At 41.1% G+C, this 570,821-nt stretch overlaps 31 protein-coding genes across 61 annotated transcripts in view; 16 read left to right on the top strand and 15 right to left on the bottom strand.

The window, feature by feature from the left end:
- LOC146562350 (uncharacterized) overlaps positions 1–546 on the top strand; it is a 5,682-nt gene extending 5,136 nt beyond the window's left edge. The window contains exon 5 of the mRNA XM_085294030.1: positions 1–546. This exon is cut by the window's left edge and continues 634 nt beyond it. The gene's annotated coding sequence lies outside the window, so the exon portion shown is untranslated.
- A 186-nt stretch (positions 547–732) lies between these two features.
- On the top strand, positions 733–6,701 carry entpd4 (ectonucleoside triphosphate diphosphohydrolase 4). 2 transcript variants are annotated; one of them, XM_085294032.1, is made up of 13 exons: positions 733–939; positions 1,308–1,426; positions 1,506–1,703; positions 1,785–1,990; positions 2,111–2,261; positions 2,375–2,478; positions 2,839–2,898; positions 3,072–3,202; positions 3,654–3,820; positions 3,931–4,255; positions 4,937–5,022; positions 5,134–5,295; positions 5,501–6,701. In XM_085294032.1, exons 2-13 carry the CDS (start codon positions 1,410–1,412, stop codon positions 5,733–5,735), a joined length of 1,842 nt encoding a protein of 613 aa, XP_085150158.1. In that variant the 5' UTR covers positions 733–939; positions 1,308–1,409; the 3' UTR covers positions 5,736–6,701. The 2 variants fall into 2 exon arrangements, with proteins under 2 accessions (XP_085150158.1, XP_085150157.1); XM_085294031.1 differs by having other exon boundaries at positions 3,072–3,226.
- Positions 6,702–11,737: 5,036 nt separating this feature from the next.
- On the top strand, positions 11,738–21,585 carry slc25a37 (solute carrier family 25 member 37). The gene is made up of 4 exons (XM_085294029.1): positions 11,738–12,061; positions 17,869–18,097; positions 18,448–18,504; positions 18,933–21,585. The coding sequence occupies exons 1-4, from the start codon at positions 11,867–11,869 to the stop codon at positions 19,466–19,468; spliced, it is 1,017 nt and encodes a 338-aa protein (XP_085150155.1). The 5' UTR covers positions 11,738–11,866; the 3' UTR covers positions 19,469–21,585.
- Positions 21,586–27,880: 6,295 nt separating this feature from the next.
- On the bottom strand, positions 27,881–29,662 carry nkx3-1 (NK3 homeobox 1). Its single transcript, XM_085293113.1, has 2 exons — positions 29,413–29,662; positions 27,881–29,168 (listed from the first exon to the last, which is right to left on the bottom strand). Exons 1-2 carry the CDS (start codon positions 29,597–29,599, stop codon positions 28,771–28,773), a joined length of 585 nt encoding a protein of 194 aa, XP_085149239.1. The 5' UTR covers positions 29,600–29,662; the 3' UTR covers positions 27,881–28,770.
- A 5,619-nt stretch (positions 29,663–35,281) lies between these two features.
- Positions 35,282–36,599, bottom strand: nkx2.7 (NK2 transcription factor related 7). Its single transcript, XM_085293112.1, has 2 exons — positions 36,353–36,599; positions 35,282–35,829 (listed from the first exon to the last, which is right to left on the bottom strand). Exons 1-2 carry the CDS (start codon positions 36,597–36,599, stop codon positions 35,282–35,284), a joined length of 795 nt encoding a protein of 264 aa, XP_085149238.1.
- A 12,084-nt stretch (positions 36,600–48,683) lies between these two features.
- stc1 (stanniocalcin 1) lies at positions 48,684–55,876 on the bottom strand. The gene is made up of 4 exons (XM_085294028.1): positions 55,539–55,876; positions 53,713–53,855; positions 53,389–53,600; positions 48,684–52,876 (listed from the first exon to the last, which is right to left on the bottom strand). Exons 1-4 carry the CDS (start codon positions 55,717–55,719, stop codon positions 52,576–52,578), a joined length of 837 nt encoding a protein of 278 aa, XP_085150154.1. The 5' UTR covers positions 55,720–55,876; the 3' UTR covers positions 48,684–52,575.
- An 18,298-nt stretch (positions 55,877–74,174) lies between these two features.
- LOC146562344 (E3 SUMO-protein ligase ZBED1-like) lies at positions 74,175–76,718 on the top strand. The gene is made up of 2 exons (XM_085293111.1): positions 74,175–75,111; positions 75,663–76,718. The coding sequence occupies exons 1-2, from the start codon at positions 74,268–74,270 to the stop codon at positions 76,691–76,693; spliced, it is 1,875 nt and encodes a 624-aa protein (XP_085149237.1). The 5' UTR covers positions 74,175–74,267; the 3' UTR covers positions 76,694–76,718.
- A 24,153-nt stretch (positions 76,719–100,871) lies between these two features.
- Positions 100,872–105,670, bottom strand: ido1 (indoleamine 2,3-dioxygenase 1). Of its 2 annotated transcripts, none has more exons than XM_085294025.1 (10): positions 105,306–105,670; positions 104,611–104,706; positions 104,421–104,510; positions 104,187–104,305; positions 104,073–104,087; positions 103,878–103,977; positions 103,640–103,757; positions 102,386–102,437; positions 102,136–102,284; positions 100,872–102,048 (listed from the first exon to the last, which is right to left on the bottom strand). In XM_085294025.1, exons 1-10 carry the CDS (start codon positions 105,399–105,401, stop codon positions 101,651–101,653), a joined length of 1,233 nt encoding a protein of 410 aa, XP_085150151.1. In that variant the 5' UTR covers positions 105,402–105,670; the 3' UTR covers positions 100,872–101,650. The 2 variants fall into 2 exon arrangements, with proteins under 2 accessions (XP_085150151.1, XP_085150150.1); XM_085294024.1 differs by having other exon boundaries at positions 104,421–104,540; positions 105,306–105,648.
- Positions 105,671–106,143: 473 nt separating this feature from the next.
- Positions 106,144–118,069, top strand: rhobtb2a (Rho related BTB domain containing 2a). Of its 7 annotated transcripts, none has more exons than XM_085294017.1 (11): positions 106,144–106,627; positions 106,747–106,891; positions 110,322–110,523; positions 110,620–110,723; positions 110,815–111,000; positions 111,103–112,043; positions 112,146–112,264; positions 112,874–113,024; positions 113,136–113,224; positions 114,100–114,205; positions 114,320–118,069. In XM_085294017.1, the coding sequence occupies exons 2-11, from the start codon at positions 106,872–106,874 to the stop codon at positions 114,523–114,525; spliced, it is 2,124 nt and encodes a 707-aa protein (XP_085150143.1). In that variant the 5' UTR covers positions 106,144–106,627; positions 106,747–106,871; the 3' UTR covers positions 114,526–118,069. The 7 variants fall into 7 exon arrangements, with proteins under 7 accessions (XP_085150143.1, XP_085150147.1, XP_085150145.1 ...); XM_085294021.1 differs by having other exon boundaries at positions 106,144–106,637; XM_085294019.1 differs by having other exon boundaries at positions 106,144–106,667.
- A 49-nt stretch (positions 118,070–118,118) lies between these two features.
- On the top strand, positions 118,119–171,546 carry pebp4 (phosphatidylethanolamine binding protein 4). Of its 2 annotated transcripts, XM_085294026.1 has the most exons (8): positions 118,134–118,233; positions 119,142–119,195; positions 119,341–119,438; positions 121,098–121,224; positions 141,617–141,715; positions 163,116–163,161; positions 163,866–163,982; positions 170,205–171,546. In XM_085294026.1, the coding sequence occupies exons 1-8, from the start codon at positions 118,231–118,233 to the stop codon at positions 170,294–170,296; spliced, it is 636 nt and encodes a 211-aa protein (XP_085150152.1). In that variant the 5' UTR covers positions 118,134–118,230; the 3' UTR covers positions 170,297–171,546. The 2 variants fall into 2 exon arrangements, with proteins under 2 accessions (XP_085150153.1, XP_085150152.1); XM_085294027.1 differs by lacking the exon at positions 119,142–119,195 and having other exon boundaries at positions 118,119–118,233; positions 170,205–171,545.
- A 4,770-nt stretch (positions 171,547–176,316) lies between these two features.
- egr3 (early growth response 3) lies at positions 176,317–185,235 on the top strand. The gene is made up of 2 exons (XM_085294014.1): positions 176,317–176,809; positions 179,519–185,235. Exons 1-2 carry the CDS (start codon positions 176,656–176,658, stop codon positions 180,595–180,597), a joined length of 1,233 nt encoding a protein of 410 aa, XP_085150140.1. The 5' UTR covers positions 176,317–176,655; the 3' UTR covers positions 180,598–185,235.
- Positions 185,236–185,342: 107 nt separating this feature from the next.
- bin3 (bridging integrator 3) lies at positions 185,343–219,958 on the top strand. The gene is made up of 9 exons (XM_085294015.1): positions 185,343–185,492; positions 194,819–194,867; positions 198,612–198,652; positions 204,452–204,513; positions 206,090–206,226; positions 210,417–210,457; positions 214,955–215,096; positions 216,190–216,324; positions 218,432–219,958. Exons 1-9 carry the CDS (start codon positions 185,485–185,487, stop codon positions 218,576–218,578), a joined length of 762 nt encoding a protein of 253 aa, XP_085150141.1. The 5' UTR covers positions 185,343–185,484; the 3' UTR covers positions 218,579–219,958.
- Positions 219,959–220,049: 91 nt separating this feature from the next.
- On the bottom strand, positions 220,050–240,094 carry acsl2 (acyl-CoA synthetase long chain family member 2). The gene is made up of 20 exons (XM_085294013.1): positions 239,978–240,094; positions 227,397–227,635; positions 227,189–227,303; positions 226,968–227,032; positions 226,761–226,862; positions 226,128–226,227; positions 224,597–224,775; positions 224,456–224,488; positions 224,213–224,264; positions 223,982–224,055; positions 223,603–223,680; positions 223,379–223,513; positions 222,566–222,700; positions 221,845–222,013; positions 221,670–221,758; positions 221,471–221,587; positions 221,257–221,400; positions 221,067–221,168; positions 220,911–220,982; positions 220,050–220,825 (listed from the first exon to the last, which is right to left on the bottom strand). Exons 2-20 carry the CDS (start codon positions 227,631–227,633, stop codon positions 220,685–220,687), a joined length of 2,139 nt encoding a protein of 712 aa, XP_085150139.1. The 5' UTR covers positions 227,634–227,635; positions 239,978–240,094; the 3' UTR covers positions 220,050–220,684.
- Positions 240,095–241,192: 1,098 nt separating this feature from the next.
- prkg1l (protein kinase cGMP-dependent 1, like) lies at positions 241,193–248,142 on the bottom strand. Of its 2 annotated transcripts, none has more exons than XM_085294012.1 (20): positions 248,004–248,142; positions 247,132–247,333; positions 246,906–247,020; positions 246,532–246,698; positions 246,046–246,159; positions 244,619–244,724; positions 244,395–244,458; positions 244,138–244,215; positions 243,865–243,959; positions 243,574–243,639; positions 243,384–243,461; positions 243,205–243,301; positions 242,988–243,127; positions 242,814–242,903; positions 242,551–242,692; positions 242,305–242,468; positions 242,082–242,204; positions 241,821–241,883; positions 241,661–241,727; positions 241,193–241,582 (listed from the first exon to the last, which is right to left on the bottom strand). In XM_085294012.1, exons 2-20 carry the CDS (start codon positions 247,319–247,321, stop codon positions 241,499–241,501), a joined length of 2,043 nt encoding a protein of 680 aa, XP_085150138.1. In that variant the 5' UTR covers positions 247,322–247,333; positions 248,004–248,142; the 3' UTR covers positions 241,193–241,498. The 2 variants fall into 2 exon arrangements, with proteins under 2 accessions (XP_085150138.1, XP_085150137.1); XM_085294011.1 differs by having other exon boundaries at positions 247,132–247,324.
- An 850-nt stretch (positions 248,143–248,992) lies between these two features.
- On the top strand, positions 248,993–253,110 carry ubl4a (ubiquitin like 4A). Its single transcript, XM_085294010.1, has 4 exons — positions 248,993–249,202; positions 250,474–250,579; positions 250,687–250,925; positions 252,490–253,110. The coding sequence occupies exons 1-4, from the start codon at positions 249,155–249,157 to the stop codon at positions 252,595–252,597; spliced, it is 501 nt and encodes a 166-aa protein (XP_085150136.1). The 5' UTR covers positions 248,993–249,154; the 3' UTR covers positions 252,598–253,110.
- A 161-nt stretch (positions 253,111–253,271) lies between these two features.
- Positions 253,272–266,565, top strand: LOC146562335 (dynamin-1-like protein). Of its 5 annotated transcripts, none has more exons than XM_085294008.1 (18): positions 253,272–253,302; positions 253,885–254,004; positions 255,365–255,506; positions 255,745–255,783; positions 255,980–256,026; positions 256,126–256,197; positions 256,292–256,378; positions 256,486–256,648; positions 256,966–257,086; positions 257,180–257,518; positions 259,393–259,513; positions 259,625–259,780; positions 259,891–259,980; positions 260,076–260,174; positions 260,353–260,469; positions 260,559–260,668; positions 263,075–263,234; positions 263,409–266,565. In XM_085294008.1, exons 2-18 carry the CDS (start codon positions 253,903–253,905, stop codon positions 263,463–263,465), a joined length of 2,022 nt encoding a protein of 673 aa, XP_085150134.1. In that variant the 5' UTR covers positions 253,272–253,302; positions 253,885–253,902; the 3' UTR covers positions 263,466–266,565. The 5 variants fall into 5 exon arrangements, with proteins under 5 accessions (XP_085150134.1, XP_085150131.1, XP_085150130.1 ...); XM_085294005.1 differs by having other exon boundaries at positions 253,289–253,427; XM_085294004.1 differs by having other exon boundaries at positions 253,289–253,432.
- Positions 266,566–267,277: 712 nt separating this feature from the next.
- disp3 (dispatched RND transporter family member 3) lies at positions 267,278–280,530 on the top strand. 2 transcript variants are annotated; one of them, XM_085293992.1, is made up of 22 exons: positions 267,278–267,699; positions 267,938–268,027; positions 271,992–272,987; positions 273,068–273,287; positions 273,370–273,506; positions 273,603–273,737; positions 275,253–275,413; positions 275,603–275,742; positions 275,848–275,939; positions 276,048–276,212; positions 276,554–276,715; positions 276,802–276,948; positions 277,047–277,180; positions 277,275–277,444; positions 277,547–277,677; positions 277,957–278,141; positions 278,257–278,383; positions 278,534–278,679; positions 278,783–278,942; positions 279,054–279,167; positions 279,257–279,429; positions 279,515–280,530. In XM_085293992.1, exons 3-22 carry the CDS (start codon positions 272,000–272,002, stop codon positions 279,869–279,871), a joined length of 4,044 nt encoding a protein of 1,347 aa, XP_085150118.1. In that variant the 5' UTR covers positions 267,278–267,699; positions 267,938–268,027; positions 271,992–271,999; the 3' UTR covers positions 279,872–280,530. The 2 variants fall into 2 exon arrangements, with proteins under 2 accessions (XP_085150118.1, XP_085150119.1); XM_085293993.1 differs by having other exon boundaries at positions 267,646–267,699; positions 275,567–275,742.
- Positions 280,531–282,589: 2,059 nt separating this feature from the next.
- On the bottom strand, positions 282,590–312,567 carry bmp1a (bone morphogenetic protein 1a). Of its 2 annotated transcripts, none has more exons than XM_085293994.1 (20): positions 311,823–312,567; positions 302,020–302,133; positions 299,092–299,208; positions 298,500–298,617; positions 296,977–297,155; positions 296,649–296,754; positions 291,978–292,102; positions 290,208–290,323; positions 289,934–290,036; positions 289,554–289,670; positions 289,052–289,197; positions 288,743–288,938; positions 288,371–288,496; positions 287,106–287,299; positions 286,802–286,982; positions 286,559–286,684; positions 286,246–286,373; positions 285,666–285,879; positions 285,156–285,406; positions 282,590–283,852 (listed from the first exon to the last, which is right to left on the bottom strand). In XM_085293994.1, the coding sequence occupies exons 1-20, from the start codon at positions 311,965–311,967 to the stop codon at positions 283,718–283,720; spliced, it is 2,937 nt and encodes a 978-aa protein (XP_085150120.1). In that variant the 5' UTR covers positions 311,968–312,567; the 3' UTR covers positions 282,590–283,717. The 2 variants fall into 2 exon arrangements, with proteins under 2 accessions (XP_085150120.1, XP_085150121.1); XM_085293995.1 differs by having other exon boundaries at positions 287,139–287,299; positions 311,823–312,564.
- Positions 312,568–314,514: 1,947 nt separating this feature from the next.
- kansl3 (KAT8 regulatory NSL complex subunit 3) lies at positions 314,515–329,805 on the bottom strand. Of its 7 annotated transcripts, none has more exons than XM_085293997.1 (23): positions 329,569–329,805; positions 328,426–328,700; positions 328,140–328,310; positions 327,965–328,055; positions 326,834–327,019; positions 325,821–325,949; positions 325,597–325,713; positions 325,399–325,497; positions 325,081–325,152; positions 324,890–324,964; positions 324,509–324,666; positions 323,785–323,848; positions 323,507–323,695; positions 323,124–323,280; positions 322,676–322,753; positions 322,241–322,420; positions 319,655–319,742; positions 319,285–319,412; positions 318,803–318,909; positions 318,161–318,341; positions 317,155–317,276; positions 315,407–315,507; positions 314,515–315,316 (listed from the first exon to the last, which is right to left on the bottom strand). In XM_085293997.1, the coding sequence occupies exons 2-22, from the start codon at positions 328,635–328,637 to the stop codon at positions 315,451–315,453; spliced, it is 2,661 nt and encodes an 886-aa protein (XP_085150123.1). In that variant the 5' UTR covers positions 328,638–328,700; positions 329,569–329,805; the 3' UTR covers positions 314,515–315,316; positions 315,407–315,450. The 7 variants fall into 7 exon arrangements, with proteins under 7 accessions (XP_085150123.1, XP_085150124.1, XP_085150125.1 ...); XM_085293998.1 differs by having other exon boundaries at positions 329,576–329,805; XM_085293999.1 differs by lacking the exon at positions 315,407–315,507 and having other exon boundaries at positions 329,569–329,804.
- An 8,032-nt stretch (positions 329,806–337,837) lies between these two features.
- Positions 337,838–338,732, bottom strand: msmbl (microseminoprotein, beta-like). Its single transcript, XM_085293991.1, has 4 exons — positions 338,620–338,732; positions 338,377–338,458; positions 338,170–338,275; positions 337,838–338,067 (listed from the first exon to the last, which is right to left on the bottom strand). The coding sequence occupies exons 1-4, from the start codon at positions 338,620–338,622 to the stop codon at positions 337,938–337,940; spliced, it is 321 nt and encodes a 106-aa protein (XP_085150117.1). The 5' UTR covers positions 338,623–338,732; the 3' UTR covers positions 337,838–337,937.
- A 1,085-nt stretch (positions 338,733–339,817) lies between these two features.
- Positions 339,818–369,909, top strand: antxr1a (ANTXR cell adhesion molecule 1a). The gene is made up of 17 exons (XM_085293987.1): positions 339,818–340,326; positions 342,817–342,888; positions 342,982–343,053; positions 343,583–343,664; positions 343,832–343,865; positions 344,696–344,775; positions 345,414–345,482; positions 345,986–346,066; positions 349,612–349,672; positions 350,842–350,940; positions 354,798–354,867; positions 354,975–355,053; positions 355,205–355,300; positions 357,002–357,046; positions 361,591–361,854; positions 363,454–363,534; positions 368,405–369,909. Exons 1-17 carry the CDS (start codon positions 340,169–340,171, stop codon positions 368,777–368,779), a joined length of 1,818 nt encoding a protein of 605 aa, XP_085150113.1. The 5' UTR covers positions 339,818–340,168; the 3' UTR covers positions 368,780–369,909.
- A 2,608-nt stretch (positions 369,910–372,517) lies between these two features.
- On the bottom strand, positions 372,518–388,117 carry gfpt1 (glutamine--fructose-6-phosphate transaminase 1). Its single transcript, XM_085293986.1, has 19 exons — positions 388,035–388,117; positions 384,798–384,905; positions 383,983–384,090; positions 383,724–383,849; positions 383,582–383,640; positions 383,362–383,496; positions 383,213–383,274; positions 382,949–383,028; positions 382,755–382,863; positions 382,487–382,650; positions 380,680–380,775; positions 380,323–380,420; positions 380,013–380,133; positions 379,581–379,738; positions 376,782–376,896; positions 376,185–376,312; positions 375,917–376,084; positions 375,358–375,519; positions 372,518–374,462 (listed from the first exon to the last, which is right to left on the bottom strand). Exons 1-19 carry the CDS (start codon positions 388,039–388,041, stop codon positions 374,418–374,420), a joined length of 2,049 nt encoding a protein of 682 aa, XP_085150112.1. The 5' UTR covers positions 388,042–388,117; the 3' UTR covers positions 372,518–374,417.
- Positions 388,118–388,839: 722 nt separating this feature from the next.
- nfu1 (NFU1 iron-sulfur cluster scaffold homolog (S. cerevisiae)) lies at positions 388,840–394,973 on the bottom strand. The gene is made up of 8 exons (XM_085293982.1): positions 394,814–394,973; positions 391,482–391,582; positions 391,120–391,255; positions 389,974–390,040; positions 389,763–389,880; positions 389,589–389,652; positions 389,315–389,489; positions 388,840–389,188 (listed from the first exon to the last, which is right to left on the bottom strand). Exons 1-8 carry the CDS (start codon positions 394,870–394,872, stop codon positions 389,156–389,158), a joined length of 753 nt encoding a protein of 250 aa, XP_085150108.1. The 5' UTR covers positions 394,873–394,973; the 3' UTR covers positions 388,840–389,155.
- lg12h9orf78 (linkage group 12 C9orf78 homolog) lies at positions 394,973–400,152 on the top strand. Its single transcript, XM_085293981.1, has 9 exons — positions 394,973–395,113; positions 395,276–395,335; positions 395,454–395,505; positions 395,626–395,696; positions 395,778–395,855; positions 396,037–396,234; positions 396,399–396,535; positions 396,616–396,720; positions 399,683–400,152. The coding sequence occupies exons 1-9, from the start codon at positions 395,037–395,039 to the stop codon at positions 399,778–399,780; spliced, it is 876 nt and encodes a 291-aa protein (XP_085150107.1). The 5' UTR covers positions 394,973–395,036; the 3' UTR covers positions 399,781–400,152.
- Positions 400,032–404,355, bottom strand: med22 (mediator complex subunit 22). 2 transcript variants are annotated; one of them, XM_085293983.1, is made up of 5 exons: positions 404,221–404,355; positions 403,849–404,002; positions 403,105–403,185; positions 402,468–402,676; positions 400,032–400,846 (listed from the first exon to the last, which is right to left on the bottom strand). In XM_085293983.1, the coding sequence occupies exons 2-5, from the start codon at positions 403,969–403,971 to the stop codon at positions 400,654–400,656; spliced, it is 606 nt and encodes a 201-aa protein (XP_085150109.1). In that variant the 5' UTR covers positions 403,972–404,002; positions 404,221–404,355; the 3' UTR covers positions 400,032–400,653. The 2 variants fall into 2 exon arrangements, with proteins under 2 accessions (XP_085150109.1, XP_085150111.1); XM_085293985.1 differs by having other exon boundaries at positions 404,231–404,325.
- A 1,099-nt stretch (positions 404,356–405,454) lies between these two features.
- Positions 405,455–430,756, bottom strand: aak1a (AP2 associated kinase 1a). 6 transcript variants are annotated; one of them, XM_085293974.1, is made up of 20 exons: positions 429,941–430,755; positions 425,044–425,162; positions 424,405–424,513; positions 423,733–423,875; positions 423,449–423,570; positions 423,269–423,350; positions 423,048–423,180; positions 422,832–422,935; positions 422,440–422,519; positions 422,180–422,343; positions 421,417–421,580; positions 418,641–418,862; positions 417,372–417,559; positions 416,891–417,084; positions 416,732–416,800; positions 414,125–414,229; positions 413,821–413,922; positions 412,529–412,687; positions 412,052–412,141; positions 405,455–408,006 (listed from the first exon to the last, which is right to left on the bottom strand). In XM_085293974.1, exons 1-20 carry the CDS (start codon positions 430,098–430,100, stop codon positions 407,153–407,155), a joined length of 3,363 nt encoding a protein of 1,120 aa, XP_085150100.1. In that variant the 5' UTR covers positions 430,101–430,755; the 3' UTR covers positions 405,455–407,152. The 6 variants fall into 6 exon arrangements, with proteins under 6 accessions (XP_085150100.1, XP_085150102.1, XP_085150103.1 ...); XM_085293980.1 differs by lacking the exon at positions 405,455–408,006 and adding an exon at positions 411,382–411,526 and having other exon boundaries at positions 429,941–430,756; XM_085293976.1 differs by lacking the exon at positions 412,052–412,141.
- Positions 430,757–477,788: 47,032 nt separating this feature from the next.
- On the top strand, positions 477,789–489,003 carry adrb3a (adrenoceptor beta 3a). Its single transcript, XM_085293988.1, has 2 exons — positions 477,789–479,680; positions 487,950–489,003. The coding sequence occupies exons 1-2, from the start codon at positions 478,386–478,388 to the stop codon at positions 487,975–487,977; spliced, it is 1,323 nt and encodes a 440-aa protein (XP_085150114.1). The 5' UTR covers positions 477,789–478,385; the 3' UTR covers positions 487,978–489,003.
- A 2,677-nt stretch (positions 489,004–491,680) lies between these two features.
- Positions 491,681–498,321, top strand: got1l1 (glutamic-oxaloacetic transaminase 1 like 1). 2 transcript variants are annotated; one of them, XM_085293990.1, is made up of 9 exons: positions 491,681–491,923; positions 493,299–493,480; positions 493,703–493,826; positions 495,007–495,051; positions 495,154–495,224; positions 495,340–495,490; positions 496,648–496,813; positions 496,995–497,137; positions 497,648–498,321. In XM_085293990.1, the coding sequence occupies exons 1-9, from the start codon at positions 491,749–491,751 to the stop codon at positions 497,785–497,787; spliced, it is 1,197 nt and encodes a 398-aa protein (XP_085150116.1). In that variant the 5' UTR covers positions 491,681–491,748; the 3' UTR covers positions 497,788–498,321. The 2 variants fall into 2 exon arrangements, with proteins under 2 accessions (XP_085150116.1, XP_085150115.1); XM_085293989.1 differs by having other exon boundaries at positions 491,682–491,923; positions 495,007–495,224; positions 497,648–498,318.
- Positions 498,322–508,010: 9,689 nt separating this feature from the next.
- Positions 508,011–514,472, top strand: prlhr2a (prolactin releasing hormone receptor 2a). Its single transcript, XM_085293973.1, has 3 exons — positions 508,011–508,232; positions 509,779–510,259; positions 512,024–514,472. The coding sequence occupies exons 2-3, from the start codon at positions 509,799–509,801 to the stop codon at positions 512,658–512,660; spliced, it is 1,098 nt and encodes a 365-aa protein (XP_085150099.1). The 5' UTR covers positions 508,011–508,232; positions 509,779–509,798; the 3' UTR covers positions 512,661–514,472.
- Positions 514,473–514,693: 221 nt separating this feature from the next.
- rab11fip1a (RAB11 family interacting protein 1 (class I) a) lies at positions 514,694–529,696 on the bottom strand. 2 transcript variants are annotated; one of them, XM_085293971.1, is made up of 6 exons: positions 528,978–529,696; positions 520,428–520,864; positions 519,417–520,317; positions 516,834–518,486; positions 516,355–516,451; positions 514,694–515,918 (listed from the first exon to the last, which is right to left on the bottom strand). In XM_085293971.1, the coding sequence occupies exons 1-6, from the start codon at positions 529,325–529,327 to the stop codon at positions 515,715–515,717; spliced, it is 3,642 nt and encodes a 1,213-aa protein (XP_085150097.1). In that variant the 5' UTR covers positions 529,328–529,696; the 3' UTR covers positions 514,694–515,714. The 2 variants fall into 2 exon arrangements, with proteins under 2 accessions (XP_085150097.1, XP_085150098.1); XM_085293972.1 differs by lacking the exon at positions 528,978–529,696 and adding an exon at positions 524,895–525,861.
- A 652-nt stretch (positions 529,697–530,348) lies between these two features.
- Positions 530,349–570,131, bottom strand: adgra2 (adhesion G protein-coupled receptor A2). The gene is made up of 19 exons (XM_085293970.1): positions 569,036–570,131; positions 551,063–551,134; positions 540,178–540,249; positions 539,163–539,234; positions 538,992–539,063; positions 538,182–538,345; positions 537,565–537,778; positions 537,228–537,392; positions 536,927–537,125; positions 536,673–536,822; positions 536,429–536,590; positions 535,973–536,173; positions 535,622–535,811; positions 534,778–534,986; positions 534,576–534,700; positions 534,369–534,492; positions 534,141–534,289; positions 533,473–533,562; positions 530,349–533,336 (listed from the first exon to the last, which is right to left on the bottom strand). Exons 1-19 carry the CDS (start codon positions 569,323–569,325, stop codon positions 531,923–531,925), a joined length of 4,134 nt encoding a protein of 1,377 aa, XP_085150096.1. The 5' UTR covers positions 569,326–570,131; the 3' UTR covers positions 530,349–531,922.
- Between the last annotated feature and the right edge of the window lie 690 nt (positions 570,132–570,821).

Raw genomic sequence — 570,821 nt, 5'->3', positions numbered from 1 at the left:
TGTTTTTCAAACTTATTAGAAAGTCAATATTAATGTCTTGTCTTTTCAGTAAGCTATAAATCTTATATTAAATACCACATGAGTGGATTTGTGTATGACTTATGATTTTATATCCACTATCAATCCACTGCACATGTCCAAACTATCTCAGCCTTGCCTCTCTACCTTTGTCTCCAACCCGCTCAGCCTGTGCTGTCCCTCTGATGTACTCATTTCTAATCCTGTCAATTCTGGTCACTCCCAATGAAAACATCTCCAAACCACCCACCATAGCAGATCTCACTACCATCTTGTAAATCTTCCCGTTCACTCTTGCTGTTGCCTTTCTGTTATAAATCACTCCTGACACTCCACACTGTATGCTCTCTTTTTCACCTCTCTCTCATTGCCTTGGATATTTGACCCCAAGTAATTAAACTCGTCCTCCTACCGCTCGCATATTAAACTGTTTCCATCTCATTCATACACGTGTTGTGTCTTCGTTTCAATACCTGTCCTTAATCACCTGAACTTGCTGCACATGATCTCTGCCTGTCAGTCAATAAAAGTCATTTTCCTTACCCTGGTGTCCATCCGTGCGCACAACTCAGTATAAACCTTTGACACCTTTCTTTTTCTTTCCTAACTTCTCCCTTTAAACACGATGATTTCACATCACCTGGGGATCATTTCTTACCTAATTCCAGGAAGTAGGTGGCGGTATTGCACAATAATCCCTACATTAGACGTGGAAGAAGAAAAAAACAAGACGGGCGGCTGTTTGCTCACAGGCTTCCGATCCGGGCTACGCGGAGATAAAAATCAATCACCACGTCTCGACTACCACGTCACTCACCGGATTCCTTCTCGTACCTTTACGTTAGTTAGCCAGAGGTTAGCATCTGGCTGCTAATAAACGCCACATTTTCAAGAAAAGGGGGGATTTTCACACCTTTCCTAGTAAGTAATAAACCGGCTAGGAGCTGTGAACACGTCACATTACCGGTTTTATAGTGACGATCAGTAAAAACGCGCAAAAATAGGATCATTTAGCTTTCTACTACAACCAAAGTCAAACGTTATTAAACACAAACGTCTGAAACGCAAATGTTAGGTCGTGTGAGCGCTTATCGGCTTTCCTTTTATAAGCAGTGCTTTTCCTGTTTGGCTAATGTCTGTCTGTAGTTTAAATACGTTGCCTTTACAGCGATAATATGCTACATGTCCTGTGTCGTACCGGCTCTGCGGGCCTTCTTGATAAAAGAGCTCAAGTTCCCCTCAAAATAAAATGCGAATAACTGTTAATTTATAACATTGCCCCCTAAAAGGTCACAATGATAAATGAAGACATGAGGACGTTTGGAACAAGGCAGATATTCATCTTCCAGCTTCATGCTTTATAGTGATAAGTAAAGCAACAAGTAGAAGAAATGTCCATCATGGGAAGGTTGGTTTCTCCTTGCATACCTTTCACATATCTGTGACGTTTCATACTTTGCTGAGGCTCTCTTACCTTTTGTTGACAGGATCAGCTTTTCGTGCCTTTTCCCAGCTTCGTGGCACTTCAGCCTCTCATCCCAGGTTCTTCCTCGGCTCCTGATACCATCAATCAGACAGCTGCTCTTCATCAGTCTAGTGGTCTGCCTCATAGGGCTGCTCTACCTGCTGCTTGTTGCTGGAAAGGGGCACGTCAGCTGGATCACAAAGGAAAATCACTTCCACAGGTTTTACACAACTACTATCCAGTTGTAGATGTCCTAGTAAACATGGGAAGCATCATTTCTAACTTTTACGATTCTCAACAGGCATTTAGCCAGGGTCACTGATATCGACGCAACAGACACAACCAACCCCAACCTGAACTACGGTCTGGTAGTGGACTGTGGCAGCAGTGGCTCCAGGGTGTTCGTGTACTGCTGGCCCCGGCACAACGGTAATCCCCACGAACTGCTGGACATCCGGCAAATGCGAGATCAGAACCGCAAGCCAGTGGTCATGAAAATCAAGCCAGGTGAGATGTCCAGTGTTTGGCTCAAACTGTTATCACAATATTATATGGTGATGCACGCATTTCAGCATCTTGTACTGCCTTTTATTTACCCGCTGCGATCTAATGTGTGTTTTCCTTCAGGTATTTCCGAATTGGCTAAAACACCGGAGAAAGCCAGTGATTATATATACCCACTGCTGAGCTTTGCAGCCCAGCACATCCCCAAACACAAGCACCAGGAAACACCCTTGTATGTCCTGTGCACAGCTGGAATGAGAATCCTACCCGAAAAGTAAAACCCCAATAAGAATAAAATCGTGAACTACAAATCTGTTAACACCTGAGCTGACCTGAGTTACAGTTAAAAATAGCAAAGTTCTTGTTATTTTGTTTGTTTGATTTCAGTCAACAGGAAGCACTTCTGGAGGATCTGCGCACAGATATCCCAGTCCACTTCAACTTCCTCTTCTCGGATTCCCACGTGGAAGTGATTTCTGGAAAACAAGAAGGTGCGTAAATGGAAACGTAATTTGAATTTGTTTATTTCAAAGGGACAGTGCATGTAAATGAACAAATCAGTGAAAATATCGAGTTCCTGGCACGTTAGACGAAAACAATAAACAAGAAATTTAACACATCATCAGACAATTTACAACGATGTAGTTCAGGCAACAAATACATAAAATTACAACATGAAATTTTATAGTACACAAGAATGAACATCAGTGTGTTATACAGAATGAGAATGGTTTGTGTTGTTTTATATTTAATACAGTGGGAGTTTATTTGATTCATCACTTTGTAGCCACTGAAAAGTTTTCTGACACTAAACCTTATATCATAATTTACTTTGTATTTATTGGTTTTAGGTGTCTATGCTTGGATTGGAATCAACTTTGTCCTTGGAAGATTTGACCATGTGCACAATGGTAAGAATCCAAGAAGGTAGCATTGCAGTTGTGTACTAAGTTTTTGCCACTAAAAGGCTGTTGTGCTGCATGTTAACTAAATCCATGGAGACTTTTGTATCTGCTAACGCGGTGCTCATACGATACGCCTTCACTAACTGAATCTCAAACCCCTTTGCTCTCGATCACCCAAGACGGCGAGGCTGTAGTGGAGGTACATGTTCCAGGCGGCGATCAGCAGGAGATGCTGTTGAGGAAAAGGACTACAGGTGTCCTGGACATGGGTGGTGTCTCCACACAGATTGCGTACGAAGTGCCCAAAACTGTAAGCTTTGCTTCTCCACAGCAGGTTATTATCCACAACCAATTCTGTTTTCGTGCTCTTTGGTTTTTGCCACTCACCCTCTGTTTTTCTCCCCCACTCCCCTTCTTCCACCCTCTATCATTTCCTGGTAAAACCTGTATGATCTACTCTCCATTCATCACTATTGACTCTACTGTAAGCCAGCTGCAGGCTCAGCAAATATGCCACTGATTGACTGTAGCCTCCCTTGATAGTTCATCTCTGCTTCTTTGATGTTTTGAGATGCCTTATTTGAGACACAATATTTAGCTTTCTCTTTTATTTTCTTGCCTCGACTATGGCTGCCCTGCTCTAATAATAAAGGTGTGTTTATATGCATACACACACTTTAGAAGTGCGGGTGTGTAAATTTGAATATGCGTAAGTAGAGGGAGGGAGTCACTTCTCGTGCTGATGTGTGTTTGCTCTGTAGGAGGAAATCGCCAAGAACTTACTGGCCGAGTTTAACTTGGGGTGTGACGTGCATCGCACAGAGCATGTGTATCGTGTTTATGTGTCCACCTTTCTGGGTTATGGAGGAAATGCAGCACGCCAAAGATATGAGGAGAATCTCATCAGAAATACTGCAGCCCGAAACAGGTGAGATCTGCAGGTCATTCTCTTGGCTTAATTAAACTGTTTTTGGGCTTGTTTGTTTTTTTTAAAGGTGGCACTACACAGTATTGCGGATATTTATTATATTTATTCAGGCTCTTAGATCAGCATATTGGTGAAACAGTGGAGTCTCCACTGCTGGACCCATGTCTACCCACTGACCTGCAGGATGAGATCGGCCCACCTACGCAGCACCTGTATCTGCGAGGCACTGGAGACTTTGACCAGTGTAGGCAAATTCTCCAGCCATTCCTAAACCGCACCAATGACACCCAAACCTCCCTCAATGGCGTCTACCAGCCGGCAATTGACTACAGCAACAGTCAGTTCTATGGCTTCTCTGAGTTCTACTACTGCATGGAGGATGTGCTGCGCATGGGTGGAGATTATAATGCTTCGAAGTACGCCAAGGCTGCCAAGGTGAGTGGCGCTAAAAAAGTTTAAGTGCCAGCAGAGCTCCACGGTACTAGGTGGTGAGCGCAGAGCCTGCTGAAGGACTCGGGGCCCTGATGTCACTTTCATGGGCTCTTTCTGACAGTTTAGTCAGTGACATACACATGAGTATCCCCCTAGCTCGTGTAGGGCTCTGGAAGTGTTCCTCCTGGTCCTTCAGTCTTGCTTGCTGAGTTGATGCCCTTCTCCTTGTATGTCCTCCACACTCTTGAGACTGTGCTGGGAGACAGTAAACCCCATTGTCATAGGGATGCACCATGCTCGAGTAGCTGTGCAACTTGAATGGGCTGGGGGAACAATCTCATGCTACCAGTAGTGGCAAGTGCCATCAGTAAACAGGGATGATGGCAATGGTGCTCACCACCTGCTAAACCACTCCCTTTTTGAGATGTGTTTTGTTACCTCTCCACTGTACCTGTTTTCAATTTGATTGAAAGCAGGTGAAGTTGATTCACAATGGCTCACGCTTGCTATTAGGGTGGATTGATCCCTCAAGTTTAACTTTATTTAGGCTGTGATGATCCAGTGTTCCTTTAACCCTTTTGAGCAGTGGAGTAGAGTTATTTTGAGCACTAGAATGGTTATACTAATGTTTATCATTCACTTATCATTGGAAACTTTGCAGACATTTTTATTAAACATTTACAGAGTTATTGTGCCACCCAGTGGAAGATTCTGAGGGAACGCTTTGAGTCTGGGTTATATGCCTCACATGCAGATCTCCATAGATTGAAGTAAGTCAGGACTCTCCAGCAGTTTCTGAAAACAACATATAACTTGTCACGTTCCTCCAATATCTCTGCTGCATGAATGTTCAGCATGTGCTGTATTTTTCCTGTCTGCAGGTACCAGTGTTTTAAATCGGCATGGATGTATGAAGTATTGCACACAGGCTTCTCTTTTCCAACCAATTATAAAAACCTAAAGACTGCTTTATTGGTCTACGATAAGGAGGTCCAGTGGACTCTTGGAGCTATACTTTACAGAACACGGTTTCTGCCTTTAAGGTAAGATGGATTTTCTCGCACATGTTGCCCTTTCCTTGTCAGTTTACTAATCAAGCTTTAAGTCATTTTGCCCAGTGAAAATAATGCTGTTCATGTGAATGAGTGCAGCCATGGTTAGTTGAGCTGGATTTCACTACAGAACTCTGTCTTTGTTTCCCAAACTGTTGTAATATGTGTGACTTGTTCTTGTTGTGACCTCTTCCAGGGACATCCAACAGGAAAGCCTGAAAGGAGCGCACTCTCACTGGCGACACAGCTTCTCCTTTGTCAACAATCACTACTTATTCCTGGCTTGCTTCTTCATCGTTTTGCTTTCTATTATACTGTACTTACGGCGACTCCGCCGCATTCATCGGCGCACAGCTCAGCGTTGCACCCCCTCGTCTGTACCGTGGCTGGAAGAGGGCCTTGGCTCGCCAACAATCCTCATCAATCTCTAAAATTTGTAGAGCGTAAAGTCTGGGCAGCGCGTCTGTTTCCCATCGCCAATTTTTGCTCCTTTTCTCTCTAAAGCCATCTCCTTTGTCAGTGACTCTTTGAAGGCTGCTCCACCTTAATGTGTTTTGAGAGATGGTACAAATAAGGAACACCTTGCATGAATCTTCAGGCTTGCCTAAGGAAAGTATGTGCGATTAAGTTAAACATTCATAATTATATTTTTGCCTGTCTAATTCAGAGGGCAGCTGCCCTTAAGTGTCTCTTATTTATTTCCAGAAATAAATGGTACTTTATTTCCAGGTTATCCATAGGGAAATAATTTCTTAGTCAAACTTTTTAATTTCACAAAGTTTGACAAATAAACTATAGTGGCTTTTTTTTTAAATTTCTATTTATGTGTGGATATTTACAGTTCTGTATCCCTTTGCCTTTTCTTTGTGCATGTACACATCTTTTTTGTTGTTGTTCTTAAAGTTAGATGAAATAAGCACTCCCCTATTTGTATAGAAACCTCAAATGCAATTAATTATAATCAGTAGAAGGGGAATTTTTTTTTTTTTTTTTGCGCTGCAGTTGAGAAGCACGTCTAGCAGGAATAGTCTTTTTCTGTTTGAGTGTGTCTGTGCGCATCGCTCCAAAAGTGACAAGTAGCCTTGAACAGCTATGCTAGTGCAATACATGTCTTATCACTGCAATGCATCTACCCTTTTCTCGTGAGCCTCAGTCTTTTCTAAGGCCTTGCTGAAAGTCTTGCGTGTGGATATCTGGCTGTTCGGTTGGATACTGTTGCATATGTTTATGTTTAGGCTTCGTTTTCAGAAGCTATCATGTCACTGCTGTGTGTGTGGGGGGGGGGGGGGGGATTGTAAACAAGAGCACATGCCCCATTATTTATATAATGAAATGTTTTCACAAATGAATGTGAAATAAATGTGACACTGCAACCCAGTAATAAAAATTTTATGCTATTCTGATCTTTTTTATTATCTTTTGGATTAAATGTAAATTTCATGGTCTTTGGGAGTAATGTGAACACAAACCTCTCTGTCCTCTTTTATTCACCAAATGTGGTTTTTAAACTTATTTCCTGTTTAAAAACTGCATGGGGAAAAAAAAAATCAATCAATGGTAATAATCAGCATGTTGCCAATAATGGCCACAGGGCTGCAGGGTTTTTTTGTTTGTTTGTTTGTTTGTTTTTTGCCTGTCCCGTTTGGTTCTTTAGTCATCAAAATTGTTGTCTGAAGGCCAACAAAGATACCCAACGAATTTACTTTACCAAGTGGATCATCAAGGCCTCGCCGTATTGGTCCATTTGATCAACCTTTGTTATTCATTTTTATTTTTAGTTGTTACTGATGGGCAGTGGCGGTCCTAGTCTGTTTGGTGCCCCGGGCGAACACACAACATTTCACCAGAGAGAAACACACACATATGAAGAGAGAGAGAGTATGCATAGTATGCAAACAGCCATCATAATTCGTCATACAATGAGAACAGGACAAATCAACAACTGACAATGACTAATTAATATTAAAATCTGTAACAATGTATTGTTTGGAGTTTAGTCTGTTACTGTTACTATTTTTACCATTTCTTTTTGGAGCAACTGAAATCCACATAATTTCCTTAGGGATTAATAAAGGATTCTGATTCTGATTGTTTCAGGATGACCTGCCATTATCCAATGACACATCTGCTTACCTGTATCTTTTGCTCGTTTCTCTTCCTCTTCTTTTCTATTTTTTCTAAACTGAGCACCTGATGGCTTTGAACTTTTCTTGTCCATCTTCCATTGGTTTTAATTTTGCACTCCAGTATGAACACAAATCCCTCAACCCGAGGATCGCCACAACATAACCTAATAGACCTTTTCTTACTCTTCTTATATTTATTGTTTGTTTACTTGCACTGCTGTAATTGGAGCCTCGTCGTCTCGTCTCTCTATATACTGGACTGTGTGTAGCGGAGATGACAATAAAGTTTACTTTGACTTCAGCAGCGAGCAGGCACACCGAGGGCTCTCGCGCTCACTTTTCGCGTATAGAATTTCGGGAAAAAAACCATCGGTGCAAATTATAAGTCTGTATCATAATGTCTGGTGTTTCGTGTTTGTTGGTTTGTTTTTATTTTGTTTTATTTTGCGAGTTGGTTATTAGATGCTCCAGCCAGCCAGTGAATACCCCGCTGCCCCGCCTTCTCCTCCCTGTGCAGCAAGCAGCAGGCGCTCCTCACAAACGGAGGGCGCCCTTACTCCCAGCAAATGGGGCAGCATGAGTACGAGCAATGTTTTTTTTTTTTTGCTTTTTTTTTTTTCACCTGTTGAGAGAGGAAAAAAGCAAAATAGAGAGCAACATAATAAACACAACACCACTGCATGAATCTAGCTAAGTGTAAATAACAGTAAATACTAAAAAAATAAATGTTTTTGTGCAGCACGCAGGACCGACAGCGCACAATGTGCTTTGAGGTAGCAGCTAAGAAAAGTGTAGTTTGTGTCTATGAACAATGAACACCTGTGTGCACACCTGTGTGGATCAGCGCGCTGGTATTCAAAATGTTTCTCCATGTAACAATCTGCTAGAGCAGTGGTTCTCAAACTTTTTTTTGCTGCTGTTTTACAAGAAAAATGTTCGTGCCCCCCGCCTCCATGCACGCGCGCACACAAACACATCCTCCAACCACACACACCCATATTTTGCTCCATTGTGGTTTATTTCACACCTCAAACATTTAGTAAACAATTAAACAAATACAAGTAATCTGCAATAAATGACAGGTAGTAATAAAATAAACTACTAACTCTTTTACGCTACGTCCACACCCACACGGGTATTTTTTGAAAACGCAGCTGTTTCGTCCACACTTAAACGGCGTTTCGAATCACCGAAAACGGAGATTTTTTAAAACTCATTTTTTGCGTTTGGACGAGGAATACAGAGTTCATCACGCAACTCAAAGGTATGTGCCTTTTCTCAGGTCACGCTGTGCATCACGTTATTGTTTACATGAGATGAATTGCACAATGGCAGATAGAGACAAAATACTGTTAATCTGACTATCTTCAGTTTTTACATACTTACATATACACATGCAGTTACTGTCCCTCCATTTAGAAAGGCAGAGGCTTCACGGTGTAATTGTTTTACATGTAGTTTCCTGTGTAATAATATTCAACATTGCTATCAATACATTTTTCAAAAAATGCCTCTCTGTGCAAAATCGGTTCAAAAACATAAACAGCTGTGGGATACTGTTTGTCCGTGATTTGAACCGGGGAACAAATCGTGGCAGGATCAGCCACTGTAACTTTACTGTATAAAGAGCTAACGTCTCCAAAATGTCAGGAGTAGTTAGTCATTACAACAAGTGTTTGTGAATTAAAAATCAAGAATGTGGGATACTGTTTGTCCATGATTTGAAGAGCCCAGCGCTGCTGCCGACAAGGGAAAACCAATTATGCAGGGAGACCTACCTGGCACTTGTGCAGGTGAAACCAAAGGGAAGATTTGCTTCACCATATTTTCTAGTCTTTGGCTTAGAATGAAGTTGGTTTGGAAACATATTCAGCGATGCTTCATCTCCTGCTTTGCGTTTGTGTGGGAGCCCCGTGCTAGCAGTGTGGAAGGCTTGTTTTTTTTGGTTTTGTTTTGTTTTGTTTCCCTTTTCATACCGCCCCCCCCCCCCCCCCCCCCCCGCAATGGCTCTGCGCCTCCCCCCCCCTAGGGGGCAGGCCCCCCACTTTGGGAAGGTCTGTGCTAGAGGGTGTGGGGAGCCATAGGCCTGTCCCCCAGGGCATGAAGCAGGCATGGAGGAGATCCAGGCCTCGACATCCAGAGGCCCCAGAGAGCGAGAGCCAAAGGAGGATCATCAGAGGGGCATTCGTGCCACCCTCTGCAGAAACTGCTGTGTCACCATGCAAATACTTAATTTAAAAAATAGTGTTTCCAAGCCACAGTCTGGCATTGTTGTGTTGGATATCTGCTCTGTTACAAGGCTGTAACTGCTGCATCACTGAGAATATTCCACTCGTGGATTTGTTTCCAAGCAAACAAAGTCATGCACACAATGCAAAATCAATGTGACCTGTCTTGAGAACGAAGCAAATGAGCCATGTGGTGTTTGAAGTCCTCAGCAGACACTCCAATAGTAACATAAACTAATGCACTCGCTTATTGTTGCTTTGAGTGGAAGATAAATTCATTGCCACTTTTGCTAGAATTCAAAACATGTTCTAAACTCCCACGTTTGTTTGCTGTGAAGTAACCTCTCAGACTGAACTCGTGTCTCAATATTAGTATTATATATACTGTTGATATTATTAGTCTGTTATTAACAAAGACTGACATGATTACATGCAACAGTTTGTGAAGTACAAAAGGCAGGCTGGTCATTTTCTTTCTGCTTTTTGCTGCATCATGTCTCTGGTCTCCCACCTTCAGCGTTGTAATAACCAGCTGTAGCTTTAAAAGTTCATTTTTTATTGGTACACTACCTGTTCATGTTAACCTTTTTGTGGTATGTGATATGTGAACAACAGCTGTAACGGCACCCTGAAAACAAGTGGCTCTTTAAGGTTCTTATATTGCTGAGTCACTGGGATGTCACCGTGCCTCACAAACACACCCTCAGTGATGCAATATGCTTTTTCCCATTGAGCTTAAGTTTCAGTCAATAGTACGTAACATAGGACAGTTTAACTCATTTTTATAGGTATGATTACGATGTTTTTGTTTTGATTGAAGACAAATCCCTTAAAAATGCTATTGTGTGACCGATTAATGGCTCAGAAATTTTTTTTAAAAAGCAGTTGTTCTTGTTCAGATCACTCCCTGTGATGTCAATCAGAGGGTGGGGTGGCCTGACCACTAACTCTTAAGAGCAGCTGAATCCAGTGATAACCGCTGCACACACTGGGATCTAGTGGAATATCAAAGTGAATTTGAAACTTCTGTCCTGCAACATGAGACAGGTATACAGTATCTAAAGACATATAAATAATTAAGAGTAGAAGATGTAATGAAAAAACAAGGAATTGGTTTAAATAACTGGCCTCCAGCGGGGTCCTTGGACTAAAGCAAATGGAAGGAACCTGTGAGGTAGTCCAACAGTTTGACAACAATGTTACACTTTTTTGGGAACTGGAACTCAAGCGTGTGTGTAAAGCAGCTATTTTCTGAAGCTTCTGCTTTAACTGTAGGCTATTTCATAAGACTATCCACATGACGTGAAGCACGGATGATGTGTGCAGATCTGTATGCTCAGATTTAAAACGGCAGGTGAGGGTGGTTTGTGTTAAAATAATGTTTTTAAAAAAGAGCTTTTCTTCCTTCCCTCCAGTTAGGCAAACATGTGTTATCAAAGGTTCAATGAGCACTACATTACAATAGTGCCGCTAAAGCAGCAGCTAAGATATCACTTAAGATAAAAACAAAAAAGATGTGCACTTCTGTGTTTCTTTTGCTGAATAACTACAGATGTCGCCCTTCTTTTGCTTCTCCAGTTGTGTTTCAGAGCTGTAATTGCGAGTTATGTAACATGCACAGTTCAAATAATTAGTAAAATATAAAGAAGAGTTATTTCTTAAATGAGCGTTCATTTCATATTTATGTGGCATTTCCTGGAAGGATAAGTGATCCTGTTTGTGTACTAAAGTCGGTTTTTCAAGTACTACGTGATAGCGCCATATGCGGTGTAGAGAGACCACGACTTTTAGAAAACTTCCCTTTGACATAAGACGATTTCCCTCATGGTTATTGCACATATGCTGCCTGATAGGTAAGCCACACCTACTTATCTAGTCAAGCTGGACTATGAGATTGCACTTTTGTCAAACCCATTCAAAAACGGAGAAGGAAATCCAGCATGGATGGACAACTTGTAACAGTGGGGCTGTTGAGTGTGAGAAGAATCTGGCATGGAAAGTTTTCATTGGTCGCCTAAAGCAAAGATCCCGCCCGAACATTAACGACATGAAACGCGAGTGGTCCATATTAATACAACCACGCCCTCGGTCGTTACGTCACATGGGCGCTGGAACTCCAGTAGTGATGATGTTGTGGTTATCCATGCCGCCGTTACCTCTCTTGAGTGTTGTCTGGTAAGGGAGAGCTTCTGGTAGAGCTCCCCACGCATGGAGTTGTGCTCGGACCGTGTGGTGGCAACGCTGGATATGTCGCAGAACAAAAGCAAAGACGAGGAGCCTTTCAACAGTGACGGGGACTACGAGAGCTTGCCACCTCATGTCTCCGTGACGACCCACATGACAGCGGGAGCAGTGGCTGGCATACTGGAGCACACAGTGATGTACCCCGTGGACTCTGTCAAGGTAACTCACCGCGAAGCACAAGTTCACACTTGCTTCGCCGCCACAGATCATTCACCAACAAGCTCCAGAGCAGCGCTAACTGTCCCGACTGTCTACCATAGCTCGCTAACGAGCGCTAGCTATAAAATCTCCGGGCTGCCCATCCTCGGTTAGCCTTGGTGTTAGCCTTCGTGGTACGAGCTGGCTGAACAAACTAGTTTCACAGGCTCGTATGAAGTAAATCAGAGTAAAGAAATATGATAGTTAAACCAATCAAGTACAAACAGTTTCGTTTCTTTTTTTCTTTTCTTTTCTTTTCTTTTTTTTTTTTTGCTTCCTGCTCGATACAACGATTAACTTGCTAACATGTGAAGCTTCCTCAACGCCCGGTGTAACCTTAATTCATAAGAGGCACATATTAGCAAGGTTAAAGCAAAGTTCAGAATCACGGTTTTATTTTCAGCCAGTGAAGCAAGTTAGGTATTCCCACAGTCGTTGTAGGCAAAGTAAAGGTCAGGTCTGAAGTGTGGTTACATCACATATCAGACTTTTTCCAATATTTAAGGCAAGATTTATAAACACCTTTCTGTAAGTTATTACTCTGTAGTGCACTTAAAAGCACACTTGTGGTCCCACACACCCTGCCACCCCGACTAGATGATATCACTAATTAATAAAGGCTAACAGAGTCCTACCAAACTGTGTTTGATAATGTGGTTATTATTGTACTGCAGTCTACATAGAGCTTCAAAGTGCATATACACTCGTTATATACAGTGTGTGTGGCAGTAAACAGGTGTTATGTACAAATCTAACCCACTGTTTGGGTTGTGACCTTCGCTGGGTCGTGATGACCCTTCTACCAGGTTAAAGCTGTTGGTCTAACAAAAAAGCTGGTCTGTGTTCTTCAGACTCGTTGAAGCAGCTGTAGTTGTCTCTGCTTGTTTAAGGGAAACAAACACACTACACGATAGATGCAAATTTATTAGTTTATATATTTTGTAAGTCAGTACAAGAATAATAATGACATTGGCTTATAATTTGGCACAATTTTCGAAACTGTGAATGCTCCCAGTTATTTTCTCTGTTTTCAAATATGAGTATTTGATGTGTTTGCTACTTTTTGTTAAATGTGGGCTGCTGTTCAGACAGAACATTTTAACACAGCGTGTGATCTTGGTTTCTCACATTATTACAGGCATCACCATCTATTAGCACAGGAAGAAAATAATGAACACAATATACATTTCATACAGCAGTTACACTCCATTAGAATGAGAAAGCCCATGTTTGATCTTGACTGCTATTTATATAATACTACTACTACTACTAATAATACTAATACCAATAATAACTAGTAATGACAAATGGCAAGCCAAGAACATTTTATTTGCCTTTTATTTTTTAGCTTTGTGTAAAACTGATCTAGTGTAGGCAAAAGGTGAACGTGAAGCAATAAAGGATTAAATTACTGACTCTTTGGAACAATAATGAGTACAGATTATTTAGTTTCATCTAAACACAATGACAGTAAGTCATGAGTAGGAATGACTGGATTTTTAATTGTCTAACCTGTTTTGGTTGTACACTTGATAGTTACCAGACAAGTTTATAAAGAGAGGAACGTCATTTCTCCCTCCCATTAATGCCATGTTGAAACTAACACCTAAAGGTAAGTGTTCAGTAACATAATGAAATGAGGGTCCAGTTTTGTTAAAAAAAAACTTGCATCTGTAAAGTAAATAGTAAACTGGGCGGTTTAGGTGTGGTGAACTTTGTTCCTTTCATTCCTCTCTAAATCCTGCTCACCAGTTATTTTCTAACAGAGTGGCATTGTATTGATGGTGCTTTATTTTGTAGTGCTGCAGTCTCCTAACAATAATTTTGATTCGGCACAGACAGCTTGATTAGCATAATCCATAAAAGACACTCGATCCTCTTTCCCCACAGTGTGATAGTCTTGACATATTTCCACACTGACCTGTAGGCCCTTTGTTGCACAAGCCTTGTTGCTGCTTCCTCTTGACTTTTCAAAGTTTTCATAAGCGCAAAGAGCTGTGGATGCACTTGCTCGGTCCAGGCTTTATACAGTTTTGAAATTTTCCATTTTAACCCATTTACGTTTTCCACATTACACAAAAAAGACAGATGAGATTTTAAGAGATTGGATTCAGAGCACACTGTACTTTATTTCTAGTTAACAAACTCAAATTAGGAAGCTGTGTGGTATGTTTCACATAGGTTTTGAAATGCGAGTTGCAGAATGACCGACTTGGTGTTATTTTGAATTTCAAGCCTGGCGAATCAGGCTGACAATCCACTCACTGTATGTTTCAGTCTTCCAGTAAAACATGAGACTCATCTGGGAATCAGGGAGGGGCTTCTGTTACTGCTAGGAGGGGTGTCTTATCTTTGTTGCACACATTCGGAATCAGCCTCACACAGCAAAGGGTGTGTGTGTGTGCAGTTGCGTTTCTCAAGTGTTGATTAGTAAACGGCCACAGAATCACAACAGACAAAGCTAAACTAAAAGACAGGACAGTGTAAGCCATCAATGGTCATGTTTTCTTTCAGCACATCATAAAGGCCGCATCGATATTTGCTTCTGGGGATTGTTGTATTACATCAGCTGACCATAGTAAAAGATATATATAAGACCATGAACCACCTATTTTTTTTATTTATTTATTTTTTACTAGTACCTGAAAACACCATTATAATATAATCTGCTTTAAAAAATCATCTCCACTGTTGGACAGTTTTTTGTTTTTTTTTTGTTTTTTTTTGTTTTTGTTTTAATAGATTTACTGTTCAGTAATGTAATTCCCGGAACAAGTAAAAGTACAAATGTGTTCACGCTAGATGTCCTTCTTTTTTTTTTTTTTTTTTTTTTTTAAATGACATCAGAAACAGCAGTATGCGACATTACGTGATGGCAGAGCTTCAGTTCATCCTTTGTCATTTTTTTTTTTTTTTTTTTTTTTTTTAATAAATAGGACAGGGGGAATGAATGAGAGAAAGAGGGGGAGAGAAAGAAAGAAAACCAAAGGGGAGAAGAGACGGTGAGAAGGGGGGGGAAGAGAGAGAAAAAAAAAAAAAAAAGAACTCCTGGGTCACCTGTATGGAGAAAAAAACAAAAAAAAAACAAACAACAAAAAAAACAAACAGAGGAGACAGCAAACAACAAAGAGCAACATAATAATAGAGAAAACAAAGCACCATCACAATAAACTAGCTAGCCATAGATATCAATATTTACTAAATAATAAACGATATTGTGCAGCACGCAAGATAGACAGCGCACAGTGTGCTTTGAGGCAGCAGCCAAGTAAGCTTTAGTCCGCGTCTGTGAATACCCATGTGTGCATACCTGTGTGGATCAGCATGCTTGCATTCCAAAGGTTTCTCCATGTAATGATCTGCTAGGGAGTGTGGGGGGGCCACAGCCCCGTCCTCCAGGGTGTGAAGCGGGTATGGAGGAGATCAAAACTCCAGACATCCAGAGGCCCCCAGAACACAAGAGACCATGGAAGACCAACAGAGGGGCAGCCGCGCCACTGTTCCAGTAAGAGCTGAGGAGAGTCCCAGATGAGGGCTCGCCCAGCAGCCGCGGAGCAGAAGTCAGGGGGAGTTGCAGTGACGCGCCCGTGAGCTCCGCCGGCCCCCAGCTGCGCCTGAGTGACCGGGCCCCAGGCCGAGAGGCCGGGGGCACCCCACCTCCAAAGGGGCCCGAGCGAGCCCCAGGCCCCAGGCCCCGACAAGCGGCCGCCAAGGAGTGAGCCGGTGTGTACCCGGACGCCCACCCCCAGACACAAAGAACCACCAACACACCGACACCTGAGGGAGTCCGCCACCGGCAGGGGAAGTGGTGGTGGGTGGAGATAGGCCTCCAAACCTTGGAGGGCCTGAGGTGTCCCCAGAGAGGTGGCGTCTGATACCCAACCTGACATATAGACACAGACATACAGGCACACACAGACACAAACATCCATTCCCACCCTCATGCTCTCATATGCACTCACTCCACACTCAACCAACGTGGAGACAGACATAAAGAGACGCTGTACACACAATCACACTCCCCAAGCGTACTCTACAAACCGGGTCTAGGTACCCTTGTCCCTGGAGGGGGGAATTGCACCCAGACCCAGGTGGTGTTACCCTTTTCCCTGCGGTGGGGAGAGGCAGACCACCCCGACTCCGCAGCAGCAGGGAGGCCCCACACCCCAGACCGCAGTCGGACGGCCAACTCCTCCTACTAGCCCTCCCGCTCCAGCAGGCCGCAGAGAATGGGGGTGGGAGAAGACTCCAAACCTCCCTCCACCCGCTCATTGTAGTGTTGATGCATATGTGTTCTAAGGTGCAATTAATGTTGGACAGTTTTTGCATTTAGTCTCATTTTGAGTTCATAGCTGCAGATCTTTCTTATCCATACATTTTACACCATGGGCCACATGCAGCCCACTTTGATCTTAAGTGGGTGAGACCAGTGAAACTCCACTTTGTGTCAGTGTAAAGACATTTAACTAAACATGTAATCCCTGATGTCTTTATATCAGTGCAGTTTCATCAAAATTTGTATTTTTTTAATGTGATATATATGTAAAATAAGTGAAAAACATCTGTTTTAATACTTTCCTGTAGTCATAATAATGTACTTTTATTTCTATGGTAGAACATTTCTGTAGTAAATGTAGTAGATACTTGAAAAACTGAGGTCTTTATCAATTGAAAAAGTTGTAAAACTTAAGAAAATACAGTAAAATGTACAACACACACACACAAACACACACTTCTTAAAGCCATCCAGTGGGCCAGATTGGAGTCTTTGCCAGGCCAATTATGACCTCCAGACCTTATGTTTGACAACCCTGCTTTTTAAGCTTCTTACTACACAGGCACTGAGTGTGATGCATTATTAGTATTGGAAGGTTAAATAGTGTTATTCCCCAGTTTTCATTTCACAGTTTCAATTCTAAATACAAATTCCCGGGCTGGTTTAAAATCCCTTATTTATAATTTTTCCTAACATGATGCTGAACCTTAGTCAGTTAATTTCCAGAATTGATCTCTTGGATTTGGTTACAGCAGAAAAGAGTTATGTGTTGCACTTCAGATGTTTTTATCATGTATTCAAAAAGTTACCACAAAAATCTAAAACATTTGCTGCTTGTGGTTATTGTGTACCCAGCATTATTTAATGTTCAGAAGAAGTTGGGGGTTTAAAACAAGACCAATTAAATTACCTCGCAGTTCCTCTCCTGATGGTGTGTGACTAACCATTCATATCAGTTCCTCTGTTTTAAGCAGACAGTTTTGTCTTCTTGTGTGTAAATGCAGTGGAACAAGCTTAAACGTAAATTGCACTGCCAAGTTTTATATGCCCAAAGTTCCCAAATCTGTGTCCTGCAGAAATGTAATTGATATTTTATTGTCAACCCAAAGGAAGGAAACACAGGGGAACATGCTGAGGAAGATAGACTTGGCCTATCTCCTGAGCCAGCCCTAGATCGCCCCGCAAATACAAACATGCTTTGTGTTGTCCAGAGAACTTGGCATGATGGAGTAAAACAAAGAGCTGCCACAGCCTCCTACGCCAGCCTGGGAGAGATAGAAATCACTCAGACTCAGGCTGTGACACTGCCAGGAGCACTTACTGTCAGAAAAATATAACACTTACAAGGACAAATATGCCCAATAGCAATGATTTGGCTTATATCAGGTGCTGATTTTAAGGCCACACTTGTGCGTTCATACCAAGACCTCAGTTGGATAATGTAACTGTTGTGCTGGAATAAATGATAAGCGATCTTTATTATTTTCTTCAGACAAGGATGCAGAGCCTGCAACCGGACCCAAATGCACAGTACAAGAGTGTGTACGAGGCTCTGAAAAGGATCATCCGGACTGAGGGGATCTTCAGGCCGCTGAGAGGTCTCAACATCACTATGATTGGAGCGGGGCCTGCCCATGCACTCTACTTTGCCTGCTACGAACGAATGAAACGCTCACTGAGCGACGTCATTCAGAGCGGCGGCAACAGCCATTTAGCCAATGGTACGAGTTTCTGCATCTCAACACAAACCACTTGACTATCTACACTGACTGCTTTTACCGTAGACTAAGCATCACAAGACTTGGAGGAGCTGAGTTAGGAGAAGTCATATCCTGTTTACAGTGGCTGGGACAAATCCCAATCGCAAACACGAGAAATCCAAACAGCGTGTGTTATGATTGGGATATGCCATTTAAGCCAGTGTCTTTTTTTAGTAAGAATGGTAATCCAGCACAGCCTTTACTAAAATGCCAAAAATAAGGGTGATATTAGTCATAAACTAATATGGGGATGTCTTCTTTTTATTACTGCTTCAGATATTTGACGTGTCAACGTGTGTTTGTTTGAATAGGTGTGGCTGGTAGTGTGGCAACTGTTCTTCACGATGCAGTCATGAATCCAGCTGAAGGTAAGAACTGAGAACATTTCCTAACAAGGTACTTCTTTGCCTTTTAACAGTGTTGGTATTTTGTCCTTTGTCACTAATCCTTCTAATAAGAGTTATCTGTGTATGAATGCACTTTTTCCCTCTGTCCCGCTCAGCTTAGCTGTTGTACAAAGTGCACCTGAAAATTTACTTTAGCAAATGCACTGAATGAATTTTAATACGCAGATTAAAGTAGTGTGTGCTTTTTATTTCTCTCTAAGTAAAGTTTTCTCAGACTTGCACCGCATTCCTGCTTAAAATTAGAGCTCTTAAAAAAAAGAAGGGCTAATAAATCACTTTATGGTTGTTGTTGTTTTTTTTTACCTTTTTTATCAGAGATATTGTGTGCAAAGCATGAAATTATATAGAATACATGCAATCAAACACACTAACACCCTTCCTGTTTCCAGTGATAAAGCAGAGGATGCAAATGTACAACTCTCCGTATCGAGGACTTTGGGACTGCATCCGAACTGTAACATATACTGAAGGCGTTGGAGCCTTCTACCGCAGCTACAGCACACAACTGACCATGAACATCCCCTTCCAGGCTGTTCACTTTATCACCTACGAACTGATGCAGGAGCAGTTAAACCCTCACAGACATTACCACCCCGGTAGCCACATATTGTCAGGCGCAGCAGCAGGAGCCGTTTCCGCAGCAATTACTACTCCGCTCGATGTCTGCAAAACACTGCTCAACACACAAGAGAACATAGCGCTCAGCTCCATGAATGTCAGCGGTCACTTGACCGGTATGGCGAACGCTTTCAGGACAGTGTACCAGCTCGGTGGTCTGTCAGCCTTCTTCAAAGGGGTCCAAGCTCGGGTTATATACCAGATGCCCTCCACCGCCATCGCCTGGTCGGTGTATGAATTCTTTAAGTACTTCCTGACAAAGCAGCAGCTGCCTCAGGAGCATGAGGCGGGACCTCGCCCTCTCTAACAGAAAGTGCGTTTGAGCAGCACACAGGTGGGCTGATGACAGAAAACTCCGACATGAAGGTGTAAGAGGTCTTGGTTTTTTTCCACATGCTGCTGATGAAATAACATGAGTCATTTTCGCACAAGGAAGAATGGTGGGGGTGTGGCAGAGAGAGAAACACTCCTAACAGTGTGTTATTTTTCAGTTAATAATGTTCCACAACCATGATATGCAACAAAGATCACTATATATATATATATATATATATATATATGGATGGATGGATGGATACTTGTAGAAGAGGTGATATTGTTCTTCCTCCAGTCCACAAACTCACCAACCCCAGCTTTTCCAAACTCTCCCATGTTGTTTGTTGTTTCTGTTTCTTAATATTGGAACTCTATATTTATTTTCTTAACATGTGTGTATGTGGGTGCGTTTGCACAGAACCATCACAGCACATTCTTTATTTGCACGTCTCTGCTGATGGGACAGCTACACGTTCCAAGTGCCTTATAAGCATATAAAACCCTGCTTAACCCTTTTTCCTTTTCTGTTCTCGACATAGGAAATCTTCCCATATTTACATTTTCTTTGGTCCAAGTTGCATCATGAAAAGCACACAATTCTGTTAGAATGAATTATGAATGAATACAGGCTCTTTGTATTGGCATCAGTCACATCTGTTAAACGCACACATAAATCTGCATCAATTCTCCTGATTGTTTTGGGGTTTTTTGTATTTTTTTTTTTTTTTTTAATTAAATACTAAATACTTTCTTCCTGCCCCCTGAGAGATCCCGTTTCTCTCTCGGCATGAAGGTGTGTAGGCCGTAGCGGTCCAGCTTTTTGCCTGCACAGAACTGCAGTGCATCTGAATCACGCACAATTTAAAGATCGTTCGCTGTTACTGAAGACAGGCAGCTTGTTTATGTGTATTCAAAACACGAATACACAGCGGTGACTATTTCCGAGAAGCCTCTCTGTTAGCCTGGTGTGATGTTCAGCTTTCGTGTGAATCGTGCTGACTGTGAAGATTAAAGCTGTACATTGTATGTAAAATGCTTTTTTATTTTTATCTTCGGCTTTAGCCGAACACGCACACCCCCTGTGATGCAAAGTGCAACGTGATGACTTGACGTCAGACGTACACTTTGTTACCATGAGGTCAGTAAAAACTTGATCGCATCAGTAAGGGTAAGCAGGCATTGTTATTTCTTTTATTTTCACTCATCCTGTTGTAGTTACACGTTTCCTGTGTGCTCTCTGCTCTTTTCAGCCTATTGTCATTTTGCCAGACCTTGATGTTATCCAGAAAGCAGTCAGATGTATTTATTTTGAATTAAGGAGGATATTTTTCTTACTCTGGAAAAGTTTGACGCATTCTCGTTGATCTCGCAGCCCCTTCAGCCACCGATTCCTCACATTTGTACAGTCGGGTAAATGATACTAAACCAAAGACAACCTATGCATTCTACTTTTAATCTGCACGATGTTGCGTGCCTGCCTGCGGTGGATTTTTATTCCACTTTTTGCGATGTAGTTTTCACTCAGTAGTGTTAAGATTTACAGTCACATCTTCAAGTTTGGAGCTCAGTGATGTTCTGAGCAAACGCCGTTGGACTTTTATTTTTTGTTGTTGTTCTTTTGAATGTCATAAAAAAAAGTTTGAATTAATCTTGAAAAACTACAGTGCAACCTAATTTTTTACATAGTGATATGGTTGACTTGGAATAGACTACATAAACTATTCATATTGAATTGTTTTCACATGGATGGATAACATGTTTCAATATAAAAGTAGATTGATGTTTCAGTCTGTTGCACACATTGTGTCTTTTTTTTATTTTATTATTATTTTTTTTAGTTGGATCCGCTGAGGAAAATCTCAGATTTTGAGGTATCTGTTAATAACTGAGATATAAAAGTAGTGTCAAAAGTATTTTGAAACAGAAAAGCTGATGTTCTATGTGGGAATTTGAATAATGTAAATATTTTTATGATCTTTACACGCAAAAGTGAGTGTCATCTCCAGTGACAGGAATGCTTGAAAGTTTGACCCTGCAAATACAAAATGATTGTGATAATGCTGCTACAGTATGCAACACTGGAGCTGAAATAAACATGTAAGTGAGAAATGGCGCCCTTTTGTGTTTGATTTTTCTGGAGTATTTGTGTTGGGAATGAGTGTTGCAGATTGGGGAAGATGTTTGTTCTGTTTCATAGAACAACAGCAAAAGGTTTTATAGTGGAGTTTGATTTAAAGTAGCATATTTTACAGTCCTGATATATCATAGTTCTATTTGAAAAGCAAACACGGCGAAAAACCTTTTTACTACTGTTTGTGTGAACCAGCCCTTTAACTTGTAAGAGTAATACAGTTTCAGTAGAGGGCGCTGTTACATAAAGGTTGACATAACAGGCACGCCAATCAGTGATGTTGACTTGCTGTCAAAGTGTTGGTATCTCTTATTTAATAGTTACAAGGAAGATTACTTATTATTATTATTATTATTATTGTAGAGCATTAAAATAGCAGTAAGGGGCTGACAGCTCACACAGGAAACACGGGATCTAGTTTTCAGGCAGTTACTGCAAAAGATTGTCATCCAAATAATAATATTTAAACAAAAAAGTCATATGCTTACATTTAAATTACATTACTTTTGAGCCTTTACTTTTGTTGAATTAAAGCTGAAATTTTACACTGATTATTTGATCTTAAGTCCCTACACTGGTTTACAAAGGCAACATTTTTGTTTTTTTAATTGTCCTTGTAGAGTACTTCCTGATCTAACTGTATATCAACAGTGCTTTAAAAATGGTCTAGAGCAGAGGCTTTACAAATGTCCTTCATATTTTAGAACTGGTAAGATTTGCTGTGGCATCAGTTTGGTCAGTTAAATGACTAAAAAATCAGTCCCAAAAACTTAAAGTAGTCCTGTTCTTAAAAATTGAACAGTGAAAACGCAATGCTGTGAAAGCCTACTCCCTCTCTCTTTGTTTCCCTCTCTTACATATTTCAAATCAAACAAATTTTAATATTAGACAAAGATAACCCAAGTAAATACAAAATGCAGTTTTTATATACTTTTTTATTTATTAAGGGGGAAAAAAATATGCAAACCTACCTGACTCTTTGCGAAAAAGTCACTATTTTTTGAAAAGCTAAGTTCACTTGCCACACACAGGCCTGATTAATGGCAGACATGCTTAACCAAGAAAACACTTAAATAAAAGCTGTCTGACAAAGTAAAGCAGGCTAAAAGACCTCAAAAAGCAACACATTATGACACAGCTGAGAAACAAATTTGACATCTATCAGTCTGGAAAGGATTATAAAACTATTTCTAGTTTCTGCAGTGAACCACAGTGAGAGCCATTATACAGAAATGGAGAAAGCTTGGAAAAGCAGTGAACCAAAATTACTCCAAGAGCACATCAACACCTCATCCAGGAGGTCACAAAAGTACCCAGAGCAACATTAAAGAATCACATTCTTCACGTCTCAGTTAACGTCAGAGTTCATGATTGAACAATAAGAGAGAGACCGAGCATGGTACTCATCCATGGGTACCATGATGAAAACCACTGCTGTCCCAAAAGAACACAAAGGCTCGTCTCACATTTACCAAAAAACATCTTGACAATCCCCAAGACATCTGGGAAAATATTCTGTGAACTGACAAGAAAAAATTAAGTATGAGTTCTGCTACATCTGGTTTAATGCTGACAGCATTTCATAAAAACAACATCATACCAACAGTCAAACACGGTGGTGATAGTGTGACTGTGGCTGCTTTGCTGCTTCGATCCTTTCTATGTGGACTTTGCATTCTTCCCCCGTCTGTGTGGGTTCACCCCAAGCACTCCACATTCCTCCCACAGTCCAAAGACATGCACTTAGTGGGGTTAGGTAAATTCATTATTATAAATTGCCCATAGGTGTGAATGTGAATAGTATCCCTCTGTGTTGAAAATTAAAGGATGGATCTGAACCATTCAAGTGTGACAAACGTGCAAAAGAAAAAGTAATCAGGAAGGAGTGGGGCAAATACTTCTCACATTATTGTTTTCTACACAAGAATTAAGATTTCATACAATAGTGTGCACTAAGTTCACAAACACAATCTGAGTTTACAGAAACCATTTTACCAAGCTGTTTATATAAGGACCTGTAACGCTCTAAGAGCTTGAAAAAGAAGGCCACTGGAAGTCTCTCTGATGACAGATGAAATGTCTTCAAAAAACTTAAATAAGTCCAGTCCACTTCTTTTTAACCTTCTAAGACTACCATGACCTGATAACTGAGAACCTACACGGTCAACCTGAAATGCCTGCTTCTCAAACTAAAGGCTTTGATGTACAGTTGCTCTCTGTGGCCTCCCCCTTCTGCTGTGGTTAGAGCCAATTTGTGCTATTTACATAATAGCACAAAAACATTTTAGGAAACTCAGGAAAAAAATCCAAAAAAGGTGGCAGGTACCATGAGGTTTAGAGTCGGGGGTTAGGATGTAACCGTGGCTAGGTTTAAGGTTACTAGGGTACAGTTAGGGTTATGGGGTTAGATTGAGGAGATAGAGCCCGTCGCACCCGAAGGAGGAACAGGAAGTGCACGGGGCATCAACCCCGCATCCTTTTCCAAATTGAGGTCAGTCCCTAGGTAAGAATGAATGTCTTTTATTTTCAGTGTTGTCCTTTTTTGTGTCCGAGAATTCCCAGGGTTATGGGGTTAGAGTCAGGGTTTAGTGCATTGTGTGATGTTGTTTCCATATTGCAACTATGTGACTGGTATACTTTCAATGTTGAACTTGGATCAGTATTAATTATGATGATTGTATCTGTTTTGATGTCCACAAAGGCTGATGGACCAGACACTCCTGTAGTGGCTTCTTTAATCAGCAAAACAAATTTAAGTCACGCTAGCATCAGTGGAAACTTCCATTAAGTAACTCAGTGTGCCACTGGACAAGGGGAGCGATTGTTTTTGATTGTTTTATTGGCCTTAATCACCGACTGTCATTAAGAACACCGATGATTGACTGAGTGTTTTTATTATTTTTAAATGAAAACAGGGAATTTGTAGTGACCCCAAACATTTGAGCATCAGTGTACTTAATTTCTTTTCATTGACCTCATGTTGGTTCCACTAATCTTCTTGGTAATTCTATTATTTTATTTCCAGCATTGGTGCAAAGGTGAATATGATATTTCAGATGTGTGTCCTGCCCATGATTCCCTGTTTGCTGACAAAAAAATAAATCAGATTTTTTTGAGATGCAGGCAGCGCGGAGCTTTCTTCCAAACCAGCGTGCTGCAGGACACGTACACTTCTGCTGTAACCCTGAAGTGTTTAGTTTTCGCCCTTCTCCACATACAGGTTGTTTATCTGAACAACACAATGAAAGCCCCCCTCACCCACGTCTTCTGTCCTCATTATAGTTTTCTCTAATCACCTTAATCTGCCGTAAACTGTCTCACTACTTTATATCTTTATCTCAAAGTACACTGGGGGGGGAAAAAGTCTCTTCTCCCTCAGCATGCCTATCTCCTCCCACATCCTTTCTCTCTGTCACACACGACACGTACTTAGGCACAATCGATGTCAGCCATCGGATAAGTTGGATGCTGTTATGTATCTGCTGATGAGGAAAGAAAGGCAGCTGTTCTACAGGGTCCGTAACATGAGGGATCCAGTTACACTATTCAAGGAAGTTTATGAGTGTTCCCATGAGAAGATCAGGGCTGTTTTAAACGTCCTTATCAAGTCCAACAAATTTGTAAGACAGTCACGGCATATTGGAGCACTGACAAAGGCTGTCTTTGTGGTCAGGGTTGGTTTTCTCCCCATCTGTTAAGAAGATCTGCTTGTTTTTCAAAGCATCATTGGCCACCGTGAAGAGAAAGGCTCTGCGACCGTGCTTTTTAATGCGTATTGCAATCAGACCTCTGAAAGATAAAGTTATTGCCTTATACCTGTTTATTCCCCAAAAAACCCAACAACAAAAACAGCTCGAATAGAGGAAAAACAGATAAGAGAGTGATGTTTTCAACTACTCTCTGTTTTCATCATGTGCTTGCCAAATCCAGTTAATCCAGGTAGGCTGCAGACAGGCACTTACCAAACCTGAAGAACGAAAGAGAAAGAAAAACACAAGATGATATAGTTGTTTTTTTAAGCCTTGTGTGTTTGTGAATCAATGTACCATGTCTCTTCAAGCCTGCGGAAGTGCAGGTATCACAATGGCAAGTATAATAATGGCTCTCCCAACCCTACACCCTTCAACAGGCTCCCTTATCTGATGAGCATGAACATATACACTGAGAGCCGCTGAAAGACACAGAGAGTTGCTGAGAGATATAGTCAGAGTTTCAAATGCCGTCAAAACAGATGCTATCTGCCCCTCTTCATGTCTAATTACTTGTTTACTCTGAGGGCCTATGAATAGTGAACAGCACGGCCGCTGGCATCGCTGATAAGGAGTCACTTTAGTTTGAGGAAATATTTAGACATCAAGATTGAGAAATGATTTCATTTCTCCAGCTTCTATACCGGCATGAGAAACTGTGTGCTTTTTCCTAAGCTGACACTCTAATACCTTATAACTCCCCGTACAGGTTTAACCTCATGACCGACGAGCGAGGCTTTCATTTAGAAGAATGATCGACAATTAAAACACAGAAGTGGGCAAAAAAAAAAAATGCCCGCAGTTGTGTTTTTAGCATTTGTTGCCCTGTGGGGTTTGCATAAGGGCATGCGCTGCACAAAGTCAGACAGATTAGCAGTGTGAAAGAGCTGAAATATCCTATCACCTCCATCAGACCTGTGCTCACACTTCAGTTATGTTACTACAAACATGCCCTTCTTAAATATGTAAAGCCCTAAATCCTTTGTGTCATCTTATCAGCACCGTCCCGAGTCAGACCAGCATGCCATCCTGAAGGAAGCTATAGTTGCTTCTTAGTTTTCAGCGCTGTTCCTCAGCTTTTGTATAAATAAGACAAGTCAAAAACAGCCTCGGCTGCAAGGGGCTGTACACGTTATACAAAATATACACAATAGATAACAGTCGCTAAATCAACAATAAGTACACAACAAATATCTAATTGTGCAAGAAAGAGTGTGTTTGCGTAATCAAAGCCAGGATAGGATGCTCAACTAGACTCAAACAGGATTTTTAAGGGTTTTTAAAATAATTGAGGGACTGGGCACCACTGAAAAGACTCCATCACCTCTGCTTTTAAGCCTGGATCCAGGGGTAACCAAACCAGTGTAAGGAAGTCAGTATAGATTTAGATGCATTTACTATGACGTAAAATCTCCCCAATGGTGAATTAAATCTTTAAAATTGAATTCAACATTAAAGTGGCTATTATATTCTATAATTGCTTTTGAGTTGGTCATTCTTTCCCAACACTGAAACACAGTATAAAGAGGAGCAGAAGTGAAATCAGTTGCACAGATGATAAAAAATCTCTGAAGTTTTGAATATTACAGACTAAAAAAACACGTTACTATTAGCAACTTTAGAAAGAGAAAAAAGGTCCACACCCACATGCCACAGTTTTTTTTATCAGTTACTAACAATATTAAAAACATCTCCAAGTGTTCCTTAAATAAAACTCAGTACAGTGTCATCAACAAGCTGTTGATTTGTTCACTTCCCTAATAAGTAAAACTCCCTCATAGGATTTTACTTAGTTTGTCATCATAATTTTTACATTGTTCACTGAGCTGTCTGGTTCTGGACCCCACGGGAGATTGTCACATTTGCTTTTCAACCAATCAAAGGACTGAGATACCATCTATCTCCACATGGGTCAGCCACAGAAGCTCATATGCAGTAAATTCATTGTCTTTGTTTGTTTTTTGTAGCCATGGACTAATTCATTATCAAGTTTGGTTCTGTTTGGGTCAGTCCACAATCACTCTCAGCTGACTGGGATAGTGCGGTGTAAGTCTCGCTGCAACGTTAGACCTGTTTCCGAATTTTGTCTTTGTTTTTTGTATGTGCACAGCATGTTTAAACTTGGTGTTTGGTGAACTTGAGGTTATCAAGCATTGGGATTTCGTGGTTGTAAATTTGCAAGCCAGAACATAGCAGTTGTTGTTTAGATGCTTGATTAAAAACTCTTTAGGGTTTGGGGGATATGTAAGTGAAGCACAGCATTACTCAGTGGGAAGGAAATGATATGAAGAACATTCATAAAGGAAACTTTGACCTCATTTACTGAGAGGGAAAAAAGAGCTCATGAGAAGTCCAGGTGATAACACACCTGCAGAACACTCTGCCACCGAAATGCTTCATAGCCGCAGTGCAGCTGGTGTGAGTGTAAGTCTCACTTTATAAACTAACAAGACGTCAGTCAGTTTGAAAAATCGTGCTGCCAGACTTCTTAAAATTTTTATTTGTACAATCCAGGTGCTTAGAAAAATATGTTGATTTGTAGTATGTGTTACATGCATGAGTGTACAGGGCTATGATTACACCAAAGCTTCCAAAAAGGGGTCACAAAATGTGCCCAGATCTAAAGTCTACATCACATTTTGTGTGTTATCCTCACTTATTGTTATACATCATACAGAACATACCTTAAGAAACACGTTCTGTTACTTTTTTATCTACCAACTGCCAGGTATACTCACAATCACCATGGCATGCAGGAGGTGAGCCACATGACAGCTTTACCTCCTCATGCCCCACTTTCAAGAAAGCAAAGCTGACAACTGCTGATTGAACTCGATGCCTTATGGAGCTCCGTTTATCTCTGATTTAAACAAAGATGCCTCTTGGCCAGCCTTCATATTTGTATTTATGTCAGCATGTTTAAGCATCTGGAATGCGTGATGTCAGCTGATGTCAGCTGACTCTCTTACTGTTTCGTTTCCTCTCGTTTTCCGTGTGGTGCTGTCTCTAGAAAGAGCAGTTTATCTTCCTGCAATCAGGGCATCAGCTCCTTGAAGAAATCGGGTCTCATTCTTTCGCCTTCATTGACACCAACTGCAATTTTATCACAGTTTAACTTCATTCAAATGCTCGAAATTTTAAAGCACTCTTAACAAAGGTTAAATGTATAAGCATTAATTTATTAATAATTTATTAATCAACAATGTCACAAGTTGGCTGTGCAAATCCATGTCATATCCATACAGCAAGATTTGTATGATAGCACATTTTCATGAGCGAAATCACTCCACAAGATGGATAAAGTCAACACATGAGCAAACACCATGTTCCAAATCTGACAAAGAATCAGCTGTGACAGTAAACATAGATTTTAGAAGCTTGTAGATGATAAACTTTAGGGTTATACATTTATTTTCACCATAACACTGGGCCCCAGGGGCCACTGTAGTCCCACAGGTAGGGTCTGTATTGGTAGGCTTTGTAGAAGGAAGTAATCAGTGATGATCTGACCAAATCCTCTTTCAGACCCAGTCCTTCTGCATTGTACAAATCCTTACAAAACTCTGATGTCTGCTGCTTCCGCTTCGTTTTGTACCTCCTGTTCTGAAACCAGATTTTCACCTGGGTCTCAGTTAGTCTTAAGGTTCTGGCCAGCTGAGCTCTCTCTGGGGCCGACAGGTATTTCTGGTGATTAAATTTCTTCTCCAGTTCGAGCACTTGGAGGTGTGTAAACGCAGCTCTGGAGCGCTTCTGCTTTCCGGGGGAGGGCAAAGTTGACTCTGAGGAGCTGGGGCATGATGTGTTCAGAGATTCTGTGAAGCACAGATGAGATCCAGTCATTAAACAGGTAAACTGGTTTACAGCAGGCTTTGTGAACTGGTTTGTGATCATTGTAAGATAAACAGCTGCCATTACAAATAAAATTTTAAAGCAAGTCTTTTGTTGTTACACTGCACCATTCTGCACATTCTTCATAGTAAACAACACACATCAAACTGATTTGGTCACTTTATCTAAGCGCAGTAAACCTGCTGTTGAAAGCCTGCAGACGCTCACCTGTCTGTAATCCAAAGGCTGTTTCCTGAAGACAGAGCTGTGGTGAAAACTTTCCTGATTCTTCATTCCACTGCGAACATCTTTCCTCCTTCTGCGAGCAGCATTTATCATTGAATCGCGCACTGTCTTTGTTGGAGAGGATGTCCTCGATGAGGAAGGAAGTCAGAGGTTTGGCCGAGTCAGACATTTCCAGCCAGTAATAAAAAAAAATCCGAGGACTCTCGGTGCATCAGAGGCGCAGTGGGAGAAGTGGCTGAAGCACTGTGAGTCCTCACACACTTACACAGTCTGAATTTATACAATAGCAGGGGCGGGCTCAGATTGCACTGACGCGTTAAGGAGACGGGACGGCTAAAGTTTACTTCTACTTTCACTAACTTTCATTCAAGTTTCCTACTCAGCTCTGCTGCAATGTATCAAGTCCATAAAAATACTGAAACATTCAAAAGGAAGTACTGATCCTTTTTTTTTATTTTAGAAGTGATCTGTATAGAGAAAGATTTTAAAACTTTAGACTGATTGTAAAAAGATGAATTTATATATTTATAGCTGTCCTTATGCATGCTTTTATGTTTAAATGAAAAACAGTCTGATGTGGTTCTACTTATACACATGTGCAGAAAGGTGTCGAATATGTGATCTAAACTCAAACAAAATGATTAGAAACTCATTTCTGTACAAGAAAATATAATGGGTGCATGTTGGCAATGTACTTTTTTAGCTATGATCTATTCCTAACAGAGAGAACTGAGTGACATCCAAAATTAGCTAATAAACTAGTATCAGAAAAGCAAGCAGTGCATGTTCACAAAGTGTGTTTAGTCTTTCTGTGGAGGAAGTTTGAGTCCACAAGGAGGGACGGAGCTACCTGCTCCAGACACACTAAAAAGTCTCGAATTTGAGCCCTCCATCAGCTCAGTATTGTAACACAGCGGCTTCAGTGAGACAAATGTACCAGTAGCGGGGGTGGGTGGGGCCGGTGGCTGGGGTCAGAGTGGGTGGTCATGCCTCCTGAAGCACTAATGACTTGGACACATTTAGGCCGGCTCCTGAATGGACACGCTCATTGTTTGACGGCTGTTTATTTGTTGTTCTCTGCGGTCCGGTCTGACCTTTCTCCGTCTACTAAGATGTTTACAGGCGTTGTCGGAGTTGCTCTGGGATTTCATGCTTCCTTTGGAAATGCGTGAATGTTGGTATGACAGACACAGCCCTCTCCGTGGCCCCTGATGGCGCTGACGCCACCAGCTTCTCTTCACCAAATACACACTTACATCACACTGATGACTGCTACTATTATCAGCAGCACTTAAACTGCATCCTTGTATGCATTATACACTATGTATCAATATCCAGCATTATATGTAATATATATATACATATATATATATATATATATATATATATATATATATATATATATATATATATATATATATATATATATATATATATATATATATATATATATATATATATATTATCCCCAGACTAAGTCATGTCTGCCGTGTTCTTTCCTGTGTTGTGGATAATCATTTATGAAAGCTATCTGTGTGTAATCTCTTAAGGTTCCTCGTTTGCATTACCTGCTGTCTTGTCAACAGCGTATTAAGATTAAATGCTTGATATGTCTCACCGTGAAATCTTTGCATGCGACTGTCTGCCTGTTAAAGTATGTTGAACTGTAAGCACAGAAAATCCCACTTTTGTCTAGACATTGTTTGTTACCCCATAAAACTCCTTACGTTTATTTTTGGATCATACTGTACTGAACGTGGAATCAAGCAAAACCACAGCTGTGTGCAAAATGACTTTCTACTAGAAATGCATACATTGCATTTATTTGAGGCATATGTCACTTTTATTTCACCATCTAAAAAACGTTTGATTGTGGTTAAAAGGATGTTTTGCAGAATAACAAAACTCACGTACCTGTCTGATGACATAAGCAAAAACAAGGTCAGCAATGACAGCGAGCACCTGGGCTGTGTGAGGAGGGGAAGTCCTACGACTGAAGTGGTTCTTTTAAGACTCTGTGCAGTCATCCACCACCCTTATTCTGTGACAATCGGCATGATTGCTCCAAACAATGGCATTTTCTCTACAATCACTCTGTCCTAGACAGTCGTGGCATAGTTATCTAGATGTGCATCAGAGGTAGCATAAGAGAGCTGCTGACCTTTCAGCCTGGAAAGGCATTTGTCCTCCCCGGTGCAGTGGTGACGATGTTTTCTTTGAGCCACCAAACGTGCCATCAACCTTCTGTTATTTTCCTGCTGTTTCATTGTCTGAGAGGGTGACTGCGAGGACTTGTCGCAGCAGCATATTTGTCAGCATTCTGTCTTCTTATCTTCTCAGCATCAGAGTTGTTTTATACAGTATCCCTACGCCTGGCTGTTGCACAAGAATCATCTTTGTAAAGTGTGCGACATAACCAATATGTCATCAGAGGAAACAGGTCAGTTTAAAGTTTGTACAAAAACTAAATGATAAAGAAACAATTACTCTGAATTTAGTAACTGTGAACCATTTTTTTCTTCTCCAAATTCAGTGAGGGGAAAATTAAAGTAACTTATCTTTGGTCTGTGTGAGATAGTTTTGTAAATGCAATTCTAGTGTTTTCCACCAGAGGGAGCTTTAAAGCCAATCTCACAGCTACTTTAAAAGAAAGGGATTATGTACCATGGACTGTTATTTCGTCTACAACCAGCTCAGCTACAAAAATCAACAGTTTCTTATTTTGTTTGGGCGAGTTGTTGCAATGTGGATGAGCTCCTGCACAATCATATACAACAGTTCATCATTTCATCATCACACTGACATTTGAAGTCTCTGACATAGTCAGGGACGCGTCTTTCTTTCTAACCACAGCATGACTTAAACCCTTTGTGGATTTTGGAAACCATAATGTCTCTTCAAGCGATGGTCAGACTCACGTCATTCTCTATTTAAACTGCCCCTCATCACAAGCAGCGTAATCAAGCACCTTTTATGTGGACGAGGAGAAAAGAAAAACTCCCTCTCCACCTTTTCAAAACAAAGCAGAGCTACTGCGCATGAGCTCACAGTTTTCCTCCCTGAAAAGACACAGATTTGACTATTCATTAGTGAGATGTTGCTGAATGTCATTTAAAAAAAATCTTTATCTGTCATGAGTGACAGAGGACCTTTTCACTGATTGCAGTAACCAATTACTTCAGTTGAAAGACAGTTACTGTGTCATGAGATCACCGGGTTACGTCATTTTAAGGCTTTTCTTTATGCTTCTAAATTAAAATTGAAATAGTTCACACCAAAGGTTATGGCTACACGTGATCTATAATGTAATGTATTAAGAATAAGAATAAGAATAAGATCTATATATATTTTTAAAGTTACATTTTAAAGTCATACACTATAAACATAACTTCTGAAAAACCCTTTTACTTACACACACACACACACACACACACACACACAGGGTCATTATCTGATCTCTCTTGGTCTCCTCTCTGTCTACAGCTTCATCCTTATCTGTGCAGAGATGCTCCTTCAGCCCGTGACTCTTCTCTGAGAAGTGTTTATTCTCTGCGTTCACGCCCAATAAAGAAATTACACAAACTATTTTCCCCCCAATCAAGTGATTTTGACGGGAAACGAGTCGCGCTGATGTGTATCTCTGATTTATTTGATTTTATGGTTTTATAATTTTAAATTAATGCCACGCTTTGTTGTTGTGGAGATATAAAGGGACCGTTTTAATGATAAAAAAATAACTGAATTTTATTTTACAGAAATCTGTGTTTTGAAGTTTGATTGGCGCTCACCTGGCTGTGGCTCGTCGATACACGACACGTCAGACTGGAACTGTTTCCCGCTTGATTGAAAGTTTGAAGAAGTTAAAGAGCCACTCTGTCTGCGGGTTTGTTTACCAAGCAGAGCCCCGGGACAGGACAAGCTCTCCGGCCTTATCAGCGGATTTGTGAATGGGGCAATAAGGAGCTGAGTTTTGATAGAGGTCAGATGTCACTTCATCCATTAGCTGTTTGATGGCTCTCTTTGATAAACCCGGTAAACGACAACGCCACAACCAGTTACACTTAAAGGTTCCTAATAAGGTATGCTGTCGTTTTTTGAGCTCCTCCTGGAAAACTGGGTGACAAAGTCTTACAAATTTATATAATTTTCAAAAAAGCTTCTCCTTTGTTTTATTTATTTTAAAAGCTTCACTCAAAAGCTACGGAGAAATAAAAAAGGAATAATTTGATGAAAAGCAATATAGTACAGTAATGATATTTTTAAAGCTCACTTTATATGAAGTCATCACATGTTTATAGACTACATGGAGGTAGAGGACGCATGGGGCACTGTGGGTATTTCACGCGATCGTTTTGCACCGGTCAATTTGTGGAATTTTATGAAAAGCTCACGCAACATTAGTCGTTTTAAAAATGCACACTTATGAAGAAAAGCCAAAAGTAATCACTTTGATTTGAATCCGTTTTTTACTGTGGTAACTAAATCAAAATATTTGGAATTTTTGTGTTTGCCAAAAAGTGATTGGTCGTATTTAAACTGCTATAAATAACTTTTGCCATGTAATATGTGAAATATATCTCGAATGTATCACTAGTGAATGACATCAAGCCACCTTGAGTCACAAACAACATTCCTGTCACAAAGTAGAAACCGCAATCAGTTTTTGGCAAAGTGACTTTTAAAAACTTTATTTATCCAGATAAAAAGTTGACATAAAAAATCTCTAAGAGTAATCTCGCCAAGAAGAAGAAATTGCAATAAATATAACAATAGTTCTGTAAACATATTTTACGTGGTCAAAAAGGACCGGATTGGTTATAATGTATAGGTGCAATAAGACACAGTCATAAAGATGCTTGAAAAACAGGTGATTTTTAAATTGCATATATAGACCTTTTGTAAATCCTGCTCAATGAGGTCTGTTTACAAATACAAGTAATTTTAAGTAAAGATATTACACATAAAAATCACACTGGGAATCAGTTCTTAGCACCAATGAGGCTTCCGTGTGCTGTTGTCAAAACTGATCTCACACAGATTATCTCAGGCGATCCAGGAGTGCGCATTTGACTCGTGTGATTCTGATTGCAGTAAAGGGTTCCCACATTAAAACTAGCAACCTTAGAAGAGAGATCCCGGAAACCTTCCTTATCTAGGCGATCGAGCATGACCAAGACTTATAATGGAGAGCAGTTCAGAGTCAGAAAGATAATAATGTGGTTCATTTTTATCGTGTTTGCGCTGACTCGCTCAGTTTACCTGTTGCAAAACCCGTTTTTAAAGTGATACATGAGTTCGAAAAAATATGACATTTATTCTCAGTTGTTTTTGTATAAAAACACTGTAAGAATGAAGAATATTAACTATAATAAATAATAACTGTGACTGGTTCAGATTCATGGCTTAAATGGAAAAACGGTTTAAAATTTCATTTCTAAATTTTGATACATTGATATATTTATCTAAATAGAATAAAAAGTTGTGCTTTTTTTAATCGCCATTTTTTACTGAAACCCACTGATAACCAACCCCGTTACAGGGCTGGTTGTCACAGAGTGTCGTTGATGCTTCATTAGTTTTTGTTCGATTCATGACTCATTATTGAAAGTAATCCAAACATCAGCAAGAGCAAAAAGTGTATCAACCAACCCCGGATTGCCCTAATTCAGAATTTGCGTCTAGACACAGAAAAGTATAATTGAATATTAAAGCGTTTATTCTTCATAATCGATTCATCAGAAACTTTTTGAACAACGGGAAATTACAATACGACCCCACACCAACTATACAATATACATTTGATACTGAAATGTCTCAGTGGTTCCAGCTATACAGCCGTTTAGTCCCTTTATCACCAGCCTCTTATACCGTGTAGAGAGGCCTGAAACGGCCCGTGGCCGAAGTGCGTCTCGGTGTTTCCTGTTAAATCATTTAGCTTGCTGTTGGACATCTGTGCAGCAGAAGGTGACGCGCTGTGATAACTGCAGCCGTACATGCTGCTGTTTCCGTATCCAAGCGCGGGGTTATAATGTCCAAGTGTTACATTGTAAGGCGCTGAATGGGAACCGGCACCGCACAGCTTCCCGTCCCGCACCAGCACGGGAACCGCGACCCTCCTGGGTGCAGGCAGATAACCCGCCAGCTCCAGAGATTTGTCCTGCCTCTGACGTTTACATTTGTACCTGCGGTTCTGGAACCAGATTTTCACCTGGGTGGAAGTGAGCTGGAGCACGTGGGCCAGGTGCTCTCTCTCCGGGGCGGACAGGTAGCGCTGCTGTCTGAAACGCCTCTCTAGTTCGGACACTTGAGACTGGGAGAAGAGGACCCGGGGCTTCCTGCGCACGCTGGGCCTCTGGGGGGGTTTGTCACAATCAGATGGACTGTCGAACCCGCTCATCTCTGCACCACAAAACAAAAACACAGTCACGTTCTGACACCATGACCTGTTTACTGCCTAAAATTTTCCAAATCATTTGTAATTGTTCGGAATGTGCAACACTTTTAAGAATAAAGCTTAAATGAAGTGGAAAATTGTAGTAAAAAAAACCAAACAACTAATTTGATTATTTCTGAGATTTTAAAGGCAAAATTTACAAAACTGCAAACATTGACAACATTAAAAATTTTTGTTTAGCTCACATTTTGATCTTGAAGTCTGCAGTTTGCAGAAAATTGTCAGAATTTTTTTTTAATTTATTAATTTAGGTGCTGATTACTTTAGGGAAACATTTCTCACTGGTTCAGTGAGATTCTTGTGGTCTGTTTAGGTTATCAGACTAAGATCTAAAGGGAAAATGAAACTGTTTCATTCGGGCCCCGTCTCATTAACGCGTCCTGTATCGTGTTTTTGTGGAGCTGCCTAAATCCACAACCAGCGGCTCCTGAATTGAATCTTACTTTGTTGTCCATCGTGTCACATCACCTTGCTCGTGTATCTCCTCTTCTGCTCCCGGGTTGTGAGTATCGAGTTTGTCAAGTATCTCCGAGGCGCGCGGCTCCGAGTGGCATTCATAAAAGTCTCTGTTCTGGGGCGCAGCGTGCACGTGCTGATGATGCAAGGGCACAACCTGGTCAGCCGTTAGAAAATCATGCTCATAGTCGTGGTGGTGCTCCATCCTCAAGATATCCTTCACGGAAAATGGTGTCGAGGTCGTCAAACTGGGATGCATGCCTTCCATTTCAGTGCTTAGATTTGATCCTCGATGAGCTCGAGCTGCTGCTGATGAAGCCAGAGAGATGTGTTAACTGACTGGTGAGTGAGGGCCTGATTTGAATCATTCAATGGTCCAAGCTAATGAGCAAGGTAGATAGTCAACATCATCCCCTTTTTGACCAAATGACCAACACCCACAGCCTGCTCACACTACCCTGAAGCCCCAGCTTTCCTTCTCACCTTACAGAGACACCTTTCATCATGTCCGCCCTTCTCTCCCTGCGAAACAAAGGTGCAATTCCCGAGTTTAATTAAGAAATGAGACTTTTGGTGAGCGCATGTATCAGTAAGCACACGGCCTACCGCAAAACTCCTGGAGTTGCGGAAAGTATGCGCTAATTAGTTCATTGTGCACAAAATATTGTGATTGCCGATGTTTCTATGCGGGTTTTTATGACTAATATCTTTGTTCAAGCTGGAAATGAGGCTCCAGTAAACGTGGTTTACGAAAGGCTTATATATAAAATAAAAAATGAGCTGTTTTGCTAGTATCTCTCTGTTTCTGTGTTATATATGACAATCAACATGGTCTTTTTTGCCCAGTTAAAATATCTTTATTGTTAGGATCTCTCCAGAAATGTTTGGAAACGTCTCTGTTTGAGACATGATTGACATAACATATACCTGCAAATGATTTGTAGCAGTTTAAATACCTGCAATCGCTTTTTTGTTTTTGTTTATATATAGATAGATAGATAGATAGATAGATAGATAGATAGATAGATAGATAGATAGATAGATAGATAGATAGATAGATAGATAGATAGATAGATAGATAAAGTTAAGCTGCTATAGGAAAACTATAATAGCCAATCAAGGGAAACCATCGCAGCCTAATTACTCTGTTTTAAAATGGGAGGCACTTATTCAGAGTCTCGCCAGTCCTCGTTCTTTGTGAGCTGAGCCGCTTAATCAGCGTGCAGGTCCTCGGGGGTTGAGTGATGTCGGGTGATGTTGACCAGCTTTACCGTCAACATTGTTTTCAAGCCATGTTATTAGTGTTCTCAGGCCACAACAAACAGTAACATTACACCTGATGTTGTGGAAGTGGAGAGGCAGCGGCGCCAGCCTGCAATGCTTGACTGAAGGCTGAGACGTGCTTCCACAGACACAGGAACACGGATAGACACGGCCTGTCCACTGCCACAGATATATAGCCTAGAGGGCATTTGCGGGGATGGGTGCTTTTGAGAGTATTTAGAGGGCCCTTTAATATTATAGAACAAGTGGGGTTCTAACAGACGAACATGTTCAATTGTAAAGCACAAATACAGAGAACTCGATGGTCTTCAGGGCTTGCCATATCAGGGTGCTGTGTGCCGCGAGTTAAAACAAAGATAACTCTGCCTTCCTGGTCAGGACCCTGACAGAAGGTATTTTTATCCTCAATGAGACCTTTACCTGGATGAATAGAGGACTGTGTTTGCAAGTTAAGAGCTAATTCATTTTGAAGTGTGTCCGCCAGTTTTAAAACCACCCTTAAAATATTTTCTCTTAAACAATTGCTAAAAGCTCCTGAGAAGTTATTAGATTAGTTACTTAGACTTATGTGGTACTAACATTTGTTCAGAACCTGATAGTTTTGTTTTAGTTCGATGGTTTTCATGAGTAAAAGAAACCAGGAAAATATAGCAAAATGAAAAGTAACACAATTAATAAAACGGCAACAAAACACCCACAGTCCAGAGGAAAGTCGTGAGTCAGTGAGCCACAGTGGGGCGCTGATCTGTGACAGTTTTTTAAGTTTTTAAAGGGCTTTCTTCAACAGAAGGAACACCTCACGTGCGCTCCTGCGCAGTTTCCTCTGGTCCAGATTTGCACAACAGAAATGAATGTATACTTTCTAAAAGTCAATATGCCAACATGTTTGAGCTTTGAGCTAACAGATTAGGAGTTAACTCATTCTGACTTACTTATTAGGCATGTCTGGTATAAAATCTTCCAGATCCAGTAAAATAAGTCAGCTAATCAATAGAGAAAAGAATTCAAATAGTTTTATGTAACGCAATAAAATCGCAGCTTAAGCCACAACGAATCATTAATTTATTTAATCCTAAAGGGACTCACTTATGTCAGATGTTTGAATAATGAACGTGAATTATTCTGTCCTGTGTGGAAGTTTAATTCATTCACAGACCTTATTGACTACCTGCAGTGCAAAAGTTAATATTCATAGATTTTTACTCCATCATTGTGCAGCATGTGTACAGTGGGGCATTAAAAGATGTAATAAAGGTGTAGTAAACAAGACAAAACAAAATAAGCGATATATCTTGTTTTACACACAAGATGTGTCAGTGATCATCATGCCACGGAGATTTGCTGCTTGCCTTGTTTTATGTCATACTTGTTGGATTTGTTCTTTCAGTAAGAAATGTGTTGTTTTTGTTTCTTCAGAAAAGGTAAGAAGAACTTTTAAAATGTGCTCAGCTTCAGGTGATATTTTGACAAACAAGCTGACAAACCAAGAAACCTGAACTTCAAAAGCAGAGAGGGGCAAAATCTCAATGTCAACTTTCAATTGTTTAACACCTTGGGTATTTCAGGGTGTCCAGTTTGATGAGTAAATTACTGCTGCAGTTTTCTCCAGAGGCTTGAAGCAATGCTCTCCCTGGGTTTCTGTGACTGCTCGTGTTTAAAATCAAAGCCTTTCTCATTGCTTCCACCACATGTCCTCTAACTGTAATATAAGAAGGTAGCTCAGTACAGTTTACCATAAATACCCCTAATTCATCATACAGCAAAATAGGAGGTTGATAGCAGCTGAAAGAAGAGATGGGGTCTCCTTACACTGAGTGAAACTGAAACCAGCCTTGCATTGATGTTTCCATTCAGGAATGAAGGAGTCTTTCAGGCAGAGTCTATGTAAACTCATACAGTAGTTACAAGATATAAGATCATTTTCGTACACTGAGGATCACTCAGAAAATTGCTGACATTGAAAAAGGCTATCAGAGGCACCAGGGTGCGCTAGTTGCTTGAAATGACTACACACAGCCTGACTGCCACCACCACAGTTTCTCTGTGCTTGAAAAGTCCAACAACCAGAGCAACATTACTGACGATAATACGTGGTTAATTTTCTGGGACATGCAAATAACATTTACGTTTGCAGCAACTCTGAGTGCAAAAAATTGTCTCACTGTTCTGATTATACGCAACTGGAGATGTGAGTACTTGCTGTACTTTCACAAAGAGGGGATTTGGATAATATACTTGTAGTAGTCAGCTTTGGAAACTTTATTATAATTGCCGATCATATCCGGTATCTATTTTTGGGATTAACAGAATTTAGATGAATTTCGATTAAAGATAAAATTTGAGCAAACTTTTCTAGGCTATGCATTGAGTGTTCGGACATGCAGTCGTCTTCTTGAGGAGTGGTACTCAAACTCAAACTGGTACCAGGAAAGAAAAATGTGGATTTAAACTGAACTGGATGAATGTGATCTATAGGGGGGAAATAAACAGCAGTTTACTGATGCCACTCAAGATCTTTATTCCACCAAAGATCACCTTGGGTAGTTTATTAACTGTTAACTAATTTCTGTAGAAATTGTGGTGGAATTGTTGCTACAGCCAGACATTGTCTCTTGTATGTTTTTACTGTCTCTCCTACTGAAAAAGTTACCGCCAGATGCACAGAATCAACTTTTTGAGGCTGGACCTGAATGTTGCTTGCTATTAAAGGTTGAATGTTTGGGGAAAAAAAACAAAAAACAAAATATTGAAAATATGGTATATACGATATCCATTAAGTAATTGGGAACTACTACAGAGAAAAAGAAAGAGTTTAAATAATTCTGTTCAATTCCTAAAATTATTCCAGGGCTTTTATTTTGAAAAAAAAAGAGAGACTGTGGTCAACAGAAAGATTTCCTGTATGAAACTGAGCAATCTTATTTACAAAATCTGAGACACCTGTTGCCTCCTGTCGGTCACCGTAAACTGGGATTTTAAATGTGGAGAGGAGGGGGGGGGGGGTGCTGTGATTTCAAGGTTACCACGGAGAAACATCCACTATTTGCCAGTTACTGCATTTTATATGTTGAACAGCTGAAATAAGCCGAAACTCGTAGATGTATTCAAGTCACTGGTTAAAGACCAATGGATAGATGGAAAGATGGAATGAACTACAAAAGATAAGATAAGATAACTCTTTATTGTCCTTGCACATTCATACCTAGTACAACAGTACAACGAAATTGGAAACTGTCCCACGTCTGCACTGCGCACAACTAAACACAACTAAACACAACTAAACACAACACAGTAACTTAAAATGGATTTTTTTAAGTGCAAGAAAGGTATGAACAAAGGAAGGACTTAATAAATAAAAGAATGAGTGTATGTTTATTGTACATTATTATTATTATTGTTATTGTTATTATTGCGACTGGCGACCTGTCCAGGGTGTTCCCCGTCTCTCGCCCTGTGACAGCTGGGATAGGCTCCAGCACCCCCCGCGACCCTGAAACGGATAAGCCAAAGTGAATGGATGGCTGGATGGATGTTATTATTGCCCCCCCCCCCCCCCCCCCCCCAAAAAAAAGGTCCACAAAGGTAGCCAATCGGGTCAGCTGATTGCATTGATTAGGGCTATTGCCCTGTAAAAGCTGCCCTTGAGTCTGTTTGTCCGCAACCTCAGCAGCCTGAATCTCCTGCCAGACGGCAGCAGCTTCAACACCCGGTGTCCTGGGTGTGTGCAGTCTTGTAGGATGCTGCGTGCCCTCTTAAGACAGCGAGTGCTGTACAGGTCCTTCAGGGAGGGAAGAGGATGTTTTTTGGGCCACATTAATGACCCTCTGAAGTGCCTTTTTGTGTGCCATGGTGCAACTGGAGAACCATACACAAATGCAGTCAGCACACTTTCAATGGAGCAACGGTAGAAGAGCAAAAGAAATCTTTTGCTATCAAAGTTATTCAGTACTATGCTAATACGTAATTTGATTTATTTATGGGGTTTTTATTGGATTTTATAACACCTGTTGTCCTCGGGGCCAAAAACGTCCCCAAAGTACAAAGTGTTGCAAAGGGCCATATTTTCACACCATACTGCTTTCACACATCTTTGATCTTGGATCACTGATGTGTGGGGTCAAGCAATGGTCATAACAACAACAACAACAGGCAGCACAACGAGGAGGCAGGTGCTCTACATTCAATTTAATTCAATTTTATTTATACAGCGCCAAATCACAACAACAGTTGCATCAAGGTGCTTTATATTGTAGACTCTACAATAATACATACACCTACAATAATATGCTCACAAGCCTCCATTGCACTGGAGCTAATTTCTTTTTACCATGTTGTGGAAAGGAATGACCAGTAGAACAATGCATATATTGTCCTCTAGTATAATGAGGAGGAATAATCAATGTTCAGGAAGATCCAGGGTTAGAAGATAAAGAGAATATTGCCAATATTTAGATCACATGGTAACCTTTCTCTGAAAAAGCACATCACCCACCTGCAGAAGTGGAAGAAGGCTATGAAGTGAAGGAAAGTGATGAAGAATCTGAACTATGTTCAAGTAGGTTCTCAGGCATCCAGGACATGGTAGTCTGAGGAGATTGGAAAGAAAGTGACTGGGCTTCTTGAAGTTTCTTGAATTTTCAGAATGTGAAACTGAAATAGAAGATGTGTCAGAGGACTACACATCTTCCATTTCAATTATGATGAAGATCAAGCAAGAAAGAGGAGTCAGCTGAGACAGAGGAATATTTGCAGTAATGTGAGGAAACATTGATCTGGTCTTCTATCCTTCCCAGTGACAGACGATGCATGACTTTCTCGTGCGTCACAGAGAAAGACAATCTACCATGGTCTAAGCACATGTGCCAGGTCCCATGCTCTTTAAGTGGCTTTTCTACTGGAGTACTGAAAGCATTATACACAATGTATTATGTTTGTATTATGCGTTTTAATTTTCACATGCCCATGGATGCATCAGAGACCAAGTTGGGGTTCAGTAACTTGCCCAAGGACATCTTGGTAACAACTCCAGACTAGAGCACACAGAGATTGAACCAACATCCAGTTAGTAGATGACCTGCTCTACAGCCAACGCAATGACAAACAAGGAGGGACAACAAGTGAGGAAGAAAAATGGATCAAATGCAGCTGTAGGTATATGTGGGTATGTTGATTCTTATTGCCGTGCATCCAGTAAAGTCGCCACGGCCAGTTTATGACATCCTGAGTCTGGTAGGGAAGTTTTCATGCTACCATGACTGACACAAGATTAATCATAGAATCGCAAAAAGGATATCATTTCATGATAAAGACACAATAGATGATCATCATTCATGACGCAATTATTGAGGTGTATGGGACAATGGGTGTTTTTCCTGCTGTTGATGTAAGATCCAGGTACTGATGTGACTGTGTATGAGCACCACGTCCCCTTCAGAGGACTCTGTCCATTCCAACAGAACATCCCAAGTAAACCGGGGAACTATGAGATAAAAACATGGGCAGTATGAGATGCCAGGTCGAGCTGTGCATGGACATGCTAGTGTACGATGGCAAACCGTCTGGCCTGCAGTCAGGACACGCAAGTTGTCCCTAACATTCCAGCAGGTTTCCAAAAGAAAACAATCACCTGTAACAACTTGTTTACTTCATGTGCCCTTGGCCTGCAACTGCAACTGTGTCAAATATGGACACCCCTTTGTTCTCATGAAAGTTTGCCTTCACAAAGACCCATGCCCTAGTGTTCCTACCATGCCAAAATATAGAAAAATGTCATGTAATGAGTTGGAATACAGATGAATAAAACCTTGAAACACAGAGAAACAAGGTCCGGTGCCCCTAAATTGTAAAATGAAGGGTAAATTTGTGGTAATGTGTTAGTCTCAAGTAAAACTAAGGTCTAACACTGAATTGATTGACAAATTCTATTTTATACTTTAAAAAACACTCAAATGAAGTGAGGACATTTTTGTCCCCTGAGGACCACAGGTTTATGGAAATCGGGGGAACATTATGAGGGTTAAGTCCGTGACACCCCCTACTGAAGGTGCTTCTTTTAGGGATATACAGAACACTGTGGGTGTACATCAGAAGCCCAACATGGAGGAGGACACCAAGACCAAAATATACTACTGTAGTTATACCTTCAGTGGCTCCTTTTAACCCTCTTCTTCAACCAGATATCAATATTATAGAGAACTTGGAAGACCTTCAAACCAGGAAGAAGGCAATATATGTGTGTGTGTGTGTGTGTGTGTGTGTGTGCGTGCGTGTGTGTGTGTGTGTGTGCGTGCGTGCGTGTGCGTGTGTGTGTGTGTGCGTGCGTGCGTGTGTGTGTGTGTGTGTGTGTGTGTGTGTGTGTGTGCGTGCGTGTGTGTGTGTGTGTGTGTGTGTCCACCCATCCATGGCCATAGGTGAGTCTGAAAATGTAGATCGACCAGTAAATCGAGAGCTTCACTCTCACACTCATCTCTCTCTACATCACATCAGCGTCACCATCACTGGAGACATAGCTCAAATCCATCTGTCAATCTCCTGTTCCACTCACCCCTCATTCATGACAAAGATCCTGAGATACACTTTCCTCACCCGCATCAGCTTGGCAGTTGTCAGTTGCTTGCACCTCTGTCTGTTAAGCAGCAGTTAGTGATGGCATTCTGCGTGTTTTACTGGAACAAGTCAATGTGTCTCTGAACGCGCTTATGGCTCCTCTTACAACATGGCTTATAAAATCCAAAGTATTTTTAGTTCAGTTTTGTTAAAAATATGTTCAAAAGAAGGATTTAAAAGGAAAATCCTTGATCGAATTATACTCCATGAGGCAGTTATTGCATTCCTGTCACTCAAATGCCTACAGATGAAAAGATGTACACCTCTTTAAGGAATGCATCATTTGAAAGGAGACACATTTTTCTGCAACTTGGTCGTAGGCGATAACAGCCATAGACTGAAAACTGAGAATTTCCTCTTCAGTTAACTGAGCAACTGTAGCACCGCACAGTTTATACCAGATGTAACAGCAATCCAACAAACCTGCTAATGAGTAATTAAAACTTTGAGAATTAGTGTGGAGGATCTTGTCAGTTATTACAACAATATCCATGCACCATTGAAAACAATTCACATAAAAAGTAATTTTTGAAAACTAAGAAAACTCAGGTTTCAGTTACTTTTACTGTTATTAATAATAAGTTATTCACTTTCCAACATTTGAATCAGCTTCCATCTCTTCTGATAGATTTGATCAGATAAATGGGAATCCAAATGCTTCACGAACTAACTTCCTCTCTACATTATCCCCGTAAAGCCTGAACCTTGAAATAGCTGCCAGAAAATTTCCCTAAACTGGAGTGTTCATTGAATCGTCTGACAAATTTTAGAAAAACAAAGGAAGGTGCATTTGTTTTTAATTTGTTTCATATTTGCTACATACAGCATTTTTTGTGCAATTTATTGCTCACTGCAAACTGTTAGGGGTTAAAAAAATCCCACTGACAATACAGAAGTCTCAAAAACTCAAATACGATACACTTGGTGTTATACGGTTAACACTGACTTAAATTCACCGTCACATTCCCAGTAGGCTGGTAGTGATAAAGACTGTGTTTTTATCATCATTTTAAATCCATTATAGGTAGAAAAACAGTCAATCCTTTGAATTAACCACAGCAAAGCTGGAGTCAGCTCCTGAATGGAGAAAGAAATCTGTGAGACCTGCTTATGTCCACTAGATGTCTCTGCCACTCTGTATTCATTTCAGACATGCTTTTGTCCACACTCTGCGATCAATAAACGAGAGTACATGACTCTTGCTGTCAATCTCTTGAATCCACATGTCATGTTCAGTTCACATTTCATATGCAAAACTGCAGTAAACGTATTGTGTCTACAACACCAAGATCATCTCAGAATGAAGTAGTAGCAGCAGTGTGTTAATGTTAATCTCATCTTGTTAGCTATCCTGTTAGTCTCCAGCATCAAGAAAAGTCATACAATATCTAATGGTGGCTTCAGCCATACCAGTTAAATCTGCCTGCGTTTTCCAGTGTTCGTCATTCAGCTGGAGAGCTGTTAAAATAGCCAGGCCCTTCAAGAGAAAGCAAGATTAAAGAGTGTTCAAGAGCATTTCAGCTGCACTCATGGATATGATGCTCAGTTGGCCCCGTCACTTTGATTGGCTGAGGCAAAGATGGGTGCACAAATCTACCCATCTACCTGCGTTTTCTGTGCAACTGAGTAAATGTTTAGTTTTTTGCAATCAGCACAGTCACAACTATAAGCTGCACTCGATTCTAAGACAAATCCTTTGAGAGAGACGCTTTGGCACAAATGGAAAACGCTCCGTTTCATCTCTTTCCCCTGCCACTCCAGCTCTTTCTTGAGTAAAAAAATTTGATCTCATTTTCTTTCCCGTCCTTGGGTATTTCCCCACAGAAATGAAGGGATAGTGATTGCTGGGTAAGATTGGAGTGGATCTAATCTTCCACTGCTCTCAGTCATACTCCATTTCACTGCACATGTAATTTGTCACACTGCTGATGAATATGCCACAAGTTTCATGGGAAAGAGAAGAACATAATGAATATAAAACACACTGGGAGAGAGGAGAAGTAATTGCCGTACCGCACAAACCACAGTGCATTGTTCATTTGTCCCATCAAATTGCTGACACTTTGCATGCACTGTGGATACATTGCTTTGCTCCCTCAAAATTCAATCAAGAGGTTAAAACAATGACAAACAATGGTGGGTCTGTTGCATGCCTGCAGGCTGGTATCAGAGGCTCTGTGGTCTTTTATGCCTTCAGGGTCATTCTCCCCATGCAGCGCTGTAGGGAATGCATGCATTTATGGCTTATATTCATGCGATGCTGTGATATTTGATGTTCTTTACGGACGTGCATGTACTGTAAAGCTGAAAGGATTTTGCAATGTAGCGCTGTTTCACAACTGCTTTTCAAAAGGAGCCACATTGAGGTAAAATAAACACAAGCAGATGGTATGAATTGCATCTGCATAATGATATTCTAATTTCGTCATTATTCATTATTATTCTGGTTGGGATTGTCAGGATGGTGATACACTCGGCAGCAGTCCAAGCAACAGGCAACGAAGTGAATAGGCAGGGTCAAAAATCTGTTCAAATGTTTCCTGGCAACAAGATGATCCTGTGTGTTGAAAGCAGTAATTCCATCCAAATTGCCTTCAAAAGTTGCCCACTATATATAACTGCAGCTGTGTAGACAGACTGTGAGACGCAGACCATATGGAAGAATTCATTTATGTTGTGTTCCTGTCCATCATGCTTGCATTAGAGCCACTGATTGAGTTGAGATTGGATGTCTCTTTCAAGCAGATAATAGAATCTGTGTGCAGAGCTGCTGCATCACCTATCCACGAGACTGGAGAGCGGTTGATGAGAAAGCCCTTCAGGACTCTTCTCTAAATAGGCATGAAATTATATCTCCCTCTGACTGAGATTAGCGTCCGTGGAGCCTCTTACGTTCTGCCCCCTCTTTTCCTCAGGCTCTTAAACCAAACAGTGCAGTTTCAGCTTGTTTGTGCTGAAGTTTAAGAAAGTTCATTTTCATCAGGAGGTGCTCGCTCCGTCCTTCAGCTTCCTTCACGGGTCCTGCGGGATTTGTCACACATACTTAGGGTGTTTGGTAAAGCAATTACTTTGCAAGTCAGCCGGATTCTCTTGTGATGCTTTTACAGTCATAAAGACTGCGCAGGCAAAGACAGATCATAGATGTGAAGTCACTGAAAAGTAATATCACAGGCTACCACAGTGATTAATACGAAAGTCTGATATCACCAAATGGGACATGATGCTTCATTATATTCTCTGGCACTAGTAATCACGACCACTGCGTGTTCCAGGTTACTTGTGTTTAAAAGATCATCTTTAATAGTGTAACCTTTATAGATGAGGCCTGGTTAGGCAGTGGCAGAAAGCCATATTAGATTACCTCTTCATCTCTTATACAAACACAAATAAAGCAAAGCTGGTGTGCCCGACAGGCGGCCTGTGTTCATTTATTTAGACTCACTCTTGTGACAATGCACCTTTCTCAATGGTGGCATATCATAGTGATGTTCAAGAGGAGGTTTAAAGATAAAGTTAACTAGGCCTCCCACATGCCAAGCTTTACAGTTTTATTACATAATGTTCATTCATATAACCGATGTTTGAGAAAGTCATCTCTATGACAGCAAATGGAAAACATTTTACATCTAGACGGTGAATGTAGTGGTGAGCATTTAGCAGCTAAAGTGCTACAGTTGGACTGAAAAGCAGAGTTAAAAGGAAAAGGTATGGTAGTCAGAAAATAAGGTTCAATTTTTGCCGTTCCTGCCGCCTTGCTGCTCACCTATAATCTGTCTTGACTCTAACCTGCTGCCACTGCTGCAGTTCATTTCGCAGTTCACTGCATTTCACCCCCTCATCCACTTGCGCCGTAGGATCCACAATCTGACATAATCCTGCAAAGCCCCTTATTTTTGCACTGGTGTGAAGATCAAAATCTATACATGCCATTGCTTTATGTGCATTTATAACACAGTGCTAATCGTAGTTTCGTGATAAAGGTTGCAGCTGCACACTCTGACTGCACTGCACCATCGCAAAGCTGGAGTGTGCAGTGAACTTAATATCATTTTAAGTGTCTTTCCAGTGTGCGGTGCAATGGGCAACACTGTTTACGGTCTAATAAAAAGCATTGTAATGAGAAGGATCAGCAAAAGTGTTGCAGAAAAGAACACCCAGTACAACACTGACACTTTGGATTGGATAATTGGGAGGTCGTCGTAGTTTAAAATCTTTTATAGTCTGAACATAAATGCATCTCAAAGCTTATGTAATGAGAAAATTCTCTCCTCAGTTTCCATCATTAAACTGCACATGTTGCAGTTTGCCGGTAGATAAAATGAAGGCGTCAAGTCAAGAGACATTTGTGAATATTTTTAGGCAAGCTGGTGGGGAAAAAAATGCGAGCCTAAGGGACTTTAAATCAGCATATTATAAAAGATCGGAACGAGTGAAAGAAGAGCAAAGCAACATATTGCATACCATATGCCAGATATGATAAATATTTTATTTCTGATCAGCAAAAGACAGACAACTGATGCATTTGTATCTTTCATGACTTTTCAGTACAGAGGAAAAACCCAAACATATACACAGTATGGGCATATATGTATATGGGTATATTTTAAAGTGCAAGTGATTCACAAGGGTCAATCATGCGTTACATAGCATCTGTATCAGGAACTTCAGTAATTCCCTAAATTAGCAATAACTTTTTGAATCTGATATTAAAATAAGTGTCGTATTCATATATATATATATATATATATATATATATATGAATACAAAATAAACTTTACTAGTCACTGAAGCATTTCGATTTCGTTTAAGCACAACAACATTTATTTATGCATTTCAAGTCTTGAGAGGAAAGAGTACCACGAAGTGCCAGAGGTCAGGGAGATTTTTGTCTCTAGCACTGACAGAAACAGTTTCACAAAACTCACCATGGGTCAATTGAACAATATTCCAGTACCACCTTAAGCGCCCTATACCTGAATTCAAATCTGAAACAGAAAGAAAATAAAAGCTTTTCTTCTCTTTTTTGTTGTTGTTGTTTGTTTTTCCCCCAAATAACCTTCACCGGTCATCTATCTCGGTCATGTCCTTGTCGAACGAGACATTCAGTATACAGGTACATTCTCTAAAAGTACCAATACATTTTACTTGGTGAGGAAACAGTCAATTTGCCCGTGCCAAATATATTTGACATGGAGAATGTTCATAGGAGATAAATATGAAGACATGGATAGACATTAATGTGTGTTTAAATGCAAATATGGACCGATGCTGAGCTCACTGCACGTTGACAGATCAGAGCGGCCAGAGTGGAGGGGCATCCAGACAGCATCGATCAGGCTAGTAACAGTTTAGCAGCAGCTGTTGGGTTTTGGATTTACCCATGGACAACAAAGATATAGACATATGTATCAATAGCACATGAAGAAGCCCTGACCCTTCAGGATGCAAAATATTCCTACTTATCTCCATTCGCTGCGTAAATAAAATATGTCTCAGTTGCACATGTACTGAATGTTTCAATGCCCTTTATAGTGGTTAAGATGCAAAGTGCATATTTAACAGAAAATATAAGCTAGGATATACTACAGTGTGACTATAGCTCTTAACTTCCTAAGAGATTCCTTCAGAACAGCTGTCCATTTGCACCACACGACACAAAAGAAACGATTCACAGAACAAAACGAATGCGAGTGTAAAATAAAATCTGAAAGAAGTAAAACACAGAACCATAAAGCATTATAGAGGAGCATCGCCTTCACACTGTGAGTGCAGTATGAGAGCACACATGCTGCTGCTTGATTCACACAGCATCAGCTGGCACTGAATGAAATAAAGGTCAATTTCTGTGTTGCTGTGAATCCTTTGTGTGTGACTATTGCATAGTTTGGAATTTTAACATAGCTATTAAATTGACACTGAAAAATAAAACATCTCTTTTTCTGGTCTGAGCGTCACTCGGTTCACTAGTAATCCTCTGCATTTTTTTTTAAACAGGACTGGGTCCAGCTCATTTTCTATTGACTGAAGTCAAACGTAAGGCAATTACTTCTCACGACTTGGGAGTAAAAGAATTTCAAGACGACCGAATTGCGAGGTTTAAGATTAAAAATGGGATAGTTGCTAAATAAACCTGTATAGTAGTGAACTCAACCCATTCTTAGTTCAAACTTCAAACCTCCATACTGCATTTTCAATGTGCACAAATATTTACTCACTTACTCAACATACTTTAATTCTCTAAACTAAGCCATGGATTATCCTATTGAAGTTCCACCATCTATCTATAAAAGCAAACACCAGCATCAAGACCCTTCTTAGTGACTGTGGCTCTATGATCGTGCACTGGTTTGGGATGATTGTCTTGGTCTCTCAAAGCTGTGAAATTTGTTTTTGAAAGATAATCACTTAACGGATGCACGACTGCTTGGCTACAGCCTAAAGCATGAGCGTCCAAAGTAACCCAAAATCATTACGCTATTACATAAACGCTGCCTATGTTTATATTTCGCCTTGCTACCCATCGAATCATTAACTCTAGCTAAATACAAGGCCAGTCTTAGCAAAAATAGATCAAAAGTTTTGCTGTGAGAGATGTGGCTCAACCTAAATCAAAGGTTATGTCTCGGATTATGTGTCATATATTTGTTAAATTTATGCCTCACCTTCATTCCGCGCAAAGAAAAGCACTGCAAGCAAGTGTAGAACCATCGAGAAGCTTCCCTAACAGGCCCCCCGGTGCTGATGTTTGTTTTACCTGGTTTAGATTCAATAACGTGCACGACTCCCCAGCACCACACGTGAGCATCTAGCAGCTGCACCGACAACCAGAAACTGTGTCAAAAAACTAAGCTAATGTTTTGCTGTGGTCCCGTGTAACCTCCGCGAAGTAGATCACCTGACCTGAATGACCAACCTTGTTCCCCTATGGCCAGCACAGAGTCATGACATGGGTCCCATTCAGTCACCAGAGTGTCAGCTCACTTTTTTTTGGCATAGAGCTCATGTTCAAATAGGAGCCATGACTGAACTGCTCTTTAAATCTGTAAATTAGTTAAAACTACAATAATGCATTAAAATAAAATAAAAACATTAAATAATATAGTAGGAAAATAAATATCATTCCAACAAGGCTTTTGTTTTTCTCTTTAAATAGTCATTCTCCATCTTGACCTGGAAGCCAGTGTGCATATCACATGATTCACCTCAGAGAGTGATGCTCATCAGTCCGAGAAGACACTCTGCTCTCAGTCTCAGCGGTGAACGTGCTAATCAGCTACTGCGCGCACACACGACTGCTTCGCACTCAGTTAAGAACATGGACACAGATCTCACTAAGCATGGTCCCATACTAGATATACTATAGAGCTCAACAGTCTTATGCATTGCAAGTGTCTGGATACAAGATATGCTAAAAGGACTTCTTCTGATAGACTTGGCCATGACCTGAACAATCCTTACATGCAGGATAATGATTTAAAACACATGACCATGGCTACATCTGCCATCAGAAATAATAAAAAAAAAATCTATAAGTGCTATAGCTATACGCAATTTTGGTATTTCATGAATAGCATTCAGGGCAGTTAGAAGTTTTTTGGTCAGTTTAAGGTAACCTCTCAAAGGTTAGCATGAAACCTCTACAGACCTCACTCCATTATGAGCGCTCTCTTTTAGAGGGCTAGCTATGGCTGTCTCTGGTAACTTAGTATACAGTACATTTAAGTGTTATGATAGTGTCAAAAACAGTTATGAAACTCATTGCCACATCTCATGCTCACAATTCGACTAATCTCAATGCAGAAATATTAGATAAGTCTACTAGTAATTACCCATTCCTACAAATAAACCAATAATAACCAAACTACTGATTTCCTATTCATGAACAAATATCAGGATTATGAAATTGTATTTTTTTTCTTTTTACTTTTAAAGTACTGGCTTGTGCTCTAGATTCATGAAACACTTTTTTTCTCTTTTTTTCTCTCCTTTTTTTTCCTTTTTAGCTTGTCGTCAAAAGACTTACGAATTAATCTCTGTTAAAGGACGATAAGAGGAGCGAACAGGAACACGTCGCACAATTGCAGCAGCCTCCTGTTCAACACTAACTGTGAGCGGGCACATTTGAAAACAGTCTATGGAAGATGGGGTTCTTTCGAGTCTAAAGTGTAGGATATATAATATAACAACAATCAAACTGATATCGACTCTATGGACTCTACGGGTGGTCCGGCATTCCCTAGAGGTGGGATTTCTGTAACTTCCAGTCTAGCAGAGGAAAAGATTGGTATCACCTCTAGGGAATAGAGGAGCTTTTGTGGTGTTTTGAGGGTGAGTGGAAGTGGAAGTTAGGAGCTGTCGCTGGCGGAGCGCTTTTTGCCAAAATGACTGGCAGAGTCTCTGTTTCGCAGATTAGGCTGGATCTTGTACACATGGGGACCCATGGACAGCCGCCAGCTCCCACGGCTCTCTGCTCCAGTTGGGATGACGGCAGCTGCAGCCACAGCGGTGGATGGGCAGGGCTTGTTCTGCAGCAGCTGAATAAGCATGGTCATCTCTGGGCCGAGCCGCGACACCATGCTGGTCCTAACGCGATCCACCGTGTCCTCATCACAGTCCATCAGGCTCTGTAACAGCTTACCATAAAACCTTGGACCACAAAGGCATCACAGAATGAATTTTTACATTTTTTTCAGGGGCTTAAAAGGGAAAAAGGACAAAATGTGCAGCACAGCAAGAAAGCATGTCGTCGTAATCTGTAATGGTTCAAAATTAGCATTTCTATGCACGCATTCTAGATGGCCTGATGTCATCTCTATGGGCGTAACCATCCCGGCTCCAGTCGCTGGCCTACTAAGCTTCGTGCTCCACCCTTCTATCCTTTTGTATCCACTCCCAAACTGCAATTCTATATGTATTAGAACAACAATAGGAATGAAACCATCCAAAGTTGACATTCCTGTTTGATTTTCTTTTGTTGCATGAAAGAATGCAAAACGCTGATGCTAATCAAAACATGCAAATCAAGACAAGTGTAGTCATTGCTTATGCTGCTCATAAACAAGCTGCACTCTCTTATTTGCCTGAAATTCACAGAGGTTTTTTCCTCAACTTGGTTTTGGGAAAACTTGTAAAGCACATACAGCAGAGGACGATCTCACCTGTTGGGAAAGTGACTTGGCAGCTGTGCCACTTCACCAATAGCATCTGGATTTGATCGGGCAACCGTGCAGATATCCAGCTTGCTGTAACACTCCTCTTGGACATCGGATATCATTCTTTGAAAGGCGGAGCAGCGGCGGATGGTGAGGAATGCCTTCGAGGTGATGCCATTGGCAATGCACTTAAGGCTCTCCTTCACAAACGCTTTACCCTGTAAGAAAAAACAAAACAGCAGTGCTTTACACACTCTTGTCCTGACACATACGCCCATATAATCCTCCACAGCTCATGTGCACATAGCAACAGAGAATGAAAGCATATACCTGAGTGTCAAATTTAGCAGCACTGTATAGGAAGGACTTGCAGATGTCATGCATGCCATCTGTGTCGCAAGTTGAGTTTTCCAGGCAGGCGAAGGCTCCGCACCCAACTTGGAGGGCACTGCTGAGACAGCGTGCCACATCTGCTGTGGGCACAGAGAATGAACCATCAGCAGGGGAGTCAACAGTGGGTTCACTGGGAAACATTGCACACTCACTAAGCTCATTACTGAAGGGTTGCCAGGGTTTCAGCTAAAAGAGAAAATGCAGCGAACAAAAGAGAATTTTCATACTTTGGTGCTTCACAAAACACAGACAGTCACTCGGGGCAAACAGTGACTTGACTGAAGATTGGACACCTTACAACTCAAAGAGTCTCAGACATTATTTGGCACCACTTCACTTTTCTTTTGGCAGGAACTTATATTCCAGTGTTTGGTTCTTTTCAGCAGCGCTTGGATGAACAGCGCCAGAAATACCAAAGAGTTTCCTGAAAATTGTTGGCATGCCTGTAGACACACATAAACATACAGTTGCACCCCTCAAACACACACACACACACACACACACACACACACACACACACACACACACTCTGTCACCAATCTTTGTCTTCAATTATTTTACACAAAATAGCTGTCAAGTTGATCTTGAGGACTCTGCCTCCAGAACCGATCCCGTGTACACCTACATAATGAATTAAATGTTCACAAAATGCTGCCATGCTCACGTCATGATTAACCCACTAGCAACCCCCATCTCTATGACAGAGCTGTGACACAGCCATGCTGCAGCAGCATTCGATTCACACAGCTGGCTTAAATCTTGACACTTCTAGACAGAGGTCTAAAACAATCCGTTTCTTTATCCTTGATCTCAGAGTCCGCTAAGATGGCAAAAAGCCTGGCTGAAGACCTTTGTAATAACCATTAAGACATGTCACAGAGGAGCCCAGAGCCTTCTTGGGCTTTGAATCTGGGCCCTTTTGTTGACCTGCACAGTCAGATTAAGTCTATCTGCCACCAGGGACTAGAGATTGCTCTGGAAACACAGAGAGTGAGCTGCAAATCTTATGATGATGATGAAGCAATTCCTGCAGATGGGGAAGAGCATCCCTGTTACCCACTGCCTTTTATCACTGAGCTGTGCCTTTGTAGTCAAAGAATATTAATATTTTTTAACACTCACCATTTGAATGAAGCCAAACAGATTTATGCTGTACAGCGGCGGATCTTTTTTTTCTTAGTGGTTATTAGAAAGATTTGGGCTTTTTCCCTTTACACATAAGGAAACGGAAAAAAAGAGGTTGCATTTATTAATCCCAACGACACAACCCAGTGACAAGCAGTTTTGCTTTTTTCTGCTTCGTGCAACGGTGCACAATGCTGTGATCTACTTCTTCTAACTTCAAGGCTCCAGAATGCTCCGCGATATCCAGAAAACGCCGTGTTTAAAGCCTCTCAATCCGCTTTAGTGCTAAATAGTGGAACCGATGCAGCAGAAGGAGGAAGCCAAGAGAAAGACACTAACAGCATGACACAGCCTGCACTCTCAGGTGTCAGCACCAAGCTCCATGCTCATCTGTTGCCGGCAGGACACCGGCAAAAACCACAGCGTTAATCCCGCAGCCTTCTCCGCGAATCAACGCGCTCGTTAAGACAGAAACGGCTGCATAGGCCAACACATTTATGAGAAGGAAAGATCTCTATATAGATTAGGCTGAGCATTTGAAAAAATAAATAAATAAATAGATAGATAGAAGTAAATAAAAAATAAGAAAGCAAGCAGTGCACTCTGAGATGTGCAGATGGAAGCAGCGTGTTACTTACTAGGGCTATTGGCAGAAAAGCGTGCTCTCCTGGGCGAATAGGACTCGTTTTGATCCACTTCATAGGCTGATGCATTCAGCACCAGCAGGAGAAAAAGTCCGGTTCTCAAAGGCATCATCCTGTCAACACAGATAACACAACTAAACGCAAAGAGACGCCTCCTGCTTTGTGTGTAATTCATAAGAAGAGCGCCCCGAAAAAAAAAAAGAAAAAAAAAAAACCTTCTGCAGCGCAAAAACAGAACAAATGAAGGCTACTGCGAGTAGGCTGTCAGCTGTGGCTCTACACTGGACTCCTCGCTATCCTTTTAACTTGCATGACAGATTGCACGTCAAGTCTGCACGGGTTTATATGGGAGCGCTGAATATTACGAGCTCTGCGGTTGGACCAATCAGATCGTATTCAAGACCTTGGGCTTAGTCCGTCCACTATTAATTGATGAAATGATTTAACAGCCGCCAGTTTTGTACATCATACAGCTCCATATTCAGGTTAGGAAATTTATTTGAGTACCGTAAGTGTTTTTGGTCATGTTTTTCAAATGAGATTCAGTTTTGGGGCTAATTAAGATTATCTATCACATGCTACAGGCATGTGGTCTTTTTCCGTCACCATTTTCATCAGTTTTCAGCTCTATGATCCGCTAATAGTCCCTAATTGCAGAAGATCAATGTATTCCTCATATGTAAGACACAGTTGATCTGCCATTAGATCAGCCATGTCTCGTATATGTGGAATAAATTGATTAAAGTGATTTGTATCCAATGGTAACTGAAAATGTCTTTTTCTGATTGGCTGTATAATCAAAGTGAAGGTAAGACGCTGTTGCAAAACGATTATTATTATTATATAAGAAGGAGGTAGCAGTTTATTCCTTCCCTTTTGTAATTTATTTTCCAAATGATATTTATTGGAAAATCCAGATAAATAGCTATGCATTTGTCATCTAGGTCAGCTTTAACATGTTCACAAATCTTGACTTGGTATCATGACTTTATTTTTTCCGTCACAATCAACAATTACATAGACAAATGTGTCAGCTAGCGGCGTCACATGATGCTAAATTTTATATTTTACTATGAATTCAACATTGTCTTAACATTTTTCCACTTTTATAATGTATTTCACCTTTCCAGTGAAATTTGAGGCAAAGCAAAAATATGGAAGCAGAAGATTGGATTGTAGTTCACATAGCCACACAACTATCACACATTTTCATCAGTACGGCCACGGACAATTGGCTCTAATCACGGGGTTGGAGGGGTTCGAGCCCTGGTCCCTAAACATGCTGAGGTGTTATTGAGCAGGAAACTGAACCAGACACTGCTCCTGTTGCCAGAACAATGCCTCGCATGGTGACTCACTGCCATTGGTGAGTGTTTGTGAATGGATGGCTTAGAAACACATTGTAAAACATTTTGTAGAGCTACTATACATCTGCCTGCATTTACCAAACTGATACTGGCAGACTTTGCAACTCTGCTTTATGCTGACTATCTGGTGCCTTGAGCTACTGTTAATGCCACAAATTTGCTCATAACCCCATTGCTTATTGGTGGTTCTTGTTATTTCTCTTGCTCTGACATTATGGAGATATTATTACATTTTATTACAATACCACTTCTTCTTTAAAATGCTTAAAATGCTTTTTGATCATTTTGGCTATAGGGTACTCTGAGATGCCAGGGTTTGGGCTACATTACAAGGAAACACTAATACCGCCGGGGCAAGTCTTGCTTGCCTTAAAAGGAAAACACGAGAATTAGCCCTCTTCTTAACCCTAAATTATTTTTCTAAAGCCCCTAAGCTCAACAAATGCAAATCCTTTTAACCGCTAATATAAGTGTATTTAACCACCTTCTTTTTTTTTCTTTAGTCAAATGTTCTGGGTACTTTGCCGGATTTAAACAGCTTTGTCCAAATATCAACCCAGAGCATTCAAATGACATGTCTTCTTTATCAGTCTGGCATTTTCCTGAACTGTGCTTAATGATGGCACCATTGTTGCTTTAGCCTGGGGAATTCATGTAACAGCGAGATAAACTACCTGTAGTGTTGATGTGAAGTGCGGATGATTGCTCTTAACTATTTTCCTCTTCCTAAAACTGGAAAATGTTCAGTCTTGCAGTGCACTTACTTGCAGTTGCACGTGCCGGCACACAGAGGATGATGTGTGGGACTCTAAGCTATCATTTATCATGGAAGCCTCACGCCTCTTCACCCACTGCAATGCTCAGCCAATTCAGGCCGAATCAGACATTGAGGAAGCTGAAATGTCCTGATAATCAGAGTGTGGAACATTTTAGACTTACACCAGAACCATGCTTTTCTTTCTCTCTCCTCCAATGTGGTTTTCTTCTCATCTGTCTTGTCACACGTGTAGTTCATTTACTAGGTTGCCTCTCTGTGCCAAGTGTAAGTGTTCACATTAGTGAGGGGATTTTAAATATTTTCCATGAAACTAGCGTAACTTTTCAGAGAGCACAGCTTCCCCTCGTCAAGCCCCTCTGCTGCATTCTGGTTATCTTTGGCAATAATTGCACTATAACCCTAATTTAGGGTTATAGTGGGGCAGGGATAGCTCAGTAGGTAAAGTGGTCGCCCCATGATCGGAAGGTCGGCGGTTCGAATCCACTTAACGGCTACCCTGAGGTACCCCTGAGCAAGGTACCGTCCCTACACACTGCTCCCCGGGCGCCTGCTTAGTGGGCTGCCCACTGCTTCACTGAGTGAATGGGTCAAATGCAGAGAAAAACAAGTAATTTCCCCATGGGGATCAATAAAGTATCCATTATTATTATTATTATTTTTCCCACAGTGCTGTAAGGAGACAGGCATGATGTAAAGCTGCTGGCACCTTATCTCTCGCTGGGGAATCCAAATATGGCCACATGCCGACTACACCAATAGCCTTTGTAATGAAAAGATAACATGAACTTAGCAGGCTAATGAATGAATCACAATAAATCATCTGCGAAGGGGCCTAAGTTGCATGTTGTACCTAGAAGGTCTATCATCTAATTCATTTTAATCCCCTTGCGGCTTCCCCTCTAGTAAAGAAAAAGACACATTTTTTATTTCGAGGTTAAAGTTTTGGTGTTTGATGCACATTTTTACTTTTGTATTTACAGTAAAGTGATTTTTTTTTTACTGCCTTTTCTCGATACAAAGTAAGTTTGGAAAACAGCGTGTCAAAGCTCATCCTGCATGCTTACTGGTTTTGTCAGCGCTCCCTGGAAAAAATATGTAACAAAGCAACAATGTGAACAATGTAAGATTTGAGTCAGATGTTGAGCTGATATCCATGCTTTCTGAATTTGTTGCTGCTCTTGCAACAAATTCAGAAAGCAAGCTTTGGTGTGCCTCAACTGAAACTGAAGACATGAAGTCTCATCCTTGTTAGCACATCACTGCACTCTCTTGCTTTTTTGGAACGTAGCCATGCCACAAACACATTTGAGAAGACCAATCCTGCGTCCTCTGGGAGGGGGAAAGGATAATGAATTCCTTTGTCAGGTAGAAGAAGGTGATTCATCTTGTTTTCAGAAAAATAACAGGCAACATCAGCATGGTGCTGGAGACAGAGGGCAGAGTTCACTGAAAGGGCAAATCTGTTACAGAGAATAAATGTACAGTAAAAACAGCCTGGGGGTTTTGCATTCATTTCCATTCACGTGGACGGACTGATTCTCTGATTGGAGGTCACTTTGCATCTAAGTTGAATTTTGCCTGAAGCTTATTGCAGTTTGCCTGATTGAAACTTCCTCTATAGTTCTAAGATTGGTAATTGTGAGCAAGAAATTTGAAACTTGGGCAATGGACGGGAGTTTGATACTACTAATGCCTGTGCATAAAGCATTTTAGCAAGTTCTTGTAATCATTTTTAGCAAAGCAAAAGCAAGCTGAAAATCCTAGTCTGCCTGCATCCAAAAGAGGGACTTTGGTCAGATGCAATCAATTTTTGTAAACAGCAGCTGTGGTGCAGCATCTTCAAACTCCTGTAGATTTAGTTTGGGGTATATTGGAGGTGTAAAGAGAAAACACGATCCCCTTGTCAACACTGAGAACAGTGGAAACCGGGTCGGAAGCTACACGCACCAGTCAGCAATGATGTGTTTGCACCGACCGTTAGAAATGTGTGTGTGTTTTGATGTGTGATGTTTTGCCAAGGGGGGTAATGTGTTTTTCTTTCTAGCAGCTGATGCTATTGCTGTTCACATGAGAATAACACTTAATTTTTGGGGAAATATTTTTGAGCAGGAGGTGAGCTGTGGGCAGCCTTCCATTAGACTCAGCCCCCAGTGGTGGCCATCAGACGAGATCACCGACGGTAAAAGAAAATGTCGTTTTATATGTCGAGAAACACACTCAGCCCCCTGTTGATGAAAACACTGTGTTTTATTCATTATAACTGTTGCTACAGATCCACTGATCCCAGCCACTGCCTGCTAAAGCCACAGTCATAAGCATCTATTGTTAGAGGGACATCTACTGAAACAGCAGAAGTAGAGTAGCCAAACTGAGATTTGGTTTCTGTGGGTGCAGTGAACAGCTAAGCCCATTTACTATTGTGAGTGACATTCACCACTCAGAAAATCAAAAACACTGCTGTGTTCAGATCCCTCATTCTGTTCTGGGCTTGTGGAATTTATAATTGTTAGAAGAAATAAGATTTAATGGGATAAAACACTCATTTCTGCATCACCAGAATCGACGGTGTAACGTTTCTTGTCTTTATTAAGAGTCTTAAATTCTTTTTCTTCGCCTGCAGAACCTGAATGGGTTTTAGCATTCTTTGGGCAGATGCATGCATGACTACGTAATGCAAAAGCTCAGAGGATCTGCATTCCTGTATAATGCGAGTAGCATAGCGGAGCTGTGCATCTCGAAGCTGGAATGAAAACACGCTGCAGCTCGTGTACATGAAACGTTAGGCCCAGAACAATGCATAGCACAAAATAAATAAAAATGAATATTTTCAGGGGGATTTTCAGGTTTTTCAAGCACTACACAATTCACTCAAATCACAGGAAAGGCAACAAGAGCCATGAAAATGTGGAAACATACAATGGTCATATGGCGTAAACATATATCATATTTATATTATGAAAATGCATAAAGCGAGGGCAGTGTTCAAGAGCCTGGAAACCGACTATTGCTATCAAATCCAGGGGCTAAAGATTCAGCGAATAAAAGTACAACCTTGTAGTCAATTACATGAGCCGCATGCTCGTTGTGCTTGGAGTGAAAGCACTGCATTCTTCTGCAGATTGGTCTACCTTTTTATTGCTGCTCTCACCATCCCTTTGATAAAGGATTCCTGCTCAATATTTCATTAACACAAAAAACTCAATAGAAGTAACTAATTAACTTTGCTTTATATATGACACCAGGCAACAATGCTGTAATTCATAAAATACTCCTTAATTGAGTTAGACAGATTATTTATTTATTTATTCCCCCATTGAATTTTCATTGCTAGAGCTCGTTCACTGCTTCAGAGTTTCCACTTCGTCATTGTTAAGATGTGGAGTCACACATTGAAGCACCTGCGATGAGAAAGTGTCCTCGAGCAGTTTGCTGAGAATCTTACCTCCCCTACTGCTGGTGCTGTTCTGCAGCTGATCACAGTCGTTACCTCCTGAAGTGAAGAATTTAAAAAGGACACTGCTGTGCAGATTCGGGCCACACAACGATTTCAACAAAATATATTTATATATATACTGGATATATTTTTTTTCCTTTGGATCGATGCCTGTGTGTCTGTTTCTCTTTTTGATGCAAGAAGCAGAATCTAAATTGGAAATATTTTAATTGGACTGCTTTTGGTGGTGGAAATAAGTACTGTCTACTTACAGTATGTGAGGAGTGCTTGGTGTTAAAAATACACTTGAGATGCATTGATTTATCAGTCCCACACTGTTTCCCAAAAGCCAAAGCCACTCACAGAGTTCTGTACAAATCTGTACAATATTATTCCCCGAGCTTCAACTCTCCCTTTGCTTTTTCAGCTCGAAACACCTGCTGTCTGCTAGAAGGTGTTTTTTGTTTTCTTGATGTCCTCTGGTGCACAGGTGTGTTTGCTGCAGCATAGGCTGTGATTTCAGTGCAGCAAACAGATCATCTGCATGGCTTCATCAAGTTTAACATCCGCTGCAAATTATATCCAAGGAGAGAATCACAGTATTGGAAAAGAAACGTGACCTCGAAAATGTGCACTTCAAGAAACACAGACTTGCATCTTTTTCTGTGTTGTTTTATTTGTGTCAGATTCCAGCGCCATGCCTGCTTACTCGAACATCTAATGACTTCAGTAAGTCCTGTTTTAATGTCATGGACTGTTGTGTTCCAGTAAAAAAAAAAAAAAAAGAATACTTTAGTATATTCTTATATTCAGCTATGTTTACGAGGTCATTTAAAGAATAATTCTTCCTTTTTTTCTGTTCAAAAAGATCCTTTTATGGACTTTACATAATTAGTGAAAAGGCTTTTCACATTCCACTGCCCACGTGTGCTTTTGCGCATTAACACTTCAAAAGCGTGCACACTCACGCAGGCCGATCAACCAAAAAACCAGGGTACCTGTACCATAAAAGGAGCCCGTCTATATGCAGCACGCAGTGGTTCTCTTCACCCAGCCATCTGGTTTCAGTTCAGACCCATCTGGATCTGACTCCAGCCCAGGCATCTCAGGAATACATTTTGGAGGGGTGCCCACATCCGTTCACACAGACAAGTGTTTTCACTTACTCAATTTTAAATGTCTCCAAAACCCAAGTGATTGAGCTCTTTTTTTAAGGCAGCAGTGAGGTAAACACTGCTTTAAAAGTCTGCTTCAAAGGGAGATGGGTAAACAGTACGCAGCGTGTTGACTGAGTTATACCTTGGTGACTGGAAGGAGCATGTGACTGCTCAGCTCTTGCGAGCACAATTACAGCTTACACAGACTGCGGGGGACTGCAACACCACAAACTTTCCCAGAGTCTACGCGAAGAAACCAAAGATCCGCAAATTGATGTGAAGCATTGAAAGCATTATCTCATACTAAAACTGACATGATGATTACACCAGCTCACTCACCAAAGGGAACGAGTTATGTCTAGCTGAGGGTTGTATGATGAAGAGCAGAAGACAGTTTAGGTTTATAGCAGTATATCAAATTTATATTGGCTGTAGGATCATGTTATTTGATGCATTTGTGGAGGAGCAACATCAGTTTTTGATTTCAAATTTATTATGGGCTTGAATTTATTATCATCGGTCATCCCAACATGCTGCATCAACACTAGTCAGAAACCGGATAAAGAAAGCTTTTGCATCGCTTGAACTTTTGAGTGTTTTGCACAGTTTTGTCTGACACCAATCAATTTTCTGATTTTGTCTTTTGTTTTAAGTGGTGGTGTACGTGCACATTTGTACAGATGTGCATGTGTGTCACACATTAATCCATGCCAACGGTGTTGGATGGAGTGATGCTTGCACTCCTGTATACTCTAAATGGTTACCAGTAGGGACTCCTTTACTGAATTATTTAAGACCTTGCTAGAAAGCCCAGGGGCATTCACTCCTACGTAATAAGGTCTTAACAGTTAATAACAAGGAAAAACCACCATTGCTGATTTAAATTTCATATTAAAGCTTTTGATCCTTGGAAACAAAGAGAGTGTTAGCGTCCACCGTTCAAAGGTAAAGAAAAAAAAGAGAAATTTGAACTGTCACTGAGCTACCACAGATCTATGAGTAAATACTGTCTGTGAGATACTGGTGAGTAAAAAAAAAAAAAAAGGGGGGGGGGGGGGGGAGCATGTAAATGGAACCAAGGGGCAATTCCTATGTTTGAAAAGAAAAGTCTGATTGTGTGGAAGTTTATGGAAAATGTCACTACTTCTCACTTAATTTATGACCTCAGTAAACAATTTCTTATATTGTTTACGGCCACAGTCACTATTTTCAACTGTTATTTACAACCATTTCAAAATAGTTGGGGTTCTGTGTAAAAATAAAAACAAAATTCAATCATCGGCAAATCTCATGTACCCGTATTTTATTCACAGAACACAGAAAACATGGAATAGCATAAAATCTACCATTTTAAGAAAATACAATCTCATTTTGAATTGATGGCAACAACAGTGCCATGTTTACTACTGTGTAGTGTCCCCTCTTCTTTTAACAACAGTCTGTAAACATCTGGGAACTGATGAGAGCAGCTTCTGGACTTCTGAGACAGGAATGTTGTCTGATATAGGATCGTAGCTGTGCAGCAGTCCTGGATCTTCACATGTTTCATGATGCTTCAAATGTTTTCATTCGGTGAAAGTTCAGCACCAGGACTCTTCTGCTATGAAGTTGTAATACACTGTTGTAATAGATGCAGATTGCTGTTTGGCATTGTTTTGCTGAAATATGCAAGGCCTTCCCTGAAAAAGACATCATCTGGATGTGAGTGTATGTTGCACACTGATGTGCCTTTTTAGATGGGAAAGTTCTCAAATCCACCGGTGCCACAAACTGGATGGTCCGTCTCCTCTTTTTGTAGAGGACAACATCCATATTTTCCACAAAGTATGTCTAATTTTGATTTGTCTGACCTCAGGATGTAATTATGTATCAGTCCATTCTGAATGAACTTTGACCCAGAGATTGTGCTCTGGATTCTGTTTCTGTATCGTGCTCACATGTCGCTTCTTCTTTGCTTAAAGGAGCTTTCACTAGCTGGGCCCACGTCCTCATTTTAGGTTTGACAGAGTTTTAGTAGGTAAAGGTGAATGCTTGGACATGAACTGAGCATGAACTGGGTTTGGAGAAGGCCTCGAAGGGGACTCCCGGGCCTGGCAGATCCAAAAGTACTAAATAGAAGTGAAGAAGTTAAAGGAGGGTGGGACACGTAAACAAGAATGAACAGCTTGCAGAACTGCGGGAACCTAGATGAGAACCCGAAGGAGCGTTTTTGGAGGCATGGGCCTGCTCCTGAAATTCCGATCTCCAATTAACCCAACTTTATAGATGGTACAGTGAACTGTGTCTTTCTGGGAGTGTTCCCGAGTCTATGCAGTGTTTTTAATGCAGCGTTGCCTGACGACCCAAAGATCCCAGGTATCCAGTATTTATTTTCAGCCTTGTCCCTTGCACACAGAGATTTCTCCAGGTTGTCTGAATCCTTTGATGATATTATGTGCTCAAGCTGATGAGGTATAAAAAGTTAACATTGAACATCATTATTCTGAAATTCCTTTACAGTTTGTAGATGCAGATTGGTGAATCTCTGCCCACCTATACTTCTGAGAAACTCTCGCTAACACGCTCTTTTTACATCCAATCAGCTGTCAGCTAACCTTATTGTTTCCAAAATGTTTTTCCAGCTGTTTGTTTTTAGTGCCACTTACTTTTCCAGCCTTTTGTTGCTCCTATGGGACATTTTGCTGCCATCCAATTTAAAACAAGTTTTACATGAAATAATAAAAAGTCTCAGTTCGAACATTTGATATGTTTTCTATGATCTATTGGGAATAAAATATGGGCTTCTGAGATCTGCAAATTCATTGCATTCTGTTTTTATTGCGTTTTACCCAACATCCCAATTTGGGGGAGAATTATGGTTATAATAGCACGATGTTTACTTTGTAAACCGTAGTCTCATTTAGAGTGAAACAGATGATAAAGTTGGGTGTGACTGAATTAATCGAAACTTTCTTTTATAAGATATGTTTGTCTGTATCGTTGTTAATTGCTAGTATATTGTATTTCAGTAAAAACAGAACATGTTTTGCCCTGTTGTGGCATGTGTCTTGTTCTGTAATGGAAAAATATTTTTGTCTGTGTATATACACCAGATTTATTGTTGCACTGTGTACCCTGTGGTTAAATGGACACTATTAAGAACCAATAGTTTAGTGAAAAATAGTCAGTGAAAGTCATATAAAATTCTCTTGTCTGCTAATGTTTCTGTGTCTCTTTCTGAAAAAGTAAAGTCTCAAAGTAAATAAAGTCTTAAAAATCCACACAATCACTAACAATCTATAATTCTCGCCATCACACTAATTCCCATGTTGTTAAATGTGTTTTATATACAGCCTTTTTTTGTAATGAAAGAACTGGAAAGAGGTTGAAATGCAGAGGATCGTTGCGCATTTGATTTATGCTGGAGTGTTTCTCAATGGTTTTGAGGTATTCATTACATCTATGCATAATCCCTAATCAGGGTTATGTACATAGCACTCCATCAAGAGCTCTTCAGCATCACTTAGAGAATGTTGATTTTTTAATTGAATTTGAGAAAAGCTTATGATGGGAACATAAGCCAGATGCCAGAATGTTTATGGCGTTGTTGGTTTGTGGGCAACGAAGTACACAGCCTCTGTCTCTTGCTGCAGCCAAATTTTTCCATGCCATGCGCATCTTCATGGTCAAAAGCATCTCAAGTAATTTAAAGTAATAAAACTGGTGTTTGCACTGATATGCACATTGGATATAAATCACAGGAGTCAGTCAGATTCTGCTGAGGAAAATACAAGTGGATGCCACGTTTGTGTTCAAATGAGGGTCGCTGAACGGTTCGATGAGGATTAAAATGATATAGATTATATACTATGGTGTTAAAAGTCAGCAGGTTTTTATCTAAAATTCAGACAGGCTGTCCATAACCCAGCGAGGGCTGTTCTCCCTGCAGACTTGTGATAACATCAGCAATTCATGCCGTGGAAAACTGAAGCTTTTCAAGATATTCCTGGCTCCCTGGCAGCTTCCACAGATACTTAATTTGTGTCTCGGTGCTGTGTGAAGCTCTTTATTTCTTCTTTTCCTTTTTTTTATTTCCTTTTTTGTTTATACAAAATAGAACAAAAAACAACAACAAGAAACCCCAAAGAAAAACAAAAAAAAACAAAAAAAACCCAGACACAATAAGCAGTTTGAGACATGAAAACAGAGAACTAATACAGTATATATAAATCGGTCTACCACTCATTTACACATTTGTCCTGACAAACTCAACCCGCCATTGGAGTGGGGCTGTCCCTGTCACTATGGTTTTCTTCAGATCATCAGGTAAGTAATCAAATAGCGGGCGCCATATATCCAAAAAAATATCATCATTGCCACTTATTTTTGCACTCAGTCTTTCCATTTGTAAAACTCTAAAGATTTCTTTATACCACTTAGTTATTGTTGGTGGTTTTTCATTAATCAAAATGAAAAGAATGCATTTTCTTGCCAAAAACAATAATTTACATAGTAGAATATATTTGTTTTTATCTGGAAATTTGTTCAGAATTGGCAGCTCCAATAAATATACCTTTTAATTCTTTTGTTACACAGAGCCAAAATTTTGAGATTTTTGAGCAAGTCCAAAGACAGTGCAAGTAGGACCCCGCCACAGATTTACATTTAATACATTGTGCAGACCTGCTCGGATCAATTTTATTCAGAAAAATAGTATACTGTCTATGGAAAATTTTATATTGTATTTCTTTAAATCTGTTACTAAGAAATAAAGAATGCACAAATTGTATGCACTCACTCCAGGCATGATCATCATAATGACACTGGAGGTCACCCTCCCAACTCCTAATCAGTTTTCCAATATTATATTTGTTATAACCTTGTAGTGTATTGTAAAACTGTCTTATAGTACTATTATCTGCATTTAAGTGTAAAAAATGTTTTTTCCATGGGTCCTAGTTGCATTGTATTATGCAAAGTATCAAAACTTGAAGTAATTAGGTGACGAGCCTGTAAAAATGCAAAAAAATGCATTTGATGTATTCCATATTTCTTTTGGACCTGCTCAAAAGACATACAAACATTCCCATTAAACAATTAAACGTATTCCTCCACCAAACCATCTCTGAAATATTACAATTTTCATTCCTGGTTAAAAGTGCCGATTATTTATAAAAGGTGTTAGATAACTCAGTATAGGATTACTTTCAGTGTATTTATTCATATCACGCCATGTTTTTAAGTAAGTATCAATCATTACTTTTTATGTTTTTTAATATATTTACTCACTAGTTCGCTTAGGAGATTAAAGGGCGAACATGTCCAGGCTTCAAGGGGATTCTCTGTCTCTTTTAGATATGCGTGGAGCCATTCATGTATAACTCTACTATGACATGACCAGTTATACAGCAAAATGTTAGGAAAGGCAAGACCCCCTTTATCTTTGGGCAGCTGTAATGTTTTCATACTTAATCTTTTTCGATTTCTTTTACAATTTTTTTGGTAAGAGTTATTGGGAGCATTTGTAAGGGATATAAAAGCCGTGGCATCACATTCATTTTAATTAAATTTATTCTTCCCATCCAGGGGTCCGGGAGATCCATCTATCTAGAAAGATCTTTTTTGACGCTTTTGTGAACTATGTCTATTTTCTGTTTCAATATACTCCTTATATTAGGTGAAATGTGTATCCCCAAGTACTCAAATCCCAAACCCGACCAGGTAAATGGGATATTGCATGTCATAGGCAGATTTCCCAGTGGCATAGCAATAGTTTTGTTCATATTAACCTAATACCCGGACAAATATCCAAAAGTTTCTATAATAGATAACACAGAGGGTATAGAATCCTGAGGATTGGTGACATAGCTGGACTGGCCATCGGTGGGCCGCTGGCGATTTTTTGTTTTTATGGGCCGATCAATTTTTTTTTTTTTTTTTTTGGAAGGGTATAAATAATGAAAGGTGTTGGATTGGCCAATTGGTCATGATCGACTCTGGGCTGGACCAATTACAGCCGAGGAGGTCGGATGCACCCTCCCCCTTGTTTAGCAATCTTATAGACGAACTAAAGAAAATGGAGAACAAAAAAAGGAAAGGAGGTGCAGAAAAAATTAGGGCCAAAAAGAAACAAGCCCTTCAGGCAGACGCTGCCAAAGGTGTAAAAATAACTGAATTGTTTGGCGGTAGCTATGGCATAGCTTCCACAGATTTAGCAACATCAGCAAGTGGTGGAGGCCAGCAGGTGGATAAGGGAAAGGGGAGGCAAGAGGAGGAGAGACCCGAGGCGGCCGCCGGTCATAGTGGCAGAGAAACTGAACTTCAGGTAAGAAGTTATGACCTGCTGTCTATCTGTGTCAGATATAAACCAAGTTTAGTTGTAGTTTGTTTAAGTTGTGCTGACTTTTTACAGTCGCTTAGAATAACTGGTACTGCGTACTAGCTAGCATGACGGAGTTTATATACTGCTGGGCGGGTGCTATGAAGTTACTGATAGTAAATTTTATTTTATGCTTAAGGTTAGTTTCTCAAACTCCTCAAAATCTTAACAAATTGTGCCAATCCTTACATGTTGCACCAGGCTGATTTATCATCAAAAGTGGAGAAGTCTGTGACAGAGGAGACAGAAGAGCAGCAGAGAGAGATGGAGCAAGAGAGAGAAATAAAAGAGCAGGAGAGAGAGATGGAGATGGAGAGATGGCTTTATGTCATCCATGAGGGATGCATTTGACATATGTTTCACATATTATAGCCCAACAAGTTACTTATAGCTAGGGCTGAACGATTATGGAAAATAATCTAATTGCGATTTTTTGCCCCAATATTGCGATTGCGATGCGATTATTTTTTAAGGTCTTTGTCTTCTGTATTATTAAACAAAGACAAGCAATACATCATATAGTATGGCCAATACTATATTACATTAATTTTAAACTGTTCTTTCCTGGAAGACAGACCTCTGTTATGATGACATGAGGTGATGCATGAATTGATGACTGACATTTTTATTTAACTTCTTCAATCACAACAGTATATTTGAACATACACAATAGTTTATTTTTAGCTTACAAACATCTGAGCATAAAGTGCTGACAAGGAACCCTGGTGTAAACATTAAAATGAAAGTCAGTACAATGTGCAGATTGCAGAAATATACATAAAAAAAAATCAGTGGCTTTACCACACTCAGTTTTTCGACATCTGTGAACTACTAGACAGTCATTCAATTAAAAAATAATATTAAATAAATAAAACTAATAAATAAAAAATACACACATCTTACTGATCTCTGCAGTCAGTAACATTACACATAAAGTGCAAACATAATAGCAATTGTATAAACACACACACAAACACGCCTTTAAAGTTTAAAGGCGTGAAATTGGACGGTCTAGCCTTCTGATTAGCGTCTCGGTGGAGTTTAATAAACTCGGCCGTCTGCTTCTTGCTATCTAAAATATAACCAGACACTGGTGTAAATTCTCGACTGTCTCATACTTCTGTTTAATAAGTTTTCTGTTTGACGTTTAGTCAGCTGTGTGAAAACCAAGGAGGAACCCACCCGGGGGATTAATAAAGTTTTATTTTATCTAATCTAATAACTTTAATCTCAGCCAAACCGATTTACTCACGAACAAACAAAACACTGAAAAAAGCCCAACAATAACATTTTTAGGTTGTCTAAGTGACTTATATATTACGTTTAACCCGAGCAGCGAAACTCCGCGGTGATCTGAAAATGATGTGCCGGGAGTTGTGCCGTTCTCGGCCGCATCAGTAACCCTCGAGCTCCCGGCTAGCTGTCGAGCTGGTGGGTAGCAGACGCCTCTGAAAACGTCGAAGCACTTTTGCAAATATGGGATATCTTGATAAACCGAGCAGATATTTGATGTTTACACAACTACTTTCTCGCCTGAAAATATGTTAAAAGTTTATTTTGTGACCCAGAAAGATTAGTATGAGTAATTTTAAAACTTAGTAGCGGCCGCCATTGCTGGAAACTGGAGTTTGGCTGGGCCGCGCTATGAATTCTGGGATATGGTAGTAATTTGGACAGCCTTCGGCGCGTCGCTGTGACGTAATCGGTCTACAAATGCGGCCTCAGGAGGATGCAGCCCATGAATTTGGACATGTCCAGAGTATAATCGCAGCCTTTGCGGTTAGAAAATTGCACTTGATCATGTCGCGATATTATCGCAAATGCGATATATCGTTCAGCCCTACTTATAGCAATTTAAATTTTTTGGGAAGTCTGACCACAACGGCATCTTTCTCAACGACGTCGACTGGGACATGTTCAGAGCATGCGCAGTCGACATCAACGAGTTTACGGAAGTAGCAGTATGCTTCGTCAATATGCCAGTGGAGGAGATTATCCCCACTGCGAGAGTCACCACATTCCCAAACCAGAAACCATGGATGGACAGATCGATCCGCACTGCAGTAAACGCCAGGACCGCCTCCTACAACGCGGGTCTCGCCACTGGCGATATGAGCGCCTACAAAGCGGCCTCATACGGCGTGCGGCGCGCGGTGAGAGATGCCAAACGCAGGTACCGGGAACGTGTGGAGTCCCGCTTCCACCAGGGCGACACACGGAGTATGTGGCACGGACTACGCACCATTACGGACTACAAAGCCAGGGACACTGCGCCGATCAACGCCGACTCTGCATTCACCAACGAACTGAATCAGTTCTACGCCCATTTCGAGGTTAGCCAGGCGGCTAATGCTATCTACCGCCTGACTACCGAGGACAGTGACGTCATCAGCGAGAGACCGGTGACCAGCATCGCGTAGCATGATGTCCGAGCGGCATTGAGGAGAGTGAACACAAGGAAAGCGGCGGGGCCAGATGGCATCACCGGCCGTCTGCTGCGCTGCTGTGCTGACCAGCTAGCAGGTGTGTTCACTTACATCTTCAACGAGTCCCTGGCGAAGTCTGTGGTCCCCACATGCTTCAAAAGATCCACCATCATCCCTGTGCCCAAGAGCAGCAAACCCTCATCCCTGAACGATTACCGGCCAGTTGCACTGACCTCGGTAGTAATGAAGGTGTTTGAGAGGCTGCTGAAGAACATCATCTCCTCCTCCATCACAGACACCACAGATCCGCTGCAGTTCGCCTACAGATCCAACAGATCCACAGAGGATGCCATCGCCCACGTCCTACACACCACTCTCAGCCACGTGGACAAGAAACAGGGTAACTATGTGCGAATGCTGTTTGTTGATAACAGTTCAGCGTTTAACACAATAGTGCCCTGCAGACTGTTCACAAAGCTCAGGGATCTGGGACTTAACAGCCGTCTGTGTGCATGGGTGTTGGACTTCCTCACTGGCAGAACTCAGGTGGTGAGGGTGGGCAGGTGCTTCTCCAACAGCATCACCATCAACACAGGAGCCCCTCAGGGATGTGTCCTCTCGCCACTGCTCTACTCCCTCTACACTTCAGACTGTGTGGCCACCCATGGCTCCAACACCATTGTGGAGTTTGCTGACGACACAGTGGTGTTGGGTGCCATCTCCAACAACGATGAGGCGGCCTACATGGATGAAGTGAAGAATCTGGCATCGTGGTGCCAGGACAACCACCTCCAGCTGAACGTCGGCAAGACCAAGGAGCTGGTGGTGGACTTCAGAAGGGGTCAGCACAGAGACTACAAGCCCATTATCATCAATGGAGCTCCAGTGGAGAGGGTGCAGTCCTTCAAGTATCTTGGTGTCCACATCTCCTCAGACCTGACATGGGCTGCCCACATTCAGGTCCAGACCAAAAAGGCTAGGCAGCGCCTGTATCACCTACGACAACTGAGGAAGTTCAGGGTCTCTCCAAAGATCCTCAGGATTTTCTATACAGGCGCTGTGGAGAGCATCTTCACACAGAACATGACATCGTGGTTTGGGAACAGCTGTGTGAAGGACCAAAAAGCTCTCCAGAGAGTGATCCGTACAGCAGAACGCTGCTGCAGGATTGCTCTCCCCCCGCTTCAGGACATCTACACCAGGAGATGCCGGACTAGAGCAGCGCAGATACTGAAGGACCCGTCCCATCCTGGTGTAACCCAGATCATTGTTTGAGTATGGGATTTCTGATTATTTGTGGTCACTGAACGCACCACTGTGCCATGCGCATAGCCACTCTCTAGTCCAGCTACAGAGTTTTTCCTTCCGTTCGTCCGATGAGGCGCATGCTGCTCTCGTGCCCTCTACGAGCTGGAAATTCGGGTACAGTAGACATTTGAGTCGCTGTAAATAGTTTTAAAAACCTTTATATGTGAAGCTAATGATTTAATATGTTGTTAGGAAAAAGTCTTGTAGCAGTTACAAACGTGAAGCGGAGCTGAGTCCGACAGCATTCGCCATTACACGAACTCCTCTGGTGAGTTAGCGTGCAGCTCATGTTTGTATGAAATGTTTTGTGCCTTATTATACTGCAGCGAGGTATCAAATCTACCGCTGTCATGTTGTTAAGAAAGAGGCTAAATATTGTATAACGTGTGTTATTGGCTGACTGTTAGCAAGCTAGCCGTTAAGTGAGCCTAGCTAATGTCCTAAAATGGCGGCCGACACGAGGTCAATTACAGTGTTATTATGTTATGCCTAAGAGAACAGCATTAATGAGCATTGTTAACAGCATTTATGTTCTGTTATATTTTTATTTTGACAAACCTGTATTATTATAATGGTAAGTCTGTTAAATAAGCCGTTAGTGACATGGACACTGAGTCAGTGGTACTGAGACTTATGAACATTTCAGTTAATTCTTCTGCACACTTGTGTGTAGGCTGGTTTGTTTGCCCTTTTGGTGCCCTGGATCCTACTGGATGAACTGCCTTGTGGAAGTCCTCATCTGATGACTCTGCCGAACCGTCCTGGCAAATAGATGGTCGTTGCTGCTTGCTGGATGCTATTATTGGATGCTACACCGTTCCAACAGAGCGGTAGGAACAATTCAAAGGGCCCCAACGATGCGCTTTATTTTTCCCTGAGCTCAGGTGATTTTCTTTTGGCCAAAGGACCTTAAAGGATACATATTTGTTTTTATTTATTTATTTTATTTTTCTTATGACACTGAGTGGAAAGACACTACAAAAAAAAAGGGGTTTATTATTTAAAATTGTGTCTAATAAATGTGTTTATGTTAAGTAAGTGTGGTGTCCATTGTGTGCTGGAAGCCTTATTGTTCCTGTGGTGGAGCAGCTACTACCAATCTCCTTTACGAAACTAGCTTCTGACAGGATATAGATATTTGGGATACATTTGATTTCTTGTAACCTATTTTTAGAGAAACTGTGATTCTGGGTTAAACATCGGGGTGAAATTGATGACACCGACACCTAGTGAACTGCCCAAGGTCAACAGTCCTGATTTCCACGCATTAAAGGTTTGGCGTAAGTACAGATTGCGTTACACTGGCAACAAACTGTTCCAACTTCTGCAATCTGGTAGAAGGTTCCGCATCTTCCGGGCAAGGACAGAGAGACTCAAGAGGAGCTTCTATCCCCAAGCCATCCGTGCCCTAAACACACACACCCGCCCTCTCACATCATCTATAATTGACTGAGACAGGACTCTTCCAGACACTAAACCAAGGCACAATGTACATTTCAATTCCTTTAATTTTGAATATGTTTACATTGTCTATCCTGTAAAATAGTCAGATGTCTATTCATATTAATGTACAGAATTCACCTGCTTGCTGCTACTACTGCACATTCACCCAATGTACACACTATATATATATATATATATATATATATATATATATATATATATATATATTAGTGCTGGGCGATATATCGATTTTTTAAAAAATATTGATATATTTTTATACAAGACATAAGCTGTGACAATATCGTTTATATCGATATAGTCTATGTTGCGTTATAATTACACTTGTGGAGCCGCTATTTTGCCTCTCTCTCGTCTGGGTTTGTTTGCCCCGCCTCTCACCCTCACTGAACACAAACCCCCTCCCCCATCGCTAAACCTCCAGCTGGCAACAAGATGGACACAGGAGCTAGCGAAGAGGAGCTCGTCGGAAAAAAGAAAACCAATGGCTCAATTATTTGGAGATGGTTCGGGTTCAAAGTGTCAGATGAGCAGCAGAATAATGTATTCTGTAGAGAATGTCGAAAAAGCGTCGCAACGAAAGGTTCGAGCAACACTAATCTTTACCACCATTTACAACTGCGCCATAAAGTGCAGTATGAAGAGTGTGTGAAATTGCGTGCTGTAGCCCAGACCGCAAAGTCTTCCGAGGTTCCTGCCGTGAAACAGACCACCTTACAACACTCATATACTCGTGCTGTGCCATATGATACAAAAAGTGAGAAGTGGGGGGAAATTACTAAAGCAGTGGCCTATCATATTGCTAAAGACATGGTCCCCATCTCAACTGTGGAACAAGAGGGCTTTATACAGCTGCTAAAAACTCTTGACCGAAGATACCAGTTACCTAGCCGGAAATACTTCACCAGAGAAGCACTGCCAAAAATGTATACTGATGTTAGACAGAGTCTCGCTGCCCAGCTCACCAAAGTGTCACACTTCGCACTGACAACCGACATGTGGTCCAGCAGGACATGCGAGCCATATATGAGTGTGACTATACATTTCATGGAAGACTGGGAACTGAAAACTGCCTGTCTCCAGACCAGCTACTTTCCTCAAGACCACACCGGAGAGCATATAGCTGAAGCCCTGCAGGATGTGCTCAAAACCTGGAAGCTCAACCCGACGGGACTGGTTGCTATAACAACTGACAACGGGGCTAATATTGTCAAGGCGGTTCAACTGAACAAGTGGTCGAGGATCCAGTGTTTTGGTCACAGGCTTCATCTGGCCATTGGTAAGTGCAATACTGAATTTTTTGATTTGGAAAAAAAAAACGCTAATAAATGAAAAGTGTATAGAGTCTCTTGTAGAGCTAAACATGCCTATGGACCACAAGACAAATATTTTTATAAGTCATAGCCAGCATATACATCTATCACTTAGAAATCGAAAGTTAGTTGAACAAATAAATAAACTATCCCTATTAAATCCAATAAACGTATTGGGGTGTATTTGTCTTTGTATTAGATTGAGTTGTGACACTAAATGAGGACCACAGCTGAGACAAGACAGGGATACATTTTTAAATACATAGTGAGATTAAAAGGTGTAAAAAAAACGAAAAAAAACATGTTCTAATCATTTGGTGATCTGGTGATTTTACCAAGATAGTTTAACTAGAACCATTTCTAGGTTATACAATACACGACACATTTTGCAAATATTGTTAAGTCTTATGCATCACATTCTATACAACTGAGATGGATGTTAATTTGCCTTTGAGTGATTTGCATCTTAACATAACAATTAAAGTGATTTTAAAAGTTTGTATTTTGTGTGTCACAGGACATGCTATGGATGATGCCCGCATTACCCGGGCTATTTCTCTGTGTAAGAAAGTCGTCAGCAGCTTCTCCTACAGCTGGAGGAAGAGAAGAGAGCTGGCTGAAGTGCAAATACAGCTGGGTCTTCCAAGTCACCAGCTACTCACAGAGGCAACAACTCGCTGGGGATCAAGGCTTCTCATGATAGAGAGAGTTCTGGAGCAGGAAAGAGCACTTTCTAAAGTCCTCTCTGTCGACATGAAAACCAGACCTCTAGTCCCTACTTGGCAGGACATAGAGGTCCTGGAAGCAGTTCAGAAAGCTCTCAAACCCTGTCAGGACTTCACTGATGCACTTTCAGGAGAGAAGTATGTGACCCTGTCCTATGTCAGACCTGTGCTACACCTGTTTAACACTAGTCTCCTGGCACCTGGAGAGGAGGATAGTGAGCTGTGTAAATCCATCAAGACCCGCATTGTGGATTACCTCAACAATAAATATGCAGATCCATCCACCAGTGACCTGTTGGACATGGCTTCTTTTGTGGATCCACGGTTCAGGGCGAAATACATCCCTAGTGAGAAGATTAATGCACTAAAACATAAACTCATCTTGGAGGCAGAGTCTCTGCTCAGCTATCAGGGTACGTGTTTGTCTGAGCTGACTGATCCAGCCGTGCCTGAGTCTGCAGACCAAGAAGAAGCAGCAGTAGGACACACAGCTAAAAAAAAGAGATCACTGGCAAGCTTCTTCCAGCACAGCACAGCCACCAACACTGGTTTCACAAAAAGGGAAGCAATCGAAAATGAATTTTCTAGCTACCTGTTGTCAGTTTGTGTAGAGAGTGATGCTGACCCTCTCAAATGGTGGAAGGAACATGAAGTTGCCTTTCCAGCACTGAGCCTCCTGGCCAAGAAATATCTTTGTGTGCCAGCTACCAGCTCCCCTTCTGAAAGGATTTTTAGTTGCAGTGGAAACATTGTAACCTGCCACAGGGCATCGTTGAAGCCTGATAATGTTGACAGATTAGTTTTCCTGGCACAAAATCTGTAAGCTGTACAGTTGTTGGCCTTGCTTGTTTGTGTTCTTTCTATATTGTTATTGTCATTGGAGATTTGCACAAAGACCCACTGACCAAAGAATGTAATTTTGTTAATTTCATTCAATCTGTTTACATGTTTGGTTTTTTGCACAAAGTACCAGATGATTGTTCAGCAATACACACAAAGAAGCACTTTAGAAAACTTTAATTCAGTGTAAGCACTTTTTAAAGAGCAAGATGCCTTTGTTATTTTAAATCTGCATCTTTTTAGTTTACATTTTACATTTAGTTTACAATTTTTAGCTTTTTGTTATGTATGAAAAGAAAAAAAATGGAGCATTATTATTTAATAAATGCTGACAATTTATTTTTGACAATTTTTTCGTGTACATCTACAGTTGTATCTTAATAAAAGTTACATGTGTGACATCTGGGACAAGTACCTTTGACCAAGAACTCTCTTTTTGTTCTTACTTTATGGGATTAAAAAAATATCGAGATATATATCTTATATCGCCATCCAGCTAAAAAATATCGAGATATGAATTTTGGTCCATATCGCCCAGCTCTAATATATATATATAATGTTCTTCCTCTACCCCCCCCCCCCCCCCCCCCCATTTTTGCACATGTCGAGGAGCGTGTCAGGCTACATTTCACTGTGTGTTATACTTGTATAACTATGCATGTGACAAATAAAGAACCTTGAGCTTGAACTTGAAATACGAGCAATCACTTTTTGGCAGACAATCACTTTTTGGCACAACACCGGCTATTGCAGTTAATAATACAACAGCTTCTTGCCATTTTTTGTGGGTTTTTTTATCGCTGTGTAACTGAGTTCAATTCAAAGCCTGCATGCGCTATTACCTCTTGCCACAAGTTCCCAGAATCCCTTGCGGTTTTACCCCTGAATGACGTCACATTTTTGGTGGGCCGGTCTCTAGTCAAAATGCCCGGGCCGATTTTTTGTCCCAGTCCAGCCCTGATTGGTGACAAACAGCAGAACATTATCTGCGTATAGCAAAATTTTAAATTCAAATCCTTGAATTTGGTATCCAGATATACTTTGATTATTTCTAATGGCCTCTACCAGTGGTTCAATTACTAAAGCGAAAATTAATGGGGAAGTCGGGTCCCCCTGTCTTGTTGATCTCTGTAAACAGAATTCTGATGATTTAATACCATTTACTAAAACACTTGCTCTTGGTGTGACATATAACAGTCTGATCATGTCTATAAAGCCCAAGCCAAATTTCTCCATCACAGCAAACATATAAGTCCACTCAACGCAGTCAAAAGCCTTTTCCGCATCAAGTGATACAACAAGTCCTTGTGTTTAGGTTACATTGGAGTGTTCTATAATATTCAGTAATTTTCTCATGTTTGTAAATGATTCTCTATTCTTGATAAAGCTCGTCTGATCTGCCTTAATAAGTTTAGGTATATAGTTCTCTAGTCTACTAGACAGTATTTTGGACCAAATTTTGCTGTCAACATTTATTAAGCTAATTGGGCGATAGGAAGCACATTGATCAGCTGGTTTGTCCTTCTTATGGAATAGCGATATGTTCGCAGAGTACAATGTATTGGGAAGACTTCCCCTTTTAATAGAGTGCAGATACATATTTAAGAGGGGTATAACTATATACTGTAATACTGTAGCTGTAATCGGTAACAAGAAAACAAGGAGAAAACCCGTGCAAGCACAGAGAGAACATGACCAGCAGAACAGGAACCTTCCCACTGTGAGCGGACAGCACTAACCACTATACGCCAGCTTGCTACCTCTATAATCTTCTCCATTTTAGTGAAAAACATCTAGCAAAGCAAAATCCCCTGCACTCCTGTTGCTTGCAGTGACATTACTCTTTCACACAGTGAATGAATAAACATGCACAGCAGCTGTATGGTACTTGTCTTATACTCAGTAATGAGTCAAGACAAATGTGCTGACGAATTTCAGTCCCAAGCTTTGAAAAAATTATTCTTACACTTCTTAATGTGAGCTGTCCAGATTTATTTCTGACTCGTACATACAAAAAAACAATGTCACGGTCAAAAAACTGTTTGCTGCTACAGCACACAAAAATTTCCATTGCCATCCTGGCTCATTCTAACCTGCTACCACACATGCGCTGTGATGTTTTCTTACCTGACACAAATTAAACACGCAGCATATATTCTCTAACAACATATTATACAAAATCAAGCATGTAACATAATAACTGAAACAGTATCAAAAATATTTCTCTGTAGATTGGCTCTAACAACAAAATAGATGCTAACTTTATGTAATTCTAGTTGTACAAAGATACTGAACTTCAAAACTTCATTTGAATGCAAAATAACACATAGAGCCCGTTTTCCTAAATTTCCTAAATTTGATGAGGTTTAAGTGAAGATTATGTCTCACAGGTCGTTACTAAGACACAGTATTACCAGTTAGTAGCATTGTGGTATTAAATTAGATTAGATCTTGTTTTATTAGACTGTAATAAGTGAAGTTGTGGTTATCAATATGCAAACAGTAGCAAAACCATTGGAGACTCACAAATACTGGAAGGTGCAATTGAGCTGGACACACAACACAAGACGCAGACATCTCTAATTCTGGATCAGCCAGTCTTGCATCCGCTGCAGCTAGCTTTGCACGCACCTCTGCATGCAGTTGGTAGTCTTTAACTTTTTCCTCCATCAACTATTTTTCATCATTCTGTTCCTATATCTCTGGTGCGCGAGCTACATGTGTGGGTTTCACTTTCCCAATGCTCAATTAAGACTGGTTACATAACTTACTTTGGATTATGCAAAGTGCCTCTGCAACAATGCAGGTAATTACAAAAGAATGACTGTTCTCTCATTGCCAACATAAGCCACTCTTCTATAAAGCCCTGTGATGTAGATCTGTGCGACACAGACGCAGTCTTTTTTCTACCTTTGCAACTGGATCCTTAGAAAACAGGGCCATGCATCCCTACTGAAACACAGCTTCCATGTCCTCCAGAGCCTCAGCAGCTTGGCCAATTGCTATGAGTGAATGCAGATGGGAGAGATGCCCAGCAGTGGAAAACAGGGAATAAACTAGTTTAATGAAAGCATCATGGCACAGCGAAAAGCCAGTCTAAGCCATCAGTGAGAAAGCCCTGGGGGTAGGAAGATGGGCTGGTATGCGTGCTGGGGGCTGGAAGCTTGCCTAGATCCAGGAGCTGTGCTGGCCCTCTGTGGGCTCACAGCAGTCCACTCCCTCACCACTCGGGTCCTCCTGGGAGCAGCCAGAAGGCTGATTTACCATATTACTAGTTAGGCCTTGGTACTAAGTACCAGATCAGGCAAATTAGATGCTTAGTTGAAAAATGGCAATGGCCCAAGCTTGCCATCACCAACAGGCTGAAAAAATGTGGTAACTATTTTAGGAGCCAAGATCAGAGTTAAAGTTTAAAAGTTAAAGTTGGTAAAAGTCTCCATCTGTGTGATGTGTTAATAGACATCTCTAGACCAAGTTCACTATTTGTCTGTGTTGTTTAAAGGTTTTTTCAATTCAGTTCACAACAGCAGTCGTCTCAAGGTGCTTTATACTGTAAGGTAAAGACTATAGCTTTTATTTCTTTTGCCTCTAGTGACAAATGAATAAATAAAATGATCGTCCTGCAGGAATGACAGGCAGTTCTGCGGTGCTAGATGCTAACGGACATCCAGAGATGAGATTCAGTGTCGATGCCAAAACAGGTCATAACAATAAATTATTTTACAAGAACACACATAAAGTACTACAGGACGTACACAAGATTACAGTTTGCTCAAATACGCAGTATATACTAAAACAAGACACCGTCCAACGTAATCCACTGTTGTCTCCACAGTTCCCTCATGCGTATTTTATAAGAGTTATGTAATTTTCATTTACACTCCAAGATAAAGATGTTATTCATCAACCAGCTAGCTGTTTTAATTTAAATGCTAAAGGTTATTTTTTTTAATTATTCCGTTCTCATGGACCTTCTTTTCTGCAACTGTGAATAAAGTCTGTTAATAAAAGCCATTTTTCTTCCTCTGCACTGTGAGAGCAACCTTCACGATGAAGTTATCTTCACCAAGGCTCTAGCTGTACAATACCACCTATTCACTGCTCGCTGCCGCTGTCTCACTTTGACAGATGTCAAAGCGCAAGACTCTGTGGTGAAACTTAATTTTAAACTGGGATGCCTAGACAACACTGACAGCACTTATGAAATTGTGTTGCAAGTATTTTTATTACTTTATGTCAAAGCCTTGCGCGCTATTTAAATATCTGTTTGACATCGCGCTTTTTTCTGCAGCACCAGAGCACGAGTACTCGTGTCATGGAGACGGGCAGATTCTTATTCGGTGAAAGCAATGATCAACAACACATCTGTTCATTGTTAGCTTAATGGAAAGAAGACATCCACATATAGAGTAAAACAGGTGATGCTGAGTGACTTTTAAGACCGTCCAAAAATGTGCAGGCTGAATTCTGCAAAAGGCCAGCTATGTGTCTGCCACGTGTCCTGTCAAACTGTTCTTTAGAGCCAGACGGTACTGTTTCTATATAAACTAAGCCTAATAGCTGATGTATTTGAACAGTATGGGCAGCTTTCTCTCTCAGTCTATTCAGTGCAAAGTCTACTGACAGAAAGGCCATTCACAGCTTCCAAATATATCCTCCCGCATTGCTGTGCAACAGACTGAGATGGTGAAATTGCCATACATTTTCCACTGATCCATCAAGAAGCGAATCAAATTGGGAGTGCTGGGGAAGTGCAAACAAGGCAAGGCTGGGCCTCTTTGTGGCTGTTTGCAGAAGGATGGATATTAATACAGAAATAGAAGATGCGGCAGATAAATTAAAAGGTGACACGAAGAGAAAGGAAGACGCACCAAGGTATTTTTTTTCCTGTCACTCACTTCTAACAAAACAATTACGCTTAAAAAAGATTAATTACCATTAAGCCCTGCCATATTTTCCTGGGTGACAAAAGAAAACATCATCCCAAAAGTCATTATCATTGTCAGCAAGTGCAGTTCAAAGGGAATTGTTGGACGTCTTCCAAAAATACTATAAGGTCTTTACCTCACAGTGGAAAAGGTGCTGAGATGACTGCTGTGGTGATGTGGCACTGTAACAATGAAAACGGAACGTGGAAGAACATATCGCTGCTGCATTTGGTTTCAGCTTAGTCGGAGCTAAATAAGCCACACAAGCTGCGCACACTTTATTTAAAGCTGAGGTAGCAAAGAACATTAGAAAAAGTTGTCCACTGAAACACTCAGCAGGCACAGATAAACCTGGAAAAATATCTGCCTTTAAGTGTTCCTTGTCTATTGCCTGTGCGGTATTGTAACAGAAGCATACAGTGGGTTGATCACAGCTTAGACAGCTATATGCAAACCATAATAATGGTCTGAAAGATGCTAAAAACACTACGAGGGAGCCGCAGAGATAGGGTGTTTATTTATGGATCACTGCAAGCGACACTTGTCACTGTGCAGAAGTAACTTACTGGAGACTATACCTCAGACCAATGACCATACACTACAAATTAAAATTCTGCCCTTGTGATGGGTTACGCTCTTATTTCATCTTGCCTGGACTACCTGCCTCAGGCATCCTCCCTGGATCATCTGCAAGTTGTACAATATGAGGAAAGCTCTTGATCAGATCAGCCAAGCGTTGCTTATGATCTCACTGCACTGGCTCCACGTTAAATTCAATTTCTGGTTTTCACCTTCACTTTCCTGCATCACTGAACTTCTGCAGCCATCCGTCTCCAGCAGGATCTCTGATCAGAGCTGGTCATCCATTCCAAAAACATACATAACTAAAGGTGACAAAGGCTTTGCAGACTTTGACCTCTCTGCCCTCCAATCTATGATCTGTGAGCTCAGTGAACTCGTTCAAAGAGCAGATGAAGACTATTATTTTAATTGCGGCAGTGTACTATTTAGTGTTGTTTCTTTTTGTGGTTTTACTTATTGTGAAGCACCACATGTTTTGTATATTGAAAGGCGCTACATACATAAATCTTTTTTTATTTGCTAACTTACTCAATAACCTACTTATTTACTGTAATACAAATATTTCTGCCAAGTGCTGAGTCCATCCAAACTTTAAGTTAATGACAAGGACCAAGTGACTGATGCTGCCATCCTTAGAGAAGAATTATACCATTTTATATCTTGAAATGTGATGTGTAATATTTTATTTGCTTGTGTACTTACTGTAGTATGAATGCTTCTGACACATGTTCAGTCCACAGGAGCTTTCAAGTCCAAGAGTTAGCATTTAGACATTAAGCAACTTTCAGCGAAGATTACTCCAGGAAACAGCTTAACACACACGCAGGTACAGTGTCATGTCATGTTACAGCTGTAGCACATTGATTGAATATGGTTGATCAGTGACTTAAAACTTAAGTCTGCCGGCTCTTGGCACATATTCCCACCATCTCTCAGACTTTTCATTAAACCTGTTTTGGAAAGTTTGAGACCGGTTTACTCCTAGATGTCCGCAATCATTAGATGTAGAAGAAAGGGCACAAGAAAGTCTCGCTCAAGGTATTTTCTTGCACGGTTGGTGTATCTGTGTGAGTCAAAGGGAAAGTAAATGAGTGCTTTATGATTTCTTTTCTGCAGCACTTTGGTCCCGTGGGTTTATATAAGTTTGCAGAATAAACCACATCGAACACTCACAGTGAGTGGGACGAATAACGAAAACAAAAGGGATCTTTGCAACCTTTCATGTGAGCATTCTTGGCAAATCTATGTTGACTTCCCTGAGACATTTTAAATTTCAATTGCCCGGTTGGAGAGCTCATTAAAGGGCTGCAGTTATGGTGTATTAATTGGCACAGACATTATTACAGTTTTGGTAAGGTTATGTGTTTCTGAACTAGGAATAACGAACTGTCTCATTCCGTGGCCTCTGCATAGCAAAGTAAGTTTCATCTACCTAACTTTGACCCAGCTCTCAGTGATTTCACTGACCACACCACCAATAAAGTCAGTGATGTACTCTCTGGTATTTGTTAGCGCATGTGTTTGGATTCTTATCCAGGATGACAAATGAACCAATCTCGCTTGCATGAACAGAACTGAAGATTGACTATGTGCACAGTGGGGAATGTGTAAACCACAGCATCTGCAAATGTCCTCACTGGACCCCAGTGAGTTCTGTTGGGGTCCCTGAAGTTTTAAGATGTAATAGTTTACATGCACAGCTGCCAGCGCAGCAGAACATCAGTCATAGTTATATTTGATTTGAAGCAAGTGGATTTTCTTCACATTATTTATGTATGGCTCTGCGGGGCTGAAAGGTTTGGTTTTTACGTCGTATATAATAATCTCCAATATTTTCCCACATTTTTTGACAGACCGCAGGAGTTTCACAGTGATCCCCTGCAGTATGTCAAGAAGACAAGACCAGAAATACATGTAAAACATTCATAAACATTCAAAAGCCTCAATATGTTGCAAAAATAGAGATGGATGTCTCCACCCATTGGTTTGTGCACATGTTAAAATTCAGCATTTTGGCCCTTTTACTTTTCTGGAGATAAATTTATCTAGAAAAATTAAAAGGAACAAAGACCCACCAAAAAAACATAATACCCAATATAGTAATAAATAAATAATAACATAGAATAAAATTGAATAAAGTCACTTGAGGCATCTGCAGTGTTTTATAAGAATATTCAACCATTTGGTGATTTTCTTTATTATGAAAGGCCACGGTAGTCATGGTGAAAGTCTTTAATATATATCTTTAAAAGAGTGTGATTTTTTTGTGTGTATTTAAAATGATTTTTCCTGTTTTCTCTCCACCTTTGCATGCAAACTGACTTCGAAGACGCGTGATCACTCTGAAAAAGCCTTAACTGAGCACGACACAATTTAAGAGTCAGCAGGTTTATGTGGAAAACGGGAGGCATGCACCTAGTAACACATCTAACAGTACTGGCGGTCACTTTGTTGGGGGCAAATACTTTCCATTAAGAAATTCATGAGCTTGTAAACAGCTCAGGTCCTGGGAAGCACAGTTACATCTGTGATGATAACCAGCCTGTTTGCAGAAATCGCGATCGCTTTGTTTTCGTGGATGCACGAGAAGAACTCAATCTGCGAGGAGGTGCGGGGCTAATCCTGTGACGTTAATCTGCTCAAACAATTTGCACATTTTTAATTTCCTTTTTTTTTAGCATGTTAAACATTAAATGCTGTCTTTCTTTCAGCGCTTGGCAACCTTGGCCTGCATGCGAGCACGCAGGTGCACGCGGAGCGGTGTGCTGGTGAAGATGAGTCAGTACAAAGTCACTTGGCAGCTTTATAGAGGATGTTTGTAAACTTTAAAGGGCCACCTGTGAGCAGTCATAAAGCTGCCATTGTGCCAACCGTGTGTGAGCAGAGTAACATCGTTTTGCTCTGCTCTGTTCGCATTTCTCGTTTTTCTATTCTTAGGCTTGGGCTCTTTAAGGTGACTGTGCTCACTGTGACTGATGCTAAGGACACAGCATGGAATCCCTTCATCTGTGGATGATGTATCCCCAACTTGCGTGCAAAAAATAGAAAGAAAGAGACTAATTTCCAAAGTCAGTCATCATAAAACGGTACTCTATTAAAAAGCCTTTGCATTGCCTCTAGAATATTGCTCTATAAAAACACAAGGCCTTCCTCTGTATCCCAAACGAGTCTGCACTGCAGAGCAATCACTTGTTCTGGTGAATTCATTTTTTATGCTATATTTTTTTTTTTCTAACTTTAACTATGTGCAAAAGTCTGGTATTCATTTGCGTTTCTCTGTCTCCCCGTGCTGCCAGAGTTTTCTAAATTAACCTTACTGGAAATAATAATGACTAGTCGGTTAAATATGAAGCCTGCTATTGCTCACTTTAGTGCATCTCGTATACTTTATTTGTGTTCTGTGTAACGTCAGGCTTTTATGATTGATAGTAAAGACTACTGCAAAAAAAACAAAAAACAAAAACCAATCCTGTGGCAGTAGAAGGAGCGCATTTGGGAAAATAAAAAAGTGGCAGTAACACAGCCTTTCTCATGTCAATAACATGACAAAGTATCACATTGTTATATCTGAGAGCACTACTGATAAATGTTGGCAAATACCAAGAAGCTGTGAATAACTGCCCTCGGAGCACTCACAATCATTAACACCAATTATGTGCATCTTGAACGGGAAGTCCGGCAGCTTCCTGTTCACTTGACTTCATTTCCTTCTGTTGCTGTTACTGTATTGTTTATCCTGTGTTTTTTTCCTCTGCACATTCTTTTCACACGTAGATTCATACAAGCGTCTGAGATGCACTGCCAGGATTGAGACTATCCATCACGAAATACTTCAAACGGCTTGCCCTTCAGTTCACACTAAATCGCCGTTCTCTTTCACACTTATGTTGGTTCCCATGTGTTTGGGGAGCAGTTCAATCCTCACTTCCTCATACTGGGACCCATCATCGTCACAGAGACTTTCCAGTCTTCACATAATGCGCAGCTGCTTTTTTTTTTTTTTTTTTTTTTTGGTGCTCCACTTGCTGGAAAGTCTATCTTTGTGCACACAATATTAGCTGCATCTCCTGTTTACTCAGTGCTGAAAACCAAACCATTGTAGCCAGGGTCCCTGGTGGCTCAGTGTTACAGCTATTGACAGTGCAAAGGGCATAGGAATTATAGGGCATTTAAAGATGAGGGATAACACTTTCCTACGTACGCAGTGAGCAGACTATAGAGAATTGGAGGAAACTGAAAGGAGGTTTCTGTTAAAACCACAACTACTTCCAAGGTGCATGGAGAAGGAAAAGGATCTAAAGAGGCTGACAGTCCAGAAACGCTTGTGATATGACAAAACGATTTATTACTTGATTAGTGCTTGCAGAATTAATGACACCTTGGTTTTGAGGTTTTAAAATGACTAGAGCATAAACATGGACCTTGGGAAAAGAAAAATTTCTTAATCATCAAGGTCATATCCATTTCAAAGGCAAGGTGAGGCTGGAGCATCATAAGGTTTCTTCCTGTTAAAAGGGACTTCTTCTTCTCTACTTTTTCCAAGTGCTTGTTCAAATGTAGGTCTCTTGATTGTTGCTGTATTCTTTTTATCATTGTAGAGTCTTTGCTTTTCAATATAAAGCACCTTGGGGTGACTGTTGTGGTTTGGGGCTATATAATAAAATTTAATTAAAAATTAAAAATCCACACCTACAGCCAACTAACGCTTAAATTTAGCCTAACATGTGTGCCTTTGGCTTGAGGGAGGACACTGGAGTACTAACCCACACAGGCACACGGACAACAATTCCACACTGAAAGGACCCAGCCAGACTTTTGCTGTGAGGAGCCATCGCTAGCTGTCACATCCCCAAGCCCACCGTGTGAAGGGGACACCTTTAAATTAAATACTGAATGCCAAAATGAAAAAAGTATGCTGCTTTTTTACCCCAATATTGGACCTAAGTTCATAGTAAAGTACAAACGTTTACCTTTGGCTGTTTACGCCATGAATTTACTGTTATCATCCACTCTTTCCTCCAATTTAACAATGAACAATTATTGTTCAAAAGTGGTGGTCCAGTGACTAAGTGGCTGCAGGCATCATTCCAGACCTACAGCAGCACAGAGCTTCAGTATATAAACATTGCATTGATGTGTTAGTGATATATGTTTCCACAGTGAGTCGATATCAGCAGAAATTCTGACCTGCTACACGTTCTTGTTTTTAACATTTGTGTGAAGTGCCTCTGTGGAGCCATTACATTAATCACTCACAAAGCTTGGCACCTGATATAGACAAAATATGGAAGTGATAAGTGTAAGTTTAAAGCTGATCTCATCTTGGTCTTTGCTGCTTCCAAGAAAACCTGAATGACTTATTTGTGAAGTGGGGGAAAAAATCCTTCCCTGTTTCTGCTTTGTGACTCAACATGAGTAAGGTGGAAATGTTACAAAGCAACAGGGAACGGTGCTTTCCTTTGGGTTATGAGTGCAAAAGTTTGATGTGTGTTTTTGTTGAGTCACAGATCGCTTTCCAAACCAAGCAGGATTGTGGCCACATCACAGCTTAAAACTTGCTATACAAGTGAGATTTAAAGCCCCGCTCTGGCCAAGGTTGCAGGTCTGTATCCCATTTAAATAATACAGATTCGGCACCAGTCTGAAATTAACTGGATACTGTTCCTTTACCACCTTCAGCGTACACAACATCCTCAACAACATCCTTTGTGATAGCTGAGGAACTGACTCCTTTCCTCGGCATCATATCAAACACAGTCAGGGAGATATTTTTAGACCGTCCTGTATGAATTAGGCTGTGTTCAGAGTTCTCTCTGTGGGGCAGTTCAGATCTACCTGACTCTAGGGTTGCTATTAGCCCTTGTAATAAAGGCCAGATTGTGGGAAAACTGGTAGTTAATGTGACCCGGCTGTGGCTTGCTGACAGACGTTCCCACCAGCGGTGTAGGACAGAGCCTGCTCCATTTTCCGATCCACAGGAAAAACGCTATCAGCTCCCTCGGTGCTGCAGACCCTTTATTTGCATTATTTTCCCTTGAGAGATTTAATAGCCCTCTATCTTACTCTCGTCATCAGCTGTGAGAGTCAATGACTCCATTTTCCATATGACTCTATTCAGCGCTTCAGTGGCAGGATGGCAAAAGCCAGCTAAACTTTTCAAACATGGATACAAAAACCCAGTCATACACCTGGACGCTACTGAAAGTAACTGTGACAAATGAGAAAGGTGTTTATATCCAGCGGATTATCTCCGAGGTCTCCAGGGCAGAGACATGTGCACACTCCTGCAGTTTTTCGGCATCCATTTATTTTTCTGTTTAATCTTTTAAAATAAATTGACAGAGTACAGTTACATGAAAAGTTAACAATCTCGAAGAAATTTATCACCACCACACACTCGCTCGGCTCTGCATGTTGGCACTCGTTTGACTTGTATATACCTGAACTGGCTCCTTGGGGTCTGGGTTTTATCTCGAACATCTATTATCTGATGTTCTCATAATTCACATTAGGTAGAAAAATAGTAATGTTGGAAATTATCCACAGAGAAGAAGGGGATAACCGCAGTTCTCGGCGGGATCGCTGCTTTTCTAACACAGTTGAGTACAAACTGTGAAACGCATTTTGTGGGATCTGATTATTGAGATTAATGGAGAAAATCAGGATTGGAATAGAAACATTTGTTGTCATTTCAATTAACAAAGGACTGTATCAAAAACTCCAATTCAGAGATTCAATGAAACAACTTTACAAGACATGCTAAAGAGTAAGCCAAAGTTTTAGCTTACTCTGTTAACTGTGTCTGTGTATTGTACCTGCACTCTTGTGAATGGTGTTCTTTTTGAAAATGAATCTAACCTCTCAATATTATCATTTTCATGTACTGTTTTAGAAATTAGCTCAGATTTTGAGGTACAATACTGTAAAAAACTAGGTGACACTTCATAATATGGCCCACGACTAATTCCCCTGTGATTAAATAGAATTTCAATGAATTTTGAAATTATGAAATTACATGTAATTATATTTACCTGCACGTACTTAACGGTAGGTACACTTGAATAAGTAATGAGTCAGGTTTTTGCAGGAAACAAAAAAGTAATTATACTGTAAGTAATTTCCTTTTGTGAGTAATTTTAAGTATTGCAAAACTTCATGTATTTTACAGGAAAGAAGAAATAATTACAGTGTAAGTAAATGTAAGTAGTGTATAAGTAATACTAAGTGGTGCATACATTCTGGGTATTTTACAGGACAGAAGACACACCTGGTTTTTAGTACTGCAGCATTTCTTGGTCATTTTGCAAAACTTCGACATTGCCCATCATCTTGTGAACTTCCATTTTGGAGACATCAAGCGTTTTGGCCATTGAAGTAATGGATTATTGTAAGAGCAGATCCATGCATCTATTTATTTTCTTCCACTTCTCCAGGTCATGGTCATGGTGGGGCCTCTGGACGGTGGGAGGAAACCAGAGGGACAACAGGGAGAACATGCAACCTCTGCACAGAAGGGCACCAGCCAGTTTCAAACCAAGGACCTCCTTGCTGTAACAGTGCTAACCACCACACCACCGTGCTGCGATTGGATGGAAATCAAGGACACTACATGATCATTTGGTGGCGCCACTCCCTAAACCAAAGCATGGTTAATCATTCGTTTTACTCTAAATGGGCAATTCTGAGTTCGATGAGACTGGAAACTAGTGACTGAAACACTAAACCCTTTTGAGCTGTTTATTGAGATGATAAATAAAATCAGTAATTGTCTCATTCTTTCATAGATTTCTATACAACTCGAGGAGCTGCCTCCTGCTGGTCATTAGATAGAATGCAGGTTTAAGGCTGTACCTTGAGCATCTTTGACATAACCCTTTGTGCTTATATGCATCGTATATCTGCATTGTCTTTCTTAAGCTATGACTCACATTATTCTCCTGATGAACACATCATGTTCCAAGAGTTTTCCTTTTAAAGAAAGGTGTAATTGATGGTATAATAACGAAAAGAAACCAGTAAAAACATCTTTCTCCATCTTTTGCACTTTCACGCTGCTCTATAGAGCCCCACTCTCTCCATCACACACGCAGATCCTTTCCACCTAAATCATGCTACAAAACCTCTAATTGGCATCCAGCTTTGTAGCCTTAAACTTCAGACACAACAGGAGCACAGTGGAACATGCATGTCTACAAGGTACTGTTAATGAAACGAGCCTGTCTGCATTTTTCAGACTGGTGCATGATAATTTCTTCTGGGTCTGCTTGGTGCCAGGCCAGCAGGTGAGGACTACATAACCAGAGCATGCTACCTAATTATCCTACATTTTTGTGACGATAATTTGACGCGGTTCTCATAACCCTCCTCACACTCTCTCTCACACACACACTCTCGCACACATAGGGGTGGTAACATAAAGAGACATTTATCTTTTTTTTTATGGAAATCTGGATTTTTTTTGGGCTGTGTGAATAGCACTTTAAAAAGAGCTGGTGACCTTGAAACATGAGGTCAAACCGTCCCTTGCGCTTTTGTTTTCACCTATGAATTCTATTCATCACGTTGCAGGAAAACCCACAGATTTTTAAACGAATAAACCCATGTCATGAGCTGATATTACCAATAACCAATTCGCCAGCAAAAAGAACAAAATGTACTGAGCTAAGATGAAGACACTAAGTCACTAAACCTCATAAAAGTCGCTGGGTGCACTGCAACACTGCCGATGGTTTTTAGCAGAGATGAGGCATTCTTCACACCAGGACGAAGTGCTGAAGGATAATCAGCTCACTTAAAGTACATCTGTTTTTCGCACTGTTGTGCTGTATATTGGGTCTAATAAGGACTCAATGTTCTATTGCTTTTCAACCCTCGTGGCATGATGAACTTTTTGTAAGTGGTGATTTTTCCACTTTTAAAACAATTGAAGGGAAAACGCTGTCCAAGACTGAAATAGAAAAGCAGCTGTTTTCACGTTGCATCATGAAAACTTAATTTTACCTTGAATACTATGTGTACTGTCACTGAGTCCATGTTAGAATCATAATTTTTTATACAATTTAAGTGTTTCTCATAAGTCAGAGTATAGCACGGTGTTACTGCAGCGTTTTCAGGGTAATTACATTTTATAGACCTCTCTTGCTCAGAGACTGGTGTTGAAAAGTGAAATTTCGGCCCCTGCTGCCGCTGCTGAGGATTTGTTTCCTGCGTGTGTGTGTCTGTATGTGTGTGTGTGCATGTGTTTACATATGACCTTTTGCCAAAAAACACTTTTCTGTTTCATGTCTATTGGTGATTGCATGACCGATTTCAACACCGCACTTTGAAAAGGAAAAGATGAAAATGTCAAGCGCGGTAATTTCACTACTAATTTTTATGATCAAACGTGCTTAAAGTTATTGAATTAGCTTTGGCCAGACACACTGTCTTGACACAGGAGAGAATCATTGTGCGAGGGGTTATTCTTGGATAGGTGTTTCATTTAGTGAGGAGGATTAACTATCTGCATGCAGCGATGCACACAAGTGCTGGAAAGACAGAAAATGGTGGAAAAAATGAAACCCCTGCACTCAAATCTCACAAGAATAAACTTTACTCAAAAAAATATATAAAAATCCCACAGTGGGTGCCACTTGGTGTTTTTAAAACTTTTTTTTTTTCTAACATTTACTGCGAGAAACTGAATTTGAAATGGTTTGGTCTCTTTATGCCATTCAATGGTCTGTGAGGTTAATACAAATATCTGAGTACAAAGGCTCTCTAAGTATATTTAAAATATCCTCAGTTTGCTTACCTAATGTGTATTTGAACTCCACATATATAATCCAGATGACACCACACACACGAGACTCCCAACTGCAGCAGCAGTCTCCAGATTTCTGTTATGAAAAGACATTTTAGCTCTCAAAAATTAATTTTATCCATGAAAATATTGAACAAGGCTGTAAAATAACAAGCAGGCTCCCCTCAGTTTGGTAAAATTACATGGTGTAACTGCAGTATCCTAAATCTAAATTTGGTTGTTTCTGGCTAAGGTGAACTTGTTTGGCAGAACAAATTGTAATAGTTCATTTTATGAGTTTTCAGGACAGTCCCTTGGGAACACAGACGAGCAAAATGTGTGGGAAGCAAGAGATGGAAAGGATAAAAGGTCAAAATGTACTCTTATTTGGATGCTTTTTGGTCCATATGAACAGCTAGGCTTGTGGAGTAATTGAACCAGTATTTCTGGTTAATTTGTGGTAATAGGTTTTCCTCAAAACAACCAAAATTGAAAACATTACGGGATCACACTCCACGTTATCAGACCAAAACCCTCTTCGAACTCATTGTGATGTCAGCTCCACACCTGCAAGGCTTCGTGACTGAATTCAAAACAGATGTGAAGCTATCGTGAATATACAAAAAAAAAAAATCAGTGTTTATAGAAGGACGACCGGACAAAAAGACAGATAAACATATAACACCTGCTTTACCTGCTGCCGTGGGTGTAAGGGTAGCTCATGATAGTTCCAAGACTGCATTTTGTCTCTGTTGTTGATAATACACCAACGCACGCACAAACACACAAACACCAACAAATGCACCCAAGGTAAACTCAAAAGGCACAAACAACAAAAAGCACCCTGTTGTGGTCAGTAATTACTCTATATCTTTGCAAACAATGATGATATCAAGTGTTAGTTTCCACTGTAATATAATATAGACTAAATATAGTCACATAGTGTGGGCATGTTGGCTGACGTCAGCTTCATTCAGTAGAACCACTCAATGTTTTAAGCTTGAATAACCTTGAACAGTACAGTGTGTTAAAGCCTTCCTGAAACATGAATGAAGGAAACAGAAGCGGTTATGATGTAAACAGCACAGCCCAAAACAACTTTGAAATCCATTTATTAAAAAAGAGCATATCGCAACTTGATCTTTTTTGGTCTTGTCAAACTGCAAAAATCTTCTAAAGCCCGTATGATGCTTAAAAATATGCAAATAGTTATAACGGTTTGCTTCAGTCATAAAATCTAGTCCCAAATCTTATTTGGATTTTCATGTAGCCTGCATGTTTAATCAGTGAAAATGCTGATATGCCACGGTCAGGAGGAGCACAAAATCTGCTGGATGGATGAAGAAAAATGCTAAAATGCAGACTTTTTTTTAAATTGTTTTGAGTCACAAAAAAAGAGAAAGAAAAGGCTTTGTTTCAGTGCTGAAACAGTTCTGCATCTAAGCCCTGTGACGAGCACCTGACCATTCTTCCCACCTGCATGACCTTGTCCGTCTCCACCTTGTCCCCCGATTGGAGCTACCCACCCTCTCCCTGCCATGTATGCAAACAAGTCGGGATCTCGTTTGGAAGGAAGTGGAATGTTTTTCCAGGGAAGTTTGGAATTAGTCGACCATTGCGAGATTTTCATTCCATTTCTCAGCAGCTGCTTTCCAAAGGAAGTCCCAATTCTTTCTTGCGTAAGTAAGCCAGCACCAGTGTGGATTAATGAGCTTTAGCTCATGCAGAAAAAGCAAACCGGGATCTGTTTCCAACAACTGCAGTACAGAATGTCCATGACTGAATGGCAGGAGGGTTTGGGAGGAAAGACTTTCTTCTCCCGCTGCACAAACAGTTTTGTGGTGAATTATAGTATTTATCTTTTCACTGCTTGGAAGCCTTTACTGAGCAGTGAAATCTGATCTTCCAGTGTTTGTCTATTTTTGTCTATATAGCCATGTCACAGATTTGGCTTGTCACTCAACCTGTTGCAAAGCTCCTGTGGATGCCAGTGTTAAATGTGGAGGTGCGAACATCATTAGTGCAGATATCATCTTCATCTCCTGAGGTGACCAGTAGCTATGGTGTAGGTGTACCCTTGAGCCAGTTCATGGCCCCTTATCGCACATTGTGTCTTTTATCATGAAGTACACGAGTGTGCGACAGGGAGAGATGGACATTTCTTTTCCATGCAGGAGATCCCCAGGAAACTTCCTGTATTTTCATAACCCGGATGAGAAGCCGTTGATAAAAAGAGTGTGTGGGCGCCAGCAGGGAAGGTGACATTAGCGACAACTCAGAGGAAGAGGAAGTCAATCAGCAGAGCGAGAGAGAGAGGACAATAGTGTGGCATGAGAGGAAAGCCAAGCAGGGAAAGCAGGAGTAAAAACACACACACGCACGTTGTTTCTGTCAGCAGGTCATGACGGAGTGCAGGACTGCACAAGCATGCATCTGTCCTCACTTAGGGATGGCATGTGCCTGCTCATTAAAGTGCATTTGCATGTGTGTGTGCACTCACGTGTAGGAGTGTGTGTGGGGGATCAAAGGGCTGTCTTATTTGCACCTGGTAGGACCATGCAGCAGTGACTCAGCAATGACGAGTGGTTGTGGCTGTTCCCTGTCACACAGCTCAAAGTTGTGTTAACCTTTAAGACAAAAGGCTGTGACGCGTGTGGGCCTCTGCTAATCCGGTGAGGAAAACCATCTGAATGTCATGTATTCTTCCAGCAGCTATTGAAATCAGATTTAACACGTGCGGTTTAGGTCTCTCGGGAAACCATTCAGCAAGTCTAATCGAATTGTAGGGGAAATTTTGGTCACCGGGAGTTATCCAGCAATCAATTGCTAGAACAAAAGTAAGAAAACTCAAATTATAAATGCTGTAATTTTAACTGGCAATTTTCATGCAGACTGCAATTTAATTGGATAATGAAATCATCCACCTATCCAACTATTTTTCTTCATCCATCCAGCTGCTTATCCAGTTCACGGTCATGGGGTTCGGGGGGAGGAGGACTTGGGCATGTCACCAGTTTATGGTAGGGCTTTATATAATTATATTATTGAAAATTATTCACAGCTTAATGTGATTCTGACTTTAACTTCTCTTTAACTTCTTTGTTCATCACTTTCCTAAAGTCCCAGTGTGCCTGACATGTCCTCACTTTTTTTGAAAATATCCAATGGCCATGAATTCAATGTTCAGCCACTACAAAGCAAAGAGGAATGAATGCATCGCTCGGGTACCCGTTGTCCTAGAATTTTTTATTTCAGTTTACTGACCTTGTCAGAGCATATTTCTCTGAAATAGCTTTGTTTTTCTTGTTGCTGCATCGGTGCATTTATTTAAAGGAGGCCATCTTTCACACAAACATGGATGAAATGAGAGATAGGTCAATAAGCTAGCTGTGCTGAAGGTCACTACAATGGGAGTGTGTCGTAGTTCAGTATTTAAACCCTGCAAAACAAGATGGATTGCCATGAAATTTTCTTTTGACATTTATGATCCCCTGACAAATTATTTGAATGTCTTTAGTAATCCTCTCAATTTACCTCTAGCTCCAGCATTTGCCAAGAGAAACCACTCCGGTGGGAATGTTGTCAGAGATTCATCGATCATTTAGTTAAAATTTAAGTTCATCCATTACTTTGGTTTCTGACACATTATTTATTTGTTATTTATTTGTAACTTTATTTGCAAATAAAATGCTTTCTCATGTGATTCAGCTGTATTTTATGTTTAGCGGTATAGGCTAAATGTTAGCATGCTAACATGCTAAGTTAAAACTGATATGTTCACATGACATCTGCAAATCACAGTAAGCATGTAAACGTCTACGGGAAATCTACGTCCAAACGTAAAACGTAACCAGAAACTCCTCTTAACTCTACACCGCAACCTTCCACGCCATTCGGTTGCTGTAGGCTACATCAACCCGACATGCAGTTTTATTTCTCTAGAAGGGAATGTCAAGTTACGTAGAAGGTTACGGCAAAGGGTTAAAAGGAGTTGTAAGTTATGGATTAACTTACAACTTACGGATGTGGATTTCCCAATGAAGCATAATTCAGGCATAAAACAGATGATCTAACACTTAACTGCAATCTACATTCTGTATAGCTACATTCTTGTCCAGATTACACTTCCCAACTCCCACGCCTGGCAGGATGGAGCATAAAGGTGAGACAGTCCTCCTTCCAAGAAAATACTGCAGGAAGCAGTGTATCCATCACTTGTGGAGAAAATTTACAGGTTTTTCAGTGGAAGAGTTCAGGTTGCAAATGTGATGAGTGCTTTCCTTTTAAGTCAATGATGTCATCTGGATTGGATCATCAAATTGGGCAACAACTGTAATTTTACACCTGAAAAGCAGCCTTTCAAGATGACTGTGAACACGACAGCTCCTCTCTCTTTTTTAAAATCTTTTTTCATGTGGGCATGCTGCTCTAGTCTAGTCTGTGGGGAGGAAGAGATAAAGTTGTTGTTCAGTGACTACATCAAAAGCCTTTAACCTGCTCTTACAGACCGCACAAGTAGTTTTACAAATTATGTGAAAGACAGGCGAGGTGAAACATGAGTTTGATGTTTTATTTAACTGTGACTGGTAAGCATGAAAGTGCATTGGAAACCCACAACAGAGTGACTGTGAGCTGCGTTTGGTTTACGAAAAACCTTCACAGGTACTGTAGGAAAGATGATTCACCAGTCAGAGAGCTGTTAGGACCACGGTATTTGAAGAACCCCGTACCCCTGGGGTAAACTGCATCATCTTTTTTCACATGTTTACTCAGACCACCCAAATGCTATCCAACTAGACTGCAAATTAGGATTCCTGATTCCCACCCTCAAACTAAAAGTGTTGCCTAACTTTCTTTAGAAAGAGGACACAGGGATAAACAAAAGTACATTTCAAACTGGCGGTGATGACAGCCTGTTATTAGGGTACTCAGAGCCATGGTTGGATTAACCACCTTGGAGGCCTTGGGATAAAGATTTCTTGTTGGGCCCTTGTTGACCTCTGCTGTACACTGTAACAAACTGTTACAAACCTGCACTATACAAGAAGCAATTTACAGCACCGTCTCAACCAGAGACCATAGAACTGTGGGGGAGAGATATTTGAATGAAGTAATTTCCACCTGCACGGCATTGTTACTTCTGTAAATAGTTAACTTAGCTAACAGAGCAGCAGAGCGTGTCTGTTACGTGACCAAGTGCATCCATGCTTGGAGGGCTGATTAGAGCAGAGCATTAAATGAACTGACTGGGTTGGGGGACAACCAGGCTTTGGTTACCTAGGCAACCACAGCCTTGAACGTTGGCTTAGTAACCAACTAGCTTCAAAGCAATGTGCAACAAGCAAATCGCTCCTTGTGCATTAGCTTAAGAAAACTGAAAGTCTGACAGAAAACCTTTCCCCATTAGGAACACTAATTGCTGTTTCCCATTAATTGTTCAATATAATGTGAATAGCGTTGCATGCTGGAGGTTAGTTACGTTGGTAATGTTAAACACATTCTAAACCTATAACTTTTAACCAAACGGTGACTAATTAGTAACTTTGCATGTATTTTTGGGATGATGATTTAGCATTGGAAACACACAACAGATTGGCAGTTGATGTTTTCATGAAGTTTTGTAATGCTTTAATGTGCGCCGTGTTATGTGTGACAGAGAAACCGATGATAAGGACAGTTGTAACATTGCAACATGAGTCTAATGCGACTAAATTTAACAATAGCTTGCTGGAAACCCTGCTGAAAGTATATTACTATTAAGATCTGTATGTACAGATTTACAGCTGTCAGCATTTACTTTCTATACAACTCCTATGAAGCTGATTACTAACAGTGAGTCCTTTGTGCAAAAATGATTGCATTGCAGAGTGCTTGTGACTGTACCTTCTTTCACCAATCAAAATCAGGTTGGGACTGCCTTTAAGATGTCCACACTGTCAACAATGGTGAAGGAGAAAACTTTAAAGAAGACAGTTTCTGTAACCTAGCAACAATAAGCATTTGAGAGAGGTGCTTAAAGCCTTGTGTGATTCCAGCACACACACAAAAGCTACGTGTGGACAAAAAAAACCTTCTAGAAGCAAGTCTTGTCAGTCATCTTCTGTAGCTCATAATCTGTGCTTATAACACTTTTTTCATATGCGATTTTTGTACAGTGTTCCTAGTCCATCTAAAGGTTCAATCTATGTTATGCTGAGAAATGGAAGACACCCTATTTATTCTGTCATTTATTTTCATAATTGACACATATATTTCATCAGACTTTAATTTCAATTCAGTTTTTCAATTCAACTTTACTTAAATAGTGCCAAACAACAACAGCAGTTGTCTTAAGGTGCTTTATTTTGTAAGGTAGATACCCTAGAATAAAACAGAGTAACCCCAACTGTCAAACAAGGAGGCAAGCAAGCACTTGGGGCCAGCAGAAAGGAAAAATTCCCTATTAACACCTGCCGTGACTGGTTGGGGTGTGAAGGGAGGAAAACGGGACAAAAAGCATAAACTGTGGAAGAAAGATTAAATATTAATAATAAGTAATGATTAAATGCAAAGTGAAGACAAAACACTCAGCATTCAGTGTCAGCCAATCTAGTCTAACTATAAGTTCTATCAAAAAAGGAAAGTTTTAAACTTAGTCTTAAAAGTAGAGACAGTGTCTGTCTCCCAAATCCAAACTGGGAGCTGGTTTCACAGAAGAGCAGCCTGAAAGCCTCCCATTCTACTTTTTAATACTCTAGGAACCACAAGTAAGGCAGCAGTATGAGAGCAAAGTGCTCTCTTGGGGTGATACGATACTAGGAAATCTTTAAAATAAGATGAGGCCTGAATATTTAAGACCTTGTATGAGAGGAGTAATTTCAGTGGGAACCAGCATATAGAAGCTAATATGGGAGAAAATATGCTTTCAGACAGTCAATCTCAGTACAAATGAAAAATGAAATTAAAAAAAGAGTCTTATATTGTGGCTATGGCTTGTTGGACAGCCATGTGGCATTAGCCTTTCCCAGTGTGTCCCAAGTTAAAGTAGGTAATAAAAGTAGCACTGGGTCACCTTTCCTTGAGAGAATTTGGCCTGTTCTCATTATTGATCTTACTTATGTGACACTTTACTCTGTTTGTAATTTCCATAAGCAGTTTACCAAAACCAGAAATAACCAAACATGTAAGTACTTAAAATTATTTTCTTCACTTAGACCTCTTAGCCCGAGGAGGATGGTATTTAGACGTGAAAATTGGTTACAAATTTTCAATTATTCTACACAGACCAACATGATATGTAGTTGACCTTGCTTCGGGTGCCCCTGGGGGTCTCAGACTCTCTTTGCCCAGTTCATAAAATAGCTTTGAAAAGAGTTCAAATTCAGGGTGTTTCCCATCAGTAAATGATGAAGATGTCTCTGAACTCTGGGTGTGTGTAAATAGATGTTTGACAAAGATAATGAAGTCAAGATGAGTGGAAAGTTGAAACCCAACACCAAGTCACCTACTGTGCTGTATGTGTAGCCCATAATTCCAGACTACACCCGTCATGTGCACGCCAAAGACAATCAGTCCCTCCCTGCTGCCATCGAGGCTGCTCCCTCACAGGGTGAGAAAAGGTCCTGGCTTTGCTTGGCTTGAGGTAAGCAGCAGCATCATAAATTCAATTTTGAAATAACAGAATCCAGGATATCCCGTGGTTAACCACCAAGGCACAGATATCCGATTCTCTAACCAAAAGGACAACCCTTGTCTGTTATCCTGTCAGATAGCTGGAATATGGATGTCTTAGGAGATTTCTCAAAAAACAGAGACTCCTGATGCGTGCGGCAGTGAAGAAATGTCACATATTTAACAATCACGACTAAACTTTTGCAGCCGATATGAACCTTTAAGGCAAAACTTGACACCTTTCACCCTATTATTTACATAATACATGTCACAACCTTGTTAGTACAGGTGTGTTCATGCACATGTGTCATTCCTATACTGAAACCAGCTGTGTGATGCAAGGTGAAACTATAGCGGCCATAGAGGCCCAGCCCCGACTACACAATGAAGACATCCTTAGAGATGGCCTGTGTTTACTGTAGGGTTGTCAGGGAGTCCTCCACCTACATGGCAATAAGGAAAGACATTATTTACTTTGGCTGGACAATGATGGCTCTAATCAGATCCCCATGATGTGAATACACTGTTCGGCCTATCACCACCCATTTCCAGTTTCTGTTCACCTTTCACCTCCTCGCCTAAGACCTCCCTGTCATCTTATAGAAACATTCTCTATGGCTGCCTGAGTGCCTCGGTTTAAGTACAAAACCCACAAATGACACCCAGCTTAATTTGAAATTTGTAGGTATTTGCTCTGAATTTGTCAGAGTAAACTGAAATTAAAATTGCTGTCTCCATATGCACAGACACATATCTCTCACGCTAAAACCTTTCACAGGCCGCGTGTGTAATTGTGTTCTCTCCATTTGCCTCTTCTATTGTCATTCCCGCTCACCAGCATGTGAAAAGAGTTCAAGATAAAGTAGGTCACTCAGGTTGGGGAAACTGTCATGTCTAATTGCCACACCATCTCTCTTATCTGATCTGGCGAGGCTGTTATTGTAATGAAATACCAGTGGAGATGAGCCAGGAAAGGAGAAGATTACACAGCATGAGCCATTCATGGCACAATCCATCCCTTCATTGCCCTGGGTTTTCCACACAGTGGGTTCAGGAAGTATGGTGGGGCATGTGAGGGCTGGATGTGGGCTGGAGGAAGAAGGCAGGATAGCTGAGGTAACCACTCTGATAAGTCGATGCGTCTCTGCTCTGCTTTGTGTTCTGACATGACAACCCTGTTTTGAATCAGTGCCACGAAGTTAAGACACAACAAAGGACGATTATTTTCTGAGATGGAAGAGTCAGGTTCCATCCTGGTACTTTAATGAGTGGATGTCAATTTCAATACATCATCACAAGACTGCAATTAATGAATAACACATTATCATCATGGGGTCAGTTTTGCTTGTCAAGGCCAAATCAGGCTTGCTTCTCTCATAGGCTGCCCACTCTGGTAGCTCATCGTAATGCTGCCCTTTAGTGCCCTACCATGGTTTCACACGGTACTGCAGTACTTTATTTTCCCTGATTATTTTACTTAAAAGCAGAAAGTCAGTTGTTTTTACTTCCATACCAGCGGTGGATGATTTAAGATAATCTTCAGGCTGGAGAAACCAAGAAATCTTTGTGATTTGAAAAATACACTTGATCTTGGTTTCTCAGTCTCATTTACCAAAATTACAGGAGTGTTAGTACTGATTTCAACTGTTTAATGTTTAAATGTCATCAAAATATTTGGATCTTGAAATGATGCTCTTTTTTTCACATTCCAGTTCAGATTAAAGAAGCGATTAGTGGTTGCGTGTAATGGAAAGCAACAGTAGTGGTTTAAATCATGGTTTGGATCGATTGACGGGTATCACTCGTGTCTATTAGGCTGAGGTTTGTTTACAGACCCGCCAAAGCTACATGGAAGACAATCAAAAGAGGCCCCTCGCTTTCATTCTGCCAAAAGCTATCCTTTTAAAGACAAGTGAAATAGTGCGGAAAGTCATCAGAGTTGATTTTTCTGGTGGTTTTATTTGATTTGCATGACTCGCGGTTCCTCTGTGATGACAGTTCAGCTGTGATGTTTTATTTCTCTGCTCGCCTCGGGCAGCAACGTATCTTTTGTTTGATCCCTCACAGTTTTTAGGAAAGACATTATGCTTGAGCCTCCGGTGCCCCTCTCCTCAAGTGCTGTGGGTGCTCTGCTGATCATCTCGCCATCTGAGTTGTGGTTTTGGTCACGCAGTTGTCGAGCACGGGCAGCAGGTACTGTGATAAAGCGGCTGACGACATTGATGTGGTAGCTGCGCAAAGCCAGCAGCTTTTTAACACAGAGATCGAAGACATTGTTGAGGTCCTTGCGATCTTGCTGCTGGACAAAACTCCTCAGGGACGGCTGCAAGGAGATGTCGTTGATCAGTTTCTTGTGAAGGGGTGGCATGTACTCCCTCATGTAGATTAGAAAGGAAGCTGGGGAAAAAAAAAAGCAGTGAATTCTTTACATTCATCTCTGGCACAGTTGGGATCATGTTATTGACAATTCGTCAGCCTTTTTACCACTTTTTGGTTCATGTTTGACTCCCAGAAGCTCGTCAAAACAGTGCAGCAGACTGCTTTGTGCAGCACTCCCTCCTGAATACCTCATCGGCGCTGTCTGGACCCCTTCATAAACCAGCCCCTTTGGCATACACGGGTTGTCTTTCCATCTAAGTATGATTATGTGACACGGGCACGCACATAGGTCTCAAAAACATGTTTCACTTTGCAACTATGTGAATCGAGAGAAAACAGCAATAGATTTCTATACCCAGACAGGTAGATCCTCATAATGCCATAGAAGACTGAAGGGTCCACATGCACTTAGGGAAGAAAAGAAAACAGTTGTTAATGGGATTCATTTTACAATAATCACGAAAAAAAAGAAAAGAAAAAGGCAAGAATTGAATCATTTGCAATCATTAAAAAACGTTTTTCTTTCTTTATCAATGAACCTATCCCAGCTGGCTTTGGGCAAGAGGCAGGGTCATACATTTCAAGACAGCACAGGTAAACATTTCAGTCATTTACAAATAACTCCCAATTTAAATTTAAAAAGATTCAGGGAAGGGAGTTTTCTACCCGTGTTAAACATCATTTAAAGCTCTGAGAAGTCTTTGTATGCTGAAAGCAAACAACAAACAGCTGTGATCTTTGGACCCTCGGCTGCCACTGCATTGCAAACTATGCTAAATTATTTAACTGCATAAGGATAAAAACACTTTTTGAAACACAGTTAACAACTCAACCAAAAAAAAACATACATACTGTTTAAACAAGATAGAGAACATCATTTCAGCAATCATACCGCATCATATTCCATACATATTAGAAAAGCAAGACCAAAGTTAAACAAGTCCATGTCCTGAACTAACCCTAACCCTGTCTACAGCATAATGTTTTGGGAGACCTGGGTCGTTGACCCAGAGTTTTGAGTTTTCATTATTATTGAACTTTGATTTTGCCATTATTTATCATTTCTAGTCTTTTGGTGTCTTTGTTAGAGTTCTCTGTCTTATGGTTTATGTTTCTGTGTTCTATAGTTGCTCTGTCTCCCCTGTCAGCTGTATCCCCTTGTCAAGTCCGTGTCTCTGTGTTATGTTTCCTGTTTTACTTTGAAAGTCCGTGTCTCATATTAATGTATCTGGTTTTGCTTCCCTTGTCTCGTTAGCCCTGATTTGTCCCAGCTGTGTTTCTCTCCTGTCTCTCATTCACTGATTGCTCCCTCTGTGTATTTAAGCCCTGTGTTTTCCTCTGTGTTGTGATCTACTGTCTACCATGCTGTGTGGTTTGCCTGTCAACTGGTTTGGTGCTTAGTTTATGTTCTTAGTTCAGTTAGGTTTCTGTTTTCTACCATCCAGCAATAAAGCTGAGTTTTTTGAATTAACGTTTGCCTCCAAGTGTCTGCACATTGGGTCCTCCTTACCACCACTCCTGCCTGCACATCAGCCTTCACATAACATAACGTGCAAACATTTTTGGAAAAAGGCTGTAACACATTTAGGTTTTACATCTGAATAAGTACCTTGCATCAGTTTGAGTGCGTCAGTCATGTCCTCAATAGACCGGCTGATGATCTCCAAGCCTCTGGCCACAGCCTCGGTGTCGCCACACCTCACACCATTGATCACCGTGGGAATATTCTACAAAGCAGTGGTTCGGTTAGAAATGTCCTCGCTTTAAGGGTGCCCTTATATTTGTCTGTTAACAACAATTATCAAGTGCACATTTTAGGATGTTTCCTGTTTTTAATGTATCTTCACCTTCACCGCAGGAACTCCAGCTAGCTCCACCAGCAGAGTGACCAAGAAGAAACCTCGGGCACTTTCTCCACCCGGGAGGCTGACCAACAACTCCAGGTTCCTGTTTGACAAATGTAAGCCATGAAACTTTGTGCATATTATAGTATGATAGCACATATTGTATTATACTGTGTGCAGAAACAGAATTTTACTCACTCCATGTTGAAAGGCCTGGCACAGCAGATATACAGATGGACATGAAAAACAGGACATATTTATACACATTTGCTGGGTTTACTCAAACTGCTGGCAGGAGATTAGCGGCCTTACCCGTCAGGATCTTTCCTCTTCCAGTTAGCCAATACTGCATCTGCATGTGTGATAATTGGGGGAAGCCCTAAGCGTTGTGACACCTCCCAGTATGGAACAGCCAGACTGCGTGGCAGTATCTTAAAAGAATATGAAAGAGAAATCAGTCATAATAACTGAATCACTTAAGGTAACATGTAGCATTCAGAAAACAGGAGGCAAAAGAAAAAGAAAAACTAACAGACAGTTAGTTACCTCAACTGTATCTTTCTCTCCCTCCTCCCAGACGTAGCCCATGGTCATCATGCTGAGAGCCAGGTGGGCCAGTCGTAACTCTTTGTGTTTCTGCAGAAAGTTGCTGCTCAGCAGTGGCATCTGGTCATAGACAACTGTACTGAGCAACTGCTTCACAGTCATCGTGAATGGTGCTTGTCATTATAAATACCTTGTTAATACGGGAGCGCAACTCGTGGGACTGCGCAAGCTCTGGGATTCTCAGGGCGATATCCATCCATGGCTGGTAATAAGGTGGAAGCTCTTCCTTTAAATGCACATCATGAGAAAATGTTAATGTTGGTCAGTACCATTTAACACAACTGTAGTTGGTGTAAAATGCAAACAAATCCAAGTTCATGTTGTCCTCAAATGGCAAAGCAACAAATTCACTAAAATCCAAATGGCTCAAGGGGCTCAAAATGAAATGTTCACAACTTGTGACCATCATGTGTGTTGTGTGCTTGTGTCCAAGCAGGACCTTAACTTACTAAGCTTCTTTTTTAGGAACCAGTTCTCCCATCCATCACTGTGCTTCATGTTTTATTTCTGACTACAGAAGTTATGAACATTATTGTTCTCTCCATTTTTGCTCTCTTCTATATGCAAAAATGTGATTTTGTAAACGTCTTCCAGGAATAATGCTCACTTCCTTCATCTTTGTTGGTCTCAATCAATACTAAAGTTAATATTTTTATAACAGCTTTTTTGGCGCTATAAGGATTAATGTAATTGGCAAATTCTTATTAAAGGTTTGGTTTTTAAGTAATACAATGTGAATAAAATGTAATAATGTTACATCACAAACTTGAAACAAGCAAAGCTAAAATAACACACACAGAACTTCAAAAGAGCTTTTCAACGTACCAAAGGATCTGGAAGGATGAAGCCGAGTTCTTCTGAGACATGGTAGGACTTCAGAGAGAAGAGAGCTTCGGTCTGGTCTGTTTCAGCAGAAGCCATAGAGAAAACAAAGCAAGCACCAAAAACTGCAATGATCCTCTGACAAGCTGAATGATCCCGGACACCCCAGTCTGGCTGGACTTGAGCACAAAGGTATTGCTTACACAACCTTTATACCTGAGTTCTGCTGTTGCACAATTCCAACTGTAGAAAATCAATACTTCACTTTGTGAATCATATAGTATGAAACAAATAATCGGTGTCACGCTTGGTTGATCTATAACCGTCCAAACTGTTAAAGTTATGCAAAGAAGAAACTAAAGCCAGTTGGGATGCTTTGCATGTTGTAAAAAAAAAACGCCTTGTTGTTTTCCCACATTTCCTACGGGTTATCAGGAACGTAACTGATAACAAATAAGGAACAGATATGTTACTTTTACAAAAGCACAATCATTTGTTTATCAGCCTTTTGTTTAAGAACTCTTTGACAGCAGATTCATCTGAAACAATAAATAAATACGCTAATAATGAGTTAATAACGTGCGTAGGCGTGTCTTTTTCAATTTGTATTCATATCCTGAAGATAACACGCTCTTTATGTTTTGACTGAGAGCTATAAAAGACTGCTACTTAAACAAAAGTGCTCCATATATCTGGAACAAACTCCCAGAAAGCCTCAGATCAGCTGAAACACTCAGTTTATTTAAATCCAGGTTGAAGACTCACCTATTCTCAGCTGCATTTGAATAAAGCACCAAATCCACACTTTTAAGCTTAAATTTCAAAACTTATATTTTAACTACTGATTTTATTTACTGTTTTTTTTAATCAATTTTAAATCATGCTTTTTATTATTTTTGTTTTTTAATGTCTCTGTAAAGCACTTTGAATCACCTTGTTGAATTGTGCTATATAAATAAACTTGCCTTGCCTATAACATTTTATGCCGCGTGGCTTTTATTTTGAAGGGACTTTCTCTACCCTCTATATAAAAGAGGATTAAGTCAAATTTAGACTGTCAGCCTCACCTGCTGGAGGAGACTGAACACTGCAGTTTCCTTAAACCAAACCATGCACCGCACAGTGTATGTGCGTAAACAGTAAATGAATCAGGCCAGTAATACTCAGTGCTCCAGAGCGCCAACAAACCGGCATTTCACTTTGCGATTTGTCACGTGTTTTGGAAATACTGAATGAAATGAACCCGCACTAGGACATGAATCTGTTGGAGAAGTTTCTTTGTTAAAATCAGCTCAGCGGTCTGATTTCTTTTTGAGCAACTCCACGTAAGCTTCGGTATTGTAACATTTGCAAGTCGGTGTAAAGGTCAGCTGTAATTTGATCCTCTTGCTTCTGAAACATAGATAACAAACACCAGACTGCATTGTTGTGCTTTCTAACACAGATGACAAAATAACTGGAACACTGAGGCTGAGGACAACAGCGGTCTGCCAGGGAGCTGGACTTTAAGGAAGTGCTACTTCACTGACAGTGCAAACTCACTTTTAGTAGGCCTTAACTTTGGAAACCATGGCTGTCAGTACCCATGAGTGAGTTATTTTTTTTCTTTTGTGCGTGTGTGTTAAATCACTGAAGTTAAACAATAGCTAAACTTCCTGCCAATTAGATCCATTGATATGTTTTTGCAGTTAAATAGCTGACATTAGCTAGCTGCTGACACTGAAGGATGATGTATGGTGATTATGATAAATGTCAAGTAAATCCAGGAGAATCTGATTCACTGAACACAGTTGTTTTAATGCTGAAAATAAAAGCTTTAACACAAACTGATGAACGGCGGTGACTTACAGATCTACGACTCTCGTAGGTCTCTTGGGTCTTTATTGCTAAGTAAGAAGCTCCAAACAGAATCATTTTGGTAATATGAAAGAAAAATAATTCAAATTTGGGAATTTAAAAGTCAAAGTACGTGCTTGCGACCAATGTTCCCTCTAATTTTTCATGTGTCTGAGCGAACACACAAACTCCCTGAGCGGTCCCTTGGACCACTGTGAGCAACATCAGTAGACATGTCCACTGTGGTCACGCCAGCATCGAATCCATCCAAGTTACATGGTTTATTAATTAATTGGCTAATTATTAATTACAACATTTACATTTATGTTAGACTACTTTTAATTAACTGCTTTAGCCCACTGGCGCAGCCAGTCACTTACTGACTAACACTGCAAAACAGAATTGTTAAAGTTTCAATTTTAATTTCAAATCAGGTTAGATTTTTTTGTGCGCAACGCAGATTTTTTGTGCGCAGAGACCGTGCCAGCATTGCGCAATTGCGCACGCGCGCAGCTTAGAGGGAACATTGCGTGACACTGTAATGACGAGGCAAATGTTAACAGTTAACGTATTTGTAGTGATATTGTGAGTCATATCAAAATATAAAATGTGCACTTCATAACAACTTGTAAAAAAGGGACAGAGTCTCAAAAGTCTGCTAAAGTCTGTGTATTTCCTTTAATATATTTGTATTATTTCTTAATTTCTATTAGTGTTTAAGCGTTTTTTAGTTAGATTGTTATTATTTTTTTCTTATTGTTGTGGTTTTTTTTTATTAATTTATTTATTTACTTACTAATTGTATTGAGTACAATCTAACTTCGTTTTCATGGTGTGGTAGTGTCACAATTACAGTGAAGTCTCTTATGTCTTAAACAAACAGGAATTTATTCCGTTTTTGTCGTGTATCCGACATGCCTGCAAGTTGCTGCACGTGTAGGGTGTGTGAGTGTGTGTGTGTTTTAGTGTATACATGCATTCAAAAGTTAATCCCTGGTCTTTCTCCGCTGTAAATCCACCTGACACACCCCTTCTTACACCACTATGATTAGAAGGGAGCTGATCATTCATGCTTAAAGTGTCCGAGGTCTCGCGGGTTGCATGAATTAATCATAACCTGGGCTAAATAAAGTATAAAGTATGAGCGGATCAGTGTTTTGTAATAAATAGGTTTGGGGGTTTTCTTTTTTCTTTTTTTCCCGTCTGTGCGCCTGCCTATTATTAGCTACGCAGGCCATCCAGTAAGTGGAGGTGGGTCTATGACGGCCAGGGCTGCAGCTCTGCATCGCACCGTTAGACTTCACCTCAGCGTCCGCGTTTCTGCCAGTGCCATCGGGCTCGTCACACCGATCCAGAGCACCTTTCCTGAAACATCGGCTATTTCCAAACCTCGTTCACCTCGCCTTGAAGATGAAGTTAAATACGAGCTGCCGTCAGGTGCAAGACGCATCCGATGGAGCCCTGCTTTTTATCTCGTTCATCGACCAACCCGATGCAGCACTTCCTTATGTTGCGGTAAGGATGGTCGGCAACCGTTATGACCACAGCGTCAGAGTGGTTTTAATTCGCTTATTTTATGGGGGGAGGCTGGTTTTTGCGATGAACTCGGAGCCGGATAAACAGGCTCAAGAGTCAGTGACGGGGCGTTACATAACGTGTAATGCAGCAGAGCCTCATGACTAGTGTCTCGGTGGTGGAGGGAGGCACTGTTCGGTCCTTCTGGTAGGGTATGCACGTTTTTATCATCCTTGTTATGGCAGATAACCGAGGCTCCTTAAAAAATGTGTTTTTAAGATGATCGACTTAAGGCACTGTGCGTTATATAGTATATCTCACCACATTTTAAAAAATCATTAATTAATTCGTGAGTTGCGCATTGTAGTCTGTAACAGGAAAGGGCATTTGAATGAGCAATTGTAGGGGCGGGGTATCTCTATAGTATCAGACAGGCCCAGCCTAAGGTCAGACTGCGAGTTGTTTTGAAAGGTGAGAGAAGCCTATGGTGATGCGGACTATGCAGTGAATGAAGAGCCCGATTTTTTTATGAATGGCTACAAAGTGACCATGAGGCAAAGAAATCATAGTAACCCTTGATAGTAATATTTAGAGCACTGTGTGAACCAAAGTAAGCAAATGATGCTGCAAAAGTGTTTTGGATAGAAAGTCCTTTTAGTATAAGAACAGCAGAAGTTATGCTTTAGAAAGGGAGCTGCTTTTTTGTTTTTTCCTGATAGTGGGCACTTGACTTCCAGGTAGGGGTAGCTGGCTTCATTCATAAGAAGGCAGCACTATCTGAGAATATAAATATGAATGGAGGCTATATTCCAGTCCGCTTACGCTTTCAAGAGGGGGGGGGGCTCGGATGGAGATTTCTTGTTTATTCGTGTAAGCTCTGGATGTGTAAATTAAACATGGCGTGACTTGGGTTTCAGATGGTTCAAAATCACGTTACGACACGTAACAGTGGTGTTGTCTCTATACATCAAATCAAAAAAGAGCATAAATCACAGAGGCTTGTCTGATATAGGGTCTAACACACTGACACCAACCACAGTTCCCTTGGAAACTGGAACAGCGACCTAAATCGTCAGCAACCATTTTCAAGACACAGAAATAGTCTGTTTACCTATTCCTATTGTTTCATTTAGGTACATGCCGCATGCATGAGGGCTGTGATGACTTAAGTTATAAGCTCTGAGGTATAAGGTTGGGGTGCTATGCTTGAGATGTAATGACATGGGGAAAAAAGAAAGGGAATTTTAGGTTTGCTGATGGTTGGAAGAATTGCAGGGATGTGTCACACATGTAGCATTGCAGCAGCCTTTATTAAAAGAGGAGCAGTAGCATTTAAACTTATTTAACTCTTTTGAAACTAAGAGTGCCTTTTCTCTACCTTTTAATTAAGGTTGAATAAAACCAACCTATCGCCTAGCTCTGATTTGCTGTATATTTCCCGTTGTTGTTTGCTCAGTACTTTCATTCTTTTCTACATCAGGAACAATAAAAGGGAACCTGTGAATAGACACAAGGAAGTCACGAGACCATCCCCTGATAGCTCTGCAGGCAGAATTAGCAGTGCAGATGAAGCCTTGTCAGTGTCAGTCCCTGTAGCGTTCATGGCAGGGTAGTATAGGACTGAAAGTGCTAATACACGACTTTCTGCACACCTTTATATTCTGACAGGCCCCAGCTGACGGATTCTGATATGGACTATGAGAGACCAAACGTTGAAACTATCAAGTGTGTGGTGGTAGGAGACAATGCAGTTGGGAAGACCCGCCTCATCTGCGCCCGGGCCTGCAATGCCACCCTGACTCAGTACCAGTTACTCGCCACACATGTACCCACGGTCTGGGCAATTGACCAATACAGAGTATGCCAGGAGGTGAGTAAGAAAGCTCAAATAGTTTGGGTTTTTTGTCCCTTGATATAGAGAAGCTGGTGGTTGTAGAAATACAAATATTTTTTTGGCATCTATCAGGTTTTGGAGCGCTCAAGAGATGTTGTGGATGATGTCAGTGTGTCACTCCGCCTTTGGGATACTTTTGGAGACCATCATAAGGACCGGCGTTTTGCATATGGCAGGTGGGAAAATGTGAAATTCTATGGTCTTTTTACCATCAGTTGCTTTCATCTTACCTGAAATAAGCAAGTTTGCCCTCTGGCTTCCCTTCAGGTCTGATGTTGTGGTCTTGTGCTTCTCAATCGCCAATCCCAACTCTCTGTACCATGTAAAGACTATGTGGTACCCTGAGATCAAACACTTCTGTCCCCGTGCTCCTGTCATCTTGGTAGGCTGTCAGCTGGACCTGCGCTATGCTGACCTGGAGGCAGTGAACAGGGCACGGAGGCCTTTAGCTAGGTACTCAGTTTTGCATTTATCTCTCTATATGCAAGAACCTTCAAGTTTCATGGCCGAAAGGTTGATTTACTTCCGATTAACTTCTGATATGTTATTTTTCAGACCAATAAAATCCAGTGAGATTCTTCCCCCAGAAAGAGGCCGGGAGGTGGCCAAAGAGCTGGGAGTACCATACTATGAAACCAGTGTTGTTGCTCAGTTTGGAGTCAAGGACGTCTTTGATAACGCCATCCGAGCTGCGCTCATTTCACGCCGCCACCTGCAGTTTTGGAAATCTCACCTCAGAAATGTCCAGCGACCTCTCCTTCAGGCACCCTTCTTGCCACCAAAACCTCCCCCACCTATAATCACTGTGCCACCTCCCCCTACCACCACAGAGGAGCATCCAGCCGGTCTTCTCGAGGACCCACACTGTGCCGATGTCATCCTGGTCCTGCAGGAGCGACAAAAGATTTTCGCACACAAGATATACCTGGCGACATCCTCTTCAAAGTTCTACGACCTCTTTATTATGGACATGCAAAATGAGGAGACCGAAAAGCCCCCTCGGGGTCCGATCTCTGGGCGAGAGCTGCTGATGCGTGCCGCAAGCTTTGATGTTTGTGAGAGCAGCGATGATGGAGACAAGGCCAACCTGAGGGCCTGCACTAGTGATGGGACCTTGAAAGACTCCGAGGTCGCCCGGCGGGGCAGACTGCTCTCCTCGTGGAGCCGAGCCTTTGTCAGCATCCAGGAAGAGCTTGTGGACGACCCCATAACATACAGCCCCAGGCCTATGACTGTAGTCCACATGGACCAGTCCATGCAGCTCGGTCCTTTTCGAGCAGTTCTTCGCTACTTGTACACTGGCCAGCTAGACGAGAATGAAAAAGAGCTAATGCACATTGCTCACATCGCTGAGCTGCTGGAGGTCTTTGACCTGCGGATGATGGTGGCAAACATACTCAACAATGAAGCCTTCATGAACCAAGAAATCACCAAAGCCTTCCATGTGCGGCGGACAAACAGAGTCAAAGAGTGCTTGGCCAAAGGCACTTTTTCTGGTGAGAGCAAATCATTACATGTATTTGTTTGTCTGCCCAGCTTGAAGTAGAGTGGATGCCGGTGTAAGTGAGGTTTTACTAGCTCTCACTTCTGCGTTGCAGATGTAGTTTTCAAGCTAGATGATGGGACGATCATGGCCCACAAGCCTTTACTCATCTCTAGTTGTGACTGGATGGCAGCTATGTTTGGCGGGCCTTTTGTTGAGAGCTGCACCAAAGAGGTGAGTCGAGGACAGGCTAAAATCAGCCCTGTATGAAACACGTAGTTCAGCATTTATAGTTACATACTCATTACCAGTCAAATAAAAGTGCATTTAATTAGCTTATAATTAAAGAAAGCACACTTGTGTAGCACATCTCAAATACACAAAGTGGCTCGTGTAGCACACCAATGGACTACATGAAGTGTGTAAAAAGTATAATTAGAGGACTGCAAATCTGCTCTAATACAATTACACTGGCTTTGTGATCCAAGTGTACTGCAGTTCTGAGGCCTGCTAATTGTGCCTGATTCTACTATGAATTAAAAGTACTACAGATTCATAAAACGCCTGATAGGAGAAAAGGTTTTTAGATCGTTTGGAATTGAGATTGTGTCTTTTCAAATGATCCATAGTGTATCAGATAGCTCTGTAAAGCTATATTTAGATCACCTATGAAACTCACGATGTGTCCCTCTCTTGCTGCACAAAAAGTAAATATTTTTTGTAGTCTGATCGTGTAAAATGTTGTACAGGAGATTCCTTCTCGCTCTTCCTCTCTCTGTGCACACCTGCTGAATCCTTCAGGACCTGAATCATGTTATATTTTGTATGTTTTCTGCTCCTAAGGTGCTGTTCCCCAACACAACTCGCAGCTGTATGAGGGCTGTGCTAGAATATCTGTACACGGGCCGCTTTTGTTCTCGCTCGGATCTGGATGCAATGGAGCTCATTGTTCTTGCCAATCGACTTTGCCTCCCCCACCTGGTTGCACTTACAGGTATTACATTTGGTATCATTTTCCTGTAAAGTACAGGATTGTATGACATGCAGCCGCAGTGTGCCCTTCCAAGCTGTTGCCTACAGAGAGCAACTTTTATGTTTCTTTCAGAACTCTACACAGTAACAGTGCTGACGGAGGCGGCGATGATGGGGGCTGACATCGATGGAGATGTGCTGGTGTACTTGGATATGGCCCAGGTAGTGTGACCTGCCAATCATTCCGAGCAGGGATTGTTCTTAACGCACTTACACAACGCTGTGACAAAATAGATTTTCTTTTTATTATTAATGAGGGCATTTCTCAGAGGGGACTTCTCTTGAGGCTAAAATAGTTTTCACAGGCAGTAGGTGGGGCAAAAGACACATTAAATTAAACTGCCCTTACCTAGCTGAAGGATTTTTGGTGTAGTGAGCAACTGGGAGACAGGAATCATGCTCAGCACTGTACATCATCCTGTCATTAAGTTTCAAATGGGCATATTTTCCATTTACCCGGCAAGCTCATTTTGCTCATTTTTAATTTATTTGGTGCAATTCACCACTGAAACACAAACATTAAAATGAATTTTCATGTTGTTTTTTTAAATTACTACACTGCCGCCTGCTTTGCCAGACCAGAATATAGCAAACAAATCAAACTGGCTAATGGCTGTTAGATTTTTTTTGTTTGTTTTCTGTGTGTTTGTGTTTTCGCTTGTTAGCAAGGAAAAGAAAAGGGGTAGATTTGTGGGAAATATATTGGAGAAAGACTGTTGATATATATTGGAATCCTTAGAATTTGTTACTTTCTGCTGTACTTTGTTAGTTGCCATGCTAACTGCAGCATGCTAAAATTAGCACAGTAATGCTACCATGACTAAGCTTCTAAGTGCAGTACAAATTTACTTAATGGCTCTGACAAAGAAGTGTAAACAAGATAGTCTAAATGTAAGGTCAACTCAAATGGCCTCTGTACTCCAAATATAGATTGTTTTTTTTAATATGTGCACTTCATGTCAGCAAACCCCAGCACTGCTTTTTATCTCCAAAACAAAACACACAGAGTGATGATATATGACTTTGTGTGCTGACAGTTCCACGGTGCCCAGCAGCTCACTGGCTGGTGTCTTCACCACATCTGTACCAACTACAACAGCATCTGCCGCAAGTTTCCCCGAGATATGAAGGCCAAGTCTGCAGGTAACAAACATCTGATTAATCTTTAATGCTCTCCTCTCATTAGTAGCGAACACCAGTGTGAGACAGAGAGTAACTAAAGAAAAGATTGTCTTGAAAATATTTATTGTGATTCAGAGAACCAAGAATACTTTGAGAAACATCGCTGGCCGCCGGTGTGGTACCTGAAAGAAGACGACCACTACCAAAGGGCACGCAAAGAGCGCGACAAGGAGGACTACCTGTACCAGAGGAGGCAGTGTAAACGCAAGTGGCTCTTCTGGAACCTTCCTTCTTCCCCTAACTCGAACTCTCCATCTTCTGGCTCATCTGCAGTCATCTGACGGAGTGGTAAGGAGAGGCCCACTCTGCAGCGCGTCAGTGTGGATGCAAGCTGTAAAAGCTCCAGTCAAACATAAGCGCTGCTGGCTAGATATGCCCCAATTATTCAGGCACACAGTTACATTTACTGTTTGCTTACCTCTGCAGTCAAACAGCACTCCAGGTTTCCAAGCTCAGCTCAGTCTAGCGGTCAAAGTAATGAGTTTTGTTTCTTAGATTTTTAGCTTGTTATACGCGAGACTCAAATCTCAGTGATATGAACCTTACTGACAAACGGTACAGTATATCTGGCGCAAATATCACCTCACGTGGATTGTTGTGCGTTCTGCCACCTGAGTTTTAAGTTTAAAAAACAGGACTCTGCTGGCACAGAACCTTTCACCCGTGGTGTCATCAGTTACATTGAACTGATAACCAAGTGCTGCTAATCAGCTGCAACAACCAGCAATTCAACACAGAATTTAAGTCTCAGAGATATAACACACAGGATGTAACAATAGCATGGCCTACCTGGAAACAGTTACTCCGATCATGCCTATTATTATCATGGATGCATAAGTTATAAAATACTGGCAACTTCTACTCATGTATATTTTTGTACAGTCGTTCTATTTTTGAATGTGTACAGCTTGCATCACTGAAGGCGATGCAAGCCTGGACACAATCAACTTGTGATTTGTGTCCTCTTGTCACAAAAGGGCTGTCGTTTACATGAATTGATTCAGTGTCCGGAGACACAAGAGATCCCAAATCAGAGAAAGAATCAGTCTTTTCAGTAAAATGCCAGCAAAAACAAACCAGATCAATAATATTTACTACGTGTCATTCAATGAGGATTTTTATCAGTTCTTCACTGAAGGTTTCCGCTAGTTTCCCACAAAGCTGCATTTCTGGAGTTGAAGAGACCACGTGGACTCTGTGACAGCGATGTGTATCTCTCTCTCTCTCTGGTGATGATTTAGGCTTTAGCGATTGATCTTAGTTGATTAGAGGTTGCATTTGGATATGTAAGACTCGCGCATGCATGAGGCCTCCTCACGGCCCTTCATGTGAATTCATCAGTACATCTTCTACACACCCAGCACTTTCTGGACTCTTCTCTGCAGAGACAAACACACACACGAACTTCCAGTATTGGCATCCTTTTGAACAGCGTTAAGGACAGTTTGGCATCATGACACACTCAAACAGATCTTTATTATTTCTTTTAAAGGAACTGGGAACTGGCTGCATTGCTAAGATGTTCAAAATGTTTCCAAAACAGTTGTGAAAAGGTTTCAATCAAATCATTTTTCTTGATTTGTTTTGCACGCCTCACAGTATACGTTCAGAGCTGTCATCTACGGTTGTACTTGACTGTCAGAAGGGCTGCAGCATTTCGATCAGCAGTCACGGCGCTCAGTGAAGATGGGTGGTATTGTAAATTGTAAAAAAAATATATCAACTGCAAGTAACTTGCATCACTCTAATGTGCTGTTACCTAAAAATGTGCACTGCAGGCAGTGAGCAGAATTATACAGTATTACCGAGTAATACACACACACTGAATACAGACTTGACTCATCTGACTTGCATTTAGTTACTGTGCAGCTACAAACTTGTTTAATACTCATTGTGCTTACCTCCATTATATATCTTACTATACATACAATTTACAGGCAGTTCAAATATACAGTTGACTACTAGTAAAATAGGATAGTAAAGTAGACACATTGCATTATAAAGATCTACATTCATAAAACATGCTAATGCTATGTAAAAGAATCAGTTCCAGCATTTGCTTTTCAGGCTTGCTTTAATCCATTATGATAATTCTTTTCAACTGCATTTTAAGTAGACATAATTAGAGCCAAGAAAAGAGTTTAAAATAATTAAGTGGTATGAATTAATTCAGTGAAAAAGGCTAAATGTATTGCTTGTATTAATTCCTTGAGTAATAACTACACTGCATGAACAGAGCCCCGCCAAAATAGAAGACATTAATTTGCAGTCGTTTAAAAATGTAACGCATATCAGAGTGGTGGTCCTGGTGTTCGAAGCGCTATCTTTAAATTGCTGTCTTTTATATTAAATCATCTGTTGTTAAGCAAAGAAAAAATTGAGAACTTTCATTTTTAGGAATTTTAATCAGCAGCATAGATGACAGCAAACACCAGAAGGCTGATGACCCTCTGATTTTATTCTAATTCTGAATGTTTTTAAGTGCTCAATTATTTGAGTAATAGATAGTGTTTAGATAACTCAAAATACAGTTTGATGTACTTTAGCAGCAGGAGGGTCTATATTGCTATAGCTTGCCTTGATGGTAGGACTGATGAACTTCAAAGTTTGTTTAGACATGGTTTCCATTCCTCAGTGCATCGCATTTCTCAGCGAATCTTCTGCTGTTTTGCATCAAGAACACCTCATGCCTTAATGTACAGTGTACTGTAGTGTGTGCTATTGAATGTAAAGTAGTGTTACTGTGGTCACTAGTTTGTTTGCTATATCGTAAGCTATAATGGTGCTCTCTAGGCTGTGTGTGTATCTATAAATGTACATAATCCATAATTTGGATATAAAGCAATCAGTCAGTGTGTGATTCGAAGAGTCCAGTGAGTGTGTGTCAGTTTGAACACTGCTAAAGGTTTATGATTTTGTTTGTTTGTTTAAAGCTGAACGACAAGATTAAAGACTCTGGCTATTAAGGCCACACTAGACTAATGAGAAACCATCAAATTTGTGACATTAACCATGAAATTAATGCAGGGATTTCAAATTTTTGTTTCATTATTTTAAAGTTTCTTTATGTACTCCACTGAGCTCCAATTTCTGAGACTGCATAGTAGCAAAATGCTAAGATAGTGTGGACACTGGAAGCTAGATGGTAACTCTAAATGTAAATACATATATATTTGACTTCTGCAAGTCAAACTCGACATAGCAATCAATACAAGCTATTGCATAGGTTAACATACATACTGTTTTGTACTATGCATAATGAAATGTCTGACTTTGAAAGTATAAACTTGCACTGCTTTGTAGCACCGGGTTCTCTTCAAATTGCATTAAAGGGTACTGCAACATCATTAGATGAAGAAGTAGACAACATCAGGTTAAAATAAAGAAGAAGAAAAATAAGATCATGAATTATAAATTAGTTACTACTGGGGCCCTTTTCCATTTGTTTGGGTGCTAATATCACAGCTGCAGAGAAGCACAAACCAAAGGGAGCTTTAGCAGCACCAGGAATATATATTATATGCTGCACAATCACTACTGCATAGTTTAAGAGGCCTTGATCAGAAATGGTTGAATATTAAATAAAATTAAAAAACAAAACAAAACAATAACAGAAAAGAAAAGAAAAGAAAAAAAACTTGAATGTTTTCTCAGTGTTCAAAACCTGGATGACACTTTGTTTAGTCACCAGGTTTTTATTTTCTTTGTCTTCGTTCTCAAGAGCTGTTTTTATTGTTTGGGAGCTATAAATATGAAATTCTGTAGCATGTGTTCTTGAAAACGTGTAAATAATATTTACTAAATAAACAAAGAGCAACACGTGGAGTCCGGTATGGTGGAGTCTGTTTATTTGGTCGTGTTACGTGAAATTTGTGCAGCCTCATCACACGTCAGAAGGACCGAGCCCTGCGCAGAGGCGGCAGCAGCAGCTGAAGCAGAAGGAGGAACCTGCAGCCAAACAAGCCCCAGCCGACAACTTTTGAGACATGGTAATGTTTATGACACATGCATGCTACTATTCTTAATGCTAGTTTAGATTCCTATTGCCTGTGTGTAGTTTTATTTCAGGTTAGCTGTGGACTTGCGCAGACACTCCGACGCTCAGTAATACACTGCATAAATATAAACAAGCTAAAATAAGTAAAGGCTAAACTTGCTAGTGTTAGTAACACATTAAAAGACATGGGGACTCGCTTTTAGTACAGCCTTGAGTTTACCAGTAGAAAACAAAATATAACGGAAAGCAATGACGTGAAACGGAGATGGGAGCCATTAAAAGTTAAATATAGCATCTAATGCATTAGCAATTCTTGCGGTGTAGCGCGCGACCGGCTCGGTTTAAGGACACACGTGACATAAATTAAAAATTTGTGATTGGACAATGACGTTGCCTACAGCCGTGAGGACCCAATTCCGCCTGTGCTTTTTATGCAAACTACGTTATTTTTCTCTTGGTGTGCAAACATGCGTAGTGATATGCTGCTGACGTGTCATCTAGTCGAACAGGTGTAGGTGAGTTTAGATTAAGCTCTGATTGGCTGAGTGTGGCAGTAGGCGACCTAATTGTAACCAAACCTGATCAAGCACAAAGGACCGGGGAGGGCGGAGGCATACTAGCTTTGCTAATCAGCTGACTTTTAAGTAAGTGAAGGGGAAAAAGTTCAACTGTCCAGGCTAACTGCAGGTGATTGATTTGTGCTTTTGTGTGTCTTTTATGAAGATACTTCTTTATGATTGGAGTTTCTGTTCACACTTAAGCATCAATGTATCAATATGTGTCTACATAACATTAAAAACTACAAAATCACTTACAGCTGTGGCTTTCCAAAGACATTTATCTCCATCAATGTCTGGCAAACATGACGCTCATCATTGATTTTCTTTTGCTTTTGTGGAGCCACACTGCATTGATGAACAAGCAGAGCAAATAGAGACTCTTCTACATCTGCCGGTATGCACAATCGTTTGTTGACCTGGACCTGGACTGCCACTCTGTAATTCAATGTTTCTGAGAGCCTGTTGCTGCAGAATAACACTGTTTGACTCAGAATATTTCCTAAATGATAGATGGCTGGCTAATCGCTGTTGTTCTGCAGGCCATACTGGCTCCTATTTTTGGGCTCATCCTTTTGGGGCTGTTCCACACGGAAGCAAAACAACACACCCTCAGCTCTCAGGATGCTTCTTTCTGTCAGTAAGTCACCAATGAGAGCTGTGATCATAGTGTGTTTGCAATGATACAGTTGTGTTCATATATTTAAAATTTCTTTGAACTGTTCTTTTTCCAGGGTGGAACAGTTGCGCAGCTTAGAGTTATAATATGACAAGAATTAGGTGCACTAGTGTGAGTTTATTTTGGATTTTCTCCAATCCACACAGGGTCAAAAGTATGCATGCACAGTCTTTTCATAAGTGGTGCTGAAGATGCTGCAGTGTCTTTTAACTTGACAAGTCCAAGGCCTATTAAGTTCTTGGTAGTGATCATGGTTGACTACAAGTGGTAGTTTGTCTGTCACTGTGAAAAGGATTTGTTTGACAGCATTGGATCGACCAGTACTCAGAAAAATGGGAAAGTCTGAGGAGCTCTGAGAAGGGGAATTGTAGATTTGCACAAGCTGGGAAGGGCTACTTTGGAGCAATTTCTAAACAACTGCATATTCCAAATTCAAAGAACTGTACTTAAGTACAAGTTATTCAGATGTGTCACCACTTTGCCGTGGTCTGAAACAGGCGCCTTGAGGCGACTATTGCTGTGATATGGCGCCATATAAATAAAATCTAACTTTGAATTGAATTTTAACTGGAAAAAGACCCAACCTGTCACTCTCACATGAGAAGTAATTGAACAACCCAGGAACCGCCAAGGCTCAAGCCTGCCATAAACTGGAAACTGATTGAAGCAAGTTTTACATGAGGGGGTGCCAAACAAGTAAAAGGCCCCTTTTTCAAAGTCACATAAACAAGCCAAATGACTGCTAGAGAAAAGGTTTATGGTCAAACAAGGATTGAGCTGTTTCGCCAGAATGACAGGAGGCGTGTTTGGTGGACTGAAAGTGAGGCTTTCAAGCCTAAGACCCATGTACCAGCTGTCAGACATGGTGGTGGTAGCATCATGCTCTGGGGCTGTTTGGCTACCAGTGGTACATTACACAAAGTAGATGAAATAATGAAGAAGGTGGATTACCTCTAAAATCTTCCAACAGCGAGACAGTTGAAATCTGGACACAATTGGGTTTTCCAATAGGACAATCATCCCAAATATACATCAAACTGAATATGGAGTGGCTAAAGCAGGCTAACCTTAACCCAAAGACATCACCTCAACCTGATTGAAAATTGGTTAACTATGCTTAAAAGCCCAGCCTATGCCCGAACACCAATCAGTTTAAATGAATTCTACCTATTCTGCTAAGAAAAGTGTTAAAATATCCAGGCAGAGTTATTCCAAAGTGTCTGCTACAGGTGCATCTTGCAAAGTGACATTGAAACGAATATTAGTGGGGTAGCATGTATATACTTTTGACCCTTTGTGGATTTGAGAAAATCCAAAATAAATTCAAACTTGTGCACCGATTCTTGTTTTTTAAAGTCATTAAAGATGAAAGCTGTGCAATCATTCTTACCTGGAAAAAGAACCGTTTAAAAAAAATCATTAAACCCCCCAAATTACCATGACATCTATGCCCACAATGAGTGGAGGTAAACATGTCACCACAGCTGTATGCAGGCTATATACACTTTGTTAAACTACCTGTGTTTATCTTACGATGTGCATCTGTTCACTTCATCCTTAATACAACATAATACAAACTATATAGAATTAGTTTAATTTTAATATGTCTCTTCAATAAAGTGGTGAACTAGAGGTGATCTACCCAGAGCTGGACATTTATGAATGCCTCATAATCCCAAAGAGCCTCAGAGAGCAAGTCAGCCAAGTTTGGAAAGCCCCACAGGTGTACTTCTCTACTGCGCAGAAGGTAAGACCTCATTTAAGGAATGTCAGAGCAATGAAATAACCCCTTCTAATCCTGTATTTGTGTCCACAGAATAATTATTCCACTGCTGAGGGTTGTTAAATATGAGCATTTTGTCTTATTAGTTAAAGTATTCTGCAGGGAAAATGGTCAGAATTATTCTAGCAGTTATAGTTTGGGGGCAAAGTTAAACATTATATTTTGTCTCTGTGAAGACAGCGTTAAGTGGGGAAATATGCACATGCTTGTTTCCAACACTAGGGGGCAGGAATGAATAAAAAAAGGTTTCATGTGTACCTAAGTGGGACAGCTCTAGCGTTACATTTCTGAGAGGCATAATTTAAATAACAGCTTTCTAAATCATAAGTTAAAATAAAGTGTTTTTTATATATGTATCACAGAACACTTTAACTTTTGAGTATCCCTGTCCTCTTCTGTTACCACAGCTGCACTCGTCATTGTTTCATTGCAGCAGCCTCTGTCACCAGAGGGGGGTGCAATTACCCCACACTTGTAAGTCTCTCAAGGAACAATTGTCTCAAACAAAGGTTATGTTGTATCTGCACTTATAGTTTGTACTATGAAATTGTAAAGTTGGTAATATTGCTTGGTGTCCTCATTTCTGGTCTTTGAATGACTAAATGTAAAAAAGAAAAAAAATACATAACTCATAAGCAACACACAATAAATCACCACCCTCAGTTAGGTGTTAGTGGCAGTTATTAAAATGAGCTGCAACAGACAGCAAACAAAGATGTGAATGCTTCTCAGTAATGAATCTCTGACATGATATTTTTCACGAGTTAATAAAGTTTAAGATGAAAACAGTTTTAACTCAAGTTTAAAACACACTAAACACAAGATGAGAAAGATTTTTATCAGTACAGCTGAGAAGGATCCAGCCTAAATCACAAGTATTTAATTGAAGCTACAGCTTTAAATTTCTTGTTAGCCTTAATATTTTGGATAAGTTTAATTTGAATATGAATCAGATGATGTTTACTGCTTGTAAGAAGAAAATGACATTAACAATCCATGCCTAAATACAATTTATATATAATAGACTGAAGCAAGAATGGAAAATGAGGTGACAGTGCACCTAGCTGAGGATGCTTTATTGTTCTCTCCAAATCCTTACATTCAGATGATCTGTGTAGTGAAATTCTCTATGCGATTACTTATCAGTGGATCATTTTCTGTGTAGTTGTGAGCAGCAGATTGAAAGAGACATGCGACCCATTCCACAGAAAGAGCGCTGAAAAATCCTACATCTGTAAATTGAAAACTTAAATTGAAAGCCACCTCGATTTAGGAGCTAGTTTATGAATTTCAGAGCTAAGCAGTCTAGCTTGAACATGATCTATTGCCCTTCTCTTGCCCAAACTCCATTTGATCTATGGTCGTATTATCTGTAATGCTGTCTTACATGATTCTCTTTTATTGCTTGAATCAGTGTCAGACAGCAAAACAGATTACATGTTAGATTAAATCAATACAAACTTTATTTGCTCAGCTTTGAAATTCTCAATTCTCCATTTCTCCTGACACTTATGTAAACACACGCTATTGAAGGCTGAGATTGTCGCCCGTGGTTCTGCGGTTGGTCTGCTGGTCCACCACGCTTTCTGTCACCGTGCCATGCTGCCAGCGCTGCTGCTATTCTCTGCCACACAGCCCTTGTACCCGGTAGCAAGAATACAGAATAGTGGCCGCTGAAATCCACCCACTGTAACACCCACTTCATTACTGGGACGGGATGCATGCCTGCTGAGTAATTGTAATAGAACACAATGGGCAGTAGTCCCATAAACCTCAATCTAAATATGTGCTCATGACCAAAAACAAAAGCAAAGGATCACAAAAACTGCGGATTTCTGTGTCCAAACTTCAGCGCTACTGTTCGCCACTTTGAACTTATGTGTTATGAAAACCTGGCGTGTGTGCTAATGGAGTGTTTTTAGAAATGCTGCTTACTCTCTGCATCTTCAGAAGCATCTACCGTGTGAAGTGAGTGGGATACGCATTGGTTCATGTGACTGAACTGAAAACACGGCTGAATTACGCACAGTCTCTTGAGTAAAGGTAAAATGCTAATCGGTGTAGGACAAATGGAGACATTTTAGAAAGAGCTCGGAGTACAGATTGCTGAAGGCCCCATGTTTGACATGAACGTAGTTTCATAAATATTTTAACCTCTGAACCTGTTGGTGGTCTAAAACACTCCTCTGTGACTGTAAATTCTTTGGAACACATATTTAGATTGCTTATTGCTACAATGAGTAGTAATAAGCAATTGGTCATTATAGTTTGGCTTTTCTCGACTGTACTCCAGTTGTAATATACAAAATACACAGTGCAGTCACCTTATGATTGGGATCAATTAGGAAAGAAGGTCATTACTTTACACTTATAACCTAATTCATTCCTCAAATTTAGCACATATTCCACATACGTGATTATATTGATATCTTTATTATCTTCACCCTTGAAAGTTGCCTGTATAAAGAGCATTTGAAGAAATAATTGGAACCTGTTACTTTTAGTATCAAGATAAACATGATGAGTTGGAATCAGTCAATTATATTTATGTACTGTGAGTCAGCTCTCTGTATGCACTGTATAACACGTTTTAAAGTAACATTTTGCTACCGTTGCTAAATATCAATGTGTATGCACTTTACCAGGTGGTCATTATGAAGAATTCAAGTTTATGCTTTAAAAAGTTTCCTAACCAAATTTCAGAAAAAGAAAATTCAAGTTGTCCTATTTCAAATCTAAACTGTTGTTGTTTCAGTCGATATTAATATCTGCTGCAAATGCCAAAATGCTTTTAGGAAGTTTTGATTCGCAGAAAGCAATAGTGAGTTCATCATGTAGATAAATGCTCTTTGGAGAACCAGCAAACTTGCCTGAGGACAGAAAACCTTTGAAATAGAGCTGTGCTTACAGGAAAGAGTAAAGCAAGAGTGAAAATGAAAGCATTTATTATATGAAAAGGATTTAAAACTGTGCATATTTTGCTGTGTTGCAGGTCACCCAGGCGTGCATTTTGGCACAACAAGAGAGCCTTTAAGTGAATTCTGTCCTGGTTTATTTCAGGCTTTATTGACCATTTGTAACAAGGCAGATTGGATTTATTGTAGTCGTTTTGTTTTTAATTATGGAAAGTTTAAAAAAAAAAAGGTTTTTACATTTATACATGTCCTTACACGTGTTTTTAAAAAGCAGGTAAGAAGCCTTTCCCATGGGTCTTAATTCAGCCCTCGGATAAACTTCTGGTCTTCTGTTTTTACTTCCAGTGAAGTACCAAAGATTTATACGTGCACATGTCTACACCTATATCACTGGCTGCTATTAATTCAACTAACTAATGTAAGATCTAAAGGCACTAAGGAATAAGTGACATACAAAGCCTGCTCGCACTAATGTTACACAGTTTGACTATTTTGTTTTAATCTGAAGGACATGTTTGTCTTGTGTTTTTTTTTAATGAACCAATTAATTCAATTATTTATTTTAGATGCTCTTTTGTGCATCCGTAAGCCTTGTCATGCTTGTTATTACTGACGCTAATGTGTGGTACGTTTTATTTAAACGATTTTTTTTTTTACTCTTATTTCGATGGTCATTTTTCATTGATGTAGTTTGTGTAAACAACACAGGCCACAGGACTGCTATCTTTACCACATAGTTACTCCAAAATTGGAGACAGTTTTAGAGTTGTTTTTCTTTTCTTTTTTTTTTTTTAGTAAGGACCATAGCCACAGGGCACATTCTTAGACATGGGGGATTTCAAAGCCTTGTTTTTGGGTAGACATTTCTTGCATCTGGTGGATGGAATGAGGGTTTAAACCATTACTGCGATTAGAGCTGCCTCACTATGATCTCTTGAGCTTGCTTACTGCTGCTAATAGCTGTTTCCTCTCTATTTCCCTCTATCTTTTTTCTTTTTCGCTTTCTCTCTTTCCGTGAATGATTTTTATGCTTTGCTAAAACATGTGGGGGCGTTGAGAGAGGATTTAAATGCAACGATCCCCCTCCTCTTTTTTTGGTGAATCTCAGTGTTCTTTTCTGCAAGCCTCTGATGACGACAGGGCAGCTTTAAGCCTGGCAGTGCCCACGGCAGGCTGCCGTCTCAGCGCTGCCCACTCTCCTCTGTGTTGGCATGCTGGAGAAAGCGAGGGTGGGGTTCCTCTCTAACAGACCCTGTCATTCCTAGGAAAGCCTACATGTCCACCCATGCAGGATTCCTGATAGGTCTTCATGTTGGGGATGTGATAGCGGCGAGATAAGGGTTTTTATTTTCCGTAGGTGATGGCCTTGATTCAGCAGAGAATCTAGAAGATGCACATCTAGCTGAACCAACATGGCACTTCCTGCACTTTTTATATGAAGTTGAGGGTCAGTTAGTGAAACATGTACCATCTAATTGCATATTCATTGTCATCGGGTGGGTGTTTTTGGCTCTGCTGGATTAAAATCAGCCTGTTTGGCTGGGATTCAGGGAGTTTATTTCCTTAACTAATGTTCCCCTTTGTCATCATAACACCCCGTTAAGCTGACCCGTATCCCGCTCCATTCAGACACAGCCCATTACTACACAACATGTATGATTCACACAAGCTTCTAAAGAGGGGAAGAATTCCAACCTTGTGCTACTAGGAGTACTGGATTGATGATGCATATTTATTGCGATGAAGCGAGGCAATAAACCACCTCCTCGCACAGAAGAAAAATAATTTGCACCTCACGGAGCATGTGTGTGGCATGTGGACCGCTACAGGTGAAAACAGAGGTAGTTATACAGGAAGCCGCGAGGTTTAAGGTTTGCCCTCATTTGGCAAGTCTGAAGAACAAAGAACAGTTTATTTGAAATTATATGTAGACTGTACCTGACACCTGTATATCTCATTTTTACTTATTTTTATTTTTCATTTCTACCACCTTTTCCTTTGTTTTTCCATCCACTGTAATGATAGTATATTCGTTTTTTTAACTACTCTTTGTACCCTGTTGTTGCAGTAGCGTGGCATTCCTTCACCTTACGTTTGCTCTAAGAGCGTAGGCAGCAGTACTTGTATATAGTGGCTGTGAGTAAAATATGATTTCAATTACCATGAAAATGTATTGTGTTATCAATGGGAGGATAAGAACAGATTAAAGAAGCTCTGGTATGCTCTTACCACTGACAATGGTCAGGCTTATAAGCAGGCAAGCTGAATTTGAGAAAATGATTCACGGTTTGACCAAAGCCCTAAAATCTAAAGCCAGCTCAACCTACCAACATACATTTAAGAGGAACTTTTCTTTTATATTGATTGGACTTTTTTTTATTTGTTTGTTTTTAAAGGTCAATTTTTTTCTTGGCAGGAGAAATAAAGGCTGTCGTTCATTTTTAAAAACGTAACAACTGAAGACAATGGGCGACAGTTGTGAAATTCGTTAATTAGATTCAAACTTGCCTCAGCGCAAAGGTAATAGCGACGACTTAGCGAAGCAGCAGGTCTTTAATAAAAATACCACCTGAACCTGTGCTGCCTCATTATTATTCAATATTCACACAGAAACTCTCTCTCTCGCTCTCTTGTCGGTTCATATACATTGACTGCAAGATCTGTTCAGAGATTCATAATCCGCATGGGAAGTGTGTCTGCTGTGGATACTTAGACAAACATACAAGATTAAATTTCTATTTATATGAGCCACAGAAACCTAACATTTGCCAGAGAATCACTGTAAGATCTGCAGACGACTCGGTTGTGCTTTGACACAGTGAGAAACTTGCACATTTTCCTTAATGTGTTCTGTCCAGCTGGGGGGGGGGGGGGAGCGGAGGTAGAATAAACTAGAAACTTTCCTTTGGATACTTAGTCGTAGAATATTGCGTCTTAAATATAAAAAGGGTGACTAGAGACTTGAAACTTTCCAGACAGATTTACTGAGGTGCCTATGTGTGAAACTGAGGTAATTGACTCCCCCCCCTTTTCTTGGACAGCTTCTTTTGTTTTACGACTAAGTAATCGCAAAGTTATAAGTGATCAAGTGAAGTTTACTTAAGACCCAGAAGCTTGGCTTAGTGGCATTTTGCCCAAAATGTTTTGTGCTTCTCATTTGTGGTCCGGCACAGGGGTTTAGTTACAGTTGTGTCCCAATCCTCTGATTCACCTTCTTTAAGAACAGCTTCGGGGCTGCTCATAATGCTTAACTCTCCATAATGCCATCCCCTTCATCTCCCCAGTGGTCTTATTGTCTTAAACTCGAGATGGGGAGAAAGAGTGTAAGAAGAAAAAAAAACAGGTTAATACATGTTTGGCTCAGGCAAAGTATCTTTTCAAAGACAGACTCTATTTAAGTTTTTTGGAGAATGTTCTTCTAGTGTTTCTCGTTTCTCCCAACTTGTTTAGTTACACTTTCCTTTTTTTTCACTGCTTTTTGAGGTAAGTTAGGTTGCATTTGACATTAGAAGGCTGCTCGCTGTCGTTGCAGTCAGGTCCATTGGCGCGTCGATTGATCTGAGGGAATGATAAAACTGTCTTCCATGTCAATTTCCTTACCCTGTAGTTTGGAAGCAGAGAAAATGTTATGCAAATGATTTGTTAATCCCTTTACATTATTTGTTCCATTTCTCCCTTTCATTTTCACACTCAGTGTTTCTAACACAGCGAGCTGACAGGCGGACACCCTCAGACTGCTAATTCTTAAGATAGCAAAGAAAGTCAGTCATCCGTCCCACATTTAGTATGCACTCGCTTCAAATTAATCAATGTGACTTTAATGATTTACCTGAAAACCGATCCTGAAAAGGCCTTCAGCTGCCTACATTTTAAAGAACTTGAACTTTAACCTTTGTTTTTTCGGTTTTGTTGTGCATTTCTTTTTTTACATGCTATCAGCAGATTAACAGTCTCAAGGAAAACATTGACCTGCGCAATTAAAGCTATAAAATCAGCATAAGCAAGATAAGACGGCTGAGCCTAAGCCGAGAGAGCACATGAAACTGTGACCAGTGTTTTTTTTTTTTGTTTTTTTTTTCCTCTCCCCCCTTTCCTAGTTTTGTTGTCCCAAAGGTTGGTGTTAAAAATAATAAGAAAGAGGTGGGATGGTCTTAGATTCAAGAAGCTTAAAATGCAAAATCTCAAATAAGCCCAATTTTTTCCACCCAATAGCGTTGCGTTTTGGTGGGTTTGTGTTGATCGTCTCAACTGACTCACATGCCGCCCCTCCCCAAATAAAAACACTAGAGATTTACGTGGCTTTTCAAAAAATGTATCTAGACATTTATCCAGCTTAATCTTCTTAACATATTAAAGTGATTTGCTTTACCCTGAAGTGGCTGAAGCTGCAAGCTCACCGCCCCTTATGGCACTAAGACCTCAGAAGCATTGTGGACACCTTCCGCTCCTCATAAAGAGGGAGGTGGGCAGAAGTCGACCTGCTTCTCATCTGTGGAGCTGTGGCTGTCCCCGCTGTGCGTCCATTTTACTTTTATTTTTTTGTTCTGTTATTAGTCCAACTGTTGCACTCAGTCAGTGTTCTTAGGCACATGGCTCTGCCAGCACTGCCCACACTGTGGTGTGGAGGTTTGGAGCTCTCAGCTTTTGAGCTGAACTGAAAGAGCTCTCTCACAGAGTAGGTGTTGGCAGGATGCTTTGTTTCTTTCTGTGAATGTCATAAGAGGTATGGATAATGAGAAAACCGAAGCGTAGTGATGGCATGATATATCTGGGTGCCAAGTTTATGCCTGACTGCAGATTTGGGCATTTTCAGATAGATGATGTGCTTAACCTTTTCTTCAGACGCGACACAAATCTGAGAATCAGTTGTGACAGTTAAAATGTGTTTTTTCCTTAAAACACCACTTAACAAGCCGGCCAACTAAAAGGTCCTGGTCAAACTTGAGTATTGCTAATGTCCTTACTTGGCATAATGCTCTATGGATGTGCCTGAGGGCATTAGTGTTGCCAGATCTCATCAGGAGAGCTAAGAGTTTACACTTGGAGATATTCATTGTAACTGAAGTCTTTGACCATCCATTGTCATCGTGGTATTTAGCTTAATGTGTGTCAAAGTTAAATGTGACATTGTGGTCAACATTTTTTTTAAAGATGTGGTTAAATTCAGACAGGACCGGATGGGTTTGAATAGGTTTTTTCCTTTAATGAATGAAATCATCATTTAAAAATGGCATTTTGTATTCACACGGGTTATCTTTGACCAATATTAAAATTTGTTTGATGATCTGAAACATTAAGTATGACTAATATGCAAAAACCAAGAAATCAGGAAGGGGCTTATATTTTCTCACGGTACTTGTACTATTTTTGAAGTGGGGCATTAGGAATGCAATTCAGTTGAATTTTATTTATATAGCACCAAATCACAACAACAGTCACCTCAAGGTGCTTTATATATAAGGCAAAAACCATACAATAATACAGAAAGAAAACCCAATAATAGGATGAGCCCTTATGAGCAAGCACTTGGTGACAGTGGGAAGGAAAAACTCCCTTTTAACGGGAAGAAACCTCCAGCAGAGGGAGAGCCCTCTGCCGCAACTGGGTGAGGGGAAGGGAAAAAATGAACGAATAAATGCGAAGCTTTGACCACAAAACCTTTAAGTGTTACTGCTGAGGGAATATTAAAGTTCTCCTTTATGGTGCAGTGTAGCTGACCTGATACCACATATCTGCATACGGGGTAAAAAAACAGGTCACTCATGGCCTATGTGTGTGTGTGTGTGTGTGTGTCGTTTTAGAGTGATGACACATAAAAAAAAGGTGTTGTTTGTCACACATACATGGCACGAAATATTTTGTAACAAGAGCACTCAGAGAGCACAACTCCCTCCAAAGGGCGTGACCTTAACCATGACCCGATTGTCACCTAAATTAAATCAGCTCAAGCTGTTATTGGTGTCTACCATCTCACAAAATGTAAACATGGCATCTTGAAAACTGGACTGCTTGACTGCTGACAAACAGACAGACAAACTGTGTTATTTGGGTTATTTGGACATCACATAAATCAATGCGGCAAATACTTTCTCCTGAGAAACAGAATCTTGACTAGTTTGGGTAGATTAGCTTGAAAAATGACTCAAAGAACTAGGGCTGTGCGATATGACCAAAATTTCATATCCCGATATAAGAATTCTATTGTCTGATAACGATATAAATCACAAAAATGTAACATTTTTGTAAATTCTGTGACTCTCGGGCAGCTTGACTTGCGGGAAGTGTTTCCAGCTGCGCGTCATGTAGCTGGAGTCGAGTGTTTTAACCGATGTATGAAACTATACATTTTTAGACATAAGTTGTAACAGCCGCCGTTTTCTTTGTGAGTATTTATTACACGGTGTGCTGCGGGGAAAAGCCTGTTCTAACGTTTGAGTCTAAGGTTTATTTTTTAGCACCTGGCGGCTCTCTTTTACTTCTCATCCGTAAATAATCTGCTCTTTCACGTGATTCAGTTTATTTTGAAAAGTCTCAACAGGATCTTGAGCTTTATTGTGAAAGGTTTATGTGGAACATAAACAAGCGGACACGCGATGGTTTTACCGTCGTTGTTGCTAACACAACGCATAAAAACAGGCGCTTGTCCGTCCTAAGAGAAAGAGAGAACTTTAAGAAATTAATATAGCCACTACAGTGACCATCAAAACGATGACAAAATATTGCTGTAAAGAGTTTATTTTGCAACACCACGAAACAAACGATAGCGTAAAATGAAACGATAGACGTTTTTATATCGTCATCCGATATATATCGTTATATCAAACAGCCCTACAAATAACTTATTTATGAGACCAGTTGCCGACTTATTTGCGATAATGACACATCAGTTATGAGTATAGTAACTGTTATAACTCTAATCTCTTAAATTGTATGCATTTATGTAGAGATTTGATTGCAGAGCACAATTCCAGATCATATACAACACGGCATGAAAAGAGCGTAATAGTGTTGTTATGTCGCTGAACAATGGATCATTTACAATGAAACTAATGATCTAGATCAGCGGTCTCCAACCTTTTTTGTGCCACGGACCGGCCTTTAATGTGTCGCGGATAAATACAACAAAATAAAACTAGTACCGGTACCGAAAAAAAGAAGATTTATTCATAACGCACATGAAAAGACCCAGGAAAACAGAGTTAACGATCAAAACGATAACAAAATAACGCTGAAAACTTATAAAAACCCTGAAAACTGTACATTTCACACCTGAGCCTCAACTTTCGCGGCCTGGTACCAAACGACACACGGACCGGTACCGGTCCGAGGCCCGGGGGTTGGGGACCGCTGATCTAGATTGTAATAAAACACTGATGACTCATTATAAATGTTTTCTTTTCCCAAAAGAAGAAGAACTCTGAACTGTGTTGTTACATTTAACATGCAGATATAGGTTTCAGGAAATGCATTTGCTGCTTACGAAACAATATAATTTTTATGTAGGTTCCTGACAGATATTACTGGACAGGAAAGACACAACAGACAGTGATCATTGAGACTCTCACAGAGAACATGCTGTATGTTCCTGTCCTAATGACTTGACTGTGTTCCCGTGAATCTGTGCAGTTATTAGGATTGTGGCTTGTGGAATGGAATGTATTGTTTTGGTTTATCTCTTTTCATATTCAAACAGCTACTTGACCTCTTGTACTTGGACTAAATGTCTGACAGGTGTTAAAATCATGCGCTGAGGGTATCCAGATAAATGTTGTTGAATGTAGCAAAGCTCCACTTCAAACAAACTATGAGTGGTAGCTTCTTTTCATAGCACGCAGAATAGAAGAAATTGATTGGAACTGGGAGGCTTAGGACTGGATTTTCCGCAACCATAATATTTTTTTTTTAACAACTGCAGCTTAAATTTAGATATTTTTTTTTCCTGGCTTTGTTTTTTTTATATATTTCTTTGTCCAAATCCTATCGAGTGGTGCTTCAGGTTTTTCCTTGAGTAAAAAGTTGATATTGTTGTGAGGAGGGAAAAAGGACTTTTTTCATGTGTGCAGGAATGTAGATTTCTTCCCCCCGTGAAATCCTAATTGTGCCTTGGAGGGCTGGTAGGGTATCTCTGCTCAGCTCAGCTCAACAGGATTTGTGTCTGTGTATGTTAGAGTATGTCTCTTAGCTTGAATACGGATATAACCCTTTCATTGCACAAGCTGCTGATTTTTCATATTTGCCGATAGGCTGATCCTGTGTATCCGTAGCTTTTTTTGTGGAAGACATTGAAAGTTTTTGTTTGGGAAGCTTCCATATTTAATTTTTCTTTCCACTTTAAATATTTGATATTTGTTAAGAATTAATGCAGATAACGTGCGGACCTCTTTTTCTGGCCCAGCGGTTTCTTTCGAAACTCCCGAGAGCAGGTTCGGTCAATAGTGCATGGTCAGATGGATGACACATCGCAGGTCAAAACCATATCTGTCCCTGCACGAGTTATTGCTGTGCATTTATCTATGCAAATCCAGGATAAGATCCTATCTGCCTGCAGCGACATATCCCCCTGGATTTCGTCTATGTGAGCTAGGCAGGTTATGGTTGACAGTTAAAAAGGAATTGCAGGAACATATATGCGGAGATTATTGCTGCAGTCATTAATTGTTGCTTGAAAGGGGATTAGGATTACCAGTCCTATAGAACACTCTAACACCTGTCCTTCCTCACATCTAACAATGTTACTTCAGTTTTCCTTATTTCACTATCAGTTCAAGTTGGCAAAATAAAAAAGGCTGATTTATTCAAATGAATCATCAACGCTGGAAATGATTCAATATGTGCCACATTCAGATGGGTGATATATTATTCCCTTGGGGAGAGGCAAAGATGGAGCTGTGGAGCTGTTTTATTTGTGCTGTCTTTATCAGTGTGTCAGGCAGAGAGGCTGAGCTTGTTCTCTATGAATGGACGAGCCCTTGAACCATAAACCTGTACCTCCTCTGATAACAGTTTTTGCATTGTGATGTAAGTGCCATTATCTGTGATGTCCTCTCTGACAGCACTAAATATATCAGCACGCACAAAATGATCTGTCAGACGAATTATTTTATTTCAACCAGTTCTCCAAAACTAAGGATTTTCTGTGCTGGGTACGCAGGATATGTGTGTGTGTGTGTGTGTGTGTGTGTGTGTGTGTTTTTGAAGACTACATTGTGCATTTTCTTAAGGATTCAAAGCAAAGCACAGCATTGTGGTTGCATTTCACCAAGCTTTTGCTGTTCTGTGGTTTTAACGCTTTTGCCTGTAGGTGAACATTTTTACTGTACTTTACTGTCTTCCATACTTCGTGCTGAATATCATTCGGTGCTATTTCTGCCGCTGACTGCTCTGACGTCTGAAATCACCATATCTTCTAAGGTGATATGAGTGCTCCCTGAATTACTCAGAGCCCATGATGACATGGACCTGATTGTCAGACGGGTGGGCTGGTGACACTGGAACACAGACGGTGCTTGTCTGTTTGAAATATTCAGTTTCAAGCTTCCAAGCCCTGGGCAGTCCTCTCTCCCAGTCTCCCAACACCCAGCTTCGCCCACTGAAACAAGACTCTTCCATACTGGAAAATCCGGCCCTGTCAACTGGCAGTCTGGACTAGGTTCAGCCCACACGCCAAGCACCCCACCACCACCACTTCCACCCCTTAATAGGCACAAGAGTTTGCCACCCCATGTAGATGCCTTTTGGTCGCCATCCATGAATGGCGTCAATAGCATCTTCCTACACAACAGTGACTGAACGGAGGGCACAAGAAAATGTGGGAATAATTTACACTTTCTCACTGTACTACCATCAGAAACCATAATTAATCATGATAGAAAAAATGTGGAAGCCATCTTGGCTGGTGAAACATGCAGTGCCTGTGAACAGCCCTGACACCTTTAACAGCTCCGATGGCCAAATAGGAATGGGGTGTCAGAGTGCTTACAACTAGTCTCCCTTCAAGGCAGCATGTTTCCCAACATCTTCAGACTCTTGTCTGCTGCATGATGGTTCATCATGAAGTGTAACCGTTGTAACCTTACAATTTATTTTACCACCACGATGCGCAATTAATCGCCTGTCTTGAGAACTTGAACATGTGGCGTTAGATGACGGGAGACCAAAACAATTGTTCTGTTAAAACAAAAACAGTAATGTTAATTTTTTTTCCCCTCATCTCCTCCCAAACATTAAAATAAATAAAATGTGCCTACCAGGATAAACTTGATTGTTAAAATAAAGATTAAATAAGAGCTTCAATTGTTTATAGAATTGAAATCTCACATCATGTGTGCAAACCTGCTGTTTTTGGGTTGCGTTTACACTATTAGCAAATCCAAAATAGATCTGCATTGTTTTACTTTTCATCCACCAATTACCTTAAAGTGCTTGATTTAGATTTCCAAATCCAGGAGAAATAATTACAGTGATCTCCCCTTTAACTTTCTCAGGCAGCACTTGCTGGTAAAATAGATCTGACTCTCAGCGTGCGACATGCTTGACAGATTAATTACGGATATGAGTCCAGTGAGGTAATTTGCCCCGTTTGACTGCGTGTTCTTGGCAGCCAAACTACATGACAGAAATATTTGCCTCATTTAGCACTAGTTGGATCTCATGCTCGCATCCAAGCACCTGGCCCCATGTTTCTTCAGAATACCTGTTAGTGGTTGTTGCTGTGTCTGAGCATGTGCATTTGCAGAAATGCTTTCATGACAGTGAGTAGGTGTATGTGTGTAAAACCACCAGTAGAAAGTGTTGAAAGCCTCAGCTAGCAAGATCGCATCCAGGGTGACTAATAAGCTTAACATGAGCACGGCTGTGTTCGCAAGCATGGTGCGGTGAAAGAAGTCTTCAGTGTTGAGAGAAATGCAGAAATGGTTCCCTAGGCTGCTACTAATTCCTTCACCCCCTCAAGCTTCAATCAGACTGTGAACTATCTTACTGTTAGCTATGGCTTCATAGTAGTTACAAAGTTCACACCAGAAGTGCAAGGCTTTATAAACAAAGTTCAGGCTAGGCTGAATTTAAAAATTTCCAGAGTTTATCCAAGAGCTGCTCATTTGTGGTTTTGGAGGCTGAAATAATGCACATTGTTCAGGACTCTTGAATAACACACACTGTAGTAACATTTATTAGGTGGACTATAGGCTATGAATGTAATTGCATTGTCTCGTATTGCCTTGCGCCATGTGCTAATTAGATTCAAATATACCATATTAGCATATTTTTATGCTCAAGCAGAAAACGTGATTATGCAATTATGTAAACTTGTGTTTCATATTCCACTCAGTCCCCTTGAACTGCAACCTCCTCATAGCTCGCTCACTCATCTGTTTAGCTACTTAGCGGCCATCTAGTAGCTATGTTGTCTTTAGGCCTAGAATCTGCGTTTGTAGCCACATGTGACTTTGCTTTGACCATGTGGCTCCTCGAAGTGTGGATTTATAAGCCACTTCACACTCCATTCCTGTGTGGGAGGAGGCTGAGTTAAAAATAGGAAGGTTTGGAGGTAGTGAGCAGCCCGCACTGTGTGAGGCGTTTAAGAACACACAGAGAACTATTGGTGTTCTCTTTGCATTCTTTATTTGTGCCAATAAACCATGTGAGTTTTAAACTATTACCAGTATCAGAGTTTATAATAGTGTCAGGACTCAGGTTACTTCTAAAAGCATTGACTTTATGTGTTGCTGACTTTGTCTACCTAAGATATCTGGTAGTTAAAGTTACTAACTTAAGACTTATTTAAACCCCACGTTCATGTGTGGGTTCATAATGTGAGCATTTACAGTGAGGCAAAAAAGAAACATTAAATTAAAGTGCAGCATGCTGAGACAATATTTTAGTTCTGTTCATACCCCTGTAAGGTATTTAGTCACAACCTTAAAATTTGCCTAACCTTAAACCAAGAACTTTCTGTGTCTAAACATGCAAAGGTCTTGTTTTTTTTAGGTTATGTTTAGATGTAATCTAAAAAGAACCTTGTGGGTTTTATGACCTCATGTAGAGATATAAAGCTGTATTTTAGGAAGTGGTTTTCTGTCTGTCTAGTTTCATCATGCTCTGGATTCTACGATCGAGACATTAGTGGAGGAGCCAAGGATTTTTTTTAAATATCTTAAAGTGTAAATAATATCTTATAGTGCAAATGTTTTATAAAAAAAAACATGACCTGCGTCATGTTTCCATATAGTAAATATGTACTAAAGGTTATTAGAGCAAAATGACCAAATGTTTTTTAAATAGAAACTCTGACTTTAAAGGTCAGTTTCAAGTGTGAGTCAGAGAATTTATACTATTTATAACTGTTTGTAATAGTTTAAGGAGAAGATTCAAAGCACATGCAAAAAGCTAAGTGATGAACTTTGTTTGTGTTATAGTTATGTTTTTGTTTTTTTAACAACACTGTTTCTGTTATAATGTCAACACGTGTGATGTTGGTCACCTTAAAACCAGACCCAGTTCTGATTCTGAAAGTGGCATTTCACAACTTCTTCTCTGCTTTAATAAATCAGAAAAAGAGGTGAAGTGTTGATTTGACATGCTCATTATAGATAGGGCTGGATCAAGTGACCCTAAACCTTCCCTTAGTTACGCTGCAGACTTGCAATAGGGCTGGTGCACTGAGTATTTCTTCTTCACTCACCGTGTGTTTACACAACACTATGTATTTAATCATTAGTTCTTATTAAGCTCTGGCTCTCTTCTAAAGTGTGTCTTTTGTCCTGTCTTCCTCCCTCGGCCACCACCAGTCTGGGCAGATGGCTTCCCCTCATTGAGCCTATTTCTGGTGAAGGTTTCTTCCTGGTAAAAAGGAGTTTTTCTTTCCCGCTGTCGCCAAGTGCTTGCTCATAGGGGGTCATCTGATTATTGGGGTTTTTATTGGAGGTTTGTTCCTTTATAATATAAAGTACCTTAAGGGGACTGTTGTGATTTGGATTTAATTGGATGGATGAATGAAGAATCTTTTAAAGACTCAGACAGCTACAAACAGTTGCTGCAGTGGACACTTTTCATTTTTCTAACTTCGCTCCTCTCCGTGTCTGGCTGAAGTACCAAACCACGTATCACACACTTTGGACACTGCCTGGCAACAGGTACTCTTTGCAGGTAGACGGGCACATAGCTTCCTATGGTCTGGTACGGAGCTGCCATTGGAGAACCATGTTCAGTCCAGAGCTGGCAGACAGATATTTTAGGCCACATAAGGAAATATGTTGTCTGTATTTTAAAAAACAAACAAAAAAACACCCATTGGGATACTACATTACCCATAATTCAGCTCAACAACCTCATTCCCTTAAGTGAACTGTAAAAGTGGTCCTAGAGTCTTTGTAGACATGACAAGACCGTTTAATCGCTGCAAAAAAAGATATCGTTTGATGTTCTTTGTCTTTCACCCAATTCCTGTGGTGCAGATTACCAGCGTGCTCTCTATGGCTGACTATGAAGAGGGTTTTAAAACGCTGCTAGCAGTGAGGAAAATGAGGTTCCCAAGCTTCTGCCGATGAACATTGGGGGATGGGCTGCTATTAATGACGATGAGGGGCCTCCTTACCTGTAAGGTCAGCGACCTCTAGGTGAATGCTGCAGCGCTCCTTTTCCATCTAATCTTTGGCTGTATGTCCCACATATTTCTGGTAAGGATCCAATTACTTCTGCCTGGCTGACCTCTGACCTCTTCGTCACCAGTATGAACCTCATCTTCTGACCCCAACAGTCTTACCACTGTTAACCTTCCCCATCATTCACCCGTCTGTCCCTCTCCCTGCTATCATGATTCTATAAGGAGACCTTATCTCAGTGTCCCTAATGTAAAAGTCCACTCAACTTTTCTCTGTGACTTCACTTGATATGGTTTTATACACAGTAAGTAAAATGCCATTAATCTTGTTTGGTTGTACAAAGAACAGAACAGCTGATTAGGTGGAGACTCATTTTCTCTGCCCTCTGATAAATTTACTTCTGCAGTCGTGTTCTACAGTTCCTGTTTTTCTGTATTTACAGAATGATCTTTGAACCTCGTTATAAGCTGCAGTCGATGGTTGTTAAGCCATCGCCATCTCTTAATCACAACACAGATACCTCTTAATTACCAAATGAGTTCAAGTGTTTTTGCTGCTTAAACAAGGATTTGGGATCGATGCATTGCTTTGCTCGGGGTCGAGCAGTGAGCACTGTTGACCATTTAATGAAACGTTACAGGTTCTGTGCGCAGAGGCTGAAGGAAGTGAAGAGCTGGGAGGATAAAGCGAAGGATGTATTAATAGGCAGCTGCACGGACGACACAGTTTGGGATTGGGTCAGGGATAAAGCATGAACTTGTAAACTCACAGAGGGGCCTCTCCTTCCTCCCTCCCTCTCGCTAACTTACTCTCGCCCTCCGTGGTGTCATCAGTTAGCAGAAGTGGGCTCGATAGCCCAGGCAGGCTCTACGAGAGCAGCGATTACCCATCCTTTCTGATTCTCATCCCCAGCAGAGTTCACTCAAAGGTAATACAGTATGCATCCAGAGAGACACCAGATTTCCTCTGCCTTTGTTCTTTGACGTCTCCTGCTTTGCAAATACTATATCCATTCGATGCAATTGGCATACATGTAATTTAACAAATATCACCTTTACACTCCTATTACATAAAATCACAAAGAGGTATAGAATTTGTATATTATTCAGCCCCCCCCCCCCCCCCCCCCCCCCCCTTTTTCCTTTCTGCAACTGACCAGTAGCCATTAACGAGGTGCCCAGTTGACTTCAGGGTCCGTTGCACCCCCCTGGCATCCAAGGTGTGGTCTCAATGGGCCGTTTTGCTGTGATCACAGCAGGCAGTGGGAGGTTAATCCCAAGAGAATGCAAGCTCAATCTTTTCCCGCCTCCAGCTTGCACCCGGGGCCCTCACATCTCCACTTGTATAATGGCCTGACGGAGCTCTGTGGTCTGTGGCCAACACCTCTTCAGATTTCACTTCTGCTTTCTTTAGCTCTGAGAATATTGTGACATTTTTCAAGGCCTGCACCCATTACAAAGAATAACCGAGTGGGTTGCTGACCTCTCACCTTTGTGCAAAGTCTAATTATAAGTATAAGCTAAGTATATGGAAGAAACTGAATACTTAAACACTATGTAAATTTTTGTGTTGTCCAAAATATAGAAAATGAACCGTCACCAGTCATAGATATCATAAGCAGCAGAAGTGAATTTTAAATTATCAGCATGGCTCAGATATTACTAATAATTAATACTAATGAGAAACTCTAGCATGTTTTTAAAAATGTGTGCCTCCCAGTGTACAGCTATGACAATTAGCCCCCCGTTAAAACATGTTTTGATATACGTTTAGTTTGTTCGAGCACCGCTAAATAATTTCAGATGGCAGAATATGCATCTGTTTTTCCCCGGAGTCTTTTGCACATATCTGCGCGTAATTAATGTGGATTTTGACAGATGGAGAAAAAAAAATGTCCTCGTAATAGAGAAGGGTACATGCCACAATGTGTGAAGTGCAAGCATGGAGGGAGCTTCTTGTATTATTTGCTGCCCATGCCAGCTGGACCCGACAGATTCTTACAGGTAGAAATTCGAGCAAGAAATATATGCAGGAATCATTTAAATTCAGTGCCCACCATAAATAGGCGGTGTTTTTGTTGTTACGGTTGGAAATTAATGTGAAATGTTCTCAGTGTTGTTCTAAATTTGGCATTCAGAAGACTAAACCTGTCCCGTTCGGTGTCTTTCCATCCATGGTAACCTTCGTGAAATATCCAATGAAGTGCAATTTCTTTCAATGGTAATTGTGACTGGAGGTCATTTTTAATTTAAATGCTTAAAATCCCCACCCCCCCCCCCCCCCCCCCCTTTAGTCATTGTGTGCACGCGTGTGTGTCTACGTGCACACGTGTGTGTGGTGTGTGCATCTGTTGTTAGAAACCATGTTATTTCTGAATGCATCAGGGTCTGACTTAAATATTAGTGTAACTACATTATCACAGTTTCTTTGCCTGGTAGCAAATATGTACAAATGAGGATTACAACTCTTGAGAAGGCAACAGGTCATGGTTGGTAAGCTGCCCGGGGGGGTCACTGATATAGAGTCACTTTTGACAGGCTGTGGAGGAGGCTCTATTGTTGCTGGTGTGTCTGGATGTTACCTGCAGGCACTATCACTGAGACTACAGTATTATCCTATTATTAGGCTTAGTTGTTTACGCTTATTACTGCTTGTCAGGTAGGCAGAGAATCCTTCTGAAAATGAGCATCTGCGGAAAAAATACACGACTACTTCTTTATCTCATTCAAGTACATCGGCTTAGGATAATTTTCACAGGCCTGCACGAATGTATTGATAGGACACAACAAACAGAAATGTAAGATTTATGTTTACATGGAAAATGTTTTCCTGCACCGACTTTCCCAACAGTGTTATTTGGCAGCCGACGTGAGAATGTAAGAAACGATGCATCTGTTCTCTGTGTATTAAAGCTGATAGCATTATGGTATTGCCTCTGTAGGAAGCACGATATACAGTAAGGGGGACAGCGAGGATTGAAACAGCCTTGATTAATGTCTCTGTTTGTAGAGGAAGTGAACAAAATAAAAAAAGCCCATCATATGGTCTGGCAGATTTTGGGCACTAGACCAGGGATGACAAATGTGCTCTCGCAATAATTCAATCTGCTCTCATAATTCTCTAACTTTTAGGGACAGACAGAATGAAGATTTTCCGGCAATTAAGCCGCCAAGTCAACGTCCAATAACTGTGATCAAGTGTTAGTTAAGATGCTTTTTCTCTCACTTTATCCATTGACAGATTGAGGGGTATAAAGATACTTGGTAAGTGGCAGAAAGTTACTGTGAATATGTTAACGAGAGGATTTGGTATCGGATCCAAAACGTTGTCATTTTGTTGATGTCACATTAATGATATGAAGTTTTAAGAATAACTGTGAAGGAACAGAGCTCACTTGTTGGAAGAATAAGTTTGTGATTAGCACAGCTACTGTATTCCAATGTGTATCATTGCCTTTTTAGGACAGCTTTCTTCATACTTTGAGCACTTTAACCTTGGCAGCTGAATTAAGACTGTTAACACAGAAGAAAACCCACCCTTCTGGCTTTGTTTGCTGTCTGCATACATTTTATAAATAGAATAAGAATTCACACAGCATTAAATAGGGTAACGTAAAGCTTAGAAAGTAAAGTGTGTGTTTTTGAGTATCTAAACCAACTCCAGTTGTCAAGCCTTGGGCGACGTAATGTGCAAACGGCACATGGCTGTTTAGAAAGCAGAAGGGATCAGGTACTGCTGTTGCTCAAAGTGCCTCTGGGCCAATCACAGTGTGCATGGCACTGCGGTAAACACTTTGTCTGTGTTAAATAAATCAATAACATATGAATCTCCTTCTGTTTGCAGAAAAAGACGTACGTCTTGGTGATGGTCGATCCTGATGCTCCAAACCGCAGCAAGCCAACATCTGCTTACTGGAGGCACTGGTTGGTCGTGGACATACAGGTACGCTAAGACTGAAAAACTGCGCCGCTTTAAGGAAAAACAAGACTTGTGTTTTGGTGATGGTGACACAGGCCGTGTTTGTTATTGGATTAGAAACTCATGGGGTACAAATTTATGATGTAGCGCGTGGCTGTTTAAAAAAAAAATTTCTTGAAAATTGTGCATTTTCATAATCTCGGGGTCTCACTTGGCATGTGTAGTGTTTACATCTGCACTGGGGCCGATCGTAAGGCTGAAAAATTATGAATGGTTTTTAAGCCTAACTTGGTTCAAAAAAAGGATGCCAAGTTTGAAAAATGTTAATTTTTCATATCATGTATCTTGTGCAATAAATGCCTGTGACAAAAGTGTGGGAGTAAGTCTTTCTAAATGGCTGTGAAAGTTTGCAAGGCCCTGTCAGCAGCAATTTCCCTCTGCTGCAGAGAGCCTGGGATGTGTCAATGCAGGCGTGTGAGACCAAGATTGAGGAGAGCAGCATGCGAGGCGCACACTCTTTTCTCCCATAGAGCTCCAGTCCCTCAGCTCCCCCTTCAGTGGAGAGATCTTGGCAGAATGTCCTCCCTTCATCTGTTCCCCCAGGCAGAGCAGCTCCCCCAATGATCCACACTTCTCCATATTTTACACCCCCGAAATGGGCACAGCTCCGATCCCCTTATTTCTCTTCATATTTCACTCCTTTTTATCCGTTCGTTTGTGTGTTTTCACATTCTTGCATTCTAACGCCAAATGCATGTTGAGTTGTTGATTGCCTCAAATATTTAGAGGTTTGCCGACATTTTATAATCCCCCGGTAACCGGGAGATCAACTCGGTAGATTAAGACTAGTGGTTTAAGAAACAAGCACACAAAGACGCTTCAGCGATGTATCACTGCTGCCATTTCGTTTTTATAAGGCGTGGTCATACACGAAGTAAACGGCACATTGATTTAAAGATCCAAATGTGATGTATTTGGGATGTATATTCTGGAAAACCTGCAGTAGATGTAGACTGTGCGTTCTGTGATTGAGCTCATTGGTGAGAGTTGGTTTATTTAACCACACTTTGGCTTACTGTAAGGAATCTATGAATATTTACCTCACATTTCTCACATACATCAATGATATAAAAAAAGGGAGTGATTTGCACTTTGTAAAATTGTATTAGGCATCACCTTTGCTTCTTATTTTTAAGCCAATAAAGTCTGCCTGGCTGCACGACTAGCTGTGAATAAACAAATGTCTTTCAAGTGCTCAGACAGAGCACATTTTCTCTAGCAATTCAATTTCCTGTCACTTGTGTGGGTGTTGACCTGCGTTGCCCATGTAGGGATTGGCCAATGTGATGGGATGTTTTTCTGATTGTGACTGGTGGTTGGTCAGAAGGGTTAATGAGCCTTTTGAGTGATGCCAACTGTAGTGGGAGGTGTTTAATTGACCAGGGTGCCTAGGTGACATCATAAAATCTCAGTTTTGTTTGAAGTGCCGATGTGAATGTATTGGATTTTGATTTGGTTCAGCGGTTTTGACAGCAATGTCGGTCAATTTTTGAATGAATGCATAAGTATATGTAATTCAGAAAGAAAAGACTAGAGTCACAGTCAAATATGATTGAGGATTTTTTTTTTAATTTATTCTTTGCATTATTGTTTCATGTGAATTTAAAATAAAAAGTTCTGTGTGCTAATATTTGACATTCACTAGTTATTTGTAACAATGTGTTTGATGGTAGATTACTCTGAAAGGAAAGTTTCTTTAGCTGAAGTCAGGGGTCATGCTTTCAAATGTCAAAGGGATCAGTGTTTTGATCCTCACTCGTCAGATGGTGTGAGCTGCAGCAGCCATAGTCTTTTCATATATATTCATTAGCACAAGGTCATGCAATCTTGCCCTAGATGAGGATGTTTCCATAATTAGTGTGGATTTTTTTGTTTTTGTTTTTGTTTTTTATCCATATCCGGAGTTATGAAGAAAAACATTTCTTTAATTTAACTGAGAATAAAGTGAGGTCAGGCTGGACTGAGCAGCACGGCGCTACAGATTTACACCGATATCTCCACCAAAGTCTCATTAGAGAATCAATGATAGCACAGCAAAGACCTGCTAGAGTACCTTGTGTTTAGATAGGTTCCTCACCTTACCTTGCTCTGCATGTTCAGCTGTTCACCTATCAAAACATGCTGCTCAGGGTTTTTTTAATTACGTGACTGCTGTGTAAGACGCACTTGAGAAGGATACTTGTGAATCAGAGTGTGAACATTATCAGGCCGACCGGACCAACCAAGTAGCAGATGTCTTTCTTTTGGAATGATTATCAATAGTAATTTTAAGATAATGACATTGTGTTGTTGCGATTAACATATTTGCCTTGTGCATAAAAGGTCTCTGGTTTCAGACACAAAACCAGCTTCAGGGGTCACAAGCTGGTGTCGGTCCAAAGCCCTGCTGTAAAATCTGTGGCACATCCAAGTGTGGTTTACTCAAACCAGAAAATACAGCTCAGTCCTGATGTTGCTAAAGCTCAGTTCAATTCAAATTTATTTATATAGCACCAAATCACAACATCAGTTGCTTCAACAATCAGACAACTTCCTGTGAGCAAGCACTTGGAGACAGTGGGAAGGAAAAACTTCCTTTTAACAGGAAGAAACCTCCAGCAGACCAGACTCAGGGAGGGGCGGCCATCTGCTGCGACCAGTTGGGGGTGAGGGGGAGGGACAAAAGACACACTGTGGAAGAGAGCCAGAGATTAATAACAACTGTGGGCCAAGCTAGTTAAGTTAAATGGGGGAAAAAAATCCTGACAGCAGTTTTGATACGTTGATAAATGAGAGAACACATCCGTATAATTATGAGTCTGCCTGCTATCAAAGAACCAAGTGTGGGATAATAAACCAAATTACTAAAGTGTGGGTTTAGCTAAACTGAGATTTAGGAAAAGACTTGCTTCAACTATTTGGCTTGGATTGTAGCTGTGCTTTAAAGTCTGTGTTAAACAAACAGCATTAAGTCAGATTCTGGTTTTAACTACGCGTTAAGTAGTCCCTCCGTTTTAGCTCCTTTGTCATTTTTCAAAATAAACCCAACTGGGTCGAGCTGTTATTTGTGCCTGACACAGTAGGAAAAAATCCCAAAAATAAATGTAACTATATCCAACAGCATCAGCAAACATTTATAAACATGCCGAACAACTGTACAAATACAATTTGAAGACAATCATATTTTAATGTTTGTCAGGTGTTAAATCTTTTATTTAACTGTGTATCACATATCACATCTTTACTTTTGGCTGCCAAGAACAATTCACTCCAGCAATTAAGTGTAAACTGTGTGGCTGGGTGTCTTGTCTTCTCTCACCAGCTGTCCACTTTTCTGTGAGAGCTCGCATTATTAGATGCTCTATATGCATTTTTCATTGCGACTGCCCATTTTCCCTGACCCCCTGAACAACAGTAACAATCATTTAGAATCTTCTGCAGCACACGCTGGTTTTTTTTTTTGTTTTGTTTTGTTTTTGGGGGTTTTTTCATCAATTGTGGACAATTACCAAAATAACCATCAACAGATTGTTGTCTCGCTCTCGAAGTCGAATTCCAGATTGTGAGCCTCTCCCTCCCTCTCTTTGCTCTCCCAGAGACTAAATCAATACAGATGTTCGGGTACGGACTCGCAGCAATAATTACTATAACAAGCAAATCATTAGTACCTGAATAGAGTTAGCATATATATAAACTGCACTGGGTGTTACTTTAACTTTCTAATACTCTCATTATTTTGGTGCATGTTGAGTCAACATGATGCAATATGAAGTTGCAAAGCAGTGCTATAGTTAATGCACTTTTGCACTCACTGGTTAGAAAGAGATAAAAAAGCCTTAGGTTTTTATAGATAATTATAGCCAGACCAATATCATCAGCTGATATTCAGGGAGCAGATTGTCCAATATGGAATGATATTTAAAAAAATATTCTTATAAAACACGGTGCAGGAAAGATGATTTAAAATGTTCTCATCTAGTTCATTGTGCAGCAGAATGCCTGCAACTTTGTTTACAATGCTCCATACATGAAGACTGATGTCCAGGATGTCCCCTGCCCCTTGCACTTTGAGCTGGGATACACTCAGTATATTAAGTCAGTGTCAGTGACTTTGCAGTATTTTTAGCATGCAAAAGCAATACAGAGATGATTATTGGATTTTTCAGAGCTCCAACTTTTTTCTGCAGTTATTCTACAGTCTGTTTATAGCCACCAGAAGCAGAAACACTAAGGCTACCATGCAGCAGCCATCATCCGAGCTCAGATACATTTCTTTAAACAAGACATGAGATTTACGACCCCTCGTAGCCTGTTTGGACTCCGATCACTCTGTCCTGTTTTGAGGATTGGAAGCCATCACATATCAGCTTCCTCTTCATGACTAATCGAAGGCCAGTTGCATGCACATCCTTCGTGCATTCGCGATTATGGTGCATGAGGGACTTGCATGCTTTAACATCCATCTCTGTTGTAGCGGCTCCCAAAGCAGGACACTGCCTGCGTTCTGCTGCTGCTCAGGCAAATACAAACAGTGAAGTATTGTGACTGTGTCAGACCAGCTGGCTTTGTGTTTGTGAGTTCTGAGGCCTGCAGAGATCATCTGCTCCACACCTCAAGATGTCCTTTATCTGCAAACTATTAGACGTGCAATGCCTCGCAGCATTTCATTCACCATTTAGCTCTTGAAAGCATTAAAATTTTAGCATTTTCTTTCTTTCTTTTCTTTTTTTTTTTTAAACTCTAAACACCTCATCTTAAAGGACCACAAAAACAGAAAAGAGGACAAGAGTTGCATGTTGGCACAGACTGTTTTGAAACAACAACAACAGATTCTCGTTGTACTTATTTACCATTATTGTGAATATGTTTAGTGTGTGTCTTTTCAGGAGATATTGTGTGTTTTTACATGCACTGAGACATTTCTGCCTGTGCACTCAGTGATGAGCCTTTATCCAAAGTTTATAGTTGATGTGAAGTTTTGCAAAAACTGTCAGTTTTGCAGATCATTACTCTCTAAGAAGCATTCAACAATAGCGTTGCAATTTTAACCTCTGCAATAGCCTCAGAGTTTGTTTTAGCAAAATACCTGTCCAATATTGCAAATAAACATACATAATTGTATTGTTCTTTATCCCGTAATTATCCCTACTGTGGCATGTTATGATTTAAGCGTTTATTTTTGACAGACAGCTGCCCCCATATGGAAGCCAAAAACAGTTTCCCACAGGCCAGGCGAACCATAGCTAGCTTCATTGTGAGAACAAAGAACCATTGGTATTATTCATAATTAAACTCTTATTGTGTACTCTGCTGAATATTTCCATTCTTCTGCCTCTCTCCTGCTCACTCTCATTTCCCCTCTCGATACTTTGCACCTCGTGCTGGGAACATCTGTCTGGCGTCAGAGCGGAGCCTGGCTGTGCAGATTGGAGCAGGTAGAGGAGCACATTGTAGCCCAGCTAATGATGAGAGTGTCTGCCCTCTCTCTTGGAGGAGACGCAAGCTGCTGCTTCACGCTCGCTCATTCCACTCATACGCCCAGGGAAACAGATTTCCAAACATATGCAGTATGTTTTTAATCCAGTTGAGCACTTCATTTCCCAGCAAACACAAATAACCTTACGGGACATCCATATCTTATGACAAGGGGGTGGGCGCAAAGGAAGTGAACAATTTTCCTTTTTAATGTGATTTTTTTTCTCCCTCCAAAGTTGCTAAACATGCTCATAACCCAGGTTAACAGTTTGCTTGTTTGTGGTTTCGCAAACTTTTACGCAGAAGTGCCTACTGACTCCGAGTCCTGTGAAGCAACTTTATCCAGTCTAAACTCCACTCGGTGCACCTGTTGTCATCCTTTGTTTAAACTTAAACTGACAGGATAAACACATGTTCTTTGTGGTAAGTGTCTTAAAGAATACGAACAGATTGTTGTCAGTAACATAAATATGTGAAGTAAAGCGGAGCACCTGTTTAAGTGATTGATGACGAGAGTTGTGCCAGAATTTAAAGAATATTTTCAAAAGTTTCAAGATATCGACATAAAATTGTGTATTAGATATCATATTTTGTATTTTAGCTCGAATTAGTTTAACCCTGATAAAGTTTTGCACGCAGGTCATTCATCCCCCCCCCCTTTTTTTTTTTCCCGTAACAAGCCAAAAGCCTCCCCTGGTTCAAGTCAACAATAGTCCTTAACAGTGAAGCACAGCTGGAGGTGCTTAAGCATTTAGAACATATGCTCATCCTGTCAACTAGAGCCAGGCTGAATGTCAGAGGTGGTATTACATGGAGTTCATCTTTTGGACTCCCTCCCTGCAAAAAAATATCAACTCCAGCAGCCTTTCCTCTTCGTCTCTGCCGTTTTAGGACGCTAGTCTTTGTTAGTTCTTGCTTTATTTTTCTTGCATTACTTTTTTCTTTCGCGCAGCCGTCATGTATGTCTCTGATGTCTGCATCCAGGGACGTGTGTGTATGTTTGAAAGAAGTTGGAGGAGTGCTAGCAGGACAAAAATCAATGCTTTGTGAAGCGACATGCCAACTTGCCTGGCGCTTTTTTGCATCTCGACAGCCCTTGTCTTGAGTACAAACACCATGTAATAATACATCAATGTTATCTTACTTGCAGTTTATTAACAAACAGGTTCTTCTTCAGTGTGGGCTGCTGCTCTCACTGTTCTCTGCCACCTAAAGGGAGAATTACATAAGAATCCTCCGCTCAGTTGTCAGCTCCATCCCCCGTCCACATACAATAAACACACACTCAAGTGCACGCACGCTTATACGCACACACAATACTGTAGCTGATAACAGACCAAGCCTCTTGCCATCTCTATAACAACTGACCTCCCCGCCACGGTTGCTGTGGTGAGATGATTGAGGAGGTTTCACTGCATGAAGAACGTGAGCTGCGATGGTTTCCTGTGAGCAATTGGAAAGGTTGTTTGGGCGCAGAGGGAATAATCAGCATTTACGCGTGGCCTAATAACAACCCAAATTCCTGTTTGTATTGTCATGTGAATTAAATTTCTCGGGGGGTGGGGGGGAGTTGAAGCATCCAAAATCGCATCTCTTGCACATTTATTTTTATTTAAGCAGATAGGTCTACTGTGTCAGCGTGCTGGATTAATTTCCAGCCTGAGCCCTGTCCTGGATATATCACGAATGCTCTCCAAGAAAACAAGGACAACCTGGAAAGCCCTCTTTGATCCAGTCTGTCACACTAGAGCCTTGTAGGGGGAAAAAAGAGCAGATTGGACCTTGTCCATGAGAATGCAGTTTAAGAAACCAGTAGCTATGCACACATTAAGGCACTTCTTTTAATATGTGCCCCCTTTCTTCACACCCACGACCATTGTGTATAAAATCCTGTTTTTCCTGAAAAGATTTCTCGTCGCAGCCGCAGACAATGTTCCCCCACACAAGCTGTCGTCTTTGTCATCCCCCCACCCTCCACACACCCCCCACCTTCCACTTCAGTCAGTAAAGCAGGATCTTTGGCAGTCGGCCCCGCGTGCGAATTTGTGCGTTTCAGGGTACAGGTGGGGGGGGGGATTGACGGAGTCTGCCTACCTGTTCCCCCTGTAAAGTGGTCAATTTTTGACAGACGTGGAGAGGGGAGGAAAAAGCGGGCGCGGAAACCACAAAGAGAGGGGCGGGCAAATGAACAAATGTCAGGGTTAGCGGGGGGTTGCTCGGGCCGCAGCCGTGGAAAATGCTTCCTCTTAGGGGTGTCTCCTGGAGAAGGGGAGTGAGGCATGCTGATAAAAACAACTCACTAACAATTATGCTCACCTAAAATAGCCCTTACTTAAGTATATGGCATGCTTGCCAGTTAATTGTACACAAAAACAAAGACTTCACAAAGGACCTCCTGCAGCCAATGTATTTTCTTGTATTTTGGCATGATAATTAAGTGTGACAGCTATGAATGCAAAGTTGACAGATATTATAGGGGCCTGTCTAAATGTACGTACTGATTGTTTGGATTCCAAAAGTTATCCTAACTGTAAAAGTCGGAAAGTGGAGCGTAGTGCAAAGATCTACAGTGTATTGTGTAATGGATAAATAATTACAACTGGTAAGAAAGCGCAGCACACGTGCCCAGAAAGCAGTGTGCACGGTATGTCAGAGTTACCGACGCTTGGTGGTGGAGTTTTGACAGTTATCTGTAGAGACGGATAGAAAAATAGAACCGAGTCTGGCTCGGTTTTACTGATATTAAATAAATATTGTGCCCGTTTCTGTGAATGTAACAATGCTTGACAATTACTAACATTGGATAATAAAGGAGCCCTTTCTCCGCAGATTACAGCCCATATCTGGTCTCAACCAAGCAGCTGACTGCAAGGGATTTTAATGACAGTGCTCCTAATATTCCCAGGAGATAATGCTTTTTGTAATGGCAACTGAAAATCGGCCGTCAATAGAAAGCATTCACTAGAATCCGGTATTTTATGCTTATTACACTTGAGTAATTTCAGTATGAATGCTGCATTTCTTCTGAGTTGCTCTCTGGATTTGTTCAAGTTGTTCTTATTGATATGCTGTAGGACTAACAAACATAAAATCTACTAAGACCTCTGATCTGTACCATTGACCATTATCATAGCCAAGAGGTTTGTTGCAATGTGGTATTTTTATGCTACACTTGGTGAGAAACCTGTTTACATTCCAGGGTGCTGTATAGTTCACTTCTCTCTGTAGCTCAGTCGGATTCCAAAGCACTGTATAGATTTGTTTCAGCTGATGAAATTAAAAAGACAGCAGTGTGTGTGTGGTGTGCCTTCCAGCAACGCGATTTGCCTGCGAGTTCACGATACGGGTTGAGAGGGGAGTTCCTTTGGGGGGGATTAAATAGCTCCCTCTCTTCCTTCCCTCCTCCCCTGCCCTCCATACTTGCAGAACACAAACAGCTTGCAGGGCTGTACAGTACTTGTACAACATGTTTGCCACAGTGCTGCTCACAGGTAACAATAAGCCAAGGTCAGAGGTTAAGAGGGATTGTGGAGCTCGGATTCTTGTGCGTTCCTCTGGCAAACATTGTGCACGCACAGGCACATGAATCAGTGCCCATAGTATAGCTGGGAGAAAGTGAGAGTGAGAGACAGAGAGGGTGAGCTGGCTCAGTAGAGAAGGGGGTATCAAGAAGAACGAGACCAGGGCTGGCTGCATGAAGACATGTGAGGCAGGTCTATAAGGTTAGGACGGTGATAGTTTGCAGTCTTTTAAGCTGCTCTGACGCCAGTTAGGCATCTGCGCAAAAATAAAACCTGATGTTAAAAAGAGAGAGCTTAAAAAGGAGCTGTGCTGATCATAGAAATTGCACCTGCTGAGAATGGGCACTGTCCTCTCCAAAAAACTGACAGCCCTAGATGTTTGTTCAATCCGCTTAAAAGGACCCATGTTTGTGTAATCTTCTTATACGAAGAACAAAAAGGAAGTGTTCGAAAATGCTTGAATTTGTCTGCTCTTAATGTCCTCCTACAAACAGTCAACGTAGATTTCTCTTCAGCTCCACCTGAATGAAAATGATAGGGGGCTTTTTAATCAGTGGCACAGAAAGTACTCAAACATTTTACTTGAGTAAAAGTAGCCATGCCACAGTGTTAGTTGTGCATTTAAACTGAAATAAATTCAGTACAATTTGGAAAATACAGGAAAGGAAAGAGATATGTTGCCATATTTTGATTATTATGTTCACATAAGAAAAACTCTAATGTAGATCGCTGGATTGCACTTGATTTAGAGTACTTGATTTCTTGACGTCTTTAACCGAAGGGGTAGAAGATCAGAGAACATTTATTGACACATTTTGTTATGAGGATTTCATGGTATCAGTGTCACCTGCTGGGGGGAAAACATGAGTTGTTGTATCTTCTTCGAATTAAATTGTTCCAGAAGGCTTTCTGTCCTTTTCTCTATTGATTTAAGCTCACCCCTTTTCTATAGGTTTGTTTTATGGGAGATCATAGAGGTGAGCAGCTGATGAACATGGATTTTGAATCTCTTGGGTTAGATTTAAAAACCAGAATGAAAGTCTGTGAAACCAGCTCTCTGCCTCCATCAATGTCTTTGAATGGGAAGGAGATTATCCATTTAATCTCTTAATCGTGCGTACTGTATACATAGCTGGTCCTGTGCCTAAAACCCCATCCTGATCAGATCACAGCCGCCGTTTGCGATGTTTCCATCTAGCCCACAGACTATTTCAGGTGAACACCAACTCTGTTTCACATGATCCTCTCCAACTGTCAGCATATTACACCCTTGGTGCCCTGTTAAAATGAAACCCAGACCAATGGTGCATAAAATGGAATGTGGAAATATGTAGATTTTAAAGTACAGCTTTTTAAAAATCCCTCATTCCCACAAATGTATTCAGAATAAAGGCAGCTGTTTCATAACATGAATTAGGTTACTGTACATTTTGCGCAGTATATTTTCCCCAAAAGTAGGAATTAATAATGAAGATGCTTTTTGGCCTGAAATTGCTATTCAAACAATTATGTACTTAGTTTCTTCCAACAAATGCATTCCACATTATTGTTTTGCCTCATAGCAAAGCACCTAAAAGACTAAAACCTTTCATTCCAGCAAAGGCCGCTATTGGTCACCGTCAATAAAAGCATAAAAGCATTTATTTCCCACGTTTGTCAAATTAACAGCATACTCCATCTCCCATAGGACTTGTAAGGTTCATTAACCTTTCTGTGAAGTGGGACAGGTTTCCAGCAGTTACCATAACCTCTGTCTCGCTCCTGCCTCAATTATAATAGAAGAATTAAACATCCAGCGATTCAAAACAGTAATGCTGCCTCTTAAATCCCTTTGTACCAGCTCTCAGTTGTTAATGACTAAAGACACTGAATGAACTGTGGAGTTATCAACAGATGTAACTGTGGACAGAAGCAAATCAAATGGCTACTCTGCACAGCGAGATTACTGAATATACATGTACAGTTTCTGTTTTGTGGCCAGAATGTACTTTTTCCAAAAACATTTATTGTGTTTTCTAATAGTATGTCGACTTTATGACTTTGGCTTTTTGTGAATAACGCATATTTGGCTTAATTTAATCGAAAGACTGTGTTACCACTGTGCGGAAACAATACGTGACGATTTAATTGTTGTAAATTGTAAGCTGCTTGCCCAAAGTTTTCCTACGAATCTAGACCTCGGCCAACCGCCCCTCCAAAGTCAAAAGAACAACCTGACCTTGAGCTAATTAAATGGTCAATTACACGCCTGTTGATCTCTTTTAATTTCTTAATAATTCCATTAACTGTGTGGGAAAGAGTTAGTTCTCTTGTCCACCTACTCCTCCTTCATCCTCCTCTCCCTCTGACTCCCTTCCTCCTACTTCATGTGCCAGCCCACAAGGTTTTTGATTCTCATTTATTTTGTGTCACTGTTCACAGCTAAAAAAAAAAAATGATTTAATTCAGTGCCATGGACTCGTCAGTAAGCTCCAACCTCCTCCTCTGCCCCCCTTACATCTCCCCCGTGCTTTTATGTACTAATCAAATCCAGCACGTGTCTCGACGTATTTGTAGGCCTACCGCTCTATTGTAATTTCTTCATCTACAATCTCCATGGATTTCCAGTCTTGCCGGCAGAAACCAGCGAAGCCATGAAGCGCGGAGGCCTCGTGCTTGTGCGTGCATGTCCTCTGATGCTACTTGTAGGCAAGCTCAGGCTGGGATTTTCCAGTGCCACCCCCGTCAGTGGGAAGCCCTACATGGGGACATGTCAGCGCCTTGTTTGCTTGTTGTGCTGATGAAGCTGGGGGTGGGGCGAGTGGGCAGCCTTGTTCTGGTTCCAGGATTCCCTTCAAATGAGTCAGCCAGCCCCCACTCAAACCGACTGTTACCTTGGGAACTCAAGCTTGGGCTTCCCTCAACAGTACTAAAGTACAGACTCATCAGCACCCATACTTGCTAACACACACGCAGTAGGTGTAAGGGAAGCAGCACCCAGGTTGGATAAAATTAGCTTATTAAAGCTCTCTTTGGCCTGTACTCTGTCCTGTTAGGCCCAATCTGCTCACTGAGTTTGAGATGACCAGCCCAGCACAGCCACTTTGTAATGTGTGCAAATTAGACTGAATAGATGAGTGCGATAATGAGTTTGGGCGGCTAGTTTCTTAAGTCAGTGATTTGAGTAATAGCATCCCACCCTGCTAATGAGCATTACCAAAGGAGTGTAGGTTTAGCATGTCACAGTGTGTCAGGTGATTTCAGCGGTGGCTGGAGTTCACTTAATAACTGGACTGTTTATGTTTCCATCTCAGGTTCATTACCGAAGCCCAATGAGTTTCTTTACTGAAGCTATTAGTCCAGCAGGCTATTGTTAAGTGGCTTAATTTGTTCATGCACTGAAGCAGATCAAGGATGACGCCCCCAGTTCCTTTTACCCTCTCCTCCAAATTATATTTTTCTACTAACCATACACCCCAGATTCCATCCCATTCGGTTCAAAAGACACAGCCACAAATACCACTAAAAATGCTTTGACTTAGTACATGTTTTAAAGACATTGTAGCTGTGTGTGACTACTTGGATAACTCTTGATAATTCCATCACTGTAGTATATTTGAATGTATAAGATGAAGTTTACCACTTGTGCATTTTCCTGCATTTTGATGGTGTACAGCTGCCTCACTAACTGTACAAAAATGAGCATAACCCGTATGTTAAAAGTGTCAGCCTTTCAGTACCAGCTCAGCCAATAAGCAAAAGCTGTGCTTATTGGCTGAACATATTGGCAACTCCCAGGTCATGCAGTACTGTGCTTTGTCAAGGCCTGTTAGTGAGCCATCAGCAATATCAATGTATCCAGTCCTAGTTAATAGTGATGTACACTTGGCTTGTAGTGTGCTGTTAGCTATGAAGCTACTCTTCAGCATTAGTTAATTTTTGTTATAATATAAATCATGAAGCAAAAAGAAACTCTATATACCTGCTGTCTTGCAGCTAGCTCCACAAAGACACAAGCCACGCCAGAGAATATAGTAACCTTTTTTGTGTGCCCACTTTCCACCAGCAAGCTAAAGTTGTTTACCTGAGCTGCTAATGAAGCAATGCTATCCATGTGACAAACACTCTGCACTCACTAGGGCTTATTAAAATAATAGTATCTTGCTGGTTTGCCAGTGGAAAACCTTCAATGTGCAGAACTAGGAAAAGTTCACTGTGCATTATTAGTAACATAACACGTACATCCAGTGTAGCTAAAAACGAGTAGGTTCTGTTGGTTGGTAGAAAGGTGGCTCCTCGTGACGGCTGCGGGGGGAATTGCATGTAAAACACCAGAACACTACCACATGGTAATTAACAAATAATGCACCACACACAAGTGCAAATGCTGAAAACAGCATTAGTCACTCACGTAGTTTGCGTTGTAGGCTCTACAAAGATTCACCATAGAAGTCTAAATCAGACGTTAGGCGGCTTTCCTCCTAACCCTGAATAATCTTTAATGTGCAGTCGTGTTGAGGGATCCTTAAAGAGCAGTAATGAAATCTTAAGCTGTTATCTTAAGTTGCAGTTACTCTACTGGAAATACTCTGTGTATACAGAGCATGCAGGCAACGGAAAACATGAAGCCCACTCACTAGTGGGGAATGCACTAGACTGTCCATTAAGTCCAGGAAAATTTTAGGCATGCTTTGCTTATGTGATAACAGCTTAGTGATAGGTGCCTCAGGTGGGCTAAATAGTAGCAGGAGTTCACAGTTGAATCTGTAAATTCTTCTGGCCAATACCTGTTGTCTTTTAGGCCACCAGATTTACAGCAATATGTGAAATTGCTCAATTATATCAGCCTCCGACTTCTTCGGAGGCTCAGCAGTCACTGTTGTGCTGATTAGGAGGATTGGCACAGTCACAACACATGGGTGAGATGACAAACCAGTTACACGTCAGCCCGATTAAATCCTGAGTGGTACCCCAGACTGTAACACATAGTGGCTTTTAGTTTTCTCCGTTGTTAGCCAAAGTTTATGAAGCCAGATCAACCATAATCCCAAATGTGTGGCTGTAGAATACTTGCTTGGTGCCATCGTCCTAAAACTGAAGTAAAGACGAGGAAAAGCAAGAGTGTACCGCAAGTGTTCCTTCTTCTAGTTTAAAGTTTGGCATGGGGCCTGGACAGGTTTGGCAAGGATGAAGTAACCCATCTGAGATGAAGTAACAACCTTTAGAAAACTGGCAACTTTTTCCACAGTGCTCACAAACTGTTGGCTGGCTGTCAGTTTTTGCTAAGCTTTTGGTGCCCAGTATTGATCATATCTGAGCTTTTATGCAGGAGAATGACACTTACATGGCCATAAACATGGCGTCACAGTTGGTGGCCAAAGTTGGCGGCTGAAAGATTGTTTCCACATCCTATCTGAGGATCAGGTCATTAAAAGGTGTCATGCATGCAGCTGTTTATGTGTTGTAATCATCCAGTATCGCTGCTCAGGGCAAAAACTAAAACGGGGATTTCGAGGAAACCTTTTCAGCATGAGTAGAGATACCGGAGAAACCCTTGTGGTGTAGAAGAAGTGGCACACGCCACAAGTTTGAACTCGACTGATGGGAATGTCTGCTATGCTGATAAAGACAACAGCGTGCATAGGAGAGCCTGCCTTTGACTGGGTCACTGCTCCTATAGTTCCTGTGCATTTTGGGACATAAAAGAAAGGGGGTGGGGGCTGAATCCAGACTCACAAAATATTCTAATTTACTGCATAATTTTTTACTGTTTTGTAAGCAAAATGTTGTATACTTTGCCTAAACTCTGAATAATTTTGAACATAAATTTGGTGCTTTTTCCATTTATATCTGGATTACACGTTCTGTAGTTGAGCAATGATGCGATTTTTCTGTGTTTAACCTGTAAACCGTGAGGTTCCTTGTGAGGCAAGGACTTTTAATTCACAATAACCCTGCAAATGAATGGGCTGATTACTGAGGCGAAGATGAGGAGGTAGTCATAAGCACTTGGCTTGAGTGGAATCGGCAAGGGAGGGTGGAGGGGAGGGGTGGCGGTGGCAGTACAAGTCCAGCCTCAGAAATAGAGCTGTGAACACCATCTGTCATGCTCTCTCTCCCCGTCTGTTAGCCTGACTGCAAGTAAAAGGGAGAATGATGCTCTCAGAACTGCATTAGAAGGACGTGGGTGCTGATTGTCGTAGGTGTGGGTTTACAGGGTGTGCAAGGGAGGGGGAAGTGGTGGATATACAAGGAGGTGCATGAGTAACTCTTGCTGACAAAGGGAAGCACTCACCCACATAGAGAAGGAGAAGGGTTGTTGGGCAAGCGGGTATTCCTGCTGAAACCGCACCCCTGCACCCACCCACCGCCTCTTTGTGGACTCCTACCTATCGGCTCGTGTCGGAGGATTCCTAGCGGAAGTTATGTAGACACATTATACAAACACACTGCTCATCTACTGCCCTAAGATCAAGAGAAGTTAGAAATTCATGTATAGCATTAAGCTCACTTTCATAAAGTGACACATCTCACCTTGTTTCACCATTTTCAGACAAAGCGGAGATGCGCCTGGGGTCCCATCTACTATCTTTTTTAAGAATTTCATGATGGTAATAATACCGCTATCAAGTCTGAACTAATTCTGATTCATTTTATGGATTGAGATAAATTTGCTGGTTGGTGGTTAGCGTGTCAGGCTTTTACGTGACCCACAGAAAAAGCTCTGCCGCATGCCTTTTTCTAGATTATCAGAAATTATTCATTGCTCATAATGTGTAGGTTGTTTGGGATCCTTTCTGCCTTTGTTTGAGTCAGAGTGTGAAATAGTCAGTAAAACATGAAGGCAAGCAACGCCACGATGAATGTAACACCACAGCTGGGCGCACATAAGTTAGACGTGACTGGCTCCTACATTTAACGAGCCGAGACGAGTGACAAAACAAATATTTAGTAAATGCTGTTTCTTTAAGATCTGGAAACGAACTCTGGATTATAACTTAATGATATTTCATATGTGTTTAAACTGTGTAATGAATATAGATGTTGATATTTGTATGATTGGCCGTGATTGGCCTTCGCGGGTGGCTCAGAGGTCGGGGTCAGCTTTACAACAGCTTGCAGGGACACTGTCTTTTTAAGGGCAACCTCCAAGGGCGTGCGTTTCCTGCTCTAGTGTCTTGAACTCAGGCCTTCCATTTCAAAGGGGGTTCCCCCCTGTTCACTGCGTGGCCTCGCTCTCACAAACATATCAAGAAACAAAAATACTTAGCTTAAATTAAGACAAGTGGTAAATTTCTTTTTTACCAGTGCACGTGCCACCAGCAGAATATTATGTTGTTTGGATTCACCTTTATGATAAGAGTGGCACAAAAGAGATCCACCTTGAACAACACAAAAACCAAATCTGCCCCATTTAGGCGTCAAATCTCCAATCCCACTGCTGCTCCTTGTTCACTGTTTTTAGTGCATACCAGGAGATATTTAGTTAGTCTCCCCTCGATAGACTTAAACACCCTCGTGCATCGGCATAAATCACATTGACACTTTCAGTTTTTATCTCTGTTAGTAGCTGGTGTTCCCACATTGCTCAGTGTGTGATTCACTATCACAGCTTAAATGGGTATTCCCCTCAAATGAGGATACGAGACATATGCATTGCTTATAATATCTCCCAAATAACTCGAGTCTTTTTACTGGTGAGTTAACTCAGTCTGGGTAATCCATGAAATGCTTTGTTTGTTTCATTATAGTTTCTAAAGAGAAGAACTTAAATTGTTTCTTGGTGAAAGAGTTTGGAGCATTAAAATTCAGGAATTCGTAATATTTGACTTTACAGTGATTATTTAAAAAATTCATAGCATAGATTAAACAAGAAACAAGAAATAATTGTTATTCTGCTGAGTACAGTTATCAGAAGTGGACTGTGGTCTTACATGGTCACCAACTATACTCAAGTCGACATTTTAAACACTCAAAGTGTGCCAATAACAATGTCCCTCACACCATTACACCATTACACCACCAGCCCAAACCATTGATACATGCAGGATGGATCCATGCTTTCATGTTTACGCCAAATTCAAACCTTACTGAGTATGTCGCAGCAGAATCTAATCTTAGACCAGACAGTGGACAATTTTGGAAACAGAAGATTTAGGCAGTACCGTAGCTGCAGTTTCCTGCTCTTAACTGGCAGGAGATGCATTCATTGTGGTCATCTACCACTGTAGCCCATCTACTTCAAGGTTTGACGTGTTGTGTATTCAAAGATGCTCTTCTGCATACTTTGGTTGTAACCAGCGGGCATTTGAGTTACTATTACCTTCCAATCAGCTCAAAGCAGTCTGGCCATTCTCCTCTGACCTCCTGTACGAGCAACGCATTTTCACTCAGACAACTGCCGGCAGATATTCTCTGTAAACCCTAGAGATGGCTGTGTGGGAAAATCCCAGTATATCAGCAGTTTCTGAAATACTCAAACCATCCGGTCTGCCGCCAACAACTGTGACACATTTAAAGTCACTTAAGTCACCTTTCATCCCTTCTGTGATGCTCACTTTGAACTTCAGCAAGTCGTCTATTTCCTGACTTGATTGACTGATTAGATATTTACTTCAATGAGCATACAGTACTATGAATATATGTGTTGGTATGAAACTTTAATACCCATCACCATGTTTTTTATGCATGGTGAGCAGTGCATTACTGCATTATGAACAGAAAGCTTGGTGGTATCTGTGTTTTAAGTGCAGTGAATGAGCATAGAAGAATCTCACGAACACAGACATTTAAAATGTAAATGAGAAAATACTTACAGGGAAACAGTGGTAATGTTTGTCTTGCATAGAGAATGAAGCTGTTTCTAGTGTCTTTCAACTTTCAGCTGCTGAAATAGCACAACAGTTAAAACACTGACATATTAGCCGTGAGTACTCCATTAGGCTTTTTTTCTTTATTTTGTAAAGATCCTGATTTTAATGTTCTGCTGGTTTTCTACACAGCGCTTCAATCTGAGCTCATTTCTTACATGAACAGCTAATGATAGAAGATCTATGTTTGAATGTTTTCAATGAATAAGCTGCGTTTTTCACATTGGCTTTATGGTCGAGCATATAGAAAATAGCTGAAAACAACTGTTTTCTCTGACATCTGCATTATGCAATGTGTCTTTTATCTTCAGCTTGAGGTAAAAAAAAAAACAAGCCAAAAATACAACTGCTGGTGAACATAGATTTTGTACAGCAAAAGCGTTGCACTGTTTATTCCCTGGGCATGTTTTTGAGGAAACTGTATTTTTTAAGAGAAAGGAAGAAGTTTATAGTGTTAATATACAATTTATGTGTATATGTTAGAGTGGAAAATATATCATCAAGCCCTTTATTACACAGTCATTAAACCATTTCTTCTAATATCTATGTTTTACTTATAGATCTGTGTTATAGATCAAGTCACCTAGAGTCATTTACTCCATTTACCTTTCTAGAAATTACCTGACAAATTTAACCTGCTAGATCCCCGTAGTGCAAAGTCAGTGTGAAGTCCATGTGTTAATAGTGCAGGTAACAGCCTGGGGATCATGTGTCCTTGCAGTTAAATGCAGACAGCTCCCTCTTCTAAACGAACCGGAGCATTTCAAGTTGTGAGACTGCAGCTGAGGCAGACTATCTCCTGCTGCGTGCTACTGTTAGAAAGGGCAACTTCAAACGATGTCCCGACCTGACTCCTCTGACTTATTTCAGAGTTTAGGTGTGAAAACAGCTTCAGTGTATAAAGTCTTGGATATCGTGCCTCAGAGTATCTTGATGTCTTAGGTTATCTCGGTTAGTAAAGTAATATTATGCTTATTTTCACTACAGAAGGTTTTTTTTTCTATAAATGTTACAGATTTATAAGCAGCATTCAAATTCTCTTGGCATACTAGTGAATCTCAGTCTTGGATTCTTTCTTCATCAACAATCAGATGAATCACTCACAGATTTTTCATGGGTGGGGTTAATACGAAAATCATTTTATGCTTAAAGTTTTTAGTCTGATTAAACTGTTCCACGGTCCAGCCTGATGATTGTCTTTTGAATTTTCAGTATTTTTTTCCACAACTTCAAAAGATCCAAATGTTTTTTTGTTTTTATTATCATAAATACTGCAAGGATAACATGCTACACATACCCATACCTTAAAATGGGCATTTCTTCATAAAGGTTATTAACACAGATCGTGGCTGTCATTCAGCGATGCCAACTTGTCATGTTTGGCGTCACACCCCACAACCAAGTCCCTGAGGGAGGCCGCCCCCCATGTGAGATTGCCCTGTGGGTCACAGTGAGTAAGTGCGTCACTCCCCAGTGAACATTAGGATCAGCAACCCCAGCACGGCCCTGTTCGGTCACAGCGACTGTGATAGCAGCTCTGCTCCGTACAGATTAATCACTCCAACCCTTAAACTACTTTTGTGATTTTTTTTATTTTTTTTTTTGATTTCTTGTGAATAATAATATATGTGATTGTGTGTTAGATCGGCATATTATTGACTCCGCATATTATTGACTTCTTTTATTATTTGGCTAAATTTCAATATTTTATTCATTTGCTGTTGTTTATACACTATGTATTATAATGAAATTAAAAGGGCACAGGGTGCCTGGGAGGATGAGCGAGAACTGAGCATTAAGATGTGGGAAAATGTTGCACGTTCAAATGTTGACTACCTGTTGCTATGGCAATGGGTTTGGATTCTGCAGGCTGCAGGACACTTGCTATTTCTAAATAAAGCTTTTTTTTTTTCTCACCGATCGGTGGATGAAGATACTCACATTTGAAACTAATCTTCTGAATTTGATCAGTCTGTGTAAACACTCCAATGCTTGCTGTTATTTTTAAAGAGAGGTTACAGGATTATAGATAAGAGCATATGCACGATACAGAATGCATGCTTTAAATCTGCTGAAAGAGTGAATTACTATTTGAAACTGATAGTAATATGCTAAGGTAGTTTGTGCATCTCAGTCATTCTGACATAGACCTGCACACTCTGTGTGCTTATAACTGTAGTTTTAGCATTTTAATTGGCATTATGAACCGTTATCATCCTCAAAGTACATTTCATCTGCTGCGAGGTGACAGCTGCAGTCTTCAAGAAGCAAAGAGAGAAGTCAAACTATGGTTGGTCTGCCTTAAATAGTCCCCTGTCCCACGTATGAGTAAATAGCAAAATAAAGCTTTTAATTTACTTGTCAAGAAACCTGGATAGGCATTGAAAGTGTTTATTAGTGTCCTCGAAAAGATGTCGTTCCAACAGTTGGATGCATTTATCCTCTTCAAAACATATATCATAATCATAATCTGGATGCACCATTCCCAAGATGAAAATTAAAACATTATTTCTGTTTTTATCCTTCTGCTTTACCTTCTTCTGCTCTGGGCTGCTGTCCTACTACAGTTTTTATTCTCTGTGGATATGTGTTCTTATTAAACTGGAACTTGAATTTCAAGCTGAGATTGGGGGGGAAAAGCAGCTTGGTCCTGCCTGTCTTTTGTCCTTGGTGCTGCTTGTTAACGCAGTACCCCCGTCAGCCTGTAGGGGGAGCCTGTGCGTGGCAAAAAGAGGACAGAAATAGGTGCTGAGACCACATACTCCAGTCTGTGATGGGGACTTCCACGCTTACCTCAAGTGGGTTTTGGGCCATTTCACAGACAGCATATTTAGTCCTTTTCCACCCACTCAAGGATGCAGCCGTCTTGCAGTAAATAGCCAAGTATATTAAACAAACATGCCTGTGTGCAATTTGCAGTGTGAAGTGCCTGACTGTGTGCTTCCTGGGGCTGAGGGAGTTTAACCTGACAAATATACAGCAGAAAATGCTTATGAAAATATCTGCACTTCACATTGGGTTACATGATATCTGTTTCTAGGCAACAAGAAGTTAATATACAATTAATAATATGGGAAATTGGAAATCTTCTCAGTAGTTTAATTTGCTTGGGAACTGTCTTTTGTCTGAAAATTGTCTCTTGTATTCTGATATTAAAATACCTGGTCTTTTATATATTTAATTTTGACATACTTTAACCTGCAGTGTGGATGCAAGCTTGTACTGGAGCTTTTTTTCCCCCAATAATCGCCAAATATTTCACTGTTTATTGGATCTCGAGCTTGCTGTTACTTCAGCAGGATACAGTCTACTAGCATTGGCTTGAAATAAATTAAATGGCCAGCCTTTGTGGTTATAAAGACTGGACTAATTGAATGTAGAACATTTGCCTATGGGAGCATAAATCTGAAAGAAGAGCAGCCTGTGCTTGCTGTCTGTTTTGTCTTTCTTATCAAATCTTTGCTATCGCTGGGTTTGTCACAAAACAAACAGGCTGTGCTTCATAATTTGCCCGGCTAACTTTTGTGTTTTAAATTCCAGGGCAGTGCACTCAAGGAAGGACAAATAGAAGGAACATCCCTCACTGGTAAGTAAGATCTTCTATTGACTATTCGTTGTGTAACCTTGGCTTCATTACTCCCAGGTTTAGTTTAATTCCAGAAAGTTGATCTGACTCATTGATTGTGTGTAGGCTGTGCAATTTGCTCTGGTATATATTATATATAATTAGTTGGAATAATTCCATATTATTGTTTGGACTTGTAGATTTAAGTCTTACTATAATTTATGCTAAAGTATTTCAGTATTTTTGTATCACTTGGAGGAATTTAACATTTTTCCTGTATAACCTTTAAGTCACTCTTTCGTGACCCCTCTCCTCAGAGTAATTTTAATTCCTTCCCACTATTGTGAATTTAAAGGGCTTAAAAAGTGCACCAGTACTCGCATACACACACAGAGATGCACACGCCGCCATCATCCTCCCCCGTGGAGCTGGTTATGTTTACTGTCTTGCAGTGTTGGTGATGATTAAAGAGGATTTATCCAAAGAAAATCTGTAGCCAGTTTATTACCCACAACCCAGACTGACTAAAGAATTCTCAGAATTCAGAGTTAACGATTTTTATGGCCGTACAGCTCCCTTTGGTTTAAATAATCCACGTGGATTTTGCTGCACAACAAAAAGAATTGGGATGTCAAAGATTTAGCACACACTTACAGTCAATTGTTATAAAATGCCAGTCCCCACTCTCAGCTCTCCTGATTCTGATTCTTTGGTTTTTCGTACAGATTATAAGCCGCCAACCCCGCCATCGAACTCTGGTTTTCACCGCTACCAGTTCATGTTGTTCGAGCAGCCTCCAGACGCGTCTGTGTCACTCACGGAGCAGGAGGAGGCATCCCGGGGTAATAACTCCACTCACCAGCTTCTTCAGTCTGCTACATTGTTTTCCCACTGCAGTATCATCTATCATATACCAACAGTGGCTGGTTGCCAGCATCTATCTGTTGAATCAGCAATGAAAGTTTACAGCAAGGAATTGAAACCTAACAGTTCCTCTCACATTATAGGTTTTTGTGGTTTTTGGGAAAGTATTTTTGGAACAGACAATAAGAAGCCACGTCATTTTACAATATTCATTTCCTTTAGAGGGAGTACTCCTTAATTTAGGGTGTAATATTTCCACATTAGGCTCTGCAACTCCTGAAATATCTGTGTTGATTGAGTACGTTTTACTATAAACTTGATCTTTGTTAGTGTTGCGATTCACTGTGCTGCCTTTGTTTCATAAAGACCCATGTCATTCTGCATAATTCACAATTAAGATGCTTTAATCAAAGCATTCGGAGTTGCTTTAGGAAGATAATTTTCTCCAAATGCTTGAACTTAACAAGGGAAATGTTAATGAGGTTAGTGAGTAAGTCTGCTGCAGCGTTAATGCCTGCGGGGTCAAGACAAGTATTATTGGCTCCCACGCACACCTGCACGAGTCTGCCTGACCACGTCTTGTTAACCTCCACCAAACCTAAAAGGCCCATCAACTACGTCACATGCTTCCACGTGAAAGGTCGTTTTAGTTTGATGATATTATATCCATACATCCTTTGATTCAACCTTGTTTGTCTTGCAGAGGTATTGTTTTGTTTACGCTTTTGGATTTATTTCTTTTTTTTCGTACTTTTCCATCCCCCTGAAGTCTGTGTGGGAAGGTGGGCTGTAGCACTTGGATGCACAGTACAGCACCTCACAGGAGGCGTGTCTATCTGTCTATTCGAGTCAGGTCACAGCCGGTGATTTGAGGGGAGATCAGGGTGGTTTGAGACTTCAAGCGCTGCGGCCGTGAATAAGTGGAGCTGCCAGTCTCGGCTGTTTGAAGTTTTGACAGCTTTGTCAGCAAACAATCCGGGCACATTAGGCTGAGGTCTGTTTGATGTTGAAACCTTTGGAAAAAGAAGTGTCAAAAGAGATATAGTTTGTAGTATGTTACTTATTCGGCGCACTTTGGGGAGGTTGCGATGAACTCTTGCCGCATCGTTGGGGCATTCGCGATGTCACAGCTGGTTAAGCTGAAGTAATACTAGCATGAATAATAGTTTACTATTTAGAATATTTTTAATGTATTCTTGTGCAAAATAAACTGCTCTCACACAGAAGTTGCCCACTCGTTATGAAGCATTTGAACTGAGTGGATCCACCCATCCTTAATCGAGTGGATGAGCGTAACTCCCGCTGTAAGACTTCCTCTCTCCTGCTAGCTGCTCTGTCGATACAAGGGAAATGAAATTAAAAAAATTCTCCCGGATAATCACGCGCTTCATTTGATGGGTCAGTTCTGGACACAATAATATGTCAAGAGAATAGATAATTGACAATAGTGTTTTACACATTAAGAATGAAAGCCTAGTCGTGGTGTATGAGCAGAAACAAAACATGTGGGATATTTCAGGCCCTATTCTCTGGTTTACCTGCTTCCTTATTTTTGCCCAATTGTCCCGGAGCTCGTTAATCCCGCACGGAGAAGAGGAACGGAGGGAATCCCATGCCTCCCCACCTCCTCCGTTAAGTATGTTCACTTATTAGCGTCTGTCCTCCCTCCATGTGGTATGACACAGAGAGAATTTTTCATAGCCCATGACATTAATTGATGTGATTTGCGAAGGGAGAGCATTTAGCCGTGGGTGGAAGACTCCTAATGATCGTTTTCCACTTCCAGTAGTGCAGTCATTGACTCAATTTCATCTCAGATTTTTTCTCTGTTTTCTTTTCATCTCTGGCCATCACTTTACTAATAAAGGGGGTGAACAATTAGAGGTGGAGCAGGGCTGTTGCGAGGAGCCGTGGGAGTCGGCAGTGCCTCCTGCGTTAAGGTTATGAATGTGGGTCATTGAACTGATGGGGACAGCTGGTTTGTTACACAAGGAACTACAGGGGGGCTGCGCTCTTGGCATGGGGCACAGGGGCGTCATCGTAGGGAATCCCCATTGCTCTGGCTGTCCCTGACTGGAGGCTGCCCCCGTGCCAGGGTTGGGGAGGGGGGCAGCCGTGGGCACTCAGACCCTTGTGATACTTGTCAGCCACTTGGCAAGCCCTTAATATGTCCTGCTACTGTTTGGTGCCGACGAGTCAGTTTGTCAAGGGAAACAGTGTTACAATGCCGGGAGGGAAACCCCAAGGCCTCGAGAGAAGCCTTGGGGTGATGTTTCAGCCTACACGTTAGTTTGCACATACGCTGTTCGCGCGTCGAGCATTCCACGTCCTGACTTGAAGCTCAGCAGCTGGTATCGACTGATCAGAAGCAAAAACTATGATGAGTAAAAAAGAGAAGATAAGAATGAAAAAAAAAATTGGCCATGTGTTCTGTATTATTTTTTTTTTGTCCCTGATAAATTGTTGGGAAGGCGACAGTCACGTCATGCGAATGAATGGCTCACAGTGGCGTTAGCTGCTGGATCGTACACATTGCCTATCTTGCTTCCTAGAGCCCCTACTGCCAGCTCAGCACACTCCACAGTAATTGAAGCCATTTGCAATGTTGCAGTGTGGTAATGGGCAGATCCATGTCTACCACCCACCCACAGCCTCTACCATTAATCAGAGCTGCGTGGAGTCAAGAGAGCCAGGATTTGGTTGCTACAGCAGGCCTGAGTTTCAGCCAGGAGTCGGCTGCCTTAAAGGAACACTTTAACGTGTTGAATTTTGGCTGGTTGTGTTTTTTCTATGTGTCTTTTTTTTTTTTTTACAGAGTCTTGACAGGCTCGGAGTAAAAGTTAAAGTGTCTTGACTTTTCCTCAACTTCCCTTATCCACAAATATCTTTATAGTATTTCTAAAATGGGTTACTTCCAGCTGACACAATATAAGTATAAGTGAAGTAATTTGTTAATGAGTCACTTAGTTGATAATTAAGAAACTCATAAAAATCAGAAAGATATCTGCTGCTTCCAGCTTCTCATAATTTCCTTTGGGATGAGTGAAGAAAACACAGCAATTGATAATGAAAATGAGAGTTGCACACTTTTTTTAAAAAAGTAATGAGGATTTTGGAGTAATTGAATAAAATCCAATAATGAAATGTAACAATAAAATACAATTTAACAATAAATCTGTGTTGACAGTGTTTCATATATGGACGTTGCCTCAAAGAAGCAGCGGCGTTTAAAGGTGGGAAGCAAAGATTAGTGTCACCAATTCTGCATCTGACCAAATATGAGATATGCTAAGAATCCCTGCTTATCTTCATGAGTTACGGTGTTGATGGACAGCCAGGAAAATGTTGCAGATCAATATGATGTGTCAGCGAAGTTGATCTTTCATTTAGTGGTTTGTATGGGAGTTTTTCAAAATGATCCTATGAATTCTTCAGTTGTGGCCAAAACATGTTTTGGTTGTTTTTTTTGCCAGGTCAAAAAGACCAAATTGTAATTATGAGTCAACATTTGTGCCAAATTTGAAGAAGCACCCTGAAGGTGTTCCAGAGATGATATATTCACGAGAATAGTTGATTATTCCGATAAACTGTTATGAAAAATAATTCTTTGAGTCATTTCTCGATGCTAGTCATTATCCGGTCCTGCCTCTCCAGTGTGATGAGCTCTCTCCTCTCCGTTTTATATAATTGGAAACTCAGTATTTCCAGCATAGAGAGAAACAGAGTGGCCAACTATAATTCAACAATTCCCCTCAAGATTGAAGCGCTTTAGCTACTGCTGTGTTTACGGTAAGCTCCGACACACTCACACTGACCCTGTTTAAGCATCCCCGAAGAACTGTTCTGTGTCCGACCCCTGACCTCTGACAGATACAAAGAAATTAAGGTTGCGTTTTGCTTTAGTTATAACTATGAATCCTGCGTGAAGAGCTCTTAGCCTGATATGATTCCTTCGACACTACCACAAAGCAGCATCACTTGGGTTTTTTTTAGTATTTCTGAGACACTGTAAGAGGTTTAACAGGGACACCGCCCACACCACTAAATGTAGCAGTTCTGTGTCACCTCACAGCAGTCCTGATCTTTCTGCCATGCCCAGACGTGGAAGCAAGGTGGAAACAAAAGGAGAGGCAGGAAGACTTTAAGATCGCCCTCAGGTCCCACACTATCTGTCCTTTCCATGAACACGCAGATGGGAGAGGCGGAAACGCGTCTCGGCACTACAAACAGGCACCAGCCTATTTTAAGGTCACTTACGAGTCTAGGCGTTTGCGGGGTACCAGCCAGTGTGATAGCACTAGATATTCTGAATTTGCCTCATTTTGGATTTTGCCCAATGATTGCACAGCTTTAGATGGGATTATGTGGGTAAAGCCTTACAAGCAGCGCCTGGTTTCTACTCTCTGTTTGATCATCATGCTACAATAAAACAATCGCCAGTGTGACATGCTCTATTAGAGGAAATGTTTCCTTGTATTATGGTAGGTTTTTCCCTATGAGTAAGGGTAAGTGAAAGTTTGAATATTAAAGCATGACTGTCATGAGGTTCAACTCTGCCACATGACTCATCAACTATATCCCTATATTGAGGCAAAATAGGGATATAGCTGCCGTCTGTCCCCTCACCCCTTTTTTATTTTTTTATTTTTTTAAGTGGTGTCTCTAAGGGTGTGAGGGACCTTATTGTGGACATGCAGGGGATCTGCAGAGGCGGTGCATTATCTGTGACTGAAGCACAGACCAGAAGGGGCACTGGAAGCATGCCCTATCATACAGATAGGTCACTTGACTCCATTGCCCTCACTTGATTATCAGAGACCTTTCTCCAGGCAGCTCTCATTCAAGGAGAGGACCTGGCAAGATTCGGGTACTCATCTGCTCATCTCCCAGTTATTATTCATCATTTTCCCCCCACCCGCCCCAGCTGAGCTCAGAACTTGACCCAAAGTTGCGAACACTCTGAGGTGTCAGTCTTAAAAGCTAAATCAAATTGGTGAGAATCGGGGGAAACGGTTGTGTAATTATTAAAACGTATATCAAATATATATACTCGACTTTAAAATTTGATAGGAGCTAGGTGCAGTAATGTCTGCTGGAAAAAGCGTGAAAATTATAACCATGTACAAGACATTTTGTGCTACATGTAAATGAACCCTTCTGATTTGTTTCTGCATTGATGGGGTAGGGGGTGGGTGAGTGCACTTGATGTCTGTGGCACTGGCAAAGCGTATTTCTTCTCCCATATCTCATTCAAAAATGCCGGAGGATACAAATGTGGCTCTCTGATGGTGAAAACAGCTACAGTGAGGGCCTGTAAAGCAGCTGCAGCGAGAGGTCAAAAGCAGTAATTTTTATATTTTTTTTCTATCCAGGCATAGTCAGATTTGACCCCAAACTGTGAGGCCACTCTCTCTACAGATTTGGACTATTTCAATAGTTGGCTTTCTATTCAAAAGATGACTTTCCGACGCTATTCTTGAGCAGCTGTTAATGTAATTACTGCGCATACGGAAATACCAGGATGTCAGTGATTCCCTGGATTACAGAGCAAAGCAGCAAAGCATTGTCTTACGCGCACCCAAACATATGAAGACACAGATAGACAGACATTCGTTCTGCTGTTGAAGTTTGCAAGTTGAAAGCATGCAGGGTTTTCTTTCCCTGGAATGATAATTGTGATTTTTTTTTTTCGTCCTTTTTTGTGTGTTAAGGGAGAGGAAGCTGCAGGGAATCAGCGGTTGTCAAAATCTAAGAAGTGATATTGTCATACCAGCCGGATGGCCGTCTGGTGTTTGTTTAAAAGGGGAGGGAAGAAAAAAAACAGTCCAGGCGATTGAATCATATCTTCTTGCCAATACGTCCTTGCGTTCCCACCTCCATCATTACAGCAACATGTTTTATTTTCAGCAGTGCTGTTCTCAGTGACTCACATCCCAGAGCCATGTGCTGCTCAGTTAGGCCTCAGATGCCCTAAACACAGACCAAGTGGTCATAAGAAATGCTCTTGTAATCCACCGGAGACTCTGCCTAAAATGTACTTTATTTATATACAATATTGCTTATTATCTAACAGATAATAATAATTTATTGAAATCAATCTGAAAACGGTTTCAGATCAGAGTGAAAAGTGAGTACATTTCCCCTCCAAGTGTCTGTAAATACTTATAAATATCTTTGTGTTTGTCTCCCCGCTCCCACAGGTAAATGGGATTTTCAAGCCTTCATCACAAGTTTTGATCTGGGAGAGCCCGTGGCTACTCTTCAGTTTCTCACCCAGAACTACAAAGACTAGAGGATGCTCAGATGCCTGAAATGGAAGAAGAAGAATCTGTCAGTAGACAAATATGAAAGATTTCTCCTCACTTTTACTCTATCAGCAATTACTAAACAGCATACATTCTTCAAGCTTGCACAAGCGAGCCCTCTTTGCCTTTATCTTATCATTACGTTAGAGAGCGAGATTTCCTCTTTGTGTTACACCAGCTGCTTAGGGTTTTGATCTCGGCCCGTATCTCTTGTCACGTGGTACGGAGCAAAGGATTTGGGAGGTAGAATTTAGCTTTACCAGGGGGTTTCTTATTAGTTTCCGAACACTGTCGACAAGAGAAGGAAGACGGCCTGATATCACAACTCTGTGTGGAAAGAGTTGATTCTAATTCAGGGGCGGAAACACGTCAGGGCCAAAAAAAGGAAGTGGGAGGTGAAACCGAGACCGCAACACAGCCGGATGCCGCAGTGGAACTTGAACCAAAATACTCTAGTGACAGGGCAGGGGAGGAGCCACAGGGCCTGTCATGCTCCAAGTGAAAGGAACTTACTGTTTGTGTAATTGTTTATCATATTTCCATTGACCACTGGAAACAATGAGCTGCTTTCATGCGCTTGATTGATTTATCTGAAGTAAAGGCTGCTGTGATCTAAACGTGTCCTTGAGTGTAACTTTGGGACAGCAAACCCAGTTTGAACTTTGCACAGTTGCGTAAGAGCCTCACCTGGCAAGTCTGTAGAGGATGATGCGGATAAACTTTTCAACCCTTTCGCGATGAGATACTTTTCAGACCTCGCAGGTCTTTGTAGAAGGTGGGTCAGAGGACCCCCCACCCCCCACGCCATGAGGAATATCGGTTTCTAACCAGCAACTCTCCTCTGGGAGAGGCTTGTATCAATACCCCAGATGTCTGAAAAAGGCTGGATTTACATCAGTGACTTTGATGTCCTGATGATCAATCTCTAGTTGGTGGTTTCATTGACCTTAATTTGGTGTCTCATCGGTGGGCTAGGCGGGAGTAGGTAATGGAGGTTTTTGTTCCTTTGGTGGTTAAGCCAGCCTTGGTTAAAACCCTTACGCGGCCCCTCCGTGAACTCTGGGAGATCATTGATCAACTTGTCCTGCGTTTGCTTTGTTTGCCTCCCCGACTTAGCATTCAAAGCAGCCAAGTCAACAAACAAAAACAACCATAAGCACACAGTTTGTCAGTGAATCCATTGCTTTTGAATAAATGTTAAGTATCTGTCGGTTTGAAAATTACTCTTGACCTTGATTTACCCATCTTATTTGACTTATGAAATCACATTTTTAACAATTGGCAAGTCGAGTATAATTCCACACTCATTGTGAAGCATGCCAAGTGGGAGAGCATTCTTCCAAAAAACCACCTACTTGAATCCATCAGTACACCACTGAAATGCCAAGATTTGTACTTCCAAATACACTGTGCATTTTTTTCCCTGCTTTATATCTTGGAGATATCCTGCCAAAACAGCTGGGTTTTGCCACTCAGCTTCCTTGAATGTGTTTATTTTTACTCCGAATGTCAGGAGAGTTGAAATATTATGATTAAGAAAAACTGACAGCTGTAGTTCATCGCTGCACAGTATATTGCACTTCTCTGAAAAAGCTTCTCACATCCCCTGATGATATGGGAAAGGCATTTAATATTTTTTTAATTTATTCAAACTTAGATTAATTAAAAGGAATTTGTATAATCAATTCAATTGCCTAACCACCGCTGAGTGATCTAATATGCATGTTTACTTGGAGTCTCCATTCTTCTTTTCTCTTCGCTGCAGAAGTAGATTTATTTCACTGAACTTCATCACTTACTGTGAGCAGTGGCAAAGTGAACTCGACGGCATGATCCGCTCACCATTTTGCACACGTGTTTCTGTGCGTTTAACCTCGACAGAGTGGCATTGTCTTTATATGAATCTCAGTGTGTGTTTTAGCCCACCTGGAAATTTGAGTCCCAATTCTAAAAACAAAAGTTCACGTGATTATCCAGGTTTTTAGGCACTATTGAACACTTGTTTACATTCAACAACAAGGAATCCAGAATTTTAAAATACACCTCTTGACCTCTAAAGATTTTTTGCTGAGGTATCTGTGCTGGCCCTGCTTTCTAAATGCACATTGGTATCCATATTAGTGAAGCTCTACTACAAATGGCAGACTCAATAGGGAGATAACTTAAATACCTTTATGGATGCATGTCTTAAAAATAAAGCTAAAAGCTTATGTATTATATTTTACATTCTCCCCTCAAACTGTACAGAGTGTAACCATTAGACCATTAACCTTAGTGGTTTTACAAAGCCATTTACGATGTGTTTCTCATTCACACACAAGTCCCGAGTTACTGGCATACCATACGAAACAGCCTCGGGTTCAGTTCAAGTACACTGGCTTGTGGATCACGCCGGCAACTCTATAATTACTGGAAAATCTTCTCTACAACTGGATCTACAGTACAAGAGAAGTTATGAGGTTAAAAGCAGGTGATTCCTTAATGTACTTTAATTTTACAGGTATGTGTGCAGGATAAAGTTAGCATCAATAAAAGGACTGTTTTAAAAGGACCCTTCGGTATATCAGGTAGTAATTGGACAATGATAGTATCAGGGGGGAAGGTAGAGTTTGTTCTTACTGGGCTATCCTCATCTGCTGCCTGGAAAACAATAATAAGGCACACTAAGGAGACGAGCCTTAAATCTGCATAGGAAGAATATTTCTCTCTAACTTGATTACACTTCTTCCACTGTCCTTTGTGCCAAATTTAAAATTTTACATAGATAGGGGATAATATCTTGATCCTTTTTACCATGTTAAATGTCTGAAACTTGGTATACACTGTTATCTCCAATAGTTTGAAGTTGGAGGCACCTTTATACTACAGACTGTATCTGAAGGATATTCAGATACAGATACGTTTCAGAAAAGCAAAACCACTTCAGCTGGCGGCTAAAATGAGCCCAGCTGCATAGTCAAGGTAACGTTATTATACCCATAGGCAAGGTAAATTTGCTTTACAGAAAAACTGATAGCATTTGGCATCCCTTCAAAAACACGCATAGATGTCTCGGGTAAAAACAATCCTTTTGGCTTGATTGTGATCCCAGTAAAAATGGCCTGATGAGTTTATGGACTCAAGCACTAGTTCAACATATTGTTGAATATAACACCATCTTTATTTTGTACTTCATTCAATTTGAAAAGAGGAGAGGTTTTAGGCATATAATGTCAGCTGCATGTCCCTTATTTTCTGTCAGGTCTCTGGGTTGTTTGTTGCAAATTCTTCTCAATTGGATGATGTACTAGTGTGACTATGATGTAAATTAATAAACCATATGCCCAATTTTAAAAAGTTAAGAAATTGGTGGATGAAGTTAACTTTAAAGTAATCAATAACCTGTCAGAATTGGCACTGAAACTTACAAACAGGAAGTGAGATCATATCTTACCAGTTGTTTCACGCAGCAAACATGGGACACTCTTTTTATTTCTTTGCAAAAGCATGATCATGATTGTGTTTAGCTGGTTGCAAAAGCTTAAAAAATGGAGGACTGAATAATCTGGCGTGTTAACTAAAGTTTCAACCGAGAGGAGTGGTTAATAATAGGGCGGCACTTCTGTTCTATTATTACATTATGGAGTGAAAAGGGACTTATTAGCACTGTTCCTCAGTATTACAAATCATCACAGAAAAGGTTACACAAGAACAGCACAGGAAATAATAAAGAATGTAAATTTGCAGGCAGTGTAACTTTCCAACTCCTTTAATAGTAAGGAAAAAACACTTTAGCTATCCCCATGAAGCTTGGAAAAACAAAACTTATTTGCCTGCACATCCACGCTGACTGGGAAGTTTCCTGCTTTAAAGTAAGCATGTGCTTCCATGGAATCCCTGTATGCAAAAGAGCCCGGACACTGCAGTCAAAGAGATCTAACGCCGCAGGGCCATGGACAAACAACGCAGGCCTGCCTCATGTGCCCCGGCTCACAGTCGAGGAAATAAAACAGCAACAGGTACGGTAGGTGTTCCAGCTCGACTGTTCAACTTTCCAACCACAGAGCCACCACCCGGCACTTCCCTTTGGCGAGATACACTGCAGTACAGAAGGTCCTCAGTCATGCCGATGGGATTCTGATTGATTTGCATCTATAGACATAACAGTTGAGGAAGCCTTTTTCCATGGATCACTGCATTGATGAACTCATGCATTTTTGCAAGATGACAGTAATATAAGATGATAAATAGTGATTTTAGAAACATTATTATGAATACTCTCATGCTATCAGGTTTTCCTGCTACTAAAATACAAAACTTAATAGAAAACCTTCTGATAATGTTTAAAAGGCAAATTGATGTTCTGCAACTTTTACTTTCACCCCTGGCAAACAGAATCAAGACAAATTTAACTCGCGATGCCCTTTGACCTGGGCCAGTGTAAAAAAAGTTGATACAGTGAGCAAGCCGAGGGAATGAATCAGTATGACGTGATGAAGCCAAAACAGAAAATCTATATTCAGCCTGTTATAAGAATGTTGCAATTCGAATCAAGTTTACCGGGATAACTGCTGTCTGCTTAACCGATTTAAGGTATCCTACAAGAGCGGAGTGAAGACACCCTGAGGGGGACAGCCCACTGGTATGACTGACACTCATAAAACGCAGACACGAGCACATGGAGGACTCAGTAATGAGACATACGAGATCACTGGCTGATCTGTTTGTATAAGCCCCCTAAACACTGAGCATGATTCAGACTAATTCTCCCACACTGTTTACACTTCTGGTTCATTGAGGTACTATTAATTTCTCAGGTCTGAAATATTCAAGCGCTGACATTTCATTCAGTATTTTCTGAGAATGTTGCACAGGCCTGCGTGGCTTACATTGACACAGCAGCAGCAATGGAAAATCGATTTAAAGAAACCTTTCTTAAAATCATTAATTAGGAGTGAAACCATTCAAAGATCGTGAGTGGATGGTGACTCCAAAGCTTTTTATTTTTTATTATCTTTTCTGTCTTTGTTTTTAACTTTTAGTGTAATAAACCAAATTACATGGGTGTATTTAAAAATAAAATAAAAAAGAAGTTGGGGTTTTTTTTCTGTTTTTTTCACAAGTTGGTGAAAAGCGAGCCATGACGCTTTGTCCACTGTCATCTCTTTAAACGTCTGTGGCTTCCGATCACTTTTCCACTACTACCACCCGGAACTCACATGTCCAAATACAGACATTTAGGGGCGGGGCCGGACACTGCCTTATTTGGAGTTTCCACTTAAGCGGTCACTGGGGCTCCAAGTCTAAGCAAGCCTGTGGATTTGCAAAGCCCTTGCAATATTTACAAACGATTAACTTCGCCATTTACTGCATTTCTGCGACAATGATGCTGCATGAAAAGGAGTCAGTGTTCTGCAACGAGCATGTAGGAAGGTACAAAGTGTGTTTGTGTGTGTGACAATGAAGAGCACTTACACTTTCAATATTCAAGTTTGTGGCTTTAGCTTTGAAAGGGAAAAAAACAGGCCTGGGAGTAAAGTCAACAAAAAAAAAATTCACTATTTGATTAGTTTGGGCAGAATGTTAAGAAACAACTTGTGATAGTAAGCAGTGTACTGTCTCAGCAACAATCCCCAACGCCACAACACACTCTGTTACTGTCTCACACACACACACACACACATGCATAACTAGCCGGCTGTGTGCCTGATAAATGCACATGAGGACTGACAATAAAGATAAGTGCTGCTGAATCATTGCAATGTTTCCACAAGGACGGGAACACATGAGAGCCGCGGGTCTTCCTGAAGAAGGACGCAGCTGGATGTGGCATGTGGATTTTGTAAACTTTGCAGCTATCTGTCTGTCGGAGCCTTTTTGCCTCCACTGTAGTTTCCACCGACTGACGCGTGGAGAGCCTGGCGCTAGGCGCCCATGTCCATATATGGTCATCTACGTCACACAAATGTTCCATCCCCCTATTTAATACGGGCAGACTGGAGTCCCCTATCCAGCTCCAATAGAGCAAGTAGAGCTGCTCTTGTGCAACCAACACCACCACCTCCTCCATTGATTCACAGACTTCAAATTCCCCCACAAGCAGCCCATCAGCTTCCACAGTGATCAGATTAATAACAACAATAGCCTGTGATCACACAGGGGGAGATAACCGGCGCTGCTCATCCTCCGCGGGATACTTGGATAGCTACAGCAACAGGATTCATTCCTGCTCCTCTCTCTTTTTTTCACGCCCGATCCACACCTGTGTTTTCCACTTTGAGAACACCCGGTGTTTTTTTCTTTTTCTGTAACTGTCTGGGATACCTGCGCGTTGCCCTTTATAAATGTCGGACTGAATATAACTGCTATGACAGGGAAACTAGCGGACAAGATCCCTCTTACCATGAGCAGTTTAATAAACACGATCCCTGACAGTCTCTACCCAGAAGAGGACATCCCGACGTCTATGAATATTTTCACCAGTACGGAATCCATTAATCACTATTCACAGATGAACACAGGTAAGACCTTGATCTACTTTTGAGAGAGTGTGTGTGTGTTTTAAGAAAAGTGGCTCAAACTGCGATGCGCGCGGACGGCAACAGTTGTCTCGGGGCTTTGGAGCACCTGTTTGCGCTTAGGCTGTTGCGCACAAAGGCACAATTCTAACCTGGACTTTTTTCTTTTCTTGTTTTTTTTGAGAGGGTTCAGGTGAACATCGCCCTCTTTACATTAGACAGACTACGCAAAAATGCCACTCAGTTGATCGTGTGTGTTTTTACTGCTGTCGTTATCATAATTCCATTGTCCGTACAGCCGAGATGCCAGGATTTCAGCCCGAAAAAGCCAACTGCTGCCTACTCACGCGTAGAAAAAACTTTTAAAACATCGGCTCACGTGTTTCATTTAAGTAGCGATGCGTAGCTTAAAGTGGCTTTAATTCAACAAAGCTGAAGCGCGTTTGAGTAAATGTCTGGATGTGAAAGGTTGTGTGAGTGGAAAACGGCTAATTTGCGCAAAGTCCATTAAAAAAAAACCGCGCAGGGCTCCGTGGCTGAATCTGAGATCTTTACGGTGAGGGAAAATGTGTTTAATTAGGCCTATGTGGTCAAACTCCACTGTCACCGATTTGTTCATCTAATATCTCGCAAAGATGGGTCAACTACTTTAGACAATGACTCTCATTCACAACTCTATTAGCATGTCAGATTTTAGTAGGCGTGTGTGGCCGCTTTCCCCCCTATATGAAACACGTTTAGACGTCAGGCCCCTGAACCTGCTTATATTCAGTGAGTGGCAAGGCCGGATATATTAACTGATTTATCGCGTAGTCCAAATCGGGCTAACATATTTATATTTAATTCAGACGCCTACCTAAAGTCGACTTGTTGTTCGGCTCAGTGTCGTGGATTGGCATTAAATCAATCCCTCGCTGTACAGCTTTAACCCTCTGAGATGATGGGTCAGTGATCCACGAAAATATATCAAATATTTAACTTCACGTTTCCTTTAATTTAGTAACTGTGATTTACCTGCTCCGTGCACAACTTCATGCACGACCCTCTTTTCTTTTTATTTCCTCTTCAGGTGTTTTGTTCACAGATTAAAGCAGATCTTTAGATTCATTTTAAACTGAAATATTTCCCCCTCAATTATCTCAGAGGTGTGCCTTTGAATTATCCAAGCGCCAGGTGTTACACGTGACATTTTTGGTTTTTTTAAAAAATTTGGAATAAATACAAGTTTATGACATACGTGTGCCATATTATTATTATTATTATTATTATTATCATTTTGTTTTGACTCGGCAGTAGAATATATTTTGAGACCTTGGTTGGGACGTTTAAAAAAATGAATGAAACTTAATAAGGAAAAAAAAGATGTTGCGGGTTACAGGAGTGTGTGTTGCTACTTTAAACCTCTCCCCTTGCTGAAATTCTCTCAGTAAACTGTAAGCCATATATTTACAATAGGTCCGTCTGTTTTTGTCCTCCTGTTTCTTTATTATTTGGGGTAAAATACATAATTTTTAAAAAGTACAATTTGAACGTATTATGCTGTGATTTTACAGGTGGAGCAGGTGTGTGCTATGCTCTTCAAATCTGACCTATAATAAAAGAGTGGTGATTTTAATTAATGTCCCTCATTCCATTAAAATATCATATTACACAAAATACCTCCAAAAGATTTAGATTATTAGATAATAATAATAACAATAACAATAGCAATAATAATAATAATAATAATAATAATAATAAACATAAACTGAGACTTGTTTTATAAATGTCATAGAAAAATATAGCTTGCTCCAAGTCTCCATGTGTTAAATGGTATGGTGCACAATGCACAGAATTTTTTCTTTTCAGCCAAATTCCAGCAGGCTGTAATTACTGGGAAGGAAAATATAAATGAAAAGAGACGTCTTTTTTAACTGCTGGCGAAGAGAGCGTTCCAATTTACAAAAAAAAAAAAAGAAAAAAAAAAAGAAAGTCTCATATTTAATTTTTTGAGTATATAACCAGCACATGTATATGTCACCCATTAAGTACATCTGTATTTGGTGGGTTTTAAGGCATCTTATGACAAAGTCAAATGTGCACGAGAGACTGTTCGTTCTTGGTTGAAGTGTGAGCGATAGAAAATATCAAGGAAATTTTGTGAAATGGGGTAGGAAACACGTAAAATTCCTCCCAGATGTTCTTTGTTGCGTATGTGTTTTGAATTCTTGAGCGTGATGGATGTGGCGTCTGCCTTTATAATCCTCCCTGCTGTAAAGAAATCAAATCTTGCCATTCAGTTTGGCTGTCCTCCTGAGGGACACAATGACTGGATCAAAGGGGGTGTTTAGGTCTTGATTTATGAGAGCTTGTGGGATCTGAGAGAGAGAGGAGCGAGAGAGAGACACCCTTCTCTCAGATGCAGCAGTCAGTCACTTAACTTACAGGTCCGACAGCGTTCACATTTCTTTATGAACTCTATGGGACTTCTTTCATTTTTCATCATTTGTTGTCTGTTGCACAGGTATGCATAACATCTGAATTCCGGACAAACCTTGAGGACTGCCGCTTAAAGTTCATGTAGCCAAGTTTTGTTTTTGTTTTTTTCTCCAGAGAGTACGCCATGTTATTACTTTCTTGGGCTTTTCTTATGAAATGATTACATTTCAAATTCACATATGAGCCATCACGTTGATGATTTATTCATGTGTGTTTTTATTTGCTTTCATCTAGATAATATCATGGATCTGGGCATGGGAAGCGAGAAAGCAACCTCGGAGATTCAGTATGGATCCAGCTTCCAGTCCAACCGCAGCGGGCAGACTGTCACCTACTTGGGGAAGTTTGCCTTTGACACTCCTCCTTCAGGTGGCATTGGTGGCTCTGGCTGGTGCTCTGATAACAATATCATCAGTCTTGTGAGCGCGGGGATCCTCGGTGTTTCTCCATCACCCGGCACAGTAACGACACAAACATCATCCTCCGCAGCAAGCATGGGCGGACAGACGTCAGACATGGAGCAGGTATATGGTCCACCACTGCCTGCTTATTCCACCTGTGGTGACCTGTACCAGGATCAGGTCTCCTTTCACCACAGCCCTGCCACCAGCACCCCTCTAGCCTACCCTGGCAATGACTATCACTCCACATCAAAAGCCTCCATGGATGGCAGTCTTTTCTCCATGATCCCCGACTACAACCTTTTCCACCATCAAGGGGAGGTCGGCGTGATGGAGCACAAGCCCTTTCAGACCATGGACCCCATCCGAGTCAACCCTCCACCCATCACGCCTCTGGAGACCATCAGAGCATTCAAAGACAAGCAGCAAATTCACCCAGGTTTCATCGGCGGGCAGCAGCACCCACCTCAGCACCACCCCCCACCACAGACACTCACCCTAAAACCCATCCGACCACGGAAGTACCCCAACCGTCCCAGCAAAACCCCGGTCCACGAGCGGCCGCACGCCTGTCCGGCAGAGAACTGTGACAGACGCTTCTCGCGCTCAGACGAGCTCACGCGTCACCTCCGCATCCACACGGGTCACAAACCCTTCCAGTGCCGAATATGCATGCGCTCCTTCAGCAGGAGCGACCATCTGACCACACACATTCGCACGCACACGGGTGAGAAACCCTTCTCCTGTGAGTTCTGTGGACGCAAGTTTGCCAGAAGCGACGAGCGAAAGAGACACGCAAAGGTGCACCTGAAACAGAAGGACAAGAAGCCAGCTGACAAGAGCAGTGGGGCAGCTGGGAGCCACAGCTCGCCGCCCAGCTCCTGCGGGGGGCCAACTGTGGGAACGTCATGACCATCACTACGTGCACTTGGACTGGACCCTCACCACACACAATAAAGAGACGTAGGAAGAAGGGATCACGTCTGCTATGAGATAAATAGGTGACTCTTTTCCTCTCTTTTACACCCCTGCTCTTTTCAGTTCCTTCTATTTTTGAGATGGATGCCTTTAGATTAAGTAAGAGGGGAAAGGCTGCTACGCCCTTCTCTTTCAAGCAACTCAGAGCCTCAGCTACTGTAACACAGTGCCAACACAAAGAAAGGGCACCGTGTGTATCTATAGGTTTTGGAGTGGATACACTTTTGTAAATTTGAATGAAATTTTCTAAATTGGAAGGAAGCCAGAATCCAGGATAAGGGTCGAAACAGACAGAATTATGAGGGAGATGAGGAACGAGTGGTCTGGGGATGTATGCATTAATTTTAGTAGGCTGTTTAAAAGTGCAATTGGTTACATTTGTGTACCGTCATGGAAACCTTATTAGTGGCACTTGACTGTCTTTTTGTTGTGTTCTGGGGTTGTTTTTTTTCCACCTCTTTTTGAATGTTGTTTTCTCAAAGGAATGTGCCAAATGTATTGTGATGATGCAGCCAACCTTGTTCTTTTTACTGTGCCTGACATTTGCCAAAACATAGCAGTGGTATCAGCTTAGCACAAACGTTGAGTTAAAGCAAAGCTCAGATTCATTAACCACACACCAGATTTAGATTTACCTGCACAAATGAGTCAGATCTAGAGAACGACTTGACTGGGTCACACAAAGCAAAACCGATGTCTTGTCCTGTTACATGTACACACACGCCTGCAGCAATCGATGCCTTTGCCAATACTTATTTATTTGTAGTCACTGTGATACACTGGTTTGGTTTTTTTTTTGGGTTGCCTTTTTATATGGTAGCTTCATGTGGCGTTACCAGATATAATTTCTGTTGCTTTCTTTTTCCTTTTTTTTTTTTTTTTTTAGAAAAAGCTCACCAATACTGTTCATTTCTCAGTTTTCTTGAGTTCTGCAATTATATGCAATATAGTCATGACAAATGCCACCAACCCATAAATCAAATTAACTAAGAGCACAGTTAGACGAATTGAACTGTTTAAATAAGCACTGGGTTGCAAACCAGCAGTATATGAAAGCAAAGCTAAATAAGGGTAAAAAATGACAGGGGCCACTTCTGTGTGATTCTTGGAGTAAAAGGACTAAACTGCTTGGTTTTAAGTCATCGAATGAGGAGCAGTATCCCATAAGAGGAAAAGAGAAACATCCAAATCCATGTTTACATCTTTTTTTAATACAGAGAGACTGAGCTGTAAACTAACATGTTGGATTTTTTTTTTGTTGTGTTTTTTTTGTTGTTGTTGTTGTTGTACAGAATACAAATATGTATGCAGGTAGCTACAGTAGAAGTTTCACTTTTTGTACTCAAATGTCAAATGCACCATAATTCAGTATTAAATCGTGCATAAAATTTATGTGCATGCCTTCATGCACACTATGTAAATACAAATGTCTGCATAAACAAGAATTTTCAGTTGACTGAATGCTTGTGCAGAATGTGTCTTAAAGCTTTTAGTAATGTAGTTATAATACAGAATATTTTGTTGTCATAGGTGATTGCAAAAAAAAAAACAACAACTTTTTTTGGAGCACTACAGTAGTGCCAAATATGGTGTGCTATCTCCCATTAAAAAAAAGAATAATAGCATCTGCACCATGTGTATGCTTTAAAGTGGAAACTGGTTTAAGGAAGCACTAATGTGTTCTCTGAATAAATGACAAGATTTCTTTTCTTTTTTTTACATATTGTGTATCTCCATTATAGCAATATCGGTTATTTTAATTAGCACATCTTCCCCACTGTATTTAAAATAAAAAAAGGCACTGGTTGCTCTAAGATAGATGTTCGCCCGAATGATTGGATCTTTTTTTTAATTTTTGAAGTTTATTACAGTGCAATGCTGATCATTTTCACAAATGACTCTTTAGTTAAATTGCTTAGATTTGTGCTTACAGAAGGAAACACCTTTTATGGTTTAAGGAAATATTTTGTAATATTTTCTGTGTTATAGTGATATTGACTGATATCATAACAATAACCACATTTGATAATAGTGCTTTGCTTTACTCATGGAAAGCAAGAAGGGTTTTCCCCCCTCCAAGGCTGTGTTATGGTTATGTGGTGCAAATGCAAAACATCCTAACTGACATACCAATATGACGTTTTTATCCAGTACGATAAATGTATTGTACTTTGGGGCAAAGCCAATGAAACATGTTAAAAAGAAAAATAAGACTAAGGAATAAATAAATTATTGTTGAGGCTAGCAAAAAAGACCAGATATCAAACATATCAGTAATGGATTCAGCAAACAAAACAAGAGTTAAAGAAATATTTGTGCAGTAATAACCTTGTCCATGTGATAGCATAATTCAGATTTTATATCATTTCTCAAACACCGGTCCTCTTTTTAAAAGAAACATGCTTCCTGTTATTCACCTTGACAACATTTCGAATTATTAGCTGTGCACTCTGGCTGATAATGAGTACGCTTTATGTGAGGCGGAGAATTTATATGAACAACGTTAGCAGCTGGGAAAAAAAAGAAATAAACATTTAAATGGTCAGCAAACACAGCAATCAGGCTGAAAGAGAATATGAAGAGACAAATGTAAAGGCCAACAGTAAAGTTCAGAAAAGCAATGCCACAGAGAGCACAGTGCACACAGAAATGAGCTTCCAAAGTCCATACTTTCCCTTTCCTGTTACAGTTTTCATTGCAGAGCTTCCTGGCAAGTGTCCACTTATTTTCCAATTAATTTGGCCTCAGAGAGCCTTTTCTCAGCTCATCGACGTGGTTACATGAACAGACCTCCTTGCACTTTTTGAGATAGTCTAAAAGTTAACACAGCCCTGTGCCATCTAACTGCAATTCAATGGTTTTGTATCACAGAGAGATAAATGATTCTACCGCATGGATGGACATCATCTAAAGATTTCTTTTGTGATCTAATATAATGTCACAAACAAACAAAGTCCTGAATACGTTTTACTTTTGCAGACTGACACATTATGTAACCCCCTCCTTATCTGTATTGCCACATTATTGGCTTTGTAACAACGACTCATTTTCACACATTGCATTGGAGTTTGAGCGACTGCGTCTAACGTAGGTTGTATTGTCACATACATCCTCGTGGAGTCAGCACATAAGAATATATATACGGCACATGAACCAAAATGTTTTATCACTGATGCTCATCTAGATTCATTTGATGTTAGACTGTGGATTATTTTGAATTGATTTGACCCAAAGTTATGCTCTCCTCCAAGAGACAAACTGTGTTATGTTGCTTTCTGTTAAAGATTGATGTAGACTAAGGCGTCTCCATGAAGCCATTTAATTACAGCTACAAACGTAATATTTATCAGTCTCACTGTTTCTGTCATTTATTGTTTTGTGGCTAAAAAAATGAGTAACCCCCCACCACCACTATCATCCCACTCCCTTAATGTAATATAGCGGCTGAACAATAGAGCCTGCTCCATGTTCTTCTGAACAACCATCTGAGTAAGGTGTGAATGGTACAGACATACATCAATCGACTGTTAAACTCAGAAACAAACCCACCACCTTTAATAATGCTTTTCCAATCATTTTTTCTTTCTTTCTTTCTTTTTTTTACGGGCTATTGTCCAATAGTGGGCAGCTGAAAGCTCTGAAATTGGAATTTGCTTCATCCCATGCTCCGTATTGGACTTGAGCCAATATCAGCGGCCATCTTTGTGCCAAACTGGGTTGCAGGGTTGGCTGATCAAAAACAATACATGATGAGAACTCCGCAGGAGCAACAAATCATAAATGTGACCTCCCTCTGCTTGCAACTGAAGGCAGCCTTGTGCTAATGTTTGTGTGCAACTGTTTGATTTGGTCTCCGTAAAGTTGGCCTAGGGCAAATCCCTAGGTTTGGGCTCATTCATGACATTTAATAACTGTAGGATTTTTTTTTAAAGAAAAGAAAAAAAAACAAACAAAAAAAAGATGTTTGAAGAGATCTCAATAATGTGTAGATATTATAGGTAACTCACGTCATCTTATGGACTACAGGGTGGCTTCAGGGATTTTGTGGTCTTCGGCAGTGACACTGGTGTTCAGATGGAGTCAATACTCCCTGTTTTCTGTTGTGTTGTGTTTCCTTTCATTACAAGTATCCTCATGTTTGCATGTGCACGGAAATGTTCCAAAGTGCTACCCTCAGACGCTGTAGTGGGTGGCGCTCATTTCTTTATTATGCATGAAAATAAAAAGTCTCATTGGGTGAAATGGGATAAACCTTACAACAATGCAAGACAGACAATTGGAAACACACACTGGGATAACTGTTCTGTTGGCTTTTTCTTTTTTTCTTTTTTTTTGTTCAAGAAAAACAAGGGGTCTTGTTTAAAATGTTGTGGATGTCTTTAGCCTATTTCATGTTTTTATTACCTTATAATAAGGTCCTTTTATGATGAGCTGAATATTGAAATGAATTTTACTATATCCTTGTGATGGGGAGGTGTGCTCCCCTGTTTACCTGGCACTTCAGTTTGTTGTAATGCAATTGTTTTGTTATTTCTATGTATAAGTACTTGAATAAAGAAAAATATAACTTGCCTTCAGTTTACTCGGGTGTCAAAAGAACAAAAAGGCGACGTTTCAGTCTGATATTACATTACATGTGCTTCCAAGTGACTTTTTTCCTGTCGCTGCTGTGTTCGTGTCCCACAAAACTTCCTTAGAGGAAGCAGACGCGGCTAAGCTCCGGACTTCCTGTTTTGAGCTCGACTGCTGACTGGTAGAAAGGAGTAATACTCGGAAGATAGTAAAACTACCCAATGAAACCGGAGTAAAAGTTCACTCAAAATGAGCTGGTATGTACCCTGACTACATTGTTATGAATAAAATATAACTGTAAACGATCCATTCAAGTTAATTTAGGACTGACTTGTCGACCGGGCTCGGGCTATAATCTGGAAGCGCTCACAGGCACCTATAGTGTAACTAGAGTTAGCTTTAGCGTGTCAAACCAAGTGTTTCACGAATAAAAACGTCTTCTAGTAACCTTTCCGTAAGACTAGGTTGCCCCAAAACTCTTTCTGTAAAACGTGGTCGCAAGGCTGTAGTTGTTACACACAGTTGGCACAGGATCGACAAAGTCGTTTACGAGCTACTTGTACAGTATATGTTAGCTAGCTGTTAGTTCGCCTAGTTGCTCTAAAATTAGGGAGGGAAAAATGACCTAACTGCTCTTTTAAGTTTAGGCTTCTTGTTTCTACTGTTTAATAAAATCTAGGGTTGTGGCTTTTGCTAAACGTGGAAACTTCGTGTCGTCAGTTGTCAGGTCGGACGGGTTTACGGTGAAGCAATTTAAAGGGATTTAAACGTCGGTCGACAGTAATCAGCTGTGACTAGCTGGTATGTTGACACATGCTTTTGGGCTCTTTGTGAACTTTGATTTTCTAAGCAATGATAGCTGTGTGTCGTCTTCATTTGTGTGTCTCGCAGGAATCGTGCCAAAAAGTGATTTCCAATGTTTCTGTGTTTTGTTTTATATGTCTACCATATATGTCTACCATTATATGCCTGTGCTTATAATGGTAAATAGACCGCAGTCAAGCTGATTTAAAGGGGAGTTGTACATAAATTTAAAAAAGGGAGTTGTACATAAAATAAATAATCTGTTTTGCAACTGTCTTTATGACTGCATTATTGTACCTACTTAGTTCATACTCTACATTATACTCAATTCGGTTCTTTTTTGGCCATTTAAAATATCTTCATAGACCTGTTATGTTATATTTGTTCCCATTTCTTTTGGCCTCCGGGCCAGCTCTCTCTTGAAAAAGACATTTTTAATGTCAATGAGACTTTTTACATAGATAAATAAAGAATATAGAAAAATGACTTGATGTCAATCATGAGAGATATTGTTTGAGGAATTATTGGCCACCAAGTCATTTACAACAGTTCAGGTACTGGCAGTGATTTTTTGAGCGAACACCAGAAGTCATTTTTTGGTAGACAATCATTCTTTGGCACTGTATAAGAAGGGCGATTGTCAGTCTCAGTTTGAATTCTTTAAGCAGATGTGGATGCCAGGCCTTTTAGGTGATTATTTTTTTTTTTTTTACATTTTAGCATTCAATTAGCATTAGCCAAGAGGTAAGATAATGCTACAATCATCAGTAAATCAACATGAGTAACCTTACTTAAAAATATGTTTATTATCTTGTATAAAGTAATAAAGAGAACACTTAAAATGCTAACATTTGCTCCAGAAGCGAGCTTTATATAAACAAACTTTTTTCCCCCCACATTGGACAGCTGTGACATTACAACAGTGTAATTAGTCAATTGCTTTGTTGGTACTGGACAGGCATTAGTTTGATGACGCAGGAACACGCACCAACATGGGGATATCTATCCGGTCTTTAAGTGATGACTTGATGAATCCTGCTTCCAGGTCCAAACTACTCTGCGTTTAATAAGGCTTTTGTGTTTTTTACATGTTTTAATGCTTTGTATCTTGTTCTATTTAATCTCAACAAGCCCCTAAAAACATTCAGTAATCACTGTCGGCCTCTCTCGGTTTTTATTACCGCTAATCATTTTAAAGCTCAGTTTTTAAAACCTTAAGATGTAACTACAGCTCAGCCCATGCAGCAGTATATTAATAACTGACCTCGTATTGTGGATGGATTATCTCAGTTGTTCTCACGACTGAATTTCGGTCCGTTTACACCATCCTGCCATGCGATTGCATTTGTACCGAACCTTCGGGAACGCTCACATTAACTTTTATTGAGTGCGAGCTAACTTCCTGCTAACTTCAAACTCCGTTAAATTTCATAAATTCGGTTTTCATGGATGCCTGGATGTTGAACTTAATTGTTACACCTGGTAGAGCAGCAACGCTGATCATTTTATTACGGATGAAAGGATTTGGACAGTTTTTAACTCTCAGTCATGCCATAGTGATCGTTGGACTTAGGGACCTGCAGCGGAGTTTGGGCCCAGGCACGCCTAATGACGTCAGGCTTAAAGACCGGATTACACCATACACCTTTATCCTTCAGCTCTAAAAGGCTAATGGGGTATTGTCATCACCCTCCAGGTGCAGCTACTAAAAATCAGATGAGTTCAAATCTCAGCGACCTTGACCTCAAGGTCAGAGGCCAGGTTTTCTGAAAATTATGTGAATGCAATACAGGGTGGTGTAGGATTTTGCAATTAATAGCATAGGTTCAACTCCCAAAAATCTTGGATTAGTTCAAATCTCAATGACCTTGACCTGAAGGTCAGAGGTCAGGTTTTCTCAAAATCTTGTGAACATGATAACAAGATCAAGGTGACTTGGGATTTTCAAATTCATACCATGGGTACATCTACTAAAATCTCAGAGAAGTTTGAATCCCAGTGTCCTCTGGGTCAAGGTCAGAGGTCAACTTTTCTGAAAATCACCTAGGATTTTCATATTCATGCCACACATGCTTCTAGTAGGAGGCTAAGGGGTTAGCATTGGCAGCTACCAGTGCTTTTTTTATATTGTGGTTTGTAAATCGATCATCACCCTGCCCCCATCACCCCACTCCATTTGTAGGTTTTCCTGTAGTTTAGGACTTCTTCCTTCGTCTTCTTCAGCATATATAGACTGATTAGAACAGGTGGAAATGCATGCTCCCCCTTTACTTCAGAAAGAATTACCCATGTGATACATATGCTACCAAAGAAAAACAAAACCTTTTGATATTGAATGGTACCAAGAGTATTGGTTCTGGTAATATCCCTACTGATTATATAGTTATGAAATCTCACATGAGAAGAGCTCCAAAGTGAGTCTCCTTCACACTGGAGTGATCTCAAGACTCCAGTTACTCTGCTTTCTTGGGTCTCCAGCAGCATGCGGTGTGTAAAAGTCGACTGGATGAATGTTCAGAAGAACTGTTGAAAGGCTGTTGCATTGCCCTTTACAATGACTGTAATCAGAGCCCATCTATGGAGAGCCCGTTCACTTATTGTTGGCTGTCTACCAAGTGGGTGCTCCTAAACAGTGAGTGTAGTTAATTGGCTAAAACCATTGTTTGAATTTGTTTACAGAAAACCCCCCACCAAAGTTTAGTTTCTTGTTGTGAATGTAGTGTCAATTATGTATATTCCAGAAATACTCGTATCTTTTAGTTATTTTCTTACAGGGATGGAAATAAATCACTAGCATTCTGCTTATATAAGCTTTTTTGTTGGTTAAGGGTTTTGCCAGGAACTTTAGACACACATGGTAAGAAGCTGTTTTATTTTCCACAGGTTATTTATTTGTATTGGGTGGAGTGGCTAAATTAAACTCCCTTAAAGCCTTAGATGCAAGCAGTTGATCATTGTGAAGGTATAACAGTAAACAGTTTGTAGGCAAGAAAAAAGAGAGAAATTTTGCATTATTTTAATGTTGTGGGTTTTTCCCCTAACACTCAACCATTATCTCATGATTTTTTTAAAGAAAGATGACAGCACTTATAGATGGTTAAAACTGGAGTTTTTTGACTAAGACATTTGAGCTTGATTTCCAAAATTCTAATCCGCAAAGCATATAAACCCTTTTTGAACCTACCACACGGTCACACTTAACACTCCGGTGCTCCCTTTTAAAACCATTTTCTCCATCCACTTAGAAAGTGCCAAGGCCCTAGTTACACAAGGCACTAGTTGGGAACCACCGGTCGCACGAGAAAAATGCGTATTCCCCAGCCAGTCGATGATTGGTTGTTGGAGGTTGCTGGGAGTCACTGTAAAATCAGCAGGCCTAGAGAGTGGTCAGTGACACCCTGCCAACCACAAGTTGCTAGGGACAAATGTGTTTTACCCAGTTGGTTGGTGAATAGTTGCTGGCAGGGAAATCAATTGCAAAGAGTTATATGGTGCTTCAGGCCATGTCCACACTAATACGTTTTTATTTGAAAACGCATCTTTTTCTCTTTCCGTTTTGACCTTCTGTCTACACTGAGACAGCTTTTTCGTTCAAGGAAACCGCAGCGTTTTGAAAACGCTCTCCAAAGCAAATACATTTGAAAACGCCGTTTTCGCATCGCAGTGTGTACAGTGAACCCAGAGCCTTTTTGAAAATGCTGACACATTTTAGTCATGTGATGCAGTCATGTGACCAATTAAACTAAGATAGCGTTACACAGGAGTTGTTTTGTTTGCGCTCAATTTTGACAGCCCTATTAAAGATTAATATCAGCTTCTACATGCTCCAGATAGCTTTTCTTCAAATTCTTTAACTCTCACTTGCTTTGTACTTTTTTGTACTTTAGTGGTACTCGCAGCAACAACTCCACCTCATTGTTAGTCCATTTAAAAAACTCTGCATTTCCTCGACATTTTGCTGCGACGTTTCAAAGAGCCAGAAAGTAAATAAATAACAGACAGAAATGAGGTGTGGACGTAGCCTTACTGAACCTCCTTGCAATTGCTTTGGCCAAAAGTAGGTTGCCAGTGTAGCATTGTAGTTTGCATTGATGACACCTGCTTGTCTGTAAACACTCACCAGCTATTGTCCAGGCTGAAGCTAGTGGCTACCCAGTATGCTTAGCTAGTGTTGCTCTCTTTTGACAATGGAAGTGGAAGATTACTACTGAAGCAAGGCACTCAGGAGCAAGCATAAACATCCCATACACTGGATTTTTGTACAGTATTTGCCCTGAGTTCTTTGTGTCAAAGTTACTCCAGAGACTGACAGGGAAAGACTACTGTTTATAAGCTACATTATAATCCAAACAGACATTAGTAATTAAGAACGTTAATATAAAGGCTTGATAATCCAGTCTGTGCAATATTGTGAGCAATACTTTGTGGCAAGAAGGATAGTTTCCCTTCATCCTCTAACCAGAGTGATAAACACTGACAACAGATGTGGCATAAGGAAGAGGCAGGACTTTGTCTTCGTTTTAACATTTATTGTGAGATCCTTGTCTAAATGACATACATTTACCAGCACTCCACTAAAACACACATTTGATTGGTTTTTTGATTGTCATATTTGAAACATATTTATGTTCACAACTGTTGCATTCTCTCTTGTTTAGCATATTTTACATTTAGTTGAACTTATGACTAAATTATGACTATACAGTTTTTTATGTTGTTTTTTTTTTAAACAAATAACAGGGGTTGATCATAGCAGCCCCTAATTGCATGTGGCATTTTACACATTTAAAAGGAAATTTGCATAATTCATGTTTTGTCTCTCACAATTCATGACTGTAATTCTAGAGAAAATGCAAAGAAGATAACTTTTCAGTGCACTTATGACGCATATGTATATGAACTCACTTGTAATATATTTCAGGTTCTTAGTGTCATTCAGGCAAGACTGTAAGTAGTAACTATGATAGCGTCATTCAGTTCAGTCATTTGGTCAATAGCTGGCAAACGACACATCTACCAGTACGCACCGCCAACCGCAAGGTCAAGAGTGGGGTGCTCACCCAGTGAAAAGAGTCCTTCATGGGCTCTGCTGACTGATGCATTCCAGCAGGGCCTGCACACTTGGTTCTATGACGTGAGCGGTTTGACTTCAGGGTCATCATCAGAACAATTCCACTTCCCAGCATCTTCAACTAGCCTTCTGTGCTCCACGGAATATCTGAGGTCAAATGATGCACTATCTTCCTAATGGTGTACACATTTGCAGTTTTATTGAAAAGCCAATGGTTACTCCAGTTGGTGCATTATGTGTCCAGAATCAAGAAGACTGTTATGTCTTTGTTCTTGCCTACGTGCTTTGTTGATAGCAGTGACGTGTATTCTATTACAGCAAAGATTAGATAGCTCATTAAATGTGAGATGACCAACTTTTTGATAATGACTGCATGTGTAAAGAGCCAGTTTAAATGCGTCTTGGTCAAGGAACGGGCAGAATCATGATCCACTGCAGTTCTCCCCAGTTATTTGGTTAAATCCATGTTATTACATAGTTATATGTCTATATGTTTTGCATAGTTATAAAAGCTGTCACTTCAGACTGAGGCTAAAGACCGAGCTGACAAATCTCTGCATCTAATTTTATGTTCTTACCAGTAGTGGGATTTTTCATTTTTTATTGCTTTGATACTTCTTTAAAAACGACTTCTTGCTATGCTGGGTCTCTGGCTAAGTGAGAGAGAGAGTTATTGTAGGGTTTCAACCTAGCCAACAGGTTGGGTTCTGAAAAGCCAATCATACATGGTAATCTACTCTTAAGTCTAATGGTGATCGATTAAAACGTTGGATTAAATAGGAAAGACAGCAACAGTAGCTATTACCGACCGATAAGCATATTTTTAGTACTGCTGCTTTGTGAGAGTACACAGTTACAAGATGAAGATGTACGTCTGGAAGACTCATAGAAACTATGGACCTTTTAGATTTTAGTTCATATGTATTTTTGGGAAGTTTTGGCACTGTTATTTGTGACCTTAATCATGTGTCTTCATAGTTGTTTGAAAAATCCTTATTTATGCGTCTACTCATGCGTGTCATCACTTGGCTTAAATTTGGTTTCAGAAAATTGTGGATTTGAGTTGGTGTAATGCACATTTTCTCTTTGTTTTTAGCAGTCGTCTGACCAGTCCTCTGCCATGTCAGATTCTAGTTCTGAGTTCACAGGACTGGGCTTACCAATGTTTCTAAATGTGACAGCCCCTACAGAAATATTGCTGTGTGAAGAAACAGTAGCAATGATTCTCACAGTGACTACCATCCTCCCTCTTTCTCATTCTCTCCCTCTACTTGCAGTTGCCCTCCCCAAAGCACACTTCACCCGGTGTGTTTGCCAGTTCTCATGAGCAGCTGAAGAGAGTGACCACTTTTTTTTGGCTCTTTGCTGAAGTGCACATATTCTGAATCTATAATGTTACAAGCTTCCTTCATTTTTTTCCCCCCAAAGCAAGTGTGTCATTTGATACATTAAAGGGAAAATTCACACTAATATAGTGACAGTTTAACAGATCCTCTTGATGTAAGCACATTTGGATCCAAACTGCAGAGAAACTGAAAAACCCAAGAGCATTTAAAGCAAACATTTAAATATACGTACCTCTTTTCCTTTATAAAGCACTCTTGCATAATACCCTTCTGTTGTCTTTTTGCTGTGGATGTCATGATTTATAGCTTGACACACCCATTAAATAAGAACAAACTCAAAACCTGCTTCCAAATGTTGGGCAATCTTGGCAAAAAGTTTCCAATCAGTTCCCTGAACTTTTGGTTTAAGGACAACTATATTGATCTTGTAAGATCAGTCAGTCATTTCATGCACCGTACAAAAAACGTATAAACATAATTAAAAATGGCAACTCTCTCTGTTTAATTAATTAATTTCTTATTATTTCTATTACTTTTTCCTCTTCATTTTATACCAGTAGTTGGGCTTAATTGTTAAAACTGATTAGTATCTTTCATTTCTGTAGTGACTTACTTTTTTTAAATTGTAAGTTGTGCCTAAACTGTAGCTTAATTCTACACATAGACTTCAAAGTAAAAGTGTTGCAGATCACCGGTTGTAAATGCATGTGCAGAACAAAAGATTGCGTTAACAAATAGAACCATCATCACAAAATGTATGTTCAGCTATATTAATAGATGGGATATGTAGTCAATGCTTAATGTGTGGTTTAAGTCATAAACTTTCTGCTGATTTCTTCTTATACTGTCTGACTGGGCTGAAGTGCTTCTTTTATGGTTGTTTTGTCTTAAATCTTAACTGATCTTACAAGAGGTAGTGTGGCAGTGTGGAGGCTGTTTCTTCTTGTTTTAACTTTGGGAGAACACCAATCTAAAACTCTCCGTGTTTAAATCTCCAGCTGTTGTGCTTTGGGTAAACAATCCCAAACAGTTTCAAAGACAGGTACGTGGGTATGTAATGCACGTAGTTTGACATTACAGTGTACCTATCACCTCATCGGAGAAAGGTGAGTCAGATGAAGCTGAGTAATTTCTGTGGGTTTTTTTCCATGTTGGCTCACCCAAGTAGTGACATAGTGGGTGAAACTAATCCCCGAGCGAAAGCAGCAAAATGTTTTCAGGGATTTGTAACTGGTTTTTATTCTTTTTATTATTATTATTTACCAAAAAAAGGTTGTCACCAGGTCAAAGTCCTTGTTATAATATCAAGTACCAGAAAGTCAAAATCAATGTAATTCCTAAGCCACCAGTGAAACTTGTTTTTTTTTATGCATTTTCCCCCCAGGCTTAATCATACTGTTTTTGTTTTTTTTGACCATGTTGAGTTTTGTGATTGAGCTGTAGTCAAAAGGATCTTCCTGACACATCTGTAGCTTTCCCTGGTTGCACAATAAGGTCCTACATCACACCCTCACTTTTCCATCTCATTAGTCTACACACCTTTCTTTTGACACAGCTGCTGCCTCACCCTGGCTGTCAGTAGCAACTGTCCATCATGTAGCTTAGATTTCAGACCATTAGTGCAACATCAATGACAACGTACAACATAGAGCAAATCACAATGATAAGGCAGTGTTTTCTGTCTCATGGATATCCAAGGCACTCTGATGCGCTGCAGCAACTTATTAAGGCATAGGCAAGGGTTTGAAATGGGGATAAAAGATTGTGTTTTAACTAAGGCGAAACAAGTTTTTTTCTTTTTACTGAAAGTAGAATCTCTGTGTCTTTTGCTTCCCGAGTGAAGAAAAGTTGTACTTCATCCTGAAAATTATGTGAAACTATTGCAGATACAGTGAGCCTCGTAACATGTTTTGGTGTTGATTGTTGTCATGGCTTTGTCTTTTTGAGTCCTGGTATATGAAGGTGGTTTGGGGGGGGGGGGGGTTGCTATTTTTTTGATGTTATAACATCTGCATTTGATTGCCAGTTGGGGTCATGTAAAATCACACAGATGAGGGGACAACCACTTCTGTTAAGTGACATCTGCTTGCAGTGGCAGCCAGATGTGATCAGTGATGACACAAAGTTAATGGACATGTCACTGACAACATGTGTGAGAGGAACAGGGATTGACAGCCTCAGATTGTCTGTGTCAGTGATCTAAAAGAGGCACTAATACACCGGTAGACCTGAGCTGTCCTTTAGTTGGTCATCATGCAACTGTTGACAATTTAAGCATTCATTAATCTCACCTTTTTGGTAATCATTTCCTGTTGCTTGTATCTGTCAGCACTCATTGCATGTTTTTTCGTGTTCATTTCAGGATCCCGTTCAAGATTGGACAACCAAAAAAACAGATTGTCTCTAAAACTGTAAGTCACAAGAACAAACTTTTACTCTATCCAGACATTCAGGTAAAACAGCAGTTTAAAAGCTGTAGTTGTTGAGCTTCACGAATGGCACAGACCACACGAATAGTAGTCTAAATACTGTCGTCCACAAAGATTTATTAGATGTCAATTTGTCTAAGTCTTTCAAGGGGGCTGAGGTGGTTACCTTGAAGTGACAGTGAGAGGGTGTTCTTCTTGCTGGAGAAAACCACTTCCACCATAATAGGTTTGTGGCCTGGCATTTAGACTGTGAGACAGGGATTCCAGCTTCCTGTGCCATCCTAGGCAAAAACCATGGAGTGGGAGAGATGGTGACAGCTGTGAGTAGGTCCAAACTCAGATTAACTCTGAGATTAAAGCAAAGTTTTACTGTGGGAGTCACAGACTAACAAACAGCTCAGTTTTATCACAATACCTACAAAGGCAATTGTATCATGATATAATTCTGCGGTACATGATGCATTATAGTACACCGCAATATCTATGTTTAAAAAAGACCTTAAAAAGTGAAAAACATTGTATACATTCAGTACAAGCGGTGTCACTGTTGTATGGATTATTAAGATTATTCTATAGTTTACGTTCCCTTGAGTGAGTGTGGAAGGGTCCTGATTTATTTATTACAATGGCTACCACACAACCAGAACAACCTGACACCAATCACTTTATCAGATCCAGTTTTCCTACCCAAGGAACACATTAAGGAGTGGTGGTGAATACGAGTGCATGGTTAGCACGTACAGTAATGCATGGTCAAACTGGTTTTTATCACCAAAAGTTGCTAGTAATATAACTGGTATACAGAAGAGTGCAATAAGTATCTGCCTCAGAATAGCAAATCTAGTCTTGTAGATAAATTCAATGGGAAAATCAGTTAATCTCAGAAGAATGAGTAAAAAAACTAAATGAACACCAGATCTCAACACAAGTGCCCAACACCACATAGCCTGCAGTTACACATGCACACCCCCACACAACAGTGCTCTGAAAAATTCCAGCCAAACAAACAACCAAAGCTGGAATTAAAGTATGAGCGTCAACCACAGTAGCACACCAAAATGTTACTCCAAACAGAAACGTCCACACTAACCAAAATGTCCAAGATGCCAACAAAGAGATAACCAAGCTACTGCAAAGCTCACAGCAATTCAAAATAGTTAATAGAGTCAAAGCTACCAGACAAAACTAACAAGTTAAATATTGTACGCCAGGTACAAATTAAGGAGTAGTGACACATAAGTGCTCTTGGTTAGCACATACAGTAATGCATGGCCAAACTGTTTTTTATCACTGGAAATTGCTACTAATATAATTCCCAAACAACACTCCTCTGAAAAACTTCTAGCATCAAACAACCAAAGCTGTAATTAAAGTATGAGCATCAACCACAGCAGCACACCAAAATGTTACCAAGTTACATATTTTACAACACTATTCAAGTTTAAGTCTACAAATAAACCACTTAAACCTACTTAACTGAGAGACTCATTTGGCTATATTCGCCAAAAAGGATATCTGAAACCCTAAATTCATGGACTTAACAGCTGAGCAAAATACTAGTGCTGCTCTCTTCCAACCGCAAAAACTCTAAATTGATGTACCCGATCCAAACTAATGTTATTTAGAACTGCAATACTAATGATCTGAACTTCTAGAACTTCCTAAGATGTTAGTCACAGTCTAAAATACCATAACAACTTTCGGCTGTACTCAAAAAGCAATTCAATTTAGATGACCATTTAGCAAACTGCAAACTAAGTTGATTAACAAGGGCCCAAACTTTAATCTTACCAGTAGGTCTAAAGATCCTGGACAAGGAAGGAAGGAGTCCACGCAAGAGGTTTAGTTAAATATAAAATAATTTATTAAACATAACCTAGTCATTTTACCTGCATTTCAGCTGCTCAAACCACTGTCCGTCAATCCTGGTGCATAATCCTACAGGTAAAGACCGTGAATACAGTGGGGCAAAAAAGTATTTAGTCAGCCACCGATTGTGCAAGTTCCCCCACTTAAAATGATGACAGAGGTCAGTAATTTGCACCAGAGGTACACTTCAACTGTGAGAGACAGAATGTGAAAAAAAAAAATCCATGAATTCACATGGTAGGATTTGTAAAGAATTTATTCGTAAATTAGGGTGGAAAATAAGTATTTGGTCACCTCAAACAAGGAAAATCTCTGGCTCTCACAGACCTGTAACGTCTTCTGTAAGAAGCTTTTCTGTCCCCCACTCGTTACCTGTATGAATGGCACCTGTTTGAACTCATCATCTGTATAAAAGACACCTGTCCACAGCCTCAAACAGTCAGACTCCAAACTCCGCCATGGCCAAGACCAAAGAGCTTTCGAAGGACACCAGGAAAAGTATTGTAGACCTGCACCAGACTGGGAAGAGTGAATCTACAATAGGCAAGCAGCTTGGTGTGAAAAAATCAACTGTGGGAGCAATCATCAGAAAATGGAAGACATACAAGACCACTGATAATCTCCCTCGATCTGGGGCTCCACGCAAGATCTCATCCCGTGGGGTCAAAATGATCATGAGAACGGTGAGCAAAGATCCCAGAACCACACGGGGGGACCTGGTGAATGACCTGCAGAGAGCTGGGACCAAAGTAACAAAGGTCACCATCAGTAACACACTACAACGGCAGGGAATCAAATCCCGCAGTGCCAGACGTGTTCCGCTGCTGAAGCCAGTGCATGTCCAGGCCCGTCTGAAGTTTGCCAGAGAGCACATGGATGATACAGCAGAGGATTGGGAGAATGTCATGTGGTCAGATGAAACCAAAGTAGAACTTTTTGGTATAAACTCAACTCGTCGTGTTTGGAGGAAGAAGAATACTGAGTTGCATCCCAAGAACACCATACCTACTGTGAAGCATGGGGGTGGAAACATCATGCTATGGGGCTGTTTTTCTGCCAAGGGGACAGGACGACTGATCCGTGTTAAGGACAGAATGAATGGGGCCATGTATCGTGAGATTTTGAGCCAAAACCTCCTTCCATCAGTGAGAACTTTGAAGACGAAACGAGGCTGTGTCTTCCAACATGACACTGATCCAAAACACACCACCCGGGCAACAAAGGAGTGGCTCCGTAAGAAGCATTTGAAAGTCCTGGAGTGGCCTAGCCAGTCTCCAGACCTCAACCCCATAGAAAATCTGTGGCGGGAGTTGAAAGTCCGTGTTGCTCGGCGACAGCCCCAAAACATCACTGCTCTCGAGAAGATCTGCATGGAGGAATGGGCCAAAATACCAGCTACTGTGTGTGCAAACCTGGTAAAGACCTATAGTAAACGTTTGACCTCTGTTATTGCCAACAAAGGTTATGTTACAAAGTATTGAGTTGTATTTTTGTTATTGACCAAATACTTATTTTCCACCCTGATTTATGAATAAATTCTTTACAAATCCTACCATGTGGATTCATGGATTTTTTTTTTTTCACATTCTGTCTCTCACAGTTGAAGTGTACCTCTGGTGCAAATTACTGACCTCTGTCATCATTTTAGGTGGGAGAACTTGCACAATCGGTGGCTGACTAAATACTTTTTTGCCCCACTGTATGTCCAAGTGGGAAAACAAATGCCTTCTGAAGTAATCATTGTTGCTGGAAACAATTATATTTCGCACATGTATTTATTGTCCGTTACAATTTTTGGAGTCATTATTTGTACTATGCCAAAATGCTAATATACCTGCAATGCATTCTTTATTTTAGGTTGAAAGAGACTTTGAGCGAGAATATGACAAACTCCAAAAGTAAGTTTCCATTATGCTTTATAAGACTAATGAGGTAGACAGTGACTAAAGTTTCTCTGTGTTATTCAGAGTTACATTGGTATTAAAATAAACATTTTATATTTTACAAAAATATGCATGTGTTACCAAGTGTTTTCATGTTCATGTATTGTTTGTTTTAGCTTGGTGCTTTGTATATATTCAATATCTTAATGTCTGTCATTAGTCCTTCTGCCAACAAAAAAAAATCTGTAATGTTTTTGTATTATTTATTTTATTCTCATGAAATGACTTAATTTACAATTACTAGTCAGGATTATAAAGTAAATAAGAAATCTGAAATAACTAACAGTTATTTTGACTGCATATTTACATTTTAAGTATTCCTTTTTGCACATGTAGTTTTTCTTTTTTCTTTTCCAGCTTTTGGTAGTTTTGGACACTGTTTTTTCTTGACATGAAATATTAAGACATTTCAAACTTGGCCACAGCTGAAATATCAAATTTTTACAATTTAATGTCATCATGGATATAGAAATTCTGTTAATGGTCTTTATTTCAGTTTCTCTGTGAAACAAAGGCAAGTAGGGATCACATCATTTAAAATTCAAAACTTGTAAGCTCAGTACATCAGGCCCAGTCTTACTGGGAGGCTGAGGTTACAAAAACTCCCTGAGGGCCCAGCAAAATGAGTGGGAGCATCATTTTCCTCTCAGGTTTTGTTGAGTAGGAGGGCCCTTTATCAGGAAGGTGTGGTGCCAATAGACCTTATAGATGAGTCAGAGCAGCAGGCATGTAGAGACATTTAGGTTCTCCACCCTAGAGATCCATATCAACACTTCATGGTGCTCCTGTGGTCTAAATGCAGTATACTTAGTAGTAACTGATACCTGTGTTTGCAGTTTGTCCATCTGACTGAAGACATTTAAATTCTTCTAGTACAAAAATAATCTGTACTTTAACACTCTCCCATATTGAAGTATAGACCAATTTCAACATCATTTTAATTTTAGTGTTTGAATAATCTCTATGATCTATAACATAGAGAGCTCTATTTTCTATTATCTGTAGTACCAGCAGTGTAAAACAGATTTCAATCTCATAGAACTAGCCTTGACGAGAAGAACAGGCAAAACCCAAATGAGATCTGAAAGGTTACATGCAGATGTATATAGTCTCTCTGTATGTGCACACTTTTCCTCTATAACCTGTTGCATCCTCCAAATTGATGATGGTCATATCTTGCCCTCATATCCTGTGTACATCCTGCTGGAAACATACCTGATAATTTCCTCTGAGCCTGAAATATCATTGCTTTGTTATCTGCATGTAGTGTAAAAGTGGCTTTAAAGTGCTAGCTGATAAAGCATTTAACACAAGATCATCTTATTCCTTCCGCTATATATGAAGCATATTTGTACTTCATATGTGTTAAGTATAAGTAGGTATTGACTTGTGGGTTCAGACAAAATTTAAACACTATTGTGGAACAGTAAGTGAAATTCCACAACTTAACCAATATGGATCACAGTGTTTTACTTTTTCTTTGTCGATGTTATTTGATCACTTTTTAAGATCAATATTTTGTAATAGCAGTATAGGAAATCCAAATGTCCTAATATACGGCTGTGCAAGTCTATGTGAAAAAAGTTAAACTATTTCAGTGACAAACTTAAATTAGTCATGTCTAGAGGTATTAAAATTTGATTTAGTCTGGTACAATTCTTGGTTTTAGAGTGATTTACATGGAATTGCAGTTTCTAACCTCAGTCTTGTGTGAAAAGCATTGAGCCGGAAAGCAAATCAGAGTAAAATGGTCATGTTGCAATGTATAAGTGATATATTCAGCAATTTTCTTTAAAAGTCTTGAATGCCTTTCGTTTTCACCACCCTGTGTGGCATGGCGGCTGTGGCTGCATGGGTAGAAGGTTTGGGGCATAGGTACAAGGAGCAGCAGCTGTTCCAGTAGGTTACTCTATTAGCACCTTTTGGGAAGAGACTCCACGCTGGCATGGCACTCATCCAGGATGGCTCTCTCTCACCATCAGTTCTGACAGAGAAGGGAAAATGCAGCAGTATTTTTAAGTAGGTGGTAGTGTCTGGAACATGACTTTCACATGCACAAATAACCATCACAAGAATATATTCTGAGTGTACTGGGCTCAGAGCGCACTGGTTTGTTTACATAGTAAGATACTTTCACCCACTATCTTACAAACTAATATGCATGACTGGCAGGATTATGTTTTTTTTTTTAATTTTCCTGATATTATATTTTTGCTTGGTATTGCTTAGCAGAGGTGGGACCAAGTCATTGTTTTGCAAGTCTCAAGTAAGTCTCAAGTCTTTATCCTCAAGTCTCAAGTCAAGTCTCAAGTAATGTCAGGCAAGTCAGAGTCGAGTCTCAAGTCACTGGTGTAAAAGTCCGAGTCAAGTCACAAGTCTGAAACTTTGAATTTCAAGTCCTTTCGAGTCTTTAAAAAAAAAACAACGAAAAAAAGCATGTTGCAGTTATGCTAAATGTAAATATTAGACCATGTAATTTTAAAATCTGTGTTTTTCTCAACACATGACAAAATAGTGAACTTAGAAAATATACACAAATTGTGAAATTGCACCTCTTTAAAATGCAGCTCAATTAAACCTAGCTCCAAGAATAATTTTCACCGACAGTTCTGAGATAAGCTGCATGTTATTCTTGGATGCGGTTGTAGGACCAGCTTTAAAATCGCATGACAAAAATATCATACACATTAAAAAAAAACTGTATCACCAACGTAGCCTGGACAACATTTGCTAGTTAGATGAAGTCAGCTATCTCATCGTAGCATATTTATATGCATATTTATAATCATACGGTTCTTGGAGTGAGTGCATACACTCATGAAGTTTAGTAACTTCCGGTCACTGCAACAAGCCCAGGTACAGTTTACCGACAGATGGGTGCAGGACCTTGAAATGCACCGTGTAGAACGAAAGACCATCGTACGTATCATAAGTTTACCAGTCTCACAAATCGTCGTCATAAATACACATTCCTTAACCGTTTATTAATAGGACCTTTGAGCTCAACGGTAATTAATTAGTAGTGGAAATAATTTCTGGTAGCATCACAGAAATGTAGCAGTGACAATAATATTGTATGCTGTAATCGTACTGTGCAATTAGTGATACAAAACAACTGTTTTATCCTGTGAATAAAAGTATATGTTTTTGTCAATGTACCATAATAACAGAAGCGAAACGCAATATTGTGTCAGGACAATTCACTATTTATGCACAATAAACAAAGGAGCATAGCGCGACAATTTCTGTTCAGCGCCAGACTTGCTTGTAACCTATATCACCAATTATGTTATGAAAATGACGTATTAACTACTAAAAAACACTGACCTTCGTGTAAATGCTTGGAGCAGACTAACCTGTGAGCTGGAGGGTTCTGGGACGTTATATTTGATCTTTGAATGGCTGCAATCCAGGCCATCCGTCGCCTCTTTGTTACTTCGGAAACATGGCTTGAACAATTTCTCTTCAACGACATAATCCGATAACAACCGATCTCTTTACCCGTCGGCTTCCCGTGGCTGTCATGCGACCGGCTATTGCAGTTAATAATACAACAGCTTCTTGACATTTTTGTGTTTCTTTTTATCGCTGTATAACTGATTTTAATTGAAAGCCTGCGTGCGCTAGTACCGCTTGCCACGAGTTCCCAGAATCCTTTGCGGTTCTACCCGTGAATGACGTCACATTTTCAATCTCTATATAATATGCATGTTAAATTTTATATTTGGGGTAAAATATCAAGTCTTTTCAAGTAAACCGGTTCAAGTCCAATTCAAGTCCCAAGTCATTGGTGTAAAAGTCCAAGTCAAGTCACAAGTCTTAGAACATTTTTTCAAGTCAAGTCTAAAGTCATAAAATTAATGACTCGAGTCTGACTCGAGTCCAAGTCATGTGACTCGAGTCCACACCTCTGTTGCTTAGTCTAGTATTGCAGCCTAAACATTTAGTTTGAGTTGTCAAATATCTCTACTTTATGTAATCTCAGACAGAAATGCTAAGATTGACAACATATTACAATTTCAAAATGTTTATGACAATGTCAGAATCAGTTATCAAGTTGCGGCTCTAACAACAAAATGTTATCATATGAAGATTTTATGTCACGTCAGAGTTTAATTGATGCAAAAATGTTCTCAACAACAGAGGAAAACTGTGATGACCTGAACTTGTCACACTGACTCTCCTCGTCCAAATATGTGCTAAAAATTGACTTAATGTAGTGAGACGAACACAGGAAGAATCTCTCTTGATTACTAGATACTCTCCAAATCTTGCCTGAAGCATTGATGATAAATTTACTACAATTTGAAATGCCTGTTTCTGGATATTTGAAACATAAGCGTGCATTTTCATTAATTTAGAGAAAGCCTAATATAGCTTGTGAGACCTAGTTCTATCTAATTGGTGAGAGGGACACAAGAAGTTACTGTGGAGATTGTTCTGACAGACTGTTTTTTTCTTTCCCGTGGTGTGAACAGTATGGGATGAAATTACATCATTTACTGCAAATGACATTTTAGGAACAACCTCCATCTGGTCTGTGGTGATTTAGTATAAAATCCTTTAACGTCAAAAGAAACAAAAGCTTAAAGAGAACATGTTCTGTTTAAAAATATATATATATAAAAAAATAATTTTACTATTTGTCCTTTCTTGGATAAACAAACAAAAGAATAAAAGAAAATCCATTTGCAGATGAAAATCTAAAACCAAAGTTGTCTGTATGTTGCATTTTGGGAGACTTGAACTTTTCTTTACGGTCCTGTAAATGCTGCTTTTTAATCAGCAGTCATTTTCAAACCCTTCAGTTTAACAGTTTAGATTTGGTTAGTGTACCTGTGAGTATCCTCAATCGTTCTTTGTTTCCCAGCTGCTAAACCGAAAAAAAATCTAAAACGTTTAATTGGAGCCGCTTGACTTCCAGTTTTGGTTTGCAGCTCTGAAAGAGCTCTACTTGTTCTGCTAGTGTCTTTATATCTTGTGGACATGCACAAAAATGGGATTACCGTTACTGACTTCCTATTTAATATTGTTCTTGAAAAACAAGGATGGAAGCAAAACCTGACTGCACCACATTTTTCATCAAATAGGAGTAGTGTTATGAAGGTAGTCTCAGGGGAGATTCTAAACCCCTTGTTTGCCTTAATTGATATAATGAATGGCATGTGTTTTCAGCCTCCATAGTCTGGTAATTGCCATTTTTAACACACATCAATGGAATATGTGCAGTGGAATGATTGAAGACGTTAATGCTTTTGAGCGGAAATGTAGTTGACTGAAGGATTCACACTGTTGTTAATTAGCTAACAGATTTTATGTGGAATCAGTCGAATGTGTAATTCCTTCTTAATCCATATTGTTTTATGTCTTTTTTCGAGGTTTGTGTTTTCTTTATCCTTGTCAATGTTTTTGTCCAACTGAACGGGTTCAGAGGGATTCAGGGATGAATCGATTTGAAAGTATGCATTCCTACTTTTGTAACAGTGGAAAATTTTTTAAAGTTCAGGCCTTGATTTCAATTTTTTAGCATTTAAACAGCATATATCAATTGATAAACCTGAAGGTATCAGTAAAACCAGGCTCACATTAGCAGATACCAACGTTTGACTGATGTATTAATGCATGCCTACAGCTCATAAAGTAAATCTTGACTTCAGTATAGGTTATTAATTAATCCAAGTTAGGATAACTGATTCTTTACTGTACTACGAGACAAGAAGCGCTCTGATAATCAGTCTTCTGCTTGTCCCACAGGCTGGAGGATCAGACGAAAAAGCTTCACAAAGACATGAAGAAAAGCACAGAGGCAGATTTAGGTATGTTCTGTCACTTACTTGGCGTTGCCGCCTGGTGAGCCATTGATCAGCACTTGTTCACCAACATACTTGATGTTACTTGGCATGTTTTTCAGGGCCAGAAAGATGTTTGGGTGCCTGTGTTTTTCTTTTTTTTTTCCTGTGCTGTGTTCGATCTCCAAATGATATGACATGAAACAATTGTGTGTGAGTCTCTACCTTAATCATTTCCTTTTTTAGGCTTTTGTAGCTGTCATAGCAGGTGTGTTTTTTGTTTTTTGACCATGTGATCTATATTCAGTTGGGGATCCTGGTTTACCATCTCTGCCATCATTTATCCATGTATTTGTCTGCCACAAAACTCTTGTTTACTAAAGATTTATTTGCCGATTTGCTGGTTTTGTGTTTTTGTATTTGGGAAGTGGTAGTAGATATGGCCTGTGGTAAGTAGTCACTTGTGGGGGTGGAAGAGCGGGGACGGATGGAGCAGTGAGAGACTTCTTCATTTCCTCTCCTTTGTGCTCTGCAATATGAATGTCTGCATCATCAAAGTGTCATAGCTGTCAGGGCCTCATTATCGTTAATGGATTCCATCTGTTGCACAGGTCCCATCTCCACTAACTGCTACCAAACAAAGAACTGGACCTACTCTGCATGTCAGCACTGCATTTAATACACTTCTCTCTGTATCAAGCCAAATGTGTTTATATGCAGCACTCTAGCGAACGTGCTGACAGTCATCTGGTGAGGGCCAGTAATGTCTTTTTAAGGGATGCTCCTGTACACATGCCAAATTAGGCTAAATAACAGAAGGCAAATAAAATATGTTAACTTCTCTTGCCTCAGGAAATTGTAAAGGACATGAATTTCACCTTCTCCCTCACTGCTAATAACGAGCCCTCAGGTCACCTTTTGATTTTCACGACCCTGTAATTAAAATGTTTGTCAGATCAAGCAATGTATTACTTGTGCAAACTGAGAGAGATGCAGAAACGCTACACCGTGATAATTGATTGGTTGAAAATTGGTCCCAGGGGAGTGTGAAATGACCAATGACTGTTCCAAATCTCTGTAAAGCCCATATTCAGTGCAGCTCCTGTCGTCAGCTTGTGTCTCCTCAGTGCAGCTCATTTGTTTTGACAGTGAAGCCATATACTGATACATGCTCTGTGTCTAAACAAAGTGGCACGAGTGCAGATTAACGGTAATTGATGCTGTCAGTGTAGAAAAATGGCAAAAAATTCTCGTTGCACTGGTGAATATTCAGCGCGGCAGGCAGCCCCACCACCCCCTCAGATTTTTACAATGGGGGCAGCACTGTGCCATTCGAGTTGTGCACTTCCCGACAGGCTCACTTTTGAATACCCTACTTCATATAAAGTGATGAAACGCTTAAAGCTTCAGTTTAATCCACAAAAATTGCGTCCACAATTTCAGAACAATGTAAGAGTCTTACATGGAATTAGATTAAAATGTGTAGATGCAGACATCTTCAGTAACCATTTACAAAATCGGTATTTCTGTTTTCACGAAGTTAACTGTGTTTTAATAGTATTTTCTGCTTTGTGTGTTGCATGCATATTTGCATGGCTGACAGCCATGTCTAAGGCAGCAGTGAAGATTTCCGCAGACCTCTTGAGTAACCCGCTGTGTGAGCAGGATCAGGCCTTCCTGGACTCTATGACTGCTTTAGATACAGCCATGAGAAGGATGGATGCCTTCAACCAAGAAAAGGTAAGACTCTTTCCCACACTTGGCATCTTTATTATATTGCTCTTTTTCTGTTTTGGCTTTTTGACACAGTGATTTTCTTCAAATCGTTTGAAAAAATTCAGTTTCTAACAAGCAAAGTAGGACACTAAACAAGGGTTAGTTTTTTTGTTTTTTTGAAAATGCATATTTTCATATTTGTCAATATTGTGCTGCCTGTGGACTAAAAACTATCCGTATGTCTTTCCTTCTGCTGTTTTTGAAAAGCATCTGTGGTATGATCCTCTATAAGCTCAAGCTACTGGTTATCAGCTGTGAAAATTGATGCATTTGTGACTCACTGGTGTCTAAAATAACTCATACAATGGATGGGCCTTCTCTGAAGAGGAAAACATGCCTTGCCACAAAATTCACAAGAGTAACTCACAGCTTATGTGCTGAGGTCTGTTGTATTTCTTGCATTACTTCCTAATACATTTGGCTTCAGGTAAAAACATTATTTTTTTTTGCATTGGTAGGTCACCCAATATGTTCTTGATGGATTACAGGAACTTTATTCCTCCCTCGGGGTGGAGTACCTATGATCAGCTTGAACACTGTAAACCTCTCAGAGCCGTACTTCTGGCAAACCCAACCTGAAATCCTCCCAACACTTGTCCCGTCCTTCATGTACATTTCATATCATATTTTACATATTTTTCTTTCTGCTTAGATATTTGCAGCGCTTGCATTTGGGAAACCATTTCTTTTTTCTTATTATTCTTGTATGTTTTGTCCTAAGGGCCAGCAGCAGACAGACCGGCATGTCTGTCTTTCCAGAACTGTAAGCGGTACAGCGTATTCTTGCTCGCTCTTCCACAGCTGTACTCTGTGAAGATCTCTCTGGCTGTCAGGGCTCTTCATATTATTTGCTGGGCGCCCTTCACTTTTTGATTAGAATCATCGCCACAGGTAGTTATAATGTGAATCATAGTGGCACTGCATGTGTGGATCCTCAAGGCACTACGCTGTGGAGGGTTTGAAAAGAGGAAAAAAATACAGGAGAGAACATAGGAGATCACACTAAGGCATATACCGATTGACTTTTTTCCATCTGTGTTTTCTTGACTCATTGCCCCGCTAGTAGGTGTTCTAGGCTTTTCACATTTGCTGCCTTAAAAATATTCCCCTTTCTTTTCATATTTTGCTGTGAACCAAAATGATTTCATAACCTTTCCCACAACAATGATCCAACAAGGGGGAGAAAATGAATTCCTTTGCAAACGGTGGGTAATGTTGTTATTCCATGGTAAAGCTGTAGTATAAGTATTTCAGGCATAACAGGCCATCTGTCACCTGGAAATATACATATTGAGCATTGAAGAGTTGATTTCATATTTTCTGGGAAACCTCAGGGGCTGGACTCGGTTTCCATAGATAATCAAGCTGTAACCTTCCTCAGTGTATATAAGTGAAGCAATGTCCATGTTCCAGAAATTAAAGTGACGACTGACAAAAGTCCTCACTTTAAATGAGCATACTGTCTTGAGCTGGTAAATAAATGTCATCCTAATGTTCAGTGTTTGTATATGAGATTAAGTGTCGCTGGTCTTGTCTCCTGGCTTTACTTGTTAGGATATACTTCCGTGCTACTCAGGCAAACTCAGTATTATTGTTTTGAGAATAAAACATACTAAAAGCACAAGACAGCATCCAAGCAGATATTCTGCAGCTGTCATTTATTTTCCTTTCCTTTCCTTGATTCTTCAGCTTTTAAGTCTTTCAGACTTGCTTTGCTCACGGCTCATCAAATTTTACAGGAGCCATTTTGAGTGACTAGACAAAGTAAAATGTAGGTTGGACTGAGCGTGTGGGTTTGTGACCCAGGGTGCATATGTTCCAGGACTTGGCTTGGTTGAGTGTTCAGGAGAGCACTCCTGCTGTCAGGGTGAAGTACTTTTGCATTCTTTAGATTTTTTTTCAATATCAAATTTGAAATTTTTTTTCCCATTTTCACTCAGTTTATTTTTTCATTCTGAAGGGGAAAAAACCCTACGACACACACTTGAGTGTGAATGAATAAGAAACAGCCATTCTTCCTTTTAATCTGTTTTTTTTTTAAAGAAGTCACTTGTAGTTAATGCCTTTATAATGTATAGTATTGTTCACTGTCTGTGTAGCCTTCCTATTTGTCTCTGTGACTGTCACTTGTTTGAAAAAGATTGATCCACTCACTTAGATCCAGATTTTTTCGCTTGTAAAGGACAACAGTCACCAGCTGGATAGATTTTTCTTTGTGCTTGTTTGGTTGTTTTTTTCAAACACACTTTTATTCAGAGTGGCTTTTGACAGCTAGGTCACACCTGATAGTCTCTCCACTGCTCTCAGTCCTTCTAAATAAAATCTTTGCCTTAACACAATGTTCACTTCCAGCTTTGGGCTGAGCTGTGTGGCTTCCTTTGTAGAGTGGCTACAAGTGAGCTAGAGGCAAAATAGTGATTGTGAGTACTTTCTGGTCAGTCTGTTGTGTGCATCACCTCTAGGTTTTGCTAGGTGTTTAAAAATCCAGCACAGCACTAGAACACCACTCTTAACTTCTTCCTTTAAGCTGGCTGTTGATTCTGACGGCAACAGCAGCAAAACCTTATTGCTCCAGCAAAACAGACACAAAAGCATCCACCCTTTGCTCTTCTCCGTGTTGAGACGAGATGTTCTGCCGCAGGGCCCACAAGTGAGAGAGCCAGCAGATAAAACGTGCAGCGATAATGAAGGCAGCAGTGGCCCAGGTCTGTGTGTTTATTTCTGGGGCTGAGGAGGGCGCACAGCCCCGCCGGCACACTGCTGCCGAAGCTGAGCCCCAGTGTAGATGGCGGCAGCACAGTAGAGGATGCTCCGTTTGGAGGGATATTGATTTCCTCTGCGATCTGTGTGTATTTTTGGGAGGCCTGTGTGCCGGGATGGCCTCTGCTCCGTGACTCACTGATGGAGACTGCTGCTAGAGCGCCGGCCTCAGGCTCTGCGGGGCCTCCAAGGAATAGCTCTGCCCCCCCTCTCTGTGGGAAGGGGCAGAGGGTAGAGGGCACCAGCATGCTTAAGCAAATCTGCCGCTGTTCTTCTCCCTCCTCGCTGCATGCTCTCACCTTAGAAGCAGCGGCACCGCTCGAGCTGGGGAGGGGGAGATGGTGTGAATATGTAAAACAAAGACAATGTGAATTCCCATGTACTTATTTGTTATTGGTTCTGTGTTTTCCCTCAAACCACAATCAACCATTTTGTACTTGGAAATCTGCCTGTGTGAAGCAGCGAGTGTTGCTGTATGTTCTCGTAGATGGTCAGGGCATTTTTACAAAGCACAGCTGCGATCTTGCTTCCTTGTTGTTGTGTGATTGACTGTCCTTCCAATAGCAAGTGAGCATATGATTAGTGGAGCTGCTCACTGTTCTCATGCAGCTGTCACTTCACATCTCCCTGCTTTAAATTCTCCTTCTCTGTTCCAAGCGTGTTCTCTCCACTTGACTCGATTGCCTGGTTAACTTAGCCGTGTTACGCTTGCAGATCTAGTAGCAGCAGTCATTTTGAATCTGCAATGTAAATGACTCTAGAAACTTTATTAATTGTGCTCCAACTTCTCTCGACGAGACTTGGTTCTGAGGCTGGAGGCCTCGAGATGAGATGTTCGTTTACTTCCATTTAACACCCCCCCCCCCCCCCCCCTTCCCCTCCTTCCTTCCCCTGTCGGTTCTGCCAAACAGAAGGAGAATGCAGGAAAATATAAACTGTTATTGTTAAAATGTTTGTTTGTAAAGAACTTTCATCTTGTATGGCAGCCCACCCTCCACAGGAAATCATTTGGGCTTTGCTTTCATGTCCGTCCCCTGACAGTTCCATCCTTTTGTATCGCAAGCTCAATGAATATTCAGGGGTTTCTCCTCGGGGCTTGTGTACAATAAAAGAGTCAACGTCATGAAAGTTTCTTTGCAAGCCCCCCCCCCCCCCCCCCTTCCCCTTCCCCTTTTTTCATATGTGCTCTGTTTGAAATATACACAATTGTTGGTGTTTGTGCTGCGACTTTACATTGCAGCTAATGAGCAAGAGATGTAGAAGCTATTTGGTTCCGACTTCACTTCTGATGTAACTCAATTTGACAGTGAATAACAATTTGTAATGTCTCTTCATTTGTTAGAAAGGTGAGCAGTGCTTGTGTTAACAGCTTTTTATTTTATTTACTTTTACAGGTGAACCAGATCCAGAAGACTGTTGTCGACCCTCTGAAAAAGTAAGTGTCAGTTTCTTGTGCTGCTTCTGTGTTAAATGTCCAGCTTTAAATCTGAATCTGCAACAGGCCGCGGTCAAATAGTTTTAGTCTGCAATATTTGCATTTTTAGGCGAGCCAGATCGTGAACTTTTCGTGTGAAGTATGGTAAAAGCGATTTAGCTCAGTTGTGTCTTAAATTCCATATGTGACTGTGGAGCGATAAAAGCCCAGTGCCCCGTGTCGTTTTTACTATTTAACCTTGCTCTGCATATCTCACTAACTGAGTGGAAAGAATAGCTGCAGTGCAGGACCTTAGCAAGGCCTCCAGTGTAGTAATACGCATTATAAAAATGAACTGGGAGTTAACAGGGCTGCTGTGCTGGTAGTGTCTGGAAGAAAGTTTATTTGGTCTTCGTTCCTAATACTCGCCCCCATTTGAGGAGGCAGTGAATGCTATTCCATTCCTTAAGCCTCACTTTGCACACACACGCACACACGCGCAAAGCAGAGGTACTGAAGGGAGTGGCTGGACAATCCCACCCGTCTTCCGGAGCGCTTGTTAAGGTTTTCTTCCTCCTCCTGGCTCCTCCCAGGAGATTAAATACTGTGAAAGAGAGCATGTGCATACTGCTTGTATAGATTTCTATAAATTTGTGTTCAACTTTCTCCCCTCGTGAGACACTCGTTTTGTAAAGTAACTAATGTGAAGAGAATACTCCATCAAAATATGGATAGGTCAGGTCAGCGTGTGTGTGTGTGTGTGTGTGTGTGTGTGTGTGTGTGTGTGTGTGTGTGTGTGTGTCAACCCCTCTCTTCCTCGTGCGCTCTGGTGGCGGAGCAATGACAGGATGGAATGGTTCTAATTTCCTCTTCCTGGTGGGCGGCAGGCGGACGTGTGGGCAGGCTCAGAATATGGCAAAGGGCCCAGCTTCCTGGGCCCAGAGCTGCGGATTGGTTCAGGAGGAGAAATGTCTCAGGACACTGCACGCTCTCACACAAACATACCGACGTACACAAACACCAGCTCCGATTTTAGAGGGGGCGCTGTCTCACAAAGATGGTATTTAAGATCATAAAGTTAGGCATTTACATGAGTCTAAAACAGAACAGAGGAAGTGAGTTCATAAACAAATTTTAATGCCAAACTAAACTGACCTTTCTGTTTACTTTTTCCTTCTTAAAAACGCAACGCTATTACTTATTAGTTTATCAAAGTGTTGTCTATAGAAAACCAAGACGCACAAGCTGCTATACTTTAAAGCTTCCATTAAGATTCCATTAGTCCTCTCACTAATGAATATTTGTAACTGTTTTTCTTGTCTCAAAATACTCTTCTGGTGAACTTGTGTCATTGTAAAGACAATTAGAGAAGAGTTGAAAAGGAGAACGTTATGTTAATGGAAGACTTTCAATGGATTGTGTGTGTGTGTGTGTGTGTGTGTGTGTGTGTGTGTGTGTGTGTGTGTGTGTGTGTGTGTGTGTGTGTGTGTGTGTGTGTGTGTGTGTCAGCTACATGATTGTGTCCATGTGATTGCTATTTCAAATTTTGGCATCCATTCTTAATGCTTAGTGTGGTAAAACGCACAATAAACAAACGAAAAAGCAGCCCCCCTCTACTCTGCCCCCATCCTGCGTTCAGTGTCTCCTCTCTCTCAGGCCCAGACGTGCGTTTCATCCACTCTGCGGGGTCACTGAATGACATCACTATGTTTATGCGAGGGGAGGGGAGTGCGTGGGCATTGAGGCATGTGTGTTATCTGGGCCTTGTAACCTAGCCCTTTTTGCTCCGTTGCTCTTTTGGGTGAAATAGAAGTCAAGCCTGTTTTGAGACCTCTGCCCTGGGTTGAGCCAGGACTGGACAAACCACCTTCATCCCTCTCAATCAGAGGAACACGCTGCCCTCAGAGCAGGTTGTGGGGTTTGGAGCCAATGGGAGTTGTTGACCTTAGCTCTGGGGCTGATGCAGGCTTTTTATTTTTATTTTTTGAGGGGGGGATTGTTTTTTTTGTAAAAAGGATGTTTGTTTTTTTACCATCTTATCTGGTGTTTCGCGCACTGAGGCTGCGTGAGTTATGTGGGCTTTAAAGCACTAGGCAAGTCACAGCAGATCACACTCTTTCTTTGCACGCTTTTTGTTTTTTTTGTTGGAGACTAAGGAGATGTTGCTAGCATTTACGTCACAGACATTCTCATGGTCTACTGCTTTTAAACCATTTATACAACAGGTGGTAGTTATTTCACTTTCACACCAAGCATATTTTAAATGAAGGTGCCACGTGATGTGACCCTAATTTTTCTTCTGAGACCACGACGAACAAAGGTGGTAATTTACACATAAACAGGTCCCTTTCCCATATTTTTAGTGGTGTGTTTTAAACTGATTTTTTTTTCAGTAGTGAGTTATGTGATGGTCATAGTCAAAAGTGACAGCCAGCCTGCTAGACTGAGGGTGTCTAGACCAGACTTGGGCTTGGCTGCTGGGTCAGGCTGGCCTGTATGTGGATTGGCCTCGGCTCATAAACACACTCTCTGCTCCAGATGCTATTTCCATCCAGCCCTTTTTTTTTTTTTAACCACACCCTGACCTGTCACGTGGACAGTGGTGTATCCTTGGCCCCTTTGCAGCCCTCAACCATCTTAAGAAATCACCCAGACTAGGCTCACCGCAGGTACAGACCTCGCAGGCTGACCGGTAGTTATCCAACCAAGGCCAGGATATCGAGGGAAACATCCAGGGCCTGGACATTTCTTTTCTTTAAAAAAACCAAAAACTGTTATTACAGTGTATGCATAAGCACATTCAGGTTCTCATGTGGGGGAGGGTAGTGTACCGTTGAGTCACAGTAACCGAATGTAACACTGAAACTTCAGCGTTCAGTGTGGAAGTGACACTAATGGGTTAACAAGTAGTTGGCTTTGTGTCTAGCTCTTTTTCTCCTCCTCCAGCACAAGGATAGCATTGGCCCTGAAGTCTCCCTGTGCTCAAACATAGTAGTTGCAGACAGCGTTGTCCCCTTTTAGCGCGCAAACAGCAGGCCACCGTGGTGTGTCATGAGGAAATTGCACCATGCTGTCAGGTGAACTAGAATCCAGCCTTTGTGTTGTCTGAAAGCTGGTTTGCTGCTGTGTTGTCATCAGCCCGTAGGACTGCATTGGAAAGCAGTCATGCCTGGAGGGCAGTTGCATAATCCCTTGGCACTTCAAATATGCGTACACTGGAGCAGATAGTAGATTTGAGGATCGGCATCCACCCCTGCCGTAAACTGGGCCAGAGTGGTATTTTATAAATAGCGGTGGAGTGTGGGCTGCTGGGTTGGGCTGAGCTCGTTGATGTCACTGAAACACTACAAGACCACTCCTTGCTTAACTTCCTGTCGGAAACAATCTCTGCTTGTCTGACATGGAGTTCGCACCACTCCCCCATCTGGCCTGTAGTAAGGTGCACGTCGGGCAAACGCAGTTGTAATCCAGGATTTCATAACAAACTCTCGGGTTCTCTCATCCGCCACACAGAACAGGGCAAGGGTTGGCATGGAGAGGAACGTAAATCATGAAGCCCACACATTTTGTGGCTAATAACACTATGGGCCGAGGCGCACACAATAAAGTATTGTAGTAGTGTGCCTACACACTTGATAAATTGCTTTAAATGAGTCATTCAGAAAAGGCTATATCTAATTCTTTATTACGATTGTTTTTATTGCTGACTCACATCTGGTATGCACCTGCGTGACTAATCTTGTGGCCTGTTTTTGAAAAACAAAGTCAGTGCTTTGTGTTTACATTTTAGAAAGTTGAAAAATGTTCCTTTTCTTATTCAGGCGTTCAATATTTTGGTTAAAGCTATACCATTTGTTATAAATCATTAGCCAGATCTAACCTGAGTTTAAAGAAATAATGTTAATGTTACAGTCTAACTTTCAGACATGTTAACTTGAAAATTTCTATAGTTTTATTATTAGGTTAGACATGTTCTGTATACAGTTTTCCCGTTCCCTATTAAAAACAGACACAAAAGCAGTGCAACAAGTCCCAGGATGAAGCTCCGATTCCTGTTGCTAAGTTACAGATGAATGTTTTCCTATTTTTAGTGCTGAAGACTTGGATTCTTGTTGCAAGAATATATTTTCATTTGGAATATGATAATTGTCACAAAATGAATTGTTTCATGCCATTCTGAACTACAGTAATTAGATAATAGATTAGAGGAAGCTTAATGCAGAGCTGTCCTCTGGGGTTTGAGAGTACCGCTACAATAAGATGTTGAGGAGCGGGATTTTATTAAATCATAATGACTTTTATTAAGATACGATGCAATGCACAGTGCATGTCTACAAATTACATGGAGACGGGAAAGTTGTTTCAGTATTTTTAGTAACTTCACTTTCTCTCAGGGAAAAAAGAGGAAAGTTTGATATGTATGTCTGGGATCTTTTTTTCTTTCGTTGCATGGATTCACACGGTGCGCATGCATGTTGTGTTCAGTAACCTGGTTTTCTGTGTGCTGGTGTTTTTCAGGTACAGTAGTGTCTTCCCCAGCCTTAACATGGCAGTGAAACGTAGGGAACAGACGCTGCAGGACTACAAGCGGTTGCAAGCCAAAGTGGAGAAATACGAAGAGAAAGAAAAAACGGGGCCCGTGATGGTCAAACTGCATCAGGTAGCGTCAGTTTTAAAGCTCGCGTCGGCGCACGTGTCGATCCACTCGAGCTCTCCCTCCAACTGCACAGGAGCAGAGTTCACTTGCTCTTACATGCTGTCCGTATTGTGAATAGAGCACAATAGGTGGAAAAAGACACAAATGCTGACTGGATATGAACAAAAATAGTTGAGCACATGCATACTGTACATGTGCGCTCCTTCACCCACGCAAGCTACCAGGCTCTCAAGTAGTGCCTTTTCAAAAAGGCACTGCTGCACATCTACAGGCACGTAATTGAGAATTGTAGACACACACATACACATATACACACACACGCACACACCATGAGGCCACTACAGAAGCACACATTCACAGATAGTGCTGCAGTGTTGCCTATGCTATTGCTTCTAACACATCCTCACATGGTGAGCCACCCACACACATTGAGAAAAGCACTGTCAGGGGAACAAAGCCTTGAAGAGGCCCCTACATCCATGCCCTCTGAGTCCCTGTGCACTTAAAGAAATGATCCTGACAAAACACTTGCACGCCATTTCAGTTACAGCTGGCATGTGTAAATAAAACTAAAGTGAAGAGAGCATATCATAATGCAGCTGAAAGACAATATGTTTCAGTTTGAATATAGCAACTCCCCCTTCCCCTTAATAAAAATTCTCACCCTCTCACACTTATTCATTGTGCATTCCATAACTCCATGCCTACAGTAGACTACCCACTAATACATTCACACACAGATCAGTGGTGCTGGAGTCCACTCACAGCCAAGTCTGCCCACATTACCCACTCCTCCTCACTTTGGTCGTGATTACAGCCTTTTTTTTGCACTGCTTCTCCGTGGGAATTAAGCAAATATCTTTCAGAACAATAAGAGAAGAAGACAAATGATGGCTCAAGAAGTGAATTCACTTCAGACTAACTTGTTTCGCTTTGTAGGTATTAATCTGTAGCTCCTTAAGCTTATTTTAGCGAACGAATCCTTAATGTGTAGTGTGTATTGCATCGCAGTGAAATGAAAGAATGTAACTCAAAGTCAGAACTGAACCCTCAGTGACCAGTTCTTTTGTTTTGCTCTCTCTCTCCGACATCACAGGCAAAAGAGGAACTCCGACCGGTCAAAGATGACTTCGAGGCCAAGAACAAGCAGCTCCTGGACGAGATGCCCAAGTTCTACCAAAGCCGCATCGACTACTTCCAGCCCAGCTTCGAGGCTCTCATCCGGGCACAGGTTGGTGACCTCCATCACCTTTAAGTGCACACCCAACGAACCTCTCACAGCTGCAGACAACCACCCTCCCTCCCACCCACCCACTGCTCCACTCTCTGAGCGTCGGTTAAACAGTGCATAAAATATCTGATGAAGGGTGTGTATAACCTAGGCAGTCTGTCTCCCTCAACGTTGCTCTAATGTGATTAACCCTCAGCGACGGCCCACGCTGCTGTGTTTAGCTGAGGAAGGCCTCATCTGTCTGGCTCCACTGCAGCCCTGCAAGCCTTCCTCTAACCTGAAGCTTCTCTTAAAGCAGCTGGGTGTCTCAAGTTAGCGCCACTATGTCCCCCTCACTAACCCCAGACCTGCCTGGCCATGTCATTTCCTCCTTGGGACAGCCACTGGCACAATCCTAATAAGTAAACTAGATTATCCCAGACCTAATGACAATTATGGAGTTCTGTGATGCACTTTGAACTTAGCAAATTAGCAGACATATAATATTTCCCCACATCTTTTATCTTGAAGCATTAAATAAATCTTACCTGTTTTTGTCTGGTGCAAGAGGTCCCATTAGGCACGCTAGCCATGTCATTCTTGCAGCTTTATATTTATTCATATAATTCACACACATGAATGAACGTTTTCACATTTGCACAGCCATGTGTGGGTGGTCAGCGGACCTCGTCCCCAGTGCTTGTTGCATGTGCTTGATTTGGTCCTCCACACCCTTTTCTCCCAGCCGCTTGTTGCTGCTCAGCGTCCAGCAGCAGAAAGAAAAAGAATAAAGGGAGTCTTTGTTGTGAGGCTTCAGTTTCACTATAACAAGTCCTGTCCAGCAACTGTCAGAGGGAGACACCACCTGACCTGTCAGTTTCTACAGATGATGATGATGAAGTGAGGCATTGTCTTCATTTATTCATCTTTTTTTTTTTAGTTGCTTCTCTTACAGTGGATGCTGTGTTTACTGAATCGAATCCAACTTAAATTATTCATTTTGTTGTCAAAGGTCAAAGTGTGACCTCTCCATGTAAATATTAAGCAGCTGGGAGTATGGTATGTTAAAATGGCTCTGTTTTACCCCAAGCTGCTTCTTTTTTTTTGGGTAGGTGGTCAGCTGCGTGAGCCGGCGTTTACTCCTCGTGGTGACTTGACTAATTGTAATGGTAGTCTTTGCTACAGAGGGCGCCTAGACACTGATCTGGTGTACATTATCATCACAGTTCATATGGACATTTCCGATGGCCCTTTCAACAAGCCACTTTTGGGAAAAAAACATATCCGCTTTACCCCCACAAGCAGCAGTAACCCAATACTTATAGCCCACTCATGTGGTTTAGGTGGCACATATTGGTATAAACATGCAAAGGTCTTTCAGGCGGAGCACTTAAAAAGGCTTGTATAAGGTGGTTTAGAAGCAGTGTCTGGTCTGCTTATGGCAAAATTCTCGTTCTGTTGTGACCCTTTTAGTGAAACAGTAAACTTTTCCCACGGGTCTCTCAGTTGGTTTTGTTGCAAGGGAACACGTGCAATTTTAGAGAAGTCTGTGTCCCCCCCCCCCTTAAGGAGCATGGCATCGTATGCATCGCTGCATGAATAAATATTGAGATGTGTGTGTGGGTTTCTAGGGGTTGTATTTCCCAGTACTTTCATTCTCTGCCCACTCTTCTGGAGTCTTGTAATGTGATTAAAGTCTATTAATCATCAAAGCAACTCTCTAGGGAGCCTGACTCATGAACTAAGGGGAAGAAGCAGGGGTGGGAAGTGTCAAGAAAGCTTTCAGTGAACACTCTCTATCTCTTGTTCAGATTGGGAGAGAAAAGCAGGGTCACTACCCACTGAAGTGCTGGGTTTTGGGGCTTTGTCAGAGTTGTTTGATATCTGTGGGCTCCCCATTCTCCTCTTAAGTCACTTCTCATTAGCAGGGTTGAAGTAGTATGAGAACAGCAGCTTCAGACTTGTAAGTAGAAACACGATTAGACTGTATTTGGTGTTCAGATTTTGGATTCTGGTGTTTCCTGAGAGGTCTGTGGATCGACCTGTTCCCATTTTCATCAGAGGACAGATATTCTTTTCTCCTGCCATCACAGACTTACGTTTTTATTTTTCCTTCTCTACCCACCAGGTGGTCTATTTCACCGAAATGTACAAGATTTTCAGCGAGTTAACAGACCAGATCGACCAGGCGGGGTTGACTGACGAGCAGAGGGAGAGGGAGACAGAGGCCAAGCTCACCGAGTTGCGTGCTCTGTCCATTGTCGCCGACGACTGAGTGAGGAAAATACAAAAACGGGCTCTTTTCATGCCTCTCTGAATGGATTGCGCTCTCTTCAAGCTCCTCCAGAGTTCAAACGGACAGCAGTGACCTAAACCTGATTATCCATTTGTTTCCTTGCGGCCTCATCCCCACCCCCAATTGCTCTTGCACTACACCCTAATCTTTCATCATCTCAGCAACTCAAAGCAGCTGAATGCCACATTAACTAAGCCATCAGCCAAGTGCAACATTATAAGCCAATATGTTGTCGTTTATTTTTCTTTTCTTTTAGTAAAGGAATCAGACAGATCTTGTCAGAACTAATTAACAAGGTTACGCTTCATGGTTTCAGAGGTATCTATAACCATTTGTTTCTAATGTGTAAAGTGAGCAAGGAAATGTTTCTATTAGTCACATCTGCCTTGTTGGCAGCAGCGTGTGAAATATAGTTTTATTATCCAACTTTGAAATTACACTGGAAGGTGTTATGTAATGTAGTGTAGGTTTAAAAAAAATCTCTCAATTTTGGTCTTTTCTGGTAATCTGTGAGTTTAGCTCTGTGCCATTCTGTGTGAGGGCTTTTTATTGGGGTTCATCAGAACACATTAGCTCACCTGTGATAACATGTCTGACTTTGGATATAACATAAAAAAAAACAAAAAACGGTGTAACACGGAGTGGTGTTGAAAGGTCGACTACTCAGGCTTCAGACATATCCAGGTTTGTTTTCTTTTTAAACCCCACAAGTAAGAAAGAAAAAAAAAAATCAAAGGCTGGTGCGCCCTCTAGTGGAAATAAAGTGACCCATATTTTCCTTTTGTTCACACCATCCATCCTTTGTTCTATTGTTGGTTAGAGTGTGTGTTAGCAAAGAATCTCACACATTGTTGGCAGCCTTAAAAAAGTATTTTTCTCTGTATCATCTACATCAGGGTTGGAAGACAAATGTTTTATAGTCTTATTTTTGGACCAAATCATGCTCTCATCACATGCCTTTGTTTCCACTTTCCATCAGGTAGAGCCTTGGCATGATAACTACACTACATAGTAATGTAAACACACACTGAATGTTACTCATTAGTGAATTTGAAGTTACAAGTATGTTGACTATTTATTTTTTTTGTGGCTTTTTATTGTGTAATTACTGAAGGAAATGCTTAGCCGGTTGCTCGTCTTTGTGTTCTGCAATGCAGACTGTCTGATTACACGCCAATAACTGGATGAATGAAGGTGCTTTTCTAAGTTTAAGTTATAGTCATGGTTGATTTTTTTTAAATATACCAAAATGAATACTTTGTGATCAGATTGGGTTTTATGTAAGTTTTTAAATAACGTCGGATGATATTTTTGCTTCATTATTATCATCATGCAATAAACTAAATGCAAGAAAAGCAACCAGTGACTATTTTGCTGTTGTCTTCATGAGTTTGTGTGCGTGTGCTTCTGCACATGCCTGAGTTTTTATGAACTGAATGATGCAAACACGTCAATTACTAATCTTTATTTACTGGCATTAGTAAATTCCTGTTTACAAATCATTTTTCCTCCCCATTCACCGCTCATTCATATTAATTGTTTAACTTGAGGTGAAGTCAGTGGTTTGAAGTAGTCACTAAGATGAAACATATTCATCAGAAGCTTATGTGACAGTGATGCAAAGACCCAACAACCATAAAATACAAACCTACAGTTAATGCAACGTCTAGGAGGACCAATGCCATAAGTGCACATAAAGAGTCCCTTTCAAAATCTTTGCTTGGGAAAGCACAACAGTGCAGTGTAAATAAAAGGATCAGCGTTAATATCAGTTCTTCCTAATATCGTCCGTGCTTCTCCTCTATGCAACTAAACAATGATAATGTCCATGTAAAATCTCATTAGTGACAATGACTGGAAGGCAAATATGGATCCACTCACTTAATTTCCTTGTTTGGAATTAAGAGTGAGATGTGGTCACAGGTGGATGACAAATTTCTGGAAAACAAAATAATATTCCAGATATAACGAAATGTAGGGTTTGAGATGAGGCACTGCAGGATATTCACTCCCAGGTCCCGTTTTTGTTCTTTTGTTGGACACCCCTGACCCACAGGTGTCGCGTCTGCGAGTTACTGAGTCGAGTTAGTATGCCGCCTTGCTGTACATGCTTGAAATCTGTTCCTGAAAGTGTCTGCGGATGTCTGCGCGCCTGCTTTTCAGGGTGGGCGTGAGAAGGCCGTTGGCGACACTAAACATCTCTGGATGCAGGTAAAGGTCCTTCACCTGAGACAGAAAGGTGAAGCATCGAAATCAGTTAAGTTCAGCCACTTTGTAACTTGTGCGTTTGAACCTCGATGAGTTTGCTCACTTGTTCAAACGAATTCAGCCGTGCTTCCCTCCCCACGGCGTTCATGTCCTCTAAAACTGCCTTCTTAACATCCTGTTGAAGACAGAACCAGTTTCCATTTAATCCTGCTGTGAGGACTTTAATCAGATGAAAGTTATATTCCAGAATTAGGCCTACAGGATTTTGGCACAGCTCCTCGTAGGACCCCACAAATCCCCGATCCTTGGCCCAGTCAACAAACACCTCTGGGTCAGGGACAACTATCCCTATTAAATAAGACTGATAAGAAATGCAAGACAAAATGAAACATCGAACCGTGCCTCTGAGAACACTTCGCTTTGGATAAGAAAGCTAAAATGTGCCGTACCTGTAAACTGTCTCCATGCACAAACACCTGGAGTACAGGGACACAACGCATGTAGACGTTTTCTATCTTCTCCGGAGCGATGTATTCTCCTTGTGCCAGCTTGAAGATGTGCTTTTTTCTATCAATGATGCGCAGGGTCCCATTCTGACAAAAACAAGTGTGGTAACACAAACTCACTTGACTCATACAGGCTAGTTAGTGTGTCTAATCTTACTGGAAGCCACTGGCCCACGTCCCCGCTGTGCAGCCAGCCGTCTCTGTCCAGGGCTTCAGCCGTCTTCTCTGGATCCCTCAGGTAGCCTCTGAACACGCTGGGGCCGCGAATACAAATCTTAACGGGACAAAGCATTGAGAAGTCACCACACAGCATCCGCTGATAGGTAAAAGTGTGTTCATATCTTTGCGTGGCTGACCTCTCCCGCTCCGTTCTTGGCATAGTAATTCATCTCTGGGATGTCCACCACCTTCACCATGGCGCAGGGCAAAGGAGCACCAACATGACCTGACACAAACATACCCCTGCTGTTAACAGGAGAAACCACAACAGCATCCATCCTGAACACCTGACAGTAGAAGAGCGTTTCCTACCTGTGCTACAGTCCCCTGGCATAGAGAACGTGCAGCCCGCTGTGCACTCAGTCTGTCCGTAACCCTCAAATATCAGACACCCCAGAGTGGCTCTGAGGAAGGACAGCACTGCTGGGGAGATCGGTGCCGAAGCGGTCAATGCAAACCTCAGATTACCCCCTAAACTCTCCTGGAAAAAATAAATAAATAAAAAATAAGAGTTCCTACGGTGAAGCATTTATGCAAAGCAGTTCAAACACAATCATATTGTGGATGCGAGCTCATTCCCATTTTAAATCATATTCAACCTTGGTCATATTTTCCCATCTGTATTGATCACACCAAGCCAAAATCTTTCAGTCCTTGTTTGCCTGCACGCGTGCTTCTCCAATACACTCCCACAGGGCCAATATGCTCCGGGTGATTTTGGCACCGATTGCTGGAATAGTTGTGCCTCTCTTGTAAAGTTTGGATACAAATTTGTTGATTATTTGCAGGGCTGCTTGTCTACATGTACCACCGTGTTAAGTGCTACAAAACACAGACGAGGACAACTGCAAAGTCAGGGATTTTCAGAAAATATGGCACTTAATAGTGAAGTTTAGAGAATAAAAGATGTTCTGTGGGCTGATTTCAGAGGAGGCCACTGCAGAGCCAAGCATATGGATGAGTAACCTACATATGAATGTAAACAGCAGCAACAGGCTGAGACAGTATATGATCCACACTGTCAGCCACTGACCTGGATCTTGTTGAACACCAGTTTGTCCCACAGGCTGTTGTTACGTACAACCCCGCTGCTGAGCTCCGCCTGCTTTCTTTTCACAGCGTAGTTGAGCAGAGCTCTTCGAAACGGTGAGGTCACCGAACCCAGGATCTATGTAAAAAATTGGCAAGAATGTACAAAAAACAGAAACACACCCAGGATTATGGCCGCCTTCTTAATCCAAGGTAAAAAATATTGGATTGACTATTTTTAGATAAGTCAGCAGAAGTCCTGTTCGGAGCGTTTTCCCCTTGTTACATATGCAAAGTGCTCAGTCTTAGTATTTCTGTCGTAGGGCCTTTGCCTTAAACTAAAAAGGGCTTTGACGTGACATCTATTGTGCTATATAAATAAAACAGAACTGAGGTGAATTCTCTGTGCAAATTTGAGGTATGTGCTGACATCACTGAGCACACAAGTGTTGTGGGTTTAACGGGACTTCTAACCACACCAAGGCGTGATCTAAAAAAGAACAAGTCACACTGGAGGACGTGCACGAGAACGTTACCTTAAAAGGAAGATCAATCTAGATTTAAATCAGTCTATTTTATGGGGTTTTTTGCTTTTCAGTTTTATTGCAATACAACAGTGGAGAGAGGACAGTGGGAAGGCAGGCAGAAAATAGCCTCATGACGGATTAAACCCAGGCCCATGCAATGGCCTTACGGCACCCGGGCTGCCTGCTGATGCCAGTGAGCTATACTGGTGCATGATTTTTACTAACGGGTGGATCTGCTGCACTTTGCACCTTGTAAAAGAAAATGAGGAGCGGGTAATGCGTTTGCTGACCTTGTCATAGATGCGATTGAGTAAACGAGGCACGACGGGAAAGAAGGTAGGCTTCAGAGTTTTAATGTCATCCATAAGAAGAGAAATGTCCCCCTGGTAAAATCCTACTCGGGCCCCGTAGCAGAACATAGAGACCTGCAATAGAAACGGATTTAATTTAGGGTTCATACACAAAAAAAGTAGGAAAGAAAGACAGAAAAGCATGTGAGAAGAGGATCAACTACCTGAATCATTCTCTCAAACATGTGGGCAAGCGGCAGGTAAGAGATCGACACGTCGTCTTGCTGGATCTCAAACGAGCCCTGAGAGAAAAACGAGAAATGAAATGAGCAAAAAAAGCACAGGGGACAGATTAGGTTGACGCAGCGGCATACGGCGAAGCCTCGCAGGCAATCAAACATGTTGTATGGCAGAATCTTTATACAGGGGCAATTAGTTAAAGTACCTCGCAGCGACAGGAGCAATCAAACACCCAATTAATCATACCATTAGACACAGCGGGGAGGGGGACAGTTTAGAGACATGCAGACACAAGCAAATGGGAAGCAACGGTAGCTGTGAGGCTGTTCTCAATTAGACAACGAGGTGGAAGTGTAGACAGACCTCCAGGATCTTAATGACAGAGGAAGTGTTGGAGGCGATGTTGCCGTGGGTGATCATGGCTCCCTTGGGCTTCCCTGGGTAAATAAACAAAACATTATTGCAGTGCCCCTGCGCAGCAAAGGAAACTGCAGCGGTGCCATAAAGAGTGGTTGTTAGTGGGCACTGAAGGGCATTTCTCTAATGATGTGAGTGAAGGATAATTACGGAGAGGCTTATGAGATCAGACGGTACCTGTGGTTCCACTGGTGAAGCAAACCACGGCCAGATCCTGAGGCTGGGGCGGCTACAGAGGGCAGCAATAAAATATGAGAACATGACAACGGACTTCCTCCGCTCTTAATTTAAGCCCCTGCTTATGAGTGAGTGTTAATGATATCCTATTGGACAGGAGCGACGACAGAGCTGTCATGCCAGTGTTTAGGAAGGGGGAGATCAGCCTTTTACGTGAGCAGCTCTGAGAGATGACAAACTCACCACAGGATCTTTGAGGTTCCTCCTACCGATGTCCTAAGATGTGGACAAAGAGGAGTTGCTCGTATCAATTTGCACATCAGCAACGATGAGTCGATTAAAAGGGGCTACATTTAAATGGCTACGCCCCCCACCCCAACTCACCATGAGCTGCTCCAGCTTTAAAACCTCCACCTCACAGCTCTTCGCCCTCTCCACAAAGGCCTGGCTGAAGTCGTTAAAGAGAACGAGGCAAGACAGCTTCGGAGTCGTGCCGTTCTCCTTGTTCTCTAGCAGAGATGCCGCCTTCTCCTCCCGGTCACAGATCACCACAGAGATCTCCGCTAAAAAAGCACCGAGCACACACTTACACAGAAAGTTTGTGAAGAAATGTTCTCATCAAAGTGTGAAATCTGTGGGGTTTTTCCACTCGGCTCTTCTGCCCGTCTCAAAAGGACTACCGAACACAGTCTCACTTTGAACTAATGAAGCCAGGATGATCGCATTTTTCACATTCAAATATTTCTCCTGTCAGAACAAATCAAACCTCTTTGAACTCGCACGCATATACTGCTGCTCAGGAACAGCTAAAACTGAGCAGGCGGGTTTACTTTTACTTCAAGTGATCAGGTGTAGCCTAGCTTTGTTTAATCTTTATACACACTCAGCCACTTTATAAGGTACACCTGCTCATTTACACAAGCATCTATGGCAGCAGCTCAGTGTTTGTAGCCACGTAGACATTAAGGACTTTGCAGCATGGATGCTGGTGCCAGATGGGCTGGTCTGAGTGTTGATCTGCTGGAGTTTTCCCACACAAACATCTCTAAGGTTTACAGAAAATGGTCTGGAAAAGTGGAAAACATCCAGCGAGCAGCGGTTCTCTGGGTGAAAATGTTGATGTGAGAGGCAAGACTGCTTTGAGCCGACAGGAAACCAGGAGCAACTCCGATAACCACCTATTTCAACCGACGTATGTAGAAGAGATGCTCTGAACACGCTGTGCTGCACGTTCACACAGCCCACTTTAAAACAGGCCACACTGCATTTTACTCCTGTCAGCCAATAGCAGGAAAACTAGGGCTGCAGTTTCCATGAGCTCACCAAACTTTGATAAATAAGATCAGAAAAAAAACACTGCCTAATCTGAAGAGTCTCAGTTTCTGCTGCTACATTTAGGTTGTAGGTTCAGAATTTTACGATCCACCCACAGACTAACTTAGTATTGTAGTGACCACAGTGTACCAGTCTTCTGCTGGAAGAAATATTTTCTATGCATTTAGATAGAAATGCTTAATTTAGTTATTAGTTATTTACATAGGAGGGGGGGGGGGAAAAAAAGCGAAACAACAGGATCTACTGTGTCAGCATTTTGTAAATGTTCGGGAAGTTCTTCTTTGAGAGTTCAAATCTAGTTAAAAGCCTATAAGAGGTAGAATTATGCAGTTTTTCAGTAATAACAGTGACAATGATTAATGCAGGACTTTTATTAGTAAAGGGTATTTTTATGCCTGTAGTACTTCTGATATTTATAGCATATTCTGTACACGATGATCTTCTTCCTTCTCCAATATTTTCTTTATTCAAAGGGCAAAATATCCATATGCAGTTTGTATGTCTGATGTGATGAAGGCTTCACCTTTGACACCATGTGAAACGTTTTCATTTTCGTATTTTAATGTGAAGCTTTTCTCACCAAGGTTGAGGATATGCACCATCGCCTCCAGTCCCAGTGTGTCATAGAGAGGCACCACTGCCATGGAGTAGGTGTAGCAGGCCAGCTCTGAGATGATCCACTTTAACCAGCAGAGGGAGACAAAGCAGCACTGTTACACTGAAGTCATTACCTGGGAATGACTTGGGGACTGGTGCATTTCATATTTATAAACCCATATACAACATAAACAACACTCAAGGTGTAGATCGGTCAAATGAGAGGGTTAGGGGCTCTAATAGAGCAGAAAATTGTCTTTTACTACGGCAATAATTGCCCAGTCCGACAAGTGTATTAAAATAAAATGAGACACTCTTCAATATTAGCTGCCCTGGAGACGCACATTCACCACTAGCACTGTGCTGGCAATATAAATAAAGCCAAACACAATTTCACAATAGATGGATTAAAAAAGAAAAAAAAGAAGAAAAAGGAAATCATAAATTCAATTTTCAAAATGTGTTTAAAAGGGCATGCTGAGCTCCGAGGGTAGAATCATCATCATCCACAAAACCTCCGCTGAGATGAGAGTTATTTAATAAATTTTTAAGATCAAAGGCAGCCAAACTAGAGTGGGATGAGCTGTCACACCACAGAGCAGTGGGAGGTCCATACCTCTGGCCTGTTTTGTGCATAGATCCCAACAAACTGCTCCGGATTCGGCTGGCAACCTTTAGCCAACAGGCCAGAGCCGAGCACCTGCGCCTGCTCAGCCACCTGAAGGATTAGAGGCTCTCAGTGAACAAACAGTAAAGATCAAACACATTACATGGAAGTGCTGAGATAACTGGGAGGAATCACAGAAGTAACGATATGCCAGACCTCAGCGTAGGAGATCCACTCGTAGGGCTGACCCGGCTTCCTGAAGCCAAGACACGGGCCACTTCCTGAAGGACACAACACCGCTCTGTCAGCTCAGAAAGTCTGCTGATAGTTCTGCTATCAATCCACTTTCCAGTTTTCCTCTACTCTGTCCGGTTCCATACCGACTTCTCCATCAAGAGGAGAGTGTTTAATGAAGTGTGTGTGAATGTGCGCATCACCTGAGATCATCAGGCCCCTCTGGAACATGTCATAGGCTGTCCTGGTGTCGTCATAGTAAAACTCCAGCAGAGTGTCATCTTTGAGGATCGCCGATCGCCTGCAGCTGGGATCTCCCTGCAATAAACACCACCCTGTCACCGACAGCCCTGCAGCAATGCAGAGCACGCTAACACACGCCTAAGCCAGCAACAGCCGTCCCTCACTCACGTTAACGGCCACAGACTGGGCTTTAAGATCGCAGGGAGGGCGCATGGGTCGAGGACGGGTCACCAGCCAGTACGCTGTGATGGAGGCCAAGGCTCCTAAACCGAGCACAGAGGAGGGCAACAGGGAGAAGGAGGAGGAGAGAGGCAGAGACGGCAGAAGACTCCACAAGTCCTCCGATTCGGAGCCTTTAAGTCCTGTGCTGGCGCGAAGCGACCGCAGCCACTCCTGGAAATGCATAGCTGAGGAGACAGGATGTAGAAAAGGGAAAATAAGCAGTCAAAAGGAAGAAAATTACATGGTGCATAGGGACAGATGTTAACTCTGCTGCTACTTTAAAACAACAACAAGCATATAGAGTAGCAGACTAACACTGAAGGGTTTTTTTATTGTTTTCTGTGTGCATTCTGCTTCTTTTTTTCTCTTTTTAAACTTGATGTGTATCTGATAAATTTGATGCAGAGCTTTGTTGTCTTTGCACGACTTTTATTTATATATTTATTTATTTATTAATCTGTGTTGCGGTGAAGTTTAGCACTAAAAGAAATGTCTACCTTGTTTGGGAGCTGGGGATTATTTTTTTTTACTAATGATTAATCTGTTTACATAAAGCTGCAAAAACAATTTAAAAAAAAAAAAAAAAAAAAAAGGAATTTAAAAATCCCAAGGCCAAAGTTAGCACCTCATTTTCTTCCTCACAGACCAGATTTTTTCCCAATTTGTTTGATTTATGGCTCCAAAGATTACCTGGCTTCCAGTGTCTGCTCAGAGTGTGCTCTTTTTTACAGTGCAGTATGAGACTGAATTCACCTCTAAAAAAAGAAAACGAAAAAAAGATAATAGTCACGATCGCCGCCATGTTCACTGACCTTTTGGCCTCTTCCAGAACGAGAGCTGCTCTCTCCCTCACCCTCTGCTCCAGGTCTTCCACACCTGAACAACACGCTGATCATCCACGATTTCGTTTTACATGTGAAATGACAATAAAAGGCTATTCTATTCTATTCTGCTCATTTGTGAAACTACACATGTCGCTCCAGCAGCAAGACCTCCATGCTGTTTGGCTGGTGAGCCCTGAGATGTGTGGTTGCTGGATTAAGCACAAAAAAAACACCAAAAAACACAGCACTACAGTGATCTTGGGAGCTGAAAGAGGCAAACTCGTGGGGCCTTTGTGTCTTTGCATGTTAGTGGAAGCTTTTTAAGGGCTTTCTGCAATTTATGCACATTTTCTCCTGTTTTGTGGCCAGCCAGGGAGCTTAGGTGTTGTACTTTCATTCCAACTTAGAGCTTAGTGGGGTATTTCTTGCTTTCTATCAAGAGTGGGGGGGGGGGGTTTGTTTTATTGTTTTTGTCCTTGAACACCCTGAGGTCAGTTTGCTTCCTTCCTTATTATTCCCTTTTATTTACTTTAATGCTTTAATTCTAAATACATTCTTATGATTGCAAAACCAACGTGGTTGGAGGCTCAGTTCATGGTCGGGTGGCACTTTGTGCTAAACTCCACGTGTCCCCGTAGACTTTTCAGGGCTTTCAAAATCACTTTAACCAAGAAAGAGGCAAACATTTTCCCTTCACTCCATTTGGCAAACAGCGTGCTGGATTTAATAAGAGATTTGGGTCACATCATCAAGAATGATCAGTGTGATGATGGCGATGTGCAGCAGCACTGCAGATGAATTCAAAAATGGCCCTCTTTAAAAGCCTGCTGCACTCTGAATTTATACAGCTCATTTGTGGTGCAATTACAGCCCAGCAAAAGTGGAAAAATCTTCAGGTGGTGCACTGACAAGACGTGCCAGTTGCATGTGAGACTAGTCATGCTTCTGAAGCTCTTGGTGTGATGGAGAACTGTAAGCACATCTTTATCTATGCTGACTAATTTTTGCGAATGTAGATGCAATAACAGGAATTTTCTGTATTGACCTGGACTTTGAACTTTATCCGTTTATCTGTTCAAACTAGAGGTAGAAAAATACCCCATCAATATTGCATAGTATTGCAATATTTTGCGAGGCAATATTGTATCGATATTTTATAAAATACTCAGACTACTACAAGTCTGTGGGCCAATCTGATGCACACTGGACGCACTTAGCTCGAGAACACCATCTCGTAATTCAGAGCAAACTAATAGCTGAGTGACAAGTAAAAATAGGACAGCAGCCTCCAACATCTACAAAAACCTCAGTGGCTACCTGGGGACTGTACTGAAATTCATCACATTTGTGATTGATTGCAACTCGTGGTGGATAAATAGTTGTCTAGAGCTTGAAGTTGTTGTACGCTCACGACCAGTTTTGGGGCCAGATTCACTAAACGGGAAATAGCACATGAGTCCAATCCCTAAATAGTGCTCATATGTGTGGTTAGTTTTATGGGGGATTTATAAAAGTTACAATGTTTTCTAAACACAGTTCCTTTTTATATCTTAAACTGCATTATTTGGCGTGAGCCCTAGCACCATCTCCAAATTGAAGGCCAAGTTCCATATAAGGGATGTCAGATTCAGGCTAGGAAGTGGGCGTCCTAAGAGAAGATGACACAACAAGAGCGTTTCCTCACCCTGTCAGCACTTAGGAACTGAGGGCAGTCTTCTACAGATTTGCAGTCGAGGTTTGCAGGACAATATGGCCGACGGCTCACTACCCACACAATCTGGAACAAACTGCACACAGACAATCTCTGGTCTCATAGGGCTGCCAGAAGGCCTGCCATGACAGCCCCTCACCATCAGGCCAGTTTGCGCTGGTGACGGCAACATGTGGAGGAACGTTCTGTTCAGTGATGAGTCCAGATTCTGCCTATGCCATACGGATCATAGGTCCAAAGTGCGGATATGACACAGAGAACACTATTCCGATTGCTGCACCGATACCGTAACAGCTTTTGGTGGAGGCAGTGTGATGGTGTGGGGTGGCATCTGCCTCACTTGGAAAAAAAAACTAAGCAAGGCTTATCATCATTGGAGGCAATCTCAATGCAGAGAAATGAGGATGAGATTCTGCAACTAGTGGCATTCCCATATCTCCACACTCTTTGTCCAACCTGACAAGATGATAACGACATCTTCTAAGATGGTTTATCAGAGACTACCTCCAGAATTTGGAAGGGCTGCCTGCAGTCCTGATCTCAACCCCACTGAACACATTTGGGATCAGCGTGGGTCCGCTGTTCGTGCCAGACTGACCAACACAATCACACTGGCTAACTTGTGACAAACACTGGTTTAAGAATAGGATGCTGTCCCACATGAGTATGTGACCAAGCTGGTGACCAGCATGAGGTGGTGGTGCCAGGTTATTCTGAGTGTGTATGAGTCTTCTACATGCTCTTCAGACTTTCATCATCCAATCAAATAAGAAGGCATCAAACAAGCCTGAATAGGACAATAAGCCGTTTGGCAAAGAAGATTTAGCAAATTTTCATGGGCGCAAACCACATAGTCAACTCTGCTGCTCAACCCCCAAACACATTTTCCTTACAAACGTGGCACCATTTCAGGGAAATAAACAGGCTTTCCAAGGGTATAGGATTTATTGTAAAGGAGCATGGTTACAACAAAGAAATTACGAAAACACAAATTTCCTTAATTTTTGTGCTAGGTTTATGTTATTGCAATGCATATAGCAAAATCTTTAAAATTTCAACAATATCTTATCGTCCATTTTGAGACAGTATCATATCATGGGGTGTTTAGGGATTCCCACCTCTAGTAAAAACAAAAGCCAGATCTAGCTCTGCGTCCCTATGCTTTATATGGGAAGAATGCAATACAAGGAATGAATACATTCATTTACCTACAAGTTATTTAACTGCAGATGCATCCTCATTTGCAACAGTACCAATGTAAACAGTGCCGACTTTGCCCTCCGTGGCTAAAACAACTTCACAGCACATGTGCAGTCAGACCGAGAGACACAGCTCCTCTCACTAACCGCTGAAGCAGTTCAGGTTTGCAACACTGAACAACATTTTAGGAGGAATTTCAGAGGTCGGTAAAGCTACTGTTTCAACAATGTTAACATTAGCTGTTTCGCTATCAGAAATGACTAGAAATTACCATTAGCCACCTGTTATCATTAACGTAGCAGCTAGCAGTCTGCAGTTAGATAAATATGAATCATTGTTGCAGGCTGAACAAATTGCAGATTGAATACTGAGCAGAGCAGATTACGGACAAATGGACAACCAGGTGGGTTTCTGGCTGCGCAGAGCAGCGGGGGAAGGGTAGCTGAACCAAACAGAGTCCAGTGTGGAGAACTAATCCGAGCAAATACAGAGCGAAATCCAGAGCAGAGCAGCCGAATCAGACAGAAGACATGGTAAAGGGATGCAGTGGGAACGCTGTACAAGAGAGGCTGCCAGTGTTGGTCAAGTTACTTGAAAAAAGTAATCAGTAACTAATTACTTCCCCCCCCAACAGTAATCCCGTTACTTTACTGATTACTTATTTTCAAAAGTAATTAATTACTTAGTTACTTTTTAAAAACAATTTACAACCTGAATAGGTGATAAAGCGATAGATCTTTCAGCCCAATTCTACTTTTTCTGCATAATCCATCATACAAAATGTAATCAAATGGAAAAGTCTTTTTTTTAAACTTGTTTTATCAGTTTTAATCTTTTAACTTTATGCATCGAGTAAAAATTAATTTATATGAACCATTCTCTGACTTCAAGAAATTAGCTTAACATTTAAACCTATTTTCTGCACATTCCAGCACATAAAATAAAATATTTTTTGTGTTTACATTCAGTCTTTCAAATAGATGCAAGTTAAAATACAGCAGAAAATAAATAAAGTCAAAGACTAGCGGTCCTGTTGCTCTATTTTCACCTGTAAAGCAGGAGTACGGTAGGTGGAGGTTTGCCCTGGTGCAGGTGTGCCGCAGCGGTCAGTGGAAGAATCCGTGAGTTTCTCTGTGAATTTCCCATTACCTCTTTGCGCACTCGGTGCTTGTTTGGGGGGGGGGGGGGGGGGGGGGGGGTTCCCACTGTAAAAAGAAGGTTTCTTCCCACGCACAACGGACACTAATGTTTTTGTCACTTTTTATGGAATCAAACTCAAAGTAAGGTCAGTACTTCCACGCTTTAAATGCTGCACGGTCATTCTCTCTCCCCACTCGATATATAATCCATTGTTGATCTGCACACACACACACACACACACCTTTTGTCACGAATGTCGCACTCGCTTACGTCACTGTCATGAGACATTCTCACAAAAAAATAAAAAAAATAAAAAAATCAAAAAAAATAAAATCACGATTTTAGTAACGCAGCGTTCCTACAGGAAAGTAACAGTAATCTAATTACCGTTTTTGCGATAGTAATCCCTTACTTTACTCGTTACTTTAAAAGAGTAATCAGATTACAGTAACGCGTTACTGCCCATCTCTGGAGGCTGCAGGCAAATGTGGACAAGATGATAAATTTTAACTTTAAACTACCTTTACAATAATTTAGTAAAATGTGTTTCATATTTTGTGGTAGCTGTGACGTCATTTTAAAACGCAGGCAGTGATCGGTTCAGTCCGCTTCACAATATCTTTGTTTTAGCATAACTAATATTACACTTTATCCAAAGATCATTTATACTCCTCATATTAGTTTTCCGTAATGCTCTTCTTCTACAATAATTCAGTTACTTAGGTGTGTGTGTAGGTGTGTGTGTGTGTGTGTGTAGGTGTGTGTGTGTGTGTGTGTGTAGGTGTGTGTGTGTGTGTGTGTGTGTGTGTGTGTGTGTGTGTGTGTGTGTAGGTGTGTGTGTGTGTGTGTGTATTTATTACCTTCACAATTTGTAATGAAATTATCTAAGTAATTTTAAAAATGGATAAAATCTCTACACTTAACCTTTATACTTAATATTGAATATTTATTTAGGGAAAAATTAATTGAATAAATCGAGTTTTTTTCCTGGGTGTGAGTATCAAGTCTAGTATCCTGACAACTCTAGTGGATGTTTACATATCTGTCCCCCTACACCCTGTTTATCCACATACTAAAGAAAAAAGAAAATACGAAAGAAAGAAAAAAAATATATCATTCCACTTCTGAAACACAATAATCCAGCCTGAAGAGCCCGGTTTAAAAGGCCCAGCCACAGCGGACCACAGGTTTGGCACAGCTGAGAGAGAGAAGAGAAGAAAAGACTCTGGGTCTATACAGGAGAGAGAGTGGTGGGGGTGGGGGTGGAGGGGGGGCCCCCCCACCCCCACCACTCTCTCTCCTGTATAGGGGGGTAGAGAGACACCAGGAAGTAATAACGATTGGCTTAAAAGAAACAGGCACCGAGGTTACTCTCAGTCATGTTCTGCCACCCTTTCATTCGCCAGAGAGAAAGAGAGACTCAGGGTGTGTACAGTAGCAACGGGGGCTGGTGGCGAGATGGGGTGAGGAGGGAGGACCGGCTGGGTCCACCCCTAATGGTTCTCTGCCAAAGACTTCATTGTTCATATCAGAACTGAATGAATCAGGGAGACACGGGGAGACACGGGGAGGGGAAAATGACACACACACACACACACACACACACACACACACACACACACACCAAAGTGCAAGACCAGACTTCTCCCTGAAACTGCTAATTTCATCCCCTCAAGCAAACCACTTCATCTTCTACCGCACAAGGAATTCACCTCTCTGAATAAACCTCCCCTTTCCCACATTTGCTCCGCCCTCCCTGAACGCTCCTCAACCTCTCACCCATTTTCTCCCCCAGTGCCCAATTGGAGAGGGTAGCTTCCCCTTCCCTCCTGTTTAACCGGAGCTGATGCTGCGCCGCTTCCCTAGCCTGCACGGGCAAAGCAATGCCACACTCGTCCTCAGGAGGATTTCTAATCTGTTTAAGCATCAATTTATGTGAACTAAAGCTGTTCACTTCCCTCTTTACACCTGCTGAAGTCACAGAGCAGCTGGTGAGCCCCTCGAGTCCTTTCACTAGGTAAATAAATTGAAAACAAAGGGCTTTATGAAACGTGACATCAAAAAAAAGAAAAAAATGACAGTGTGGTGTGAAGAGAGCTTCCTGTGGCCCCTTTCTGTCTCTCTCTCTCCCTGGCCCTCCCTTCTCTCTCACTCCCATTCATTATGGCTATTGTCAAGTCCCAGACAAGAACCATTGTGCTTCCAGCTCTTACTCCCAAGAAGACAGGAGACAAAAGGAATGGCAAACACATGTGAAAATATACTGAAGGAAAACAAACGCACCTTCATTCTGTGCCAGTTCCTGCAGGGAGAGTGTGCTTTTGGCTACATTGTCATTCATCGAGCTGCACTCGTGACAGACGTGCACACAGTTCATACAGTAAGTGCTGTGATGTTTGAACAGTAACAGCGGATCGAAACTATATTTGGTGTAAGTAAAGGCATCCGTATGTGGAGTATATGCCAAAATGCAACACACACAAAAAAAAAAAGGTTCAAGTGGAGACGACAGGCATGTCGCCATGTCCGTGCATGTTTACTCTCGCTCACAAGTGGAGACATAACCAAGAGCTATTCACTAACAGAAGTATGACAAACACATGAGTGGAACGCAGCATGTTGAAATTACAGACATATCCCCCCCAAAAAAACAACCAAAAACCGGTTTTGAGTCAAATCTGGCATGTAGTCAATAATTACAACCTCATCAATGTTCCTTTATAACCGTCAAACATTTCAACTGCCATCAAACTAATGGGGTGTCATGGGAAAATGTTCCCGGGCAGGTGGTAAAAAAATAAAATAAAATTTAAAACGGCATGGTGGGGTTATGAATTATTGTAAGCTTGAAAGATCTAGGAGCCACAGCAGACACTGCTAAAGATTCATGTCACTGCTGAGATCAGAGGATAAGAAGAGAAGAAGAATAGACCCTGTACTGACTTGTAACATTTTCAGAGGCTGAACACTGCAATAGGACCCAAGTCTGCATGAGCCGTGGGACAGCGCAGCGTGCCCTGCACAGTCTGAAAACATTTCATTGTTGCTGCTATCACCTAATATAGCTCAGCCCTCCAACATCCTACAGCACCTGACTGCGGAGCTGGGCCAGACAAACATCTGGACTATGCAGCCACGACTGCAGGTCTAGAATGAGCACCAGCACTCTCCGGGGCAGTGTGTTTTATGCTGCACTGCAGCTGTAACATTAGGTTTCCAGATGACACCCTACTGGAGTCTCTAAATCAGCAGCAACAAAGAAACAACTTGCAGAGAGGCGATCGGGCTTGAAGCAACGTGATGTAAGACCAAAAGCTTTTCCCTGAACACAGTGAAACTGGAAGAGCTTCCCACTGACTTCAGCAAGATGCTCTCAAACACAACTGAGCCTCAATTAAACTTCTGTGATGAAAATTGTGTCGTTTTTCCTCCAGGAGTTTTTTTGTAGATGCATTTCCTGGTGTGCTTTCTTTGCAAGTCAAATTTGTGCATAAATTTTGACTCCAGTAACACATGTGGGTCCTGGGATGAAATAAAAGTAATAAAGAGGATCACAAGTTTAAAAAAAAAATAAAATAAAAATTGAATAATCAAAGTCCATGTTTTACCAAGAAAACCAAATAACATGCATCTATTTTCTTCTGTTTATCCAATTCAATGTTGCGCAGGAGAGCCTGGACAGGTTGCTCACACCACTAACACACATTGACACCCAGATTCACACCTACAGCCAGTTTATAATCACCAGTTAACCTAACGCCATACATTGTGGGCTGTGGGAAAAAACTAAGTAATCATCCATCATTAAAGCTGACACAGGAAGAACACAGAAAGTCCGCAGAGAAAGGTGACAGACTAATTTCAGACCCAGGATCTTCTGTGCCGTCCCTCCACTGCACCATCCCCACAAAATCCCAGCAAAACTTTTATCTGTACAATTTATTTGTTAACAACAGTAAAAGTCTTACTCTTGGCAAAAGGGCGGAAATGTAAGCGTATGGAAGAGTGGTTTTTAGAGTTCAGGTGAACTACTGCAAAACCTGGCTTTATCACAAGCTTTTAATATGCTTTCAGTGTTGTAGGAAGCAGCCGTAAGCTGTCGGGATTCATGAATGTATTTTGGCAACATCACCGGCACAGTTAAGTAAAGCTCGCAAGTATAAACAAAGAGCTTGAAAGAGTGGAATTGAATTTGCTGCTGTTCAGATCGGTTGTGGTGGCTGTAAATGATTTTATAGAGCAGCCAAAGACTTATTTAACACACATGCACAGTTTCCTCTGCATTAGACAAGCAGGCAGAAATGCTTGAGATGCTTAAGCTGCCGTCTCCTTTCCTCGTTCGTGTTGTCACATGAAACATCGGATAACGATTTGGCTCTGTGCATCACACAGAATATAAAAAGAGCTCTGTATAGTAGCTTTAAGAATTTTTCTGTGGTGACGGGAGCAATGCTGGGGAATGCTCCCCCCTGACCCAGAAAACTACAGGAGGTGGCACAAAGCAAGAGGGGGAAGGTTTTTATAGCTGGGAGACAGGCCACAGCATTTTGTGCCAGCACCAGAAGACCGGTGTAGTCTGCACACGCTCCATGTGCCCAGGGAGGAGAGAGTTCTGGTTGGAGGGGACCCGAAGAGAGAGGACTGCAAGATGGACACGTGAGGCAAGCGTGGGGTGGGGGGGGGGGAGAAAGAATGAAACGCACGGGTGTTTTCTGGCTGTGATTCCTAAACAAAGCGTGAAGAACACAGACACATGCACGCTCGATCCCAATGACGTTTCTCTTGTAGCAGGAAGCGAGAAAGACCACACATCCGGGATGCAGAAAACACCACTTTCCTCAAGGCGGTCAGGAGTCTCCCAGGGTCTCGAATTCACTTAAACCCAAGCGGAGATTCTCGAAAACAAAGCTACAGTTGTGCATTCTTTTGCAGACGTTTCTGGTTTCAGGTAACTAAGCAGCGCCAGGTTCAAACGTCAACATGCTGTCAAAGCTCACGTCTGACTGAGCCGGTGTATTTGTTCATTCTTAATGGTTGACTACAAACGTCAGGTGACACATTCAACACTGTAACTGTCAAATACACACAAAACAGATGGCAGGAGGCCATATGGACAACTCCAAACACGTTGCCTCCGAATATCTCAACACGCAAGTATTAGAAGTATGATTTAAAACAAAAGCAGATGTAACGTGTGGAAATGAACAGCGGCTGTGATTTTACACAACAAAAATGGCAGAAAACCTACAATTAGGGCTGAAACTCACTCCAACTGTAATTATCCTCAACTTGGACCACAGACAAAATTCACAGCAGCCCCCTTTTCTCTGTACCTCACTTACATTTTCCACATATAGCCTGTAAAGTTTGGGCAAGTTTAGCAGCAAAACAAACCCTCTACATATATACACGTTATCCCCAACACTGGCCTTTTAATACAGATCATGTAGATAAAATAAAGCAAAAAGGTTCATGTAAAGTGGCATGCAGAATGCAAGGACGAAGAAACTACTTAAAAAATAAAAGTGTCTGTACTAAATTGATTTATGCAAATGTAAGCAGCGTCTTTATTGAGTGCTCTTGTTCTAAAGAATATGGCACTTCCTGCGGACTCATTCAGGCTTCCTCATCTCTGACAGGTGACCTGTGCTTGATTACAGCAGTGTCTTCAACGACAATTGACTTTTCCTTCTGCGAGTTCCACTTCAATCTAGACTCTAAAGTTAGCAAGCGCGTCATTTTTTTTTTCATGCGATTGCATTTGAGAGGTTTCTCTGACAGGCAGATGACCTTTCCTGCCTCTTACCCAGTGGGTGCTGCTGGGATAGGCTTCTGATAGTAAACAGATGTAAAATGTGATATAATGTTTGCTTTGTGGAAATCACAGCACTCTTAATATACCAGGACGTCGCTTTCAGGTTGTGCTGATCATTGAGTCCATTGATGAAAAATTATAAAAACTATTTTTATATTCCTTAGAGGAGCTTCACATTTTTCAGTGTGAGGGGGGGAAAAATAAAAATAAATAAAAAAATAAAAAAATAAATAAAAAAAAAAAAAAAAAAAAAAAATCACAGTTGTGGCAGTAAGACTGGATTTGGGGAATACAATGTTGAAAACATCTGGAATCATTAACTGATGGTACAGGAAAAAAAGAACATGCACGTCTTTAGAACATTATCCTACCACCACTGAAACGCACAGATAAACAGTGCCATGTTTCCCCCAATAAATGAGAAAGGGTTCCACGTGTGCGACTTTAAAATCTTATGTTAATGACTGAATGATGTGTTGATTTAGTTTCAGTTTTTGTTTTACCATCATGCTGGAAATATGTTAATTAATTTAAACACAAAACATAACATGCCAACATCTTCCACTTATCCAATTCTGGGCTGCAGATGGGACTGGAGTCTTTCCTGGCTGTCACAGGGCAGGGGGCAGGACACACCCTGGAGAGACTGTCAATCTACTGCAAGGCTAATTCAGAGACAGAAAACCGTTCACGCATACAGGTGACTTAGTAACCAAGTAAGCTGACATACACCTGTCTGGACTGTTTGGAGCAAGACTGAGGGTTGACTTGAAACCAAGACCTTGTTAGTGCTAACCGCCGCACCAACCCCAAAAACTGTCAAGTGAGTATCAATAATATATTTGGTGCTTTAAGTAAGCTATAAAGTGAAAATTAAAGAAGAAAAACAGCATAAAGCATCTTATTAAGGAGTTGGACCTCCATGCTCCTCGGCACTGATTCTCTAAGTATTTGAAAGTGTACTTGAGGGACACTTTCCTTCAACTGGTGTTTTGATAATAGTGGTGGTGAACACCAACACCTGGGTCCAACGGGTGTTGACTTCAGTTGCGATCTAGTGATTTGCAAAGGTCAGAGCATGTGACTGTAATCACATGCGTACTCAAAAGCATTCAGTGACCCCCTTATGAATGAAAAAGAAACCACGCCGATTGGGAGAAGCTTTTCATTACTGGGTGGAAGGAATCACTCAGAACAGCCCTGGTTTCATTTTCAGTCGACAAAAGGCCATGCCAATCGATTATTATTATTTTTCTGGTTTGTCACCATTTCATTTCACATAACCTGTGTATCTGAACTATGTTGGGAATGCATTAAGAGTAAACTGCTGGTGAATTTTTATGGGAGAAGATTATCTTGTTCTCACATCCACAATACATTCAAACAAACTCCCAATCAGCTCACAGCTTATATGCTATATTCAGTTATTAATATTTAACCCATGCAAAAAAAAACACAGGTGTTCAGTATTTAAATGCAACTTGATTTACGTACATAAATGTTTCATTTTTGCTTGTTTTTAACGGAGTACACAAAAGTTTAAGAAAAATGTTTTTACCAGATGCACATTTTTCCTGCTGCCACGAATCACTTTTAAAGAAATCTTTCTTTGCTTGCGTAAAACTTTTCACAAGTTAACAGGTTGATTCCTGTTCACATTCCTCCAAAATCTGCAACTATCAGCTCGGCAGCATGGGAACTCGGCGTGCTGCAGCCAAACTTTGTTTCTTTCCTTTTTTCACAGTCTAAGCCTGCTCAGTTTAGCTTTGTGCTTCTTTATCGAGCTGAGACGTCTGAATACAAACTACCGAAGAAAGAGACTCTGACAGAGACTTACCAGAGTGAACGCAGGTTTCCAAACGGTCGTTGACTGAGAGCCTCACTTAATCCTGCCTCAGGTCCACAGAAATTTGCCCACCAGTCCAGCTAAACGCAATTAACCTGTGTTTCCGGTCCAAATCTTCAAAATAAAGGACTGCGCTCAAACACTGTATACAAACACACTGACTTTAAAGGAAAACAGTTGTACATGTACAATGATAATAAGGGCTAGTCTATTCTATTCTATTCTATTCTATTCTAAGAGAGGATGAGAAACACTGGGGGAAAAGACGTTATAATATGAAAAACACATTATATGTATAATTAAATAAATAACAAATAATTGTTATTTCAATAAAAAAAAAACACCCAGCGCGCCCCTGCGGGCGGTTTATCCTTCAAGCTCGGGTCCTCTACCAGAGGCCTGGGAGCTTGAGGGTCCTGCGCAGTATCTTAGCTGTTCCCAGGACTGCGCTCTTCTGGACAGAGATCTCCGATGTTGTTCCCGGGATCTGCTGGAGCCACTCGCCTAGCTTGGGAGTCACCGCACCTAGTGCTCCGATTACCACGGGGACCACCGTTACCTTCACCCTCCACATCCTCTCGAGCTCTTCTCTGAGCCCTTGGTATTTCTCCAGCTTCTCGTGTTCCTTCTTCCTGATCAGGAAGAAGGAACAATATATATATATATATATATATATATATATATATATATATATATATATATATATATATATATATATGTATATATATATATATATATATATATATATATATGTATATATATCAATTAGTTGATTCACTTTATTTTTAACCAAAGCAGGGTATATATAGATAGTTATTTCATCATCTTTGCACACTGCACCATTACACATATACATATGATATATGTTGCTATTGCCTGTGTCATGTTGCCACTGAGAACAAAAAACAAACCAAACAAATAGAGCCGGATTCCTTGTGTGCGAGCACTTATTAGGCCAATAAAGCCCATTCTGAATTTAAAGTTGTATTAAAGTTATACAACTTCCTGTGTGTTTGCCTTTCCTTCCGGACCTTGACGTTTTTCTGCAAGACTGGGCCCACACTGACGTAACTTCTTAATTGCATTCATGCATTTGAGGGAGGGATCAAAAGTGATTGTGCAGTCCCCCAGCCCCCCAGCCTACCATTGACAAAGTGAATCTCATGAATCAAAGTTTAAAAGGAAAGAATAGAAAGACACAGCTCATTTGATTAATGAATCTGTTTATTTATTGTTTATTGGATTCGATTTGACTCCAGTTATAGGCTATGTTTGGAAATGTGTAAAGGTTTTATGCAGATACACAGAAAAAACAGTCTTGGCTTAGCGCAGCAGGCAGTATGGATCACTTATCAAACAAAAGCTGCATCAAGTGTTACAGCGGAAAATATTTTTTGTCTTAAACTGTAATGAATTCGTAATGGCAGTAAGTCTGTGGGTAGTCAATTATTCATGGAGACAAAACCTGAAGTAGTGTCTGACAGGATTTTGTTTCCAGTTCACAGAAATCCCTCAGAAATCATCCCAGTCTGTGCACGGCTCCACCGAGTCCTCGGTATAAAGGCCAAATGAACCGCTTCCCAAAAAATGCTTGACCTGAAAAAGACAGAAATAAAAAAAATGACTAACATGAAAAGCTGTAAAGACCAACAGCCAGTATTGAATTTGCCTTACTTTGGGAATAACCGGGGCTGTTAATGTCCTTTCACAAAGTCCGTCCCAGTTGAATCCTTCAAACCATCTGAATAAAAACAGAACATCATAACAACATGTTTCCAAGCAGAGCCTCAATGTTTCTCTCCAGAGTACCCAAAACAAAAATCCATCATCTTACTTGTGTTTCTGAATGTCCCTGGCCCCATTTCTCTGACTGCCCAGTCTCTCTGAGGGATTGCTCCTTGAACAGACCAGCAAATAAGCTGAATTTATAATCAGTTTCTCATCTTTAGGAGGTGGTATTACAGCACACTTGCACTGTTTCTGTCTGGTTTTGTGTGTTGAGGGTGGAAAAAGTGTGAAAAAGCACTAAATAACAATAATTTTAAAAAAAATCTGTCCAAGCTTTCACACTGTGCTTAGTGGCTCATATTCACACCTGCACAGTTTCTTTATGAGACTGGAGGCACTTCTGCTGATGGTTTTTGGAAAGTCGACCTGATCGATGCCACGAATTGTTGCAGTGAGAATTTTCAGGGGGTCAGAGTGGCTGAATGGGAGCCTGGAGAGGAGAACAGGTGGCCGTCAAGATAACTTCAATCTGCAATCGGAAAAATATGCTGGAAAAAAAGGAGGGTTGTCCAAAAATTTGAAAAGCTTACCTACCACTCAGAAGTTCAAACACAAAAACACCCAGCGACCACAAGTCTGCACACATGTTGTGGCCTTTGCTCGAGATGATTTCAGGTGCCATGTAGCCCAGCGTACCACAAAACGTCCACGTTTTCTTACCCACCTCAACCTTCTTTAGACACCTGGAGCCAACCTGCAAGAGACAGATATGAGTACATTTGCTCTCACCTCTGCTACATTTCATTTAACAAGACGTGACGTTAAGATTGTAGTACCAGCTTGGCATAACCATGCTCATCCAGAAGAACATGTTCAGGCTTGAGGTCCCTATAGATGACACCTTGACAGTGCAGAAAGGACAAGGCCTTTACAACACAAGCTGTGTAGAACCTGGTGCTCCATTCATCCAAATATCCTCTGAAACAGTTTGGAGAAGTGGCTGACATGAGGTGCAGGCCATTTAATATTTTACTGTGAGGAAACACAGTGGGACTACAAATACAGGCCTCAAATATTCCGTTTATTCTTAAGTACTTACTTGTCTTTGAGTAGATTAGATAAATCTCCACCAAGACAAGCTTCTGTCAAAACATACAGACGCTCTGCATCTTTAAAGGTGTTGTGCAGCCTGTGATCAATGAAAATAAAAATTACTTTAGATCTTTCTACTCAGCATCAACAATATTTTACTAGACCTAAGTATGGGACACACCTGACTATAAATGAACAGCAGGTCTCCATTAGGATGTGGCTTTCTCTCTGGATGTGCTCTCGTTGGCCACTGCTGACAATCAGCTTCTTCTTGAGGACCCTCATGGCAAAAGGACACTTTGTCTTGCTCTTCAGTTGCACCTTACAGAGAACAGAAGTAAATGCATTACATTATAGACACATCGCCGAGGGCGAGCTGCTTGCAGATTGACCCTCACCAGGTCTACGTGACCAAACTCTCCGACCCCCAAAGGGCAAATAATCTGGAAATCACTTAAGGTGGAAGTAGACAGGAGGGTAGGATCCGCATCTGAGCTGCTTACAAGGAAAACAGGGGTGAGCTTTTATTCTGGGTCTTCTGTATATAGAAATGAAACAGTGTTTTAACGCTCCTCACTAGACTTCAGGTTCATTGTTTTGTTGCTCCTCTTGACTGCAATCAGGTGTCAAGCCTTCAATGATGCCCTTAAAGGTGCTGTAGTACAGACAATTACGAATATTCACGTTAGATAAAGCACATTTTCAAATCAGAGAGTAATGTGACAGCTGAATCACTTACAGTTTGTGAACAAAAAATATCCACTTACTCTCTGTCTATTACCAGGCACGTAACTCCTCCAGCAGCTATCACACTCACAGTCCGAATGTCCTCTCTGAAGACAAGCAAGTATCACAAAAGTATCACAAAATAAAACACAAGACTATCAATGTATATATATATATATATATATATATATATATATATATATATATGTGTGTGTGTGTGTGTGTGTGTGTGTGTGTGTGTGTGTGTGTGTGTGTGTGTGTGTGTGCTTTTTCATTATATGTGCAGAAATTTCTTTATAGCATCATCTGAAGGAGCTTTTTTTCCTTCTTACCCCCACAGAGCCTTTTCTCCAAACCACTGTCTCTCAGAGAGCTTAGAAAGAACTACCTGTTCTTCCTGCTCTTGCCCCTTTTCTGTCACTTTCACCTGTCAAATGTAATGAAAAAAGAGGTAATGGTGATGAGCGCAACGCACCAAAGTAAATTATCACCATCATAAAGTCATTTCCGCCACTGCTTTGACATTTCTGTCATCCAGGCTGTAAATCTTTTCCTCAGAAAGCCCCCCTTGATCTGCGCAGCAGGATGAGAGCAGAACACTTTACCTGGCCTTTGCTGATGATATAAAAGGTGTCTCCTGTGGCCCCTTGTCGAATGACGTACTCGCCATCGGCGTAATGTGTCTGTGGAAGGCAAATGAAAACCGACAGCAGTGTGACCAGTGGAAAAATATCAATAAAACAAAGAAGGGTTCATCCAGAGAGCTTTCTTTGCACTTATAGAGGCACTGCATGTAAACATTTACCTCATCTATTAGCTGGATACACTAGTGTGCTTCACAGTTAAATAACTTCAAGTGTACCTCTTCCATGAGATCCGACATTTTCATGAGGACATCTGCTGGCAGCGACTGGAGGAAGGGAATGCTGCACACAGATACAAACAAAAAGCACTGGATATCATCCGCAATAGCTCATGTAGGTGCATGAGGACAATGAGCAGATACCGTGCTCAGAGGTAAAAGCCTACACGGCCCATCAAAGCAGCTTTTTGGAGCTGCTCCATGTGCATCAGTCTGATTTTCACCTGCTAAGAAGCTCCACTGAATGGGAAAGGCGCTTGAGACCACTCTGCATGATTATGGTCTGGTAGCTCTTGCGATCCACAACCCACAGCCTGCTGTCCGTTCGTGCTGCAGATCAAAACACAGAGGAAAACGCTGTGTCAGTGACAGATGAGTGAAAGCACTATCGAGACTCACGCTGCCTGTGATGGATGTGGACGTGCAGCCAGTAAGTAGGCCAGGATTTCATTAGAAATGCTTACCGTGTATCGTAAAAACTAAAAATACTTGTTTTCCTTGCAGAGGTCAGTTGATATCAATCAAATCTAATTTCCTTCAGCCATCATCACCATCTTTCTTTCTAATAGAGCTTGAAAGAGAGTGTCGTTAATTAATAATGACCAGTATTGATTGATTCACTGAACCTTCCTGCAAACGGAAGACGACGTCCCCACCAGACAGTCTAATAAGATCGAGCATCTGATTATTGTGGTGCAGTCCTTGTCTCAGTTCCCTGTTTTTGGATACAAACCAAACTTTGTCGCTTTACCTTTGTATGGCACACGGCGTGCAGCCATTAGTTTTTAATTTAATCTCTTGTACCAGATATGATGGGAAAAAAGGTAATTTCAGGTCAGGAAGGAGATAAATGCAACAGGCCTTAAATGGATTGAAAAAAAGAGGGTACATGGAACAAGGGGGAGCAGCGAGCAGACATCAAATGAGTTTTGTTACCAGAGAGCAGACAAATGTAGAACAGTGAATTGGAAAGGCTGCCTGGTTGCAGGACAAAGAAAGGAGTTTTTAAAAAAGGGGAGGAATGGGATGCTTTTGGGACCAAACAAGACAAAACAGACAGATTTTTCAATTTAAACTAATCCGGCCATTTTCACAGCCTATTTATTTGTGAAACCAGGTCAGACACACGCAGCCACGGCTGAAAAGGTTTTCCCACAGGACTCTGCGATCGGATCCTCAAAGGAAATGATAGCACAGTTTCTGCTTGTAAGAGGGGGAAAAAATCACCACAAAAGCACAGATGAGAGGTTGCAACGCAGCGGTCATTAAATCGAGATCGTTTACAAGAAGATTATTTTTAAATGTTTGCAAGATGCTGAGATGCTGGATTGCAGGGAGGAGATGTGGCGGTCCAGGCAGCCTTGTTAAGCGGCAAAAACCAAGGATGCTTTAAATTCCTCACATCTGATAGAAGGCCATGCAAAGCTGTTGTAAAATCTCAGAGGGTCTTTTGATTTCGAATTCAACAGGCGTCTTTTGTCCGAGGCCACAGCCAGAAATCTTACCGCTTGTGAAATTCGCTTAAACTAGAATTATTTATATTCTCGCCGAATCAGAGATAATCACAGAGAAATTCTTCAGGTTGACAGCTCTCCTGTGACATCTGCGCGCAATTATAAAATAAAGAAGCCGATGCAAAGCTTTGATATACCTGACACAGAGTAGGTGTGGGTGCAGTTGTAAAGGAGCGCTAGCTCTCCAAACATGTCTTCTGGTTCAACTGTGAGCAGCTTCAGTCCATCTTTCATCATTTCCAGCCTCCCTTCTGCGAATAAACAAACACTGGGTGAAGGACGACGCAGAGAAGTGGGTTTTATGTCAGATAATGTACAGACTGAGAGAGATATACAGCACAAACAACAGAAAGGCAAGGCAACCGGAGATAAACAGCCTCTCCGTCTCCTCAGGCTCAAGCTGATATTTCAACCCAAACTAGAAATGTGTTGCTCCACACGCTGTCACTTTGTTGGGTTTCTATTTGCTTCTGCTTATCAGTACAAGAATTTAAATATAAAGATATGATCAAGCTCATCATTTAATCAGTCTGTCCTTAAGCATCTGACATCTCAAGGAAGCCTTAATAAATATCCTCGTGTGTGATTAATGGCGGCCATTGTGAGAGGAAAAAAGGATTTACCTTCCAAAACGTAAGCCTGAGCCCCAGTGGTCCCCTCCTGAATAACATAGCAGCCTTGATTGATGGTGGTGGAATGCATGCAAGCGATGATGGCTCTGATTTCTCCTTCATCAAGGTGCTTCAGCAAGTCGTTTCTCAGAAATGATGCCCGAATCAGCCTCTGGGACCTGAGGACATGAGGAAACGATATCAAATTTGCAGGTGAGGATGAGTTATTAAACAGTGTCAATTGCTTGAGCGTCTGACAATGAATAAAAAAAGCATTGGTTCATCATGAGTCATGCAGTCAGCAGTCAGTGAGCCTTGAACATGCATGAATGTAATTTTTCAATCTGAGCAGGTGTAGCTCTGAAGGGAACACTGTGTCCTCTTACTCGTGGCTTTTGTCACAGCTTCTCTGTGAAACCAAGGCAAGAGTCACTGGGTCCAGAGTGAGGGGCTCACAAATCACCGTCTGCCTTCTGGGTCTCTTGTTGTCATCAGTTTGAGCTGAGGTAGAAGCAAAAAAATAAAGAATAAAAAAAGTCAGGGAAATTTAACAGAACTCTATATCAGTCCTAATAAGCCTTGCAATTATTAGAACAGCACAAAACTGCCTACATGCACTGACTGCAGAGGATCCTGGGAGGGAGACAGTGGTTCTGTAGCGGTCTAGTTCTTCCTGCAGCCGCCGGATGAGTTCATCCTTTGTGTCCAGCTCAAGCTCCAGCTCATCTATCAGCGTGTCCCTCTGGCGAAGCTCCTCAATCTTTAGTTGCAAAGCAAACTGAAGGTCCCGAAGTGTCCCCATCACCTGCAAACACTAGCAGACTTCATCTATGCTTTTTACAAAGAGCCATCCATAGAGTATATACATTCCTACAGCTCTTATGCAGTATGGATCTATCTATAACAAACTTGATCTCTGTCTGATTTTGATCTACACACCTCTTTATTATTTAGCTAATCCATTCAGGTGTAATGGCTTCTACCTGGATAAGAGCATAGATCCACCTGTTTTGGGCTTCTTGTACATTTCCACACCTATACGTGTGTTCATATGTTTATGAGCACATTAATGTTCACTGCAAATGAGTCACAGGTAAGGTATAGCTCCACATTGCAAGCATTAGCTCTAGTCTATTGTTCTGCATCTCTATACATAATTCAAGCCACATTAAGACAAAATAGAAAGAAAGTAGAAATGAAATGCTTGCACAGTAAATGTTAGTGCAAACTTCCTGCTGGGTCCCACACAAAAGTCTTAACAGGAATGAAAACATAAAAATAAGATTGGATTTTCCATGTGACTGTTAGGCGTGGCTGATGCTTTCACGATGATTTTTTCTTTTTTTTTAATCTTTGCTGCTTATACGCTGTTATGTTTCTAATTGACTATCTGTTAGCACAGATGAGGCTGTGTCCGCAAACTGTATTAATGCTGTGCGATATTTCACACCATAAACAAACAAATGAACACAAACATCACTTACCACACGCAGCCTGTATGGCGTTATGGGGGTCTCTTTCACCGGCGTGTTTTGGCCTGGTTTGGTTGCAGACTGTTCACTCGACAGGTGCACATCCCGTCTGTAAGTGCCCAGCTGAAGGATGCTCTCCTCTCTTGCTCGCGGCTGTCCGGGGCTGGGCACAGACAGCAGGCAATCACATGACCCACACGGTGGAAACCATGCGGGGAGGGTGAGATGAGAAACGTGTGGACCGGATCCCATCTGGGTCACGGGGTCCTCAGGGTGTTCCTGAGCCTTGGGAGTAGGTGGGGATCCGGCAAAATGTGCAATGCATGTTAATGATTGTATGCCCAACCGATCATAAAGCAGGTTAAAGGCTGGCCGTGTGCACCGATCAAAGATTTATTCGTTTTCTCTCCATAGCAGATGTGCAGCCATCCTAATATAATTTTACCTTATATCATGTTTTTTATTTTCTCAGTAAAGGCTTGATATGTATTTGATGTAGGTGCATAAAGTAACAAAATAAATGTTACTCTGCATTTGGACGGCAAGTAGTTTTCCGATAACTACAGTTTCAAACTACATGTGATGATGAGTTATGGTAACAACGCTATAATGTTGCAATAATGTGAGGCATTAATAGGAAAATCAGTTATAAGTTACTGTGTTCACCACGATACTAGTAAAAACACGCTAGAGTCATGCAGCCTTAGTCCACTTTATTTAAACACAATTTCCCTGTGTGTTATTTAAACACACAAAAAGGAAAAAAATGTTTTAAAAACGTAATAAATTAGCCCTGGTGTAGCATTGTTGATAATATTACTAATAGCCGCGTTATAAGTCAAAGTTGTAAGCCTTTTTGAGTTTTCCCATCCTCTTTTTTTCTTTTTAATATTCAACTGCGGCATAATTAGGAGAAAATAAATGGATTATTGTTTGTTTTTGTTGTTATGACACTTTCCTCCGAAGGCTGGTGTAGCTGCCATGCCACACTCCGGCCAGCGCGCGGCGGTAGTGGGATGCGGGAGAAGAAAATGGGCCGTTGGCAAGCAAAGAATCGCGAGCTGATAAAGTAGCTGTACTCTGAAGCAGCACACTTCGGGAGGCTTTGTTACTTTATCTTTATTGTTGTGTAATTTTTTTGTTTTTTGAAAGCATATTCAAAAATGATCCTCACGGTGAAACCGCTTCAAGGAAAAGAGTGCAGCGTACAGGTGAGTGAAGTACCGCTGCGCTAGCTCACCGCCTCTTGCTAACTGCGATCGCAGCTAGCAGTTTAGCCGAGCCAGCATTGGCATGTCACATGCCGAGCTGCCTTTAGAAAAACGGCTACGCATATGTTTTTTGAAGTAATAAAATAGCCTGTCAGAAATACTGGGATTCAGTGCTACACACTGTAGCCTACACTAGCCGGTTGTATGGGCATTTCTCCTCAGAGTCATTGATGTTATAGTGGCTGGCGTGCTAGCCAAATCCTGGATAAGATGTTGCATACAATCTCGCCTGACAACAGCTGACTAGTAGCATTTGAAGCCGGTCTTTGTGATTTCGGGTAAAGAAAAAAAAGGGGAAGTCCTATCTTAGGAAAACACTTTTTCGTGCAGTAAGACCAATATAGCTGTCAGTTAGCTTTAGCCTCAGTCTGTCTCTCACAAAGCTAATTTTTAAAACATTATGAAGCACAAACTGGATTTTTTTTTTCTAAAATTGTTTAAAAATTCTGTGTTCAGCAGAGAAGTGGTTCCATGCACAACATCTACGCTATTACAGTGATTACAGCCATTTCGTTTAAAATGTTAGCCAGAGTGCACTTTATTTATTTATTTTTTAGAGAAAGGGGCCTCTACAAAGGTCAGTACAAAGCGGGGATGTCACTTATTTATATCCCCTTTCTGTTTTTTGCTGCTGTGTTTTTGGTCACTATCCTGTTGCATAACCCAAAGGCGTTTGAGTGTTAGAGGACAAACTAATGACCGGACATTCTACCAGAAAATCCTGAAGGATAGAGCAGAATTCATGGTTCCATCAATTACACGAAGTCTTCCAGGTCTCGAAACAGCAAAGCAGCCCCACCATCACACTACCTCCACTGTGTTTTACACCAGATGTAACACAGAACTCAAACTCTTCAAAAAGTTCAGTTCTTTTCTCGTCAGTCTAAAGAATATTTCCCAAAAAGTTTTGGGGATCATCAAGATGCTTTTTGGCAAATGTGAGATAGGTGTGTGTGTGTGTGTGTGTGTGTGTGTGTGTGTGTGTGTGTGTGTGTGCGTGTGTGTGTGTGTGCGTGCGTGCGTGTGTGTTGTTTTGTTTTGTTTTGTTCAAAATATGCCAAAAAACAAGAAATCAAGAATGGGACAAATACTCTTTTACAGCACTGTGTGCTGTGTAATTTAAACGCTGTTCAGCTGCACAGAAAGAAAACAGCTAGCGTCATGCTCTTAAATTACACATGTACTACATGATTGGGTTGTTTATCTTCCAGGTGACTGAAGACGAAAAGGTCTCCACAGTGAAGGAGCTTGTATCTGAACGTCTCAACATACCAGCAAACCAACAACGGTTACTCTACAAAGGGAAAGCTCTAGCAGGTAGATGTGGCAACAGTGCCACATTTGATGGCAGCATTTGTTAATACTTTTCTGCATGCATCATATGTAAATTTTTAATGGCAATACATTATATCACTCTCCCTCAGATGAACACAGACTGAGTGATTACTCTATTGGTCCTGAAGCTAAATTGAATCTGGTAATCCGTCCCGTGGGAGAGAGGACTGCAGCTTCAGGGACAGCAGCACCAGGCGGCGGTGGTAGCTGTAGCAGCACCAGCAGCGGAAGCAGCACACAGGGAGGAGTATGGCAGACCATCTCCACTATACTTGCTAGACACTTTAGTCCGGCAGATGCAGCAAAGGTTCATGAACAGCTTATTAAGGTATATAAATGCAGCATCATCTATTTTTTTTCGTCACACAAGTTGACAGCTGTGCATATTTAATAAATGTAAAATATTAAAGTTGAAAGGGCCAGTTATGGATGATTTATGAACATGTAGTGGTAACAATGAGATACTAATTTAATTTCTGGAAATCTATTATTAATAATTACTACAATATTTGTATAATGCTTTTATCTTTTAATGAGAACGGATTTTACTGTAGAAAGTCGGTGTACTGACAACTCTTGAGTAGGGCTGTGCGATATGACCAAAATCTCATATCCCGATATAAGACATTTATCGTCCGATAACGATATAAATCACAAAAATTTTACATTTTCTGTACATTCTGAGAATCGCGGGCAGCTCGACTTGCGTAAAGTGTTTCCAGCTGGGCGTCGTGTACCTGGAGTCGAGTGTTTTAACCGATGCATGAAACTACACATTTTTAGACATAAGTTGTAACGGCCGCTGTTTTCTTTGTGAGTATTTATTACACGGCGTGCTGCAGGGAAAAGCCTGTTCTAACGTTTGAGTCTAAGGTTTATTTTTTTTTTAGCACCTGTCAGCACTTTTTTGCTTCTCATCCTTAAGTACTCTGCATACTCTTTTACGTGATTAAGTTTATTTTGAAAAGTCTCAACAGGATCTTGAGCTTTATTGTGAAAGGTTTATGTGGAAGATAAACAAGCGGACACGCAATGGTTTTACTGTCGTTGTTGCTAACGACAACGCATAAAAACAGGCGCTTGTCTGTCCATAGTGTGGTTATATTAAATATAAGAGAAAGAGATAACTTTAAGAAATTAATATAGTGACCATCAAAACGATGAAAAAATATTGCCGTAAACAGTTTATTTTGCGACACCACGAAACAAATGATAGCGTAAAATGAAACGATAGATGTTTTTATATTGTCATCCGATATATATCCTTATATCGAACAGCCCTACTCTTGAGTTTGTTAGTTGATCAGCTCCTATCCATCCAACTGTGCTCACTAATTAGAAGCTACATTCAGCTGCTCCCTCATTCACGAGGCGTTGCCACAGCAGGTAGCTCTGCATGCCTTCCCAACGAAACCCCAAAGGGATTCATGTCTCCTCCTTTCGCTTGTTAGGCAAATATGTAAACCACTAAACTATGGAGCCACTAATTATGCTGGGCTAAATAATTAATTGAACAACTCAGACCAGTAGCAGCCAGACATGCGTGTGTGTTTGAAGGGGGGGGGATGAAGCAAAATCTAGTTTGGCCTTTTGCTGCCAAATTCTGTTGTTATCCTGAAATTGTTTAATTATTTGCGTGCAAATAATTTTAACATCATTACAAAACAAACAGTCAAAATTGCAAATTAGCTTACCTCCACTTGCGTCTACACTTTTTGGACTTAACAAACTCCTTTTAAGAGCAACAAAAATGTTTCTGAAGGTCATGCTTCCAGTCCTTCATGCATTATTTCTAAGCCAGAACATGTTGTAAATAAATGCACTGAAATGTTTTTAACCTGCTACTTTTCAATATGTTTTTATTTCTTTTTTACTTTCTTTCTTTTCTCAAGGACTATGAACGTTCCCTTCGACAGCTTAGCCTCGATGACATTGAGCGCTTAGCGGGGAGGTTGCTTCATCCGGAGGGCGAGGGCATGGACACCTCATACATGGACTAAGAATGCATAGCTTGAAGCTGTTTTTTTCCAATTGTTGTTTGAGAGACGCTCAGTGCTTTGACATGCATACGGTGTTCAGAGTGTTAGACTGTGAAAAATACAATGTCATTTTTCTTACAGAGAGCCCCAGGGTGAGCATGGATAACACTGATTGTTTATCTCAGCAATAGGGCTTTCTTATCTTGGATGAGAAAACTTGGCCTCTTGAAATTGGCCCTTGTCATTGGTGGCACAGTAACCTCGACCTGATCACATAATATCTGAATACAAAGGAGTCCATTTATGAAGCTGTCTTCACATGATCTCTGGCTGCTACAAATTCCAGGGGACACTAACTTCTAATGGAGGGTATTTATTAGTAATATTTGGGTTGCGTGATGACTGGGTGTTTCCTGTTATAACCATCTGTGCAAAGTTCATACATGTTTTATTCTGTAACTTACTGATGGCCATTGTATGTAAATAACATGTTTATATATACAGATATTAAAACACAGGGGGAAAAAAAGCCTATCTTTCCGCTTTTCTTGTGTGCTTTTTAAGTGTCAGAATATATAAATGTATAAGCAGTGTGGTTTGATTTGAGGTTTCACAAGGCGGGACTTTACATATCAGCCAATCAGATGCTAGGAAACCTCGTGACTCAAATTTTTGACCAATTGGATTGACTGAGTAATACGGTTCCGCCTATGTGATCAACTGACGGTCTGTATCTTTATGCTGCTAATTTTGGATGACATTTCGGGTAGAATGAAGGGTTAACGCGTTGTTTTAATACAAACTATGAAGAACAGGAAACTTGGATAGGAAGGAATATATCTTGAACATTGGTGAGGTCAGCATCGGGTACCGTTTCTTTAGCAGCTAAGCGAGTGTAAGCAGTTAGCTAGCTTATCCATTTCACTTCCTCCCTTTACCCAATAGATTTAGCAAGCTATAGTTGGCACATAACATCGAGTGTCTCGGTTTGTGCTGTCACCACCATTTGTTGCACTGTTAGTCAGACCTGGTTTCATCCCAGTAGTTGACAACTCGTAACCAGTGTTTATCTTAAAATGCCACTTCAAACTGGTGCTTAACCTGGGAGGATTGAGCGTGGTGTTACACCCCTCTCATCAGGACCACTTCTCCCTCTGACGAAGCTATACTGCTTTTGTTTTTTTTTAACTATTTTGAAGTTTGTTTTATCTTTGCTCTGTGTGTGTGTGTGTGTGTGTGTGTGTGTGTGTGTGTGTGTGTGTGTGTGTGTGTTTAATTTATTCATTAAACAAAAAAAACCCAATGTAGCAACCGTCTGTTGGAAGGATGGAAACTCTCATTCCCACCATCAACCGGTTGCAGGAGGTCTTTCTAACACTGGGGGCGGAGATCATACAGTTACCTCAGATAGTCGTGGTTGGATCTCAGGTAGGCTAGGACGCATCTAAAGTACTGTGCAAAAGTCTGAGCTACCCATGATTTCGTTATATTTTGTTTCCAAGCAGCCAGGCTGTCTTCTAATTAAAGTAGTCTTGAACAATAGTTCTTCAGGTTTTCTGAAGGTCTATCAAAGTTCTTCTTTGGAGACTGCCTACTTTTTTCACTCCTTTTCAGTCAAGTCCTTGTACCTGAGCATTTTTACAGAAATGTTTTGTTCATTAAGTTAATTTGTTTATTCCCTAACTCAAAGCCTGAGCAATATAGCAGACAACTAACTTACAGAACATGCTTTGAGGTGTATCTTTGGGCATCTTGTTAGTGAAAATATTTTATTCCCATTTCTTTATCTGTGAAAAAGATCCCAAAAGAGCTGAAAACTTTGTATACATAAAAAAAATATCTACAGCAGATGAACTGCATCTGAAAGTCATGTCCTTAAGAAATAGGGGAAAAAATCCATCAAAGACCTGACACAGAACCTGAGAGATGCATCTGGTCCTTCAGTTGACTATTCACTAAAGTCTCATCAGGGTTGTCAGTGGAAGAGTGGCTGTCAGGTAACCATTCCTAAGGAAAGGAAACCAGGAGAAAACACTGAGGTATCCCAGATTACAAACTGGACTGAAAATCAATGGCAGCAGGTTTTATCGTGTGATGAATCCGTATTTGAAATGTTTGGTTCAAATCATCTACAGAGATGTCAGGAGGGAGGCACTACAGTGAGTGTCTACTGTAAAACCGTGGAAGTTCTATCATGGTTTAGAACTGCATTTTCAGCCAGTGGTCTTATCAAAATTGATTAAATTATGAACACAGAAAAATGCAGTCAGATTTTGATCCTCTATGTAGTGCCATCTGAAAAGCATCTGATTTGCGGTGGCTTCATTTTTCAGGATGATAATGATCCCAGATACACTGCCAATGCAATAAAAGTTTACCTGGATATACAACACACACACAATGGAACACTATCAGGTATGGAGAGGCCAACCCTCAACATAATTGAAGCAGTGTGGTATCATCTTGACAAAACAAAAGGCAGACAACATCCGAAGAAGAGGTTTGAATGTCCTTCATGAAGCCTGGAAAACTAATTCTGAAGGCTGCTTAAAGAATTGACAAAAAAGTTTGCCCAAGAGAGCTTGAAATAAAAAGCTCAATGGTGATGCAGTTTTCTCAAATTTTTATCTATAACATTCCATCAACTGTCATGTATGCTGTAGCTGAAGCTGTAAACTGGGTTCATGTTATTTTTTTTATTATATTCACAATGGCGTATCCACACTGCATGAAAACTTTGCAGATGACTGTATCAGGGTTAAACTGGTCTTATCATGTGTCATAACAGAGCAGTGGAAAGAGCTCTGTGTTGGAGAGCCTGGTTGGACGGGATTTCTTGCCTCGAGGATCAGGAATAGTCACAAGACGACCCCTGGTGTTGCAGCTTGTTAATGTCCCCCCATTGCAGGAGAGGCTGAAGATCGAGAACGGTAAACAAACACAAATCTGTCACTGTTATATTCCTTTAAAAAAAACAAAGTCAAGTTTAGGAAGTTAGGGTATGCAGAAGAATGAGGAGAATAGAGTAACAGAAGGTTGTTATTAAAGTGTATACTGCATGGAGTAGTTAACGTGCACCTTTTCTCACTGTTTTTAACTGCTATTCCTTTTATGGTCTTGCTTTGCTAACACTCTCTTTCTTCCTCTTCTCCTTCACTGGCTTTTCAGGAAATGGGATTAAGCAAAATGCCCAAAACAGCTACCCAGGTCTCTCTACACTTGATCTGCATGCACTTGTCTTTGTTTAACTTCTTCATTTCTTTTCTGACATTTTCTTCAGCCTGATCTTTCTGCGTCTAGTATGAACACAAGTGGCTTTGTCTTATATTCAAATTAGCATAATGTCTCTTCAAAGTCTTAGTTTTATCTGTGTTAAAATTCACACTTACTCCTATTTGTTCAGGTCTCAAAGCTGAAGAATGGGGTACATTTCTGCACTGCAAGAATCAGGTTTGTTTATCTTAGGCATTCAAATAATATGTACACTGCTTTGGTTCTGTATTGTGTGCTAGGATTATGTGATGTGTAATTTTCTCACTCTTTTAATAGATCTTCACAGATTTTCAGGAAATTCGTCGGGAAATTGAAGCAGAGACTGAACGAGGTTCAGGCGACAATAAAGTGAGAAGAACACTTTGATGTGCGCTCAGTAATGCTGCAGGTTCAGCTGTTTCCACTGGATTCATTATTTTCTTTCTCTGTTTTTCATATCCAGGGGATCAGTCCTGAGCCCATATATCTGAAGATTTTCTCTCCAAAAGTTCTTAATCTCACTCTGGTTGATTTACCTGGAATTACTAAGGTAGATTCAGCCTCTTGACGGGGATGCTGACTGGATATGATTTATGCAAACACAGTGACGTTAGATAATCATTAATAATGATCGAATGTGTGCTGTGGTTGTCTTAGGTTCCTGTTGGGGACCAGCCAAAGGACATCGAGGCTCAAGTGCAAGAGATGATCTTGTCCTTTATCTCCAATCTAAACTGCCTTATCCTCGCAGTGTCCCCTGCCAACTCTGACTTGGCCACATCTGATGCACTAAAATTGGCTCGTGAGGTTGATACAGATGGTAAGACATTATTTATACAGGGTTTTTTTTTTTTCCTCAGAATTTATCTTAATTTTCTCTCTCTCTCTCTGTGTTTACTCCATGACGTGCTTCATTTTTAAATTGTTACATAACATGCTTTCATTTTTAAATTATCAAATGCGTCGAAAGAAGTAATTTCATGCTACTGATATAGCCTGTCTTTACAGTTTAAAAACCTTGCTGACAGGAAAATGAATGTTCATGTGCTCCCTTTGGCTGTGGTGATAAAGAGAATGATTAAATGGGGGAACCGTTCACCCTGAATGATCTGTGAATGTTGTGTTGGTGTCTGTCAGGCCGTCGAACACTGCTGGTGGTCAGTAAGCTGGACCTGATGGATGCAGGAACCGATGCGCTGGAGGTCCTTCTGGGTCGAGTCATTCCAGTCAGGCTTGGGATTATCGGGGTGGTTAACAGGTTTGGAAGAAACAAACTTGCTTGTTGATCTATAATTAAAAGTATTAATATTCTGATTATCTTACTGAACTCGCTGTTTTCTTCTTGTTGTAGGAGCCAGCATGACATAAATACTCAGAAAAGCCTGGAGGACTCAATGAAGGATGAGCAGGCTTTCTTGCAGCGCCACTATCCCTCGCTAGTGTCTCGTGCTGGCTCTCGCTATCTGGCCAAAACTCTCAGCAGGCTGCTCATGCACCACATCCGGGACTGCTTGCCAGACCTCAAAACCCGAGTGACTGTGCTGAGTGCCCAGTACCAGGCAAGACTCAACAGCTACGGACAGCCCGTAGAGGATCACAGTGCCACCCTGCTACAGATAGTCACCAAGTTTGCCAGCGATTATTGCAACACCATAGAGGGAACAGCCAGGCACATACAAACCTCAGAGCTGTGAGTCTGACCACACTCTAGTGGCACCTGGTGGAGCTTTTGTTTTCTGATTTAGTGAAATGCCTTAACTCTTCTGCTCAACACAGCAGTTGTTGCACAAATCTGCATTTTAACTTACTTTGATGAGCGTCCCAAAAGGTTGATTCTGTTCATCTGGACGTTTTCAGTGAGAGAAACGTTTCGTCGCTCACTGAAGTGACTTCTTCAGTCTCAGCTGATTGCTGCAGGTTTCCCCAACCTTTTAAACAGGACATTTGCATAATGACTGAAGCTAGCCCACTAACGAACAATGGTCTATGAGGTCAGTTTCTTGATCATTAATATGAAATTGTTATGAACATTGATCAACAGCCACTGATCAAAGACCATTGGTCAATGACAGCTGATCAATGGCCTTGAGTACTATTCACAGAGAGGTGGGGAATGGCTTCAATCACAGCACTGTAAGCTGCTGAAACGTGAAAAATCTACCATTACGCCCCCTCCTCAGCCTTCTTGATATGATGTTCTTCTGCTTCCCTGGCCACTGTATCTGTGGCGATGCTGTTCGCTCTTTGTCGTTGCGTCCTTATGACACACAGTTTGTGCTCCAGTGGGTGATGAGGGTCAAACCTTAAATACTTTACGTTACCCATCAACTTTTAAATGTTCCCCCTTAATAATGGAAATCTCACAGTCTAAGAAGGCGGTCTTTCTTCATAACCTCCATGGTGATCTTGATGTGTTTCTCCACCGAGTTATTGTGATCAGTGAATTGTGGTACGTCCTGAGATTTGATTTTCAACCAGGTGTCATCCACATACCTGTACCAACGACTTGGGGGTGTTCCAGGGTAGGATAACAGAGCCCCGTTTTCCACTTCTTCCATGTACAAGTTGCCCACAGTGGGTGAAACTGGGGAACCTACGGCACACCCATGTTTCTGCTTGTAGTACTGACACTTGTATTTGAAATAGGTGGAATGAAGACACAGTTCCACAAACAAACACACTTGGTCGGTGCTGAGAGTGGTCCTGCTGCTGAGGTTGGGGTCATCCTGTAATCTCTTATGAACTACCTTCACTGCTTCAGTGACTGGAACACAAGTGAAGAGAAACGTAACATCATATGAGACCATTGTTTCATCTGCCTCCATTATGACATCTCTAAGCTTCTCAACAAAATTCAAAGTGTTCTGGATATAGCGTTTAGAGCTGCCTATTAACGGGTTGAGGATCAAAGCCAGAAACTTTGAGATGTTATACGTGACTGAGCAGACAATTGGTCTTAAAGGTACACCCTGTTTTTGTATCTTAGGTAAACCATACAGACTTGGTGTAGTTTCCCCTGGGTGTAGCCTGTGGTATGAGGTCTGGTCAGCAGCATTGTCTTAATCTAAGTGCTTCAGACAATCTATCACCCTCTTCCTGTAACCACTACCTGGGTCTTGTTGTAGGGGTTCATAAGTATTTTTGTCAGTGAGCAGTGACAAAATTTTTCACGACAGTCCTTCTGGTTAAGTGAAACCGTGCACCTACCCTTGTCGACAGAAGGGTCGACAAGGGTAGGTGCACTACCCAGATGAACAGAATCCACTTTTTGGGATTTGCAAACCTGGATGATTGAGACTGCATCGAGACATTTGACGAGCGTCATGAGAGTAATGTCCTCGTGCTAATGTAGGTGTAAACTAAAGTGGTATCAGCATCTTCCGTTGGCACATTCCACTCTGCAGCTTTTACCATTTGATGATTAATTCATTAAAATACATGGGGAGCAAATATTGACCCTTTTTGGTTGACTGCATTTAAGCTTGGCACAGCTAGCATTGCTGACACGCAGGACTGAGACACAGCACTGATATCACAACTTTCACCTTTCTCTTCTTTCTGCAGCTGTGGAGGTGCTCGGATCTGTTACATATTCCACGAGACCTTTGGCCGGACCTTGCAGTCTATCGACCCCCTGGCGGGCCTGACTGATCTCGATATCCTCACTGCTATCCGTAATGCTACTGTAAGCTTCTTCTCGCTTCTGTTTGTGTAGCTCTACTAAATCCTAATTCTAGTCAAGTCTGGAGCTGGTGTGTATTTGTGTTTGTATGTATGTATGATATTTGCCCTGCAGGGCCCACGGCCAGCACTTTTTGTGCCCGAGGTGTCCTTTGAGCTGCTGGTGAAGCGGCAAATTAAGCGTCTAGAGGAGCCCAGTCTGCGCTGCGTGGAGCTGGTTCATGAAGAGCTGCAGCGGATCATCCAGCACTGTTCCTCCTTCAGTACACAGGTGGGACCACAGATCATATTGCACTTTACACATGGTTGAATAAAGAAAATAGTGCCGCAGTAATTATTACAGAACCGTGTTAAAAAACAGCGTGTCTTTGCATTTTTAAGGAGCTTCTTCGATTTCCCAAGCTGCACGATTCCATTGTGGAAGTAGTGACTGGATTATTGCGGAAACGCTTGCCGATTACTAATGAAATGGTAATCCACAGCTTAAGCAAGATCATCATTTTTATATTAATTATATTAGTCATCCCACTGGATGCTTTTTTTTTTGCTTTTTTTTTTACTTTCAGGTCCATCATTTAGTAGCAATAGAGCTTGCCTACATCAACACAAAGCATCCAGACTTCACGGATGCGGCGCAGGTCTCCGCATCTGTCAACAGTCAGCAGGTAGTAGTTTGTTTCTCACTGCAGGGACTTTTTTTCTGCTTGGCTAAACAGCAGACACTGTGCTCTTTAAAAGCTGAAGTGTAATTCATAATTAAATATTAAAACCACTTTCAGAGTTTTTAGTGGAATCCCAGCCTAAAAAAACCCGTCTTTTACCCTCTGAGTTGCTTGTTTTCAGGCAGAGGCTCTTGACGGAGGGAAGCGCTGGAAGAACGAGAAGGTCACGGAAGAAAAGGCTGCAGCTGCAGGCTTTGGGAGCCCCAGCAAAGGCCAGGCCATTAACCTCCTTGACACAGTGAGTAGCGGGATTAGCAGTATGACAAAGCACTGAAGTCATTGCAGATGGTCAGTATTAATATTTTGCTTGGCCCTTCTCTCTGTCAGGCTGTGCCAGTGTCCCGAAAGCTGAGCTCGAGGGAGCAGAGGGACTGTGAGGTCATCCAGCGTCTCATCAAGAGCTACTTCCTCATTGTCCGCAAGAGCATCCAAGACAGGTTTGACTGGCACAAATCCAGAGCACCTCAGGGGACCCTACTTCCCCTTTACATCACGTTCAAAGCTCAGTTGTTGCTATTGATTAGTTCAAATTTGGCACAAACATTCAGTTAGAATAAAGTTGGTCAAAAGTGACATGACCTTACTGAACTCGCAATAATTCATGTGGTAATTATGTTGTCTCTTATAGGACAAAATGATTAATTGAGATCAAAGTTCAGCTTTGCTGTGACAGCATTCTGTAAAACCACTTCTCTGGTTATTATTCAGGAGCTTAAAGGCTTTTATACACTGGACATGTATTTGTTCAAATGTTTTGAGCGTTAAAAATATTTTTTGGGCCGGCAGCATAACTTCGCTTACCAATCAGACCACTGCATTTTCCAGCAAGTGCGCTGTAGGTCCGTGAGTCGTTTGGTACCGGGCCGCGAGAGTTGAGGCTCGGGTGTAAAATTTATGGTTTTTATCGTTAACTCGGTTTCCCTGGGTCTTATGTTACTCTCAGTGTTGTTGGCGCATTTCAGAAGGACGCTGCTAATAAATTTACACAGCTACACAGTGGATTCGTGTTTATTATTATATTTGCAAAATACCACAGTTTTTGTCTTGGTCATTTTATTTTGTTGTATTTATCTGCAACACCTTAAAGGCTGGTCCATGAAGATATTGTCTGAAATTAAACTGGTCTGTGGCGCAAAAATTGTTGGGGACCGCTGTGTTAGACGACAAGTTTGGATCCAAAAACTTTGGGAAATTCTTTGTGTTTTCCGAAAGCGCTCCGTGTGGCCTTAACTCTTAGATAAAAGAGTAGATCATATATCTTGGCCATTTCTGAATTGATGATACTGATCAGTGGTTAACCAAATATCATTAGAGACTTTTACATCAGTAACACAAAAATCTGAAGGCTGTCTGTCTATCTGACCCATTAAAACACTGAGCCTGAACTTTAAATAGTTAACACGCAGCCATGTCACTGTCCATTTCATACCATCAAACATGACATTGCTAAATCCTCCCTCAAGGTCTGAGAGTACTACTGTGACCACTGTGGTTCCCGCGGAGCTGTATTTTGGTGCAGAAGGAGCTCATGCTGATGGATTTTTGCCTGATGATGCTTAATGCGAGTGCTTGTACGATCTGTGTTCAGAGAGCAGTTTCTGATTTATTCCTTAATTCAATTCAATTCAATTCAATTTTATTTATATAGCGCCAAATCACAACAAAAGTCGCCTCAAGGCGCTTCATTTTCCCTTAGGGGAAATGTTCCCTGACTGAAAGTCTGGGTGAAGTGTTCGCTCGTATATAAAATGTTGTCTGCTCCGGTTATATTAAAGTAATGATGCAGTTTAAGTCCATTTACTTGCATTTGCCTGCATGGACTGGTTTTATCTATGGACAGGGGTGGGCTTGGCTCCAACAGGCAGCTTAGCCACTCAGTCAAAAGTTCAGAAAAGTGTGTTCAGGCTTCCTGAACGACAGGCGTACAAGTCTAAATGTCAGCTCAGGTGTAACATTTGTAGCTGTGTTTGTTCAGGTGAGACGTATCGTGATGCTCTTCTTCTCCCAACACTTTTAATGTTAGATCAGTGCTGATATGTATTGGTCAGATGAAAATGTTGTTTTTTAATGAAATCCATCAGATTTTTCCCTCATTTGCATCTTTTCTGCCTGGCCGCAGGGCAGCGAGAGCAAGCGTGCCACTGCGTGCGTGTATTAACTTCACAATTAGATGTGCCTGATGGTGCTGTCAGTGTGGCTCAGGGTTAGCAGCTGTTAACCTTTTATCTTATCAGTTGTTACTTAGATAAAAGAGCTGCATTGAAAGAGCAGTCTAACTACATGAACAAAGGCTTCTTATATAATGAGAGCTTTTATTTTTCCTCTAAAAAAGATGCAGGGGTTATATTTACATGTAAACTAGAGGGTGACACATTTAGTGAGGATATTAGATTTAGTCTCTGTGGATATTAACTCATGCACTGTTTTCCCTACTTTTACTTCAATTACTGTAAGGGGATTAAATATATCAGCATTAGCAATAAGAGTTTTTGTTCTGGGTGTTTTTTTTTGTTTATTTTGTATGTGTCTGTCTTAACTGTGGTGCTCTGTTAGAGAATAAGTGTGCAGATGTTGATTCCTGCAGTGATGTCTGTTCTCATACAGCTGCTACATACATACAAATCAGTGTTTCTTAATATTAGTTTAGTGAAGTTGTTTCTTTTTTTAAATATGAGATTAAGCACAAAATAAATCAGCAGTAATGATCTGAACAGGGACTCAGCTCTAACTCTGGAGTCCCTCGCCCTAGTTTCTAGTCAGACTACAGCTTTCTTGGTTGGTGGAAGCATGCAAATTCAGAATAGTAGCCCTAGTGTAAATATCATCGATCTGTGTGTCTACAGTGTGCCCAAGACAGTGATGCATTTCCTGGTGAACTACGTGAAAGAACATCTGCAGAGTGAGCTGGTGGGTCAGCTTTACAAACAGCCACTGCTCCAGGAGCTGCTCATTGAGTCACAGGACACAGCACAGCAGCGGACTGAGGTTGCTCAAATGCTTGAGGTAAAATTGGATGATGCAATTTGTTCTCTGAATGGGTTCTGAACATCGTGAAACAGCTAGTTGTTTTTCTTTTTCTTTTTTTTCTTTTCTCTGCGGTCTTAATGCCAGCAATTTAACCAGCCTTTCTTTCTTTCTTTCTGTCTTTCTTTCTTTTTTTCTTTCTTTCTTTCTCAGGCGCTTAAAAAAGCCAATAACATCATCTCTGAGATCCGGGAGACTCATCTTTGGTAGCCAGAGGAATGCAACAACTTCTTTTGTGTCAAAGGAGAGCTCTGAGAGTTTGAGAGTGTATGTGAGTTTTCGGCAGTCTGTGTTAATGTGTGGCAGTACCACTGTTTTCTCACGGACCAGTGACCATAGCACATTCAGATCTACTTTTTTTCCTCTCTGGCGGTTGCACTGAACAGCATACCGGAGCTGTTGCTTTTCACTGTGAATGCTGAGAGAGAGAGAGATCAATCACACTCAGGCTGAAAGTGTTATTTAACAGGTAGAATGTGACAAGCATAGCCGCGAACAAAAATTTCCTGCAATACTTTGTGTGAAAACCTTTGATGGGTCATAAGTTTGTTTTCTTTTTTTGTAATGTATGTTGTGTATGGAGTATTTATTTTCTCTGTGTTTATTTTTTTTTTATAAATTTGAAATGTGTTCACACTGCACAGCTCCATGCTTTCCAGGCACGGGCTTCCTCTGAGCCCACTTTAGCAGGTGCTAAAACTATGTTAGATTAGATTTCCTGACTTTAATCTCCTTTGTTGGAGTGCTCAGCAGATATAGAAATAAAGTGAAAATCAAATCAATGCAGACTGCAATGCAACACTAAAGACAGGCTGCAGTCATTTAAAGAAATCACAGGATGACTGCGGATTGTTTTTCCAGCTCCGATGCTAATCAATATCAGGTTTATTTTCCAGTCTCGTTTGCATATGAGCCTATTTTTACTGCCTGCTGTAAACATTCCAGTTTTAGGTGAGCAAACCAAACATGCCCAACATATCCTTCCCTCTGTTTGTGTACGATTTTAGAAGACTGCCACATTGAGCTGGACAGCTTAAGTATAAAGTGTGTATGCACCATAGTGTTAGTCAATTCTTACACTTGAAGTGTGTTTTTATTTTTATTTTATTAACCATTAAAAGAGTACGCTTATTATATTTCAGATCCACATGATAGCACTGAAATTTCCTGTAGCTTCGTTTCCTTCCCCACAAAACCAATTATCCACTTGTTTCCACTGTTAATGCTACAGAGATATAAGCTTGTTCGTATTACTGACCCTTTCCTGCCGCTCAGATAAACTGCCTCCAGGAAAGCGAGACAATTAGAAATGTAGATGAATCCTGCCTGCAGTTGTTTTTTTGTTACATTCCCAACCAGAAACCTCAGTCTTAATTTAACCTGACTCATTTGCCCCTGTGCCAGTCACTGTTTCATTATGTAATATTCATTAATATGTAAAATAATGCATCTCTTCCCGGCTTTCCTCCCCCATTCTCAGGCTCAGATAATAGCCAAAACTAATGTTATCCTAAGAATTAGACTTTTTCAGGAAGACCTGCTTTAAACAGAAAGTTCGCCCCTGATCAAGTATACATGTTCTCCTCCTCGGCCTGCAGTGCTGTTTATCTACTGGATTGTTTTGGTATGAAAGAAGACGGCTCCTACATGACACAGGGCAACCAGAGGTAACTTGAGTCAGAGTTTTCAGGGTCCCCGAAGGTGCCTCTCTTCTTTACCTGGCTAAATTGCTACGGTAACTGATGCTGAACACATGACCCGGTCAGGAGCATGATCTGATCAGTTTCCTTTTAGGATCAGGTGGAAGCACAGTGTTTACACTATTTTATTTTCAGTTTGCTTTCAGTGAAAAAAGTTGTTCCTTGCTGAAGGAATATGTTTTGTATATGCAACTTTTTGAAGCCATACTTTACTAACGCACTGAAGCCCAGCTATAAAGCTGCAGCAGCACAAAGTGTATGTGGCATTGTGACAGGAATTTGCATACATTCGGTTGGTGATGCAGAACGTCTGTGGTCCTAATCTGCTGCTAAGTCTCTTTACACTGCTGGAAATACAGCTAATAGAGTACAAATTAGAAAATGAATTGGTTACATTTGTAGACTATATAATTAATAATTTCACTTTAAGCTGGCGACAAGTGATATCCACAGCTCTTTTATGTACACACCTGTGATGTTTAAGCATATCAGGTTTAAAGTTTATGAGCTCTAACATACAGCTGTCACATTAGAAATAAACAGCAGCACCGAGACCCACCAAATGATAAAATAAGTATATTGGAAGGTACTTCAGGCTGCTCCCTTATTTCCCGAGAGGTCGTCAGAGTGGATGAAACTGTGTGTTTGATTTGGCACCGGATGCCTTTCCTGACATGACCCTCACATTTTATCCAGGCTTGTGACCCTCGCAGGCTGGGTTCCCAGAATTGAACCGAGGATCTATAGGCGAGTGTGTTTACCACTCAGTGTGATTTTGATGATAATGAGTTCATATGATATATATATATCGTCATTACTTTCTCCTCTTATTTGCAACATCGTTACCATTATATTTTACTGCTGTATCTGTCTGTCTGTGTTAGGCATGTGACAGACTAGCTAGGGTGTACTCTCCCTCTCATTATATCACAGCTGAGATTGGCTCCAGTGCCCCTGCAAACCTGAACTGGATAAGTAGAAGAAGATGGATGGATGGATATATGTACTAGCACCACGTCAGATAATGTCACTGTCTGGAATATGAGGTGCTGAGTTTATGTATTTTAAGGAAAAAGAGTCAAATGATGCAGTCACTAACTGACGCTGTGATACCCGTTATCACCAGCTGTTTTTAGGGTTTCTTTTTGTTTGCTTTTTAACCAGTTAATGCAAAGAAAGCTTGGCTGAGTTGAACTTGCTTGATTTTTAGGTACCTTCAGCACCGCAAAGTGAGAGCCATCTAGCCCACTTCTGTTCAAGAGATGGCATCAAATTTCTCCAAAACTGTGCAATTCACTCCAAAATAATCCAAACAGATACACTGTACTTGAGGCCAGAGGGAAACGTGTACACTTTGGGTGGGAAATTTCTCATTAAGGGTACTATTAAACAGTAATTCTGTCTTCACTGTGTTTTTCTGAAAGCCCTGTATACGGTTGCATGTATGGTTCAGTATGCATGTGTCAAGATATGAATGAATGTATATTTTGTATTATTTAAATGTATATTAAGATCATGTGTCAACTGCCTCATGAGTTCTTGCCTGCCAATATTTGTGATAAATGTTGACTAAATGTCATTTGGAGGGTCTCATTAAACCCTATCAAAGGATCCCATGCAGTGAAGTGTGTGTGTCTGGTGTCATAGACAACATGCAGCTCCAACAGTTTTCGTAAAATGTGTTTGTTTGTTTTTTGGTTGTTTGTCCCCCACAGAGCTCTAGCAGTAGATGTGATTGGACTCACTCTTCTTCACTATATTGATCTCGAGCGACTGAAAAAGTCTTTCTTACAGATGTCTCTGTTACAGTTACACCAGCATGATGAAAACAGTGCGCAGCTATGAAGTGTCCTCCAGGATTTCAGCACTTGCGCACTCTTTCCCATTTTTCAAACCTCTCTTCTCTGTTTGACTCCACGATGCCACAGAAAGAGTGAAATTTCACTACAGTTATCTGCTCTCATTTAGATGATGGATTGTCACCTTTTGATGTCAAGGCAATCCAAGTTAAACACGAACAGGGGTTGAGGAGCGAGGTGATGGATGAGTTGAACGTAGCGGTGTGAGGAGAGTGCTGGTCATTAATGTTGGATGAGAGCGAGCGAGGGCACTACAGTCCGGGAGAGTGCAGTACTGGCACAGCAAGGCAAACATGACAGTTGAGATCGGTGCTGAATTTACAGCCTCCACCAAATATTAGAGATGCTGTATAACACAGCAGTCAAACCATTTACAACAGAGGACAGCAGGCTGAGCAGCTTCATTCACTCGGTCGGCGCTGAAGAATGAAAATGAAGCAATAACTAATAAACCCTTTTTCTCAGGTGATTATTTTAAATTGCCTGCACTTTGTCTCCCACTGTAACCAGTTATTCTTATTGCCCTCTTATAGCACACCCCACCTCCCCACCAACTGAGACTAGACTAGACCATACCAACTCTGATGTGATGGGAGGGGGCTTGGCTGCGGTACCGTGACAACTGCATCCTTTGGGTCACCCATAACTAGCTGACTGATGCTTGAATTTTTTTCCGGTGACATTTTTGCAGTGGTATAAAAATCCCCGCGGGCTCGCCAGCCTGTCGCGGGAGGTGCGGAGAGGTTTTCGAGCTGCGTTTCCCTCCTTGTGTCTCATACACTATTGAGCCAGTCAGCAGAGCAGGCTGAACAAAGCCATGGGAGAGAGAGAGAGGAGCTTCTGGGAAGAAATGTCTCTCACTGACTCTGTCGCCTCGACAACCGGGTAAGAAAGGAGGGGAGGGAGAGAAAGGACTGGGGAGCATAAAAGGAGAGGAAAACAACACATTATGAACTGCCGGGGTTAGAGGATTCTTGCAGAGTGAGGGGAGAATAGTGGATTTGTTTTTGTGTGGGTTTCTCTGCTGAGGGCTCCCTTAGTGTGCCTCTTGATGAGTTATTAACTATGACATTAAAACACTAACTGATCATTTCTCTCCCCCCCACATGAGTGCGTGGAGCAGATGAAATTACAGAGCACAAGTTCAGCACATTACAAGTGGACCAAACAGGCCTGATCGCCCCACCTGTAATTTTTGTTTCATCAGCCTCAGGTAAGTCTCTCCCCTGTGTTGCAGATTTCTTTTGCTTTGATGGGATCGCTTATTGTTTTTGTCTGATCTTTTCTTTTTTCTTTAAATTAAATGTGAATATGAGATGCTGATTGCTGAAGAAATGCAGACCATTTAAGCTGTTCATCTAGAAAATAAAAGATAAAGTGCACTAATTGTTTTAGAAAGTTGTACGAAATTGGTTTCATACTGTTATCTATGTCCTCTTATGCTGCCAAGATAGAGGGAAAAAACTACCTCCAGTGTAGTATGAGGCTTTGGTGTTCAGTTTCATTCAGGGGAGGGAGAGAAACTGAATTTTAGATCCCCTGGATGCCTCACACTGTATGCACAGAGCTTTGCGCTTTGCCTTCAGTTTGAGCAGGAATTCAAAGACAATAAGAAAACGAACATCTCTGCTGGGTGCAGATGGACCTTGAGAGTTTGATTTGAAGCACAGATTGAGAGCGTGTATAGAATTGGAGGCACGTCTGCCATAAACACACTGCTGAATGCTCATGCATAAGGAATACATTCATAAAGCACTAGTGGTGAAATCAATGCCCCTTTAAATGAGGTGCTATGCTGGCTGAGCCTACACCAAGCTCAATGTGTGTGGGTCAGCAGGCAGCATGCGATATCCATATTGGATGAGATGAAGAGGAGATAAACTGAGGAAGGTGGAGGGATGTGTGTGTGTGCGTGTGCATGTGTGTGTGTGCGTGTGTGTGTGTGTGTGTGCTATCAGTATTGAAGGTTACAAATCTCTCACCTTTGTGGACAGGATAGGGACGTGAGGGTAAAAAAAAAGGCAGCGAGACTGATGGGAAGAAAAGGGCAAGAGATTGAGGGCAAACAGAGTGCTGAGAGAGATGTTGAGAGTAATGATGATATGTGAAGGGTTCAGGCTCACAGCAAGCTGGGGATTGCTCGGAGCGTACACCTCGCCGGCTTCACATCACCCAGAGAGGTAAAGGAGGGTAATAACACCGACACTGAGCTTATCTGTGTTTTCACGGGAGAGGCCGTGCGTACATTAGGTTTCCAGTTCATCATCCTGGATGCCCTCATCTCGCTGAACACGACATACGAGACAGCTCTGTCCATCACCTACACCTGCTGTGCTTCCAACGAGCTGGCAGGTACAGCACAAACATCACTTGTTGGGAAAAAAAAATGTAAAAGCTACAAAGTTCCCACGTGAGCCTGAACGCAAGTGGAATGTCAAAGGCATCAAAAATTCATTTTCAGACAATTAACACAATTTTACACCTGAAAACCCAGCACGTGCAACTTCACTCCAGGCCTCCTGGTGCATTCACCTGTCTCATTTGTCACAATGTAACTGCATTACAGAAAACCACATCCTCTCCTTTAAGAGCGACGCAGCTTTAATATACACTCAGCCATATGGCAGACTGCTTTTACACCAACATACACTTAAAGCACGATGCCAGTTTATTCTTATTTTTTAATCCACACCTGCGCCGGTGTGGATTAAATCGGGTGCTCTCTCCTATTGATTTTTTTTTTTTAGAAGCGACGTTGAACAGTTCTGGCAGCTTGTAAACACATTAGTTATACCAGGCTGCGTACCGCTCGCAGTGCTTTGCAGATGTACTCCACTCATAATTATTGTACACGAGGCGCAATGTTCCTGGATGCGAAGGAGTGCCAGACTCATCACGAAGAGACGAAAGGATGCGTCCCGGAGGCCGTGGGTAGTTATCTCTCCCTCACTGTACCTGCACGCCGCTGCGAGGCACGTGTAGACAGTAGAGGGATCATAAAAAGCAGGCAGAGCTTGCACTGAGCCTGCCTCACTCTCCTAATTCATTCATACATCCTTAGTTTGAAATCTGCTCGGCTTGTGAGGCTTTTTTACGAAGCGGGCCCTAAGATGCACCTGTAGTGCTGCTGCCCCCCCATAATTATTAACCAGCAGAAATTTCTTTTTGACAGATTTTCAAGGAGCCCACGGTTTGTTTGATGTCTGATGGCTGCGCCGTCTCTTCACCCACTTCCCCGTTTTTCTCTTCTCTCTTCTCTCCCTTTCCCACTCTTCGCATGATATTTCTGCACTTCTCTGTGTGCCTCCTCTCATCTGCTGCTGAGAGCATCACGACCAAAACATGCTTGAGAGGAGAGGGCAGGGGGGCAGAGAGGATTACCAAAATCTAATTGCCAAAATTAGTAGCTGTATTCAATTTCATTTACCCCCCAAGTACAGAATCATATCGAGTTTAATTCTTCGTGTTTTTCAATACAAAATAGTGACGCTTGGACCGAAAACGCATTTGACGAGGAAAAGTCAGCATTCGAGGAAAACAACATAATAGGACTCATTATGGAATAATAGCCCACGATGGCTGCAGATAACGAGTCATAATAAGTTGAAATTACACCAGCAATTTGGAACAAATTATTTTTCCTTGTTATATTAAAAATATATGTCTGTGTTGTTTAAGAGAAAAAGGTCACTGAAAAGAATGATTAGATGGTTTTCTTTTTGTTTAGTGATGCATCCTGAGCTTTTGTCTTAAAAAACAAAAAGCTACCAAACAAACACCATTAATGCGTTTATCCTCTAAAAATGCGGGAAGCTCACATTCACACCGCGCGCCCCATCTGCACTCCCATTAAAAGGGGCAGCGGTGCCCTTGTTCGTGCACTTGGATGACATGGTGCTTAATAAAACAAAGTGTTGTCCATTTTTAAAAGAAGTCCCAAATTTGGCCTTTTTTTCTAAGAACGTGAAATGCAGGGCGGAGCTCTTGCTTTCAACTCCGCAGGTTTTAAGATCTATTGAATGTAAAATCCAGCGTGAAACCATGGTGGATGTTTGAGAACATCAAAAGTGTTTCTCTCAAAGGGCGAGGAACTGGAGGGTAAAGGATTTTAATGATGTGCCCGTTAAATACATCCCCCAGTCTGTGAGCCGGAGTCTGACTGTTGCACGGTGGCCGCACAAGGAGGCTGGCTGTTCCGAGTGGAGCACTCCCTTTATTGCCACCGTGAAATCAACTACGTTTAGATGTAAGAGCACAAACTGTCCCATAAATCAGCACGCCTACAGTTCATTTGGCATCTTAAGGGTTTGCCTTTCAACAGTCTTTCTTCCCTGCTCTCCAACGGGAGGAATCTTTTTTTGCAAATATTGATTAATCCGTGTCATTTGTAAATTACTCTCTTTTATGATGGATTTTTCACTCTAGCTAGAAAGCTGACTACAGCTATCTTTTACACATAATTATGATTCAATGTCTTACCTGGCTGACCTTAAAGCATCGTTCTAAAGAGAATAGATAAATTGCTGCAGTTAGCAGACTCACTGCCACTTGAATGCAAACTGTCTGCAATGTCTTGCCTGAGAGAAAAGAAGCGTAGGGGTGGGGTGGGGGGGAAAGTGACACCTATTGACACGATTAGTCGAAGGCTGCCCATCGCTGGAGATAAACTCTTTATACCCCGCTCACTCTTCTTGTCACTAATTAGACAAGTGAGATGATTTAATTTGGTGCAGGGTGGAAACAACTGCATCGACTGGTCATATGTAGAACCCCACTAGTATACGCTCTCCGGGTGATAATGGCTTGCATGGGCTGGCAGAGAAAAGAATTAAATCACAGCTTTTTAGCCCGTCTCACCCCAAGCTCTTGTGATCAGCATCTTAAAGCAGGACTCGGCCAGCCATTTTCTATTACGAGCCCTTGAGGGGAAGAACAAGAAGGGGGGAAAAGGTCCCCCTCGCTCAATTTTCTCCATGCGAGCAACCAGTGGACGGCCTTTCTCGCCAGCTGCTTCAGGATAGACTTAATTCGCTCGTGTCCTTGCTCTCTGAGCACAACTTTCAAAGTTGCCTTGTCCCCCATTCTGTCGCAGCTGTGCTCATGTTCACCTGACCAAGTGGACAACAGCCATAACGTTAAGTGAGTGATGATCAAGTGGTCTTATGTGTCCCTGACAGGTGCCGCAATGGATGTGGATGATGAGCCGTTGCTGTTTCACACCAGCTGGGGTGGTGGAGAAGAGGAGGAGGAGCTGGAGGAAGAGGATGGAGCAGCACACGCCGCGGAGCAGAGCTGGTCCTCGGGGGATGCTTGGGTTTGTGGACTGTGGAAGGCAGTGGGGTGGGTTTACACGCAACCCTGGGCCAGTGGGGCGGTTTTAGGGGCAGCTGTCCTGCTGCCATGTGCCCTCTTTGCCTACATGCTGCTCTACTGCCCTCCTCTGGACATAGACCTCTCCTACAGTGCCTTTGAGGTTCACAGCCACTTCTCAGCTGAACGTTTTGACGCCCTCGCCATCGCCGTAAAGACTCAGCTGGGGTCGTGGGACAGACGCAGACGAGACATAGATATCATGGAGTCTGAGGCGCTGCGAGAGCTTCTGCTTGAGAAGCTGGGCAGGAAGGAAGTGTTCAATAAGATGGATAATGAGGACACGGGGTCCTCCGCTCCTCAAGGGGACCCTTTACAAGCCAGCGATCATCAGAAGAGAGGAGCAGCAGCAAGCAGAGATGAAAGGACAGCGCCTCATCTGGGTCAGGGGGAAACGGGGACGCATGAAAGCATAAATCCAGGAAAAGGGGAAGAAGAGGCGAGATTAGGGGATGGAAATTCAACTTTTTCCCTCATTAGGAAGCGCAGATTTGTTCCCAATTACTACTTACAGAGCCAGGCTCTGTGGAGGATTGAGCTGGTGTTTGTGGCTCAAGGCAAAGGCGAGCGCAACATCTTCACTCCAGAGCGCCTGCAGACGATACACCAAGTTGAGCGGCTGCTCATGCAGCACCCACAGTTTCATCAGTTCTGCTGGAAGCCTCTGGAGTTACTGAGGGATCTGCCACTGGGGCCGTCCTACTGCTCCCCACCCAGCTCCCTCCTGTCATACCTCTACCCCAGTGAGAGAGGAGGCAAGATCTACTATGATGGCATGGGCCCAGACTTGGCTGATATTAAAGGCAGGTTGAAATTCCAGTTCAAGCTTGAATGACTCCTTGGGGTAGCCCAACTTAACTTTGCTGATTCTCCTCATGTGCAGGTTCTCTGGGCCTGGCCATTACCCACCCGCAGTTTTACTGGTACGTGGATGAGAGTCTGTCCCCGGAGCATCTGTTCTCATCCCTGTTACGCAGTGAAATCCACTTCGGAGCTCCTCTGCCGTCCTACTACTCCCTGCAGGACCGAGCGGATGAGCAGAGAGCACGCTTCAAAAACTTTGTGGTCCAATATGCAGACATCCTGGCCAACCAGTCTACCAGGTCAGTAAAAACTCTCGTATTCACAGGTACTGAATGCTATTGCAAACACTCAAAGTTGTTTTGTCTGTGTGACCTGTTCCAGTCAGGTAAAGGTGCTATATGGGGGAACAGAGCTGTTTGATGACGAGGTGAGACACACCTTCCACAATGACATGATGCTGGCTGTGGTCAGCGGAGCCTGTATTACTGTGCTTGTCTACGTCCTTACCTCCTTTTCTGGTACAGTATCCCCGTATTTCACTTACATCGATGTGTGTACATGTTTCTGTTTGAAGGCGCAGAAATATTTACAAGCTTCTTCTTGTCTCTGCGCAGTCTTTTTGACTTTCTTTGGACTTGCTAGCATCGGACTGAGCTGCCTGATGGCTCTTTTCTTATACCACGTCGTGTTTGGCGTGAGGTACCTGGGCATTCTCAACGGAGTTGCAGCGTTTGTTATTATCGGTATCGGTAAGTCGTTTAAGCAATAGTTTGACATTTTGTAAAACACTTTGTGTTTATGAAGATTGATGCCACTTTGGGGTTTGTAAAATACACTGAACAGCCTTATGACCACCTACCTAATAATGTGTTGGTTCCCCTTTTGATGCCAAAAAAGCCCTGACCCAGCGAGGCATGGATTCCTCTAGACCATGATGTTAGCAGCAAACTCTGTAAGTTGTGCTGTATAGCCTCCATGGATCGGACGTGTTTCACCAGCACATTGGACAGATGCTTGATTGGATTGAAATCTGGGGGCCTTGGAAGCCAGGTCAACACCACAAAATCATGTTTTTGTTCCTCAAACCATTCCTGATCTGTTTTTGCTTTGTGGCATGATGCATTATCCTGCTGAAAGAGGCCACGGCCATTAGGGAATACCGTTTCCATGAAAGGATGTACATGGTCTGCAAGAGTCAGCATGGGCACCCTGACTGGTCTGTTGCTACGCAGCCCCATTTGCAACAAACTGCAATGCACCGTGTATTTTGACACCTTTCTATCAGAGCCACCATTAAGCTTTTAGAGCAATTTGAGCTGCAGTAGCTTCTCTGTTGGATCAGACCACACGGGCCAGTGTTCGCTTCTCATGTTCATCACTGAACCATGGCTGTCCATGACCCTGTTGCTGGTTCACCACTGTTTCTTGGACCATTTTTGATAGATACTGAGCACTGCAGACCGGGAGCACCCCACGATAGCTGCTGTTTTGGAGATGCTCTGGCCAGTCATCTAGCCAGCACACTTTGAAACTCACTCAAATCCTTATGTTTCTTACACATCTACTTAAAGGACCAATGTTCACTTGCTCCCTAATATAACTCGTCCACTAACAGGTGCCATGATGAAGAGATGATCAGTGTTACCACCTGTCAGTGGTTATAATGTTATACGTAATCGTATGTGAAGCTCAAGGCAAGCTTGGCTTAGCTACACCTAAATACAGAATTGAAGAAGAAGCCACAAGCCTGGCTGGGTCTAAAGTTAAAAAAAAAACTGCCTCTCAGAACCACTAAATCTCATTAAAATGTAAAAGTGCCACCTTGTACTTTTACAGGGGATTTAATTACTACTTCTAGTGACTCAGTGGAGTCTTGTCACCAGTTAAGCAAATGGCACAATCCCCCATAAAACCATAATCCCCTCCATATAACATGCTGTAGTAAAGCTGTGTTGTGTGCAGAGTAATTGTACACAATGTATAAGTGTTAATGACTGACTTCACTGTGAAAATTCACTGTATTTCTCTGCGTCTCGTAGGTCCCCATCTAGCTCCCATTTCCAGGCTTTTCACGCTAAACTAACAAGCTGCAGGCTTTAGCTGATTTCGCGCACAAGATGCAAACATAATGACCTTTTTATTTTCTGACTCTCAGCTGTATGTGAATGCTACGTGGAGCTATTGCTCTGAAATGAGGAAAACTACAACTCTTTGTCATGAGTTGTGCTAAGAAGTCCTCCTTTTGTCTACCCTTCATCTCTCAGGGGTGGATGATGTGTTTGTGTTCATCAGCACTTTCAGACAGGCTTCTCATTTGCATCAGCCGCAGCAGCGAATGATCTACACAATTAAAACAGCTGGCCGAGCGACATTTCTGACCTCCTTCACGACTGCGGCCGCTTATGCCGCTAACACCTTCTCTCAGGTAATTATGAAACTGAGAAAGAAAAGAAAATAACAGCGCTTAATAGGACATGTACAGGGTGTATAAATGACTCTCCTACAGTGGGTGAATAGAAGTGCCTCTCTCAGCAGACAACCATTTTTCCCACGATAAGCACAAATTGAATGTTTCAAGGTCCTTTACACTGCGCTTTGTTCACCTGACACTCAGATCCCAGCCGTGCATGACTTCGGCCTATTCATGGCTCTCATCGTCAGCTGCTGCTGGCTTTGGGTGTCTGTCTTGATGCCTGCTGCCCTTTGTATCTGGACACAGTTTGTGGAGCCTCGTGAACATGCCTGGTTGAGCTGGTAAGCTTTTGCTTCCTTACTTTTTGTGCTGCGTGACACCCACCCAGATCTAATCCCCCTCAGCTGTCTCTCTCTCTCTCCCCCTAAACTCTCCACCCCGCGAAGCTGGAAGCTGTTTTCGGGCCTGTCGGCGAACCACAGCCCTTTGTCGGACGAGGATGATGATGTGGCTCTTCTGTCAGTGGAAATGGAGCCAGGTGAGATTATTATCTGCCTAGCATCGGAATGAAGGCTGGCAGGGGGATTGGTTGTAAGAATGTGTCTCGCGGGGCACCTCTGAGGATCTTTTCCTTCGTCTCTGCCAGGCTTCTGCGACACAGACGGCGATGCGGCCATCCTGTCCCTGTCGGTCGAGACACCTCTGTCCCCTCCGGGGCAGCGGCACGTGGGTGTGGTGAGCACCAATCTTCAGTGGGCCTTGAAGCACTTGGTGGCTAAGCCGGTTGTGGAGCGACGGAAAACTGTTCTAGGTGAGATTTAATCTTAACTCAGAACTTGCAAAGACAACATCAATTTATATCCCAAAACTCAGCGGTTGGGGCTTCTAAGATATTGTGTGCAGAGCTCTTAATGTTTGGTTTAGATGTGAGAGTCACCTCAGGCTTAAGTAAGAATTATTGTAGAAATTCTGTAATCTCTGTTTGCCCCGAGGGGATTCTGCCTGTCAGAGTGAGTGCAAAGCATTCTCATGAAGGATTCAACCACACTCTTTGGGAGTGACTGTAATTGATCCTCACTGCTGATCTGTCCCACAACTGTTCTATCAAACCCTCTTTTCTGTCGTTGTTTGTTCATCTCCCTTCTGGCCCAGGTGTCTTTCTCCTGGTTCTGGTCTTCTCAGCTGCCTTCTGTTGTCTCCTGAGGCCGGCCACTCACGCTCCCCTTCTTTTCCGCCAAGATACAAACCTCCAGAGTCTGCTGGCTCTGCGGAGCAACCTCAGCGGCCAAGGCATCTCCTGTCCCATGTGCTCAGGTAAGAGTGGAAGCATAACTCTGTTAACTTCTTAGATCTGGAACGAATATCAAAAGAAAAAAAAAAAAACATGTCGTGTCCTGCAGGTGTGTTCATGGAAAAACCCCACCCACTTCCCACCCATGCTCCCTCGTCTGCATTTTTGTATCCTACACATCAGCAGAGGCCGAGCAGGACAACTCCCACTGCTGCTCCGAGTGGAGTGAAACAGGACTCACTCACTAACCAAACAGGTAAAAACCCAGCACATAAAAAACCCCAAACCCAGCCCTTTTCTCATTTAAGCCCTGTTTCCTGTCTTTAAAATCCTGACCTTTGTACCTTTTTCAAGGCCCTCTTGTGACAGTGTACGTATCAAAGTTAGACCACGGAGCCTCTACAACCATTTACCGCTTCTCCCTTAACGCCAGCATCCCGTCCCCGTGGAAGATGTGCAGCACAGAGCGTGAGGTGTCATCATTCCAGGTGTGAGAGCAGGAAAAAAGCCAACCTGATTATATTGGTAATAATTCGAGTCCCACTAAAGCAGCTTACAACTAATCTTGCTTTATTTGAATAGGCTTTTAATCAGCCCCATGGCAATTACACCGCCAGAATGACAGTGTGTGTTTCCCACGTATACCTCCCGTACGACAGCTGGATGATCACGTCCGGCTCGTGTGATCCTCGTCATGGCTGGACGCCAGATTTTTCCTTTTATGTAGCATCATCCCCACAGCAGCACAGCAGGTGAAGGCACAAAGGAAGAATGTAAAACAGAGACTGAGACAGGCTGTCAGGTTGTTTTAGTGGGGAAATCTGTCATTTTTCAGCTCTGCTTTTTCCCTTTAGGAAGTTGTACTTTGCTCAGTGCCGCCTGAGACCTCATCCCAGCCGCGTGTGTGTCAACCCGCCAGGCTGTGGCATTAGCTCTGGGCCTGATGGACCTTCACGGGGAAGCTTTTATACGTTTTTTCCCAGCGGTGAGCGAGCAAGCATCTCGTGATAAGCATAAAGACTGTTTGTTAGCATCAGGAAAACAGTTCTCACTCCGCATGAGTCACGCTGCACAAATGTCTTTTTCCTGTCATTTAGCTGAGTCTTAACTACAGAGAAAACGCACTGATGTGACTTCTCCTCTTAAAGTGAATCCTCTGGAGAGTTTTTTTTTTTTCTTTTCACAGTGCACCAGTTATGCAGATATTTTTGCCCCGTATAAATAAACGTGGTTGAAAGGGTTTTCTTTGCTTCTATTTTCAAAGATCCCTCATCTGCTGCCAAAACGAAACCATCCAAAACGTTTGGCTTCAATCCGTGCAGCGGCGGTGTGTGCGGCCAACCGGCGGTGCGTCCTCTGGTCGACACCGGAGCCATGGTTTTCCTTGTGTTTGGGATCCTGGGAGTGAACCGAACCGAGCGCAGGGACAACCACGTGATTGGAGATATGGTGATGGTCACACCTGCACCACATGCATCTTAAACTGTCGACTGGAGGAACGCTGCACCGGATTTTAAAAGGACTTTCTCACCGTTGTAAATTTGTTGTTTGATTCTCTCCAAAGGGCAGCATTATACTGGATCCAGACTTTGATATTTTCCAGGAGATGGGGCATCTTTGCAAAATCTGCAAAGCTGTTAGTGCAAACACACAGCTCGTAAAGCCGGGAGGAGCACAGTGCTTGCCGTCAGGTAACATTTGCTTATCTGATGGGAAGGGAAAGTAACTTTTCAAATGTGGGGTTTTTTTGTGGCACAAAAAAGTAGTATAAAGTCAAATCAGCAAGGTTAGGCCTTCTGATTTGACAGCACGCAGGCTAAAAAGTCTGCTGTTCCTCACAGGCAACAAGCTATCTTCCATTCTGCCTCTTCTTCATCCCGAGTGCCACTCTCTCCCTGAACCCAACCTGCTCCCAGGGCAGCTGTCCCATGGAGCGGTGGGAATGCATGGAGGGAAGGTCCGCTGGCTGTCCATGGCCTTCGAATCTGTAAGTCTCTTCATCTCCATGCGACAAACCGCCGTCGGTTTCAGAGTTGCCGCAACGCCTTAATTCTCTCTCTCTCTCTCTCTTCCTCCTCCTCCCTTGTAAGACCACATACAAGGGAAAATCCTCATTTCAGACGTATTCCGATTTCCTGCAGTGGGAGAACTTCATCCAGGAGCAGCTCGCAACTCTCCCGCAGACCTCTTCTCTGCAAAGAGGCTTCCAGACGTGTGAGCACTGGAAGCAGATCTTCATGGAAATCATAGGCAAGTGAGAGGTGGAGCAGATGTCAAAGAGATGCAGTGTTTGTTTTTTCCTTTTCTAAAACTGGAGACAGATAAAAATGCCAAAAGTGCTGCCCTCTGGTCCTGTTGTAGGTGTGGAGAGTGCCCTCTGGAGTCTGCTGCTGTCTCTGGCCATCTGCGTGGCAGCTGTTTCTGTGTTTACTGCACATCCTCTGCTGCTGCTGCCCGTGCTCGTGACCATTCTCGGTAAGAGCCGCACTAACATATTTACATTTGAAAGTGATGTTTTCAAATAACCAAGAGTGCATTTCCCTCATGTTTTTGGTCTTGAATAGGGGTGATCTGTCTGGTAGTGGCGCTCATGTATTGGCTGGGATGGGAGATGGGAGCAGTGGAGGCAATTTCTCTGTCAATACTTGTTGGATCCTCGGTGGATTACTGTCTACACCTGGTGGAGGGATACCTTCTGGCTGGGGAGACCACACCTTCTATGCCTTCTCATAACTTGGTACGCGACTATTCTAATTTCAAATTGACCACAGCGTGTGTTTTTTTAAGAGTCTGCACTTTTTAAATCTCTGTTTTATTCGCAGGAGCCTCAGGCCGAGAGGCAGAGGCGGACTCTGGAGGCAGTGAACCATGTGGGTGTTGCCATAGTGTCCAGCGCTGTCACCACAGCGATCTCCACAGTCCCTCTCTTCTTTTGTGTCATTGTGCCTTTCGCCAAGTTCGGCCAGATTGTGGCCATTAACACGGCCGTCTCCATTTTGTACACCCTGACCGTGACTGTGGCCACGTTGGCCTGCGTGGCCCCGGCCCGCTTCAGCAGACACCCAGGCGCTGTACTCAAGGCCAGCCTGGCTGTGATGGCAGCCGCCTCTTTGGGAGCAGCTCTGTGGTGGGTCGGGGGACAGCTGGGTGCCATGGCCTGGCAGTCACTCACCACATAAACACTACTGATGTCACACAGAGGCGTTCCTCTGTATGCAACCTGTGAGAACTATTTTCTTTCTTCCATGTTTGTGGAACAACGGCTCAGTACACGGTTACATACTTTACAGCACAAAGATGTCAGAGTTATCACAGTTTTTTTTCTTTGTTCTCACTTGTATTGATCAGTGGATTGTTAAGTATAGAGGGGGAAAAAATCCCCACTCTGGGTGTCTCTTTTTAAAATCTAGTGTAACTGAATATGTGACTCATAATAGTAGGTTGATTTCTGATTCACACGAGCTGTTTTTGGTTTGTTTCCCCCCCTTCATCTTCAGCCCTAGATGATGGAGTAATTGTTGGGAAACACTGACTGAGTCACAATTTTCATCTGTGTTACTTATTGAGTTGTGAAGAGTTGCTGACTGTTCTGTGACCTGCTTTTGTGAACACTGACACAGCGCAGCGCTGCGATGTCCGTGAAGACCAGTGTTAATGGTTCACTTTGATACGTGGCCATGTTGTGAAGCATCAGAATGTTTCTTTGGGTTTTTTTTTTTTTTATTCGTCGTTTTGTTTTCTATGTCTCGATTTTGCACTGAATGTGATTTTTCAGCCACATTTGTATCAGAGCTTATGATGTCCCACTGTGGCTGGATTAAAAGTTCTATAAACCAAATTTATACTCTGTTTTTATGTTAAATGTAATGTAAGATGATGTAAATGTCTGCGTATGCTGCTCTTACTCATTCTGAACTGAGCTTTGGATGCTGCCAACACACACACGTTTAGAAGAACTCTCAAAGCCAATATTTAGCACAAGTCACTTTCCTCTTTTGTGACTTCGTTTTATCTCAGATCTTACAAAATGCTTCAAGGTGTCTATTTTTGTCATTGGGTTAAAAGAGACCTTTTATCAGCTCCTCAGGTGTACCCTCCACAAGCCCTCCGCCACACTCACAGCCTCTCACTGTAACCTGCTCGGTTCTCCCACAATTCAGAGCACCACTCAATAGCGTCTCCACTCTGCCCCACAGTGAAGGTGACGGCCATTTGTCAAACCGCACAACGTAACGGTCGGGGGAGAGGGGCCGACTGCAGCAGGAGCAGTAAATTCTGGTTTATGTGCGTGTTGTTACTCGTGGATGTCAAATAAAACAGGTGCAGAAAAGCTCGGGGTCTTTTCTTTTTGTTTTCCTTCCTCCTGCACGGTTATGTAACGGAGCGGCGGGATGACGGCCTGTCGCTGTTGGCTTATAATCACATAATTACCGGGAGAGCTACTGTAGATGCGTCGCATCTCTGGGCGGCTGTTAATAACTCATATGAAAGAGGTCAGATGAAACAATGAATTGCATTAATGTTTCATGCTGGTTATTAAATAAAGGGACGCTGTTCTACACAAAGAGGTATTTTCTACTCAGCGTGATGGAAATGGATGTAGGAAGATGAGAACAAATAGGAGTAAAATTAGAAGGGAAAAAAACCCGTTGACTTTTGTTCTGGAGAGACTTTAATTTCCACTGTGAATGAAGGGGAGTGTTTGAATGTCTGCGTACCTTTCACATTCATTTCCTTCTTTTTTTTATTATCGCAGTGCTTCTTGTAGGGTACCTAGATGTATCGAGCTTGATATCGACATCTGTTATTTCTGTCTACCATCTATTGATATCTCTCTCGCTACCCCTTCATTTGTCGATAGCTCTTTCTCTCTCCAACCCATCTTTATAGAGATCTCTCTCAATACCCATCTAGCTATCTATCTAATGCTATTCTCAATCTCTTTCTACTTATTTCAATAACTCTTGAGATATAAAATAATGAGAAATATTGAGATGTATCTCTACTTATGTTTATTTATACCCACCTATAGCCATGTCTATTAATTTACATGGTACTTTTTTGTTTTGTTTGTAAAAAGATCTCTCCAAGCCTGCAGTCTTGTTACACATTTATGTATGTGCAGTACTTTTGTTAAGTAAAGGGCCTACTGTCAGGCACTCGAGCAGTTTTTTTTTTTGTTCAGCAACATCGCTCTGCTCCTCATATTTTCATGGAAAGAAAAAAAAAACAATAGGAGAGTAATGGAATAATCAGAGGGAGAGTGATGTTACATGTAGAGGAATGAATATTTAGCAAAGTGGAAAAGCAAATGCTTTCCTACTGTCGTCTGGAATGAAAAAGCTCCCGTCTATAAATACTGAATAACAGATAATATGAATAAGAGATAGTCTGTTTATATTTGACTGTTCTTTTCCTGTGTTTGCAAAGGTTCTTCAACAAACTTACTTCAAACAGGGAGCATTCAAGTCCTCTGGTCTGTTACTCCGTCTTGCACGTCCTGGGTAATCTCTGCCAGAACACAATTTAACTACAGTGGCCTAAAAAACAGGTTTACAGAGCTGAGCTCAATTAGCAGTATGGATAAAAGGTCAGTCATCAAACAAGTGTGTCAGGCCACACAAGGCTCATGCAACATGGTGCTGAATAATAAATAAAGAGAAGGAAGGAAGTGAGCAACAAAGTATATTCAACACTGACCATTGGCTATACATTGGAAGGCAATTATAAGGCTAACTTCAGAAATACCTCCCCCCCATTACATTATATATGTAATCACTATGACAATAAATACCCAGGCTCATTTGGTTCTTGAGAAATACTTCATTGTAGCAAGAAAAAGGCATTTTCTCTGGAGAGAAATTATTTTACATCAGACGTGTAAATCAACACGGAAACATAAGTCATATCTTTATTACCCCATGTTACAGGGCACACACAATGTTCAAGTATGCCTGAGGAACTAAATGGAGCAATTACAAAAAAAATATATATATAATAACAGAATAAGAGATAAAATGCATTTAAAAACAAGTGAACTGGCATTGCATTTCACAAAATTCCATAAGCTCATGATTTTGGAACAATTCACTGTAAAGTGCTAACTGGTTCGAGCTGAGAAAAGCACACGTTCCCTTTGAAAGATCAAACATTACTTTATACACGGAGGTACAGTAATAGCCAATCATCAGGCAAGCAATTACCAACCAGAAGATATGGACCACATTTCATTTATTAGTCCTTTGATAAGATAACAGATTCCTACATTTTCTTGTTAATGGTAACAACGAGAATCTTGCCGCTGGTTGTCAGGACAAAGCCAATTACAAATGCTGGTGTTGTCACGGTACCGTTTTCCTCCTTGCCTTGGAATTACATGCACTTGACTGACATACAGTATCGATATCTCAAGTCAAGTCCTTTTAATCCTCTTATGGATAGGAATCCTTGAATCAAAGGGATGAGAGGAGAGTGAGGTGAAGAGAGCCTTTACTGAGGAGTGCAGGAGATGTTCCCCATATGCCTCCTCCTCTTCTTCTCCTCCCCTTGCATGTGGCAGGCTGGCCTGACAAAAGCAGGGATCTGTCCAGCTGATGCCCGCCTTCCTACAGGTCCTGAGAATCCACTGTTTTCCTTTGTGCCTTTCTCGGCATGTATTTAAAAAAAGAAGAAAAAAAAAAGAACAATAAAAAAAAACAAACAAACAAAAAAAAACATATCTGGTGGTATTGGGTCAATACATTTTCCCCTACTGTCCACCTAAAGCAGACATCCACCCTCCCACCCCAATCCTAACCATAGAAAGGTAAAAACAAGGTGTACTGCAGAATGGCTTTTACTCCTCACAGTCTGTGGGGGGAGCTAGAGCCCCTAGGAGCTGAGGTGCGGTTGGTGGTCTTGCGGCTGTTCTGTCGTGTCTGATTCATTTTGTTGGCCGAAGGGATCCGAGCGTCTGGCTGGCGCCTCCCTTGGGGGCCCCTCCGTTTGCCCCTTTGCCCTGCACGGCCCCTTCTGGCCTCCGCTGGTCACTTGCGTGAGTGCAGTGTGTCCTGGAACTTGGTGCTGGTGTAGCGGACGTGAAATCCCTTTTTGTTGATTGTGTCGTCGGAGTGGAACTTGATCACAATGGAGTCACCGGCCGAGTAGATCTCCTCTGGAGGCTGTCAGGAGGGACAAAACAACAGATTCGTTTGTGGCTTTCTGCTTCCCTGAACTTCAATTCAAACTAAAAGGACTTCACACATGCTGAAGTCCAATCAGTGAGTCTGACAGAGAGCTTCTTGACTGCTACTGCTGTAAAAGCCAGGGGCCATGTGAGGGTCTGGGTCCAAGACTAGCCTTCTGCAGCTTTCTCCTCTTCTTTTTTTTTTTTTCCCCTTTTGTTTGTTTTTTGCTTGAGCTTCATATTGAAGTGCACCGCTGCAGAAAGCTTATTTCTTCCCTGAATAGAGCCATATAATGTGTTGCTACACACATGCTTCAAAAAGAGGTAATTGCATTACGTGAGCACAAAAATATGAAACATTTGACCTAAGTGTTTTTCAGAACACCATTATCATGTGAAAATTGATTTTAAAAAATTAATTCGAGCAATCATTAGTTAAGGCGCCGAATCAGCTGCCCTGTGGTTGTCACAAAGACGAGCGTTGCAGTGTCAGAGCAGTCAAAGCCCGCGCAACCAACTGTAAACACACCGGACTGCCGATTAAAGCCGCCGGTGAAAATTCGCCACAACATAACGCCCTGTAAGTCTTGGTTTATTGGGAAAGGGATTTTAAACAAGAAGAAAGCGGCCCATTCTATTTTATTGTAGACCCAGAAACAATCTACTGTGTAACTGAGAAAAGCCTCGGGGCTGAAAGTAAACCTCCCCCACAACGTAATGAGTTTTTACTCTACTTTGGACTGAACTGTGTCAGTTTATTTCAACCTGTTTTATAAAAGGAAACTTGATTGAGGAGCTGCTCCCCGAGGAACCCGGGGTGTTACGTCCCCTACAGCGAATGACTCATAAGAATGTGCGTGAATAAGAGGCCAAAGCTTATTAGAAAATCTTGTAAATGAAATCAAGCTGTTCTCTAACCTGATGAAACTCAGTTACTATTCCCCACAGGACTCATTGTTTCATAGACCAGCTGCAGCCTCCATCGGCTGATTATTTCACCGCTGGAAGTAAGTGCCAGAGAGTCCAGCGACACCCAGGGAGTGACCAGCTATGTTGACCTGTAGCCACCTCCCAAGCAGCACTCCTAAACTCAGGAGGAGCCCGCTGGCTTAAAGCCAGAATCAAAATCCCCAGGCCGGGTCAGAAAAGTCACCCCATTACAGGCGACAGGATCAGTTTTGACAGGATTAATAATTCCAACAACTCCCTGATAATTACATCCGGGCAGTCACGGTGCTTCTCTGCAGAAGGAGTTACCCAAAAAAGAATCTCAGAGAATTATTGGATAATGTTCTTACCCCTGAGCCACAGTAACGTCCCAGCCGTGGAGACTTTGTGTCAGGGCCATCGAAGAGCTCCATGTAATCGTAGCCGCAGTCCGCCTCTTCTTCGATCTCAAAGGTCTGGAAGATGAGCTCCACGCCGTAGCCTTTCTCCGCCGAAATCACCCACTCGCAGTCAGAGGCTCCGGGGTAGTTATTGTCTCCAAACTGGGCATGGGAGAACAGGTCCTTGGTTTTGACTTCCGCCTTTAGTTGACCTCCACACTCTGAACAGAAAAGTTGAGTTAAGCATTTTTGCAGAGAAAAAGAAGTGGGCTGATGGGAATCAGGGCCAGCTGTGCTTTTGTGTCTAGAGTCATCCTGTTACAAAAGGAGAACATGGTCTGAATCATCCCATTTTGAGACAGGGTGGTGAACATTGACCTACAAATCCTGGAAGAACATCTAAAGCCCTTCATGAGGTTTGAAACTGTACACTGTTTTTTTTAGGAGAAAAACCCCTGAATGCTGTAATATAACTCTCACCCGCAGTATGGGAAGCCTCAAAGCCTTTTTTCTGCACAGAGTTATCAGAGAAGAAGCGAATGAACAACTTGTTGCCGCTGGATGTGATGGGTGGAGGCTTCTTAGTCCCACAGAAACGACCCAGTTTCTGCGCTTTTCCATCGCGCCCGTCATAAATGTCAATGTGGTCATAGGCACACTCCAGGTGGGCCTCCATGTCAATCTCATTGAAGGCCTGTTAGAAATGAAGAGGAAGATCAACTCGAATGATAAGGCTTAGACATTAAAGCCCTTTGTCTTTTAGCGAGATAGTAAGGGAATATTTCTAGAAGATAAGAACTTAATTAACTCGGCACACGGAAGATCAACGCACGACATTGTTTCAGCAAATAACAGACTCTATATCTGTGGCACAGTGGGCAAAAATGCAAAAATAATAACAGAAGGGGGAGCCACACATCATCATTAGGAAGGCCATAACAGTTTCTGACATGAGCACAGTAAACACAGATGTCCTCAGCGGATTTAGCAATTCAATTATGCAGATAAAGCTGCTAACAAATAAATAAATGACTGACAAGCAGGAGGTTGTGGCACGTACGATTTTGATGCGGTGACCTGGAGTGGTGGTGAGCACCCAGGTGCATGCCTTTTTGCTGGGGTATTTATCTGGCCAGTTGGGGCTGGTAATAATGCCGCTCACACTATTCACAGTGTGATCACAACCAGCTGCAAAAAAAAAAAAAAAGAAAGAAAGAGATAAAATGTCGACACGGTGCTCTGCGTCAGGCTAATCTACAATGGGCTCAAGCACTGCACTCAGACTGTTTATCGCTCTCACCAAAATCTAAGAAGAAGACGAGTAGATAGATCTATTCAAAAAGACAAAAGACAAAAAATGTTATGTGCAATACCTTCTTTGCAGTCGTGTCTGTTCTCATGCAGCACAAAACCACTCCTACACTGACAGCTGTAGCTCCCAAAGGTGTTGACGCACTCATGCTGACAGCCACCGTTCTCCTTGGAGCACTCGTCCTTATCTGCAGGACCACAGAGGACACAACAACGCTGACGACTGCTCGCTTTGAAGACTTGACAGGTTGCAGATCTGAGTGAGTGAAAGCAGAGACCGTGCAGAACCCTGCCAGAAGACTTACCTGAGAAGAACTGCGCTTTAAATCCCTTTTTGGACACCGTGTTGTCGGATTTGAACTCGATGCGCATGTTGTTGTACTGCGAAGTGATAGCTTCTGGTTTCTCTGCCCCACAGAACTTCCCGTGTAGCTTCGAGTCGGCCGACAGCCCGCTGCGTACCTCCACGTAGTCGTACTTACAAACCTGCACAGGACGTGTTATTTGGTTTAAATTACAAAACTCAAGGAGGAGAGAAATGCTTCATTTGCTATGATTAAGGAGAGATGCGTCGCAGTGACAAGGAGCAAAAGTATAGAACAAACCCACCCATTGTTCATTTAACATAACCCCAAATCTCACATCATTGCCCTCAGTCTCGAAGACGTCAAAGAGCAGAGTGATACGGTACTGCGTGGGGGCAACCAGCTGCCAGATGCAGTTCTTGTTTGGGGGGTACTCTCGGGGCCAGCCTGGACTGGTTATCGAACCGTTCAGCTTGGTGATGAAACCTCCACAAGCAGCTGGACACAAAAGACAGAAAAATAAGCAGCTTGATATGCGTGCAGGTGTCCACACACAAAAATAAATAAATACATGATATCACTGTATATTTCTCAAGGATTGGTTCCAAATGTTACGCTGCCATCTGAGATTTCCTTTGAACATAACAACCCTCGGAAAAATGGGATTACTGCCTGACCTTTCTGCCAAAGCTTTGTAGTAGCAACGCAGGATATAACACAACAGCAGCAGCTGGTGATACTCATTAGATCACTTGGCTATTCTTAGTTAATTCCGTCAGTCATTAACTAAGTAAAACAAAAAGCTGTGCTGACACATGGACTGTGTTGAAATCCAGAAATAATAATAGTGCACAATATCTAACAGATATCTATATAAGCACAGGTTTTAGGGATCATTTTAACTCAATTTAAACGCAGGTTTAAAATATAAAAAATGTATTTTAACCATGTAAAGCCTGAACCCTGAAGTTTACTGAAGCAAGAAATTGAATATTTGCGTATACGAGTGCATCAGTCATCTAAAACATAACAGGGGGTTAGTGCTAAAAAAACAAAACACAAAAAAAAAAACTGTCTGCAAGCTTCATGTGGAAATATTGCACGTACACCATGAATGTATATCCTTTCTAATATGCATTATTTTAATATTAACACATTAATAAGAGAACTACATTCAGTTATGTGCATTTTTAATTCATTTTAATGTGTCCGTCTTTAATTTCAGGCCCCGTTAATTCAACATCAGCGAAATATTTGTACACACAGCAAAGAGATGGGTAGCTGGCTGACTTCCTGTAGAGGCAGAAAGGGATTAAATGGTAATGTTGTGCAGCTGTGTGTGCTAGCAGTTGGGTCTTAAACAACAACATATAATTTGAGGTAAAATAAAGCTTTCATTGTTGTAACACAAATCAGAAAAGGCCGTGGCTGGCCAGCACCACTATTAATGCTGGCTGTTAGGAGCAGGACTGACTGTACTTATTGTATTTGGGTGGCTAACTGTGTAAAGTGCTTTAGCATGTAAATGACATGGTGAGCAGGGCTGGTGACTTTTCTCCCTGTACTTACCCTCACAGCTGCGCTTGTCAGCAGCCAGCTCATAGCCTGGGTCACAGGCACACTTGTAGCTGCCTAGTGTGTTGACACAGCGTTGCTCACAGCGACCGTTGTCCGGCTTGGAGCACTCATCCATCTCTGAACACACAAAGATATGGCCCTTTTAGCTGGCCCCCCTGGCTCAGTGGCTTACGAGAGAAAACCCTCCAAAACAACAGCAGAGTCGGGCAAAGAGGGTCGCACAGAACGCAAAGGTGCAAGAAGAACAAGGATATATGAAAGAAAATTTAAAAAGGTCATGACCTACAGAGTGAATGTTGGAACATGCTTTAATTCAGATGCTGACATTCTCTCCTAGATGTTGTCAGCACTTAAAAAGTTCACCTTTGAAGAAGTTTGCAGCAAAGCCGGCCTTGTTGACAGAGCCATCTGAGACAAATTTCATCCACAGATGGTTTGAGCTCGTTTTTATGTCATCTGGCTTGTCATAGCCGCAGAAGCGGCCCAGCAGAGGGCTGTTTTCAGAAATCCCATCGCGCACTTCTAGATAGTCATATGCACAGCTGTCGTGTCTCTCAATCTAAAGAAAAGCAGAAGATTTGGTGTCAAAAAGGGGAAAAATTAGTCATGAAATCCAGAAGAAAGCATGAACACTATTCTGTTAAAAACATTAAAAATGCATTGGTGTCTTACCTCAAAAGACTGGAAGGTGAGGCCTACGTGGAAGCCCTGAGCGACAGAAATCTTCCACACGCACACTTTGTTTGGCCTGTAGTCATCGGGGTAGTTGGGAGACTGGATCTGGCCATTGTCCTTCTTCACCTCCCCGCCACAGATGGCTGCATGTGACAGTAAAAACAACACTGAGCTATTTCATTGCTATATCATCAGTATTTTCCTTTGGAAAAAAAATAAGGTGCTCACTGCTGATTCACTGATTTATGCATTGGGGATTAACTGAATGCCTTCACACTCACACACATACATCATCCCTTTGCACGGTCTGCAAACAATAGAGCTGAATGTGAAACCTGGCCAAGATCTGATTAATGCAGCATAAAATGCCTGACACATCAGCAGTAGGAGAGCCAAAAAGGGTTTTTTTGGGGTTTTTTTTGCTACAGCCTCTACACATATTGTTGGATGTGTGATCCGACCCTGCGTTCAGCATGCATGGAAGAAAATGAGTGCTCACCTTCATAAACAGCAGAGAAACCTTTTCCCACCCAGTTACTGCTGCTGCGGAACTCAATCCACAGGCGGCTGTCAATGGAGATGATCGGCTCGGGCAGCTTATCGCCACAGAAACGACCTGGGTCACAGGTGAAAACATAAAATCAAACATTTGAACCTCACAACATCCGCAGTACTGGCAGAAATCTGTCTCCAGAGCTCTACAGAACTTCACACGAAGCACACTGCATCCACCAAAGACTGCACCCAGCTTTCACTTGCAGCAGTTGTTTTCTGAAACTGAATGTCTTTAAAATTTTTTTCTCTTACACAAAAGTTGACCAGGAGACATCTGGAGGTTTGTTGTTCGTTAGCTGCTCTCTGAATTCAGTTAAAACTGACCTTTAAGTGGTGCCTTCCTCCAGTATCCATCTCTGATCTCCACGTGGTCATACCAACACAAGTGACTCCTGTACAAATCCATGGAGGTGAAGTTCAAAATGATCTTAATAAAAAAATAAAAACCCATTATTGGGACAGCAGGGGGCAAAGGTCACATATTGCTAAATCTCAGATAAATATGATGAAACCAATAAACTGCATCAACATGAAGGAGCCAGAGATTTGATTTGAGGTGCCTTTAAGCAAAGATCAGACACTTTCCGTAAGCTCGTACCTTTTCCCCCGGTGTGACTGATATTCTCCAGATGCAGTGCATGTAGGCCGAGTATCCATTTGGGAATCCAGGAGAGGAAAAATTCCCGCTGCTGTCCTGCAGGCTGTCTCCACATCCTGTGCACAGAGACAAACGCACAACTGCACATCAGACCCGATGCTCTGCCAGTCAGTCTCTGTCTGAAATCACCTAAGCTACTAAAAAAAACACAACAGCTCTGAAGTAGATCCTCTGAAACTTGCGGCTGCGGAGACAGATGCTTGATGCTGGAATTATAACACTCAATGTGAAGAAAAGGGCAGTGCTTTCATGTTCAAAGGCACATCTGCTGATAATATTCAGCCACAACCCCTCATCTCACCCATCCCCTCCCCCACCTACTCCAGATGATGATCACACAAAGGAAACAAGAGAGTGTGAGACACTTTCTCTGAGCATCTTCTGAAAATAAACCTGGCCCACTATAAATAACCCGGCCCTCTGGAGGATGTGATGCATTATGTACGTGTTGCCAGTGAAAAAAAACAAAAAACAAAACAGAAACAACCTTTAGTTTGATTGGCAAAACTAAGTGTGCGATGACTGAGTCCAAAACAATATGCAGCCTAGAAGAATGAGTGCGTGAGGCTCCAGCCAACTGGGGGAAAGATGCCTTTGATTAAGGCACGAGGAAATAATAGAAGGCTAGATTGGCATCTTCAGCTGTCCGTCTTGGGTGGCGTGTAAGCATTTACAATCACCCTTGGGTTTTTGTTCTTTTACCTTGAACTTCATTTAGTAAGAGTTAAGAAAACACTCTCCTTGCCTGTTTGCGTTCAAAGCGAGAAACCGACGAGCCCCGAGCTTCAAGCTGTGTGAAATAACGCTTTGTGCGGAGCTCTGCCAATCCTGAGCCATTAACCAACACACATTTGGGATGACAAACACTCCTAGGAATGCTGCATGAATGGGAGATCCATGGCTCTTTAAGAATTTTTTGTTTTTTCCAAGAACACATGGAGAGACTCACTACCTCATCCCCCCACAGCACGTGCCACATCATCCAGTCTTCCTCAGGAGACAGCGATTGCCATGATGAAAGAGACAGAGCACTTGCAGTGATGCACATAGATACATTTAAAACTTCCACCTCTGCCCTGAAACCACACTGGATGATCCACTGTGGTGACCAAGCACTATGTTTACTCATTGAAACTGACTGCTCAGCTGTCCCAGCTTTACCTGCAATTAACTGTCTGACACCAAATGCATTCAGCAGAAGGCTGCTCTTCAACGTACATCTGCTAATGCTATAAATTGTGTTTACTTCAACAGCATCAGATTCTCTCTCCTCTGGAAGCATAAACACACAGAGAGCTTCAGAAAAGTACCAGGATTACATAACTCTCCTTAGTGTATAGCCACGTGGTTTACATTGTTGGGAGTAAACACGCGTGTCTGCACATCACAGCTTGTACAGTCATTTCGGTTATTGTCTTTAGAAGAACAGCTGTTCTTTTGCATCTATCTGGGAAAACAGACTGACTAACTTCCTGTCCCTGGGTAGTGTTTACACTCCTCCCTGCTTGGGAGTCTGGTACGCTATAGCTAAGGAACCGCACCACATCAATCGCCGATGTGCACAGCGTAAGCTGCATCTGCGGAGGCCAGGAGAAGTTACAGACCTCTCTCTTCCTCTCTTTCCTTCTTTCTCAGGGTTGTGCTATGCATACGTTCAAAAATAGACAAGAAAAACCCCATAGCAGACAAGAGCTGTCATTTTGGCCTTACTGGAGCACTTGTAGAGTTTGCGTGCCTGTGCAATATCCCCTTTGCTAAGTCTGGTTCTTTGGCCAATGGGTGGTCGCACGCCGTTCACATCGTAGCGTGGCAGGATGGTGTCCAGGAAGATGCCTCTGTAATTCAGAGAGAGAAAGAGAGAGACTGATGTTAATGTTGCATAAAACCCCAACTGCATGCGCACCCTCCTGCAGTCTACTCCAGCATGCACACATGCCACAAAACGTGTTTGTTCACAGGATTAGGTAACTTACCATCAATCAGTGCAGTTCAATCACTGTCAACATTAACTAAAGAATTAAGAGTTCTACATACCCAGTTAAAAAGGAGTGCTGACAGTCAGAAAGTCAGAAAGAAATGTGATTGCTTTTGTAGAAAAAAAAAAAAGAGCAAATCCAACTACCAGACAAGACACACATGGAGTGCTCATTATCATGTTTACTTTCTGGATTAGCATTTAAAACAAGATTCAGGATATCAGAAAAAAGTAAAAGGCTTGTAATGAGATGCCATCAGAATTTATTTGTCTTTAACCAGCTGTTGCTCACCCACACCCATGTGGACACAAGAGGGTTTTCATTAAGATAAAGACCCAGCTGCTTGTACAGTAAGAAACGACCTAATTAAGATGAACATCAAACCTCTTATCTATGAATATCCCCACTTTTGATAGCGTAACCAGTCAGTATATGCTTTGACATACTTTACTGTTTGACCCTTGCTCACTCTCTAATGAGGTTCATTAAAATTACGATACCATCTGAAAATGTTTCCTGCACTTTTACTCAGCATACTGAACGTTCAGTGTCCACATGTGTGCGCCTGGGCTTTGAATCTCCCTGCATCCGGTGCTACTCTGCAGTTCTTTCAGATCTACTCATCTCTTTGATATGGGACTGCTGTTGAATTTCAGTCTTTCTTTAAGGTTGAGGTCACACAGTCCATTTCAGAGGTTAATGCTCAGATATCATCCTTTGCACACACACACACACACACACACACACACACACGATAGACCCAAAACTAAGAGCTTAAGCCCTTCTCCAGAGTTACTGGGAGTTCAAAATAAATTCCATAAGCCGCGGAGGCAGGGAAATGAACATCAGCCACATTCTTGATAAACATCCAAAATGAAAACTATAAAGATAAATAAAATTAGATAAAACATCTGCAAATGTTAAAAATGAGACAGGACAGAACAGTTAGTCCAGAAAGACTCCTTTTTACAAAGCTGCCTCACTTGACACTTTGCTAGTTTATCATCTTCATTTTTCTGTAAGTATTGGCAAGAAATGGTCTGGCTCCCTGGCTGTTCCCATGGTGACATGCCTATCAACGCCAGGCATGTGCAAACAGAGCAGCCTGAGCTAACAGTTTAGGCTCTGCCTGTCTGCGAGCTTCCAGGAGCCCGTATGCTGGCTGCTGAAGAAAAAAAAAAAAATTAAAACAAAACAATGCCACTCCAGTCGGTGTCAGAAAAGACAAAAGGGGACACTGGCAGATCTCTATTTGAGCTGGCACTGCTCCACACACTCGTCCTAAAAAAAAAAAAAAAATCTCTCGAGCAAAAGGAGGGGGAAGGCAGAGCCATGGGTCGGGTAACACACCCGAGACAAAAAGCAAGGGATCAGCCCTGCTTGTCCCCAGGAGACACGGCAAAACATCAAGACAGGCCATGAAATCTTCCGAACAACACCCGCGGCAAAGGCCCTGGCTTCCCACGGTGATTTACTGTAAAACACAGAGCAAACACACCGGCCAACAATGGACCGACAAAGAATGACACTGGCACAGGTAAATCAGCCAATCAGCGCTGAAGAGAAAGTGCTTGGAATGACTTGTGAAAAGCCAACAGGAGCCCCTCGTCTGCTAATACAGCTCTGTGAAACATTCCCCGGCAGTGACAGCCACCGCTTCTCATTTCTAAGCAGCCTTTTTGGATCAGAGGAGTTTGTATAGGAACAGAGTCAGAGTTGGACTGAAAACAGATCAGGGTGGATTACCTCACATAAATATACCCCATTGTGCAGCCAGCTGTAGAACATACTGCAAATTTATAAGATTAAGAGCCTAAGTCCAAATGATGACCTGGGAGTGACCACAGCTAAATGGACATGTGCTGACCTGACTGAAATCCAATACAAGATAAAAACCATTCCCTCTTTAAAACCTCAATTCCATGGAAGTAGTGGGCTTTGTTTCCTGTAAACCTGGAAGCTAAGACAAGACAAAAGTTTGTTGTTTGCATGGAGAAGGAGTACAAATGTCTCTCTTCCCCTTTGTCTCTGTTCTGCAGTCTTTTTCTGTACACTAACAAACACTGGAAAAGCAGCAGTAATTCATCTCCGCTCGGCGTGAAGTGCATTAACAACCTACAGTTTGGATGCACGGGGCCAGGCAGGAATTTCTGCATACTGGCCTACATCCAGCCTCAGCCTCTGTTTAGACAAAGATTTACTCCCCACTGTCTGTTTGTTGCGAGAGCATGGCAGCTATCTGGGAAGAGGCCACAACTCTTAGACTGTAACCTCGGGCATGGGAGAGCCAGTGGTGGGAAATATAAAAATATATGCATGTGCAAAGCTGAGGGAAGGGCTAACAGCTGGTTCTTATATCAGGCGGAGGTAGTAATGATTATAGTCTGCGCTTACTTGTTTTTTTTGCTTTAACTTTAGGTGCCCAGAGATCAATTTACACCCATACTGAGTGACTGAAGGCTGTCTGGTAGATGGAGGGACAGTTCTACACACTAAACTAGTATCATATCCCGCACATGACATTAGGAGATGGCCATGATATTCACATGCCTGCAAACCTGGGTTGTAACAGCTTTCAAAAATAATTTAACATATACTGCCAAGTTGTCTTGAAGCCACTTGCAGTGAGTGTAGTGCTGCTTTTGTAATTACAATAATGAATCAGCAGCTGAAAGAGTCAAATACTCCTAGTTCCTCTATTCTGGCTTTGTAGTCATCCAGATGGTAAAAATACTTGAAATTAACCACAGTCCCTGATGACTAGGTCAAGAAACCAGGCTGCCTTGTGTTAGTCATGTACCTTTTTTTCCCCCCACCCGCCTTAGATGGATCCTTCATCCAACACTGTAGCTAACCAGTGATGTGCTAAGCAACAGCACAACATCTGGCAGGCCTTCCCATAGAATACAACAGGGAGTGAAGAATGAGGTCAGCCGATGACAAATTTAAGTATCACTAAGAATACAAACAGTTCCTCTTTTACAAGCGCATGTTTTTCTAAGCAACAAGTTTCTGGAAGATTTAATGCCAAAATTTCAGCTGGTCCTCTGCAGTTCTTTGTACTGACGTTACTGTCCCAAGTCTATGACGCACAAATTTCAAATCATGTGACTATTTAGTTTGTAAAGCATTAAAAAGGAAAACATTTGCATTTTTTATCCTATGTAGATTATTTAGGGATTAAAAAAATGCTGCTAGGTGTGTGAAGACATTCAGTTTGGAGGTAGTCATAACACCAAAGTGCTGTGAAGATGCCAAAATGTTCCACTCCAGAATATAGGTCTCTGCAGTAACCTTGGGTGACATCATTTGTCCCACCATGAAAATCTTTTCAAAGAACTCTTAGGACCATAATGAGGTGGTTTATGGATGAAACCCTTTACGAGAAGCTTCACACAACCTTGAAGGTGGTGTCCATAAATGCTGTTGTGATGAGGCAGGGCTACTGTTGCTGAGCTAGCTGCTTTATTGGGGCTGCTACTGCAGGAAAAAACAGCAGGAACCAAACAAAGGAGCCTTAATTTAAAACAGGCAGTGTGAAAGAGCGAGTATATCCCAGACAAACACTTTTACTACGCCTGCAAAAATTCACATCTCACTTTTCTTATTTAGAGTTACAATGTGTCTATTGTCATACTGCTAATCCGGCAAATGCCAAAATTAAAGCGAGAAGTGTAAATGATACCGTTTACAGGTAAACCCTATAAACAAAGACCACAGACCAGTCCAAAGAGACCCAGTCACGGTCTGAAATGGAACCTGGCATCCAAGTTCTTCTTAGTTTCCTCCATTTACCTGATATACGACTCCCAGTACACCAGCAGGTAACCTAACCTTGTCCAAATATCACTTAAAAATCATAGTACTACTTCTCCAGTTGACTTTAGGCTCAATGCAATGTGAGGATTTATTAATTTATTTCTTTTAAAATGTCATGCCAAAAGATATCGGGTAGAAATCGGTTTATTTTTGCACTTAGTGACAAAAGACACTAAATCAACAGCAAGCTTTGAAATTTTTTAGCAATTTCTTGTTAAGAACAAATATGCCACTGCTGTAGATTTCTGTAGATCAGGTTGCATGTGCTGGTCTGGTGTGTACATTTAATATAGAGTTTAATATGATGAGCTTGTACAGCTGCACTGATCTCTACTGGACTTTCTAGTAAAGAAGTAAATACGTGTTTTTTTAATTTATTTCTTCCTACAAGAATTGGGATTTGTGCCACATTACTGAGCGGCTGCTCGCAGACACAAACCTGGAGCATTACACACCAGTGCAGTCATGAAACATGGAAATGGAAAACGAGATGAGACCAAAGTTGGAAATGGTTCAGTCTGACTCGCTCTTAGACTAGTTCTCATGTCTGGGGCTTATGGAGTTGAACTTTGGGTTTGGCTCCTACCTGGAGAATGTATTCCTGGCGTAATGCATGATACTGTCAAAGTCATAGACTTCTCCTAAAGAGTCCACCTCTCCTGGCTCCATCTTCAAAAAGTTATATTCCTGTCCTGTAAAAGAGAAAAATTCAGACCGAACCCTTACGTCAGGCGTAAATATAGACTCTCAGGATTAGGTTCATGAAAACACTTCTGCAAGTTTGTGGCGTTTTATTCTTAGCTCAGAGTGTGTGAATAAATGTGTGACTCTTAATATTTTATCTAACTCTCTGTCTCCGTCTTTCACTTACACACATTATTGCTGGGGGATCTCGGAGAAACCTGAGGTCTTACCTGGTTGAATGTTGTCCCTGATAATGCTGACGTGATCATCTCGGTCGGGTCGTGTGTGTTCGTGCCAGAACCCAATAACATGACCTAATTCGTGCACCACAATGCCAAACTTGTCACAGTTTTTCCCTATGGATATGGCCTGGGGGCCCCCTCCGCGGCGACCCACATAGGAGCAACACCTATGAATCAGCAGGCAGACACACATGGAAACACAGGCAGGCAGTGTGTAAGTCAAAACACAGAGACTAGACTTTATGCTTCACTTCATTTAAAAAAAAGAAAGAAAAAAAGTAGTGAGTGGAAAAAAACGAGGTTAGCAAAGAGAGAAAAAGGAATGCATCTCTGACTCTATCTATCTCAATATGCTGCTTATGTATATAATAAAACTAGAAAAGAAATCACCTCAGAATCTCTGCTCTGTTTTATAGTCGACACATACAGGAGTGACATTCATTCAGCTGTCTGCTAGTGGAAACGCTGAGAGTAACTGAGGAAGCTGGCTGCAGCGCTCCATCTCGATGTGACATGAAAGGTTGAGTGTGGGAGCCTGCAGGATGGGCACACACATAATGGCCCTGTGGGCCAGACAGCCGCTCTCTAATTACAGCGAGCCAAGTCAGGCTCTCCTGAGACACGCCTTGAACTTTGCACAGGACAGATGGGGGCCTGCTGAATATGCAGCAGAGTCAAGCGTTCCCACTGCTAACCGCTGCTGCCTGTGCGGATAATGTCATCGTTGTTGCTCCAGAGGCCAGCAACTGGGCTAAAAATGGCTTTTAACAGTTGGCTAGAAAAAGTTTCATGAGTTGCATCCTTTTTCCTGTTGGTACTGAATGATATAAATCAGCAGGAGGGGTACATTTGAGTAATGACATGATGGTATCCGGCTTGTGGACTAAATCTGAGAGGTTGATGTGTTCCCTGGAAACCTCTTTAACAACTCTGACTTCCTTTTCTCAAAATCCTAAATGGATTTGCATTCTTCAACACCAAATGTTTTAATGAAAAACTGTTTCACGACGGCTTACAAAGAAAGAGCCCTGCACATCCAAACAGGTTGTCAATAGTCGCTTAGCAACGAGAGCCACCACCAGCACTTCCCCTGCGTATCTGTTTAAAGAGAAATGCTGAGTGGACACCGAGCCCGACTTTCAGCAGAGTGCAGCAAACAGGCAAAGGAAGTCTCTCCCTCGTGCCCTGTCCTGCACACCGGGTATGATTTAAGCACTCAGTGACTGATGCAGTGTGATGATCAGGCACAGGAAATTCCTGCCCACCGAATGGTTTGCGCTTTAAGGGCTGGCAGGGGGGCAGAAAAACAAAACAAAACACCCAAACCCAAAACAATTCCTACTGACTGCAGAGAGACTGCAAGGAGAGGATGAACAATGGAGAAACTCTGCTGAGCAAGAAGCAAGGAAAAGCATTAGGGCGCTAAATAATTAGCTGCAGACACTGAACAGAAACAGGCCATTGTTCAGCTCCTACTGTACACGTGGGAGCTTAAAACCCCACTGACTCACCCACATGGTCGGTAGGTGAAAACAATATAGCTTTCCTCAGTCGTCTTCTCAATAAAGGTCACACAGGTGTGCTTCTCCCAGTGCCGCATGGCTTGGCGGAATATAGCCCGCTGGCTGCCTGAAAGGGAAGTCGGAGAGGGTGAGAAAACACACTCCAACAGCATTTCATGGAAGAATGGAGATGAATAGAAACACAGTGAACAGACGAGGCTTAAAAGTAAAGTCATACCAAGTTCAAAATGTGCCTTTCTCATCGTTAACCACCATCACACACACGCAATTTAAAGAGTCCCAAAATGTTATATTTATCATGTCAAGAATTCAATATTTGGTTTGCTTTTTAATAAATTGCACAACTACAAGCATACAATTTTTTAGGCGATGTAACAAGATCGCACAAGACCTCAGAAGTAAATACGGTTATTTCTAGAAGCAAAACACTATGAAGGGTACCACGTACTTTACTTTGCAGACATCTAGTATTGTTTTACAGATTATAGTTTACCGTGATTTGTGACTTTAAATGGGAATGAATGATGCTAATTATGTTTACCACATCTGGTCACACGTGAGCACATTACATGTTACTTACCACTAAAGTTTCCACTGATGACATAAGGGATGACGCCGTCGGGCCAAATGCGCTCCGGTCTGGATGTGGCAGCTCTTTTCCTGCGCCGTGCACCTTGCCTGCTTTGACTGTTTGAGCCTGAGGATTTGAACCAACCACGAGACAAAATAAAGATCACTCAGAGCATTCCTGGGTGAAAAAACCCCCCAGCTGTTCCTCCAACATTGGCACAAAGAGATAACAAGCTATGCTTCTACTTAATAGATTCCATTTTTTTATTTGCAAAAACCAAAGGGCTTTCTTCAAGGCTTGAAGCCGGTTATATTAATGTTGGCTGGTTATTAAAAAACTAATTTAAGTAATTACATTAATTCCATCAAAGAGACAGTTCAAATAACACTGTACTTCTCGTTGTGCGCTGAATGGATTTTTATTAAAGCCGAGTCTTTTCTTCTTTCAAATTAATTTTAATGTCACTCATCCTCACATAAATGCCACCATACAGACTAAGCCCCCACCTAAACCTGGTTATTATTATTATTATTAGAGAAACATCCTTATGCGAACCTCAACTTTGATAAACTTGCAGAACAAGCATGAGCTCAAAGTGCATGTGATGAATAAGCCACAAGTGGATGTAGGCTTAGTCAGTCGATCTATTAAATGATGCATATTTGCAGAAATACAGATGGAAGTGATTTATCTGATGAAGCAGTTACTGCTGTGGTTTTAATTGGGATCTTGCATTCTACGTTAGGACACCAATTTAACTTGTAGAAACAACAAACAAAAGGTGCCAATGATTTATACGTAATTGAGCAAAAAAACAATTAAATTCCTGCGGCAAACACCATCAGGGGGTTTTTCTTGTATTTGTAACATCATCCAGAATTATTATTAATAATTCTGGATGATGTGACTCTCGATAATGTGGTGTGTTGCAACTTCACACAAAATCCCCTATAAAAAAAAAGAAAAAAAAAAAAAAAAAAGGAGAAGTGACTCCAAACATGAGGAAATCTGTAGGAGTGAAAACTTCAGCAGTCTGATGACCTTAAACTTCTGAGAAAGCCCATTAAACATATGCACCAAGTGAATTTAGTGCGTGCGCTGGGATGAAGTCATTTTTCTTACACAATCATATGTTTGTAAAGCTTAACAAAGAACTGTTGTACTGTCACATTATTCTTTTATTTGGCCAAATCATTTAATGTATTACAGAGAGCTGGGACAACGTCTACAGTTCCCAGATAAAGGCTCCAAAGCTGATTTCACTTAGTTTTTCATTTTGCAGCAAAGATGTGTAAAATAAATGTGTCATCACTGTGAGTTCTATTAACAAAAACCAGCAGAATCCATTTGATATAAGGGTGCTTGTCTAAACTTTATTTTAAAAAAAATTGTGTAACACTTCTATTAGAAAACACCTATTAACACACTGACCTATGCGCTTTGTGGTTGAGGTACAAACAGACATCACCTTCTTCCAAGGTGTACAATTATTAGAAACTTTATTGGGAAACGTCACCTGGGTGACCCCGATGAAGGCCTGAAGCTGCAAAAACAAGCGCTGGTTGTTGTTTCATAGCTATACTTGAAACGGTGCGGCTCGGCTCATCTTCTCTTAGTATATTTGATTAACACGCATGCCGTAGATTGCAGCACGCTTTTTAAATTTGCTGGAACAATGTGTTCTGTTGAATTTCAGTCCGCAGGACTAAATCTTAGCAGCCTGGCGAGATCAATTAGCACGTACACTTGTGCATGTGTTGTGGAAAAGGCTGATAACAGCCAAATCTGCTCAGCTAACTGATAAGAAGTCCTGGGGAGGCAAAAACTTGTGCGTGATGTGTTAATTAAAATAAAACGATTAAATCTTCCATGTTCGTCCGTATTTAGACGGGGAATGTTCTGGGTGGTGTTTTTTTTAGGTCAAGGCTTTAATCTGAAGATAAAGTACCCAAGACTTTTAACTTGACCTCTAAAGTGACATGATAATTGAGAAAAATGACATATCAAAGTTATCTTCACTGCCAATTAGGATCCACACCTGTGCAGGGTGAGCAGGTATTGATATGCGTGCAGCCCGAGGCGCCAAGCGTTTCTATGAATGAATGTTGATCAGGGTGGAAAACAGCCACCTTGTGCAATGCACAGTTATACCGGCTGTGTTTTCCTATTTTGAGCTATACCTTTCCACTGCTTAACACTCGAATTTGCTGTAACTAAACTGCTCAAGCACACAGATAATTATTCAAAAGGTGAGGATGAACTTGCAACCTGCTTCTGATTCACGAGTCTCATCTTAATTCCCCACCTTGGGTCAAAATTTATACTAAAACTACTAAATACTAAAAATCAAACCAACACGGTGAATACTTTAAGCTGCTGGAAATGTATTCATAATCCCCCCCCGCAAAAAAAAAAGTTTGCTTTTCTTGGCGCGCTTATTAACTCGAACAAACAGCACTGCTCAAGCACAGACAGATGTGGATATGCTTGTTGGTTCATGTTCGCTCAGAATTTACAGGATTGCGAAGTCCACTGGTCCCGGCTGACTCACAGCGGTTGATTAAATAGCACTTTTCACTGGAGAACATAAAACTGACAAAGCCCAGCAATCATTCTTAAACATGATGCTACAGGTGTAGCAACGTAATGATATCATCACAGTTGTAGGCATAAACATTTTGAAGAGGGCTCATTAAAAACACAAAGCTGCTGGAGCCGACTCTCAGTTCGAGAGGTTGGAGCGGTTTTACGGCTGTAGTGTTGGGAGCACAACGTCTTTGTCTGCAATAATCACCCAACAATGTGGGAACCTTGTTCATTTCAGCTCTTTTGTTGCAAATTTAGACTAACAATATAATCTGCTTTGCCTTGGTGCTACAATAACTACATTTTACATCATACTGTAACCTCAGAGGTCTTTCTGTCTGTTGTTGTTACCTGTATTTGTGCGATTAACAACCTGGACGGTTCTCGCTGCCAGATCTATTATTCTGTCCACTTTAAAGAATCGCAGGTCTTCCTCATCCAGAGCAATGTCTCCCAGAAAGGCAGCTGAAAGAGACACACAGAGACAGCACATGTCAGACTATGTGTAAGGCGATCGCACAATATGAAGCATCCGTTTGCACAGTCCTGTAGCCTCAAGCTTTTCCTGCTGCTCAGACTGGGAAGTCCAGCAAAAACTCTTGAGCAAGTTTCTTAAGAAGACACACACACACTTCACTCCTTTCTGGACTCTGGCTCTGTTTACTCTCTTTATTGTGGAACCCAAGTAAAGTTGTGAAACAGAAGTGTGTCAGTTCAGATAACAGGAAGGCTACCTTGTATTAACCCAGTTACAGGACAGAAAACAAAAACAACACACTGACTTGTGTAATGCATAGAGCATGAACTTGATAACCTACTGACATGATTTATGAAAACGAATCGAGTCCGGAAGGTAACATAACGTACAGTGCCGTGGCACACTTGGATAGTTAATGGAAGCTATCAAATATGCTACAATGAGACACCGACACTGCCTTGACCGAGTAATATGGGGCACCTTGAACACGTAATAGCTCTTTAATGGGGCCAAGGAGAGAGAGAAATAACTAAACAGTCCCACTTAATGAAGAATGTCCTTTATTAGATTTTTTTTTTTTTTAAACTAAAAATCTCCCGTTGCTAGAAGTCCACTCTGCAGAAACTGGGTGCTTGGTTTTACGGGCTTTTAACACCAGCACGTTTCCGGAATTTATAGCCAGGCCTGCATGCAGGACTTGGGAGGGGATGGGGAGTGGAGTGGGGCCATTTCTAGAGAAGGCAAAGAGGCTGCACTGTAATCCATCGCTAACCAGGACATGACAACTTGAGAAGGAAGAGAGGAAGGCGGCACAAGAACAGGGAAGGCAGCTGTGGAGCAGAAAGAAAATGACAGTCTTCTGCATGCTTGTTTGGTGGGTTAGTGTGATGGAGGTAGAGACCAAACCCTCAGGGGGCAAGAAGCCCAGAGGACCTTTAAAATGCAGAGTACATGGGAGTGATTTATAGCGGGCGTGTTTGTCAGAAGTTTTAGTCTGTGATCTTAAATCTGACACCCCAATGCAAGGTGTCCTTACCGCAGAACACACAAGAAATTAATTTTGTTTCATTCTGAGCTCAGGATATTTTTGGTTTCTTTAAATGCAACACGTACATTTGGTCAGATATGACAGTTTTTTCCCAGTATGTGTATAAAAGTTTTACTGAGGTCTGAGACAAGAGAGAAAGGGATGGAAAGCACAATAGAGACACAAAAGAAAACCCCTACTTGGCTCTGGCATTCAAAGGAGTATTATTGAAACAATCTGGAGCTGGCTCTGGTAGATGCAGGCTGTTTTGTTTTTTGTTTTTTTCTTTCTTACCCTGAAGGTCCTACAAGGATGCACAGCTGAATGACTTAATTAGAGGCTAATGGCACAATAGGAAAAGGCGTTTGTGACAGCTGGCATGGCAGGACACGCAAAAAAAAAATTCCAGAGGTCCTCTAATTTCTGCAAGTCAAAAAAAAAAACAAAAAAAAAAACCACAACAAAAAAAAGAAACTGTCCAAATCTGAGACAAAACAGACCTCTCACAATCAGCACTCACGCTGACAGCCACTGCCAAAAACACTACTGTTAAGGGACAGCAACCAGATGTTGAGCAGTGGAACAAAAGGACTTTTTTTCCCACTTTTATCTTCGGATTATTCGATTCCCTGAACTAACCGAGTGCTGAAAAGAACAGACAATACTTCCAAGTTACATAAGACAACACAGACAATGTATAAAACACTACTGAAGCAGAAAAACTGGACAACACGTCCTTTCACGTGTAACGTTTCGGTATCTAACGTGAAAAGCAGCGATTTAAAAAAACAAACAAAAAATAAAAACGGGGTGCGGGCTTTCTCCCACCCCCTGCGCTCTCCGAGTCCCAATCATCCACAACTGTTCTGGAGACAGGCCGGTTAATCCGCAGTGTCATTGTTCTCAGACAACAGTGGAGAATGAAGTGAGCAAATGCACAGCCCGGTGGCATTATGAACTCATTTCCCCCAGGCGCAGCAGTCGTCCTGGAGACGCTGTTGCAGGTTTATGGAAAGACTCTCAGGGATTGTGAATTAATCCCCTTGTCTCCTGGCTTTAATTATCCACAGACACAGGGTTTTAGGATTCTTTTGTGTACAACTCTGGGCTGGGAATGAGGACAGGCTATGGAGAAAGGTGATAAACTTGCATGGAAACAGAGCGCTGACATGATGCAAAGTACAAACACAGTGAGATGGCAGGTTACAGCCAAATGAGTGCGGCAGATGGCAAGTGATCACCATGGAGTACAGTGCTGCATCTCTTTCCAAACATTTTTCATTACCTAATTGACAACAGCTGCAACTAGAATAATAATATTAATATCCATGCAGAATAGCTGGGTGAAGGCAGTGTGCTTTCTCTTCTCTTTTTGTGCAATAATCCATGCACCTTTTGCATAAGAATGCAACTTAAACACACATAAATACAGGACCGATCTTTAAATCAATGGACTGAAAAAAATAAATTGACATCTGATTAAGTCCAACCTCCCCCATCACTGTTTTTTTTTTTTTTTTTTAAGTTAATCTAAACCATCCTAATCCTTCTCATCTTGGACTGCCCATCAATCAGCATATCCAGTCAGATTACACATGAGACCTCAATCAAATTAATCCCATTGATTCGTGTAATGCCCTAGCCTCGACCTCTATGGTGTCAAATACTCCTGGACTATTCCCATAAATCTCCTTCCGTGAATACCAGACCACGACATCTGCCACTGAAACCTGCACAAACATCAATACTAAGCCTAAACAGACACTGAAATCAGCCTATATTTAGAAGGCCAGTTCCACTCGGGAGAACACGGTTTACAGCATCCCCCCAGTATGTGACCCAGTGATTACAGATGGGAAAAACTTGGCTAATATGCAAGCACGGAATGCATCACAATACCCGGCACCGCCTTTCACCACTGTGTTTGCTGACAAATGCTGCAATTTGAATTCCAATAGAGGTCAGTGGTATATTGAGGTAAGGCAATTACCATCTGATGAGTGTATCACTAAGTTTTCCCAGGTAGAAGCCCCCCAACCCTCTCAAGAGGAGCTTTTGTTTCTTTAGCAGCTGTTTGAAACTGAAATACACACAAAAAAATAGTCAGGTAAAAAAAGTCTGTGCAACAAGAATAAGGAAACAAACTAAGGAATGAAGAGTGTGATGCCAGTTAGCTGTCCTTTGTGAAAACACCAGCTGTTATTTATGCTTACCTTGACATTTTCTAACACTGCAATTTGAGCACAGGGCAGGAGAAAGAAAGAAACTGCATATTTGCACTGCGCTCGCTTAAAACAAAAAAATGTAACAAATGTGTAATTAGAAGAAAGCTTCTGACAAAAGTAACAAACTACTGCTCGAGATTCAGGCAATTATTTTCCAATAAAAGCCTGACGTCTCGTCGCCCACAGCTGCGATCAAGCCCGAGCTGCTGTCATCGCCCTGCAGCGTCTATCGTATTGACAGAGGGGCTTCAGTTGCAAAGGGCACACAGCGAGAGACTGCCGCCCCTTTAACATTTCACACTCCATCAAGCCCATTAGCAGATTGGATTTCCCAGCTCATCCTCGCCACTGATTACTGATATACCCCGCTACCAGTCAAACTACCTCTAATGATTCACCAGCTCTCCAACCATTTGTCTCCCCCCCCCCCCCCCCCCCCCCCCCAATGCCAGCACTACACACTACTTGAGCTCCTTACACAGATGAATAATTCAGTGCCAGACCGTAAGGATTCTCACCTTTGACAAAACGTATTTTCACCATCCAGGCTTAATATTTCAGTTTAGACCACTCTTTGCATAACACATCGTTTCGTGTGAGTTTTTCCTCAGAACAGATGTGCAAACAAAAGTTTAAATGAGCTTGTGGGTGAACTTAATCTGGGAGTAATCCTTAACTCATAGCTTTCCAATAAACAATAACCATCTGCAGTTAAAGAAAACACCTTTAGTATTCATTACAGGTGGGGGAAAGAGAGAAAACAAAAACAATAACAATTCAACACAGCACAAATGAATCGTTCCGGGAAAACTAAACAATGAAGGAAAAACTGTTAGGTTGCTCATCATTCCAGACCAATTAGGCATCATTTGAGCCACTTGAGTGAGCATTGGCAAAGCATTCAGGCTCTGCACTCACCCTTGGCTTTTCTGTAATGCAAGATTAGTTATTACTTAGCTCTGACGACAAACATATTGTTCAAACTAAAGCCCTGAGATCACGCCTATAGATTGGCTCCCTAATCACTTGAACCCTGCGGAGAGAGAAGTGGCAGGGGCTCTTTAATGTAAAAACAAACACTCAGTGTGGGCTCGGCTATACGGCCTGCATTCCATGATAAAAGAAAAGCATCTGCTTAAGTGTTGCTTGAGGGCCTCATCTTGAAGTTCAACAAGGCAGCCCCATCACCCCAAAGCAGGAGCCGGAGATAGAGCTGGATAATGAGCGGCATCTGTTTTGAACTGCTGTTTTCCAGCCACTTGGATTTTTTAAAAGACACAATGTCCTTACACATGGGATGCCAGCATGTAGCTGATTTTACATCTACAGGATTGTTAATCTTTACAAAAATGCAAAAGCATCACAAACATACAGCTTAAGTCATTTCAAATGAGTCACAGTCGGATACCAAAAGGTGAGGGGTGACACAACTCTCTGTTGATAGCGAAAAATGCTTCATGAGCAGAAAGCAGACCGGGGTGAACGTACCAGGCCCCTTCATGAATGGGTCGCACTAACCTCACCTGGGATAGTGTGGCACGGTAAGACCGGCCTGCCCTAAATCTTGTTGCCGTGCTTTCTCTTGGCAAATGGTGAATGACCCCGTCTGTCTTGTTTTGGCCAGTCTGAGTGAAATGGAAGAAAACTACTTGCATAGGTGAGTGGATGAGAAGAGGTGCAGAGGTTGACCTGTCTGCAGATGAGGCCACAGCAGCAAAGAAGCCTTCTGAGGTAACCTATTTTCAGATCTTTGGGGAAATTATCCATAATAACTGGTGGTCTGAGAGGGAAACTGGACTCCTGCACTTCCTTCAAGTTGTAAAAAAACCCAGCTGGGGCAGCAGACTTTTGCCAATCACAGGTCGTTTAACACCTAAAGTCCAATTAATGTCCAAAGCAAAGGAGTCGAACAATCTAATCTCGTTAGAAAAAATAAATGTCTGCAGTGCACGTGTGAAAGCGGCTTTCATTTTAGACCCGTGCCATATGACGCGTGAGCATGTGCCAACGCTCTGAGCATAGCGGAGAGAGCTGCAGGAGAACTGTTGTCTGTTTTCAAAATTGCATTGTACATTTCTCCCTGCTGCAGTTTTAATGTGCACGACGGTCAGCCCACTCAGACTACGCTGTCACAGAGTATTTAATAGATTAAGATGTCTGCTTCATGAATGAATGCATGCATTCAGACAGTGACTACTTTTCCGATTATCATTTAAGCAGAGAAGACAACAAAAGCATGACTGATTCTCATCCATTTTTCATTTTGAAAACGAGTGGCGCTAATCTCAGTGGGTTGTTAGAGTCTTAAATGTTTTCCTGGGATGCTGCCAAGTTAGGAGTTCTGCAAACTAAGGAATTTTCCACTGGTTAACTCCTAAATAGAAGGCCTGATTTCAGTGTTATTGCACTGCTAGATTAAATCGGTATACTTTTTTTTTTTTGCCTGGACTAAAGATGAATCATTTAAACCTTTGTTAGTGTAAAACTTAAAAAATAAAATAAAATGTTGACTTATTCAGGGAAGATAGTTAAATAGTCTCAGCTAACTAGCACTGCAAATAAGCAGAGCACAACAGCTAGAGAGTCCTCCTGCAATGATACACTGGTGCCAAATAACTTTTTAATTAAAACCCATTAAATTCATTTCCCAGACTTGACCAGGCTAACCACAGTCACTACTTTATGACTTCTCATGGTGGTACTTGCGTGTAAAGTGGGAGGGCCAAGTGAAAGGAAGAAAACTTGCTTTAAAGAGGAAACTCCCGGGGGGGACAAAAATGGCAGGCAGCATGGGAAAGCAGAGATAATTGAATTGACTAATTATAAAATTGAATGATAACGCCCAGACACCACAGTGCAGTGAGCAGGTAAATCCCTGCCTCTGGCCTTTGAGCGCATTTCCTCTTCTTTGATGTTGTGAGCCATCGTAGAAGAACGCGTCAAGCAGCTGTAGCGCGACACTATCATCAGGAGTCAAAGTACTGAGATGGCATCATATTGAGATGTGATTTCCAACCCCCGCTTACAAAAATCTGAATGGGAGTCATTCAATTTCATGTATCCGGCAGTAATTTGTGAAAATCCTTTCACTGTGTGGAAGCAAGGACAGCCCTACAGAGGACGAGCACACACACTCCTCACAGTAAGCGTTTTCCTGGGTGGAAGCAGCATAACATGAAAATGCTGACCTCCAGCCACAGAAAGAGATCAGATTGACTCATAGTGATGGGCTCAGGAAAAATAAGAGAAAAATCAATAATCCACAAAATCATTGCTGGTGCCTAAAGACAAGTCTGGTTTTATTTGTTTGGGGTTTTTTGCTAGAATGAATGTCTCCGTCTCTGATGTATTAAACTGAGTGAGGAGGAGTGAGGAGGAGATCTTGGACATTTTGCTGCTTAGTAGGAAGAAGAAAAGCAGGTGGGTGTTGAAAGAGCTGGAGACTGGGAGGGTTCGAAAGAGTGGGAGTTCATGCTTGTGACCATCTCCAAAGCGCATGTCTTCAGAGAGGACCGTAAACAAAACCGTGCTCACGACACCTTGGACAAACCACAGAACAAATAACGATAACATCCTGACCCAGATAAACATCAGTCAGGACTGAGGATTATTAAGCAATGAGACCTTTCTTTTCTGTATCAATATTTAACTAAAAAACAAAACAAAAAACTGCTTCTTCCTAGAACTGACATTGTCATTGTTTTGTCAGTTTACCGCTCAGCAACAAGAATCAACATTTACCAGTTAATCCATACTAGAGGTCCGGTACGAGCACTTGAATGACTCAGATAAGAGGACAGCGAAAACAGGAAGGAACATCTTCATCATTTGGACTTCACTCGCCTGTTTTTGTCATGTTTATGTACAACAACAACAACACTCTCAAAGCGCAGTCTTTAGATTATCCTTACTCCTCTTCTTTGGGTAGTTGGGTAACTAAAAGTAGGAGGACTGGACTCTGTTGTATAACTGTCTGACACATCAGAGACAGTCAAATGCTAAAAATCAGTAAGCACTTCCAGGACTTTAGAGGTCATTGTGACTGAAGCCAACTCTCTGTATCTGTAACCTGAATACTTTTACCAGATGGAAAAGGCAATCTGTTCAAACTTCCCCAAAGGGATTTGGCAAGACAGTGAGCTCACAGTACAAAGAAAGAAAAAAAGAAAAGACTACAATGACAACTCGGATAATCTTTGGCAAATATAGAGGGAAATTATGCAGGTCTCACCACAGGCAGAAGAAGCACATATATAAAGGATGAACCAGAAGTATGTACACCGCTGTGGAACATGACCAGTAAAGTATTTGCTTCATGATAAATTAAGAAATAGATAAATACTTAAATGTACTATTTTAAAAACAGGTCTCATTCTGCCTTTCTTTAGATATATTTCCAGCTCCGCTTTGATTGAGGTGTTTTTGTTGCTTCTCTTTAAAATTCCCCCGAAAAGGTGCTGCGCTGGATTCAAGTCAAGTGACATACTTGGACAGGCCATCGTTTTTACTGTTTTTTTCCCCCTTTCTTCTTTTTCTTCTCTAGAGACTTTAATTTTGGCAGAGGGTTTTGGATCATCATTTACTGGAATATTGGTCCGTTCCCAGGCTTCTGGAGAATGGGAGCATCCTCACGAGGCGGCTTTTTAGTCATTTTAGTGCCACCTTCCCCACTGTACGGCAGTCCATATTGGATGCACCCACTCTGAGCTGGACTAACAGATCTTGGTCTGACCAAAGAATAGGGTCCTAACATTAATCAGGCTTCTCTTTATCTCCTTAGCTAAGCTTAATCTTGTGATTTTTATCGTTGTTGTTGTCAGAGAGCAATTGAGAGTTAGAAATTACCATTGTGGAATACCCTTAGAGAGCTGTCACACAAACTGATCTCCGTGCCAACTCTGATGCACCCGTCCTTTTGTTTTTTCAGAGCCAAACTGTGCAAGCAGAGCACTGTGTGTTTACGTGTGTGTGTGTGTGTGTGTGTCCGTGGGGTCATTTCAGGAGGACAGCCACTGCAGCTCTGATTAGTGGCACCACGGCTAGTACCTCCTGATTTCTGCTGCGCCTGCGTTTCACTTGGTAACTGATCTTCCTGTAGGCTTTTCCATCTGTGCCAAGTCTCACAGTCACATTGTTCAAATTCACTGAGGACATGGGTCCAAAACAGGCACTTTTTCACAGCAGCCATTTTGACATGTAACCCAAAGTAAACACAGGTCTAATTGATAAAAAAAAAAAGTAAGTAATAATTAAGCTCAAATTTAGTGTGTCACAGCGATCCCAGTTCGCCCGTGTGAGCCAAAGCCAGGGGTTTTTTGCCCCCATCTGAATGGAACTGGTCTACATGGGCTTATATTAATTACACCTATGTTAACCCTGCAAGGACATGTCAAAATGGCTGCTGTGGAAAGTTATGCCACTCAGGTCATTTCATGAAATATTTGCAAGGAAATAAGGCCAACTTGAAATCACAGTCGTCCTGAATTTGCTCCAGCAATCCAAAGCTTTTTTAACTTTTGTGTCAGTGTTCCCAGATCTGAGATAGTCTGTTGAATTATTCAGCTTCCCCTTTGGAGCCTGTGTCTTCTTTACAGTTTAAATACTCACACTTAATGCAGTTACTGTACAGTACTGTAAATTTATGATTTGGGGTTTTTTTTAGCTCTTACTGTGGAGGAGTGGAGGCTTACTTCTTCCCTGTACTGCAACAAATAAAGACAACCGCCAGCAGAAAAATATGTGCATAAATATCTAAACTCGACTGTACTCTACTTTCTCCCCTCCTCCACTTTGTTTTAAGTGGCCGTGCAAACAACCGGTAGGGAAAGAAAAAAAAAACCGAGAGGAGATCTGTGCACTGACAAAAGCGGCCAGCAAAGGGAGAAGAAGTCTGCAAATCAAAGTGTAAAAATCCTTTGTTTCCCCAACAGCGCAGACTTTTATTTTATTTTTAAGTATATAACAGAGGAGACAGCCTGCAGGAGGGATTTGATCACATTTTTAAGCACGAGTGCAAACAGCAGGCTCCAACTTTTTCAACCGAAAACTAAACCCCCCCAGAAAACTTTTCATGTGTCGCGAAATGCACACAGAAAGCCTTCAATCGATGCGTTTTCATCCCTACGATCCGTGGAGCCGCTCTTTGAGCTGGGTTATACTGTGTACGCCTCGGATGGCTCAAACTGCAGAAACTATGTCACTTACTACAAAACAATTGCACACAATGTTCCCTCAAGCCTTTTAAAAACTACATCCACTACTGTCATCTCTCCAAAAGCGTTGCTCTGGCCGCTCTGTGCGAGCTCCACGTTGAGTCGTGGCATTTTTTTTTTTTTTACCTCCACATAAATATGTTTTGTTTTTTTTTAAAGAAAATCATACACAGTACAAGAAAAAGAAAAAACGATGACAAATCAAATCTCACCAGCTTTGCAGGGATCCTTGTAGTCGATCGTCTCTGATGTGGCAGTGGGCTCCACATAGTAGCCTGGATCAATCGCGTCCAAATCGATCGCCAATATCACGCCAAGACATGATAGAAGAACCAAACACCTCGCCGAGAGATCCATGTTTGTGGAGGGGAAACGGCGAAAGGCGAGGGATAAAGGTAGAGGAGAAGAGAGGGACAGAGGGAAAGAGAGACAGAAGTGGGAAAGAGAAATAGAGTGAGAGAAAATGGGAGGTTTTTCTCTTTTCTTTTCTTTTTTCTTTTTTTGGTCGGGGGGGACGAGATCCCTCTGGAGGGCGGGTTTTAAATCCAGCCTCTCTCCGGTGTTTTCTTGGCTCTGGGGGCAGTGATTTCTCTCATCCAGCCGGAGCTTAGGGATAGTGCGGAGGACTGCCCGAGAAACTTTGATGATATGGCAGCCCAGCAGGGGCGGAGAAAATCCCCAATTACCACAGATGCACGTGTGAATTTTTATTGTTACCTTGTCTGCGCGTGAACAGCGTGTGAGTGACGAGAAACCGGCCGACCGGGAATGTCTCTTTGTGGATAATTATTATAGTGACGGTAGTTTCCCCTCTGCTCTGCTATACACACGGTCAGAGACCCGAATGATCTCCCCGGAACCACCGCTTTGTAAACACCCCCCGGTTTATAAAAGTTCAGCCGCACTCTGCGCGTAAATTCGTGATTTTTTCTTTGTTTTTACACTCCACGTTGTTTCCCCCTCTCCCTTTACTTCCACGAGCGCAATTATTCACACGCGCACACTACCGAACGGCCGCCCACTCGCATTATGACATGCACGCGCAAACAAACAAACAGACCCTTCTGAAGTAAAGGAGTCACGAGCGAAACAGAAGCGGTTAGTGCGCCACCTGTCGGTAATGTACGGAACACATTTAGACAGATTCACAAAGAGTTAAAATAAAAAAAGTAAAAATAAAAACAACAACAAAGAAGAGAAAACCACGGAGGATAGTCTGAGATGTGGGACGCTTGTTTCCGCTAGTGAGGGGGAAAAAAGACAATCATAAGTCAAAAATTTCGATGTTATCAAACTTCTGAGAAAATAACTTGAAATTTCAAGTTATTATTATTCTTATTTCCAGCAGAAGGTTTGTTAATCTTAGTAAAACGTGTGGCCCTGAACCCTGAAGGGTAGGCTGTACCTGACAGGTGCTCTAGGGTGGCTGTAAGTCAAAATGTGGAGCAGGTGATCTACTAACCCGCTGGTTGTTCGAGCCCTGGCTGCTCCTGTCTACATGCCAAAACATCCCTGGGGAAGATACTGAAGCTCAAGTTGATGCATCCATTGGAGTGTGAATGTCAGACAAAAAGCATGGACAGAAGTGTATGAATAGGTGAGGAAGGCATGTTTTCTGTAGTGCTTTGAGTGCTCGGATAGAGTAGAAAAGCACTATATAAGAACCAGCCCATTTATTTTATCCTACCAATGGAAATTTCATCCACTCTATAAGTCTGTTTATTCCTTGTGACTTCATACCTGTACAGGGTTTGGTTTATGGAAACTTGTTTGGGGTTTTTTTGCCATAGAAAAAAAAATACAAAAATGTGTATTATTGCAATGTATTATTATGTTGTTTATTGTAGAATAATAGCCCAAAATTTTAAATGGTAATTTATTTATTTCAGTGGCAGAAAGAAGCTTCCACATGCAGTTTGTTATAATTATTATTATTATTTAATTACAAGCTACTAAAATGAAAAATGTATAAGCTTTCTTAATCCTAGAAAAAAGGGAGCCCTGAGACAGTGCATGGTAAGATGCCATGTGTCACAGCTTGCTTTATTCTATCTGTGTAAGTTGGATCAGTTTCTTCCTCATGAGATCATATCTCATTTGTGCTTCAAGCAGTGATAAAAAAACCCCCAACAGATTCCAACTGAAGTCCTCCGATGAACCACTTTTCCACCTATCCAGTTTGTGTGGAGCATTTCTTGAGTTCGTGTTGGATATTAATAGTTTGTTCATTCTTTTATGTTATTTATGCTTGTAGCATGAGGGACCTAAAGCTTACACATATTAACCATTAAATTCATTCTGTTACCGCTTTTCATTCACATTCCATCTTTCCAATACTGCTGATTTCCCCCTGCGCTGTTCGGGCCTTGTACAAAAAATATGTTACATATTTGTACCTGTGAATATACACACATCCTGCTTCATTGTTTTGCCTGCTTTACTAACATGAAGTGTAAAGTGTAAGTAAAACACTTCTATTCTCACTGTACTTCACCTTCAATGTCTGCAGGACAGTAAAGCTGGCCTGCAGACGTGATTGGATGACTAAATCTCAGATGGATTGCTTCAAGAGGGGCTGGTGGCAATGATGTGAGGAAATACCAGCAGCTGCTGTTGTCTAAATGGGATCCTTCATGCTATCTAATGTATACAAAGGTTTACATACAGAGGAAGAGAGACACTCCTATCTATATCTTATCTGACTGCTGACAGGATGTCGTCTACAATAAGTGGGCTGTATTTATGCTGCGGCTGTAAACACAGCAGTGCGACTATCACGCATTGGAGCGAGCTCCTCCATAACATTTTGAACAAGAGCGGAGATTCTCAGCTCGCTCAGTGCTACAAGTGTTTAGCACACAAGACTAAATGTTTACATTAGCTAAGTAAAGCAAAAGCATTGCATTCAGGTAAATATGTTTATTTCAAACATAAGCTCTGCGTGCAGTGAAGTCATGAGACGGTGCAGATGGGAAGCAGTACCCTGGTCCAGTGTTTGAGGCTATAGAAAAACAGGTTCAGGTGGAAACGAGTGCAACAAAAGCTTGGAGTTTTACAAGTGCAAATACCTCAAACTAAGCATCGCAATACGCGTCTCCCTTTCAGAAGCACATTACATCAAATTATATTATTATTAAAATTGCTACATAAAAAGAAACAATTATGACAGACACTTATTATATGGATTACTGTTATTGGATCTATATGGTCATATATGGATACAGCAATGATAGAACTCAATATATTCTGAGTACGCTAAGGACTTCAAACATTATCTTTGTTGAGATGCACAGCTGTCCTTTTGTAGGCTTTACCTGGGCTGCACCACCACACTCCAGGTAGTTTACAGTTTACCTTCAGCATATAATTTTCTCCCAAGAACATGTGATCATGCTGTCAGTTTAAAGTCAAAGGTGTAATAAAGGAGTGCAGGCTGTAGCACGACGACATCCCCTGAAGTTAGCAGTGCCTGTTCTATCCAGCACAGACTCGGACTTGTCCACAACTGAAAGCAACTGCCTGGCCTTTTCCCACCATCTCCACAGGGGAGCCCTCTGTGAGGCGTGGTCTTCTGCACACTGTGCGGCGGTGTGTTCGTCACTATGGGGAGGGAGCAGTCTCATCAGCAGGCTGTGGCTCCTAAGGTACTTTTGCACATCACCATCTTGCATCAGGGATTTGCCCACAGTGAGCCGAGATTTCAGTGCTGCAAAAGGGCACAGTGCAATTAATTAACTCTCAGTCCATTCTTGGTTTATATTAAATTCTTCGGGGCAATAACATGTTTGACATTTACTTTAAAGTCTGCTCGGAATCCTCAGATATAATATTGAGATATTTTCAGCTGCATCCAGTTTCAGAAGTGGAGCACACTGTGATCCACACTCTAATACTTATCTGAAAAAGACAAGGCATGGGAGGATTTTGTGTTTATTTCTACAGTGCTGTGCAAAGGTCTCGAGCCACCTCTCAGTGCTTTATGTTTTGCTATGGAAAATGGGGATTTAATGGATATGGTGATTTACTAAAACATGCAAACATATATGGAAATAAGGCAAAAAAAAAAAAGAAAAGATTTTTGCACTGTTTTAACAAGCTTCAAAGTCAATATTTGGTGTGGCCACCTTTATTCTTGAGCAGTCTGAACTTCCTTAGGAAAGCATCCCTCTTATTTCTTTAACTAGTCTTCAGGAATAGTTATCCAGCTTTCTGTAAGCACATTCAAAGCTGCCTTTTGTTTTGGTCTCTGTCAAACTGATCCCACACCGCTTCAATAATGTTTAAGTGTGGGCTCTGGGGAAGCCAATCCATGATTAATAGTGATCAATTGTTTTTCTTTTACTTTATTAGAAGTGTGTATGAGATCATTGTCATGCTGAAAAATTCCCATGACAATCTAAACCAGAAATAAAAACAAACAAACATTTGTGTTCATTACTCCATGAGACCAGTTCTTGTGCACTTTGCCATATCTCAACCTTTCCTTTCCTTAAGAATGGCTTCTTGACAGCCACTGAGACCATTTCTGACGAGCTCATCCATCTGCTGTTCACTAAAGTCTCAAGGGCCAGATGTATCTCTCAGATCCTGTGTCAGTTCTTTGCTGAATTTTTTCCTATATCTAAAGAACATGACGTCCATAGGCTGCACATCATGATGAGTGATATATACATGTACATAATTACCCTGGTGGTGCAAAATAGTGTGCCTGTTAAACTATATTATTTTTGACATTTTTCATTGATTCAAACAAAGAAATGGGAACAAATGTGTTTTAACGACAAACTGCTAGTAACAGATTGCCTAAAGATATGATTTAGGAATAGATCTTTGCTAAGTTGTCTCTCATGCGTACACACAATGTTGGTTGAGCCCTTCATGTAGGTGCCTTTTTTGCCTGCATGCTTCGTATGTCAGTGTTAAGTGGCTTAACAAACGAACAACTTTCTCAGAAAATGGTCAGGTATAAGGACTGGACTCAAAATGAGTAAAAAGAAAGTCTGGCTATGTGAAGGCAAAATATTAAGAAAGTGAAAGAAATTCACTTGCTTTTTTTAACTTTTGCCCGTTTTCTCAAACGCTGTCATCTCTTCATGAAAAAGAAAAGCTGTAACTGACACTTTCACCTCAGTGTGTCATGTCTAACAAACACTTCAGTGTTTTTCTGTTAATGCACCTTCAGTCCTCAGTTTATGCCCCAGTGGCTGTATGTGACCTAAAATACACAAGGCTACAAGATACTGTGAACAACTGGGTCAAAGGCTATACAGTAAAGCCGGTAATTATTTTCTAGACTGCCTCCACAACAAATTATAGACTAGTGACAACAAAATCATTTTAAAAGTAGGCACTGGGGTGCCATGTCAGTGAGAACCATTACAAGCTATCAAACTGAAAATTTTAATGGGCTGCATGAACATTTGCAGTGATAACAGAAATCTGTCAAACTTTGTGTTAGTCAGAAAAACATGTAACCAAGAATAAGGGGGAGAAAAAAAAGCTCCAAGTTAAGTGTGTCTGTTTAGGTGCTGAACTGAGGCGCACCTTGGGCTCATGGGTACGAGCTGAAGTCACAGCTTCACCACCAGCTTGGCTGACAGATCCCACTCTACTCGGATGTGCTCCTCGAAGGGTCACCGTTATAGAAGTGGGGGCTTTCTGCCCTCCTGACAACAAACACCAACATACACAGAAATAACAAGCTATAAATGATTTACGTCCAAATACACCAGATTAGACTAAAGAATAATTTGCTGCAAACATGCTGTGATGCAAGTCATCTAAAGGATAGCTGTTGTTGTTGTTTTTTAAAGCACGTTCATGATATTAGATGACCATGAAAGGTAAAAGCAAATTTGGAGGTTCAGGTAAGTGAAAGGGGTGAGAAAGCCAACTGATTTACACTCAAAATAAAATGACAACAAGACGACAATGAAAACACAAGTTTGATTCCAGTCTTTATTACAACAGGAACAGCTTGGGTAATGCCATGTGCCAACGTTATTGCTTCTCAACACAACTCTCTAGGAGGTCAGCGTTAATATAAATGAATAATTGAAAGCAGGTGATTTAATGGGTTTACAAAATAGGCAAACAAAAAGAAACAAACATGAAATGATCGCTTGAACAAACAAAGCTGACGCAGAAAGCAGTTTTGACTGAAAAACAGGAGTCTTATTAAAATTTGGTCAACCCTCTTAACATTGATCTTAACTTAATTCACAATTATTCAGGATCAAACTGTTTCATGCCTTTGTGTGTCCGACATCAGATGGAAACTCTAAATTGTGACTTTCCATTCCGTGAACATGAAAACATGTACGCCACTAATCTGCCATTGGCTGCTGTACGTGTAAGCTGCACATTCCTCTGCAAACCTTACAACAGTTAGGCTCATTCCAGGCAAACCATCTCTGCAAGTATCAGAGATGTCCTCTACATTCCTCTACGTCCGGCCTACAGACCTCCTGCACTACTGTTTCCAAAACAAAGGATGAACAAACTCTGGGCATTCAACGTGGCCGTCGTGTCTTGGCAGCTCGAGACATACCGGTGGTCTGGTTGGTGATGTGCGCCAAGCCAGGCAAGCTGCTAGCAAGTTTGGCCAGCCCACCATTAGTGAGCAGCTGATGGATGGCGGTGGTTTTAGCCACTCCTCCTGTGGTGACCACAGGCACTGCCCGGAGCAGAGCACTGCTGCTGCTGGTACCGGCGGAGCTCAGGACCGGACCCTGTGGAATGGCACAAACAGCATGAGGGAAGATGAGTGGACAGGAAAGATGATTTTATCATCTTTTATTCCATTAGGTCACTTAAAAGGAAAAAAAGCAAGAAAAAAAAAGCAGTTTGGTAGTATTGAAGCCGATTAGACGCGATGACGACGTCTATTAACAAAAAAAAAAAAAAAAAAGTTTTTCCTTGGCAATAAAACATATGCTCCAGTTTCTCTTTTATGTACCTAAACCATGGAAGTTCCACTAGATCTGTGTGTTTTCAGTTCTTTTAATCATTTGGGTAACCAATTACAAATGTGGCATATTCAAAAAAATAGATTAACACATAACTACACACTTTAAAAAAATAAAAATAAATAAAACCCTCTTTGAGTGTTATAAATAGTCTACATAATTTATCGCAAATGGATGGTTCAAAATCTGGTTTAGGAATCGAATACAACCACTCCAAGTGTTACCTGGGTGCCACCTGTGTTGGCTGCTGTTGAGGGAACGTTAGGAGCTTTGGTGACGATCTCCTGAAGACTGAAACTTAGGCCTTGTAGAAGACTGCTGGCGGAAGGTGCTGCACACACACAGATCAATCATTGATTGGGTTAAATCAATCCCAACGAAACATCACAGAAATTATTAAGGGAAAAAAACAAAACATTCCAAGGCCTAAACTAACAACACACACACACACACACACACACACACACACACACACACGATAGCCAGGGCAAGGTTTCGGTCAGTGACTGACAGCGATGGTGCAAGAGGTGATCAATGATGATGTTTGCTAAAACATGTTGTCCAAATTCTCAGCTCAGCGATCAAACTGGATCCCACACAATAAAACCAAGCAGAACTGCACTTGTGTTTTGATGTCACTATGTTGAGATCAGCTGCACAATTAAGAGTGCAAACAAGCGTGCAAGGCAGGACAAGACGAAGATACCTTGGGCAGTGGCTGGAGCTTGCGCCTGGGCTGGTGTGGAAGGCCCCGACACCATGCAAGGCTGCACGCTGCTGAATGAGCTGGAGCCTGGGGACAGGGCACCAGACACCTCTGAGAGACTACCAGACCTGCAGTGACACACATAACCACCAGTCTACTCAGGAGCTACCCCAGCAAGTGCTGCTTTGGCCATCACTCAGCTCCCAAACTCCAAGTACACCTCTAACCAATCCCTCTGCACCAGACACCCCACCAAATGGGAGTGGATGTGGGTGTAGGGATAGTTAGGGTTTCAAGTGCTCCAACCTCAGTGTGTGTGTGTGTGTGTGTGTGTGTGTGTGTGTGTGTGTTATGGCGCTGGCTTGCTTACCGTTGGCCTGTAAGAAGTCCAGACAGCTCCTTGGCACCAGCTACAGTCTGTCCCATTGTCACAGTTAAGGGCTTTCCTGAGACACCCACTGCAAGAAAAAAAAGAAAAAAGAAAATATGAAGGACAGTCAGTTATCTCGCTTTGGTAAAAACAAAAAAGGAACACAAAAACAAAAAACAACAAATAAATTATGATCATTTCTAGAAAAAGGGTGAATCTCAAAACAACCACCTGGTCATTAATGACAGGCAGAATGTTTGTTTTTTCAAAATAAAAGGCTTAGCAAAGCCCTAGTTTAAATTTAATAATGCATAATCAACAAAAAACACATTTTTCATCTGCACAGTTGAATGAACTCAACCTGCTCAAAGCATCTGTCTGCCCACAAGTGATTTTAATCAACGCATGAAAGAATGAACTATATCTTTTTATTCTGACAAAAACAAACAAAAAAGCCCAGACAAGTTCTCTCAGTGTTTAAAGATTCAAGTTTGTATGAAGCTATGTATGACATGAGAGGCAAATTACCCAACACCTTATAGTGGGTGACTGCAGGAATGTATTGCTGATTGGCTGAATCAGTCACTGCCTTCTTTTTGTGTGTGTCTGTGTGTTTTTTTGTTTTTTTTAAGGCTGTTTATTGGAATTTTATTTCACAAACTAAGTGGTTTGCCTCACTGACAATTCAACCAAGTAAATAATTAATCCATCTAGTGCAATTCAAAGCAGTTGGCATTTTTTGGCCATTTTGGGAATGTCCATGTTGCACTGATTTAAGCAGCAGATAAATAATTATTTTAGAGAAAAATAACAGTTTTTTACCATCTATAGAAACTTCACTTAAATTTATTTTTAGCAAAAATGATGTTTTATAACTACAGACTGCTTTGGGCTATAAACTATCAGAACCTTTTCTGTAATTTTACATATTTATTGCACAGAAAAACTTAGATACACTGTTGAAGCTATACGTTTTTAAAAAATCTTATATTAACCCTCTGCGGTCCAGGGTATAATTGGCCGTTTTTGATTACTTTTGATTTCACCTCTACATTTCACATTTAAAAAACTGTTTATCTTGCCTTGTTTGGTATCATTATTTTCAGCACAACCTCGAATATCTGGCATTGGAGTTGTTTTTTCATTTTGACATACTATATTAGCACAATTGATCTAAACTCAGACAAAAATGTTTCATTTTAAATATTTAACGTGTTTAACGAATCATTTTCATAACTTGAAATCCAAATAGAAATTATACATTTCTAAAAATTGTGCACGTTTGGCAAACAAGAAAGGTATGGTACCATTTACCTAAATCTGGCCACAACCCTGGCCTAAACCCTGCAGGTCTGACAACAGGAGGTGTATCGGTCCAGTTTTCTATGTGGACACAGCGTTTACACTGGAATCTGCCCTTGGTGGCTTTTTTGGAGGAAATGTGACATTCGCTAGTATACCTGACACACAAAACAAAAAGTACACAATACAGTAACTATAGCCTCCAAACACGCTAAATGTCACTAATGTCTCACATGTGAAAACTCGCCCTCTCTCTTTCTTTCAGTCGCCCGATTTCTCTCGCGGGCGTCACTCCTAAAACTTCCCCTTCTCCCTAAACAACCAAGTGCCACATGCTGCCATATCATTTTTTGATTGGCTCACATGGTACACTTTAACACCAATAGGGAACGGGTGTTTTTTATTTTTTCACTCGCAAGCGGAGAGTGTTTGCTAGCACTGTCCTTAGAAAACACCATTTTTACCGTTTCTTTCTGCCGTGCACACCGCTGTTTTGTTCAGAAAGAAACATCGCGTGTATTTTTTAATCATAACTCTGGTGTTACGTGGCCCATCGACACAATTTAAAAACTGGTATATAGTTTGAAGTCCAAATTGAATTGGAGACTCTGGGTCGCTGCATCTTGTAGCCGTGTTGTCTTAAATTGGTCATGTGATTTTGACGCGCCGGTGCGTCCGTCGACCCCAGAGGGTTAAGACATCTCAGAAATTAAATATGTAGCTAATCTTCTTTAAACTGACAGTAAGATGATTTACTGGTCAAGCCCACTTCAGATCAAAGTAACTTGATAGAAAGTGAGCTTGACCTCCCTCACTTAGACCAGAGGTTTTATATGCAGCTGTGGTCATTTAACAGTGAACGCTATTGCCAGCTGTTTGTTTACTTAGATGCTGCCAGTGGAGTAGTCCATCTGGTTGCTACATTTAGGCCTTCCTACTTGCTGGTTTCATCTGGTTTAAACTGCAATTATCCAAAGTTGGTCTATTGGACTGTGGATTTTTTTCCCCCGACAGTGAGTTTTTTCATGACTGCATATGCTAAAAGTGTTGTGTGGAGAGCAGGGCTGGGCTACGGGTGACATTCAGAAGTCGACCCTTGTGGTTGTTTAGTCTAGATACAACGCCGAGCAAGTGTCAGCTTGTTGTGTGTGAACCAGTTTAGTTTATCATCATCTTTAATATCAAGAATATCAAAATTTCATGAGTATCAGCACCAATTTACACAATTTCTGATTACCAATACTCCTAAATCAAACCACTGTTAAAGGATCCCAGGTTTTGTACCTTCATGTGCAGCAGGACTGAGGCTGCCCCCTGCTGAATCGCTTTGGGAAACAATAGTAACCTTGATCTTTGCTCTCTTGGAGGCTTTGCTTGGAGTGGGACTAGGTGTCTGCCTCCTCTTGCCATGGGACCGCAGTTCATCTCTGTCCAGGCCCTCCATCTGATCAGAGGTCACCGGCACTGCACGGCACAGACAAACACACAGACGAACACACAACTATCAGTGAAGTACTGAAGTGACTGACACGAACCTGTGGTATTTTATCCTTAACTAACCCCAAGCTTTGAAGTTAATATTTGCTCTCAAAAGCTTTATAAAGTTTTAATGCAGTAAAGTAGTCACATTAGTCTACAATTAAAGCAGCGGAAACAAAGGAAGAAGAGTGAAAGGGAAAGAGGAAAGAAAAAAAGGAAAGAAGAGGGATAGACACTTACCAAAAATACAAGGAGGAGTGCCAGGAGGAAGATTTTTCCTCACAAGCATGTTTTGTTTCATAAAAGCAGCAAACTGAGCTGGAATGAATTGGAAAAAAGAGCCGGAAAGGAAAGTTGTAGGAAGAGAAGAGACAAGAGGATGAGAGGAAAGTATTTCAGTCACGTTCCATCTTCCCCCATCAGATGTCGTGACTTGATAATCTCTTCAAAATCTTTGTTTTCTACCATCATTTTCACATCTTGCATTCTACCCTGTCTGGTTACCTTGTAACACCTCTGCAAAAATTCCACTGGAGTTAAGATCAATGGCTCGTTTTAACAAGTTCAAATAAACAAGTGGGGTGAACGGGACAACTGTGTACACACAGGTACCAAGGATCACAGTGCACAAGCGTATTTACAGAGCCCTTTTCAATGAATTCAGAGTTGAGTGAGTTGGTGCACTGACCTTGAGCCTGCTTGTGAGTGAGCACTGTGCCGGAGCGCTGCATGTGTGTCTTGAGCAACTGTGTAGCAGTGATAAGGCTGGACTTCTGTGCCGGAGAAAGACCAGATGTCTTGGGTTTGGGACTGGATGTGGGACTGCTGCAGACACTAGACAGATCCTGAGGATCGAGCGAACATGAGCACCTGGTGACTCATATGCAGACAGTGTAGCTTCTTACAATCATAAGACACGATGCTATGACTGCAATTCCACCATACAAGGTCTTATTATTAAAACTCAACAGCTACTGTTGAATGATAACAGTTATGATACACACCATTGTATAATTTACCATCATTTCATAAAACATTTTTTATTTCATAAAAATACAGAAGACTTCTTACCTCAGATCCTGACGGCGAGATAGGAACTCTCAGTGCAGGGGAGGATGGTCGTCCTCTCTCCATGTCAAAGGGAAGCTCCCGTCGAGGCCTTTTCTTCTTTTCTGTGTCCATGTCTCTCAGCTCACCTGAGCCATGACCGTGGCCCTCCGCCCGTGTAAGCACACCTGAAAGGAAGTCAGCGATCTCATCCTAAAGACCAGTGAGAGAAGAACAAAATATAAATATTCAAAATATAAACTGCAGCAGATGAAAAATGCTTTCTAGCTATGAGGGCCCACCTGAATGCAGCGGTCCACCATGGTCTGCGTCAGTCCTTCTGATTTCATCTTTGCTGAATTGATTCTGTGGAGTGGTTTAGAGTCAGAAGTGGAAAAATATTAAGTGTCATACTTGACCATGTAGCCAATCAATTGTTCAAACTATTAAAATGCGTTTTTGCATCACATATATGTGGTCTCAGAACATTTCATCAAGAAGTTCAGTGTCATATACGCTGCAAACAAAGTAGTTACACTTGAGCAAAGAAATGCCATAGCATTTGAGCATAGCATAGTAGCCCCCCAAAAAACTGTATTATTGCCCAGCAAACTTATCTCATTTATGTGCCATCTCTTGAGTTAAGTGCCTTCTTATCTTTGAACCATTCATAGATTTGTTTTGAAAGTGGTCAGGTACAAGCATCGGTCTGAAAATTTCAGTCAATTTGTTCTGAAAAAACTATGTGAGACCTTCAGAAAGCCTGGAGAACGATTGCTCATGAGCACTTTAAAAGCTAAATATATAGAAAAGAAGGACTTGTGCACAAAACTGTACATTAAGCTTTTGAGTAAATCTTTCTCATCCCAGTGATAAGTTCGATACAGGCATTTACTTGCTGTGAAGCGAATATCTTCCAAGCTTCACTGACATAATGAGGAATCTACTTGCATTTGACTCGTTGAACATCATCTCTGGTCCCTGCTAAAATATTATGTTTTTCAGATCTTTAAGGCTGTGACTGACCTCAGATTGTCATCCGCGCCTCCAACCACCACCATGCTGTTGTCTGCCCTGAGCTTCTCTCTGAACTCCTCCATTCCTTCTGTGCTACACTGGAGCGCGTTCTGGCCGACCACAAACAACACTGGTGTCTTCATGTCCAGGAGCGGGTCATCCACATCCTGTAAACCAGCAATATGTGAAAAACTGGCACAAGCAAAGTTTTGTTTTTCAGTTATATTTTGAAAGAAGAAGAAGAAGAAGAAGAAGAAGAAGAAGAAGAAGAAGAAGAAGAAGAAGACGAAGAAGAAGAAGAAGAAGAAGAAAGTATTTTTTTTCTAACAGTTGAGTAAATCATCAAAGATAAAAACCAGTGCTGAAGCTAGATAATGCTTTAGGTCATACCCCACGTGGCCCATTGACTGTTAGCAGGGGGAAGCCAAGACAGACCACAGCCGTCAAATACTCCATCAGGGACACCTGGAGTCAAAGTTTATTATTAAAATGTATTCTATTGCACACCTTTGACAATAGTGCACTTTTATTAGTGCCATCACATTAAATCACTATGATAAATACATGGTAAAAAGTCTTACATGGCAAGCCATAAGAGCCCCAGCGTTCCAGCCGACCAGGATAATGGGTTTGTGAGGAAAGTGACTGTGAACCTGGTGGTTACATTTATAAAAACATGCAATCAGTGCAGGTACAGACGCACAAACAAAAAAAATAAATAACCATTATATAGCATCTCTAGTTTGGACAGTGATCTGAGTCATTACCTAATAAATACAATTAGAAATGTGCATAATTAAAAATCTGCCACATTCATCTACATGAATTTAACAAAATAAAGATCACAATCACATCGCAGCTATAGTCACTAATGCATCAAATAAAAACCAACATCCTACCTCCATGACCTTGGCCCTGACAGTACCCAACATGTGCTCTAGGCACTGGGTGATGCCAATATTGGCCCCGCTGTTCACATGAGTGTGTATTGGGATGACCTAACACAAAAACAGCTGTTTTAGGCAGTTTTCTGTGACAAAACAGGGAAGAAAAATATTTCTGTAAACACAAAGATTTGATCTGATGGGACATCTGACCTTTCCAAAAAAGGAGAGCTGTGACTGCCAGAATCTCATTCTCCGTGAAGTGGAGAGGGCGGGATTGGTTGGGCTTGATGGTGCAATAAGGATGAGCGGGGATCCTGGAAGCTTGCTCTGCAAGGAGAAGAAAAAAAAAAAAAAAGGATTCAGGGGTCACATGTGCAAAAAGTTAAATGAAAACGTTTTCTGTTGAAAACTGAAAGCGACTGATTTAATTTTACCGGCTTGTTTTGAGACAGAACTCCAACAGCTGGGTCCCATGGCCGTTTCAGTAGCAGTGACAGCGCCTCTGCGCTTGGAGCGCCGGTCTTTGCCGATGACAGCAACATTCTGTCGATCAGCGAGGGCAACTAAGCAGACAGAGGAACGTAACAATGGATCAACAGTCTCATTAATTAATGGCGACCTGTGTTGAGCTTAAAGTCAGTTTTCTGTGTCATGAATGAGGCCCTCTGTTAACCCAAATCACCATAGTAACTTATGCTGAACACATAAAATGGAGCAGGTTATACGCCAAGTTTGGGTTGAAAAATGAAAATAAATGAATAAATAAATAAAAAAATAAAAATAAATCACTGCAGATTATCTTTTATACTGCTGGAACTGCAGCTATAAGAATTAACACCAGCAATAGCTCTTCATTCAATAAAATTTATTTCACTTCAATCTGCCTGCAAACGAAAGCAATTTCCAAACTTCCTTTATTAGTCTGTGGGACGGTAATACTTAACGTTTAAATGGATCCTGTTTAAAGTGTCAGCGCTCTAATGTGCAGCCGTCACCGTAGGGAAAAACTAAAAAACACAGCAGCACTGAGAGCTAAAACAATTACCTTGAATTAAAATCTTTATTGTACTGCTTTGAGCACTAAATCACCAAATTAAAAATTTTCTGCAGCATTAATCTTTTGTCTTATTTGCAATAGTGTAGCACTGAACTTTCTAATGTTCTTTATAGATTGTTAAATCACCATTTCACCATCATTATCATTTGAGAACATCTCAGAAGCAGGCTGGAATCATAGAAATTTTGTGCGAAAGAAGAGTAACATGATGCGTGAAACACCCCTTTTATGTGAGCATGTGCAGATCCTGAAGCAAGAAACCTGGCTGATACCCATTGAGCTAGCTAAGGCAAAGAAACCCTGGCTGGGTTGAACTTTGTAGCCTATCCCTCTGGCACAGGCCTAACAGAAAAATGTACATCAGTTCATACTCTTTATTCAATTACGTACCTTGCTTTTGAGAGTCTGCAGCACATCCAGGTATGCAGCAAGCATGGCTAGGCTTAAAGACTCAATTAGAGTGGTGTGTAACCACTGTGTCAGTTTGGTGTCCCAGTTCACACTGGCCAGCGCATGCCGCACCTTCCTCGCACACTTGTCCACAGCTATCCTTCGCAAAATTGGCTCATTGGAAGTCTGTGAGAAACAAGATCACAGAACAATTCAGTCATTTTTACGTCTGAAATATAACCTACAGAACCAGGGATCCCCACTATCACTCAGCCGGCGAGTTCAGATGGTAAGCCCTAAAATTAGTTGTCATATGGTAAAAAACTTTTGTAAATTTCTCCTCTCATGCTTTTAGTTGCTTCTGTGTGAACAGATTATCCATCAGTGCATCACCCGGTAGCTTTCTTCATTTTTGTTTATTAAATTTATTAACCAAAGGAGCAATAGGGCATGAATTTCTCTGGGCAGAACTAGGGACTCAAAACCTAAATCACACACGGGCAAAACATGACCCGAGGGCCAGAGCGAGGCTGCACAACACTTTTAGACACCTGAAGCCCTGAAAGAAAAACTAAAATGAACCCCGCCAAAAAATAAGAATGAAAGGGAGGATTATGTTAACGAAGCTTGGGGAGAATAACTGCAGCAAGTCTGTCCTGCTATTTAGTAAGTCAAACAGGGGGTGCTTCACTACAAACTTTTTGTGATGAACTACAATGTATTACAGATCTTAGCATCCAACCCCCATTGGGCTTGAATGCATCTTTTGCAAATCTCAAACAGCAGTAACTTATCCTCATAACTTAGCTGCAGCCACATATGTAAAACTGAACAGATAATTAAATCAGACATTCATATACAAGTGTGTTTGTTTATGGGCTTCACAAACAGAACAGACTGCATTTAAAAATGTTCTTAATTTATTGATGCAGGAACATATTCTATTATTGCATCAGCTGTGTATATCCATATTTAGATATTAGGCAACAACATATTGGCACAAAGTGCCATTATTATATATAATATATCATTTCAACTGTTAAATCTTTTCCCACAGTCAAACAAAGAAGTTGTGAATAATTCTTAGTACCCTTTAGTACCCAAAACAAACAAACAACAAAAAAGACTTACATTTTCATTGGCCAGACGGGCTAGTCTTTCCGCTTGCAGAGCTTTAATGACCTTGTTGAACAATTTGTTCTGGGCCACTGTCCATCCAGTCCTGAAGCAGAATTATTTCAAAGAGATTTACTGCAAGTGGATAACGTTACATGATAAAAGGTGGAGCATTGAGGTGGTTGCTTACTTGTTTACATGTTCCTCCCAGTCATCAGGGGGCGGCGGACTCTCAGCAACTGTACGAGCAAACAGGACATGCCGCTCGCACTCCTTCATCACACTAAGGGCTTTGTGGTTATCATATAGAAGAACAGGTGTTGGCGTTACAGTTTCCACATCTATTAAAGAATCTGAATCTCTGCAGACAAAGAAAAAAAATACCGCATCACTACAAGTGATTAAAAATGTGCATCAGATTACTAATTTTACCATGGCTAAAGAGAAGCAGCCTAATAGGAGCATTTTTAACTCACAAAACGGGTTCAGGCTGGCGACGTGGGGTAACAAACAGCGTCCTCGTGGGTCGAGCACTGCTGGCATCTGGGTGGGCATTCCATGGTTTGGCATAGCTGTGGTCCAGAAATACTAAATCTAACTCTCTTTCATGGGCTGAGAGCTGGAACAACAAGGATGTGCCCATCTTTCGAGCTGAGGTCTGGAAGTCTTTATCTCCACCACGATGCATCCTCTTCCTGGGCCCCAAAGGGCCCCGGGAAGACCTTAACAACTGGTGCTGATTCAGGACAAACTTGGGAAAGAAGGGAAGAATTGTTTTTGTATTTTATGCAAAATAATCGAAGAATATTATCAAATTTGTCTGCCAAAAAATGACTTTATCTTAAAGTGGTATTGCTAATTTTACAGAAATATTAGTTGTGAAACATAGAAATCACACACACGCCCACGCACACATATGTGGGAGGAAAACTGTGTGTGTGTGTGTGTGTGTGTGTGTGAGAAGATTTGTATCAATTTTAATATTGAAACTCTTACATCATAAATCCATAAAGTTTGTGGTAGGGCAATAGCTCCAGACAAAGCCTTTAAAGCCCTTTAAGTGTTGACATATCAGAAAGACAACGGAATAACTGAACTACAGTCAGCTCTGTGGAAGCGAGCACATTCAAGGGTCTGCACTTACACAATTTCTAGTTTTTTTATGCATATTGACAATGCGTTGAGCTCCAGGGCTTTACGCTATTTTCCAAATATAACTTATAAGTTATTGATTTAAAAAAAACCCAACAACAACAGCCTAAAAAGCCACAAAGCAACAATAAAAGCACTAACAACAACAGCACTACGAGCGATAGCGAAACAGTTTCAGTCCTGGTACAGAGTCAGACTGACGCTTAACACGTTTATACTCTTTAAGCACCACCTATTAGCTTCTACCATGTACTGGATATTATTTTGCCATTATAAACCACATATTGAGTCGCGTGTGGCAAATAACCAAAACATTCCACTTAATACGTGGGTTAAGTGTAATAGGTTCAATATTTATCACAAATACATTCGCAAATTCACCCGCGACTGAAAGCTGCGTAATGACCTAGCATGCTAGCATAATCATAGCGAGCTACAAGCTAAGCAAATGGTGTACCGCTCATTACCTCTTACTTTGATCACTCCATGTTGTCCGCGACGGCTTCAGCTCCTGCTTCGAGCAAAGCAAATATAAGAACGGCGTATTTACCGGGCAATGAAAGAGGTTATATTAAACATAAACATTTAGCTCGTAAAAGCCACTTCCTTTTGTTCGCTTCGTTGCCTTGTTAGGCTCCGCGCCCTCCCTTTCTAGGCCCTAAATTCAAGCGGCTCAGTCAGGCCTGCTGTTTCTACCAAACTGGCAACCCTGATCGTGGCGCGTCAGACAGAGAATGACGCAAAATATGGACTGGATTGATAAAAGTCTGGATTATTATCGGTCCCCCAGAAATAAAATACACGATTTAATGACATGAAATGTGCGTAACTGTAACTTGTTAAAAATGAATCCTACCATTTCCAAGATATATATATATATATATATATATATATATATATATATATATATATATATATATATATATATATATATATATATATATATATAAAAAACACCCAGCACGCCCCTGCGGGCGGTTTATCCTTCAAGCTCGGGTCCTCTACCAGAGGCCTGGGAGCTTGAGGGTCCTGCGCAGTATCTTAGCTGTTCCCAGGACTGCGCTCTTCTGGACAGAGATTTCCGATGTTGTTCCCGGGATCTGCTGGAGCCACTCGCCTAGCTTGGGAGTCACCGCACCTAGTGCTCCGATTACCACGGGGACCACCGTTACCTTCACCCTCCACATCCTCTCGAGCTCTTCTCTGAGCCCTTGGTATTTCTCCAGCTTCTCGTGTTCCTTCTTCCTGATATTGCTGTATATATATATATATATATATATATATATATATATATATATATATATATATATATATATATATATATATATCTTGGAAATGGTAGGATTCATTTTTAACAAGTTACAGTTACGCACAGTTATTGGTCGGTAGTTATTGGTCCAACTACCGACCAATAACCTGCCTCAGTACTACATGGAAGCTCCTGTCAGGCATCATATCGGCTAAGATGAACAGGCACATGGGTCAATACATGAGCGGGACACAGAAAGGAATTGGCAAGAATACCAGAGGCGCAAAACACCAGCTACTGGTAGACAGAGCAATCAGCCGAGACTGCAAGACCAGACTGACCAACCTGTGCACTGCCTGGATTGATTACAAGAAGGCCTATGACTCAATGCCCCACAGCTGTATACTGGAATGCCTAGAATTGTACAAGATCAATGGGACCCTAAGAGCCTTCATCAGGAACTCAATGGGGATGTGGCGTACAACACTAGAGGCCAACTCCAAGCCCATAGCACAAGTCACCATCAAGTGCGGGATCTACCAAGGAGATGCTCTGTCCCCACTGCTGTTCTGCATAGGCCTGAACCCCCTCAGTGAGATCATTAACAAGACTGGCTACGGATACCGACTACGGAACGGAGCAGTTGTCAGCCACCTCCTGTACATGGATGACATCAAGCTGTATGCCAAGAGTGAACGAGACATCGATTCACTGATCCACACTACCAGGCTATACAGCAATGACATTGGAATGTCGTTCGGACTGGAGAAGTGTAGTCGGATGGTAACAAAGAGAGGGAAGGTAGTCAGAACTGAGGGGATTGAACTACCAGAAGGCAACATTGCAGACAAAGAGGACAGTTACAAGTACTTGGGGATTCCGCAGGCGAATGGGAACCATGAAGAGGCCGCTAGAAAAGCTGCAACCACCAAGTACCTGCAGAGGGTCAGACAAGTCCTGAGGAGTCAGCTGAATGGTAAGAACAAGATCCGGGCCATCAACACGTACGCCCTGCCCGTGATCAGGTACCCTGCTGGGGTAATAGGCTGGCCAAAGGAGGAGATAGAAGCCACTGACATAAAGACAAGAAAGCTCCTTAGCATGCATGGAGGGTTTCACCCCAAGTCCAGCACCCTGAGGCTGTACGCTAAGCGGAAGGAAGGGGGCTGGGGACTGGTGAGTGTCAGCACCACAGTCCAGGATGAGACAAGGAACATCCAAGAATACATTGGGAAGATGGCCCCAACTGACCGAGTGCTCAGTGAATACCTCAGGCAGCAGAAACCCAAGAAAGAGGAGGGAGACGAGGAACCATCATGGAAGGACAGGCCCCTGCACGGTATGTACCACCGGCAGATAGAGGAGGTGGCTGATATCCAGAAATCCTACCAGTGGCTGGACAAAGCTGGACTGAAAGACAGCACAGAGGCACTAATCATGGCAGCACAAGAACAAGCTCTGAGTACAAGATCCATAGAGGCTGGGGTCTATCACACCAGGCAAGACCCCAGGTGCAGGCTGTGTAAAGATGCCCCAGAGACAATCCAGCACATAACAGCAGGGTGCAAGATGCTAGCAGGCAAGGCATACATGGAACGCCATAACCAAGTGGCCGGCATAGTGTACAGGAACATCTGTGCCGAGTACAACCTGGAAGTCCCGAGGTCAAAATGGGAGATGCCCCCAAGGGTGGTGGAGAATGACGAGCTAAGATTCTGTGGGACTTCCAGATACAGACGGACAAAATGGTGGTGGCTAACCAACCGGACATAGTGGTGGTAGACAAACAGAAGAAGACGGCCGTAGTGATCGATGTAGCCGTTCCGAATGACAGCAATATCAGGAAGAAGGAACACGAGAAGCTGGAGAAATACCAAGGGCTCAGAGAAGAGCTCGAGAGGATGTGGAGGGTGAAGGTAACGGTGGTCCCCGTGGTAATCGGAGCACTAGGTGCGGTGACTCCCAAGCTAGGCGAGTGGCTCCAGCAGATCCCGGGAATAACATCGGAGATCTCTGTCCAGAAGAGCGCAGTCCTGGGAACAGCTAAGATACTGCGCAGGACCCTCAAGCTCCCAGGCCTCTGGTAGCGGACCCGAGCTTGAAGGATAAACCGCCTGCATGGGCGTGCTGGGTGTTTATATATATATATATATATATTTCATGACTTTCATTCTTCAAAGGTTGATTCTGTTCATCTGGACATAGCGTATTGAGTGGGAGAAACATTTCGTCACTCATCCAAATGACTTCTTCAGTCTCAGCTGACTGCAGGTTTCTCCAATCTTATCGTACATTTGCATATTGACTGAAATCAGCACCACTGAATGAACAATGTGCTGGGAGGTCAGTTCCTTCATCATGAGTATGCAAATTCTCATGACCATTGATCAACAACCACTGATCAATGGCCATGAGTACTATTCTCAGAGAGTTGGGGAATGGCTGCAATCACAGCATTGCAAGATGGTGAAAGATGTACCCGTAGGCCCCCTCCTCGATTCAGAGATGGTCTTTCCCTTTTCACGTAAACAGCCTCCTTGACTCCGCTCAAACCAGCGATCCCCCCTGTCCAGGATGTGTACATCCTCATCATTGAAAGAGGTAATGTAATGATGCGATTTGCTCTAAGGAATTTCCCTGCCACCCGTCTGCACACCCCCTATCCCTTGCTAAATTCTTTTTTAAAAAACTGTAAATAACAAGAAAAATACAATTAGTAACCGACTTTCACTTTCAGAACTCCAGATCGGTGAATGATGACAGTGACAGTAACACCGGATCCTGTTCCGTTTCAGCTTTTCATTAAACCAATAATAAAGCCACTGTTTCAGTGTAAAAACTACAATTAATTAAATACAAGAGAAATGAACCGGTTTCAGGGGAAGGAAAAAATCTATAAATGTTCCTATTGTGTGTTAAACAACTGACATGCTCCATGACCTCACAATTCCCTACAAAAGTGAGTTCTTCTTTTTACGTGTACACACGTCAGGTTTCAAATTGCAGCCATGCAGGCGGTTGTTGTCTTATAATGCTTTAATGCTCCTATAACACTGGGGCCACTTTGGACTTTACACATCTGCTCCAGACACATCCGCCACCAGACACAGCCTTGCAAGGCTGTCCTATGTTGGTAATAATTAATTAATAATTCTAATAAAAGTGAGCACAAAAGAGAGGAAAACACCCTGCAATGAGCTGAAACATTAACTTATTTGTTCCTGCTTAAAACAGATTATTATTATTATTATTATTATTTGGTTTTCATATGTACCTGTTTTCAGAGATATTAACTTTAATAAAAGGAAATTAACTAGACAGGGCAACACGGTGGCAAGGTGGTTAGCCTTGTTGAAGCAAGAAGGTCCTGAGTTCAGTTCCACCATCAGGGGTCTTTCTGTGTGGACTTCCCATAGTCCAAAGACCTGCAGTTAGTGGTTAATTGGAAACTCTAAATTGTCCATAGGTGTGAATGTGAGTGCGAATGGCTGTCTGTGTCCCTGCGACAGACTAGTGACCTGGCTAAGGTGTACCCTGCCTTTTGCCCTAAAACAGCTGGGATAGTGCAACCCTGAAAAAGGATAAGTGGAAGTGAATATATGGATATAATTCTTTTCTGTCTCTCTTTTTTGTCATATTTTTCAAGGAACCTATTTTTGAGAACAGCATAATAAAAATGAAAATTCTGTTTTTGGTGTGCCACTCCAATATTTTTAGTGTCCCCTATATGGCCACCGTGAAGCCAGTGTGAATGTGCATTAAACCTACATTCTTTTTAAAAGCCAAAATGGAGCAATAAGTTGCAAAAATACTAATAAGCCTACAAAAGTTTACAGAAAACGACCCTTGCTTTTTACCTCATTATAAATGTTCTCGATATGGTCTCAGTCACTAATTTTGAGTAACAAGTCTGTTTTATGACTTGTATTCAGTCTAAGTTACAGAAAGGACGGTTTGAGGCATAGATTATACAATAAAGGCATAGATCATATCACTAATAAAGGTATTCTCAAGGGTTGGATAACTGCCAAAAACAAGAGGCTCCTGGTGATTTTTAAAAAAAATGATTTTGGGTTCAGATTAAGATTTGGGAAAACCAACAAATCAGAAAGGAAGGAAATCAATGAGGAAAATATGTTTTGGTAGCAGGCTGACTAGGGATGACAGCTTTCAATTAAAATCATGTGTAACATTTTACAAGACTGAAGTCACATGTTGTTTAATTTTCTGTTCTTTTCTAACAATAACCTGTCATAGCTTGGTTGTATTTGGAGCTGAAAGTGTGCTGCAGTGACATGCCTTTATAAAAACTGCCACAGCAATATTTATTTGTGTTGCAACTATAACGTTCATAATTGTAATTTGATTACTTAATCTATCCTCCTGTCCAGGTGAGATCGCGTTTAAAATATAAAAAGCTCAAAAGTATTTCATATAATATCAGTGTGCAGTGTCCAAAACCAATGGCTGACACCACTATGTCCATCTACTTGCTCTCTGACCATCACAACCAGCTTTACATAGTTTCTGTTGTAATTTAACTATTCTTCTAATAATGTTTTAATATTAAAACTTCACCACACACGCACACAAGTTACGAGAACTACTGCTCCAAGCAACTTCATCCCCTCGATGCTGGAATTTCTTTTGCATCCGTAAAACACCCACCAAGTGTGAAGCAGCTTAGTCTACTATTATCTGATCCCTGCTGGGTTAGAGTTGGCAAAGGTACAGACATTCTTTTTTAAGTAGAAGTACAGCTACATAATTAAAAAATGCTCAAAAAGCTCAAATACTGATTCAACTTCTTACTCAAGTAAAACTGAAAAAGTACAGGCTCTGAAATCTCAAAATAATACATTAAAAGCAGCTCTTTGTTGGGCATTTCCATCTGTGCAAAGGACTTCATGCTATTCAATATAACACAATATTAGAATTGTATTAGAACTCTAGTTCAATTGAATTTCTAATTCTAATGCATTAAATCACCTTGAACACAAACAAAGAAAACTAAAAACTTAAAAAAAAACCCTCTATTTTAAGTTGCCTAAATTTTAGAAGGTGACTTTGCCTCCACACGTAAACAGAAAAGTGAGTATAGTCAGGGGTTAAAGTGGGATTCGGCAGATGAATTAAACAACATATTGCCAGGTGTGCTGTTTATACTTTTAAAAAAATCTTTAAACCAGAAAAAAACCCATAACTTCACATCATATACAGATACATATACAGCAATAGAAAGTAGAGATATTTGTGTAAAAATGTAGGGAATATAAGTGAAAAGTTTTCAGAATAAATAATAATACTATTAATACTCAGAAATATTAACTAATAAATACTCAAGTAAAGCAAAGGTACTTGAAAAGTCTCCCAAAGTATTATAATGATGTGTTTTTCCTTTAATAATTCCCACGTCTGTTATTTGGTGAGTGACAGATTGCCAGATCTCTGCCTGTGGAACTGAAGGTTGAGATGCCTGAGCTGAAAAAGTGACTGAGAGTTGGTTTCATATGAATTCTTGTTCAAGAATCTAAAACGACTAACAGGCATTTTGAAAAATGGCACGAAAGTGATATGAAAGGCATCATTTATATGAAACACCCATCTTCAGACTTCCAGAACGCCATAAAAAACAAATCACTTCAATACTGCACTAAAAACTGGACACCGTATTGTTGGTTCGTCTTTCTTATGCACTACATATTCACATGCCTCTGGGTCAAACACTGACACACAGTCATCAGGGAACCGTTGTGGGGTGGCACACCTGTGATAACGCAAAAGACACACAGTTAACAGTGCATCATGTAAAGTCAAATATAATTGATTTTTCCATCTATTTAAATACCAGTAATTTAATGTGAACACTCAGGCACGGCAACATGCAAGTACAGTCCCAACAATTAGCTCTCCATCTAGATCCCACTGCATGCCAATTGTTATTGTCATCCTTACAATGGGTTGATAGATAGATAGATATTATTCTGGCACAGTTCCTATTGAACTAAAAAAATGTGAGTGTATGTTTATCTCTGTCTGTTATTTCTGTTTTTTTCTTACCAGGTTCTAATTTTTTTGTTGATGCACTCACTATTTGTCAGTGACAGCAGAGCGCACAGCGGCAGAGCCAAATATTTCTTCAGAGGAAAGCAAACATTGCAGTTTGATTAGGCACCATCTAAGTAATTACTTCTGTACATTTAATTACCAGTAAACATTAAGTTTTATAAAATTGCTGCTTATTGCCATAATTTATATAATTTTAGCCTGTCAGAAATGTACAAAACAACTGTTAACTATAACAAAAATGAAACTCACCATCCTGGAAGTCAGATTTGATAGAGCTGAAAAGCAACAGTCTGAGCAACAATTGACTGTTCCTTTTAGACACCTTTGGATGTAGATGTAGATGGGAAGATTCGCTACATACATGTGGAAGAGGTCAAAATGTCTCAAAAAGCAAACAACCAAAATTGGTGCTCGAGAAAGTCGTTTTTCTATTAGTTTGTACTCATTTTAAGAATTAGTTAAACAGTCAAATCAACAAATATTCAGATCTTTTTTATTTCTTTTAAATCTGAGAAATAACTTGATATGCCAAGTTTAAACAAACACAGTTTGCATGCAAGCGTACAAGCTTACTGGAAGTTACGGGCAGTAGGATAGACCACCCCTCCCTTGTGTTTAATTTCAAAGGTCAGGCAGCATTTTTTGGAAAATGATTTAGTTCTTTCTTCAAGGTAAATAGATATTCAGTTCTGATATCACATGATGAGTTGTCACTGTGCTTTACTATTACAGGTATGTTTTGTTTCCAGTGAGGGACTATCAAAATAAGACAGGAAGTAATTAAAACATGAAAACACTGAACACTTAGACAGAGACTTCACCACGCAACACGGAGGAGGCAAGAAAAGTGATAATTGAAGAGACGCACAGACATCTGCATGAACACAATTACAATACATTAGCCTAGACAAGAAAGGATAAACACTGAGGGAGGAATAAACTAAAGGAAGAGAACTAAATACACTAAATGTAAAACCCCAACCAAACCACAAAACAAAGAGATAATACAAATAAATAAAGCCTCGAAGTCCAACAACCTCTCCACACAGGGTCAAAGACCCAGAACCATGACACTGAGTACTCAGATTGGGTGAAAATGTCTTAATCCCATTTTCCGCATTATAGCAAGCTGACAGTGTAGCTTAATATGTGTTTGAATAAACTAACTGGGACTGAAGATAAACACCAAGAACAAATAAATCAGAGCTTCATGAGACATCTCATCTCATAGCTGAAGGGATGGTGTATTTGGTGACAGAGTGAGAGATCTCTGTCTTGGACTTTGGAGCTGGGGTGGAAATGGAAGTTGGGATAGCTGAGTCAAAAAAAGTGTCAGAGAGTTGTTGAAGAAGTGGGTATAAGACAAACTCAGACAGGCGATAGCAGTCATGACTAAATAAAAAGAATCACCACCAACATTTTTCTTTTAATAATTTCATTTAGTTGTTTTTGCATTCAGTGGTACTCACCAAAGACATATTTATGGATTTTTATTCAAGAGTCTAAATATTGATTGAATCACTTTCCCGTTGCAGCAAAAATTGGGCATAGTTCTGTTGGGTTATCTCTCTTGTGCACTACATATTCACATCTCTTTGAGTCAAACACTGACACACAGTCGTCGGGGAACTGTCGTGGGGTGGCATACCTGTGACAATAAAGTAAAGTTAACACAGTTAACAGTGTATTATGTAAAGTCGAGATGACTAATGTTTTCCTCCACTTAAATAACAGTAATAAATGTACTTACGCAGCACAGCATCCTTGGCAAGTACAGTCCCAGCATTTACTGTTTCTCCATTTAGATCCCACTGCATGCCATGTCTCATCCATATCATCCTTACAATGGGTCATACCTATGAGTGAAAAAAAGATCATGAACATTTTTCAATGTTTATGTGTGTGCACAAAGAATATACTTTATGTCTTTCAGTATGTATTATTCCTTTTTTCTCACCATATGTCTGAGGCTTAACAAAGCACTGACTATTTGTCAGTGACAGCAGAGCGCACAGCAGCAGAGCCAGAGCCAAGTATTTCTTTGGGGGGAAAATTGCAGTTTGATTAGGCACCATCAAAGTACTTATGTATATTTAATTACCAGTAAACATCACACTTGATAATAATGTTGTCATTACTTTAGCCTGTCAAAATCAGCCGTTAACTGAGTTTCTTCTGAACTGGCAAAAATAAAACTCACCATTGTGGAAGTCTGATTTGTCAGATCTGAAGAGTTTTGAAGAGTGAATATTGTGTTTCTAATGCAGGGCGCTTTCCTTTTAACAACTGCATGTACGATGACCTTTGGAAGTAAACAACTGGTGGTTTTGCCATATAAATGTGACGTCTGTGAAGCAAAGGTTTATATCTAGGCTGCATTGGATATAGTTTGTCAATATTTCTAATCAGATGAAAAAAAATGTTAAATGAGCTGAAATACACCAAATCATTGTCCTGAAAGCCAAAGTGCAGAACTGTTGAAAGCTGAAAAGAAGAAGTTTTAAAGTTGGAAATAGCTGAACATCTTTAAATGTACATAAGAAAAAGCTGATTAATGACAAAAGAAAATTTAAAGTAACAAAAAAAATTCTGGATGAATACTGAAAGCTCATATTCTTTAGATCACTTGAGTGGAATTATGGATTTCAAATGTCTAAACTCAAGAATCTCAAGTGAAGTTAAAGCTAACTGTTACCATCAATGTTGGTCCTTTGGTGTATTTGTAATGGCTTCCAATGTGACACAGACATCCAAAAGGTTGTGATTCAGTTGGGGTAAGTAAAAGTTAGTAGTGTGTAGGTAACATCTGTGCAGCTCACTGATGTTTTGGAGCCCACAAGGGGTCAGCATTCAGCAACAACGGCAACAGTCTTCGTGTCTTCATGCATAAGCCATTAGCAACATCTAATCTACTGTCACGGTAACTATCTCTTCAAGTTTGATGAATGAACTTTGTTTATGGAAATCAGAAATTGGTCTACACGGTCTTCACAGTTATGCAGATGTCACCTAAATGTGTTGCTAGTTTTACTTCTTCTCCTTAATGTTATCTTTCTTTCTTGTTGTTCACATGATCACATGTGACAGTAACTTTCTCTTTGCATCATGAAACCAAGATAAATTCTTTGCATGTGTCTTCAGCATTATTGGGTTTCTGCAGCTCCTGGTTTTCGTGTGTAATACGTTCCAGCACACAAGGAATCAGACACCATGAACTGATTCCACAATATTTGTGGTCTCTTTATAAAGGGTGAATTATATAAAGGCAGTCACTGATCACCACTAGATGGTGTGATAGGGCAGCAGACTCCAGTATTTGCTCTGCATTGTGTTCTTCGCATCATATTCTAGAAAGGAAGAGAGAGAGAGAGAGAGAGAGATGAAAAGAGTTAGACTTCTAGGGTTTGTGGATCTTTCTGCTGGATGGCCTTGCCCTTTACAAAAACAGCAAATATCAGTGGGAGGGTGCATGGGGCTCTTCTCATCTCTACATAATACTGTGTTGGAACCACTGATGAGAGGGTCCCAACAACAGTGAGCTCCATAGCACTCGTGCTTTGTCTCTCTCCTCCTCTTCACCCTCTGAGTTAAGCTCGCTGCTCTCTATTGGATCATTGCTTTTTACACTTCAAGGATCCGTGCAGAACTGAAAGAAGTTTCTGCAGGAGGATTAAAACTTTGAAAATAACCGATGCTGGTTTCCTTCATCATCTGATGTTTATGAGACTTTTGGTTTTTTTTCTGGAATAATGCCTTTGTGCTGGAAGAGAAGCTCCTGGTTGCCAGTGGTGTTTGGGACTGCGCTGGTCGTTCTTACTGCTGGTAATGCTGGACCGAATCAGGACAGGAGGCAACCTCAGTCATCCTCGTGCTTTGGAGGCTTTGATCTCTACTTTGTTTTGGATAAGTGAGTGAACTGACAGACATTACCTGATTTTCTATCGATAACTGAGTTCATGATTTTTTTTAAAAATCTAGGAAGAAGCGTTTGTTGACGAAACAATTTGGTGTCTGTCTTTGTTTCTACCTCCACTAAAGTTTCTTCCTACCCTGAAAACTTAAGACAGTTCTCTAGCTAAACATTTTATGCATTGTTATGAAATCATACTTATGCACGAAGTTTAAAATGCATATTTACTTTATGCATAAAAGAATTGTGCTTTTTGTGTCCCCTGCAGCAATAAAATCATGGTTTTGCCAAGTGTTTTTATGATGTCATCATCCCATTTGGTATCATTATGAGTCTGGCGTCATGCAATGCAGGAAAATGGGTTAATGATGCAATGTTTTCATTATTGTGATTGTTGCTCCATTTAACTGTCAGCTGCAGTCACAGTGCTGTGTTTGGTGTACATACGTACCTCATTAGCCAGTGAAAAGCTTGTCTTGATAATTATGTTTCTTCATATTCTCAGATTTTCAAATTCTGTGTATCTTAGGGAGTCATTGTGATAAAGTTATTTGGACACAGGTCATGATTTAGAATCCATTTCCCTGTTTATCTAAGCTCAGTTTGAGTTATCTTTGTTTTTCATTCAGCAGTGCAGCAAAGACAGCTGTACAAATCTGCAAAGTGGCACGAACCTCCCACAATAATCTATCACAATTACAGTTGACAGTCTTTTGGAGGGGGCATGTCGTGGACTCTTTTCATTTTGCAGGTTTCTGCAGGCAGCACATGATACATTGATAAGTTAAACCTGAATTTTGATGCTCTGCAAATTTAGAATTTTCCCAACTAATCCTTTTAGGGTAATAACTAATAATATTTAAGGTAAATCAGCACATAGCCTCTCTAGAACCGATGCTTAAATTGCTCAGGGAGTTGCCTTTGGACTATAGCAGAGTACTTACCTTCTGACATTTGTATTTTTAAATCCTGGTTTCAAACGACTTGTTTTTATTATAATATCACCACATGCCAAACTTCTTGGCCAACTAGGCCAAGAAAAAAAAAAGATCCAACTCATTAAACCACTCTTTTTTTATTTGGAGTTTTTAATTGGTGGATTTTTCTGTAGCTCCATTGTTTAGAGAGTCTCTACATGCAGAGGCAGAGAGAGATTTTCCAGTTGTCCTACAGTACTTCTCAGTGCCAAGTCCAGGCACATGCTGCTATTTCTTAGAGGAAAAATCAGGCACTTATGCAGGAGTGAGCAACTGTTTGCATTAGCCATGTTTCAAAGACACAGGTTTACAGGTGCACCCTGGCAGTATTTGTTGTCGGGCATTAGCTGTTCCTTTAAATTTCTGTCTCCTCTCCAGGTGGGACTTCACTTTGCCTCTTAGCTGCGATGTCCTCCACCTGCCCTCACTGTCTTCTCACAGTATCTGCCTGATCTCTCTTCTCCTCTTCTCTCTTTTCCCGATGTCTGCGCTGCCTTTCTCCACTTGGTCCAGATGTTCCAGTGTTTCAGCCTGTTGGCTCAGATGTTTGTGCTGGGACTTGTGTCATGGTGACAATGGAAAAATACGTGTGTTATGAAAACACAATTTCACTGAAAGCCGTGATAAAAATCAGCAGTGACACATTCAAAAGACATCTAGGCTCACAAAATGTCGGCGTTATCAGCCAAAAAAACTGTAGCTGTGTACTGATATTGATACAGATAACTGAATAATGAGATAACTATACAAAACAGCTTCTCTGCTAAATCATTTAATCCCTCCCTGATCTCCTGATTTTTATTTCCTGACAAGTAAGTAAAAACTGTGACAGTAAAGAGAGAACAAAGTTCAAGATGATTAAACAGAAACACTGATCAGCTGTTATTATGCAGCAGGGTTAACGAAGCCTTATTGTGAGTGTATTTTGATGACTGTAAGACTAAAGTAACTACAGGTGCACAAAGAGGATTTTAGAAATTTGAAGATCATTACTACTTCGTAGAGTAAGTTCACCAGGCTCTCCAAAGCATTTATTCTGCAGGCTCTTTCAAGTCAGCTGTTTTCTTTGTAAGCACTCCTTCCCCCCTGGGCACAGACACAAGGGCCCCCAATGTCAGGGGCGGTGGCTACAGAAAGAGACACAAATACAAACAGATGCACAGCTTCAAAAACATGACCGCAGTTACCCAAAAGAGACACAAACAACAGAAGAGAGACCACGAACCATAATTCACAGTGACATACAAAGATTAAAACAGACATAAAGTTAATTTTTTATGGAGACACAACAACATACAAAAGACTCAAAAGACATGGTGGTATAATTTCAGGTGCTTTGGGGTCTTTTTAAGACTTGGTCTTGCACCTGTCTGAAAGTGCTAGGGTTTTTTTTTTTTTGTTTTAAATTATTGCCTTGGGCTACTGCCAGAGGAGAGGTCATGTAGTTTAGATGCACAGCTGCGATTTTAAATAACACATCATCATATTAATTTGATCTTTTTCTTGTCAGATCTGGGAGCGTGCAGCATCACTGGACTGAAATCTATCACTTTGTTGAAAATTTAGCTCAGAAGTTCATAAGGTAAAGAAATAAAAGTGTTGTAACAAGAATCTGTGGGAAAGTTTGTAACAAGAAATGATGACAGATGAATGTTTTCTCCTGTCTTTTCTCCAGCCCACAGTTGCGGATGTCCTTCATTGTGTTCTCCACTGAGGGACAGATCTTAATGAGGCTCACAGAAGACAGGTGGGTGCAGCTCCTCCTCCACAAAAACAAAAACTGGTCCTAATCCTTTAATTTTCTGCCATCCAGCTGAAAGGAATGAGCGTAATACCAGATCTGGACTGAGGTCACATACAGTTATGCGCTTATGATTTTTATGACCAAGAAGAGATTCCAGACAGATACTTTCCTTTGCTCTGCAGAGTCTGCATAAATACTTAATCATGTGGTGTTTGACACGATGCGGACAGTTTATGTATCCAATCTTTTAATGTTTCAGTGTTTCCTGTAGATCTTACTCTACAAAAGGCTCATTTCCTGTCTGTCTGTGCAAAAGTGTCTCAGGCCAACACACACCAATACCATTCCAGTTTATTCATCTGTTACACATTGCTTGCATTTTCTCAAAATGCTGCCCTTATGGAAGCTATTATCCTGTCGCCACGCCCTAAAGTATCTGGTTTTTATGCAAAACCATGTTCAGAAATGAATCTGACAAAATAAATATTTCAGTTAGATTAGATATTCCCTTGTCTTCTGCGTGTCCGCTCAGGGAACGCATTCGCAAAGGACTGGAGGAGCTTGAGTTGGTTCGACCAGGAGGAGACACTTTCATGCATCTGGGCATCATGAGGGTGAGTGGACCTTCAAGCTGGCACCTCCTGCTTCAGCTGCAGCACAGTCACCGCGCAGTTCAGAGCACTAGATGACTGAAATGTTAGAGACACAAGGAGTTCCCTCATTCCTTGCATTCTACTGGGCTTACGCGTGTTTAATTGATCTTTTCTTTTATTGTTCGCAGGCCAGTGAGCAGATATACCACGGAAACATAGAAGGTGTGTTTTATTCCTCCTTATAGTGCGCTGCAGATTTTTCAAGTGTAATTTTTACCAAAACCTGTGAATGGATGAAAGTTTTGTCTGTTTCTGTGCTTTACTGAACTCAAATGGATGTTGCCGACTTTAGGGACAGGAGGTCAAAGGGGTCACAAGATAATTAGAGTCTGAGCAAAAAAACACTGTTATGTGATGCTCCCACATGAAATTGCCGTTTTTGTCCTTGTGTGTGTGTGTGTGTGTGTGTGCTTTAATGATGCTGTTACTGGTCCAGGCCTATAAACTAGTCACAATAAACAACTTGACAAAGAAGAACACAATTATTGCTGAGAGCTCAGGGGAAGAGGTAACCTTCAGTGTAAGCCTCGGAAAGAGCCAACAGTCGTGGCTTTAGTTATGGTTTACATTTGCTCGTTGACTTGAGGTCACCTTTAGGAGGCCTTTAGATGCATGTGATTTGATTTAGACTGAATGAGATATGCAATTACAACAATTAAGGTTTAGATCATGTAACTACAAACAGTGTTCTGTTAGCTCAGTCAAGGTGGGCGACGTTTTGGTAGCGCGTGCATGCGTTTGTGTCATTATGCCTGTAAACACGATAGCTTGGAAATTTTTGGATGAATTCTGATCAAACTTTGTGGGGATGTAGAGTGGGGTCATGTTAACGATACAACATACAGGCATATAGGGAATTATATATGGAGGATGCCAAATATCATGTTAGTTTGTATATCTGACTTTGTATATCTGAAGTATGTAGCTAGAGTATTTCATTTGCTAGGCCAGTAAAACTGCAGCAGGGGTGATTGTATTCTTTTTGCTCACAGGTTATCGCACTGCCAGTGTTATCATAGCTCTGACGGACGGAGAGTTACACGAAGATCTTTTCTTCTACGCTGAGAGGGAGGTGAGAGGAAAAAAATAGGTCACACGTGTTTCACAACCAGGTGAAATATGTAAACGATTAAACATATGTGGGACCAGATCAAACACTGCCATTCTGTACATCACCACTTTGATCCTCATCTTTTAGTCAGACAGCGGGGCCAGAGCCTTCCCCGGATTCATACATCAGAGCTCGCATTCGCATCTGCTCTGGCCTCTAATAATTCAGCTGCTCCTCTGATCATTCAGACTTTGCAGGCGAAGGCGTGTGAAAGCCACAGGCTTTAATCAGCTTTTAGTTGCTTCAGACACATGTTGACATTGGGGATGGTGTTCCTGGAAATGTTCCTCCTGGAAGCTGTGGGAGGTCTTAGGTTGTTTCTCGATGTCAACACCAAAAACATATTAACTGGAAATTTGACTTATGTGTTCTGTCTGGTTTTGTGGCATCTGAGGGACGTTTCGAATGTTACATCATGCGTGATTAATATTATTAAGTGGAACTATGATGGTGCCTGGCTTCTTTTAAAGAGTTTTTCCAAGTGCCAGATAAAAACAAGCCTTTTTTGGGTTTGTTGTGGATGGTGTTGTGAAATGCAGAGGTGTAATTGAAGCCAGGTCTTCCTGTTTTTGCTGTAAATCTGTGTGTGTACTTGACAGGCCAACCGCTCCCGAAGTCTGGGTGCCTCGGTTTACTGCGTGGGGGTGAAGGACTTCAATGAGACACAGGTGTGTGTATGCTTTTAAGTTTTAGTCTGAACCTTACTGGCTTATGGCACCTGAACTTGAGAGAGAAATGGATAGCACTGCTGTAAAAATTTAAGCTCTGGAAATCCAAACCTTATTTTGAAAATCCTGAAACTAGCGTTTTTAAAGAGTTAAGTGCTTGACATCACATAAAGTCATAACTGTAAGTAATTTAAACCCCGTGTCACTGTCTCTGTTCATGGACAGCTGAAGCAAACATATTCAAGTGAGTTAAGTACTCCAGCAAAGACATGAAATATGTTTTAACTTATGCAGCTTTATCCAAAGGCTTGGTTTCCTAATCACTGCAACATGCCAAGTGAAGAGGACTTTCCCCCCGCCTCCTTTGTTTGTCGTTGAAGCTGTTTTATTTTAAGGAAGTTGTGTAATTATGTTATGCCACGGGACAATGTCTGAATGGAAATCTTGGATGAATAAGTGTGCCACTTGTCTCTTTTGATTACAGTAATTTGTTTTCTCTCTAGCTGGCAAACATTGCTGATAGTAAAGACCACGTCTTCCCTGTAAATGATGGATTTGAGGCTCTGCAAGGAGTCATCGATTCAGTAAGCATTTCAGTTCTACATGTTTACATCAGACAGACGCTCGGCATCCGTGTGACGTGTTATGATCAGGACTTTCAGACACAGGAAAAGTCAACGGAGATCTTCTTGCTTTAATAGGCTTTATATAATCTCTCCCTTGACCTCCCCTTTAATCCATAAACATGTTGATCAAATATCAGGAAACGAGTCCTTCTGGACAGAGACAGAATTCCAGGAAAACCTGCTGTGACTTTCCTTCTTTTGATTAGTGTGACTGATAAACACAAAGTATGTCCTGTATCTCTTAAGATTGACCTCAGTGTTTTCCATTTGAATACTAGGATGAAAAATTTGAATTAGTTTGCTGTGAATGTGCTGATGTCACTGGGATATGGGATTTGTTGAGCAGAAATAAGGGCCAGACAGCTGAATTACATCTGGAGCAGATTAATGGCAAGTTGAAAGCAGCTACTTCTCACTCATGTGAAAGGGGCAGTTGATCATGAATCGTCCTCTTGATGTTCACGGTTAAAGAGAGTATGTTCCTGGAGAGTAGAGCTGGGCGATAGAACGATAACGATATGTATCGCGATATAACTTTTACTCGATAGAGAAATTAAGCTATCGCGATAGACCTCGCCGCTCTTGTCCTCAAAAAAAAAAAAAAAAAAAAGGTCAGCCAATCCAAATTAAGTAGCGCGGAGCCGCAGCGTCACGGCCGCAGCGTCACGTCGCGTGACTTGTTACGTACAGCACAAGTGCCAAGCCGCACGTGTGTTTGTTTGGGAAGCAGCCAGCGGGTAATGGAGGAAATGAGTGTGCCGACTAGAAAAATCAACCGAGCGTGACCGAAGAGAAAACAGATGATGGTTCCAATGCCGGAGAGATTGTCAAACGGAAGAGCCATAGAAGTTCCGTAGTGTGAAGGTATTTCGGCTATTTCAAGTCTGACAAAAATAGAGTAGCGTGCACTGTAAATTGTGCCGAAAGCAAGTCTGGAAATACAATAAACTGGTGCATGCGTCACACTGCGCCACGTTATTGTTTCGGTGAAATGAATTTCTACAAGACTGTTACTGTTAATTCTACTCTCTGCAGTGTTTAAATGCTTACATATACACACAGTTACTGTCCCTCCACACTTACGACTCGGTTCTGCTTCTATGCCCCAGCTTTGTTTACTTTTTCCCACCGAGGCTTCTAGACTTCTGATTGGCCAACATTTAGGCACGGTTAGGAATCTAGCGCCACCTGCTGTTTTGGCATGTTCATAGCAGCGTTTTCCTTCATTTCTGCCTTTATGTGTGGACGGGATTATTTTTTAAAACGAAAACGGAAAATCTCCGTTTTCAAAAATACCCGTGTACGTGTGGACGTAGCCTCAGTCTCTGACTGGAAGCGCTAATTCGTCATTCGGCTTTTGTCAGACTAAAGTAACTGTTAAAACTGTTTGAAAAGCTCAGCTATACAACAAGGAGAGATTGAGAATTTCCTTTTAGTTCTCAGTTTATTTGATATTGACAAAAGTTAGTCAGTTTTGTCTGTTCTTCTGTAAAACAAACTAAGATTTATTTTTAGAATTAATATTTTGTTTCTAAGTGGAATTGACAATTTAGTCTGTTTCGTTTGTCTTATTTTGAAACTTAAACGCTTTAGCGGCTGCCTTTTGTGTAGTTTGCAATATTTGCCTTTATTTATCTGAAAAAGTCTCATGTTCCTTAAGTACATCTACCCTGTTGAACTTATTATGGGAAATAAATATTTAAATAAAAACAAGCTGCTGATTATTTCACATTTTACTTGTGAGCAACGGCACATTTAAATCTTACAAATATAGTTATTTGGCTTATATCGTGATAGATATCGTTATCGCCTGAAATGAAAAAAACATATCGTGATATGAAAAAATCTCATATCGCCCAGCTCTACTGGAGAGCAACAAATATATATATATAATACTCAGTGTTGGGAAGGTTACTTTTAAAATGTATTCCACTACAGATTACAGAATACATGCCCCAAAATGTATTTTGTAACGTATTCCGTTATGTTACTCAATGACAGTAACGTATTCTGAATACTTTGCATTACTTAATATAGTATCATGCTTTTTACAACTACATGAATGTACTATTGCTGTGTGATTTATTACTATTGCTGGAGGTCCACGGCTCCGAACCGTAGTAAAGGGACCTCTGGCTAATACGTCGGGTTCCGTGTCGGGCTCATAGCTGAAACCTAGCTTTACTTTGTTGTCTGGGTCAAGTTTGAGACAGAGAGGCGTTGAAAGGCTGCTCCAACGGAACTTATTGTTTTGGAGGAAAACACCAACATGGTGTACAGTCTAGTCTTAATAGCTTACTTACAACTGGGCTTGTCAGGCACTCTATTTGGCTGCAGTGGTTATTATTATATTTACATGCTTCCAGCTCCTGTTTCTGCTCTATGACAACTCGTACCTTTCCACTCTCCTTTTTCTCCCTCCTTGCGCTCACAGACATATAACAGGAATGGCAGTCCATTCTCCCTGCAGCACGGACTACGCTGCCCATGAGGCTACATTCTTTAGGGCTATGACTGTAGCATTCTGCCTATTAGCTTAGCACAACAACAACAACAACAACAAAAAGGGGCTCTCTCACCCAGGAAACACATAGTCGCAGAGAGAGCGCGCGTCACCCTTTAACCATGGCAACCATAATGCTGCGCCTGGAACATAGCTGTCAAACAAAACCCAAACAGTCCTGACCAATGTTCCCTCTAATTTTTCACGTGTCTGAGCGAACACACAAACTCCCTGAGCGATCCCTTGGACCACTGTGAGCAACATTAGACGTGTCCACTGTGGTCACGCCAGAGTTTACATTTATGTTAGACTACTTTTAATTAACTGCTCTAGCCCATTTACAATGAAAATGTAAAAAAAAAATCTAGTCATTGACCTGTGTAGTATGTTAGCCTGTCAACGACGTTGATTAGCTGCGTATGTGCGAATGTGAATCGCATTATTGGCTGGACTATGGGATAAGGTGGCATCGTTCTAATCCCATATGGGAGCAGCCAGTCACTTACTGACTAACACTGTAAAACAGAATTGTTAAAGTATTCATTTTAATTTCAATTCAGGTTAGATTTTTTGTGCACAACGCAGATTTTCTGTGCGCAGAGACCGTGTCAGCAGTGCGCAATTGCGCACGTGTGCAGCTTAGAGGGAACATTGGTCCTGACCCGCGATATGAAACAGGAAAATACCGCTGTGTAATCCATTTATTTCAACAAAGTAACTGTATTCTAAATACCACCTTTTTAAACGGTAACTGTAACGGAATACAGTTACTCATATTTTGTATTTTAATTGCGTAACGGCAGTACATGTATTCCGTTACTCCCCAACACTGATAATACTGTACATCTGCAGGATGTAAATGGGAGCAAAAGTTTATTTAATAAGGACATAAAAGTGGACTTGGCTCAAAGTGGCCATTCAAAATGGAAAGAAATAGATGACCACGAGAGAAAGATGGACAGCAGGAAAACCACAGTGCTTATCTCAATGTGTCCCTCAGATCCTCAAGAAGTCCTGTATCGAGATCCTGGCAGCAGAACCATCCAGTATCTGTGCAGGAGGTAAAACTTTATTCTAGTTCACCTTCCTCAGGCCACTCATTATAATATTAGGATTTTCTTAAGATGGTGAATGAATTTGAGTATGCCGAAAAGTCGTTTCCTAGAGTGCATTTACCTTCTAGGATGGTATAGTTGTATCAGAAGCTTTCAAGCAGTCATCATGGGCATGGATATCATGAATCGAAATCTATCAGTTGAGAGCTTTTAATGAAGTCTTCTTTTTCCAGAGTGTAATAATTGTACGGCTTACGTCTTTAATGAATTTCAAAACAAAACAAGAATTGGGTGTTTGATTTTTTTCAGGGTCACAAATATGCATAAAGCCTCATTTACATACGCCAACACTAATATTTGATTAAATGTCCCAAAGTGTATCTGGCAAGACACTTTTGATAGCCATCAATGAGTTTCTGGAATAATTCTGGCTGGATATTTTACCACTCTTCTTGGCAGACTTGGTAGATTTCATTTAAATCTGTTGGTTTCCCGGCACAGACCTGGTTCATAATTTTTCAATCGGGTTGACATCAGAACTTGGGGAAGGACATTCAAGAAGCTTAATGTTAGGGATATTTGTTTGGGATCATTGTCCTATTGGGGGAAAAAATGTGTCAAAGAATTTTGGAGGTAATCCTCCTTCATTTTACCATCTATTTTGTTCATCAGTACCACTGGCAGCAAACAGCCCCAGAGCATGATGCTACCACTACCATGCTTGACAGCTGGTTTAGTTGTCTTGAAAGTCTCACGTTTACAACTCCAAACATTTCTTGGTCAGCACCCTCTAAATCTATTGGCGATGTGAAACTCCCTTTACTGGGATAGTGAAAAAGGTTTTTGTCGTGTAGTTTCCAGTTCATTGAATTCTTGGATCTTCCTGAACGCCATTTTCCTCTCATCTGAGGGGAATCCACACTTGACCCTGTGTGGATTAGAGAAAATCCAACTTGCACACCCAGTTCTTGTTTTAAACTAATTTCCCCTGGAAAAAGAACTGTTGAAAGAAATTATTAAAAGCTCCAAATTGCCACGACATTCATGCTCAACACAAGTGTATGTAAACTGCTGCTTGGGATTACTTTGGACCAAAGAAGATGAAATAACTTCATTTATTTTCAATAATATTTTATAGATGAGGTGACATAATGTGTTTCTCTTCGCCTTGTCAGAGTCCTTCCAAGTGGTGGTGAGAGGAAGTGGATTCCTTCACGCCCGAAATGTTGACAAAGTGCTGTGCAGCTTTCGAATCAACGACACCCTAACTAAGAGTAAGTGAAGCATTGCTTATCAGGGTGTTACCCCTTATTCACTGCATGAGCTATTTTATTACCATATAACATCATATCTGATTATGCTGTTAAACTATGACAAAGACGGCTGGAAAACACAGATGAGTGTGTGAGACGTTGTGAAAGTCACCTAAATTACACCGGCCTGATTTTCCCAAAAGACAAACACTACGTGAGCCACACCGCTGGAGTCCTCGGTGATCAAATGAGCAGCCAGGTTTTATTTATGCATTTTTTTAAACACATGGTGTAATTTTACAGTCTGGAATCAAGGTAAAAATTAAAACAGGAGATTAAGGAGAACCTGTACCACACACAAAGGAAATATCTTTAAAGTGGCTTACAGTAACGCTTCCTACTTCACATGCCGCTGCAGCTGCATGAGGTGACGGTCTAATTACAAAGCATGACAATAACCAGCATTTACATAGAATGAAATGTGTGCTCCGCGGAAGTAAGACCACTGTGACCGTTTCTACTTTCATTGTTTTTACTGTTTAAATCTACAAATTCAATGAGATGATTTTCTGGAGCTTGGATTTGAATTCTAATTGTTTTTGCATGATATTATCTAACGTCCTGTAAAACTGATGACATGGAAGCAATTTGAGCAAAATTATCTCCTCATGTCAATCCCATTACGTGGAGGTTCCTCCTCCACATTCATTCACTCCTCTAGAACCTTTGCACACAGACTTCTGGACTTTGTTTACTTTACATCAGCAGTAAGCTTTAAATGAAAAATAATATTGTCACAGTTAGCTTTCAGAGAGACAAATGTATCATTTCTTGAGAAATAATTGCTCCTTCTGATTCCTGCTCTCAGCCCTCTGCTTACTTTGCAAGTCTGGAAAAGTGTATAAAAGGAAAGCAACAACATGCAACTACATGTGTGAAGCAGATGAATCCATGTTTGGGATTTTATCCCCAGGAAAAAGTAGCAGCAAGTATAGCCAGGCGTGCAGGGACTTGGCAGTTCCTGTCCTGAGCTATTCATTGTTTTTGTGACAGATGTTGTACTGGACAACTGTGGGAAGGGTGAAAGAAGAGACAAGAAGAAATGAACACGGTTAGATGAAACGATCCACACAAGTCCTGTGTCTGTTTGATAAACTTGAAGCTACGGCTAACCTGGACCTGTCGACATGTGACCAAATCCACTCAACAGCACTTTTAAAGCTGACAGTTTGAGCCATAGCATGACACTGAATAAATGTGGTTTATGTCACACCGTTGATATAATATAAGACATTAAGGTTCAAGGTTACTTTATTTATACCCATAGGTAAATTTGCTGTACAGAAAAAATTATTGCATTTGGCATCCCCTCACAAAACACACATTAAACCCGACAAACACATATTTGATAATTTGACAAGTGATAAAAAAACCCCCAATATAAATAAGATCAAGATTAATTCAATAAAACAGTTTTTATTGAGTTCAGTGACAGCAGCAGGGACAGCTGTTTTATCTTTGACCCACACTTTGGGACTAGAAACCTCCATCCAGAGGAGAGAAGCTGAAATTCACCCCATAAATGATGGGAGCCATTATTAAAGATTTATAAAGCCATTCCTCTGTAGCTGTTTAGAGTACAGGGAAGCCAGACAGGGCCATGACTCACATATAAGACGACTGGAGTGTCTCACTATCTGATTCAGTGAGCTTTTCTCTGTGACAGAGGTCTAACCGAACCATGCCACCAAACAAAAAGATACAACAAACTCAATAAAAGAACGATTGTTCGGGCAATGTGGAAATGAGCAAATTTCCTAAGGCACTAAATGCGCTGGTGACCCTTTAATTAAAGTGACTCCATGCCCATTTTGTTGCTTCCTAAAATCAAGAACCATATCTTCTGTTTCAGATATGTTCAGTTGAAGTTAAGACTCCTCACGCCACTGAACAAAGTCATCAATAACTAGACTGTGTGTAGTTTCACCCTCTTTAAGTAAGCTGGCAATAACATCTGCGTATTTAATGATGGCCCTGTTTTCATATCTGCTCTGACACATGTTTGTATAGAGAATGAATAATAAGCATGATAACAAACGCTCTTGGGGAGAACCTGTAGAGGAGAACAGTGGGTCAGACAGAACCCATTTATTCTCACTCTTTGTGACCTGTCAGCTAAATAGTCTAAAATCTAATCCACCAGGTTTTCCCCAACTTCAAACTGTTCTTAAAGTCTTTAGATTAAAACATTGGGGTGTAGTTTATTAAAAGCAGAGGAGAAATCAGTAAACAGAAGTCATACAAAAGTCCCTTTACTCTCTACATGTTTAGAAATCAGATTAAGTAGAGTCAATGGTGCATCCTGATAAGTTTTTTAAAGACTTTCATCACGACTGAGGTGAAGGCCTGAAGTCAGTCAGAACTTTCAGGCGACCAGCTTTAAGGACAGGAACAACGACAGCTTCTTTCCAAAGAGAGGGCACATGTTGCATTTGCAAGGATTTATTAAAAATAACCTGAAATAAAAGACTGAGTTCTCTAGCACAAGATTTAAATAGGCGGCCACTAATATTATCAGGACCGTGGCTTTTGTTAATAAGAGGTAGGAAGATTTTTGTTACCTGTGAGCAGTGTCAGTTTACTTGTTTCCTCTGGTTTACTATCTTTAAGCTAAGCCAATCTAGCCACCTCCTGGTTTAGAAGTATGAGCATCTTATTCCTGGCAAGAAGGGGATTTCCCCCCCAAGCTGAACAGAACCCTGTGAACTCTCACAGTGCAGGCTGGGAAAAAAGCACAAGTAACCATCTGCGCTTTTTTGCTTTTGCAACTGTAAGATTCTTCAGAACTCAGCTGTATTTAACCAGTGTCACCGAGTTTATAGTATGGTACAGAGGATGACTAACCTCTCAAAAATCAGCCATAATCTTAAGCAATAACTCCAAATAATTAAGTGGTTGAAGATGAACTTCAGTCATCTGTCTTCACCTCCCAGTTAAACATGACCTCTCTCTGAGCTTGGGGAGTAAACAGTCTTATAAACCTTTATGACACTGACTTCGAATGCCTGCCAGAATCCTTTTATCCACCACGGATTTAAATTGTGGAAAAATGTAAGTGCAGCAAATCGTGTTTCATCAGCTCTGAGCTGGACAAAGTTTGCACTTTGCTTTCACGCTGTAAGGCCACTCTGAGTGCAAGGTGGGTGCAGAGTTGAACTCTGACATCTGTCCCAGTTCGTGGCGGCGTGGAGCTGTTTTGGCCTTGCTGCCTCCCTCTCTCGCCTCTCTTCCTCTCCCTCCTCCATTGTGTTTTTTTAGAGAAGAGCAGCCGCTTGTGTTGATTTCCTCAGTTCTGGGGTATGCGCTCGCCTTGCCAGGATAAGCAGACAGGCTTGCGCGATGATGTTTGTTGGATCCGCTTTCCTGGACAGCCAGCTGGATGAGGAGAAGACCTACATTTTGCCAGAAAAACAAAAAGTGTGGTGAAATTGTTTGTATTGGCATTCGTGAGCAGGGTGCAGATGCCTTCAGATGGGAAAACAACAAAGTGCTTGTTTTGCAGATGCAGTCCTCTCTGATTGTTTGTCAATCAACTTAAAGTGAAAGATGTGACATCATTCGACTTCTGTTAACAAATGCATAGTTTCCGCTCTTGTTGTCAAATATTTGTTGAATTAAATTTAAGTCTTGTCTAATCAGTCAATAAATTCATTTTACTGCAATCTGGCAAAGAGATGTCATAAGAAACGGTGATTTGAAGGTGAAAACATGTTTCAGGAGCTGCATGTGTCCTTGAACACTGCTCACAATTCCAGTCAGGAAAGTTTGGCTCATGCTTTTGCTGTTTTTCATGACCCTTTCCCCCTCCGCTTCTCTAGTGGTGAAGCCATTGGTTGTGGAAGATACATATCTACTCTGCCCTGCCCCAGTGCTTGAAGAGGAGGGGATGTAAGTCGTATAATTTACTTAAATAAATGTGAGGTTTCAAATGAAACCCTCTGCTCTGCTTTTCAAGGTTAAAACGGGGCTGAGATATTTTTCTTTTTCTTTGCCAGGGCAGCAAATCTTTATGTCAGCATGAACGAGGGTCTCAGTTTCATCTCTAGCTCGGTCACAATTACCACCGTGAGCTGTGTGAGTACAATAAGATATAGGGGCATTTGGCCTTTAGCGGGGGCTTGGAGCAGCACAGAGTGTGGAGCTACAGACGGAACACAAAAGTGGTTTACATCCAGCGCTCTTTGTGTTCAGACAGCCTATGCTGACGTGTCTGTCTCTTTTACAGTCTGATGGGACCATCCTGGCCGTAGCTCTGCTCATCCTGATGCTGCTCCTGGTCTTGGCTCTCCTCTGGTGGTTCTGGCCTCTGTGCTGCACTGTGGTCAGTTCCCTGCAACGAAGACATGAACTCGTGCTGCTTTACAGATTGCTCTCAGCCTGCTCCTTACATTTTACATGGCTACAAAGAGTATGGGGGCTGTAGCCGAGCCATTTACGTCCTAATTGATACCACAGACAATATAGTGAAGCCTGGAGTCTGTGTATCAGTATTCCTCCTTTGGATCCTTGCATCTTGCAAAAAAAAAAAAAAAAAAAAAAAGTGATACAAATTAAAACTAATATTTGATTCATTTCTTTTTAATTAATCCAAAGGTTCAAAAAACACTCAATTTTCCCAAAAAATTTAATTTTTTATGATTTAGGCTGTAAAGAGTTAATTTTTACTGGACTTTAAAAAACACTCTGTTCCTGAGGGATCTTTGTTGCTGAAGTTAGTCCACAACCAGTAAATAGTCTCGGCCATCAGGTGAACATGCGTTTAAGCAATTATACCTCTCCTAAAATTATTTGCGTTTCCAGAGGTTACTGCAGGTAACCTCCAAGTCAGTATATTCACTTAAAGAGATCTAACTTGTAGCAGATTTTTCTACCATTTATGGCTTTACTTGATTTGTTGCCAGTGGTGTGGAAACAAAAGCGTCTATAGCCTGAATGTTTTGGTTGATATCTTTGTCACTATGAAGTTTTTAAGTAGCGGGATAACTGATTCCAAGTAAAGAGTTTCTTTTTCTTTTCTTTTTTTTTTATGTACTTATGCAAAAGCCATCTGCTCAGGACTCGGTGAAAACATGTTTGTGGGATTATTTAGCATCAAGGTATTTCAGCAAACTCACTTGCTACCACATGCCCTCTGTACAAATCCGTACATCTCCTTTCAAAATCGTCACGGGCATGGTGTCTCTTCAAAATGCACTGCAGTGTTTCCACTGGAGCTGGAAACAGGAAAGCTGAGCCCTGCCAGAGAGAGATGTCAGCTTTTACAACACAGCTTTCTCTCCCTTCACTCTTTTTCTGTCCATGTCAATTCGCTTGCAAGTTGAAGTTCGTGCAGCAAGTGTGTTTGGGAAAAAACGACACTAGGTTACCAAGGGGAGTCTTTTTTTTCTTCTTCTTTTTGTTCCAGGATTTGGAAAAGAGTGCAGGAAAAAAAAAATCACAAATAAGAATCAGAGTGACTTAATTTGCCAAATGCATTTAGTGGAGATGAATCTGTCTTTATTACACCTGTGAAAAAACCCTGACGGCTCATGCAGTGAGGAAAAAGTTTATATGGGGATAGCAGCGGTGTACATTGTTGTGCATTCATCCAAGTTTTGAGTTGCATAACATCGAAGTAGATGGATAAATTGTTTTTCTTTCCCTATTTATGTGATACTAACTAACGTATAAATACTATAAAAGTTATCCATAAAACTAAAAAGGCATAATGTGGCATTTATGAGGTTGTTACTCTTCTCTTGCTTTAACCAGCAACCTCAAGGCAAAAAAATCTGGATAGCAGGTTTCTAGGTCAGCGCCTTGCTCTTGTAAGTCGTAGAGACTAAGAGGGAAAACATTTCTCAGTCATTTGCTGTTGTGTAGCCACGTCACTGTGCATAAAGCGCGCATTGTTCTGACACGCAAAAAGCATTTTCAAACATGTCTCTGCGACTTCTGTCATCTCCTGATGTTAAACAATGCTCTTCATCTTTTTCTTCCCATTCACTCTGCTTTTTCTTCCCCTCTTTTATTTCGCCCACAGATCATCCACGAACCACCACCACCGCCAGCTGTGGAGGATAGTTCGGTAGGAGCTTCACAATCTCCGCCTCCTATCCGTTTTGTCAAGACTGAAAAAGAGTGCTTGTGATTTAAGACTTCGACAGCTGCCAGCGTTTAGCTTATGTAATTGTTAGAGTGACAGCGTAAACCTCAATGACCACACGGCGTCACTGACTTTCCAGCTTTAAACTTTCAACACTCGTTTTCTGATTCATTTGACGAGAGTTAACGCCCTCTCAGAACAACGGCATCGTGACTTTTACAGCACCCCACCACACACACACACACCATTTCTGCTGTTTGTAAGAGCACTGCTGTTGTGTCCAAGACTTTAATTTATGCCTTTAAAAAATTATAACCATTTGGACCTGCAGTAAGAAGTTTAAAAACTCAATAATAATAACTCAATAACTCAAAAACATAATTTCAATTTAGTTTTAAGATCAAACCGCCAATGGCGTGTCCAGCGGGGTGGCCTGGGGGGGCACAGGCCACCCCCCAAACCAGACTGGCCACCCCAGGTGCCACCCCAAAGGCAAAACAATAAAATTCAATCAAATATCAAATGTCCGATTATGTTTTCACGGTGACGCTCAGATATCCGAGTGTAAGTGAATGCAGCATCGCTTCTGCGCTATGCGCATCACGTTAGCAAAGGTAGGAGAGCCAAGCGCGAAAGATGGCACTGCAGGAAACAATTTTTCGGTGAAAGAAAATGAGGACAGAATAAATGTCCCGGTAAGTAATATCAAGTTTGTTGAGTTTAGTAAACTTCGGTGAAATTAGAATACCAAGGAAAAAAATAACACTTAAAGAATTATTGCAGCTGTGGAATATTTCAGACAGTATGCTACTGAGGGCAGCTAACATAAGAGTTATGCGTTATAAGATATAATCTAAGTCGTAACATTGCTGTATGGGGCTGCAGATTTGGTTGCAGGTTAACATAGCTGGACTGGCCATCGGGCATACCGGGCATATCCCCAGTGACTTATTTTTTTATTTTTTTTGTAATGGCATGAACAATGAGAGGTGGTGGATTGGCCAGATGCAGGTCGATGTGTAGAAATAACTCCGTTGTTTGGTGGTGGCTATGACGGGGCTTCCACAGAGGCAACAGGTGGATGAGGGAAGGGGAGGCAGGAGGAGAGACCCGAAGCAGCCACCAGTCCGAGTGTCAGGTGAACTGAACTTCAGGTAAGAAGTTATGACCTGCAGTCTATCTGGGTCAGATATAAACCAAGTTTAGGTGGAGTTTATTTTCATGTTGCTGACTTTTTACTGTCAGTTGCAATAACTCATACTGCGTTCTAGCCAGTTTGACGGAGTTTTTATACAGCTGGGTGGGTGCTATGATGTTACTGATAGTGAACTTTATTTTATTCATAAGGTTAGTAGAGTTGCCAACGGCTCCTTAAAAAAATGGAATGGTCCCTCAATCAGAGAAAATATTACACGTTTCGTATTGAGCTGAGAAGAGACGCAGTTTGTCCCGGACTTTAGCTAGAATGGAAAAAAGACACAAAGCTGGATTTATTCTGTCTTTATGCTGCACAGCTGCCTCTTCTCTCATTCTCTCCCCCTCCCTCTCCTGTTGCTACTTCAATCATGAAACTGATCAATGATCAGCTGATCGGCTTTTCTCTCTTGTTTATCGCCCACTTTGCGCCAGAAAGAGGAAACCAGCAGATGTTGCGCTAAACAACAGCAGCACGTTTAAGCTTGATCAGCTGTTGTTAGAATGTATTTAATATTAATTTCTAGTATCAGCTGATGTTTGCTGGAGCCACAGCTGTAAAGCTGCTGGTCATGATGTCTGTTTAGATATGTGGTGAGAGGGAAACATGAAGATGAAACCAGGAGATGTCCTTACTGAACCATCAGAGCTGAACAGGTGATGGAGAAACAGGTTTATCTTTTAGGTGACATGAATGAGTTGAAGGGAAGTTATGAACTGTTTCTGAGAGACAAATAACACCAGGATCCTTTTTTATGTAGCAGACAGCTGGTAACTGTGCAGGGGCGGGTCTAGCAAAGTTTTGCCAGGGGGCCAGGTAGGGCATTAACAGGGAAAGGTGGGCACAAAGAAATACTTTTCTTTCTTATTCTCATTTAAAATACCTAGTTTTTATTAAATAATTATCTAAATCTTACAACCAAAGTTTTTATCTGACGTAAAATGTATAGAAATCATACATATACCAACAAGACTGTACATCACTGTCACAACAGGGTTTGTTTTCAGTCAAAGTCTTTATGGCTTTACTACCTGGTGGGTCGGTCTGTAGTAAAAATGCCCAATTTTTTTGTCCCAGTCCAGCCCTGCAGGTTAATACTGGCAGTGTCACCATGCCAGCTGACTGTATTTTATCATCAGCCAGTGTTGTTCTTTATCAATATTACCAAAGTTTACGATAAGGCAGCATAGAAAGTATTTACTTGCTTTCAGGTTTTATTCAAATGTTAGTCTTTTCATTTGTTTCCCCACTTTTTTCCTGTTTCAAAATCAAACACCAGTTTGTGAGAAGAGTATCTTCTTTTTTTAACAGGCAGATAAAGTTTTGCATTGGCATTGGCTAATTTGTCAATTGTTTGTTACAAATGTTCGTATTTTAATTTTCAAAAATGTTTTTGCCCAAAACATATGTGCACTATATGTCAGTAAAAATACTATGCAAATATTGCTGTCCTTGACTGCTGAGTAAACACTGACAAAGCACTGATTGTATCTCTTGTACTTTATCAACGCAGTATCTAAAAACTTTGCACCGTAGTGGTTAAAATCTCATTCTAATAAGAGTTAAAAGTGCATTTGGTTATTAGGTTTATAGGATTATTGAATTATGGTTAAGGGTTGGTAGAATTTTTTTTAAAACATTATCTGCCAATTAAATCTGCCACCCTTCTCCAAATCTGTGCCCCTACCTGGCCCCCCCAACAAAAATTTTCTAGACACGCCACTGCAAACCGCAAGTCCAAATGACTCGATTCAATACAGTTTAACGGTCCTCAAACACGCTGCTGCAGCTGTGGGACGTATCAGGCTGCATCTGTTTGCACAAAATTAAACAGAAAATTAGGTTTAACTGCTGAATTTAAATGCCAGTGACATCCACGGCCTCAAAGACTGCTTTTATTACGGTCTCCTCTGTGCGACATCCTGGTAGGATACGAGACAGACAGGGTGTATTAAAGAGCTGAAACATCACAAGTTTGGCTAGTGGGCTTTTTCATTTCCTTTGATCAGACAAACTAGAGCAATGGGGACATAATGACAGCTCAGGGATAGGAAGGACAGAGAGAGAGGGGCATTCATTCCAGTTTGCCTGGTAACAAATAAGAGAGCAGTTGTGTGCAAAAGTCTTGTGCCACTCCTCTTTCTTTATATTTTGCTTCCAAGAGGGGCTATTTTGTCATAGTTTTCTTGAGCAATAGTTCTCCAGGCTTTCTTTGGAAATTGGCAGGGAACCATTTTTTAAACTGTATCTTTCGGCACTTTGTTACAACAGCCTGTGGCAAAAACACAGAAATATTCCTGTTTCATAAAACATGCCAAAGATAATACAGTGTTACAGGCATAAAATAGTATTTTTCATGAACAAGAGGATTCAAAAAGAGTTACACTTGGTATATCTCTGCATGTTGTGCAGTGTGTCCTTGAAAAATTTGAGGAAACTGGACACGAAAGGGACATCTGCAGCAGATGGGCAGTATCTGGAAATGTCCTCAAGAAATAGGGAAAAAGACCTGACACAGGATCCGAGAGATGCATCTGGCACATCAGTCGATCCGTCTACTGTTCACTGAAGCGCCATCAGAATTCATCTCAGTGAAAGGGTGGCAGTCGAGAGTGAGGAATCCAAATTTGTTCAAATTATCGTCAGTGCTTATGAAGTGAGTGAGTGCCTACAGCATCTGTAAAACACGTGGAAGCTCTGTCATGGTTTGGTGATGCATTTCAGCCAGTGGCGCTGGGCAGCTTGTCAAAACTGATGGAAATACAAACACAAAAAAAAAAAACAACCATCAGATTTTGATCCACTGTGCCATATCATCTAGAAAGCATCAAATTGGCAGCAGCTTCATTTTTCATCATGACAATGACCCCAAACACACTGCCAATGCAGTAAAAGTGTACCTGGATAGAAAAAACACACAATGGAACACGATCAGTCATCGGTTCCACATTATTGAAGCAGAGTGGGATCTTCTTGACAGAGAATGGAACAAAAGGCAGGAAAGCTTATTTAAGACACTTCAGGCTGTGTTGAAGAATAAAGGCGATCATACCAAATATTGACTTTTAAGCTTGTTAGAACTGTCAAAACTCTTTTTTTGCCTTATATACTGGATTTCCATGCATGTGAGTTAGCAGATGTTTAAATAAATTGCTCCTCCTATTTCGCTTTTTCCTAGAAATGTGTGAAGAAATAAGGGGCGGGCCAGGACCTTTTGCACAGTACTGAATGTTTACTGCCTCTTAGTTCAAGCTAAGGGGTGATAAACATTGGTGAAATGGTTAAACAACAAATACATTTAAAAAAAACATTTCCTGTTGCTCTCCCACAGGATGATGAGGACTTTGAAGCCCCCAAGAAGAAATGGCCGACTGTTGATGCCTCCTACTATGGAGGAAGAGGCGTAGGGGGGATCAAAAGGATGGAGGTTCGCTGGGGTGAGAAAGGCTCCACTGAAGAAGGAGCAAAGCTGGAGAAGGCCAAAAATGCCAAAGTGAAGATGCCTGACCAGGAGTATGTGTCACCACCCCCTCGGGTTCTTAACAATGGCATGCAGAAACCGCCGGCGCCACGCAACTGGTACTCACCCATTAAGGTAGGGGGGGGGGGGTATATATATATATATATGATTACTCATTAGGAACTACTGAGAAACTCAGTATGATGCTTCACTAAGGGAACACAAACAGTAGGCAATGGTGAAGATTATTTCACCATTGCTTACTGATTACTGAAAACCATTGCCCCAGATGGTTTTCAGTAATCAATATCTAAGACTACATTTGTAAATTAAAGCTTTGATGCTGTGTAAAATGTAAATATGAAACAAAATCTCATCTAACAGTATTTTATTCACGACAGAACATAGTTGAATTTTTCGTTTCATGATGCTCCAAATGTTTTTAAATTGGTGGAAAGATCTGGTCTGCAGGCGGACTAATTCAGAACCCAGACTCTTCATCTATGATGCCACGCTTTTCTAATAGACGTATGGAGTTTGGGATTATAGTGATATATGGAAGATCTTCTCTGAAAAACACTTTATCTGGATGGGAGTGTATGTAAAACATGTACAGGCCTTTCTGCATTGTTGGTGCCTTTCCAAATGTATGTTCCTAATACCACAGGCACCAGTGCAACTCTATATCATCAGAGATGCAGGCTTTTGAACTCAACGCTGATAACAAACTGGACCCCTCTCCTCTTTAGTTCGAAGGACACGGAGTGCATGTTTTCCAAAAATAATTTGACCACAGAACAGTTTTCCGCTTTCACTTTTTTTTTTTTTAAAGATGTGTTTCTGCCATCAAATTCAAAACGAGCTAATATTAAAAAAAAAAAAATAGTAAAATGTCTCACTTTAAACATCTAATACGTTTTCAGCACCCGAACATTTTTGGAACGGAGTTTTACAATAATGTCCTGAGTCAGACGTGATCATGGAAGTATTGAGGAACAGCTTATCACTGTTGTCCTGAATCATTCCTCACAAGTGTTACCTAAACAAATTAAAGCAAACAGGATATGAGTTTTAACTGAGCCACATAAAAATGAGTAAATACTGGAGAATTTGAGAGTTATTAGTTTAAAAAGTATTTGAAGTGTGGGAATCATGGTTTTTAACAGCTCTGCTGGGGCGCATACTACATATAACACAGCATCTGTCACAGATTACTTCATGCTAATCTGGCTGAGGATATGTTAGTACGAGTATGGTGTTTTGGTGAAAATAGCCCGAGATGTGTTCGGGTATTAAAGCTTAGGTGACAATTGGCACACGGCTCCATTCCTCCAGGACCAGCGTGGGGTTAAAGGAGTCTTTCTGAAGTCTTCCCAGTCAGCAGGGGATTGCTAATAGAAACCAGACTTCTGTTGGACTGACCTCCAGAGAGAAAGGCTCCACAGCCAGGAGTTTTTGTGAGCAAAAACAGCTGCATTTTTTCTGCTCTTATCCTCAAAGTATTTGCTGTGTCTGAAAAGTATGAAGAGCCAACTTACAGTGGACTGAAACCATTTCACTGTGTCGCTTTGAGATAAATGGATGAATTAAACGATACATTAAACTGCAGCTGAAGTCACTTGTGTGAAAAAGAAGACAAAAAAAAAAAAAAAAACAAGGGTTGGAAGCAGAAACCAATGTTTTGTAGGATTTTACATTCTCTTAAACATTTTGGTCTCTTCTCTGTTTCCACAGAGCAAACTGGATGCATTGTGGGTGCTTTTAAGAAAAGGCTACGACCGTGTGTCTGTAATGAGACCTCATCCAGGTGACAAGGTAAGAGCAACACCAACCCTGCACTGGCATGCACTAAGCGTGCATTGTAAATCGTTCTGCATTTCACAGGCTGACGTCAGGCTTGGCTGTGCATTAACTTCTGGCAAATGAAAATTAGCAATTGAAACGATTGTATGTGAAAATGTTGAGAAAATGGACCAGCTGTAAGCAATGAAGTGTGCACAGCGAGACTCATGGGAAAAGTTGCAGTGGGATTGGATTTAGACTGCTACAGTACGCAGCAATGTAAAAGCGTCTGGTGAAGTCATTATGAAAAAACAAAATGAAATTCCTCAAAGACCAGCTGCAGTGGGGGTGACAGTGCAGTGACCGCTGCAGCTGGAAGCTAACATGAAGTCAGAGACAGTAGAGTCTGTATGCGGTGAAAAACGGGAATTATGTGTCTAAAAATGTCACCGCAAGCGTTTATGTAATGATTCACATTTCTCTGGGTCAGAGTGTTGATCTAAAACCATTACCCTCACAGGGTGAAAAGACATTTCTGGCACATTTAAACAATCATTTTTTACATTTTCTAGAATTTTCTCTGTAACTACTGTAACTCCTAAGTGTTTTGAGTAAATCTAAAGTACACTGAGCTAGTTTCAGATTTGACTCAATAACAACCCAGACAGGATTTGCTGCTAGAAGACAGGCCTTTAAATGCCATTCCAGGGAGGAGCTGCTCCTATTGTTTGCACAGAGCTGTATAAGGTGACACACAGCCGTGTTGAAACATAAAGGAGAATTTTGAAGATGAGAGTAGGAAGCAATATTAGTAGCCCACCTTTCTTTTATTTTAAACTTCTAGTGAGAATACCAGTTACTCCCAGTTACTACAGTTAATACCAGTTATGCATGCTTTTAAACCCATGTTTTTGTAATGTTATGCATATGCATATTATAAACTCAACAGCCATTTTGTTAAGTACAGCTGCTCAGCTGTTTATTAATTCACATATCTAATCAGTCAGTCATGCAGCAACTGATTTAGGCATGCAGACATGGTGATCTACTCAAAACCATCAGAATTGCCCGAAAAAGAATAAAATACCCAGTGAGCAGCAGTTCTCTGCGGAAAATGAAAACGCCTTGTTGATGTCAGAGGAGAACTCCCAGACTGATAGGAAGGCAACAATAACTCAGCTAACCATTTGTTATAACAAAGGTATGCAGAAGAGCATCTCTGGAAGCACAGCACACATATCTTAAAACAGATTTAGTTTATAGCAGCTGAAGACCACAGCAGCAGCAGCAGCCGGTGCCATCCCTGTAAGCTGAGAATAAGAATCTAAGGCCACAATTCACATGTTGTCTCAGTTTTTGCAGGGACATTTAAATCGCATGTACTGAATTCTGCATAAACATCATGAAAGCCTCGATCCATCCAGTCCTGTATGAATGATTCTGGTGGAACTCTGGTGATGTAATAGTACCGGGGATATTTTCTTGGAGCATTTTCGGACCAGAGCGTACCCATCATCTGACAGCAGGATAACACGACACATCACAAACCTCAAATGATCTCAAAATGACTTCTTAAACATAATGAGTTCATGAAACTCCAGTGGCCTTAACAATTAGCAGATCTCAATCAAATAAAGCATCTTTGGAATGTGGTGAAACAGGAGATTCACATTAATCTGCAGCAACTGTGTGATATTGTCATGGTAATGTGGACTAAAATCTCTGAGGAGTGCTTCCAGCACCTTGCTGAATCTATGCCATGTAGAATTAAAGCAGTTCTAAAGGCAAACAGCAGACCAACCAGTTACTAACAAGTTCAGCAAAGCTCACCAGTATAGTCCATAGTTCATTTTTTGGCAGCTATAATGTAATTTTTTACTTTGATGCAAAAATCCTAATGTTGATACTTTATGCAGTTACAATAGAAATATAATTGTTTGGCATGAATAAGCCTCTGGAATTTTCAGACTGATGTGTTATTATACGGTCAGGTTTCTTCATCTTCATCAGTGCAGTTATGCAGCATTTCCTTAAAGAGATACACTGACAGTCCAGCAAGACCCTCATTTCATGCTGAGGAGGATGGGAAATTACATCTCAAGGCAAACTTATCAGGATTCATACTTTAAACTATTTCTTAGCCTCCTTTGCTGTATTTTTTGTCTTGAAGTGAGCCAGATGTTTTTAGAGGGTAAAAGGTCTGGTATGTAGGTGAGCCACTTTAGCAGTCAGGCTTGTTTTCTACAGTCATGGTGTTGTAATACATGCAAAATGCAGTTTGGCACTGTTCTGATAAAATAATCAAGGCGTTTCCTGATTAAAAACAAACAAACAAGAAATAAGTGTTCTTTTTTCTTTGCATGATAGAGTTTTAACTTGTAATTGTGGATGCAACGAGCCTGAGCAGCCGATTTCACCCTGTTTTACTTCAGCCTCAGCCTGTCTGCGATGTTCTTTTGTGCCCGAGAGGCATTTTATAATAAGCTTTCAAGCTTATTCTAAAATATTATACAGGATATTTAGAACTAACTAGGCAGCTCATTCTCTTGACAGTACTTTTTGCATTATGCAGTTTATGGACGTTTTAACCAGCACTCAGCTCACTGAGAAACAAAGTGTCGAAGTGTGTCTTCCTCACTATAAAAGCTTTTCATTAGCTTACTGGAAAAGAAAAATACTTGTTTGTACTTTCTGAGCAGTGAACACTTTCTGAGCAGAAAGCTTGTTCTGATTGCAATTGCAGCAGCGGGGAGGAGGAAGCCAGCCGATCCAGTTGTTGCTGGAGAAAAACCCTGTTACGTGTCGCTTTTGTGAGCCTTAAAGACTGGGGTCTTTTCAGTAATTAAAAATAAAATCAGAGGACGTAACACAGCAGGTTACTGGGCTACTGAACCATCACATATTTCAGTAGTGACTGACTGGGAATGTAGATACAAGTATGATACAGTCCGGGAGCCCAAGAGACATAAGGATCTATGATATTCAGTATAAGATGAACTGTACAACATGCAGCATTTGGCCTATTTCTTTTCCCCCAACAGTCATTTCTCCTCAGTGTTAAATAAGAAACACATTCCTTATCAGCCTATTGCAACTCCTGGGTCGACTGAGTGCAGCTGCTCCAGGGGTGTAACTTGTTTCTGGAGTATGATGATGATGTATATCTCCCTTTAATGACCTCACTTCATTTTGAATGGGCGTAAATGATGGCAGGTCAAGTTGTCCAATGAAATAGGTGCATAGCTTCTCAAAATTTAAGCTGGGACTGAGAATTACAGCACATTTTTTAAGGTCTGCTGACATTAAAATACACATCATGTAGCTGTGTACTGACAACAGGAAAAGGCTTTTGTGAGAGTGAGTTCATTCAGTTGTCAAAGCAGGAAAGTGTGTGTTTTGTCAAAGAAAGTTCAGAAAAGTGGAGACATTGGTTCTTCACCCTTCAAATTCTGAAGTTATTGTTTGATCAAATGAAAAAAAGAGCAGCAGATAAATTTAAAAAATGTCATAGATCCTATGTTTTTAGTTAGTACTAACGTTCTCAAACTTAGAATTAATTAATTAAAAATATAGGAGCTGGCACCACTTTGTGGAAGCTACTGTGTTGCCCCACTTTCTTGAATGCAATGGCTGAGATGGATATAAGACTATTTTCCCAAAATATGTTGCACCCGAAATGTGAATTCTTACCTATGTTTTATCATCTAAGAAGGGGTACTCCTCAACAAACAAGCCAGAATGCAAAAGAAAAGAGAAAACTCTTCCTCTAACTCTTCCAGGGTAATCTCCTGAACTGAAGATGTGGCTCTAACACATAAAAATGTGCATAAACATCCTTATTTATTCCAGATATTGTCACAATTACTTATTTTCAGCAGATTTGAAATGTGACTCTCCTGTGTCCAGATACTGAGCTAGCTAAACAAAAACAGCAGCTGGTTATAAATGTGGTTACCACCAACAAGCCTATGAGTGTCCTTGAAGCAAACATGAATCTTACTTTCTCTGTGACAAGAAGTTTGATTCTCACATCATATGAGAGTTTATTTGCTACGTGCCAGAGTCACACAATGTTAGATCTACTTCAAAGATAGTTTCACTAATGCCAGCTAACAGAGGCTAACAGTAGCTAACAGAGGCTAACAGTAGCATTTACCAACAGACAAGGTAAGGATATCCTCAACAACTCAGTATCAGTGTCACTGGTCAAAAGTGAGCTTCAACAACAGACCGACTCATATCTGACTACTTTCAGAAAGTTTTACAGCCTCATCCAGAGTAAATAGATGTAGATATTTTTCACTCTGCATATTGAAAGCCGAGATAAACAGTAGACTGACAGATTGCAAAATATGTTCATGCAGATCTGATCTGCTTTTTAGCCACGATTTATTGCACAAAGTTGATATTATTCAAATAGTATGTTAAAATATAGTACTTGCACTTTATGGCAGTAGTTTATGAATGTATGAAATTTTGCTTTGGCTCTTAGAAAATGCAAATATCATCTTATTGTTCTGAAATGTCGTATTAGACTTCAAGCTAGCTGCTGAGACAATAAAATCATTAATAAAGTTTTTATAGTGAATATACGCTAAGTAAGCAGTAGGGTCAACACAGTGAGATTTTTTTTTATGCAACCTTAGAGGTCACACCTTGTTGGATCATCAAAAGAAAGCAGGTTTAGGCAAATGTTTTATGAGCCTCACTTTTCAAACCCATAGGCTAAATCCATCTTCTATATACAGGCTGTGATGTGAGCCAGACCTTTTCCTTTCTGTCATTTAGACTCAATGTCTGAATTTTCATTGTGAATTTTTGCCTTGGATTGAACAATTAATGGAAAAAAAATTTAACGTTTGCCACTTTGCTAACAAAATCTGAACTCTGTTTAATTTTATAGGGCAGATGCATGAACTTCACCCGTGTAAAATCCCCCCCTAGCTACCCACACTTCAACAATCACCCATCTCCCATCTACAACCCGCCTGGCAGGAATCCACCTCCACCGCAGGGCACCCTACCACCGACTCCCAGCGCGCCACCCTTCTCCTCGCTGCCTCCAACCCCTCCACCCATTTCCACCCCTCCCCCTTACACACCACCTCCCAACCGGGCTCTTCCTCCAACCACCTTGCACATACCCGCCCCACCGGCGCTCTCACCCACGCCTCCGCCCTGCGCTAGCCCAACCGGCTTGCTGCCACCTCTTCCCCAGGGACCCCCTCCTGGACGAGCCCCTCCACCTGCCCGCCCTCCGCCTCGCCCTGGCCTGTAGAAGTCTGGTGGGAGACAGGAGGTGGTCACACAAGACTGAAAAACATAATCCAGAGTTCCACCAGCACATAGCCATCTTTGATTGTAACTACGAGTGAGGTGCAACAAGGTGCCAACCTCAGCAGGCTGTAGCCTTTCAGACTTGTGACGAGGAGGAGCGAGAACTTGTTTTCAGCTATTTGTCTACTTTTGTACACATCTAGCCCAACAGTGCAATTGCTTGGATGCTTGAATTACATAGACATTCCCTATAAATGAGATCACGCAGGCCGGCTCAAAAACATTTGACTGAAGACTGTATGAATTCTGACCGAGCAGAGGATCAACAGCTTGTACTAACAGCTTTATACACAGGCCCTAGAGAAGGAGTACAGTTGTCTTCTGAATGGCCATGTCACTAAAATAAATGCCACTGTAAAGTTCCTGTTTTATATAAGAGAAAAGAAAAACACTCATCCTGCAAATGTTCCACATACAGCAGAGTAAGGATGATGCAGAGGCATCTGAAAACAATCCTTTTTTTAAATCCTTGAATGTTTGCATGCAAAAGTGCTCGAATCATCGTTTGTAGTTTTTTAACATTTGTACTTGTTTTTATACATTTGTAAATACTTTCATTTTTTACTTTGTACTTGTGTAGACCACACTCTTCATTTTGGGGAAAGAAAGACAATCATCGGTGATGACGGCATGGACAGTAAGTGTACTGAAACAGCAATGCAATGTATCTGAACTTCCAGTGTTCAACTCCTGACTCGCAAACTATTTTCATCCAACCTAATGTGAGCCATGTCTGGCCCGTTTTCTGTGCTCATTGGTGTAAACAGTAAATTTGGCTTTACCAGATGTATGGCTGGAACTGACCTGACCAAGATGACTGTAATTACAGCTGTAGGTAAGCGCTGCATAGGATCTGTCTGTTAAGATGAGGGTAACTCTGGGAATCAGGGAAAAGCTTTGCACATCGTCTTACTCGTCCACCTACGGCTTCAAAAAAAGTTGTACATTATTAATGCAAATAAGCGTGCTCAGTTATGTGTGCTGTACATTGATGAGTCAGTAAACAATCTTGTTTTACTTTTTTTGCAGAAAGTCTTTAATTCCTCTGAGAATAAAATACGATGGAAGCCATTTCGTGGATGTTGATATGAAGCTTTTACTCTCATCACGTCACGGTTAGCAATCCCGTCAGTACTGTACAGTAAACACAGACTGGTGTGTGATTCATTTAAAAAGCAAGGAAGCAGTTTAGCTACATAAAATCTGACTCCGTCTTCTTATTCTTTTCTTCAGATGCTAATTTGAAAAACATTCTGTTTTACTTCCGGGCAGCAAAAGCAGCAACTGATCCACATGTTTACTGTGTATGCTTTCATCAAGAGTCTGTAAAGCCTTTAATGCATTTAGCTGGATATTCCCTCAAGTCACTTTTTATCCACAGGGCTCCTTTAAACAATATTCTGTACCTCCCAAACTAAATGTACAGCTGTTCTGTTCTCATTTACCTACTGACATTACCACTGCGTGAATGTCTGCAGGCCCTTACTCATTCCTTGTGACAGAAAAACAGAGAAGAGAATACTTCATGTGCAGCAAACTCATTCAAGATGTTAATATATTGCATTATGTTACAACACGAATAGGGGAGCCATCTTGGAAAATATTTGAAACAATCTAATCCTCAGGAAATATGCATGGGCTGCAGAAATGAAAAAGCCTGTCGAGGGTGATGACATCATGATGATCTGGGAATAACAAAGAGGACAGAATCAAATCAAAGGGCAGATTTTATAGTAGAATTTCGGGCAAATTTTAAACTTTGTTGCTGTTGCTAACCTCTGTTTCTAAAGTAAATCACATAAACTCATTGGCCACTTTGTTAGGTACACCTGTTCAACTGCTCGTTAACACAAATATCTAATCAGGCGTTCACATAGCAGCAACTCTGTGCATTTAGGCATTTAGACATGGTTAAGACGACCTGGTGTAGCCCAAACAGAGCACCAGAATGAAGAAGAGAGGTGGTTTCAGTGATTTTGTATGTGGAAGGGTTGTTGGTGTCAGATGGGCTCGACTGAATAACTCAGAAACAATTGATCTACTGAGACCTTTCTGCACAGCCACGTCTAAAGTTTACAAGGACTACAATCTGGAAAAAAATAAAATAAAAATCAGTCTAATGTCTTCAAATACAAGCATCTCATTAGAATACAAACAGCAGAATGTAAAATGGGTTCTTGTAAATCATTTGGTAGAAAATGTTTGATGGTTATCAAAAGCAGCCATGAATTGCCAGACAGTAAACATGTAAATGTAACTGAATATTCATTAGATTTTCAAAATAAAATTACCAGCATTTTAACTGACGCTTCAGGTTTAATGTTCACTGCTGCTGGCTCAAACTGACTAACCCTAATGAAGCAGATTTGAACAATTACATCATTAGGTTTGTTCATTTGGTGATCAAACATAATGATGTTTCTGGTAGTCCACAGTAGTTGGATTTTAAATAGCAACTTAAAAAGATCCAACTGCTGATAAACAAGGAGACCTAACCTAAAAGAAGATAAAGAGGACACAGCTGTTTATTGCACTTTGACTTGGCGCCGTCAGGAAACATCTAGATACCGGGTGAACCTGCTGATTGCTCCCCTGCCCTTATTATGCAGAAGATGCTAAACTTTTAAGAAAAGATAAACACAATATCAAGTCTTGACAAGATCGTATAAACGACTACAGTTACAGAAACTCAGGTTTCTGCTTTTGGTTTTTCAGGACGTTTAGGCATAGAGGAATCATGGTTAATGTTCATGGTTAGAGATGCGCATTTCCTGTGATAACACCTAATTCCTGCCCCTCTAACAAGAGGCCTGCAGCAGAGAAAATCCGTTCTCCTTACGACACCAAGCTGTCTGCAATTAAAGTCACAACAGCTGCTAACACTTATTCAGCCCCACTGATAAAAGCTGCAGTGACGCTTTGATTTATAAGAACTAGCAAAGTCTGGCTCCTACACAGAGGATGTTACCTGCTTCACACGATGCTCTTTATAGATGAGAAACTGCCCAGGACGCTCCCCATGCTCGGACAATGGAGGCTGTTACTGCTGAAAGCCGTGGTTACTTTCCATAATTACTCCACAGCTGCGTGTGAGGCCGCCGTTGTGGTTAGTTTCTGCAATGAAATCCTTCTGAGAGCTGCACTTGCTTTCACCAGGAGCTTGACTCTTTACCTCTCAGTCTTGCTGAAACTGAACACGTTCATCAGGCAGAAGCTAGCAGGTGTGCTCCTGGCACGTGAAGACTTGGACCAACATGCATGCTCAAGCTGCTGCTCCACCTGGCCTCCATCGCACACCTTGAGAAATTACAGCTGCCCTCCGAGTGGCTGTGGAGGAAGGAGATCTGCAGAGCCCTTAAAGCCAATCAAGGCAGTGCTGCTTGTGCTGCCCGCGCTCTGCCGCTTCTCACTATCTCTGTGTTTGATGTCCTTTGCTCTCGTTCAAGTGGCAGTTTCACTCCTGCCTTGTCTGTGGAGCAACCTCAGACGCTGCGTCTCCACTGTGACAGCTCTACGTGAGAGCATCAGACCGATAGTGTCCGTCTTCCTGGAGTTTGGCACCAGCGGCGGCGTATCGTTACTTTGAGCTACCCCTAAATACCTCCAGTACCTCAACTCTTTGTGCACTCTATCACCTGAACTAAACACGTTATTTTAATGACAAGTCCAAATGTGCCTGAATTTCTACAGCGTATTTATTGGAATAAAAATCGTACAGACACCTTTTGTTATCACTGTCAGTATTTTAGGTCATGTAAATCCACAAGCGCACACATCCTCAATCCAATAACTCCCAGACACTTTTAAAAGATACGTACGTGACACTTTATTGCATCAGTTCCACTAATAAATAGTACTCCCACTCCCTCTGTAACCCAACAGATGGTGCTAGGATCCACTGCAGCATCCTTGATCAATACATCCAGTCAGTAAATCAAAAAGTGTTTCGAGTGTGGGTTACAAAAGTACCTGTAACAACATTTCACTGGCTCAGAAAAGGCTCAAGGGGGGAAAATGAAGTCCAAGTTAAGGCTTGATTGTAAATGCAAGATAAATATCTTTAAACTTAAAGAATGCAGGCTTAAAAAAAGCTGCTCCTATTCTTTCTCTACTGCATAACTGTGTGTGTGTGTGTGCATGCAATGTCACTTTTTTTCTTGGCTTCTGAATTTAAAAGACACCTGGGATCACAGACACACAGCTTGGCATTTGGCTTCTGACCAAAGTCAACGTCTACAGTATGACATGCTGCCAAGCGACTGTGTGTATACGTGCCCTCAGGGCCTCAGAATAACTTCATAGCATACGATCTGCAAAATCAGTTCATGTTTGGCTACAAAAGCAACAGTGAAACCGAAAAAAAGAGATTTGGTTTATGATTGCCAAAGCCACCAGAGACAGATTTTTGGTTTGACATTTCAGATGACAGTAACATTAACATTTTAAATGAAAGAGTAACTTCAATAATATAAAATTCCTTCCAAAAAACCAATTAACAAACAAATGTAACAAGAGGACGAAAAAAAAAAGAAAGAAGAAAAGCTACAAATGGTCCCAAGATTGCAAAATGACAGTGGCAAGGTGTGGGCTGGCGACTGCCTCTACTTCAGGTTTGCAACTTTATCCCAATTGCATTACTTCAGTTTATTGATAAAAAGAAACCTTTATGCGAAAAGTCCCACACGAGAATGAAACGCTAAACTGCACCCAGAGAGCGTTTACAGTAACAGGATCGTGTCGAGAAAAATAGGAAAGAGTGAACGAGCGACGTCTCAGACTCTGGTGTAGGTGGTTCCTCTCATTAACTGAGTGGACCAAAACCAGAGTTTAAAAAACCGAATTCCTGGGCTTACACACAGCAACATTAGAAGATTTATGATAGTATTCACAAACTTTTTCTGATCGGACATTTGATGCTGCTCTTTGCTGCGTGTCCTCAGAAGAAAATCCAAGAGGGGAAAGTGTATCAAAACCACACTGCAATTATGAAGAAGCGATGACCTGTGGCTTGGAATGATTCAAGACTGTGGTTTACTTCAACAGTGGAGTAAAGACACTTTGAATGATTAGCTGCCAAGGAAAAAAAATCCCAACTAAACTACAAATCATTGCACTAAAAGAGAAAATGAGCCAGTGAGGTCTTTAAAGCGTAAACTACTGTCAGCTTTAACATCAGCTTCCAGAGAGCCCAATCAGCAACAGATAAACATGGAAGGCATGCCCATAAATGGCCAGCGAAGGTTGATACAGGTTCACCCCCGAAAAAGTGATATGCACGTTATATGTCATTCCCAACCCATTCCTTGCCACCGGCAACAACAAAGAAAAAACAAATGTTGTCAAAGCTTTCTGATAAAAGAAACAATGCAACACTGTGATAATACACAACAGTGAGATACAAGAGCGATTACTGAAAGACTGCATAAAAAAAAGAAGAAAAAAAAAAGAGCCACGACACACAAGACACAGGACAGGACGTCATCTTCTGATGGTTTACTTCACACAGACGCTTCCTTTGGGGTCTGTGCTTGAATGTGTGTCTATGCCAAGCTTTTGTTGTTAGTGATGAATGGTGCGGCTCACTCTACTGTCACGGACTTGGCCAGGTTTCTTGGACAGTCCACCTGTGTTTAAACAGAGGAGCAGACAATCAATAGCCTTGCAGATGAAAAGGACACTGTTGCTGCTGTTGACTAAATGCTGCTGTCAAAACACCCGAGTATGATTTATACAAATCTTAACAAAAACATACTTTAACCCACATGGACAAAATTACATAAAACACAGGGCATGCGTGTGGTGGAGCTGTTTGTTCTACAGAGCTGCACGGCCAGGACGTTTCTCTGAAATGCTCTGAAAAACTGACTAGATGCTGACTTTGAGTTAAGCTGCTCACTTTGACCTTTAAAATTCCTCAAAAACAGGAAATCAAGGGGACAACACATCTAAGTCAGTTCTGCAGCACCAGCACAAACATCAGTAACAGCTTGTGGGCTTTGCCAATAAATGAAACAATCGCAGGTCGGAATTCGCGCACAGATGGAGGTTATTTACATTTCACTATAATTCTTTCAGTGTGGCAGCTAACCACATCGTCATCACCTTCACCACCAAGTTTGCCAGTTTACATCGTTCACAAAGTAGGTTACATTTTCAAGCGAGTTGGGGACATGCTGATTTACAGATATAAACACTGCACGTTTATTCTGGCAGTGTTTCTGCTTACAAAGCAGTCCTGAGCGACAGCGCTAGATGATCAGTGACAGGCTAATAATAACAGAATATCTCATTTATATTGTGCTCCAGAATCTTTTGCACAACTGTCTTCTTTTATGTCCTGAAATGAATCATCGACGTATTTTACACAATCATACTCTTACTACACCTGTAAACACAGGTATACTGATGATGACTGTAAGAGTGGAAATCACTTGGGAAAATGGTATCTCCAAGAAATGTTTGAATTAAGAAGCATGCTGGATTGAGAGTTGTTGCTGATCCTGAAGGGAAAGCACTTACATCGTAGCCTCTGAGGACAGCCAGGTGGAAGGACAGCAGCTGCAGAGGGATGACGCTCAGGATGCCCTGCAGGCAGTCCAAACAGTGAGGCACTTTGATGGTGCGGCTGGAGTTTTTGATGGTTTCGTGATCGTCCTTGTCGCAGATCACAATAGGACGACCCTGTAAATGAAACAAAGAGATGAATATAGTGTGTTTACTGCACAATGATGGAGATGCGCTGAATCAACCTCTCCCCTTTCACCGACTGAGTTGAAGGGCCAGAGGTGACGCAGTGGTCAACATACTTTCGGGGTTTGAACTTAATGAGTTATGATGCAAACAGTTTTCAGAAAGGAAAAAACTTAAATGGATTCAAATAAACTCACTTAGTCATTTTCCACGATATAATAAACACTGTAAAGTGTCACATTTAGTTTTTATTTGTCAGAGTTTGTTTGAGCATTTCAGGCAACTAAACAATCTGGGCTGATCACTTGTGACTGGATTATAAAATAAACCAACACACCGACATTACAATAAGGCTGATCACAAAACATGCGCCATGTGCGATTCTTACCTGGCGAGCAACAACTTGCTGCAGGGCATTCTGACACTTGACATAAGTGTGGTCTCTCATTATGATCATGATCACCGGCATGAGTTTATCCACCAGGGCCAGCGGGCCGTGTTTCAGCTCTCCTGCCAGGATACCCTCTGAATGCATGTACGTGATTTCCTTGATTTTCTGCAGGGGAATGAAAAAAAACATCCAGACTTTAGATAAATACAAGCCTACGCTGAAATTAACAATCAAGCTGTCAGATGATAAACTCGCATGTGCTCACCAGTGCTCCCTCCAAGCAGGTAGCGTAATGGTAGCCTCTGCCCATGATGAGCACACTCTTCTGCTGGTACAGCTCCGTTGCCAGCTTCTGGATTTCATCATCCAAACTGAGGACCTCCTTAATCAGATCTAACACACACACACACATTTTTTTTCTTGTTTCAAGAGGCTGACTGGCAGAGACAAAATATGAAAAAAATATTGCAGCAACATGAACCTAGACTCAGCTTCTAATGTTGGGCAGGGAGTGGCAGACAAGCCAGACATTCCTTATTAGGTTACAATTGGGGACATGCTATCATGTGCTTTAGATTCACAGAGTCATGCAAGAGCCCAACGCCAAAATCTAAAGCTATTCATCCGTCTGCCCCCCTTTCCGCTCTCTCTCGTCTTCTGATCCTTTTGTTGCCGTTTAAGTTTGTCCTCTAAGAGGATTTAAAAAAAAAAAAAAAAACACCAACAAAAACAAAACTAAAACAGGCTGTGGATGTGCTTGATCTTGGGTCTGAGAGCTAGTTTTTCCAGTCTTTTTGTGTTTAAACTTCACATATGATCAAGACTTCTCTGGCTGAATTACAACACATGTGGTGTGACTTACCTGGAAGCACTCTTAGGCCCTGGATTATCTCACGGCGCCTGGGCTGCACTGAAATCCTGTCATCGCACATCAGGAGGGCAAACATGATCAAGGCCACAAACTGACTGGTGTAGGCCTGAAGACGAAAAACACAACAGAGAAAGTAGAATATTTATTAACTGTAACACAATTGCTAAGATGCGGTTTCTTTGTCTGTCTCTACTCTGACTAATAAAGAAAACAACTGCTCCCTAACTATTTGTATGAAGGTCACAAAGTGGACCGCCACCACTGCACAGTCAAAGCTTGCTTGCTTGTGACCTCATTTCTAGAGGGAATGGTAGATTTCCTATTTTGCAGCTCAATATCGAACCAACGAAGCAGCGACCAGATCACGACTTGAGCCTTTCGGTACAGATTATGAAGCCATGTCCTTCTTTTTCGCTTTGTTTTGATTGCAAATTTGGTCTCCAGTTTATAATCTGCACCAGATGAAATATGGAGAGGTGGGTTTTCATACACATCAAGCAGCATTATAAAAAAAACAAAAAACACACGCAGTTAAGTTAGTGCTGCTCATCCTAAAAACCTTTGTAGCCACATATACCACAGATGATGTCTGATCCTTCTGGAAATGTCGCTTCTTATAACCTCAACACATCTGAGACTGTGCCTGCCGTCATCGCCGCCCACACCCTCTCCTTCCTTCATCTCCAAGCACGTTTGGAGGTCTTCCATGCTCATTTAGGAGATTCAATCAGAGTCTGAGAGAAGCCAAGTCAATTCACAAGACTCTCTGGACTCAGAAATGCCAATGTGCAGGGCCAAGAAAATAGCTGTAAAACCTTTACACACCGTTTCTTTTTTCTTTTAACCCACATATTCAACCGTTGATCTCTTCCATATTCATACTTTCAAACTTGTCAGTGCTTTCCTGATGCACAATGTGCCAACTTTGACCCTGCAAATGTGAGCATGCATGCATACACAGCTGAAACATAAAGAAAACACAACAGCTGTGATCTAGAAAACAAACTTTGTAATCCTGTAAATTCCCAGTGGAAAGAGTTATGTAATTCAAAAGCAGTCTTCTCTCATTTACTGTTGGCTGACCTGCCAGAAGGATCTGCCTCATGATAGCATCAAAGTGTTTTGTCTTTTAGTGCTAATTTATGCCATGAATCTTGAATATGAACAAAGGAATTGGAAATTCCCTCATTTAAAGTTTAAAAAAAAATCCTACGAGCATGAAAAAGCAGAAAATTGAGACCAAATATATGAATTTGGGATGATTCAGCATGTGATTAGTTGCAAACCAAGTCAGTGTTTTGATAAGCTTGGTTGTTAATGTGCAACATTCGGTTGAGGTGGGTGTGGGTGTGTGGCCCTGCCAGCCGAGCAGTAAATGATGGCGTCTCTGAGGCGTGCTCTGGGACTTTGGAGCAACACAAGAGTCACTGAGCCAAGAGCTGGGGCAGGGAAGGACCTGCTCCACTTTTCCTAACTCTCTCTCTCTATGCTCCCTAGAAAGAGCAGGGGCTTCAACTCCTCTGCTCAAATCCCAGCTGGCAAATGCTTTCGGTGAGGGGGTGGGAGGGGCATGAAACCAAGTGTCCAAGGTTTACATGAGCCGAGATGAGAAAATCAGGCTTCTTTAACTCCCTCTGGGATAACGGTGGAGGACCACGTCAACTTCCAAAAGGCGGGACCAGAATTGCAATGGAGTTTTCATCTGGGTTTCATTCAGAGTCAGCGAGCGTCGAGTTCATTTATGAGATGTTGCAATTAACTGGTGTACAGTACTTTAGCTAAGCATCAAAGGCTCAGTTACAACAAATCAAAGAAATCATGCGCTATATTTCTAACTTGAACGTAACAAATTCATTTGGTGTGTTGCCTCTGAAAATATTGTCATAGACAAAAGCAGAAAAATTAGTAGATTGCTTTTTTAAATGGAGCAATAAGCATTCACTTCAACTCCAAGGGAATGTGCTGTTTTCAATCATCCACATCCAAGCCTGCCACAACAAGGTGAAAACACACCCAGCAGTACATTCATCTTCATCACTAATGACTCAGTCTCACTGGAGTTTAAATAGAATGAGTAGGAAAACTCTATGGCTGGAAACTTGGTTGCTGCCCAGTGAACTGATTTAAAAAAAATAAATAAATAAAAATTTGGAGCCTGCAACTGGTTGCAAGACACATTGGTGAACATTTGAAAAGGCGGAGTCCACTCAACTGGTTATATCGCTATATAAGATTCCTGAGCCCCTGTCTCATTATGCAGTGAAATCGTCATCCAACAGCAACTATGCCGATATTTGTGGAGCAACTTCTGACTTTCTCTTCAAAATCTATGAGGTTCTGGCTAAATGCATGCAGTTAATGTGAATTTATTTGTATGTAAAAGGCAACAGATTTTCTATTTTGGTTGATTTATCACACACAGATTGCATGTAATTGGCAACTTGGCCCCATTCACCCCTCAAAATGATTACAGACTGACTCTGTCTTATCACCATTTTATCACTCTTTATATAAGTTGCTATGAAGGAGGCAACTGACAGCGGGTAGTCACAGACCTGGTCCCTGTGTTTAAAGTAGCCATTTCAAAGATAGCAAGATAATAATAACAGTAATTTTGGTAATGCTGTGTAGCATAATATAACCTAACCTCAAGAGGTTAATGTAAGAAGTATCCTTTCAATCTCCAGTGACACAATAAATGCATGTTGTGGTTTTCCACTTCCACGGCGCATAAAAGCTGCACTCATAAAAACCGCAGAGTTAATTAGAGCCACGGTTGCCATGGTATACCTTGGTGCTCGCTACTCCGATCTCTGGCCCGGCGTTGATGTGGACGCCACAGTCAGTCTCCCTCGAGATGGAGCTGCCCACTGTGTTAGTGACGCCCACAGTCAGAGCCCCCCTCTCCTTACAGTAGCGCAGGGCCATGAGGCTGTCAGCGGTCTCCCCTGCGGGGTCGGCAGAAATGGAAAACACAACCCGTTTATGGAACGTAACAATTCACACAATAAAACTGATTTACTGACTTTTGCACCATAAACTAGTCTGATTTAAGACAGCTTTACAGAAAAAAATAATCCACAGGTTTCAAAAACTTTGACTCAGCATTTTGAAAAAGTTGAGCACATAGAAAGATAAATCAAGAAGAGCCCCCAAATAGAAAGTGGAATACAAATGGGGAATGTGCCACAGATCAAGTCCAGATGGCACTGGTCTCCACACCTGACTGGCTGATAAAGAAGCAGACATCGTCTCGGAAAACAGGCGTGTTCCTGTCCAGGAAGTCGCTGGCCAGCTCCACCATGACAGGCAGCTCGGTCAGCTCCTCCAGCACCTGGCGGGTCTGGGAAAAAAAACAACAGCATCGATTTGTGAAAACGTGCCAGCTGTGCACAGAGCATAGAGTGTGGCAGGACACGAAGCTCATACCACAACACAGGTGTCATATTTTCCTCTTGGATTCAGTTTGATTATTTTTCTGACGGGACTTTGCACCAAAGAACAAAAGGTGGTTAAACAAAAGACTACTCACTGCTACTCCTGCATGATAGCTGGTGCCACAAGCAATGAGGATAAGTCGGCGACACCTCTGAATCTCTTTGATGTGATCCTTAAGTCCACCCAGTGTCACTGAAAAGCACAACAAACTGCTCAAAGACCACAAACACCCCACAGGAGAGATGGGACATTTTACACTTAAAAAATGTACTTATAGCTGTAAAACTTTTATAGGGCGTCCTTGATCCTTATTATAATGAACTAAAGGTAGTTGCACATGCAAAACTAAATTACTTGACGCTAAAGACTACAGTGAAAGCCAAAGATTGACATTTTTGAGGAATTGTCATTTCTTGTCTTGGTAAATATAATAATAAGGCAGTGCTCCAACCTGTGTTGTTGTCAAAGTTGACTCTCCCTCTCATGGTGTTAACAACAGACTCTGGCTGCTCAAAGATCTCCTTCTGCATGAAGGAGCTGTAGTTGCCTGTAAAATGAGGATCAGATATCACGGGAACATTTCCAGAATTAGTCAAAAAAAAAAAAAGAAGAAAAGGTAAATACCAGTTAAGCACTCAGTGATAGACTTTTTATAAGCCCCATAAAACCCACATGAACTCAACCGAACGAGAGAGGTTTTGTTTACATGTATTAAGCGTCCGAGAATGCAAACCACAGCCTCCTGAAGGAGCAAAAACAAACGTCCTCACTGTGTTTTATTTACAATCAGGCCTTCCTGGAAATGAGAGTACTTATTGGGTAAACTTTCTTTCTCTATTCAGATATTTGGAGCCATAGCATGAGTCATGCCTCAAATGAAATAAAACGTACAAAAAACATTAGGGAGATAATGTTTTCCTATCAATTAAAAACCGTGACGGTAAAGAAAATATATATGTCTATATGCAAGTGCGTTTCAGCCTCCCTTTGAGAGCAATTTGGGTCATTCGAATTAGGTTATTCAGCAGAAGAAGAAAAAACTAGGAAATGAGAGGAGAGAGGCTGAGTAATGACAGGACCACAAAGGAATGTCGAGTGCAGCCAACACCGGCTCACCTCTGCCCTCTGCTGGACTGCTGAGGAAAAGTCAGTGAAAATGAAGAAAAAAGAAAATATAGACAGTAACCATGAGATTTAATCTCCTTTTTTTTAGCTGTGTTCATACTGAGCAAACTTCTTAGACTCATGTTCCTCATTTAAGGACACAGCAGCAGGATAGATGAAATACTTCAATTCCAAAAGTCCAATAACTGATTAAGTGCATGTAACAAGTTGATTCTTGGTGCAATTTTGCATGCAAAACAGACCTTATGCACATCGACTCCAAGTCCTAATCAGGGTCTGACAAATATAAAGTCAGTAAGGATTACCTAACAGCCCTGGGAAGCAATTTAATCCTGACTGATTATAGATTTGTCAGATTCTTACAGACCTGGAGTCGATATGCGTAAAGGTCTGTTTTGCATGAAAAACTGTCCCAAGAATAAACTTACATGATTGTGGGGTTTTTATTATGATTTTGTACACGAAAAAAGGGAAAATAATGCAATAATAAAAATGTGTCCTAATTCCCATAAGTGAACGCTTTAACTTTGGTGACTTGGGAAAATAATTGTTTTTCTTTAACAACAATTAAACACTGAGAAATGCTTTTTATTGGGTGCATTTGTCTAAGCATTAGTAAGGGGAACTGTACTTTTTTTTAAAAAGCCACAAATTGCACATTGTTCTATACATAGGATATTAATGGCTTCACATTAAAGCTAAAATTTAAATTTAGCTTTAACAAATCCAGCCCCAGGATTTGTTTGAGTTCAAATCCTGGGGCTGGAGTAAAATGTTGAAAAAGAAGGAAACAGCTGTCTTACTACAAACCTAGCATAATATTTCAACTCGGGTCAAGAAGGGAAGATGGGAGTAATAACATCTTAAAGCAAAGTGGTTTGTTTTACCAACAGTGGTTTCTCTGGTGGCGCTGCTAATCTAGCAAGAGTGTAACGACTTGGATGATAACAAGAACAACCTCAGGGCAAACCGTTAAAAGCAAGCCAAACTATGTAAGCAGCTGGTCATCGATTATGACTTGCAGGATAATAACAGGATTTGAGACTAAATTAATGGCACAGTATAAATGATTTATTGACCATTAGTGTGGGAAAGGAATGCATGTTGTGAAGAGAATTCGTCCCTCCACTCACCCATCATGATCTGCTGTAGTTCCATCTGCAGGGTCTGGATGGCACGGGCTGGGTAGTCTCCAGCTGTGCGCTTTATCCTGTGAATCGACAGCCGGCCATCCGTCACGGCGGCTACGTCGTCGTCCTCGAGGAAGATCACCCGGTTTGTGTGCTCGATCACCGCGCTGTCGTGGCAGATCAGAAACCACATCAAACGTTTGATTTTTGATACACGCATAAAGCAGGCATATAAAGAACATCGTTGTGCACTCTAACAGTATCTGCTTACCTCGCATCAGATGCAAAATAGTACTCCACTGCTTTTTCATCTACTGGAAACAGGCAGGTGTCCTGGTCTGTCCTGGGTAGGGTGCTGCAGCTCTTCTTGTCTTTAGTAGCTGGGATGTAAAAGAAAACAGGCCTCAGGCAATTTCATCCAGCCACATTTGGATACATTTGACTAGAAAGAGAAACTATAACTACATGAGCGGTAGAGCACAGGAATATGATCGCTGGACAGCTTGTGATCACTGCGCACTCCAATCAGCAGAGGACCTCCCCTCCTGTATAAACCACAAGAAAATATTCATTTTAAACCACATCCTGATATTTTACCAGTATATGGTCTAAATGCATCGCAGAAAGGTTTCTTATACTGTCAGACTTCAAAATGTATTGTATACATTTTGACCCGTCTTAGACGTCACTTTAGGAGATTTAAGATCAGCCATCAGTGTGTGAGTTTACCTTGTACCAACCACCTCGCCGGGATAGTGGACACTCTTGAAGACCAGTGCAAAAGCTCCTTCCTGCAAGGCAGCAGGTCAAACAGGAAGTCAGATCTTTTTACTGTCTGATTGCTTTTGCATCTTTGGTGTACATTAGCAAGTCCTTACCAGCTGCTGAGTCACACGTTCAACCAGCGTGGCGAAACTGATGTCGTCGCTCTCCCGGTTGTCATACATGTACTTCACCAACTTGGCGATGCTCTCTGTGTCAGTCTCTGACTCGAACTCATAACCTTTGCTCTCCTACAGAAACGAGAAAATGATTTCGCTTTACAAATCGGAACAATGAAAACACATCAAGAAATATTAATGAAAAACATCTGCTCACCAGGAATTTCTTCAGGTCTTTGTAGTTGGTGATAATGCCATTGTGAATGACTATGAATTCTGCAAACCAAAGAGGACTGTCAGAAACTTAACACAGAATCAAACATTTAGCTGTTTCTGTACCAACTTGAAACATCACTCACCATTGTTTTTGTCAGATCTATGTGGATGACTGTTGACTGGGCTGGGCTCACCGTGAGTGGCCCAGCGAGTGTGGGCAATGCCACTGTGGACATCAAACTCCACATCCAGGTCAATATCCTGCTGTTCTATAAATCAAACAAACACACCCCCAAGACAGACGACATTAAATATGCGAATTGCACCACAGCGTGCAGGAAGGAAAATTGAGGATTCGGTCAACTATTAGTTCTCTCTAAACGAGCAACAATCTCAGCTTACTGTGGATCTCCTCATCCAGGGCCTTCACTTTTCCACGCTGCTTGATCAGCTGGATAGATCTGGCGTTGACCTCCCAATCTTTGCTGTTGCCCCCATCAATTCCAACACCTAATGAAATTTTTAAAAAAGTTAGAAATAGCTGAATCATAAAGATGGCAAGGCCGTAGGTATTAGGTATAACGGTGGTATTACTATTATGTAAGTAAAGTCTTCTTTTTGGTCCAATGTCTGAGAAGAACTGAAAGAAAAAAAAACTATTATTTACTCAGTATAAGGAAAAATAATCATAGTGTAAATACAAGGTCAGACAGCAGATTCCTTGAAGAAGATTGCTGAAACTACCAAAATGGATGTGAGGGAAAGTACAAAGAAGTGGAAAACCAGAGGGATAAATATAACTGCCTCCACAGAAAACAAAAAAACAAAACAAAAAAACAAAATAATAATAATAATGTAACATAAAACTGAGCAGAACAAAGAGCGAGGAACCAGGAGAAAAACAAAAATCCCAGCATCTGTTGGCACCGTATATAAAACACCGGGACACAACCACACATTAATCAACACGTAACCACACGCAAGCATAAATCAGGCACAAGTCATTAGTGTTGGCATGTATTACTGAAAAACAAAAAATCAAGTGTGACTTTCAGGACAGTTGCTGCATTAATGTTACATTGGAGACCAACAAACTATTACAACATTTTGGCATTTCTTGAGTAACCTCTGAGGAGGTCTGAACACAAGAAAAACAAAACAAAACACAATTTAAAAAAAGGCAGAACTTGTTGGTGATGAGTCTCTCTTTTTCTTACCAGCTGAATCATAGCCTCTGTACTCCAGACGACGTAGACCTTTAAGGAGGATCTCAAGGATTTCACGGCGAGTCCTTGGCACGTGGTAGTTGAGATAGGCAAAGATTCCTTGGGGAAGGAGGGAATAATGTTTTAGAAAGCTTTTCTTTATAAAGAATTTGTGCTACCAAAAGGAGATTTTTTTATTTATTTATTTGCAGTTGGAAGGGCAGATCACTTGAAATGCCTGTCAGACTAATACCCCTGTAACATTTGGGAGTGATGTTTAATTTATGTGGGTTTGGTAAAGTAGGGCTGCTCAATTAATCGAATTTTAATCACGATTACGATCTGGGCTTTCAACGATCATTAAAAATGACTGAGCCGATTATTAGCCCCTCCCTCATTTATCCGCGACACCTTAAAGGCCTGTCCGTGAAAATATTGTCGGGCATAAACCGGCCCGTGGCGCAAAAAAGGTTGGAGACCGCTGATTAAGAGGACCCGAGGGAAGCTCGGAAAGCTAAGCAGAAGTTATTTGGAGAGTGACTGCCGTTGGTTGAAAAGAGAGTTTAAAAAAAAAACTTCAGTGGTGTTGCACACTATTTTATATTATTTTTTTAAAGTCATTGTTAACCCTTTAAATCCGGTCAGAGCAGCATGCTACGTTTTGCGTAACTATTGTTAAATCCCTGTAGAACCTGAACCGTGTAAGCTAGCGCAATAATTTGTTTTGCATATGAAACCGGAGGAGTTGTACTTACATCTGATGCCATCAGCTTGTCCTCGGTCACGGTTTCGTTCCACATATAGCTTTGCAAAAATTGCATAAAAAGCGCTTGCAGGAACAAAAACATAATATTCCAGAAACACGCTTCGCCGTTCCTATCAGCTGTTCGTAACACTTCCCACAGTGAAATGATGCACATGCTGTTTTCTTTGCAAATTTGCAGCATAGGATTGTTTTTTGTTTTTCCTGCAGTATATAAAAATTGCTGTATCTCCAAAATAAAACTATGAAGACACTCAAAATAAATTTCCTGTGGTGGGAAACTATTTTTTGCAACTTTATTGTATTTAAAGTTTTGAGGGATAAACCTCTTAAATTTCTCCAAGTAGAAATATATGTAAACAAAACAAAAGCGATTTTCAATTTTTTTTGTAGTTTATTGCACTTTTTTGCAATTTATGTATTTACTATGGACTTAATGCATACATATTATTAAAATATGGGCTATAACAGTTGTATTGATGTATAGCAACTTGAAATGCTCCCACAAATGGCACTACAGCATGTAAAAAAAAAAAAAAAAAAAAAGCTCTGGTGGACTTGGTTCTATAGTAGGTCTTAAAGGGTTAAATAAATATCGTCAAATAATCGTGATCTCAATTTCAGTGAAAATAATCGTGATTATCATTTTTGCCATAATCGAGCAGCCCTATGGTGAAGGTTGGCTGAAGTCACTATTACAGTATTTAAAAGGTTTTTTCCGATGCCAAAGGACATCTCACAATCTGTATGCTGCATGGATTTATCCCATCAGCTGGTTTTTATTTTAAACAAGCTTTGGATTCATTTTGAGTTAGAAATTGTTTTTAAAACAATTTTAAATCTTAAAACGAAACTATTTATGATGACAATGATTACGTAAAGGTGGCTGGTGAAACCACGGAGAACGTAATTGGACTCCTTCCTGGTGTAGCAGGCCAAAAATTACTGGGAGTTGTCGATCTGCTGCTATTCACAGTTCAGTGCCAGACAAACTAATGTAACACACGAGAAACAAGTCATACAGGCACTGGAAAACCTGATATAGTTATCTCTTGGAAGATAGACCTGTTTAAAGACAATTAAGTATACATATATAGACCTGCCGTTTCCCTAAGATAACCTCTTGCCTACGTAAAGCAGAGGTAGGGGAATTGTCAAAGGAATGACAAAAATCAGACGCGAGATGTTTCTGTTTCCCATCTGTAAATCATTTTAAGATATTTACCTTGTCACTAAGACTTGAGATTTATTTGTGTGTGATTACTAACCCAAGTGAGAGACCATTACGATACAGAAACAGGCCAGTGTAAATCAAGATTTCAGCATTTTATTGGCAACCTCCATAAATAATGAGAATTTCCTCCCTAAAACATCTGTCATCCAGTCTAATAACAAATACACAAAGGAAAGGAGTGACACCATGAATGGCAAAAGGAGTGGGCATAAAGTGCAGCCCTGTTACAGGGCTAAACACTAACCAGTGGACATCCTGGCTCAACAGAGCATTCATTCAGAAAAGCAAGTGATGGGGGTGGACACTGAGGGGTAAAGAGAGACAAAAGGGACCCTTCTGCAAATAATCAGTGCTTAATGGTTAACCTAAGCAAAGTGGCACCTTACTGTGACAAGAGATATTGATAGCAAGGTGGCTTGGTTATGGAAGTGCTCTGATTGTGATAACAGTGAGAGAAAACAGATGTCAGGTATCAGTCATAGGACTGAGATAGATGGAGACGGCGGAGACAGGACAGGATTAGAAAGCATCAAACTGATTATGACCACTGGCGTCATATAGACAGTGAAAGACTGATGTTAATTCACAGCGATACACCAGTATTATATAGTACAATATTTGCTAAAGCCTTTGGCACTCTTTTAAGGGGTTGACTCAATTTGACTTAAAAAAACATATTTGATTTTATGTTTTGTTTATCCTATTTGTATGTGTACAGCATTTTGTGGACACTGGTTTATATGTTAAAGTGCTTTATAAATAAAGGTGGTATGGTATGGTATGGTATGGTATTATCCCAAAGAACACAGATCATCTAGTTACACTTTCATTTTTTATAATAACAACGAGCCTAACTCGTTTTCCAAGGTCTCTGTCACAGTCATCTAGATCCACAGTAACAGACAGAGATTTAGCTACTGGAAACTTACTCGGCTGGTAATAACGTCGTAAAGCAGGTTACCATTTTAATGTCGCACTCAAATATCGACTCTGCTGCTCGATCGTGTTATCCCACATCAAGCAGCTTTCAGAGTAAAACGGAAAAACACAGACCGGTTTATATTTAGCTGGCTAGCAACATCATGTTGGCCATACAAAACTCACTTTAGCCTCCCCTAGCTCATTTCCAGCATTTATCCTCAAACTAACATGGCAATAGCTGAATAACTATTCAGCTAGCTATTCTGGTGAAACGTGAACCACACACATTCAGCGCCTATTAGTATAAATATAGAATAAATGCACTACTCACCACACATGGCTACAGTTCTGCTGCCAGTTACAGCTACTCTGAAGTCGGTAGCTGGGAACGCCTGTCAATAAGCTCCGCCCCCGATGGTTCCTATGAATCATAGCCAACCGCGTTCTTCCATGGCGCCTTCTGATTGGTCGGGAGATCTGTCGATTCAGGTTGCGCCTACAGACGTACGCATTTCTGACGTGGCATCAGGATGCGATTCGCAGCCGGAACATCCTGCAGATCCTGCTGCTGCTAGAGTCAACATCGGCCCACAATGGAAGGCCTGTGCTTTCTACTGGCCGTGGAAGGAAAATATTGCTAAAAAGGCCCAAAAGCCTGTGTATGCTCTGGCGATTTTAGAATTACTGAGGTACAACGTCCCTCAGTAGAAATCCACCAATGCTTTTTAAAATTTTTATATGCAAAATTGCCTTTTATGGTTTTTTGGTCTTACATAGTTTAAATGGTCTATATAATTTTTGTGGAAAATACCCACTTTCTATTTTACCTTCTTTTGGTCGCTCTGTTCATGTGTCACCACCCTGGATCATCTGACCTTATTGGTAGTATCCTTTTATGCCGCACCAACCCTCTGCATGTCCTCCTCTTGCCTGGCAGCTACATCTTCAACAACCTTTGTCCAGTATATCAACCATCCGTCCTCTTGTGTTTCAACTGCTCAACTCGAGCTGTCCCCCTGACGTACTCATTTGTAGTCCTGTCCATATTGGTCATTGTCAATGGGAATCTGAGCATCTTCAACTAGGCCACTAGTTGGAACACTTATGTACAACAAAGCAGACAAATGGTCACAAAATATTATAACAAACTTTATTTATACACATATAATATACTGATTTTAAAACTAAAAGGCTGCTTTTCTTGCTTGACAGATGTGGAGTAATAAATTATTCCAGTCAGCTGTTCCTGTGACTGGGCTATTCTTGTTAAATACTGTCACTGTACAAAAAAAACCAAACAGCTGGGAAACAACACATACGAGATTACATCTGAATTGATAATGGTGACCGTTTCTTTCACACAGCTGTGCTATCAAACACATTTTATTGCAACTATTGCTTGCATTAAAGTCGGTAGCTGGTAGAGACAGGAATGTCTATGATTTCAGTGGTTCAGACTTGAGCAGCCTCCTCCTCCTCCTTCACCTGGAAGACACGCATAAAAGCTCTTTACAGCTCAAGTGCTGAACATGAAATATAAATCAAGATGTCAGGATTAACATCTTAAAAATTAACAGTGTCCTAAAATCAAATGAGAGAAAGACAACAAACCTGTTCCACCGATTCAACCTCAGGTACATAAAACTGTAGCATGTTTTGGATGCCACTCTTCAAAGTCACAATTGAACTGGGGCAACTGGTGCAAGAGCCCTGCAGCTTCAGCTTAACAATGCCATCTTCAAATCCGCGGTATAGAACATCTCCCCCGTCCTCTTGCACAGTTGGCCTGACAGAGTGAGAACATTGACTTGTATTAGGCAAAAAACCCAAAAAGCATAGGAAGCAACAGGCCCTGAGGTCATAGTGCACCTTCATGAGTAGTTACCTTATTCGAGTCTCTAGTAGTTCTTTAATCATAGCAACTACCTCATCGTCGTCGTCTGACGGTGCTGAAAGGCGAGGCAGAGATTGTTGTTCCTCAGCATTCAAAGCAGCTTGTTATTTCTGTCTAAGTTGATGTTTTAATAATGGGTAGACCACAGCTGTTTGAAAACCATACCTGTATCTGGGCTTGGCTGGCTGTCCTCGTTTACAACAGGAAGCCCGGAGGTAAAAAAGTCCATAATGGTAGCAAACACATCAGGCTTAATTACCTTCCATTCCAAATTTGGGTCAGCCTAAACGAAGAAGGATGAGAAACCAACCTATTCTTAGTTGTGGTATGCCAAGCTGTGCCAGTGCCAATTCTTACAAACTGGGCATGGCTTTACCTTTGTGATGGTAATAAAGTCAGGGCCCAGGAACACACTCTTGACTCCATCGATCCTAAAAAGCTGCCTGAAGACAATCACTGAGGTTTTATTACGCCACACTTAAAGATTCATCTTACACTTAATACAGAAGGTTGTGCAATGATTGTAACAAATAAATACACACATATAGACGTGCAAATTGTGTGCAGGTATCAGTCACATTTATTAACATAATATTTTAATGGGAATAGAATTAGAAAATAATATTTCTGTTCAAAATTGTTGCACCGCAGTGTCATAAAGATCAAGTAGAGGTAAAAGTGTTACACTGAGGACGTGAATCAGCAGCGTGCTGGGCTGTGAGAAGAGAGGTCTACTGTTTCTGTGCGTATCAGAGGTTATACCTTTTTTATATTTGGTAATAATAAATGTTGCCTTGGTTACTGCCCTACCAACAAGGCATGTACTGGTAAATCAATCTTGTCATGTGACTAGCAGAAGTCAAACTATTAATCCATTCTTCTTCTGGCTGCTCCACAGTGGATCATCTGCCTCCATCTCCATCGTTCTCCACTGTCACACTAATGTCCTCCTACATGACATCCACCAACCTTCTCTGGAGGTCCACCTATTTTCCTCCTGCCTGGAAGCTGTATATTCAACACCCTTTGTGCAGCATATCCACTACCACTTCTCTGCACATCTCACTTCCCTAACCCTTCTCTGCACAGACCATCTCAGCCTTGCCTGGCTCTCCAACTTTGTGTTTAAACTGCTCAACCTGAGCTGTCCCTCTGACATGCTCATTCTGATCCTGTCGATCCTGATCACTCTAAATAAAATATTTAGCATCTTCAACTCTGTCATCTCTATTTTTTTTTTTGTTTGTTTGTTTTTTGTCAGGGTCACTGTCTCCAAATTATACATCATAGCAGGTCTCACTACTATCTTGTAAAATGTCTCATTCACTCTTGCTGCTTTTCCTCTGTCACAAATCACCCCTGACACTCATCTCCATCCACTCCACCCAGTCAGTTATTTCACCTGTCGTGTGCACTGTCCACCGCACTGACCGCATGTATTAAAACTCATCTACCTACATCTGTTATGCTAAGATGACTGTTTGACATCAGGCATTTCTCTCAGACCAGTAATCTCACATACCTGGCTAGAGGTGAGCAGTGTGCCTCACGAGGGCCCGCAAAATTCATAGTTCCTGTTTCAAGAACTGTCCGGCCAGGCAGGAACTTCATGCTGTTTGGATTTGGTGTATCCTGCGTCTGCACAAACATGGTCCTTCCTGGGAAGAGAAAAAACAAAGAAGAAGAATGCAACATAAATCACCTTTTTTCATTAGACGGTGTCCTTATTTTGTGCAGCAACTCTTTACTTTATTGAACTGCAAGGCTAATGTCACGTGTCCTACAGGCACCTGCTCAAACAGCAGCTGCATCTATTGGGTTCAAGACAATCACTCCAGTATTAACACATTCAATGTTACACATGTGATTATTCTGAATACAAACCAGGAACAATCCAGATGGGGTTTGAGGGCCATCTGTTTGAAACTCCCGTGGTATGTGAAGGCAAGTGTAATCCAGTGCTCTGAAACCCACTGACAGCAAGACTGAAAAATGCAGCAGATGAAGACATTTAATACAGCCCAGCTCACACTGATAAATGAATGGTGTTAGAAATCAAAATGTCAAGCACCCGTGCCAGCTCACTTCATCTAATGCCTTCCTCTCTGGAGCGGTGAAATAATGATTTCAAAACATGAAGGTGTGGTGAGACTAATCCACTAAAATGATTTGGTGCACAGTGTTTGTACAAAACTGTATTACAAACTGTTGCATAAGGCAACACGTAAAACAACCAAAGGGGTCATGCAGAGCTTAAAACGATACACTGTGCAATCAGTATTTGTCTTACTTTAGCCAAGGAGAAAGAACTGTCTGTATCATTTCACTGATAACTAAAAATTTATTTATTTTTATAAGACATTTGAATTACAAAATAGAAAACACAGACATACACTATACAATTACAGGCAAAAATGGCACTGTATATGATATGCAAGGAAAGTGGACAACAGCAGAAATCTGTCTGTTACTTTTATTTGGTGTTAGATTTGCCTGAACCTGCTGATCTGCTGGGATTTTCCCAAACAACCATCTTCAGTGTTTAAAGAGAATTGTCATAAAGAGAAAATATCTGGTGAACAATGGTTCTCTGGGCTAAAGCACATTGTTAAGGTCAGAGGTCAAATGAGAATGAACCTGATACAAATTCAAATGCAAATAACAACTTATTACAACAGAAGACCTTATCCAAATGCAAGACACATTGAAGCTTGAAACAGATGGGCTACAGCAGCAGAAGAGCACACTGTGTGGCACTCCTGTCTGCTAAGAACAATAAACAGGATTAACCAAAAATTGGAAAATGGAGCACTGCAAAATCGTTGCCTGGTCTCATGAATTTTAATTTCTTTTTTTAAACAATATTTTTTTAATTAAGAATTTTTCTTTTATACATATAAACAAAAAAAAAGAAAAAGATTACAGTTGATCTGTACATTCGGGATTAGGGATGGGTACCGGTGACATAAACGGTAGTAACCAGACCGAAAAGCAGTGCACATTTCGGTGCTTTATTTCGGTGCTTTTTTTTCCTGAGCTGTGATACACTTTTAGCCAATCATTTTACGTTTCCGAGGATAGTAGGCGGGGCCAGGTACGTACGTTCTGTTAGAGCAGAGCCACAGATTAAAAATGTCCAAGGCGAAGCGGTCAAAAGTCTGGCTGTACTTCATAGCAAAATATGCAAACTCAGCAGCCTGCAACAAGTGTTTTAAGCTGATACTGTGATACTGTCAAAGGAGGTAACACCAAGAATCCGATTAAACAGCTGGCGACGCATAGCGTTTTTTTTTTTTTAAACCCAGAAATGCGCCGTATTTGATAGCTTGCTGCGAGACCTCACACCGTGCACGTCGGGTGGGTTGCCAGTTATCGGACCCGGAGCAACATCCCCCAAAAACCCGAAGAATAGAGTCCTGGCCCCTAGCTCTGCCAGTGTAGCAGAAATGATGAGGATGATGATGGCAGCAGCAGCCGTTCTTCTCTGCGTGAGTAGCTTCATGTTGTTCGTGTGTAATTTACGTTGAGTAGGCTAACCACGTTATTACATTAATGCATGTAAGGTGAACTAGCAAACATCATCATAGCTACATGCGGCTGTCCTCTTGTTTGATGGCAGATGCTCCCTTCACCCTGGCCAAAAAGGCTAAAATGAACAAAGAAAAAGTGGGAAACAGCTAAACATGAGAGGTTTTGGACAAAGTTTGTGTTTTTTCCATTGTTTAAGCACTGCTTCCAGCCAAGAGTGATGCCATATATGCCACATAGCTGCAGAAAAGGCACACATTGTTATCTTTTTACAAAAAAAACAAAAACAAAAAACAGCTGAACACGAGAGGTTTTTGGACCAATTTTGTGTTCTCTGTTCTTTAAGCACCGGTTCGAGCACCGTTTAAGCACCGGCACCGTTTCAAAAGTACCGATTTGGCACCGGTATCGGATAAAACCTAAACGATACCCATCCCTATTCGGGATGAATTTCAATTTCTGCAGCGATGTTTGGATAGTACGGTCAGATTTGTCATGGCTCCATCCTGCCTTGTATCAATGGTTTAGGCTTCAGGTAGTGTAGCAATCATGCAGATTTTTTTCTTAGTATACTTTGAGCCCCTTATTTCCATCTGAGGATAAATTGGGAATACATGCTGCTCACCATGTACATCCCTTTGTGAAAGTGGTTATAATGGCTTGCTTCTTTAACCCTTTATTTACAAGTGCTCTTTAAATGACAGTAACTGTTTCCGTTTTTGTTAAAGACATAATTCAAATGGTTCCAGAAGAAGGAGAAAACAGGCTTCATGGGATACTTAATTTATCATGGTAGCACAGGAAATTCACAAGGTAAAAAACAAACAAGGGCCTAAATTTTACCAAGTGAACTTCACATTGCCTTAACTCCTCAACCATTTTGGTCATGTCATGAAGAATTGAGGCAGTTCTTAAGGCAAAGGGGGTCCAACCCAGTACTAGAAAGACGTTTGTAATGACGTGTCTGAGTGTATAAGACCGTAGAAACACCAGCAGAAAGTTATTTTAGTTTTGCCTTTTGTAATTAATTGTTATTTATATTTTGTTTTGATGTTTTAATCCAGTTTAGTTTGAGTTAGTTTACAGAGTGAGTGCAGATTGGGGTTTTTTTTTAATCACTTATTGAATTAAGGGCATATGTCAGAGGCAAGATTTAGTAAAATCAGTGCAGTTATAAACTTCTTAGGTGTAAATAAATATATCTACGAAAGCCTGATAAGGCAGTTTAATTTTTTTTAAACCAAGTTAAGCGATACTAAAACCTGTAATATTTTTGTTAACTATAATAACTGCAATAACTTATGGATATGAACTGTCGAGAGTAACGGTGTCCCTGTGTACAACTCGGGATAATCCAGAAAAAGCAGATTAGAATCGGGCTAAAGTTTTAGCACTTGTGCAACACAAACAAAAAAAACCCATTTTTTTAAGTTTGCAAAGGTTTGTTGTGGTTGATACTGACGACTTTAAAGTGTTAATAAGCGGCTGTACGGTGGAGACGTTTAAAGCAGTAAAACATCCCCACACCTCCCTGCTCTGTAGCTGACTGCGTCACTCCGCCTTTTAGCCAGCGTGCTACCGTTAGCCTGCCTGACCCTGATGCTTAACATGCCGACACATTCATGCACACATGAAATAAAGCAAAAACAGAAAACAATGCAGATATAGATAAATACAAAACAACTTACAGACGAGAAAGTCTTGCTGAAATACCCAACAATCTGCCGACCTGCCTGTAAGTCGCCATGTTTGTTATGGTTATCTAAACACGACGGAAGTGGCGCGGTAAATAAGGGGACGTGACGCACTATTATTGTACATTTGTTCGTCCCCCCTCTTATTCCAGCAGCAGCTACACTCAAGTCCAGCTTCTAGAAAACTCTGAAATAATTTTGTGTTGTATCTAAAAATATGCCGTGTGGCAAAAACTTTAGAAGGAGAAGGGACTCGTCCGATGTGGAAGAGGATGAGACCACCGAAGAAGTCAGGTAGAGCCATCCGTTTAACCACAGGAATAAAAAAAAAAAGCCCTTTAGAGTAATGCTATGCATGCTAATGCTAATCGCTAAACGCAGATAGTTTGTGGTCGCATTTCATACAAGCTGCCCAGGTAATGTGTTTGCAATCGTTTGTGTTTCATGGATGTTTAGACATAAGTTGGAAGAGGCTAAAGAGCTACAGAGTTTGCGCAAACGACAGACCGGAATCAGGTAACGTAAATAAATCAAACCACGAACACGTTTCATCCTGTTACTTTACATGAAGTTTTACAGTCTGTGGTTTGAGCAGTTACAATCACAGTTTTTTTTTAATATTTCTTTTATTTAGTGTGACCGCCTTGTTGGTTGGAGAAAAACTTCCACCAGAGGCTGAAATTGAGGTAGGTAGTCAGTTTTGTAAAATATATATATATATTTTAAATTGTAATATAGCTTCATTAGCCAAGGTGTTTTGTTTTTTGAACTTACGTTTATTAACATTATTTGATTATTCCGCACAGAATGACCCATTTAAACTGAAGACTGGGGGAATTGTTGACATGAAGAAAGTGAAAGACCGGAATAGAGACATGTAAGTGAGTTTTTAACTATTTTTAGCATAATTGCTCTAAGCTGTGCATTGATATGTCATCATTTCATGTTATGTATTCAGGACAGAAGATGAGACAGACCTGAACCTGGGGACGTCTTTTTCAGCCGAGACAAACAGAAGAGACGAGGATGCAGATATGTATGTGTGCTTTTTTTTTCTTTTTTGTTGTCCCAATGTCTGATTCTTTTCCCTCCACTTTAGTTAGATATAGCACAAATTACTTAGAAGAGACATTTCAAATCCCCAACATTTAGGACACAATTCAAGATACCCTCACACTTGTTTACAACATGGTTTTATCATAAATTTATCCTCACAGGATGAAATATATTGAGACGGAACTAAAAAAGAAGAAGGGCCTGGTGGAGGCTGAGGAGCATAAAGTTAAAGTGAAGAATCCAGAGGACCACCTGTACGAGCTGCCCGAGAACATCCGAGTCAATTCTGCCAAGAAGACAGAGGAGATGTTGTCTAATCAGATGCTGAGTGGCATCCCTGAAGTTGATCTCGGCATTGAGTATGTACCGAGAATATTCTAGTAATCATCTACACTTATTTTAGACTCAGCAAGAGGAGTCTTTTGACTAAAACTGCATTTTTGCATGAGATATGGCATGAACGAATGCTGCTTTTTACTTGTAGCTTTACTAATGCAACTTGTGTATGTAATTTCTTTTCTAGTGCAAAGATAAAGAACATTATCCAGACAGAGGAGGCAAAAGCAAAGCTTTTGGCAGAACAAAGAAACAAGAAAAAAGACCACGGCACATCATTTGTACCCACGAACATCGCTGTTAACTACGTCCAACACAATCGATGTAAGTAATCTGAAGAGAGCGAGATATTCCACACCTAAATTAAAGCGGATTATACTGATCAAGCTGACTTTTTCTTTCAGTCTATCATGAGGATGCAAATGCACCGCAGAGACACCACAGACACAAAGAAGAACCCAAAGCAAGACCGCTGCGTGTGGGCGACACAGAGAAACCAGGTCCAGAGGGTAAGAGACTACAGATACGCTCACTGCTCAGTACACAGAAATAGTTCTATAACAGTTGGATAAACAAAAGAAAATGGGTGGGTGGAATCACCCCGGCGAGCAGGCAGTATGGACACTCGGCTTTGTGACTTTGAGATCAAGGTCAGAGGTCAAGTTTTCTGAAAATTATCTTAGCAATTTGGAGATTTTATCATCTCATAATTAGAGATGGACCGATCCGATATTACGTATCGGTCCGATACTGACCTAAATTACTGGATCAGATATCGGACAGAAATAAAAAATGTAATCCGATCCGAAGTATCATAAAATCACCTCACAAAACGCGCTACTTGGCGTAACCCAGCTCGGTGCGTCGGAGCAGTATATGTCACGTGATAGAGCGGCTATTGTCTGCGAGACCTGTCGGGGGCCATGTTGGGCATTAACAAGGAAAGGGGGGGCGCAAATAAATATTTTTCTTTATGTCATTTAAAAACTTTGAATAAATAATTATCTGAATCTTACAACAAAAGTGGTCACCTGATTAAATGTATAGAAATCCATTATTGTATATAGTAACTATTAGGTCTAATATACACCCTAGTAAGCTATAGTACTTTTTCCTTTGGGAAGGTACCATCTGTGCAGTCTGCAATTCTGTTGAAGAAAGATGTTGAATCTATTTAAATATTGTAGAAAAATAATTGATTATTGTGCATTTGTTTTACACTTGCATTAAATTAAAGTTGATTACATCGATTAAGGGAAGGGGGGTGGTTCCCTAATATTTTTGCTGGGAGTTGGCAACCCTAGTAATTAGGTAGGTAAGTACTCTTTAAAATACCAGAATAGGGAGGATGGTGTTGGTTTAAATTTATTAGATTGATCAGTGTTGCTGAACTATAAAATGTTTTGGGTGGAGTGTGTTTTTTGCATACAGGTATAGCAGAATAGCTTCAGTGTCTTTTTTTTCAAACTTGAGTATGAACTTATACAAAATACAGCAAGATATTTATAAAAAACAGTTTTATTGATTACAAAATATGCTATATCGTAGAGCTGGGCGATATGAGATTTTTTCATATCACGATATGTTTTTTTCATTTCAGGCGATAACGATATCTATCACGATATAAGCCAAATAACTATATTTGTAAGATTTAAATGTGCCGTTGCTCACAAGTAAAATGTGAAATAATCAGCAGCTTGTTTTTATTTAAATATTTATTTCCCATAATAAGTTCAACAGGGTAGATGTACTTAAGGAACATGAGACTTTTTCAGATAAATAAAGGCAAATATTGCAAACTACACAAAAGGCAGCCGCTAAAGCGTTTAAGTTTCAAAATAAGACAAACGAAACAGACTAAATTGTCAATTCCACTTAGAAACAAAATATTAATTCTAAAAATAAATCTTAGTTTGTTTTACAGAAGAACAGACAAAACTGACTAACTTTTGTCAATATCAAATAAACTGAGAACTAAAAGGAAATTCTCAATCTCTCCTTGTTGTATAGCTGAGCTTTTCAAACAGTTTTAACAGTTACTTTAGTCTGACAAAAGCCGAATGACGAATTAGCGCTTCCAGTCAGAGACTGAGGCTACGTCCACACGTACACGGGTATTTTTGAAAACGGAGATTTTCCGTTTTCGTTTTAAAAAATAATCCCGTCCACACATAAAGGCAGAAATGAAGGAAAACGCTGCTATGAACATGCCAAAGCAGCAGGTGGCGCTAGATTCCTAACCGTGCCTAAATGTTGGCCAATCAGAAGTCTAGAAGCCTCGGTGGGAAAAAGTAAACAAAGCTGGGGCATAGAAGCAGAACCGAGTCGTAAGTGTGGAGGGACAGTAACTGTGTGTATATGTAAGCATTTAAACACTGCAGAGAGTAGAATTAACAGTAACAGTATTGTAGAAATTCATTTCACTGAAACAATAACGTGGCGCAGTGTGACGCATGCACCAGTTTATTGTATTTCCAGACTTGCTTTCGGCACAATTTACAGTGCACGCTACTCTATTTTTGTCAGACTTGAAATAGCCGAAATACCTTCACACTACGGAACTTCTATGGCTCTTCCGTTTGACAATCTCTCCGGCATTGGAACCATCATCTGTTTTCTCTTCGGTCACGCTCGGTTGATTTTTCTAGTCGGCACACTCATTTCCTCCATTACGCGCTGGCTCCATTACCCGCTGGCTGCTTCCCAAACAAACACACGTGCGGCTTGGCACTTGTGCTGTACGTAACAAGTCACGCGACGTGACGCTGCGGCCGTGACGCTGCGGCTCTGCGCTACTTAATTTGGATTGGCTGACCTTTTTTTTTTTTTTTTTTTTGAGGACAAGAGCGGCGAGGTCTATCGCGATAGCTTAATTTCTCTATCGAGTAAAAGTTATATCGCGATACATATCGTTATCGTTCTATCGCCCAGCTCTACTATATCGCATTCATATCGGTATCGGCAGACATCCAAATTTATGATATCGAATCGGACATTAAAAAGTGGTATCGTGCCATCTCTACTCATAATGACAATAATTTCACAGAATCAAGAGAAATCTCTGCACACGAAGTTAGAAGGCTGTGACCTTGAGACCCTCATGAAGCAGTAAATTAAAAACAGGCATGAATCTGTAGTAGGAATGACTGCATAGACTCAAACACTTCAAAAACATTGCCAACTCAAAATTGAATAAAGTCTAAGTTGAAGTGGAAAACTGTCCTGTGGGCCAGACCTTTCAGAATGTGAAACTCTTGTTTTAAGTCACTGTCACTTGTGCATTTCCAAAAATATTTCTCAGTTTCAGGATTTTCTTCTTTTTATCCAAGCTAGATACAAACTGTATTACAATCATTGCATTTAATTTACTTTCAATGGTATCCCCCATTTGCTTGTGTGTCTGTGTGGGGATTTATTGAAAATCTTTTTGAAACCTTTAATCTGATTTCTAACTTATTTGTTCATCCACAGCTCCGTCACCACCAAACTACCGCAAACGTCCAAACAATGAGAAGGCTACAGATGACTACCACTATGAGAAGTTCAAGAAGATGAATCGACGATATTGATGTGGATATATATAAAACCATTTTAAACTCAAGATTGGACCATAAATCATTTGAGCATCCCAAACGGCTTTTGATGGCATAGCTCTAACATCAGGGCCACACCGTGTAATTATTGTATATAGCTCCTGCTGTTTGTCTGTATACAGTACAGTTGTTAATGTCTCAGATGATTTCTTTTGCTCAGGATTGTCTTAAGTTTAAAAGACAGGAATATGTTAAGGATGCAGATTCTGGTCTTAAACTGGTCAGGATTTATTTTTATTTTTTTTAAATCGGTGACTTTTCCCTTTTTAAGTGTCCACTGTTACATGTTTAGCTGTAGATTTGTGTTTAAAGATTTCAGAAAAATAAATAAAAAAAAAGAACCAAAAATATTGTAATATTTGATTTAATCTGATGTGCAGTTAAATTAAACAGACAAAAGTAAACCAATGCCATTCTTAAAAAAAATAAAATACATTTAATGCAAAGTCTAACACAGGAATATAAAAAAGTACTTGAGTTTCAAAGGTGAGTTTAAAGTTGTCTTCATTTTCTTTTACTTCTTTTACTGAACGTGATTCAAGTCTAGACTTTTTACAGTGGAGTTCTTTATCAAATATATCTTCTAGTTTGTAACTAGGCTTGATGCAGATCTTGGAAAGCAGCAGTTGCACTTAAGAGCCTACCACTCAACACAAGCATTTTAGGTGGTTTAATACAACAGTCTCTTATTTTTGTGATGTGTTAATCCAAAAGAAACCATTCATTGCAAAGTTTAAGTCCAGTTTTAAAGTCCTCGATACAAAAAAGTAGCAAGTCAAACAACGGTTCACAAGCTATAACTGATCCAAACTGGGCAAAAGCAAACCGACAGGTGTCCCCCTTTCCTCCTCACGGTTTCTCTACGGAGGCGGTCCCGTGTCCGTTAAGGTGGTGCTGGGGGTTCGTCTCCTGAGATGGAGGCCCGTCCACGTCCTCACGCTCCCCGTGCGTAGAACTGTTGCTGCTGTTCGCGGAGGCCCAACTGTCTCGACGGCGGTAGGCCTCGCACAGAGGCAGGTCAGTGCTGTCCCACTGACTGTAGCTGTGCAGAGCAGAAACCAGCAGGAGGCAAAGAATCAGTGCAGCACAGAAAGAGAGGAGCAGACGAGAGCAGCAGGTCAGAAACAAGCACAACCAACTCAGAGAGGAGCACGTGAAAGCACATTTGATAGAAGCACAGAGGTTATGCAGAAGCACCAGAAACAACTTAAACATAAAACAGCAATTTATTCATGTGTTACTATTTAGAGGGATGACTGTTGATTAAGCTCAGCAGAAGGGTGAGAACAAGTGCTGATGGATCAGAAAAGCAGAGCAAGTGCACCGAGCATGGCAGACCCCAATTTGGCATGATGCAAACAGAGCTCAGAGACACCTCTTAACACTTGATCACAGAAAACAAGACAAACTACTTCAACATTTTGTCTCTACTTTATTTCTTAATCATCCTGGGTCTCTAGGAACAGCGGGCAAAACCTGGTAAACATGTACAACTGCACCGTGCGACTGTGGCTGACACTGATGTTAAGGTTACACCTTTTAGATTTTAGGGACGGAATGAAAAACATTATTGTGGAAACTCTAAATAAATACCAGCAAACGTGTGTGTTTAACTGCACAGACCATCCTTAAAATATAACACAAAAGGCCATCACAACTTTATTTGACTTAAATACTACATATAAATAATCTTAAATTGATTAAAATGATACTTTTACACACAGAAAAAAAATATCTATAAATCCATATAGCTTTAGGACTTTAGATGTATATACGTGTTCTTTGTAGCACCCAGCAAATTTCAACAATTCATCGATGGATACAACAGCAAATCAAGTGCTTTAAATGATAGATTTTTAATAAACTTTGTTCATTCTTTTCATTTTTTTCTATTACTATAAATGAACAAAGAGTTCTCAATACTAAGATTTATAAATGCTGAATCTCTCCTGTCTACCAGATAATGTTGGGTAAACATCTCTCTAGGCCAGGCGAGGGGAACTCCAGGCCTCAAGGGCTATATCAGCTCTGTTTGGATCAAGGGCACATCTAAAACCTGCAGGACACCAGCCCTTGAGGCGTGGAGTTCCCCCACCCCTGCTCTAGGCCATCAGACGCTGCAGACTAGTTCCTAGGCAGTGACTAGTTGCTCTGCTGTGATTGGGTAGTTTTTAAATCAGACTGCCTACTAATCACAAGGGACAATGAAAATATGAACAAGATCTTTTCCAAGAGCTTCATCAGTCACCTATCCATGAAACAACTAATCACAGCAGACTATAGTGTCTCTTCTAGTTGATTTGATCTAGCACTAACCATTAGAAGTAAAATCAGGAAATCTACTGTTTTTGGTTCCAAAGTGCTGATATTTAAGGGCATGCCACTTTAAGACTGAAGACCTCCCTCTAATCATCTCTTATAATGATTTCTTTTAAAAAGGTCAAGGCACGCACTAAATAGTAACAATGTAAAGGCGCTTGTGGTGAGATGAGGTTCATTACAAAGACCTATAACAATTTTGATGAAAGGCTCAGTTTAGACACTGTCACAAGCCCTTCCCAGGGCTCAGTGTAAATGGTGAAATGTGAAACAGCGGTGCTGGGAATGGGACGACAGAGGCGCAATGGGATGAGGGATGGGGGCAAGTATGAGCCTATTTATACCTGGAGGAGTAATATTCTTCCTCTAGCTCATACAGGTCGATGGCAATCTCGTCACGGAGTGACATGAGCTTCTTGTCGCACTCTTCCTGTAGCGAGCGGAGCTGCTGGTTCTGCAGGCTGATGGCGTCGTTCACGGAGGGGAAGTCGTTCAGAATTAGGAACTGCTTCAGGTCAGAGACCAGCTTCATGAGGGACTCGCCGGCACGTACCTGGCACAGAAACATAGAAGAGGGGAAGCAGGTTTGAAAATGATCATAGTGATGACTTGTTAAAATGTCAATTTCTGCACAGAAAAGATTTTTCGCTAAGTGTAGAAACCGATTCATTCACAGGGCTGTAATGCGTCTGTCAGTTACATACAAACTACAACATTTCAATACAAAGGATACTGCAACAGTAAAGTGCAGCCCCAGATGTGACTCTTCGACTAGTGCTAGTGCACACATCAACATGTTTACAGTAATATGATAAATTACATGGATAATATGTTAACCTTTCATTCAAAGGAGTCTTTCTTGGAAACAGATGTAACCAGCTTTGGATTTTTTCTTCCCCACAGGTAACAGAAATAAATAACAATAAAGCCCTGAATATGTTGCATACGAGTGTGTTGTCAGGCGTTTTCTGCAGTACTTACAATGTTGGCTGCTCTGACATGCATCTCATAATGGTCCTGCTCTGCCTGAGTAGGTCGGGATACCTGTGTCTCATCCTCAATCTGGACAAAGAGATAAGTGGTAGACTATTATACTCGTCATAATGGTGTGTTGTATTTGGTCCACTTAATCAATGTAAACCAATTTGAAACCAATAAGTGACATTTAAACAACACTAAGCTGGTACTAAGGGACGTAAAGTGTGGAAAGAAAAAATATTCTCCACACCATTACACCACCAGCACCAGGATGGATCCATGCTTTCATGTTGTTTACACCAACTTCTGACCGTACCATCCAAATGTCATGGCAGAAATCGAGAGTCCGACCAGGCAATGTTTGTACAATCGTCTGTTGTCCAGTTTTGGTGAATATGTACAAACTGTAGCCTCAGTTTCTTGCTCTTAGCTGACAGCAGTTCCGTCCAGTGCGACTTTCTGCTGCTGTAGCTCTTCTGCATACCTCGACTGTAGGGACTGGTTATTTTAATTACCAGTGCCTTCCTATTAGCCTAAAATATTCTGGCCATTCTTCAGGCATTAACACTGCACCTTCACACAGAGAACTGGCGCTCGTTGGTGCTCGCTTTGAACTTCAGCAGGTCGCCTTTGCCACATTATGATGTTCAAATGCGAGTAACAAGGCACGAAATGAGTTGTGAGCAGCTCTGATTGTAGTAAAAACACGAAAATACACAAAGAGGGAGGTGACAGTATGTCTGTTACCTTTGCTGTCTTGACTATTTCTGTAAAGTTGTCCATAATGGAGCGGATGTCATCTTTGAGCCTCTTGTTGTAGTTTTGCAGTAGAGTCTCTTTGCTCTGAGGAAGCACTCTCTGAGTAGTCATCGTGCCCGGGTAAACACACACCTCACGTCACCTGTGTACACCGAAATAACACACGCGGGCGCCTTTAGGCGATAAAGTTTACAATAAAACAAAAAAGGCTAAACACATCATCAACGAGCACGCAAGTAGCTAGCACCGAAAGGCGCGTGCTTTCAAAACAAAAGCGAAGTCTCGCTCTCAAACAGTTTTCACATCTGTACCTGTATACGAATACACTTTAGTACGGATTATTGAATTACTGTTACATACCGTTTCTTACCACATATTCTACAATCACTTTTGTTTTCATGTAAAACAAACTCCTACGTTAGCGCCTCCTCCTTCTCTTGAAATTTGTGTGCTCACATCCGGTATCTCCCTGTAACACCGCACTCTACCGGTGCCTCCGGTAATTGCTCTCATGAATGAATGAATGAATGAATGAATATATATATATATATATATATATATATATATATATATATATATATATATATATATATATATATATATATATATATATATATATATGACCCTCAAGCTCCCAGGCCTCTGGTAGAGGACCCGAGCTTGAAGGATAAACCGCCCGCAGGGGCGTGCTGAGTGGTTTATTTTATTTTTTTTATTTTTATATATACACAGTTTAAAATTAGTTTAAAATTCCCAATGACATAAGGTAGCAGCAATGTATTTGAGTAAAATATATAAATAACCAAAACAAAAAGTACTTTTAAAAATTCATCTAAGATGCCATTTTTGTGAATGCATAAAGTCAACATGTTGTGTAAGAATGTGATCGGAGTTTAAATAGAAATTAAATTAAATTTAAGACAGCGTGCAATCCCAAATTGGACATTTCTGTAGATGACCAAAGTATGTCTTAGATATAATAATGTATTTATTTCTTTTACCAACAATCAGTCCACTAACCGATGAAAATAAATCTTTTTTGCCCACTAAGCATTGGAGGACCTACATTTAAGAAGAATGTACTTCAACCATAGTCTAACCATATGACCACAACTAGTTCATTTGGTAAAATAAATAAACCAATAGATACATAAATAAACAAACAGTTCTCCCTTCTTATGAACTACATCCAGAAGAGCAAAAAATGTAGGCAAATATGAGAACACCCAGGGGACCATTGTTAAAGACAGCATAACTAATTCAATAGAGAGAAAAAAAAAAACAGTTGATCTTTATGAGGCAAGATGTGATCATTATTATTTATGTAAAAAAGTTTTTTTTTTTTTGTATGGAATGAGTCATCATTGTAAAGCCCTCATTGTATAGCAAAACCCAACCCATTAGCCTCCCTTATTATGTTGGTCAAGGTAATGTTTCATTATGCCCGAGGTATATTATTAATAACCTAGAATTATATATATCAAATTTAAGAGGTACAAAAGATAACACTTAACTCGTGGTGGACCAACTTCATCATGAACTGAATGTTTTGACGATCATTTAAAAAACAAAAACAAAAACCACATGCACACAATTTTGATTTACATTCATTTAATAGTATCTCATGACAGTTTTCAAAGGCAGGCTGTGCAGCATAAGAAGTATTTTGAGTGCTTTCCTGTCCAACAGTGTTATCAACTGTTACTCCAAATGTTTCTTACACAACACCGGTCACCCCCCCCCCCTCCTCAAACAAACAAAATAAACAAAAACAAACTTACAGCTGTGTTACAAACAAAACACATTCTTCAAGAACCGTGACACTCTGTCAGTGATTATGTGCAATCGTCTTGTTTAAAACTGGGATGAGAAAAGTAAACATTTATATCAAAATACCGAACACTTCAAAATAAAAGATTTTACATTGCAAAGGAGAAAAACATAATTTAAGCTTTGGGTTGAGAAAGGCTGGATCCCTTTTGGGAACCAAATAGGTCTTCCATGATTCTATAAAGAACAAAGACAATTAAATACGTCTGAATGGCAACGGAAACAAATCCAACAGGAATGTCATCAATCAGACACCATATAAGATTTCACTTGGACAACACTACATTTACCCTGACTGGAACTGCGAAGCATGAGTGCCGTAGACAGTTGTAATATTTATTTATTTAATTTGAAGCTGCAGTCAAAAGTTTTCACTTCAGTTGTTCATAAATGTGTCACAGTTAGGATACAGAAGTCGACAACAAAGACGCATTCCTGTGCTCGATGACAATCTTGTGCGTGCGTGTACAGCAGACAGCAAGAGGAAGTTGTACATGATTGTACACAGGTATTTGGTGCTGAACACGAGTACAGTAAGATATGTGAATGCAGCAGTGTCTTTATTTTCATTTAAGGAGGGCACGAAGGCAAACGTGATGAATGCTGCTGATGTTCTCATGTGGTTCTGAGGTGCAGCAAGGGTGTTAAGGCTTTGGAGATGTCATATTGTACAGTGAGGACAAACAACGGGAATGGTCTTCATTTATACAACATAAGAATTACCATAATAAATGTTATATGACTAACATTTACTTATAGTTCGTACATGATGTGGAACAAACTGTTTTTGTATGACATGATTGTGACGGCAAACGTAACGCACACGTTTAATTTACACTTTGCATCAACATCCAGCATCTCCTTTATGAACTTCGAAGCATAAAAGACAAAAAGTAACTGTAAATGTTTAACTGTAAGGCATTTGCACATTTCTAGTTTAATGAAATATTCCTAGGCTGTGTCTTCCCATCTTTCAAGCTTCTATGAAGTTACTGTCACGTCATTCAAGCTGACTACTAAAATAAAGGAATGAGGCATTTTCAGATCAATGAAGTTCAAACTGTCCAGGAAATTTAACCGCCACGGCTGCAGACAGTCTATGACCTCCCTCACTGTGTGTGATATTTCAGCGCCGACACACACCAAAAGGAAAAAAAAAACAAAAAAAAAACTGAGGTAGGCGAGAAAACAATCAAATGCTTGACCATAATGTAGTCATTGTGTAAATAAGAACAAGAAGGAAAACGTGAAAGGCAGAGGGAAACAAAATAGTGTGAATGTGGGACTGATGTCAGTTTACTCAAAGTAAAGATGACCTTGCACTATTTGAGTTGGTTAAGAATGAGATCCATGCAGGCCTGCAGTCCCGCTGCAGCGCTGGTGACAGCATGCGTTACGCCTGTTACACTTTGCATATTTCGGTAGGCGCGGATTCCCACTGCCCTGACCTGTGAGTGTGCGTTCAGGGCTTTTCTTGCGGTGCCTTGAGGTGAAAGGGTGCAGAGACAAATGGGTCTACAGCGCTCACGTCTGAGGTCCACGAGTGCAGAGGTCCAGCGGGGACAGATGCTACAGCAGCCTGCTTGCTCGCGTTAGACGCCGCTCTGTGAGCTGCTGCTGGCTGCTGGGGCACAGGTCCTTCAAAGTGTCGGGAGTATTTGGCCAGAGCTTGAGGACGGAAAGGTTGCTGGGCAACCTGTTCTAAGACTCCTTGATCAGAGGTTACAGCGTGAGCTCCAGCTGCGTGGGGGTACGAGGTCTTCGGCTGCGCTCCTTTGGGCTCCTTTCTTTTTCCGAATGGAGCCTGAGAGAAAACGTCGAGCTGCTGCTGCTGCTGAGCCGCGAGGGGACCGCGTGGAAATGGAGCGTTGGCGAATACGTCACTTGTGTCTTCTTGCGCAATCAGAAAGGGGGCTTTGGAGAAGATATCTGCAGCGCCCTCCATCTCCTTTGCTGCCTCGTGTACATGCTGGAAGTGATTCTGGGCAAAGGTATTTGGAGCAGGTTGATCGAAGGTTGTAGCTGATTGTGCTGCTGCTGTGCTGGAGTGCAGAGATGGATGGAGAGCTAACTGAGGCCCTTGGTCTTCTTCATCCTCAGAGTCCTGCAGCAGAGGTCTAGAACCGCTGCAGTCATGGGGGGCTATGTGACTCTCAATGCCTTCACCGTCCTCTTGCTCGTCCTTGTGTGCTTCTTTTTCTTCGTCTTCATCGCTGGAGTGCACACAGCCCTCATTCTGTGGAGAATCTGCTCCTACAGCTTCAGTCTCTTGTCCCTCCTCAAGCACAGAGTAGCCATTACTCTCCCCTTGGAGATCTGTTCAAGCAAGCAAAGATAGAGGGGGAAAACAAATTGGAGGTAAACAAAAATGTTAGAATACAAATGAGAAGGAACTGCCATCTGTGGTCCAGCTGCCCATTTATCTACCAGATCCGTCTCGCATAACAGATGGACTCTAAAATCTGTAAGTCACTGATTTTCGAGGATGACTAAACAATGAGAACCCATCACAAGACTACAATTCTACTCTGAACAGGTCAGTCACAACACTACCAGTTCTACTAGTACGTCACCACATTAACCTTGTTTCCACGATTCTCAACTCAACCTTCACAAGTAACGCCCGGTGTTACAGGAAAACAGTGGCAGCAGTTTTGCTTTAGGTTAAAACTGAGTCAGTTGAGGAGGAGGGAGCATGAGAAAGATCTGTGGAAACAAGGGGAAAGAGCCTTCACAGCAAAAGTGAAAAATAGTTAGCGACAGACAGACTGCACAGAAGACAGATCAGTCTTACCTCAGCAGTGTTGACAGCAGTTGTTAACGTGCAGCTCAGGGGGAAAGGTTAGTTGAAGCAATTAAAGGAAAAGACCAGCTCTTTCGGCTCTTGTTTTGTTTTACTTATTGGGCGAGCTTTTCCTCCTCACTTGTGTTTTAAATCGTCCACGCCCTTTCCGTATGACTTAAGTGTGAATATGACACAGTTTGGAGCTGACAAAAATATCCCACAGTGTGACAGCTCACGTAAGTGTGTAGAAAAACAGCTTCTCATCTCTCACAATACAGCTCATAGTCTGTACAGTCAACTTGAGATATTACCTGATTAACAGACACACAATTTAGGAAGGCAAATTAGAAAAGTGTGAGGAGGAATAAAGTTTTTAGGTTTCTGAAAACTGGTCTGATCACAACAACCACTCTATTTATGAACATTACACCGGGTGATATGAATAGGATTCATGACAATACCCCATTAGCCTTTTATGGCTAAGAGAACACCAAGGGAACGACGAGTCTGATGATCTCCATCAGTGATACTTCATTAACACTTTGATGATTATAGATAGTCTGTTTGCATTTCAACCCAAAGAGCACAGCAACACATGTAAAAGTCTGCAACCAGTGGCAGAGTGCTGCAGGATGCAGAATTATAGTGGACTGCAAAAATATGAACCGCAATATTAAATGGAAAGAAAATGGGATGTAGACATTTAAAATGGTTAAGATCAGATGTAATACAACTCACACACAAGCCTTTCTTATGATTATTTAATGAACTATAGGAGACAGAGGTGAAAGGTATCCCAGTGTTATCAGGAAGTTAGTTCCGTCATTAGCTCTGTTAAATAAAATCTATTCAGGCATATACAGTAACTTACATGTACCAGTACTAGTGTATAACCTAACAGCTGCAATGGAGAGCAACACATACTATCCAGTCAAGCGATTCAAAAGCACTTAGTCTCATGTTTGTTTGGTAACTAAACCGTGAGCACTAGATAAATGTTTGACAAGAACTAAGAGAGAAGACAGAAGGACAGAGTCGACAGTTTTGCACTCTTAAATAAAGCCTCATACACAAATATGTTTTATCTATACATCCTTATACAATTTTTACATATTTTATAATGGTCCTCAGTTAATACATTCTTTCTAAAGCACTATCAATAATAGTCACTTTTAATCATAACATGATAAAATGTTACACACTAAAATCTACCTTTACCAATGCTGACAAGTGCAAAAAAAAGAAAAAAGTGTTACTTTATGTATATTTACATTTCTCTTTCATCTGGACAGACTGTCACAACTGACTTTATGGTATATGGTAACAAAGGATTGGCCAGAGAAGATTGAGAGGATGTCAGTGGGAGAGGGAGGAAGGATATTTTCATGTAAAGTTCCTTCATTAACATAATACCTACACAAAATAATGACATTTACGTCACACTTCCCTCTCTGTGATGGTGGTATTCTGCTAAAAATCTGCTCATTTATACGACCCTGAGAGCGGACCAACACAGAGGAAAAACAGCATGATAATAGAGTCTTGTTTAGCTTTGGCATCGGAACAGGTCAAATACCTTCATTCCCTTTTACTTCTGCTGTGCTTACCTCAACGATGGGTCACAGGTATGAGAATGAGCTGGCATTAGTGGTGTTGTAGATAATGCTGACAATGGTGGGAAGCTGTGCTGTGGCAATGGAGCCGAACTCACCAGCTGTATTAACACTGACCTCAGCAGTTTCAGGAAATGATTACAACTGACAGATTTACAGGTGTAGCATTAGAATACGCTAGACACGCTGCTTAACATCCAGAAAGAGGGGACAGTATACAGGTATGCTCAAGCCTGTGAAGCCACTTGGTCGGTTTACACCAGTGATTCCCAAAGTGTGGGCCACAAAGGTACTACAGGTGCCTGCAGTAATAACAGAAATTACGCTCAAGTATGTACAAGTATGTACATATTTAAATGTATTTATTTATATAAAAGTGAATTAACACTGGTGATCGGAGGTGGTGAGTTTGTGAAGTTTTTCATCACTCTGATCTAAATTTACGCTCTTGTTTTGAAGTCTGAGTCCCAGTGGCAGGTGGCCATGACACTTTGCATGTGATTGGGCAGCATTAGCAATTTATAGCAAACAGCCTGGGCTGTTTATGCTTTTTTTAAATAGAAATGTCAAGAAAAAAAACACACCACCTTCTCGTGTTTTGATTAGAGTGAAGATTTAACACTGGGTGGGGCCCGTGGGATTTTCTGGTTTTTAAGTGGGCTGCAGCACTCTTGACTTTGGGAATAGCTGGTTTAGACAAATAGATCTATAAAGGAATCATGGCACATGATGGCTTGAACAGATTTGACTTTCCATGACTATGCGCACTCCAACAGTGTGAGAAATCTTTAAAACCTATCCAAAACTGACACTTCTTTTATTATATGTAAACTGGTTCAATCCGAACAGAAGCGCAGCTCCAGGTTGCATCTTTGTTTGGCCAGTAGTTCAAAGCTCTCATAGGAAAGTGCATCAAATTATCTACAGCATTCTACAGTCTTTAGTCAGACCCCTGACACATATAACCATGCTTAACATGTGCATACGATGATGGTCGACCATGGCCGTGCACTCTGTGAAGGATGTTAATGGGAGTAAGAAGAAAGCATGAGGAAGACCATGGTGTAGCCAAGACAGAAGCGGACGATATGCTCAGGCATTAATGAAAAGATTTTTACCAGTGTGGGAATGTCAGCGGCTAGCAGAGACATATGAAACCAGCTATCAGGCAACTAGAGATGGAGTTGAGGCCAAGGAGGCACATAAAGAGAATACTGGCTCCTCTTGGTCCTCATAAGGTGCTACATTAAGTGTCTCTGCGTGCCCATCTTTACCCCCCCAACCCTCCCCCCATATCCCTTTGTTAGGATTGCACACTGCCCCTTCGACCTCTCCCACCCCCTCTAGAGGTCGATGAGCTGATCCACCAGCAGAAGGGAGCGAGCCAAGTTGGGGATGCTGGACTCTGAACTGCCACTGTTGGTGCGCGAGTGACCACCTGGAACGTGCCAGAAAGAAAGAGAGATAGAGACAGAGATGGGCATGGAGGAGCCGAGGGAGAGTGTGAAAGACAAGCAAAAGAATAAGTCATTTTAACAGGGATTGCATGAAGAAATTAAAGAGTGGGAAGATGACCAGGATGAGGGGAGAGAGATGCATGAATAGGGGGTAGAAAGAGAAACAAGCAGAGAGTGAGCTGGGATAACTTTTATACAGCTGCATCATTACAGGGGGAGGGGGGAGTTAGGGAAAGCCATACTAACATGGGGAGACTTTCAAGATAAACTAAAAAGAGTCAAAACACCTGCAAGATGGCGAAGCACTGGGAGTTAAAAGATGACTAATGTGAGAGCTCGATGAGATAAGAAAAAAGCCACCCATACAAGACTTCTCACATCAGAAATCCCAGGAACAAGCTAATGGTGACTAAACTGGGAGGGGGGGCTAGCTCATTCATCTTCGTGGCTCACAGTCTGGGTTTCAGCAGGTGTGAGTGCTCATCTCAGAATTAGGTTAGCCTTACCTTGATTTGAGTTTTTGGAGATGAGCACTGGAATAGGATCAAACTCGTCGTCATTGCCCTTCTCCCCACACGACATGAGGAAAGCAGAGTCTGTGGTGAAGGAAGAGGAAGTGAAGTAACGATGGAAGCGGGAAGAGGTTAACTCGGCCAACGAAAAGAGCAGGAAATAAAAAAAAGAAGGAGAAGAAAAGAAAGGAGGATGCGAGTAGATTATAAACGGAAGCAGCCAGGGCAGTCAAAGTTTTTAAAAGCCATTCAGTTTTACATGGCTTTTAGCATCTTCTACAAATGAGTCAAGGGTCTGGCGAGGCTGTCATTTAGTGTCCAATTCAATTTCCACTTTTGCTTTTTACTGTTTCAACAGGCCTTTCTATTGTGTGGTTGATCAGGGGTCTGCAATTGTGTTGCCACAAACACTGAAACCCCGAAACCCCGCCCCCCCACACACACACGCACGCGGAAAATAAAAGGCCTTACCAGAAGCAGTCTGACCAGCTGGCAGCTCCTCCAGGCAGGATCCAGCGCCAGGAGGAGCAGAGGAGCAAGAAGAAGGGAGAACAGAAACAGATGGGTTTCCATGACAGGTATGAGATAACAGATCACAACCCAGCAGAGAATCCTCCCCAGTGAGAGAATCTGAGACAGCGGCCAGAGAAAGAAAGGGTATGAGAAAGTAAGACTGTTAGTGCAAGGAGCAGAAAAAGATGCATTGTATTACTATAATAGCTTATATGTGCAAGCATAAAGAGTTTAAAAGCTATGTTAGCTTCATTTAATAACAAACAATAAAAAGAGGCGTCTTTTTCAATGATTGAGCACAATTTTTATTTCTATAGCACTTTTCAAGATAAACGTGGCAAAGTGGGTCACAGAAAAATGCAAGCAGATCTCACTGAATAGACCACTTAACACCCTAAAGCTTAAGCAGGTTATGGTCCATATAACTGAACTATCCTAAAGCAACTGTTCTGGTTATAGACCAAAATGATTGTGATCTGGAACTAAGGCTGTGCGATATGCCCAAAATCTCATATCCTGATATAAGAATTCTATCGTCCTGATAACGATATAAATCACAAAAATGTAACATTTTCTGTAAAATCTGTGAATCTCGGGCAGCTCGTCTTGCGGGAAGTGTTTCCAGCTGCGCGTCATGTAGCTGGAGTCGAGTGTTTTAACCGATGCATGAAACTACACATTTTTAGACATAAGTTGTAACAGCCGCCGTTTTCTTTGTGAGTATTTATTACACGGCGTGCTGTGGGGAAAAGCCTGTTCTAACGTTTGATGCTAAGGTTTATTTTTTAGCACCTGGCGGCTCTTTTTTAAATTCTCATCCGTAAATAATCTGCTCTTTCACGTGATTCAGTTTATTTCGAAAAGTCTCAACAGGATCTTGAGCTTTATTGTGAAAGGTTTATGTGGAACATAAACAAGCGGACACGCGATGCTGTTACCGTCGTTGTTGCTAACCAACGCATAAAAACAGGCGCTTGTCCATCTTTAGTGTGGTTATATAAAATATAAGAGAAAGAGAGAACTTTAAGAAATTAATATAGCCACTACAAGGACCATCAAAATGGTGAAAAATATTGCCGTAAACAGTTTATTTTGCGACACGAACAACCCTATCTGGAACGCCAGCAAATGTTTGAGTTAATATAAATCAATAAAACTACATCTTAGGATTGTCGCAGAACCTGAACTTAGTTAACCTTGGGTAAAACAGTGATCGGAAAAAGTGCTATTCTGAGGTCCAGGATGCTAACCTGGCACACTGGCAGGAATGAGCTCTGGCTGGCCCAAATGTCTCTGGGGCTGGGGAGCCTCCAAACCAGGAATCAGTGAGTCCACACACACCTCTGCCTTTACTACATAAACACAACGTAAAACAGTAATACAAAGACGTTGTTATTAGTACAGAAAAGAAAGAAGAACATCTTCTTTGTTCCTTTCCCAGATGATATGCCTGACTTTGTAAGGATGTTAGAGAAAAGAAAGGGAAGGAAGACATATGCAGAGCAAATGAGGAATTTTTGGGGGCAAAGCATGGGACAAGAACATAGCTGGTACCATTTGTGGTGCTCTCTGCAGCAGTGTTGAAGGAGTCAGTCAGGGTTAAGAGGTCAGGGAGCAGAAGAGAAGTATCAGGGGACTTCTGTCCCTCAATCAGCTTCTCTGTGAGTGAGCCAGAGAAAGAAGAGGGAGAAGAGAAAGGGACAGATGGCAACAGAGAAAAAGGCAATGAGAGAGGATTTTCCATAGAAATGACAAAGAAGCAGAGAAACTACACTTTGCGATGGTGCATGATGGCAAAAATCAACAAGGACAAATGCATCCATCTGCCTTCATGGTCAGCATTTTTAGAAGCAAGATTCATCCAGCAAGAAAAAAAAATTAAGGATATCATGTAAATTTCGAGGTACTTTCACGTCAATATAATAAAATTACTGAATCATTTGTTAGTTTATATCAGGGTTGTCAAACATAAGGCCCTGGGGCCAAAAAAAGCCAAGCAAAGACTCCAATCAACTGCCTCTGGAAGATATAAGGAACAGCATAAATGTTTTGACTTTTAAATGTGTTTTAATGAGTTTTGCAGCTTTTCCTACAGATATGACTAGTCATACTATACAAAAGAAATACATTTTACTAATTGATTGCAGATTTTAAACATTTTTTATTTATTTGGTCAAAGTGAGCTGTACGTGGCACACAACGTGAAATGAGTTTGACATCCCTGGGTTATAAGTTCCTTCCTCAATAGCATTCAGTTGCCAAAAAAAGTTAAATTATGGCAGCAGATCTTTAATGCAGAAAACATTTCTCATGCTCTTTCACACCTTCAAAAACTTCAAGTTAAAGCAACCAATGAAGACCTTTCTTTTTATTTTCCACAACATTTTCAGCTCATTTTTGGAGCAGTGCACAAAAAAAGAAAACAAAACCCACAGTTGATGTTGTTAAGTTGTCGTTACCAAAACAAATAAGATCTGATTTTACTAAGTACTAAGTGTGCTGCATGCATGAAGTGTATTTCTATTTATTATAGTATAAGTGTATTTCATGCAGTTACTAATTTTTCACTGCAGCCTTATACTCACAGGAAACTGCTAGGGGCAAAGAAAGGGTTGGGGGGGGGGGCATCTAGGACAAGGAATGTGTTGGCTCAGAAAATGGCACAGCAGATGTGACCTTCTGACCCCTTCGCTATAGGAAAGACGCCAACGCTGGTGAAAAGCTTTTCACAAATCCTAAATGTCAAACATTTGATTTTCACAGGGAACAGTGAAAATATGCAGTTTTAAAATGCTACATACAGTATGTTTTACATGCTGTTGCACTCTTGCCACAAGGCTGTTTTCACGTTATCTCAGATGGGATGTTGTGCTTCTTTAGCAGAAGTCAGAGTGTGTTTGCTTGTGTGCATTCTATCTCAGTAAGGGATCCAAAGAGTCAAAGAGATAGCTTAGGCTGGACAGAGAAGATTACCCACACCCTTATTACGTAACGTTTTTATCCTCTCAGTTCAGGCCTTAAACAGTATGTAAACAAAAAAAAAGAAAATAAAAAAAAAGGTAAAGAGGCATGAAGCATACACTTCCAGAAGAACTCAAGACTAAACAGAGAAGAAAATAAAAAGCTGGACCGTCATTTCAACAGGAGAGTGCGCTTAGCTTTCTCTTGTTCCTAGCAGCACTGGTAAGCAGGCTCCACTAGTAGTAAAGCAATCCAATTAACAAAGGAGAATTTGTCCTTCGCGTTACCAGGCAACAGAGAAGGAGAAAGCACAGACCTGCAAATGAGATGCGATCTAGCTGTAGCAACACTGTCTATTCATGAACGCTGACAAGAAGCCACTGTGAGGCTGCTCGCTAAGTCAACAAGGTAGAACTGTGTACTAATCCAAACCACAAAAACTGGCACTTGGAAGCTAACCTGTGGATGGTGTGAAAGCCAAGAAACTACCTGAGCAAATACAAAGTCACTCATGAGGTATATTTGCTAAGAGTCCAGGAGAATCAAAGGGATGGCTCGTTGTGCGTCCTGGTGTGACCACAATATTATAGAGTGAGAGGCAGTTAAAAGGGTCTGAGAGACAATAGTGCTGACGCTACACTTGGTGATGGCTATAGATCAATACTGCACAGTGGACTCTAAAAATTGAGACAGCAACATATAGAGCAGCTATAACCTACACAACAGAAATTTTCTAATAATATGCAAGAAAATAGGGATGCTTACTCAAAGTCAGTGCTTGGAATCATCAGTTGAAGATCTGCAGTTTAAAGCTGATACTCTGACTTGACTATTTGCCTGCTTACAACAAGCGCAAGCCTCTAGGGCTGTCCTGGACACTGGCTTTAGTAGTATCAACAGCTAATACTTGAATATTTCAATATTAATTGCGGACGCTTTTCCTACAATGGATGCATATAGATGTAACAATAAAAAAAAACAATCACCATGCAAATAAGATTAAGATGATGGCTGCGCTGTGATTTCTGATGGTTATAAACTGTTTTCTTTTAATAGAAGTACACAAGCCCACAGACAAATCCTTATGATAGATTAACATTATACGCATATACTCAATCACTGAGACAAATCCAGCTGGTTCAGAAGCATCCTTTACAAAGCTGTCAGAGGCATACTGAGAAAAGCTAAACAAAGACTTACCTGGAAAGGCATTGAGGCTGGGAATGAGATTTTCATTGGATCCCGCAGCTTTCTCTCCAGCTGCAGCAGCTGTGCACAAGCCAAAGGAGGAGAAAAAACAAACAGGTTTTAGATCATGGAATGATTCACTAATGCTGTGTGTGAACAAACTGAACTTACTCTCAGCTAGCTTTGCAAAGTCTTTGTTAAGAAGCTCCTCTGCTGTTAGCTTAGAGAAGTTATCGTCGCCAAAAGGATTCCAGGCGGGCTGAGTGTGGGGGACAGTGAGTGCTGAGGAGGCGTCCCCGTCACCTGGATGGTATACACTCTGTTGGGACGAGCAGGGGGACCCAGAAGGAGTAGTGCTTGCTGATCTGCAGTACAAAGATAAATATAAAAGACAGTAGGAGCACACAGTGAAACTACACAAAGGCTGTTAAGTCAATGCACACTGGCCTCCTGATGTATGCGGTAGTAAGGAGAGAGAATGAACAGTTATTTAAAGACTGAAGTGAGATATTCTCGGGGATCTAAAAGAGTTATTTGTCCTCTTTCTGGGTGCTGTGATATGAATGTACTGTCTATTGCACGTCGATCTTCACTCAGTGTCATGAAAGAACAGTTCATCCTCAGATCACTGAGGGGAGTTCATTCTGCTCACTTGGACTTGTTGAGGCTGGCTTCAGCTGCGGCTGCCTGAAGTAGCTGGGTCGACTTGCTAACGGGGACCCCAAACACGGCACTGTGGGTGACATCACTAAGGATACGTCTGTGGCCACTCTTGGTGGCCGTCTTTGGCGAGGAGGGGGGTGTCAGGGAGCCAACTTTGTGGATCCCTCTGCCAGTCGTCTGCAATGAGAAAAAAAAATGATGCAGAGGGGTGAAAATGTGTTAGTAACTAAAACCTTTTCTCTATGGTACTGTTCAAAAGTCTAGAGTCTTTTCTTTATATTTTTCTAGAAAAATAGTAGAAGTTCCTGTGGTCTATAGAAACACGTGCAAACATACACGGAAAAAAATTATATAGAAGCACAAACAGAGTTTGTACAATTCTAAACAGATTGAAAGTCAATATTTGGTATGACCACCGTTATTCTTCAACACAGCCTGAACTCTGCTAGATAAGCTTTCTTGTAATTTCTGGTCTTTAGAAGTACTTCTCCAGTTTCTTGAAGGACAATTAAAGCTCTTCATTTTTCAAAGAGTCAGCTCAAAAACAAATGGTATGTTTTTGCAATAGGCTACTGTAACAAAGTGCCTAAAGATACAATTTAAAATTGGTTCTGCTCATAAAAGCCAAGCTGTCTCTTAAGTGTAGATACAACACTGGTTCATCTATTGAGTTAGCTGTCTTTTCTATGTTTGAACAATTCAAAGGTCAGTATTCCTCTGAAATGGTCAGATACAAGTACTGGACTAAAAATGAGTGAAAAAGGCCAAAGTCCAAAGAAAAACTTTAAAAGTCCTTCATAAAGCCTGGAGAACTATTGCTCAGGACCACTTAAAAATTACATGCAAGTCTGGCTGCTTGGAAGCAAAACATAAAGAAAAAACTGAAGACTTTTGCACAGTTCAGTATTATAAAAAAAAAAAGAAAAAAAAAAGAAATAAATGAACCAGATACAAACATTAGAACAAGTAAGAGCAACTGGAAAAGAAAATTGATCAAAGAGATTGAAGATTGCTCCAAACTACAACTCTATGAAAACAGGAAACATTTACAGGAGAGGAAAACATGAAACAGTCTGACAGAAACTCATGAAAATTCTATACATTATACATTCAGTAAAAATGGAATGAGATTTTTCGAATATTTTGCCACCGAGAAGAGGAAAAAGTGAGCAAAAGTCTGGATGTGATTCGTTAGAGACGAGCCAATAATCAGCCCCGACCCAAAGAGTAGCAGACAGCAGCAGGAGTAGGACGTTACCACAAACTCTGGACCACGAGCTGCAGGACCAACAACTGCAGACTCGGGGATGGGTGTGAGATGGGCAGCTGCAGTTTCAAGGACTAAATGCTGCTGCTGTTGGTGTTGATGCTGCAGGGTAACAACTTGAGGAACAGGTTTATATTGCAGCAGACTGGATGCTTGTGATGATGTTTGTTGTTGCTGAAGTTGGTGGTGGTAGAGGTTCTGTACCAGGTGATGCTACACAGGAACACCACACAGCTGACCGTGAGCAAGGTAAACTGTGGCCCAACTGAAATATTTTCTGTTATGTATTGCAAAACTAAACCAGATTAATTTTTTTCTGTTCTGCTTCACCAGCAAACAACATGAATGCACGGAAGAAAACCTACAACAAACCTATAAAAATATGGAAATATTTGTTGCAGCTCATAATAAAGTGGGAATCTCAAAGGGTTTGTTTGAACAAATGTCTGTTAAATTGACATTTATTGATAAATGAGGTAACAGAATGGGAATTTAACAGTTTTCTGAGGAATGATTCCTAATAAGTAAATATGTAATTTTGCAGTACAAATGCAACGAGTTTGTCTGTAAGCTTAGTAGTTCACACTATCATTCCTCAAGAACGTGTCAACGAAACACGTCAACAGGCGTGTACTAAGAAAGAAAGTTCAGCATAGCCAAGATTTTCTTTTCCTGTTAGCTGGCTTGATGAAACCTAACAATCCAGTCTGAGACAACAGGTATGATGGTAGTGGTTATTAACTTTCTTTGTTAACCTAGGCTTGCTTCAGGTGCCAAGAGGGCAGCTGACATGTCATTTGATACTTCCTCCACACAAAACAAATGACTTAGCTCCACCTACTCTGATCAGAAACATTATCAGAGGAACAGGTAGTAGAGATCTAGAAAAAGAATTTAAAATACACCTCCTATTGCTGCAAATAAGACAAGCGAGCAGTGATGGCAGAAAATCATCAATCGCAAGCTCTCCTAGCACTAAAATAAAGTGAGGTGTATCAAAAAGAATCATCTTATTATAAAAAGCTATCATTTTAAAGTGACAGTAATCAAAATAATGGACATAGAAGCTTGTGGTAAATTTTTAAAGTACATGGCTGAATAATAAGTTTTACAAACAAGACAATGTTAACAAGTTCTCAATGTGTCCCCCTCCAGACACACAACATGTCTCCACAATACTCAAACTTGCCACTGCTGCTGTTATGCTACAGACCAGCAACCACGTGACACTCACGAATCTCCTATTTCTAATAATAGGCATTTCCACTTTTGCTGGAGAATGGGGAATAAAACCACTTTAAAATCAGACGATTCTTTTTGACACACGCTGTATAAATGCTGTTTATTTCCAACTGCACATTAGGGTTTCGAAACTTGAAGTTTTACCAAAATTCAGACCAAAATTAAACCAAAACTCTGAAGATAACCTGCGCAGGAATAGGTTGTGTGTTCAGCATCAGTTACTATGGTGATCTAGTCAGGCAAAAGGAGAGACACTGTCATAACACTGAAAATTTGTTGACAGCAGATCTAGTTAAAATCTTACAAGAATGAATGGAAAAGGAAGCTACAGTAAGTTGGTTAAATAAAGAGCTGCAAACAGCACATTTCCTGCCTCTCAGCCAGGTAACTTCCTCCAACCCTTTCACTGAGGTGTGGTGCTAGCAGTCTCATGCTATGTGCAGCATGAGAATCAAATCACAATATCTCACAGAATGAATGAAAATTACACTTACTGCCTGTCAACTAATTCTTTATTTTCTCATTGTTATTTCTTTATTCATCTGGGGAAAAGACGGCATCCATAAGTGTTTTATTTGGGAAGTACAGTTGCTGTTGGCCCTGGTTCTTCCTATCTGTAACATAAGACACACTATTGCAGGATTCCTTAATATCATTCAGCTCCTTCTCAAGATCAGATCTTGACTGATGCCAGCTTCTATATATTACAGATTTCTACATATTACAGGACTACAGATTGTGACAACAGTCCTCCTCCAGCTGTGGAGATCCATTGCAACATAAAAGCCTGAATGTGGAGCAGGTGGAGAAGTGTTTCATGTTGCACTACGACAAGTTCACAAATCCTAGAGAGCAGAACAAGGACCACCATTGCCAGCTGTAGTGTAAGAAACTAGAAGTGGAGTTCATCTACAGGATGAGGCATTAGATTATATTTATAAAGTATTTGTATAGGACAAACCTATAGGAAGTATGTGACTGTACGCATAAACACCATGAACACAATCTAATTGGTAAGAAACCAAATCAAACCAGGCCTGAAACCTTTGAGATTACCACCTTAAGACTGGGAGCAGTGTAAATGTGTAGCTTTGGCTTGAAACACACACACACCAGTGATGAACATAATCATGTTGAATTTAAGCTTCACTGAAACTAAACAGAGCTCTTAAAACTGATTTTGAACAACAAACAGGGCAGCTCAGCCAAAAAACAATATCACTAAAATCCACAGAAATCAAAATAGTTCATCATGCAAAACACAGACAGCCCACACCTGAAGTTTGTATTTTCAAGTGTGTCTCATTATCAAGCCCAAACCCTTTGCGTGGTATCACACTCTTCTTGTTATTGCTTGCACAGTGAATATGCATTTTATGAAAAATCCCTGATGCTGTTAATTCTTTGAAAACAAAGGCATTAAAATGTCTCACCACGCGTGCACAGCATTATTCAATGTCATCCATGAAACAGCACACATTGCAGCTAATCACCATTTCCATTCTTGCTCTAACAGTCTTCCTACCTGCTGAGTGCTCTGTGGGCTTAAGAAGGCAGAGGCTTGCTGCTGCTGCTTCATAAGCAGCTGCTGATGCTGAGATGTAGCCTGCGGCTGCATGTTAGCAGACGGAGCCTGTTGAGCAGGTTGGACAGCAGCTGAAGCTGGAGGAGGGACACTGATACCGACACCTGTAAGGGAAGTTAATACGATATATGAGAAAATTATAAAAGTATTCTTGATCATCAAATACGACACAGATTCTTTTTGTGCAGATTCTTACATGAACCAGCTGTCATCCACACAAACATTGTTGTGCAAGTGAGTGAGAAAATCTTAAATCACCTCACTCTCGAGTTATTGGATTCACAAACTTGGGTATATACGCCACCCGCCCCCACAGTGGGGTGACACAACACCCCATCAGCCTTTTTATGGCTGAGGGGCAAAAACTAATTGGACCGATACCAATCAAAAGAATGACTTTGAACAACACATAAATAAATGTGAGGGTGAATCATGCCACCATCTATTCTGTCTCTGCAAGTTGACCAGAAGGGACTTTAAATAAAAACTAAAAGCCTTTAAAGAGCAGACTAAACCAATAGGAACACAGCATATAAATATATAGTGAATTATAGTGAAATTCTTGAGGGATTCATGAACCAAAAGTAATTCAACATAAATAGTGTTATTAGCAGGGTAACAGTCATCATAAATCCAGGCTTTGATCACAATGGTTTTAACCCTGACATATAGAGAAAATCATAGTTTAAACAGCTCCTTGTACCTATAGCCTGGGGTGCCCCAGTAGCCACACCAGGCCTCTTGCGTGGGGTGAGTGCTGGCTGGATGGGAAGAATGCCTGATATGGGCTGGGGCTGAGCCTGGCCAGCTTTGGGCCGCTGTCGAGGTGCAATTGAGGTTTCCGTTGTAGGAACTGGGTCTGTGAGCCTGATGGAAGAAGAAGAAAACTCTGCAGAGTAACGCAAAGTTTCTTATGACAATAATATTAATAAAAATAACACACACGCTTTGCTTGTCACTCACCTGGCTTTGTTTTGACTCTTTTTGGCCACTGCTTCACTCGCTTTGATAGGCTCAGGAAGTTTTGCAGGAATAGGAGAATTCTGCAGAGGAGAAAAGATTTATCAAAAATGATCAAATCTTTTCACATTTTTGATTAGTATTTTCCATAAATGTATAATTGTTTTGTGCTTTGTTATTACTAAGGGCCTGGTGACAAAATCTGTACTGTCATTAATATCACTGTGTTCTAGATAGCTGTTTCTAGCTAGCTAGGAAAGTTTCAAACTCAAACTCCAGCACACGAGATGTAAAATCAAAGACATGTAGTAACAAAAAGAAAATCTAAGTTACTGCTGAGCACACACATATTTTCATCTAATACTCCCACTATTGCTCTCGCCGTGATGACTCACATGTAGATTTGGGACGGGACACTCTCGTCGAGCCAGTTTAAAGGCAAAGTAGGATACTTGGTAAATGTCTGGCCTCTTTTCAGGATCAGGTTCCAGCATGTATCCTGAGACACAAAAAATATTCTGAGTTAATTTGCATTTAAATTTAACTGCACCTAGACTACACATATTCAGAAAGCAGAACGGTCGCATGATCTAAGCAAATAGAGTACTTACTAATAAGACAGTGCATTTCATGTGAGTAGCGAGAGTTGTCTGGGATGGTGAAACTGCCATCACAGATAGCCACTTGGCTCTCGCCGAATGGAAGGGTGAAGTAGCACAGCTTATAGAGAAGACAACCCAAGGCCTGCGCAGACAAGGAAATGAACACATATAAAAACATATAATCTGTATGACGTCATAGTAGTTAGATAATATTTTTAAGTTAGCCTCACCCAAATGTCTGCTTTTGTTGTGATGACATTTCCCCCATAGAGGTTGACCATCTCTGGAGCACGGTATGACAGCGTAGTATACCTGCAGTAGCAGTAATGTATGAGAACAGACCAATGAGCTTCTGAAATATAGGGAGAAAATAGGGTAGATGGTACATCAAGAGGAAAAAAACAACTAACTTTTTGATTTCATCCTCTAAAACTGCCACCCCTTCTGTCTGTGGATTTTGGAAGTGGTTGGTGGCACTTCCAAAGTCACAGAGCACATAGTGTCCCCGGTCATGAAGAAGAATATTTTCCACCTATGTGTGGAAGACAAGATAAGACTTGTGAGATGTGATGTACAGTGAAACAAACGCAAAAAACAAACAAACAAAAAATATTCCAAATTACTAGTGTGATAATTCATTAGATAGATCTGTGCTGTCAGTAGTATTCGCATACAGAAAATGTATTAGGCTTGCCTTGAGATCTCGATGGATGATTGGAGTCTTGCACTGATGTAGACGAGTGACCGCCTCGCACGTGTCACAAAAGATCTGTAACACCTCAGCTTCAGTGAAGCCCGTCTGTAGCCGCTGGTTCATTAGGTTCACCACCTGGCCACCTAAATGAAAAAAAATTTAGTCAATAAAAAGACATAAATTCCTTTTTTTTAATGTAATTATTTAAAGTTTCTAGGTAATATTTAAGGCTCAAATATAAGTTTACTCTGATCCCAACACATCTAAAATAAATGACAAAAACATACATTAATCTTTATCATTCACATGACACTTCAAAGCGGTCAGCTTTTACATAAGAGAAAAAAGTAAAGAGGGCATCATGAATGTATTGCTTTAACACATTAACATTGCTGTTTATAGCATAACAAAATTAATACATTTTCGACACTACACAATTTAAAAACCCTAACGATGCTCACAACTGCACAGGCATGTTAACATTTTATCTTTCTACAAATGACACAGCTAAGTTAAGCACCGAGTAAAACACAAGTTCTATTGACCACGACAGCTATCAGCTGAACATTTGCCTTTGGAAAAAAAGAAAAGAAAGGATGCTGTAAGAGCCGAGGGTAATGGAGCTTTGAATTCAGAGATAGAAAGGCATGGGGAGGGGGTTGGGCGATTTACCTCGACAGAAGTCCATTAAGATCAGGACTTCCCACACATCACCAGCTCCGACTGCAGTTATGCTGGAGTCCAGGAAGCCGACTATATTTTTGTTACCCACCAGGTCCCTCTGTGTAAACAAACAGAGAGAGAAACAGGAATGATGAACAACAAGAGAGGCAATTTTCAAATATCATGCAGTCCTAAGAAACTTTATTTGATAGATCAAAAAATACATCAATGTTTGTAAATTCTCAGTTTAATTTTAACTGCCAAAGGACTTAAGGTAATGATGATAAAATCATCTGATAAGCATGTCACCAGGGAGTGGCTACAGGAACTGGTCTGTTTCACTTACAGTTAGGAAACGGACATGCAACTGAGCTTACAAGGCAACATTTTAAACAGAACTTCATGTTCTAAAATGGAACTAATTACAATCCTGAGTGCTGCTTTGTTATCACCACTTGACACAAGTCAAATAGTGTTTTTGCATAACTTTTTTTTTTTTAATTTCGGGCATTCTGGGTTGTTCATATTTGCATTTTCTGTATCAAATTACTTAACACTAGATAGATTTTTGTGTTTGTTGCTGAGCAGGCTAACAGTAATGCAAATTGCTGAGTTTTCTCCAGTCAGCTTTGGGGCAATCACACTCACCATAATTTGTATTTCAAGTTTGCAGATCTTCAAATCGTGTTCGTTGTTGACATACATTCTTTTTAGTGCACATCGTGCACCTTGATGAGTCCTCACCAAAAAGACTATGGCAAAACCTCCTGCAAAGAGAAGAACAGGAAGAATGGACAAATTGAAATGCAGAAATAGAAAAACCACCATAGTTATGTCTCTTGCATTTTTTGCCACCATATACAGTGCAATTATAAGTGGCACTGCATTGGTGCTAAAACCCAGGGCGTTCTTTCTATGAGACAACACTGTCTTGCTCAGTCTGGTTTGAGTTTATTTCTCAGGACAGTGACCATCTGTTGACAGTGACTTGATTTTTACTGAGGAAAAAAAGACAACCTTGGCAGATCAAATAATCATAACCTAAACTACAAGGAGCCTGATAAAGTCACAATAAAAATAAAATCTATCAAACATGTGCAACGAATCGCTTTATCCAGTTTAAACCACTGGTGTCAAACAGCCCTGCAGCAGGGTATAATTCAACCCTGTTGGATGGCCTGGGTTTAGCATACAGGGAGTGCAGAATTATTAGGCAAATGAGTATTTTGTCCACATCATCCTCTTCATGCATGTTGTCCTACTCCAAGCTGTATAGGCTCGAAAGCCTACTACCAATTAAGCATATTAGGTGATGTGCATCTCTGTAATGAGAAGGGGTGTGGTCTAATGACATCAACACCCTATATCAGGTGTGCATAATTATTAGGCAACGTCCTTTCCTTTGGCAAAATGGGTCAAAAGAAGGACTTGACAGGCTCAGAAAAGTCAGAAATAGTGAGATATCTTGCAGAGGGATGCAGCAGTCTCAAAATTGCAAAGCTTCTGAAGCGTGATCATCAAAAAATCAAGCGTTTCATTCAAAATAGTCAACAGGGTCGCAAGAAGCGTGTGGAAAAACCAAGGCGCAAAATAACTGCCCATGAACTGAGAAAAGTCAAGCATGCAGCTGCCAAGATGCCACTTGCCACCAGTTTGGCCATATTTCAGAGCTGCAACATCACTGGAGTGCCCAAAAGCACAAGGTGTGCAATACTCAGAGACATGGCCAAGGTAAGAAAGGCTGAAAGACGACCACCACTGAACAAGACACACAAGCTGAAACGTCAAGACTGGGCCAAGAAATATCTCAAGACTGGTTTTTCTAAGGTTTTATGGACTGATGAAATGAGAGTGAGTCTTGATGGGCCAGATGGATGGGCCCGTGGCTGGATTGGTAAAGGGCAGAGAGCTCCAGTCCGACTCAGACGCCAGCAAGGTGGAGGTGGAGTACTGGTTTGGGCTGGTATCATCAAAGATGAGCTTGTGGGGCCTTTTCGGGTTGAGGATGGAGTCAAGTTCAACTCCCAGTCCTACTGCCAGTTTCTGGAAGACACCTTCTTCAAGCAGTGGTACAGGAAGAAGTCTGCATCCTTCAATAAAAACATGATTTTCATGCAGGACAATGCTCCATCACACGCGTCCAAGTACTCCACAGCGTGGCTGGCAAGAAAGGGTATAAAAGAAGAAAAACTAATGACATGGCCTCCTTGTTCACCTGATCTGAACCCCATTGAGAACCTGTGGTCCATCATCAAATGTGAGATTTACAAGGAGGGAAAACAGTACACCTCTCTGAACAGTGTCTGGGAGGCTGTGGTTGCTGCTGCATGCAATGTTGATGGTGAACAGATCAAAACACTGACAGAATCCATGGATGGCAGGCTTTTGAGTGTCCTTGCAAAGAAAGGTGGCTATATTGGTCGCTGATTTGTTTTTGTTTTGTTTTTGAATGTCAGAAATGTATATTTGTGAATGTGGAGATGTTATATTGGTTTCACTGGTAAAAATAAATAATTGAAATGGGTATATATTTGTTTTTTGTTAAGTTGCCTAATAATTATGCACAGTAATAGTCACCTGCACACACAGATATCCCCCTAAAATAGCTAAAACTAAAAACAAACTAAAAACTACTTCCAAAAACATTCAGCTTTGATATTAATGAGTTTTTTGGGTTCATTGAGAACATGGTTGTTGTTCAATAATAAAATTATTCCTCAAAAATACAACTTGCCTAATAATTCTGCATTCCCTGTAAACACTGTGTGGTGAGTTAGCTGGCTGGCACAATAGTCACAAGACCTTGAAACAAAACTGTGTGAGTAAGCAGCTGTGCCAAAAAGATGCAAGAAGACAAAACTGACAAGACAGGAAGTGAGAGAATATATCATCCCACGTTTAGTCACAATGATGACAGTGACAACCATAGCAACTAAAACCACCAGGAATCATACCACACTAATAAATAAAGCACAAACTGAGTATCTCTCAGCAGATATCTGGATATTTTAGATTCAATTATCATTGTTATTATTATTATTCTACTACTATCAGCATTACTCAATACGAGCTGCATTGTTAAAGACGTTCATAGAGTACAGCAATATTTTTTTTTAACAGGAAACCACACTAAATATGAAATCATGTGGGCTTCAGTCCTCCATCCTGTGTGGGTCAGCATGAATGAGGAAACTTAGTCATTTTACTGTTGTCAACATGAATTAAATGACTTGAAGTTTCACAATGAAGTGCTAAATTCTCTGCATATAAGAAAAAGGAGCTGGCAGAGCACATTGCTCAGTAATTAGTGTTATGACATGAAAAGCAATTGCTTGGATGAGATATGAAGTTTAATTAAGAGCTGAGGCCTGTATTGAATCAGAATAAAGAGCAGAGACTAGGCGGGCACGTGTGTGTATAGCCCAGCAGAGCAGAGGCATCTGATCCACTGCTGTCTTGCACAGTCTAATCTGAGATGCCTGTTAGAAATTAGAGGGATTAGCGGCTGTCTTAAGTAACATTTAGCAGTGGTCTACTGTCTCAGGAGACGGGGTGACTAAATAAGTCCAGCTAAAAATAGCCACTACTCCTTGACGTAAAATGATTATAACACAGTTGTAAATGCACACAAAAATAAACCTTTGGGCTCTGCAATGAAAAGTGTCACCAATGCTTGTAATGTTCAGTTACAATCTGTCAGTGTAATGGAACTTGCATAATAAGCATCTAGGCTTTAGACTAAGACACAGCACATGCCCTCACCACTACGATGCTGTTTACAAACATATGCACAACACTGCAGTGACAGGGAGAAAAACCAGAGATCGTCTAAAGAGAAGGTGGCATAAACTATCTAATCTGACTTAGAAAAGTTTTTTTCCCACTCTGTTAGAAAATGTGATAATTATGGTATACAAAAAGGGAATGACTCGCACATTAATGACAGCAGGATCTGGGGGCACTAATGTTACCAGCAGTAACTCTATACATCAATACAAAACAACACTTCCTGCTGACCGTAAAGGGAGAGAGCTGTGTGTCAGGAAATCCAGAGGTAAGTCAGTAATAAATCACAGATTTACCCAAGACCTAAAGCTAAAAAAAGATAACACTGTTCAAAGCGTGCACCTCCAAACCAAAGTTACAAAAGAAAAAAAAGTTACAAAAGCAGCACAGTGCGCCACCCTCACTGCTTTAGTCAGCACAGGGTAAAGTGTGTTGCCACAAAGTTCAAGAGTGACAACAAAGGGAGTTGGAGTAAGAGGAGGAAAAAATAATTAACTACATGACGCAGCCAGATAACAGTGACTGCAGGCCCAGACTTCAATGAAAAGCATCTGAATAAACAGGTGTATTGCCAGTAGCTGTACTCGAATTACAAAGAGCAGCTCTACTACCAGATCAAAATGCAGTGAAAGGAAAAAATAAATAAATAAATAAAACCTTGCATCTTGGGGAAGCTGTATATATAATTATGGTGATGCCATTTAGTAGGCCTAAGAATTACACACCTGAATTGTGCTTTTCTAAAGTTATTATCTGCAGCAAGGCCAAACTGAGCTCACAGAAACAAAGAAATTCCCTAACATCCCAGTACAGGGCGGGTCTGAAGTTTGCTGTGGAACTCATTCATAAAGCCAGTGTGCGGCCAAACACATGGTTCCCATCTATAGTACTGATAAATTAATCAGACTTTTTTCATCTATTATTTAGTAACAGGCCCTCTTAGCTAACAGAGGACATCAGACTCTCATTGCAAAGACAAATGACCACAGGGAAAAGGTTTACCTCTTTCACAATATCCGTTTAGCCTGTTCTAATAGAAATGACCTAAAAAAGGTGCAATCAGTCCTCACCACACTAAGTTAAGTATTTGGATTAACAAATGACCATGCAAGAATATTTTCACCTGGAAAAGTTTGTGTGAAGTTATGTTTGAGTTTCAGCTTACTGTAAGGTCACATTCTATGTGCCAACACATCCTAACCAACAACTTCCAGTTAATTTTAACTTGTGCAGTCTACATCTGCCAGTCCCTCTGTAAATATCCATACAGGTGACTCAGCATGGCGTTGGCCCCTTACAGCACAGCAGGAAATCCAGTTTTGCTATGTTCCTCCCAGCCTTCAAGTAAAGAGTGTAGTAATGCAAGGATAATACACACTGAGAGATGTAGAGCCCATCATCTTTACATCTTAAAATTTCAGCCTAGTCTGTCTTCCTCCTAATCTGCCTGTTGTTATTATAATTGTTATTATTAAAAATAAACAGATAAGACAGGTTTGGGCAACCTGGCAGCAAACAGGCATGCAGAGGACTGCCTAAATGTGTAACCTCTAAACCCTGACCAGTAAATATTCATTAACCAATGCCATTTCCACTTAGTAATGTATAGCAAACATGATAGCTTATCATTGTGTTAGTAACATTACTCTGACTGGGCCAAAAACAAAACAAAAACAGGCCCAATCGTTTAAATGAAGCCGTCCAAATCACAATTAAAGTGTTTGTAGTAATCCACACAAGGGAACGCCACGTAGTTCACCTTCAGCGATTGTTTCCTCCACGGTTACTTGATATCTTCCAATGCTGAAGACTCGTCCGATGAAGCTGCCACCGCCGCCGGAACCAGCGCCTCCTCCACCGGCTCCAGGACCAGGCCCGGAGCCCCCAAACTCCCGACGGGAATCAAAAAATTTCTTCATTTTCCCTTGACACTGCCCAAAGCAGGACCGAGTCCAAAAATGTATAAATGTCGCGACAACGACAGTAGTTGGACAGAGTCAGTCGCTGAGGTGCTGGCGTTAACGCTTCAACAGCTGAATGAATGCTGCTAGCTGGCTTCAAGCTAAAAGCTAGAGAAACTAGCTGGACCTTAAAATATCCCGAACACTGCTGCCTGATGCTGTTCAGCTAACTCATGGTTTGAACAGCAGGCGGAGTCAAATAATGCAGAGAAGCCGCTTTCCACTCTATACCAAAATCAGTACTAGCTACACAATGAGCCGGACTATGAGCCCGAAAAACCCAGTCAGCTCACCTAGCTAGCTAGTCAGCTAGCTAAGCAGCCAGGTGCCAGCTGTCAGTCAACAGACTAGCAGCCAGGTAGATTCCTGATATCAAGTCCAGGTCGTTACACATCTCGGTCGATATTCTCCCGAGGGAAATGTTAGTCCACTTGCTGCCTTATACCTCTGTATCGTTGAGAAAATTTCAGCTCTTTACTGTTTGTATTCGTGCTGCAGGTTAGAATAAGCCTAGTCAACTAGGTTAACTTAATGACAGAGCTAACACAGCCACCAGTACACGCTAATGGCAGAAGTCCTCCCCATCTCCCCTGAATCCTGCTGGACTGCTCCTCGTGTGATTGGTCAAATCAACAGCGACTTCCTGTTAGTGCACCCTGCTTGTCCCTGAGCTGTGGATTGTCAACATAAATAAAGTGCGTTTTGTTTTTTCATCAGTCTAATTTACTAATAACAGTAAAATAAAAGGAAACCAATTTAATCTTTAATCTCAAATTTGTGAACAAAGACGAGGAAATATCTACAGAAGGGGATCCCCACAGAATTCATTTGCTATGTGATTTCTGTTCCAAACTTCTGAACATATTAGATATAAAGGTGAAAGATATGGAGCTATAACAATAATAATAATGATAATAATAAAATGTATTATACATATCCTCCTGAGAACCGAGGAAAATTTTTTTTTTTGTGTGTGTGTGATTTTCTTGGTCTTTGGAGCTAAAAGAGGCCACCCAAACACACGAGATATCAATGGAAAGCCCATGAGGCACTCTATTTAGTACCACAGGACTAGGTAAGGTAGCTCAAATAAGTAAAAAGATATACACCAAAAGCAAATGTCCATTCCAGATAACATAAATGAATAGGATAGTTCTCAATATTTAAATACAAAAACCAAAGTGAAACAAGCAAACCCACAGTAACTAAACTAAAATAAACTGAGAACAAAACATCAAGTCAGTAAAACAAACAATAAAGTTGGCCAGTTCAAACATCCATGATAATCTTACATTTTTAAACACAGATATTATGTTAGAGTTTTATAATAAAGATTCATAATTACAAACACATAAAGTCACTTAAATTCAATTCACTTTGGTTTTATTTATTATATAGCACCAAATCACAGAAACTGTTGCCTCAACTGTTGCCTCAACCTTACATTCCTTATAATGTAAGGAAAATTACAATAACATAGAGAAACACCCAATAATCAGATGACCCCCCTATGAGCACTTGGAGACAGTGGGAGGGAAAACAGCAACTTGTTGGGATGAGGGGAGGGAGAGAGGACAAAAGACACACTAAAGAGAGCCAGATATTAATATGAATTTCATTAATGATCAAATGTAGAGAGGTGTGTAAACACATAGAGAATGAAGAAAAAAGTCCCACGACATGGTAAGGAAAGGATAAAACACACCAACTGTGCTGAAAACTGTAATAGTTATGCATCTGTTTAAATGCTGCTGTGACATGCCATATTTACCATCCATTTGTTACCACAGCACCAGACGTAATTATAACAAAGAGTTGACGCCAGTCCACTTCAGCACTTCTCCACGAGTGAATTGTCTTTACTGATATTTGTTGACATTTTAAGTTATGGCCAACTATTCTAAACTTTGTGTTTTTAATCTGTGTTTTTCACTGCCATAGGAAATTGTTAAATAAATCCTATTCTTGCCTGCTTGAAGTTAAACACATTCATATTCTTAGTTGCATTCTTGTTTCAGGCCAATGCAATATCGAAATGGTCAGTTTTAATACTGTCATCTGAAATTCAAAAGGTGAGATTATATTTTATTTATAGCTCAAGTTTCGAAGACTGATCTGAGGTCTTGGCTGCTCGTGTGAGTGAAATACTTTTTCCCGCAGGGGGCGCTGTTTCATCACAAAATAAATATGGACTTGTAGACTTCTTCCCCCTATCTCAAGGACCATATTTCCCTTACCTTGATGGAAGGTTTGTGTGTGTGTGTGTGTGTGTGTGTGTGTGTGTGTGTGTGTGTGTGTGTGTGTGTGTGTGTGTGTGTGTGTGTGTGTGTGTGTGAAAAAAATTGGAGCAAAACTTTTAAACAGGAGCCACTTTTCTTATTTATACGTAAATTCCTGAAAGACAGTCAAACTCAAAGTGTTTGCAGCATAGATCCAAAATCCCCTCTTGTGTTTGTCATTCACACTGTAAATAATTTAAATATATAATGCATTATGGAAAAGTTCAACATGTATTTCCATTCATATCATTTTCTCACAGCTCCCTACTTATGTACTGTATTTGGACATGCATGATAACTTGTTTACAGAATATAGGACATTCATTTGAGTGCAGCTATTATCTTGGAATAAATGTAGCTACACATTTAAACATGTGGTGACCATTTTGCTAAAATAATTGAGCCATTAAGCTGTTTCAGCTGCAGAGTTGTTAGTGCTCCAGTGATAAATGACAAAGCTCTGATGCATTCTTTCCTCTGTGATCATCTACAATATGTTGGATCTCAGCTGACCGAATAGCTAAAGGTAAACAGACTTTGTTCTCATTTTGTGTGGTCCCCCGAGAACCAAAACATCCTTACAATTTGGCGTCTGGACTCAGATAATGTGAAAAGGCGAGGTCAGAAAAGCAAACATAATTTATGTGTACCAACAAGTATTAGAATAGAGCTGAATGGTGCCTGTGACCGGAGCGGAGCTGCAGTTACATCATTAGAGGAGTTGTATCTGCCACGTTGAGAGAGAAAAAAAAATCTGAGCTCTCACAGGCTAGAAGACATGCCAACCGTAGATCTTTCTTCTCCATGTGTGAAATTGCCAAAACAAAATACCAGGTTTGAATTCTTGGAGATCAAAGGGATATAAATATAAACCTTTTATTAATAGTTTTTCCTGTGGATCACCTTTTTCTAGAGTAATTTTAAAATAAGCAGAATGGAAGCAAAGATTAATTCTGCGCTTTTACCTCCGCCTTATCTCACTGCCTTCCCCCAATCCTCTCAGATGAAATTTATTAAAAGATCAATCCCAGCATATTACTTTTTTTTTTTTTTTTTTTTGCTTGAAAGTATCTCCTACACACATACACACACACAAACACACACGTGTCGTGTACAAATTGCTATACTAATTAGAGCTGGACGATTCGATATTGTGTATCGGTCTGATACTGACATAAATTACTGGATCAGATATCAGAGAGAAATAAAAAATGTCATCCGATCCATTAAATATCAAAAAAGCACCTCACAAAACTTGCAACATGGCGTAACTCGGCTCATAGCCGCTCTATCACGTTGCAGCAGTATGCATCACGTGATAGAGCGGCTGTGTGTATTTGTAGCCTTGCTACCAATCTGGCATTTCATCTCCCAGGAAGTTATCCCAGAGAGAAGTAAAGCAAGTGTGTAAATTAATCTCTGAATGTTTGTAAAGCATTCCCGCGTTAAGCTTAACAACCAATACATGGAGCGACTGCCTCTCTCCCTCCCTCTCCTGCTGCTACTTCAATCCTGGAACTGATCAATGATCAGCTGATCGGCTTTTGTGTTGCGAGTCCGTCTCTCTTGTTTGTTTATTGCCCACTTTGCGCCAGAAAGAGGAAACCAGCGGCTGAACAACAGCAGCACGTTTAAGCTTGATAAGCTGTTGTTAGAATTTATTTAATATTACTTTGTACACCAGGATCTTTTTCTACTTAGCTGACGGCTGGTAACTGTGCAGGGGCGGATCTAGCAAAGTTTAGCCAGGGGGGCCGATAGGGCATGAACAGGGGAAAGGGGGCGCAAAGACATACTTTTCTTTCTTATTCTCATTTAAAATGTCTAGCTTTTAATAAATAATTATCCAAATCTTACACCCAAAGTTTTAATCTGATGTAAAATGTATAGAAGTCCATTACTGTATATAGTAACTGTTAAGTCTAATATACCCTAGTAAGCTAGTACCTTTTCCTTTGGGAAGGTACGATCTGTGCAGTCTGCAATTTTGTTGAAGAAAGATGTTGAATCTATTTAATATTTCTTGAAAAATAATTGATTTCTGTGCATTTCTTTCACACTGCATCAAAGTTGATTATGTTAATTAAGCATCATGAGGTGGAGGGTGGGTGGTTCCCTATCTTTATTTTTATTTTTATTAATTTTTTTTGCTGGGAGTTTGCAACCCTATTAGTTAGGTTGCTTACTCTTTAAAATACCAGAATAGGGAGGATGGAGTAGGTTTAAGTTCATTAGATTGATCAGTATTGCTGAACTATGAAATATTTTAGGTGCAGTGTATTTTTTGCATACAGGGATAACAGAATAGCTTTAGTGTTTTTTGGTTTTTTTTAACTTGAGTATGAACTTATACAAAAAGCAGCAAGATATTAAAAAAACAGTTTTATTGATTAAAAAACACACTATATCGGATTCATATCGGTATCGGCAGATATCCAAATTTATGATATCGGTATTGGTATTGGACAAAAAAGTGGTATCGTGCCATCTCTAATAATAATAATGACATGGTTTGACCTTCAAGGTTCTTTATTTGTCACATGCATAGTTATACAAGTATAACACACAGTGAAATGTAGCCTGACACGCTCTTCGACATGTGCAAAAATTTGGGGGGGGGGGGGGGGGTGTAGAGGAAGAACATTATATATATATATATATACAGACATATAGTATATACACTGGGTGAATGTGCAGTAGTAGCAGCAAGCAGGTGAATTCTGTACATTAATATGAATAGACATCTGACTATTTTACAGGATAGACAATATAAACATATTTAAAATTAAAGGAATTGAAATGTACATTGTGCCTTGGTTTAGAGTGTCTGGAAGAGAGTCCTGTCTCAGTCAATTATAGATGATGTGAGAGGGCGGGTGTGTGTGTTTAGGGCACGGATGGCTTGGGGATAGAAGCTCCTCTTGAGTCTCTCTGTCCTTGCCCGGAAGATGCGGAACCTTCTACCAGATTGCAGAAGTTGGAACAGTTTGTTGCCAGGATGGGACGGGTCCTTCAGTATCTGCGCTGCTCTAGTCCGGCATCTCCTGGTGTAGGTGTCCTGAAGCGGGGGGAGAGCAATCCTGCAGCAGCGTTCTGCTGTACGGATCACTCTCTGGAGAGCTTTTTGGTCCTTCACACAGCTGTTCCCAAACCACGATGTCATGTTCTGTGTGAGGATGCTCTCCACAGCGCCTGTATAGAAAATCCTGAGGATCTTTGGAGAGACCCTGAACTTCCTCAGTTGTCGTAGGTGATACAGGCGCTGCCTAGCCTTTTTGGTCTGGACCTGAATGTGGGCAGCCCATGTCAGGTCTGAGGAGATGTGGACACCAAGATACTTGAAGGACTGCACCCTCTCCACTGGCGCTCCATTGATGATGATGGGCTTGTAGTCTCTGTGCTGACCCCTTCTGAAGTCCACCACCAGCTCCTTGGTCTTGCTGACGTTCAGCTGGAGGTGGTTGTCCTGGCACCACGATGCCAGATTCTTCACTTCATCCATGTAGGCCGCCTCATCGTTGTTGGAGATGGCACCCAACACCACTGTGTCGTCAGCAAACTTCACAATGGTGTTGGAGCCATGGGTGGCCACACAGTCTGAAGTGTAGAGGGAGTAGAGCAGTGGCGAGAGGACACATCCCTGAGGGGCTCCTGTGTTGATGGTGATGCTGTTGGAGAAGCACCTGCCCACCCTCACCACATGAGTTCTGCCAGTGAGGAAGTCCAACACCCATGCACACAGACGGCTGTTAAGTCCCAGATCCCTCAGCTTTGTGAACAGTCTGCAGGGCACTATTGTGTTAAACGCTGAACTGTAATCAACAAACAGCATTCTCACATAGTTACCCTGTTTCTTGTCCACGTGGCTGAGAGTGGTGTGTAGGACGTGGGCGATGGCATCCTCTGTGGATCTGTTGGATCTGTAGGCGAACTGCAGCGGATCTGTGGTGTCTGGGATGGAGGAGGAGATGATGTTCTTCAGCAGCCTCTCAAACACCTTCATTACTACCGAGGTCAGTGCAACTGGCCGGTAATCGTTCAGGGATGAGGGTTTGCTGTTCTTGGGCACAGGGATGATGGTGGATCTTTTGAAGCATGTGGGGACCACAGACTTCGCCAGGGACTCGTTGAAGATGTAAGTGAACACACCTGCTAGCTGGTCAGCACAGCAGCGCAGCAGACGGCCGGTGATGCCGTCTGGCCCCGGCGCTTTCCTTGTGTTCACTCTCCTCAGTGCCGCTCGGACGTCATGCTCCGCGATGCTGGTCACCGGTCTCTCGCTGATGACGTCACTGTCCTCGGTAGTCAGGCAGTAGATAGCATTAGCCGCCTGGCTAACCTCGAAACGGGCGTAGAACCGATTCAGCTCGTTGGTGAATGCAGAGTCGGCGTTGATCGGCGCAGTGTCCCTGGCTTTGTAGTCCGTAATGGTGCGTAGTCCGTGCCACATACTCCGTGTGTCGCCCTGGTGGAAGCGGGACTCCACACGTTCCCGGTACCTGCGTTTGGCATCTCTCACCGCGCGCCGCACGCCGTATGAGGCCGCTTTGTAGGCGCTCATATCGCCAGTGGCGAGACCCGCGTTGTAGGAGGCGGTCCTGGCATTTACTGCAGTGCGGATCGATCTGTCCATCCACGGTTTCTGGTTTGGGAATGTGGTGACTCTCGCAGTGGGGATAATCTCCTCCGCTAGCATATTGACGAAGCATACTGCTACTTCCGTAAACTCGTTGATGTCGACTGCGCATGCTCTGAACATGTCCCAGTCTACGTCGTTGAGTGCGTCCTGTAGCGTAGCTTCTGATTGGGCAGTCCACCGTTTTACCTCCCTCTTGGTCACGTCTTCCCTCCGTATGCTTTGTTTATACTGGGGAATGAGGAAGATAGCGTTGTGGTCAGACTTCCCAAAAGCCGGGTGTGAGACAGCTTTGTAGCCCTGCTTGTATGGCGTGTAGCAGTGATCCAAAATCCGATCCCCTCTCGTTGGACACGAGACATGCTGGTAAAAGTTTGGCATGACTTGTCTGAGGTTCGCTTTGTTAAAGTCTCCTGCTACAATGAGGGCTGCTCCCGGGTCCTTGTTTTGAAGCGAGCTCAGCACATCATGTAATTCGGACAAAGCCATACCTGTGTCCGCTTGGGGTGGGATGTAGACCGCCGTGGCGATGACTGAGGTGAACTCACGGGGCAGATAGAAAGGGCGGCACTTAATGCTCAGGAACTCCAGATGTGGCGAGCAGCCGCTGGAGAGTAGAAATGCTCCTGGCATCACACCACTTTCTGTTTATCATGAAACACACTCCCCCACCTTTGGTTTTGTTCGACTCTGCCGTTCTGTCCGCGCGGAGCACAAAGAATGAATCCGACGGAGTTACGGCCTGGTCCGGCACGGTGGGGGTCAGCCATGTCTCCGTGAAGCACAGAATGTTGCAGTCCCTCATGTCACGTTGGAAGGTGACCCTTGCTCTTAGGTCATCGAGCTTGTTCTCCATGGATTGTACATTGGCCAGTAGGATACTGGGCAGTGGTGCGCGATGCGCCTGCTGTCTCAGTCTGTTCCTAATACCAGCGCGTTTTCCCCGGCGCTTCTTTGTTCTGTGGATAGTCGGAGCGGAGCGGTCAGGAAGGCGTCTGGCGTCTGGCGTCTGGACGTGGCCGCGCCATCTTGTTCACCTTTATCTTGCCTTCACTCCAGATGGCTGCTCTCAACAAGATGGCCTTTTTCAGTTCCAAATGACCTTTCAGTATCTTTGCATCGTTGTTATAGTAATATCATGAAGCATATAGTTCATTGTCGATTGTCTAACCATAACAACTACACACCACAGCTATCTGTTCAGTTTGTCAGTCAGTCTGAATCTTGAATGGTAACTTTAGTAGACACAAGCAACTAAGGCAATACATCTGCCGGCTTGTTTTGGCAATCAAGCCTGTTTTAAAAGTAGCCGATTATTAGACTTTTTGGAGCGAGTGAGTCGTACCTACATGTGAGAGGGAGCTGGAGTGCCCTCCTTCACTCAAGCAGCAGACACATTGAACATCTGGATCTCATCCCCCTGTAAGGGAAAGCTAATAATCACATACCTGAGCAATCACTCTTGACTTTTTTTTGGGTTCAGCAATGGCGAGCTCGGAGCTTTAATTATTGCCTCCATTTGTCAGCAGCGTAAAGCTTTCCATAGGTACGGTCCAAACTCTGACATTATATAATATATAATATCCTGGACTCTGGAAGCCAAGCAGGTACATTTCTGAAAGAAGTCTGGCTCTCTTTAAAAATTCTGACACTGTGCAGTTGAGTATCAAATGGAAATTTTTAGGGGAACATGTTGATCACTTCCTTTCTACTGTAGCTTGGTCCGGGTCATGGTTAATATCATAGCCCATTGCTTTTAAAAAAGCAAAACAAAAACCCCCACAGTCCCAACACTCTCTGCATTGCCCTCTAATCTTCACCAGAGCTGCACATTCACTTTAAATCCTTGCTGGTAGTGCAGGCACAGGAAGGAGAACTCTGTTTCCCTTTAAAATATTCCAGCCTCATGATTCATGGATCAGGCCTGTGTGCTTTTTTTTTCCTAACAGAATTTTCACAACTTCTCCTTCACTTGATTTGCCACCCATTTTCACCTGTACTGTTTAGGGAAAGGGAAACACACACAGTAAGTAATAGTGCAGAAAATTAAGGACAGACTTCCTTTTTGGATTTTAAGTTTGGCTGCTATGTGTAACGCCTCATCGCCAGCCAACACAAACTAATTTCATTTTCATTCCCCTTGAAGTGCTAATTAAATAGAAAGCATATTTTAAAGCCTCAAAGGATAGAGACATCTTTTCAGCTGTCAGTACCAAAATTTACAAAGTGCATGATCATAAAAAAAGGACCACTACGTTGGTTGTATTCAGAGTCTGAATGAGATGCTACCCTCAGAAATCCTGCAGCTGAATCTTTGCATTACAGATATACTGGGGCGAGGAGGCTATTATAAGTTGCCATAATGGTCTGATAAATTCACAATAATCACAGGCAAGTCTGCGGTATTAACTCCAGTATTTTTTTTAAATCCTGGCTACAGCCCTGCTTGAGCCACGGCAGTCAACAGGCAGAAAAACAGTATGTTAACACCAACACAGACAGATAATCACACTTTGTTTAACATCCACAACGACACGCGTGGATTTAGATTCAGAGGGCCAGGCGATGCACACACCTTGTCGTGAGGAAAACAGCACATACCCCTGAGCCACTGTGATGATGGCCGTGTTCTCCTGAATTACGGCACGTTTGTGTATCACCTGCTCTATCACAAACTGCTGAATGCACGTTTTATGTCTGTGGCACAGGGACGTGCGTCTCCTGACTGGACGCGATGACAGGCAGGTAATCTGTCACGCTCACACCGTGCAGCAGCAGCGGCTTTTGGATTAGTCTTCTGTTTGCAAAGGCGGCAGGTGCGCCGACGGAGAGTGGATGGTGCTGATGGCCGTGGTGACAAACAGCCAGTCTACCTGGAGCAGCCGTGCTATCTGATGGAACTCGTGGCAGCTGGTGCAACAGTGCAAGGGAAAGAGAGGCGAAAAAATCAAATCACATCTCTGACCCTTGGATAGAATTTGGATGTGTATTATGTGTGTGTGTGTTAGGTTTGAATTGGTCTGGTGACTTATTGTTCTGTTCTCAGTATAGTTGATAATGTAACTGTAGTGTTTTGAGTGATTATCTTGCAAGTTATGTGTGTGTGAAAAAAGTTTTGCACCATTAAATGGCTCAGGGACTCCTCTCTACTCATTAGCATCTCTTATCAGCCCACCCAGCCAACAGCAATCAGTACCGATCAGTTGAGGCAGGAAGAATCAGGGATGAAAGGAAGAGGCCACGGGTAAACTTCCTGTGGAATGCAGTCTTTTCTATAGCGAAGGGTGGAGTGCTTCTTACAGACAGGAGAGGGGAGCATTAACCCTTTTATTTAAAAAAAAAAATTGTGGTCACAGAACACTAAGCAAGAATACTTCCCTGTGTTAGTAAACAGAGACAGTCGTTTCAAAAGATAAGGCTTTTTTTCAGGGCTGAGGAAATGGTCGTGGTATGTCAAAGCCCTGAGTGAAACAGATAGCATTTAAGTCATTTGTAGCAGTCACGAGTTGGCTGTCAGGCCAGGTGATTTGTTTCAAATGACGTATTTCATCAAGTATTTAAAATAGTCTTCAGTCAGAGTGGGCTGAAGCAGCAGATCTGGGCATAGCTTAAGCTAAGCTTTAAATCCCAATTCTTCCACAAATGCTCACATTAAGATCCACGGCACTATACGTAGGAGTACGCTATTAATTTTGTGATACTTATAGAAGGGCTTCTTGTTTTCTTACTTCCTCTTCAAGATTTCCTGCTCTTTTGTGTGTGTTACTTTATCCAGTTATTACTGATACGTGACATGACCAGAGGCAGAAACACCCAAAAATCTATAAACTTCATATTATTGATTTAAGCAGGAAAAAAGATTGTGAATGTTTATTGTATGTCTTTAGCTGTTTCTCTGCTCAAAATACAATCAGGGACATTCTATAGTCTTATATCAATTTTATATAATTGTTTTTTTTTATTATTTCCATTTATATTGTCTTATCATTGGGAATTACTGAAAACAGATACTCAGATTTAGAAGCTGCTGACCATCTCAGTGATAACAGATTCAGAGTATAAGGAGATGACCCTGAGATCAGCATCCCTGTGGGGGAAACAAAGTCTCTTCAATCTTAGCTGAGGCAACTTTCTCATATATTAATGTGTGCCTCTGTGTGTTTGTTAATGTTCATCCCAGAAGAATTCGTCTTTAAAAAAAGAAAAAGAGTCTGAAACTCATCACTGCTTAAAATCCAACAAGTCTTCTTTTTCTTTTTTTTATGATTGTAATTTAAAAAAAAAATATATTTTCAGGTCTAATATTATATATATTATATATATAGGTTTGAGGAAGTGTTTTTTTTAACCCTTCTTATTCTTTCTCTTCATCACTTTATCCTTTATGTTGCCTTTGTCCCAGGCCCTGTTTTATGCACAGCACTGTAGTAGCATGGTATGTGATGTCATACGTCACCTTTCAGTCTTTCCTCACTACTCATAAGTTTGTCTTAATTCACCTTTATTGATATTATCATTGTTATTATTATAAGCTCAGCAACACTGAGTCATCAGTGGCTTTGGGGGAAAAAATGCATTTTTATTACCACTTTATCAATATTTGAAATGCTCCTGATTGAATTTCTTTGGCTTTATCATCAAAATATGCGAGCTATCTGCTTAAGTGAATTCCAGCTGCTGTTTAAATGCAAGCGTTGCTATTGTTTTTTATTCGATGACCAAAATAAGGAAAAACAAAAGCACCGAAACAAACCTTTAACGTCAGCAGTGCTGCTTATAACTGAAACCTTTGGCAGTGTGGAGCTCCGATGTAATTATTTTTTGTGTGGAAAGTTCACACTGGATTTAGACTCCACTTTCTGTAGTAGAAAATAAAGTTGCTCGTTCCCTAGAGGGAATGAATATGATATCCTCCCCACTTTTAAACTAACTCTGGCACAGCGGGCTGCATTCGTCAGATGTACTACAAACCTCTGGTGGTTTGTAGTTTCACACTAATGAGGAGGTCAGCAGAGTCCTTGTGCCTGACCTCGGAGCCCCATGGGGGACACCGAGCGGGACTAACAACAGCGAAATGGATATGAAAGCACTGATACATGAGACAGCGGGGGTTTGGTTTGTGTCATTTCAAGCTGTGCATAAAAATACTGCTACATTTCTAAGTGCTGTTTAAGTTTTAGGTGATTTTTTTATATTGTTGCCTTACAACTGTACGCAATGCTTTCATGGTCCGATTTATCAACTGACAAAAAAGCTACTGCAAAATAGAGATCGTCAAGGCAATCAAAAAAGAATTCTGTTGAAAAAATTACAAAATCTCCGCCTCTTTGGCTCTAATTTAATGTCCTATCTCGCCCAGTTTCCATACATGTATACGCTTGCACAAACTTGCTCATTTACTGAATCCCGTGGTAGGATCGTCTGATAAGCTAAATGGAAAAGTGTCCTAAAACAGCTCATGAGAACACGAGAGCCGCCTAAGTGGACTTCTAGTTGGGCTATGATGGCACTCGGTGATTAAAGTAATCTTAACACCAATCAGTTTGCTACTCAGGTTATCTATAACTGCAAGTTTCTAATACATGAAATTCACTGCAGGAGGAAGATTACATGTTTTTTGGTTTTTAGGGATTTTTTTCTGTAGTTTCAAATCTCCTTTTGTGTAAACTTTTTTGCTGCTTGTAAAGAGTGGACAAAACCATTTGCAAAAGTAATGAAAAACAATCAAATGGAAATGAATAACCCGCAGGAGCAAGAGTAACAAAATGCGTCATCTCCAGGACTGAAACTGCTGTGAGGTCAGGAGGAACTGGCAAGTGTGTTGTTGTTTGTTGGTTTTGAGCTGAGAGGCAGCAATAGCCCACTTTCTTCTGACCAACTGACATGGACTTGCTATAATTACCTTATATTAATCTTTATATGCATCAATTATAACTGATGTGTACTACTCTATAAGCAATTATCACACTTCACTGCAAAACAAATAAATGTCTGACGGAGCCTATTTTTAATTTTTACTTTAACAATTGTTCATAAACCACCCGCACTAATGAAAAGCAATAATTATACCATCCAATTAGCAACCCGCTGCAATATCAGAGGAGTATATCATTAAATTAAGTAAAACACCTAAACCCATCAGAGAGCAGTATGTAACTGAATGTAACTGAATTGAGATTTACTCAGAGAAAATGTAAATCACTTCTACTTAACATTAAAGTTTCTCAAGCTGCCTGCTGATTGATTTACTAACCATCATTAGAGAGATAAATGCTATCATGAGGTAATCCGGGAGTTTATGCAGTAAATCTTTAAACAGCAAAGCTACAAGTACACAGTGTACAGATATGCTAATTTTACTTTGAGTTAGATTTCTTCTCTTCTGTTAAATGCTAGTAACTTCCCCAAAATCAAGTCATTTATTGTGTTGACTTGTACCTTCAGTCACAGGACCAACAAAATCCTGTTAAGACAGCAAACCAATTACCCTAACCTCTAACTAATTGCATAATAAATAACCAAATAAAGCATGATTGGGATTAATAAGTGCTTTCATAGCTTGTTAATGTTAAAAACTATATTAATGAAAGCCACCTGGTCCAACCATTTAATCCCATTAACTGCAAACACATTTTCCTCATTCAGTCTGTATTTGTTTAAGTGATCAAAATACACATGTGAAAGTTTCTCATCTTTGAAACGGCGCTGAGTCATGAACCGGGTTCAAGTCATCTCTCACCGGACACTCTTAGCGTACGTGCAGATCATAGTTCTCTCAAAAGGAGGCTCAGTCGAAGCCCACTTTATGCCTGGATGAAGGGAAAGGTTGACAAACATAAGACAAATGACCAGTCACTGTAAAATGAGATGGATGGTGTGAAATGAAGCAGGTATTGAGCGGGTTGTCATACGCATTAGCAATGTTTCCTGAGCCTGCCATCTCATCTCTGGCCTCCAAAATAACACACAGCTTTCTGGCAGGCGAAGCCGTCCAGACTGAAATAACAACTGAGAGCGAGTAGGAGGATAATGCTTTCTCCTGCTTAAAGTCTAGTTTTTTTTTTTAATCTGCGCTCCTGGACATTTTTCAAGGGAACCCAGAAATTGTAGATTAAAAAAAAGTAAAGATATATGATATATTTTTAGATTTTCCAAATCAAATAAAACCATACCAATACCACCATTAAAGTGAATACATTTATAATCAGACTTTTACTCACCAACGTCTTTGTGGCAGTTTTAGAAATGCTCCTGTTGCTTACCCAGCTGGACTCCGTTCTACTTCTGCAATTCCAGACATCAAAAAATTAGTCAAAGTTGGAAGGTAAAGTATTTTCATAACCAACACGAGTGTTGGGCTTTAACTATTAAAATAGAACCGAGAGTTCTGCTGAATAAATTAATTATTACAGCTGTTACTTTGGGAAAACTGACAAAATAATATGAAAAAAACTGCTGCAATGATATATTACCTCATATGCCAATGAGATGATGATGATGTTTAATGTTATTCAAGACTGGCACTGTCAGTGCTGTTTAGATTACAGCATTAAGTCCTGAGTTTAGCCTGACGTTTCAGAGTTGCCTTGTTTTGTTACATTGCAGAAAGAAAATGAGAGCAGGAGAGCAATGCAAGGTTTCCTTTTGATTAGCCACGTCAGTAGTTCTGGGTCTTTACAATATACAGCAAAAGTTTTGAGCCACTTCTTGTTTCTTTATATTTTGTTAGGAAAATGACAAGTAGTTGTGCAAATACATACAAACATACATTCAAATACAGTATATAAGGCAAAAATGAGCTTGACAATCAATATTTGATATGGCCACCTTTCCATTTCAGCACAGCCTGCACTCTCATAGACAGCAGTAGTCTTCAGGAATAGTTCTCCAGGCTTCTTAATGACATTTAAAGCTCTTCTTCTTTGGATGTTGGCTGCCTTTTGTTTTGTTCTCTATAAAGATGATCTTGCACTGCTTCAGTAATGTTGAGGTCTGGGGAGGTCAGTTAAATGTGATGCTTTCCATATGGTATTGTAGGGTGGATTATAATTGGACAGTACTTTACTGTATTCGTTAAATGAATTCATTTTGACAAGATCTCCAAAACGATCTGTTGAATGTAAATTAGGCAGGTGTTCACTTTTTCTGGGTGGAATCAAGCAACTTTCTTACTGCACCTCATAGATTTTATTTGGACATCTTTTAGTAAGATTGATGACATTACTCTTAAACTGAACACATTAATAAAAGGAGGTCAGACAGAGCAGTCACAGGGTCACAGTAATATCATAAAACAACTTTAAGTGCGTGTCTACTGTCACTGGCATGGTAGTGCCAGCAAATGGAGGAAGTCCTAGGCAAGGAAGGATTATTTATAAACAATTTCCCCCCTGAATTGGTGACATTATGAGATCACCGAGGAGTACAATCATATCTGTCAGGTCACAAATCTAGCATATGTGCCTATAATACCGTCGGAACCATAATATCGTTATATGACATCATATTTTTGCCAAGCAATAGGGATGATGAGTGAACAGGGAGCAAGGCCCCAAAAAGGGACCAACTCTCATCCAAACAACCTTAAACTAAGTACTGCACTCAGTTTCCCATGAGTACAAGTGCCAAGTTTGACGTGAATAAGATTAACAGTTCCCAAGATAGGGAGGACAGACAGACAGACAGACAGACAGACAGAGATTCCCTGATTTAACAGTGAAATCCATCCAGCTTGGACCTTCATTACTCAGCATAGAGATTGCGGCATTTTAAGAGAAATTTTTGTGCCTTCAGACAAAGTGGTTTAGATTATCTACCGAAACTGTCTAACAAACTGATTGTGTTTTTTTCTTCTAATTAAACCCCATTTTCAGATCTCCGCAACTGCTTTGCTGATGCGACCGATAGAAATGTTGGCCAACACAACCAAACAGGGCTAAAGTTTTAATAAACTGCTATTATACTTTGAGTTTCATCCACGAGGAACAAGTACCCATTAGTAAAGTTGTCATAATGTCTTGCAAGTGTCAAAGTTGATTAAATGCCGCCTTGTTCACTAAAGGCAGCACAGGGAGGTGGTGACCTGTGGTATTTACTGAGGTTGTATATCCAGTATAATCACTTACTAAACATAGGTAATCGACTATGTTTGAATAACAAATAACTTGGCGTATGTTATTGTGGGTATTGTGGGAACCCGATTACCTCAACCCCTGGCACTGCTGTGTGAACCTGAGTCTCTGGAAGCCAGTGTTTGTCTCCATGTTTTAAACTCATTTTCATCAAGAGGACAGATAAGATTGATCCAGAGGAAATATGGAGGAATACTCTCTGGCTTTAAATAAAAGGATTCTGGAAACTTAAAGGATTTTGTTTCTCTCAGCTGACCCAGTTCAATAAATCATTGACTCCAGCTATTAACTACTGTATGAAAGAGGGATGTGTTTGTCTCCTTTAGAAGTCAACAGACGTTGTCAAAGTAAACCACATAGAAGCAATTTTCTCGTGTTTTTCCTGGGCTGTGGTGGATTATAAATCATAGTGCCAGAAGGCCGGGTAAAGTGGTGACAATTTGAAATAACCTCTGTTCCAATAGATCGCTGGTAGTAGCCAGCATCGGGCTGGGAAAGGATTAATGAAGTATGAGATTGGGCTCAGTGCCCTGCACAAAGTCGAGTCACCGCAAAAGTGGAAGCAAAAGAAAGTTCACTTCACCTCAAAGACATAATTTAGCCCACTGTATGTGCTGGCCTCTGACCTAAGGGAGAAAAGAACACCATCACTTCATTAATGTTATTTGCCAGCATAAAACCAAAAATGGTCAGCCTTTGGTTGCTGACAGCATTAAGTACACAGTCAGCATTACTTCTTCCAAAGCTTCTCTGCTATGACAATAGCTCCTATATAGGTCAATTAAATATCCTCAAAACACCATTTACAAATCTTTTTTTTTTTTTTTTTTTCTCTTTTTTTTTCTTCTTTTTTTTTTTTTTTTTAATAGCAAGTTTGCAAAGTAACCATACACTATATATATATATTTTTTATATCTTCACTTCAATAGATAATAATAAAAATTTCATTATAAATATAGTCTATGTTGTGCTCCTAAGATGTAGGTTCAGAGAAAGGAAAAAATAAAGATAACACTGCACCTGTGATATACACTACCAGTGTAAGGTTTGGACACACCTTCTCATTTAATGGTTTTTCTTTAGTTTTATTACTTTCTACAATGTAGATACATACTAAAGATATCAAATGTTCAAGATGGCGCCGAGTATGGCAGCCTCGTCGCGAGCTCCCCCAAGCAACGGCTTTCTTCTGTGTTTAATTTTACTTTTCCTTTATTTTTTCACGAGCAGCACTTGTCTCCTTGTGTACGACCGACAAACCTTACTGGACATAAAAGACGGTCTTTCTTATAACTTTCCGGAGTTCAAGTTTTGCAACACGGACGCTCCGTTTGCAGACCCCCCATTCATCTCACCTGAGACGCCTTTGTTCTCTGGCCCTGGAGGCCGCAAACGCCGACGCAGAGGGAGAAGATCTGGCGTTCTGGTTCGACTGAGACGGCGCACTTACAGACCACCGTTACCCAGTTTATTACTGGCTAATATGCAGTCTCTGGAGAACAAGCTGTGCGAGCTTACCATTTACAAATCTAATCAGGAACATCTAATATGTCCTGTAATCCTTCCAATTATCATGACTGAGGAGACTCGGAGTGAGCTGCACTGTGGCTGTGTGCCACTATGTCACTGTCAATGTCATCACAGCTATTAGCGTGATGTAATCCCGAGGAGCTATCAGCTTCTCTCCAGAGATGTGATCATACTTAAATAAATAACCATAACAGACCCAAAGGTGCAAGGCACACTGTCTAAGGTATAATTTATTACTTTCGCACATGTTATACACACCTTTAACAGTAGATAGAAAGATAGAGAGATAGTTGAGACCCGTAACTGTCAGATGGAAGCGTTTGACTTAGCTGTAGTTTTAATCACAAACACAGCAGTCTTCAAATGTGTGTTATGGTTTGAGAGTCATAACCGATCTGGGGAAAGTGAAACACTGATTATCTGTGACAACACAGCTGCTTGCAGAGCTACACTTGTGCAAGAGTGTCATTAGTTCTCACAATATGACTCAGGCTGAAAGTACTTTTTTTAATGTTTGCTTTTCTTGAGCAAATTCTTTCAAATTAGGTAAGAGTATCATGATCTAAATGCATTTCTAGTAGGAATGGTTATATTTTTACATATTTACAAAACAAAATATACATATATACATTTGTTTTCAATTGCAATTTAAACATGCAGAAACCATACTACAATTACAGTCAGCTGAATGCATCAACTGACTGTAAAAGGTGAAGCTGGCAGGATAATTCCCTTGTTTAAAACAGTTGTCTGTTCAGTTCTTTCAAAGTTTGAGCTAAAATGTCAGCTGCAGACAGATCATTTGGCTTAAAGTCACTTCTGCTCAGTGCCGTTGTCCAATTCCAGCTTTCGTTTTGTGTGTAGACTCCCAAAAGAGGAGTCTACAAACAAAATGTGCATCTGATTAACTGTAATATTCGTTTTGCCTCATATACAATTCAGGCAAAATCACTGTCAGAGGTGGCGAAAGTTCAGACATTCTGTAATTAAGTAGAGGTAAAGATACTAGTGTTAAAAAAAATACTCCAGTAAAAGCTTAAGTACTGATTCAACTTCTTTACTCAAGTAAAAGTGAAAAGGTACAGGCTCTGAAATGTACTCAAAGTAAGAAAGTCGCTCTTTGGAGGTCTAAGAAGCTTGGAAAGAAAAGCCCCTGGATTTCTTTAAGTTCTTCTTTGGAGGTCGTTTCTACCAGCTAGTTTTATGCAAAGCTAACTGAAACTTGTTATGTTAATGTAATCATAAAATCATATTAGTTGATGGAAATAAAAACTTTATTTTAGTCTAAATTTGGGGAGAAAGTTAACAGAAGGAGAGAAAAATAGAAGAAAAGGGGGAGAGAGAGAGAGAGAAGGGGAGAGAGAGTACAAACAATGTGAATCTGCTTCAACACCTGCTGAGAGGAAAAAAACCAGCAGACAGACCACAGCAACAACTATCATATACATTAATAACAATGACAATACTACTGAACAGCGCACAGTACTAATAATACAAGATATTTTTAGAGGCAGCAGCTGCCCAAGATAGTGTGTGTCTGCGAGTACCTGTGTGCACACCTGTGTGTGCGTGAGCACGCTTGTGTAGGTTTCTCCATGTAAGTGTCTAATAGTGGGTGTGGGAGGCTACAGCCCCACAAGACCTGAAGCAGGCATGGAGGAGACCTGGGCCCCAGATTTTCCTAGGCCCCCCAGAGCATGAGAGCCCCAGGATTATCACTACAGGGACAACTGCAGCCTCCAGATAGAGAAGAGCAGAAGAGAGTCTTGGGGGAGGTCATCCAGCAGCCAGAGTGCAGAAGCCCCGGGGGGCTGTGGCGACCAGCCTGGAGGCTCTGCCAGCAGCTGGCTACACCAGAGCAGACTGAGGTCTGGGGCTAGAAACCCGAGACCCAGAAGCACCCCACCCCCAAGCAGGGGCCCGACAGAGGGTGGGGCATCAGTACCTGGGAGGGAGTGTGGCAATGGGAAATAGGCCCCCACACCTGGGGGAGCCTGAGATGTTCTAACAGAGAGGTGGAGTCTAAGACCTGACCTTACACACTAACATATACAAACACTCACACAAATACCCAAAAAGGAGACACACAGTAATGAATGTCGTCTAATAAATATTCTCAGCTTGAATCAGATAACCAGAACATGAGCAGAGAAAAAGAAGGAGAGTAAACAAAAAAGAGCTCAGTTTCCAGTTGCCTACATTGTAGAGGGTGACTTTGTCTCTAAACAGAAAACGAGTAGGGGTTCAGCACGTGGGGGATGCCTAAATGAAATGGCTCAGCATGGGGAGAAGAATCATAATGCACAATAATTTCCATTGAGAGCTTCAGTAGATTTTCTTAATGTACAGGCTGTGATCAGCTGATCTAAATCCATCATGGTACAGCATACTAACCCGTTTATTCTGCACTAACCTGTAGAGTATTTTCATGCAATCTTTAAATAACTCAGTTACTCTACCTCAGTCTGTCTTTTGCAGAAGGTTTTGCAATATGAAAAAACATAATGTTACGTGGTAAATGGACTGATTCAGCGCTTTTCTACTCTCCCAGAGTACTCAAAGCACTGTATACAACATGTCACATTCACCCAATCACACCCATTCTCTCAAGCACTGACTCTAAACTGAAGGCTTTTCTAACAACATTCAAACACATTCATACTCCGATGGATGCATCGGAGAGCAACTTGGGGTTAGTATCTTGCCATGCAGACTGGAGGAGCCAGAGATCGAACCACCAACCTTCCGATCAGTATGCTCTACCTCCTGAGCTACAGCCACCCAGACATGTAGTCTGGGGGTGGCTATCTGAATTAAAAACACGAGGACTTACATGTAAACTTCAAATGTCCAGTTTATCAAATACCACTGAGAGTCCTTATATTTAAATCTGACTCCAGCTTGTTGGTCTGGTGAACAACTCGTCACCTGACTCAACTAGGCTCTCCTCCACACTGTTCTTATTTAGTGCTTTACAAACCTGAACATTACGACTAACAGGTGGATTTTCCCGTTTGAGTGCAGCTAGTGAAACAGTGAACAGAGACAGAGAAAGTGGACAGTATATCTTTGGTTCCTTAACATCAAACCCATTGTTGCCGCCAGGGACAGCCACAAGTGCTCCCCTTAAACGTATTTTTTGTTTTAGTGTCCTTATTTTCCTTTGAGTTCTCGATTCTGTCGCTAGTTAGCTAACTTCAACTAATCTAAGTCCATTACCCGCCACTCGCCAATCAAGCAGATGATGTCACCTTGTGTATTGACAGAAGATGGTACTTAATATGTTTTTAAAACTTTCCAAATCCAGCTTCACAGACAATGTTACAGCTATCTCAGTTTTTGAGAGCAGGGCTTCATGATTTAAATGAGCATTTATATATAACACATGTTCATGTTCCCTTTAAAGGCTTGCATTGATGTAAAATAATACCTCCCCTCTTAAAGGTTAAGCCTAAAGTAGCGATCCTGTTTTGAAAATGTAAGGAGTAGAAATTACAGATATTTGTTTAAAAATCTAGGGAGCAAAATTTAAAAACTGTCAGAAAAAAAACTACTCAAGTAAATTACAGATACCTAAAAATGTATTCTTAAGTACAAAAACAAAGTATTTGTACTTTGTTTCTTCCCAGCTCTGGTCACTTTTACTATATGAATATCATAATAGCACTATTATTGAACTCACACAGATAATTTATACTTCTATGTTAAATCTAAACCACAGTACGGTATATCATAACTACAAATCCCTCTGAAACCCCATGAGATAATCTGCACTGTAACCCGCCATGCACCTGCCTGGAAATGTAGCTAAATTTTGATGTAGCCCACAGCTATTGTGATTAGCTTTTTCAGTGCCAGTTTCAGTAACATTTCTGGCTACATTTTCACAGTGTTTTTGTGAGTTATAAGTGTGAGAGTAATAATAGTTACCTCAATATAAGTAAGGAGTCATATATGTCAGCAAATTTCTGGCAGGAGATGGTTGAAACTACTGGAATGGATGTATGAATGAATGTGCAAAGAATTGGAAAAGTTAAAAAATATGCTTTCCTCAACAAAACCAAGGACCAATATTTTTGGATCAGCTGTTTTAGAATTGCAGAGTGCTAATCCTTGCACTGAAAATTGCAGTAAGTACACCCTTTTTCTTTTTTTCTTGGCTAAAGTTTAACGCGAACTGTCGTTTAGCATTGCTAACATGGCAGCTAGCTTATTAAAATACCCCCTATACTCTGTTGTGTCTGTGTGAAAAATAAACACATGCAGCCAGCTATTGTCATGGTATTTGCCAAAAAATGTGGACTAACATGGTCAGGCCAAAGATAAAAGAACCTAATGACAGTCTGGCCAATAAACAAACCCAGAGTGGAAACCAAGCAATTAACTTGAATCTCTGTGACAAATGCTCAGACTTACTGGCAACTTTGGTATTTTCCACATTTATGCATGCTGTTGCTTGCAATAACAATGTAGGACAATGTTGAAATAAGACCACCCCAACTGGTCACCACTGACCATCCCCGAGCCTGCTTCTTCTTTCCTCTTAGAAGGGAGTTTTTCCTTCCCACAGACCCCAAGTGCTTTCTCACTTTGCAAGCTCCTTTGACTTTCTCACAGAGGGTTTCTCTGTATTATTGTAGGGTCTTTACCTTACAGTTTAAAGTACCTTGAAGTGGCTGTTGTTGGCGCTATATAAATACATTTTTAATTTAATTTAATGACTTGGTCCACAACAGCTAATTAGCCATAATGCTTTCTTCCATGAAGGGCTATTTCCACAGTTATTTAAAGATATATTTCCACTGCAGATGTTTTGACCAAGATGAAAATATGTTGGTGTTATTATAGTTTTCCTCAATTGCTTCGTCACACACCTCACAATATTTCCAAAAGATCTCAACTCAATTTTTCATGCGTCAAAATTAATTACATTTTAAAATAAATAATTGACACTAAAAGTACAAAGTCTTTTGGCATTGTCTAAACGCAGCTGTTCAAAATGTTTATCTATTTAGTCAGTATGACAGTGAAAATTATTGTGTTCCTCATCTTCCAATCACCTAAAAGTCTTGCTACACTTTTTCTTTCCACAGACACATATGATATGATTTTAAGAGCATGAGGTTTTCGATTCTAATTTGGATGATACGATAATATTTGTCCTCCGGTAAAGAAAATACAGCAAACTACACCAGCAGTAACAGAAAAACAGCCTTAAATTTCGCATCAGTACACCATGGAACAAAGAATGCATGCACAATATATTGTGTGCATCAATGCTGGAAATCACTGGACAACCTGTTGCTCCTGGTCCCTGTGACCATATATTCTCATCGATCTGAGCCTAATGCCTTGCCTTGCCTGTAACAGGAATAAACCGTTGCTACACTGCGTCCATCCTCTGCACTATCTTCTGTTGTCTTGCTGCACTGCCACGCATCCTTCCTTTCCTCCTCTTCCATTGGTAGCAGTAAAATGTCTATATCAGCAGGCTTGTCTGCATTCACAGACTACTGTAATTCTTTGGCTCTCTAGGTCTAAAATATATTTTTTAATACTCACACTCATGACTCACATACGGGCTCCAGAGATTTTGATAATTAGATAGGCAGTTCTATCATATTTTGGACAGTAAAACAATTCAGCTGGTACAGACATAATCTATTTTGATCACAAAGACATTGTTGTTCAACTGCAGATGGCTGTTCTGAGTCATTTGCCATAATGCCCTAAAACAGTTGCAAATGATAAGAAAGAATGAGAGATGTTCTGTCTGATATACAAAGTGAAACAAAAGATTTATATGTTAAATGTTCTTCTGAAAACTTTGAGAGACCATTCAAGAAATAAGCAAAGGCAGCTGAGAAAAACGATAAAAGAAACCAAACAAATATTATTTATAAATGTAATTTAGTGTAAAACAAAAAAATAACCCAGTGACTCTCTCTGTTTTGGTAACTGCATTGTAATAATTTAACTTAAATCAGTGAAAGCAAACGCCCACCAGCCCCACCCCAAACCATTCTCACCAGATTTTGAACTCAAACCTAAAGTAATATTTTGTGATTTTATGTATAGATCTCCTCAGTTCCAAATAAGATTACAAGTTTAGGACGTTTCAGTCCTCTCTCAGCCCTCGAGTAAAAAAAACTTGAACTTGATTCAATTATGGCTGCGCTGTGGCAGGGGGCTGACCCAGGGGATGGCCATGTGGAGACCAGCGTGAGGGCCTGAGAACAAGAACTGGAATGTCAATGTACCAATTCACAAGCAACTGTAAACTGCATTACTGGGTCTGGAACAAACCCCGGGGGTATATTAAATAAAGATATAGGTTTATGCAGCTATCTCTTTTTTTGCTATTAAGAACATATACCTTGTGTCTCAAGGGAGCAAGCCTTTGAAGAATGTAATTGAACTGAAGGTTCCTATTGGTCTCAGAAATGTTCCCACACACTCCCATTGGCCATGTGTGTGTGTGCATGTGTGTGTGTGCATGTGTGTGTGCGAGATTAATCATACTGGTGTATAGAAACCCAGACATTTCCAAGTTCAAAATGGTCTCATATAGGCACACCCTTCAGTCCTCGGTTCTCTATCCGAGCCCTCCTTTCCCATTGTCTCCTCCAGTAAAAACACCCCGCGTTATCTCCTGGATAGCTGATAATGCTAGTCTTGTAAATGCAACACTGTTTGTTCAGCCATTATGGACTAAATGCACTAGAAAAAAAAGTGTCTGTACTTTGCAGCCACAATCGGAGTTAAACTTATTACACAAGTCTAAAAACAGACCTGTTCTCCAAGACATCCATCTGGGCCAGCTAGGGTGAGGCTGCTCCTTGCGTGCTCAAACTAGACCTTCTTAATCATTAACATCAAAGTTTCATCATGTATTCCGTGTTGCATAATTTATGTACTGATAAGCAGTCAACGTGGTATGCTGTGATGTCTAAATGAGTTCACAACATCACTAGTTCTAATGTTTTTTTCCTCTTTTAAACAAACACATTGCAGACGGACGTCAGGTTCAGGGCACCAGGTAAAAGGTGAAATGCAGGTTTATCTGATCTGGAGTGGAAACTAAAAGAGATCTGATCATCAGATGTAATATGTCTGGACTTACAAGTGGCGCCTATCTGAAGTGACATGCCATTCTGTGGCTCGTGGTCAGACCATATACTTAAACTTAGCTGTTTTTTTTTAAAGCAGGTACTGTGTCGCCTGATCAAAGACATGCTATTACAGGTCATTCAGATCTGAAGTTAAACTTAGCATTAATATCCCATCAGTGAGTCTGTAACCATCTAAGAAGCATTATCTAATCATCTAATCTAAAATGGATGTAAGGCTTTGAGTCACTCTTGTAAAAGCAATCCTCGTATAATGATGTACTGTTAGATTTGATAGTTGGAGGGCAGCTGCTGAACAGCTCACCAACCTAATCACTCATCTGCCTCCTTTTCTGCATGGCCAAGAAAAGCGCAACACAAAACAAATCAGTCTCTGCCCATTAATTTGGCTTTCATAGACAATGAAATGCTTTCTTATTTCCTGGATTTATGATGCTATGTGTGTGTGTTTCTTTGTTTTATTTTTTTAATCTTCAGGGTCAAAACACGGTCAGATGCAATACTGCCATCTGCGCTCTACCTGTTTTAGGAACCACAGATGGAGGTCGAGTTTACACAGCACACACAGCAAAGCCATTCATTCAACACACCGACATGCAGCACTGGAAATTTCCTTTGTACTGTGATCACATCAAGTGTTAAAAAAAAGCTCAGTGAGGAAACTTGATTCACCGTGGTTATGGAAATTGTCAATGACATGCCAAAGAGTACACACCTGTTGTGAATTAACACATAGGTTTTACCCACTGTGTTTTCATGTATTAGTGTTACATTGATGTACTATAGTTACAATTCTGAAACTAGTTAATGGTGGTCAGACGTTTACAATCATTCCAGTGCAGTTTACTAGTTTACAATGTTTACAATCATTTTTTTTTATTCCACATATGATCACCACAATATACACACAGGCTCAGATACATACAAACACTCTTAAACTTGGTAACAAGTGGTGCTGGAAGTTCTACAATGTCATTTAACTTGACAAGACCAAGGCCAATTAACTTCTTGTTAGTAATCATAATTGACTACAACTGTTTGTCTTTGCCAGCATAAAAAAGATTTGTTTGACAGCACTCATTGTATTGACCAATACTCAAGACAATGGGACAGCCCAAGCAGTTCAGTGAAGGTCTAAGAAGGAGAATTTACACAAGTTGGAACGGTTGCTTTGATCCATTTCTAAACAACAGTATGTACAGTTCTTTGAACTGCATATATATAGTCAGTTCAAAGAACTGAACTACATGCAAGTTGTATCATCACTTTGCTGGGGTCTGGAAGAAGAACCAAACTGTCACACTCAGATGAGAGGAAATTCTTTAAGATGTTTGAGAACAAACCAGGAACCCCCAAGACTCAAGTCTGCCATGAAGTGGAAACTGCTAGAACAAAGTGTCACTGTCCAGTGAAGTGAGTTTTACATCCACGTGGACTGAAAGGCTCCGACCAAGTAAGAAAGCCTCTCCAAAACCGACACTTTCAAACTCAATTGAAATTTGCAGCTGCTCACATGGACAAGCTAAGTTTTATGATCAGAAGAGACAAAGGGGAGGCTTTCAAACCTAGGAACACTACACAAGTGCATGCATGGTGGTGGTGGTAGCATTGTGCTCTGCTTTGCTGCCAGTGGTACCAGTACATTTGACAAAGTGGATGGAATAATGATCAAGAAGGACTATGTCCAGAGTTTTCATCCTCACCTCAAATCAACAGCTGGGCGGTTGAAACTCTGAAAACAACTGGGTGTTCCAGCAGAACAATGGTGGTTTTGAAATGGATAAAACAGGCTAAAAAGTTAAAAAGCTCAGTCCGTGCCAGGAAATTATCTAATTTAAACAAACTCTATTGATTGTCTTGAGAAAATCCCGTCATAATTGTGCCAGAAGCTTGTTGATGGCTACCAAAACGACATTTGCGCCAATGATGAGTGGATGTAAAGTTCTGACCACAACTCTAATGTCATTTGACTCCCTTACAGACAACATTTAGGAAAGTTCATTGACTCGGTTTTTGTGCATTACGATATGCGATTAAAGGTCGAGGGAGTGAGTCATTGAGAGAAAGATAAAATTTGTCCCAAACTTGCTGAAGAATGTGAAAAATGTAGGTGTCATTAAGTAGTGAACTCCCCCATCATCGTCATCAGCTTAGGAAAGTATGAGGTCACCTGATTCCTGACACTCAGTAAATATAAGAGCTCAGCCTCAACCTGCACTACAGATAGACATCATATTGTTGCACAACTGATACACAAGCAGTCAAAATTATAAATTTTTAGCAGTGATATTAAGAAAACTGGAACGTGCTGGCATTGTTGTACAAGGTGACAGTAGGGATGGGTACTGGTATCCGGTGCCATTATGGCACCGGTTCTGACATAAACGGTAGTAACCAGACCGAAAAGCAGCGCACATTTCAGTGCTTTATTTCCCTGAGATGTCATACACTTTGGATTCCAGCCAATCATTTTACCTTTGCAAGCGTAGCAGGCGGGCCCAGGTGCGTACGTTTTTTTAGAGCAGAGCTACAGATTAAAATGCCCAAGGCGAAGCGGTCAAAAGTCTGGCTGTACTTCACAGCAAAAGATGCAAACTCAGCAGCCTGCAACAAGTGCTTTAAGCTGATACTGTGATACTGTCAAAGGAGGTAACACCTCAAATCTGATGAAACACCTGGCGACGCATAGCGGAGAAATGCACCGTATTTGATAGCTTGCTGCAGGACCTCACACCGAGCACATCTACTGCGGGTGTGGTGCCTGTTATCGGTCCTGGAGTTAGCAACATCCCCCAAGAACCCGAAGAGTAGAGTCTTGGCCCCTAGCCCTGCCAGTGTAGCAGAAATGATGACGGATGATGATGGCAGCAGCAGCCGTTCTTCTCTGCGTGAGTAGCTTCATGTTGTTCGTGTGTAATTTACGCTGAGTAGGCTAACCACATTATTACATTAACGCATGTAAGGTGAACTAGCAAACACCGTCGTAGTTACATGTGGCTGTCTTCTTGTTTGATGGCAGATACTCCCTTCACCTTGGCCAAAAAGGCTAAAATGACCAAAGAAAAAGTGGGAAACAGCTAAACATGAGAGGTTTTTGGACAAGGTTGGTGGGTTTTTTTCCCCTCATTGATTAAGCACTGCTTCCAGCCAAGAGTGATGCCATAAATCCCCTATAGCTGCAGAAAAGGCTAACATTGTTATCTTTTTACAAAAAAGCAGCTAAACATGAGAGGTTTTTGGACAAAGTTTGTGTTATTCATTCTTTAAGCACCGGTTCGAGCACCGTTTAAGCACCGGCACCGTTTCAAAAGTACCGGTTTGGTACTGGTATCGGATAAAACCTAAACGATACCCATCCCTAGGTGACAGTCAGCCTACCTCTCAAGGAGCAAATAGTCTTTGGCCTAAGCTTGGTCCTGTCCCCGTGGCATCAGGGATCCATCACAGTGGAGGAGGACAGGGGAATGCTGGAGTCAACCAACCAGGCAGCAACCCAGGAAACTCTAACTCAAGAAGGAAGCATGATTTTACTGTCAGATAAATGAGGAATTCAATTAGAAGACATCTGTGAGGCATCAGAAAATAGTAAGGAAGAAAAAGACAGTAGAGAGAGAGACAGATGAAGAAAGACATGAAATACTGGAGATTTGCTATGTCAGCTCTACCTTTATATACAGTATAAAACTGTCAACACACACAAACTACTCTGACTACAATATGGCTATAAACTAACAGTTAAACTGCTGATTCAACAGTCGAAAATAGACCAACACTAATCCAATCCACTCCAATCCAGACACTGTGCTGCATCAAAGACCAACTGTCTTGGTTTCCCATGGCTCGCTGTAGGTAACAGCATTAACTCTTTCCATGCTACAGGAAAAGTAGGCGTTCGAAAAAACGCATGAGAAATCACTGAAGCATATTTAATTGACTTTTTATTTGTGGCGTTAACTCCAACTGAACTCATCTTTTCCAGTGCAGTCCTGTGAAAACAGTGCGCACAGACTTCATCATTCCTTCTATTAAGGCTAAGTGGGTCATGACAATAGACAGGATAATCAGATCACTTTATTTGATTTTAACCACTACATACTCTTGGCAGTATAGCACATCTCTCTCTTGGTGGGAAGGGCCTCTGTTTAAAATCACACACAATCTCAAGATTAGTCAGTGAGCTTAACCTCCTGTGTGTCCACATTTCTGGTTCCTCACTTGGAAAACTGGCCATCATTTCAACATAGCATGGAAAAATAGTCTATGAACAAATATTTGTTTTCACTTTAGCGGCTTGCATCCTTCATTTTGCTGCCCCCGCAGACATGTCTCACTTGGCACACTGTTGGGGTGGTGGTGGTGCGTGTGCGTTGGGATGTGGGGAGAGGCCAATCATTACAAAATGGTTTATGCAGTTGGCTTTTTGAACATTAGACACGTACACACACTTACGAGTTTGAGGCACACACACACACACACACACACACACACACACACACACACACACACACACACACACACACACACAGAGCGCATGAAGTAATGGACAAAACTTCTGTGCATGGATGCGGATGGAATCATGGTCCGCTGTTCAGCTTAATATTTGACCAGAAAGTGCCTGCTCAAGACTTAGAGTGAGGAAAAAAAAGAGCAAGAACAACAGTAAAACTGCCCATGTTAATTCATTATTATCACACCGAGTGTAACGCGTTACTGTAATCACATTACATAAAGCAATAATGCATAGCATTAATGTACTAAATTCAGTAGCACAATCACAGTTACAATTTTGTCATTACTTGTAAGGTTTAGTTATTTGCACAATGGGCAGATAGACGAGTTTTTGAAGTGCAGAGACTTTCTGTGCACTTGAGCAACAATCAGCTGATTTAAGTTCATGTGCAATGAGGAGGAAAATGATGGAGCAGTCTATAACTTGTGAGGACTGGCTATACAGATATTATTTTTATTTTTATTACACAAAAGAACAACAGTGCAATGGTGAAGCTCCAATACATCTTTGAAAGATTCTTCAGAGATGATTCAAATATGATACCACTAACAGACATCATACATGGGGTGGCTGTAGCTTATGTGCTGGGTCACCTACTCACCAGAAGTTGGTGGTTTGATCCTTCTCTGCTTCAGGCTACAAGCCAAATATCCTTCGACAAGATACTAACCCCATGTTGCTTTCTTGTGATTCTCGTGAATCACAAGAAAGCAAGAACATCTTTATTTACAAAACTGACACTCGGTTTTCCTCTCTTGCTTGAAAGTGCTTCAGCAGTGTGGACCAGTGCTGCATCTCCTCCAAGCTTACAACAGTAGAGTGGGCCAGGCCACAGAAGGGGGAGTAATTGCATTCATAACACATTTATAGATCTGTGCATACTAACAAAGGAAAAGTCATAACTAAAATGTATGTCACGAACGCAAAAGCTTAGAAAATGTGATTTTGCTGAACAGAATTTAATTTTCAAGTTGAAGTAAAGTTTATAAGAACACAGTTCTTCTAGAAAATCATGCTTTAATCTACCAGCCTGCTTTAGAAAGCAGAGTTACAGTCAGAGAAACACAACCACGAAGCCACTGAAGGCTGTGTTCACTATCACAACACAAGCCTCAAAATTCAAATTTCACCATCACTGTTTCAACATCTAACTTGAATATCAGATTTTGGCAACCTCGCACACTCATTGCTTTTAAGTCAGCTGGAAAAAATAATAAAACAGCCATAAGTTATAAGTCATCGTATCTTTAAAATGAATATATTTAAAATATACATGAAATGACTATGTGTGTACGTAAACCAACATAAACTGACTTGGTTCTATGTTTCTGTCTATGCTAATTTTATCTTTTTGGTCCAAAACTGCCCCGCCTATCATAAAAGCACAGCTCATGAGACGAGAAAGGGACATTTTGTAGTGGTATTTATTTTTATTTAAAGTGACTGTAGGATAAGTTATTTGGTGCCAACTGAATCAGGGATGCAATAAAGAGTGAATCTGTGATTTAAATCCATTAGGCAGGAGGAAAATATGCTCCAGTGAAAGCTGATGTTGATATCTGACAATTCAGAGGGATCATATTTCTCTCTCTGGCCCGCCCAGTCTCATCAATTAATATCTGATCGGTTCCTAATGACCTACGTAGAAACACTATGGGCAGAGTGGTAGTCCTTCCCACCTGATTGCATTCTCATTTATCTGTGGCTGACAAGCTGTAATTATAGGAGCAATAAAAGTCTCAGTATCATGTAATTCCATTAGAAATCTGTCTTGCTGCCGTAAACTGTTATCAGCACCGTGTAATTTTGGTTTTCTTTCCCACTTCTCTACCCTTTGGCTGACCTCACTGACACTGCTTGAAATCCATCTTGACAAACTGGAAATAAGATAAGAAAATGAGCTCCACAAACACTTATAAATCTTTGCAAGAGATTTATAAGAGAAGGTGGACAACAATATAGCCTGCCTGACATTCAATTCATGGTTTTATTGTGGTGTCTAATGCATCGTCTGCTGGTCCGTGTAGTTTAGAAAGCAAAGGTTGAGCATTTTATGCCTGTTTGTCTGTAAAAGGCAGCATTTGCTGCCTATTATTCTGGTTCGGCAGTAAGGAACTACCTCTAATGACTTCGGGATAACAAGGAATGTTTCTCAAACTATGTTGGTTTTTTTCCCCCCACATAATGAGGATAAGTTTCCCCTGAGCAATGAGATGTCCTGTTTGCATTTTTGGGCTGGTACTAAGCTGCCCTTGCCGCAAAGGAAGAACCAAACACAGGGGCTGGCTGTTCTATTTAAAAGTCAGAGGAACAGGTTTAAGCTTGTCGAGTGCCTACATATACCATTAGCTATTTGAGTAATGTTCCAAAGCAAAAGGAAGCTGGCTGAAGAGATGCTATCGCTGGGCACACAGTCATGTTTTCATGCCATTCATGTCCCTCAGCTGTCTCAATCTGAAGCCTTAAACCTCTCCTACCTATCTTCTACTTCATGCTTATCCCTCCTCCACCCACACACATTCTGACATTCACATCTATCATTTTGCTCGCTCTCTGTCGCTCTGTCTCCCCGATACAATTCAAGCGTAAACTGGCTGGTCGAGATTCTTGCAAATGTATGGGTAAACTGGCACTGTTGTTGCACCAGAAAGCAATGTTGAGGTGTGCCTTTCAAAATCTTAATCTAACTGGCAGTGAGGAGGTGAGCATGTCAAGGGATTTGCGTGCAGCACAGGAATTTCAGAACAAAGGAAGGCAGATGCCGCCTTCCCCTCCTGCTCGCTTGTCAGTTCATCTCTAAAGTCCCTTGGGATCACCACCAGAGCAATCAGAGAATAAAGCTTAGGTAATATCACAGTCTACTAGTTTATTTCGTGGAGCATAATTCAAAAAATAGACTTATAATGCTCTAGCACGTTGTACTTTTCAATGAGGGATCACTCAGTAGTAGATTACACAACCCAGTTCCCCTTCCTCTACATTTCCTTTTCTCAGCTTTATCTTCAATCAGCACGTTAAGCCTTATTACAATATGCTTTACATGGCGCCAGGGGCTGAGCCCTCTGACAAAGTCTCAAAGGTGCACTTATGCTGGGAACTAATGAATATTCACTTCACTTCTCATTACCTTAACATTTAAATGAAATATGCTGCAAAACCTGCAAAGTATTTTTCTTCCACTCTGTTCTGGCAGAGCTCATGTGAGTACCTTTAAATTTACAAAGCCAGTCACTGACGACGGTGACACAACGATACAACAGCCTCCTAAGAAAAAATGAAATGGCATAAGCATGATTGTTTTGCTCGCATCAGCAAACTATGAGAGGCTATATGCCAGATAGATACACAGAAATGGCTGTTACACATTATTTAACTTACAGGAATTTTTGTTTTTGGCCTCTTGTTGGAAGCTGAGACGTTCTGTAAACACAACAGTGACAAATAATCGGCTTAATGGAGAAATATCCCGTATTTATCATACAAGCACATTATTAAGTGAGCTTATGGTGATTGTAATTACAGCATTAATCTTTTCTAACAACTTGTTAGAATATGATTCAGCAGCATCTACTGTGCTTGTCAGACATGAGCTGAAGTGCTGAGTGCAGAAGCACTAATGATGCATGCTAGAAAAAACAAATAATGAACTTAAAGACATTTCTCTGTTCTCTCTGGGTACATTACTACAACTTGTCCGGTTCACTGCCTCGTACAAAATGGGTTTGTTGTTTTCAGTGATATTTAAAAATAGCAAAGTGGACATAACCTGCTGTGGCCACCCTTTGAGTTACAGCATTAAAGGAGAAACAAGGGACCCTAATGCAAAGGGCAAGTCTCATCTAGGGCTTTTAAAACAGGTCAACCATTAATTATGTTTTTTTTCTATTTTGTGTTTTATAGAAGAACTTTGTGGTGGGAAAAGGCAAAATCTTATTTTAAAAAAATGAAGAATTTTACAATAAACAGGAAAGCGCAGCGTTCCCACTTTCAGCTTCCTTTGTCTCCTGCACAAAATACTCTTGGACCTGATTGTGCAAACATGCCAGTGGGTTCTCAGCGTTGCTGATAAATATCACGCTTTTGCAGTATTCTTATGTTGTTTGATGGGGTGGTGATAGGCATAGGGTAAGAGAGGTTAAGAGTTCAGTTAAGAGTTAAAGAAAAAAAATGCCTTAAAAGGAAATGTAGTTCTTTGTAATTATATTTAAAAAAGTGAAAGGCTAAACAAATTTATCGTATTGATTCATTTCTGTGAGAATACCAAAAGAAAAAAATAGAAAAGAAAAACAAATCCTGAATCTACATGTTATTACACTCTCCGTTTGCCACGAGTCAAATGACTGTAACTACTCTGTTGCCTGTGTATAATGTATAACTACTGTTTTCAAGGCTATCCACACTTTAGGTGGCACTGAATTGTGACCAGAACAGAAATTTTCAATGCTGATAAAATTGGAGTCCAACAGTCCTGAAAAATTAGCCGTTACATGATATGAGATAAGAGCCCTGAGAGCCACAGTCATTCCTGCAGGGACTCACAAAAATATGCTCACCAGCTTGGGCACAGTTGCACTCTGGGGCATTTTGGAGAGCTCGTACTTCATCACACCCTGTGTCGAGTGATACAGGACCAAAATGTAATAGGTTCTTCCTTTGCCAATGTTTCACAACTCCAGGAAGTTTCATGAAATTGGACTTTTCTTGCTCTATAATCCTGCTTACAAAATTGAATCCTCAAATTACAGTCTGAATAATAATGACAAATAGAGATAGACCAAAGGAGCAGGCCACTTACAAAATCTTCACTTCAACTCTTCCTGTGGTGTTGCAGTAAAAGTAAAACAGAAGCTGAGAGATAAGTGTTCAAAAGTGGAAATATGAGATTTACACTCTTAAAGTATCATCATACAGTGTAGTAATACACATGTGTGACATTTCTATTCAAACATATACATAACTACTGACAACTATGTAATAAGATGCTGTGTAAGTGATGCTGTGCATGCAACCTCTGCCTGAATATTAATTAAAACAAAACAATGTTATAATTGTAGAATTATAAAAAAGAAAAAAAGTCACATGTAAAAAAACTGTGTGCACGAAAAAGTGCAGGAATGTCAGCTTTGGTTTTATCCATGCTGTTGATGTGTGAACACTGAGTAAAACGCTTCCATCTCCACGCTGAGTGGTGGTGACTGCCTGATGAGTACACCGAATATGCCTTCACAGCGGCGAGGATGATGGCAGAAAAAGGAGAGTTTGTCAAAAGAAGGTTCTATTATTGTAGAGAAGCAACAGCAAAATAAAAATGATTAAATGATGTCCCAAAATATCCTCTCTTTGGACTTTTAGTAGTCAATGTCGTGACAAATGTCATTTAGCTACAAAAACGCAAACCAATGACTGGCTCACAGACACGTAACGGGTATGGCAGTCCATTCTCCCTGCAGCACGGACTACACTACCCATGAGGCTACATTCTTTAGGGCGATGCCTGTAACACTCTGCCTATTGCCTTCATATTAAATCATTTAAAAAAAATATTTCTTCACATCATTATGAGATGCGAGATCGAGACACAGGCATTTGAGGTCTTAATGCGTGTTTTGTTTGGGTTTCCACCGGCGTGGAATTACCAAAAATAGAGAAGGCATAGCCGAACATATGAAACAGGAAAATACAGCTGACCAATTCACTGAGTAACGTAATGGAATACGTTACAAAATACATTTTGGGGCATGTAATCTGTAATCTGTAGTTGAATACATTTTAAAAGTAACCTTCCCAACACTGAATGTGAATTAGCAGAGTCCTACTGCAAACTGTAGTTAAAGTACTCCCAAACAGCTCCCAAGCAGGTTTCATTTAGGAGAAGAATAAAAAATGTTTTCATGTGCTGGATTACATGAAGGACGCTCAGCTGTCTTGTGCAGAAACAGTTATTACAGCGAGCGCTGAGGAGAACAGAGAGCAGCAGCAGTACAGGTTAACACATGTAAATCCTACATCCACTCTGATAACAGCGTGTCCTGTGAATTCCTCCCCATACGTCACTCACCGCAAGCAAGACATTACGTACGGTATGTAGCAGGCCTTAAAAGAGGAAAAGGCATGTTAACTATGTAAGGTCTTTCTCTTGAAGGAGCAAAGAGAAACTCTGTAGGCCCTTCTTGTGTCTCAGGAAGACGCTGAGTCTTTACATTCTTAGACGATGCTACGATACGAAGCTAACAGTGAGCAGCTCTAGTAAGTGACCTCTAAGTGACCGCAGCTAAGGAAACACTTCACTGCATTGGACATGTATACCAGGCATTGGTATTACTGAATATTTTTTGGTATGCAAACACTTTTACTTTGATTTCTGTGCAGGTTTATGTTACCTAGCTATCAAAATAGTGACAACAATGTCTGACACTGCTTTTTGTAGGACCCACCAAGCAATTGCAGTGTGAATTTAAGCCCAGAACAGAGACTGGACTTTTTCCTACCACAAAAAAAATCCATATTTGTTTATTCTTTTCTTACATTCATTCATCGTGAAACAGAAGGTGGAGAAAAAAATCCAAAATGAGAATAAAATCATAAAAGCTCAAAAGTCTCTCCTTTTAACCAAAAGAGAAAGCATGAAGTATTCCCCCCAAACTCCCATAATCCTTTTCTCACAGCCCCTTACAAAACACAAATGAGCCATTCATCTACTATTCAATTTTTTTTTTTTTACTACTTTCCAGCTTTTATTCTGCATGATAGCTCAGCTGGATCTATATAAGCAACACAATGTACCGAACATTTCAAAATGTTTTACAGAGACAGAGCAGGAGTGGAGAACATTTGTAAGCTTTTTCCATCTGTGTGCAGCATTGGAGCTGAATTTAACCTCACCCTGTTTGGACTGGACTCCAGCCTACTTATTCCCAAAGATCAAAGAGTTCTTTGGGGTTTATATTCTTTAAAGAGATTTCATATATGTTTTGGGCAGAAATTGTTGAGCCGTGCTTCGAAATTGATTCTGTACCAAGGAGCCAGTGAAGATGCTGGAAGACAGAACTAATTGAGTGTTCAGAAATAAAACACTGTTTTAAATTGTTTAAACAGACAAGAAGCATCAAGAAGCATCATCTTACAGGAACATTTTATTATTATGTTAATCATAACCAGGAGAAAGGTTGCACTTTAGTTTTTCCAGTAGTCAATGTTAAAATGATTCAAACCAGACTGACTGCAGAAACTTTCCCTGGAAAAATGTAATAACAATAAACACAAACAACACAGAAACATTTCCTAACAGTATGCACATTCACAGTTTTAAAGCTAGAAAAAAATGCTTAAACAATAAATACCTTCTTTCAAACAAAATGCCTGGTAGTTGATTTTTTTTTCTCTGAACAGAATTTGTTTGAAAATTACTCTAGATCTGAAATTGCAACATTTCAAGCTAAAAAGAATAATAAATTTTGATGATCTTCTAGTACCTGCACTGTGAATGATGCAATTAAAAGTGACTGTAATGTATTTTTATAGTTATTGCCTCAGACATCTGCATATAAACTTAAGGTAATAAGGTAAATAAATAAGGTAAAAGTAGAGAATGATTAAAGTAAATAAGTTCTTTGGTAATCTTAATTCACATATGATGACAGCCTACAGTGAGAACGTTTGGGGCATCCTTGCCTTGGTTTCTAATTCATAAAAAAAATCATATATGATAATCATTTCACAACAGAGGTTACATTTGCCAATAAAACCTTGTGCTAAGAGCAATTAGTTTTAATTTGAATTGATTGACATGTCTTGCATGTCTACAATATTTGGGACACAGGCGGCAGAAAATGTTCGTCAAAGTTTGCCGTGTTCTTCTTAGTTTTTCTGCTTGGGTTAAAAAAAAAGCCTTTGGCACAACTCTTATGACTTTATCTAGTAGCTATATTTGCAAAACAATCAGCATGGCACAGTGTTGTATGACTGCCAAAACCACTTCTGTTGGCTTGTTTTCTCAATCGCTATCTTGATTTTAAATATATATAAATATAATTTTTTTTTCTTATGTCAACGTAACTGATCACATTGTTGGTGAGTATGAAGACAAGGCTGGTAGTGTAGTTCAAACTGAACTCGGCACATTTACACTGGCATCAAGGCGAGTTGGCAGTAGCGTGCATACACTGCTCAGCTGAACCTGTCAAAATCTTTGCACAGCGTTGTTTGTTATACCCCAGTACGCTGTCACCTGTAAGCTGTTAAAAATGTGATGTGACGGCTCGCAGACTTCATATTTTTGGTTTACTCAGTTTTAATTATCCATTAACCTCCCAAGACCCGAACTCTTCCACGGCATGCATTTTTAATTTCTCTTTGATATTTGGTCACATTGGGGCCTGATGAAAGTAAAAACAAAGAATTACCTGATTTTTTTTAACCTTATTTTTGTTTTTAAGAAAAATGAGAGCCACATATGAGGATATTCGTTTAAAATTTTGATAGAACAGTAGCAGTATAATGTCCTCGTAAGTGGATATCAGGCCAAAACTGAGTATTTTGGTCTAAATAACCCAAAATGTGATGTCCACATATGTGGATGCCAGGTCCTAGGAGGTTAAAAGAGCACATCTAGGACTCTATTTACAAAACACCCTTTGACTGGAAGGAATATGATTTGCTCGAGCTTAGTGTTTTGGTCCTGAAAATGAAAGGACACTTTCTAAAATAGAGTCTCGATAAACCTTCAGGAACTGGGGCTGAATGAGCTGACCAACAACTCTCCTTTACTTGGACACTTTGCATTGTGAAATATCGTTTCACCTCCGCTCCCTTATCGCTGCTATTTGACTTTAGATTTATTGTTCCTATAGGCATAATGGAGTTAGATAAGACGTCGAGTTTCTCATTTGAACATTAGGAAGCTTGTCTCTAAAGCACTTGGCTTATAGCAAGTATGTTAGTGTATGTGTATGTATATGTTAGTGTTCATAATTATCAAAAAAATGACAACATGATCATTTTTCATTATGAACTTATGTGTAAGGTGTGGTGGTCATTTACGTATGTCTCTAAAAAACATGTGTTTAAGTGCTATTTTCATTCATTTGTTTAAACAGGAAAACGCACTTAGGACAAACTGTACTCACAATGACATGTAGACTGTATGTTAAAAAGAAAAATCTGATTGCTGAGATTTGAAACAGTAAATGGACTTCACTCTTCTTTTCAAAGTGCTTTCTTACTACAAGCCTCCTCCACACAAGTGCTTTGTTCTGTGCCTGGACACTTTGCCTAACATTGACACTCCAGTGGATGCATCAAGGGCAACTCGAGGTTCAGTATCTCGCACGAGGATGCTTTAATAAGTACTGGATGATTAATTTGTAATGATAGCAGGGTAATTATGATACAAGACATTTTTAAATGTGACCTTATAAAATAAAGTATTCATTAAAAGCATCACATATCTTCTGTTCAGTGGCAGTAAAACCGTAATTTAGCGACAGTATGTGATAATAATTTAGCTGTTTTCCACAGTCTTGCATCCATACACAGTTTTGCATTTACACCCAGATAAACAGAGACGCAGAAAGCCAGCAAATAATATGAAGACGAGTAATTTCCTGGATGTATTTAAATAAACAAGTAACTGCGATCAACAAATAAATGCCGACTGAGTGCACAAAGTAGGCTATTACTAATTTGCATTGGGTAAGTTCAACAGTAAAAGCTGGATTGTTCCTTCCTCCAGTGGCAGAAATTAATTCAGGTAGTAAAAAAAAAAAAAAAGCACCATTTTATTGAATTAAATCTGGAAAAGTCTTTCATTATGTCAGACTTATTCTCGTTCTGCATCATTTACATCCAAATGAATACATTTGTATTGTTGCACAGTGCATGACCTACATGTTTTCTGTAATCACGCGTCAGCTAGTGTCCACCTTTGAACCAAGCCTTTGTTTTGATGTCAAATACACACACGGACAGTTTTCTGACTGCATCCTCCATGGCTGTGATGCAGGCAGGCAGAAAGACACCTATCAGCTGGCTCTGACCTGACCCTTTGTTGTGGAGTAGGTGTCTACAGGTTTGAGTCACACAATGACAGCAAATACCTGGCAGTGATGAATTCATGTTTTATTTTTGTGCAAACTGTAGCTTGTTTCAGTCAGACACGTTTCACAGTGTGATGAGCTATCACAGTAAAACGCTGGATACATTTAAAGACCAAAATATTTCTGCAGGTTTGTCCTTAGTACCTGCTCTCTGCCCACACGCCGGACATTATCTTCTGCCATCTTTGTGTCGAGGTTTCTAAGATTCTCAGTCGCCCAGCACGCATGCTGGGAATGATGTTTACTCGATACATATAGCTTTTGTGTGGATGTACTAAAGTGCATGTTTGTGGGATTTTAAAAAATGGAGGAATGCAGCACATAGGGGTTTGTTCTGGAGCAAGTATTAAGTGCAGTCGGTTCATACTAAGGTTTCATAGACCGAGATTATAGGATGAATAGGAGTCAGTGTAATGTCCCCACAATTTTACCAGAACAAGGAAGTATGTGTAATATGGCAGCATGGGTGTGTTTGTTTCATCTTTTTTATCGGGTGACTCTATGTACAAACTGTAAACGAGAATGATCTGATTACAGTGCAAATGATTTGCGGTCTCACCAAGTGCACCACAGCAAGACTGCAAACAGCAGAAGAAGTGATGAGGGAGCTTTTTTTGACTCTCACAGTACAATAAACGACTTGGTCTGTATTAAGAACATTGCATGTGGGCGGTGTAGTGTAATTCAGCATACAATGACTCGCCTTGATCTGCTGCGGCTAGAGCACTTTTCTCGCATGTGTACATGACAAGTTGGTGGAAACATTTACTTTATTTGTATGTATTTACTGAAGTACCACTCCAGAGGATGCAGGCTGGTGAAAAGGGGTTCTGTGGGCCCAAATAAGGACTGTTTATTTCTCTATTACCCCCCCAAAAAGGCTGATTGACGGGATCCTCATATCTTAAGCATTACACACTGGGCTTCATGCAGCCACAGAAAATGGGTGGTGCACCTTGTTTATAAGTAAGGCCCAAAGTGCTCACTCAGACTGGGCAGGGCTTTGACATTAGCTGTGGCTGTACCTATTGCACACTGGAGCAGGTCAAAACATCAGTGGAGTTGACATCTGCGATGTCTAATTTTTCATTAACGTGTAGAGAACTGGAGCCAGGCAGAGAGACACAAAAGCTTTGGCTGTAACTAAACACTAGACACGAATGTGCCATAAATAGAAGAAACGCAACTGAGCAAACCTAGGTTTACGAGGGGTGCAGCAACATGAAGTCTCTCGCCTCTCAAGATGATTTGGTGGATAAGGACGACTGACTGACAAGTCGATTCCAAGAACCACTCGTATCTTACAATCTTGAACACATTCATGAACTGCAATCTGTTGAAACCTGTCTCGTTTTTGTTGTTGTTTTTTGCAAACACGTCCCAAGTGATAAATAACAAAAAGAAGAGTTCTGTCGTCAAATCTCAAAGGTCACACACACACACACACACACACACACACACACACACACACACACACACACACACACACTGTGATCGTGCCAATGTAGGACTTAAGTGAAGAAAATGAAGGCTCAATTCTATGTCTATGTTCTCATCTTATTATCTGTGTTGCTCAGCTTGCTCAGTTTACCTCGAATAAAGGTTTTGCTCAAATCTTCAAATCATCTTACTTAAATGAACGCATATCAAATTTACAAAACATTGCTACACAATTACATGTAAGTCACATAATGCAGCCTGACATAATGCACTTTGTGTGCCCTCTTTATTCCTCATGTATGCTCCCACATATATCTGCACTTCTATTCTGGTGCCCCTATTTCACTTTTTTTATGCTCAATTACCTGTCTGTTGTTTTGGCTCACATTCTTCTTTTGTACTGACAAGACTGTCATCGCACAAGACATCAAATTTCCAAAGTGGATAATCTGCATCTGACATATTTACCTAAAAGATTTCACCCAGCGGAGGATCTCACCTGGACCTCCATCACTAATCCAGTGAGATCACAGGCATGAATGGGATTTTATGGTGATTAATGTCAACTAAACTGAATCTCGGTGCAAGGGGTTAACATGCTGCTGACACCGGCTGCAGTCGCTGATCCCCACAGGCCCAGATGATAGCTGAAACAGAGCTCTTCCCTTTCTGTGTCTGCATGTCTTTATCTGTGGCGCCAGCACCCTGCACTCCTGCCTTCCCCACTCTGACACTGATTCAGATGATGATCAGAAGCAAACCACTCCTTTTATTAAGATGCAGAGCTGCTGTCAACCTTGGCCTCTAATTTATTGTTTGCCTTTCAGCAGTAATGGCAGACCTTGTAGCTGTATTTTTTTACAGCATGTTGTAATGGCCATCGTCAACAGTCGTTGCAGATTTACAACCTCGTATTGACCCGCTCCTGCTGACAAAGGTTTTGGCGGTTTGATCACAAGCAGCAGAACAAAGGAGGTCACATTTATTTTTGCTTCAGTGTTTACTAAATGGAAACACCGGCATGGTTTTTACTCATAATGTGTCGTGACAGTGCCTTGCTTTCAAAACTAGCCAAACAAGACACTCAATTATGCAGCCTGTTGTCTGCAGCCTGTATCCTGTTTTGTACTTCGAAGCGGTGTCCTGTATGGGTACTTTCAAAGAAAACAAGCAAAGCTTCCTCCATGTTAACGAACAAATGATAAAGTAGTGACAGGCTGCTTACAGGAGGATTTCTGTTGGTGGACGAGTGAGCGACAGCGAGTAATTAAGCTCCGCACACACGCAAGACAAAACCTATAAAACACAACAGAAAAACCAAAGGGTAAATTAACTAAGCAACCGCTGTGGCCAAGTAAAGTAAATAAACCACACATCAGCAAGATCACTTCTCTGGGATCCCCTACAGCCCTCAGCAGGAAGAGTGGTTTAAAAAACAAACAGATGGACATGCTTCATGGAGCCTGGATTGTGCCACTGGAAAAAAAAAACATACTCCACTTAAAAATAATTCTGGATTACAGACGCTTATGTGGGTTATGTTTCTTCTCACATTTCATGCTTGGAAGGCATTAACAATTGCAATCTAGATTTTGTGGTGTCTTTAAAATAAACAAGCAGGTTTCTTTTATTATGTTAATATATGTAAGCAGTGAGTCATAGCCAATCAGGGCTTTAATTAAACACAGGAAGCATTTAGAGTTAACCCAGTCGCTATGCAGGTTTGTAGTACAGGATCTAAAGAGTGAAAGAAACTGATAGGGCAATCGTACAAGCCTAAGACAGATACTGGGAGGTAGATCGTGCAATCATGTTTTTTTTGTTGTTGTATGAACATAAGCTTGAGATTGAAAGCATCTGTCTGCATCCGGGGGGGTGACCAGAACAAAAAAGCTGCACACTCAAAAAATAGCCTGACATTGTTCTTGGACATCCCAGTGCTTTGTATGAGAGGACAGAGGTCTCAAGCCCTCAGTATTCCCTGTATGAATCCCCCAGACAACCTCAGCATGTGGTTCCGCTCAGAATTTAATGAGCGTGATTTAAACATACCATGATAGTTACGGAAGGCTGTACAAGGCGGTCTCCAAACCGCTCTCCCTTCACCTCAACACATGGTTTCACACTATATATCTGCTGGCAGAGGAACTGCTCTGGGGCTTTGTACCCCACAGGATGCAAACACAAGGAACAAATGTTCCTGGTTACATATCTGTCATTCACTTGCCTGTAATTCCTGGTGTATGATATGTTTTATGGTCATTAATATAAACTACAGCACATCAGATTCTTTTTTGCTTTTTTTTTTTTTTTTTTTTTAAATCAAGATACAGCCGACCCATCATTAGTTCCCCGAGTTGTGTTTTGCTCTCGGAGCCACTCCTTCTAGCCTTGATTAGCTTCTCAAGCTAATGGAGAGTTTCCTGTGCTTCCACACACACATGCATGGACGCACACACACAGACACAAACCAAACAAACTCGCAGGAAGCCTTCAGCAATCTAAATATCTGATTTAAAGAAAAGTCACAACAATCCAAAGCACTGTGGAGCTGTGGTGTGAAAATAAAAAACTGAAACCATTATCCGATGCAAAACTCCTCATCGCAGTCCATGAATTTGTAGGATGACAAGTGTGACAGGGATTAAAAATCAAATGAAAAGTGGAGGTAAATGTACCCTTTTGTGAACTCCCTCGTACTGCTGGCTCCTCTTCCCCTTTTGTTTGACAAGATGTAGCCATTACACTTCTCTCTTGTCTACTTATGGAAAAGCAATGGGCGACACTTCCAGCACATCCAAACAACTTGAAGAGTCACATCTCGTATTGAGCAAATGATCAACAAATGAGCCCTACTGAACGTGAGCGAGCTCTGACGTAGATAACTTTATATTTCCTGGGGATTGTGCTATTAAAAGTGAGCAGGAGAGCAACTGCACGGATGTTTCCAAGAATGGCAGCGTTGGCAAAGAGAAGATGGATGGTACCGCGGATTGAAATGTGAGTTTGTAAAGTCCAGGCGGCTGCCACAGATCAGGCCTGCTGTGCTACATGCTGCAAGCTTTAACAAAGCAGTGTTTTGAATGTAAGAGGACTGAAGCATATCGCTTTTGAGGTTTCCATGGTGAGGAGAGAAACATTCCCAGGATATAGTATATATGGGGTGTGAGTGTGTTATAAACAGGCTTCCTAAAGCTTTATGAGAGTTCTGATGATTTACACACTGCCACTGTGAGCTGAGCAAATCCTTGACTGCTACGCTCACTGTAAATTATTTTCTCTCTAGGAAGTGTGTTAGATTTAACTCCAGAGCAGACAACAGGTGAAAGTGTTACATTTTAGTGGCATATTTTTCCATGCTGTACAATGTCAAACCACTGCATGCATATCGCTGTCATCTCAGAATCCTCAACAAACTGTATTAACCTTGTCAGTTGTGTGACGTGAATGAGAATGCAATTTTTTTTGCTTGCAAGCGATTAATTATGCAGTATAAGTGACTGTGTGCAGAGCACCCTAATGCTTCAGCTACAGGCCTGTCTGTATACATGGTGAGAAAGCTGTCACGGCTGAATCCACTATCAACAACTGAGCTCGTGCCAGCCGCTGTGCTTGACTACACTAGGACCAGCTCCAGATCGACCAATGGCATCTTCTCACGCAAAGACAAATGAGCAGCTGTCAAGCTGTCAGCTCCACAGTGATGACCTTCATCTGCAGAAATGCTGTCAGATGGGGCCTCTTGGTCATCAAGTTTAGAAAGGCACCAGTGTTTTGCTTTTGCCCGCTGTTTCCTTTTGTGAATGCACTTGCAACTCCTTAGCTTCCTGTCAGATGAGTGACAAAGTGACCCAGCCTATCTAAACCTAAATTGGGCAGCAAAGCAGGCGTGTATATGACCGAATAACAAAGCACGCCCCTCTTATATCCCTCTTATAACAACTTGTTTTAAATGACACTGCTATATTTATAATAAACCCTTAAAGGAACAGTCTGACAATTTGGAAAATGTGTGGGGGGTTTTTTTTCTTTGTTTGCATTTTGCCAAAAGTGCTGCTGCAGAGACTTTATTATCACTGGCCATTTCCTTAGGTGCACTGCTTATTTAATACAATAGCACTAATCCAGTGCATTTAGGCATGTAGAAAAGGTCAAGATGACCTGCTGAAGTTCAAACCGAGCATCAAAATGGGGAAAAGAGGTGATTTAATTGATTTTGAAAGAGGCATGGTTGTTGGTGCCAGACAGGCTGGTCTGAGTACTACAGAAACTGCTGATCTACTGGGACTTTCCCACACAACCATCTCTAGAGTCTACAGAGAACAGCCCAAACAAAGAGAAAACATCCAGCGAGTGGCAGTCTTCTGTGAGAAAATGCATCGGAGGAGATTGGCCAGACTGCTTTGAACTAACACGAAGGCAACATAAACTCAAATAACCATTTGTTGCAATTAAGGTATGCAGAACAGCATCTCTGAACACGTTAAACCTTAAAGGATGGGGTACAGCAGCAGAAGATCACATTGGATGTCATTTCCTTTATTCTATTTATCTATTCAAACTTTTTTTAAGCAGGAAGTCTCTTGATATCTTTTTCTAAAATGCCCAAGAAGGTACAACAATACAGTGTTACGAGTCAAAAAATTAATAAAACATCAAAACACAAGGTCCATCTTATGAATAGCAGTTACATTCTTCAGTTGCGTAAGTCTCCATGTGAGTGCTGAGTTCTCCCAGAAGCATTTAACTTGCTCTGAAGAGTAGTCCATGACCAAGTTGCAAAATAAGAAAAAATCCTGAGGTCGCCAGTCATAGTAACTGTTTGCAGGTATTAAGAGTTTACGCAGCTAAAGATGGCTTTGCACATAAAAATATATCTGTGCGGTTGTCACCTTAAACTTATTGAAGGCCAAGAAATCACATTATGAAGTACACTCGGATGCGTGCTGGACAACAGATTTGATATGAAATGTAATGAGCTGTAATACACAGATTCTACACAAAAGTGTACACAGGACTCACCATATATAAAAATAATATTCTTGTCATGCCTTGGACTCCTTATTAGCAAATGAGCATTGTTTAAATGCCACACCCTAGCTGAGTACTGTTGCTGACTATTTCAAGTGTCTGAGGAATGTTTCCAGCACCTCACTGAATCTATGCCAAAAAAAATGTAAGTAGTTCAACCAGTAAACAGTGCCTAATAGTGGATAAAAAGTGTATGATGGTAACAAAAAAAGTAGCCAGGTAAGGTGATCTGGCAAGCTTAAGTTTAAAATGTAGACTGGAAAGATGGGAACCAGCTTGCTTGGCTCTGTCATTAAGAAATAAAATTCAGTTTTAATATTATGTTCCATTTCTTTAATGTGCAGAAAATACAAAGTCAAACAAGCTTACAGCAATGAGAATAAACTAAAACAGGGAACTGTCGTGAGCTAGCTAAAAAACGAGCTTTTCAGTGTGCATTCAGTTTAATACAGCTGTTGTTAGAAAAATAATAATTATTAACATCTTCGGAGAAGGAACTGCAAAATATGAATGAATCAAAACTCTCTGGAATTACCAAAGTGCTAAAAAGTGTCAGTTTGAATGTGAGTACTTTCCTGTTTATCCTCATTAAGCAGAAGTAAAACACAAGGCGGGAATAATCAGAGAACAATCACAGTTGCACCCGAAGCGTCACTCAGACCAAAGAAGGAGCTGCTCGGCGACAAGACACTGCAGTAGAGCGCTGGATATCTGAAGTGAATCGCATGAAAGGCATTCGCCCGATTGTTCTTCTTCAGTGCACCGGCTTGAGCAACAGCGAGATAGCAATCTATTATTTTCTTTACTGCTCCGAGTCAAAGAGAGGGCACTTGTTTCCTGTTCTCTGCAGCTGGTAATGTCTCGTGCCTTGTGGTCTGAGAAGCTGACCACAAACTGCATTACAAATAAATCTTTGGAGCCCATTAGAGCCGTACTGTTAAAACTGAGATAATGAGGGGACGATCGTAATTAGAAAGCGGCTAAACTTGTGAGCTACATATATTTTGATGTTTAGTGCAAAGCTGGTGTTCGACTGCCCGGAGGTGTGTGTTTGACATTACCCAGCATGTGACAATCAGAACAGGAGCCAGCGGCAAAAGTGGCATTAAAGAGCCATTCGTCATCGTTCACCTTTAACCCTACAATTTTGTAGTATTAACCTGATGTGTTGTTACACATTTTATCTGCTGTCACACAGGAGTACTTTGTTGCTCCGGCTTATACAGATGCATGACACATAAAAGGAAAACCTGAACCTTTGACTGCCTAAGTGAGAGGATCTGGTGGCTCTCTGAGTAGTTTGGTCCTACTCTCGTCTAGGTTACATTGACAAACCAAAAAAGTTGTTCAGAGTTGTTCTTTATGCTGTGATGAAACACTTCTATCCTCAAGTTAGTTATGTCATCTCTTTTAGCATGATGATCCCTCAATTCACAGGGCACCAAGGCTCACTGAGTAGCATAAACTAAAACTAAGTGAAAATTTGACAAGTTAGAAAGCTCTTTCCAAAACTTACCATCAAAATACCAAATGAGGGGAAATATCTTTATGTGAATGGAGTGCATCTCTCCAGCAGAGCTTCAGATATTTGGAAAATCGGTTCCAAGAAGTATTTAAGCTGCATGAGGTTCGCCTCAACACCTTAAGATGCTCTATGCTGGTTTTTCCTTTAATTTGTCACTCCCGTTTTTATGTCTGCGTGTGTGATTGTTCACATGTGTGTGGCTGTATCAGGGTACAGATCCCTGTATGGCTTTGACACACAGGCACACTTTTTAACTCCTCCCCTCTGCCTTCAGCCAGGGTGTGATTACAGCCAATACAATCTTGGGCAACCTGCACTGAGAGAGAGAGAGAGAGAGAGCAAAAGAAAGATCGGCCAGCTGCTCTGGTGCACTCTGGTGGTTCTTGTAACAGCGTCACTGTTTGCTTGATCTCCAAACAGTCCAAGTGTGGCACTGAGGCTCATGCATGATCCTGCGACAAAACTAATTCCAGTGGACGTATTTAAATGGAAAAGGCTGGCTTTTCTTCTCCCAAACTTTTTATTTTTTTATTTTTTTTACTTGATATTTTGATATTTTCCTTGGATTTATGAAAGGGCTGAAACTGTGTGAACCAGTATTGTTTTGGCTTCGCGGACAGTTTGGATTCATCTTTTCTCTGGAGAACGTGTTTTTGTTGCCTGCACAAACTTCCAGAAACAACAACATCTTCGGAGGTGATGACGAGCCACTGCTACTCCCTTCTGAGCACTGCCAAACAAGACTCGCAAGGTGTGAAATGTGATCACTAACTGCACAGAAAAGACACTGTCCAGTGAGACAAACTACCTCAGATTTTTGTAAAATCGTTTGTATGATGCTTGCATGAGGCTCCTACAGTCCCTCAGTTGTGCTGACTTTGATGTGAAAATCTAACACTTTCCACCTCTTGTGACTAAGTTCCCTGACTAAGCAAAGATGAACAATTTGAACACATCATCCTCACTGAACACGACAGGCGCCATATACGCACCCATGGGAAAAGAGATCATCGTTATTCTTGTCTTCATCATACTCATCATAGTGGTGGGAAACCTGCTGGTCATCATTGCAATAGCACGAACTCCGCAGCTTCAAACGACGACAAACATCTTCATTATGTCCCTAGCATGTGCGGACCTCATCATGGGGGTCCTCGTCGTGCCTCCTGGGGCCACTGTTGTGGTGACAGATAAGTGGCAACTTACTGAAACATTATGTGACCTTTGGACTTCTATCGATGTCCTCTGTGTGACGGCGAGCTGTGAGACACTTTGTGTCATAGCAGTGGATCGGTATATAGCCATTACCAGACCGCTACGGCATAAAGTTCTGCTCAGTAAGTGGCGTGCCAGAATAATAGTTTGTATAGTGTGGGTTGTGTCAGCCCTGATTTCCTTTGTACCAATAATGACTTTGTTATGGAGAGACGAAAATGATGTTTTGGCGAGGGAGTGCTATGAAGATCCCGCATGCTGTGACTTCGTGACCAACAAGACCTATGCTATAATATCCTCTATAATCTCTTTTTACATTCCACTGCTCATAATGATATTTGTTTACGCAAAAGTCTATTTAATAGCATCCCGGCAGGTCCAGAAAATAGATAAGAGTCGGATGCGCTTCCAAAATGAATATCCAACATCACAGACACAAGTTGGCCCCCAGCTCAACAATACACCGTCATCGTCCAGCAACTGCAACAGTGCAGCGAGGAGCAAGAGTACCAAACGCAGGCCGTCACGGCTAATACTTGTCAAAGAGCACAAGGCCCTCAAGACTTTGGGCATTATCATGGGGGTCTTCACTGTTTGCTGGCTTCCTTTCTTTGTCGCCAATATCATTAATTCTTTTAACAAAGAAGTTCCTGATAAAAAACTCTTTCGACTATTAAACTGGCTTGGTTATATCAACTCTGGCCTCAATCCCATCATCTACTGCAGGACTCCAGAGTTTCGCACTGCGTTCAAGAACCTGATGGGCTGCCCATGGATGTCCACTCTGTGGATCAATTCTTTTTATAAAGAACTGCGGACTCGCTGCCCCTGCTTTCTATGGGAAGCTGAGTCAGGCACAGCAAGCCCTTTTCAGAAGACTTCAACCAGTAGGACTGAGGGTAGTGACAGCCTGGCCAGTACACAGGCAAGCAGCAGAAGTGAAGAGACTTCCCCTGGTCCTCCACAGTCCAACGGCTGCACACAGTACAGTGACTATTCGGAGCCAGAAACCACGTTGTAAGTTCATTTATCTTGTTATGACTTCACAAAGCAGTCATTTCTTAAAACAATGGTAAAAGCTCACATATGTGAACTTAAAGGCATATAGTTTACTACTAATACTTATATTATAATACTTAAATATAATACTAAGTAATAAGTATATACTAATACTTATAGAATTCCACCTCCTCAAGTCAGGGTTAAAGAACAATAACACCTAGCAATATTTAATGCTGTCATGTAGAGGGGCAATCACCTCAATATAGAATTAGGTTCTCTTATTCATAAAACTCCAGTTTAGTTTATGCGAGGACACTTATGGTTCTCTGTTTTTCTGCATTTAAAGGACAGTGAGGTAAACCAGAGATTCAATATATATTAATATATATATAAATTAATATATATTTGAAAATAAAAATCATACTAATTTGAATGAAAAGGCAAAATTTATCTCTAGCAATTGGGAACTGTGACAGTTACTTACATTAAAAACAGTGTTATAATTAATGAAATATGACATTTTAAAAATATACCTTAATGTTTGAAACACTCATCACTTGCTACCAAACTCCCCTTTAGGCTGTGTTTCATGACATTAATTACAATATTGTAATTAAAAATCATTTCTCGCTTTTTTTCTTTTTGTATTATGGTTGATACGCCCAGTTTAAAGCCATTTAAAATAATCCCAGGACCACAAACAAAATGCTTTTTGATTTTTTTTCTTTGCAGTTTGACAATGAAAGAAATGTAATAAAAGCAGAAATCCATATTTAGACATGTTCTACTACACCGTTGTGCTATAGTCCAGAAGTAAAATATACTGAGAATAACAGTGCAGAATAATAAACAATTTCAGAAGTATTGGCAGCTGTTAGGCTCTTAAAGTGTTACTGTAAGAGTTCAAACATTCAAGTGAAACTTTATATTTGTTTTTCATGCATGATTAAATAAACCTTTGAGGACTGTACCTGTATTGCTTATTGCGCCACGCTACCTATAATCAATCTTTCAACTCAGCTGATGTCAGTGTGGCAAAAAGAACAAACAGATGTGCACAGCACAGTTCCTGGTAGTATGCGCATGTGGCTACTAGGTTTGTAGGTCATAGAGATTAAAAAACAATGCAATTATTGAATTAATGAAAATAGTATTTTCTAGAAAGTGTCATAATTGTAAATTTTTATTTGTAAAAAATGTCAACCCAAAATACTTTGGTTACGCCAAAAATGTGTGTAAAGAGGCTTTGGAAACTCAGTGGGCGTTGTGCAAAGGTCTGATTCGGAGAACTGCATGGTACATTTGAGAACATTTTAGTGTGTGTGCCTGTCAGTGGGCCTCAGTGTGCCCAGCCCAACAACCCCTGCAGCAGATAAATCTTTATCACTTATGCACAAGACTTCCCTCAAAACTCGAGAGACTGTTTACAAGAGTGACAGCCAATGAGAACGCTCTCCTTAACACACTCTAACTGTAGGCGGACAGCCCAATATTCAATTCATTACTACCCTAATGCACAACCCCGAGATGAAACCAGGTCTTTCACAGATAAAAATAGTAGGCGAAATTATAAGTTATGGCATCATCTATGTAGTGTTTATGTAAGAATTATACCTCTCACATAATTTAATTACATTTTTTAATGAATTTGAATTATGAAATAACTGATCAATTATCATTTTAACAAAAGAATTTAAAAAAACCCACTTGAATATTCAGAATATTTCTTAGTGAATTTACAGCTGAAATAAAGTTATTTTCAGAGCCGTACCGTCTTAAAGGCAGACAAGACAAAGGCCGTAACTCACTTACAATTACACCTGCACTACAATGATCGTTAAATATCTCATCGCTGTGTTTAGTTTCTGTCGCCAATATTTATGATTACTAAATTTTATTGCGAGCTCTTGCATGAATGGAATTAACTTTTGCATGTACATTTATTTTTTTATAAATGCAGTGTTTCAGGTTACAGTGCATTTATATGACTTCAAATTGGATCAAACAGTGAAAAAAAAAAGTCTTTATGTTGATACATTTTATTTAATAAGTTGCACAACTCTATGCCGCATATGAATTCCCATGACTGATCCACTTTTATGGAAGGGCCGTGCTTCTGATTTTAAATATTTACCCTGAACACTATAAATTATTTTTCTCTTCCCCTTTAATAAGATAAGATAAGATAAGATAGAACTTTATTAATCCCTCGGGTGGGTTCCTCTGGGAAATTCGACTTCCAAAAAAAGCACAGCAACGACCAAATGGCATCCCCTCAGTGGAATTTTACAGACATAATCAATGGGGCTACAAAACAGGAGACATTTAGCAGCATATAAAAGCCATCCATAAAAGGAGCCTGGTGTGTTCTGTAGTAAATCACCCCAAGGGGAAGGCTCAGCAGACTCACTGCACGCTTTCAGCAGGATTACAAATGTAAGTGAGACCAGCCGTTCAAGAATGACTTCGACAGGTCCAAGGCTCAAAGACCGCCTTAATGAAGGAATATGACAAACCGTTTCAGATACAGTCTGTTCACTGCCGAATTTGTTGCTTCAGTCGCCATCATAAGCGACTGTGGACCTCCACACAGTAATCCCTGTCAGTTTCTCCACCTCTTTCAAAGAATACAAAAGAGCAGTAGAGCAGCATGTTTCCTTTTCACCCTGGGACAACAAAGTTAGTTAAGTCAGGAGCTGATGTAACCCAGAGTGGAAAAAAAGCAAAGCCCAACCACTGATACGAATGGTTACTAGGCTGTACTTCACAGAACAGAGATTATCAATAGTTACTTTGTTTTCATAGAAATACATGCTGGCATATCAGTGATGCCCTCATCAACATCCAGACCAACCATCAGCTTCTGTCACGTAATGCTGTGGCGTATGACGAGACCACTTCTGCAAGGATTCTCTTCAAAACATCTCTCCTTTAGTCATGTTTGCTACATGACTAAGGGTTAAGGGTTTAGTTTTTCCGTGTCTCCCTTTGTTTTTATCTGCCTTGTTTCTCTTAACATTAGCCCTAATATGCATACGAGAGGTGAGTCTTCGTGTATCTGAAAGGCAATGCTGTGTATTACAAGCAGAGCGAGTTTGTTAGCACAGTTTATCCATCACTGAGAACATTAAAATTAAGTTAACAGAGAGTGGAACATTTGATTTCAAAGAGCAGCAGCCAACTAGGTTGTGGACTAAAATACTTTTGGAGCAGAAATTACGGCGTCTGTTAGATGACTGATAGACTGATTCAGAAACATAGAGCTCTGCTGTGCAGGTCTAATATACCTGAGGTTTACAAAAGCCACACAACCATGTACTGCCATCTAAAAAAGTCCACGCTGCTCGGGCAACACAAATGAAGTTTCAAGAGATGTACAAAAGGAGGGATGTGGAACTCATTTTACACTGTGGGGCACTTTGACCTTAACTGGGCGGAACGAGTAAAAAAGTTTAACTACACATTGCATCATTAAGATGTCTTGGCATAAGAAAAAATCAAGTGTATTTAAACAGCATGATAAATACTGTCGTCGTCAATAGAAATAATCTGTCAGCATGACTCTTTGGGTTTAAGGTGTAAAAAATAAACGTGCAAAATTACAGAAAAGATTCTGCGGGCTCACTCTCGAGACTCTTCTGTGATAATAAAACAAATATTTTCCTCATTTTTTAAATCTTATTTATTTAGCTTTTTACTGCTTACCCACCAGAACATAAATAGTCATTTCTGTTGTAGATGGTAAAAAAAACCCCTGAAACTTTGTGTTATTTAAACGTTTATAAACACACCCTTTACTTTTTTTTAAAAAAAGTGTCCTGTGGGCTAGATTGGAGCATTTGGTGGGCCGATTCTGCCCCCCCAGGCCATATATTTGACACCACTTTATTAAAGTCTCAAATGTATTGGATTTAATAAAACTGCATCAGGTTAAATATGAAATAAAGTGATGCAAGAAAAGTAAAATTAATACACAAATTTCATAACATTAAAAATATAGTACACTTAAAATGTAGGAAACTGAAAGTGTTCAAACTCATTTCTGTAGGAACTTAATCACAAGTTAGGATAATATTACAAGTGTACAACACTTAAATCAAGTAGTACACCTGATGTAACACCTGATCTTATGTAAACAGATATGCCACATGAACTTTTTTAGTATAGCAGAGAAAGCTGATTGTATATAATTTCATTTTTTATCACATTTCAAAATCCATATTCTCCGCAGAGGTAGTGGAGTGTTGCTTTGATAGTAACTGCCCCTCAACATGAACGCCGAGCAGAAGTCATTAATCACTAAGAGCCTAGGTCACGACGGCCCATCTCCTAGCTAAAGCTTAACAATGTTCTGAGTGGGTATGCAAACATCAGAAACCACATCAAACATACACAGCAATCAAAGTCCTAACAGTCATAACACAGCTGAGTGATGTGAAATTAAAGATTAACAGTCCCACAAGCCTTTGCACTAAGCTGAGAGGAACTATCCGCAATCAGCAAACTCAAGTGCATATTAAACGAAACAAGCATGCAGGCAACATGGGGAGTAGAGCAAGTCAACTAAAAAGATGACTGCACTGAGTTTAATGGCAGTATTTAAGTACCGGCAGTGCTTACACCTATGCAGTGCATATTTGAATATATGCTCATATTTTTAACTTGTGAACCTTCAAAAGAACAACAATGACGAACATAGATGACGAATTCCATTTCCAGTACTAACGCCAGCTTACTGAAGTCCATACAAGAAGCTCCACAGGATCTTGTAAATATCTCTGACATATAAAAGTTAACAACTTAGAGTTTAGCAAATCTAAAAGGACATTTTGTATATACGCCTGACATTTCAGGTTCCTACTATAAGTGACTGAGTGTGTCTTACTAGAACAAACTGTATCGTTATGCCAGCTAAAAATGTACATATAATTACCCACACATGTATGCTGTATTCTCCAAGAGCGCCCGATTTTTATTAATGGACGTGTTGTTAGTGTAAAATATAGTACACGGTAATTGTAGACAATTTAAAAACTGTGTAAACACATATTTCGGCTGTGTTGTGTTTACTAGTTAAGCGTGTCGAAGCGTGAGGCTTAATGCAACATACTCTGCAGCCTGTTAGAAACAAGCTTTTTACCTCTCTGGGCAGCCAATGTGTGGTGACTCAAGTGTCATGTGACATTACAATGGCCTAAAAATGGTGTTGCACATTGACAGACTGCAGTGGAACGTGTTGAAGCCACTTAGAGTTTTGAAGGTGCTTCGGGAGCAACATGCACAAATGCTTGGTTTTGTTTTCAGTGCCGTGAACCCTGTAATGCAAAGGCCTCCCTGCACTTTGCTAATTGGGTCTGTTCCATAATATGCACTTAGATAGCTTAGAGTAAGCTCAGGCCTAAGAGAGCATGAAGCATGGAGTAGGGAAACACAAAACATGGTGGTACTGACCTGTGGGAAACCTCCAATACCCTGGCTGATATCACAAACAATAACACTGCAATATGATCTTTAAATGGAGGCATCTGGGATACTTGACAACATATATACACACACAAACATATACATACACATATATATAATATATATATATATATATATATGAAGCTGGAGAAATACCAAGGGCTCAGAGAAGAGCTCGAGAGGATGTGGAGGGTGAAGGTAACGGTGGTCCCCGTGGTAATCGGAGCACTAGGTGCGGTGACTCCCAAGCTAGGCGAGTGGCTCCAGCAGATCCCAGGAACAACATCGGAGATCTCTGTCCAGAAGAGCGCAGTCCTGGGAACAGCTAAGATACTGCGCAGGACCCTCAAGCTCCCAGGCCTCTGGTAGAGGACCCGAGCTTGAAGGATAAACCGCCCGCAGGGGCGTGCTGGGTGTTTAGTTTTTTTCATATATATATATATATATATATATATATATATATATATATATATATATATATATATATATATATATATATATATATATATATATATATGTGTGTGTGTGTGTGTGTGTGTGTGTCTGTGTGTATATATATATATATATATATATATATATATGTGTGTGTGTGTGTGTGTGTGTGTGTGTGTGTGTGTGTCTGTGTGTCTATATATATATATATATATATATATATATATATATATATATATATATATATATATATATATATGGAGAGAGAGAGAGAGAGAGAGATACTCTCCACTGTATATTTATTTCTGCTTATTGTGCCCAAGGTTAGTGAAACTGCTTGGCTGACATGTACTATAATGGCTGCACAGATAGATCTATATTTTAAATACATTATTGCGTCTTTAATGCGTGCTTGTGTATCTCTTTGTCAGAATGAATCCCAGTGTGACCAGTTGAAACTTGCGTTAGCTGTATTTAATTTTACTACATGATTCAGTCTTTGTATTTATCCATTTAAAACAAACAAACAAAAACCCAGGATAGATACATATATGATTTAAAAAATAAAAAAAAGATAGTTACTGTAAATGTGATTTCTTGTGGGCAGCATGGTGGTTTGAATCCACCATCTGGCTGGGGCCTTTCTGTGTGGAGTTTGCATGTTCTCCCTGTGTTTGTGTGCCTCTCTCTGAGAACTCTGGTTTCCCCCCCACAGTCCGATGACGTGGAATTAGTGAGGTTAACTGGTGATTGCAAATCGCCCATAGGTGTGAATAGTTGTCTGTCTCTGTGTGTTTGCCCTGTGAAAGGCTGCCGACCTGTCCAGACTGTACCCCACCTCTTGCCCTATGATAGCTGGGATAGGCTCTGGTCCCCTGTGATCCTAAAAGTGGATAAGCAGGAGAGAATGGATGGAGGGATTTTCTTTTCTTTGCTTTGGCTGCTTTGAAAACTATTTTAACAAGACAAAATAGTCCGTAACAAAACTGTCATTGTTACATTTAGTAGAAACTGAAAGTCATAAACTGCACAACTAACTAAGGACTTTCTATTTGCATTTAACAGTGAATTGCATCCTGCTATATAAAGACAGCTTCAGATTCGGCAAACACACACGTCAGATATGATGAATGGATTTTTCCTAACTAATGATGAGCAGAGGCTACTTTAGCTTTAATGGAGGCTACACAATATCTGCACACATATCTGTGGTTTTGTAATTCAAAATAACTGACTTAAGTATAGCTCTTTGGCTCTATTATTCTTGGAGTTTCTTCCCATTAACTCCTTTTGACCCCAGAGTCCTGTGTACCAGGTTCCAGGTGGAAAGATGCATAAAGACGAAAAAAAAAAAAAAAGCTTAAAAACCATGAAGGTTTCTCAAGTTCAATCTGGACTGGTGATAAGGAAAAAGGAGACCTATTGCATTCAAAATTCTTCTAAGCGTCTCTTATCCATAAAGCGCAAGACTGCTTATCTTGGCTTTACGGTTTTGCAGCTGATGCCGACTACAGTGCAGATGTTTTTTAAATGTAGAAGTGTCAAATAATCAACTGAGGCTCAAGGGGTTAAACCATCCAAATACCGCACACTGAAGCCACAAGACACAAAGTAGACAACAGTGATGTCACTTTCCAGCAGTACATAATGTAAGAAAGGAGTTCTGATGAAACCACATTGTAAACTGTATGGTAGCTGTTTTCTTCCCTATAAGCATTCGTATTTCTGTGCAGCTTCCAGTGGAAGGTAGATTATGTCTTCCTGTGGAGACATGTACAGCTGAAGTGATAGCATCAGAATTCCTGTCTTGTTTAAGGGAAAAGAAGTTTCACAAAGGACAGAATGATGAGGGCAACTATGCAGTAACTTTCTGTAATTAGGAAGAAAAAATAAATAAAAGGGAAGAGGTGCAGCGATGATATCAATGAACACGAAAACACCGAGATACTTACAAATAACCTGTAAGACAACAAACAGCGGCTGCTGTCTCCAAGTCCTTCTTTATCTGATCAAAACTAAAATGGTGTGCAGGGCGAGACCAACACAAACCAACAAGTCATACAGAAACACACAGAGAAAAGCTCAGTTTGCACGGTCACATAACACATGGCTGCACAAGTCAAAAATATGAGGCGATTCACGACACGATAGTAATCTGGTCTCGAATATCAGGTACTTTTCAATACAGATAAGGCTTCTATTTAAAGCAAACAAAATGAAAATCGAAAATATGCAAGTGACATAATCCCAGGTGCGGCATATTTAGACATTTTATTCTCATTACTAAGAGACAGCCTAAAACAACAAAATGCCATGCGATGCTATTTTACCAATAGGTATGGATTTTGTCACGGAAACGCTGGATGCTAATATATCCATCTGTTTTCAGATTCACGTTGCAGGAACAGGACAGATGAAGAGTGAAATGTCAACCTACTGAAGCGAACTGCGTTTCCAGCTGTTACTGTGATTTCTGCAAAGTCTGAGACCAAACAGCAAAGAAAAGCTACAGAAAAGTTCAATCCCAAACCCTGAAAAGCACAGCAGAATGAAGCTAGCCCCAAAGACATGACTGGATTGACTGTGGAGAAACAGATGATTCGGTCTGAATGGGAACACTGTGACTGTTTTTGTTGTTGTTGTTGTTGTTGTTGTTTGTTTGTTGGCGTACAGCCGAGATTAGGTGGCATCACGGATGAACCTCCCAGAGTCCTCTACGTGTTGTTTGGAAAAAGGCTCTCTGCTCCAGACTGACAGTGTTTGACATCAACACTGAAATGCATTCCAGTACATGGACACAGTGTCACGTGGCTTGTGGTTTCAAAAATGTCAGTATAAACTAATTTTTGTACAGTATATTATCTGGTAAGTTATGTAATGACGATACACTGAATCTGTAGCAAACTCGACTAAGCGATCATTCTGGCAAGCCTGTCTCCACTGTAGGAACATTTTCTTTACAAAAACCTTTCAGTTTAATATCAGCTTAACCAAAGAACTATGAATAGAAATACTCCATTTTTGTCTCGGTTTAAAGTCTTAATGTTTCTATTTTGAGTCTGTATGCACACAACAGTGAAACTGGGATTTAAAAGCCCATGTCTATGTTAAGTTGTGCCATGGCTACGAATAATGGATGACAGAACCTTACGTCTGGATGCCTCAAACATCACGCTGTCTAGAATCTTTTTGTGGGTATGTCCTTGTACAAGGTACAGTATTACGAACTGCAGGTAAACACAGCAGCATATGCAACATGCCGTGCTGCTAGTTTATTTTCTTTGGCTTGTGGCCACAGTATAAGCCCAACACCGTCCCCTGAAATGTCCACACGCACAGAAAACCTTCTGCCCACATTATGTATTACTTCATTGTCATAAGGCACCTTGTGGTGTGATTTTACATAACATCATCTGTTGCATTGAAAAATAAAGTATTTTAAAACTGTGTAACATTGGTCATGCGTGCTGTGTGTGCAAACTCACCATTCTGGAAGCAAACAACAAATGACTGTAACAATATAATAATTATTATTATTAACTTTTGCTGTATGTAACCGTCACAGACAATGACTTAAGAGGGATTTAATTATTTTTGTCCTTCATAGGTGGCTTCATTTGAAGTGGGGTTTTTTGGGATGCTGTAGATGTGAAAGTGTAGTACTTTAAGTACTTTCACAAGAAAAAAAAGGAAAAAAAGTCAGAAAAAATAAACAGCTTTGTGAACAGGAATATTTGTTCCCCTTTTCCTAACCCTTTGATCTACTTATGGCCCCTCGGATTTATCTTGGGAGGCCCTGAGGGTCCCGACCTTCACTCCATGTTCCACAACACTGAGCAAGTAAAACTACTGTTGATGTGAGCTCAAGACACAAATCTAAACAATGCATTATTGAAATGTTATTTTAAGTAATCCTCCCACTATCTAAACCACTGTCATCTCTGGCTTTGGCTACTGTTTGAGCGGGCAATATCTCCGTGTTATGAGAGGAATTTACAAGATTTGGGACTTTAAAAATAAACCAAGAGCAGAATGTAAGACATTTGAAAATAAGCCAAAACTGACATTAGCCCTGCCAGACGGGCAGTGTGACTACCAAAAATATCATTCGGAGAGAGAAAAAAAAAGCCACACAACAACTCAGAATGGAAATAATGGCCCTGTCTGAAGCCACATTCCTATCAGCTGATTCCTGTTCCAATGTTTTCCATGAGTGGTATCAGACCGAAATCAATCCTAAAGTTTTCAAGGAAAAGCCACCACTTAAAGTACGACTGGGAGGGTTTGATAAGATACAAGTACAGGAAACAAAAAGACTATAAAAACAGAGGCGGAACATCTGATTAGGAAAATATTCTACATAAGAAAATGAATTCAATAAAATCCTCTTTTTTCTTCTGCTTTTACTATTAAATGTGACTGAGGCAGTCTTGGATCTGCTTGGAAGTTTAAATGACTTTCACTCTCAATTACACATGTAAGTCCACAGCCAGTGTCTGAGACGTGTAGCTCAGTTTTCTTCAGGATATTTTTAGAACCTGCTTCAGATAAATGAAAAAACAAAACAAAATAAAAACCTTTGACACTAAGCTTGGACATCAATAGTCACCAGATAAGGTTTCTTAAATCTAATTGTGTCTGCTGCATCTTTAATTTAATAAACTATCGTGAACTCTTCCTGACAACGTGGGAGCGTGATCAAGGCACAAGCCGAGCTTCTTCTAACGTGTCGTTTCCTTTCTCACTAACAGCCTCTTGACGGGAGTAGATTTAAGAATCCAGATATTTTTCCCAGAGTTGGAGTCAACAGTGTTGTCGGGTTTTCTTTCTTTCTAAATGTCTTTCTCTGTCACATTTTCTTTCTTTTATCTGTGTGTTCGTTTTTGCTTCAGAGGCCAACTCTGCATTCAGAAACAATTTGACTTCACAGAAATATTCCAACTTCAACAATAACACCCGGAGGCTCAAATATTCAGCAAATGACAAAGTCAAAGGTAGAATTTTTGTTGTCATTCCCTGGGATAAAATGACTGTACCGATGTGTTTTGTGTGAGAACCACACAAAGATAAATGAGTTTTTTAAAAAACGGGGCAAGGATAAAAATATTTAACAGCCGTGTGAAAAGACCAGAATCCAATTCCCCACCTAAAGCTTACATTTTTGGAATCTTTTTCTATTTCTTTCCTGGAAAAAAAAGAAAGTTGTTGTCATGTAATCTATAAAAACCAGGACTGGACAGGCTGGACAAGAGCATCTTTAACTCCAAGTCAACCAGTTGACAAGAGTTGATGGCTGATTTGGCCATCTACTGCCATCTAGTGCAGTTATCTGTGATTTCCAGCTTCATAAAGTGAACTACAAAGCCAGGCTCACTTATCACCTCCATCAGATGTTTACTTTGATTCTGCAATTTCATTTAATGCAATATTCACTGCTACCTCTTTATCCCCTGGAAATGGCTTTCTTTCCTTAGTTCGCTGCCTGGAAGGAAACCACTATTTCCCAGCAGTATTATGCAGGAGCACAGTAATAGCCTGAAGAGATTTACACTGCACGCTGGATTTCAGTTGGTTTCCAAGGAGGAAAATTGCACATGGAACTTTAATTTCTCATGAATTCAGATTACACATGAACTCCACCATTAAGACTAGTCTGATCTGTGAAAATGATAGTGGGATAAATGTCATCAAATGAATGCATTTGAGTAAACATATAAGAAATGGATGAGTGGAAGCCATGGATGCAGGAAATAGCCTCATCTGCAGATATATATGACCGACACAGAACACTCTTGTACAATTAATGAGCAAGCCTCTTGCTTACTTCTTCGTTTGTTTTTTTTTTTTGTGTATTGCAATAGGGCTAATTTATGGCGGCTACCGCCAAGCTCCCAAACAAGCCTTAATAAGGACACAAAGCTTTAGACTAGCGTGTTGTCGGTGTTAGAAGCTAAAGATGCATCTGGGTCTTCACTGATAATAGCTCATCCTTTCTTTTTCCAGTGGCTTTGATGGCTTACCGTCAGGGCAAAAGTAAACTCACCGGAGCCACACATTAGGGAGCGACAAAACTCATCCATCCCCGTTGCCTGGGCCACAGAATCCAAATATGTGCTGTAGCTTGGCAACAGTGCCCAAACAAAAGGTTCGCAGCTCCCGCCGGTCTGAGTTGTCTGACCGCCTCCGAGATGAGCCGACCCGGCAGCAGCCCTGATGAAAAAGGGGTCAGCCAAAATGGAGACCCAGGAGGTCAATGCCCACTGTTTACCAATACGCTCAACGCACCAGTGAGTCCCGAAACAAGGTTGTTATCCGCCTTCGCCAGAGATACCCAGGCCAGGAAAGTTGATCTGGCAGGCAGAGGTGAGTCTTATCACGTTATATAGATAGATAGATAGATAGATAGATAGATAGATAGATAGATAGATAGATAGATAGATAGATAGATAGATAGATAGATAGATAATATAACTCAAACAGAAACAATGTTGTGCAACTTCAAATTTAATTTTAATGTAATTTTAAAAAATGCTTATGTCATCTCTATGTAGTTAGTAATCTCTCCTCCCCCCCCCCTAAAAAAAATACCGCAGGTTTTTTTAAACCACTATTCTAGTGGTAACTACATTAACTACAAACATACACTTTACTCAAATGCACTGATGATCTCATGAGTCAGATCCAAACTTAGCAAACTTACATTAATATAGACAACAGCTATCGACAGATGTGAAGATCAAAGATGCAGACATTGTATGACATATTTACTTACTTATACTTACTTTTTAAATAAATAAACTTAGATATATAACTTTTATCCACAAAGTGCAGTTTGATTTTTAAATGTGAATTTAGTGAAGTACATCTGTTATAATTTAACACAGACAACATATGCTAATATAGGTGCTTTTATTATTATTATTTTTGTTGTTTTTGTTTTGTTTTTTGTTACAGGCTTGCTTTATTGCACATATAATGTAATGTGCCTCCACAGTTCTGCAATGTAGCTGGAAATACGTGAGCCGCATTATGGCAGGCAATATGTGAGCAGAAAGAAAAATACTGCTATATACACCGTGTAGCCTCCTCAGATTCTAATCTGAGCAGAGGACTGGTTCGCCGGTCACCAGTCAGTATCTTATTCAATGTAATAAGATACACCGAAGAAGATATTCAGTGCATCAGACACTGTATACTCATATCTTTATAGAAAGCCCGGTGAGCAGTACATTAAGATTTTCAGTAAAATCATTAATTGCCAGTCATGGCCTTTAACATTTATATTTTGTGTCAATGCTAAAAACAGGAAGCATTCATGAGATTGTACCAGTGGGTGTTTGAAGGGGCTTTTTAAAGCCTGGAGGTTGCATTTGCTCCCACTTTAATCAGCTACTTTGAGCCTAATAGAGAGCAGCTGAAGCTCTGCGTGAGCCTTCTTGAAATAGCTGCTAGAAACTCAGTTCTTGCCTCGCTTTGTACCTCATTTTCTCAGCCTTTGCTGACGCATACAGTGCAATAGCTGCTAAGGCCACAATTACGTGAGCATGTTGCAAGTAAATGATCTGTACCTTAAGATACTACTGCACTTGTTTAAACATTTTAACTCTTTGTTGCCACTTGTTAGAAGGCAACACAATTATTAAAGGGATTTTAATTTCAGTTTTTCGGCTCTGAGGGTGCGTTGTATTTTTGTGTCAGATTAAATATATTCTGTTCTTTGCAATACATGTTTTTGCAGAGTATTACAGCGAGGAGGGAAAACCCTTTGAATTGCGTCTGGTTGGAAAAATAAAGCAGCAGTTGAGCACTGATCCCACTCTTCATCCTGAGTATCCCTCTTCTCTTGGACTGAGAGAATTCACCAGGAAAGCCACAGAAGTTGCCCTTGGGAAGCATTCTAGGGCTATAGTGGAGAACCAGGTAATGTCAGCTACACACAGACAGCTCAACTCATTTGAACCTCGTTTTGCACAAAACAAAAACTAGGACTGATCATGCAGTCAGTCAGCACCGTCATTACTCGGAAAGACGTTATTTGCAGTTACTATAAGTAACTGCAGAATAAATCAATAGAAGATCAGCAAGCAAACATCATTTATATCAAAAAACTCTGCTGCTGGTATTTCCTGGCTTTCGCTGCAGGTGTTAGGTGTCCAAACTCCTGGTTTTACTGCTGCTGTTCGTCTTGGAGCTGAACTCTTGAGGTGCTGGTACGATCTCAGTGCTGACTGGTGTGGCCCGGTTTACCTCTCTTCCCCCTGTGATGGTAAATAAAAAACCGCTTCTACTGAACAACATTTAAAGTGGAACAATTATGCCCATTTCCAGTTACATAATTGTATTTTTGGACTCTTCTAAAGTTGCCTTGCATAATACACAGTTCAAAACAAATCTTATGTATCTTCCTCTGGGCCGGGGTGTAGGGCTTTATTTTATATTTTATTTTTTTATTTATTTTTTATTTTTACTTTATTTTTTATTTTATTTTATATATATATATATATACACACACACACACACACCAATAATTACAAAAGAGTATGTCTTGTAAACAATCAGCGCTGTTTCCATAGCAACACAAGATTTTGAAAATGAATACATAAAGGAGACAAAATGTCAAGGATTCCACATCATTAGATAAATATCTGTCATAGAAAAATGCCCGCATGGAGCTCTGTGACTTATATCTTTATTTAATTGTGAAAAATAAGAAAAATAGTGAATAATAATGGTGGTAACATAAAACCACAGTCATCTAAGATGATCCACAACACTTGCGACAATGTTCAATGGACAGATGAGCCAAAATATGCTGTCTTTGGAGGAACACTCCAACACCAAAACCTCATCCCAGCCGTTAAGCATAGACTCATAAAACACTTCTTCCCAAAATGCTGACTTTTAAGTTATTTGATTATTTTCCGTGTAATTTTGTCACAGAAGTAGAATTGAAAATGTAAGCTTTAATGGAAACTGGTCAAATTTTACAGGAGAATGATTGAAAGCAGATGCATAAATAAAGGACATAAAATTCATTCAACTTAATGGCTGTGTCATGGCCTGAAACCTTTTTGTAAGGATAATTGGTTCCAAATTCCTCTACAGCAATCCCCCGACTTTTGCTGCCATAAGTGAGTCCACGAGTTACTGAACCGAGCCTTACTTTTTTCAGTCTGAGCTGTGAGTGATTACTCATTGTGTTTAATAAAGATATGAAACTGCTTGCCTTGTATTACACTGATTAAGTTAGGCTCCATCGGTCACTAGTTATTACTTAGATGAAGATCAGACCACATTTTTTGAGTAATTAATTCATAAATCCTGGTTCACATACTTTTCTTGTGAGTGTACATGCTGCGGACAAAAGTGTCATTGATCTTTAGGGGTTGGTACTGCTTTTATATCTAATAAGCCAGTATAATGTTTTGTCTTGATCCTCCCTGCAGACTCATTGGCTGGTATCTTCCAGGCAGCAGGGATCCAAGAGATCCGTGAGTATTATTACTGGGATGACAAGCAGCGGGGCATTTGTTTGGAGAGGCTTCTGGAGGATTTGGAGAGTGCTCCTGAGCACAGTGTTGTTGTTCTGTCAGCGTCTGCCCACTACCCGACCGGAGCAGACCTCTCTCAGAGTCAATGGGCTGTGATTACACGGCTCATTACGGTAACTAACTTGTGCATTTATGCTCTCCGACAGAAGCTGAAATTATTTTTATCAGACAAGCAGCTTTTCACTCATACTTAATTTAATTTGCTCTCCTGGCACTGTTTTTCAACAGAGCCGTAGACTTTTCCCCTTCCTCTTGCTGCCTACACAGGCACTCTGCTGTGGAGACATGGAGCGTGATGCTTGGCCTGTGCAGCACTGTGCATCGCTGGGAATGGAGCTTCTCTGCGCTCAGTCATTTTCCCATTGCTTTGGACTATATGGTGAGAACGTATGTGCACTGAAGGGGCCACACCTATCAAAATGTGCTTATTGCACAAACGAACACTGCACTCTGCGGTGAGAAAACAACTGCGCTGCCTGGAGCTGATACAAGTCAGTTTGAACTCTTTCTTTTCTGAATGAACCGACTCAAGGTAATTGACAAGAGCACCTCTTTACTTATCTTTGAACCATAATCGTCATCAGAAAAAGGCAGACTTCAGTAGCCATAGAGAGGAAAAATATTTAAAGGCCAAGCTTTACTATGCTGAGTGCATGAGATCAAATTTATCCAGTGTGCTCCAGGGACTGTGGATTGTTGCTGCATTCCCTGACTTTTTCTTCACCTAACCTGTCAGAAGAGCACCCTCTCCGTGTTGTGTGAGTTGAAGAAGTGAGTAAGAATATAAATAAATAAGAAACAAAAAAGGGAAAAAATTGCTGTTGTTGGACTTGCAGCCTTCACACTTGGAGAGAGTTGGCGCTTGTTTGCAACATTAAACTTTATTTCTGGTTTTAATATAATTTGACTAAAACATAAAAATGCAGAGGTTAACACATTTGCTTACATGTGAAGGAGGGAGGAGAAAAACAAAACAGCCGCAGGGGGTCACAAGGTAGTGTACTCCTTGTGCCGGTCCCACGCTCAGATAAATGGGAGGGTTGCATCCGGTTTCAAATCTGTGCTAAATCAAACTTGCAGATCCATCTGCTGCGGCGACCCCTTGGGAAATAAGGGAGCAGCTGAAAGTACCTGTGAAAAATAAAAATGCATATGTCCTCATTAGAGTCTTTTGCAAATCATGTTTCCAGGGGAGTTCATGTTTTTAGAAAGGGCTCCTCTGATCTTCGTAATTGGCTCTGGGATGAAATGTCGAAAATGAAATGTGCTGTTTTTCTGCGCTCATCTTTTAAACACAAGTTAGAAAGAATCAAAAAAGTGGCAACTAAACCTGCTTCATGTGCATCCAAAAGCATCTTTGCAATCTTTCATTTGTGACCCAGTGAATATTTACCAGAAAAAATGGAAAAACCTGACAGGCTTGCGGTGTATACTGATGCAAAGCATTTCTTTTCAGCAGAGCATAACGTTACTTCACTGCTGCTGGGACATTCTGTAGATTTCTTCACGTTGAGCTCATATTGTTTCCTTCACCAGGTGAAGCTGTTGGACACCTCCTGTGCGTCTTAAAGCAGAACTCCGTCCTGCTGCCCGTGCGGTCTCAGGCTGACAAAATAGTGAGATCACTGTGGGCCAGGCCATCCGTAGGAGGAGCACATGTTGTCACCACAGTGCTCAGTAACTCAGCCCATCTTGTTGAGTGGTGAGACATGCTGCAAATGATCTGGCATTTGAAGAATTTGGCCCGGACATTAGCTGTTGCTGTTTTATCAGTACATGTGTTGTATGTCTCTTGATGTTATGCATACACGCCCCTTTCCACCCTCATTTTTCATAGTGCAGATATTGAATTATATATATATTTTTCTCACTGTGTTCCCCAGGCAGGGAGAGGTTAAGCACATTGTTGAAAGGTGTATGCTGATCAGAGCCATTTTAAGAGAGAAGCTGAGGCTTTTGGGAACTCCTGGTCGCTGGGACCATCTGACTCAACAAGGTGGACTCTTTTGCTGCACAGGGTTAAATGGTAAAAACTGAAAAGCACTGTTTCAGCCCTCCTCTCAATTTTTTTTTAGAATTATGTTTCTCACAATCTAGAAGGACAAATGATTCACTGCATCAGCCTCGAACAAGGACAACATAAATGCTGTCTGATGTTCATAATTAGTTTTCTCAGCTCTTGCTTTGCCGCGATTCTCTGGAAGATCCTTTGAAACAGCTAATTGGCATTTGCAACACAATTTTTTAATGTATTCATAAAGTTTATCAGTGTCTGATGCACTTATTCAATCGCACACATTATGCACACATATGGCTTATACGAAGGCCATAACCCTGATCAGTCTACATTGAATTGCTGTTTGTGATTTTAGTTTGGTTCAAAAAATATAACTTGAAAACTTAACTGCTGAAGATATATTTTATGTAGCATTCATGTTTTAAACAGAGCTTTTCTTCACATGACAATAACATAGGTTGATACACTGATGAGCTTTCATGATTTTGCTTTTTTGTGACTGTTTTTTGGCCTTTTTAGGTGAGCAAGTAGAATTTCTGTCAAACAGGAGACGGGTGTACCTGCTTCCCGGCGGATGTCTAAACGTGAGCGCAATCAACTGCCGCAACCTGGACTATATAGCCGAGTCCATCCATTTGGCTCTGACCTCTTCACTCTGACCACGCAGCTTTTATCAGCATCCAAATTCTGTGGGCTTCACAATGAGTTTGGACCTTTCAAGTGTTTCATTAAAATGTTCCTTTTTAAGTTAAGTGTAATTATGATGTTACTTAAAAAAGGGATGTTGGGTCAGCCATATCAGGAGATCTGCTGGAAGCTGTGGAGTGATTTTCCTGTTCAGTCTGTTTACATTAAGAGTTGATTGAGGTGTATATTTATATATTCTCACTTTACATATACGGAATGTGAACAGAAGGTAGTGTAGAAAACAAATTACTTTTTTTCCTTTTTATGGAAGATGTTTGCAGAAATTGTTTCTACACCTCAGTAAAAAATAGATTCATAAACAAATAAAAAAGAGTTAGTCACCGAGAGCTGCTAGACAGACTTTGTGTGTTTTGGACTTCTAGGGTAGCTTTTTGCCTTTAGTTCAATCATAATTACTAGCTGACAGCTGGCAGCAGTTCATCTTTAATGAAAAAATATTAGATTTATAGCCTTCTCAACTGAACATGATTATGAAAGTGTCTGGATATGAAGTGTTTACCTAATGTTATTGATAAATAAAATTTTTGTTAACCCTCAAAGTCAATGTACTGCTAACCTTGGACCCTAATGGTGCCCCATCATAATTTGTGATTTTTGGCTTTAAAAAATTGTTCTCACACATATTAGGAGCTCAAGCTCATACAATTTGGCTAATATTGCCTTACTTACTTACTTACTTACTTAACAGTTGCATGACAAAGGTAAATGTGAATACACTGGTGCACAGAACCAACATAGTTTTACAATTATCATAAGTCAGGTAATATGAAATATATCGATTTACTTTTGATAAAATGCACTCTTTGATAAATTAAGTCACTCAGAAACTCATCATCACCATTTGAGGCGTACATATCACATGTGGCCAAGAGGTAAAATTTACACAACCCCATTATACAGTGTAGGTATCGTTAGTTTGAGCAGGTTTTGTATGTTTCTGTGCTTGAATGGGTGAATCCACAGAATAGATCACACAAAATCTGGTGATCATTTTTGTCATCATTATGTTTTTTTTTTTTGTTTAGTAGTGGCTCCATAGTGTAGCGTCAATGTCAGTGTCACTTTTATTTATGTACGTTTAAAAGGTTTTTACATGTACACTTAAAAACCTGCGTAGGTCTACAATGACGTAAAGGCAATAATAATAAAATGTTACAGAGAAATACAAATCAATGCTGACACACAGACCTGTGAGACGGTTGTCATTGACCTCAGATCAGCAGACAGCTCGTTCCAAAGAACAGGAACACTGCAACTTTAAGCATCCTCAGCACACTGAGATCTAATTCTGGGATAGTTAAAAGATGTGCATCTGATGACCTGAGAGGTCTAATTGGATTATAGACACTGAGCAAATTACAGATGTACTGTTTTAATCAGTTTTATTAGACCGAAAAGGATCCGAGCTGTTCTCCCCATCATGGTTTCCGTGCTAATGTACTAAAGAAATTGTTAGTTGTTGTTGGCCAAGGTGGTTAGCAAGAGCTAACGATGCTGAATCACTGAAGATGTTTTACTTGCTAATGCTAGCTGTGTTTCTGTATGAAGCGTAGATTGTAACTGATCCCAGAGCAGTCAAAGCAGACTGGCAGCAGCTTGCCTCACATGCTGATCTCCCATTAGTTTACATTCATATACCTGCAGTTTAGGCACACTCCCCCCCCCGTGTTTAGATGTTATGCCGTCACCTGACGTGATTTAGACACTTTGGGGGTTGTTAAGTTGTTTACATATCAATTATATTTTCACCAGTTGTTTTTGCTGTTGAGAATTTTAATTATAACTTTTGTATTATGGTTTCTCAACAGTACTTGTTTGTTTTAATTAGTTTACTGGGGTTTTTTTAAAAAGATTTTTCTAAAAAATAAATAAATAAAAAATTGATAACTGTAAACCACCACGGCAGACCCGATGGCATTTTCATGCATCGCAGCATCATTTATTCTTACAATAGTCACACAGTTGCTGTAACACCACATTCAACGGCTGCAGCTCTCCCGCTGCCAGCCATAGTAATAATAATGCTAATATTGAAAAAGGAAACATCACAAAAACACTTAAGGTCATGAAAATTAATTGAGATTTAGCAGTTCAATGACGCATCCAGCTTGTTTATTGAAAAGTATCGGTATCAGCGACACTGACTCGTATTTACTTGGTATCGGATCGATACCAAAATATGCAGTATCCCACACCACTAGTTAACAGCACATGGCCACGCCCTCAAAATAGCTGCAGTTTTCTGTGAGATTGAAACAAGCACAGCTTTCAGCGACAGCATGGCCACAAGATGGCAATAATGTGAAGGATGGATACATATATTCATTGCAGATGAGAAGCTGTGCTGTCTAAGGACAGGATTACTTTTCTTGTTGACTTTATTAATTTGTCAAACAAAATGCCAGGTTTCCTGCCTTATCCACTGTTTTCAGATGAAGGAATAGTAAGTATGAACAAATTTACTTTTGCAGACTTTTTGGACTATGTCCTTGTCTCTGTCCAGTTCTAAAAGGCTTCTAGATATCCAGCAGTCAATCAATGCTGCTTATTAATTTGTGAACAGGGGTTTTGATCATCAGAGGAAAATATTACTGCGTATCATCTGCATAAAAAGGTAGGATATTTTACAAATATTTATCATACTGCAACATGGGAGCTGGAGCTAGGGTTTAAAAATCAAAAATCATAAAGTGAAAGATCTCCAGTTGAAGCCTTGGGTGACACATAATTCCCTTCAGGTCTGTGTCAGGAAGATCATCTGATATAAAGTAAATCTGCCAAATCAAACACGCAGCAACATACAACAACCTGCAGGCTTGACCCCTTGTGAATAATTAAGTCAGCTTGAAACTTTCCTGACACCCCCCTCCCTGTTTTACCAACTTTGTTTTCTCCTTCTTCCTTTTTTCTTCTCCCCCAGGGCATTTTTTATTTACAAATAACTGGAGATTGTACTTTTATCTGTCCAGGATCCCAAATTCCAATGTAGACTTAGTCCCTAGACAATAAATTCTAGATGGTCTGGCAACATTCGCTACATTATAGTTGTCAGTATCAACAGTGGTACTAAACATAATGGTAATTATGAATATTTATCTATTTATGAACTTCAAGCATGTGTAGTGGTGCGAGTCTATATCCCACTAAATCCCCGAACTGTCATAATGTCACATCCTTAGACCTAATTTTTCAAGATGGGCATTCATTATGTTATCATATCCTTAAAAATGAAATTATTATTGTGTTAGCACAGAAGTGTTTTCCCCATAACATTAAAGTGCCTCTATAATTCTAATCAATTAAGTAATTCTTATGCTGTAAGACCATCATTTTGGTATCATATGTGACTTACAGTTGAATTGTTGTAGCACTTTTTTTCACCCAAACATACATTTTTGGTTACTTTTTTTTAAATAAAGGACAATTAAGATCTCTTTTAAGGTCTTTTAACTTATCTATAAACTCTAGTTTTTATAACATACATGGTACAATGTTTTACTGTGGCTTAATTTATGCTGTAAGTAACAACACTATGTTCTATAATATGATCACCAGTCACTCAGCAGGGCTTAATTGAGAGCTTGTGGATTAACGGTTAACCTTTCATATTTACTGAAAGCACTCCTGCTTCGTGAATTCACTGCAGCTACTGTGAACATCATTCAGACAAAATACTCTGAATTGTGCTGATAAACATGCTGTAGACTCAGCAGATTTCAGCTGCCTTTATTATTCACCAAGGCTGAACAACCCTGACTGCTGTGACAAGCATCTGCACTTCACTCAATAGGTTCTGATGTACCATTGTGCACCACAAACAACCTTGAAGGTTGTTTGGCCACTGCTCTCAGGACACGACTGCGCGATTAAGAACTGAATTGATATCCGACTGCTAACAAGAAAGATAAGATTAGACAAATGAGGAGCTTTTATCCAACTAACATCGTGTTCTGAGAAGCGCTGTTGTCATTTGTGAAATTGAAATGTAAAATATCAACTACTTTTCTCAATGCTACAGGTAAGAGAATTTTTCTGTATTGTGTCTGTGTTTATGTTGGATCATTCGGGTCCTCTACCTGAAATGAGTGGTATTTTCTTCTTTGGTTATGAAAAACATGTCTTTTTTTCTTTCTTTCTTTTCTCTTTTTTTAGGAAAACACATGGCTTTTATCCAACTAACTTTATATCCTCAGGGGCCCTATTTTCATTTGTGAGATATGCCATTATTGTGCGTGTTGTTCAGTTCTGAGTAACAGGTTACAACAAGGTATTTAATGGAGGCAGTGTGCTAGCTCTTTTCATATCGGTGACCCTGAGAGAACAGCGAGGATAATCAACATGCACCACCATCACAGAGTCTGAGCCATTAAATCCTATCTAGACCTCTTTGAGTTGTATCTGACCATTTTTGCATGTACACAGTGTTGCAGATATTTACTCCTATCAGGGGTTTCAGGTTTTTGTTAGTAATAGGTTACAGGCATCGTTATAGTATGCTTGCAGTTATCCAGACAATCCTGAATAAAGAGCATTACTGTAAATCTGACAGTTGCACAGAGTAAACAGAAGAAGGTATTTTTTCCTTCCATCTAATTTTTAATAGAAATCACTCAGGTTTTTAACAGGTGGAACTTCAGGATTTATTAATTGTTTGTTCTGGACAGCCCTGCCTTTTGTCTAAGAGAGTAAAAAACATTAATTGGTGCTTCTTTATAGAAAGACAACCTTTATGAAAGGTTTGCAAAGTGATTTATGAATGCAGATTCATCCAACCATCGACTTTTCCTTATCCAATTCAGAGTCACAGTGGAGATTTATATATAAAAATTCATCTGTAAATCCCTCTTACACTGTTTGTGCTTTGTTTTATAGACACGTGCAGTTCATTTGTATTACAAAAGGAACTCATTATGGGCCTGATATGTATTATCAAACAATATTGTTGCACCAGGATAAGCCTGATTACTGAGCTGGCACATTACACTGATTATTATCCTTGTGGGTTTCTCTGGGTGAGACATAAAATAGAGAAAATTGCCATTATCTAGTGAAGATAATCATGTCAAATAGAAAAGTCTTGGACTTTTGTATTAGTAGTAACTTTAAGTCATCACTGAGCAGACCCAGGAGAGTCTTTCATGACCTCCAGGTTAAATAATTTCAGCTGACCTGGTCTTCAGGTCCACTTGAATGTGTACGTATGGATGATCACTGATCAGTTATGACCCATGAACACTGAACAAATATGAACAAAATCAAACAAAACCAGAGCAAAACACAATTGAAACATAAATGCCTGACAGTTACTGTCAAACTGTCAAGCAGTAATAATAATAATTTCAAGTGGAGAATGAATCACACAGAAATTATCTGAAATGTGTGATTGTCCCTGACAGTAAAAATTGTGAATACAGCCATGAACTGCAGATTGTGAGCATTTAAAATCTTGGCATTAGTTGACATCATTTTTTAAAGGTAACGATGGGGGTTTGGCCTGTTTAAAGACAGGTGACTCCAAAGAGTCAAAAAAGTTGGTGATAAAAACAAAGATCAGTCTCCTGATTTTGCAGAGGAGTTGTTTGAAACTCAATTGCTGTGCATACTAATGCATATCAGTGCGTAACTACTAATACAGCCTCATCGTTTATCTGAAAAAGCATTTGTTAACACCTCCAGTGTCCAAATTATAGAATTTAACCGAGGACTTTGGTCATGGTCCTGTTGTTTTGCTCGTTTTGTTGTGTTCTTAGTGCTTTCAGCATCTTGATTTTCTTGTGCCTTCTGTGCTCGTGTTCCTCTGTCTCTGCTTTCATGTACGGTAGTTTGCTACTTTGTTGTTGTGCTTTTTAAAGTTTAGTTTTGTCATGCATCTTGTTCTAGTTTTCCTTCCTGCTCTTTTTGCTTCTTTTCAATTTTGGTATTCTTCAGTTCATTATATATTTATTATTATCTAATTTGGGTGCTTTTTAAAATCAGGAAATGTCAGACGATGATATTTGTAAAGGTGAACTGGAGGTTTTTAGCATGTTATCAGAAATATTTTAACAGTGTCGCTCTAAAACATTCAATGGGCTGCAGTAAATTAAAAAACATCATCACTGAGCACCGACTCATGTGTTACTGTTTAGTTGTGACCTGATCTGTAAAAGCCTCATTGTGTCTGCATCAGTGAGTCTATCAGTAAAAAACACTCATCATGCAGCCTGCTTGCATAAGACAACTGAAACTCATTGAGGTCAGATCACCTTAATTCACAGACAAAAACCACTGCCTATGAACTAGATTCATCTAAGATGAAAGCTGCCAGGTGCCAGATGCTATCATTTTCTTTCAAAGTTTATTATTAATTAAGTTTCAAGCTGGTATTTGTGAAATTGTATTGTTTAATATAAGCCTTTAAGCATAGTCTACAAATTCTCAAAAGGGTTGAGCTATTCCAGAAACGTTATTTTTGTGCGTGCTTTATCTCACTTCACTGTGGACAGTGACATCGGTGTTCCAGCAGTTTCCGGTTAGTGGCTGGCTTGCGCCTTGGTGGTTCCCGGGTGTTCCTGAACATCCTAACCAATTTCTTCTTATTTCAGGGTGACAATTTGTTTTGTGTTTTCCAAACTTTGGCCAAATGATGTCAAATCTGAATAAACTGCAGTTAAGTGCAATTGTTTAAACCGAGGATCTGGGAAGCTGTTTATAAAACCCATTAAGACAATTTAGTGTCTGGAATTGCCTCTCCAAAGCCCCAACCTCGACTCTACTGAAGATTTGTGGACTATACTTAAAAGCCAGGTGTGTGCCAGGAAACCAGCCAGTTTACATGGACTCTATTAATTCTGCCAACAAGCCAGAATTATACTAGAATTTTGTTGACTTCCAAAAATGCCTGGGCGAGGTGCAACTTGCCAAAAGACATTTAACTACGTTAGTGGGGATGTCTGTATAAATTTGAGCCTGTATGTAAACTTTTGACCCGCACAGGGTCAAAAGTAAAAATCCAAAATAAATTCATTAAAGATGTCTACTGAACAATCATTCCAACCTGGAAAATGAACAGAAATCCGTAAAAGCCCCAAATTACCATCACATTCGTGCCCATGATGAGTGCATGCAAACTGCAATTGCATTTCAAATGTCCTTCAGCCTTCAAAGAACTTGAAGGTTGAAGTATTTGATAATTCTGCAGGTAGGTGAAACACCACAGTGACTCATCATACCTTCTTCTTATTCATTGCTCAGGGTCTGAAGTTTTGATTTCTTCACACCGGCAGTGGCCGTGTTGACAAGTAGTCTAAAAATTACACAGTCCCCATGAAGCTCAGAACACAGTGACAGATTCTAATGCTGTTCATTCCTGCTAGTGCAAAAAAGGTCACATGGTTGTCACTCATCAGCAAGTTTTAGTATATGACAGAAAAAAAATTAAAGAAAGAAAAGAAATTCATGCATGTTAAGTTGTTCTTCTCTCACAAGAAACAATCTTCTGGGATGGTGCACTCTATAGCGCTTGACTAAACAGCATCTGTTCATTATTGATTCAATGAAAAGACACAGTAAAGCCTTTTAATAAATCCAGGCAAGTGTTAGAATCTGACATGATCAAACTAAAGCAGTGTTCAGTCTGAACAGCTCTGAAAGTCTCCGTTATTGTTAAACGATAGCAAAGATGGCTGCAATATTCTCCTTTAGCTTATAGTATTTTCCTATCCCGAACCAAAAAAAAGGCTGCCCTATAGAGGTAGGAGAGACCGGGGATAGTTGTAACGTGGGTCAGTTGTAACACTTCCAATTTCTCCAATCAGGGCTAAGTTTCAAATGATGTGATTCATCCTGTACATGCCCAATTCAGTTCTGCTATCACATGTGAAAAATTAGCACATTTTGTCAAACACAGACAATTTAACATGAAAAAAAAGTAATTTGTATGCCAAAAAGTAGGTATTTCTACTTTATTTCAATTTCTAATAGCATTATCTGCTTTGCAGTTAAACTCATCAAACTTAAATTATGTTGGGGATATATTCTGTGTAGGTCTTTAGTGCTAATGTTTTAGCCGTTGGCTGTAATGTTGGCTAGTTCATGGATAGGAGTCTGGGTCAGTTGTAACAGCAACAGTCTGGGTTAGTTGTAACAATAACGCAGATGTTACAACTAACCACACTATTACTTTAACTTATATTAAACAAGTTGGGGCAACGACATCAGCAGAGAGAGGTTCACTGGTCGCATTTGTATATGCGGTTAATGCCATTGGCAACACAATTCCTCCACTGTTTGTGTTCCAACACATACATTATGCAGACCACTGTGTCAGAGATGGACCAGTAGGAAGTACTGGTAGTGGAAATAAATCAGGATGGGTGCACGAAACAGATTTCCTCATCTTTCTGAAGCACTTTGCAAACCACACCAAGGTAAGCCATGACAAAAAGTAATGGAATTGCAATGCTGGTGCACAACTACATTTTTTCAGCTTCATTGTTATGTTCAAAGGTTGGTGCAAGAGTTGTAGGTTATAATGCCCACTGAGCCAATGAGGCCAAACTCAAGGAAGACCAACCAAAATTAATGAAATATTCAGTTGCAGAAAATTCCATAATTTGTCTTTTTTTGGGGGGTTGGAATATGTTCAAAACCTTGATTTCTGCATTCTGTCACTCACACACACACACACACACACACACACACACACACACACACACACACACACACACACACACACATATACAGCTTTCATTGTGTTACATTTTACCCCAGGATATGTTACAACTAACCCAGACTGTGGGGTTAATTGTAACATTTCACTCTTTGTGTTTGAGACCATACCATGCAATGGGTAATTGTGCTGCAGAGAAAATAGCTGCACTATTTAATAGCGACGACATGTAAATACTTTGCATTACATTTTGAATCCACTACCTTAAAAGAGCTCTAATTTACAGACAGAAATGTCAAAAATGTTACAACTATCCCCTGTCCCCCCTATTTAGTTTTAAAGGCCAAAAAACAACTTGTTATTTTCCTGCAGTGGTACTTTGCCAGTTAATGACTTCAACAACAGTTCAGGCTGCTGCTTTCTTGGCACACTTTGGGCCCCTTTTGTAGCAAATGAGGATTGTTTAAATGTCACAGCCTGTCTGAGTGCTGATGCTGACTATTTCAAATCTGTGAAGAATGTTTCCAGCATCTTGTTAAATCCATGCCACCAAGAATTGAAGATGATTCCACTTTAGTTCCACAATTCCTCTGATACCGGTGCTCAGTGCTGTGTTTTGACTACTTTGAGGACCCTCAAGGATAAATCCTAGCTTAACACTGACTTTGCAGATACTACTCACTGGTGGCTGAGTGGGAACTGCATGGTGATTTTTCCATGCAGAATGAAAAGTGAGGAGAGTTAACCTGAATTGATCGCACTCACTCGAAACTCTCTAGCTTTAAATGGACGGTTTGAAACCCCAGACACACTGAGCACAGCATCTGCCGTGGACGTCACACCAGGATCCCCCTGATCAGCTGGCTTCAGGTTGTTGATTCTCAATCAATTTGCTAATGACAACAAAAAAGCTCGGATCGTTTCGCCTCTGCCCCCGAGAGTTAGTTTGCACAAATCAAACATCGTGCTTGCAGAACCTCCACCTCTGACTGTTCTCCACACAAGGGCCACGAAAAACTGAGACATCACATTACGCCACCTCTGTTCCTTTTACAAATATTTATAACAAAGGAGGATAGTTCAAGCACAAGCGCCATAATAGCAGTAACCTTCTCTTATTCCACAGAATATTGAGCCGTCTTGGCGTGGGCATAAATCATTCTTGACTTAATGCAACAGATTGTATGGAAATAAAACCGTTATTCATTTTTTAAATTATCCATTAATAGAAATGATCAACAAATACCGTGGAGAATGTTTGCTATAGAATCTGCCACAGCAACTTGAAACTACAGGAGCAGGAGAACATGCAGGAATGGAGCTGCAAAGTCTCTTTAACCACCTGCTCTGTCCTTGCTTTTGAAATCAGGTGTACAGTCTGCAGGGTTTTATTCGGGCTTTTCAGGCCACACCATCTTCCAAGGAGACGCGTCGGAAACGCCGTCCAGTCATCACAGCTGTCACTCAAGTTTGGGGCAGATATATAAGCGAGACTTCCTCCCCCAGTCAGCCGGACTGCACCTGCTGATCACCACACACACCCACACTCACACACACACTTGATTAATTAAAACAACTGAAGTTGTTACAGTGCACGTTAATGAAGGATTCGGAATGCATGGCTGTGCTTGGTGTCCGTAAACCTATAAGCGTGGATTTGTGTGAGAAGCGCGCATCTCTCCACAGACGCGCAGAAGCTCCGAGCTGGATATTCCGTGCGCTGGAACACTGAGACATCTGTAGACGGTAGGTGTGCTGCTTTGGCTTGTAATGTTGTGCAAATTTAAATTGACAAAGTCTAACTGCATCTAAAGTCAGCACGTCGAGTGTGAGAAGAGCGGAAATGATGCAGGCACGATGCAACGTGCTTTTTATCCTTGGAGACATTTGAAAGTTATTTAGAGGATTTTTAATTACTTGCGTTTTGTCATCGGTATGTCCGACAGTTTTATAGCTGTCAGTCCACTCGCTTTATCTGCGTCGAGGTATTCCAGAGCTGACCCTGAAACTGTAAATATTTCCAATGCTTTTAAATGGTGATATGTTCTTTAAAATGTATGAGATCACGCTACTGGTACCAGCGTGCGTTATTATTATTTTCTCTCCTTTTTTTCTTGGCATAAGGAATACGGGAGTGTTAAAACAAACTAATAAAAAAGAAATATCGGGTCTTTTTGGCGCAGGAAACGAGCTTTGTGCCAAAAATCTCTGACCTATTTTTCCTGTAACATTTTTCCTGTGGACAAACGTGTTACATTCATTTACTCTCACTCTCGTCCATTGATGAACAGCGACTCATATGTGAGTTTTCTCTGTCCACTGTTCACAGTGTGGCGTAACTTCAGGACATAAATTGCTGCAATCTACGGTGTTCAGATATATAAACAATTAACTAAGGATCACAAAAGCAAGCACAGAGGCAAAAATATCGGGCAAATTCTCTAAAATCGAGAAAGACCAACCCAAATTTTTAATCTTTCTTAGAGACACAACAGTGTGGGGTTGTGTACTGGTTACTTGAGATATTGTGATGGACTGCCGTCCTTACACTGCACCTTCTGGCCATTTTTCCCCCTGTAATATTTCCTGGCAGTTCAAATATTCAGCCTCCACTGCTGGTTTTTTCTTCATCAACATAAATTTCTTACACAGTCTTGGCCAAATGTGTCCTTGCTGGGTGAGTTTATTATAGTGCTTATATTATCCTGCGTTTTTTTTTTTTGGTTTTTTTTTTTGGCATGAATCATTTAAATTCCCTCACTTGAGTATATATGCTGAACTGATTTAACAGGGACCAACACCTCTTGTGCTGACCACATAAACACTGCACATACATGGTGCATGGGGAGATAATGGCGTGAGTCATCCAGCAGCATTTGCTTTGATATTGAGTGTTTGCATGGAAGTTTTGTGGAACTGACTGGGAAATGACTAGGCCCTACTCGTCTGAGTTACACTGAAGTAATAACCCCAGTTCATTTTGGTTTCTGCATGTAGTTAGTCAGTAAATTGTCACCGTAGTCTAATAAAAGGAATTTGCTTTCAGCATAGTGGGTTTTTTGTTTTTTGTAGCTACACAGGAGGAAAAAAATCATTTACTTCAAGGACAAGAAAAATAATTGGACAAAGGCTCATGAAGCTGCTCAGCCTGTCTGCAGGCCTGTAATAAAAGGAAAAGCGTTCTCAATCACTTTGCCTGTTCTTGTTTGCACATGTCTCCCTTGGCCAAATTTGACATTTCACTGTGCATGTTGAACTGTACTTGACTCTGTTTATGATGTCATCTCTGTAGGCTCACACCATCCTTTCAGGATGGAGGTTTCGGGCAGTGGGTGGGCAGCTGAGCTCACCCCTCCGTGTGTGACACAAGCTGCAAATGGAAACGACTCTGGTCAGGTGTTTGAGGTGGCGCTGCAGAACAGCTCCTCCAAGCGCAGCCCCCAGTTTGCGGGCGTGGAGCTGCTGCAGTCCTTCAAGCTGCTTATCATTCCCTGCTACACCCTCGTGGCTCTGGTGGGCGTCTTTGGCAACTACCTGCTCCTCTATGTCATCTGCCGCACTCGCAAGATGCACAACGTCATCAACTTTTTCATTGGAAACCTGGCTTTCTCTGACATGCTGATGTGTGCTACGTGTGTCCCCTTCACGCTGGCCTACGCCTTCAACCCACACGGTTGGGTGTTTGGTCGCTTCATGTGCTACCTGGTGTACCTCATACAGCCGGTGACGGTGTACGTGTCAGTGTTCACCCTCACTGCCATTGGTGTAGACAGGTAAGTCACAATGAGTCAGAATGCAGTGGGAAAAACTGTAAGTAAACCTCCAGCATCTCGCTGGCATGCAGCATGCTGTGTCTGTGAGAAACAATGTACAAACAAGGACAAAAAACTTTTCATCATGAAGCGTTTGTAAACCAGCTCTAGTTATCCCTCAAAAACAAAGCTAAATATAGCATTCATTTTGCACACAACACCTAACAATGACTGTTGTCTCAAAGAAAATAGACACTTTCAGCAGCCGCTGTTTTGACATGCAGTGGCAGGATAAACGGTAATTGTAATTACTATTTTGATGGTTCAGGACCCCCTGCTACTTGCTTGTAAATAATTTCCCCCAGGGATCAATAAAGTATTCTGATTCTGATTCTGATTGTTTGCTTGAATGACTGTGAAACACTAAATAGCATGGCACCCTAACTGATTGTTATCAATAACACCTGTGTCTACCTTGCCATGCTACACCACGCATCAGTCTAGCTGCTGTGTGAAGGACCTAGTGAACAAGTTTCCGGCTTCAGATGCAAATTCACCTTGATGTGGTGAGTTTTTATGTCATCTGTAAAACCAACAAAGATTGTTTTTTTTCTTAAGTGCAAACATGACATGAATGTGCATAATGGCTCAAAAGACAGAGGACCAGAAACACCAGAGAAGGGTGAAAGTCCAAAACCTGAGACTTTAAATCAAGCAGGTGGTCACTGCGACAAAAAGGCAGACCCTCAAATCTAAAACAGGTGAAGGTCATTCATGACAAGAACTTACAAAGAACACAGTGGTATCTCCCTAAATGCAATACAGTATTAAATTATTTGGTTTTAGCTAAAGTGCGCATCACCTACTATTGATGTACAACTTCACTGCTTTGTAAAGTAGACCTATCATGCTCTTAAGCAGCTCTGCATGATTCACAGTTCAAAATAATCCTTAATTACCCTATACCACACCTTGTTTCAACCTGTATTCGTTTTGAGTCATCTGCCCTCAAAACTGGGTCGTATTCACAATCAAGGAGAAAAACAATCTTTATTGATTTTACAGCTAACACAAAAAACGACTACATTGAGGTGCAACTGTGGAACTTCTGATCTGGCTCTTAAACACCAGATTTGAAAGGCAGGTGGGCGGGGCTTCTGCGCTCACAGACAGAGCTGTCTGCCTACGATGACTGTACTTTCACTAATGTCTTACAGAGCAAGAGTAGAAAAACTGAATATAACTCTGTGTAAAACTGAGGGATCCAAGCTTGAGCTTTGAGCTTGTTTATTTATTGTCAACATCTGCTGTTGTTGCACATATGACAGAAAATAAGGAAAGACATTTGAAGCTACTCTACTAGTCTAAATATTCTGCACTAATTCAATCAGTTTAGTGCTACCTAAATGTAAGTCTGTCTGAATGAGGACATTATTGTTAAGTGAAGCTCTGTCGGACTCGTGTGTCTGTTTCAGTAACCCAGCACACATCTAGGCTTATCCATTCCCCTTGGTTGCAGTGACAGAGCTGAATTAGATTTATTATTTGTGAAGCTTAAAACATGTTACTTTCCTGGTAACAGACAATTTAGTATTGATGTTGTGCTGCTGCCATTTTTCAGCCTGTATTATCCGTTGTCCTTAACAGCATATGGTAATTTGTGCGCTGATTACTGTCGCTCATATTGACTTGGTAAATGTTGTTTGTCTTTGCCCCTGCCAATTACTGATTCCATCATTTTCTATCCACATTTCCTTTGCTCCTTTTTACTCATGGACTCCGCAGATACTATGCCACGGTGCACCCTTTGAAAAAGCGGATCTCGGTCTTGGCGTGCACCTACCTCCTGTCTGGGATCTGGCTGTTGTCCTGTTGTCTGGTGGCCCCGGCTGTGGCTCACACCTACCACGTGGAATTTAAAAATGAAGGCTTCACCATCTGTGAGGAGTTCTGGATGGGCCAGGAGAGGCAGCGGTTGGCCTACGCCTACAGCACTCTCTTCATCACCTATGTCCTGCCTCTGTCGGCCCTCTGCATCTCTTACCTGTGCATCTCCGTCAAACTGCGGAACTGCGTCATACCCGGCCACCACACAGAGAGCCAGGCTGAGGCTCAGCGCGTTCGCAAACGCAAGACCTTCCGTCTGGTGTCCCTGGTGGTGGCGGCATTTGGCATCTGCTGGATGCCCATCAGCGTGTTCAATGTCCTGCGTGACATTGACATCGATCTGATCGACAAGCAGTACTTTCTACTCATTCAGCTGCTTTGCCATCTGTGCGCAATGAGCTCATCCTGCTGTAACCCTTTCCTCTACGCCTGGCTGCACGACCGCTTTCGAGCTGAGCTTCGCAAAATGTTCACGTGCCGCCGTCGCATTGGCATCTCAGCCAACAACTGCGCCACAGCCAGTGTGGTATTGTGAAGCTTTTGTGTTTTAAGCTGAAACTGGGTACCCACACTCATCTCATTTTGGTAAAGCAGTGATAATATTTAAAACAGTCAGAATTAGAGCAGCCTAGGCATAGATGGGATAGGGTAGGAGTCTAATGTATGATGATCCAGCTCTTAGCCGGCATCCATATGATATACAAACTAAATTAGTAGGATACTGTCAAACATGTCCCTGTGTTGTTGATCAGACAGAGATATAGCATTACAATCCAGAGATATGCTCCATCACTCCTCTTTTCAAACTCTCCAGGATTGTTTAACACAATACGATGCTTTAGGAACAGGAAATAAGTTTACTGGTACTGATTTTCAAGAACAAGGGTGATGTGCAGAGCTGCAGAGGAATAAAACTCATGAGCCACACCATGAAGAGATGGGAAAGACTGGTTGAGGCTAGGCTGAGAAAAAAAGGTGATGATAAGTGAGCAGCAACATGACTTCATGTAGAGAAAGAGCACTACAGATGTGATGTTTGCTTTGTGTTGTCCCTGGTTCGTGACAGAAGGATAACAGCAAGAGTGAAAAGGAAAGTTTGCAAGATGGCAGTGAGACCTGCTATGATGTGTGGTTTGAAGACGTGCTGGTGACAAAAAGACAGGAGGCTGAGCTGGTGGTAGAATTGAAGATGCTAAGAAAAGAATTACCAGGAGGGACAGGATTAGAAATGAGCAGACAGAGTTAGAGAGAGACAAGCTCGAGAGGGCTTGAGAGGGTTTGACATGTGCAAAAAAGAGATGGTGGATATATTGGACAAAGGATATTAAAGATGGAGCTGTAAGACAGGAGGAAAGAGACAAGATCAGATCAACCGTGACAGAGGATGCTGGGGATGAGATGGAGGGAGATCTGCTGTGGCGACCCCTAAAGGGAGCATCCAAAAGAAGAAGAGTAAGATTTACTTTTGGCATCTTTTTAAAATCTAGGATTTTATGAAAACATGTCCTCTTCACAAAAATACAGTAAAATGCAAATATTATAGATATGAATTTTAAGGAGCTCAGTCCCAACTCATTTATTTATCATTCATGCAAGAGAAGAGGCTGTAAACATAAGATTATTGTTGTTCAGCATCATATGTAAATAAAATGGAAAGTATGAAACGTAAAGTTACTAGACTTGGTACTGGGTGAGGAACATCTAAAGTCTTTAATGAAATAATGTCAAATAGATCACGTTTCCAATAAGTTATGAAGGATTTGAAACATATTTAAGAGCGCTTAATGCTTAATAAGAGTGCTTCACCTCTAGAGGGCGCCACGTATGTGAAAAGTTCAATTGGCTGCAGTTCGTGTGATCTAGGGTCATAACAGTCAGTTCCTTAAAAGTGAGTATGATTGCTTGCAATGGCGTGCAAATACATTTGAAGATATTTCATATATATATATATTCTCCAGTTTTGCGCGTGATGGCTTTGCCCTCAGCTTTCGTGGCATCCCAGCTTTCTCCACCGTCTGTTTTGAATCCCCACGTGCCCAACTCTTACTTGGCATATTCACAGCAATTCGTACGTGTTCAAGTGCTTATTATTTATCAACAGCTGCTGATTGTTTGAGTGCTACCATATGCCTGAACTCTGATCGCTACAGCTTGAGGTGATTTTCTGCCATTTAAACTGTAAAGGCTCGAAATATATGTACACTTCCTACCCATTTACATTTACAATGCTGTAACTGCCGAGAACAACGCAAAAGACTGAGAATATTGTGAAAAAGTAAACACGCTCAAATGCAATGTTATTGTTCTGGATAAAAGTCAGGCAGCGTGTACAATAAAACATGCTATGTATGTTACCATGGCTACATGGCTTTTTCATCCTCGTAGGTATGGAGATAAGAAGCATAAAAATAAACCTGCCAGAAATTGGAAGACACCGAACATCTGGAATTGTTAGTGCAATTAGAACCTTCGCTGAGAGCTAAATAATTATTATGTAAATATTTCATTTAGTTGTGTTGTATATTACTTGCAAACACACAATGGTGGTAAACAACCACATGCACAGTCCAGAGGCATAATTAGTGTCTTTATTTGAAAATAAACACAGCGTTTTCAGGCATTTACATCAGCTGTAATATTACAAACACTGGATAGATCAGACTGTACATGCAGTGAGCTCTCACTCCAGAAAAACAACAGATCATACATGAAAAGAAGGTCTGGAAGGCACAAGTCTGGACAGACATACTGATTAATATTGCTATCATTACTGCCATGCTATCATCAAACAGTTTTAGTTTGTAAAGGCATCATTAGTGAAGATCAAACAGAGACAAGGCGACTTACTAAAACAAGTCTTTTACTCTGATCTTGATTTTTAAATTACTTCACAAAAGACAACAAAACACATCATAGTGCTCAAAGTTTCTAATTAATTTAAGGAGAACAGGAAACTGTAGTATAACTTGCATAATATTTGAACTATGAGCACAATGGAGACAAAATTGCTTAACTCGGTATACGATTCAAAATCTGCTGAGAACATAGCAGCTGCTCTATTTTAGTCGATGCTGGTTTTCTATGTAAGACCTCTCTGAAGCAACAATAGGCACAGTGTCTTTAAGGACTGGATATCCAGGTGACATTCATATGTGGTGAGTACAATATAATGACTGCTGTTAAGTGGTTAAAAGAATACATGCTTTCAAAAAGATGAGGCAAAGAAAATAAAAATAAAGACTTTAGTGGAGGAAGACAACATACATGAATGATTTCAGTGATTATTCACTACACAGCAAAACTTAGAGACTGCCCAGTGTAGACTTAAAAAAACTACTTTATTAAATAAAAGTTGAATCCAGTTTTCATTATTTATAATGATTAGTATATTTTGCAATAAGTTGCAGTACCTTAGTGTCGGGACAACATTTTTTTTTTCTTATTTTTAATATAAAGATTTTCTGCTTGCTTTTTACACTCCAGCATCTATTTGTTTGAAAGTTAAAAAAGTGCATATGCTCTAAGACACTGTCTTATAATACAGTACAAACACAAACAGGAAGCAGAATTAAGTCCTGTTTACATTCCTTTACACTGGCTTGGCAGCATTGAGGGCATACAGGATACTCGGCTTCTCCTCAATGACACGGACCAACAGGTTGTCTATGTATTCCTCAAGCTCAACGATCTTGGCGTCCTTCTTGGTAAGGTCAGCCTGCTGCTTCACCACCATTGTGATCAGCTCCTCCTGAGTCAGCTGAGTGTACGGTCCACTTTCCACAGAGTCCATCATCTGAATGAAAAAAAAGATAATTTGGTGAATGCTTTTTAAATTAGGACATATTGAGGAATTCATTTAAGCACACAAAGAAAAGCAAATCAAAGAAATTGGAATATAAAAGTTCCATTACTTTTCTGACAAAATAATTAATATCATCACCATCTGCCAAGTTAAAGAAAAGAGAGACAAGAAGAACTTTTGAGAAAGTTTCTAAAAGCACTTTGAGAGCAGACTGCCAGACGATCTTAGATGTGTAAAATCCAATCGTCTCATAGCACCACCTGGCATTTTTTTCCATGCTACTCCTTGTAAATAAGAGCACAGTGCAGACCATGTTGCACAGTGGAAAAGAGATTTTAGGTTATCCAGGCACGAATTGTTCCTGCAGCAAAAGCCGGTCAGGTTAACGGTGTTTACGTGCCAGTACATTATACCAGTATGACAGTACCTTTATCTTCGCTGGTGTGCTGTCCCGGACCTTTATCTCTTTCATAGCGTGGACGCTCTGGCTCTCTGATGTGCTCATAGGCTTCACGGGATGAGGCCTGTAAATAAAGGCATTACGTTACTGTAAGGCCTGATAGTTTACTAAGTAAATAGAAGAAGAGGTACAGAAACCCCACAGAAAATGATTAAGAAATATTTTGTGTAGGAGAAAAACAATTAAATGATGTGTTTTATCATCTTCCATAATCATTTCTATCGTATTCAAAGTGCATTTGAAGTGCAATATTCAACATTCAGATTGAAATCAAGTGTGAGGAAAGTTTCCAAGAAATCACAGCCTGGAAAACAGCCACACCACAAGATAAATCCCAGCGACTTATTCGCCTCCCAGTATAACAGCACCACGTGTGATCCACCATAACTGAATCAAGCTCAACCCTCATCAAAGGCTAACTCTGAAAATAGCCTGGTCAATCTCACCTGCGTGAATTTATCGCTAGCCCGCTTCCATTGCTATTCTGAGTACTGACAGGCTGAACCTCAGATGGTGACACCATCGCTCGCAAAGTTTCCTTCCCCCCAGACAAGATTTCTGGTTCCTCCATAACTACTTGAAGGGGCTCTGAAGCTTGAAAAAAAGATCGGTCTCCAAAAAGATCCTCTCCTTCACTGAAACTGCTCTGTGTTTTCCCATCATTGGGAAGCAGCAGTGGGATATCTCTGAAACCTTGAGTGGCAGTGGGTATTATCTGCTGTGTGGGAGTTGTGGATGGAAGGCTCTTCTTTCCTTTTTGTGAATTCTTTCTTTGGAAAGCAGGACTGTCTAGTTTTGACTCATCATCCGTTTTCCTGTATTCACTCTGTTTCTTCAGATCACTGCCATTAAAACTGGTGAAAGGATCTGGTGTTTTTTCTTGACCAAAAACTTTATCAAAGTCACTTGCTGTCATTCCCCAATCTCGAGGTGTCGCCTCCTTCCTACTAGCATCGCCAGTAAAAAGTGAATCACCGTTTTCCTTCTGCAGCGTCCATGGGTCTCTGGAAAGAAGCTGAGTACTGGGGAATGGGTCCTCCTCTGCAAAGCCGTCTTTTAACTTTTTGTCCGTGCTGCTCATACTTGAATTAGATACTTTTGGGATGTTACCGTTCACAGCAGATTGTGGTTCCTTTGTTAGCTCGTTGACACTGACCCTTTGTCTGGGTTTAGCTGTGGGTGCTTCTTTGTTCATGGTGGCCTGTTCTTTGCTTTGATCACTTGAAGGTGGTGTATTCAAGTCCATCTGGCTTGGTGTTCTGGGTGAAGGTGTGGGTGAAGGTTGCAGCACCTTTCTTGCACCATCTCCTGACGTAACTCTGCTTGAAGTGTCCGATATTACTGATGCTGGGGATGCAGGTTGACTACGTGTCACTGAAGACTGTTGAGAAACACTCGGGCTTTGTTTCTGACTGGAATCTGCTGCTGATCGTGGAAGTGGAGATGTCACTGGTTTAGGAGGAGTCGGGGCTGGTGCTTTTTTTGTTGACACAGGTTTGGTCTCCTGAGGTTTAGCTTGGGAAAGCCTCATGTTAGGAGTCTCCAGTGAAACAGAAGACCTAGGACTTGGTGTATGCTCCAATGGACCGTCCACACTCATCTCAGGACCCAAGAGTGCAGGTGCACTCTTGTGTTTCTGATTGACCTCAGCAATTATATTATCCCATCGAGGCTGCCCTTTCACCCCGTGTCTCCTCTGAGGGAAGAGGGTTTCATAATCTGGAAGTGGTACAGAGTTTTTGCCTGGTTGCGGTTCTTCTGGCTCTTCATAAGCCGGGTTTTGAATCTCTCTGACAGGAGTAAGATTTCCTCTGGTTTGGTTCCTGTAAGTGGGTGGTAGGAGGGCCCTTCTGTTCTGATCTGCCATGGTGGGTGAAGATCCCTCAGATCCAGATGACAAATTCTCTGTGTTGCCACGGGGAGAACTAGGTGGGCTTTGATTGCTATTTCTTGGAGCTAAAGATGAGTGGAGGCTGGAGAAAGTATCAGGGGACCCAGATGGGACTCTGGACAGGATGGACTCAGAGTTGGCTGGGGAAGGAGACAGCTGACTGGGGGTTTGGAAGTCAGCAGGTTCAGGCTCCAAAGATTGAGCCAATCTGCCAAGGAGTGAAAACAAAGGCCTACAGGTCATTACTGGCACCCACACTTTCACCAGTGTATAAACCGTCACCAATAACAAGCAGATAACATCTCAACAAGCAGGTAACTACATTCCCCATGTACTGGCTCATATAATGTAGCTGTTGTTTAACACTAATCAATAAACTCTTCACTTTGATTTATCGACTGTTCCACCTTTGTACTGAAACAAGCCGCTAGTATAACAAAATATTTTCCCATAAAATGGTCCACTATTCAATGAGAGGAAGCTGCTGATATTTACACATTTTACGGTCGCTCTTTTATCCTAATGACTGTACACAACAATAACATCATCCTACTTCGATCACTCCATGCAGGCCTAACACTGCAACATAATTTAAAGGCCATCTTTCATGGCCTAAATCTCTAAAACATTTTGGAAATCAAAGATTACTGCAACAACAGCAGCAATAAAAAGGTCATTCACCTACCATTATGATCCAGATCTAAGAATTCCAGTCCGATCCAGAACACAAACAATGATATTAAAAAAAGATCTTAAAAACAATATAAAAGAAAAGAAAATCGAACCAGCCACGACATTCACGCAGAAAGCAGCACTATGGCTCAGTCGCTCCTTATGAACTTTGTTCAGCCTACAACTTGTTCCACAACATCTTTACAGATTTAAACCCCACCTTCATTGTCATCGGTACAAACCAAACCGGTTTCACAGGTTCGTCAGCCATCGGAGGATGGAGTTAAGAGTAACTCATGACAAAAGCAAGATCAGATAAGAAGGTTGTGTAAATTCCAGGGTTCAGTGTTGAAAGGCATAATATACAGCAAAACTGACCAATCAGAAGCACGTGACATCATGACATATTTAGTGCAGACTGTATGGTTAAGTGCGCTTTGTGCAATGTAGTGAGAAAAAGGCCTACCTGGGTTTGACTGCAGACACTTTTGCGGTGCGGTTAAGGAAGACCATGGCAGAGGGGGTTTGTGCCTTGCTGCTGGATTTCTGATGATCGGTTGGGCTGACGTTGCTGCTTAGAGAAACATCTGAGCTGAGGGTGATGTCCTCAAATGGGTTGGTGGAATGACGGGAGACAGGCTGATTGGGATCTTGCGCATCCAAAGTACGGGCTGGGGTGGGCAGCTGTACCTCCTCCTTTTTCTCCTCCTTCTTCTTGATCATCCCGAACAAGGACGACAGTCTGTCACTCATGGACGCCTCCTCCTGACGTTTCTGCTCCTCTGCTCGACGACGCTCCTCCTCAAGCCGCTGATTTTCTGCTGCTTCCATCATCTTGCGTTGCTCTTCTTGCTTTCGCCTTTCGTCCTCCTCCATCTGTTTCTTCCTCCTGGCCTCATCCTCCAGGAAGCGTCTCTTCCTCTCCTGTTCCTCTTGCAGTCTACGCTCCTCTTCCTCCTGCAGCCTCTTGAGCTGTGCCCTGTGTTTCTCCTCTTCTTCAATCCTCTTTGCTTCTGCTATGCGCCTTTCTTCTGCTTGCCTTCTTTCCTCCTCCTCTTGATGGTGCTGTTGTTCTTGTGATGCTCTGTCTGTTGATGGGACAGATACACTCCTGAAAGCATCTGCAGAGAGATCAGAAGTGTGTTTGCGGACATCTTCCACAGAGCCTCGACCAGAGCTGTTTAGACTGAGAGTAGATCCACTCTTGGGTTCTGTCTCCTCTGTGTACACATGGCTGCCGTTAATGCACAGGTTGTTCAGGTCACTGTTGCTCTGCTTGGAGCGGCCCAGCAGGGAGAAAGGACCCAAAGACACCTTGCTGTCAGAGCTGCCGGTTCGTTTGTGTCCCAATTTGAATTTCTTCTTAACTGCGGGGAGAGAGACAGTGAGGCATGATGTCATTGTTGACATGCAAAACAACTTACGCAACTTGCGCTGGCAACAGCAAACAATAAACAGAGAACAGAGGTTAAATTACCATCAGGAGAGTTGACATTGAGACCAGATGAGCGGCTGCCACTCAGAGATGAATTCTTCTCAGGCAGCGTCCCCAGTGTGGACATGGACTGTGAGATGTTACGCTGCAAGTTTGATTTGGGGGCAAAGAGCTTTTTGAGCTTAGATTTCTTTTTCTCATCTGGAGATTGGTTAAGTGACTGCGCGTCAGCCTCGCCCTCACTGTCTGTGAGGACCTGGCTGACAGAGGGCACAATCGCTGAGGCCGAGTCGGAGAAACCATCCTTTTTCTTCCCTCGCACTTTGTCCTTTATCTTGGAAATGCGAGAGCGTGGTTTGTCCTGCATGGAAAGGTCAAACATGCTGGCTGACATATTGTTTCTCATAAACTGGATATCTAGCAGCACTTCTCCTCGTGCCTTGTCCTCTTTTCCCGTTTTGTCCACCAGCTTGAACCATCTGCAAATGTCAGAAATAATGAATCATGTGTTAAAACTGAGTTATCGGAAGATAACAGGATTTGACTTTTGTTTCAGAACTATTTATATGATTTATCTTTATATAGGATGCACAGATTCACACAAACACAAAAACCTGAACCTTAAAAAAAAAAAATAAAAAATTGAGATAGGGCTGTGCGATATGACCAAAATCTCATATCCTGATATAAGAATTCTATCGTCCGATAACGATATAAATCACAAAAATGTAACATTTTCTGTAAATTCTGCGACTCTCGGGCAGCTCGTCTTGCGGGAAGTGTTTCCAGCTGCGCGTCATGTAGCTGGAGTCGAATGTTTTAACCGATGCATGAAACTACACATTTTTAGACATAAGTTGTAACAGCCGCTGTTTTCTTTGTGAGTATTTATTACACAGCGTGCTGTGGGGAAAAGCCTGTTCTAACGTTTGAGTCTAAGGTTTATTTTTTAGCACCTGGTGGCTCTTTTTTAATTCTCATCCGTAAATAATCTGCTCTTTCATGTGATTTAGTTTACTTTGAAAAGTCTCAACAGGATCTTGAGCTTTATTGTGAAAGATTTATTTGGAATATAAACACGCGGACACGCGATGTTGTTATCGTCGTTGTTGCTAACCACAACGCATAAAAACAGGCGCTTGTCCTTCCGTAGTGTGGTTACATAAAATATAAGAGAAAGAGAGAACTTTAAGAAATTAATATAGCCACTACAGTCACCATCAAAACGATGAGAAAATATTGCCATAAACAGTTTATTTTGCGACACCACGAAACAAACGATAGCGTAAAATGAAACGATAGACGTTTTTATATCGTCATCCGATATATATCATTATGTCGAACAGCCCTAAATTGAGACATGTAAACAATAAATCTTAAATCCCCCAAACTCTGTAACACAGGTTGATTTACTATTGCAACTTTATTCTCAGGATTTCTACTTTAGATTTTTTAATGCTGCCTCCACAGTCACCACTCTTATTCTTAAACACTGCTACAAAGTGCAAATTGAGTTAACTATATTTGTTTTATGTAATTACTATCAATCTTTTTCTCACAATAAAAAAATGTGATGAAATTATACTGAAAATTATTATATACAAATAGATTTTTAAACATATAGAAAACACTCTAGTTGTTACAGGCCTCATTAATCCATCACGTCAAAATTCCCAGATACAATGCATTAGACATGAAAAATGTTAATGGTTTCAACAATTTGACAATTGTTATTGTGATTATAACGTGAGCTAAATCTGAAAATGTTTTTTGATTTTGGCTTATCAAATGTCCTGCAGTTTTTCAGTGTAATTTTGGAGTGTGCATTGCTTTTCAAAAACCTGCTTTTGGTCATGACATTACTCTTTTATACAATAATTTGAATGCAGGGCTTAAATGACGTTTTATGTATGAAAGACATTGAAGAATAAATATCTGACTGAAAAAAAAAAAAAAACTGAACCAAAATGAGCAGATTCCTAACACTTGTGACGTCTAATACATCAGCCCTGCTGGCATTTGTCTGCCGATTGTTAACCTGAGACTGACAGGTGTCTATACTGTACAGCTTGTTGTAGTTCCTGTTAGGAGTACCATGCCAACGGCAGCTTTGTTCAGGCTCCCCCATCATGTCCTCTCTGTTGCACAGGATCAGCTTTTATTTTCTGTAAGGGAAAGGTAAGAGTGTTCTGGAGAGGCCCGTTTAAAAGCAAGCCAAAACACGCAGTTAGTGCCACTGCATACTGTTGCTCTCCATTTGTATAATTTAAAACAAAGACATTATAAGGGCTCTAAAGGTTTTTCTCAAAACCATGCTATTATTAGATGTACTAATAGTTCAGCAGTCGCGCCCATTTTGTCAAGCCTTTCCCCTTTTTAACCTTTTTGTTTCACAGTACATTCCTCTGACCGTTTCACATGAGGTAAAGGTCACAGTTTGATTTCATTCGTGCAACATGTTGTGAATCTTATTAAAGTTCCGTCTGTCCTTGCATGACTTAAACTGAGGTCTCTGAAGCTATCTATTTCCGCCCAAAACGTTGTGTAGTCCTAATCTGACACCAAACTGCAATTTAAAGGAAGTTCACAGCCAGCACATTTATTTGTCATGCAGCAGATATGCAGATAGTCTGCTGTAGGGAAAAACAGCTAGGAAACAAGCATGGGAGTGAAACAGCATTCCTCACGGCACCTCCCTGTGTGTGTGAAGTGTGTTATAATTAAATTTAAGCTGACTCTAATTCAAACATTCTTCATCTCCCACTCTAAACCAAGAATGCCAAAGCAAACAATCGCTAGCCGAGTCGAGGCACAAGGGTACGGAGATAACATTTTCACAAGTCAGTCAAGAAACAGCTTTGTCCTCTTGTCTTCAATAACAACAGGGCGTGCACCAAGAGGACTACGAAAACAATATGAATTAACACGAGTACTAACAAGCTGTCAGGCTGTTCCAACTTTTGTATTGTTTGCACATGCATATAAAGCCTCCTCCCTGACGCATGAGCTCACTGGTCTTGCTGGACAGGTTCCCTCTGTTAACTGTCAATAGCTTCCCTTTCATGTGTAATGATTAACAAACATCCTTATCTTGTGAACCAACACCAGCCAGTACGGATGATTCAGCCAATAAAAAACAAAGAAGTATAAAAACAATCTCATACAGATAGGCTACAATTGGCTGTTACTGTTCCACATACAGCCATGTTAAAAATGATCTTTAGGAAAGTTTAGTCTGATGTCAGCATTAGGTAAGTCTGATGTTACTGGGCGTCATATTTCACATGGATGGGAAATTCTCCTGTACGCTTTGTTTGCAAAATACTGTGACTCATATGTCTGAACACATGAGTCCTACTCTGGGAACTGCCTCTGCATTAGGGCTGCACAATACGAGGAAAATTGATAACGGCTGATAAAATTGTTCAATACTGCCACGATCACACGACATGCAAATAATACACAAATACTGAAGTATGCATATTAGTCATACAGTTCAGATCAGCACATCTGATATTTTGTGGGCGTACTCTCTTCTTCTTCCCTGTATAGTTAGCAAAAAATGATGGGTATGTATATAATAAAATGATTTTTTTTTTTCATTAATATCCTTACTGGTACTAAAACAGAAGTAGAAAAGTCACTGGTTTATTTCATGTCAAATCACTGTGAGCCTTCTGCTTGAGTATCTCAAAAACTATTAAAGATAAAAGCCTGAAATGTTCCACTTGGTTTTTCTTTACAAATTACAAATGGATCAGGATTCGTAACTTGGAACAGAGACTTAAAAAAATAGACCATATTCTCTAGTTTAAATATGAATAAATATACAAATGGAAAATTAAAGCTGTCCTGTAAAGTCATAACTACAGTAGTGAAACAATCATTTTGTTACATTTCACAGTAAAGCAAAATGAAAAGTGTAAAATGCTTTTAAAAAAATGAGACCACTCTATTTTCACTCAACTTTCGTGCTGGACTTAGTGAATGCGACAAGCTGTACCACAAAAATTGCCTCCAAATAATGTACAAACACCGCAGCAGGACTCCTTACATGTCCCAGCAAGCAAGCTCACATTACCACTATATTATACTCTTTACACTGGCTCCCAGTTGATTGAAGAATTTGTTTTCAAATTCTCATGACTGCATACAGAGCACTACAGCGACTAGCTCCAGACCATTTACCGTATTTCCCGGACTACAAAGCGCACCTGAATATTAGCCGCACAAGCTAAAATCAGGGGAAAATCCTGTTTTGTACATACATTAGCCGCACCTGACCAAAAGCCGCAGGTGTTTCAATATTGACTTATCATATGTAAGAGAATATGCACAAAGGGAATTGTCAGGAAAGAGATGGCTGTTTGGAGACACACCCCTTTTATTAATATTTTGAAAATCAAGTTATGGGTACATATTTGCACATGTGCTGTGCTTCATAAATGAGTAACAAATGTAGTACATAACAGTAACCTACAGCACACCAGAAAAATAGATTCGGACTACCTTTTAGGCTCAGGTGCAGTGACACGGCTTTAACAAGAAGAAAAGTCAGTCATTCACCACCATCTTCCTGCGCACTAAAACCACCAAAGTCCTCTTCTCCAGTGTCGGAAACGAACAGGCTCAGGATGGCTTCGTCATCCACTCTCAGCTTCTTTCCTTCGTTGTCACTTTCAAAACCAAAGATAATCCTCATTGTCATTGTCAGTGTCGGAGTCGAACACCCTCTGAAGGGCCGTGGCGGTGTCCTCCTCTTCATCATGCAGCAGTCCAGCCCTTCGAAATCCGTTGGTGATCGTGGATGTTTGCACACTTTTCCACGCTGTCAGAATCCACCGGTAGAGTTGAGCACAACTTGCTTTTCGCAAGTTTATCGCCGCTCGTCATCCACGACTCCCGCTGAACGCATAGCGCTACTTTGAAGTTTGTTTTTCGCGCTACTTGTACGGCACTATGTTGCCTGGCGGATGGACATGTGACCAACATACCACTCTTGAACCCCGATCCTTCCGCCAGGCAACGTAGTGCCGTACAACAGCGGAACAAACAAAACAAATCGTCTTACGATATCACAAAAATCATGGACAATCTATAGAAAAGCCGCACCTGACTAAAAGCCGCAGGGTTCAAAGCTTGTGCAAAAAGTAGCGGCTTATAGCCCGACAATTACGGTATCTCAATTTCTTCTCAAGCATACTTTTTAGTGTCTGTTTTACCATGTTTTTATCAAGGTTATTGCTTTTACTTATATTTTTATTTTCTTTTTAGATTAAAATGTTAATTTTAGCACTTTGTTCATTTATGTATGTTCTAAACAACTCATATTAGCCCAATAAGTGTGCTGTGGTTCTGCATAGCAGTGGTAGATGGGAGCTCCTGAAAAGGTTAGAAGACTCTTATTATTTGTTTCTTTTTGTTTGCAACAGTTTTGATTGCAATCACACCAACAAGCACAGTTATCAAGAACTCTAAAAACAGAGTGCCCACTTCAGCTGGGCACAGCGTGCACCACCTCCTCACTGCCCACTGAGTCTTTATAAGAGACGAGAGACTTCAGCTCCAGGCAACAAAACACAGAACAGTCGATACCACTTTTTAATGTCTCAGGCACCGGGAAGGTAGAAGACAAAAACAAAAGCGGTACCACCACAAATATGTTGTAGATCAGCGGTCCCCAACCTTTTTTGCGCCACGGACCGGTTTATGCCCGACAATATTTTCACGGACCGGCCTTTAAGGTGTCGCGGATAAATACAACAAAATAAAACTAGTACTGGTACTGAAAAAAGAAGATTTATTCATAACACACGTGAAAAGTCCCAGGAAAACAGAGTTAACGATAAAAACGATAACAAAATAACACTGAAAACCGATAAAAACCCTGAAAACCATACATTTCACAGGGGGTTGTAGATTACTCTAATGTATCCAGGACCCCAAGCTGAGAGGAGGCATTTGTAAATACAATGATTTTTCTGTTTGAGTTTGTGATTTGTTTATCTTGAGTGTTCGCCCTGTCATGCTCTCCATGTTGAAGTATATCTATCCAAGATCTTGTCCTTACTGCCTCTGCAGAGACAAATTAATGGACTGTTTGACATTTTTAAAATTTAAAACCTACATAAATAACATCTAAAGGCGAAACGGATTACCTGGAAACTGGACAATAAATTAAATGAATCATTTCAGTGAGTGTTTCAGCAGAACTTTCAACCACCTGCAAGTTTAAGCTTTCAAATGGCTGGAATTTCCTGCTTTGTCCTTTGAGACAAACACTGGGTTTAGGACAATACGGTGCAAAAATAACTATTATTTGTAGATCATTCATAATGCAGTATAGCTCAATATCCTACTTGTGAAAAACTGAGTTTAGAGGAATCTTTGAAAAAAACCCAAAACATTTAAAACAATCTGGTATATTAAGATAGTAAAACTTGCATTCATAGAAAAAAATGCACTCCAATGGAGCTGCAAAGATGAGTAAGTCCAAGTAAATTGTTAAACTGATATCTATCTATCTGATGTCTGGCCTTAAAACCTAATTTCATCTCGCTAAACTGTTTTGTATTAGAGGAAAAGTGTCAGGTTCCCTTTCAACTGGAAAACAAAGCCTTCGGTGTCACACCCTGTATCACCACAACAGGGGAGCAGCGCAGTAATCTAACACCAGATACTTCAAGGGAAAACCAGCAACATCCAATACCCCTGCACGCATACTGCATCTTACAGAACAGGAGGAGCAGGACAAGGCAGGAGAACGAAGGAGCTCAGTTATGAAATGGAAATAGCAGGGAATGAACTTTGGCATGAACATGGAAAAAGAACCTGAGCAAGCAAAAGATAACATTTCAAATATGGTGGTACAATAACAAAGAGCATGAGGTCATTCCAGCACCATAATCTAGGCTGCCCCCGGGGTGAGTGATTACTAAGAAGTAGCAAGCGCTACCTCACTCATTCATTACCAAAGGTCACTTCAAAGTTACTGGGAAAGTTTTACCAGTGTAGCCTAAAATAAACCACCTTTATTTTTAACATTTCTTTTACATAAGAGGGTGTCCAACCCAATTTGACAATTCTAAAGCAAAGCTCTGTTTGGATTCACGTTACACCCACGTTACACCCATGTCAGCGCCATTCATGTAATGCGTCTGGGTGTGAACAGACATATTTTAAGCTAGTCTTGAGGAATTCTCAGGATTAACAAAAGCTAAGTGATTTTAAGGCATGCCTCCACCATCAAGCATTAGTGATTGTCATTGTCTTAAAATAATTTGTGAAGTAAAAGTGAACCCACAAGCATGCAGGGTTGGACCAATGACGACAGACAAGCAAAGGAAAGAATGATCTCAGACCATTTTCCAAGCAAGTCAGTGGATAGTTTTAAAACACAAACACAAAAGAAAAAAGGAAGAGGAAGAGGACAGAGGCTCCACCCACGTTCATGTTTATCTTTAACAGCAAACCAAAAGAAATATATGACATCAGAACACTGAATTATTCAAGTGGGTGTCTAGAAACTCAACTTGTCTAGATAAGCCCTGCAATTGCAAAGTCAGTAAACCAATAAACTCAATGACTATGACATTATTCACTGCTGTGTTTCACAGTGGACACATACAAAGTCAAAAGATGCTCCAGAGTATTTCACATAATGTAATTCTCAGTGACTATAAGCCGTGCTGCCGCTTTATAACAAACATTGACATAAATTCTTCTGGAATTCCTTTTAATTGAATAAAAAGCTAATCTGGTGGTAAATGGTAGGTAAATTGTTAGACTTACTTTGGGAAAAGCAAATGCTGGTAAACTAGATCATCAGACAGGCACTTATAAAGCCCAATAGGTATGCTAATACCTCCTCAGAATAGCTGAAGCAAAGTTCAAGTCTGCAGCTGAGAGGTAAAAATCTAATCCAACTACCCAGTGATTCTGAAAGTTAATATACAGCCCTGGAATTACACTGTGACACATGATAAGCCAGTCACAGTAAAACTGGTGGCACTTTGGCTGTAACATTTATTAAGATTACTGCTTCTTCAAAGTCTGTTCCCTTCAGTGGGAAACGTTTTTTTTTTAGCAGAATATAGATACCAGCTAGAGAACTGTGTGGAAACAAACTCGATATCAGCTTACTTACCTCTTCCTAGAAACGATGCATTTAACCTAGCCTTATGGTCTAGACTACATTACATTTGCAACTAGTTTGCTCTCCACTGTGTGCCTTTCTCTTATTTTTGTATACTTCTCTCTTGTTTTGTATATACATTTCTCCTGTGTCCCATTTATTCCTACTGTCGACTATTTATAGTTTATTCCGGCACGGTTTGTGTGGAGCACCTAGAATTTCATTGTACATGTACAATGACAATAAAGGGCCCTATTCTCTTCTCTTCTATATGAAGCTCTGAAACGAAAGTTATTTGGATAGTCATTTTTCATTGTGCAGTGCTCTAAGGCTGCTGCTGCACTAAAACCCAGACTCATTATAAATGTAAAAGAAGACTTAAACATACTTAGTCAGAACTAATGGGGGGAATCTGTGAGACCCCAAACCCCTCCCAAAACTGCTTAGCTGACACTTACTCTGTCTTTTTGCGAGCCTTATTGTCATAAAGCTGCAGCAGGTTTATCACAGTTTGGCCCAGGAACTTGTCCAGCCCTACTTGGGCACGGTGCATTACTATGATATATAGCATACAGCGCTCAGCGTTTCCCGGGTGGAAGAGCGGCAGGTCGAACGAAGCCTCTTCTTTCCACACCGGATCGACAGACTTCTCAGCCACGGAGGTAGAAAACTTGTCTTTGGCCACTTGGATGATGGCGTAGGAGTCGTTGGTGCCATTCTTTCCCTTGGTACGCAGGTTCCGAGCCTGGTGCACCGTTACCTGGACACTCGTAGGATACGACTGCTGGCTCTGGTCGGCCAGAGACATCGCTAAAGTCCGTCAAGCCTTCCTAAAAGTTATTCAGAACTGTCTCGAAAAATACCTCAATAAAACGGAAGACTGGTTAACCTTTTCTTGAACTCTGTTGTTCACCTTCGGCGTCCTCTGCGGTTCTAGGTGTGGGTTACCTAGCTTGACGTCAGTTCGGGAAGCTCAGTATGATGTCGTAATACTTCTCCCTCCTCTTTGGAAGGCTGTGCCTCAGCCTCTGATAACATTTGAGTTCAGTTCACACTTACTTTACATTTACATTACATTTGCATGGTAATATTAGCCTAGGTAACCCAACCAGGGCACTGTAGCGCAACTAAATCCTTCAAGAGGCTTTTATAAACACAGTTCTTTCCGCCAAGTTGAATAGTTTACTTCCCTGATGTAAGGAGTTCCCGCCCATACTCTACATATCGCTCTCTGATTGGCCAATTCTTCAGTCGTTTGTAAAAAGTGAGTTAGCGATTGGATCGCAGAGGAGGAGGGCTTTAATAACTCACAGACCGTTAACCGTGGCTGAAAAGCACTGACCAGGAATCAGTTTAGCCTGGGAAACGCAATGCAAGACTGAAAGAGGTCAGCAGTTACCACCGAACTGAGTCCAGTGCTGGTAATTGCGTGCTTGTAAGGGACAGAAAATGGCCATTTTTAAAAACGTAAAAACATTTTTACAACACATTTTTACAAATGTTTTTTTTATTTGTTAAGTCTAAAACGAATGTTTTTTAATAATTTAATTAAATTACTATTATTATTAAGCAAAAAATAATTACAAAAAATATTGTGTTTTTACGTCATTAATTTAAAAACTACCAGTAATGTAATGTACTTTTGTCTTACTTTGTTTTTTACATTGTTCTTTGCCTGCGGGAGCACAGGGAACAGTGTGTTACAGGTAAGACTTATGAAATTACGTCACAGCAACATAAATCTAAGGGCATCTAAAATCCTATCATACAGTAACTATGAATTCATTTATCTACCAGGCCCTTTTCAACAAAGTTTAAGCCATTGCAAATTATTTTCAGGCAATGTCCCTTTAATGAAATGAACATCATATTAAGAACACAATATTTCATATGACCACAATAATACTGGGTTTTTGTAGGCTTGTGTAATTGCAAAATAGAGTACACTCCACTGGATATTTCAGTAAATGAAGACGATTGGGTTATTTACAAAATGCAACATTCAGTTATAAATAATTAAAGATCTGAATTATTGAAATCAAGCAACAAGCAGCTGTGGCTCCATTCTTCAGCAACATAAAGGTTTTTCTTTGGCACAAAGAAAAATACATCAGAAATTAAACAGAATATTTTAGTGCCCTGATTATTTTTCCTTTTAAATAAAGACATTGTCTTGCATGCAACTTGCAAATTGGAAATTGTTAACAAAAGCATAGTTACTGATAGAGAGGCAACATTAAGATTATATGTATACCTATCGCCCATGATATTAAATGAACCAGACAAGTCTATCTTTCAATCAACAAAATCATACCACTCCTATATAATAAAATATGACAAAGAAAGAGCATATTATGACACAGCAACAAGTGTAACAACACAGGGTGTGGTGCCCAGAGAACAATGGAGAAACGTGGCAATGAGGTGCGTAGCAGAAATACTATTTCCTGTTAATGTAATTTCCTGAATTGCAAGTGCATTAAAAAGCTCATAAAACAGAAGTATGGCTTTGGATTTGTGAGTCAACTCAAGGCAATACTACGGTGGCCCCTAAATTACAAACAGCTCGACCTCCACAATCAAAAACCTGCTAAATACAGCTTAAAGGAAATCTCAATCCAGGTTCCTCTGCTATCCAGGAGGGGGCAGTCATTCAGGTATTAGATCAGACAAGGTCTGAGTGGGTATATTGTGAATTTATCACACAAGAGAAGCTCCAGCAGTGCTGATAGGAGTACATAGAAATGAAAAGGAAACATTTTTTTATATTTAAAAGTTTCGCATAGCCTTTTTATTTCACTCTGAGATTCTGTACAGCCACACTCACGCAAATCCTCTTCTGTTGAGTGAGCGCGCACACACACAACCACACACACACACACACGCACACACACACTGAAGCATAAACTTGCAGACAACATAGAAGTGCATACATGAGTAACACAACCAGTTATTCGAAGCGCACATAAGGGTGAAAGTTTTTCCACGGATTAAATGCATATAGCTTGACTTTGGAAATGGCCCATCTCATAAACCATTTCATGCTATAGTTGATATGCATAGAAAAATCACAATTAAAATATTAAAGCTTTCATTAGACATCTAAAATCAACATCATATGCCAATTTTAGAAATGACTTGTACATTTTTTTTATAAGATAAATGTGTATCTTATTTTTGAAAATGACAATAAAAACACCTGCCTTAGTATTTTTTTATTTTTTAAATCATTTCACAGCAAACTCTCTCAACGCTACTGAGGCAAAAGTACCAGTTTAGGGTCCTGGATGCCTTCATGATATTATATCTTAAATTAGATAATTATTAAGAGACCGTTGAAACATAACCCAGTCATTCAAGAGTTCATTAAGGACATGCATAGTTGTTCACATGTAAGCATAATTTACACCGTGGTTTCACTTTTCCACAAACCACTCTTCATTCCAACAGAGCTCTGTGATTGGTCTGTGCCACTCATGTCCTGCTCTAGTTCCAGCACAGAGTTTTTCAGGTTGCCATTTTGGCCAGCGGCCCCCGGCACAGTGGCGGTGTCGCCGTTCAGAGGGTAGGAGCAGCGCTTTGTTTCCGCAGAAGCTGCGACTTTTAAATTGTCTCTGCTGGCACATCGCCTCTGAGCGTTTTGCATGGCCACTCGGCTGGCCATCGATGGCAGCAGGGGGAATGGTTTGCGACTCCCGCTGCTGCCTCCATCGCTTCCCTCCGAGGGGCTCGTAGCTACTGATTCTCCCACTCGCTTCCCGTTTGTCAGCACGCTGGCCTGGTTCTCTGACAGACTGTGGTGAATGCTGCCATTCTCACTTGTGGCTTGTTTGTAAACAGCATGCGATGAACTGAGGTGGTCTAAACCTATGGGCCCTAAAGCTCCAAGACTGCCCCCACCTCCAGCAGCCCTTAGAGCTTTGAGACGATAGTGACCTCTGCCCTCGCCCCGATGATAGTATTGACTACTGCCTTGTTTAGTTCTGCTGCTCGCTTTCCTTCTCTGGGGCTGTCCTGGGGCTGCAGAGTTAATGGTGGGCAGAACATTGTTTGTAGGCTTGGTGATGTTGTCAGTACTGGTGCTAGTGTTGTTGCCCGTAGGAGCACGTGAAGTGCCGTTTGAATTGTCTTGTGTCGCCTGCAGCAGGTTGGTGAGCTTGCAAGGCCCTGGGCCCACGCTGCTGATCCCACTTGGTGTGGATGACGACCTAGCTGATGAGGAATTATGAGAGTCACCAGGTGGATGGCAGTTGATAAAAAGCTGGGATCCCTGTTCAGAGGTCTGGACCCCACTCCCAGTAGTGCAGGTATGGGTGTAGGTAGACATGGGATGAGGGCGTTGATAGCCTGGGCAACAAGCCAGCCAAGAGGTCTGGACATCTTGCCGCCGGAAGCAGTGGTGCACCACCAGAAAACCCCCCAAAACTGTTGCGACTATCCCATAGAGACAGCTAAACAACAAGCTAGTGTGACCTGTAAGCCACACTGCCATGGCTGCACAACACCACAGAGCCACAAACAGGAAGTGGGTGGCCACCAGCACAGAGAACTGTGTCTTGAGCGAATACTGATCCTCTGGAGACATAACAGGGTGTACAGGTCCAGTCACTGAGTCTGTGGAGAGCAGGCTGGTACTTCCTGCGAGCGCAGGATGGCTCTCGGTCACAGGAGAAGACAGAGTGGTTCCTGTGCATTCTTTGGCCCCACGGCGCCTCAAGCGAAAAACAGTGCACAGGAAATAGATCCAGGTCACCAACACCACCAGGCCAGCGGGGACAAAGAAAGACCCCAGGCTGGAGCGCCGGACCAGCCAGCAGCTGCAAGAGGCAGAAAAGATTGCAGGAGAGTCAGCACAAAACAAGGACATCTTTGTGTGTCATTCGCTTCAGCAGCAATCCAAACAACACAAAGTCAAGGGCCAAATGGCTCAAGGATAAAAAGAGAGGCACTTACTAAGGGCTGTTGTCTCCATAGTCGTTAACATTGACAGCTGCTGTGATCCCACAAATGATGAGAGGAACACCATCAGCTATCAAATAGAACCTTGAATAACAGAGAGACACATATCAAACTCATGCGATAAAAAGCGATTCTTGTGCATGTTTGACCTTCGGCTGCCATGATCTTTTTTCTTTTCCTTTTGGTGTTTTAATGTATTCCTGGCTCTCTATCATGTGCAGGGCTTTATGATCTTTGGCTGTCTTAGTAGGCACAGTGTTACATGGGTCAGCACAGACACCAGAATCTATGTTCTCATCTAATGTGGCTGAATAGGCAACAAATGGTGGCTGGAGGTCAGAGGCACAGTGTAGTATGAGCACAACCTCTAGATCACAGGAACAGAAAAGCAGGAAGAGAAGAAAATCGGGAATACTGGATATGATAGATATGCTCAGATTCATGACAACTCCCACTCATTCTCTTATGGTGGTCTCATGCCCCTTTCCCCCCTCCCCCTCCCCTTAGCCATTGGGCACAATAACCACCTTTGATCGTGCACACTTTGGGTGGTCACACACAAGAATTACAGCATCTGCCCAAAATATAAACCTTATTGACAACAAACAATAATCTCACAGTAAAGGAAGTGGGCGAAGGTGAGTTGAATCTTGTTCACTGACCTGAGCATAGGTCGTTGCGTAGGCGGAACAGGAGATTCTCCATCTGGTTGCCGGGGCATTCTCCACACAGCCTCTTTGTAAATCACCCTGGCGCTGACTCCAATCCACAGCAGGGTTGACAGCGAGGAGTAATGCAAGGCAATGCCAACCTGTCATGTAATGTTGTCAGATCAGACATCAATCTTAAATTCCTCTAAAAAAATGCAATACTTGAAATTCAAAACTTACTGCTTGGCAAACGACTGGATAGCTTGTTAAGCTTATGCCGCCTGCGTATATCGCTGTTGTCATTGCAATGTGGAAGCAGGTATTCAGCAATGTGTGCCAACTTTTTCTTGATATGCATATTGAACTATGGGAGAAGAGTAAGCTAATTAGATAATGAAGCAAAAAATAAATAAATAGTAGCGAGAAATTGCAAATACACTACAGTACCTGTGGTGCAGTATGTGTGTAATGATGATAGTAAAGAGGCAAAGGAGCAGAACTGCAGTGCAGGCATAGACCACTGGATGGAGCACCCTCACAGTCAGTGGGGAGCTAGGGAAGTCAGGTACCTCCTAGAAACCACAGAAGTCAAGTTAACTCTCATTTAGCCACGGTGATCTTGGATGAATCATTACATTTTTGAGCCTACCTGCAGAACGGCATAGTTGCTAAGCAGAGAGCAGCGCATGGTGGAGGTGTTGCTGTCACTGCGGACCAACTGGCAGCCCTCCTGACTCCAGCTTCCCTGCTTCTCCGGTCCCTTAAGGCTCCAATGGGCTGCCACGGCATCGGTACCAGGAGACAAGTGGCGGAGTGACACCCAGATGGGGTCTGAATTGTTCTGCATGCTGCAACCATCTGTCACAGAATGAAATTAATAAATAACTAAAAACCTACTGTTTACTGAATAGAATACCCAATGCATTCTACTTTCCACCTGGTTGTTTTTGTAAAAACAATTACATAAACTGGGGTATAAGTGCAAAAAAATGGATTGAAGGCTTTGTTTATATTTCATGATTGGTCGCTACAATTTGCAAAATGACTCTTGGCAAAGAGAGAGAAAAACCTGCCAAGGCAAAAACAAGCAACGAACAAAGAACAGTCTCAAGGTTTTTCTGGTGCAGTGGTTCAGACAAAGTAGCCTTTCATTATACTGAGTTTCACACAGTATCGGATCTGTAAAAATTATACCCGGGTTACGTTTGGTGAAGAAAGCAACTGTCCCATTTGACTGCAAGGGATTTTTCATATTTAATTAATTCAAATAAGCGCAAAGTGGTTCGTTCTTTGTTCATCCTGAAGCATAATTATGATGTTTGTAGCTGTCACAGAGCAGAAGAATTACACTAATGTGTTTTATTATGATGCCTAAGCATACAGAGCATCCAAACACCCATGATTTTAACTTTAAAACATTAACTTTAAATATGCATAAATAAATAAATAAATAAATAAAAGGAGTCTCTTTAATATACTAAAGGTTTCCTTACCTAGGCCTACAAAGACTACAGGGCTGTTGACAGTGCGTCTGCGGGAGTGTTCAGTAGTGGTGCTCGAGTTCCCAGTCAAAGGAAAAAAGCTGCCTGTTCGAAAGGCTACAAACTGCAGTTTACAGTCTGCTGCAGCATCCGAAGCAAACAGATTAGCTGGAAGAGTCACCGAGGCCAAGGCTACAGAATTCTGGAGAATTAAAAAAGGTGTAAGTCACACAAGAAGCCAAACTGCAAATGTTGATTGTATCAAAATCCTTCATTAAACCTAAACTGTCCGTGTCTATATGATGTGGTTATTAATGAAGTAGACAGAACAGGCGGATGCAAGAAGGCATACATAAGCCTCACCTTTAGGAAAAAATTGTTGAGAGAGGTGTTATGGGCACCAGTGCTACAGTGGACGCGAAGCTGCTGTTCATGGCCAGACTCTGACGTTTCCATTCCCAGGTTGCCCACTGACACCTCACGCTGCTGATGCGCAGTACAAGTTATCCCAGTGAAGTGGGAAGGTTGAATTAGATGGGCTTCCATCACAATGTTCTTAGACATCTGTAAACATGAAGTCACCCAGGCAAGGTAAACACCCTGACACTTTCATTTAAACATTACTATGGGTTTTGTTGCATTACACAGACAATTTCACACAGAAATATGATTAAAGACATGCACCGCTCTTCTAAATCACACACACATGCATTTCCTACTGCATGAATGAACTATAGAAAGATTTCACAGGTTTCACAGCAAGCATGCTCTGTTGAAAGTCACATGATAAATATATAAAAAACAGTTAATAGTTCCCACCATGGAAAATTCTTTAGCATTACTGTGTAGCTGAGACCAAGCCAATGTCTCAAGGGAGTTGACTATAGAACTACAGGCTCTCTTCTCTCTCTGGGCCAGAGCGAGAATCTGTTCATCCACCTGCATCAGGTTACTGCCCATCTCCACCATCACCGCCAACAACTGGAGCACAGGGAAATTTAAAAGGAGATTTAATAAGGAACTCTAGAGAATATATTACTACATTTACTTAAAGTGCCCTCACCTCTTTTATCTGTGTCACATATTCCATAAACTTCTCCATAATTTGCGCCATGTACAGTACATCGACCGAGTCAGTAAAACCAGCAGCCTCCAGGGTGTATGTGCGAACTTGATGTGCCACTGTGACAACATTGGATGCATTGATGGGCCTCTGAAAAGCAAGAGCGGAAATATGGTGAGGACATAAGGAGTCACGTCATGCTGCGAATGTTTATTGAACCAACATACTACGGCGGTGACAGCGCTGCGACTGACCAGGATGAAGGTATGCAAGACACGTGTGATGCCGTTGGTGTAGTGACAGTTTGAGTAGTCGCCATCCTCCCATTTTCCAGTACGGTCACAATAGCGAGAGGCTTTTTTCTGCTCCATGCCCCCCTCAACAGAAAGGGAAGGGTAACGCAGCTGCAGGCAGTACTGGTGGGAGGTAATTCCTGCCAGAGTTCTTGGCCACCTGTGGATAAATGCCAGAAAATAATGGCAACGCTGAATCTTTTTTTTAATATCGTATGTTCCATATTATAATATACAGGATATATTTAAAGCTTTAACTGACCTGAACTCCCCACGGTTGTTGACAACTTTATCTTCTGGACAGAAGGAGGCACTGTTCTCCAGTACCACTATCTCAACGGTGAGAGACTTGTTGCCCCTCCCAGTAGAAACCACACACTCCCACTCTCCACTGGCCTCCACATGCACATCGTATAGAATAAGCTCACTGGATAAAGATGATAGCGACAGCTCATTATAACACATCGTTAACACATAGTATTGTAACTAATAAAGCCTCTCCCTTTTTCTTTTTTTTACACAGGACTGTCTTTGCACTAAAACGAAAACAACTCATCTGATCTACTACTACTCTGTCTGCGTTGCTCTATTTACCACACCTGGTGATAAAGGTGCAGTCATGCACGACACTGCTCTCCAGCTGGACACCCATTTCTGGATCAGTGGTCACCGGCTGACCATTGTGACGCCAGTGTAAAGTGGTCATCTTGTCCACCAAGGCAGCAGCGCAGTGGAAGGGCAGCCGATCGCCTTTGAAGACCACCTGACGCTGAGACGGCAGCAGTGACATGGTGTGCAGCTCCAGAGGACCATCTGAGCAACACGGTGGGAAAAGATGCAGATGTGAAGGTTACACATCGCTCGGAACTGCTTGTGCTGCTCTCTCATTACCAAGCCTCAGCTACATTTTTCCACAGAAGCTATTATGAGTCTGCCGTTCTAGAGCAGACTGGATGCAGACTGCAGCAATTGGTAAATTCAACCCACAGGATTAGCTGTCAACACAACTCACTGAGCCTTTTGGAAATATGTCCCCCGCAGAGCAGCGGGGATTGATTTTGTTCAACCCTTTTTTGGTCGGTTAATCCTTGAAATAGCTGAGATGAGCTTGAACTTCATAATGAGTGAACTGTTGCTATCATTCACAGTGCAACATTCTCTGAAATAAAGTGGTGAACCGCCTCATTCATATGGCTCACTGCTGCCAGGCTCTTACCACAGCTCAGATGGCCTTCCCTTAGTCCACGCAGGGGCTTTCCCCTCAGGCTCATGGGGTAGGCACACAGGGTTTCTTCCCCTAGCCGTGCTGGACTGCCGCGAAAGAAGTTCGGGACCCATTGCAGCTCGCAGTCACATGTTAGGTAGTCTGAGTTGAAGTTCCTGAAGAGAGAACCAATGTATTGTAAATAGTACTAACAGACCATCAAAGAACTTTGTGCTCCAATTTTGATGAGTTAAATTCTAACATTATTCTAATACTATTTAATTTGAATGTTAGCACTAATTAGCACGTATCCATATCTGTGTTTTGCACTTTGCTTGCTAAGCTAGCAAGTTCACTCTCTTCTCCTAATATGGTCCATTTTGACTCCACAAACACAAGATGACAAAATAACAAACACACGGGTTAAAAACAGCCACTTCACAAATATCTCATGCCCATGTCCATCTTTTATATACAGTCTGTGGTTCAGTTTTGAAATGTTTGTAGATAAACTTCAATGTTTCTTTACGGTAGCATAAATGATATGCTTTCAGTTTTTTTTAAAAAAAAAGCATGCACAGTATAGACAAAAATATCCAAATTAAAATAAATACATGTCAAATAAATCCTCTTTGATTATTTGAGCTTTGACACAGGCTTCACTGTGAAACACGGTTGGCATACACACGGGAAAATAAATATTAATTGAAAATAAATGTTATCTTTGTCTAGGATGTCCAAAAATATTTTGTTAAACTATGGACTGGTATGCCGTGAGGGTAACCTCGGGGGAACGAAAGGCCGACAGAGTTTAATACTCACACTAGCTTGAGGGACGGCAACTCTTCAAACACCCCTGGATTCATGGTTGATATGATGTTGCCAGAGAGGTTCCTAACAGAACACAAATTAGATATGAACAGTGTAACTTCATAGCTTTGCTGTAACTCATAGAGGACTTTTTTTAATCGAATCAATTCATCTGCCTCTTACAGTTTAGTAAGATTGGTCAGCCCCTGGAACATGTCTGCAGTCAGGCAGCCAATGCGGTTGTTGGAAAGGTCACTAAAAGTGTAAAAGACAAAAGAATGTGGTCAGTTATTTTCAAATTAAGAGGCCTTTTCTCAATCACTCAGCACCAGATTGTGGTGTCTTGACTCTTTCAGTGGCCGCATTGCTTTACTGATGTGAAATGTCATTTGTCTAAGAAACATATGCAATAACTTGTATAGGATCTCCTTTCATGTCTTTAAAAATTAAGTAGCTGTATTCAACTGTAGTCAGAACATTATATATTTTAATATTTGGGAAGTTAAAGAAGGGTTCCAACAGTTCTGGCTACTTCTCCTTATCAGGACACAAAGGGACCCAAGTACGAGTTTATCATCATTGGGGTAAAAGCAGGGCCCCAGTTCTGCTGTCCACCTCTGAGTGTGATGTATATCTGCAGTCAGAGAGGGATCTGCTCTGTTGTACCTCTGACACTACCCAGCAGAGAGCTGTCCAGAGCATGTGTTTATCTCTATCTGTTTGTTTTGAGAAGCCCCAGACCTTGCAGGGAAAACACAAGAAGGGGGAGGAGGGAAAGGGAGTCATGCGGCGCTGCGCCGAGGAGCCTCTTTGGACCCACGCTGCAACCAGACCTCGGTGTCCAAAAACACAATGAGTGAGCAGCAAGCGGCCTCAAACAGCCGCCTTGTCACATTCAATTGCGTGTGAGGAGCCCTGAGGTTTGAAGCGGGGCTCACAGATGACATCCCAGTGTCCCCTCTGCAGAAACATTTAGGAAAGGAAGCTTTTATGGTGACAATAACACCATGAACCTGATATGACATATGACATCTGTGAGCTTCCAAAAAAATATATATGTGGGTTTTCTCCTGACTACTGCCAATCTGGGCAACAAACTAACCTCCGTCCATCTTATGCTAAACCTTAGGATTAAACTCTCTGTGTTTATTGAGTTGTGAACCCGAGTGAAATGTGGGTCATCTTAATATCTACTTACAGTTTCCGAAGCTCAGAGAGGCTTTGGAAGGCTCCAGGCATGATGGTGCTGATTAAGTTGTGCTTGAGGTCCCTGGGGGAAAGAGAAAATGTTAGGTGCACGCAAGGACTATACTGACACATTAACAAGAGGACTGCAAACTTTCATTTTTGTATTCTCACTGAGAGTTGCAATGTTTAGATTGGTACTGCAATCATATATTTGTAATCAGTATGTAGCTGGAGCTAATTCACTGAGCTTAGCATAAACTTGGATCAAGGGAAGCAGCTAACCCGGTATGTCATTGTAATAAAATGAGTCCTCAAGGGGCACAAAGTTGTAAGGCTCTAGCTTGATTAATTAACCCTTTCAGAGAAGAAAGTTTAAAAATAACAGCAGCATTTTAAGGGATTTTGTGTAGTAATAGTCACAAGCATGGTATCACCATTTACCATTGAAAGAAGACGCTGTTAGGTTTAAATGAATGGGAGCAGGGACACACATCCTAAACCTGGCTCGTCCAGAGAGCCACAGCAGGATATTTGTGCAAACAAATAGGAAATATTATCCGAACTGCCTCCTGGGCTTGAGACTAGCGAGATATTCAACCACATAAAACACTTGTGGAATCTGAAACTATTAACACTAAGTTCTGTTATTTATTTATTTATTTATTCTTTTTTTTCCAAAACTGTCCTTCCCGCAATAAGCTTTACCCAATTCAAACCATAAATAATAATTTTCTTTGAAGATTTAATTTCATACTATCCGCTGCACTTCTCCACCCTGTTCCACTTCTACACCCACACTCCAGTCTTAAAGATTTTAGCTAGATACTCCCATCTACATCAGCTGCTGTAGATTAGATTTTGAACCTTTTTTTTGGCCAGGTGAGAATAGCAAGGCTAAATGAGGTCGGGAGACGGATGGTTATGAACAGCACATGTTATCCACGTTCCTATAGCATGAAATAGTTCTGCTCTCATCAGAGCAGTCGCAGAGTCAGATTTCCTTACAGGAGCATCAGTGCAGCAGCTGCGTTTTTCTCGATTTCTCTTTTTAACAAAGACTTCGATGTTATGTTAGACCTCAGAGGACCTTTTGGTCCTTTTTGTTTTCCACAAAACATTATCTTCCACGGCGGTTGTCAACCACGCTGCTTCACATCACCTCAGGCGTCTCTTAACCACTGTTTTGTCTGCTTTCCAAGAGATGAACTTTTCTGGGTAAGCTACGGCGGGAAAATTGTTGTAGAAAATGCTTCGAGCAAAGAAATTACACTGCGGTGTGGCTGAGACATGCTCAAAAAGATCAGGGGGTTTTGCTATTGGTCCTTCTAAGCCATCACTCATATTTAGATTCGAAACAGGAGACTGGTTGAAACGATGGAGCAAAAAAAAAAAAAAACTGGCCCCAGACCAACAGGCTAAAGTTTGCTCGGTTCAGATCTTTGAGTTTGTGCCAGCTTGTCAGTCAGAACATTTGCAACAATTTCACAGCTTTTTAAAAATCGGAGATATTTCCACCTCTGTGATTCTAAATAAGCAGTAAAAAAAAGCATATCACCAATCAAATCAAAGAGCAATCTGGGTGTTTGACAGAGAACAGCTACACTTTTCAGTATCTGTGTGTGTGTTTGTGTGTGTCTCCGGACTATATTGTGAGTCTGTCACAATATAAAATAGCAATCTTTGTGGTACTGCGTCTCCCTCTGAATATACATGTGTTTCTGGGGGACATTAGCTTTATAGAATTTGTTGACCCAGGCAGGGGAAGAACAATACTGCTGTTTCCAGTCTGTGTGTCACGGGGCTCATTAGTGCAGCGATGAAAGACGCGGCACTGCCCACTACTTCCTCTCCCTGAGATCTGTCTCGCTCCCTCCCTGTCTGTCCCTTTGACACACACATGCTCCACGTGCGCACAGCCACACACTTTGCTGTGTTACCAAACGTGCTCTTACAGCTGGATTAAAATGCTAACACAAAAGTGCCACAGAGTCGCTGTAAGCTGGGATTCAGTTGCTAGATAGAAGTGTCAGTTTCAAGGCTTGTCTTTAAATGCTTGTTTTTGTCACCTCCTTCTTGCAGATGGAGGTAATGTTTACTATAACACTGCTCATATGATCTACACAACACATTTATTATTAAGACAGTGCATTATTTCTTTTCCTTTATATTGTAAAAATCTCCTGCTTAAATCTCCTCAGATCAGCAAACTAAAGATCTCGAGAAAAATATAATGGCTAATTTTAATTAGCTTCTTAATAAATGTAATGTACTGCACAGAACAACTAAATTAACTCATTTCTTCTGGTGTGTTATCTTCTGTTATATTGTCTGGTGGAAAAAAACACCTAAAAAAAATCAAAAATCAACAGATGATACTAGAATGACACAAACATGACATAAATCCAAATAGACTTACACAAGTACACAAACATGTTAGCCGTGCTGTTCTCACAGGACATTAGACTGAGTTCAAATTTGTGCCTGGATACCAAACCAAACCAAAGAAGCGTTTGTTGATTTTTGGAGGAGGCCACTTCCTTCTGTCCCTGCAACATGTGCTATTAAAGGTGAGCCGGTCGCTGCAGTGCACTGATATGTAAATATTTGGGTGCTGTTTTTGATAGGTAGTTAAATTTCGATTCGAACACAGATGCTATATGTGGGAAAGTTATGAAATTGACCCTTGTGAAAATAATTTAGTTCTCCTTTATCAAGTCAGTACTTTTATTTTCTCTGATTTGCTGGTTTGGAAGTCTTAAATCTTAAACACAGGAGCAAAATGTATCATTCAAGCGAATGAATGAAGCCAGAACTATATAGTGACTGTGCCAATGTGGATTTCATGTTTCTCAAGAGGAATCTTATCCCAACTGCATCAAGCCAATGTGCATTTCCTGTCTGGCTCAAGGCTCTGACCTGATTATTAACACACCGCTGCCTCTGATCCCTTCTCTTATCACCAGGCTGGTAAACGTGAAGGAAAACAGGAACTGAAGCACTGTCCAAGCACTTCGCCGGCACAATCCCAGCTGAATGTCTGGAGCCGCCTCTTACCACTGGCTCACAGTGTCCGATTTGTTTCCAGCGCTATTTAAAACCTTCAGTACAGTAGATTGAAAATAGAGTAGCAGGCTTCACACTCAGGCGATGACTTGTGTGCGTGCCCTCTGGAGTAGCCAGCGCCCCATCTTACAGCAGCTTCACAGCTCAGTGACCTCGACACTGATGAAAACAGCTGTCACCAAGGAAGAGGATAACAGCAGAGACAATGAATGCTTCAAAGCCTCATGCTTGCAGACCATGAAAATATCAACAATTTTAACGTCTAAAGTTTAAATTGTAGCTATTATTTTAGTTTTTCAACATCCTCCTCAGGAGCAGCATCTATTTCTTCCAAAAGCTCGATGAGCTGATTGATGGCGACACATTGTTACAGTCACTACGACCTTTCTTTTTGAGTTATGCTTTGTAACCTTCTGAGTGCAGTGCTTCATCCCCTACGCTACATGTGGCGCGTATGATTAGACGGTGACAAACTCAAGCTCGCTCCCAAATCCAAAAGGGGCCATTGTCTGCCGCCGCTGGGCCTAACACCAGAGGCAGCCATTAAGAATGCCCCCCCCCCAAAACTCCTCCTGATCAATGGGACTGGTCCTCTGCCATTCTGAAGAGTCATTGCTCTGTTGGATACAGGGGATGAGCGCCTGGGCCCCATGCAGACTGGAGAGGAGCGACGTGCTTGTAGGGCAGCGAGAGGGTAATAATGAAGACATGGTCTGTAAAGCGCTCCAGACATGGAGTGCTCCATTATCAGGAGCACAGCAGCAGCAACTGGAGTGCTGACATTGTTTAGGCTCCAGCCCTGGAGGGAGCTGGGAAAATGACGGAAGCCGGGGGAATGGCCACTCATTATCACCAGACTGGAATTAAGAATTTCCTGTTGCTGGAGTTTTTTTTTAAAGTTTTTTTTTAATGGAAAGTCAGTGGGTTGCGGCGTGATTTCTATACTTTAATTGCAGTTTTCTCTGTATACGACTCAATAAAGGAAAAAAGACAGAAACAAACATGTCTGAAGGTATGATGGAAAAAAAGCGAGGGGGTGTTAACTGCCACCTTGGTTCCTGAAAGAGGTCAGCGGAGACCATTTTTGTGCCGCGTGTCATTTCCTGTCTGGTTGGCGGGTCTAGCAGAGGCCTTTGCTCGTTTATTTTTACAGTTTCCTTTCTCTCTCTCTCTCTTTTTTTTTAACTAGGTAGTTTTCCTTTGTCGGGAGGGGCAGGTGGGTTAAAGGATTCAGTAATAAGAAGAAAAATACGGCCCTGCGTATGGTCCCTGTACACCCCACCCCCCTACTCCACAACACACTTGCTCACAATGGGGCTCTGTAACTACCGACCCCAACGTGCTCTTGCTTTCCCCCTAAAACAGGAAACCAGGATCTGCTGAGCTCTTGTTTTTCTACTAATTTCCTGCTTTGCTGCCCCGTCCCTAGATTATTTATTTAATTTTTTTCTGGTTCCTCTCAGATTGGATATACCTGATCAGCTATTTGCCATCTGGAAAGCATTTATTCTAGCACAGCCAAGAAACCTTACACACATAATACACATTTTCTATGATTTTCTGTCAGTAGCGCTGCTGCAGGACACATGTTTAAAATATTTCCTTGCAATTTCGGACAACAAGCATCAGGACCGTACTATGGTTCAAAAACACGAGGCCCGCAGCTCTGCCCATGACTGACCATAACATAAACCGTGGGTCCAACTGCACTGTTGTTAGTGGGATGTGCAGAAATAGCAACACACTTTTATTTGAAGTGTAAAATTTCCTAGCTTGGTTATATGTTCCTATAATCTGCAGCAAGAAGAGATGAAGATTATTCTGCCAAGGAAAACTCTGAAACCACGGATCGTGATTGACTCCAGGTCTGGCTTTAGGAGCGGCATAGAGAAGAGTGCCGTGCCCATTTTTGGCAGATTTTCACGAGACCTACCAGAATGCAAATAATCAAAAACAATAAAAGTCAGATCAGATCAGATAGATTTGAACATACAGTGAAAAAAAATGCTAAGAACATTTTATTTTCATTTCATCTGGGTCATTCAGTCTTTATTAGAAAGTTAAGTAAAAATATAGTTGTAACAATTTGCAGCTGAGAAATCAGCAGGGACAAGTGCCTTTTGTTCAGGTTGTCAATGAAAAGAGTGGCTCGTGTCCGCGAGTGAATTTTCAGCCAGTAGGTGGACTGCAGCATGCAGAGAGTGTAAAAGGTGAGGAACAGCAAGAGCCCGAGTGGGCTCGGAGAAGGGAGATGCAAAAATAAAGCAGAAAAGGAAGCTGGGGGGGGGGGGGGGGGGGGGGGGGGGAAGAAGGTCTAGAGAAAGCTCAAGTTCCTCCTGAGGAAAATGCCCTTGAAACCATATCGAGTTTGCCGAAAGAGTGTGTGAGAGTGAGTTACTGGCATATAAAGCATATGATTTGGTAATGGGCTTATGAGGGGGTTTACTCGCTGTTTCAATAAACTCCCAGAGCCATGACTGGGCTAAGCTTGCAATACAAACACACCCGTTCCTCCAGTTTATCTGAAAGACACATCTGGAGTCTATCAACTCCTGCAGTACCCCCTTTGTGTTTCCACTCTCCACCACGCTTAACCCCTTCCTCACCCACTCCACCCCTTAATGGGTCATGCACTCTCATTAGGTGACTGTTGCCTAACCGGGAGCCACCCGGTGGCATGTGCGGGAAAAATGCACCAAAACAAATGTTCATTTTTCTGTGAAGGGGGAAACAAGACTCCCCTGTGCAATCACAGCAGCTGTCCTTAGCGCTCTCCAGAGTGGGCTGGTACAATCTGAGCCTTTCTTTTAGTCAGGCCAGTCTAGACAGAGGGGCTCCTTGCCATCTCGCCATGCCTACACGTTGGCCACTGTTTTTAAGTGTTACAGTGTGGCACACCTCTTCTTTGTTCCCACTCATCAAGGTAATTTGCTCAGCTTGTGTGGAAATCTCCTGCTAAGGAAAACGGCCTCAGATTTATACAAGACAAACTGCAGGAGTGTGCTTTCTTTCTCACCCTCGCTCCCTCCCTCTCCCTTCTTCATCTACCCTTTCCCTCTCTCTCACCACCATACCATCTTTAGCCATCTTGGCTCTGCGTCCCTCATGTCAGATGGTAAAGTTGTTTAAGTTGGACTCCGTCCTAACCCCTACCGCTCAGAATGGCAGAGGCGATTTCAAGGTTGGTTTCGGAGAGATTTCAGGCAAAGAGTGAATGAATGGTCTGCCTCTGCTTTTGCGGAACAGATACTATCAAGCCAAACATATATGAATTGGCCTAGGCCTGCACATAATCATAACACTATAACTGTGCATGTTTTCTCATGCAGACATTTTTAAGAAACAGTGTTCCAGCCCAAGGTTTAATTTCAGGCTTCCCTTAATTTTGTTGCATTATCAGCATAAATCTCAAGCACCTCCTTATTTTCTACACTTAAACTAAGTTGAGTCTACAAGAAGTGTTTGGTTGTCTTATGTGATGTTTTATGTGCTTACTCCAATGAGTCCAAAGAAGCGCAGTGTTTAAAAGATTCCCACTGTAGAGATCATCTCAGCCTCTCTTGTTGACAAAAACGGTCACGCTGCCAACACCTAGAGCCTCCTAACCACAAGCCTCACTCCTGCCTTTCAGACCTGTCCACTACAAACACCCTGCTGCTCCCTCATCCATCATCATCGTTGCCCTCTGCTCTCCCTCCCTGCTCCCTCTCTCGCTGTAGGGTAACAAGCCTTAGTAATGAGGGCCCCTTGTGCCCTGCCTGCCTGTCCTGTGTCCCATGGTGCAGTGGGGCCCATTTGGAAAGGAGCCAGACTGCCTCGGCCCTCGTTGCTCATTATTCTCATTACATTGCCTCAAATCAGTGCAGGACAGGCTGCTGGGATCTGTCCACAACTCATAAAGGTCCCGGCTCATTAGTGGGGTTGCCAGTGAAAACTTCCATCAGAAAGGGTGTGCATAGCGGTAGAGGTACTCAAAAGGTGCGCAAGTACACGAGCAGAGGTCTGACGGTGTGTATGAAAGTGACTTATTTTGCGCATAGCAACCACCGCCACAGAGGCGAGGCATGATTTAACCAGTGTGTTCATCCAAAGAGCTGGAAAGAAATGAAGTATTCCAAGATCCAAATGTAGCCATTGGATGGCAAGCCTGTTTAAAAGACCTACAAAAACACAGTAGTCTAGTAAGAGGGCAAAAAACAAACAATCCTAAATTGCTCCTCTGCACTTGGGTGGCTTGGCAGGTTATGAAGGCAATAGTGGCTTTGAGGAGGTTTGTCCCAATGAAAGGGCTAACTGTGTAGATTGCTGCACGGCCTTGTCCAGGCCTGGAGGAGGGTGTTCTACTCTGGAGCTGAATTCTCCGTTTAATAACAGCAGATCAGACTGCATTCAGCTCTGAATAGAAGTATGCTGTGAGCGTGTGGAAGTGAGTGTGTGTCTGCTGAGACCTGTTAGACTGGGCCAGAAGAGAGGGTGCCCATACTAGGAAGCACACTCAAGGGTTACTGTATACACTGAAGTCACAGCAGCGATGAGCCAAGAGTGAGAGTGTGTGCGCGAGTGTGTGTGTACCTGTTTAGACATCTTTGTGGGGACCAAAAATTGGAATGTTACTATACTTGTGGGGACCAACAGTCACTTATGAGGACAAAAGCGGCTGTCCTTGCGAGACTGAAGACTTTTTGAGACTTAAAATGTGGATTTAGTGTCAGGGTTACAATTAGATTATGGTTAGGTTTAGGCTATGGCTTAGGGTTAGGTATTCATTTTGATTAGTTAGGGTTAGGGTAAGCGGCTAGGGCAGAGGTTTCCAACTCTGGGCCTTAAGGGCCGGTGTCCTGCAAGTTTTAGATGTGTCCTTGATCCAACACAGCCGATTTAAATGTCTAAAGTACCTCCTCAACATGTCCTCCTCAACAGTTCTCAAGCTTGGTAATGAACTAATTATTTGATTCAGCTGTGTTGATCCAGGGTGATATCTAAAACCTCTGGGCTATTGAAAGCACTATCAATTTGATGTCCTCACTAAGATATCAAAACGAGAATGTGTGTATGTGTGTGTCCCTGTGTGTGTATGTTTCACAACAACATGTGTCCCAATGTGTGTGTGTGTGTGTGTGTGTGCGTGCAGTTAGGGGGCGCAGACTGTGTTTATCCTTGTCACGTAGGGGAAGAGATGCAGTGTAATTCCCTGATGTGTGTTTACTCAGCCCCAGTGGGCTGGCCTTTGATTACACCGCTGGTCACATAATATGAGTAACTGCTCACTACTGCTCCAAATGACAAGCACATGTTGATGCCATACTGGAAACAATGAGAAGACCCGAAGAGCCGTGGTGGACCGAGGAGACAAAACAAAACCAAAATCTCACAAGCGCAGACAAAACTCACACTCTAAGCTCATATCTGAATTCATCCCTGCAAACCCTTCCATCAGTGTGGCATTTTTCACAACAGACAGCAAATTTCCCATGAGCTCAGATGTGATTATAAGCTGCCCGAGGCTCAATTAAAGGTTGAAGATGTCAGAGTGAGTGAGTGGACCTCCACCACTGTGTGTCAGCAAGCCAGCAGAGGTGGAGGCGGAGGAGTGAAATGAGGCCTGTGTGATTTACATTTCGTGCTCAGCCAGACGCCTGCATCTCCCACTGTGGAGCACAGCCAGGGGTTTATCTGCCTGTTTTTTGTCTTTCTCCCAACCTCTTTTAGTTAAACCTCCACTCTGCTGCCTCCTGCTAGTTTTTTATCACTGCTCCAGGTACATGGGAGAGCTCAGATTACCCGACCCACCGACCCTATGGCGCTACAGGAAGGCTTTTCCACACTAACAAAAATATGCAACATCAGCTCATTCTGAGCCACAGATCAGGCTTTAATTTACTATACATTACTGCCCAAGTAGCATTAGCCTCAGGATCTTCCTGTCAACAGCTTTATCAGCGTCCTCGGTGCAAGACTGCTGAGGTGAGAACTGACAACTTGGCCTTGAAACTATTCACCAATGGTGTTCTCGTGTCAGACTTTAGAAAAAAAACCATAAATTTGAGCAAATATAGCTTTTGTTCTCGACTGGCACATCTGCTCTGAACTTCAGTGGTAGGTACTAACAAGCTAACAACTGCAACAAATTACCATATTTTTCTTTCTTTCAACATTTTTGAGAAACTCGTTAGCTTCATGGGTGGCAGCTCGAAGTGCCATGTGGAACTAATATCTCTGCAACATACCCACCAGCCCCCTCGCCAACAATATAAGCCTGTCTGCCAGACTACAGCATCCAAGTTTGCGAAGTGAAGCTGCAACATATGTGTTGTTGCCATAAAGCTTTACTGGGATGCCCTGTGAAACAGCACACTGTAAAAAAAAAACCCAAAATGAATCTGTTGTGAAACGTACACTAGATTCAAGGACAGTGTGAGAATATCAGAGTATTCAGGGAGATTGGCATAGTAGAGTGTAGGTGCTAATTAATTTAACACCCATCCTGTTTGTATTTCATTCATTGGGCAACATGATTTATAAGATTTATTTTTTGTATAAGAACCAGAAACACTGTCAACGTCTGTAGACCCAAGCTCATTCAAACTCTGCCCTGTGGTATGAAAAGTCAAAATTTGGAAATTTGAAGAAGGAAAGCCAGCATGTGTGAAAGCATGGCTGTTGTGCATTAGTGTGCACAGCCTGGATAACTTGCTCTGAATGATGCATGCAGGTTTTGATCAATTTATATTCCCACCTAAATATGACAGAGAGTGTTACAACAACATGGCTGTGTAGGACAAGTCTCAGGGCTTTAACTGGCCCGCCTGCAGTCCAGGCCCGTCAACCTCTGGAAACATTTGGTACACTGTGAAATGAAACATACAGCTAAGGAGGCCCTGCATGTCAAGCAAGTATGGGAAAACATTTAGCTTCTTAATGTACAACAGTTGGCCTCCTCAGTTTCCTAAACGCTTATAAAACACGATTAAAAGAAGATTCAAGCCAGCACAGCTGTAAACATACCGATGGCCAAACTTTTTCTTTCTTTTTGTTTTTCCAAATATGTTACTGGCAACAAGTTTGAAATGAATATATACATTTTTTCCAAAAAGCAAAAAACACATTATATGTTTGGCCTTTGTACTTTTATCAATTGAATATGTCATTTCAATTATTTGAAATGATTACAGTCTGTTTTTATTTACAATACACAAAGCAACCCAGCTCTTTTGAAAACAGGGTTGTATTTGTTTTCGTAATATCGTGGTCTGGACCAAGGTGGTGGATCGTCTTACAGGCCGTGCAATTATAGCCATGTGTCACCACTGGCAGTTCCAACTATAGTTCCTTTCCCGTTTGTCACCAGTGGCGCTGTGCATCGCCTCAAATTCGTAAGAAAATATTTCATCTCTCACTTGTCTCACACCCCATTCATAGAGAGATTACGATGCCGCTAAGGAGGGCCAGACTGTCTGCAAGCCACAGGCAAAGCTGCCAACATGCAGCTCCTGCCAGAGATCTCCCTTATCTTGTCATGTGGAGTGGGGCTTTACTGATAATGGAGGAGTGAAGTGTAATTATGTGAAGTTTTCAACATAAGTCTGTGATAGCCAGTCTGAGTGTATCATCCTCCCTTCTGGAATGAAGCCCGTGATCGGATAGATGGGCCATAGCTGCTCAGATCTGCTCAGATCTCTCTGATACCTTGTCTGTATGTCTCCACAAGGCCCGGGCCAGAGACAAGCCAGAAATCAGCTCACACATAAATCCAGTGGAAACAATACACATGACATTAGAGCACCCGCAGAAGCACAGTATTTAATAAAGGACGATGAGAAAAGGATACTCACAATTTATCCAAGGCATAAAGTCCAAGGAAGGATCCGTTTCTCAGAACTCGGATTTTGTTGTGGCTCAGTATCCTGTAAATAAAAAAAATGGAAACAAATCAAATCACACGGTTGTTAAAAATAGGTTGAAAAAAAAACATGAGGAATAGAAATAGAATAGAAACATAAATTAGGAGGAGGAAAAAAGCCAAAGAAAATGTCCATTCAGTGCTGCAGTCACATGAGAGATTAGCATTAGCATTACCTAAAGATGTTTCAAATAAATGATAAGACAGAAGTGCATCAAGACAGAGGTTGCAATCTTGATAATCATTTATAAGTTATTGTTTTTTAAGATCAAAGGGATGTCTTTCCATATCAAACAAATGGCGGCACATGCCACGGTAATTAGCTCTTTCCCCGCTGGCAAATCACTTGGCCTTTGGAGTTCTTATCAGTGCACAGAGCAAAATGCTAGAGGGCAGAGTGGAAGTGAGGCTGAGATCTCTCGGTTTGACAGGGAAATGCAAAAATATAAGGCAATAGGCCAAGGCTGCTTTAGAAGTTGCATAGACTTATACTCTGCCCCTAGTTTCAGTGACAATATACTTGTGAGAGTTAAGTAAATAGGACACTACATGCAGAAGCCTGTTGGCTTAGCTTATTCACAACAGTAGAAGCATGATAGGGAAAATTTCTAGTCTGAGGCATGGATCATGGAAAGTGCAGCAAGTTAATTGTCTTCTTTATAGAGAAAAAAAAGCTACAACAAAATAGTTACTTTTTAATAAAAACAACTTTATTTGTATGACATTTGTCAAAACACAGAGTCCTTCACAGTTTGAATAAAAGCCACACATTAAAGATAATGTCTGAAGATACAGACACATAATCAACCATACGATCATTCATCACACACATACATGCAAATAGTTGCAAACTATGTCCAAAAATAAAGAGGACAATTAATAAAGAGGCGATTAAGGAAAAGCTAACCTGTATAAATGAGTGTTAGCCAGAGAAAGGAAGAGAAACGCATCATGAGAATTTATTAACTTAAAACACCATGAAAGTTTTGTAGCAGATAAGGGTTGAAACAAATCTGCTACTGTATTGAATTACAGTCACAGCGCCATTTTTTCCAATTCAGGAAGAATGACATTTTTATAGTGCACAAAAAGTTCAAGAGGAGGTCTGGGTGGAGAACTGGTGCACAAAAACACCAGTGGTCAAGATTGATAGCACTTTATTCTCCATACGCAGCACATTACTGTCACCATAATCACAATTATGATGGAGCTACACCATCCATCTATCCATCTATCCTCTTCTGCTTATCCTTATCAGGATCGCCGGGGGGGGGGGGGGGGTCTATCCCGGCTAACCAAGGTTGTTATAGTTAACTAAAAATTAACTAAAAAGTAGAATTTTGAAAATAAAATTAAGACTAACTAAAATTAGAGAAATCTAGAGAACATATTGTTTGTTTAAGTATCTGTTAGTAAAAAATGTATTACAGCTAATGAGGCTTTAATGGACTACCTGTACTGATTTTCCTGAATACTGCCTCTGATATATGCCCTCCGTATAACAACTATAATTAAAAAGACGACAATAAACACTGAAACTAATGAAATCATAACACTTTCAAACAATAGAAACTAAACTTAAACAAGAAAATACACAACCATAATCACTCGGATTCAGACACCTGTCTATATCCTTCTCAGCGTGGGCTCAGGGTACAGCCAGGACCCTGCCCTGGAGACAGGCTGCCATCATTAACACACCCTTTAGTCTCACGTCATTATTGCCCCTGCCACACAGCTTTTAATGGGCTGTTTGTGACATTAAGTGTGTTCTTAATTGAGAGAGTGAAGTTGTGTGTGTGCGGCTTTAAGAGAGGGAGCTCACTGTGAAGCGTCCGTTAGATTTACAGCAGCAGTGCACAGCCCCCCGTTTCCTGCCACATCAATAAAAACACTGCCTTCAGCTCCGCGCCTTCCAGCCCGCTTAATGACCGGATTTAATCGTCCAATCTCAGTATACAAGCATGAGCTGGCCCGACTCACTTCTTCCCTCCTGTAACAGTTAAAAGTGTCGAAAGCCAGCATTGCAAAATGGAAACGTAGGGAGTAAATCATCTTTTGCTACAGCTACATCGTGGACTCTTCAGCCAATATCTTGCGACAATTATCAGCAAAATTTCAAAAGCAAAGAAAACACATTTTCAAGCTGTGCTGCAATCAAGACACTAAAAATGATAACGACTGGAATACTGAAAGTAAAGCCTCTCCCACCATTTTTGACGTCATCCCAAATCTGAGCTCCCCCCCCCCCAACCCTTTCCAAGATTTGGAAAAAATACAAACATGTCATGTTCACAAATTCCCACTGAACTCCTCAAAATAAATCATTATTATTAAGGCAGAGAGAGGATGTTAGACGAGAGCAATCCTCTTGTGGTGTAGCCTGGATTTGAACCCGTGACTCCTGGGCCTTGAGGTCTCTTGCTCGACTTTTGGGCACAAAATCTCTCCTATAAATGGATGCAGGCCCAGGATGAAAGTTACAGAAGATCCGGAACTGCCTGAATAATTCAGTGCAGATAGGAGAGGAGAAAGTCACATCTGGCAAAGAAACAAGCCATTTAATTCAACACAGACAGCTGAGATACAGATAGTTCCTTTTGGACTTTGCTTATTAAGCAGAAAACTATTAGTCAGGGAATAATGCACATTTGTTTCTGGTGTGCTCCGAAGGCCCACATGTGCACATCGCTGCAAGCCTACAGGAACAAAACACCTCCTTTCATATAATCACACACTGAGTTAATATGCATTCTCCAAACCTGCACAGATTTATTTATTTGTGTGTTGCATTCAGGTCTAAACCCAGCACACATTCCACACACGGTATTTCAATTATCTCGCTAAAACTTGAAAGCTGACTTTCGCAAATAAACAGCGCACACAAAATGAGCTAACCGAATTCCTCCCATAAGCAACAAAAGGCGCAGATTTCCAGGAACGCAGGGGAGTTGTGTGGCCTAGACACTGCTGTATAATCCCTAAAGCCTGATGTTTGGAGCACAGTTGTAGTGGAGGGCATTGTTCTTTTATAAACAATACAAAGAGTACAACTCTGAGAAAGAGAGAGAAGCAGAACTCTGTAAACAGACAGAAATAGTCAGCGCTCCCATCAGGCTAAACAGGAAACCCAGCCAATTAGCTGTTTATTCAGAACCCGGTTTGAGAGGTCAGGGGTTGCAGAGAGAGCACTTCCTGGAAAGTCATCAGACAGATGGAGCAGGGTCCGGACACAGGTGACAGCTGAGGCAAACGAGGGTCCATCGCTTCATCACTGTAGGTTAACAGAGCTTTACAAACAAAGAAGATAAGCAGCTTCTACTAGGAGGCCTAATGTCTGCTCAGCACACAGTATTGCTACTGAGGCTTAACTGCACATTTCTGCCAGATCTGTCTGTAAGTGACAGATCAGATGGCAGATTGATTTAATCTTCTTCTGTTTTCAAGACCTATTCGCATGGCACGTCAGTGCGCTAACTCAGTCCAGACTACGGTATGGTATCTTTCATTCACTTAACCCTTTCAGAGCACAGAGGCCTAAATTAGATGGGCTAATTGAATCCATCTAATTCATGCAACCAAAGGAAAAAGAGAAAGAGAGGGAAAGCAGGGCCACATGTCAGGCCCCAGGGATCTTGTTTAACCATTTCGCATAATTCATTTACATTAGGATCAAAAAGAAAGAGGTCATATGAAAAGCACCAGGTCAAACCGAGTTACCAGCTTCTCTTCTAGCAGTTCTCACTCAGCAGAAGGGTTAAACACCACATGTATAGCAACAACTTGACGTCACGGTTTTCTTTAATATAAAACATAAAAACACATATGGATGTATTCTTGGTTTTTCACAAACTTATCCCCAAAGAGATCAAGTAAACTAATATTCTTAAGAAAAAAAACCTTTTAATAAGTGAGCTCGATTCTCAAGTAAATTTCTGTAAACATTACATCTTTAAAAATGCCAAATTATGTATTATTTAAATCTTTGACATCATGCAAAAACAAAAAATCCCCTACCTGCAAAAACCTTCTCTCCAGAAGTTCAGTGGCAAAAAATGTGTAAATTTACGCATCGAATCACACTTGACTTTTTAGCTTCCATTGCCACAGCTCCGTGTTAGATCAGGCTTCTTATGCTGCATGATGGTGTGTAAAAAAAGTAGAACTATACAAAGCATCTTGTCTAGCAGACCACAGCAGCTCCTCCCTGCATCATGCCACTCACTTTGTTGGTTTGCTCAATTTGCTTACTAAACCCACAAAGCCTTTGAGGGCCACACGGGAGCAATGACAGCACGTCACAAATCGTATTTGATTTACTTCCACTCCCCACCCCCCAACTCTTAACTACAGCTGTCTCATTGGTAACACGCTGCCCTGAGCCTGGAGGATAAGGCCTGATCTGTGCGGGTGCTTACGCACCTTTGTCTTCTGTATTCTGTATACTTTCTAAAGCTGATTTTGGGCCGTCGTTTGGTTGAACACAGGCGATAAAAAAAAGATACATCCCTCTATTATCTGTCCTAACCACAGCAAGAATGCTTTAAACTCAAACACAACAGGATGTCCTGTTTGCTTTTTGGTGTCAGTATCATCCCACCTTCATCCTCTCATCCTGCTTCTTTGCCAAATGCACTTTAAACTTTTTCTTTATTTTTTTGGGTGGGGAAGGATACACAGGAAATGCTCTAGCCTGGTTTGGCATGTAGTCCCGAACATAAATGAGCAGTACTTAAGTAAAAAGCCCCGATTTCAATTGGCTCCTAAATATTTAGGCATGCTGGACTCAGACAGTGAGCTCTGTGTAGCTGCAGGCTTCTACAGCAAACCACAAGCAGAAAAAGAGTCTTAAGCAAGGATTTATATTTAATAAGAATTCATCTCCAGGCTAAGCTCCTAGAGCTCATTATGTATGTAGTACACTTCACGTTCTGTGAATAATAGTATGGTTTTCTTTCATACTGACTACAGATTCATTCTTCTTCAGCAGATCCAGTCTTTACAACACCTGAAGCTGCAGCAGTCTCACCAATGATGAAACAACGGGAGCGCTTGAAAGATGCGATCGATCTAGCACTCCGAGGCCAAAAGAGACGGAGGTGCTCAGGTTCAGCGTAATAAAGAGTAAAAACAACCCAAAGCACCACTGTGTAAACATCAATTAACTTTGGATTGGTCTCTTACGCTCGAGGACCACACGCGGGGTGAGAGACAAGAACCCTTGAAAGAGATTGGTAACGTGGCAAAACGCCGGTCGTAATTCAGAGACCAATGGGAGCCAGATAATGAGACTAACTGTAAATGAGAGTCTCAGAGCATCATTACTGAATTAAGTCTGGTTTAATTAGCCGATTTGATAATGCACATGCTGGTCTGTTTCACATAAATAAAATTTAATAAGAATTTAACCGTGAGGGAGCTGAACTCTGCTGAAAGTGGTGCAATTACCCACTTTTAGATTACAAGAGGCCAGCTTTGTGTGAGCTCTTTCATTTGTGTCTTATAGCTGAGCTGCAAAACCAGTGCTGATTTATTTTACTGCATTTTCCCCTTTAGCTTTCCATTTGAGCAGCTTTTTCTAGCCAAAGGTGCATTTCAAGAATATGTGCCATTCACAGAGGAGAACTAAGTGGACATGGCAGCACTTCTCTTCATATATACATCACACACATATCCCTCAGAGTAATGCAGACAGACGGGGTGGATCAACAAAATACTGTGGTTACACCAAAAGATGGATTAGAAAGTGCATTACCTAATTTAGCTTCCCAATCCCACTTACTCCATCCAAACACGGGCTCTAATGAATGAGACGCCATTACCCATCTACATTACACTGCTACTATGACGGGCTGGCAACTTGTGGAAGTTGTACCCCACCTCTCGCCCGCTGTCAGCTGGGATATGCTCCAGCACCCTCACAACCCTGAACCAAATAAGTGGTTTAAAAAAATGATGGAAGCATGCAGTGGATTACACTGCAATTTAAGCTCCCAAACCAGGAGAATCAAAATGATCCCTTCAGCTGCGGGCACGCCAGCGAGAAAGGATAACATCATCGGATGTGTCATAAGAGATGAGCTGTAAACTTTTAGAAAATGTTTCAGTGACAGACTGTGATGACTGTGATACTTTTACACCCACAGAAAAACATACACAACTTGCTAAGCTGAGATTCCTGTCTGGACAAACTTAGAGCCGTAATTAAAGCGGGCTGCCATTTATACATTCAGCGCTGTGATATGTGAGAAAGCCAATCTGGAAAACTTTTACTAACAGCAGCAATTAATCTTCCAGTCTTGCATGCAGAATGCAAGAGTGCGTCTATAAAAAAGCTATTTGCTAAATGAATGAATTGCCATGAAGTACTGCTGATGTTTGTTTAAGTGGAACACAATGTAGGCAATACAATTAAAAACAGCAGTCATTATTAATTATTTGAATTGATTTTTAAAAAAAATAAACCTGCAGTGACAGACAATAATAAGCATTTATACACCTGTACATATACACATAAGCTGTGAAGACATTCATTAGCAGCTGAGAATTGTGGGTAATGACATTTCGTGAGGTGTGTTAACAGCGAGGAATTATATAAGTATTAAGTATTAAAGTAAATGTAGATTATTTGTTTAGTGTCAGTTTAAGGAGATGTAAATGTTAATTCAGGGGATATTGAAATGCATCAGTATGTGTGAACTGCATTATTTTTTTCTGAGGGAATTATTTATTCTATGCTGTGAAAATATTCACATTTTCATTTGTAGGACTGCTGACAGTATGTGTGGTTATGGTTCACAGCCTGCATCAGAACTCTAACTTTAAGAAAAATCCTGTAAATTTTACAGTAAAATACTGGCAGCAGGGTTGGCAGCACTTTATTGTAAAATTTAAAGTGACCATACTGTAATTCTTTTTACATTTTTTTTACTGTATTTTTGAAATACAGCCTGCTTACTCTAAAATTGTGTATTTTTTTTTTACAGCAATCCATTGCAGTCCAGCTCTCTCCTCTAAGTCTCTTCCTTACTAACAGACACATTTTGTAGAAAGCAGAGGAGGAAAGTGGAGGGAGGAGGAATAAGAGCAGAGAGATCTCTCAGAGTGGGAGGCCAGTTGTGTCATCCTTGTTACAATAAGTGCTTTAAAAGAGGCTTCCAGATCGCACCGACTATTCAGCACATGGGTTATTCCTAATAGCTTAACCCTTTCAGACAGAGAGTCACCTAAGCCAGCAGTCCTGGGAGCCCCTTGCACCCTGAGCCTGTCCTAGGCAAGTCGCGGCACCAGATATAACAGAAAGACTAAATGCCCCTGAGCCCAACAGGCACTTAAACAGCAAATGCATGTCAAGATGTGAATGTGCCCATTGTGCCTGACCCACCAGTGGGCTCGCAGCAGCCACCAGGGAACGCTGCCAAGCTACAAGCCCCATTTACCGCCTGTCATGGAAAGGCACTTGCATGTAATTGCATGAAAAATATTTTTTATGAAATCATTTTGCAGACCCACATTGAGTAATTTAGTCATCAAACAGGGAGAAGAGGGTGAGAGCAGCCACATGAAGGAGTGGTACAGATTCCTGTCATTCGTGTATATGACAAAATAGATGAATTTAATGATTTATGCCAATAATTTTCTTGCATTACTCAGTTTTGTTATCATATTTATGTCCCTCAAGGCCTAGCGTGGGGAGTGTGCTCCTGCATCTGATATGCTGAACCGCTTATTATAGAGTGTACTGCATTGTGCTTGGGTTAACATGCAGGGCCAAGCAGTTAGGCTTTGTGGTTTGTGGTGTGTGTGTGTGTGTGTGTGTGTGTGTGTGTGTGTGTGTGTGTCTGTGTGCGTGCGCGCAGATTTATATGTACTAGTGTGTGACCTATAAGATTTATTTATATGGAAAGTGTGTATGTTTAACTCGATGGGTATGTGTGTGTGTGCGCGCGCATAAGTGGTCCAAAAACTACTAGTCTAAAATTAAAATCTGGGTTTTTTAAATGTCTCTAATTAGAGAGGGGAGGACTGGAGCCTATTTTGAGAGATGTGGCCATGCACGCCCTTCCCATATGTGTGCGCACAGGCTGACACACACACACACACACACACACACACACACACACACACACACACACAATACACGATTTGGAGAGGAAGGTCTCCACTTCAAGTTGGTCTTATTAGACAATTCATCGAGTTCTGCTATCAGGAACTGTCTACCAAGAGCGCTTCAATATACAATTTATTAAAGCTGAGAAACCAGTGAACTCCAAAGACATAAACAAGTAGCTGCCACAAATATTAACAATCAGGGAACACAAGCTAAAATAAAACCGCCTTACTGTGAGGCTGCAATAAATTAGTGCAATATTTATAGTCAAAGACTCGTCAAGACAAACCAAACTGGAAAGTTTATGGCTGGAGTGCAGGAACACAATAGTCAGTTTAATCACTGTCTAAAGTGTTTTTACACTTTTAATGAGGCAATTTAGTGAATTTAGCCATTTGAGACAGTGAGTGGAATGTGGTGTATGCCTGTTAACATTGTCTCATTGTTCTGTTTCATAACCAGCCTCTGTTTTCTGATTCCCAGCAAAGACTGCTGGGAAATCAGGCCGCGTTTACAAAGGCTTGGCTAAAATCTTTTTGCCCCAGATACTGAGTGCCTTTAGAGGAATCTGTGAGAAGGTTGTTTTTCTTTTTTCATTTCTGTGCAGCAGTAATGCTTTCTCGAATGACAGTCAGGGCTCAATTCAGATTTACCAACGTTTCAACACCAGAGGATACCACAGTGTATTAAATAATCAAAAGGCATCTGTAATAAAAACTGGTAGACCACCATTCTTTCCGAAGGAACACACATTCATACTGTATCTTTAAACAGCGGTTAAGCCATCAAGAAGATTTTAATCAAGGGTTATTGCTTCATGTCACAACTTGTTCAGTCACTTTAAATGTAGCTCTAAACCAGATCGTATTCATAGACAGTGTAAGGATAAAACAATCCAAGCAACAGATGTTTAGTTTGTTGTGGCTCCGTGTAACAGCTTACTCAATAATACAATGGTTTTGAGTAACGATGAAGATGAGCTGCTGGTTGGTTTTATATACTTGAGTACCGTTGATAAAGATACAAAAACACACTATCAGTATCTCTTTTTTATTTAACAATTTGTTTCTTAGGAAAAAAAAATGTGGTCACATGACGTTACCTCGGGGACAAAGCTGGGGTTGTTATTTCCCACTACTTGCAGTATTTATCTTTCCATCTAAAGCCCCTTCCACATATAAAGCAATTTATTTGTTTTCCATCCCTGTGCTGCTGATAGGGGAGTGCAAGTGAACAATATAAGCTCTGGTTGCATCGGTAATCATAGTTTGTGCGTGCAACACCCTCAACTTCTGGGTGATCCACTTCTACCACATGGCGATTGCACAGGTCGCCCAGTGGAAGGCAAGCTGTCTCCCAACAATTGCCATACAACTCAGATCGACTGCAATCACTCTAGGACAGATTGGCAAAGGTTTACACCTATACTTGCCATGTAATTTATAAATTTACAATCTGTCATCTATCATCATACAGTCTGGTGAACTCCAACATCTGTCGACAGCAGTCTTTACTCTGCTATGGAGAGCTGCTGCAAGCTAATGAGAGCCTCCAACCTGATGAACTTTGAAATTCAGTTTAATTCAATTTCATTGTATTTATATGGCACCAAATCACAACAACAGGCGCTTATAAAAGACCCCTACAATTATCCAGAGGAAGGATTACCATATGCAGTTCATTCACAGTAAGAGAGCGGTGGATAAGCTGCTGATTGAACTGCTTATTTGTTTGTGACAATGTGGCATTTAAAAACATTTTCAGAGGAGCAACCTATCTGCATGTGTTTCCATTCAAGCACACTGACATGACTGACAAAAGGAAACCCAAAAGCTTTCCTTGACTTTAAATTCTGCCATATGTTCATTTAGTGTTAGTACACAGACTAATGCAGACTTTTAGCTCTTAATTGTTGTGCTTAAATCCAGATTGGTGATAAAATGGCACTAGCCATGTCCAAAGCCATGAAGCACTAAGTTCAGCCTCTTTGCTCGACACGTTACTGTTCTTGCACATTCGATACTTTCTGTAGTTGCTGTATAATTGTCCTGGTCAACCCACCCTCTAAAACTGAAAGTGTAAGCACATTATTCATACTGATGGATACAGTTACTTAGTATACTCTAAGTAATATAAAAGTATATGAAATTCAGAAGATGATTGCACTGCATTGCCATAGATTAGTTCAAAGACACACACATGCATGCACACACACACATACACTCACGCAAGCCACAGGCATTCCCACTACAGACACCCATTATCTCCGTCCCATGTGTTGTCGACCCGGAGCAGGAACTTTGGGGGCCGCTGTGGTCAGACACAGGGAGCGGGAAGTTAGCGCTGGCAAAGAAAAGCCAAAGTCAGGCATTTTTGGAGTAAGATAAGAAGAGAGCAGCGAGAAAGGAAAAACTAAAATAACAAAAAGCCACTTGGGGGTATGAGATTACTATGACAACACACCGCTGTTTTTGCCAAGTTTTGGAACACCGGGGCCATTTAATCAACAAACACAACAAGGTGATAAGTGAAATGCACATTCATCAAGCAAACGGGCGGGCAGCTGCAGTACACACAGTATGACGGCGAAGACTCCCTCTCTGCTTATGTTACCTTGAACTGCAAGGACTTAATAAAATACAAGGCTTGTGTGGCACTGGCAGGTGCTGCAGCTGCAGTAGAAAACTCGGAGTATCCAGTGTCAGGCCGTTGTTTGCTTTTTTGATTTATTGCTGACCACGGCCACACCTAACATGTGTGGAGGGGAGTCTGCTCCCCCTCGTCTCAACACCTTTCCCCACATAAATAAACTCTTCAGGAATGCCCAGCCAGCACGCTCTCTCTTTCCCTCTCTCTCTCTCTCTCCGTGAACTTTCCCTGATGATAAGATGTCATTCGGGATGTCTCGTAGTCACGCTCCTATCTGACAAACACTGACTCACAGAGCAATCATAAACCACCGACACATCTGCTGGCCCTTGGGTATCCAGCCTCCCATTTGCCACAAGTGAGAGGCTGATGATGTGACTCAGAAGATAGCACAGCGATTAAAGGCACACAGATTAATACTGTAGGCAGCCAATTATACTACTGAGGTGAGCTGGCTTTGAAAAAATAGACACTCAGAGGGCGTAGCAGATGTAGCAAATGATATCGGGCTTCATGATGGGCAGATAAACAGAGCCAAAAATGAAAAGACTCAAACCAGATGAATGTGGGGTTAACAAAAAGGCTTCTCCATCACTCCTTTTTAGAGGCAGACTGCTTAGATGCTGGTGTAGCATATTCTTGTAGGTGTAGATTATGCAGGATTAGTTCAGCCACTGCTAACACTAGTAATATTATAGAAAGAATTTTAATATATAAATCCTGTAAAATTCTAATAATTATGCTGGTTCAAATGGAGAAGGAGCAACCACAACAGTGTAACAGGGCGTGTGCCGTACATTTTGCTAGCAGCTGTGAACAAACTAAGAGACTGCTCATGAGGACATTTGATAGAGAAACTATACGTAAGTTAGTTAAACAAACATGGTGAAAAGAACACACAGACAGCAGTGTTTTGTACTACAAGTGGATGTTTTTTTAATAATAATAATCAGCACACACTTGGAGCCAATTCAGTATTCAAACTGTAAATCTGAATAAATTGAATTAATAATCTCTTTGAGTCATTAAGCTTTAGAAAGCTGTAATCGGGTACTGTGTTTCTCAACATGACAGAGTCATGATCAGCATCAAATAGCTACCTTTTAGACATTTTCTCTTTTTTTCTCATGAATAATTTAAAAAACAAATGAATAAGCCGAGTTGGTCATGTCGATGGTGTGTTTGCTGGCAGTGCCACTCAAGCACACGATCTACATGAGATGAAGACAAAATGTGGTTGTAGGAGTAGCTCAAAAATCAAGCTTTTATCTGCTTTCTTGCTAAGAGTTGAACTGGTAAAAGTTGGAAGGGAGAGCCAACTGTTTTATGCTGATGTGTTGTCTGTTAGCTGTGCAAGAATGACCTAACGTAAGTTTGTGCAGGACACTGGACAAAAATAATGTCAAAGTGACCTAGGTCACACAAAAAAATGTGACACTAAAGAGCAAAAACTAGTTTATCTCTGTATATGTGAACATAAAGTTTGCATCTCAAGTGATGCTGGTTTTAATGCAAAAATCATGCAAAAACATACTGTCTGAAGGAAGTAAATGGGCAGACATTCACTTCCATGATCCTCACTGATAAAAAATATTGTTGCCGTGGCTGAAATACTTTCATCTGAAACCCTTGACTGCCATTTAGCCACACTGACATACTGGGCTCAAGTTCAAGCACGCAGAGAGAGCAACTGCAGCTGTCTTGGATGGGGAGGGAGGGGGGACGATCACGCCAAGGATGGGCATGCTGCTGACCCTCACTCTGAGTATCTGAGCCCACTCGCTCAGGCTGGCATCCACTGAGCCACAGCCATCAGTCACTGACAATGATGACAAGAAAATACGCCAAAGGAGGAGCACAGCTTTGACTTGGGTACAAACCACAAGTTATGAAGCACCAGCACATTTGCACATGAGCTGCCACTGTACGTTCTCTTCATTTGTCTGTTATTCATTAAAACGCTAAAACAAAGACAGCTGCCCCCACGCTGCACTCATTTTTCTTTGGGTGTTTCAGGGCTATAGCATGAATCTGTAGGATACGTATACCAGTTAGCTAATGATACATATATATTGCTTGCTTCAACACAGATACCCCAAACTGGCATATTTGCATATGTCTGCCAGCTGATTGTCTGTGAAACATCCTTTTTCAGATGAAAGATTGAATGAACTCTTCCTTCTGCTAAGTTGTGCTTCACAGCCTCCCACATTTTCATTATTATTAAAGCCATTTTTGTCCTGTTCCCTAATGCAGTAGTAGAACCTACAGTATGAAATCTTCTGAAACAGCCTTCACTTCATACAACAAGAATTCTGTGATCAGTTTACGAAGAAAGTCTGAAGATGCTGAAAACACTGAAATAGCCGATACCGAAAGATTACAGCTTCTTTAGTCAGCAGAGCTAAACTTTCAACATAATAAACAACATTTGGCTTTGGGACACAGGGGTTGATGAAATTATGCGTATGTGGATATTCCATTAAAATTATAATAACTTGTTAGTAATGAGCCCATCAATCATTGTGATTAATGGGCTCATTTTGCAACAGTTGGCATCCACACTTTTCAGATCAAATTACATTATTATTGGAATAACAACCTGGATGGGTTTTTTTTGGAGGGGGGGTTAACAAAAATGCCAGATTTGTTATTCCAATCGCATACATAAACAGTTAGCTAACTGGAATTTCGAACTCTACAGCTGGACCAATTTATCAACGGGCCAAAATTTTAGGCCACTATTAAATATTTTCTGATCTATTGATATTGCCATTTATAACAGCAAATGACAGAAAATGAAACAAGTAAAGAAGAGACAACAGAAACACCCTTCAGCCAGGAAGTTGCATAGTTTGCCCACCAGGGGGCACTCTGCAACATCCCTTTTGCCAACAAGTGTTTGGAACTACAAACAAAACAGAGTCAGGCAGAATCACTAAATACCTACACATAACAAATGGAAGTTTTTTTGCGTTTCAGGTGTCTGAAAGAAAAAAAATATCGGCCGATATATTGGATTTTTAAATCATCAAATATCGACATTAGTCTTAAAAAACATACTATAGCTGTCAGGCTGAAGTCTGACAGAAACAGTTCTGTTTAGTCCCTGGTATTGACAGGTATGTAAGAAAAGTGTGTTTACACTCCAAACCAGTTGAGAGAATGGAAACTATGAACTTTTGCTATAGAGGCATAAGAGACAGCTTCTGTTAGAGATGTAAGCCGTTTAGAGTAGGTACAGATGTTCCTCCCTCTGTCAATAGCCTCAGTATAGTCTTCTTAGCTTTACTGGGAGCGTCCTGTGTCACTGAGCCTTTCTCCTGCCAATTCACTCATTTTCTTTTAGGCTATTTGGGATGCATAAAACTGGGGATGTACCAACATTGGTGCCCATGTTGTCCCTACGTCTTTCTATGAATTACTGTCGGGGTCGTTAGGCTGGAACAGACATGTGAACAATGTCACCTTGTTCATTGTGGCATCCCCAGCAGATGTTTGAATGACTCAGTCCTGCCCTATTAATTCAAACATGTCCAATAATGACTGATGACTGGTACTTGAATAGGTTCAGACCTGGCATTAACACTCTCACTGGGTCTAGCGCTACCCTAATGTATTCCACTCCTCACTTTTATGCATCACCTTTAAATCCATTTTCCAAACAGCTTTTCTGACTTTTACCAGTACTAGTAAGGCCTGTACCATTCTGACTGGCCAGGTGTGAAGCACAACTAAATAACCTAAGCTTGGGGCATGGAGAAGACTGTGTAGAGAAGCTGGTGCCTTCAGTGTCTAAGCTGTAGAGATCTGCAGTCTTTTTTGACACAGATGAGTTCTCTCAGTTCATCCAGCTGAATTATTATGACAGAAACATCCAATCTGCTCTTGATAAAAAACAATATGCCAGTTGCATTAGAAAATGTCTCAGATTTGAACCTCCCTTGGCATTATCACAGACGAGAATTATTTCTTTTAAGTAACCAAAAGTTATTCGATTTTGCAGCAAATGAAGAAAGACTGTTTGCACTTCGTCAAAACAAAGTCCCGCGTCCATGTATGTCCTTGAACGCGTTGCCAAGATATGACCTAACTTCCTTTTCAACAGCTTCATTGCCATGATGAATAAAAGCTTTTGAAAATGAGAAATCCATATAATATCTTGGTATGAAGATGATCTGGTCCAGTTCTGATGAAGATCGGAAACAACGGAGCCTGTGAAATTTTAGCAAACTTAAAACACAAACCAAAAAAATTGATATCATATGGATTTATCATAGATCTTATGAATATTGGGCATATTGTTTAAAAATTAACTCCAGCTCCAACCAGCTGCTTCAGCGGCAGTGGTGTTACCCAAAATTGTAGTTTTGCATAATTCCGCTAACAGGCAAAGACAAATGTAACATCCAAAATATTAGAGACACGAAGTAATGTATTAAAAGTGAAGCTATGTTGATGCATTTAGGAGCCCTGCCTCCTCCTCTTGTGTCTCAACTTGGAGCTAAAGATCTGTTAGTCAGGGGATGGGGAGTTTTCAGTCTCCAGGGGCACATCCCTCTGAACTGCCTGCCAAACTTCTCCTCTCTCCATCATTTTTCTTGCTCAGCTTTCTTTCTTTCCCCTTTGATTTCCTCGTCCCACTTCTTCTACTCCTCGTATTCGACCTTCTTCCCTCGCTCCGGCCTCTTTTTAACCTACACCGTCTTTTCCCACTTTCTCCTCAACCGAACTTTTCACTTTCACACCCTTATCTGTTTTACCCTCTCTTCCCTTTCCACTCCTCTTCCTCTCTCAGCGATCCACCTCCTCTGCAGCCGTGCATAATTAGGCCTAAACACAAGCCTGCTCAAGCTCACATCTGGAAGAAGTTTGGACATGGCAGTTTCCTACCAAGACGACTAAATATTTAGGTTGAGAGTTACTGCATGTGGATGAACTCATGATAGAGAGCGGGGGGAGGGGGGATGGAGATAAAGAGAAACGAATGAAAGTGGGACAAACGACTGGAGCTCGATGGAGAAGGCTGAGAATAAATTTATACACCATTAAACTACTGATAAGCATAAGTTTAAAGAAACGGCGATGTGTAAACGTGACACACACTGCAGTGTAAACAAACTCCAAACAGAGATACTGACGAGCCATAGGAGGAGGTGATAATATTGGGGGGGTCAGGGGGGTGGACTGTTTGCTGCTCCTTTATGGATGGCAGGAGCAACAAACAGCCAGCTAATAGTTTTAATAAACAAATCGCCGTCGGGTTTTCCCATGAGGCTCAGGGGCCTCAGCTGGAATGTTCACAGGGGCCAGCTGTTGTGAATTACACGTAGCAGCCAGCCCCGGAAGCCCAAGGCCTGGTGTCCTCCAGCCTTTGCCTGCTCAGCATGGAGGAGAGCATTCCTCCAGGCTGCCCCAGAGAGAGGGCAGCAGGGCCTGGCTCTCAAGCCCTCCGATTCTGGAGAGGAGGAAAAGTGATGTAGGGCATGGAAAAAGCTCCTATGCCGCACCTGGGATACTGTCTGCAGTTTCAGAGCGTCTGTGGAATGTCAGGAATAACACGAATACCCACACAACTTCTCGCATTCCACATCTGGAGCTAATGTCACGAGCAACAGTGGGAACGCAGGCGCTTGAAAAGACTCACCGAATCCTCAGGAAAACAAACTTTCTAGACACCGTCGTTCCCGGGATATAGAGAAAATGGTGGATTGCAAGCGGAATTGTTTTCGCCTGGCAGAGAGCTTAATCAAAAAAGTGTCACAGAATGCAAAGCGCATGCACAAAACATCTTAACCAAAGTTAGGTGTGGGTATAGGAGATTATCTTAAGTCACCTCAACCACTGCCACCCGAGCCATTTCACCTCCTCCAGCTTTTCAGCAATGTGTTCCCCAGATGTTTATCCTGCCTTTAATAAGCAAGAAACATAAAGTCCTATAAATGGACTGCTGGCTGGCTTTAGCTCTCCTGGGCATAAATCCCCTCACTTTACCTCATATGCTTTCTCCAGTGGGGCAGTTGAACATGTTTTTCCCCCTGTGACGATGTGCACTTAGCATTTCTCCCGCTGGGTCAGAGTACAGAGACACTAACACACTGTGGGAATGAGCAATGTCTTCAAAAGACTGAGCAGCTGTGAAGAAAGTGGTGTGTTACTGTCCAAAGAAATGTGTCACTAATAGATCGGTAGGCCATCAGTCATGGGCAATAGTGTACTTTGGCCAGTGATGGTAGTGCTTTCAAGTTTGGTCCAAAACAGACCACACAAATAACTGCTTTATAATTACAAATATGCAACTATTCTGGGTCAGGATTAGTGCTGTCCAGCTCTCGCCAGATGTTTTTTTTCTTCCTCCCTTTTCAACGGAAGGAGATAGTGAGGCAGGGTGTTGCGGCATTTAAGGAGCCGCCCACCAGTAAAGCAAAGACTCAGACATAAAATACTTATAATTTGTTTCTGTTTATTCTAGTTCTGCGAGGCCAAGTCAGCTGGGCCATGTGCACGAGCGGCGGCGGCGGTGGAAGAAGAAGGAGCGAGCTGAAGACAGGGCGTCTAGCTGAGTCTAATTTAAAGCGACAGAGTTGTGTCAGAGAGGCAGGGCCAGATGATGGCTACAGTCAGCCCTATGCCCTCTCAACGCTTGTTTTAATGGTTTGCAGCATGGCAGCGTTCAGCCCAGCAGTTAAAGTAAATCAAGATGTAAGCGCCTAACCTGACAAGTCTTATTAACTCAGAAAGCCATTAATGTAGGTAAAACTAAGGTCAAGGGGTCATCGGTGTGTGGCTCCCAGAATACTTAAGCCTTAGATGATAATCACATTGGGAGTACTTTTTAAGAATGAACAACTAAAGGTGACTTCCCTAATCCTATAACATGGACATCCTGTGACTTCAACTTAATTTAACTATGGAAACAAGTTGTTTAAAAAGATTGGATAATATTTCCCCTCCAAAATGTTTAGGGGACATTCAGAAATACTATTATGAAAGCTGAGTGACACCAGAGAACAGAAATGAGGCCTAATTGTACCAGTGACACCAGTATGTCAGGCCCAGCCTTCAAAAATCCAGCCTTATGATAATAATACACTGTTAATTCGTCAGTTTGAATGTTACAGTGATGCTCAAAGTGTTCCAACTCACAGAGTGACGGTTCTGTTGGGCAGCAAGCCGGGATCCGGAAGTTCAGTCAGCTCCCCCTTGCTGCAGCTGACCCTGATCCCCACAGCCTGGACGCTGTGCAGTTTGGGGCGCTCTTCCGCGCAGCTGCAGCCACTGGTGGAGGCGAGCAGCCCCGGGCAAGCCTGGTAGAGCCTCGGCAACAGGAGCAGCATCAGTACCAGACGCCCCGGCAGCAGAGGGATGCCAACGCCGGGCGCAAACATTGTCCTTCGGCTGGATCTCACCTCAGCTGCACCCCAGCCTCCAATCATCCCATATCTGCAGCATGGAGCTTTCAGTGGGTGTAATGTGGGCGAGAAGAAAGTTGTAATAACAACAACAATAATAAAATCAGCTTTCAGGCCTTGAATGAATGGCAAGGTTAAAGGATCCGCTCAACAATGGACACTCGTCATCCGGTCATTCCAGAAATATTCAGCGCCGTTGATTTTTTCCCCAAGTGTCCCGTTATGTCATGGCAGCCCGGGCGCACAACTCCCTCTGGTCCAAACGCTTTTAATAAATCCAAGAGATGTGTCACCCTCCAAACGTCCACAACAGTTAGAAAAAAAGCGATCCAATATGTCTCTAAAAAGTTGATGGCTGTGTTAATTACCTTTAGAGAAGTGGGAGTGTCCAGATTACCGTTATCTCGCCTTCTGCGAACTTAATCCAGGGGTTGGTGAGATTGACGGCTGAGCAGTCACATCCACAGCCACGCTGTCGTTTATATGAACAAAAATTAATTCTCTTTTTCACTTGCTCGCATCTCTTGAAAGTTTCCCTCAGTGTTTTCCTCCAATCCCTAAGCTCACCGTTGCTTACTCTCATGCGCAACTTGAATTCAGTTTGAACTTGTTGGAAAAAAGAAACAAACAAAAAACAGCAACTTTTAGTTCGTTTAGAAGTGAGCTCGGAGCTGCGGTGTAATTCCCAGAATCTAGCGGTTTTGCTTGCTTGCCTCTGTCACACTCAAAAATCACTTGGTTACTACCCCAAGTGCGCCCATTCCGTCTTCGTCTGCGCCCTGGTCCCCGCGGTCCTAGCGCATCCGGATCTGCACAGAGCGAGACAGAGAGGAGGTTCCACATGTGACCGGGGAGGGGGTCAGGGTAACGACGACTCACGTTACACGCCTTCACAAAAAAAAAAGAAAAGAAAAAAAAAAAAAACATACGGCCCATTAGGTTTAATATTATGGATATGAGTTTGCCTAAAACCCACAAATATTTCACCTATAAGCAAAACTGAAATAATTATCGAAATAATTAGGCCTAGTTATTAACTCAACTTTTGGCTTTTATCCCATTACAACAATAATACGTTCAATGATAAATTCATCAGAAAGGGAAACTGCTTTTGAAAATGTTGATCGGCCTGGGTGTAAAAGTCTGAAAGGTCTTGATTTCAGTGCCTGCCTGCACCGGGAGCCTAAAACTAAAATTATGAATGAATGTGGAAAGCCTTCATTGTATTGTGCCTTTGGAGCAGATCAAAGAGTTTTCATTCAATCGACGGGAAGCAGAGGAAGCAAAGACTTTTACAGATACGCTACGGCAAATGTGATATTGTTGCTGCAGAAAGAGTTATGATTAGAGTTATTGATCTTTAAAATGTAGACGTAGAGAATGGGGTGTCATATTGTAGATGATAACTTCTAGATTAATGGCATGTTTTCTTTTGTTTCCGTGGCTTCTCATAAATGCTGAAACTGGAGTGGCTGGCACAAAGAAGCTGTCAGGGCTCCAATACAGATAAGCTTTTTTCA

Source organism: Mchenga conophoros, linkage group LG12, assembly GCF_057382185.1.
Source record: "Mchenga conophoros isolate Kocher_MC1m ecotype Shallow Benthic linkage group LG12, M_conophoros_male_GT1.1, whole genome shotgun sequence".
In the NCBI taxonomy this organism is placed as follows: domain Eukaryota; kingdom Metazoa; phylum Chordata; class Actinopteri; order Cichliformes; family Cichlidae; genus Mchenga; species Mchenga conophoros.
The sequence above is the reverse complement of the archived record's forward strand: the minus strand, read 5'-3'. Positions and strand labels throughout refer to the sequence as shown.

What these genes read in the sequence shown, in the direction of transcription:
- entpd4 (XM_085294031.1), top strand. An exon ending in AAGGAAAATCACTTCCACAG is followed by an intron (nt 1,704 to 1,784) that starts GTTTTACACAAC and finishes GATTCTCAACAG; the next exon opens with GCATTTAGCCAGGGTCACTG. An exon ending in ATTTGACCATGTGCACAATG is followed by an intron (nt 2,899 to 3,071) that starts GTAAGAATCCAA and finishes CGATCACCCAAG; the next exon opens with ACGGCGAGGCTGTAGTGGAG.
- slc25a37 (XM_085294029.1), top strand. Translation starts at nt 11,867, where the DNA reads ATGGAGTTGTGCTCGGACCGTGTGGTGGCAACGCTGGATATGTCGCAG. An exon ending in CAACAGCCATTTAGCCAATG is followed by an intron (nt 18,098 to 18,447) that starts GTACGAGTTTCT and finishes TTGTTTGAATAG; the next exon opens with GTGTGGCTGGTAGTGTGGCA. An exon ending in AGTCATGAATCCAGCTGAAG is followed by an intron (nt 18,505 to 18,932) that starts GTAAGAACTGAG and finishes TCCTGTTTCCAG; the next exon opens with TGATAAAGCAGAGGATGCAA.
- nkx3-1 (XM_085293113.1), bottom strand. Translation starts at nt 29,599, where the DNA reads ATGTCTGACTCGGCCAAACCTCTGACTTCCTTCCTCATCGAGGACATC. An exon ending in AGCCTTTGGATTACAGACAG is followed by an intron (nt 29,169 to 29,412) that starts GTGAGCGTCTGC and finishes TGTGCTTCACAG; the next exon opens with AATCTCTGAACACATCATGC.
- nkx2.7 (XM_085293112.1), bottom strand. Translation starts at nt 36,599, where the DNA reads ATGCATCCCAGTTTGACGACCTCGACACCATTTTCCGTGAAGGATATC. An exon ending in AGAGGAGATACACGAGCAAG is followed by an intron (nt 35,830 to 36,352) that starts GTGATGTGACAC and finishes TTTGTGGTGCAG; the next exon opens with AGATGAGCGGGTTCGACAGT.
- stc1 (XM_085294028.1), bottom strand. Translation starts at nt 55,719, where the DNA reads ATGAATTACACACAAAGCAGGAGGCGTCTCTTTGCGTTTAGTTGTGTT. An exon ending in CTTTTCTGCCAATAGCCCTA is followed by an intron (nt 53,856 to 55,538) that starts GTAAGTAACACG and finishes CTGTGCCCACAG; the next exon opens with CAGATGTGGCACGCTGTCTC. An exon ending in CCAAGTCACTTTCCCAACAG is followed by an intron (nt 52,877 to 53,388) that starts GTGAGATCGTCC and finishes TTGTGGTCCAAG; the next exon opens with GTTTTATGGTAAGCTGTTAC.
- LOC146562344 (XM_085293111.1), top strand. Translation starts at nt 74,268, where the DNA reads ATGGACACAGGAGCTAGCGAAGAGGAGCTCGTCGGAAAAAAGAAAACC. An exon ending in CAGGCTTCATCTGGCCATTG is followed by an intron (nt 75,112 to 75,662) that starts GTAAGTGCAATA and finishes TGTGTGTCACAG; the next exon opens with GACATGCTATGGATGATGCC.
- ido1 (XM_085294024.1), bottom strand. Translation starts at nt 105,401, where the DNA reads ATGGCTTCTGCTGAAACAGACCAGACCGAAGCTCTCTTCTCTCTGAAG. An exon ending in TGCGCTCCCGTATTAACAAG is followed by an intron (nt 104,541 to 104,610) that starts GTATTTATAATG and finishes GTCTATGACCAG; the next exon opens with ATGCCACTGCTGAGCAGCAA. An exon ending in CAAACATGAACCAAAAAGTG is followed by an intron (nt 102,049 to 102,135) that starts GTAAAAAGGCTG and finishes TTTTTTCCCCAG; the next exon opens with CTTCCTTTCTAATCTACATG.
- rhobtb2a (XM_085294016.1), top strand. Translation starts at nt 108,592, where the DNA reads ATGGAGCCCTGCTTTTTATCTCGTTCATCGACCAACCCGATGCAGCAC. An exon ending in CAGCACTTCCTTATGTTGCG is followed by an intron (nt 108,654 to 110,321) that starts GTAAGGATGGTC and finishes ATATTCTGACAG; the next exon opens with GCCCCAGCTGACGGATTCTG. An exon ending in TGTACTTGGATATGGCCCAG is followed by an intron (nt 113,225 to 114,099) that starts GTAGTGTGACCT and finishes GTGTGCTGACAG; the next exon opens with TTCCACGGTGCCCAGCAGCT.
- pebp4 (XM_085294026.1), top strand. An exon ending in AGACTCTTCTACATCTGCCG is followed by an intron (nt 119,196 to 119,340) that starts GTATGCACAATC and finishes GTTGTTCTGCAG; the next exon opens with GCCATACTGGCTCCTATTTT. An exon ending in CAGGATGCTTCTTTCTGTCA is followed by an intron (nt 119,439 to 121,097) that starts GTAAGTCACCAA and finishes TCTTCAATAAAG; the next exon opens with TGGTGAACTAGAGGTGATCT.
- egr3 (XM_085294014.1), top strand. Translation starts at nt 176,656, where the DNA reads ATGACAGGGAAACTAGCGGACAAGATCCCTCTTACCATGAGCAGTTTA. An exon ending in CTATTCACAGATGAACACAG is followed by an intron (nt 176,810 to 179,518) that starts GTAAGACCTTGA and finishes GCTTTCATCTAG; the next exon opens with ATAATATCATGGATCTGGGC.
- bin3 (XM_085294015.1), top strand. An exon ending in GAATATGACAAACTCCAAAA is followed by an intron (nt 198,653 to 204,451) that starts GTAAGTTTCCAT and finishes CTTGTCCCACAG; the next exon opens with GCTGGAGGATCAGACGAAAA. An exon ending in AAGCACAGAGGCAGATTTAG is followed by an intron (nt 204,514 to 206,089) that starts GTATGTTCTGTC and finishes CATGGCTGACAG; the next exon opens with CCATGTCTAAGGCAGCAGTG.
- acsl2 (XM_085294013.1), bottom strand. Translation starts at nt 227,633, where the DNA reads ATGCATTTCCAGGAGTGGCTGCGGTCGCTTCGCGCCAGCACAGGACTT. An exon ending in CCCAGTCTGTGGCCGTTAAC is followed by an intron (nt 227,304 to 227,396) that starts GTGAGTGAGGGA and finishes TGTTTATTGCAG; the next exon opens with GGAGATCCCAGCTGCAGGCG. An exon ending in TCAATCGCATCTATGACAAG is followed by an intron (nt 222,701 to 223,378) that starts GTCAGCAAACGC and finishes TTTTTTACATAG; the next exon opens with ATCCTGGGTTCGGTGACCTC.
- prkg1l (XM_085294012.1), bottom strand. Translation starts at nt 247,321, where the DNA reads ATGGGGACACTTCGGGACCTTCAGTTTGCTTTGCAACTAAAGATTGAG. An exon ending in ATATCATCAGCAAAGGCCAG is followed by an intron (nt 243,960 to 244,137) that starts GTAAAGTGTTCT and finishes TACATTTGACAG; the next exon opens with GTGAAAGTGACAGAAAAGGG. An exon ending in TGCTGTTCATTTATAGTCAG is followed by an intron (nt 242,904 to 242,987) that starts GTGTGTCCCATA and finishes CATTGATCACAG; the next exon opens with GCTGCACAACACCTTTAAAG.
- ubl4a (XM_085294010.1), top strand. Translation starts at nt 249,155, where the DNA reads ATGATCCTCACGGTGAAACCGCTTCAAGGAAAAGAGTGCAGCGTACAG. An exon ending in GAAAAGAGTGCAGCGTACAG is followed by an intron (nt 249,203 to 250,473) that starts GTGAGTGAAGTA and finishes TTTATCTTCCAG; the next exon opens with GTGACTGAAGACGAAAAGGT. An exon ending in TTCATGAACAGCTTATTAAG is followed by an intron (nt 250,926 to 252,489) that starts GTATATAAATGC and finishes TCTTTTCTCAAG; the next exon opens with GACTATGAACGTTCCCTTCG.
- LOC146562335 (XM_085294008.1), top strand. Translation starts at nt 253,903, where the DNA reads ATGGAAACTCTCATTCCCACCATCAACCGGTTGCAGGAGGTCTTTCTA. An exon ending in CACATACAAACCTCAGAGCT is followed by an intron (nt 257,519 to 259,392) that starts GTGAGTCTGACC and finishes TTCTTTCTGCAG; the next exon opens with CTGTGGAGGTGCTCGGATCT. An exon ending in CTGCTATCCGTAATGCTACT is followed by an intron (nt 259,514 to 259,624) that starts GTAAGCTTCTTC and finishes TTTGCCCTGCAG; the next exon opens with GGCCCACGGCCAGCACTTTT.
- disp3 (XM_085293993.1), top strand. Translation starts at nt 272,000, where the DNA reads ATGGATGTGGATGATGAGCCGTTGCTGTTTCACACCAGCTGGGGTGGT. An exon ending in AGACTTGGCTGATATTAAAG is followed by an intron (nt 272,988 to 273,067) that starts GCAGGTTGAAAT and finishes CCTCATGTGCAG; the next exon opens with GTTCTCTGGGCCTGGCCATT. An exon ending in ACCACGTGATTGGAGATATG is followed by an intron (nt 278,142 to 278,256) that starts GTGATGGTCACA and finishes TTCTCTCCAAAG; the next exon opens with GGCAGCATTATACTGGATCC.
- bmp1a (XM_085293994.1), bottom strand. Translation starts at nt 311,967, where the DNA reads ATGGATCTCTCGGCGAGGTGTTTGGTTCTTCTATCATGTCTTGGCGTG. An exon ending in TTTCTCTGCTGTTTATGAAG is followed by an intron (nt 289,198 to 289,553) that starts GTGAGCACTCAT and finishes TGTCACATGCAG; the next exon opens with CCATCTGTGGCGGGGAGGTG. An exon ending in TTATGTTAAATGAACAATGG is followed by an intron (nt 286,983 to 287,105) that starts GTGGGTTTGTTC and finishes CGTCCTGTGCAG; the next exon opens with GTTTGTAAGTACGACTACGT.
- kansl3 (XM_085293997.1), bottom strand. Translation starts at nt 328,637, where the DNA reads ATGCATCGTGGTGGAGATAAAGACTTCCAGACCTCAGCTCGAAAGATG. An exon ending in GGGCTCTTATGGCTTGCCAT is followed by an intron (nt 324,965 to 325,080) that starts GTAAGACTTTTT and finishes CTTTGACTCCAG; the next exon opens with GTGTCCCTGATGGAGTATTT. An exon ending in CAGTCAATGGGCCACGTGGG is followed by an intron (nt 324,667 to 324,889) that starts GTATGACCTAAA and finishes GCTGGTTTACAG; the next exon opens with GATGTGGATGACCCGCTCCT.
- msmbl (XM_085293991.1), bottom strand. An exon ending in TGTTAAGCCTCAGACATATG is followed by an intron (nt 338,276 to 338,376) that starts GTGAGAAAAAAG and finishes TTTCACTCATAG; the next exon opens with GTATGACCCATTGTAAGGAT. An exon ending in TGCCAAGGATGCTGTGCTGC is followed by an intron (nt 338,068 to 338,169) that starts GTAAGTACATTT and finishes TTATTGTCACAG; the next exon opens with GTATGCCACCCCACGACAGT.
- antxr1a (XM_085293987.1), top strand. Translation starts at nt 340,169, where the DNA reads ATGCCTTTGTGCTGGAAGAGAAGCTCCTGGTTGCCAGTGGTGTTTGGG. An exon ending in CAACGACACCCTAACTAAGA is followed by an intron (nt 350,941 to 354,797) that starts GTAAGTGAAGCA and finishes CCGCTTCTCTAG; the next exon opens with TGGTGAAGCCATTGGTTGTG. An exon ending in CAGCTGTGGAGGATAGTTCG is followed by an intron (nt 357,047 to 361,590) that starts GTAGGAGCTTCA and finishes GCTCTCCCACAG; the next exon opens with GATGATGAGGACTTTGAAGC.
- gfpt1 (XM_085293986.1), bottom strand. An exon ending in CCTGGATGAGGAGATCCACA is followed by an intron (nt 383,850 to 383,982) that starts GTAAGCTGAGAT and finishes TTTGATTTATAG; the next exon opens with AACAGCAGGATATTGACCTG. An exon ending in GGCGAGGTGGTTGGTACAAG is followed by an intron (nt 383,029 to 383,212) that starts GTAAACTCACAC and finishes TGGTTTATACAG; the next exon opens with GAGGGGAGGTCCTCTGCTGA.
- nfu1 (XM_085293982.1), bottom strand. Translation starts at nt 394,872, where the DNA reads ATGGCGACTTACAGGCAGGTCGGCAGATTGTTGGGTATTTCAGCAAGA. An exon ending in CTACTAGAGACTCGAATAAG is followed by an intron (nt 389,490 to 389,588) that starts GTAACTACTCAT and finishes TCACTCTGTCAG; the next exon opens with GCCAACTGTGCAAGAGGACG. An exon ending in AGGTTGAATCGGTGGAACAG is followed by an intron (nt 389,189 to 389,314) that starts GTTTGTTGTCTT and finishes CGTGTCTTCCAG; the next exon opens with GTGAAGGAGGAGGAGGAGGC.
- lg12h9orf78 (XM_085293981.1), top strand. Translation starts at nt 395,037, where the DNA reads ATGCCGTGTGGCAAAAACTTTAGAAGGAGAAGGGACTCGTCCGATGTG. An exon ending in CACCAGAGGCTGAAATTGAG is followed by an intron (nt 395,506 to 395,625) that starts GTAGGTAGTCAG and finishes TATTCCGCACAG; the next exon opens with AATGACCCATTTAAACTGAA. An exon ending in GAAGTTGATCTCGGCATTGA is followed by an intron (nt 396,235 to 396,398) that starts GTATGTACCGAG and finishes TTTCTTTTCTAG; the next exon opens with TGCAAAGATAAAGAACATTA.
- med22 (XM_085293983.1), bottom strand. Translation starts at nt 403,971, where the DNA reads ATGACTACTCAGAGAGTGCTTCCTCAGAGCAAAGAGACTCTACTGCAA. An exon ending in AAATAGTCAAGACAGCAAAG is followed by an intron (nt 403,186 to 403,848) that starts GTAACAGACATA and finishes CTCTTTGTCCAG; the next exon opens with ATTGAGGATGAGACACAGGT. An exon ending in GAAGAATATTACTCCTCCAG is followed by an intron (nt 400,847 to 402,467) that starts GTATAAATAGGC and finishes TGCTCTGCACAG; the next exon opens with CTACAGTCAGTGGGACAGCA.
- aak1a (XM_085293974.1), bottom strand. Translation starts at nt 430,100, where the DNA reads ATGAAGAAATTTTTTGATTCCCGTCGGGAGTTTGGGGGCTCCGGGCCT. An exon ending in CAACAAAAGCAGACATTTGG is followed by an intron (nt 423,181 to 423,268) that starts GTGAGGCTAACT and finishes TTGTCTGCGCAG; the next exon opens with GCCTTGGGTTGTCTTCTCTA. An exon ending in AAGAGTCAAAACAAAGCCAG is followed by an intron (nt 422,344 to 422,439) that starts GTGAGTGACAAG and finishes TTCTTCCATCAG; the next exon opens with GCTCACAGACCCAGTTCCTA.
- adrb3a (XM_085293988.1), top strand. Translation starts at nt 478,386, where the DNA reads ATGAACAATTTGAACACATCATCCTCACTGAACACGACAGGCGCCATA. An exon ending in TCGGAGCCAGAAACCACGTT is followed by an intron (nt 479,681 to 487,949) that starts GTAAGTTCATTT and finishes ATCTGTTTTCAG; the next exon opens with ATTCACGTTGCAGGAACAGG.
- got1l1 (XM_085293989.1), top strand. Translation starts at nt 491,749, where the DNA reads ATGAGCCGACCCGGCAGCAGCCCTGATGAAAAAGGGGTCAGCCAAAAT. An exon ending in GGGCTATAGTGGAGAACCAG is followed by an intron (nt 493,481 to 493,702) that starts GTAATGTCAGCT and finishes CTTTCGCTGCAG; the next exon opens with GTGTTAGGTGTCCAAACTCC. An exon ending in TGATTACACGGCTCATTACG is followed by an intron (nt 495,225 to 495,339) that starts GTAACTAACTTG and finishes GTTTTTCAACAG; the next exon opens with AGCCGTAGACTTTTCCCCTT.
- prlhr2a (XM_085293973.1), top strand. Translation starts at nt 509,799, where the DNA reads ATGGAGGTTTCGGGCAGTGGGTGGGCAGCTGAGCTCACCCCTCCGTGT. An exon ending in ACTGCCATTGGTGTAGACAG is followed by an intron (nt 510,260 to 512,023) that starts GTAAGTCACAAT and finishes TGGACTCCGCAG; the next exon opens with ATACTATGCCACGGTGCACC.
- rab11fip1a (XM_085293971.1), bottom strand. Translation starts at nt 529,327, where the DNA reads ATGTCTCTGGCCGACCAGAGCCAGCAGTCGTATCCTACGAGTGTCCAG. An exon ending in CAATGTCAACTCTCCTGATG is followed by an intron (nt 520,318 to 520,427) that starts GTAATTTAACCT and finishes CTCTCCCCGCAG; the next exon opens with TTAAGAAGAAATTCAAATTG. An exon ending in CTAGCGATAAATTCACGCAG is followed by an intron (nt 516,452 to 516,833) that starts GTGAGATTGACC and finishes CTTTATTTACAG; the next exon opens with GCCTCATCCCGTGAAGCCTA.
- adgra2 (XM_085293970.1), bottom strand. Translation starts at nt 569,325, where the DNA reads ATGATTGGAGGCTGGGGTGCAGCTGAGGTGAGATCCAGCCGAAGGACA. An exon ending in ATGCTAAAGAATTTTCCATG is followed by an intron (nt 536,174 to 536,428) that starts GTGGGAACTATT and finishes TCATGTTTACAG; the next exon opens with ATGTCTAAGAACATTGTGAT. An exon ending in ACACACATACTGCACCACAG is followed by an intron (nt 534,493 to 534,575) that starts GTACTGTAGTGT and finishes CTTCTCCCATAG; the next exon opens with TTCAATATGCATATCAAGAA.